Raw genomic sequence first — 540,000 nt, forward strand, 5'->3', positions numbered from 1 at the left:
ATCAATATCTTCATGTGTTTCCCACACTTGTTTAATTTGAATGTGTATGCGTGTGTGTTTATGATGAACAGGCTTTGCAGTTCCCAGTGACAAGGCCACGTTCCCTCTCTCACCCGGTGCTCACAACCAGAACGACCTCTCCAGCTACAGCCTGCTGTCCCATCATGCCTTTCAACAGTATCAGCTGGGCGGCATCCCTGAGGACCGCTCCCTGAAGTCTGACATGGGACCAGTGACAGGCGGAACTTTGTGGGACATGGAGAACATGGTTCAGCAAGTAGGGAGCTACGCTGGATCGTCTGGGCTCCGGCCAGGAAGCGGCCATGCAGGTGTGAACAAGTTGTGCGGTAATATTCATCCCAGGATTATGAGCTGATCGCTGGAAACGGCAACAGTTTATTTCATCTTTATTGTCTATAGGGGTGAATGTGATAGAGGAGCACCTGCAGGAGGTGAGGTGTCTCCGTCAGCGTCTGGAAGAGTCCATCAGGACGAACGAGAGGCTCCGCCAGCAGCTGGAAGAAAGACTTGCTCGTGGTGGGCATGGTGGAGGTCAGTGACCCCTCTGTAATTGAGAAACACCAAATAACATCTCTTAAAGATATAATATAAAACCGCGTGTATTTCTTTTTTTTCAGGGGCCCCAACAAACATCTACATACAGGGGCTGGACTCAGTCACACAACTGTCCAACGAGATTAGAGTCCTGAAGCAAGAAAACCTGGCCCTGCAGTCACGTTTGCAGGCTAGCACAGGTACGCTGTCTGAAAGCCAACCAAAAATGTTCCTGCCGTAAAATATACTGTATAACTCCCTTTCTCTCCCCTCAGACACTTGTGAGGAGGTGGTACAGTTGCGGGAGGCTGTGTTTACGGCACAGGCTCGCCTGAAACAAGCAGAGCTGGAGGCCCAGCAGTGGAAGGAGGAGCTGCGACGACTTCAGAGTTACAGGCAGGAGCAGGGAGAGCAGATCCACACGTTAAGGCAGGAGAGACAGGCCAGTCAGGAGAGAACCAACAGGTTGGCGCGTTCGGCTTCAGCATATTAAAACAACGCTGGTCTGTAGCAGTATAATCATGTAGGTTCATCCTCAGGCTCCAACATGAGGTGTCGCTACTGCAGCAGCAGCTGTGTGAGGGCAGGGAGCTCATCCACTCCCTGCAGAGTGAACTGCAGGTCTACGATCGAGTGTGTTTCCCTGCAAAGGCCAACAAAGGTCAGAATGTTCACTCTACACAAGCCATGGTAGAGATATAACCCTTTTTAAATATGAAAAACTTTGAATTCAAAGTTACTCATGTGGGGATTTTGTTTGTCAAATGTGTTACTTTAGCACCATCCTGTGGTAGGATGAAGAATGACACTATGGCAGCTCATACAGTCAACAAACACTTCTTTGGGTATCATGTGTACCTAAAACGTGTAGTCCAGAGTTATCGTTATTGCACGTCACAATTTCTCCAAATCACACAATCACAAATAATATTCATATACAAATAAGACAAATTAGTTCTTTTATCTTGCATCTGGGAAGGTAGAATCCACAGCCAGATGGTAATAGGGTGGCTTGGATCATTTAAAATACCCTTAGCTTTGTTCATATTCTCCTGCACAACTATTTGAGTTACTGTTGCAATTCTATTGTTTTGAACCAGACTAACCGTTCTCGTCTGACCTCTGGCACCAACAAAGACATTTTTGCCCAGAACACTGTCTCTCATAGGATATTTTCTCTTTTTTGAACATTCTCTGTAAACCCTAGACATGGTTTTGCAAGGAAATCCCAGTAGATCAGCACTTTCTGAAATACAATGCCACATTCAAGAGTCACTTAAATCACATTTCTTGGCCAGTTTGAACTTCAGCAGGCCATCTTCACCATGTCTTCACGCCTAAATGCATTGCACTGCTGCCATGTGATTTGCTCATTAGAACAAGTGTTGAATGCAGAGCATAAGTTGGAGGGGTCAACGTGTTTTGGATGTTTTGTTCTTTAGGCTACATGTGCGGTGTGCCAGTGGAGCTGGGGGAGCTGCTTGGAGAGGTGAGGAGTCTCCGGGCACAGCTGCAAACCAGTGTCCAGGAGAACAGTGCTCTCAAACAACTGGAGCTCCACAAGCAGCTGGAGCAGAAGCTGGGTGTGGGCTCTCCTCGCTCCCCCTCCCTCTCTGCCCTCACTGCCAGCCCTCAACGGGAAAACTTCTACAGGCGACAGCTGCTGCACGGTAAGAACAAAAACCCGCGGATACGACTCAAACGTAGCATAGCACAAGCTGGTTGTGAGGCTTCAGTGTGCCGTGGTGTGGTTTGCTCTGTGTCCAAGCCTGGTTTGTGTATGTGTGTGCTCCACAGACCCAGCTCCGTCTCCACCGGTCAGGGACATTGGTCTGTTTAACTGTGGATCACCCGGTCCTCCCTTCTCAGACCTGGACGACAGCCATAGCACTGCTAATGGTGTGACTCACACTGCAACTGCATGACGACAGCTTAACATGCCTTCACTGTGTTGGTTTCTCATACAACAGTGCATTGCTCGCAACCAATTGACTCCTTGCTGTGATTCTACTGTGCTTTTCTGTCATTTGCTTCTGAAACTGCACAACATTATTTCCTACCATACCTACAATGTCATTTTAAAGTCCACTTTTCCTCCAGTAGACTCTCTGGACCCTCACTGTGAGCTCGAGGGGGAGGCCCCTGATGGATCGTTTGCAAACCGCAATGGCCGCCACGCCATCGGTCATGTGGATGACTTCAGTGCTCTGCAACAGCAAGTCCTAGAGGGGCGGAGCCTCATCCAACGCATGGAGACGACCCTGCAGGCCTGCCTCGGCCCGACTCTGCTGGACGGCAATGAGAAACACAGTGGTGAAATGGTGCGAGCCAGAGGGCCAGAAGGAACATTTGAACTCATCATTAAGTGATAACAATATCTAACTGAGCTCTTGATGCAGGTTGTGGACTCTGGATGTGTGAAGAGTCTGCTGTCCAGCACCAGGACTCTGAGGCAGATCCTGGAGGAGTCCATGTCTCTGCTGAAGATGTTCTGGAGGGCAGCTCTGCCCAGCAATGATCTCACCATCCAAAACCTTAAGAAGGTTTGGAAACAAGGATATTCTGTCATGGATCTGAACTTGGAATAGCTTCGACAGATAAACATGTTTTGTAACAAGGTTTTCTGTGTGTGTGTGTGTGTGTAGGAGCAGTGTATGCAGGAAGAAATCTTGTCCCTGAAACTGCGTATTTCAGAGCAGGAAGAGGTTCTAAAAGGGACGATTCAAAGACTGAGAAGCACCAGCCGCACCAAGGAGAGCATGGAGCACTTCATAGTTAATCAGTGTAAGTGTCTACGGGTCAATGTGTGCATGCATGGCGGACAAGAGTAAAACAACAGACCTTAAGAAGCTAAAGAAAGTGCGATAGAAATATTCTAAGACTATGTCTCACTTTCTGCAGTGTCAAGGACTCGTGATGTCCTGAAGAAAGCGAGGACAAATTTAGAGGTAAGTCGAAGATAATAATCTGTGTGCATATTCCACAGGTCACAGTATGATGTAAATCAGTATTGTGTGTTAACATGTGCCTTCTTGTTGTCCCAAACATCCTCAAGTATTCGTATTTGTGATGTAAATTCATCACTTTTGGATTTCTGTCTCTCTTGTTTCCTCCATTCTGTATTTGCCTCTCCTCTCCTCCTCTCCTCTCATCTTTAAAACCTCCAGAAGAATGAGCAGAGACTTTCCTCTCTAAGCTCGTCCTCCTCCTCTCCTCATGCTGGTAACTGTCTGACATCACGTAGCTTTTGTTCAAAGGTAGATGTTGTCCCAGACACGTGTTGAATTAGTATCAGTAAAAGTATTACGCCTATTTCCTATTTCCTCTGGCTAAACTGTAAGTGTTAAAGTACCTTTCTGTTGTCTGGGGCAGCCTTTACCTAAGTGTGGAGTTGGTTTTGTCGTCTCATGCTCACGTCACCGCTTCATGATCACATCCAACAAGCGAACTCCATCCTGATTTAACAGTTTATTGTCATGACTGATCAACTAGTAACTGAATGCATGTTTCCAGGTCTTACACAAAGAAAACACTCATATCTACTAAGACAGCACTGCACCAAAGTGTTGGCTTCTGGCAATAAGTTTAAGTCTATTTCGAGTGTCAGTGACCTCCATGCTATGCATAGTTTCCATGTGTGTGTGTGTGTACACTGTAACAGTATCGCACAAACGTGTGCGACAGCTTCTTGCCGTCTTAGGATTTTGTTGGTGTCATAAACATCTCAATTCTCCACACCGCAGGATACACCGCACACAGACAGAAACAGCAGGTGTGTGTGTGTGTGTTTGTGAGAGAGAGACTAACATCACTGCTTATTCTCTAACGTCTCATTCTCAGCGTTTCATCTGCAAACAGTTGCCTTTTGGGAATTTTATTAAATCTAATTAAACAGTTGTGTTCCTTTTTTTTTATTATTTCTTGCTAAGAGAGGTCAGATTGCTATATTACTCTATTGTCTCTTAGTTAAATGTGACAGTAGAGTCAATTAAATTAAATTGGAATTATTTCAAAGTACAATTGAATAAAATAGGTGGCAGACTTCCATATTTATAAAAGTGAAACAAAAAACAGTTGAAAGAAATGAGTTTGTCTTCTAACCGTACTTCATTTAATTTTTTTTTTTTACTTATATACTTCCTGTTATATTTATGTTTTTACTCCAGGATCATGACATCTTTCTAGCAGAATATAAACTAAAACATATGCAGCATGACAACCTTCAGTAGACCTGTATGTAACCTGAACCCAGAGCCAAAGTGTTGTATCTAGTGTCACTTTGAAGGCTGGAGAGTCTGAGCACACAACAACACAAAAGAAAATCCCCCTCCCTAAAGGAGCAAGGACAAAAAAGTGTTATTGTGAAAATATGGCCTCATCCCTAGTGGACATTACATGCTGGCTTTAGTTTCTTATTGACCATACAATCACAAGAGCACTATTAATGTCAACTCTGCACCTTTGACATTTCACTTCACTAGCAGTTTGTCCGTTTTGTCTGCTCTTCTGTTGAGTACACCTGTGACTCAGACCTCTCTTCTTTTGTCCCTCACTGAAGCTGAGGAGCCAGGAGTTGTTGCCAGAGAGTGGCCTTCTGATCGCACTGTCCTGAAGACCAGCGCTGCGTCCGGAGCCGCGGCCCATCTGCGCCCAGCAACGAGGAAGCGCAACAGCCAATGTCTGCTCTAGACTTTTCAAGAACCAGCCTCAAATGCTACCACCTCTGACCTCTATGCTCCAACAGCCAAGACCCACAGAACACCCCCACCCCCACCGCCAACCCCCCCCACACGCCCCTCAACAGCTGCCATGAGAGTGTGTCCACCCGTCTCTCCTCTGGGCAACGTGTGAAGTTTACTCCGCACCTTGAGCCTTAGCAGACTCCCCTCACTCTCTCACCTCCCTCCCTCCCTCCCGCACCACCAGTGTTCTTGTCTTTGAGTGACGTAGTCAGCAGTCTGCCTTGTGTGTGACAGAAGAAGGTGTTCGAAATGTTCTCCTGATGGATTCAGTGTCGTGTGTCCTACTGATGGAGCTGGTAGACGATGCTCTTAAACGCTGATCTCAGACCAGATTTTGTCTCTTCTTAATCTGGTGTCAGTGGAGAGATCAAGTCAAATGACGCGGTCATTTGACTTGATCTCAGAGATTGAAACAACGATATTTTTTATATCAAATCATTCAAAAATGTAGCCTTAAAATGAAGTTGAATTGGCATCAAATACAAAGTTTCTGTAATATACTGTCCGCCCTTAGATCAGTCTACGTGAGCATCCTCTCCTGAGAGCCTGTGGACAGAGCAGATGTTCATGCATGTTTAAAAAGACTTGTGGGAGGAATTCTGCACACATGTTTTCACACACACACACACACACGTCTTTATATGTGTGTGTGTGTGTGTGATCAGTCAAAGCTCACTCAAAGACAAGACACTTGTCCACTTTGACTGCCACACAAATGTTTACCTCTTGTGGTACGCTCATTAACAAGGACATCTCTTTTTTTTTTTTTTGCCAATGCAATGCAAAGAAAAACGACGCCCACAGTGTGTCACCTGACACAGTGGAGGAATGTAGAGGAGGTAGGTGGCCACTGCTACACAGTTGTGTGCTATATATCTGTATTTGTGGAGGAAGCTTCTGAATAATATGTAAGCCATCAGCCAAGAGTGGCGATAGACGCCAGAAGAAAGTTCCACTTGAGTTCCACGCCTCCGTTTTTAGCTATTAATGTGTTTTGTTTTGTGTTTTTTTAGCACAAAAGTGCAGTTGTGAAAACTGAAGACGTTGCGATTTGGATCAGTTCTTAAAGCCAGCTTCTGTTTGATCGATTGTTATTGGATGTACACTGCAATATGTCCAACAAAAAAAAGTGCTCAAATGGAACCAGGCTAAACACGCGTATTCAAGCTCCTCTGTAGGAGTTCTCATACGAGCATGTGCAATAATAATGTTTCTTGAATAATAATGCTGCACCAGGATATTATTCTTATTATTTCTTTGCCTGACACTGGAGTATTAGTCACACTCATAATGGTAATGTTATGACTTCAATGAGTGTTACGATTGTACCTTTTTTTCTGGAGTGCTGATGCATGACAAAGACTGATGAATGGTCAAAACTGAGCTATGGAACAGGGGATTACCAATACTTGCCCAAAAGTTTGAAATTTCAACTCTTTATTTCACTTTGACTTGCCTTGACCATGCGAATGACAAACTGTCTGATGAGACAAATAGACAAATGCAGATGTACCGTGTCCACGAGGATTAAGAACCACAGAGACGGTAACCGTTAGACAGCCGATTTGGTTTATTTTTGAATTTTTTTGAATTCTTTGGACCAAAACAAAAAGAACGGCTTGTTGTTGTTGTTTTGCACGACATTATATGCTACAGTCGTCATGTTATATCTTTTGGTTCAGGCCGTCTTAACATTCCCATGGCAATGGCAATATAGGTTATAAAGTTTTTCTAGATGACACAAACTTTGGCAGGGTACTGGTATGATCATTGTTCTATAATTCACTCACTTGTATCAGTTCTGTTTCACTTTTAGTTTGATGTGGGGTTTTTTCTTTTGCTGTACATTTGCCATTTCATGCTGTAAATAACCTGCTTGTTGTGTGTGTATGCGAGCGTGTGTGTGCGTGCGTGTGCGTTTGTTAAAAAAAAAAAAAAAGACATCCAACATTTGCTTTTTGCAAAGTTGATTATCTGGGTAGCTGTGCAATAGCTTTATATAATACTTCATTTTGATGTTAAACATCATTGTATTACAAGTATGTTTGCTACACTCACTTCCTGCAATGTTTCAAGTATATGCAATGTACATCAGAGGATTGTGTCACTTTGAATCAGTTAGTCACAGTGATGAGGAAAACATAAACAATGCCTTCAAGACATTGATTACATCAAAAGTAGTTTATTCGCTTGCCTTTACATTTAGCCCGAGAGCTTCTCTAGTCTGCTCTCTGTGGTAGCGCTCGTCTACCTGATATCTGCCAAATTAGGTTTTATTTGTGCTCGAGTCTTCTGGAAAAAAAAAAAAAAAGTTGCCAAATATTTAAATGAAAGGTAAAAAGTTTGATATTTCCTTTGTAAATTGAAGACATTAAAGAAAAATGTTTTGAAGACTCGTCTGCTGTAAGGAAAAAGCCAATGACTGAAAAGACTATGGAGCGGTGAATCCACAAAGCACCTTTTTAGAGCGTAAACAAAGCCTTATTGCTATTTATTAAGAAGGGAATTAGTGAGGGGAATTAAACGGCAGTTTGAAACAGTGTATTGTTGGTCCTGCGTTGCGTTTGTATATACCGCTATTTGATTGGTGCAGCTTTTATTTGATTGGAAAGCAGCTTTGTTTCTGATTGTATGTATAATGAAGTAGAAAGCCGATACAGGACTCATATTGATCTTGTCTCTGATGACAGTTAAGAGTGTGTTGTGTTGGCACAGGTAGTTATCAGTAAAAGAGTTTGGAAAAGATGGAATAAAACCATTGAAAGCATGTGTGGTTTATTTTTTGTTTTCCTCTGAATCTACTGTATAACGTTATAATTCATAATATAATAATAATAATCTACAGACCACTTTTCTAAACACGTTACACAGTGTTTGACATTAAAAAACAAACAAACCATCCCCCATATAGTTCACAAAATACATAATCAAAAGGACAACCAATAAAATAAAAGCAGAAATAAATATAACCAGTAGTTCCTTGACTGAAAAGGATATTTGCTATAGTCTGCTGTGCCACCATTAGATGTCACTAATTCTTACATACTGCACCTTTAAAGCCGAAACAACCTTAATGGTGCACGTTTTGTAGTCATTCCAACTATAAAATTATTAGCATTACACATAATGCACCATAAACTACACAGTGAGTTTGTAACCCAGATTCAACTCTTGCACTAGATAGAAAGATCAAAACAGAAGTCAGGACCAGCTTGTCCTCTCTTTATTTGCATACACGTAAAACTATGCAAAGTGGATCTTCACACTGGTTCTCCAAAGACTATTAAAACACTCATGAAACTGTTGCAAAATTCAAGTTTTGGTTTTAGCCCTACATAACCACTGCTATGGCATTAGTCCAGACCCCCTTATTACATCTGTCTAAAAAAAAACCTCTGGACAACATTTTATAAATTTTAGCATTCACAAAATACTTTCACTCTCACGAAGTCACTTAATAGCTCTCTGTACAGTAAGTCAACTGAGGATTTATACTGTACTGTAAGTGCAGGCGATTAATGATACAACTTACAGGACAAAAAAAATGACAGTTCAAAATACAGATGACCTTCTATGTATAAAAATGTAATATTTAAAATCATGGCGATATTCATCCTCATAGCCCTATGTTTTCTGGAAAACACCTTCTGAGGTGTGAGTGAGTGGTCAGGCTGCTTCTGCACATGAACCACATTTCTTTGAACATTGCAGGACATTCAACACGTGCAAAGCATCTATTTGAAACAGCTAGGAGATCCACACATCTAAATACGATGATACATGTAACATATAGTACATTTCTATTTGATAAACACTGTCAAGTTCACCATATCTAGAGAAAAGAGAAAGCAAATATGGGCCCTATAGTCCAGAGAAAGACTTGTCCACTGCATAGACTCTTTTGCTTTTGTCAACACTCCTGCTCACAGGATGGTAAAGTGCTTGCAAAATGCCAAGATAAAGGCAATAGGACTAAACTTCCACCTTTCACCAGTGTTTGATATTTGGAAAGCAAGTTCTCCTTTTAAAATATAAAAGACGTACAGAAAGTCAATGTAACGCCTGCTAATACCAGCTGCTGCTTCCAGAACAATATTCAGTACTTATCTTCCACAGCATTATTGCACTTCATATTCAAGCAAAGCCAAGTCTGCTGCTCCCTTCAGTGGCTTGAACATGACTGACTCTGCACCAGCTCTTCAACAAACATGACAAGTCAAAATTTCAACAGAGTCAGGATGATACGATGTCAAAAAGAATACTTTCAAGTCAAACTGTTGATCCACACCAGAAACCCTCAACATCCCTCACATAATGATGAGATCATTCATGAAAAGGATCAATTCTGCCTACCAAGATGGCACATGACAAAGATACTCACCCAAAAGATACCATCTTTACACACACAAGCATGCAGGAAAATCACAAGGTGTAGCAAACAATCAAAAGCACACAGTGATTTTAGTCCCTTACTGTATCTGTCTGTAGTAATCACAGGTAAAAGCCACAGTATGGTTTTAATCTTGTCGACAACCTCCAAACACATAGGTCCTATGTAGCAAGAAAGCCATGGCTAGAAGCCGCAAGCTCACCTGTAAACTTGTTTCAGTGCAAGACTTGGCTAAATGTGATTACAGATAAAGAAAAACCGCAGAATACAAACAGACTGCTTTCTAAAAACACCACGGTGAACCCACATTGAATTTTAGATAGGCTTGTAAAGCAGAGAAGTGACATATTTCTTCTTGTATCTGTGAGTCGCACTCAGCACCATCACTCCATCCTACACACAGAGAAAGACAACATACAGGCAAGTTGCCATTAGTGAGACAAAATCCCCTTTAATAAAATAAACAGAGAAGGAAGACTGATGAGTATTTCAGCTGTTTATAATGATCCTACCTTTATTGAGAGAGCATAGAGGTGATTTAGCATGACATGGTTGGGCTCAGGCAGCAGAGCAGGGTCACACTAGGAAGTAAAAAAGTGAGAAACGGTTACAATAAAATCAAACAATGATAAGCAGCAACAACGACAAACAAATCAAAGCCTCGCGAGACAGCACAGGGAACCGTGTAGACACTGACGGATATATTGGTATCTTTGTTGAGTATGACTTGAAGGAGGTGAGGAGGGAGGATCGGCGGGGCTTTGAAATGCTCCTCAGGTCTGCAGACATACTGTTCCTGTCCATATGGACCTGGAGGAGAACTGGACAGATCTGTGAACACAATACACACACAATCACCCTACTGATAAAAGTTAAAATATTTCCTAAAATGTTCCAGTGTTCACTGCAAATAAGTTAATAATCCAAAACTGTCCAAGTTAAAGCCAAAGCCAGCAACAAGCAGGTTTCAGACTCACAAAGCAAATCTCTTCAGCTGGTTTATTTCTGGTTAGAGGATTGTGTCCAATCACACACTTGTTTCATCATCACAAAGCCAGCAACATTTCAAATATTGCACAATCAACTTTTTTATTTTATTTGTCACTCTATTAATATTTGAACAAAACCAGTGTGTGAATGTTCAAGGACAGCTCCCAAACCCTCCATGTTTGATTGTGTGACTGAGAATTAAACATTAAACTTCACTGATTAAACATCATTAGAATTATCAGAACCAGAACAGTCTAGATGCAGACTGACCTGATGTGTCTGAGCACTCCAGAGAATCAACCTGCAGGGCGTCAAACACCTCAAAGTCAGACTTCTTCACTTGGATCAGGTTGTTGATGGTGCCGAGCTGGCTGGTGACCACTGGCTGCAAAAAATAAAGTGTTCCCAAAGTTCATGATAGAGCATTTTATAATTATTATTTATAATAATTTGCACATAGACTGCTATTCTTTCATCTTTATAACTTCATAGTATGTTGCAGCATTTCCAAATACTTTCTGAGATAAGATTAACTAGACGACTACTAAACGAACAGGCTTAACTAGTAACATGAAGATGATATGAGAAGATGATGATGATGTTGTTGTACCTCCGAGGGATCATGGACCCACTGCCCATCAACAAAAAACTTGTACTGGTGCTCTCCTTCAGGCAGGTCCAGGATCGCTACAAAATCATTATGGCTTTCAAAAGAGGAAAAGTATTAGTGCCAAACTGGGCCTCAGTTAATCAAGTGGTATTTGTGGTTGCACATATGCTGTAATGCAGACTGTCATCCGCAACTAAAACCACTCAGTTTACCTCTTATTTAGCGGTATCTTTGTGCCCCAGCTATTAAAGGAACCAGCTATGTAGACCTCCTTTCCTCCACCTGCCCATCGGATCACAGTGGGCCGAGCCTGAGAACCAGTCTTCACCAGGTCATCCAGATCTGGAGTGAATTCTTTCTCTCCTGATGTCTAAAACAATCAATTCATTACAAATAAAAACAACTGCATTGAAACTTGACATGTGTTCTTAAAGAAAATGCCTAATTCTCCATTATAATCCATATTTCTCTTCCAGCACTACCTTGGATTCAGACCCGTGTGTGTTGAAGATGTTGGGGTCATCTGTGCTATCCATCATCTTGTTGCTGGGTTCCTGTTCTTTGTGACTGCCACTGCTGTCCGAGCGATGGGCTTTGGCTCCATGGCGATCACTAGACACACGGTCACTTGTGTTCCCCATAATGCTTCACTATTTTAAGTGCTAATGAAGAGAAAACACAAAGTGTGAACTATCAGGGACAAATTTACTGAAAAAATTATGGTTAATTGCAGCCCTTCATAATACTATCCACAGTTTTTAGTAACCATGTCATATATTATTATATTATTATCATATACATTATTACAATGTGGAATGACATGACATGACATGACATGACAGGGACAATGAGGGCTGTCCACAGTGTGATAACTACATACACATTGTTGATATTAAATGGCGTCATTAATATAATGACGGCAACATTAATTGGGTAATAGGGACGTAATACCTATTACCCAATCGGTTCCGACACGGTATTACAAACTCGAGTATCTGCCGATACACACCGATATCAGTCCACTACTGTCAACTTAAACTATAACGCTGATAACAACACATTTGTGCTACACATTTCAAGCTATTGTCCAACTATGTGACAAATGTTAAAGAAGAAACAAACAGCGCACGACATGACTCCGCCTAAAATGCTGTTGACATACAGTATATAGGAGTTTTGGATTGCATCGGATTTTACATTTTTATCTGTCCAATATCAGAGCCACTGATTTTGACCAATATCGACTTCATTCCCACTGGGTAACAGTTTCAAGGTACATCAATTACGAACACAATGAGCAGCAGTCCAGTTCACCCACTGGGATTTCTAAAACAAAACCTTATCAACAGATGAGACAAATAACTGTGGCTGTCTTGTCTGGAAACTGTGAACCTGGACTTGCCAGAACAAATCACACCAGACCACAACACCGCGTTCATACGGTCATACTGAGAGTTACAAAACATAGTAAACACGCTTTATCTTATTAGATAAGCTTCACTTGACACACATTGAAGTTCAGAGCAAACATATTAGCAGTAACCTACCACAGTGTCCCCGCCGTCTGCTCAGCTGTGTCCACCCACTGGAGACTATTTTTAGCTGCTAACTAAGCTAGCCGCTAGCTGTCACTTTCTGACAAACAACAAAATAAATAATTGTTCGCAGCGTCGGTGTAGACTAAGACAAAGCGCCGGAAACTACTCGCAATCACTGTGTAAACATAGGCAGAGTGGACAAACCCTGTAGCTGTGACTCTTATGTTACTCCGTAGCTAGTTTTCGGCAGCGCAGGGACAAACTATGGGACAATCCTCCTGGCATCAACAACGGCTGCAACGCCACAGCGGTGCTGTAACTACGGTGCGCAGCAAGGACAAAAAGGACCACTTTACCTCAGCCGCCACAAACTAACAAAACTAAAACAGAAACCAGCAAAAGGTCACGTCCTGATGTCCTCACACACATGCAACCCAGATATACTGAGACCTTTGATCTGCCTTCATAAAATGTACTGTTGCATTTAATCTATTTCATTTCCTGTGGGAAAAGTTGCAGGAAATGGGGAAATTTTTCAGTCAGACTTCCAAATGGAGTAAAACAAAACAACTGTTATTTTATCTTCACCTTTTCAAATGAAAATATTTGCAGGCTTTTTCTTTACATAAAGTATAAAAGAAGGTAATCATATAATAATAATTTACTCCAATTTATTTTAATGTTGGTGATAAGTGTTTTACTTCAAGAGTTCAATATTTTCTCAGGTGATACTTGGAATAAAAAGTTTGAGAACCACTGCTCTAGAGAATGGCGAGAGTGCCTTGAATGATGTAGCAAAAGTTGGAAATGCTAACTCGGTATTAACAACTGATAAAGGAAACAGTTAGGAATCCACCTCAATATTCCCAATTGATAAAGTTAGACTTAAGATCCAATAGTGCTGTACTTGATTTTATGTCAGACTGCTTAGTTTTGACTCCAAACATCTGATGATATTCATGTCTAAACCCTGGGCTACCAGTGTCTACTCGTGTACTGACTTTAAGGCAGGAGGGCTGTTCTTGATTTTGTGTCAGACTAGAGTGACTGTCTCTAAACCTCACATTTTTGTTGATAATGATGAAAAAATTAAATTTCTTTACAAATTTGGGAATAACTTTTACACAGATCATCTTATCAAACTCAAAATTGGTGAAAACCCGCCTTGAACATGTCCTCAAAAGATAACCTCCCCACAGGAAGTAGAAGCCCAAAACAGGAAGTAAAGTCTAACATTGTCCGATCTACACGAAACTTGATGTGAGTCAAGGGACCTTCCCTGAACACGTTTACGGACAAGCCTTCCGCCCAACAGGAAGTTTAAGGAAGTTTTAAACAAGAAGTACCCTCTAACATTGAGCAGGGACGCCGCTGAAAATTATTAGCACTAAAAATAACTAGTACCGCAAGCGGTGAATGAACGGCAGGTGAGCTAGAGGCGCGCATGGCAACGTGGGCACACGTTTCTTTGTTCCATATAACACAAATCATCAAAACCAATTTATTTGGTGGACAAAACAAGACATTTGAGAACATCATTTCCAGGTTTGAGAAACAATGATCAACATTTTTCAACATTTTCTGGTCCAAGAAATTGAAAAAAAAAAATTGAGTGGCGAATTGATTAGAGAAAAAAAAAATAAAAAAAAAAAATCAGCCCCCTTTTCCACAAAAGCACACAACCAAAATGTCGGTCATCTCTTTCTCCTGTCGAATTCATGATGCACTGGATGCTGAGACTGGAAGAACCGTCTCCTCGCCCCTCTCTCCATCTTGGGTCACCAGTGTTTGCAGCTTGCAATTAGCCACTGACTTCTTTGTCTATCACTCGGTTGTTCCAAGTCTGATCTTTACTTTGGGAAACATCTTGTACATCTGTGCCTCACACTTTGGTGTTTTATTTAACTGTTGAACATTTTCCTACACTAATGTGTGGAGCCCCACGACCCTCTGGCAGAGGATAAAGCGGTAGATGATGACTGACTGACTAATGTGTGGAGCGTTCACCTACCTGAGGCTGAGACAGTCAGAGACAATCAGAAATATTAGCATTGCATGTGTGGCTGCTCATATTGCTGCTGGTGTTAATGGTAGTGCAACACTGTTCAAATAACTATTTGAATAGCACTTTTCAAAACAACTCTACAAAGTGCTTTCCATAGTAGAAAAATTAAACCTTTAAGTGTAAAATGGAAGACAGAATTTAAAGATAAAATGAAAAGCCAGATGAAATAAAATAGTAAAAATACATCTGTAGTTAAAAGAAGGCATTTTAAAGCAAAGTAGTCTAATGTTCAGTGGCATATTTGTATTAGTGTTTATGAGCCATATTTAGTAGTAGTGGCTAGAAGTAAGGAAGTTGTGAGATGGGGGCAAGTAGCAGCATCACCATCCACTGTAGCATTCCCTGCTTTAGAGTCCAATTTATTATATTCCCTTTAAAACCTTGTACAAATCCTTAAAGGGTTTGAGTTTTCTGGTTAAGATCAACTGAACACTTGGAGCAGTGTCAACATGTGCCAGGTCTACAGTAACAGATATTCGTTTTAAAAGAATTCCACATCTTTAAGTTCAAAGCACTAACTTGTCAAAACAACACTCATTACAGAAAAAATACAAGTCAACCATAAAATTAAGAACAAAAAGTTTTACTTGATATAAAGAAGGCAATAAATACAAGTTTTCAATGTCTAACATTACAGGCTGAAAGTAGCAGTGTCAGTACACCATCACCATCTACAAGGGATGTGATTTACACTACAAACCTGTCCATTCCAATACTTTGTTTCCGAGGAAGATACATGCATATCATGACAGGCCGAGTCACAAAATCAGATGGATCCTTATCTGATTTTGGAAACTGCACAGCCATGGTATGCCACCCAGTCAGGATCCATGGCCAGATTTCCTCACACACAGAGAAGAAGGGGAAGGACAAAATGCCTTACTATGTTACGAGTCGACTCAATTTACCTTGTTCTCTGTTGTGTGAAGAAGACCCAGCTCATAAAATCTTGACTGATTTAAAAATTGAGCAATTAAATAACTCAAACATCGATGCTGTTGGGTCATGCAGAGGGCTTGCGATCTTTTACAGAATAAAAAAAGGCTGAAAGTAGCAATGTCTGTATTTTAGTGTTGTGATGCATCACATGTACAGTGTTTTGTCATGTGTGGTGGTGGATCAGTGGGGACAGGGGGGGTTAAAGTCCATTTAAAAAAAATCTCAACCATGTCCTGTTGGGCAGAGTGACGTAGCAGCCATTGAGGCATGTGTACAGCTTGGCAAGGTCCAGCATCTAACAAAAAATAAAATAAATCAGTCAGCACACTTTAGTATTAAGTAAATATGGATTAAACATATTGCGTACCATCTGAAAGAATGTACCTGAAGACATCCCGTGGAAAAAAGGTGGAAAAGGTTGGTTCATCTTGGGCGAATTCCTCGTCGCAGAAGGGTCGGTTCATCTTGGGCGAATTCCTCGTCGTAGAAGGGTCAGTTCATCTTGGGCTAGGTCATCACCGCAGCCATCCAGGACGGGACTTCTCTAGGTCATGGTGTCCAACATGGAGTCCTCTGATCCAGGAATGTGCTGCAGCCTTCATCTCTTCAAAATAAGGAAGAATTTGATAAGTCACAAGAAAAAAAGAAGTAAGCAAATAACAAATCTTCAGGTAGCTCACCTGGTCAAGTGTGACAGGTCCTCACATCCAGTCAGAGCTCACCGATGGATGCCAACCCTAACCTATACCTGCCTTTCCTGTCCTACACTGACAGTTACAAGCAGTCTTTGCCAGCCATTTGGGATGCTAGCCCCAATGTCTTGGTTGGCCACATGAAAAACTGTAAATCTCCCAGTTGCCCAGACAAACGTTCCTTCTGATTCTGTAGCCTCGCCACAAAAAGGTCCTCTGCTGAAACCCTCATTTTGCTAAGCATGAAATCTATTCCACTTTCCTGTCCTCAGATCTCATTTTCTCTCCCTGCAGCCTTTCAACAGCCATTACTGTTGTAACATCTGCAAGAGGCAGCAGTTTCACAATTCAGAGCTTCTCGTGTGTTTAGCAAGACATGGCACCAGAGTATTGACAAAGCAGACACCTGAAAATGCTTGACCCCAATTTAAACAAATGCTTCACCACCTACAAGTGATGTGATGTGATTTACACTACAAACCTGCACATTCGAATCCTTTGTTTCGGAGGAAGATACATGCATATCATGACAGGCCGAGTCACAAAATCAGATGGATCCTTATCTGATTTTGGGAACTGCGCAGCCATGGTATGCCACTCAGTCAGGATCCGTGGCCAGATTTCCTCACACACAGAGAAGAAGGGGAAAGACGAAATGCCTTACCACGAGTCGACTCAATTTACCTTGTTCTCTGTTGTGTGAAGAAGACCCAGCTCATAAAATCTTGACTGATTTAAAAATTGAGCAATTAAATAACTCAAACATCGATGCTGTTGGGTCATGCAGAGAGCTTGCGATCTTTTGCATGGTTTCCCAAACATTTAGAGGTCAGGTTACTGACCCCAAGAATGGCAACTTCAATGATTTTCTGTCCTAAAGTGATGAACCATTTGGGTAAATTAGATCAAGCATTTAAAAGGTGTTTACATTGTTAGTAGTCTAATGACACTTCTTACCCAACACATGAAGACGCAGTGAATCAGGATACGGCTACCTTTAGCAGATGCAACAGCAGCAGTGGGTGGTGGAAGGCTGCAGGGAGAAAAAAATTGATATGGAGACAAGTTGGAGGAATCATTTAATGCATAGCTCAACAAGAGTTAAAGCGGAGAGAAACTTTAGGGCAAGTCTACAAAAATCAGAGGAGGAACTTCACCAACACAACTAAGAGATAGCAGTTTCTCATGCAACCAACCAAGATATTGGGATTAAGCATCTTCCTAATGACTCTACAAGCTGCCTAAATTGTGAAATTAGAAAGAAAGTCATGGGTAATAACAGACTACAGATGCTTGTTCGCTGAAATAGCTAGTGTATGGTGAGGTGTTAACCCTATGCTCTATCAAAAATCCCACTTTGGGCAAGCCATAAAGTCCTATCATTTCAACCAGCTGACAGCTTCGCAAATAAGAGGCAAAAGACCACTTGTGTTTACACGTTTACGGTTATCACTGTGTGATCACTGTTAACCACAAAGCTCCAGACACCAAGTCAATCCAAGAAACATATCAAATAACGAAAAATAAATCAAAAAGCTGCAGCTGCTCACTCCTGCTACAAGAGGGTACTTGAACAACAGTCTTTAACATTAAGCCAAATGCTGTCTGATTTGTCTCAATTCAGCCCACAGAATAAAAGTTTTATTTCAAGTATCAAAAAATAAAAAGTTTGATCATTTGGCGCAACTTTCACTTAAATAATCCGAGTTGTCTCTCTGCCAGGTTTGTGTCCTCCTAAAGAAAAGAAACGCGCTCTAATCCTGCAACCTACAATCTGATTTTTGAAAGAAACTATGCAGGATAGCCCTGCATCCCTAAGGCGAGTAACGCATAGTTTTGCAAGGGAAGATAAAAATCCCCTGCTGGGAGGCCTCCCAACATGACGCGCAAAAAGACTATGAACACAAAAAGGTTCAACTCCTTTAGAGGGAAATAAACTTGGCAGAGTGAGACAAGTCAGCAATAATATTGCATTTGATTTCAGTTAGCGACTACAAAGGCTGATGGCAGTGCGTAAAGTTTATGACTTAAATGAATATCAAAAGAGTGCCAAAAAATGCCAGATTTAAAGTTTATCATATCATTATCCATGGGCTAAATAACACCTACAATCTAATGTGACTACACTTGCATATAAATCAAAAGTTTAGCTTCATAATCAAATCAGGAACCAGTTATCTTATCGAAGCAATTACCAGTTGAGAATAAAGGAAGACCTGGTCTAGCTCATCATAATCAATTACTACATTTTTACAGCACTATGAGAGAACTTTAGACAAGCTACAGTAAACTTTGATGCATTTACTACATAATTCATCAGCTTCCACATTTGTCAACAGTCCAAGTTGCAACTATAACTGAGATTCAAGACCAAAATTAAATGTTTAAATTAAAGCCATTTCAAAATAAGGTACCCTAATTTCCTGCAGAAATCAGACGCCTCAAGACTAATCAACTTTAAAATCATCCATTTAAGTTGAGACTAAAAAAGTGACTAAATCCGACACACAGGACAGACAGACGGATACCAGACACACAAGACAGACTGAGACCAGACAGACAGAAAGACACACAGGACAGACAGACCAGAGAGAGGGAGAGAGACAGAACAGTGAGAGAGAGACAGACAGAACAGCGAGAGAGACAGTGACACATGCCATGACGGCAGTCTTGGCATGCGTCAGTGTGTAAATAAAGGCCTTTGCACTCAGTAACGCAAAACAAAAACATTAGATTATTGTAATGCCATTGTGTCAGGCATTGTAAATGTTTAGATGCAAATTAACTTTATAAATTGAGTGGACACGATTTACCCACAAAGATCATGTGGCAAAGGCCTTTAATACTTACCTAAAAGATAAAAATTTTACCTGTCTTTGAAAGAATTTAAATTAGCTTGTTGTCTAATTGGTGGGCATCTTGCCAGTCTTGCAGCACAAATTTTGTTCACCTTTCTGGTGCAGTAAAGTCAATTGGAGTGTTAGTCTTGGTCCAAATGTCAGATTAACGTCAGTCCAAGTCAGTCAGTCAGTCGCTCACACGCTCACGCTCACACACACACACACACACACACACGCTCTCACACACTCGCGCTCTCACACACACGCGGTCACACACACGCGGTCACACACACGCGCTCACACACACGCGCTCACACACACACGCGCTCACACACACACACACACACACACACACACACTCTAGGAAAAACAGATTAGAAATGATAGACTGGCATAAACACCAAGTACAGTCATGACACAGTGGCCATGAAGAATCAAGATTTAGGTCAGAGGAGGTATAGTAATGGCACAGCGGCCAAGCAAGAAAGAAAAACTGCACTCACCATTTGAAATTTAAACTAAACTAAAACGCAATCTAATTAAGATGGACATGCAGTGATGTCGGTGCTCCTCTTGACTGATGCTAAAAGAAAAGTACAGGTTAGTTCACTTACTGTGCATGGACGCGGAAGGCACCCATGTTTGTCTATGTAAATTACTATACGCGCAAGGCCAGACGTACAATAACACAAGTAGGTTACGAAGGCGCGGGCACAGTTAGCGATCATGGCCTACTTGCATTAAGGGACGTATGGCCATACAAAGGCAATGGCAGGGCTGCCATCAAAAGCCAAGTACTATGTTTGTAGATCACAAGGATCTATTTTAACGTTCTAGGGCTAACGGTAGATTAATGGCCACGATGGAAAAGAGAAGGAAAAAAAAAAAAGGCACAGCGGCCAAGAAGTCTAAGCCTTGTGACAGAGTGTACAAGGCACAACATTAATTTTATTCCTACCATCTAGCTTTAACTGTACACCAACATCCATTTAAACCTCATTTAAGATCTGGTCCTCCAACATCACAATATTTTAGTGCTAGTTGATATTTTTCCTTTTAGAAGTGAGGAAAGGCACGAGGAGGGCCAGGACAGCTCGACACGGCGGCCGGAAGAGCGATGGCCCGCGGCCTGCGTGTGACTTACCGTCTTAAGAAACAGTTGGAAAGAAAAAGTGTTTAAGGGCAAAGTGGCAAGAAAACGTCACCATAGAGAGACGTGTTCTTACCTTTGCATGTAAATTGTCAGTGTGATACGGTAGTTAGCTGTGGGCAGATAGACTAGCAAGTCAGTTGCCGACAGTACTTTCACTTTAAAAAAAAGTTGTTTTTTTTGTTTATTTCCCTACTCTGCAAAAGAAATAAAAAAATATGGACTCACCCTTTGTAGACAGACCTAAAAAGGAAATGTTAGTGCATTATAACTTAAGCTCTTCAAGACACCATTTCTACTTTAATGTGAACTGCTGAACAAAATCATATTCTCAGACCATCTTAACTATTCAATCCAGGATTCTCAGTCACACACAACCCATTCATTTAGAGAGAGAATTTCAAACACTCCATCCGTCACCTCATTCTTTCAATTCACTCGCTCAGCAGTTCCACAAAAATATAACCAACAAGGACCAGATTTCAGACCACATAATAAAGTGGACAGGAACATACAAAACCAACCTGTGGCAAATGCTCCATGTAAAACCTTCAGCTATTTGACAGATGGAAAGCAGGAGAATAGAAATAACGTGGCCATGTTGGACAATCCAGAGAGATGTAGGCACAGCGGCCAAGAAAGAGTGGGGACACAGCGGCCACCCAGAATTTAATCATGATTCTTACTATTTGATGATCTTCATGAAGATCAATCTGGGGAGAAAAAAAAAACAAACAAAAAAATGTTTGAGTCCAGTCTCTAGCCTTGAAAATGTTCAAGTTCATACCATCACAAGTGTAAAATAACTAGGTAAGGTGTTCTACAATGTGTTTGTATGAGGTACAGACATGGTTCACCCAGCCTGAGATATAAAGACTCACTTTCAGTGAAAACATTGCTGCCAGCACAAATTCTACTCCGCCAGTGAAACAAAGACATTAACATAATCACAAGTGATGTAGAATAAAGTTGATTAAGATTTAAGGAATGCCTTTTAAGCTCAAGTATAGAAATGTCAGTACCTCATACAGCCACACTCTTTAAAAACACAAACAAACTTATATTATACATGTGTGATTAAATTAATATGATATATTGCCATCAGTTAAATACATTATGAAAAGTAGCCATAACATTTTCAATGATGTAGTAAATTATCTCTAAAGGTGTCACTCACCTTTTTTTGACAGCCTCAGGCTTTTGTATATGGCGGGTCTGACCAGGTCTCCGTGAGCAGGAAGCAGGTCGTTCCTTTAAAAATAAAAAGGTTGTATTTTAATGACTACATTGAAAGTTTACAATTATAAAAGACAAGTATAACCCTAAATCTGTTTTTAAACATTTAACATAAAGAAATAAGTCTTTCCTGTGAAAAACTCAATAGTAATGACCATGAGTGGAACAGTGAGTTAGCATAGCACAGCAGCCATTTTAACTTGTTTTTAGTAAGGCTAAGATCAAGCTAAAATTGAGCTATAAAATTATTATTATTATGTTATATTATATAAATTAAGCTTAAAATGAAGCACAGCTCAAGCAAATGCTGAAACTGAGCAAATAACTAAGGCAGAATTAAAAATGAAGGCAGAATTGAGCGGACAATGAGCAGGGCTAAATTTGAGCATATAATTCAGCAAACAGAGTCACCATTAAGATAACTTGACAAAAGTTACTCACCATTCTGAACGGGTCACCAATCTGGACCAGGTCGAACACGCCATCCTGGAGCGCCTTGCTGCGTTTTTATACTGGAGCTGATGCACGCGGCCACATCTCGGCGTCTGACGTCACGCCGCGGTAGTTTTCTTATCTTTTTTTCTCTTCTTTTTAAAAGTTCCCTCGTTCTTATTTGAGGTTTTAGTGCGGTTGGTGCATTAACGCCAAAAGTTCCCTCCTCCCGGAACAGTTTCAGTAGTTAAGCAGCACATTTTTTCTTCGCGTCTTTTTTTTTCGTTCCACGGCTCGTGCAGCTTCTCTTCGAATTAACATCAAAAACACCTGCGCGAAGAAGCAGGTGTTATGCTTCTTCTTCTTCTTTTCTGAGGTGCTATGGCGGTTGGCAAACAACGATTTGGTGCATTAGCGCCACCATCTGGTATGGAGTGTGGATCAAATGTTGGGGGGGAGACACGGTGAGGTGTCAGGGGGGCGTGAGAGGCAGGGCGGGCCAACTCATACAGTGGTTTATACAGCTAAATAAATAAATATTATCAGACATTTCTGTCCTCTTGGGGGGGGGGGCATGACAGAAAATGATTGAGAACCACTGATCTAACTGAACTATTACTTAAAAGTAAAAATAATAAAATAAATAATAATTATATATTTATATACACAGATATACATACTACAAAAAAAACTATATATGCATACATATACATACAGCTATTCATACACACACACACATCCTATATCCTCCCAATCAACTTTGTGGTTTTAAGAAACTGAAGTAATATCTTGTAACACTCACTCCAGTTCGTCCACAATACATCTACCAACTTCCAATTCCTCATCAATGTCTCTCAAGTTTTTAATCATTACTTCTCTCTCTCTTTGGTATTTCTGACATTGTTTTATAACATGATGAATGGATTCCTCCTGCCCAAAGTGATCACATCTGTCTGTATTGTGTTTATTGATGAGAAATAATGTGTTGTTCAATCCTGTAAGGCGAAATCTGACATTTTCCTCTTTCCTGCTTCTTTCTGTGTGCCTAGCCACTCCCACTTTTCTTTGGATACTGTAAAACCATCTGACTTTCCTCTCCTCCTCCCATTGTTTTTGCCATCTCTCCTTTAGTTTTTGTTTAATGATGCTGTTCATTTCTGTTTTGCTTAATTTTATTGCTAAATATATATATATATCTATATTATTATGTCCTGTTGCTGCTTTTGCCACCTTGTCTGCTATTTCGTTTCTATATATCTAAATATTCTATATAATGTTTGTTGTATTTCAACGGCATAGTTCTCATAACATTTTAGCGATCAATAAAGTTTAATTGAATTTTTAAAAAAAATCACTTGTCTTTCCTGTGACTCCTACAGGAAGGCCGCCATCTTGGATTGCACGCACCAATGGTATTTGAACGAACTTGTCCTACAGCTTTTGTGTGGTCACTGTGGACAAGTTCAGGAGCTTACGATGCTTATGGTTAGTAAAAATGTCACATGGCGTACGAGAAAGTTGGCGAACATTTCAAATTTCTTCCAACACACAACAAAACTCTTATAACTTCGTAATGGAAGGTCCGATCTCAACCAAACTTGCGATGATCGATGATGGGCCATTGCTGGAGATGTCTGTGCAAAAACTGTTTGAAAACATCGCCTCCTGTTGGTGGCAGAAAATAAAACAACAAGTACTAGTAAAACTAGTTCTTTATTATCTTTCCACAGAGTGGAACTCTTAACATGCCTCATAATCTTCAAACCAGCAGTGATACCGTTCTTAATAAAGCCTTCAATCAAAGACCATGTTCAACTTCGATATGAAGTTTCCACATGTTCAGGTTAATGACATTAAAAAAAAAGTCCACACTCACAACTCATGAAGGAAAACAAAAACCTGACTGCAAATGGCAAATCACAACCACTTGCGACACACAGTGACAGAACAATAAACAGAAGTAATAAGATCACACTGTGGATGTTTATGGTGGTGATGGAAGACACAAATGTGCTTTCAACAAGCTTTTCAACTCAGTGATAAAACACAGTAGTGTTGCTTTAAAAATGCATCAAACAGTAGTAACCATCACTCAAACCATAAATAAACAGAACTATAAAATATACTGTATACATACACAAATATACAGCATACTTATATATGTTAAAAAAACAAATATCTGCTGAAAGTTCACATCGAGTGGCTGTAAGGCACATTTACATGATAACATGGCCCTTTGAATGACTGGTGTTTGCATTGCACAACATGTGTGTGTGTGTGCGTTTGTGTGTTTTCATACACTCAGTATTCTAGCGTTAACAAGTATTGATTTTCACGGCCATTTATTTTTAGCCGACAGCTGTAGACCGGAGCAGTGTTTGTCTGGAGCTAAAGTCCCTCCAGGGTAGATGTTTATTTTGAAAGGTATTAAATAACCTTCAACCAGTGGGAACTTAAAAACATCCACAAGTTGGCCTGGTGTACAATTTCCTGAATAGGAATCAAATAAGATATTAATCCTAGCATGTACAGGCTTCATCTTTCTCTGAAGAAAACATTTTCTTTTGGGGAGCACAAATATGGGTCCCACAGATATTCAACTTTGGTTGATCACAGTCTCGAAAGAAAAACAGTAGGATAAATTAAATATAAAATTGTAATTGTAGACATGTTTGACAATGTGTACAGCTGTCTCAAGTATTGCTTTGGACAATGTGTTATGTGTAATAGCAGAATAAAAATTAAAGCATGCTCACCACAAATCATTAATGCTTATGCTACAGACAGACAACCCTGGAGTACATGCAGTTTTCCATTCACTGAACTCCTGTGCAAGCTCAAGGTAGTCATGCTCCGTGTGTTTCACGGCCATCTCTTTTTGGACTTCAGACAATTAGGGTAAATGTTCTTATTCTATTTGCTTGCATTATCGTTTGGAGATTCCTAAGCCAGTCTTCATATATTCGTAAACTACATAGCTAATGCTGACAGCAGGAATGACTTTCATGAAGTTTGGCAGGATGCCCCTGTAGAGTCCGAAAAAACCATCTCTGGCAACAATCCTCTTCACGAGAGAACTCATGGAGGGCTGGTCTGATGGATCCAGAGATGCTGTAAAGAAACATAAAGTTACAACTTGTTTCCAAATTTCACTCATTCATATTATTGTCCAAGAGACAGTTAAACCTTCATGTAATTCTAAGGTTTTTTTTCTTCCTATTTATCCAGGCTTGGGACCAGCACGAGTACACTGGATTTACAGCAGGGGTGTCAAACATACGGCCCACGGGCCAGAACCGGCCTGCAGTGGGTTCAATCTGGCCCGCAGGATTAGAATCTACTCCTAGTGTGAAACCTGTAGGTTGTAATGCACATGTGTAAATGGTAAATTTAGGCGTAATACTTTGAAAATTGCACTTCATTAAATGCAACACAAAGGAAACAAACTCAGAGTTCTTGTTGTTTATAGGTTATTATGCTATTATTTTATTGGTCCGGCCCACTTGTGATCAAAATGATGCTGTATGTGGCCCCTGAACTAAAATTATTTTGACATTCTGAGTGTCCAATTAATCGGGCTGGGCTTCGAGCTGGCAACCCTCTGGTCACAAGCCCAATTCCCTTCCACTGGGCCATGGGCTGCCCCCTTTATATGCATAATGTAAATAAACCAGTATTTAAGCGGTCATGATTCATCTGTTTTAGGTTACACCACAAAGTACTTAAACTGTAGTGTGTAACTTTTGAATACAAACAAAATGTCCTTGAGATTAAAATCATGGTCAAATGAGTTCACACAATGCTGATTAAGCCTGTCAGCTCCACACGACTTTCAAACGCTCCCTAAATCCGCTGTGATAGTTGACAGAGCCCGTTTTCAAATGAAGGACGCAGCATACAAACTGATGTTACACTGTTTCTGTTTATAGAGACTAAACAGAGGCAGAACAACAACTTCAACAACAAACATGACCAAAGGTCACCCACTGCAGCTTTAAATCAATATAGACCATTCATCACAGTGTGTACAATTAATTACAATGTCTTGCTTCTGATGAGAAAAACATGCTGTGTAATAACTTGTGTACATACTGTAAATAATAGATGTTGTTGCAGCCGTTATAATGTATGTGTATGGATTATTTATTAGTATTCATTCTGAACACTTGGAAGGCATAGAGTTGATCTCTTCGGGACAGGTTGGGAGTGGTGGCACTGTTGCTATTGTGATATAACATAACATCAAACAGTTTTACAAGCTAGAAAAGCCACGTGTATGGAGTCAATTCGTCCAGATTAGTTTTATCAAGTCCAGAAACTTGGCTTTGGTTTTATCAAGTCATTTTATGGCTTTGAGAGGCAATAATCACCACAGTTGAGTTTACCTTGTGCCTGCATACGTGTGCGTACAAGTGCAAGTGGATAGCTGGCCAGTTGGCCACAGGTACTAGAGATGGTCCCGCAGCCCAGCAGCACCAGAATTCCAGGGTTAGCCGAGTCTTTGGCATGGTACGACAACCACGTGTTCTTTAGACTCTGAGAAAAAGGAGAGAGCGTGTACCTCAGCAAAACACAGAAATAGACTTCTCTGATTGGATTAAATGCAGCCTTGCAATTCCAGATGATTTGTTTTTTTGTCATGATGAATTAGTTCATTATACAAAGTGCAAAATATCATTCATTAAAAAAGCCTGCATACCTCATAAACAGCGAGGTCTATCCCAGCGTAGGGAATGATGCCGATTAAGTTTGGAATGTAGCCCTTGTAGAAAGCTTTAACACCCTCCTTCCTCAGGATATTCTTGGCACAGTCAAACACTCCTGAATACTGGCCGGTCTTTCTCAAAGTCAGTCGTGTTTTCAAAACCTTCACATTATAAAAGAAGATAAAGTTGTTGATATTTCTGACATTTTATTTATTTATTTTGGGGAAAAGACTTTGTTCAGTCGCAGTCTTACCTCCATTGGGTAGATGGCTGTCTGTGCTGTGGCTCCTGCCAGAGAGCCAGCCATAAATCTCTTGTAAGTCTCAATATTTTTGCCTTCTGATGATAACAACTTCTTATACTGCAACAAAGTCACATAGCGAGGAAACAATCAGCATGTCAGATATTTGTCACAAATATGTCTCTTCATAGAGGCGGTCTCTCACTTGTTCATAGGCCATAAATTTGATCGCTGTCTCAGGTGCAATCTTTAAAACGTTGATTCCATTTCCCCTCCAGAGTGAACTCAGACCTCCCTCTTTTATCATTTGCCTGAAGCCTCCGACCAGGCCTATCCTGTTGTTCTTAGAGGAATGAACCTGCAGTAGAAAAGATGATTATGATGTCAGATGTTGACATGGCTTGTTCATCTATGGAGAAAAAAAAAAAGAGACATTTGGTCATTTTCTTTTACACATTTCACCTGCATGAAGACTTTCATCCTGTCCAGAGGGGCAGTGCCAGTGCGAGAGATGGCTCCTGCCACAGCGCCAGCAAAAAGCTGCTTCCACCAGCCACCAGAGCTTTTCTCTTCTTCGGTGAACTCATCGGGAATGGCCAGGCTGTCCCCTATATCCAGCATCTAGTGTGTTAAAAAAAACAAAAAACGTTCTTACTCACTAATAAAATCCTCATGTTTATAGGGTGAGGCAATTGCTGGCATAAGAATTTTGGAATATATAATTGTGATAATAGATGCACCACAAATTATCTGGAGTGGAAAGAATACTTTTTTTCTCAATGCCGTCATTGAGAAAACTATTTGTATAAGAGTCAAATGAACTGATCAACTTTTTATAATCAATCAAATAATGAAAATAATGGAATATTGTAGTGAGAGAGTAGTGAGTGTACAGCGGGTTGTCTTCCCACCAGAAGGTATTCAGGGTTTGATTGTAGGCTCTTCTAGTGCTACATGTGGATGTGTCCCTGGGAAAGACACTTAATCACATGTTGCTCCTGACATCACAGCTACCAGCATGTGAATAGCTCTGATAGTTGAAAAAGCACTGCACACCGATTGAAGTTGAGCTGTATGTGTGTGTGTGTGTGTGTGTGTGAATGAGTCAACGGCAAAACTGTGGCACTGTAATCATCAAGACTAGAAAAGTGCTGCATAAACAGGCCATTTGCATACAGGCCATTTACATACAGGCCATTTACATACAGGCCATTTACATGTACTCCGTTTCTCTTTCTCTCTTTTTGTGGTTGTCATTGTGGCCAAGAAAACACTCACAGGGTAATGTCACACTTCTCCTTTTGAGATCTAGTTCAAAGCAGCACTTTTTTTTCCATGACTGTGTACCAAAGAGACGACACTATTTACAAAACCTTAAAGGTACATTTTTAACCGTGAGGACCTCTTTTTTGATGTAATCATTTGTTTTTTTAAAAAGGGCCACATTATGGGGAAACACTATAAGTGCTGTAGTAGTCACAATTTTAGTAAATCAACAAAGAAAGTGTTCTTACTTCTTATCCTTGAGCTAGAGGTGCTTGTGAAATCATAATCACTGAGCTGACCCAGCCCCCATCATGCATGTTTTAGCCGTTTCAGATAAACAAGTTCACTGTTTTCCTAAAAGCATTAAGGTGTCTATTACAAACATGGTATATGGCAGCAATTTAATACAATGCAAGACAGGAGCTGCGGTTGAGTCATGCACATGTACTGTACACAACTCGGTCCAGGTTTGTTACTAAGTTATTCCCCTGCACTGCCCTCTGTATCTGTGGGTGGAGTGTTTGTGTGTGTGACTCTTGTACCGAGGAGTGTTTCCAGTAGCGTATGATCTCTTCCAGATTGTGGCCAGGGTAAAACAGGAAGTGTTCCCTCCACTCAGTCCAGTCCACCATCATAGTGCCATCAATGTCCATACTGAGAAACAAACACAGAGAACAGGTTACTTAGATTACTGATACTATGATACTGATACTTAAACTAGATAAAAACATGTTACATAGTGGGAAAAGGTGGAAGTCAAACCTCTGTAAGATTTTCAGGGCATCCTCTCTGCTGACGTCCATGCCCAACTCTGCAAGACTCTGCTGGATCTCTGTGGCATCAATGCGGCCTGAGGCAATAAAAAAAAAAGCAACCCTGTACTGAAACGTGTGCCACTATAAACAATAGACACGTGGCCTAGTAAACATTCTCTGGCATTATTCGTCATTAGGTGTGAGCGCTCGTGCCAAGCACTTTAGCAATGAGGCAACATTTCACTCACTGCCTACCGTCATTGTTTCGGTCTAAACTCTTGAACGTCAGCCGCAGCCTCTTCTCATGCTCTTTCAGGTATCTGGTGAACTCGTTGAAGTCCAGACTCCCATCTTTGTTCTGGTCTCCAGACGACACGATCTTCTGCAGAGACCAAAGACCAAAGATCAAACATTAAAGATCATCTGTGTATAGGTCACAACTACGTCAACAGACGTCCCACTAACCTGTCCATCTACTTTCTGTCAAAATGCTGAATGTCCAGTTTTTTGTGTGTTTGTTTTCCACTATAGTTCGACTATACATGTGGGGGAGAAAATCAATTAAATGGCGGGCGTGTATGTCTGACTTCCCCTCCGTAGGTGGCGCTGTATTTCCTATAAGCTAGTGTGTATCCGTTTCCTGTAGACCTTTACGTCACAGAACGGCGAAAGGTGAGATGGATGTTTCGTACCCATCTCTTCCTCCGTCCAAAAGTGGGTCTTCTGTGGAGCTTCCGCTCTCGCCGAGGCTATCATGTTGTTTGTTTTTTTTCCAGGGAAACAGAACTGCAGTTTATACTTTGTCTCCTACTTCCTGGTCAAAGACCAGGGAGGAAATTTTGATGCATGCGCATAACACTAAGTCCGACTTCAGTCCGACTAATCGTATACATGCAGGAATAATCGGACTATGTGTCGCATTATCCAGGTATGTTCGACTGTTTAACAGTCGAACATAAACGTAAATCAGACTTTTAACATGCATGTAAACGCCTAAGGGCCTTACAAGTATGTATTTAGTTTTCTCGCACTGTAGTGCAGACACAAAAGATTTGAGAGTTTCAAGAGTGTGTTTTTAAATGGCCAAAGATATCAGCCAAAATACACTGCAACAAGCAGCAAATATACAGTTAATGCCATGGGCTACCCTGATATCTACAGCTCGGCATTGGTCATAAAAAGGCACATATCGGTCGAAAGTCTCGGATATGAATATGCAACAACAGCAGAGCAGGATCTTACGCCCTGACTACACCTCGACTCTACCTTCTCGTGTCCCATATGTTTGTTTATCTCACCTGTGCAGCCCCCTGGCGGAACATGCCCATCGCTTTAAGGCCCGCTCGCAGTTCAGCGACATCCACCTTCCCATCTTTGTTGGTGTCGAGTCTCTCGAACAACTCCTGGTATGACTTGCTACTGTCGGCATCCCAGCACCGAGCGCTGGACAGTAACGCTGCGCGTAACGCCTCATACATGGTCACCCTGAATGTGTAGCGTCCGAACCCACGAGCCCTCCTTCCTGTTGTCAGGTCAGGTTATTGATGTTGTTTTTTAATCCATGCTGAAAACCATCCGTGAATCGTGGAGAAACATTGACACTGACGATCGCGCTGAAAACACTTGTCCTCTGCAGTTACTTTATTTTGCAGCAGCTCGCCCCGCGCGGAGGAGAAGGAGGTGTAATCGTAGTGATTCTGTTCTGCAGCAGTCGATGAGGGCGGAGTCAAGGAGGTGACGTAGTTCCTCGACGTTTAAGGAAAAAAAGCAGGAATTTTGAGAATGTAAGAGACGTGTGTGTAATAAACTAACACCGGATTAACTGAAAATATAATCTGAATCATGCCTCTAAATGTGGCGTTATTTTACACTCAAATCCGTTTTACAAGTGCAGTTTCATGACAAATTTTAACTAATCTGAAAGGACGTGTCATTTCACAACACAGTATCCTATTCCCTGCTCGCCACTAGAGAGCAGTGTTTCATCAGACAAACGCCACTACAACAATTACTAATGTGGCCCACTTTTCACCATTGGTGGAGAGAGTACTGAAATATTCTACTCAAGTAAAAGTACCACTACTTTCATAAGATTTTACTTAAGTGTAAGTAAAAGTACTGGTCTAAAAATGTACTCAAGTTAAAGTCAAAAAGAGTAAATGTTAGTTACTCAGCATAAAAGAGTAATAACAAGTTTATACACAGTTAAAACACAGTTCTCCAACTGTGTAACTATTATTCTTCTCCCATGAAAAAGAAATAAACACAACATGACTGAAGAATGCAATAAATAGGATTTTTTTCATCTGCTTGATATCGAATCCAGTGATTTTGACCAGTATAGGACCAATACCGAGTTACCTGTTTATACTTTTTAAGACTGATCTGATCAAAAATATATGACTCTTTGAAGCTTGATTGTTACTGACATTGATTTCAAATCTTAAAGTCTAATTTTTCCTTTTTTCTGTTATTTTTCATTGACCTCAGGTCCATGAAAAAATTACAGGTGTGGACCTCCTGTAATATCCAGACCACTGCAAGATAAAAGGTATTCCAAGGAATGTATTTGCTTGGAATCATTTGGCTCTACATTTATTTGATTTATTTCATGCTATTTTAAAAGGGACAAAGCATATTTAAGAACATCAATATGCCAGAGTTAACAGAAGCATGGCAGGTGACAGACAATACATACTGCACAATTTATTTTTTTAAGAACATACATACGATAATTGCTAATATTTGCTCCTCCTCTTCCCATTTAATGTTCTGCAAAGATGAAAGTATAGATCAAAGATCAAATCTATCATGTTCTCTGTCTGTTTATGTGCCTCACACACAGCCACACAGATAATCAGTGGCTGATTGATTCAGCCTTTGTGACAATCTTAAATACTCTGGCAATTTTCCATGCTGATTGAATCAGATATTTAAACAGGTCAGTGGGAATCTTTAGTGGTGCTGAGGAAGCTGTTGAGTATTACAGATATAGTGATTAGTCTGTTTCATTTATATTTCAGGATTTTATGTATTTGAAACACAAACAAACGAACATTTAAAATGACAAGTAGCAAAAGCCTGCCTGTTAGGATTTGAAGGAGCGCTTGATTGCGATTACAGTTTTTTACTTAAAATATTGAGAATTAACACGTAGTATTAAACTTGTAATATTAAAAAAGTTGTAATATCACAAGAATAAACTCATAACATTATGAAAATAAAGTCATAATATTACAAGAATAAAGTCGTAACATTATGAGAATAAACTTTTATTTATTTTTATTATATTTATTGAATTATTATTAATCAAGCAAAGACAATCAGCTGCATCCAAATACTTAATCTTTTGGCACATCAGCACCACGTTATCATTCGCATCAGGACTCTGAACAGATTGTGCAAGAATTCGCAAGTGCAAGTTTGTTTGGAAGAAAGAATCACACATACATCATCTCTTTTGTGGAGGAGGAAATGGCTGGTATTTTATTTAAAATTAATTGAAATAATGATACCAAATCTCGTAATATTACGACTTTATTCTCGAAAGATTTGATTTATTTTCCCTTTATTGTTTGGCCCTAAGACTCCGCCTTACATATCCGTGTTCTCACCAGATAAAAAATGATGCCTAAATGAAAATCAAGAGGTTTTGCAAGGTAGATGTGTTGGTTCGCTCCTCCAGTGAGGCCCCACCCACAGCTGTTGGCCCCACCCACAGCTGCTGGCCTTACGCCTGTAAACGCCCCTGTACACAAGCATGTCGTTCTCTCATTATTCAGTGATTATATAAGGAAGAATGTCAAGAGTTACTACAGAGTTATTTTTTGTGGACGTAAGTGTAAAAAAGTGATTTACGTAAAAGTCATAGTCGTGACCTCATAGTTCACTCTCTTTTCTTTTTTCTTTTTCTTTTCAGTTTCTAATAAAACCGCAGACTCTTCTTCACGTCATGAACCTTACATGTCAGTGGGTGTGAAGGAGGAGATTTGAACTTTGAGACTTCATCACAGCAACAGTGTCAGTGCAGTGACAGCTTTATAAGAGCAGCACAGCTGTCTGTCTGTCTGTTTCTGTGTGTGTGTGTGTGTGTGTGAGATTCACCAGCAAACACCATGTCGTTCCTACTCATGAAGAAAAAGAGGTTTAAATTTAAAGTAGACTTTGACCTGGAGGAGTTGTCGTCGGTTCCTTTCGTTAACGGAGTGTTGTTCTGTAAAGTCAGGCTTTTAGATGGAGGCTTCGCCCAAGAGTCGACTCGGTGAGCATGTTTGCTATTTATAGTTTGACTGCTGGAGTTAAATTTAAGCTTAACTTGTTTTGTCCACTGTGTGTTTACTTCACTAACTTATATGGTTAATTAGCGTATAGTCTCGAATTTTACTTTTCTTTTTGCTTGGAAATTCCCCAGCCTCCAAACAAACACGTGTAACTTATTAGTCAGCGACATAAACTCAACCTCAAACTAGCTAACTAACTAAGCTATACTGTGTATTTGCATTGGCTAAAGGCTAAAGCTAACAGAGAGCTGTTTTATGTTAACTTACCTTGTCAACAACTGAAGAAATGATGCAGAAAAAGCTGTGATTTGATATGATTTTTAAAAAACAAAAATATCATTAAAAAAGAATAATTAGTTCACACCACAAAGAAAGAAAGAAGTTTAACAGTTCACACAATGAGCAATTTATTATTTTTAATTATCTATTATTGTTATTATTGTTGTTATTATTAGTGGCTGTAGTTTAATAGAGCAGATAGTGTATTATGACTACAGTGGCTGAATAACCTATACTTTTTGTTTGTTTGTATGTTATCTATTTGTTTTCCTATTGTTTTGCATTGACTTGTGTTTCAAAGGAACTCAGTCCTTCCTTTGGGTCTATGATTATAACTGTTCGTAGCTTGTAGCACTTAAGTGAGTCACTCTGGAAAAAACAGACACATTGCTTTGCCATGGCAACCGTCTGCTGCAACAAACTATAGTGTAAACACTGTCAATTTGATTTTACCCACGCTCCAACCACAGCTTCCCCCAACATTATGCAGTTTTATAGTATGTCTAGGTATGTTATTAATATTAATAAGAACTAAATAATCTAGAAATATTAAATATTTGACATTTAGAATGTCATTTTATCCAAATAGCACAAAATCAAATAACACATTTTCAGTTTTCAATCTGTCTTTTGCCAGAATAAACTTAAGTGTGTTTCTCTCTCAGGGAGCCAGTCCAAGTCCACTGTGTGCACTGGAGGAAACGATTCACTTTCCTTTGTAAGATGAGTGCTAATACTGGGACAGGTGTACTAGACCCCTGTGTGTGCCGGGTGTCTGTGCGCAAGGTAAAGGAAATGCCTTTGTTGCCATCATCATGTGTTTCTGACACCACATAAATGCATTGTAATGCTTTTTTTCCATAGCAGAGTTGGTGCAGACTGTTTCACTGAGGTTTAACTGCCAATACGTATATCTGCACTGCTACTATCACAGCACCTAAGTGTCTCAAATACTTTTAATGGCAAATTTAACCCCACTTATTTTTGTGTTTTGTCATTTTCAGGAGTTGAAGGGTGGGAAATCTTTTGCAAAGGTAATACCACATCTAAAATGTACATACTGCCATTTGTTTGCCATTTGCCATTTCAGTACAGATGACCCATTAGAACAGTCTTGCTAGTTTCCGGCTTTAGTTACTGATTTAAAAATCGGTGAAACAAAAATCACACCATGTTAATCAATAACTTAAATGATCAGTTAAAGAATGAGGTTATTTCAAGGTGTTATGTCAGAAACCCACACTGTTTCCTTCAATCTGAAGGTGGATTGCTTTTCTCAAATGTAATTTATTGTATTAACAATGAAAACCTCAGGACTATGTTTTGGCCTGATATTTGTGAACACTTGCTCTGCACTTAAGTGCATGAGTGCTATTATGTACTGTTTCAATTGAGTCATTTTTTTGAACACCTTAAACAGACTGATAAACAGTTCACACTGATCTGATCTTGTGTGCAGCTGGGCTTTGCTGACTTAAACCTGTCAGAGTTTGCTGGGTCTGGCAGCATGACTCGACGATGTCTCCTAGAGGGATATGACACAAAGAACACAAGACAGGACAACTCAATTCTCAAGGTACGGTGATGAAGCAACACACACATTCCCACAACCGTCCATTTTATAGTGTGGGAAATGCCCTCAGGAGTCTCTACCACACTGTCATTGTTTTGTTTCTTGAGTCCAGTAGTGTTCCTTTAACCTGATAAGCATACAAGACCTCTTATCCTATGTGTGGATCTAAATCAAATCACCAGTTCTTGAGTTTATTAGCAACAAATAACACTCTTCTGTTTGGGAACGTGTGAATGATGAGATTGATGGAAAAGTTGAACGTCCTGATTGTTACATACAAGACATGCCTGAGCCTGTTACCTGGCTGTTACATGGGGACAAATTTAAAGTATGCAGATTATACCTGAGGCGCAGATCTACCATTATCCTACTTGTATCAAAGTCTCTATTCTGAATAACAGAAAATTGTTAGTGACAGCAAACACTTTTTTGCCTTTTTCGGCCTCAATGCTTCAATTGCATGCCACTTTAAAACTAACTGGTATTACTGTTTATTTTCTTTTACAGGTCATCATTACCACACAACTTATGTCTGGAGATCCCTGTTTTAAAACGTAAGTGCTCCTCTTGACCTCAGTAGTCTTCTATATTTATTCAGTTTGATAACTGTATGTAAGGAAGTCGTGGCTTTTACATTTAACTTTATTCAAATATATAGTTTTCATTACCAAAAGCACACTCTCTTGCCTGACACCAAGTTATGACCCATTATTTCGTAGCTGGGATCTTACCATATTCTTATCTAAGAGCTAATCACACCTTGGTCGGACATTAATCTGCCCAACCTCAGCAGTGAGCTGCAGCTGATGTTGTATTTTCATTAAAGTCAAGAGCTGTGCGTTGGGCGACTTGTCACACAGGAGATTTTATCACACCCTTGGCAGACCGTCACTCACCGGAGTATTTACCTGCATTCTTTAATGTTCCAACACCCGCTCTGCTGTCTAGGCAAATATTAAGTCGAGGATAGCACAGTCATTCATCCCACGCAGTGTTACTCATTGTGTGTGTAAGACTTAACAGCTCACAGCCCAAAGATGACGTTCAGTTGAACTTTATTTTCACTGTCTTGCATTTTTCGTCTTTGTCCACGCCTTCACTTTTATCAAACCTCAGTAACAGAGAAGTGAGGGTGTTAGTGTCTGCTGAACTGGAAGTTGTTAAAAAGTAATAATAAAAGTAGGAATAACTTGATCACTAGACTGCTGGCTGTGTTGTTTTGATGTGTTTCAAACACTTTGCTACAATATTTTTATCCACCGTCTACTGTATGTGGTTTCAATCATTTAAAACCATTACATTACAATCTGTGTAATGTAATTTTGTTTATGACAATCCAAGGGAGTGTCTCATTAGAGATTGACAGATTACATTAGAAACCCGATGACACATTTGATTTAGCTGCCATCTGTGTTGCCCACAGTCCTCCATCTACAGCCATGACTCTGGGAATCCCACAGGATGAAGGAGAGCGCCTCCTAGAGGACAGAAAGGGAGGCAACATGCATATATTCCATTCACTCACTGGTATGTGCATGTGTTGTATGGCATTTCACCATGATGAACCAACAATATCTGAGGAAAGCAGTTTAAATGTAGGTTTGTGCACATTTTGACCTTTTCTGATATTTTTAGAGATCCCAAAGAAGTCAGTATCAGTCCCAGAGGAGCTGGTCATCTATGGCCACTCGAGAAAGTCCAGCTATGCAAGTCAAAAGTCAAAAATCTCAGGTACTACACATTGAAGCACATACTTATTTATTTTCCCATTTTTAACAGTTTCACAAACCATAAACTTATTCTATCACACCTGTAGGTTACAGCTCAAATCACTCCAGTTTAATAGACCTGAGCCATCGGAGGAGTGCATCAGGAAGTTCGGCCTCCACAGGCACTGGCTGCATCCTGGAACCCGTTAATCAGCAGGTAGACAAAGGAGAGAAGGAGAGCAGATCCATTCCACCTGTCTCTGCTACCAGTCAGCATGCACCTGAAAACCCAACTACCCCTGTCAAGCCTTTTAGGTAAAACACTCATTTACAATGACTGACTGAAACCGACTGATAAGACATGCTAAGTGCTATCATACAAACAGTATGTGATACCATGTACTTAAAATTGTCAAAAGACATGACAATGAAGTTATTTTAAAATGTATGCAATAATTTCTTTCTTTTTTACTATTTTCATGTATATATGTATGTATTTATTTGTTATATATATATACATATATGTATGTATTTATTTGTTATATATATACATTATGTATGCATATATATATATACATACAGTACATACATATGTATATATATATATATATATATATATATATATATATATAAATACATATATAAATACATATATATGTATATATATATATATATATATATATATATATAAAAATACATATATAAATACATATATATTCCATCTTCTGTTTCCCCAGTAGACATCCTGTAAAGCAAAACTCCATGGAGAATCAGTTGAAGAGAGTCGATGCCACCAGGGTGGACGCTGATGACATAATAGAGAAAATCCTGCAGAGCCAGGATTTCAGTCATGGCATCTTGGACTCCAGTGCAGAGGGTGTGTACTCAATCTGTGGATTTGCCTATGCTCGCCTGGAACGTTTCCTACTATCCTGCTGATGGGATCAAATTACTGTCAGGCATTGCAGTGCAACACAACACAAATACTCTTTGACACGATGAGTGATGATTTAATGCATATGTTGGTGAATTTATAAATTAGACATTAGGTTGAAAGTATTTTTAGGTAGAAATGTTATGTACTACCCATATGTTTGTTTGTATTTGGTATTAGGTTTTCAAAGACTTAGATCAGGCTTTAGAATAAGGTCACTGTAGATTCCTCACATGCCTGGACAAGGGAGGAGTGAGCCAAGGAATACCATTTTGGTTCCACTCCTCAGCCTCACCATTGGATGTCACTAATTCTTACACACTGGATCTTTAAGGTTGTTTATCAGTTAAGATGTATAGTACAGCACAACATGCTCCTGCCCTGGTGTTGTCCTTCCTTATTGATATTGATGTAGCACACAGTTGTAGTTGTAGAAATACGTCTTTTTATCCTATACCTTTTTTCCAACTCTTTATTCGGATTATACAAAGGGTAAAAAATGACAATTGGTGGTATAAAACAGTGAATAACAGTGAGACACTCCAGACCCCAGAGTATCCCTAATCTTTAGTCATTTATTTCTAGAAATCTTTTTTATTTTTTTATTTTTTTTTTCAAATCCAACTGTGTAAATTGGGTGACAGTATCTTTACGTTTTGTGTGTATGTGCTTGTGGTTACAGAGGAGGGGCTCAGCTTGTTTGTTGGTCCTGGTGGGAGTACTGCCTTGGGAAGCCAGCACACGAGGTGGGTGCGATTATGTAACTGGAAATTGTTGTGGCTGTGAAGACATAGGCATTTACGATAAATATAACCTATAACTGTCGTACTAATGTACTTTCAATGCCACTACATAGTTAGATTTGCCCATAAAAGAATGCCCACAGTCTGATCAGATAACCACCCCGTTTCCTGTCATATAAGAAACATTGCGAAATTCTCTTTCAGGGTTGCAGCAGGAGCCTTTGAGCAGGTGGTGTTCAAGCGCTAGGCTATGGTAAGCAGTCTGTGGCTGTGGTAAGCATGTCCCGCTCATAACCGTTGTTGCATTACACTAATGCAGAGGACAAAAGACTGAGTAGGGGAGATGCCAGAGGAATTTACTCAGGTCTCACTCCAAGACATTTCATTTATCTTATGTAATCCCTTCTGTTGATCAGGAGAGTCCTCTAGTGTTCATGTTGAGTATGTGAAGGCCACATTATTGGAACATTAAACTGTAGTGATGGAAATAACTGGTGTACTGACATGTCTTCTTGTAATTTTAAAAAGTGTATTGAACCATTGTCTTTTTTGCTATGTTAATTTGTATATATTGTTAAATGAAGGGATTGTGATTGAGTTATTACAGGTGACAACAAGTGCTAAAGTTATTTAAAATAAAAAATAAAATATTTACTGTGTAACAGATAATGTTGGAAATTGGGACAAATGTCCTCAGTGTCCTATATCTTGGTAAATAGAAAAATGACCATGTGGTTTTAATGTTAAGTGGCACTGCTGTGTGTCTGTTTTGTATGTGCATGGGTATGTGTGTGTTGTCTGTAATCAAAGTAATTTAAGCACATTTTTCTTTTTTTTTCTTTTTTTTAAATTGGCCAACCTTAACTGTATATTTGTTTGTCATATTTTAAGTAAGCTATGGTCCATGTAATGAATGTAAGCTGTGTAATACAAATGATGTTTTTTTTAAGATATCTATGAGATTTTGAATGTTGACTGTATATTTAAGGCCAAATCTGTAAATAAAAAAAGATATGCACTCTTCTATAATCTCTTAACTAATCTATAATCTTGTTATGTTTCACTGTTGTTCTGTACTATACTGTTAGCATATTTGTAGCACAACTATATTTCATTTCTAGAGCTGAAACGATTAATCGATTACTAAATTAATCGACAACTATTTTGATAATCGATGAATCGGTTTGAAGCTTTATTCATGATTAAAACAAGATTTTCAATTGTTTAAACTTCTTAAATATGAATATTTTCTTCATTTCTTTGCTCTGGATAACAAAGAAATCATTAAAAGTCAATCATTTTGGTTTGTGGATGAAACAAGACATTTGAGAACATCATCATTTCCAGGTTTTACAAACACCGATCAACATTTTTTTAAGGTTTTCTGATATTTTATGGACCAAACGATAAATTGATTAATCTAGAAAATATCGACAGATTAATCGATTATGAATATAATCGTTAACTGCAGCTCTATTCATTTCACACTATTACTGTATACTTGTATTACATCCTTTTACTATACTGTAGCTTACTATAATGTTAAATATGTCATTCTCTTGTAATACCTGTAATACCAGTATTTCCCTTTTTTTAAATTTTACTGCTATTAAAGTTTGGGAAGTATTTCCAATCCAAATTATTTGTAAAGCACATTTAAAACAGCATATTTGACCAAAAAAAGCAAATATTCTAAAAACACAAATCACGAACAAAACACAACACACATACCAAGTGGAAAGATGTATTGATTTGATCAATACATTCTTGTATGATTACAGAGATTATAAGTAACTGGGGATATGATATGTGCAGTTATGCAGATCTATTCCACGTAAATCACACATGTAAACAATGTGTTTTTTTATTCAGAAAGCTGCACCTCCATTTATTTCTAAATTATTACATTCTATTTTTGTCCAGACCAATATGGCAATGACAAGTATCGTCAATTGTGTTTTCATTAGATCCCAAAGTTGAGATTTGTTTTCGATTAAAAAGTGCGAATATGGGACATTAAATTAATGTAATATAAATAATTAATACTTAATTTCTCTAAAACTGTACTGTAAAATTGTCTGATTTACAGATGTCCTGAACACAACCTAGTCAGTCCTGGTCATAACTTATGTTATTTTTTGTTTTCATTACATCTCAAATTTACAAATTACAAAGTAGGACCAAAAACGGAACGGTAACCGTGGTGACGGAAATATAGTCACAGCAGCACTTCCTCTCACACTGCACCAACATCGATACACTTCCGGTTCCACCTCGCGTCAGGACTCAAGCTACGCCGACGGCGGGAAGCTGTTATTATCGATTTAGCCACAGATAGTCAACAGCTGAACCACCGAAATTGTTCGAAACCGACAATTCATCATCTTACATTAATGGACCTGTAGACGGAAACACGCTAACTGCACGCAAGTATAGCGGCTTGGGATTCGTCTAGCATGGCTAGCGTCGGAAACCAGCTGCCAACACAGGCCGTTAGCAAGTCTGCGCCAGGGAAACATGGAAATGTACTGCCCCTGTGGGGCAACGAAAAGACTATGAACCTCAATCCCATGATTCTAACCAACGTGCTGTCCTCTCCGTATTTCAAAGTCCAGCTTTACGAACTGAAGACCTACCATGAAGTTGTGGACGAAATCTATTTCAAGGTAACATTAGCGACTGCTAACCCGCATGCTAGTTAGGTAACCAGTGTCCAGTGACCGCGTTACTGAAACAGTAGTGTGCTGCAGTAGCCAAAGACGAGAAACCCGTACTAGATAGGGTTACAATTATGTAATTTAACTGGATGTCCACTTATTTTACCTACCTGATTTAATAATTACGATTGATTTTTCTGTACATGTCAAAGATTTATTGGCGAGCGGTGACTGCCATTGTAAACACGATCGTTCAAAGTGGCGCCTGTTAAACTCAGAAATTATTTAAATAGTTGTACTTTTTTGATCATATGCATGTTAGCTTCATGCTTTAAGAAGTTATTAAGAAGCTCTTGGACAGATGGACATTATTATTGTGGACACTAAATAAGCCATTTTATTAAAATGTTACAGGCCACATGCCAGTCTCACTGTTTCTCGTACAGGCTCATCAGGGATATAGAGATTCGAGATAATGTAATTCTTGACTTACAGTAGCACTGCCACAGCTTAACAATGTTTATGGCGATATTGTAATGGCAACACAGCTCTGAATAGCTCTTAACCGCCACCTATCTGGGATTTCTTAAAAAAGAGAGCGTTTTTTTATGGGGGTGATTACTACTACATATTCTGTTTTCAGCTTGTTTGCTCTTTACAGAACTGTAATGTTTGTGGACAAAACAAGGCAGTTTATGTATTTAGAGCTCCAACTAATGATTTATTTCATGGTCAAATCTGTTCATTATTTTCTCTGTTTATTGATTGGTTGTTTGGTCCATAATGGACTCTGAAATGATCCGTATATTATCAATTGTCAACTATTTTAATAATTTATTTGATCCGTTGGATAAAGATAATAATAATTCATTTAAATGTTCATATTTCTTTTAGCTTCTCTTAGGTCTTTGGCAACATCTGCTCCTATACATCTTGCTATATTTTGAGCTCTGCTACTGTGATGGGGGAGGTTGTAAACTCTATGTTATTACCATTGTAGTCTTTTAGCTTTACAGAATTTTCTTTTATTTTGCAATGTTTCAAAAAAAATTCAGGTTTTTAACCTTCATGTCAAATGGCTTTTCATAATCACACTTCCTAGTGTGTAGTTAAGGATGTGTCCGCATACTGTGCTTTGTTTGTACATCGACATGTATAAATTCACACGTCAGAGACGTTGGAGCATCCCAATCATACCATAACTTTGTCTCTCTCCCTCCCCTACATCACTGCTATATTCCCTCTTTCTCCTAACACTGGAAAACTCATGGGATGATGGTCTCTGTCAATTTGGTACCGTGACATATCAATGAGAACAGTGACATACCTTTTGTTCTTGAGATATGACATTGACAAAAGTTTCATTCATATAATCAAATGAGCTTATTTTCTCTGTGCCCACAGGTGAATCACGTTGAGCCTTGGGAAAAGGGAAGCAGAAAGACTGCAGGCCAGACTGGAATGTGCGGAGGGGTAAGTGAGAAGTACGTGCCTTTTATTCCCCATCTCTTACCCCTTGTATATTCTCTTGAGTAGCTTGGGTGGAGTTTCAGATCCTTCTGAAACTTCACCGGATCCCATGTTTCTTTGGATTGTCGTGATAGACCTACACTGAATGATTTGCGGCGCTTTATAACTGTGTCATCTCCTTTTAGGTGCGGGGAGTTGGAACTGGTGGTATTGTGTCTACTGCTTTCTGTCTTCTATACAAACTGTTTACTCTCAAGTTGACTCGCAAGCAGCTGATGGGTCTGATCACTCACACAGACTCACCGTACATCAGAGCACTTGGCTTCATGTACATAAGGTATGTCTTTGTATCATCATATTATGTGAGAGTGTATATTAGCCTCTAATGAGAAGCCATGGACTACAGTGAATATAAAATGGATGCATACAAATTGAATAAGATAAATGCAGCACGATTGTGTGATTTGAGCTCTGTTTTATTCTCCCTCAGGTACACTCAGCCCCCAAATGATTTAATTGACTGGTACGATGGGTTCCTGGATGATGAGGAGGTATGTCATCTCGGGTAATAATTTAATGTTTCTTTCTCTCCATTAAATACCCTTCTACGACACCCGTCAAAAGCTGTCCGTTTCCCCAGTGTGATGCTCATAACTGATTTTTCACCTTTGCCTTCATTTGGCTTAATTGTCCTCAGTTTTTGTCATCTAAACCTCAGTAGCTATGTTACTTGCTCACTGCTCTACTGCTGAGTTTTATCAGGGTAAGTACCATATATATAATGATGAGTCAATTATTTAGTCCAATGTGATATCAAGGCATGCTTTCTTTTTATGAAAAGATGTTCTCAGGACTTGTTGCACAAATCAAAATTTTGATAAATTGCAATTGAGGAATTCGTACAAACATGCTGATTGGCATTATTCTAGTCTTTTTAAACTGATCTTTTTCAAAATGTAATTTGATCCCATGCTGTGCAACCAGGCCTCCTCTGATGTTCTGTTGCATTATATTTGAAGTGATCATTTGAAATCCTATTCAACTGGTTAATTGCCCTGTTTTTTTCTTTAGATGCCTATTGTGCGGCAGGTGAATTGGATATTGTATCTCAGCACTGTGTTGGTTTGTGTGTGTGAGTGCAAAGCAGCTGTTCCCTACCATTTTCAGTAGATAACTATTCAACTGGTGTGCACTTACCTACCTGTTCAAATCTGTGCTTACACTGTGAGCATTTCTATTCAACCAAATGTTGTTAGGAGAATAAAATGGAAGCCACGGCTTCTTTGACTTTGCCCCCTCACACTAATTGTTTTAGTATTATGCACTCTGTTCCCTTTATGTATGGTTTTTAACCTGTTCAACCCGGCGCAGACTCACTCACTGTGACACACTTATCAAAGGCATGTTTACCTTTGATCGTTCTTGACATGCAGCACACCCACAGAAAGCTGAGAAACTCAGCTAAAAGCTCATAAAAACATTCTTATGTTACACAGACTACACAAACAACAACTGACTTTCAAGAAATACAACCAGAAATGTTGTCTTACCTTTGGTGTTGAGCAAAACAAGCTATTTTCACCGCAACAAAACCACTTCTAACGGAGAACTAGACTACCCAGCATGCTTTGGGGACTGTTCCTGGTCTGATTGGTCATTCCAGACGGCCATTAGCTTGTTTGATTGGAGAAGGGCGAATGTCTGTCAAACTACGTCATACGCATTTGTGTCCTTCTGACATGCGAACGTAGAGAGCTATGTGCATTCGGCGACTGCAGCCTGATTCTATTGGTTTAGAGGATTAAAACGAGCTGTCAATCACCCAGATTGGCCAATGCTACCCGGAGCTATGGCCCTGAACAGGCTGAGGCTCAGTTATCTCTGACACTCCAGAGAAAAATGCCCCCACATTTTTATTTATTTTTTTTATTTTTTTTAATTCAAAACAAGTTTTTATTTACCAACAGTGACATGTAAATAAAATTAAATGGGTTTAATAATTTTTTACCCATAGTAATCTTAAATAGCATAGATAGTACCTAACTACTGTAATTTTACTCTGCTTCACTTCAGCATCATCAGACTTTGCAAAGCTAATGTCCACATGTTGACATCATGACTTCCATGAGTTTTTAAGCTCCTAATGCACATTTTTACAGGTGATATTTTAATTGAAAGGTGATAATTGCAGATATGTACTCTGTCATTTTCAAACAGGGACCCCAAAAAGAGGGTCAGGGTTGAAGAGGTTGTAAATAGTAAATTGGCTATTAACAAGCTAGCTTGATCAACAAAGCTCACTTTGTAAATACAGACTATTGGAATTAACAGGCAGGTTAGTTAAGGCAAACAGTTGTTATATTGATAATATTGTTTCCTCTAGGCAGAAATTGTAAAAGAAAAAAAAATTGCATTTTATTGATATGCAAGATTAAGCTAGATGAACAGAGGTGAAGGTTCAGTATTTGGTCATCACAAATTGCATTTTGATTTGAGGCAAATTTGTAAAAAAAACAAACAAATACAACTTCCTGCTTGTGTGCTAACTGTCCTATATGGCTCTTGGCCAATTTTTCCTTATAGGAGCTTGATGTAAAGGCAGGAGCTGGTTGTGTGATGACCATAGGAGAGATGCTGCGCTCATTCCTAACCAAGCTGGAGTGGTTCTCTACTCTTTTCCCCCGGATTCCCGTACCTGTGCAGAAGAGTATTGACCAGCAGATGAAGGCGAGGCCACGTAAGATTGTTCAGAAGGAGGAGGTGCAGGAAGAGGAGGAGGAGGAGGAGGAGGAAGAAGAAGAAGAAGGAGCACCACCAGCAGCAGCAGCCACATTTGCAGATCCGGGAAAGCAAGGGGAACGATGGCGCTCCAGGTGAAAGATTGACAATATTGTGCTTGGCGAGAGTTATTGTGATTGTATGGGTTATTTGTTGAGTTAAGTTTATTTTGCCTGACAGTTGTGGTTCCTTTGTTTGTAGGACACCCAGACGAACGCCAAGCCCACGAAAGTCGCCCAAACGGTCAAGGAGCAAGAGCCACCAGCGTGAGCGCGAGCGTCACGGCCCCAGCTTTGACCGAGAGCTGGAGAGGGAGCGTGATCGCCAAAAGAAGGAGCGAGACGGCAGGGACCGAGATAGGGACAGAGAGAGACGGCGATCCCGCAGCGCAGACAGAAACCACGAGCGACGAGAACGTAGAAAAAGCCGCAGTGGCAGCCGAGAACGAAGAGGCGAACGCAGAGACAAAGAGAGAGATGGAGGGGAAGACAGAAACAAGAGGAAGGACAGGGAGCACCATAAGGATAGAGGCACAGAAAGAGAGAGGTCCAGGGATAAGAAGAGCAGGGGAGAAACTGATGACAGGAGGCACAAGGATGACAGGGAGAGGCACAGAGAAGAGAGGAAGGCCAAAAAGACGAGTCGGAGTCAAAGCAAGGAAAGGAAGCACAAGAGTGGAGAGGAGAAGAACAGGAAAAGAGAGCGCAGCCACAGCAGAGATAGAGACAGGGACAGAGATGGGGAACGGCGTTCTCACAAACGTAGTCATAGCAAAGACAAGAGTCATCACCAGCGCGAGACCAGTAATGATCATAGTAAACATAGTGAACGCAGAAGGAGTCACAGCACTGAGTAAATGTCGCCTTGCAGCAATATTACTCCTTCAGTTCCCCATTGGTTTCTTCTTTTTATCTTTACCCAGTTGTCTGATCCGTCACTTGTGTTAAAGACTAAGTATGTGAGCACGCCAGACTTCTGGATGTGTCGTCTTTGGCCAATGCAACGTTACTTTACCTTTCTGTGTTTTTCTGCCTTTTTTCACTCAAGATTAGATCCTTGATAGTCTTCACTTGAAATTTGAAAGGCGGCAAAAAATGGCATTTTAATTTCTACGGTTGTTTTTTTTTTTTCTTGCCCCAGGATGAAATTGGGTTTGTATATAATGTTTTTGAAGCTGTCTACACATCATAAGTGGTCAGGGTGGCCTTAATCACTGTTGTGGGTGCGGTCCATGTAGGAAACTCAGCTCCACACTGTTGTCATATAAATTATGAAGAATAGTTGTTATGTTCAGGCCGCACGAAAGCCATTTTTTACTATATTACAGTGATGTCTTCATACCTAAGCTGTTTTATCTGTTGTTTTTCAATTAAACATGCTTTGAACAGTCGAATGCTGATGGTAAAGATTCATACTTGAGTGGTGATGTGGCTCACTGGCTTGAGATATCTGTCACTGATTGTGTGTACACAGCCTGAAAATGTTTAATTCCTCCAAAGGGCAGTATGCAAAGGGTAATTCATTTTTTTATTACCACACACACTTGAGCCCTGCTTGTGCTGTGATTGGGGTTGTTGCTCTGTTGCATTTTGTTTTCTATTAAAACACTTTTACTAACTTGCATTTTGTTTTTGAATGCCACACAATCGCAGCGCGCTGTAGGAACAGTCAGACGGTGGAAATAGAGATGCTGAATGCAAATGGGGGTTTTAAAAAGCAGTTTTATTTGCATGTAGTGTGAAAATAATCTCATTGTTAAATATACATTCAGAAAAGTGTATACACACGTGAAACTGTTATCACCAATACATAAGTTACAAAAAGTGAATAAAATATGAAGCAGGTGTTAAAGCCCCCAGAGAAAAGATGTATAACCTTAACCAAAGGCAAACTAATCATTTACCTCTTACACACGCATTTAACTTTGACATCTTTGGTCATTTGAATCGTAAATTGTAGTAATCCCAGTCTAACATTTCATTACATGACTGAGATGCAGAACTGCAGCGGATGATAAGTGTATCTGTCAGAGGAAACCCGCACTAATGCCCATGGTCTACCAGATCTAAAGTTATTGTGCATTTTTGAGCAAATGTCGGAAAGTACTTTTTGATAACTACATCACATTTATGTGCACAGGCCTCCCGATGAGTCGACAATAGTTCATCCCCTGCCATGTCTTGGTTCCTGGTTGAAATAGTAAATTGACTATACCAGAGGTGTCAAAGGGGTGGCTTGTGGGCCTCATGTGGCCCACCACTTAATATATCATAATGAAAACGTGGCCCACGACAGACTTGACAGAATATAATAATAATATTTTTTATAATAGTAATAAGAAGACCTTTTTTGTAATTATCACATTATTAACATTAGAATATGTCTGGTGTATCAATTACAGTTGTCCACAGTATTTTATACTTGGTTTTAGATTCATTTCTCTGTTTTTGCTGTGACTAGATTTATTTTGCATCATAAATTTGTTATTATCAGTAAGTCGTGTGTCGTTCCATAACGAAACAAGCACTGCTACTTTGTGAAATTTGATCATGAATATGCGATATCATGGAATGTTGTGTTAAAATTTTAACATCATATTGCCCACCCTCTACTGAACTGTTGTTTTTTCCCCCCTCTTGACCAGACTAGATGCCCATTGGCCCCCCGGTCATCGGAGTTTGACACCCCTGCACTATACATTCCTCATCATTGGTGGAGTTGTTTTTGTGATGTGAAGAGTTGGAGCTGGGAGGTCCTCTGTTTGGGGAAAGAAGAATTAGAAATAGAATTTCTGTGACCAATGACTTTTAGATTGTATTAAGTATATTACTGTATATTAACTGCAGCAAAAAACATACACTCACCATTCTGCATTCCAGTAAGATCTCCCCTGCTGCGTAGTTATGGTACTATGAAGAAAAAGGCTCACATCATTCAATTTGCTTTTGAAAAATGCAGCTGAATGCATTTCTCACCATGCACATCAGTTCCTACCAAGATTGATAATCGAAACTTCACTCTCTCCAGCCGCGTTGCTGGCTGTGACGACCAGGTTACTGGAAGTGACGTTTGAGAGGTTGCAGGACAGCCCCGTCACTCTGCACATCTGAACCCATGGTGTGACACTGTTGTCATACACTGTGTATGCTGAAGCAAACACTGATGCATCCCAATAAATGGAGGATACGGGGCCGCTACTTGAGTACATTGCATTTGTTGGTGGACAAGGAGCTGGGAGAAGAGAGATGAAGAATTATTTAAAGCACCTGAAACGAAGTCAAGCTTGAAGTACAAATGTTGACGAATCAAACACAATACAATCAATGGCAGCTTGTCATATGTTTTAGTTTCAATTGTAACACACTTATAATAAAAATGAATTAATACAAAAAATTGGTTACATTTTAAGTGAGAATTATGAACATTTCTATCCATATATGACTCCTGAGTGGCCAGGATGATTGACAGTATGTACATTTAAAGAAGAAAAGGAATGATGTATTCAAAGTCCTGGGAAGTGTCTGGTCCTGTCATTATGGGCGAGGGGCCTGAAAAGTTTGGGAACCCCTCGCTTAAATACTGTTAGTTATTAGATTAGATTTCAAGTTGGCCTGTGAAGTAGTACTTTTTTTTTTCGTGGCATATATTTGAAAAAAATGATCGAACGATGGATGAGTTCCATTTTGCTTCCTCATTTTCAGGTGTTGATGTGTCTAATTATTGCTTTCACTGCGAGAGCGTGGCAAAAATGTCTGCTATTCAAAAGGCCCACAGATAAACCATGAATTAAACAAGACTAAATGTTCACTTACAGCCTTGACTGGAGTTACTATTTGTTACAATGGCATGTTTAATGTACAGTGGAAGCTTTGGTCCGTTAAGAGATCATCAGTTTTTAACACAGACATTAAAGTATTGGTGATATCTCGTGGGGAAAAAGCACAAGATGGATAGTTCTCTAAAGCAAGGCCCTTGCCTTAAGTACTTCTTTTAAGAAGAAACAAAACGTTTTATGTGATTATACACTTACTCAAACATACCGATGAGTAGTGTATTTAATGTCCGCCCTTTGCATATCAACTGCAACATGAATAAAAGACAGTATGTCAGCTCAGCGTCATGTACCTGTCAGTCCACTGAGAGTCTCGGAAGGATCGCTGGTACCAGCACTGTTTCTGCTGTGCACTGTGGCGTTGTAGGCAGACCCGCAGGGAAGTGGAATCTCAAAATACAAGCTGTTTGTCCAATAGGAGAGTATCTGAAACAGGGCCATGCTCTCTCCCAGGAGACTCCCTGTCAATGTCACCAAGTACCAACTGTCATTACAGGACACCTGGTTCCAGCTGAATAGCAGCGCCTGGGCCTCCATCTGCATTGGCAGCACCTGCACCTCAACTCCATCTGGAGGGCAGGGAACTGAGGGAGAGACAGGAGGATTGAATTGATATATTAACACACATCGCATTACAAAGTTTAAACAGAAGCGTCAAGAAGTGATGTTCCGGCTATTTTACCTGCCCCCTGCTGCACTGGGTCACTCAAGGAGCTGTTGCATGTGCCATCTGAGGCCCGGACGGTGAAATTGTAAACTTCTCCACAGTCCAGTCCCTCAATGGTACAAGTGAGAGATGTGCTGGAACAGTACAGCATCTCTCCATTCTCAGACTGAGCACAGCCGTAGTACTCGACAGCGCTCACGCCGGGCATCCACGACAACTCTGCAGACCCGTTGTTGCAGTGGAACGTGACGGAGACTCCACTGGGCGGGCAGGGACCTGGATAGGAAAATGTTATATTCTTACTGTCCTGAAACTGCCAATAATTTGGTTTTAAATGTATGCACCACAACCTAGTTGTTGAAATGGAACTGGCAGAAATTTGCACAATTAGACAAGATGGTCCCTTTCTCCTTAATTCAAACCCCTTTTATGATCCTGGAGTGGTATAAATGTAAATGTGACTTTTTTCTAGACTCCTTGGTGGGTTTTTTTTTATTTAATTTTTTTTACCCCCAGTAAGATATTGAATCAGATTTTAAACCTTTGAGCCTTTCAAAGTCTGACCTGGAAAGGTGACGCTAATGTAGTGAGGCAGCACTGGTGTAGCAAAGTAAAGAACATGTCCTGGTTGAAGCACACGACTGTGGTGCACTGCATGAACTAACACAAGGACCAGTGTGTATGAAGACAACTACCTGTGTTCAGCGTTGCGTTTTCACTGGCTTCACTGGAGCAATTCTCATGACTGGCAGTGACAAAAAACGTATACTGCTGGTCACAGTGGAGAGCTGATATGCTGCAGTTACTGCTGGACGACGTGGTGTTGCAAGTGTGCACGTGTGCGTCTGCAGCCGTGGCGACAACGCTGTAGGCTTCAGCCACAGGAGAAGGAGTCCAGGACACCATCACACTGTTGTGTTCCTCACAAGAGGAGCTGAGGCTCATGTTCTGAGGTGGACAGGGCTCTGAGTGGAAGAATGACATCAGCATTAGCACGCTTGTAAAAACATAAAACCACACTAATAAATCAGTAACCATGTATCGCATTACAAAACGTATTATGAACTACTACTAGTTCATGCAATGTCAACAACATTATGCCCAAGTTTACCATTTACACGTGACCGGTGTTTTGTGATCTTTGACAGTGAGTAAACAAACATGTACCCATGTAAATTCTATAGGGTGGACTTCTCATGCTGCTGCATTGGTCCGATGAAGCAGCTACGATGATGGTATACCGGAGGTCACACTGGGCTCCATGCAGATAGCAGCTAATGCCCGTGTCATTGCAGGATAGGGTGGTGTTATCGCTTGCTTTTGCTGTAGCAATGTATACAGTGTTTCCTACGCTGCCCTCCATCAGCTCCCACACGACGAGGATGGAGGAATTGTGGCACTGGGGGAAGGCCGTGATAGCAGAGAGGGAGCAGGGCGCTGGAGGAAGAGGAGCCAAGGAACATGTCATTAACTGTGTTGTGTTTTGTTGTTTGTGGCAACAATCATGGCACTACTGTGACTAAAATCTGTTACCTGTGTGCAGGTTGATGGTGGCACTTGGCTGACTCTCACACTGGCTGTTTTCAGCAGTCACATTGAAATCATAATGTACACCACATGCCAGGTCTTCTACCTCGCATGTCGTGTTACTGGAGGTGGTGCAGTTAGCTGTGAAGTCTTCTCCACCCACAGCAGACACTGTGTAGCTGTCCGCCCCCAGAGCTGCGCTCCACGATATCCAAGCAGAATTGGTGACACAGTCGATGTTGCCGCTGATTCCCTGAGGCTGGCAGGGGGCTAGAGAGCAGATATAAAAGTTAAAGCTATAGTGCGTAATGTTAAGATATAATTCAGCTCATTGTCATATGAGTCCACAAAATAGTGATTTAATATTGCAAAAAAAACGTTTAGTAAAAATTAGTAACCAAATGAGTAACATATTGGCTCTTAGTTAGTCATTATTAAGTACTTATGAATGCCTTATTCTGCATCTGGGGGGGGGGGGGGTTCTCCAGGTTCTGTGGTTTCCTCCCACATTCCAAAGACATGCAGATTTGGGGATAAGGTAAATTGGACACTCCAAATTGACCGTAGGTGTGAGTGTGAGAGTGTGAGATATGGGTGTCCAATTTAATCGAATCCCCAAATCTGCATGTTCTTGGGCTGTGGGAGGGAGCTGGAGAACCTGGAGAAAACCCATGCACACAGAGGGAGAACATCTTCTTGCTGCACAACAAGAGTGCTAACCACTACACCAACTGTGTGCATTTGAGCTTCAAATCTGTGACTAAACAAAGGTTTTTTTTTTCTTAGTATGAATAAGCTTTAATGTTTAATACCTGACAGGATGCTGCAGGTCTGACTGGGCTGGCTGGGGCAGTTGCCTCTGACAGACGTGACATGGACGGTGAAGGTTTTTCCACAGCTCACGTTGCTGAAGGAGGACCATGTGTTTGTGGTGTTGCAGGATTCACTGATTCCACCGTTGTCTGCAGTTGCTGACACCAGAAAGTGGTCGGCCTCTCCAACAGCATCCCAAGAAATTGTCATGTCATTTGAGGAACAGCTGAACTGGGCACTCACGTTCTGTGGAGGGCAGGGGGCTGTTGATGAGAAGAGTTATTGATTACAGAGCTGTGACCTTTAAAGTGATAGTTTAGGTTGTTGGAGGTGTTGTCATCGTCTTACATACAGCTGGTAGCCCTGTGCTGCATGTTCTCAGTAAATACCAGTGGGGACGCCAAGAAAAACAGATTATAGCCGATCATGAAAAGGCTCACCTAATATAAACTATGGCAGCATAAGTTTACACTATCTTGAGATTATATTAAAGGCTTTATCCTGCTAGTAGATGGTCTTTTTCAACTGAAAACTAAAGTGTCTTTGTCAACAGCTCACTCTCCTGCACCAAAGACTATTGAAAAGAACAGGAAGTTTTACATCACGACACACAGGAGGTGTTGATGCATTGCTGCCTCCATCACTAAGTTAATATGTTATTTTGTGACCTCAGTGTTTCAAATCCTTCATTCAGATTTATCTAAGTGACACAAATGAGGCAGCAGTAGACCAGCAGTAGACCAGCAGCTCCCATGCGCCTGCAAGCTCAAAACACAGATTCACAGAATGGACTTTGGTGGGGGAGAGACACAAACTTCACTTTACAGTTAGAAAAGCAGTGAACATATTTTAAAGATTGTTATTGATGCATGTTAAGCGGCTAAAGTCTGTTTTACACCACGTGCACAACCTTCCCTGTGCATGTGCACAGCACAGTCATGACGCAGATTACGTCAGTGCCTCATACGACAAACCTGAACTTGTTTGTTTTTGGTTGCATGTCTCACCTGAGTCCAACATCACTTCCAGGCTTGGGGCACTTGAGCAGCGGTCATCCATGGCCAGTACCTGAATGGTGTAGCTGCTGCCACATGCGAGGTTGTCAAGGTTATAGCTGAGGTCAGACGTCTGGTAGCTGACGGTGCCATTACTACAGCGGGCTGTCACTGAGTACTGTAAAGCCCCACGACTTGCAGACCAGGACACAAGAGCAGTGTTGTTGACGCAGTCCCTCACAACTGTGACATTAGTGGGCACACATGGCGCTGCAGACGGAGAGTATAGAGTCAGAGAATAACTGACTTAATATTCAGCTCAGTTACAAATGATGTATTTAAGTGTAACACAGAGATTTAATATAGATCAACCTTCAGTGGAGTAAAGGGAAAGATAAACAAAACCTGATAACACTGTTATTTTTCTGAATGTAAATATCCTTTTTTATATTTATTCATGTATTCATTTATTAGTTAAATAATGGTTTCATTTGGTTTCCAGCTCCGATTTTGTTTGCATTTCAATAATAATATCAATAAGTTCTGGATTATAATGTGTCACATCAATTTGTGATGTGACACATTAAAAAATAAATACGGCGTGTATTTCCCTTTGTAAACCGCCGTTTCATGCTCACCTGACTGCAGAAATGTGTCTTCACTGGAGGTGGCGTTACACTGCTGATTGTAAGCTGTGACCGACACAGAGAAGTTGTACCCACAGTCCAAGTCTGTGACATTCAAATGACTCCCAGTAGGCACAGCTGTAGTGGAGACGCCACTATCACTCTGCAAGGAGACTGTGTGGCTGTCTGACCCATTGCTGGCCTGCCATGTTATGATGGCGAAGTCAGTGAGACTGTTGTGAAGAATTGAGATTTCTGAAGGTGCACACGGCCCTGATGAAAGAAATAATGTTAGACCTGTTTGACCTTTAAACTAAACTCATACAAAGGTGTTTCACCTACATGTCTGTATGAAAGCCTGTTCACTAGAGCTGCCAGCACAGTGATTACTATGAGGTGTGACGGTGAGGTTGTAGTCTTGTCCACAGGCTAAGTCGAAAAAGTCGACTGTGGTGACGTTAGTCATGAGCTGAGTCGTTGTGTTTTCTGCCTCAGCAGTTACATTATATGTTTCTGAACCATTACTTGCAGCCCAGGTCAGAGAAACAACTTTCCTGTTGCAGTCCGCAGAAGCAAACACATTCTCGGGCACACAGGGATCTGGGAAAAAGAGGGATGGCAATGATGTTTCAGAGACCCTTCTGAAGTATTCCTGTAAATGCATGCACCAAATGTTGCGTGACATACCCATGCAGATGACTGCGCTGGAGCTGGGCAGACTGGTGCAGTTGTCATCTTTCGCTCTCACTACGACAGTGTAGCTCTCCCCACAGTGCAGGTCGTCCCAGGTGCAGGAGGTGGTGTTGGTGGGACACTGGTGATTGTGTCCGTCCAGGCCTGTCGCCTCAGCCACGTATGTTTCCGCACCATCGCTTGAGTCCCAGCTGACAGACCCCTTATTTAAATCACACTGCATATAGGTCGTCACATTCTGGGGGATACACGGGCCTGTGGAGAGAGGAGGCGCGTAAACCTACGACCGCTACTGTGAGTGCTGTGGCAAAAAAATAGAAACAGCGTACCGGTCTTGAAGAAGGCAGGACTGCTGGGGATACTTTCACACACATAGCCCTGTCCTTGCACAGTGACATTATAGTGCTGTCCGCATGGCAGAGGGACGGACAGAATGGTCCCTGTTGTGTTGTAATCTTTTACAAACTCAAGGTTGCCTTTGACTGTGACTGCGTAATTCACAACTCCGCTCGTCTGACCCCAGGAGATCTGGACCTGCTCGCTCTGACAGAGTGTCTGAACTGATGTAATCACAGGCTGGCAAGGCTCTGAGAGGGGAAAGAGGAAACACTCAGAAAGATTCAAACAATTCGTTATATGAGTTAATCAGATCGCCCTGTGATGGACTGGTGACCTGTCCAGGGTGTAACCCACCTATGGCTCCACTGTCAGCTGAGATTGGTAGAAAATGGATGGATGGAGTTAATCAGATATACCTGTTTGGAGGGATACAGTACTGCTGGCCTGGCTGCAGCAGTCTTGGCTCAGAGCTGTGACTGTAAAGTTGTAGGTCTCTCCACAGACCAGGCTTGGGAAGTGACAGGTGGAGCCGGTGGAGTTACACTTCTTCACCTCTCCTCCTGATGCCTTTATAGCAGTTGCTTTGTACAGTTCAACATCAGATGTCCCCACCCAGGACAAGACTGTGGTGTTGGAGCCACACCCCAGGTCAACAGTTACACCCTGTGGTGGACAAGGACCTGAACAGAGGATATGGGTCCGATTTTGAAAACCAAATACAGAATAAGAAAGTCCACCAATGACTTAAAAAAAAAAAAAAGAAAAAAAGACTCACGTGTGGTGACGTTAGTGGGCATCATGGCTGTGAGGCTGCACTCTTCGTTGCTGACAGTGATGTTGAGGTTGTACGTTTCCCCACATGCTAGATCTGTCACATTACAGCTGTTCTCCTGAGTCGTACACAGAGTCTGAACACTTCCACTGACAAAGGCTGTCAGGGAAAAGTTTGCTGCTCCAGAAATTGTATTCCAGGACACATTGGCAGCACCATCAGAGTTACAGTTGGCTACTGTCAAAATATCTCCAGGCAGGCATGGAGCTGAGGAAACAGCGTGAGTATTAGTGGATGCAAATCAATCCTAAACGCAAAAAAAAAAAAAAAAAAAGGACATACAGTACCAAATGAAAGAGTAGTGTACCTGTGGTGAGGTGTCCTGCCATCTGAGCACTGCTGTTGCAGGTTTCCCCCAGAGCCATCACAGTGACGTTATATTCCTCTCCACACTGCAAAGAGCTCACCTCACAGTGGGTGTGGTTTGTGGTGCAGCCCGTGGCGTGGCCTGATGTGGATGTCAGCTCAGCAGTGTACGACACAGCTCCAACACTGAGCTGCCAGGATATGGTAGCAAAGCGAGCCTCGCAGTTCATCACAGCGTCTATGCTGCTAGGTTGGCAAGGCCCTGTGGAATTATGGAAGAATGTGAACTTAACATTTAGAAATTGAATCATATCTAACAGTTTCTTAGTTCCAAGATTCACCTAATTCATATTTACAGCTTAAAACATACAGTCCTCACTATTTCCTAATAGTTTATTTAAGGCTGACATTCTTTTTGACATATTTGACTCACTTTTCCAGCCTTATGATCAGTTTTAGGGGCTCAAAGTACTTTAATTTTACCACCTCTGTGTTAAAGGTCCACTGTGTATGTAATAGTGCCATATATTGGTGAGACTGCAGACTATAACAATCTCCCACTGCTCACCCCGCCCTTTCCCAACAGCAGCAACAGCCTGCAAAGATGCCAATGTCTCCTATGACTTTACCTGATGTAAGAGACACCACTGTGCTGTCAGAGCTGTTGTACACTTGTCCCAGAGCCTTGACCCAGACATTGTACACTGCACCACACATCACTCCTGAGACTGTACACTGGGTATTTGTGGCAGCACAGGAAGTGTAGTGGCCACTCTGGCTGTCAACGTAAGCAACGTAACCCACAGCGAGGGCACTCTGGTCCCAGGAGACAGTCACAGTAAGACTTTCACAGGCTACATTGGCCTGGACATTTGTCGGTGGACAGGGTTCTGGATAAAAAGTCAAACACACATTTATTTAAAAAAAAAAGAAGAAGAAGAAAACAAAGACTTTATCCTAGTAATAAACACGATCATGTAACCAACCGGTTAGGAGCTGATGAGTTCCAGACACTGAACTGTCACACGCCTCGTTGTGCGCTATTACAGTCACGTTGTAGACCTGACTGCACTGCAGGCCAGTCAGGAGGCAGCTGGTGTTGTTGGTGTCACAGGTGACCGCTGGGCCCTGGTCGGTCACAGCTTCGACAGAGTAGGAGTCGGCTCCACTTGCTGTGCCCCACATCACCTGGGCGGTGCTTGCATTGTATTGGACAGAGAGAGACGTGGGAACACAAGGCTCTGAAGAGAGTGAACATGAACACTATTGGCATAAATTGAATATAATACCAGTAGGTGTGTTTGTATAAGTGTATATTTGCTTTACACTGTGTGACGTGCATCTAATAGAAATGGGAAAAGACATCAAGCATGATGCATATAGATTGTACAATGTTGACACGTCTCATATTCCTCTACATTATCGACTGCAATGCAACTCGGCCATGTCACATAACACGCACCAGAGAAAAATCCAAAGAAAAAAAGGGTGTCCCTTCCAGTATGAGAAGGCCACTGTAATTCCCTGACACACTAGAGAAAGGGAGAGGTGAGTGGAGGAGTCTCACCGTTAGATCACTTGCACAGTGGACTCTAACAGTCCAAGGTTTTGAGCTATACTCACCAGTAGTAAACGTGACCGGGGAGCTGGCAGGCCCAGGACAGCCAGTGTCCAGTGGCTCAACAACAGCTGAGTACTCCTCACCACAGACCAGACTGTCAAGGTTGCACGATGTCCCAGCCCCACTGCAGGAGGAGCCATGTCCATTGGTGGAGTTTGCCTGGACGTTATAAGCTTCAGCTCCAGCTGCACTACTCCAGCTGAGCAGAGCGTCGTGTGTGGTACAGTTCATATTAGCTGACACATTGGTAGGAGCACATGGGGCTGTAAAGAGAGAAAAGCGCAGCGTAGGAGACCAGTAAAAATGTGAAACTATTTTTAAAAAGTTATTTTCTTTTACTAGCAAATTGTTTTTTTTGTTTTTTGTTTTTTTTTAAAAAGCAAACTTGAATATACCAGTCATCTTCTCTATTGGTGTACTCATTTCGCTCATGCACACATTAGTGTGTCCCATCACGGTGAATGTGTAGAGTTGACCACAGCTCAGGTCCAGGAAGGAGCAGCTGCTCCCAGTGGAGACACAGGTGGAGTTAACACCCGATGCAGGAGAGGCAGTAACGGTGTAGTTCTGAGCTGTGTTCCCCTCGTCCCACGTTACTGACATGACGTTGCTGCTACAGTTCTGCTCAGCAGTGGTGTTCTCAGGTTTACAGGGAGCTGGAGAAAGGTGAAAGACAGAACCCTTTTATTTATTGTTCTTCATCATAATCATACATACAGTATATACATATATATATATGAAGGAGCAGTACACACCAGCCTGAACCCTGTAGTCGGAGGCAGCAATGACGCTGCATTGAGTGGTGGACGGGGTGACAGACACCTCATAGACTTTGCCACACTGCAGGCCGCTGATGCTGCAGGAGTTGGATGTAGAATTACAAGAGGCATTGTGTCCGTCAGTGCTGATCGCCCAGGCGGTGTAGTCACCCGAGCCAGTTGTCTGTGCCCAACTCACAGCCATCACATTAGTGTTACACTGTACTTCTGCTGAGACATTTTCTGGGAGGCAGGGAGCTGCAGGAGAGAGTTTGATCACAGGTTAGCACGTGTGCTGCCAGTAGGAGCTTTCAGAAGAATTTAAGTCATCATACATTAGAAAAGAAACAGTGTATGAACATGGGGAGACCTCAACCTTACATTTAATAAACAGTTTTTTGAATTCTGGTTAATAGCTGATATTTAACAAGTTAAACAAGTAGTGACCAGTTGTGACGTCACCTATCAGAACCTGAAATTCACGTTTTTGTAGAGATTTGTTGACATTTACAATTTGGCTGATGTTCTAAACAGGAGTTCAGACTGAAACCAGGCACGTCAATGGTGTCCACTCACAAGCGTCGTGCTTTATTGTCAATTTTCCTCTAGATGGGAACGTACTACTAAAGTGACATCATGTCCTATAATACAAATAATACTATCATACAAAAAATAAGCTAAAATAAAAATGATTGCCTGTGATCGATCATCACACAAAGGAACCCAACTTCACTGCAGCCGATTCTCACCTGTTGTCAGCACCACAGCTGAGCTTGGTTCGCTGAAGCAGCCCCTGTCCACTGTTTGTACAGTGACAGAGTAGATTTCCCCACAATGGAGATCAGTGAAATGACATGTGTTGGAGGAGTTTGAGCTGCAAGTGTGAGTATGTCCGTCTTCTGCACTTGCGGTTGCTATGTACATTTCTGCCCCTGGCACTAGAGACCAAGAGACAGTGTTGTCCTCACAATTTGGAGACACACTGACATTACTGGGAGGACAAAGACCTGAAGAAAATTGTTAAAAAAAAAAAAAAAAGAGTCAATATTTGTTTTCTGATGTGTAATCTGCCAGTTACAAATGGGTGATCAAGTCTTTGTGCACCTGAGCTGAAGCTGTACGCAGCACTTTGGTTTCCTGTGCACGTCATAGAGAACGGTGTGACTGTGATGCTGTAGGTTTCGCCACAGTGGATATCAGGTACATCACAGCTGGAAGTGTCGCTGTGGCAGTGGTGTGTGTGTCCATCCTGGCTTGTTAATGTCACATTGTATCCTATCGCACTCGGGCTTCCTGCCCACGTCACCGAGGCTGAGTGATTCAAACACCCCAGTGTGGCACTCACATTCTGAGGGGTGCACGGGACTGCGGAGGGAAGAGACGTGGGTGATGACAAAGTTGGTCAATGTTGATATACGAATACAGTTTGCATGTTCTCCCCCGTGTGTGCGTGGGTTTTTCTCGGGAACTCCAGTTTCCTCCCACGCTCCAAAACCATGCAGACGTTAATTGGGCAGGTGTGAATGTGAGAGTGAATGACTGTTCTTCTTTACATGTTTGCCCTATGTCAGCTGGGATCGGCTCCCACTCCCCATTGATGGTGGGCAATAAGTGAGTGAGTGATAAAAAAAAATCAATGAAATAATTTTTGCTCCTGAATAAAAGTGGAAGTTAATTATGTTTTTAAACGTCTTTATTTCCCAAATCTGTTGTAAAACAGTCAAAGTTATTATGTGTGTCATAATTGTTGTTAGCAGTATTTTTAGTGGAATAATTACCTGTTTCCATGGATTCAATGACACTTGGGAGACTGTTGCATTGGGATCCCTGAGCTTGGACAGTTATATTCAAACACAAATCACAGGGAAGGCTGTGAAACACACAGCTGGTGTCTGTAGTGTTGCAGTCGTCCTGATAGCCCTCCCCTGCTATATGAGCCACAAAGCCGAGGCTTCCTGCGGGGTTAGTCCAGCTGAACTCAGCTGTGCTGGTGTTACAGGTGTAATGCTTAGATATGACAGAGGGAGAACAAGGTTCTGAAAGGAAAACAGGAGACACAGTAACACGACCAGTGTTAACGAAGCAAGAGGCGATTCCCTAGACACAGTCTGTTTTCCATGACTTCCGAGGACAGTACATTGACTTACATTCTTTTACTGGAGGCTTACGCTGACCTTAACTATAACTACTACTGCCCTAACCCTATTATTGTACAGCATTCTTAGTAAGAACATACTAGACTGTACATAATAGCCTTCCAGTTTTGGAAAATGAAGCCCAGGAAGTATGACCAAAGTAGTAGTTAGACACTAGGGGCTGGCTCCACTGGTTGCAGAAATAACTACATTTCAATAGAAGTTTATGGGGAAATTACCTTCTTCATTCTCACTTGATTTTTAACTCTAGTACCTAAACATTTTCCTGAAGATTTAATGGTCTCAATTGCTACTTGCGGGTTGATGATGTTAATTTTGTGAATTATTTTAACATTTAGAGGTAGAGGAAAACACAACACAGATATGAGTGGACACCAGTGTGACACCCTGGCGGGAGTCGGTTCTTCTTTTTCTTGTTTTTCTTCCCCACTTCATTTCCTCATATCTCTACTTAATTTCCCTTTATGAATTAAAAGAAAAGTGGCTTTTCTTTTAAAGACACATTTTCAGGACAAAGACATCTCACCTAACTGGCAAACCAGAGGCATTAGTGTGGGAGCAGCACTTTCGAAATTAAAAGGGTAAAAGCTGATAAAGTGCATTTTGAGTGAGGGTTTTATGTTGCTTTATTGCTGCCGGAATTACCATCAGAATTATGGTAAATCTGAGTTTGGATGTGCAAAATATCCCCTCACGTCTAATTTTGATACACGAGTTCCTGAGTGGAGATAATCTTTGACATTTCAAGATGGCGGAGAGTCACGCCTAAAAACATCCTGAACAGAAGACTGGAGATAAAGTGTTTCCAGTCTTCACTCCATAATTCTTTTCGCTTCACAGTTACCTTTTTCACGTTCTCAACCACCATTGTTTCCCAGTCGTGGTCCTCAGGGACCCACTGTCCTGCATGTTTTAGATGTTGCCCTGCTCCAACACACCTGTTACAAATCAGCTCATCATCAAGCGAATCAGGTGTGTTGCGGCAGGGCAAAACACTGTTGTAACACATGTGTGAAGAGGAGAAACACTGCATTTGCTTTACATACACTTGTATAACCCTCACAACTCCATGCCTAACCTAAACCTAATTCTTACCCTGACTCTAAAACTCACACACACTAATTCATTCATGCACACACTCACCTGTAGAAAAGTTGGAGCTAGGTCCAGGTGTGCTGTCACACTGGCTTCCTTGTGCGACGACTGTGGCGGTGTAGGTCTCGCTACACTGGACATTTGTTAGGGTGCATGTAGCAGTCGCTGAGCTGCACGAAACCTGGTGCCCGCTTGTAGCTGTCGCGTTAACTGTGTAACCTACTGCATCAGCCATTAACTCCCATGACAGAGAGGAAGAACTGGCGCCACAGATGTTGGTGCTGTTATGGATGGAGGGAGCGCAAGGAGCTGAGAGGGCAAGCAGACAGGGCTAAGGATCAGTAATGTTCGACTTGTTGTACTCTTAAGTCTGTCAAGCTGTCCCCTCTTCTACCTGTCATCAGCACCGCTTCAGTGTTTCCGGTGCTGTTACAGCTGGCATCCTCGGCCACTACAGTCAGGTTGTAAACTCTGCCGCACTGAAGCTGGCTCAGCTGACAGGAAGTTGTACTACTTCTACAGGAAGTAGAACTCTGAGAGCTGGTATCTTGGGCTACAACAGTGTAGGCCACAGCCCCAGCAGAGGCAACCCAGGACACTGTGGCCATGTCTGAGCCACAGTGAAGACTGCTGGTCACATTGGCAGGGTCACATGGTCCTGCCAGAGGAGGAAAATGAGGTGTGTGTCACAACGTGTGTTCCAAGTCAACAATATATGTCAAATATGTAAACACCACCTGTTGTTAAAACAGTTTGAATGGGAGCGCTGGTGCAGTGGCCATCTTGGGACGTTAATGTGACATTGTACTGACTGGAGCACTGCAGACCAAAGACAGAGCATGTGAGGCTTGATGAGGAGCAACTGTCAGAGAAGCTTTCGGGGCCGGTCACTGTTGCTGTGTAGGTGGTGGCACCAAGAGATGTGTTCCACGAGGCCAGGAGAGAGTTGGTGCCGCACTGGGCCTCTGCTGTTAGGCTCTGAGGGGGGCAGGGTGCTGCACAGGGCATCACAGTCCGTCAAACACATCAAATGAACACACTTGGTTAGATATTATTGTTGCATTTCTATTACCTGTCTGAATAGTTTGTGGGGCGCTGTATGCTCCACTGCAGCTGCCAGAGGAAGCTTTGATTGTGACATTATAGGTCCCTCCACACTGAAGACCACTCAGACTCAAGCTGGCATTGCTGGTGTAGTAAGTCACTGCACTCCCACTCAGTGGCAAAGCAGTAACCGTGTATTTAAGGGGATTCAGAGATGGGACCCAGCTGACCATTAAATCATTGGTCCCACACAGCAGATTCATGCTGATGTTCTGTGGAGCGCATGGAACTAAGAGAAACAATAAAAACAAACAAAAAAGTAAGAAACTGTACGAAAGTAGTTGATTCACGATGGATACAGTGTGAACTGTTGTTGCAGTTTTGAAAAGCAGAACAACAAACTAAATCTCTCCAAGAGATTTAGTAATCCTCATAGTAACCAGTGTACAGTTAAATTGTCATTTTATTGGGTGAAATATGGATGACTTTCTTGGTGTGGCACAAAGATTACCCATCGACAATGTCCCCTTACTGTTCCCAAAATGGTGAACTATTCCTTTAATATGTGTCATTATATGTTATGTTATAAGGTCAGCTGAGTTCTTAACAGTTAACTGCTATTGAATCATCATTATTATTTCATGTTTTATGTGATTAAAGGCCTCTACAACAAATCTCCCCATGTTACGTCACGTTACATCACATGTAACGACGTTTTAAGAGTGGTAGGTCTGTTCAAATGTACCTGGGTCTTGGCTGAAGACAGCGCTGTAACTGCTGACGCACATGCCATCAGTGGCCGTTACTTGAATGTCATAAGCGTGGTCACAGACCAGGTTGCTCAGTGTGCAGTTAGGGCTGGAGCTGCTGCAGATGAGAGTCTGTCCATTGCTGGTGGCCGTCACGTTATAGCTCACTGCATTTGCAGCGGGGGTCCAGAACACGTCAGCAATGCCGGCATCACACATCAGCTGGCTGGACACATTAGAGGGAGTGCATGGCTCTGGAGAGGAAATGCACACATATATACATACAAATAACCTTTATTTATACTCAAACAAATCATGGAGGGGTGACCCTCATCTGCAATGATATTGAGAAAACGAGTACACAGTGCAGTGTTTCCCACATAGTTGAGGATACATACTTATAAATCACATCACCACAGTCCAAAACTGACATGAAAACAGCCTTAACCACTGCATCAGTCAGGGTCAGTGGTCGGAATGATAAATCTCCTAATTGAGCTGTTTACTACTGAAGTCAGTGGTCAGTGTTTTGTTACCTGTATCCAGAGTGACAGTGTTGCTCAGTTGACCTGTGCAGTTGTCATTGGCTCCCGAGACACCAATAGTGTAAACCTCTCCGCACTGGAGCCCAGCAAGGCTGCAGGAAGTCTGGTTGGTTGAGCAGTCTGTGCTGTGACCTCCGCTGCTCGTGGCAACGGCAGTGTAAGATTTAGCACCGTCACTAGCTGTCCACGACACAGGAACAGGGGCTGAAGAACATGTTTGAGTGACTGTGACGTTGGTGGGAGGACACGGCCCTGAAGGGAAACAAGCATGAAGCAGAGGCTTGAGGCTGTTTAAAGAGCATTTCATTTCATTTGCTTTTTTACCGTCAAAAGCAGTTGTTTTAAGGTACAATAACAGACAATAATTTTTTCTGTTGGGGTACCTAGCTATTTGGGCAAGCACCTTAAGGGTGGAGCTAGACACAGTGTGTAGTCTATGAGGAACCATCACTTCTGGGCAAAATGCGCCAATTTTAAATGTACCATTGTTGCCCTTTGTTTACAGTGTTGTGCTCCAATTCTGCACTTAATTCTTATGGTGTCACCCTATTTGCATACAGTAGCTGAACTATCCCCAGCTAATCTACACACTGTGCCGTGGAAAAGCAAGTCAGAGCAGAGTTTACTGCTCCAAAACATGCCGTTGTGAGCGGAAATGCACTGTGGTCATAATATTGTTGTTCTCACATGTCTGCACGGTGACCTCTGTACTCGGCCGGCTTGAGCACATCCCATTGGTGGACGAGACAGTCACACTGTAGGATTTTCCGCACAACAACCCTCCTGTGGTGCACTGTGTCCCTATAGAGTTACACTGCAGCGCGGGACCCGTCTCGCCGGTAATGACAGCGGTGAAGTTGTCAGCAGGGAGGGAGACGTTCCAGGTGAGTGTCAGCTCTTCAGTATCGCAGGCCACACTGGCGATCACATCCTCAGGACCACATGGCACTGAGAGAAGACGACACACAGGATTTAAGATTTTGGACATTACTCTTACAAAGAGGGCCGCACGTTTGGTGTTTTCTGCATGGAGTTTGCATGTTCTCCCCTGGGGTTAATTGGACACTCTGAATTGACCATAGGTGTGAATGTGAGAGTGAGAGTGAATGGTTGTTTGTCTCTGATGGATGGATGGACTCAAAGACAAAGAGAAACAGTTCACTGTTCTGAGTTTATTACCTGAGTCCATGCTTATAGGCGTCGAGGTGGACGCACAGTTTCCTTCTGAATAGGTAACAGTGACGCTGTATGTCTTCCCACAGGGTAGAGAGCTGATTGTACAGTAGTTGACTGTGTCATTGGTGCAGGTGAGTTGAGCGCCACTTTGATCCTCTATTGTTGCCGTGTAGAGGCCATTGGGCTGATGGTTCTGCCACTCTATCCGAGCCAAGTTTTCATCACAGGATCTAAGTGCCTGGACGCTAGCTGGACCACACGGTGCTGGAGAACAGGCGGAGGATTGAGTCAGGCAAGATGCAGGGAATCTGACTTTGCCATACTGTGAGGAGCAAGAACAATCGCATTTGGTGCCAATACAACCTACCTGTCGAGAAGGTAAACTCCTCGTTGTTTGTGCTGTTGCACTCGATGTTTGTGGCAATAACTTTAGCGGTGTAAGTATTTCCACATGTCAGGGTGTTGATCAAGCAGTTGGAGCCCATTGAAAAGCACCCGTGGATGTTTCCATTTGACTCCTGAGCAATGACAATGTAGTATATGGCACCATCGCTTGTGGTCCAGTTAACCCTTGCAGAGTCTTGGCTGCAGTCAACTGAAGCAGAGGCATTTTCCGGAGTGCAGGGAACTGAAAGGGGGGGAGGGGGGGGGGGGGGGTTTAGAGATAATCTTCTTGAGGACGACACAGAAAATTATACCACACAGTTGTGTCGTAAAGCTCCCAGTACATACCCGTCTGAGATATTTCTGCCAGCTCCTCAGGTGTGGTGCACATTTCATTGGATGCGCTGATCCAAACACTGAAGTGTTCACCACATGGCATACCAGTAATCTCACAGCTATTGGAGGTTGTGGTGCAGTTGTAGCTTTCGTCAGTGTTTCCCTTTATCTCCACAGTGTAGGAATCAGCTCCATCAGCAAGGTCCCAGGCTGTGATGAGCTTGTCAGAGAGACACTCATATGTTGTCTGTACATTTTCTGGTTGACAAGGAGCTGCAGGGCGGAAAATACGGGGGAAGCATCAAACAGTGTGTGTTGACTTCCCACAAGCTGACATTGTATCGATGATATTTAAAACAGATTTTTTTTTTTTGTCACAGTTTCCCTTGTTTTCTCACTTACATGTTTGGACAGTCTTGGGCTGGCTGACATCGCTGCTGCATTCCGAGCTGACCGCAAACACAGTGAAATTGTACATTTGGCCGCACTCCACATTAGTGAAGTAACAGTTGTTTTTCACCGTCAGGCATTCACTCTTCACGCCATTTGTGTCCTCTGATGTGGCTTTATAGTAATTGGTTTTGTTGGTGTGATCCCAGCTGAAGACGATTACATTGGTGGAGCATGTGTGATCAGTCTGGACATTAGCTGGAGCACAGGGCACTGGAGGTGACAGAAAGTGGAGAGAATATGGCACAATAAATGAAAAAAAAAAGAAGCAACAGTTCACCTCCTGCTGTGTCAGTGTCCACAAACATCATCCAAGAAACCAGAACCAGAAACCAGAACTCGATGATTTCCTTGGGCAGAATTTCCATCACCATTTCTTTCTTTCCAGACTGATAGCTGACCTTTGGGACAGCTCCCTGATTTCAATAGACTGTACTAAGCTTTGGATTGACTGGTGTAGGATGGCAGGTTATGGTGACTAATAAGAGGGTGTATTTCACCTCTCAGCATGAGACACTATAGAAGAAACTTAAACTAGCCTCCCACAGGACAGACCTATGAGGACCGTGGGTGATGAAGCACCTTAATTATGTCTACGTGTGACAATAATGGATACAATGAGTGGGTGAAACAAACACACAGTGCACACAGGTCAGGTGATGAAACACAGGCAATATCAGCTTCTTCTTTTTTTTTTTTTAGGAGTTAGCATGTGCTGCACTCACTTGTCTCGAACGTGGTGAGGGTGTTAGAGGTGCTTGTACAGTCGTCAGAAATGGCAGCCACGTGGACCTGGTACGTCTCACCACAACTGAGCATGGTGATCTGACAGCTGGTTGAAGCAGAGGTACAGTTCAGGGACGCACCAGTGCCATCAACGGCTGTGGCCCTGTACGAGTTAGCCCCGAACACCAAATCCCAACTCACTGTCACCAAGCTGCCAGTGCAGCTGTAGTCCACAGATATTGTCGTCACTGGATTTATGTCTGAAAAAAATAAAGGTGAAGAGATAAAACGGAGGTTCATAGTAGTTCTTCACTCCTGGAGTGTCCAGGTCCTTGCTGTCAACTCATGACATTCATTCTTTTTATGAGCTTGTGTTTCATGGTACATGGCATAATATTACAGTAATACTAGATATTTACAAAGTAGTATTTCAAAGTGGTAATTCTTGTTTCCAAGCTATTACCTCAATATTGACAAATTATTACCATTTTTGTCACCAAGCTGGAAATTGCACTATAATCCAGACAATTCACCTTAATATTACCTTCCCATTACAGAATTATAACTGTGTTGTTATGTGACATTCAATGTACTTTTCTCATACTCACCATATTCACCATATACTCACAGAGTTGTGTTGGTTTGATTGTGTGAAACACTTACTTGAAGTGGTGTGTGAAACACTAGTGGGCTCCCCAGGCACCAGGAAAATATTTAATGATGACACGCCAATTGTGTAGGTGGAGCAGGGTTCCAGATTACTAATATCCTTGGACGTGCCAGAAGTGTTTATGATGACTGGGCTGTTGCTGGGGTTGTCAGCGTCAGTCACAGTCACTGCATAAAGCAGGACATCACTCACAGACGTCCACGTTACGTGCGCTGTACTCCTCCCAGTTGACGCCACGTTAACGTTAGCTGGGGGCTGCACCACTTCCAAAAGAAAATACAGGTGTTAGAACCACCACCTTTGTTTTCATGTGGTATTAAGCTTCGATTAGACTCAAGCTCAACTAAAGGTCCAACAAATCATCATCTTAGGTGGACTTACACGTCATGACTGTCTTTGTAGCGCTCCTGTAACTTTGTCCGGCACTGTTTATGGAATAGATATAACAGTTGTATGTTGTTGAGGGCTGCAGGCCGTCCATTACTCCCGTCCAGGTAGTGAAGGTCTTGCTGTGTTTTGTTGAGGGCGAATCATACTGCTCCATAAACAGGAGAAAACTGTCCGCCCCTATCACGTTGTTCCACTCAAACGTTACAGACGTACTCGAAATAGGTTCAACGGAGATGAACTGAGTCGTATCGGGCACTGTGGGAATGTGACTGGATTAAATCAGTGTCGCTCAATAAAAGGTATTCCGATGTATTCACATTTTAATGTTGCATTTACCTGTCATTGCTATTTTAACATCTGTGCACACAATTGAAAAGAACACAAAGACGTTCAGTGTGACCCGGTAAACATTTCCAGGTCTTAACCCTTGAATCTGCTTCTGTGTGTAGGCAGTCGAAACCTCCACAGTCACAGGGGCAGTAGTGGTAGAGTTCACAATTCTGGAGTCCAGTTGATAATATGTCGCTCCAGTGTAGGCGCTCCAAGCCACACGAAGCGATGACGCTGATGGGGATGACACGGACAGAATGTGACATCCTAAAAAAAGAAAAAGAAAAAGATGAAGCGCCATTGGATTCATTTTCATACGGTGAAGAGGAAAGACAATACGGACACACTGTAGAATATTTAAGAAAATGAATGCACGGCCAATGTGAAGGGTGAAGCTAGCTCAGTCGCAGAGCGAGACTGAGGGTTCGATTCCCGGCTCTTAACACTTAACCCCACGTTAAGCTGTGTGCAATGCACTGTATGAAAATGTGAATGTGAATGAGTGAATGGCAAAAATGTAGCGTGAAGCCGCTTTGAGTGGTCATCAAGTCTAGAAAAGCACTTTACAAATACAAACCGTTAACAGGGGAAAAAAACATAGTATTTTGTGGAGGGTTATTTATTTATTGTAAAATAAATAAAACACTTGTATGCTTAATATGAATAATAGCATGATTTGATGGTGGCACTGATGGTTATTATTTGAAAATTAGTGGCCCCGTGTGGTGGAAAAATGTTTTATTATTCTCTTGTTCTGTATTATTTTCATATTACTTGATACACTCAACCCTTCCAATACTGTGTTTGTAATGTGGACATGTTGAGGGTAAATTATGTATTTTATTATTATTCTAAAAAAATACCACTCAGCAAGAGTTTGCTCTTAATTGGCATACACTAAATAAAAAAAACAAAAAAACCCAATTAGCCGCCTCTATTGTGCAGTTTTTAAATCAAAAATCAATAAATCAAACAAATGTCAGTTTCTATCAGAACCTTTAAGTCAAGAAGATGTTATTAAATAACTGTAAATAATAAAAAGTGAATTTGGAAAGTATCACTCACCTGTAGACAAAACATGTTGTATCTAAAAAAAAAGGAAAAAAACAAAGAGAGAAAAAGTTTATTAAGATAGATAAACTTTGACATGATCAAATAATAAAACTGAAGGTATATATTACCTGTACGACAGACAAAAAAAGGGCTGATAAATAAAGTGTCCTCATTGTATCTTTTGACAGGGTGAAGGGTTTCAATCAGTTACATCCATACGTGGGTTTTGGACTCAGCAGTTCATCTGAAATCTTAATAGACTGAGGACTGTAGATTAACTTCATGGGAACCAATCAGGGCATCCTAAATGAGGACAGTCGATGCCTGTGGGCTCCCTGTCATCATGAGAAGGAAACAAAGTATGTGGTTTGTTGGCTGGAGCTGGGGGCGATCTCAACCCCCCGTGCATCCCATTATGTCCAAACTGCACTTCTTCCTCGTTCCGGGAAGATTGTATATCTCAAGTCTTGTTTCATGTCTAACATTGGAGTCTATAAGTCTGTCTGGGCTTATAGCCAATTTCACTATGAACTTAAAAACATTTTTTTTTGCTTCTTTAAAAAATGTATAATCTTAACTAATTCTGCCTTCGTCGTATTAAAACAGGACTGGCCTGCTCTAAGGAAACATGATCTACTTCATGTGACTGAGTGACTAAAGAGTGGATTTACCCAAATCCCCCTACTGTATATTTCCTTCCTAGATTGATGTCATTTTTTCTTCCATTATATCTGTCATTATATAATGGCTGCCCATTAGGGACTGATTGAAGTGTAAAGAGAAACAAGATTGAACAATTTATTCATTTAACAAACGGGGGGCCTCAGTAACATAAGAATCATACACAGCCACAACCGTCTGGCACCTCTTCCTCATGCTGGTGACCATGATGACAATGCTCACCCCGCCCCCCCACAGAGTGGGGTTTATCAGAGACTACCTCCAGAATGTGGATGTGGAGAGGATGCAATGGCCTGCCTGCAGTCCTGACCTCAACCTCACTGAACACTTGTGGGATCAGCTCGGGCGTGCTGTTCGTGCCAGAGTGACCAACACAACCACATTGGCTGACCAAAGAATGAGATGCCATCCCACAGCAGTGAGTGACCAAGCTGGGGCCTTTCTGCATGGCGTTTGTATGTTCTCCCTGTGTGTGTGTGGGTTTTCTCCAGGTTCTCCAGTTTCCTCCCACAGTCCAAAAACATGCAGATTTGGGGATTAGGTCAATTGACCATAGGTGTGAGAGTGAGAGTGACCCGCAACCCTCATGTGGAGGATAAAGCGATAGGAGATTAATGAATGAATGAGTGAATAAATAAGAGACAGTCTAGATCAGTATGGTAAATGTGCTTCACTTAGTCACTCTGGCTATGGTCAAGAAAAATGGGGAATTGATCCACTCAAACTACTGAATGACTGGTTTAGTGAGCAGTAGATTTCACGAATGAAACTTTTGTGGGCAACACAAGATCCAAACACCACTTTAGTGATAAAAAGTACTAAAAAATTATTTGAAATAAAATCTGCACAGAAACGTTGAAGGTAGAAACTAGAACATAACTAAACGAGAGAATCCTTCTCATACAATTTAAATATCAATATTTTGTTTTACATTGATGCAGTTGTATGGCAGTTACACAAATCCGTCCACATTTGTTGGGATATTTCTTTATAATTAAAGACGGGAGGAGTTTAACACTTAGAACTTCCTCACCAGCTTTTTCTCGTTCACACTCTGTAGCTATACCTTCATTTTAGGCTCAGTATTTTCAGTTGAAAGTACTGTGTAACTGAAGGCGATTGCATCCTTCACGTTGTGAATGTGTAACAAAACCAAGAGGTTGATAATAGGTCCACACCGATCACAGCCGGCTCAAGGCATGAGCAAACTAAGCTCATTATTTCACAATGATTTAATAGTACAACCACTTACCTATTTACATTTATGGGGGGGCAACAATTTAGTGTAACACTGGTATTAACTGTGAAGAAAAACATGTCTATTCAATCCTTCACCATTAAAGATTAAAGGAGACGAAATATTCAGTTACTACCTGTGTTCGTGTCATGTTGCGCCACGGGACTTCAAACCCTGTAAGATTTATTTTAATGATTTAAAATTGAAATGCACTAAGTTATTCATGACCGTATTGATTTATTTTATTAATATATGTAAATTGAGACAGCAAAAGTGATGAAGTCCTGGGAACGTAAGCTATGACTGCACTGGTAAGTACGTAACAGAGGATAAATATGTGGGCAGCAGGCCGAGGATTTGTAAATGAAATTGTATCCGGAAGTGGAAAGAACACTGAAATGTGGAGGATAAAGCAATAGACAAAGAATTCCTTATTTTGAGGCGCTGAATATAGTTCATACAACACACCATGTTGTAATGCAAAAACAAGGCTTTTTATTGTTGTCATCTGTCAAACTGGAGAAAACGAATGCAATGAAAACAGAGGTAACACTGACTCTATCTTCAGCAATCTGATCAGACATATCATCCGTACGACTCATGCATGACTCCAGGCCAAGAACATGGATACCTGCTGTCCCGCTTTACAGCACGACCACAATCCATACATGAACCAGACATGTCAAGCAGCAATCATATGGAGGTCTTCTATTTGGGGATGTCCTAAAGAGTTATTTGAAATCTAGAATGAATTGAAAACCACTGTTTTACTTCCTCTGCATTTAACTCTATTTGTCGTTGCATGGCAAAGTTACATTGAGTTACATTATATACGGACAGAAATGAGGAATGTAGAACAGAAATAATAATTGAAACATTTTCATTTGTGTTTTAGCTTTTTTCATTCAAAGTTTGAAAAATTGTAAAAATAAAACAGGGATATTTCTAAACAGGAGTTGATGTTTCATCTAGGTATACGAGAGCTCCACAGTCTTCGCTGCTGGTGCAGACATTTATGATTCCATGCTGGGCTCATAGATGTGGAGATGTTCATCCTTAAAGACAAAATAGAGCAGGGGCGTCAAACTCGTTTTAGTTCAGCCACATGCAGCACAATATATATACATATATACATATATGTATATATGTATATGAATATATACATATATATATATACATATATGTACATCAACATCAAATATCTATTATTTCACTGTAAGTTCTCACCAAGATGACTGTGTCATGTTCCCACAGAAAAACGATCTGTCTTCCTGTACATGAGTCACGTTCCAGTCATGATTGCGTCCATGTTTTATAGACATGTGCTGTCTAGAAACACCACGCCTCAGAGGTAAAGCCTGTGCTTCTCATCTATCTGCTCACATCTATTGTTATACCACTATGGACAGGGTCAGTCTGTGGAAGCCGGTGATGCCGTCACAAGATACCCTTCAGTCTATGACATACAATGGACTCATCATGTGAAAGAAGCCTTCACTGATTTCTTCCTTTCTTAGTGTAAAGGAGAGTACGCTCACTCAGCTTTCACGTGCCACTTTATCGGAACGCGAGAATCAAAATACCACTTACCGCGTTTATTCACCGATTTGCCATCCCCGAGAGAAGCCTTGATAGAGGAGGAAGGAAAGAGACGACAGTTAAGTGCAACAGCAGCTTCCAAACTGCTCATGACCTGCAGAATTTATACTTTAAATGGACAATTTGCTGTTCAGATACATAAGTCCAGTTAAGAATGACCCCCAAACCTTAAAGGATGAGCTGTCTGTATGTATAAAGAATGTATAAAGAAATTAGGAGCTGATTATGAGCAACTTGAATACAAATTCAGATTGTTTTCATTTTTAAACGCTCAATTGTTAACCTTGTGAGATAAGAGAGTGTGAAAATGGAGTGGTCTTGGTGCAGGTTTGTGCTCTCCGAGTGCTTTCTATTGCTCCCCATTAAACTTCTCAATGCTAAGCCATGCAGTCTGAATTCTGACTGAAGCTCCGTAAATAAAAACAATAGTATGTAAAACAATAGTGAAGTGAAGTTGAGGGAAAACTCATCCATACCAAAATTACTTCCTGGGCAGGGAACTGAAAAAAAACAAGGCAAAACAAAGTGAAAACAAAATCATGCACAAGTTATGAGAACAAATAAAAATGTGTGATATTTCACAGCATTTCTAGTATGACCTACCTGAGAATGTCCTGGACTGGCAGAAGTTGATTGTGACCCCACTGTGTTCTGTTGGTGCCACAACTACTGTATAGATATTGCCACACACACTCTCCTGGATGTCACAATGTGTGGTAGCAGGCGGTGCGATGCACGTGTAGTTGGCTCCTGTCCCGTACATCTCTACCGTGTGGCTGTGGATCCGAGGGCCCAAAGAACGCCAGTGCACCCTGAGCGAGTTGTTAGCGCTACGATAGAGCTTGATGCCTGTTGGACAGCAGGGACCTACAAGAAAGAGAAGAGTTTGAATAATTTGTGTCAAGTTCCTGTCATGTGCGTTTTCTTTTTGAGCATGCAAACATGGTTGCCATGGGCTAAAGTTGGTCACCATGTCGTGGAAGAGGTTGCTACAGATTTGGCACATTCAGTAAGAATGAGAAGTTGACTATAGTTCGAAAGGAATGCTGAACTGCCCAGTCTGTCACTAGTCAATAGTATAGACCCAAACCCAAGGGCAACGGTTAATGACACACCTGTTGATGGCACGAATGTCAATAATACAACTGTTGAAGGTGAAACTGTTATGGATAAAGTGACCGGTTGTAAAAGAAGGAATGTTGGAAAAACACGTTTTTCAGAAACCAAGAACCAAGGAGCAACCTTTCATCATGCTTAAAAAAAGGAATTTGAAAGCAGCTAAACACAGGTATAACTAACTAGTAATTTGGATAATGATGAAATAATATGTTGCATAAAAAACGTGGGTCAGGGGAGGGGTCAGAGGAGAGACTCAGAGAGTGACGTTTCAGTGTGTACTTTGGTACCCTCACTGGGTCTTTGACTTGTGGATCCACAATATAATACCTGTTTGACCCGAAGACTGCTGTCTCAACTCTTTGTTATTTTTCCAGAGTGAGTACCTAGATAGACAACTTAGTTGATTTTCTCAAGTCTGCCCAGCAACCACTTGATTGGTCAATTGACTTGATGAATCAATTATGATTTTTCTTCCCCTAGAAATTAGACACTGTATATAAAAATGGTCAGTCTTTTTATTTCAAAACAAACTCCTGTTGTTTAAGCCTCAAAATTCGTGATCTGACCAGTTGTTGAATCCAGAAACCTGGATTATACCATAGACTTATCATGTAAATGTTTACTGATGTTGTAAATCAAGTGGTCATTTTCGTTCAAATGGTGGCTATTCAATATATTTTTACGTTTTTGGTGGCCTCAGGCAGCAAACTGAAAGTCTATGTCAATTTTGAATGCACACTCTATGATATAAATGCATGTATATTGTCCTCACTCGAAGAGAATCCTTGATATGTGCACTCTGACTTGTGTCCTGTGCTGCTGATGGCTTCCAGTGTAATGCTGTAGTTGGTGCTACAGGTAATGCATCCCATCAGGCAGTGGTTTTCCTGAGTGTGGCATTTTGCATGTCCGTGCAACGACGTTAGTGAGGTGATGTAGGAACGAGCGCCACCGCCAGGAGACCAGGTCACATTCGTCATAGCCTGCGTGACCTGGGTCACATTCACAAAAGTGGGACAGCACGGACCTTCGGAAGAGGAAGACGGAACAAAAATCAATAGCACTCTCACACCAAGGCAGTCTGTTTAAATAGGACTCCTTCCTCAGTTGCGTAGCAATAACCACACTTGCTCTCATACCTGTTTCCAAAGGTTCACTGTATCCGGGCAGACTCTGTCCCACAGCTGTTGTGGCCACTGCTGTGACGTCGTAGACTGAACCACAAGGCAGCTGTGTGAGGTCACAGGTCGTGTTTGTCGTCTGGCATGTGTGTGTGTTATGTCCAGTGGCCGTGACGGTATAGTTTGTATTGGGTGTGTTGGGGTTGGTGATGCGGACACTGTATGTGGAGGGGTCCGTCTGAGTCATATTCACGATCTCAGGAGAACACGGAGCTGTGGAAACACAAGCAGGACAGGGATTTGAGAATGTAATCACAACTTATCAAGACATTTTTTGGTCACCTATCTATGTGATCACTCTCTTCCCGAGACTGAGGTAAAAGGAGTAACTACTTGTGTGTACAATATCTATAAAACTACCAACAACTCACTCTCTGCTCTGTCCAAATGTGTTTTCAAAAACTACCAGTTTGATATTTTATGAATGCTATTACACACAATGCTATTACACACATAACAGGTCCAGGTGTGTAAGAATTAGTGGCATCTAATGGTGAAATCGCTCTTGCTCTATGTACATATAAAGGGTTTATCTATAGCTATGTGAGTACACACTTATAAGAATATAGTTACTGGAGTCAATGTATGCGCTAGATGTTACACACTGGACCTTAATATGTCTGAAATGCTTTCTCCAGTTAAGCTATTTTAAGGAATCCCTTCATTTATAATATGTACTGCCACGCTACCTCTGACCCCTACAAATAACCTTGACCATACCCGTCTCATGTGCATGTGGTCTGCACGTATGGTTGCATCCTCGTAACTCGCTGCATGGCGTGACTGTCACAGAGTAAACTGTGTTGCACCTCAGATCCGACAGGGCGCACACCGGCGCGGTGTCGTTACAGTGGATAACGTCACGAGTCTCTTCTGCCGTCGTCTCGTACAGCTCGGCCCCACTGACTGCAGACCACATGATCTCCAGGGTTTCCGTGGACACCAGTTTTATGGCAACATCTTGTGGACAACAAGGAACTGGGGGAATAGGATGGCAAAAACAGCAACAACAAAAAAATGGGTGAAGATGATAATCAACAATGGGCAAAGGACCATACTGGTGATTATATAGTTTTTCCTTCTACCTTCCAGATGAGCCATTGTTTTTACTTCATGTCACTACTATGACAATTGCTCATCAACTACAATTGTCGTTCTCCAATGTAGTCCTACTATTGTCTATTTTTGACTTGTTTTTGACAGATTTACCTGATTATATGATGTTTCACGTGTCCTAGAAGCCATGCCATGTGCATCGTATTCAGGATGTGGTGTTAAATGTCAAATGGGCTAGATGGAAAATTGCCAGCATTATAAATTACACCTGTGCTTTATCTACCATGAAACCTGCATCATTTTTTTTTTTTACAATGCCATGGCGAAACTCTCTGAGGCGCTCTGACATCTGAGATTTATGATGTCAGAGAACCAAACCAACAACAACAACAACGACATAAAAGCTTAGCTTATCAGGACAATGAGGTGTTGGGCTTTTTCTTCCTGAACTGACGGGTAATTTGGATGTAAATCAAATTCATGCACCATCAAGGAGGAACTGTTAGGGGGATCGGCACATGGCATTATACATTAAGTCACTCGACACAGTAGCTGTGATGAACTATGCCTACGTTTCGTGACTGCAACTTGAATTGTGAAATGAAACGCCGTCACCGATACCAAGTGTTGTGTTACACAGACGATCTTTGGGAAATGAATGGAAGGTAGAACAAATAATCCAAAACCATTTGAATGGTCCTTTGACACGAAAACAAAACCATATGAGTGGTTAGCCTCTACTAGGGTGCTTGTAAGTGGGAGCCCTACTGGTAGTGTAGTTGTGGATGGGTGATAAAGGGCTAGAGCCGGCCTCATTGTAGGGGAAGACACTGGTGAGGAACGTGTGGCCACACTTGCAGAAAAATGAGCAGTTGGTTTCAGTCGTGTTGCACGACAGCTCCACTCCATCATCTCTCTTTATGAAAGCCATGTAGTAGTCCACCAGCAGCACATCGTCCCACTCCAGCATGCAGCTACCAGCCTCAGGCTCCTCCACCATGATGTTCTCTGGAGGACATGGGTCTGGAAGAGAAAGGGAGATGGAGGTTCAGTTTCCTAATGACATTTAAATGTGTGATTGCCTATCTCTTGTGTTTGAAAGATACATAACTAAATCCTGCGAGGGTTAGCTGTGCAAAGACTTAACCGGATGAACCACCTCTCCTGGCTTTAAACACAAAAACTTGATAAAAATGAGGCTACATGACTGGTTTGTTGGGTTTTTGTACAGATTGAACAACACATTATCATAAGGGCTTACCAGGTCCAGAACCAGGGCTTGTTTGTTGTTGATATGTTAAACTACGATAAGTAACTCCTGCTGCAGCCTCATGATGATACACATGATGATAATGATGTGTTTAATATGCTAAATGTATCCAAGTCAAATGTGCTATTAGATAAAGTATGGCTTAATCATATTCCGTATATCACAATATCATTTCCTTCAATAGCAATATTACAAAGCTTCAATATATAGTGATATAAAGTTTATAATTACACATTTAAGTAGTTTCACAATCTTTGTCACAATGTTTGCCTTTTACTGTGATAAAAAAGTGTCTGTGGTTGTGTGCGATATACCCACATGTAATGTATTCTGCTGGTGCAGAAGGGCTGCTGGGGCCAGCGCTGTTGTACGCTGTGACGGTAATAGTGTGGTTCTGACCACACTCCACGGACAGGATGTAACAGAAATAATTCTCAGGTGTTGAACTACAGTTTTGACCATCAGAAGTGTAGGCTATGTAGCTCTCAGCCCCCTGCACTGGCTGCCAGTACACACTGAGCCCGATAGACCGTCCCTGCGTCAGTTGAATGTAGGACACATATGGGCTCTGTGGACCTGCAAATGAGAGCCAAATAGAAATGTTGTAGCCACCAATTATCTACGAGACATGCACTTGTGGATTTTTTTCACATGTTCACCGGGTTATGTCTTATGCTTACGCGTGATCTTGCAGTAAGTCACGTCATCTCCAGGGCGACCCTCTGCGTCATAGGCAGTGCCCTTGATGCAGTAGGTGGTCCCTGCTTCGAGGTTGTCAAAAGACCACATGGTATCAGTGGTGTTCACGTCCAGGCGGGAGGTGGAGCCCTCCTGGATAATGCAGAGCGTGTAGAGGACAGCGTTCTCAACCTCGGGCCAAGTCACAACCAGGGTGTTGTTGTCAGGGGAGGTGATGTTCAACTGGGGTGCGACCACCACTATAGGAAAGGTCAAACGTGGACCGATTAGGTATGATGAAAACAGAAATTGGAATGCAGAAACAGATTCCTTGTTATCTTTTTTGTAAAGTGTGACATGGAAACAATTTTCCTGTGATAATATTACGGTCATTTCTCCTTCGGGAAGGGAGACGACCGAGTTCTCATGGTTTCTTTTTTCATGTCATGAGAACAGTATAGTGCAGAGGGATGGATACAGTTTCCACCCTACTGAGTTGGCTGCAAAGAGTAGAGACTGTGTGACAATGGGCATGAAATGACATGCCGTTATGGCCGGCGGAACGAGATAATAATCTATTGTCCCACAGGAACAACAGAAAGGCTGCATTTCACTCTTCATGCACACATTATCACCTTAAGGAGTAAACTGCTTGTAACGTGTGTGTCTGAACAGGGGAAAGTGGGCAGAAAATATCATTATAATTAATTTTACAAAGTATTTCACAGACTATCATCAGTCTGTAAAATTGTGTAAAATCCATAAACATGCATTTAGTGAATGTAAGTAAATCTGCCTATTAAACAACTTCCTTTTTAATCTACTACTACAATTGAAATGATTTAGCCACAGCATAAAGCCAGGCATTTACTCTAATTTAGACTTTTCATCCGTACCCGTCTTGGTCTCGACAGGGTATGAGGGTTGGCTCCTTCCTCCTGAGTTGACAGACATGACGCTCATCATGTAGTTTGTGAAGGGCTGGAGAGGCAAAATGGTGCCTGGGGAGCTGCTCACTGGCACCTCAAGAAAGAAGTCTTCTGCCTCTGCCCTTAAGATGTAGCTGGTTGCTCCTGGAGACTCTGTGAACTCCACAGTGATGCTGTCACTGTGTTTGGAGTAGGCCTGTATAATGCTGGGGACCTCAGGAGCTGGAGAACAATACATATGAGTCAGACAGAAAACAAGAAAAAAACAAAACCCCTTTAATCCAGTCAAATTAAGAGACCCGAGTCTGTATTTTTATTTTAAGAAAAGGGAATCTTGATGAGCTAGTCCTAATCCTGAGCCAGATGAGAGGGTGTCTGGCTTTGGACTGAAACTGGGAGATAATTTTACAGGAGAAGAGCTGGATAATTGAAGACAATATGAGCAAAACTACTCAAATGTTTTAAAAATCGGACTGAATTCAATGTTCTCTTAGCTCGTTTTTATGAACAAAAATAAAATAAAATAAAAATCTCTATTTTGTGACTTCTGCACAATTATCGATACTCCTATTTAAGTGATACATAATTAATCATAACTTTGACTTAAAAAGACATAAGAAGACAAAAAAATGCATTTTGTAAAGCCCAAAGATGACCTATAATCACACACCCCAGGATGGCATTTATCTAAATCTCTTGAAGGAAAGACATGTCCAATTTAAGTAATTTTATTGCAAGAGCAATGCCACTCCTAAACTTAGTTTGATAACAGCAAATGACTCTGTCTGTTTTGTTTCTAAGATAAGTATAAAGGGGGGTTATATCATTTAGTAGAGGGTTGCTGTGCTATATTTCCATAGCACAGTGAGAATTTACCTTTTTCTAATAATACATTTCTTGATGATGGATAATGTAAATAGAATTGGCCTGAGCACGGAACCCTGAGGAACTCCTCCATTAAAACCAATGACATGTGGCTACATTTCTAAAAAGATAACTTATTTTTTCTTCTTCTTCTATTAATGAGAAGTTGGCGGCTCTGCCATTGTGAAGGGCCTTCTTATACTACATAAGATACATGATATTTTTCCCAATAGTTTCTTCAAAACTATTATGCTGCTGAAATATTCAGTTTATAGAAATAGATAAAACAGCAGAGGGTCCTTTCTACGACGCCACAAAAAAATACATATTTACATGAGTAACACTAAAAGCAAACTTTTATTTATACTCAGTCTGTACCCAAATCATGGTAGTATTCCTTTTATTCAAGAAAACAATTTGGATATGGCAGTATAAATACAACACACACATTCACATTTCTGCCTGTGTACAGAAACTGAACCCCCACTGTTGTTTTTGTACTGACCTGTCGTTTCCTCAGTGCTTGCAGTGCTGAGGACATTGAAATCATTGTCCAAGGCTTCCAACTGCACTGTGTACAGCGTATTTGGTGACAGCGAGTTGACCGAGCCCATCACAAAATAGCTACTGAAGTGAGCAAAGACGGGATCTTTTGAGGAGTTCTTGGGTGTCATTGTGATCTTGTAGGAGCTGGCACCAGAGGGGCCACTCCACTGCACCGTCATACTCTTAGATGTGACTGTAAACACTGAAAATGTGACATCTGAAGGGAAAAGAGAAGAAAACAATGTTGAAATATATATTTAGGAGGATTTTTTGTTGTTGATGTAGCTTGCATTTGGAAATACATTATTCAAGTTTACGGTCATCACAAATGATCAAAATACAAATGTAAAAAAAGTTGTTGTTTTTTTACCGTGGTCAGCAGTAATAATCTGAAAATAAAAAAAAAAAAGCAAAAAAATTGGATGAGAAGATGAAATGACAGGAAATGACAGGACAAAAGTTATTTGTATTTTCACATTATATCCTAATTATGACCTGGATCATGTTCTTGGAGCATGAGAGGCAGCAGGCTGCACATTACTTTCACTCAACACAGATTTCAGGGCTGGTCAGTACAGGTATTTCTTTCAGGTTGGAATGAATTTGTCCATTGAGCTACATTTGGATACGCAACACACACTTGTTGAAAGCAAAGACACTCAAAAGAGCCAGTGTTCATTTTCAAAAGTCCCCCAGCTATGCACTATTATTCTTTATCTGGCTGTAAAAAGTGTGTTTATTAACAAAAAAATAGGAAACCATGAAGACTGACTTACACTGAGGATGACAAAATTATTATGTATACCTCATAGTAAATGAATATATAATAAAATAATCTCTTACCTCTGTAAAGGTCAGTAAAAGTAAAACTTTTAGCACGTTTAACTGTGTTGCTCCCATGCCTTCAGCGCCGCTCTACGTTGCTGCCTGGAGGCGAGAGGAAAGATGCTTGCTCAAAATGACTTCAGGGAACCTGCTCAAGCTTAATATTATTTTTGATTTTTTCTCTTGCGCCCTCCCTCCCTCTTTCTCTCTCATCTGAAACGACAGGTCCTTTATTGTTTCAGCAAATACCAAAGAGCCCAAAGGCTGTAACTCCTCCCCTCAGGGGCGTATGGGTGGTGTAGCACAGCGAGAGGAAGAGGCTCACCTGTGATAGATGAGGGTGCAGATAAAAACACTTCGGTTGAAAGCTTCCAACTGGTTGTTTGTGCCTGCATGACCCAAAAATGTTGCAGAAACATGGTGTTTTCTCTCCTAAATATTCAAAAAATCTTGTTTCCACTAAATGTATTATGCCAACAGTGAAGAGACATGCAGCGTTTTTAAAAAACAACTTGATATGGATTAATGACCTATTTCTGGCTCATATTTGTGGCGCTTAAGGTTTCATCCAAACAATGTTTGATTTGTCCCCGTTTCCACGTCGACGGTATCTTGTGTCATTGCCTGAAGACTAAGCTGTAACATATTTATGTATTGTGTTTTGGGTGGATAAAGTATTTTTATTTTATTCATCTCCTGTCTCTCACTGCAAAAAAAACCCCAAAAACAAATCAAACTTGCAAAAGCAAGCAGGATTACAGTTATACAGCATGTTAAAATACTCTATAATACTAACACAATACTGTACACTGTACTACTGCATGTGCATTGAAGGCCACAGAGATGACTTTTTAGCCATCCCGTTGAATATGTGATGTAAAATAATACCTTTCTATTCCCCAATGGCACAGTATCTGCGTCAGGTGTGTATTATGAAAATGGGCGGGGTGGATCCTGAAAGGCTCATCTGTGGACAAATGCTTTTGTGAGGAAAGGCTAAAGGAGGAAAAATGATCATATTCAGCTTTATATGGATTCAAGGTTACTGTTCATAACATTTCACAGATTGTTTGTACTAACTCAGACCAGCCAGTCCGGCACCAACCAACATGCAAACATGTTCAGAGTCACTTAAATCACCCATTTCCCCCCGCTCTAATGCTTGTTTTGAACATAAGCAGGTTGTACTGACTTTGGCCCTGTTCAAACCTGGTAGTGACATCTGTTCTGAATGGTCCAATCTGTCCTTAAGATAAGGTAAGGTAAGATAAGATAAGATAGTAAGACAGTAAAGATAAAGATACTAAATAATAAACATGCATTTACACATATGTAAAAGTACATAGACACAAAGATAATAACAACACGACTATAAAAAGTTAAAATAGAATGCACATTGTAGACAGTTACCGGAATATGTACAGTATAAACTTGAAATTCACAGGATTGAACATGAGATATCGTATATGTATATTGCACTTATGTAAAGTATATTATATATACTGCACGTGGGATGAGTAGATGTTCGAAGACACTTTCTTTTCTTTTTTTACACCCATGTTAATTTATTTGTAGCCATGGACACGGTTAACAGTGATCACCATATGATTTATTTTCTTCTCAATGTATAAATCTTATTTCATATTACAGTAGCATGAGCAGACCTTCAAATCATTCAGTTTCTCCAAACAGTTTTTCTCTCTCGCTCACATACACACAGACACAGACAAACATCAGACATCAGAACTCAGACTCATTAATCACAAAGGAGGAGACAGCTTCTGCACTAAGGGAATGCCGTTTTCCCGAGGTCCACTTTGCATAAAATGGGTCATCCCTTTTATAGCAGGCAAGACCTCTCAATGTAGAGAAACAACAACCAAATAAAAAACCTCATGGAAAAATACAAAGAGCAAAGCACCCTCCAGCTTAAATATAGGTATCAGTGTCTGTGACAAGCAGCATTTTCTGTGCCTCTCTGTTTGACTTAAGTCAAGTTAAATTTAAAACAGTGGTGCTCTTTCTCTGTGTTTCTCAGAATAGCACTGGCAACATATCCATGGTGCCCACAGGAAGTGGTTCACTTCATGGCAAGATGGATGGATAAAGAGAGACGGCTGCACACGGGTTACAGTATGACTCAAAACACAAAGAAGCGTCTACATATAGTTTCAAAAGTGAACTCCACTGTGCACCAATTGATGTGGTTCAGCAGTTTGACAGGATAAATGCCTCCTGCCTGCTCCTGCACTGCTGCTGTATACACAAAAAAACTCCCTCTCTCAGATCTGATAATATTGCTTGACAAAGCACATTTTCAAATGAAGGATGCAGCATGTGAATGGTATGACGTTCAAAAATGTGAAAAACGTTACAACAAGTTAGTATTTCGTCCAATATTGTTTCTGCTCACCAAGAACAGAGTCAACATATTAACATCAGCAACAGTAGCACACTGTGGCTTTACACCGTTATCTTCAGAATAGCAGAATTTAGGCCTTGAAAACAATACATATGCTCAGTTAATTAAAACCATACATGCAGCAGGAGCAGGTACAGAATTACAATACAGAGAGCTTTTAAATAGTACCACACTATGTGAATGTTACATAGAATAACCTTTACAGATCAAAATTATACTTATCTGAACATTTTGCTTATTGTTTTTAACAAGGTATATTTTCCCCAGATACTGTAATCAATATCATAATTTGTGCTATTGAGAAACACAATAGCACAAATAGTTTTTTTGTTTTTTTATCATGCATTCAACATGAGCCACTGAGATCATAACCTCCACACAGCCGTACAGTGGAGAGGATGGAGGGTGTGTGGTGTGGATGGTGACTCTACAGTTTTAGTACAGTATTAAAACGTGAGCGACAAACAGGAGTCAGTGTGGGGATCCGCGGGTTCACCGGCTCTTTGAACATTCGGCGGGGACAGTGCAGGAATGTTGTTTGGTCACATCTCCTCTCCCGATACCCCCTTAAGAACAACAGCGAAACTAAATACCCAACAACAAACACTTCAGCACAGCCCGGCAGCAGCAGACTGTGAGGGAGACAGGAACAGGGTCACAAAGCCATCGTACAGAAACTCAGTAAGAGGACACTGTTCCACGAGCACCCACAGGCCAGCAGGACAGCAATAGAGGCGTCAAGTTAGCAAATTTGCTAAAAGCTAAAAGAAATGATATACATTTCAAGTAAAGGTACAGGGGATTTTTTCCCCTGAAAAACAATATTAACAATCTGACCTAGATTAAATTTGTTTCCTTCCCTCTAGTGTCTGTGTGCAGTGCAGCTTCCTGTGGAGTTCAGCTTTGGCCAGGTCCGCTGACAGTTTCTTGGCCATCCGGTCTGTGGTTCTTTTCATGCTGCGAGCCACTTCGATAGCCTTGTCCAGACTTCTGTTCATGTCTTCATCCTGTGAAATAGCAGCAAACTTTCTAATGAGAAGCACATTCACACCACTGCACTAACTGTTACACAATATTAGTGTTATTATCATGACAAATTCTCTCTTGATTCCACACGATTCAGCAGATGTGCACGTACGGACAGATGAGACATCTCACCTTGCTGCCGCTGCGTCTGCCTGTCCTGTTGACAGACTTTGAGGACACTGAGACAGGAGACAGTGTCCGCTGGAAGTACACATTGCTGGGCAGGAGTGCTGTGTCTGACTGAGTGGATCGTTTCCTGTGACGGCTCATGGACTGGAGCAGCGGCTCCCTCACTTTATAGCTGGATTTGATGACAGAAAAATGAAGTATAATTCAGCCTTTCCAAAACAGTGGGCAGGACTATAATAATTCTCCATATTTATCCTATTCAGTGAAATATACTCTAAAGCCTATTAAAATATCTCTCACTAAATACAGTATCTAATTTAATGTTGTGAATGGTGAACACAGGGGGCTTCTTACTTATGTACAAACTAGTAGTTAAATTGTTATTCATGCATTAATCATTGTCATATTTATGATATCATATTATATATTTGATCATTACTGAGATAATCTTCCTTATCTCAGAAGGAAGATATCATGTATCATATTGCTGTCCTGAGAAACACAGAGAAAGGACAAGTGAAAGACCAGTAGTATTAAGAGGTTTGGGAAGCTACTGATAAATATATAGCTTTCAGTGAGGGATAGGTGTGTTTACCTGTGTGTTTACCTGGCAGGTAGACTGCTGGAAGAGCAGTAGTTGACCTGGAGGAGGGGCTTCTGCAGAGATGGAGATGAGAGGGGAGACCACCTCTCCTTGGAGTAAAAGCTCTCAATCATGGCTGCTGACAAGAGAAGCACATATAGGACACAACAGTGTGCATATTTTCAAATGTCTGCACAACCTTACGATAAACACGCATTCTGAGAGAAAAAAGTTAACATACAGACAATACATTAATAGAATGACAACCGTGATGATATTTGATGCTGTAACACAGCTGCTCTTTTCCACTGTGGACAAATAAAACTGATTTGGACAACTGTATATTTTTAATCACTTGCATTAAAATCAAAATGTTAGACAAAGACTTACTCTGTGGTGCAGCGCTGTCAGTAGCTCCCCCTTTCTCTCCTTTAAAACTGGAGCAGGTGATTACATGAGTTTTCACTAAGCGATTTCCTTCTGCGCCTTAAGGAGTACAATATGTTTTTTTGTCAAAGTTGACCCACTTTTGGACAAAGTATACAATCATACAATCATTGTTAAAAAAAACAAAAAAAAAACATGACCCTGACCTCTGCTGCTCTGCAGTTTTCCTTGTCCGGATTGAAAACTGCGGCCTCTTCTGCTCTCTACTGGTGAGTTGTGGAACTGCAACATGACTTCTGAGGCTGCTGTATCACCACTCTCCGTACCTTTGATAGAAGATTAACAAACTTTGGCTGAATGAAGACACATATACAGTATCTGCCCACACATAAACATGTGCAGTGTGTTTTTTGGCTTAATGAAGTACCTTTGCTCTTACTGGGGTCCATGTCTGAAGAAATCCAGTCCTCTACTCTCGCTGGGCTGGAAGTAAGATTATTCATACATTGTCTGCTGTTTGATCATTTCCATATACTAATGGATTCATTATAATGAACCAATAATTGTACATAACATTGTCATACAATTTAACACAAGGTCCTGTTTTCACCTGTGACGGGATGGTTTTAGGTGAGTCCTTTGTCTCGTTTTGGACCTGCGCTCCTGACGATCCTGTCTGTATTTGGAGGTGAGATAATCCATCTTCTGTGCTAGGTGAGGCAGCTGGACTAAGCCCTCCTCCAGCTCCTTCTTCAGCCTGGACACTTCTGACTGCAAGGCCAGTATGGCCTCACTAAACACACATGCATGAACACATTTACACAGATATTCCAATTTCCTACGCGTGAAGAGGTGAGAATAGCCAAGGATGATTATTTTATCAAACTTAGTTTTCAGCAGTCAGCCACCAACAGTGCTTACCTGTGAGGAAACACTGACCTATTACAGGAGCAGGAATACACTTGGCTGCCTCTCTCCAGGGAATTCATGGTAGTGCTGAGTGCAGGTTCAGAGACGTAGTGACTGTGCTGAGAAGGCAGGCTTCGGTCCGATCCTGAAACATGTGCCACTATTTCATGATACAATGAAACATAACCAGACGTTACACAGCAGAATGCTGAGATTAAAGGTCCAGTGTGTAGAAATGTGTGGCATCTAATGGTGAGACTGCAGGTTGTAACTCCTCCGCTCGCCCCTCACTCGTCACAAGTGTGTCAGGAAACAATGGTGGCCTATGCAAATCAGAGAGGATGTCGTTCTCTTTCATTTGCATAGTGCGCTATCACTCTGCCTAGTTTGTCCATCCGGGCTGCTGAAGAAATATGAGAGCAAAAGATGGCGGCCTCTGTCAATCAAGGCCCTTAATACACCCTCCAAGTGTTACACACTGGACCTTTAAGTCTCTGATAGTAAGACAATGTTCTCCTCACCCTGCAGCCCGAGTGAAGGCTCCTTGGTGGTGCTCTCTACCCACAGCTCCACTTGACCACAGGACTGAGTTTGGACAGATGGGTGAGAGTTGGCCCACCGCTGGGTGTTCAGAGACGCTGAATAGATGGTTGTCTGCAGTTTGGAGCAGCCCTCGCTCTCTGAGCTACTTAGACCATCCTCATGAGACTGCGCACTGGAATTGGATAAACCCAAATAGTGCTGTTCTTCCGAGTCACGCGGATCAGTCACTGCTTCAGCGTTTACGTAGTTCATGTACCTTTCAATGAGCAGATTGGGTTGAAATGATCCAGAAGCTGACTGAGTCAAGTAAGAGCTCCCAAATCCACTGTCTGCCTGTGGGCTCACAGTCCTCTGCACCCCACAAAACAAAAAAAACAGAACATCACTCAAAATAATGTGACACTGCGACTTTAACAACAATCCCTGAAAATGAGACACCTGTTATCTGCGACTGACCTGTGATGAACCAGAGGTGTTGAGTGGAGGCTCCGTGTGGCTGTGTGTGTCTGAGGGTTTGGGTGCCTCACAGGAAGTGGAGACCTCCACAGTCAGACTCACACAATCACCCAGATCACATTTACCCTCTGCGACACGGACGCGATCCACAGCGCTATGACTGCAGCAGTGACAACAACAGTCAAGACATTTAGTGTGACAGATGTAAATTGGATTGTCCAGTAGATGCTTCCTGTGTCTAGACTGAAACGTAGCTCACGCTCTCTGTGACATGAGTACAGGACACATTAAGTCAATTAAAAAGCAAACTCTTGTTTTATGGTGCTGCAGACTCTTAACATCGCCACACTGACCTTTCATGAGTCTGCGCTGAGGATAAGCTGATTCCACTCAGACACGCTAGGATGTCACGATGATGAACTGACCCCTCTGACAACACAGTGGTGCTCTCCTCTTCGTTGCCATCCTCAGCCTCAGCTCTCTGGTTGTCCAGTCTCTCCAGAGACTCCCGTGTGCCCCTGAGACAGGACAGAGAAGCAACACTGGTCACACCGACCAAAACACCCTGCCGCCTCTGCATGGTGGAACCCAACACCAACGCTGTAGCTGTACCTGAAACACGACCTGCCCACGGTGAGGCTGAGAACGTGTCTACTATTCGAGCACAAACACACATGAAGCAGCACTCAGGTAGTGCACATGTAAAGTACTGTGCAAAAAATCTCAGGGCACCACAGTTGTTTTTATGTCTGTCAAATTCTGTCATCAGGGCCACATGGTGGCGTAGTGGCTAACACTGTTGCTTCACAGCAAAAAGACCCAAGTTTGGGACCCAGTCTGTTTGGAGTTTGCATGTGCATGTGGGTTCTGTGGTGTCCTCCCACAGTGCGAAAACATGCAGAGGTTAACTGGACACCCTCAATTATCCTCATGAGTGAATATTTACATGATATCGTGACATCTGTAGAAGCTGTTTTTCTCCCTGAAAAAAGTATTATTTTAAAAGTGCATATAGACATAGATAGATATCGCTCGTATAGACTAGGAATATTAGTTAAATAAAAAATGTGATGAAAAATCTAATTTTATTACATTCTCTTTTTTTTACCATGAAGTGCAACTTTTATGTCCAGTGTCCAGAACAGCGTCACGGCTTCGCTCCACTTCCTCACTGGCCTGTTCCACTTCATCCGCTTTTAACTCCTTTTTGCATGTCTCCATCTTATAAACAACCGTGGAAAAATCTGCATGTGGTCCCTGAAACATGAAACGCAGTCCGATCATTTGTGGTTAGTGTAATCTTACACACACACACACACTGAATTACCAGGTTATAAATGAACACAGAAACTAAAAATAATAACCCAAGGAATGTGATTGCTGAATTAAATATTTATTTCAATAGTTATATCAGTCACCCTAGTATATTTCTTGGATATGGGCATTTTACCTTGTTCAAAATAATATTAGAAAAGGCAGTTAAAACTGTCATTATAAAACATTATATGAGGCACAAATAAGCTTGAGTCATTATGTATAATGGGGCACAATGGTGTGTTGTTACTGTTTTGCTTTTACTATACAGTATACAATATGAGACTTAAAGTACAATTATTTTGAAATATTTCCCATGCTTCTTCCAAATGATATGTAAAATAAACACACAGCGAGTTGATTATATTATTTTCTTATTTTCAGAATCATCTGTGTTACACTTCTTTTTTTTTATGTACATGCTTGCACCTGCTGCTGCTGTCACACTTCACACTTTTCACACCAAAAGAGTTGATTTCATGGCACTGCAGGAGGAAATGTGGCTCAGCATGAGCAGCTGAGTTGTTGGTGTGTCTGTGGGTAGATTACCTGATGCAGTGATGGTGGAGGTGAGGGTATGAGCGTACAAAGAGGACTAGGGCTCACATGTAGCCTCTCCTTCATGGGTGTGGGAGTGGAGGATGAGCGAGGCGGAGAAATGAGCTCACACATGTTTTTGTCTATTGTCTCCTTAATGTCGTCCAGGTGCATCCCTATCCTGAATATGTCTCCCTCTATCAGCCTGAACACGTGTCAACACACACAGACACATCCATGGATGCATGAACACAATAGTGACACATTTACATGAGTGAAATAGTAAATAGTAAAAAAAAAAAAAAAATCTTTTCAACCTGTTTGGATCAAATATGCCCGTGTTCCTGGACAAACCCCTGTAATTCTGCATTTCCATTGCTCTGTGCTCCTCCTTCTTACTGATGTACTTCCTCTCCAGCTGGTCCTGAGCCTCCATCATGCTCCTCAACATCTGACAAATTTCATATGAAGGAAAGTCCAAAAGTAAAAAGGGATCTCCTTGTATCTCAAGTGCTGCATATGATCTTCTTCATGTAGCAGAATGTAAGAGGTTCTCACCATTTGCTGTTCTTCTGTGCTCATCGAAATGTCGCTGACACTCATTTTGAACCCCTCCACCTGAGTAGAAGACAGTTTGAGGCATGTTTGCACTAATAGCTTGGCTCTACCTTCAGACGTACCTTCTGAATGAATGGGCCGATGATGTCTCTCAGCTCTGCTGTCATCCGTTCTCCTTCACTGGGACCCTTCTCAGGTTGGCCGAGACAGGAAAAGGCTTCACCCTTAATGTCGCTCTGGATTCTTGTTCCTCCCTTTTGCACAAAGTTTTCTAATACAAAAACGTATCAAAGTACGTAAATATCTTAAAATCTACTTAAATTGTGTTTTTTTTAATATGATGCATACAGTTTCTGATGATCTTGCAATGTAGAAATATTTATATGATCAGGTTGCGCTCAATTAAAAGTGATCCAAAAGCAAGTAGAGATGTTTGTTGGACTAGAAGAGTGTCATTTGACCCCGTTTGTCTCTATGGAAACCAGTTGCACTTCACTGCATAATTTGCAGGTTGCAAAGCAAAGCAGTGACCCGTCATAATATCAGATGTCAGGCACACAGAGACGTACTTGATGGGGAACGCTGAGGAGCCAAGGATCCAAGATGGCTTCCCTCAGCTAAGTTTCTCGGAGGATCGCCATCATGCTCTGAATAAAGCTTTGGATCAGAAAAGGGCTGAGTCTGCAAAACCAGGTTAAAAAATTGTGCTTAGGTTTCTTTGAATTTATTTAGAATTCTCAAACACACGCCACGCTTTAGCATTTACGTACACTGATTCCCAGTCTCAGTTGATCAATAAGATTCTCTGCTCCAGCATATTTAGTTAATAATTTATCATATTCAGCCTAAAGAAAATAGACACAGAATAAATATTTGTCAAGTGTCTGGAAATCAATCAATTTAAATATACAGGAATGATGGTGTCGGGTTTTTTTTACCTGCAGTTGATGAACCAGTGCTGGAGGAGTTTGTTTCTCCTCATCTCTGAAGACATAAGGCTTCTCTGGTGGTTGGCCTGAATCCTCCAGGACTCTGCTGATCACATCTAACATAGGGGATGACTGGGCTCTGTGCATGGTGCTGAGGTACTGAGGAACAGGTCTGGATGGTCCACTTGGAGCTTTGGGGATTTTTACCTTGGGGGCAACCTTAGAAAAATCCGGAAGGGGGTAATGGATTTGGCCTTGGCCATATTTAATTTCACTGAAGGACCTGGCGCGCACGAGTGGGTTTCTCTGAAGCTGATCACGGTCGTCAGACTCTTCCTGCTTCACTACATCGATGACACTGTTGTCTCTGCTGCTCTGGTTTGAGTCTATGCTGGATGCAACACTGTCAGCAGCTGAGATGACATTCATGTTTCTTTCAGTTTCTTCATGTAAACTTGTGTTTTCTGAAACAGCGTGACTCTTGTCATCAGTCCCACCAGAGTGACTCTCAGATTTACTTAGAGTAATGTTGTCTGAGTGGTTACCATTAGTATTATGTGTGCTGTTATGTGTTGTAGCCAAGCTCAAAATGGTGCTGTCCATGCTCTCCAGCAGGGAAACCTCTGGCAGGGTCTCCGCCTCGATGAGTCTGCCAGACAACACCAAATCCAGCTGGGAGAAGTTTTGCAGCAACTTTTGAATGTGTGCAGGGTGAGAGCACAGTGCTGCAACATCACTTGGCATGGGAGCATCATCCTCTTGTGATAAAGATGCTGGTTCCTCAGCAGTGTGTTCATCTAAAACCAAATGTTTACTGGTGTCATCTCTATCTTTTGTAGTCAACTCAAGTAGACCTGCATCATCTGGACTTTCATGAAGAGTTTCTCTTCCATCTGAGCTTGTGTTGGCCTCAGTGCTCGGTGTCTGGTTGAAGTATAGGCTACCGAGGTCCCCATCATACGGTAGATCGTCCTGATCCTCGTCGCTTGTATTTTGCCCTGAGTCCTCATTACGGCGCTTTGAAAGTGGAGCATTTTGCATTGTGTGTGGTCTTTGGACAGACACACTCAATATACTGGTGTTTTTCTCCAGCACCCTCTCATTTGGACTGGTTACATTACGGGACTCTGAGGAGGTGTCATCCAAAGCGGACAACTCCGCACTCCCTGCAAATCAAAGAATGGCAACAGCACAAAATACGATTTAAAAGGCCACACGGATTACTTAGTTTAACACTGTTGACAATGAAACCTCAAACTGACACTTTCTGTTGGACCTTTTTTCAGTTTGTCTCACTTTGTACAGAAGGAAATAAGAAATGGCACATACTTTAATTACAGTTTGTAGTTTTTTATATATATATTATTTAATTTCCTTAAATATTCAATTGTCTTTTTGTAACATTTACAAAAATATTAAGTAATAAGTAGATTGTACGTTCTTCTGGGTGAGGTTTTCACACCCCTCTCAGTTCCTGCTGCACCTTCACCCATGCTTTTTTTTTTACTTGATTTTCCTATTTTTTCTTGTATTTATGTGTGTGAAATAAATAAGATAAAAATAATATACGCCTATAGTAACCACCAGCTTTATCTTTGATACATGTGTTACAAAACAGTAAGCAAAAGCACATTTCATGACTCCAGGACTCACCACTTAGATGGACACTGGCGTCTGAGCCAGCAGACTCAGCCTGGGATAGATGCAAACCTAACGAACCCTCCAAGTCACTGAGATGGAGACTTTCGTCCTCACTTAGGTCGACAAAGATGGTCTGCTGGATGCACTTCTTCCACAGCACAGTGGATCCCCAAAGCTCCTCAACTGAACCCTCTGGATCTCCCTCCATGGACATTTTCTATGTGACAAAAAACGTCTTCAGCTGTGGCACGATAGGAGAATGAAACACCTGTTCATCACCTAGCAACACAACTTATGAGCTGACAACATTGGATCAAAATGTGCTAAGCTGTTAATTATTCAACAATCAATACATTATGTGGGGAGAGGTTTACGTGTCATGATTCAGTAGGTGTGTGCATGGTGTTAATGCTTGATTGAATTTCAGGTCCTGTTATGTATACATTTCTGTGATTATCTATTTCAGTATTGCAGCAAAGTGGTTGAGTTAAGTACTTATATTATTATTGGAGGACTGTGTAGATGTGTTTGTACCATTTTAATGTTATATTCTTACTGTCTTTTTTCTCCTGTGACCTCTGGCATCAACAAAGGCATTAGCGTTAAAAATCAGTTAAACAGGTGTACCTAATAAAGTGGCCGCTGAGCGTCTAACGAAGTGTAAATATAATGAGGTACAAAGCACACAATATTTACTTCTAGAGTTTAGTGTATTACAGTATAACGTACGCTCTACGTGTATCAAAGTTGTGAGTAACTGTACTACAAGTACTTGAGTACTCCTAGAAAAATATTCCAACCGTTTATGTACTTTAGGTCTGAGTTAGCTTACCTTTTTAGCCACGTGCTACAGTGACAGTTAGGCTACAGTGTGGTGGTGTTGGTGTTGATCACTTACTGTGATGATGTCTCCTTCAGTTTTGCGACATTGGCTTTAAGTTGATGCGACACACAGGCGAGCTCTCGTCAGGCATGTTCTTCACACCAGGAACAGTTTATGTGAACCTGTCTTTCTCGACATATGTTTTCTGTGACAGGTTTTAGTTTCTGTGGCATCATTAATTATGAAGAGATCAGCGCTGTGTGTCTGTAGCTGTCCGGGCAGTGTACGGCGGAGTCTGGTTGCTAAGTAACGGTGAAACCTGTAGTCATTTCCAGTTTTGGACCGTAGCCTACATGTTGGTACTTTACATTCGTATCGCTCATGGGTCCATTTCCAAGGAGATATTAACATTTATTTTCTATTTTTATTGGTGAATAACTGAATTAACACCACTTTTAAATGCTGAAATTTCTAATTTCCGGAAACTATTTATTTATTTCGCGTCATCTTGTTAGTTCTGTGTTGGATCCCTGTTAGCTTTAAACCGCTTTGTGTGGCAGCAATTTTGACAGCTACAGTAGTAATCTGGCGTAATTAAATAAAGGATGGCTGAGGGTCCGTTGTCATGTCTCCGAGTCACCAATAGGGGGCGCACTATGACAGATGGCTGACACTCAACAATCTATGCAGATAAGGTGCTTCAATATGAGGAAACTGTCTACAAACTTTTAATCTTATGTGTATTTTATTTATTTATTGTATGTCTATTGTATTTAAAAAAATATTTTTTCATTTTTCCGCATTCAGTCCCATTTTTATTTTTATTTTTTCTATTTTTTTTGTCCAGAAAATGCTATTCCTCAATCACATCCACAGAAAATGTACAGTGTATTCAGTATATGTACTACAAAACATTCTGACACAGAAAGTTTCATGAATGAATGAATTAATTAATAAGTAAGTAAGTAAATACATGTTTACACATATTTGTTAATATATAATATATAATTCATTTATAATTTGTACAATTGTGGTGAACAATGTTAAACTGTAACATGGGATGGTACTACAAAAGTTATATAGCATTATTGAGGTCAAGATTTGTTTGACATTGACGTAAGATACTAGTGACTGACAGCTTCAGCGTAACACTACGTCATCTCTTTTCTATTCAAATCTATTGGTCCAATGACAGGTACTCGGGGCGTGGCTATCTTTGAATTTCGTCCTCCGATTGGCTAGTTGTAGAAAACAGTACGCTATGCTAGTGCTGCAGTTGCACTGTTGTATTTGATTCCCTCCCAAGTAAAATCCAAGTTTTGTAAAAGTTAGAAAACAATGTAGCGTCAGGCTGGGTAACCGACATATTATCGACTTAATGCTCATGTGTTTTTCAAAGGGACCCATGTTTTTAATTATTGTGAAAAAGTAAAGAAAAGAAGAGAGGACAAGTCCCCATTGTTCGAACTGGATCGTTTAACGTAAGTTTGGCAGCTAACATGCTAAGTAGCTAATGTGGTTCTGGTTTGTGAGACAGTACCCAGTGTTGACTGTTAGCTTCAGCTGTTCCGTTTATTTTATGCTTTATTCTTTTTATTTCAATTCAAGTGTTTGCTTTCCGCTGCTGAGTTTATCGACCTCACTCCATAGTAACAATATCTGCATGAATGAAGTTGATTGTTAGAGCAAAGCCTGCATCATCTGTTTTTTTACTGTTTAAATGCCCATGTGTAGTGTATGCACAACAATTTGCATTTTGACTTATCTCATAATCATGAAAGTCTGTTGTCATTATACTTTTGGTATAATGAAACTCACATTACATACTTACAGACTACTACTACTACTCCCATTGTGTTGAATATTTTATTTCGTGCCTTTATATTTATGTATGTATATACATAACACATGTACAACATTTATCCTTTATTTACACTGGATATATTGAGAGTTGACCCATACACACATACTGCATATGTGTGTGTGTTGTGTACCTAATGATAAGCTTGCGACTGTGTATTGTCTGGTGTGGAGAACAATATGATAACTGCAACATCATCTTGTTTTCACTGTATTGACATTCATGGTCACTGCAATTTTCATTGCAGGCTTCCCAGATTTCCTGTTCCTGTGTGGAAGAATTTTCGGTCAGTATTCCAGTACTTATTTAGTTTTTCCTTTTCTTATTTTGGTGCTAGATTTTGATGGCTCATGGTGCAATGTTGACTGCTGTTTCCTTTTTTAGAATTTGCAGCCACAGGCACCAGCAGTTTAGTGCATCTGTGGGCTGAGAAAAAAATAGACACATCTGTGTCATCATATCCTATTTATAACTCGGCAAGATGTCACCTTGCTTTTACTTTCATTATTTTTCTGTTTGATGTGCCTTTAGGCACACATCATTTCTTCATGAATAAGCCATGTTCATATATGCTGCAGCTCGGTGAGCAGGGCAGGTCTCTTGGAAACACACCAAGTTGGCATACAATAGTGGAAAAGTCTGCACGTACACTTGCAAAGCGTAAATTGGCAATGGTAATAATGCACAGGGACATGCACTGCAATGACTCTCGCCATGTGCTGTAGTTTTCATGTTTATGGGGTACTAGTCATCTTATGAGACTAGTTGTTTAAACACACGTACATCACTTGTGTTTTGTTCCTCTTCAATGTGCTCTATTGACAGATTTAAAAAAAAATTTAATTCTTGAATTTAGATATTCACTTACAGTGATATAAATATGTAAATGTTAATCTTACTCAAATAGGAATGCTTCAAAAAACTACTTTTCAGTTTTTATTTGGATCATCAATTGTTTTTAAGATATCTCACTGTGTCAGCCCAGGGTAGAACTGGATTCCTAAATATAGAGGGCATCTGACAGTATTTTGGGCTGGGTAGTATTGACAGAGCTCATATAATCTTCAATGTTATAAAGACTTTTTACTACTCATCAGAGTTCAGGCCCTCTTTATATAATATAATATAATCATAATGAATTATAAGGTAACATCGTGGGAAAAGGCTATCACTGAGTGACTGGTCACTGAAGTGAACACACTCTCTTCTTGTTTAACATTTAGCTGTTTGGCATAGGAATAGATAGAATATTTGCTCTGCTCCAATTCCCATTGTGTGTGTGTGTGCGTGTGTGTGAACAGAAGGGAGGGTCTGAAGGATTAAAATTTGTGGAGAAATGGGTGTGGCTATGAGGTAATGGTTAGCTCTGCTTTCTGTCTCAAACATGCACGTAGCTTGCTTATGGCTGTCCTTTCCTTTGGTGGGAGTCATTTAGGCACAGTCAATTATGTGTCTTTTACTTAATCGTAACATTTGTTGCAACATGATTTGTTCCAGTGCTTCTATTTTCCTCAGCCAATCACAGCATCTCTCTGCTTGCTGAAGCACATCCCGTCTCTCACCTTGTTGCAACTTCAGACTACATACGCACAACTCCAAGCCTGGATAAACTGAGTCACCGTCTTAGTTAGACAGCTTGCCTGTGTTGACCCCATCCATTCATTCCCGTCCTGCTCTCTCGCTTCCTGCCTGCCCCCCTTGTGCGCACTGCTGTTTGGTTGGTGTTGCCATGGCACTGTGTGGCCAGAATGAGGCTTCACATACAGCATCTTGTGTTCTCTTTGCAGAAGGCCGCTGAGGAGAGATTGAGGGACAGTGACGCTGTATACGAAAGCGGCAGTGTGTGGACTGACACTCAGGACTCTGCAGCTTTTATGTGGTCACTGTTCCTTGTCAACATTCAGCAGAGAGACAGTCGCATATTTCACCACATTGGTTGATGTTTTTGTTAGGATCGATCGCCTCCTCCTTCTCAACTCCTTTTGACGAAAGAATCGTATTTCTTTCTCGCTGGCGCTTCTTTTGAACACGGCTCATTCTTTTGAGGACGAAACTGGGATTTTCCCTCATATTATGCACTTCAATGGATACCAGTGCCTCAGTGGTTAGTACGCGAGTTGAGGAACAGTCTCTTCATGTCCGTTACAGGTAGGAAAAACCTTCTCTCTCAACTATTAGTTGTAGAGTTGAAACTGGGGCTCGGATTTCATAGCTTTTCATCTTTTCCTCTTCGTTACTTTTGGATAGGATTATTGATTAAATCGTTTATTGATAATTAATAGAAGAAAATCTCTCTGTATTTGCAATTATTTGAATGCCACTTACATTAGACATAACAGTGTCTATGGCTGATGACACGGTATTTTATGTAAAATGTGGACGTGAAATTGTGGCGTGTCAGTCTCATTTTACTGAGGTTCTGTGAGTTTGTTGACTAAAGGCAGATGAGTCTCCTCAAAAACAATAGGCATCAGCCAGCTGTCCATACATACCCAGGTGAAGAGCGCTTGCAGCAGGTGTGACCTGCGAAACACAAAGAGACTTGCTCCAGCTTCAATATTTAACAAGCCCTGAAAAATTCATCAGTGTCAGTGTTGTGTTTCCTCACGTGTGTGTCCATCTTGTTCGGATGGAGTGGGTATCTGCTAGTTTGAAAGGATGTCTGTTTTTTTCCTAATAAGGGCTGTTGTCAAGTTTGTTAACTAACCTAACTGATTCCAGTGTACCACACTTCAGAGTCTGTTTGTCTCTGACAGCTCAGATAAATCTACTCAGCATCTCTTTAATCTGTCGTGTGTGCACTCCAAAGCTGTAATCTCAGATGACCAGGTCACAAGTGTACCTGCAGGAAAGATAAGCAGATTAAACCGAAGAAAATGCTGATTGAAAACTTTCTTCGCTGCCATGCATTGGAAGTTAATACTCTGATAACACCACGCATCTCCTTGACAGTTTTGCAGTGTGTGATGCAAAAATATCTCTGTGACGTCAGATGGTAACAGAGAAAAGGAAGGCTGTTTTTCCACTTTTGTTTTTTTTATTAGACTTAATTGAACCACAAACTAGGATTGTCATCACTTTCATTTGGTATAGGCTATGAAGTAGAGTTAATCTCTCCATGCTTCAGAGAAAGAGAGGGAGCAGCAGCCTGGAAGGTTTTTCCAGTGGAAACCTCAGTAGATGCCTCTCAGATGCTCCGTGTGTTCCTGCTGCTTTTGTAAGACAGGAAAAGCCAGCAGGTAGGCTAGTGTTTGCCATGGCTATAGTGTTCAATGTGTTGTTTACTTGGTATTAAAAGGCTTTCTACTCTAATGCCCAAGGTTGATGGAAAAACACAAGGTTTATCAACTTTTCAGGAGACCATGTTTGCCTTTATTCAGCAGTGTGATGAAACAAGCTCATTTATTTGTTGTTTTGTGTCAGTTTAATAGATCACCATAGACTGTAAGTGTTGACGTCATCTGATGTGTTTTCTGGGTCAGTTTTTTTTTTTTTTAGAGCCTTCAAACAAAACCTTGGGTTGGGTATAGCAGGAAATCCTGAGATAAACAAACTGAAAGGACTTTGTGTGAAGCTGATGTCCTTCCAACAATTCAGCTTCCTGAAAAACAAAAGTTCTTTAGTGTAAACGGTGTGTTGTAGAATAGCCATATGCCATTGTTTTACTCTCCCTTTCATCTTTGCTTGAAAAGTCTTGAGACTACCTCTTCAGTCTTGACTGTTCAGTTATTATTTGGGTAACTGTTAATTGAAGTCTCATTCTGTTTGTGTGTTTTTTTTTTACCCTGCTACAGGTAGCTATTTGGTGTTTAAATTGTTTTTGCTATGTCAAGTTTGTAGAGTTCGCAGTAACTTTGTGTTTCTTGTATAACTAATTCACAAAACCTCACTTGTCAGAACATCTGAGGAGATCTGCTCCTGTGTTAAGTTGCATGAAAATGCTCATGAGCTCTCATGACTGCAAAAGGACTCTACCATACTTTGACAGACGTGTTAGTGTGAGCCATTGTTTTCCGCAGTGGAAGGAAGTTGCTTAACGGTTTCCCTTTGCTTAGAAAGAGGTCCTCTCAGTTGGCTGAAGTCACAGTCAGAGTAGGTCTGTTTCTCCATACCTTCTACAACTTTTACTGTTGTTTGCATTCTTGACACTTTAGAGCAGCTTATTGATATTTTTCTCTATTTTCTAAGGCTCAGCAAGTTGAAACATAACTCCTGACAGACTGATTCTGCTTCCCTCTGCTGCTGTAGAATGGAGGTGTCCTGCCTGGAGCTGGCGTTGGAGGGCGAGCGGCTCTGTAAGGTTGGAGACTACAGAGCGGGTGTCTCCTTCTTTGAAGCTGCCATTCAGGTGGGCACAGAAGACCTGCAGGTGCTCAGTGCCATCTACAGCCAGCTGGGCAATGCTTACTTCCACCTGCATGACTACACCAAGGCCCTGGAGTTTCACCGGCATGACCTCACGTTGACCAGGTTAGATCATCAACAACATTCCTCCTTACTCTGCTTATTTTGTGATTGCTCACATACTGTAATGTGTCTTGTATAGAACAATTGGTGACCTGCTCGGTGAAGCCAAAGCCAGTGGAAACCTTGGCAACACGTTAAAGGTGTTGGGGCGGTTTGATGAGGCTGTGGTTTGCTGTCAGAGGCACTTGGACATAGCGAGGGACATGAACGACAAGGTGAGGCAGCAGGGTACTTAAGCTTGGAAGTAGAGCTGGGCATTATGGCCAAAACCATTATCACAATAACAATCTCTCTTGAAATCAGTTGTTATTAATAATTATTGCGATAAAATGTAAAAGGCTGAGTTTTGCTCCTGAGTTAATAAACCAGTAAATTGTGGTTTTAACCTTCTTAACAGAATGAAACCAGCAAACACTTGTTAAATAATTTTGTGAAAATTAATCAAACCATTTATATGTGTTGTGTATTTGCACAGTGCATAAATATATATTGAATCTTTGTTATATACAATTGTGATACATTGTGTCACTGAATTATTGCCCAGCACTACTGGAGTGAAATATTATGTTGTGTGTGGCGGATTCAGAAAACGCTCATCTTGTAGCACTGACTTGTTTTTCTTTGATCTGTGTCAGGTGGGTCAAGCGCGAGCGTTGTATAACTTTGGGAACGTGTATCATGCCGAGGGCAAAAGTATATGCTGGAGTGGAGCAGAGCCGGGGGATTTCCCAGAGGAAGTCATGGTGGCACTGAGGAAGGCAGCTGAGTATTACGAGTAAGTCTTGCAGTGTTTGTGTATGTTAATGGCATAGCGTGTTACCACAAGTGGAACAGGGTGCCAGAGAAACTGGTACGGTGTGGGTGGAGCTAGAACCACGACAGTCATGTGGCTGCTGCGTTGTGGTGTTGTCTGTTGTGTCACGTTCAATGTGCTCACTGCTCCAGCACCCGGTTTGTGTGTGGTCACTACTGGTGTATAATAAGGATGGGTTAAATTCAGAGGTCAAATTCACTAGCATTAAATGGTGTGTGTGCAAAAATAACTGTTTATTTTTTGTTACTACTGTTTTTTTACTGTTTTTATGAGTTTAAGTGGCGACTGACTTGCTTGTTATGTGGATTTTCAGGGCGAACTTGGCCATAGTGAAAGATCTTGGAGACCGAGCCGCACAGGGTCGAACTTACGGGAACCTCGGCAATACACACTATCTGCTGGGAAACTTTCGCCAAGCGGTGGCTTCTCACGAGCAGGTGTGAAGAAACCCTCAAAACTCTATTGTAGGCTATTTGAATATGTTTCTATTGACATTTGATTTTTAATCATGGAATTAATGTGTGATTGATTTTCAGCGCTTGCTCATAGCCAAAGAGTTTGGTGACCGCTCGGCGGAGAGGCGGGCCTACTGCAACCTGGGGAATGCCTGTATATTTTTAAGTGAATTTGACGTGGCGGCCGAGAATTACAAGTAAGCCACAGCTCACACACGGACTGAGAATACAATAAAGCATGTTTATTAGAGCGGCAACTAATGATTATTTTCATAATCGATTAATCTGTGGATTATTTTCTTGATTAATCGTTGTCAGAAAACCTTAAAAAATGTTGATCGGTGTTCGTCAAACCTGGAAATGATGAAATTCTCAAATGTCTTGTTTTGTCCACATGCCAAATAATTAACTTTTAAGGAATTCTTTGTTATCCAGAGCAAAGAAATGAAGAAAATACTCACATTAAAAAGCTCAAACATTTGGAAATCTTGTTTTAATCACGAAAAATTCTTTAAACCGATTAATCGATTATCAAAATAGTTAATAGATTAATTTAGTAATATATATATATATATATATATATATATATATATGGTGATGGTGCGTCTGTGCGGCGCTTGACCCAGCCCGTCTGTGTGTTTGTCAGGAGGACGCTGCAGCTGGCGAGGCAGCTGAAAGACCGAGCTGTGGAGGCTCAGGCCTGTTACAGTCTCGGCAACACCTACACACTTCTCCAGGACTATGAGAGAGCCATAGACTACCACCTCAAGCACCTCATCATAGCCCAGGACCTTAATGACAGGTACATAAATGCATTTACTGTAGGATTGATGCTGATGTTTACTGTGTTTTCACTGTGCCCCTTCATGTTAGCTTCATTTAAACATGTTTTTCCATAGGATTGGGGAAGGGCGTGCATGCTGGAGTCTGGGAAATGCTTACACTGCACTGGGGAACCACGACCAGGCCATGCACTTTGCTGAGAAACACCTGGAGATTTGCAAAGAGGTATACAATGTTTAAAATGTACCAAAAACATGTCAAGATATATTACTTTTCTAATAGTTAACTTTTTTATTTACGTTTTCATTTGTTTTGTTTCCAGACTGGAGACAGGAGCGGGGAGCTGACGGCTCGTATGAATGTGTCAGATCTTCAGATGGTTCTGGGTCTGAGCTACAGTACAAATAACTCCACCCTCTCTGAGAATAAGGATACAGACTACAACCAGCATGGTAAACGGAAAGAACTACATTAAAAAACAAAAAGTATGGTATCTGGTGTGTCATTGTCATGGGTGTAAACCAGTTTTCATCTGTTTTTAGGAGCGAGGCCGAGGATGAGCAGGAGACGCAGCATGGAGAACCTGGAGCTGATGAAACTCACTCCAGACAAGATGAATGTAAGAACGGCCACTGCATATGACATAGTACTGTAGATGTTGTCATTACTCAGGTCACGCTTTGCTGTTCAGTCAGTCCCATTGTGTCCCTCTTCATTGTGGTAACTGATCAATTGTTGTTGTGCTGAAGGGTCCGAAGTCCAACAGTGACATCCTGACCAAACAGTCCAAACCCTCACTGGCTAAGAGCACCTCCAAACTGCTGTTTGTCAGTCGTCTGCGCGGGAAGAAGTACAAGTCTGGTGGCTCCAGTAAGGTCCTCCAGGACACCAGCAACACCCTGGACACCAGTCAGACGTCGACACAGGGACCACAGAAGGTAAAGGGAGCACAATTTAGGCTCCATATACTCTCTCCTGTCATGTTGTGTTTCATGTTCTTGTTTTATTTTATTTTTCCTCTACTCAATTAGCGACTCAGTCCTGACATGCTCGGAGACGAAGGCTTCTTTGACCTGCTGAGCCGTTTCCAGAGCAACCGTATGGATGACCAGCGCTGTTCTATACAGGATAAGGGCAGCAGGTTATCATTGAATGGGGGCCCAGAGGCTCCTCCTAGAGTCATCAGGAAATGTGAGCTCATACATTCGCTCACTCTCTGATTGTCTGCCTCTTTACCACAGGGCCACGGGGGGGGGGGGGCAAAATGAGATTCGAACCACTTGTCACTACTCTGCCTTGTGGCCCCTCATACATACAAATACTCAAAAATCAGTAGATTCCTTTCATTAAACTTCACTCTCCTCCTAAAATAAAGCATCCCTCCTGTTCTTCTTTAATCCTCACTCTCTCTACAGCTGTGTCAGAGACTGCTGACATCTCGGGCGCCCAAGGCCGGCGGTTAAAGGAGTCATCGGCAGCCGGTGGAAGCCTTCCGGGACTCAGGCTCCATCAAAACAGCAACCAGGCTGTGCTCAACCATCTGATGGCCAACGCTGACAACGCTGAGCCTGACGACAACTTCTTCGATATGCTTGTGAAGTGCCAGGTACCAGATTAGACTGTGTGTTCACTGTTTGGAGAGGAGCTGCGGTCACATCAAAATACATAACAGTGCGACAATAACACGTCATTTAAAGCTTCAGTGTGGAACCTCTGAGTAACTACCACAACACTGTGGTTCTGGTTTGACCCAGTTTTTCTCACCCAGCCTCACAGAGAGAGAGAGAGGCACAATGTCAGGCAGACGGTCAAGTCTGTGGGAAGCTATAAGCACAATTATGATAAAAAAATAAAACTGAACTTGTACCGATGGTAGTACAATATGCTTTTAAAATTTTTTGTGGGCCTGTCTGGTGTTGTCATTTTTAGCTGTTGCAGAAACTGCAAATTTTTTTATTTTAATGCAAATATATACATTTAGAAACATAGGAAGTATATTCAAATTCAACCATTATTTCCCCCCCCCCTAAAGTTTCATACACATATCATATAACTTAAAATGCCCTGAACAGATTTCAAACTATTTTCTCCTTGCAGGGCTCCCGTTTGGACGACCAGCGTTGTGCCCCTCCCCCTCCTTCAGTCCGAGGGCCCACTGTACCAGACGAGGACTTCTTCAGCCTCATCATGCGCTCTCAGGCCAAACGGATGGACGAGCAGCGCGTCACCCTGCCCTCCGCAATGAACGCAGTAGGCAGGCCCACCTCTAAATCCAACTGAAGTAACTCACTAAAGGGACAGACAGGTGGTGTTGTTGTTTTTTTGTCTTCTATAGCTCATGAAGTGGACTATGGGGTGGTCACTCAAAAAAACAACAACAACTTGTCTATCGTTATATTCCTCCTTTTGGACATAAAGCACTGTGTACTGTGTGTGTATAGAATGGAACACTAAAAACCTACAAGGACTTGTTTCGCACAACTTGCACAACACCAACAAACTTCAGGTAGCTTCAGGGACAAATGTTTTTCCTCTTCTTTTTATTCCTTCATTATCTGGTGCTCCGGCACATTTCATATCATGTGTGTATTTGTCAATACACCACCACAGTTTGTTTGTATTTATTGTGTTTTTTTTTAATGATTGTTATAACGCTAACGGCCGTCCCACCACTATTAATTCATGTGGTTCTACATAACAGAGGTACAGCACTTGACTTTTTCCATGTGTTTTGTTTATATGTGAGTTTTTTTGATTGGTGTAAGAGGTCAGACAGGAAATGAACAAAAAGTATTTTAAGCAAAAGTGTTTGATAAATCAATGAATTTAACCCGTGTACAACCCTAACAGTCTTTTGTACTAAGTGTTCAGGGAGATTAGATGAATAAATCTTCCTGTAGGCATGTTGTTTACTCTTCATCTCAACAACCCACACAACAGAGCTGTGCAAAAGACACTTTATTGAACGTACCAGCAGTTAGACTAGAGTTAGCTTCAATTAATTTAAGTCACCTTTTTAAAAACAAGAATTAGAGAGGCTTGATACACGAGCCACAACTGTACATACATGAACACAGCTGAAATAAATACATCTATGTACGTATTAGTTTGGCTTCATTTGTTAAAACAATATATCGAATACTATACATTAACATATACAACTTAAATATGCATCTTGTAGAAATAATAAATCCGTGTTAGAAACAAAAGTGCTCACGTAAGACGTAAAATACAAGAAAAATAATATAATGCATTTGCTCTGAATACTGGCTCTAATCGAATGTTGCACCCGTGCTTCCAATTTCACTGTGCACATGATTAGATTATTTCTATGGGCAAAGGCTGCACCCTACAGTTGTTATCTTGTTACAGCAGCAGACCAACCAAAGCTTTGTAACACTGAAGGCAGAGCACTCAACCAAAAGTTACACTCTGTATTTCCCTTTGATGCCAACACAACAATCTTCCACTGTAAGCAGGCCATCACAAGACACTGGAACAGCTTCAGTGCAAACAGGCTTTTAAAAAATGAAAACAAATGCGTAAGCTAATTTACACGTTTTGAGTTGTAGTTACGTGCGAATGTGGACAGAATAACAGCAGACATCAGAAACTCTCACAGTTGGATATCCACAGATTCAGCCTCAGGATGAGAAAAACTCACCGCTCAAAATGTACATTTAACACCATGTATTTGACTCTTGTTTCCCTGGACAATAATAGCAGCATGATACCAACTTTGATGAAATGATATGCATAAGAAGGAATGCAGTTTTTTTTTTTTTGTTTAAGTTTTTTTTCCCTTAAATGGCAAAATTCCCTTATGGAAACTGCGAACTGAAGGAAGGCACCATCATGAACTAACCACCTCTGTTCAGTTAAACCTCAGCTTCAAAGAATGATGAATGATTCTGATGTTTTTACCCTTTAGCGAGACAACGATCAGTATGATGAGGGTGTGAAGTCAAAGGAGGACATGCAATGTGTGTGTGTGTATGTGTGTGCTTTTCATGTGTCACCAGTTTGTATCCACTTGTTTTTGTACAGCCAGGAGGGAAACACAAATTCACCTGTGCGTGTGTTTGTCTTGAAAGGGTGAGTCCATGTTCATACTGCAGGGGGAGCAGTGTTGTGGGTTTTTTTGGGGGGGGAAGAGACGTTGTGTCTTTTAGATTATAAGAACTGCTTATATATACTGTATACACACACACATGCACGCACGTCTGTGTTATGGGTTGTGTGTCCAGAGTGTGACGGTGCGGTCAGCAGAGGAGGAGAGGAAGGACAGGTCTTCTGTGTGCCATCGACACTGAATCACCTTGTCGCCGTGCTCTCCCACCACGGTCACAGGCAGCTGTTTGGTCAGGTCACCTAAACACACACACACACACACAGGGATCACAACTCAATGAGACAGATCAGACAACGTCAGATACAGCCCACAGTTTCTCTCCTGACACTTCAGGTGTGGCGGCATAACTGGTTTAGACCCTCAATTCAAACTAATGTAGCTACTATGGTGTTAACAATATAGTAACTTTTAATGATTTTTTTGTTGTTATTATTATTATTATTAGTCTGCCTCTGTTAAGTCTTCATGAAAAGAAACAGTGTAATATTATCTGTACGCTCTATCCAGGGTGGAACACATGGGATGGCGTTATGCAAGTAGGATACAAAACTATGTTATTGTTACAGGTAAAAAAGACGTAATCAGACATTTGGTTTCATTAGTAGGATTACAATTAAAATACATAATGATATACGCCCTCTGTTTTCCTCTTCCCAGCTTCGCGTCACGCTCCTTTCTCCCTTTAATTTTCTCTTGTCTTTATTTGCATTTGTATTGTATGGTAATCCGAAAGTAATCAAATCACATTGCTTTAATAGGTAAGTAAGACTCATATCAAGAAACTACGTTGGTCGACAGAAGAAGCATCTGGCTGTTGCTTATCACCGATCTTAGTAACACAAAAGAGCCACCTAGGTGTAAAATAAAGACGTTAATGGTGGATAAATTCACTTCAGGTACAGAAAACGTACCTTGGAGGTTGGTGACCATGACCTTTGTGTCGTAGGAGCCAGTGAGCAGATAGTGTGCTCCAGGGGAAAACCGAACAGACCGGACATCGCTGCTGTGTGGCCGGTACACCTGGACGATGCGTCCTCCTCTGATGTCATACAGCATGCACGCGCTGTCCTCTTGCCCTGTTGCCAGGAGACGGCTACTTGGATCGATGGCTACCGAGGCAACAGGACTGCCTGTGGAGTGAAACACGAGGGGAAGATATCTTAAAACAGTGATTCTAAAAGTGTCGGCTGCAGCCCCCTAGTGGGCCATGGAGCTACTGCAGGTGGGTTGTGAGAAATAGGCTTTTATTTTTAAGTTTTGGAATTACGTTTTCAATAACATACATTTATAAAGTTAAGTTAATTTAACTTGATTGATGTACATCCAGCTAAATCTCAAGTCAAGAAAAAAAAACAAAGCTTTTATACACACTTGTTATAATGTATGTTATTTTCTGCTCTCGAAGGATAAGGCCGTTATATGTGGAGGTGAACGTGATGACACACAGGACTTCAACTATACCTGAGCCATGGAAAGCAGTCCCCACTACTCGGATACAGCTGGGGACTCTGAGGTCCCAGAAACGCACCGTCTTGTCTTGGGAGCCAGAGGCGATCATACAGCTTCCCCACGTGTAGAGAGACAGAATGTGACCTGGCAGCAACACACAACAGACACATTTCGCTGGTAATGTTTCTGTCTTTGTCTCTGAATGCAGACGGACGGCGAGAGGGACAAGACAAACGTTGTGTACCTGTGTGTCCACTGAGGGCATGCAGACCCTGTCCCCGCTGACAGTCAGTCGTGTAGATGTTACAGTCTCCTGCTCCGGCGCTGATCAAGGTGGCTCCTCCACTTTCTGGACCCTCCATGAAGGCCAGGTCTCTGATGGTGCCGTCGTGCATGCTGAACTCCAGGTCCGGGCCTGAGACACAAACAGCAATGACAAATCTGACGGCAACAAACACAGACGTGATTGTGCGGCCGCTTAGGACGACGCTCACCTGTGGCGTTGCACGTCTCTGCGTTAAATGGTAGCACCTTGACATATTTGTCATTCGAGCCTGTGGCTAACAGCTGCCCACAGTGGCTCCAGGCCACACAGTAGATGGAGCCTTTGTGGTGTTTGTTCCTCTTGAAGCGGACGACCGGCGGATTTGTCGGATTGCTGCAGACAAGAGGAGAGAAGCGAATTGTAATTGTCTTCAACTGCAGGTATCCTACAAGTCATACTGTATATGTAACCTTGACAATAGAAGGTCTACTCATGATCAGAAAAACAATACAGTTGGACATTGGTGTCACCTTGTGTCCAGTTTCTCTGGATAAGCGCACACGCGTAGAGTTTTGGAGTTGGATCCCACAGCATACAGAGATCCAGACGGGTGAAAGGCGACGGCCCGAACGGCCTGAGTATCCTCCAAAGTGTGCACAGGCACAAAGAGACTTTTTGGCTTGTCACTCTGAAAACAAACCCACATACGAAAACACCTTAACAAGCGGATGACGTGTGATTTGCCGCATAATCTCATTTGAGCTTTTCTGCCCGATTTAATCTGCTTCCTCGTGATGCCAGTGTGACATCTCTGCCGTCAGCGTGACACTGTATCTTCTTGTGTGATGAAAACAAAAAGGTGTGATCAATCACAGAGGCGGACAAACGACAACCGTTTCCGGACCATAGTTCACAAGAGACGGGTTGTGTTGATGAACATTTTTTTATAGCTAAACAAAAACACCTGAGGCACGAGGAAACATTGGTGTAGTCAAAAACTAATTTAGCAAATAAAGGATATAATTGCATTACTGAAATTACTGGAGGGCTGAAGAGGGAACCACATTTCTCAACTTCAGTGCAAAAAACTAACAATCCAGCTTATCTCGCTGGACGATTTCTCCCAAAATTTGCTTAACAGTAGTGAACAGAAAAATGCATAAATGCACATTTTCTTTTACCAAATTTTGTAAAATTCAGTTGAAATGTGCAACACATTTCCAGAGTAATGACGAGTGTTATTGATAATAATAATAATGATAATAATGATAAGTAGGGATGGCACAATACCACTTCTTTGTGTCCTAGAGTATGTACAGTATGTAAAAACATAACTCTTCACCGTTCTAACAAATGTTCTTCTCCCATGAAGAAGAAATAAAAAAGCCCAGAGCATGACTCAGCTAAAATGCAGCTTCTGATTGTTATTTAGAATTTTTACAGTCTGCATAGTAAAGCTTGCAATATATAGAACTTTTGGATTGCGTCGGATTTGACATTTTATTCTGTCCAATACTGAGTATCGCCTCAGCTCGTCCCTGATAATAAGGACTGTGGATAAACAGTCATTTTCAGGTTCATTATTCTGCAAAGCTAAATGATTAAATGCTGGTTGCTGTACGACTTGTTTACAGCAGGCCTCACCAAAGTGTTGGACCATTTCATTTGCTGCCACTTGTATTATTGCTGCTGTGTTAACGTGTTTTTTTTTTTACTGTGCATCCATACCTCTTTACTCCGGGTGAGGGAGCCTGGAGAGTCGTCTTTCTGTTTCTGATCGCTGCCAACAAACAGGAAAAAACTCTTATCATCTGATCATCATCCCATGATGTGACATGAACTTGCAGAGCACAGCTACCTCTGAGAGACAACAGGGGACTCGTCTGGAGGCGGGACTGTGCGCCCCCCCAATGCGCGCTGTGGCGTGCTGCTGAGCACCCCTCCCCCTTGGGTCTGTCTTTGTTCCGGAGTCACAGCCGGAGGGTTGTTATTGTCTTCAGGGGCGGGGATGTTCCCATTGCCATTACACTGCTGGGCCAATGATTTCACCTCCTCTCCTAAATTCTCCATCCCCACATTCAGCTCCTCCAGCTTCTGAATGGACCTGAGTACAAAATATACGAGCACGATTAACTGCGACAGTCTGCCTTTCTTTCAGCCTTTGCCCGTGTTTCTGTCTTTTCCAAAGGGTTCAATTTTGTATTTTTAACAGGAAGAAACTACCACACTTTTCATTCCACTTCTGTACTGGCTGATCGGGTGGACGGGCTAGTTAAATCGAATTAGGGCCACAAACACAGGGCAAAGGAAAAATAATAATGTCACTGTGCACAGCTTCCCGCGTAAATAATGCAGAGGTTTAAGAGACAAGGAGTGGTCGGGGAAAAAGAGGTATGGGGGGGACTCCTATGGGACAAATCAAAAAGTCTTTGTCCTGCTGAGAGAGAGAGAGAAAAAAACAGCAAATCCTCATCTGCCACGTTGTTGAATTTTAATGAACTTGTGTGGTTTCACAGTATGTTGAAGTTATTTTACAGAGGAGACGATGGTTCAATGTGACACGAGGTCACACACAGATGAGGCAGTGAGGACTGAGGGCAGGTTTTGGGGGAGGTGCGTGTCAGGCAGAAAAAGCCACATGGGACTCATTAGTTTCACAGCTTAACACGTCTGGTTGTCCTCGTGTGACAGCTGCTCCTCTATTGTGTGAAGATAGTGCAATAATTAACTGGTTTCATTCGGTCAAAATGCAATAGATCTACTCAGACAAGAACTTTGCCTTAGAGCTTAACACGTGTTAAATTCATGACGTGAGTACGTGCACGCTCTATCCGACAGGCTGTGACTTCTCATTGTGTCCGTACCTGTTGAGGAACTTCTCGGTGAGGCTGTGCTGCATGTCGCTGGGTGGCGGCTCCTGCTGGACTCCTCCCTCCAGCAGCATCTGCTGATACATCTGCCTCTGCTGCTGCTTCTGCTCCAGGTGCTGCTGCACGCGAAGACGCTGGCGGTAAAACTCCTCATACTTCTCAGTAGAGTCACGGAGCTGAAGAGTAAACACAAAACCAGTGGCCCATGAAAACATTACATGGACTAGCCTTTTTTACCCTTAATATGTGAATATTATTTTATCTCCTATTGTTAAAAGCTGCTCTGTTCTCTGCTGCTTTTACTTTATCACAATCCCATACTGCACCATTTCCTGCCATAGCATTTGTATTGTTTATTAGCATGCTCACATTTCTTATAACTGTTATGCATGGGTGATTGCAGGAACCCCAAGGACCTCCTCTACAGGGAGCTGGTGCAGGGTAAACACACCACAGGCAGACTCCGCCTGCGTTGCAAAGGCGTCTGCAAGAGAGACCTGAAGGCCCTGAACATCAATCTCGACGCCTGGGAGACCACAGCATCGAAACAACCAGCTTGGAGGCAGAGTGTTGAGAAAAGCCTAGCCACACTCACAGGAACACTAGCCCAGAGGCAGAGGAGGAGGGCCCAAAACCAAGCAGACAGGCAAGTATCAGAGTCCACCTGCATCAGGTGTGGAAGGGACTGTCATGGTGTGTGTCCTCGAGTGCAACTCCATAGTCTCCAGAGACTGTTAGACAGATGCCTATTCTTATATATGTTTTTTTATATATATTTTATTCTAATTAAACTAAACTAAGTCAACATTTTGCTCACTTTGCTTTGCTCACTTTGCTTTAAATTTAAATTTAGAACAACAACAAATGTTTGCACACAGGTAAGCGGGTTAAAAGTCCACTACCAAGTCAGCACAGTGATCGTTTTGTTCTTCTGTTGGTTCAGATATTTGAGGGGGAAAGAGGGTGAGACTGAAAGCCAAGGACAGGTCACTTCCCCTCTCTGTCCTCTGCTTCCTGCTTTGACAATCGGATGAGAACGGATCTATGATTATGGGAGGGAGACTGGCAGTGTGCCAGTGCTGAGGAAAAAAAACAAAAAAAACAGATGGAGGCCAGAGAGAAAAACTAAAAAAAGCTAGGGCAGGGAATGGACAGTGGGATCACAGAGGTCTCAAAGTCTGCTTCTGTTTTTTGGCTTCTTTATGTGTCTCCGTGGCGACGAGCAAGGCGGAGCAAAGCCCAAACTTCACTTCTAGGTGCACAAAGAGCCCAGAATAGACGGCATGAGCCAGACAGAAACCTACTCTGTCAACATTGTATTTACAGACACCACGAGGGCTGTAATGACTCATTTTTGTTTTTAGGCTCACAGTGTCTTGCGTTACATGTTCAGACTGACCTGGGATCAAAGCCATTTGGGGCTTGTTTCTCTACCACAAAATAAAAAATAAAAATCAGTAAATTAGTTAATTGTCAAATACCTGTTTTGAGTACGCACTTTGTTATTTGGGAAATCAGCACCAATAGAGTTGTGTTGAACTATTTCCGAATGACTAATATTATTATGAACCTTAACCAAACTCTGGAGTAATAAATCATCTCTCCATTTTCTGATTTATGGCCTTAAAGGGATTTTTGAACTGTGGCTATTTTGAAACTGCTCAGGACGACAGCAGGGGATTAACAACTCCTGTGTTCTGTGATGAAAAATGGCAGATTTTCTCTGCTGGACTTGGATGCTGTGAGTGCACCTGCAGTTGAAAAAGGCCGTCTGACTACAACAAAATGCAGCAAACACTTTCTTTCAATATCATAGATATTGAAAGTTAAGGGAACCCCTTGTTAAGTGGCTAAAATCGGCCTCTCCTTGTGTCCAGGTCTCAGGCTGGTTCACACAAATGGCAGCACACTCACCTAAGTCAGTGTTGATAATATATCAGTGTTTCACGCAACCAACAAAAACCTTTAAGTTGTGATGAGCCATCCTAGATAATCATATTATTATGAAGTGCAACTCACACTCCCAACACAGAGCTATAACAAGCTGAGCCAGCAGCAGTGACTGTAATTAAGACCTGCAAGAGGAGCATGAATCAGACACATCATACTAAAACCACTCATGAGAAATGACCTATATTTAGACTGTCACTTTAGGATACACCCATCAAGGAAAGTGCAGGACTTGTTTCATAACATGTGTCAACAGGTCTAACAAGTTAAAAAGCAAAGGTTAGTGACATTTACCTCGTTTTTGTCCTCAGACTCAGCAGATGGTGCGTCCTCGCCTGGGGCCGAGTCAGGACGCAGGGTCTGAGGTTCTGAACTCATCATTTTGTCCACAGGAGTGTCCGTCCTTGATCTTCACAAAAGAACACACGCAGACAGCAACAGTGAATGCATCATATGTGACAAAGTACTGTACTTATCCACATACCTTGCTCTGATTTTAGCCATAGTCAAAGACTTGGACAGAAATAAGTTCCTCTTTAAATCTGAGTCCTTACGTTTCAGGGGATTCCTCGAAAATGCTGTGGCAGTCGGAGCTCTCCATCATCAGGCTCCTGCTCAGGCTCTGCCCTCCTGCTCCAGGATAGTGGAAGTTGGCAAACGAGTGGGACATTGGAGAGACTCCTTTCCCCGGCACTGTCTCCCCACCACTCGCTCTCTTGTCTTGGCCAGACAGCCCATATGACAAGCCGTCCAGTGCTGGGTTCAATGAACGGGACATGTAGGTGTCTGCAGACTGGGGGCGGCGGAGGGGAGAGGAGGGGTATGGAGACAGTTTGCTGATAAGCGGGGTGAGGAGGTCGGAGTAGCCCGTCTTTGCGGGCTTGACCAAGCGGTCCACGTGGATGTTGAGTTGCTTCTGTTCAAAAGCGCAGGAGAAGACACTGTGGGGGAGGTTCTGCATCCAGGAGAGCATGGACAAGTCCACGTCATCACAGCCGTTACCACACAACATATCGACGCCCACGAGGACCTCGCTCTCTGTGATCTCTTCACCTGTTGCCTTGCTCTGCGCACAAACAATAACAGGGACTTTACCACCAACACAAAACACACACCAAAAAAATCTGTATTTGTGTTTAGGTTTTGCAGTTCACACCTGGCAGAACTCCACACAGCACTCATAGAGGACGCCCTTGATAAGAAGCTGGAAGAGTCGATCCCTGCTGGCTTTGAATCCAGCCTCGCTCAACTTCCTGTCGGCTGGGATGAACTCCGCCACCATCGTGCAGGCCTCCTCAAAACACTGCACCCTGGCCGTGCTCGGATTCCAATCCTGGGGCACCAAGGTAATTAACCAAAACAAAGACTGTTATGGCAGTATAATCACTGTTTTACATTGCAGGAGACGACAGTGCAAGTATAAAGGGATACTTAATTCCTGACTACTAAAAAAAATATTTCAAGTGCAATCTAATTAGGTTCCAATCTTGCCTTGAACTCAGCGTGGTTTGTGAGACGAGGCAGCGTGAGGAGCAGACACAGTTTGCTGTAGTCATCTTTAGAGGGACAGAACTCCTCCAGGGCATGAAGACACTTGACTGCCTCCTGCATAGTGAACTCCAGCTGAAAAACATGAAACAAATCTCAGACTGGCTTTAAGACCAACATGCACGAGAGAATAAAACAAGAACTTTTTCGTACATACTGTACATGCCAACACATTATTCACAGATCAAGCCAAACTAATGCCAGGGAATAGTCCATTAAACAAAAGCTAACACAAAATAACACAATCTGCCTTCTCCTTTCTTTATTATCAGACAGATGGTGGGTTTTTAAGCTGGCATTGTATTAATAAACACTGCTTCTTTTGCTTTTTGTCTTTGAGACTGAGCCTTCTGTGTTGACTGCCATGACAACCAGTGACAGTCAGAGCACTGTTACAAAGACAACAAAACAGGACAGAGATTCAAGGCTGAGGATGTTTAGGAGGTTGGGAAAATGCAAAGCATAACAATCGGTTAATGTAGTGTTGGGGACTCACATGCTGTGGCTCATCTTCTGCTGACATGGCATTGTTCACGCACAGAGCCTCCAGAAACTTCTGCTTCAGGATGATGTAACGAAACCTGAGTACAGCAAAGAGCACACTTGTAAATGTTGCTTTAAAAACTTTGTCTGAGTTGTGTGACACTGTTTGTTTGTAATGGGGAGGTTATGGTCCTCATAGGGTCTGGTAAGTGTGAGTGAAATATCTAATAAATGGAAAAATAAAATAGACATGAACTCTAACATGGGGAAACTGGTTGAGGCATTAAACTCACCTTTTTCTATCAAACTTGTCCATGCACTCCAAAGGCTGAATGAACTGCAGGACTTCATCCCACTGCCCATCCAGCACCAGTTGCCTGAGACAATTCATTTTGAAAGCACATGTGAAATTGTGTTCTCATATTTATGTTGAATATAACACAATTCATTTAAACACCATCTGAACCTTCTTAATAAAGCTGTAACATGATGCGACAGCCTGTTAGCAGCAAACACTTAAACACACTTGAAATGTAATAAATAATCTGACTGAGTGTAACTGCAGATGTCACACTTCAAGGAAGCCCTGACATCTTACACTGCACTGGTGCAGTGTTACACTATCTTCAATGCAGAGGACAGACTCAAAAAAAACTATACGGGTGCCTGGAACAGCTGCCTGTTGTTTTGTTGTCATTGTATGCAGCTTTTCAGAGCTGCAACCTGAGATGACTACAATCGGACTGTGTGCAGTGTGACTGTTGCTTGCCGTCAACATGAGGAAATGTTTATCTAGGTTTAGGTATTTAGACTCTAAAGGATTATTAAATCCAGATGAAAACAGTAATGCAACATTATAGATGCTCCCAACTAACAGTTCAACTACCTGAGGAAGAGCATGTCGTCCGAGTAAAGCCCGTTGATGACGCCACTCTCCTTTTCTAGAGCCAGCATGCTGATATGCAATTTCCTGGAGTTGAGAAAGTCCAGGATCACCTTGATCATCTCCACCTCCTTCATATTTATGGTTTCTTCCGCTGTCATGGTGACGACGGGCTGCCACGCCAACCAGATCCATGATGCAAAACACAAATGAAAAAGCAGCATTAGAACAAGCTTCAGATTCAGTCAGACTCCAGACCAGAATGAGCAAATATGGAGGCAAGCAGGGCAATTATTCAATAATACTATTACAAACCTTCAGTTGAATCATTTTATACATATATATATACACATACATATATATGTATATATATATATATATATATACATATATATATATATATGATATACAGTATAATATATATCAGCACACCATTCAACATTTTTTTCAAAATCTTGCTTATGTTACTGTAATATTGATTTCAGCACCAGGCACCAGGCACCAGGTTCTTAGCCCAAGTTGCTGTTGAAAAAGCATCAGACATGCAGATGCTTCAACAAAGCTGGACAGGTGGTTCTGACTGAAGGACTGTGGTAAAACTGCACAGCTCCTCAACAAGCATGTGTGCATGTGTGATGCACATGCACACATGCACTCATGCAGGAAGAACAAGATGCTCCCTCAGATTTCAATACACAGGCTGAGCAGGTTTAGTCAAGAAACCTGCCAAATCAGGCCAACACCTACTGCAGTCTCCAAAAATAAACAAATTGGCAACAGTGCAGTCTATACATGTACCATAAACTGTTAGTAACAAGGTAGAAGAAGGTATTTGACAACAGCCACTGTATGTACAGTGAATGAGTGGCATTTGGCTACAGTTTTAAGTTGCTAGTACCCATAATTCAGAAGACCTCACATGGACAACAAGTCTGATGAGCGAAGCTATTTCCACACTGAACTCTGCACAGAATTAACACCCCTTATGATAATATCAACAACAAGTGTGCAATATGTATCATGCAATGGTAATACATCTTCCCTATTATCTCCTCTGTTTACAGCCTATAGAAATACTGCAATAACAGTAACTAATGCATACATGATCATCTGTATCATTAGTTCTCAAACCTTTTATACCAAGTACCACCTGAGAAAATATGCCAACTGATGCCAATCAAACAACTATCCACTCTCACGGTCAATTTAGATTGTCCAATTTACCTAATCCAGATTAATTCCCAGTGACAGTGAAATTAGAGGACGATGGAGCTATGTAGGATAAGGTGACTAAGGTGAATTACTATTATTTTGTTATTTGTTTCATTTTCTACACACTCAAAGTTATACTCCAAGTACCACCAGAGGACGCTTGAGTACCACTGGTGGTACACATACCACCATTTGAGAACCATGGGTCAATACGAATGAAGTGAGCTTAGATAACTCTACACCAGTATATTCAGCGTTAAAGCAGCTCACACATTAATCCAAAACTAGCTCACACAGTAAACACTGCAGTGTTGCTTAGCTAGCATGAGGGATGGCTAGCTAATAACACTGACATTAAGCCACAAGTCACAGAGTATTAAAAGCTTAAGCTACTTGTTAGCTTTAACATGCAGTGACCAGCGAATTCAACGACAGGATTAAAGCACAAACAACAAACAGCTAGATACCGCCGGAGCTCACACAAAGCTGGCTAATTTGACCGGTGCTGAGGAGGGGGAGCTGGAAGCTAGCATGAGAGAGGCATCATCCGCTATAGTTAGCTGGACTGGGCGGGGTGAGTGTGACAGATCCCCCCCCACCGTTTCAAAACAACACAAATCTGCGAATAACAATAATAATAATAATAATGCTCACCTTGTTTCTATAAATACATGAGATGATGACGGTGTCCGCTGTGTGTTTCCGACGCTGTCACGACAGTAAACGGCTCGGTGTTGTCTGTCTGTGCTGACTGTCTCTGAACCTCCTCTTCTTGCTGTAGCTGGATCTTTCTCTGCCTCCGCTGCGTCTGCTGCTGCTGCTGGTGCCCGCCCAGCCCTGCTGCTGCCTGCAGGAGCCCAGCCTCCACCCACCCATCTAACAATCCATCCCTCCATCAGCACACTCACACCCAACTTCATATCGCCAAATAATGTGACAGAGATAACGGGGTGTTAATGTGAAAGCAAAAATAAATGATGGTAAACATTATTTAATGTATTATTAACATTTAAGGATATTTTAATGCTAGTGATTGAATATACTACAGTATGAGTATGTGTAAGTGCAGTGGTGTGCACAGATGTTTGGAAGATCAGGGGCAGAAAGTAAAAGGGCACCTGCTGTGCACCGGTGAGGCAGGCACCATCACCAGTATATAATTTCTTATATTCTCACACACCTGTGTATGCCTATCATTTACAGCACAACATCACTTTGTATCACAGAGATGGACATTTTCTATACAGCACTGAATATCATTTCCTCTAAGGACACCCTTTGGGACTCTGTCATGTGGGGACAGTAAGGAACTTCATAACACACCCTTTTTGATTTGAAGGGAACCCACAAGAAACAAAGTTGTAAGGACATCTTAAAGGGCACTGCATCACTTTTCTCCCCTAGAAAGGCATTAATAATTTTTTTAAGTTTATATTTTGCTTTAGTTTTTGTCCATTATGGGAACTGGGGGGGGGGTCCCCAGCTTGTTACTGTGTAAGAGTAAAACGACTTAAAAATTAAAAAATGGTTTTCATAGCCTTATAAGCCTTTTGTATATTTTAGGCAAAGGCATGGCTTTACAGAGGCAGCCATCTCAATGGAGAATGAAATTTTTTCTAGTTTTCTAGTTTTTTCTAAGCTTTTGACCCTTCACGCCCTTACTTGTTAGCTGTCATTGATGGATTATTGAGGACCTGTCGTCACCTGTTTCACCTGCAAATCATTTCAACAAGACACACGCACATATGTTTTCGCAACATTTGAAGTGCAGACCCTCATAGACATAATGCATTCCCTAGCCCCTTACCCGAACCTTAACCATAACCTTAACTAAATGCCTGACTGTAACCCTTACCCTAAAACCAGGACCTCACCCATAAAAGCCCTTTAAAGATTTGAGGATCAGCTAAAATGTCCTCACCTTCCAAAAATGTCTTCCCTCCCTATAATTTATACACTTGTTGGTCCTTGCACAAGCCACAAATACAAGAAAACACACACACACACACACACACACACACACACTCTGTCAAAGTAGAATTCCATTGAGACAAAAACATTGTAAAACCGCCACAGAAGAGACTTTAAACATCCACAAAGACAATAAGCATCCACATGGGACTTTTTTTGTTGCCTTAGTTAGTCGCTGTGTCTTGCTGTTATGTCAGAAGACAATGGAACCTTCTGCATGCCCCACCATGTTATTCACATATCCATGCGTATAAGTGAAGTTGTTTAAGTCCCTCTCTCTTGCTGTATGTTGCTCTAAGACAGTGCTTCCAACACACAGCATGGCTCACTGTTTATGGTGCGTTTGTGACACAGGTCTCTGTAGGCAAATAAACAGAAATTCTAGTAAATTGGCAAAATGAAAGGAGTCAATTAGCTTTTATAGCAGGTTTAACAAGTGTCTTCATTGTACAATATTGAGCTAAAAAGGTGTGCAAAAATGTACATATGCTGTTGCTGCTCTATGTGCATACAGTGTGTCGCCTTCATCGGGACATGCAGTGACGTGACAGGTGCCCTCTTTAACCCTGCATATTACTGGCCATATTACACCAAGGTCTGACTTTATGCAAGAATAGTTTGTAGTGATATTTCTCGGAAAATCCAATTACCAAGTCCAGCTTTCTTAAGGGCAGAAATCGAGACTGTCCATTTAAAAACTTTACCCTTAAACCTCACTAAAACAGACTACCACATAACCAATCAGGTTCAATCACAAAAACACAACACCAAAGGCAAATCCTGCATGATAATGTCATCCTGATTTTCTATCATGTGGCTTTGCAGTTTTAATCTATTCTGACCTGTCAATATCTGCCTCGTAAAGAGATCCAACCTTTGTTACTAAAAATTTCTTCTGTGGTTTGAATTAAGTGTTCAGAGTCATACATTGTACAGATTGTTACATTCTTGAGGTAAAATGTGTTATAGAACATATATATCAATATGTTTATATATATATATATATATATATATATATATACATATATATATATATATATATATATATACATATATATATATATATATATATATATATATACATATATACATATATATATGTGGACAGGTCGCCATTCTCACACTCACACGTCACGTACGGTCAATTTAGAGTGTCCAATTTGCCTAATGTCCAAAAAAACCCACACTCACACGGGGAGAACATACAAACTCCATGCACAAGGTCCTTGTTCTGACAAAAAATAAGAACGAGAGCAGATGAATAAGTTGAGAAATATGTACTGAGACACCATGAGGACTGTTGATAGCTGGCATTTTAATAAAGCTCAAAGTAATAAAAAAAAAACAATTCCATATTTAGTTAACTGAAAAGAAAATAAACTCAGAGTTGGAAAAGAAAATAATGATTTTTTTTAAAAGTATACTACTAGATTTCATACATACAACACCGCAACAAAGCCTCATGAAGACTTTATAGACCCTCACACTTCTCTCACCGCACATCCTTTCTCTGCTTCATCAGCACACACCTCCAACAGATTGTTACAAAAAATACTTCTTTATGCCAAAATATATCTGTACAATGTCAACCAATGTCGAATGACAACAAATGCAACAGTAATGTCAAAAGTAAAGTAAACAAGCATGACAGTCGTAATCTTTGACCAGACTTGACAGTAGACAAGGTCTTGAAGTGCTATCCTAGGGTGGATCTGTTTATTTACAACTGTGGATAACGCTGAGGGGAATCAAGATCACACACTTCAGACAATCCACATTAAAGTGACAGTTTTGAATGTATAGCATTTCAAACCAGCTGCAACATGGCCAGTGCTGGTTATTTTAAATGACTCTTAGATCATTGCACAGACTGATGACACAGTGTGGGCATTTCCATCTATTCTAATACTGATGATAGTCTTATGAGTGTTACTGCGGAGTGATCACACTTTTTTTTTTTTTGTCATTTGCAGCACAACAAAAGGCCACAAATGACAACGACATACTGACACACGTACATGATAACTTATGAAAGACACACAAAAGCAACTACAAGCGGACTTCGTTTGTTTGAGTGTAACCAGTATTATGTACAAACCCATTTAACTTATTTAGTATATTATGTTTCTGCAAATAAAATCTGAAACACCTTTTTTAAAAAATATCTTCAATAATAAATTAAGAGCTTTCGTGATGGTTCTCCATTCGCTCAGTAATCTCATCACAACTGAGGTATTTTCCTCACTCTTCATGGCACTTCACTTGACACACACACATACACCAAATTGACGTGTTTAATAATTTTTTCCGTCACATGTAAAAAAAAAAGAAAAGAAAAGGAAAACAAACACGTGCCTGTGCAGCAGCAAAACGCTTATTTAAAAAAATGCTGCCTCTACCTGATTGTAGATCAGACAAACCACCCTTTAAATGTACACACACACAGCCTTTCCTGTACCACAACAGACTTTTTCAACAGGCGCTGACAAAATGCCACCAACACACACGTCCATTATGACAAAAAGCAAGCATAAGGCCACACATGATCAACGTACAGAAACCAAACTGCCTCTTAGAGGGGCGTGACATTCAGTGCTTCAGTGGTTCAACTAGGTAAGGCATCGGTCCGCCTATTATTTTCTTCTCTTTTTTTTGGCACACAAGAACATTGATACACATGCTGACACATACGAACATGTGCTCCGCTCAGAGTAGTCCAGAGTGTCAACAGTCAGTTCTGTATTGTAACAACAGACTCTGAGAAGCTCCCTTGCGTTCTACATTCCAGTTGTGATTTATAATAAAGAGGAACCACGTGTGTCCCTTTGACGAAATCAAAAAAATCCACAAATTTGTCCTTGTTCCTTTTTAAAATAGCATGTATAAACCATCTGGGTTTATTTGGGGTGCAGTTTTTTGGCTGTTCCCTGCTTCTTGCCATGCCACAGATGGCTTGTGATGGTGATGGCATCCACACTGGCGGACATGGTTTTGGCAGGGATCCGGCTGAACTGCTTCCTGTCTGAGTTGTACTTGTAGAGGCCTTCGATCATCTTGGTCGTGATGGTCTTGGGCCCGATGCCTGCTAGCCTGGTGATCTCTTCGGTCTCGGGGCAGTAGGTGTACACAGACCTGAACTGGCATCCAGCGTCACGGAACAACACCAGGAAGTTGTTGATCTCGGATTTCTCCATTTCCTGCAGAAGGTCGTAAAAGGTCATCGTTATGATGTGTTTTCTTACAGCATGAATACATAAACTTAGACTTACATCCATACTGCTCTGTTTTCATTTAAAAAACACATACATTCCCATCTGGATACGTCTGACAGCCCAAAAAGTTTATAAACGCTGCAGCCTCTGATTTCATTGGCTGCATTATAGCAGTCATTTTCTTTCGAAACGTGACACAGTTACCTGCCCCCACTTCATGATTGGTTGTTATCAGCTGTACCTCAAAACTATCAGCTGTAAATTTTTCCTTTCAGTTTCACCTAGTCATAGTCATGATTACAAAAATCCTGACAACGCACCTGAATGGTCACCTGATTAAAGCAGTTTGGTCCATAAAATATCAGAAAACCTTAAAAAATGTTGATCGGTGAGCGTCAAACTTAGGAAATAATGATGTTCTCAAATGAGTAATCGATTAATCGATTAATTGTTTCAGCTCTATGCGTGATATACATTTTTAGCCGTACGTGTGTGGATGCAGATCACTTCTGAAATTGTCATTTTTATCTGAAAATGGAACAGTGTGGTAGTATGGATGCAGCCTTATACATGAGCATGATAAACATACATCAAGTATCTTGTTTTTCTGCCCCTCGTTGACTTTGCCAGCCAGGCAGCAGTGAGCCAGAGCGTTCTGGATGATGTGCTTGTTGGACTTGGCACTGGGCTCCTTGTATAGTTTGGGTCCTGGAGGAAGGAGGGAGAAAAAGTGCATACGTGAGACTGCAACAACAAAGATGTCATGCTGCTACTTTACGTTAATGTAAATGGATATAAACTAAGCAAGCAGGGGTCTTTTACCTGTGTACTCAGTGTTGGAGGGAGTAGAGGAGGTGGTTGAATCATTTTCCCAGTCCTTCTCTCCATTGCGACTATCACCAGAAGGACAAGGAGAAAAACCCTCCGCAGAGTCCGGCCTGGAGACGATCACACGCGACAAATGACACACACAAACACACAAACATACACAGTACACACACAAAGATTCCACCAACAGACATGCACACACACACACAGGGCAAAACAAGGTCAAACAGTGTGACACAATTCTCCTGCCTGTTGTCTTACATTACATCATTCAAAGACACAAAGCTGTGAGACAGAAAAGTCATGTTCAGCCAAGCAAAGCAAAGTCTCTGCGCTGTCTTTATGAGCTCAAGTGCAACAGCAAACAGCAGCGGTAAAGCACAGAGCAGGCAGCTTACAGAAGAGAGCAAACAAGAGTCAACAGGGCAATATTGCAAAAGACACTAGTGCACTTTAATACAGGAGCAAGGCTACAATGATACAATGGTTATGTTAAACTATTTTTTACTGTTGACAGATCTGTCTGCTTATGTGAGTCCGTGTTGAAAGATTGACTAATGAAATGTGGACTAAACCAAAATCACATGGAGCCACACCTACAGTAGTTAAGTACATTTATCATCTGTGGAGACACTTCCTGTTCACGGCATTACTGACCTTCCCTTTCTTTCTTTGGGGGAGCTTAGAAAGAATGGGGTATGTGCAGAGGCTAATTTATTGCCTCTGACGGATCCATGCAAAGGTGATGACAAAAGAGAGAGGGAGGGATAAAAGAGAGTCAACATACAGAGTGTGAGCTTTAGCGGAGTCAAATCACAGGAAGAAATCACGAGAAACAGCACAACACTACATTCGTTTGGGATTTAATATTGAAAGGAGCTAAAGGCAACAAGAAGCGGAGGTCGTAAGTTTAAACGTCAAAGTGCATGCAGCAATTTCAACGCACAAAGACACAATTGGAAACTGTGAATCTTAAAAACAACAGGTCCGTTTCCAGCTAAAAACAGCTGTTATAGCTTTAAACTTATATTAACTTATGCTTTCACTTCATTTGATGATTCGATGGCCTTTGGAAATGAGGTCAGGCTCCTCTCGGTGGCACTAGTATCTCAAGTAAAAGAATCTATTACACCAGCTTTTGGGTCGCAAACACATTTGTACAATGTTTCACCGAGGATTTTAAGTGTATGCGTTTTAAATAACACGCATTAAAAAAAAAGATGTTTGCAAATGCTTATGCCCATTAAACTTAATGTTAAAGAAATGGCAGCAAAACAGATGCACACAAATTTGCAACTGTCATGATTTATATTGTGAACTGAGTCACGACTTCATTACAACTTACTTACTATTACTATTGTTCAAAGACCAGAGAGGGGTTTCTATGAATCTAGACTTAGATATTCTGTGTCTGTGGAAAGTTTCATTTTTTACTAAGAAGCAAAGAGAAGACATCTAACATTCATCTTCTTAGATGAGATTTCAGTGTTATCGCGATTTAGTTTGACACAAATAAATGTCATCATTCAAAGCTTCTGGCGACACTCGTGTCTTGGAGTCTCACCTGTTGTTCTTCCTGTTATCTGTCTGATCTCTGTCGTTGTCAGCGAGGTTGAGAGACGCCAAAGAAACGCTTGACACGGAGAAGCCTCGAGGTCGCACGCCTGTAACACAGTCGTTGACATATCGGTAAATGTGTGTACTACGAAGGGCTGCGCTTGTGTGTGTGTGTGTGTGTCTGTAGTTTGTGCGTTGCTCACCTGTTGCTCTCACTGGAGGGTTTGACAACTCCATGACGTCCCTGTGGATGGACTTGGGACGTGGCTTCTTCTTGAGACTTCCAGATCGAGGCTTGATGACTTGATCCATGTCCTCCATCAGTTTGAGCTGCCTTCTCCTCAGATACTCATGCTTGATGTAATCCCTCCTGTCTTTCTCGTCATCCTTCTTCTGCTGCTCCTCCTCTGCTTTCAGCCTGAAAGTACAATGATTATGTAATCAGCCATTTCACAGATTAGAGAAAAATAAAAGCACATTGAGTACGACATACCGTGCAGCTTCTCTCTTCTCCTCCTGGTCCAGCTCCTGCTGTTGCTTCTTCTCCTGAGCCTCCTTCTCCCTCCTCAGCCTCTTCTCCAGCAACGCTGCTTTCTTTGCTGCCATGTCCTCTTCCCCTTTCACGTCATCCTGGTGTTTTAAACAGTTCGCGTGAAAAAAAGGTTCTTCGATCAGAAACCAAAATGTCTGACTGAGACGACAGTTAATCGAACAGTTTTTACAGGAACGATTATTATAAACACATTATAAACCTCCGGCCGTGTCGTTTACATTATAAATGAGGAGTTAAATTTGTGCAGATCACTTGTGGTTATAGATTCATTCCAGTGAGTGTGTGAAATGTGGAGACAATCTTCGTTGAATTGATGTTTCTCAAAACAGCTTTTCCTACTGTGGAGTAAAAATGTCTGTTGTGAAAAGTGTCAAAGCAACCAGGGCTCCAATTAAAAGGAATAAAAAAGTTATGAAAAAACTATATATCAGATTTCAGCAAATGAAATGTGAATAGTTTCTGGATGTTTTGCTCCACTATTACAGCAAACTGTCAATATCATAGCTTTGTGGACAAATATATTCGAGGACATTGTCATTCTGTGGTTTGGGAAGAATTGAAAGCTGCAGCTCTAAAAGTAACTTTTCAATAATTTGGGAACTACGCTACGACCGGCAGACAGCTGGAATAGGATAGCACAAAGACTGTAAACCTAGTAACCCATATTTCATACATGGCACCAAACAGCAGCTTAATTTCACCGTTGGATAAAAGGCAAATGTTTTTAATGTACGTTCATCTCAATCTACAGGTGAAAAGAGAAAGCGCTTAACATCTAATGTATGTGTATATGTGCGTATGTTATGTTTAATTCTGCAGCTCGCCTTGAAGAAGAATCCACAGCACATCTTTTGATCGTCACCATAGCTGTCCCCTCCAGTATCTCCCTCTCCTGTCATCTCGTGGTCTCCAGGGGGATTGAGTCCAGACAAAGGCACCTCCACCAGGTCTCTCCTGTCCTGAGTGTCTCCTTCGACCCGCCTGCCTGCGTCCCCTTGGGCCTCGGTCACCGGCTGCTGCAACACCTCTGATGTTGTCTTCAACTGCTTGACCTCCCCCTTTGACTGAGCCGGCTCAGCCCCTTCCCTCTCTTTGGCAGTGTCTTTTTTAGGAGGTAGAGGAGCGCCAGCACTCTTCTTCACCGTTGTCTCTTCTTCATCTTTAGTGTTTTCTTTGTTGACCATGGCCTCTTGGCTCATGCTCTCCCTGGATCCCACCTCGTTGCCAAAGTAGGCGAAAGAGCTGATCTGGCTTTGGCTGGAAGTGAAACGCCTCAGCCTGGGAAGGCTGTCCACTGAAGTGGGCATGTTGAGCATTCGGTTCAAGGGGGTGACTTTCAGGTCATTTGGTCGTGGAGTCCGAGGTGTTCTGGCATGGAAGGAGGCCGGTCGCCGCTTGATGCCAGCAGGGGAGCGGTTGGGAGCGCGTGGAGAGCCAGAAGAAGACATGTTGGGAGACAAAGACCCAACTGAGCCTCGGCCTGTCACGCTGCTGCTCCGCAACTCACGGAGCTGCCTGCGAGGGGGGGAAAAAAAACGAAACACCCATGGAATCAAAGAGTGTACAAGTTGAATGCTTTTCCAATCACATTGGATGTTATGCGATACCTGTGCGGCGATGGAGCAGGAGGAGGAATGACCCAGGCTTGTTGTTGCTGGTCTCTCATGGCCATGATCTTCTCCTGCTGCTGACCCAAACGCTGCATCTCTGTCTGCAGGAAGCCCAGCGACGTGTTCAGCCTCTCAATGGAGCGCGTGTATTCTGAAAGGTCGATTTCTCCTGGAGTCACACCTGGATCTCCACATTAAACACACACAGTGGATCGCTCAGTCATGTCTAAAAGCGCTGTAGACAAATATATGTTGTCCTTACTGTTACAATAAACTACAATAAACACATAGCTGACTGATTAAATGCTCCATATGTTTCTATTGGCTGAGTTGCTTGACACACAAAAAGCGAAATACTAGAATTTTATTGACTATTTTAGGCCAGAAGTTCTTTTTCATTATTGGATTTCCAGTTCAAGAAAACAAGCAATTTCAAGACTTTGAAAAATAATGACGAGTTAGTGAGCCGGGTTACTCACCTCCACCATCTTCACAGGGGGATTTGGGAGCTGCTCCATCTGGTTTGCACCTCTCGGCGCGATCCATGCTGCCCTGGCTGGTGTCTTTCATGGCTGTTATCGGCTCGGGGGAAGGTGTCTCTGCTCCGCCTGAGCTGGGACTGTGCGGGGCCGTGACTCCTTTCCTTCTCACAACATTTAGAAAGGCTGTTCTGCCCATCCTCTGGCGATGGCGAGTAAAAGCTGCTTCCACCTGGAAAATGCAAAAACACCCACATGGTGTGTGTACATCTACAATCTATTTGAAGATACATTACTCTCTCTCTGTTTTTTTTTTTTTTTTTACCTTTTTCTTCTGCGCTTCAATGGCTCTGCGTTTCTCTTCCAGCTTCATCCTCAGTTGGATCATCTCTGAGGCTATGAGGTGAGACGGGTCTCTGGGGGAAGGTGTTACAGGAGAAGGGGATATGATTGGCAGAGGAGGTGTAGAGATCTACAAGAAAACACAACGATCATATTTATTAATTCATCAAATCACTTCAGTTGACACTTCTGCTCCGACAAGAACAAATGACACAGACGACGTCACAAACCTGAGCAGAAGTATTTTTTGTTGGGTGTGCATATGGTAAATTGAGATCTGTGCTCTCTGGTGTTGTTCCTCCACTACTCCTGCCCTCCAGCTTCCTGAATTTCTGCTCTGCAAAGCTCGTCATCCGCACCATGCCTCTTCCAGAGCCACCAGAGGATGAGGTGGGGCTGATGGTGTGAGATCTGAGGAGTGTGGGTGCTGGGCTGGGGCAGGGTTGACTCCTGTCTCCTCCATCTCCCTTCTCGTCCCCCCCAGGATTAGTGTCACCAACCCCTTGGCACCCTCCTTCTCTGTTTCTTGCCATCTCTGTCCGCTCGGGCAGAGGACACGACCTGGTCATGGTCTCACAGTCTGGGTCTATATCTGAATAGTCTCTCAGTGAGGAGGAGTCCTCATCCAAGCTCTGGATGTCCTCTGTCCTCACATGGATGCCTGTGTCGACTTCATCGGTGGACAACGAGTTGGGCTCATGGTCGTTCAGTCGAGCCTTAGCCGAACTCAGGTCGTCTCCAGGACCTTGGGCCCCTGGTGGATCAGGAGGCTCTGCACCGTGGAGGAAGAAACCATTGTCTCCTTCCCCCACACCCAGGAGAGCATGAGGCCTTTCAGAGTCATGGATAATCTTCAAGGCCTCCTCAATGCTCGGAGGTGTTGAAGGGCTGATGCTACCATGGTTGCCATGGTTACTGTCTGAGAGGACTCCATTAGAGTACCTAGGGACAGAAAAAGGTAAATAACACATTTCACTTTACATAAATACCAAAATCCTGTCTATTTGTATTTGACTACTAAGCGAGCAGAGAACTCTAATGTTTAATATGACAGATCATCCTCTACCTGCTTTGGTTCTTGACTGAGAACGTGTTGCTCCGCCCCACAGGTTTGTGGGAGGTGAAGTCCTCATCCTCCTCCGGTATGTGTTTGCTTTGACCATTGACGGGCGTGAGGGAGAGGTGGCGTTTCATGCCTCCTCTGGATGCATAGTGAACTTTGAACCCAAGACCATCACTGGAGGCTGAGCGGGTCATCCCTCCGAGGGAGGAGGCTTCACAGGGCGGCACCGCTGGGTCTTTGTCCAAAGGAATCTCAAAGGAGATTCCACGAGAGGAGGAACTGGCGGAGGTAAAAAAAAAAAAAAAAAAAGTGCTGTTGCATTTAAAAAAATGAAACAACTGAACACTTATCCTATGTATGTCAAAGAGGAAAATTCTCTTCTAGCACTGATGGATTTTTATGCACTCACCGTTTTTCTTTGGGCCAGGTCCCGACACAGCCGTCCACGTATGACATGGAGGTAGATCTCTTCATTGTACCTGCTTCAGAGACACAGCAGGCATTATTACACAGCTAATATCCCGTCCACATTTCCTCTCACCTTCTGGCTACTTATCCTGGGTTGTTGTTTGAACAAGTTTGACTGTTTAATTAATGGTAGACGTTTTAAACTAAATGGATAAAATGAAATTGGGTGGCTACTGCACGGCTGTAAACGTCCACTAGAGGGCATCTGGTTTCAAAACATAACACATCCACACCTTTTTCCACTGGTCTGTGTAAATGCAGCAGTTAAGTGCATACAATGGTGAGATGGAACCTTCCACTAGACACAAAACTAAACATATGAAATTTGCATGCACATTAAGCCTAGAGTCCCTTACAATAGTGATGATTAAATTTAAAAAAACAAAATGTATTTATTGATGACCACTGAGTAGCACTGTGGAGTTTCTTTTAAGCCCTTTGAGGCAAATTGTGTTGTTGGGCTATATAAAAAAAATTGAAATTGAATTGAATAGTCAACAGTAACAAAAATGTATATAAACGTTATTATTTACCCTCAGCAGAGATGCTCTCTGGGCTGTCAGGTCTGTCTGCATAGCTCTGTTTGACTGGACTGGATGCAGGGGCCATGTTTCTGGAGGACACTGGCTCACAGGCTACAGAAAATATGGAAAACTGTAAGTCATAACCTCAATTTTAAGCTGCAATACTTAACAGAAAATGCATGCAAGTCATTTGTGTAGTTGTACTGTACCGTTTGGGTTGAAGACTCTTGGCTCTACAAATGAAGGTTTAACCACTTCAAACCACCAGAAAAGCTCAGCCATGAAAACCAGATAGTTACTCTGCAAAAAGACCACACACACACAAACGCGTGCAAGTACACACAGCTGTTTATTAAAGCCATTAGCACAATCTTCAATTCATCAATCACTAATCTTTAATCTTCTTTAAATCACTGCTTCGTCTCCCCTTCTGTTTCCATAACGATTGAAAATAGGCTTAAACCGTAATTTGACATATCAGTGCGGTCATGGCCTAACAACTGTTGCTAGGTAACAGACTCAGGTGTGTGGAGTGCAGCTGATTGTCAGCACATCGTTCATTGTCTGACATGGTTAGATGTCAAACCCATACATTTCAGGAGAGCCGCCAAAACAGCACCTGAAGTTAAGTCTAAATGCGTCATCTATACTCAGAACGAAGCACAGCGCTGTGAAAGATGCATTGAGTGTACGTATGATATAAATAAGATTGATATGTATCTGCGATTTCATATAGAGGAACCACACTGACCAGTCATTATCATTCTGGTATGGATACAAGCAGATAAAACCAAGAACAGCATGGGATTTCTATTCATATGAACTGCTTCACACACATAAACACACACACACACTAATTAAGATTCAGTAAGGAGTAAGTTAGAATGGGCAACATGCCACAGCCGTCTTTTCATGACCAGTTCTCTCTTTTAACGTCCCTCCTTCTACTTTGTGTATTATTGAATCACTGTATAATCAATACACACATACACAATAAACAATGTTAATGTGAAATGAAGAGAGAGAGAGATTGTGTTCTTAGAAAGGTAACTCCCAGTCAGCTTGGACTGTGACTTGAATCCAAATGGTTCTGCCCACACTCTCTTTCCCTCCACTGACTCTGCAGCTTCTACAGTCAGGAAGACGCAGAGATGCTCAAAATGCTGCACAGTAAGGGTTTTATTAATCCAAACACGTGTTTGTGTGTGTGTGTGTGTGTGTGTGTGTAAAATGGGGAGATCTCTGCCTGAGGACTGAGTGAATCAGCAGTCGTGTTGACCCAATGTGACCCAATCACATGTGGGCAGAGTTTTTGTGTGTCTGTTTGCATGTCAAACTCGATGGATTAAGGCTATGTTCGTTCTACTGTAGCGTTAATGTCAGAAAGGCTCCTCAGGACGTACCAAATACAAGTACACACACACTCACTGACATATTTATTTAATTTGGCAGTGAAGAAATCATCACTGTATCAAAAGGAGCTTTATACATCCAAAGCTACACACGCAACTGCAATCCCAGTCACAACCAAGCCTGCCCCACACACACACATTCATTATTAAACTTTTCCTAGCATGACTCATTTTTGCCATATTCCTTCTTCTTCTTCTTCTAAAAAAAACCCCAAACTTTCTTTGGACTCTTTCTTCAAATTTCACATCACAGACTGAGCCCTTTCCACACCCTCCACATGCATTTATATTACTATTTTGAAATCGGGTATCTCCCTACCTTTATGGATGCGTGTGCATAGAGCATGTCCTCCAGGCTGAAGTGGCAGCAGTGGCTGAGGTTGTTCTTGCAGAACTCTTGCACGAGCTGGAGGTTGTACAGACTGTCGGCTAGTGACATGGTCTCTTTGAGACAGATGTCTACTCGGCCAGGGGAGGGGCACACACACACACACACACACACAAGGGCGGGTTGAGAGAAAAGGCCAGACAGGAAGACAAGGGAAGATAAGGCAGCGTTTATGTTTAAAAAAAGAATGGAGGACAAATAATGACTAATTTTTCCCACAAGAACTGGAGCAAAATGTGCTGTAGCTAATTTGAATCACACACAATCCTTGTAGCAGCTCATGAAGTAAACTTTCAAACTGACTTCCTTCTGAATGAATCATCAGGATTTTTATCTCCTGACGTTACTGCAAGGGCGCTCCGTGCATGTGTAGGACGTCTGACAAGTGGGGACAGATAAGGCCCAGGAAACTCAACATAACTGCGCTTTACATTACTGTACATCATCATTGTTTTTTTGGATTGAAAAGAACTGCCAGCAGGCGCTCAAAATGCACTTCAACCCACTTCCACATCTGGCCCACACGTGTACGAACTGCCTGTGAACTATAGTCACTCCCAAGAGCCTCAGAGCACCACTGCGAGGATTGTTTATGATTGAAAATAGCAGGCAGTTACTCCTCTAACGGTTCTCCGTCACTGGCCGTGCTGGTGACCAATCGCACAACCCAAGCCGGCAGCATTTTTAGAAAGACGGGTGCAGAGATGAGAAGAGACGAGTCTTTGTCTCTGTGTGACTCCTTCTCCAACTCTTTGTCTGTCCTCTTTATTCTTTGACTCCTCTACTTTACAGTAAATACAGAAAGCTGGGTTTATCGCTTGATTGTGTTCAAGATTAGTTTCATTATGCCAACGACTGTCTCCAAACATAAAGACAGCATAAAGCTGCACATGACGCAGCCAGACAAAGGGAAAGGATAATAAATACACTCTTTGTTTTCAGCACACGGCTCAAATGTATGGCCACAGTTACAGCAGCAGTGAGAGCAGAAGACAGCATCCTTTGTGCTGAGACTGAAAACCACTGCAGTTAGCTCACTGCAAGTGGGCGTGGGTAGTGAATAAAAGAGGGCGTGGTTACCTTCCAGTCTGATTGCCTGTGGGCAGTAGAAGTGCAATAAGGCGGTCAGGGCACAGCCATCCGTGTTGTCCTTTAGCAGGTTATCCACCAGGGGGAGTGACGGAGCACTCCGATGCTGGGCAAACTCCCTCCTGTAGCGGGCCTGAAATGAAACCATGGCAACAGCACAGACATCACCCATGTGTGTTGTCAGGGCAGATATCCACAGCTGGATCTCTGATTGTTGGTTAAAACATCTGCAGACTCGATCACACACACACACTCTCTCTCTCTCTCTCTCTCTCTCACACACACACACACACAACACACACAGAACAAAACAAAGGTGGGAGTTCAGGGATTCAGGCTCAACTCAAATAATGCAGACTAGATTAACCATGCAAAAAGATTAGATTAGACATAACATGTCAATCATCTCAAATATAAGTAAAAAAAAATAATAATGCACATTTCACCTTTTTTGACTCTGGGGTGTGGTTAGTTTTCTACATGGAGGCACAAAAGGCATGCTGGGAAATTAATGGTTTGAACTATCATACATTCAGATTCACTTTAAACCTCCATTGTGGTGCTGTAGCCCACACTGAGATGTATTGTTTAATAATAATGTGTCTTTTTGTGTGCATTAAAACCACCGAGACAACACAATAGGCTGCGTGTCCTACGGACGTCAGTGACCCCAGTTTACGCATAAACACACATGAGTGGCTTCACATCCACATCTCTTTACAACACACATCATAATAAAAGCCTCAGTCACATCAGCTGAGGGACTAAATGTTGTCTTTTTGGCTTGTTTTGCTTTTACAAAGACACTATAGGACATCCGACACTGTCTAAAGGTGTAAGAAAATACTGATACACTAAAATATCTTGATACTTCATGGCCTAATATTTTGTCGGTTGTTTGAAGTGCTGTGTATCCATACAGAAATATTCATGACAGTGGATTTATGTTACATTTAAGCCTCTTTAAGCCTCAGGATTTCGGTTATTTGACTCTCCCCTCCCTTCCACAACTCCGGCGTTAAACACAAATTGCAGTACATCGCCTCGCTTATCCTATGTGTATCCTAACAATCACAGTATCAGAGGTGGAGAGTAACGATTTACATTTACTCTCGTTACTGTAATGGAGTAGTTTTTTTTAAAAGTAAAAAAAGTACTTTTACGGAAGTAGGTTTTTTGGAGGTACTGTACTTCACTACGTTTTAAATGGCATCCGTTACTGAGTAAAGAAATATTGGCCTGAATTAAAATAAATAAATACATTTAAAAATAATCACTCACTGTAAACTTTGGCAGTGAATGATGAGGACAGGTGGTCCCTGAGTGAGTGAGAAAGTTAAAGCATTTGTGACCTTTGACCCATTCTGTCTGATACGTTACGTATATTTACGTTTATTTTGTGAGCAATTTAATTTGCAATTAATTAGTACTTTTTTACTTCAGTACATTTTTAGACTAGTACTTTTACTTGAGTAGAATATTTCAGAACTATTTCCACCTCTGCTAATACAGTACACTGTTTATTGTATCATATATTGTATATTAGTCGCCCCTGGATCGAAATATATACAGTATATCGCTATATTCTTATATACACAGCACACAGCTAATGCAAACAACATAAATGATGAATCAAACAAGAACATATAGTATGTAGCGACACAGACTGTGTCATTAGATTCAAAATCTGCTGTTGATATGATCACAACTAGGAATCACAGGATTGTGGGGGCAGACGGTGAGGTAGGATCGGGCAAGGGCGTCTGAGCGGTGTAGGACGGGGACGGGGGGAGCTCAGGGCTACATGCAGTAACAAACAAAAGAACTTGGGTAGGATTGCATCATTGCAGGGGATTTCGATTAAATTATAGGTGGTGATGGCTGGTAAAGAGGAGTTCTTCAGCATGGATGGACTTACAGGTACTAATCTCCAGTACCATTTGCTGGGAGACTTGATGGTGGATGATGAGTGGACAACAACAGGAGAGAGGGGGGAAAGGCATTAGAGCAAACAGCAGTTTCACTACAACAACTGAGTCTGATGGACAACAACACTATAGAAAATACAAATACACATCAAAAAGACGTTTATAGAGATTTTGACCTGCTAAAAATGTGACATCATGTGTGAGGAGAACTTACTGTATAATGGACTGGGTGGCGTACTGATTAAAGAACACAGGGGTATTAAGTATTAAGTATTGTAATTAAGGTTTGTACCAAACACAGACAGACCACATGCCCGACCAAGATTTCATTGCAATGTCAGATAAGTGGATACGATAATACAGATTTACAGTTAAAATGTATTTTGTACAATTCGTTTTTAAAAATGTGCCAATAAAAGATATTGAACTGCTTAAATCTAAGCATTATGAAAAGGGTTTTTTTTAAGATGAAAACAAATAAATATCCAATAAAAGACCGAAAACTCAAATTCCTCAAACTATAAACATAAACAGAACTCTCCAGTGAGTCATGAGTTGGCACCAATGTTGAGCACAAACATTCACATACTCTCTCACACACACACACACACACACACACACACACACACACACACACACACACACACACAGAGTGAGAAATGCTGAGAACTTAGTCATGAGACCACGGTTGAAAATCTTTCACACCATCCCAGAATAGACTAAATTTACTAAGATGGTCTTGTGCTTAACCATTAGTGTGTCTCTGTGTGTGTGTGTGTGTGTGAAATTGTGTCTTCCTCAGTGAATAGGCCTCTGTTGAAGAGGATAACACCGACAGACACAGGGTGTGATGGAGCATGGAGCAGCAAAGCAGCTGACTGACACAGAGCCCACATCATACACATCACCCTCCCTTTAAAAGACTCTCTGTAGCCTTTGACCAAACCAGAATAGGGAAATGTGAATGAGTGTGGGATGGGACAGGCGATGGATATCAAGAACTGGTACTGAATAGGCAGTGGTTCCTCATCGTTCAGTACTGAAACATTCAGCTTTTCCATGCACTGGTTAACTGGACTGTTGTCCATATCCCAGAATACAAACACCAGTGGGGAACTGATTTATTGAATTAAGTGTATCTACCTCAATTATGCTTAATTGGCGATATGCTCCCTTTCAGCTTGTTAATAGTATTAGACCAAAATAACTTTAGCTGTTGGTACAACACCGGCTTATTTCCAGGTCAAAGCGCGAGCGGATGGGAAGCGTCTAACATGTGCAGAGCACCTTGGCCAGTTTGGGTCCATGCTATGGTAATTTGACTTTCACTCACATTATCTAGGCGTGTTAGTCCAACTTTGAGACATTTGATTTATTACAATTTCAGTTGGACAAACATGTCTTTTAAAAGAAACACAATTCTCTAGACTTTTTGTCCAACAACATATAAACATACTATCTTCGTTGGTCATTGTCTCCTCTTACTAATATTTATTTTTTTCCTTTTATTACCTCCTGTCACTGTTGTTGAACAGACGACTGAGGCACGGCGGTGTGACCTGAAGAGGCAGTGTGATGAAATGTCTGTAACTTCACCGTTAAATGAGTCAAAGAGAACAGTTGGTGGCTCTGTGTTTGCCCCCACTGGACTAACTTGTTTCACATAGACCTTACATAACTATGAGGCCTACAGGACGAGCAGCGCCTCTATCCGTCACTGACTCTTTAGCTACAGCTGACAATGTTCCTAAGAGCCCGTCTCTAAGTCTTTGTCCACTTTTCTATCTCTGAATGTCCTTCCTCACTTTCCTCCTCCCTCTTTTTGCCCCATCTTACATGTCCCCTCCTCCTCCTCCTCCTCCTCCTTCGCCCCGGAACATTTTTTGTCTCCTCTAACAGAAGTGTTGTGACTCTTGCCAACACTTCTCTGCCGCTAGGTCTGACACTGAGCTCATCTGTTCCTCTGACTGACAAAGCGCCGCGTGCTGTGCGTTCATGTGATGGGTACGTGTGACGTGTCGAACGTGGAGGTAAACGTGTGTGAGATAATTAAGCAGACGAGAAAGATGAAATGAAATGAAAAGCAAAACATTCGGCCCACAGTATAAACATAAAAAGTCCGTGTTTGTTCTGTCTGTATGTCAGTGTTCACTCTTCTCATGTACTTCTCTTCTCCTCCTTGATGTGTGCGACTTTAGTGTTTGTGTTCTTACTTTGTGTGTTGCCGTGTTTGTTGCCGACTCCTGAGAGGAAGATTCTCTCAGCTTCTGCTCCTCCACAAGGATGTCCCGCAGGTGATCATTCACCTGCGGAGAGAGAGAGAGGGAGAGAGGGAGAGAGGGAGAGAGGGAGAGAGAGAGATGGGTTTCACATTCCACATTTTTTGTTTGACATTGAGAGGCTGAATGGGGAGTTTGTGGGAACAGGAGAAAGTTGAACAAGCGGCTCCTCACATCAAAGGCAAATCTTTCACCACTTCTGTCCATTAACTGCTGCAGCATAATGTTACTGTAACCTAATATTTAAACACTCAGCTGACTTCCAACCTGAGGGCAGGTGTAAAAACAACGTGAAGGATTACTCTAAGAATAGTTTTCTTTCTTTCTTTAATAAAAAGTCTCCTTTTCCAAAACACTCTTCCGTCTCCAAAAGTGTGATGTGACATTTTGGCCCCAAGGACTTTCAAGGTCACATCAGCAAATCCTCCACCATACACTGATGAATCCTCAAATGAAGCCTATATTTACTGCACATACTGTATACAGTCCTACTTTACATGGAGCAGGAATGTTTCAATCACATTCTGAAACACGTGTGTCAAAATTGACTGAAAGCAAAACAAGGTGTCATCACAGAGAAACAGCCAAATTGAGGTCAGATTTGACTCATTCAGTCCTGATTCAGTGGACCAAACGTTAGGCCCCGTCTTGAGTCAGTCATCTCTTGATAATCTCTCCAACATGATTGCACATAGAAAGATGCCAGTACTCCATCTTGCAAAAACGGAATGTTAAAAACCCCACTGAAACATGTGTCGGTGGATCTGCACACACAGATCTAATGTGATTCTGTGTGTGTGTGTGTGTACCTTGTTGATCCAGGTGGTGATTGCATCCTCAGTGTCATAGGGCAGCTCCGGAATGTGTCCGTCACTGTGTGATGGTTCAGCAGAGGAGAACCTGTTGATGCAGGACATCACCCGCTCCACACTCACCATCTCCACAGTGTACGCCATCATCAGCGTATCGATGAGCGCCAGATGGGAACTCTGTGCAAACACACAGCAGCAGCAACAGACAGGCAGACAGACAGACAGACACACAGACAGACAGACAGACAGACAGACAGAAAATATTAATTATTTTCCCTTTTTTTGCCCATTAACATCCAAGTGACGATGCAAAAAGTATTGAATCAAGTGTAGACATCATTTATAACACCTCCTCTTCTGTATTCTTCTCCAATGTAACCACTTCACCTTCACTGACATTAACATTATCACATAAATGGATAATCATTTAGCCCACGGCCAAGTTGGAAAGGAATCTTGGCTTGCTGCTGGTTAGAGTCTCCGCTAGGTCAAGGGCTGGGGTACCAGTGAGCAAGGTACCCAATCCCCTACAATTGCGCATTGTTAATTGGACACTCTACAATTTAACCCAGTGGGTTGTGTGAGGAAGGGAATCCGGTATTAAAAAAATGTCTGCAAAATTATGTGTGGAAGAATTTCAATTTTCAGAAAAAAAGAAATCAGAAAAAGTCAAAGGTCACATTAGTTTATGTTGTTTATGTAGTTGGCATACACGCATCTCCAACGACAACAATCTACATTGCAGCAATAATAATTCTTTGGCGTCACACTCGCTTTCCTTCCTTTGTGTGGAGCTGTTTGTTCACCTCACCAGGAGCTCAATGAGGATGCTGTGCATGATGTTTTTTGCAAAGTAAGCAAAGATCTTTCATGCGCCACACAAACCTTTGTTGGCTCACTGCGTAGTTTGCAGCACGCCCCTTTACTCAGTCTACAGTAAATCTCTCATCAGTCTTTAAATAGACTTTGTTGTGTTGCAGCGTGACGGTAAAATGATCAGATTTATCTTAAGTGGATCAACATTTGTGATCACAATGTCCACTATGTTTAACGCTGTCAAACGTCTGTGCAACTGCTCTGATACAGTCGTGCATAAAAACAGCAATTCAATCATTTATGTTTTCTTTCAATATCTACACAAAGCTTGACATTTTCCTGGCCTTTCTGATCCCATTCCAGGCTCGTCAGACCAACAGACCTCCCCTTCCTTTTCCTGTAACATGACAGGTCTACTTAAAAACACTTATGCTCTGAGTGTGTGTGTGTGTGTGTGTGGGGGGGGGGGGGGGGGGGGGGGGGGGGTGTCAACCTAAGTGTACAAAAACATGAAATCAGGTGTTCCATGATTCAGGAGACTCAGATCAACAGACGGAAAAACAAGCCGTTTGTGAGTCTGTAGAAGTGAGTGTGTACTGTTAAGCACAGGCCTCTCATTCATAACCAACAACTAATACAACTTTTGGTAACTTCTGTTACTGTGCTACAATTCTGGACTGGTCTAACCGGACATGTACAGAGGAAATGCTGCAGTTAGAATCCCTCTTCATGGAACACCAAGGGTCACATGATCAATGCCACATCTAATTCACTGCTCCTAATGAATTGAAAAACAAAAAAAAACACACACATAGAGGAAGCATTCAGAAAGTGTAAACCTCAGCCAAGGCCCACTCAGTTTCCCACAGAGTCAATACACTCAATACAATCTTACACGTTTAACAACTCTGTTTATAATGTCACCAGAATCTGTCCTTAACTTTTGGAGTTATGCTATTCACAGCCTTAAATTTGACCTCCTTAGCTGAGGGAATCAAAGTTGAGATTAATGTGACCTTAATACATTTTATTGAATTGTAATTGTCCTAATCTGGGTTTAAGGTAGGTATGGGAATCGGTATCGGTCAGTATCGTTCGGTATCGGTGCGATACTGGTCAAAATCACTGGATCTGATATCTAACAGGTAAAAATAAAGCCTATAATTCACTATGCAAAGACTATACAAATGTAAATAAAAATCAGCAAACACATTTTAGCTGAGTCATGTTTGGGCTGTTTATTTCTTCTTTTTTTGGGAGAACAATATTTGTTATGCAGTTGAAAAATGATGTCTTTGAAATGACTCAGCACAAATGAATTACCGCCTTCATAGTTCATAAATGGTCTAAAATAATTAAGTATAATTAAGACACAAAAAAGTTGGATCGTCCCATCCAACAAGTAACAATTTATGTATCATTTATTTATTTGAAATGAACCAATAAAGGTGGTGAATTATTATGTCCAACCAACAGTCAAGAAAAGAGAAATTCTCAATGACATTAATGATAATGCAAGCTAAAGACAGAACACTTAAGTTTTAAAAGTATGATTAATGACTTCAATCATTCACCAACATTACCAGAATAAAACCTTTATGTAAGCTCATCTGTAGAATAATACGTGGTGTTAAATTGAACCTTCTAAGAATGTCTACGCGAGTGTCCACACTCTGAATTCCAGCATCTTCAGGATATTGCCAGATATCTGACATTGCAAGCATCGTCCTTCAAAGTTACAGTAACCTGTCCGTCAACTGGACTTAAGAGAGGACTCTGTCATTTTCTTAAAAGGGCCTGTGAGGGAGTGAGCACATAGTATAACCTCACTTTGAGGACCACTGAAATAGATTACACAACATTTTTTGATTTGGTAGGAAAGGTACGACTAAGGCCTAAGATGTAGGACAAGAACAGTAATGACTGTTAGTGCTACATATATATAAAAAACATTTAAACACACGTTTATACACACTCCCATGTCAAACAGGGATTTTCATCAGCAACCTGGGTGACCACACTAAGGTGAGAACAAACCACTGGATGGGAACGGTTTGATCGCCCGGTTTATTATTGCTTTCAGCTGGTTTCACAAGCCCTGGGTGAAGAAGAGGTTTTATAAATATCTTCACAAAAGGTAACTCTGTAAAGCTGTAAAATCTTATCTTTGAGAATCAACCGCTGTGCGGTGTGACAAACGGGTCCAGACTGATCTCTCCATTACTCCATTATTCTCTTCATTATCTCTATAGCCACAGGCCCCAACCAGGGCAACTCTTTATGTTGTTTAAACACACACTGCCAGTCTGAACATCTGCTAAGTATGCAGGACAGTGACTAAGACGTCAGTCTGTTTCTTTAACAACTAGCGGCTTCAACTTTCCCAACCCAAGTCATTGAAAATAAGTACTGTTTTCATGCAGCCTTTAGGCTCGTGTGACAGTTTCATTACCAATGCGTCATTTTAAATGTGCATCTGTCTGTGTAGACGTACGGCGTCCACACGTCTCGCACGACAGACCGATGTGCTTACACATCTACTCCACTAATGTTGACACTACAGCATGGACTTAAGAGCCATGTGCCATCTATTATCCCTCAGTAAGACCTCTGATGTGTGTTTGACAGTGTGTGCGATGTAAAAGCACTCATGGTTACATTCATGCCTTATAAGGCTGTGGAAATGGCCGACATTGGTCATAAAGACCAATAAAGAGGAGCAGTACACTCGTGTACAATGGCAGAAGCATCAGTGTTTGTTCTTGCGGCTGTGAGTGAGTGAGTGAGTGTGTGTGTGTGTGACAGAGGGAGAGAGAAGGGATCAAAGGCATCTATAGAAATTTTTAGAAAAGTCCAGCACCTGAGCAAACAGACAATCAAAGAACTTGAGGTCAACATTATAGGATTTTCTATGACAACGACGACTTTAGAAATCAGTGCAGCCACTACTATACGTTTGGCTGATTTAATTTTCTTTCTATTTTCAACAAATGACACACACAATTATGAGTCTGTCTCTCCAATGTGCACTTTGTCAAATGAAGTTACTGAAAATAAAAAACGTGTGTAGAGTAGTGTAAATAAGTCATAATTGACCGGGACAACACAAGTGTGACTTCGCATATGCTCCTTTGAGCTGCTACACTGCTGACAATTTCAGTTGCCTCTGCACAGAACAAAATTGCCAGAGAAAAATAAAAGAAAAGAAGCAAATATAGCTTAAAGAGAAGAAAGGAGCAGTAATGCAACATTACGGGGGCCGAATGAGAATGGCAGTGACTGAAGGACTGGCAACTCTTCACAGATGTACAGCATGTGCATGTGTGTGTGAAGAATGGGTTAAAGAGGGTGTGGCAGGGGGTGAGGGAGGAGTGGTTTAAGGCTCTTATTAGTGCACCAGACGTGCTTTGACTCACTGTGAGACCCCACCCTCCACAGTGCTGCAGTAGTGCACATCATGTCTCCTCTCCTCTCCTCTCCTCTCCTCTCCTGTACTCACACCTTCCCAGCTCTCTATACAATCTGCTCTTCTCCTCCTCCCCAGGTTTTCCCCCTCCTCTCTTACCAGATGGCCATATTTAAGGTGGTCCCTTTCCACTCCTCCACTCCTCCTCTGGCATGCACATGTCATCACGCCCGCCAAAAAGGCAATAACTCTGCCGTCTTCTTCTCCACTACACTCCAACCACCCTCCCACACACACACTGCATGACAACTTTTCTCCCCCTCTCCCGTTTTCACATTCACCCATTCACCCTGTCCTCTTGTGCTCTACTTTCCTGGATCCTTGTGGAACAACAGCAACGCAGCAGCCTTCTAAACTAAACTCAAGTCTTCTTGTTCCCCCCTTTTTTCCTCTCTGTAGGTATTTGCTCCCTGACGGACTGCCATGCTCCTCCTCATCCCTGACATGAGTTTCTCTTCTCTTTGGAAAAGCATGAGGTCATCATTTTTCTTCTCTGCATTCACAGTACCATGACCCAAAATGAAAGGATGGTCCTTCACGGCTAAAACTATCCCGCTGACTCGACAAATACGCACGCAGTCATCTCATCTGCTTCAACCCAATAGAGCCTGTAGGCTCCATACGTTTAACACTAAATAATCTGGTCTACACTTACTCACACGTTCAGTTTCACATCAGTAAGTGCTGCACCATCGCGCCCACCCTCATGACATTCCCAATCAATAAATGACGAAGTGAGCACAGGCGACTGTAAACACACACACACACACACACACACACACGTGACCTTGAATGGTGGCTTTGAATCATTCCCTGAAGATTTGGAAAGAGAGAGCACAGGCAGAGGACGAACAGAATGCAGCTACAATGAAATGTAATATGCTTAGACTTCAGTTAAATATTCAGGGGATGACAATTTTCTGTGCTCATTCAATCTACAAAGAGTTTGGACGAGGGAGAGAGAGGGAGAGAGAGAGAGAGAGAGAGAGAGAGAGAGGGAGAGGCTGCAGAGGAAAAAAGGCTAAAAAGACCAAGACAGGGAGAGAGAAGAAAAGCAGAGCATAAAACAGAGAAGGGAAAGAAACTGTAAAAAAAGACACAGAAGGGGAGAGTGTGTGTGATGGAGAGAGAGGGGTGAGTGTGTGTGTGTGTGTGTGTGTGTGTGTGTGTGTGCACTGCAATGCAGACACCTTTTGGCATCAGCAGAAGTGCCAGTCTGCAGCCATGTGTGTGTGTTTCCCAGGAAAAAAAAAAAAAAAGGAACTGCTGTTTTAAGCTCTTCTCACGTCCAGGAAAAGGCGTCAGTGTTAAAGTGCCGGAACAATGAGCCAATTAACAAACATGTCCTTGTTTAGTATATTATATTTTAATTATCTTTGGGTTTTAGGCAGTTGGTCAGAGAGAAAACAAGCCAACGGAAGACATCACTTTCTCCAGAATATCGTGACTTCTTCTAATAAAAATGAAACCCGGCAGATCGTCAATGACGACGCAGCCTCGTCACGTTCTTCAGTCGAGGTCCAATGCTGACGTGCTACCAGAATGTTTTTGGCAGTGTGAGGTAACGACACGCCGTCTAATGACACGGAGACCAAACAGTGAGTAATGGTTGCTATAGGGAACCTGTCATTAGTGGTTGTTTCAGAACTTCGAGGGCGGTCCTACAGTGTGACACATGGAGCTGTACATACAAGTTTCCCCCGGAGGGAAATCAACACAAATAGTAACATGAAAATGATTCATTTGATTATCTGACAGAAAAAATGTAGTAGTGCTTATAATCAAGCAAAAAAAACGTGTGGACACGCTGCTTTTAGGCCACACTGAGTTTTAGATTGTTTGCTGGCTAAGTTATGTAATCTGAAGCTGTCACTTTAAACAATGAATAATAATAATGATGCTTAGTTGTAGCCGTGTGCGTATGTGTTGACACGTGTTGCACATGAACAGACTGAGATCTAAATATACTCATCCCACTTCACACATCCCGTCGCCTTGGTTACTACTACGTATGTATGTGAACGTCTGCATTTAGTGGAAGTGGAAAAATCTGTTTGCCATGCACCGTGTCTGGTGCACGCTCACTCACCATGTTTATAGGGGTGCTGGTCAGGTCTCGCTCTGTGACCAGTCGGTCCTGGTCAGTGACATACAGGCCTTTCTGGGCCAGGGCTTGGATGACGGCGTTGTGTCCCAGTAAAGGTTTGACAGCATCGCTGCGGAGGATGAGGCTCCCAGCTCGGCAGTAGAGCTCTGCAGACTGGAGCAGGCAGGCCACTGGAGGCTTCAGGTGCTCCTGGTTGTACTGGTCCCTGTAGAAAGGCTCGGCCAGCTCATCTGGTACTGCGTCTGACATAAAGTAAGAGCAGGGAAATGAGCTGGGGCTTGTTTTATCCTTCTGTCCTCAAGCCACATTGCTGGCGACGGTGTTATAGTTTCTCTATTTTACCTCGCTCTGTTCTGTTTGTGCTGTGGCTTCCCTACAGTGCAGCCACAACATGTGCTCAAGGCCTGTTGCACATGTAAAATATACAGAAAATGAGATGTTTATAAAGACAACACACAGGGATATTACAGTAGCTACTAAAAGCCATAAGTGGAGTTGGTGGTGAGAGACAGTTTTAACTGTCACATTGATGTATTATCATATTAGTGTGGATCCGAACGTGACTAAAGCCAGTGTGTGTGTCTGTGTGCAGGAATGCAAACAGACACGACTGTTGGTGGAAGTACACGTTACAAAGTATAAGCCTGTTACCTCGGCCAGTTAATCTGATTCGAAGAAAATATACAGGAAAAACTCAAAGTTTTACTATACTGGTCATTAAATGACATGCATACCTTGCATGTGTGTGTGTGTGTGCTTGTATTTGTTACATCTTGGGACCTTTTCTGGCATAAACACTGACCTTGTCAGGACCAGAGCCTCATTTTTGAGGAACTGGTTAAGTTCAGTTGCTAAGATTTGACTTGTGGTTCTGGTTAGGGTTAGAGATAATGCTTTGGTACACTTTTAAAACACCGCATGCTAAAAGTATGAGTGTGTACTTCTGGTGCGTGGGGTTATTTCCTCTCTGCTCACCTCTGAATCACACTGAGGGAAACACAGGACACTAAAGATATTTGTCTTAAAGGTACAGCTTGTTTTTTTTTTTCTAGCCCATCTTTTTGTATCAGAACTGCAGAAACAACAACAGTTCACCAAAACAACACAATCAAATAATATGTAGAGAGATAGAGAAAAAAAAAACATCTATTAAACATGTGATTTCCAGATTTCCAGTGACAAAAGTTGAAGCAGCAGCTGCTCTGAATGTCTACACTAAAGGATTCAGCCATTGGGAACACAAACGTGACAAGAGTGAGAGCTATATTTGTTCCAGACACTACTTCAAGAACAAAAACCTAACAAAACATTGGTAGGATTGCAGCAGGATTGCGTTTAGACTGGAACAGCTGATCTTTAAGCTTAATGGTAATAAAATGTTTTCTAAAAAAGACGAAAAGAATGGAGTGCATGTTGTTCTGGAGTTCATGGAAATCTGCCTCGTCAAGAAAAAAACCCTCTCCTTTGTGTTGGCCATCAAAGAGGAAACAGACAGGAAGTAGCTGCCACAGGAAGTCCAGGCATGGAGAAGACTGCTCCCCTGGAGACCCCAGGATCACAGCTCAGCATAGTTACACAACCTCACACTTAGCAGTGGCATTTATCTCTGCTGTTCAGCGCTCTCTTTTTTTTGAACTGGGAAATTCACTTATTCATAGGTTCCAGATTTCTGTATGGATAACATTATTGATTTTATACTAGTGGAGGGCAATATATTGATTTTACTTCAATATATCATCGTATCATGTTATAGCATCTGAGATAAGATTGTTTTAGCGCTGATAATGAGGCGTTTAATCAAATGTTAACATATTGAAGTTATTAAAGTAAATACATGGAATCTCCCTACAATTACAGAAGGAAAAAAACTAACAAAACTTTATTACTTCATAGTTTCTTTCACATTTAAACCGCTTTTATTAAACACCAACAAGCTTAAGATATGCACCAGATATCATCTAAAATGATCTGTATTTTAAGGATGTAATTGACAGAATAGGGAAGATATATTATTTTATTTTACCGTTACCGTCCTATGAGAAGCACACGCCTCTAAAAAGAAAACTTCATGAGGTCAGAGAAACAAATCAAGATGATGACTTAACAGCCATGTTAGCCAGCCGCTAGTTTTAGTTCATGATTCATGAACAATACAATAAGTATTGCAATATAATGTTCTTTACGCAATAGAAAAAAGATTATAGAGTATACTGATGTAACGGACACATTTACAAATAACACATCATTAAAATAACACGTATTAAGTTTTGAATTGGACTTGAGAAATGTTTTCTGCCCCAAAATTAAAGATTATTTTTTAATTATTAAAATTGAAATGGATAAATGTAACTTTCAACCAAGGAGCAAATGATCATTGATAAAGACTGATTTGAAATTGTACAATACATCGTGATAACATTTTTGGCCCTTTCGCCCAGCCTTGCAAGTTAGCTGTGGCCTCTATGCTTCTATTTGAAATCTATCACCACAGATGCAAATAAGCTCTCTAACGCTGGCGTAATTATTTCTAAATGCTCGTTGTCACTGTAAAAACAAAACATTATTCAGGGTTCAGCGTCTTGCTTACAATAGAGGTAGGGAGTTGAACCACCAACCCTATAATCATTCCTCTGCTTTAAATTACTTTGGCGAAATGGCTGCTGACGAACACAACCACACAATTTACACTATATATATTCTAAAAACATTAGAAATCACCGCACAGTCAGCTTTTGAGTTGACCTTTGTTGGGCCTTTGCTGCTTCTGTGTTCATTGGACTATTTCTGAAATGTCTGATTATTTTCTCATTTAATCTATTAGTCTTTTCATCCATAAAATGCAAATCAATTGTGTAAAATGTTGCTGTGTTTTCGAAACAAACTTTGGTCCACAAACCAAAGGATCAAAACTGTGCGCATTTAAAAAGCCGGAATGGGAGAATTTGTTTTTTATTTGATCATAAACCAACTCAAAGCAAATAATTGGGACAAAAGTGAGTTGACAGTAAAGCTGTGCGCTGACATTCATTACACAACCAGGCACACACACACACACACACACACACAGTCGACATCTTTAAAAGCTTATTTTTCAAAACCCCCCATTTCCACATCCTTATAGCTGTAAATCGCTGCTCCCGTGCATTCTGTGTTTTAGGGCAGTAGATCCATCTTTCTAAAGTTGCAGCCGATGTCAAAGTTGCCACATCTGAGCAACACCAGACTCAAACAACAACTCATCAGTTAGAACTAGGCCAAACTGCGACTCCGAGGATCAGTCGTGAACTGGGCCACAGTTCTGTTCAGTGCCAGGGAGCTGAAAATGTGTCAGGGCAGAACAACACAAGCCAAGCGCACGCTTCTAAGGCTGGCTCGGTCATATTTTCCAGTATTTGTGTTGTATCGTGCATACGTTTAAGCGCCTCACGCTGCTGGATCAATGGCCTCGATTCACGGTCCCCTCTTTTGATCTCTCTCTTTCTTTCTAGGTTTGTCTGCCTGTGCCGCTCATTGACTCCGGGTAGAGTGCAGTACAGTGTACAGGAGGAGCAGCTGTTCAAAGCATTTATTAGATGTTGGAGTAAACCTCTGGGTTCAGCAGAGCAGCGCTGGAATGACTTAGTCTTTATGAGACGAGGCTGCCACAGCTGCCTCCAGACTACAGTGACAGGAGGAGACATGTCTGGAAGACATAGGCTACGTAACGTATGAAGTATTAAGTTAAAGAGAAAAAGTTAGTTGCACAGACGAACACTTTTCTAACTGTAATAAAAAGCTTGTGTGCTGTATGAACTATGCACATATACTGTGTTAGAGAGGAAAATATTTTCTAATTAGATAATCCAGACAGAAACTTGATCTGCTGAGACTAATTGAGCCTGTGTGAATTTTAAGGTACGATATTATCGGCACGATATCGGTATCGGCAAATATTGGCTTTAAAATGTATTATTATATATCAGCATTTACACCAATTATCCGCCTAATGACTAATAACTACAACACTAGGCTAAATAAGATGCTACCTCCTTGACTTCTATGCTGGCGCCCTCTACAACTATTACCTTTTTTTACGTTTATTTATTTTGCTCAATGAAGAAAAAGAATATCTACATCTGCTGCGACATGAGTGTGAAAAATATGACGTTAATTTCACTACAGAAGAGACAAAATGACCTCTGCAGTTGGGCACAAGGAAAAGTGTATATATATCAGTTATCGAACCAAGCACTCCTGATATATTGGCATATCTGATATTGATAAAAAGTCCAATTTCGTGCATCAAAATGCATTTTTTGACAAGCTGTCATGTGTGAAGCTGGACTGTGCTGACCTGCAACAGATTGTTTAAGTATAAAACAATTCCTTACTTAAATACTGTATGCCTGATGGGTTTTTGCAACCTGAGAGACTAAAATGATCCATCTGGTGCAAATGAACTTAGCACACCGTACACCGCACGGCTTCATTGTCACATGATATACTGTATAATAAATGAATAATAATTCATTGATTCACATGTGTTTTCTGGTCTTCTTCATGTCTTTACAACAGCAAACTGCCCTGTGGACAAAACAAGACATTCGAAGTCGAAGAAAAGCCAATCGACCAATGACATTTCAGAGACTGTGACACCCCCAAAACAACAAATGGACTAATGGTCACAGAATTAACAGAGATATTACTGCACAGCCTGGGACTTTGCCATGTTTATTGATTACACATCAAACACTAAAGGCTGACAGTGTACAGTGAACAATGTCAACACAGCCTTATTGGCACTCCTATTGTGGAGAACAAGAAGCAAGTAACAGGTAAACCAATGATCCTGTGACACAAGCAGGATCAATTAACTCAAGGGGAATGTTATATAGTAAAACACAAAACAGTGGAAGCATTATTCAATTATTTTATATTATTTAAGAGGACTTTTTCGGGAGTCAGTTTTCTTTGAACTGCTGCTTTTTTAAAAAAATGATTTCTATTTATAATAGAGGAACACTTAAGTGATTAAGTAGTTTATTGGAGTCAGAGAGTTGTTTACAGGACGGTCCCACATGTCAACAAGGACGATAAGTTGATCATTGTGACTTAGAAATACTGCCTATCTTGTCAACATGCAGTTGGATTGGTTTATTTTGAAGTCTACCACAAGGGGCAGTCTATGCGGTCGCTTTCAGTTCCTCTTTACTGTTATACACTTTAAGTTTGTCCCGACACAAATATAACTCGAAACTGCTATTGACTGTTCACATGCTAATATATGCAGTTTAACCATGTTGCATGTTGTCAATTGTGTCGTACTTTTGAAAAAAAGGACAGGACGAAAGTGGTGCTTTTTTCCCCCCAAGAATGTAAGGAAACTACGGTGGCCTTGAAGCGCACAAGAAAGACTGTTGTTCTTCTACACAGAAATCTCCTGCTGCTGCTGTGGAGACATGTTGATGCAAGATGGCTGCCTCCATAACGCAAGGCCCTTACCTAAAGTATGTACAAAGTTAATTTTATTTGAAAGTATTATATATAGTCTACTACAAACGCACACACATTTTACAAATATTATTTACTGTAACATTCAGTTGGATTTTGTGAATTTAACGTACGCAATATACAGAAGGTGTTACTATGGGCTATATTTGCTCTTGTACAAATGTACATTATGTTGTGCCGGTTTAGGCACCGTTATGGCACCGGTGACGTTTCGAAATGATCGGTATCGAAAAATCCCCCAAAACATAACTATATTTAGCCCTAGTTTGATGAAGATGATGATGATGATGTGGGTGTTTATATGCTTTCCATGACCTACCCGAGCCGAAAGCCTTGGCCACCAGCCAGGTCAGGCTGCAGGAGATCTTGGCTCTGGTGAAGTCATAGTGGTCGAAGCTCTTAATGGCAGGAACGATGAAGGTCCGTCTCATGCCTCTGTCCTCTGCCGCATGATCTCCCATCTTCCCTGAGTCAGGATCCCGCTACACACTGCGGCTGAGGCGCAAGTCAGCCCGAGCAACTCCTCCTGACTGCGGATGTCATCCCGTCCACAGGAATCCGAAGCAGGAAAAAAAAAAAAAATGCTCCTCTCGTCCTGGAAAAAAAAAAAAGAAAAAAGACAACGAAACCCTGAAAACTTTGATTTGTGGGTTGAACTGTCGCTCCTGGTCTACATGAGCGCCATCCCCGTCAGTTTGATGTCCTTATGGTTCAGTGATGTCCTCACGGCGCAGTTTAGAAACAGGCTTTCTGAAGATTTCCTCCATTCCATGACATTCTCATAATCCTCCTCCTCCTCCTGGTCGACAGGACGGAGCAGCGGCTGTGTGTCAGAGGAGGAAGGTGACGAGTGATCACAGACTATTCGCGTCCATGTTGTCCTTCTCTGTTTTCTTTTCTGACTGTTTTTCCTCCTCTCCTCTTCTCCCTCTCTCCCTCCGTCTCCGCTTCGTCTCCTCTGCGCTTTTCCTGCCGCACTGACCTGAGGACAGCGCGCACTGCACATGCGCAGAACACCCCACTCGTGTAAGAGTCACCACCACCAAAAAATAATGTAAAACACATGAGGTAGAGTTCACTGACACAATATACACTTTATTTACTATTACTACTAAACGATTCTTCATGATTACATTATTATTATGATGATGATGATTATTATGATGATGATTATAACAATAATAATAATTATTATTATTATCATTATTGTTATTATTATTATTATATATTTTTTATTGTTATTATTATTATATTTATTATTATTATTATCATTAGCATCATCATTATTGTTATCATTATTATTATTATTATTATTATATAATTTTTATTGTTATTATTATTATCTTTATTATTATTATCATGTGTGATTATGATTATTCCATGATTCAAAATTCTTGGAGCACTTTATTAACCCACTGAATGACACTGTCACTGGTGTTATTTAATAAACGGAGTACATGAAATCATTGTTTCCAAAGAGAGGTTGATCATTTCCATATCCACAGATTGTACACAAGCAAAGAACTTCATGTGGGTTTAACTTTATATCACAGGAACACACCAGCAGCCAAACCTTCCCATCACCTATAGTGTCATTCTCCTGTGGAGGAGGTATAGCAACAAGAGAAAGGCTAAGTAAACATGAAACAACATGAACAAAAAAACCCACACAGATAAAAGTGCAAACGTGAGCAGATGTTTACAGTAAAATAAGGAACGAGAGGAGAACTCGACAGTGGAAATAAACAGTCAAGACATGAGGACGTGGTGCTAATGAAGATTCATTCCTCATTTTTAGTTGGAAACTGTCAAAAACAACCTTTCAGAGGAACGTCTGTGACATTTGTGTTAAACATAAACCTGAGCCAATGCATAAAATGAATCTACTGTATCTCACTATATCTTATGTAGCCTGTTCTAGACATGAAAGTGTGTTACTAATGAGAAGGAGACAAATTACAAATGAAATGTCCCTGTTGAACACACACAGTCATCGACTCACACTCCCCTTAAATTTAAGACTTAAATCTTTCTTTTCTTTTCAGATTTGGCTGTATCATTCAGGAGCAGCAATGTTATTGGATGACTGTACTTTGGAGGAGCAACAAGGAGCATGGAGCAACATCACACTCTAGTGCCTGTACTGTGTTCATACAGCTGAAGAGGTTAGAAAGTTTATATAACACACATCTGCCAGTAGATGGCAGTCCTCAGCTAAGTATTCATTTGCATCCCTTTGACCAGCAGTACAATATTCAATAGTGTTCATTATAAACATCATATCATAAAACTGTATTGGCATGATTTATTTTTTCACACTTACATCTCAAAAAATACCTCATTTAAAAATGTTTGTCCAAATTTATTTCTGCTCCTCTGAGAAAATGGAGTCTTCTTTGCCTGCACCTCCACTGTGATCCACTGTCATCTGAGAGTCATTACCGATCATAATGTATTGAGCATGTTCAATACGAATGCTTGGTGCTTGTTGCCTCATAGCTCCGTTGTCACCCTGTCCTGGTGAAACACCGGGACCAAGAAGATGATGTTGTTCCATTAAAAGGGTCAGATTCTCTTTCTCCAGTGAGCATGCTATTTTACTCTGTTGGATCAATTGCCTTTGATACTGGTTCAACCGCTTTAGTTTGTTCTGCCTCTCAATCTGGCTTTTCATTCTCTGTCCCTCCTTCCAGATTCTCTGCTGTTCTTTAATTTTTGCAGGAGACAAAACCCTCTTTACCTTTCTCTCAAAGTTCTTGTTCTCCTCCAGTGAGACTATTGTCTTCAGCACCATGGGCATGTTTTCCTTTCGAATGCTGTTCTGCTGTGGCAGCAGAGGGATCACAGTGTTGTGCTTGTGTTTGTTGTTTAAGGAGTTGATGAGGGCAGTGTCTGTCTCCACTTCCACCATGCGAGTGTTGAAGTTGCGAGTGAGTAGCAGGAAAGTGAAGGCTGAGTTGTTGATGGCATCCTCCACACACCTCAGAGAGCTCCTACCCGGGATGGCAAAGTCCTCAGAGAAGGTTGCGCCATCAAAACCAGTGGCTGTTTCCAGTCTTGTCTTCATACTTTCAGCCACATCTGCATCCTCTGGTGCATGGAGAATAACAAATGCATAAAATGTCTCCTCCTCCTCGTCTTCTACACCTTTACTTCCACACATTCCATGTGAAACAGAAGGGTCTGTTGGAGTATGTAGATGCATTTTTGATTCCCTGCTTGGTTTGGTGGTGTGGTTTGGAGTCGTATTCTGACCAGTATGACTTTCCAACTTCCTGGGCTCTGCTGCGAGTGCTGCATCCATGTTTGATTCTGTATTTGCTTCAAACAGTCTAGGGTCAACAGATTTAGACTCAGGTTCTGCCGGTAACAGAGATGCAGGTGCATGGAGGACGTGAGAGTTTTGCTTGGATTTATCTGGTACTTCTCCTTGAAATGGGACTGTTGGTGGTATGCTAATCTCTAGATGAGTAGGGTATGAGGGCATTGAGGAGCTTGCCTGCAGAGGGCTGGCAAGACTAAAATCTCTCTTGGGCTTATTACTCATTTTCAAAGTTGTGTTTACTTCACCCAGGCTTCTGTGAGGATCATAACAAGACCCTGACTTGAGATCTCTTGAGCTCATCCACTCTTCAAACACAGGCCCACAGACAACTTTAGCTTCCTCTCTGAGTGGATCATACTCCAGATTCTCACAATCGCTTGCTTTTTGGCTGTCAATGGAAAGGGCCCTCTGATATGCCAGATTTCTCAGAAGCGGATCACATAGTCGTCGCTCAGACAAAACCTTAAACATTCGAGCCAACACTGCTAAAGATTCGCCCGTTAACGCTTGAAAGTCTCCACAGTGAGCTCCAAACTCTGCTAAATTACCCCCACTCGTTTTCCACCTTTCAGCCAAATGCTTGGCAAAGTAGTTGTCCTTCAGCAACTGGAGTTTGTTCAGGGCCTGCGCCTCTTTCTGGAGAATGATCAGACACAGGGCGTGTATGAAGTTCTCTTCCAGAGACTCACCCAACTGAATAGTCAGGCTTAACAGTCGCTCCGGGGGCTCCTTAAATAATATGTCAAAAACGTCCCTCAGTCCCGTTCCCGGATTCTCTTGTCCCTCGTCACTCATGTTCAGTTATACTTGGTAGTCCACCTCTAGCTTTGAACAAACGAAACAGGAACACATGTGATTATGCTTTTCCTGTATTTGTAAAGATATAAAAACAACACGTTGTCAAACATTGAGCTAATTGCTGACACTACAACAGTTTAAAATAGTTTGAATGCCATTGGATAACCAGCATCAAGTTCCAGTTTAAATAAGGAAGTCACTCAGAGTATCTCTTTCCGAGTTCAGTTCAAACAATTGAAAAGTTTTTCTTCTCTGTTTACAGGAAGCTGTAAGTGCACGTCTGAAACTACGCCGTCAGAACGTAACTCATATGCAGAGAGTTCTGTCTAAGTTTTGGATTCATGTTACTCTGTAAACGTACCTGTGGCAGTTGTTGGCCTTTGGCCGGTTGAAGCATTTGTGCCTGAACATAATGATGACGTAACAAGGTTGTGGAGTATGGGAACTCATGAGGGACAAAAGACAAAAACAGGAAGCATTCGTGTCTGCTACAAGCACACTGTAGTTCTCCACTTGACCAAATGCAATGTAACATTCTTGTGAGAACCAATAGTTTAGATTACAAGCATTCAGCTCCATAATTTGTATTTTTTTTCCCTACTTTATGAACTTTTATGTGTTTAAACAAAGAGAAGAACTTAAGTGAGGAAGTCTGTAGCTCCTCATACACAGTTGACACAGAGGAGAGAGGAATTTGGGCTTTTTTCTCCTTCTCTGCTAAATGGCAAGCGTATTTTTATCTGCGGAGGAAACCTCTAACCCTGTATTTACCAGGGGTGGGGTCACACCAGGCAGAGTGCAAGCCAAGATCGTTTCCCTCAATGCAGCGCAGACACAGAGCCTCACTGTTCTTACTGCTGAGTGCAGTGTGATATGTTTACTGTACGACCACTTCTGAAGGATTACAGTAACTCTGAAGGAGGTACGGTTTCTCTGCCTTCCTGAAATATGATTTTTGAAAGAATAGTATGTACGTGTCTTGGCACAAACCCATCTGTGGAGACTGTTTAAAAATCATTAGAGGGCAAGGAGGAAGTCAGAAACAGAGTTAGGGTATTGTATTTTTTTTTCCTCTATTGCTCCTTTATTCAGGGTAGAAATCAAAAAAATATTGTTATTATTTTACTCACTTCCTAAACAACATGCTCGAACACTGTCAGGCTTTCACACATATTTGTATCACAAATTAGAAAAAACAATCCTCATGTGGAGGATGAAGCAGTAGACGATGAATGAATGAATGTTACTCTGACATCATGGATGATGTATTTTGAGCTGACAATTTCCAATTTCCCTTTTAAACACAAGGTGCCCAAATTCTTACTGTTGATAAGCCATGTTCTAGGCGCCACACGCACACTATGTATGCCCCTCTCTGACCCATACACACATCCAAAGATATAAAAGCACACATACACTCAGCCTGTAGGATACTTATGTAACGCACTGCCAAATGTCCATCTTTATTGAGGTCAGTCCTTTTAACGAGAGACACGCTCTACTAACAGCTGTAGTCAGCCTGGCATTAAACTCGCCTTCACCTTCAGGCCAAAATATGTGGTTGTCAGTTCTGCAAACCGTGGCATTGCACGACTTCAGCAATGGTGAGAAGACGCGGTCTTGTTTTTGCAGCGTTCTTGTTATAGTATTATTTTTTTCTTTTCCTATAAACTGCACAGATGTGCGTGTGTTTGTGTCAGTGGTTTCTGGCCGTGGGAGAGAGCCCTGAGGGAGACACAGAGGGGTCACATATAAGAGGCTTTGGGGCAGACGAGTGAAAAGGAGGCCCTTTCTTGGACAGAGACTACGGATTAGGATGAAAGACATACGAGTGGGGGATGCTCTCTGCCTTTTTTATCTGTCTCACCCGCTTGCTGCAGCACTCTCCCACATTTTGTATCATGTCTATTCAAAAATGAGTGAGAAATAATGAGGGCGAAACAAAGAAGGACATTGAGGTCCCTAGATGGAGAGGGCGATTGATAAGATAGTGTGATACAGGGGCAGAGCAAAAGACGACCTGAGACCTTGACAGATCGATAGCCTCTTTTGAATTCCGTTTGAGAGAGGCCATGCTACATGCTGCTCTTTTCCCAGCCACATGATTCGTCACACATGCTAAGAGAATTTAACACACTCACTTCTGGCAGGCAAAGTATATGCCCCACACACATGTTCACGGGAAGGTATACGGCGATATGAGACCATGCATGCACTCATTCAGCCCAGAGTCCATGCCCATGGTCTGGCCTCTATTGAAACAAATGAATGAAACACCTGCATTTACCGCATTCCCCAACAGTCGTGCAGAGAAAACGCGAAGCAACATTGAGTGCATCTTGTTCATAGAAGAAGGAGTTTGTGCATGGGCTGTTACAGCTTTAGCTGACCTACATACATTCAGACAAACATGTGTGTGCTGTGCATCAAGGCACAAATAACCCCCGGACCATGACACACTACGGCTAGTTTGTGTTGTGTTGACAAAGTGGGTAAACAGATCTGAGTTAATGTGACACCTAACTAGCATTAATTCAGGAGCAAAGGTAAATGAAGCGAGCCTGCGGACACAACAGGGGAGGTCAGTGGGGACGGGGGGACGTGTGTACTGTACCACACTGGACTATGCTTGGGTGAGCATGTAGGCCATGCCAACAACAATGCATAATACAGCCTCTGGTGATGGGGGATGCTACACACACACACACACTCCCCACTTTCATCTCACATATACACACACATATATATATATAGACATACACTCACATAAACACACACACAAAGTCGTGCGCATGCAGACATTGACGGTGATGAGGCACGGAGCAGTTTATGCTCATATCACGACAGAGTCTTTGATCAGTGTGACAGGAAGGGCACTCGCCCCTGAGGAATTAGCTAACTCTTCGCCTCGCAAAAGCACAGCCACAATAAATGAGGCATGTTTGCGTTTGCAGCAGAGGGTGGAGGATGTCTGATGTTTGGCTTCATTAATATGCTAAATGTATGAATATGATTTGTTCCACTTCATTGTCCAGAGTATGTCCAGAGTGGCATGATAATGATTAAAAATGGAGAATGTGCAGAAATTCAGATTGCACCTATAATCCTCTCAATTTAATAGGTTGTTAATCTGCGCAAGTCATTTACATACGGCCTGTTAATGAGCAAATCCACCAGTTTTATTTCTCCTACAAATTACAGCTACTTGCATATTGAGGATTAACAGTGTGATAGTTTGTTTTTTTCCCCAAATGCTTGAAGTGGCTCTTCTCAATTTATACTAGATTGAAGTGTTATGTGTAATATTAAAGGAGATTTGTTCAACTCACTTCAGATTATTGCCAGACCTTAAAACAACAGGACAGGAAAATAGACAAATAAAAACATACATGAAATATGATAAAAGCCAGTTATACAAATGTATGAATAGTCATGTATAGAACTGGGATTTTCCAGCTGCAACATTCAGGGTAGGATTTTGTCGACATATGAATCCATGCATCAGGTTTTGCATTAAAGCTTTAAAAGTTCAGACTCCTTCACTTGCACTGCTGGACTTGTACGAGGGAGTGTGTTATGTCCTTGAATCCGCTGATCTTAACACCGTCTGAGCACATGTAAAGTGTTCTTTCCAACATATTAGCTTGGGCGTACAATATGCAACACTGCCAGAGTATATCATTATTTGTGAAGAAGTGACAAAGGCGTTGAAATTTGTTTGCGAACAGATATCACATTACCCCTGACAAATAAAAAGATCTTGCTTTCATGCAGAGAGTTAAACGAGATATCTGTCCATGAATTATAACGACCCTAAAGCAAATACTGGAAATGTGTGGAAAAAGCTCTCCTCTCTGTGTAGTTAGAAAATGAGTTTCCCCAAAAACCCTCAATGCATGTGAACTTTTTAAATGCTGATAGGAAAATATTGTTACCGCTGGATGCTAGTTGCTTCGGCAGCAAGCTTCAGATGACGTTGTCTTTATAACTCGCGGAAAGAAAGTGAAAAGGCTAATGTCCTGAAATATCAAAGCTATTCTTGTCATGGTGTCACTATACATTTATATCTTTCTGATTTCCCCCAACTTCGTATACAGGCTACAACAAACTGAATGACATTTATGACAATCGTACAAAAGGTACTCTCACAGAGACGTCACCATCTAAGATCTTTTGGGTTTTTCCTCAGCTGTATTAGCCATCTGAGAATGTAGATTTGTTCATTTTCTAAAGGTCCGCAAAACTAATAATTACAAATTATGTAATTTGGAGCTTATTTTGGCCAGTGAGGAAGGTTACTCCACTCATTCACAGAGTCATGCATATGTAAAGACCGTGTAGCAGCAAAGGAGGGAAAAGAGAAGAGAGGAAAGGAATTAAAATCTCCAACAAATGTAAAAGAATAAATGGACCCAATCTGGCTGCACTTGGTGTTAGAATGGATGCCCATCCAAAGGCACATGCCCAATCCCCCATGTCACTTTTGTACGACTCCAAACCCTGCGGATGCTCCGCTTGTGTAGCAGATGCACATAACCAAAGGATGTGAGGCATGAAAGCAATGGGAAATTCATTACATATTCCTACCCCCCTCCGTTCCCCATAATCACCACAATTAGCAGACATCTGCAGTGACTCCAAAGCTGCGAGTGTATTCAGGCAATCAGAGCAGCTTCAGCGACAGCACTGACTGAATCCCCCTCTGTGATGGGCCTCATCCTAAAGGAAAGCATTCCATTAGGAACTCATTGATTAATTGAGATGGAGAATTTGCTCCTGGCATCCTGCAAGAATGGAACCCAACAGGAGGCGTACATGATAGCAGAGTTGTACACAGGGTTTTGTGGAGGTGGTCCGGGGTTCTGTCGGCGTGATTGTGCCACACCGTTGGCGCAATTATGAGAACAGTTTAACCAGGCAGCAGCTATATGAAGATTTTCTGACCCAAAAACCTGTGTGTGTCTAATGATAATCAAAGCTATTAATGTGTAGGTGTAAAAAAGTTTTCCAGGACTCAAATGTGGAAGAATTGTTTTATATCTAGAGGGATATTCATTATACTCAATTGTTTTTGAGTGAGATGAGTGAGATGAGAAGATCAATGTCACTCTAATGTTTGTATTTTGTTTGAAGCTATCCTGTATGTTGCATAGCAGGAGAAAATATCTGCGTGTTCTTTCAAAATGTTTCTGACTGGGTAATTCTCAAATGTGTCAAGAGGCTGACTGTACGTACTCCATCTGTGGAGGATGACAGCTCATTACTGAAGCAGTTGGAGATGTCACTCTTACAGGGCACAGTATGGTATGCCCTGATTTTAAGCCGCAACTTAATACGTTGTCATGGAAATCAACAGTAGTACATTAGACACTTTCCATTTTTGTTAAATCCGTGACTGCCTTTTTTCTAGACTGCACACACACTTACAGTACATAGCATGTATACAGAGGGGTAGTCTTGGCTCCATGTGGAAACCTTTCGTAATCTAAATGAAGAGACATTTTAGAACCAATGAAAACACTATTTGAGTTTTATTTGACTGATTCTTTTAAGATTTCCTCAGTCAGAGCAGTTAAATGGCACATTTTTCTGTAGAGGCAGGCATGCTTTATAAATCATTTGAAATTGCTTTACAAATCACTTACAAGTCAATCACAGAACAAGATTTGGGTTAGAGGTTACTTTTGGTTATAGGGAAGAAACAATACCACTCTATAAAAATGCATTATTAAGGCGGTGGAAGAAAATTAACCAAACAAATGTTATGGCTACTTTAACTCAAAAAAACACACAATTTAAATCCTGGCAAACACATTGAATGCATTTACAATACATTTGACAGAAATGTCATGGTTTAGTATGTCATCTAAAATACATTTTGGACGACAGACTAAACTATGACATTTTTGTCAAATTTTGGACGACATACTAAACTATGACATTTTTGTCAAAATTTAAAAACGTATGTCGTCCAAAATGTGTCAAAAAAGTCATAGGTTAGTATGTCTTCCAAAATCAGTCAAAAAAAGTCATAGTATTGTATGTCGTCCAAAATCTGTCAAAAAAGTCATGGTATAGTATGTTGTCCAAAAGGTGCCAAAAAAGTCATAGGTTAGTATGTCGACCAAAATCAGTAAAAAAGGTCATAGTATAGTATGCCCTCCAAAATCAGTCAAAATGTCATAGGTTAGTATGTCGTCTAAAATCAGTCAATAAAGTCATAGGTTAGTATGTCGTCCAAAATGTGACAAAAAAGTCATAGGTTAGTATGTCGTCCAAAATGAGACAAAAAAGTCATGTTGTCTAAAATCAGTCAAAATATTCATAGTATAGTATGTCGTCCAAAATCAGTCGAAAAAGTCATAGGTTAGTATGTCGTCCAAAATCAGTCAAAAAAGTCATAGGTTAGTATGTCGTCCAAAATCAGTCAAAAAAGTCATAGTATAGTATGTCGTCCAAAATCAGTCAAAAAAGTCATAGCACAGTATGTCGTCCAAAATCGCCCACAAATGTCATGTCGTCCAAAGTGATACCTATAAGTCACACCATTGCAGCAAGACCTTGCTCTAACCAGGGATTGAACCCGGGTCATTTGGCTCCAAAGCAAAAGCACTAACCATTACACCAACCATGTGGTTGCCCAACATGATGACAAAAAGTCATAGTATAGTATGTCGTCCAAAATCAGTCAAAAAAGTCCAAGGTTGGTATGTCGTCTAAAATCAGTCAAAAAAGTCATAGTATAGTTTGTCGTCCAAAATGTGACCAAAAAGTCATAGTATAGTATGTCGTCCAAAATCAGTCAAAAAAGTCACAGTATAGTATGTCATCCAATATGCGACCAAAAAGTCATAGTATAGTATGTCGTCCAAAATCAGTCAAAAAAGTCATTGGTTAGTATGTCGTCCAAAATCAGTAAAAAAGGTCATAGTATAGTATGTCGTCCAAAATTAGTCAAAAAAGTCATAGGTTAGTATGTCGTCCAAAATCAGTCGAAAAAGTCATAGGTTAGTATGTCGTCCAAAATCAGTAAAAAGGGTCATAGTATAGTATGTCGTCCAAAATCAGTCAAAAAAGTCATATGTTAGTATGTCGTCCAAAATCAGTCAAAATAGTCATAGTATAGTTTGTCGTCCAAAATGTGACCAAAAAGTCATAGTATAGTATGTCGTCCAAAATCAGTCAAAAAAGTCATAGGTTAGTATGTCGTCCAAAATGTGACGAAAAAGTCAAAGGTTAGTATGTCGTCCAAAATCAGTCAAAAAAGTCACAGTATAGTATGTCATCCAATATGCGACCAAAAAGTCATAGTATAGTATGTCGTCCAAAATCAGTCAAAAAAGTCATTGGTTAGTATGTCGTCCAAAATCAGTAAAAAAGGTCATAGTATAGTATGTCGTCCAAAATTAGTCAAAAAAGTCATAGGTTAGTATGTCGTCCAAAATCAGTCGAAAAAGTCATAGGTTAGTATGTCGTCCAAAATCAGTAAAAAGGGTCATAGTATAGTATGTCGTCCAAAATCAGTCAAAAATGTCATAGGTTAGTATGTCCTCCAAAATCAGTCAAAAAAGTCATAGTTTAGTATGTCGTCCAAAATGTGTCAAAAAATTCATAGGTTAGTACGTCTTCAAAAATCAGTAAAAAATATCATAGGTTAGTATGTCGTCCAAAATCAGTCAAAAAAGTCATAGGTTAGTATGTCGTCCAATTTGTGACCAAAAAGTCATAGCTTATTATGTCGTCTAAAATCAGTAAAAAAAGGTCATAGTATAGTATGTCGTCCAAAATCAGTCAAAAAAGTCATAGGTTAGTATGTCGTCCAAAATGTGTCAAAAAATTCATAGGTTAGTACGTCTTCAAAAATCAGTAAAAAATATCATAGGTTAGTATGTCGTCCAAAATCAGTCAAAAAAGTCATAGGTTAGTATGTCGTCCAAAATCCGTCAAAAAGGTCATAGTATAGTATGTCGTCCAATTTGTGACCAAAAAGTCATAGCTTATTATGTCGTCTAAAATCAGTAAAAAAAGGTCATAGTATAGTATGTCGTCCAAAATCAGTCAAAAAAGTCATAGCACAGTATGTCGTCCAAAATCGCCCACAAATGTCATGTCGTCCAAAGCGATACCTATAAGTCACACCATTGCAGGAAGACCTTGCTCCAACCAGGGATTGAACTCGGGTCATTTGGCTCCAAACCAAAAGCACTAACCATTATACCAACCATGTGGTACTTCAGCAGAGTATGTTGCCCAACATGATGACAAAAAGTCATAGTATAGTATGTCGTCCAAAATCAGTAAAACAGGTCATAGAATAGTATGTCGTCCAAAATCAGTCAAAAAAGTCCAAGGTTAGTATGTCATCCAAAATCAGTCAAAAAGGTCATAGTATAGTATGTCGTCCAAAATCAGTCAAAAAGGTCATAGTATAGTATGTCGTCCAAAATTAGTCAAAAAAGTCATAGGTTAGTATGTCGTCCAAAATCAGTAAAACAGGTCATAGTATAGTATGTCGTCCAAAATCAGTCAGTAAAGTCATAGGTTAGTATGTCATCCAAAATCAGTCAAAAAGGTCATAGTATAGTATGTCGTCCAAAATCAGTCAAAAAGGTCATAGTATAGTATGTCGTCCAAAATCAGTAAAACAGGTCATAGAATAGTATGTCGTCCAAAATCAGTCAAAAAAGTCCAAGGTTAGTATGTCATCCAAAATCAGTCAAAAAGGTCATAGTATAGTATGTCGTCCAAAATCAGTCAAAAAGGTCATAGTATAGTATGTCGTCCAAAATTAGTCAAAAAAGTCATAGGTTAGTATGTCGTCCAAAATCAGTAAAACAGGTCATAGTATAGTATGTCGTCCAAAATCAGTCAAAAAAGTCATAGGTTAGTATGTCATCCAAAATCAGTCAAAAAGGTCATAGTATAGTATGTCGTCCAAAATCAGTCAAAAAGGTCATAGTATAGTATGTCGTCCAAAATCAGTCAAAAAGGTCATAGTATAGTATGTCGTCCAAAATCAGTCAAAAAAGTCATAGGTTAGTATGTCGTCCAAAATCAGTCAAAAAAGTCATAGATTAGTATGTCTTCCAATTTGTGACCAAAAAGTCATATGTTAGTATGTCGTCCAAAATCAGTCAAAATAGTCATAGTATAGTATGTCGTCCAAAATGTGACCAAAAAGTCATAGTATAGTATGTCGTCCAAAATGTGTCAAAAAATTCATAGGTTAGTACGTCTTCAAAAATCAGTAAAAAATATCATAGGTTAGTATGTCGTCCAAAATCAGTCAAAAAAGTCATAGGTTAGTATGCTGTCCAAAATCAGTCAAAAAGGTCATAGTATAGTATGTCGTCCAATTTGTGACCAAAAAGTCATAGGTTAGTATGTCGTCTAAAATCAGTAAAAAAAGGTCATAGTATAGTATGTCGTCCAAAATCAGTCAAAAAAGTCATAGGTTAGTATGTCGTCCAAAATCAGTCAAAAAAAGTCATAGCACAGTATGTCGTCCAAAATCGCCCACAAATGTCATGTCGTCCAAAGTGATACCTATAAGTCACACCATTGCAGGAGGACCTTGCTCCAACCAGGGATTGAACTCGGGTCATTTGGCTCCAAAGCAAAAGCACTAACCATTACACCAACCATGTGGTACTTCAGCAGAGTATGTTGCCCAACATGATGACAAAAAGTCATAGTATAGTATGTCGTCCAAAATCAGTCAAAAAAGTCCAAGGTTAGTATGTCATCCAAAATCAGTCAAAAAGGTCATAGTATAGTATGTCGTCCAAAATCAGTCAAAAAGGTCATAGTATAGTATGTCGTCCAAAATCAGTCAAAAAAGTCATAGGTTAGTATGTCGTCCAAAATCTGTCAAAAAAGTCATAGGTTAGTATGTCGTCCAAAATCAGTCAAAAAGGTCATAGTATAGTATGTCGTCCAAAATCAGTAAAACAGGTCATAGTATAGTATGTCGTCCAAAATCAGTCAAAAAAGTCCAAGGTTAGTATGTCATCCAAAATCAGTCAAAAAGGTCATAGTATAGTATGTCGTCCAAAATCAGTCAAAAAGGTCATAGTATAGTATGTCGTCCAAAATCAGTCAAAAAAGTCATAGGTTAGTATGTCGTCCAAAATCAGTCAAAAAAGTCATAGGTTAGTATGTCTTCCAATTTGTGACCAAAAAGTCATATGTAAGTATGTCGTCCAAAATCAGTCAAAATAGTCATAGTATAGTATGTCGTCCAAAATGTGACCAAAAAGTCATAGTATAGTATGTCGTCCAAAATGTGTCAAAAAATTCATAGGTTAGTACGTCTTCAAAAATCAGTAAAAAATATCAAAGGTTAGTATGTCGTCCAAAATCAGTCAAAAAAGTCATAGGTTAGTATGCTGTCCAAAATCAGTCAAAAAGGTCATAGTATAGTATGTCGTCCAATTTGTGACCAAAAAGTCATATGTTAGTATGTCGTCCAAAATCAGTCAAAATAGTCATAGTATAGTATGTCGTCCAAAATGTGACCAAAAAGTCATAGTATAGTATGTCGTCCAAAATGTGTCAAAAAATTCATAGGTTAGTACGTCTTCAAAAATCAGTAAAAAAATATCATAGGTTAGTATGTCGTCCAAAATCAGTAAAAAAGGTCATAGTATAGTATGTCGTCCAAAATTAGTCAAAAAAGTCATAGGTTAGTATGTCGTCCAAAATCAGTCGAAAAAGTCATAGGTTAGTATGTCGTCCAAAATCAGTAAAAAGGGTCATAGTATAGTATGTCGTCCAAAATCAGTCAAAAATGTCATAGGTTAGTATGTCCTCCAAAATCAGTCAAAAAAGTCATAGTTTAGTATGTCGTCCAAAATGTGTCAAAAAATTCATAGGTTAGTACGTCTTCAAAAATCAGTAAAAAATATCATAGGTTAGTATGTCGTCCAAAATCAGTCAAAAAAGTCATAGGTTAGTATGTCGTCCAATTTGTGACCAAAAAGTCATAGCTTATTATGTCGTCTAAAATCAGTAAAAAAAGGTCATAGTATAGTATGTCGTCCAAAATCAGTCAAAAAAGTCATAGGTTAGTATGTCGTCCAAAATGTGTCAAAAAATTCATAGGTTAGTACGTCTTCAAAAATCAGTAAAAAATATCATAGGTTAGTATGTCGTCCAAAATCAGTCAAAAAAGTCATAGGTTAGTATGTCGTCCAAAATCCGTCAAAAAGGTCATAGTATAGTATGTCGTCCAATTTGTGACCAAAAAGTCATAGCTTATTATGTCGTCTAAAATCAGTAAAAAAAGGTCATAGTATAGTATGTCGTCCAAAATCAGTCAAAAAAGTCATAGCACAGTATGTCGTCCAAAATCGCCCACAAATGTCATGTCGTCCAAAGCGATACCTATAAGTCACACCATTGCAGGAAGACCTTGCTCCAACCAGGGATTGAACTCGGGTCATTTGGCTCCAAACCAAAAGCACTAACCATTATACCAACCATGTGGTACTTCAGCAGAGTATGTTGCCCAACATGATGACAAAAAGTCATAGTATAGTATGTCGTCCAAAATCAGTAAAACAGGTCATAGAATAGTATGTCGTCCAAAATCAGTCAAAAAAGTCCAAGGTTAGTATGTCATCCAAAATCAGTCAAAAAGGTCATAGTATAGTATGTCGTCCAAAATCAGTCAAAAAGGTCATAGTATAGTATGTCGTCCAAAATTAGTCAAAAAAGTCATAGGTTAGTATGTCGTCCAAAATCAGTAAAACAGGTCATAGTATAGTATGTCGTCCAAAATCAGTCAAAAAAGTCATAGGTTAGTATGTCATCCAAAATCAGTCAAAAAGGTCATAGTATAGTATGTCGTCCAAAATCAGTCAAAAAGGTCATAGTATAGTATGTCGTCCAAAATCAGTAAAACAGGTCATAGAATAGTATGTCGTCCAAAATCAGTCAAAAAAGTCCAAGGTTAGTATGTCATCCAAAATCAGTCAAAAAGGTCATAGTATAGTATGTCGTCCAAAATCTGTCAAAAAGGTCATAGTATAGTATGTCGTCCAAAATTAGTCAAAAAAGTCATAGGTTAGTATGTCGTCCAAAATCAGTAAAACAGGTCATAGTATAGTATGTCGTCCAAAATCAGTCAAAAAAGTCATAGGTTAGTATGTCATCCAAAATCAGTCAAAAAGGTCATAGTATAGTATGTCGTCCAAAATCAGTCAAAAAGGTCATAGTATAGTATGTCGTCCAAAATCAGTCAAAAAGGTCATAGTATAGTATGTCGTCCAAAATCAGTCAAAAAAGTCATAGGTTAGTATGTCGTCCAAAATCAGTCAAAAAAGTCATAGGTTAGTATGTCTTCCAATTTGTGACCAAAAAGTCATATGTTAGTATGTCGTCCAAAATCAGTCAAAATAGTCATAGTATAGTATGTCGTCCAAAATGTGACCAAAAAGTCATAGTATAGTATGTCGTCCAAAATGTGTCAAAAAATTCATAGGTTAGTACGTCTTCAAAAATCAGTAAAAAATATCATAGGTTAGTATGTCGTCCAAAATCAGTCAAAAAAGTCATAGGTTAGTATGCTGTCCAAAATCAGTCAAAAAGGTCATAGTATAGTATGTCGTCCAATTTGTGACCAAAAAGTCATAGGTTAGTATGTCGTCTAAAATCAGTAAAAAAAGGTCATAGTATAGTATGTCGTCCAAAATCAGTCAAAAAAGTCATAGGTTAGTATGTCGTCCAAAATCAGTCAAAAAAAGTCATAGCACAGTATGTCGTCCAAAATCGCCCACAAATGTCATGTCGTCCAAAGTGATACCTATAAGTCACACCATTGCAGGAGGACCTTGCTCCAACCAGGGATTGAACTCGGGTCATTTGGCTCCAAAGCAAAAGCACTAACCATTACACCAACCATGTGGTACTTCAGCAGAGTATGTTGCCCAACATGATGACAAAAAGTCATAGTATAGTATGTCGTCCAAAATCAGTCAAAAAAGTCCAAGGTTAGTATGTCATCCAAAATCTGTCAAAAAGGTCATAGTATAGTATGTCGTCCAAAATCAGTCAAAAAGGTCATAGTATAGTATGTCGTCCAAAATCAGTCAAAAAAGTCATAGGTTAGTATGTCGTCCAAAATCTGTCAAAAAAGTCATAGGTTAGTATGTCGTCCAAAATCAGTCAAAAAGGTCATAGTATAGTATGTCGTCCAAAATCAGTAAAACAGGTCATAGTATAGTATGTCGTCCAAAATCAGTCAAAAAAGTCCAAGGTTAGTATGTCATCCAAAATCAGTCAAAAAGGTCATAGTATAGTATGTCGTCCAAAATCAGTCAAAAAGGTCATAGTATAGTATGTCGTCCAAAATCAGTCAAAAAAGTCATAGGTTAGTATGTCGTCCAAAATCAGTCAAAAAAGTCATAGGTTAGTATGTCTTCCAATTTGTGACCAAAAAGTCATATGTAAGTATGTCGTCCAAAATCAGTCAAAATAGTCATAGTATAGTATGTCGTCCAAAATGTGACCAAAAAGTCATAGTATAGTATGTCGTCCAAAATGTGTCAAAAAATTCATAGGTTAGTACGTCTTCAAAAATCAGTAAAAAATATCAAAGGTTAGTATGTCGTCCAAAATCAGTCAAAAAAGTCATAGGTTAGTATGCTGTCCAAAATCAGTCAAAAAGGTCATAGTATAGTATGTCGTCCAATTTGTGACCAAAAAGTCATATGTTAGTATGTCGTCCAAAATCAGTCAAAATAGTCATAGTATAGTATGTCGTCCAAAATGTGACCAAAAAGTCATAGTATAGTATGTCGTCCAAAATGTGTCAAAAAATTCATAGGTTAGTACGTCTTCAAAAATCAGTAAAAAAATATCATAGGTTAGTATGCTGTCCAAAATCAGTCAAAAAGGTCATAGTATAGTATGTCGTCCAATTTGTGACCAAAAAGTCATAGGTTAGTATGTCGTCTAAAATCAGTAAAAAAAGGTCATAGTATAGTATGTCGTCCAAAATCAGTCAAAAAAGTCATAGGTTAGTATGTCGTCCAAAATCAGTCAAAAAAAGTCATAGCACAGTATGTCGTCCAAAATCGCCCACAAATGTCATGTCGTCCAAAGTGATACCTATAAGTCACACCATTGCAGGAGGACCTTGCTCCAACCAGGGATTGAACTCGGGTCATTTGGCTCCAAAGCAAAAGCACTAACCATTACACCAACCATGTGGTATTTTAGCAGAGTATGTTGCCCAACATCACGACAAAAAGTCATAGTATAGTATGTCGTCCAAAATCAGTCAAAAAAGTCATAGTATAGTATGTCGTCCAAAATCTGTCAAAAAAGTCATAGGTTAGTATGTTGTCCAAAATCAGTCAAAAAAGTCATAGTATAGTTTGTTGTCCAAAATGTGACCAAAAAGTCATAGTATAGTATAACTTCCAAAATCAGTGAAAAAAGTCATAGGTTAGTATGTCGTCCAAAATCTGTCAAAAAAGTCAAAGGTTAGTATGTCGTCCAAAATCAGTCAAAAAGGTCATAGTATAGTATGTCGTCCAAAATCAGTCAAAAAAGTCATAGTATAGTATGTCGTCCAAAATCAGTCAAAAAAGTCATAGGTTAGTATGTCGTCCAAAATCAGTCAAAAAAGTCATAGGTTAGTATGTCGTCCAAAATCAGTCAAAAAAGTCATAGGTTAGTATGTCGTCCAAAATGTGACCAAAAGGTCATAGGTTAGTATGTCGTCCAAAATCAGTCAAAAAAGTCATAGGTTAGTATGTTGTCCAAAATCAGTCAAAAAAGTCATAGTACAGTATGTCGTCCAAAATGTGACCAAAAAGTCATAGGCTAGTATGTCGTCCAAAATTAGTCACAAAAGTCATAGGTTAGTATGTCGTCCAAAATGTGACCAAAAAGTCATAGTATAGTATGTCGTCCAAAATCAGTCAAAAAAGTCATAGGTTAGTATGTCGTCCAAAATGTGACCAAAAAGTCATAGTATAGTATGTCGTCCAAAATTAGTCAAAAAAGTCATAGGTTAGTATGTCGTCCAAAATGTGACCAAAAAGTCAAAGTATATTATGTCGTCCAAAATCAGACAAAAAAGTCATAGGTTAGTATGTCGTCCAAAATCAGTCAAAAAGGTCATAGTAAAGTATGTCGTCCAAAATCAGTCAAAAAAGTCATAGCACAGTATGTCGTCCAAAATCACCCACAAATGTCATGTCGTCAAAAGTGATACCTATAAGTCACACCATTGCAGGAAGACCTCGCTCCAACCAGGGATTGAACCCGGGTCATTTGGCTCCAAAGCAAAAGGTCTAACCATTACACCAACCATGTGGTATTCTAGCCGAGTATGTTGCCCAACATCACGACAAAAAGTCATAGTATAGTATGTCATACAAAATCAGTCAAAAAAGTCATAGTATAGTATGTCGTCCAAAATCAGTCAAAAAAGTCATAGCACAGTATGTCGTCCAAAATCACCCACAAATATCATGTCGTCCAAATTGATACCTATAAGTCACACCATTGCAGGAAGACCTTGCTCCAACCAGGGATTGAACCCGGTTCATTTGGCTCCAAAGCAAAAGCTCTAACCATTACACCAACCATGTGGTACTTTATCAGTGTATGTTGCCCAACATCACGACAAAAAGTCATAGGTTAGTATGTCGTCCAAAATCTGTCAAAAAAGTCATAGTATAGTATGTCGTCCAAAATCAGTCAAAAAAGTCATAGGTTAGTATGTTGTCCAAAATCAGTCAAAAAAGTCATAATATAGTATGTTGTCCAAAATGTGACCAAAAAGTCATAGTATAGTTTAACTTCCAAAATCAGTGAAAAAAGTCATAGGTTAGTATGTCGTCCAAAATCAGTCAAAAAAGTCATAGTATAGTATGTCGTCCAAAATGTCACCAAAAAGTCATAGGCTAGTATGTCGTCCAAAATTAGTCAAAAAAGTCATAGGTTAGTATGTCGTCCAAAATCAGTCAAAAAAGTCATAGGTTAGTATGTCGTCCAAAATGTGACCAAAAGGTCATAGGCTAGTATGTCATCCAAAATCAGTCAAAAAAGTCAAAGTCTATTATGTCGTCCAAAATCAGTAAAAAGGGTCATAGTATAGTATGTCGTCCAAAATCAGACAAAAAAGTCATAGGTTAGTATGTCGTCCAAAATCAGTCAAAAAGGTCATAGTATAGTATGTCGTCCAAAATCAGACAAAAAAATCATAGGTTAGTATGTCGTCCAAAATCAGTCAAAAAGGTCATAGTATAGTATGTCGTCCAATTTGTGACCAAAAAGTCATAGGTTAGTATGTCGTCTAAAATCAGTAAAAAAGGTCATAGTATAGTATGTCGTCCAAAATCAGTCTAAAAAAAGTCATAGCACAGTATGTCGTCCAAAATCACCCACAAATGTCATGTCGTACAAAGTGATACCTATAAGTCACACCATTGCAGGAAGACCTTGCTCCAACCAGGGATTGAACCCGGGTAATTTGGCTCCAAAGCAAAAGGTCTAACCATTACACCAACCATGTGGTATTTTAGCAGAGTATGTTGCCCAACTTTACGACAAAAAGTCATAGTATAGTATGTCGTCCAAAATCAGTCAAAAAAGTCATAGTATAGTATGTCGTCCAAAATCTGTCAAAAAAGTCATAGGTTAGTATGTTGTCCAAAATCAGTCAAAAAAGTCATAGTATAGTTTGTTGTCCAAAATGTGACCAAAAAGTCAAAGGTTAGTATGTCGTCCAAAATCAGTCAAAAAGGTCATAGTATAGTATGTCGTCCAAAATCAGTCAAAAAAGTCATAGTATAGTATGTCGTCCAAAATCAGTCAAAAAAGTCATAGGTTAGTATGTCGTCCAAAATCAGTCAAAAAAGTCATAGGTTAGTATGTCGTCCAAAATCAGTCAAAAAAGTCATAGGTTAGTATGTCGTCCAAAATGTGACCAAAAGGTCATAGGTTAGTATGTCGTCCAAAATCAGTCAAAAAAGTCATAGGTTAGTATGTTGTCCAAAATCAGTCAAAAAAGTCATAGTACAGTATGTCGTCCAAAATGTGACCAAAAAGTCATAGGCTAGTATGTCGTCCAAAATTAGTCAAAAAAGTCATAGGTTAGTATGTCGTCCAAAATGTGACCAAAAAGTCATAGTATAGTATGTCGTCCAAAATCAGTCAAAAAAGTCATAGGTTAGTATGTCGTCCAAAATGTGACCAAAAAGTCATAGTATAGTATGTCGTCCAAAATTAGTCAAAAAAGTCATAGGTTAGTATGTCGTCCAAAATGTGACCAAAAAGTCAAAGTATATTATGTCGTCCAAAATCAGACAAAAAAGTCATAGGTTAGTATGTCGTCCAAAATCAGTCAAAAAGGTCATAGTAAAGTATGTCGTCCAAAATCAGTCAAAAAAGTCATAGCACAGTATGTCGTCCAAAATCACCCACAAATGTCATGTCGTCAAAAGTGATACCTATAAGTCACACCATTGCAGGAAGACCTCGCTCCAACCAGGGATTGAACCCGGGTCATTTGGCTCCAAAGCAAAAGGTCTAACCATTACACCGACCATGTGGTATTCTAGCCGAGTATGTTGCCCAACATCACGACAAAAAGTCATAGTATAGTATGTCATCCAAAATCAGTCAAAAAAGTCATAGTATAGTATGTCGTCCAAAATCAGTCAAAAAAGTCATAGCACAGTATGTCGTCCAAAATCACCCACAAATATCATGTCGTCCAAATTGATACCTATAAGTCACACCATTGCAGGAAGACCTTGCTCCAACCAGGGATTGAACCCGGTTCATTTGGCTCCAAAGCAAAAGCTCTAACCATTACACCAACCATGTGGTACTTTATCAGTGTATGTTGCCCAACATCACGACAAAAAGTCATAGGTTAGTATGTCGTCCAAAATCTGTCAAAAAAGTCATAGTATAGTATGTCGTCCAAAATCAGTCAAAAAAGTCATAGGTTAGTATGTTGTCCAAAATCAGTCAAAAAAGTCATAGTATAGTATGTTGTCCAAAATGTGACCAAAAAGTCATAGTATAGTTTAACTTCCAAAATCAGTGAAAAAAGTCATAGGTTAGTATGTCGTCCAAAATCAGTCAAAAAAGTCATAGTATAGTATGTCGTCCAAAATGTCACCAAAAAGTCATAGGCTAGTATGTCGTCCAAAATTAGTCAAAAAAGTCATAGGTTAGTATGTCGTCCAAAATGTGACCAAAAAGTCATAGTATAGTATGTCGTCCAAAATCAGTCAAAAAAGTCATAGTATAGTATGTCGTCCAAAATCTGTCAAAAAAGTCATAGGTTAGTATGTTGTCCAAAATCAGTCAAAAAAGTCATAGTATAGTTTGTTGTCCAAAATGTGACCAAAAAGTCAAAGGTTAGTATGTCGTCCAAAATCAGTCAAAAAGGTCATAGTATAGTATGTCGTCCAAAATCAGTCAAAAAAGTCATAGTATAGTATGTCGTCCAAAATCAGTCAAAAAAGTCATAGGTTAGTATGTCGTCCAAAATCAGTCAAAAAAGTCATAGGTTAGTATGTCGTCCAAAATCAGTCAAAAAAGTCATAGGTTAGTATGTCGTCCAAAATGTGACCAAAAGGTCATAGGTTAGTATGTCGTCCAAAATCAGTCAAAAAAGTCATAGGTTAGTATGTTGTCCAAAATCAGTCAAAAAAGTCATAGTACAGTATGTCGTCCAAAATGTGACCAAAAAGTCATAGGCTAGTATGTCGTCCAAAATTAGTCAAAAAAGTCATAGGTTAGTATGTCGTCCAAAATGTGACCAAAAAGTCATAGTATAGTATGTCGTCCAAAATCAGTCAAAAAAGTCATAGGTTAGTATGTCGTCCAAAATGTGACCAAAAAGTCATAGTATAGTATGTCGTCCAAAATTAGTCAAAAAAGTCATAGGTTAGTATGTCGTCCAAAATGTGACCAAAAAGTCAAAGTATATTATGTCGTCCAAAATCAGACAAAAAAGTCATAGGTTAGTATGTCGTCCAAAATCAGTCAAAAAGGTCATAGTAAAGTATGTCGTCCAAAATCAGTCAAAAAAGTCATAGCACAGTATGTCGTCCAAAATCACCCACAAATGTCATGTCGTCAAAAGTGATACCTATAAGTCACACCATTGCAGGAAGACCTCGCTCCAACCAGGGATTGAACCCGGGTCATTTGGCTCCAAAGCAAAAGGTCTAACCATTACACCGACCATGTGGTATTCTAGCCGAGTATGTTGCCCAACATCACGACAAAAAGTCATAGTATAGTATGTCATCCAAAATCAGTCAAAAAAGTCATAGTATAGTATGTCGTCCAAAATCAGTCAAAAAAGTCATAGCACAGTATGTCGTCCAAAATCACCCACAAATATCATGTCGTCCAAATTGATACCTATAAGTCACACCATTGCAGGAAGACCTTGCTCCAACCAGGGATTGAACCCGGTTCATTTGGCTCCAAAGCAAAAGCTCTAACCATTACACCAACCATGTGGTACTTTATCAGTGTATGTTGCCCAACATCACGACAAAAAGTCATAGGTTAGTATGTCGTCCAAAATCTGTCAAAAAAGTCATAGTATAGTATGTCGTCCAAAATCAGTCAAAAAAGTCATAGGTTAGTATGTTGTCCAAAATCAGTCAAAAAAGTCATAGTATAGTATGTTGTCCAAAATGTGACCAAAAAGTCATAGTATAGTTTAACTTCCAAAATCAGTGAAAAAAGTCATAGGTTAGTATGTCGTCCAAAATCAGTCAAAAAAGTCATAGTATAGTATGTCGTCCAAAATGTCACCAAAAAGTCATAGGCTAGTATGTCGTCCAAAATTAGTCAAAAAAGTCATAGGTTAGTATGTCGTCCAAAATGTGACCAAAAAGTCATAGTATAGTATGTCGTCCAAAATCAGTCAAAAAAGTCATAGGTTAGTATGTCGTCCAAAATGTGACCAAAAGGTCATAGGCTAGTATGTCATCCAAAATCAGTCAAAAAAGTCAAAGTCTATTATGTCGTCCAAAATCAGTAAAAAGGGTCATAGTATAGTATGTCGTCCAAAATGTCACCAAAAAGTCATAGGCTAGTATGTCGTCCAAAATTAGTCAAAAAAGTCATAGGTTAGTATGTCGTCCAAAATGGGACCAAAAAGTCATAGTATAGTATGTCGTCCAAAATCAGTCAAAAAAGTCATAGGTTAGTATGTCGTCCAAAATGTGACCAAAAGGTCATAGGCTAGTATGTCATCCAAAATCAGTCAAAAAAGTCAAAGTCTATTATGTCGTCCAAAATCAGTAAAAAGGGTCATAGTATAGTATGTCGTCCAAAATCAGACAAAAAAGTCATAGGTTAGTATGTCGTCCAAAATCAGTCAAAAAGGTCATAGTATAGTATGTCGTCCAAAATCAGACAAAAAAAGTCATAGGTCAGTATGTCGTCCAAAATCAGTCAAAAAGGTCATAGTATAGTATGTCGTCCAATTTGTGACCAAAAAGTCATAGGTTAGTATGTCGTCTAAAATCAGTAAAAAAGGTCATAGTATAGTATGTCGTCCAAAATCAGTCTAAAAAAAGTCATAGCACAGTATGTCGTCCAAAATCACCCACAAATGTCATGTCGTACAAAGTGATACCTATAAGTCACACCATTGCAGGAAGACCTTGCTCCAACCAGGGATTGAACCCCGGTCATTTGGCTCCAAAGCAAAAGGTCTAACCATTACACCAACCATGTGGTATTTTAGCAGAGTATGTTGCCCAACTTTACGACAAAAAGTCATAGTATAGTATGTCATCCAAAATAAGTCAAAAAAGTCATAGTATAGTATGTCGTCCAAAATCTGTCAAAAAAGTCATAGGTTAGTATGTCGTACAAAATCTGTCAAAAAAGTCAAAGGTTAGTATGTCGTCCAAAATCAGTCAAAAAGGTCATAGTATAGTATGTCGTCCAAAATCAGCAAAAAAAGTCATAGTATAGTATGTCGTCCAAAATCAGTCAAAAAAGTCATAGGTTAGTATGTCGTCCAAAATCAGTCAAAAAAGTCATAGGTTAGTATGTCGTCCAAAATCAGTCAAAAAAGTCATAGTATAGTATAACTTCCAAAATGTGACCAAAAAGTCATAGGCTAGTATGTCGTCCAAAATATGTCAAAAAAGTCATAGGTTAGTATGTCGTCCAAAATGTGACCAAAAGGTCATAGGTTAGTATGTCGTCCAAAATCTGTCAAAAAAGTCAAAGGTTAGTATGTCGTCCAAAATGTGACCAAAAGGTCATAGGTTAGTATGTCGTCCAAAATCTGTCAAAAAAGTCATAGGTTAGTATGTCGTCCAAAATGTGACCAAAAGGTCATAGGTTAGTATGTCATCCAAAATCAGTCAAAAAAGTCAAAGTCTATTATGTCGTCCAAAATCAGTAAAAAGGGTCATAGTATAGTATGTCGTCCAAAATCAGACAAAAAAGTTATAGGTTAGTATGTCGTCCAAAATCAGTCAAAAAGGTCATAGTATAGTATGTCGTCCAAAATCAGACAAAAAAATCATAGGTTAGTATGTCGTCCAAAATCAGTCAAAAAGGTCATAGTATAGTATGTCGTCCAATTTGTGACCAAAAAGTCATAGGTTAGTATGTCGTCTAAAATCAGTAAAAAAGGTCATAGTATAGTATGTCGTCCAAAATCAGTCTAAAAAAAGTCATAGCACAGTATGTCGTCCAAAATCACCCACAAATGTCATGTCGTACAAAGTGATACCTATAAGTCACACCATTGCAGGAAGACCTTGCTCCAACCAGGGATTGAACCCGGGTCATTTGGCTCCAAAGCAAAAGGTCTAACCATTACACCACCCATGTGGTAATTTAGCAGAGTATGTTGCCCAATATCACGACAAAAAGTCATAGTATAGTATGTCATCCAAAATCAGTCAAAAAAGTCATAGTATAGTATGTAGTCCAAAATGTGTCAAAAAAGTCATAGGTAAGTATGTCGTCCAATATGTGACCAAAAACTCATAGGTTAGTACGTCTTCAAAAATCAGTAAAAAATTTCATAGGTTAGTATGTCGTCCAAGATCAGTCAAAAAAGTCATAGTATAGTATGTCGTCCAAAATGTGACCAAAAATCATAGTATAGTATGTCGTCCAAAATGTGACCAAAAATCATAGTATAGTATGTCGTCCAAAATGTGACCAAAAATCATAGTATAGTATGTCGTCCAAAATTAGTCAAAAAGTCATAGGTTAGTATGTCGTCCAAAATCAGTCAAAAAAGTCATAGGTTAGTATGTCGTCCAAAATCAGTCAAAAAAGTCATAGGTTAGTATGTCGTCCAAAATCAGTCAAAAAAGTCATAGGCTAGTATGTCGTCCAAAATGTGACCAAAAAGTCATAGTATAGTATGTCGTCCAAAATCAGTCAAAAAAGTCATAGGTTAGTATGTCGTCCAAAATGTGACCAAAAGGTCATAGGCTAGTATGTCATCCAAAATCAGTCAAAAAAGTCAAAGTCTATTATGTCGTCCAAAATCAGTAAAAAGGGTCATAGTATAGTATGTCGTCCAAAATGTCACCAAAAAGTCATAGGCTAGTATGTCGTCCAAAATTAGTCAAAAAAGTCATAGGTTAGTATGTCGTCCAAAATGGGAGCAAAAAGTCATAGTATAGTATGTCGTCCAAAATCAGTCAAAAAAGTCATAGGTTAGTATGTCGTCCAAAATGTGACCAAAAGGTCATAGGCTAGTATGTCATCCAAAATCAGTCAAAAAAGTCAAAGTCTATTATGTCGTCCAAAATCAGTAAAAAGGGTCATAGTATAGTATGTCGTCCAAAATCAGACAAAAAAGTCATAGGTTAGTATGTCGTCCAAAATCAGTCAAAAAGGTCATAGTATAGTATGTCGTCCAAAATCAGACAAAAAAAGTCATAGGTCAGTATGTCGTCCAAAATCAGTCAAAAAGGTCATAGTATAGTATGTCGTCCAATTTGTGACCAAAAAGTCATAGGTTAGTATGTCGTCTAAAATCAGTAAAAAAGGTCATAGTATAGTATGTCGTCCAAAATCAGTCTAAAAAAAGTCATAGCACAGTATGTCGTCCAAAATCACCCACAAATGTCATGTCGTACAAAGTGATACCTATAAGTCACACCATTGCAGGAAGACCTTGCTCCAACCAGGGATTGAACCCCGGTCATTTGGCTCCAAAGCAAAAGGTCTAACCATTACACCAACCATGTGGTATTTTAGCAGAGTATGTTGCCCAACTTTACGACAAAAAGTCATAGTATAGTATGTCATCCAAAATAAGTCAAAAAAGTCATAGTATAGTATGTCGTCCAAAATCTGTCAAAAAAGTCATAGGTTAGTATGTCGTACAAAATCTGTCAAAAAAGTCAAAGGTTAGTATGTCGTCCAAAATCAGTCAAAAAGGTCATAGTATAGTATGTCGTCCAAAATCAGCAAAAAAAGTCATAGTATAGTATGTCGTCCAAAATCAGTCAAAAAAGTCATAGGTTAGTATGTCGTCCAAAATCAGTCAAAAAAGTCATAGGTTAGTATGTCGTCCAAAATCAGTCAAAAAAGTCATAGTATAGTATAACTTCCAAAATGTGACCAAAAAGTCATAGGCTAGTATGTCGTCCAAAATATGTCAAAAAAGTCATAGGTTAGTATGTCGTCCAAAATGTGACCAAAAGGTCATAGGTTAGTATGTCGTCCAAAATCTGTCAAAAAAGTCAAAGGTTAGTATGTCGTCCAAAATGTGACCAAAAGGTCATAGGTTAGTATGTCGTCCAAAATCTGTCAAAAAAGTCATAGGTTAGTATGTCGTCCAAAATGTGACCAAAAGGTCATAGGTTAGTATGTCATCCAAAATCAGTCAAAAAAGTCAAAGTCTATTATGTCGTCCAAAATCAGTAAAAAGGGTCATAGTATAGTATGTCGTCCAAAATCAGACAAAAAAGTTATAGGTTAGTATGTCGTCCAAAATCAGTCAAAAAGGTCATAGTATAGTATGTCGTCCAAAATCAGACAAAAAAATCATAGGTTAGTATGTCGTCCAAAATCAGTCAAAAAGGTCATAGTATAGTATGTCGTCCAATTTGTGACCAAAAAGTCATAGGTTAGTATGTCGTCTAAAATCAGTAAAAAAGGTCATAGTATAGTATGTCGTCCAAAATCAGTCTAAAAAAAGTCATAGCACAGTATGTCGTCCAAAATCACCCACAAATGTCATGTCGTACAAAGTGATACCTATAAGTCACACCATTGCAGGAAGACCTTGCTCCAACCAGGGATTGAACCCGGGTCATTTGGCTCCAAAGCAAAAGGTCTAACCATTACACCACCCATGTGGTAATTTAGCAGAGTATGTTGCCCAAGATGACGACAAAAAGTCATAGTATAGTATGTCATCCAAAATCAGTCAAAAAAGTCATAGTATAGTATGTAGTCCAAAATGTGTCAAAAAAGTCATAGGTAAGTATGTCGTCCAATATGTGACCAAAAACTCATAGGTTAGTACGTCTTCAAAAATCAGTAAAAAATTTCATAGGTTAGTATGTCGTCCAAGATCAGTCAAAAAAGTCATAGTATAGTATGTCGTCCAAAATGTGACCAAAAATCATAGTATAGTATGTCGTCCAAAATGTGACCAAAAATCATAGTATAGTATGTCGTCCAAAATGTGACCAAAAATCATAGTATAGTATGTCGTCCAAAATTAGTCAAAAAGTCATAGGTTAGTATGTCGTCCAAAATCAGTCAAAAAAGTCATAGGTTAGTATGTCGTCCAAAATCAGTCAAAAAAGTCATAGGTTAGTATGTCGTCCAAAATCAGTCAAAAAAGTCATAGGCTAGTATGTCGTCCAAAATAAGTCAAAAAAGTCATAGGTTAGTATGTCGTCCAAAATGTGACCAAAAAGTCATAGTATAGTATGCCGTCCAAAATCAGTCAAAAAAGTCATAGGTTAGTATGTCGTCCAAAATGTGACCAAAAGGTCATAGGCTAGTATGTCATCCAAAATCAGTCAAAAAAGTCAAAGTATAGTATGTCGTCCAATATGTGACCAAAAACTCATAGGTTAGTACGTCTTCAAAAATCAGTAAAAAATTTCATAGGTTAGTATGGCGTCCAAAATGTGACAAAAAAGTCATAGGTAAGTATGTCGTCCAAAATCAGTCAAAAAAGTCATCGGTGAGTATGTCGTCCAAAATCAGTCAAAAAAGTAATAGGTAAGTATGTCATCCAATATGTGACCAAAAAGTCATAGGTTAGTACGTCTTCAAAAATCAGTAACAAATGTCATAGGTCGTCCAAAATGTGACCAAAAATTCATAGTATAGTCAGTCCAAAATCAGTCAAAAAAGTCATAGTATAGTATGTCGTCCAAAGTGTGTCAAAAAAGTCATAGGTTAGTATGTTGTCCAAAATCAGTGAAAAAAGTCATAGTTTAGTTTGTCGTCCTAAAAGTCAGCAAAATGTCACAGTTTAGTTAGTCATCCAAAAAGTCACCAAAATATCACTGTTTAGTATGTTGTTCAAAAAGTCACCAAAGTATCACAGTTTAGTATGTCGTCTAAAATTTGCCAAAAATGTCATAGTTTAGTATGTCGTCAGGTTCATTCGAGACATGCTTGTGCATTACATTCAAGTGCGGCGCTATATTAACTCATTGGAAGCTTAGTGTATAGGAATAACTTTCCTTCAATTCAAAATGCCATAAAACCACAATTTTGCATCAGCAAGGCCACTCTCAAGGGGAAATATGACTTTTTAATTTTGCTGGAACGCTAGTGGTGGCCCACAGTGCTGTTTAAAAAAAAAAAATTATGCATATAGTGAGACATTGGACAAAAGGTAATGTAAAATTTAGTTGGATTGTGAGTGTGAAATTATAAATATTAAACATGACTGATAAAGGAACAACAACCGACTGAGTCTGAATTATAAATGTTAGTAAGTGCTAGATGAACACGTTTTGGTCCATATCCTTTCATATTGTTCCACCGGAATTGTGGTTGTCTGAAAAACAAATCTCATCCTCAGGGATATTTACAGCATGGAAAATCAAGTCTTACAACTGATGATTTATTAAGCAGTAGAAATATCCAGCTTATATACTCCATATAAAAGGATCTTATATTGAAACAGCGTCACAGTTTCAAACCCACAGCGGACCATATGACCCTTTAAATCAAAAGGAACCATGAACTGTAGTAAAAATGGAATTATAGGGTTTCCACTTGATCGCAGTCACACACATAAACACCCACACGGCTAGATTTGTGGAAGTGCTGTGATTGAAGCTGTGGCTAAATTAAGAGGAAAGAGAGATTAGAAGCTTAACAGAAATCAAGCCAAGGCTGGTGCTCCCATTTGGATGTTTGAAATTGGACTGAATACTGAATAAATCTAGGTGCTATACTTCTGAGCGCACCATTCCCACCAGTTATGCAAATGAGTCGTCAAATTCACACAATAATCAGATGATGTGCCGCTTTGTTAGGGCTTGAGTGTGCTATCTTATCCGTTTAAGTGAGACAAGAGCAGAGCGTCCTCCTGAAAAAAAAAGAGAGAAAGAGCTAATTTGTGGGCGACGGCCTCTTGACTGTAGTAAAATTGTAGAGTCACAATGAAATGGGTGTGATACTCCACTTGATGCTTCCTTCCTTCCACTCCTAGGGTCTGGGCCTAATAAAGGCCTGTGTGGTGCGGCAGACAAACCACCTTTCTGCTGTGTGGAGAAATGTGTTCAATCACCATGGCTACTGGTCAGAGAAGAGCCCCTGTTGTGGTTGTTAGGTTTTCTCCGTCTGCTCACACACCGGCTCAGTGTGCAGGTTAACAACTCACAGTCTTTATTATGTATGTGGATGTGTGTGTGTGTGTGTGTACAAGAGGCCTGTAGGCCAGGGGTGATTTACTATTGTAATTACTCACACACAAAAGGGGTGGTGGAGTTTTTAATTCAACGCATCATCCCTGGAAAACGCCTAAAATGGACTCGGCTGCCTCCCCACAGTAGCACTGATGTGAGAAGAGGAACATGAGAAAGCTTTGAGCAGTATTGATTCAGCTGAGCACTCTCAGAGCCAGTACCAGAGGATCTGAAGAGAGAATTATCCATGCACCATTTCCCCCTCTGCTCCTGTGTGGAAAATTCTGCAGCTACAGCTTTCTCATAGCCTACATACAGCAGACACTCACACACACACACACACACGCACTTGGGACCCCATGCAGGCACACGCACGCTTGGATGAATACACACATGCATAAAGTCATATGCACACACACACACACATTCACACAGCTATTCCAGCTTCACTGCATTGACAAATCAAAGCCTTATCCCCCGTTTTAATCCATAACCAGCTAAAAAAAATATAGTATGTAACATTTCTACATTAAAGTCTCTGAAAATGACAGGACCACTGTTATATAGTTTGTTGTGTAGTGTGCTTATAGACACCCAAAACATTTCCAGCAATGTTTAAATCCAGAGAAACATTTTCTATTCAAGTGACAGACTTTTGGTCACGACTATAGGTACTGCAAACTTTTGCAAACTTAGCATGAGGAAAGAAATATTTTGTACAGCTGGTTAGCCAGCGTGTTGTCTTTTTAAAAACATTTTTTTATTTTGTTCTGTGTATTGTCTCTGATGGATCATGATTACCTTATAAAGCAGAGACGCGTAAGGGAACCGACAAGACCCATGAAGCAGAGCAGGGTATGCTGCTTCCTAGCATCAAGTTTCTTGTTTCTGCTTTAAAACACATAGTAGGACAAATATCAAAGTGTACGTTACATTTTTACATTCACAGAAAAAGTCTACACTAAAAAAAAACACACAAAATAATAATGGTTGGTGTTTTTCCATTAAATCGTGTTAGTCCAGCACATTAAATAAAAAAATAAGTTTTTCATAAAAGATTGGTATAGACATACACCACATCATTTTAGTGTTGAAAACGACCGTGATGTGCTGATAGCACCGTGATCCCAAAGCCTTTATTCAATACTCAGAGGTCATTACAGTCACTAATAGCCACCACAGACAGACTCAACACAAGTGCTCCATCTTAGGCTTTCAGTCCATCTGAAGGGATTATTGGAAGCTATGACTGTAGTGAATAAATCCACCAATGAAATGTGAATTCCTGAGACACAGGCCATTGTCTGCGTGTTGCCCTATCCTCCTCAACTCCCCACCCGGTTTCTCCTTAATAATGCACGACAGGCCACCTCCCCGTCCAATAGCAGCGCGGCATTTCATCAAACTATCTCCTGTGAGCCAATCCTGGTGCTCCCGGCGATCCGTGCGCACCGGAGCGCCCTCCCCCCTGCCTCTCACACACACACACACACGGACGTAATCTGTGGATCAGGAAGGCGAGCTCTCTCAGTCCAGTCTGTACAGAGCTGCTGTTGGGGTGGAGGTGGACGTGTGATGAGAGCTGGAACAACCTCTGTGGTGGACTTGAAGAAATCACACCAGGAGTGAGGTCCTCCAGTTTTACGCGCAGGATGGTGAAGGTGGACAGATGTAAGTATGTGTTTATATGTAGAGTGAGGCAGGTTGAGTTGCATCTAGAAGAATTATGCGTAAACTCCTTTAGTTTAAAAAAAAAAAAAAAAAAAATGGCAATTTAATGTGGTGATGTGTAATAATGCACATGCACATGGAGTGAAATTCTCTTAGAATGTGAGCGGGTTGACGCTCAGCAGAACTCATTCAAAATCACATTATAGGAATTTTAGTCAGACGCCGGTGGATGAAAAAAAGCGCGTCTTTCATCGGTCATTTCATGAGGACATGATGCGTCTGACTGGGGGGGCAAAAAAACCCGATTTGTGATTGGTCTGTTGAAGACGCACACTTCAACTTTTACAACGCTGTGTGTGCCAGAGCAGACGGTACACGGTGTACAGAAAACGCCGTTGACTTGGAAAGTTTGCACGAAATGTCCAAAGAGGGATCATATGGTCACGAGGCTCCGACCGATACAACTTTGGTTCATTTCATTCATCACCGCACAGTCTTCTTCCCCCGCTGCCCCTCCGTGAACGCGCTGATAAATGGTGGCTATTATTTTTCAGCAGAACAATGCGCAGCGGCTTTGTGAGGACCATCTGTCATTGTATCGACATTACAGCAGCGCTTCTCCTGTCCTTACGAGTCCCAGTGACACACCTGAAGAGAGAGAGCGAGAGAGAGGGAAACAACAGACAGCGATCACTCCCAGCCGACACCCGTCTCTCACCAAGCACTGACTCATGCTGTGTGGATGATGGGTGCGTAACGCAGCCAGAGAACAAACAGAGCTCTGCTTTAACATTTTTATCCTAAGGTCCTGTGTGTGCTTACCATGTGTGGGTTAGTAGGACTGTAGGCAACAAGCCTTGATTTGCGCATGTTGAATTCACGGAAACAGCCTTTACGCATGTGACTTACTCAGGGAATTATGGCCTGTAGGTGTAGCACATGGCATAAAGAGCCAGACTGCCATTTTCTGAGTGTCCAGCACTGGCAGCCCCTCAGTCACCATTTATCTTTAAATACCATGTTTTCATTTAATTATAGAATCACTCCAGAAAGGCAAACATAACACTAGGCTACTGTTTTCAAAGTTAAATACACATTCATTAAAAGTATAAGCTGCTAGACCTGAACAATCAAACTGAAAAGTGGGAACATCGTATTTGGCGAGTCACAAAGGCGTCAGTTTAATCATTCTATTTTGGATTCCTCTACATCCTATGCCAGTCAGTAAAAGTAATACTTGCATGCATGTCTTTGTTTCACATCTTTGCATGAAAGTATTCCTTCTTCTTTTTTTTGATGGTATCTCATGTTTTCATGTTCCATCGGCATTGTTGAACTAAGGTGAAAAGAGTGTCACGAATCAAAGATATCTGCATAAACAATCTCAGTCAGATGTGTTCACCACAGAGCTCAGCACTGAATATTTACTTATATACTCAACCAGTCATTTTTCTATACATGCATAAAGCTTAAACATCCCCCACTGTGGCACTGAGCCCAGTGGCCACTTTGAGTTGATGCACACTGACCAAATAAGCACACATCACCACGAGCTGCACACATTCACACCGTCTCATTTCTGACCCTCCAGGTAGTTTAATGCAGCTGACGCAGGATTTTTTTTTTTCATTTTCTTTTTTTCTTTTTTTTTGAGAAGACTCTGGAAACTGCATGCTTAGTCTCTCAGCTTGCAGTGCCAAGCACTAATATGCCTTAAGGTTAATGAGGCAGTCTACATAAATTCTTCTGCCATCTGGATATCGTAGGTCTAGACGCTTAGTGCAGCACTACATTTTACTGGCTATGGATTGAACACAGTGTGCTTTAATGAAAACTATAAATGCATAGGTTTGTGCGAAACAACCACCATTTATCTCGTGCTGGCAGTTATACAACACATAGTTAAAATTTCCTCTACATAATTTAGTGGGAATATTTTTTTGATCTCGGGTATGAGCAGCGGTGATAAGTGCTGATATGATCAGCTGTGATAGACTCCCTTCCGTCCCTCTCAGGGGCCGAGTTACACATAATTCACTTTAGCTTTGTCCCCTTACGAGGAGAAAAAGCAGCCGCTGTCTCCTCACAGCAAAGAGCAGTGGATGTTCAAGAGCATTTGGGTGTAATTCACTTTCCACTGGCGAGTTATCAGGGTGGGGTGAGTGACTGGAGCAAAGCCGCTGCCTTCCTGCTAACGGTAATGTGGGCAGAAGGTTGGTTGGATACTGGCTTGTCTTATCTCCTGCTGAAGCTATGATCATCATTCCTATGTAGCTCATTATCACATTTGATGAGTTTCATCAGCTGCGCCCTGCAATTATGCTGAGAAGCAACCTGCCATCACAGTGGAGAGGCTCTCAAACCGCACGGCCTCCGCCGCTCCTCCGCGGTCACGCAGCATCTCTTTTCTCGGCACAATTCAAATTAAGGAATAATGTTTTGGATGTAGTTCTTGTCAGTTGGTGGGAAATGTAACTCTGTGAGCATCGGGGAGTCCCATTTCGCCACCGCATATCTCCCAGCGGTTCCTTCCCTGCTGCCATCAAGCAGTGATCACACAAATCAGGAGGAAGTGCTCATTCACTTTCCCTCTCTCTCTCTCTGATTCTCTCGAGTCATTATGAAAGACAACATTAAAACTTGTATAATTAGGTTTTCTCTTTTTGTTTTTTTTTCAACTGTAAATAATAAACTAAAGATACAAGTCAGAATATTTATGTTTTTTTTTCCACTTAAATGTTCATCCGTGGATCCAAAACCGAAATTCCTGTTGCGGCTATTTAGCAGATACACTTGGTTTGTCTTTGTGTAACGAGGTCATTGCTTCAGAAACCTGTGTCCATCTGTGTTTGCACTGCTCGTTGCGTGTGTGTGTGTGTGTGTGCAGTTGTTGTTTTTAGGTTAAATGCAAAGGTTAGGTAACGAGACCTTGCTCTCTGCCTCGGGCCTATCTGAGCAGATGACCGCTGACCTTCTGTCTCGCTCAGGGGCTCAGGTTTGCTCGGGTCAGGCCAGGTGGCTTTCAAGGGCCCACCGGACTGTTCGGGGGCACATGGCGTTTGAACTCTTTCCACTCGAGCACAGAGCGTGCTCTCTGGGTTAATTAAAGCACTCTCACAGCTTATGTGTGAATATGTGCGTTACCTGTGTTACAGAAGATGTCATGGGATTAGAGAACACTGATTAAAAGGTTAGGGAAACTTGTTGGGACCTGTTAAACCCAGCACATCTGCTCTGTGGAACATTTCAATTTCACCCGTTCCTCCATGCACAATTAAGTCTGACATTTTTCTGATAATTCAAAGGCTCCTTTTATCTAGAGCAGAAGTTCCCAACTAGGGGAGCCCAACCACGTCTGAGGGGGCACAAAATCCCACAGGGGGTCGTGAGTCTCTTTTGATTTTAAGGGGGTAATCATTTTTATATGTAAAATCTAGACAGCATAGCATTTTTTTTATGAGCGGAAACAACTTAAGTTAAGGGTTTCTGTTTGATTACTGGGTCTTGAAGTGCAAGGAAAAAAGCTAATTGTTAAGCGTCCCAGAGGGAAGTGTACTCAATTTCTCAAAAACGATGGCTCAGGGTCAGAGCTCCCATGAAAGGCCTGGACTTTTTTGATGTGTGTAAAAAAAACAGAAAAAAATGATCTGATACTTTTATACAAACGTCAAAACATGGGTCCCTCAAGAAAAAGCTTGGGAACCACCCTCTAAAATTAAACAGCCTCCCTGGTTCTTTGACATGAGAGTTAACAGATTTACCAGTGGTTTGACCGTCAGACTTTACTCTCAGCTCTTCCGTGAGACGCTCCAGCTGCTGTGTGACCCGCTCCTAATGTGAGGCACGGTTAAAAAACACATCGCATTAGTCCCGATCTTGTCACAGCTGAGAGAAACAGCCTGTCTCAATTCTGTCACAACATGCCCGCCATTGTATCGCCAATGTACAATAAACTGCGAGAAACTCCCCATGGAAATTTTGGAATCTTTCCCATTGTTCTTAAAGGAAAAGGGGGCTTTCATATGGAAGTGGGGGAACGCCAGGAAATGACAGGCATTCTTTGTGCACTATTTGAAAATAAACTGGTGGGTCCTCGCTTCCCTCTCGACAGCTGAGCATAAAAGAGAAAATAAGAAGACAGGATTACGGTTTTAACAATGCCACAATGGCGTTTTCACTTGGTTACATTTTCTGCTGCAATTGGTCGCGAAAATATATTTTCACATCCAGTGTACTGGAGATAGTCAGTCAGAGTTACAGTTGTAGTGCTTTTGTCAAGGGCTTTGCACTCTTTTTTTTTAATGCATTGGGTGCATTCATATTTCCCTCTTTATTTGTACTTATTTTGCCTTATCTTCCCCCCCCCCCGGCTTTAAGTACAAGCCGCTGTTTGAGCTCTGCTTTATGAGGCGTGACAGTGAGGTCTGGGTGCCGAGGCAGGCCGTGTGGACTGGAACGTAAAGCTTTACATTCGGCTCGCTGCGGTCGGGGTTTGGGGAGGACTTAAACTCACCCCACCCCTATACAATACCTCGTATACAGGAACTGCCTTCATTCTGCTGAGCTGGCACGAAAGTTAAGAACTAAGGAGGGGGGGGGGGGGGCGTTTTGGGGTAGGAAGAAAGGGGCTCTCTCCTTTTTTAACCTCACAGGTTTTAACTGCACACATATGTACACTTACTACCTTTAATAAGAAAGAATGTAAACTGAAAGAAAAGTATTAGCACCTGGTCTTGATCTTTGATTGATGCACATATGTCAATTAATACAACTCTTATATGTAATCTGGCACCAGGTGTTTGGAGTCTCTGCATGACTTCCTCCCCTTTACTTTTGAGATTTAATGACTTTTAGGAAATTTTTTTAACAGGCCGGTCAGTCTCGCCGAACCTCAGATTAACACTCACACCTTACTCCCTCCTCTCCTCCTCCTCCTCCTGCTGCAGCTCGTCCTCCTCTTGTTTTTTTTTTTTCCCACCAGACCAGTGGTAGTTCCCAGGTATTTGACCAGTGTAGCGTAGCCGGGAGGCTGCTTGTTCTGTCCCTCTGAGACAAAGGCAGCGTGCCTCCAGCAGAGGGATGAAAGGAAACAGTGCTGTGCAGCCACTGCTTTTTACAATGGGAGACCTTCATAGTGAGGTTGTAGAGCAAATAACCACCTTCTCTCTTCCTTTTTTTTAACGAGCACCAAGACTGTGTTTTTTGGAGGAGGAGGAGCAGTGCTGCATGTAGACGCGTAGACGTGAGTCCGGTGCGCATGCAAACATACAAAGAGGAAAAGGCTGCCTGTCCTTTATGTCTACGTACACAGACTGTCTTACACCTGTTCGGTTTCAGCGGACAGATGGTGCTTCTCCTGCTCAAAATGTTTCCTGTATTAAGGCTTTTTTTTTTTTTTTTTGCTTTGGCAACACATGTAGTGAGAGAGCTGAACCAACAAAAATATAGCTTTTAAATTGCATTTCAGATTTTTGGTAAAAAAAAAAAATATATCATTCATTACGATCCTTTAAACTTTAAAAATCTTTCCTGCTGAGACTGAATTAGCCACAAGATGGAAACATAAATGCACATTTTCTTCCTCTATATCAAGTCGAACTGATATTACTGAACGACACCTTCACACACTAGTCATTACCAATAGTTTTACCACATTATTACATGCCTCCACTTGACTTTAATTGTACATACACCACAGTCACCCCAGTGGTGCTCAGTCTGTGGAGTCACCATCTCGGGTGGTGGTCAGTGGGAGGGAGCGGAAGCTGCAAGAGTCTTTTTATGGCTCCTGAGACAACCTGTTCTCAGGCACTTCTCTTCTGGCACTTTTTTATGACATCATAAAGCCGTCCATTTCCTCTAACCAGCCCTAGGTGGGTATAAAGGACATACCTGGCCAGTAATTGTCTGTCTGGACCTCTCATTTGTAAGTCTCCTTCCACTGCTGTGGACTTCCTCCAGTCTCTCAGTCTCTGCCTGAACAAACGTGTGTCTCTCAGATGTGGACAGCAATAAAAACAGTGATTTATTTGATGTGTGATAGGCTAAAGAAGGGTTTTCGGCAGTGTGGTTTTTCCGTAGATGCCTCTTACTGCACCGTTGTTGGTCATTTAGATCAGAAGGGGGGTGGGGGGGTCAGCCCAGCACCCACGTTCCACGTCTTTTCGTCATGCATGTGCACTTCAGGCTGACAAACGTGCCCCTTTCTGACCTGTTGATACCTTTTGTTTGTTGAAGATCTGAGAAGAAAGGGTGACGGGAAGAAAGAGGAGTTTTTTTTTTTGTTGAGAGGGTGAAAGGAGAAGCCCTCGGGAACGTTCAGCGTCCACATTCATCTGATGCTCAGCTGGGGCTCCTCAGGGAGACAGGAACAATACTTGCACCAGCACGACAACATTCCTTGGGGTTAAAAAGGTCGGGGGTCACACAACAACCCCACCCATCTAATCAGTCCCAAGACTCTTAAGTTGGTGCATTTGCTTTTGTGTTTACATCTTTGCACTTGTTGAACAGAGCCTGCACCTTGTGTTGCTCTGTGCTCTGTGTTTTCTACTTGACTGGATTTCTTTTTCCGCAGATTGATTTGTAATCTACCTTTTTGGCTTCAGTTAAATTTATTGCATTATAGATTTGAAACAAGGTGAAGCATCACCGTGAGATACTATTCAAATTAGGACTGTCGGCGTTAGCACATTAATTGTGAATCATTTGGGGCTGACTTTAATGTTTTCTTTTTTATTGCATTAATCAGGTGTAATGTCTCGCACCAGTGTACCATGTCAGTCTGTCAGTGTCACACTTAACAGCAGATGGTGTGCAACAAAAAAAAAACAACCTCAGATTTTGTGAAAACGTCTGTGCATCAGTCACTTCAGTCAGGAAGTGAAATAAAGAAATAAACGGAGCTGCAGCTCTGCTAAGAGACGCTGAGACAAGGCGAGAAACGGTTCTGCTGCTTCTCTGCAAACTGTTACATTAGCATCTGTGAAGTAGACGTCGTCGTACCTCAGTTTCACTGGTCAGTTGTTGTTTTACATGGTTGAAATGGACTTAAAACGGTCGTAAATTTCAAATGAGTACAATTGTAAACTAGTTGAAAACTATACATTAATACAAGGACAAGAATGTATACAGAGAGGAATCGTTTGTCACGTTCATGTGTTGCATTTTAATTGGCACGGAACATAGATGAATGAGATTTAGAACCATTAAATTGCAGCCTTTTAGCGATTTGGTAACCGAGCTGTTTCAAATTGGGATTTTGATTTGAAAACAATACATTTTTCAGCTCTACTTTATCACTTTTGCTCTTTTATAATGTTCGGTCATACTTGGCACACTGGTGCGAGTAGCTCATATGTAAAGTAGATTGAGGGAGTTGCAGAGAGAGAGCGACAGAGAGGATTGCTACATACAACGGGGAAATGAAACATATTCAATTAGCTAAAAGCTGCAAAGAAATGCAAATTAAGACAGAGTCTATTTTTATGGAGGTAGCCTATGGCTTCTATAGTATCACAGCCAGATGTTTGGCAAGCCCTGGAAAAAAACAACAACCACAAAGCAGCCAGAATGTGATTCATCTCCATATTTTTGATTTAAATTCCCACTTTACATGATCAACCCCACAACACATTAATACTAATGAACGCCCTGTAGATTCTCTAAGTCATATTTGCCCTCTTTTATGACAAAAACAAACAAACACTTGGTTATTTTCATGTGTGCGTCTCACAGCACACGACAAATGAAGTCTGAAGGCTGGCATTAAAGTGGAGCATATGCATGTGTAGGCACAGGGTAGCGTGTGGGGCTCCTGCAGGCAGACTGCCGGTCTGTTAGTCATTACAAATGAATGTACAGTATCCACTGCTGTGGACATATAGCTACATTAAAGCCTCACCCATGGCCACATCAGACCACCCCAGAGACACACCACTGGCACTTCCTCCGCCCACTCCCAGCACTCAGCCTCAGGGGAAACGTGTTTCTGGATTTCCGGCGGATGCACTGGACATTAATTGTGTGATGATTAGGAAACTTTCTAATGAAAATCAGATTAAAAGGTAGATTCCCAGGAAACATGAGATCCAGTCTATGTCTAACTGTTTTTGTGTTTATATCTGCTTCTGTCGTCCACCTGCAGGTTCACATCGTGCCTCCATGTGCTGACATTGACAGGGACTCCATTAAGATTGTTTCCAGCAGGTATACTGCGCGCCGTCGCTGCCACATACTTCCTCTATCCCTGAGTTTTCCCATTCTTTTGTCCAGCCTCTTAGAGTAGAGTAGCGTCATAGAAAGTAGACATAGCATATAGCGTAAATCAGTGTACAGTAGGAGACGTGGAGGAGACATCGCTCTCCATTAGTCTGCAGTTAAGAATGAAAGCCTATCTGGCTGCAGCTGTGGTGGAGCTGCAAAGACGGGGGACATTTATTGTCAGGAACAAATAGAGGCCTTTTTATTTTGTCTAGCAGCTGACGCCTCTCCCCTCCCACTCCTCCAAAACCGCTTTTGTCAGTAATGTAGAGTGGCCTGTTCAGGCAAGAAGAACAAGAGACCATGAAAGTTTTACAGCGTAAAAAAAAAAAAAAAGAGCTAAATAAATAAAATGCAGGGTTTGTCTGTCAGTGGTGTGCTCGCAGAGGAGAGGCCCGGCTGTTTGCCATATGGTGTAATTATCTGCCATTTCAAAAGATTTTCCCTACATCAATGTAGTGTTTAAATATATACTGTATGTGTGTGTGTGTGTGTGTGTGTGAGAGAGAGATTTGATCTCTTGTACCCCTGGTGTAATGTTGAAACTCTGCGGCCTGCAGTTAGGCCCAAGCCATTTAAACTGGTTTAGCTATGATTTCCCCACTCAACAACCCCCCCCCCCCCCCCCCCGCACGCCCGCACCCCCTCTGAGCCCTCCCTCCGACTCACACACGCACATATACACACAGAGTATCTGAACACAAAAGAAATATTCAGCTGTAGAGAGGGGGGTCCCTGAGAGGGCGCGACATTGAACTGGGGGGGGGGGGGGGGGGGATTAAGAAGAAATGGCTGGCTGACATTGGGGTTGCCATGGCAAAGCCCCCTTTTCTCCTCTCCCTCAGCCCGCCGCCTATTTTTCATTTTAGGTCTCATTGTGGGGCGAGGTGTTAGCGTGTGTGTGTGTGTGTGTGTGAGTGAGAGACAGAGAGAGACAGAGAGAGACTGTGATGCAGGGAAGATGTAATATGGCTTATGAATTTAGTCTCTTATCTGACGCCGCTCTGCTTTACCCTGAGAGAAATGAGATTTCGAGTTTGCGTGCTCCGTCAAGAAAATACACCCAGAACACACTCTATTGTGTTCTCTGTTATTTACTAAGTGACTGTAAATATTTTACTACATTATCGGACGTTATTTCTCTCTCGTGAAACACATTTCTCTCTCTCTCGCTCTACGACCACACAAATCACTCTGCACATTTGTGCATATTCATGAAGGGCAATTATTCAAAGATCCAAACCTACTCACGGGACAAAAAGCAAATTGTCTGTTTTATGACTTTCTGAATTATAGCTGCAATAATGTCATGCATTAGTCATCCATTGTAGCCAGTCTATTATCATCGAGCCTGACGTTGGCCTGCCAGCCCGGCAGAGTAATGGATGCGGGTCTAGCTCGCTGGATGACATCAGCACCCTAAGCCGATGAATGAACATAGACCAGCGTTCACCGTCCTGACGTCAGCCCCTCAGTCTGTGCAGCAGCGTGCTGACACTGTCGGTAGTTGTTCCCCAGCAGAGATGCTCTGCGTCTCACAATGGGAGCTCTCAGTCTGTGGGCAGGCGACGACTGGGGCTTTAGAAGCTCGGCCGCACAGTGGGACATCATAGCATTGTTTCCTGCTCTAGATATCCATAAGAACTGTAGCAGCCTGTTCTGAACGGCGTCGAACCACAGAGAGAGGCTTTCAGACTCATCGTGCGTCAGTATATGCCTTTATAATTTTAATAATTATAATAAGTTTGTTTGTAAAACTTATTTCGTTTCTCCGATCTGCAAACAGTACGTGTTGTCTTTGAACATTTGTCGATTAGCATGGATTTTATTTTCTCAGGTTTTGACATATCTGCTGCCCCAGAACAAGGAAGTTAAATAGATTTTTTCCTCCTGCTAATTGCACTGAAATATTACATCTAAGTAATCTATAGTAATGTCATATTTCAGAGTCAGTGAAGGAATGCTAGCTGTGAAAACGTATTTCTCGCAGAGCTTCCTCCCCGATATTTCTATCGCAACAGAAACCAATGAGAAAGACAATTTCAAAACCTAAAGGAAACAAAAAAAAATAAATATCATTAAAAAATATCATTAAAAAGAGAGAGAGAAAATGTGTATATTGTTTGAAGATTACAGAACATTACAGCTTACGGTGTTTTTGTCTTTTCTTTGTAGATGCTGTCACAGAAGACAGAAGAATTCACAGATGTGGCGGTAAAACAATAAAGCAGGTGTTCATGATGTGTTTTGTGTGGAAAACAAGCAGAGTTTGTCTCTGTCCCCCGTAGACGAGTGGACTCGTTCTGCTACTGTCCTGTGTCATTACGTCTCCGTGCCTTGCGACTTGACCTCTGTGGTTTGATTGACGTCCCCGGCTCTGACCCCGTCCCCCCCCGTCCCCCGCGTGTCTGACCGTCTGTCCTCGCTCCTCCACACTCTGTCTTGTCTGTCAGCTCGGCTCACGGTCACGGCCTGTCGTCCTGCCTTGCCTTGCCTTACCTTGCCTGCCTCGGTGAACATTCAACGCTGTCGGTGAGTTTTGGTATGGATACATGAAAACCATCGACCGTTGATTGTGCCCCGCGGCTCGCTCTGATGACGTCAGGAACGAGGAGGAAAAGAAATGAATTAGAAAGGGCAAGTGGCCGCATGCAAAGCCATTGTATAGGCACAGAAGTGACACTCTTATTTCCACTGTACCAAAAGACCAAAGGTCACAATCAACATTCATTGCTGTCGCTGGGTTGGACTGTGTAGAAAAGCTCACTGAACAATGAGTGCAACTGTGGCCCAGATCTCTCTTGACTCGCGTCTCAGCCGACCGGATGTGAACGACTCTGATTTCTTTATTTATATATTTCTTGTTTTTTTTTTACTTCTATTTTCTCCGCTCTTCCTCTTGCCTGGCACTGTGAGTCTTCAGGGGAAGAGAGGGAGAGAGGGAGAGAGAGTGATAGAGACACAAATAGACTTCTGGCGGCTTGATTGTCCTCCTCCTCCTCCTCCTCCTCCTCCTTCTCCTCTCCTCTAATTGGTGGTTATGTGTGCAGCAAGGGGGAAGGAAGCAGAGTGAATGTGTAATCATTTGGAGTCTCTTCTCCTTTAGATGTTTCATCCTTCTCTTTTTTGTTTGTCTAATTATATACCGAGTTCAGTTAACTCTGTGTTAACTGAACTCTGCTGCCAACAATCAGCAACTTACAAAAAGAAGGGACAAGGTAAGTAAAAAAAATAAAAAAGTATAAAATTATAGCACAAGCAACATAATTATTTGTAGTTTTTAGTAAAAAAATAAAATAAAATGTTTATAATCCTTGTGTTTCTGGTGCAAATGTGGCAGGAAGTAAGCAGACAGGACATTGTTTTTGCCTTTTGTGACTGAGGATGTTTCATTATTACATGTTTCATGAGACAGTCTGTCTGCTTTCCTGCGTGCTTCAGCGTGTGTGTGTGTGTGTGCTGTGATTGAGGACCTGTCTGCTGCTCTCAGTACGTGTTGTTTGGCTTCTACACTAAAGCCTGCTGCCTCATGGGAAAATGCTGTATATAACCTTGTCTTCTCTCAGACAGCCGCGGACCAGCCACGCCGCGGCCATCCCTCATTGTAGCCCCCTGTAGCACCTCACTGACACCGCGTCCCCGATCACTAACTCACGTGGGGTGAACACAGCGCTCACACACTTGATATGTGTCGGAATTGTGTTTTATGCTCTCGTGTGAAGTGTTTACGTTTGCCGCGAAGTTTTTATGACTGTGTCATTCATTCATGCAATAAAGTTCAATCGGAACCGGTGCCCGAGTGTGTGACGTGGTTATTAAAATGTGCGAATTACATGATGTATAACGTAAATTTAGTCGCGCTTTTACTCTTTCCACTGCATTTTGCGCCTCAGCCCCGCTCACTCCATATTTAACAGAAACACAGTCCCTTTGTCATTTAGTAACCACGCTCCGTGTCCGTGGCCCTCTCTTCCCTGTCTCTTTGTATTATTCATAGAGAAGCACTCAGTGCACTGGTGCGGAACAGTGGACGTGACGTAATAGTGGCTGCGAGCGTGGCGCTGGACTGTCATTTGGGATGGACTCGCGTGTGACTCACTTTGCTCTGCCAACAGCCACAGCTGACAAGATGCACATCTGATAATAATTAGAAAGAAGTGAATAGAAGGTTGTTGTTGTTGTTTTTTCCAGGTCTTAAAAATCCTATACTTTTGTTGGAAAATAATAATAAAAAAAATCCCCAAAGTGAAATCCACTCTATGCTGTAAACGGTGTAATGTTTTAAAGAAGCAGTTTAAAGTCCAGCAGTGAGCATTAGCGCACAGCCTGAGATACGATTGTTGCTCACAAATAATAATAATTAAAAGAAGATAAGAGTTGCTGAACTGTTCTTTAACAATTACATGTTAGCTTTGAAGCAGTGCTACCGCCATCTAGTGTTGGAAGATTTTTAAGCAGTTTTATTCAGGAGTGACGGTGACTCAGAGCAGTGGACAGTTACAGACCTTATGTTTTATTCTTCTAAAAGTGACAACATAAGGTTTGACTTGCTGACATAATAAGTAAAAAGTAGAGTAAATTGAAAAAAAATGGAAGTGAATATATTGACCCTAAGTGACTAAAGGTAATGCATATGCTGAATTATGATGTCCTTTCCCAACTTCCTAATTTCCAAATCTAATAAGGATCTAATGAATCGAAAAAGAAAAAGAAAAAGATACGTTCTACATGCAAATGAATGCTTTTCATTCAGAAACACGGTGGGTTTTCATTTGAATTATTGTAGTGATACCAATCGAGCTGCACAGAACTGCGAGACATGTCGCAGGTAATTGTTATAATTGTTATAATCATTTGTAATAATTCAACAGTTTCATGAAACGACTGAAGGAAGACACTGAAAATAAAAACTGAAATAATAAATACTGATTTATAATTGACTATTTTTCCTGTAAATTTCACATGAGTCTGTTTTTTTTTATTTCTTTTTAAATTGTTCCTTAATGTGTGAAATGTTGGTTTCTCTTCTTTCTCGGTCTTAGCCATGTTAAGTTAAATGCCTTGAAATAAGGTATGTAAACGATTTAATCTGATGTTCAGTCTTGCTTAAAGGTTCAGTGCACAACATTTAGTAGGACTTATTGCTATAACTTTAATACACTACCCATACATATGTTTAATATAAGCATATAATCTCTTTAGAATCAAAATAATGTTTAGTTTAGTAGCCTTTAAATAAACCTTGTATGTGTACTTTAGACAGGGGCCTTGCTTTACGGAGGTCACCACGTTTCTACAGCAAAGACATCAAACCATTGTGGGTTTTGCGTTTGAAGCGGAAGCATACTATGTAAATGGTGTGTTTAAGCCACCGTAGTTCCATTATGTGTGTGTGGAAACGGAGGGGTGAGCGGAGGAATCTTCCGTCTGTTACAATCTGCAGTCGCTCCATTAGATGTCAGTCAGTGTCACACACTGGACCTTTCACTAAGAAAGCACTGAGCTTTTTCAGTCATGGAGATGTTCATTTTAAATTCCAGATACTATCAAACAATCAAATGTGTTATTTTGAATAAGTGTGTATAAAATGTTTTTTTAAAAAAAAACATATTTTGATTTAGTTTTCCAACTGCAAACATTCACAATATATTTAGTATAGAGTCTCTTTTTTAAACTAAACTTCAAAAGATGAATATAGGGAGAAATTTTGGCTCAAAAAGTTGAGTTTGAGGATTTTAGATATTCCTTTTTTAAACATTTCACACGTTAGCAGTTCCAGGACACACCTCTACTCAGAGCAGCATCATTACACAATGGCCTGCTAAATAAACAACAACACCTTGCACTTGATCACAGCTGATGTCAGCGTTTACAGTGGCATTCTCACAGGAATACCTGCCTGACTGCATGCTTGGAAAGAACACATCCCATGACTTCCTCCTGCTGATGTCACAGGACTTTCACCACCTTCACTTCACTATTTCACCACATGGCTCAAAACTTTCCTGAGCGAGATAACACGTGCACGTTGTCAGGGGGATTTCACCCTCCTCTACTCTAGAGTCAATAACACAACAATAAACAATAAGAGAAAGAGACTTTATACAAATTATTATCTTTTTTTTAATAAAAGTTCAATGATTGCAATATATACAAATGCAAACTACAACACATATAAAAAAAATAAATGTTAAAATAATGTAATGCTACGCTCTTATAACTGAGCTGATGGCCAAAGTGCACAGTAACACTTAGAAAAGGTGGTTGTTATTATTATAATTATGGTATTATGAAATACCATGGGTACCGTGCTCGAAAAAAGGCAAAGCTGTGAAGGAATATGTTGCTGGCTCAGCTGCATAACTTCGTCTTGGAGGTTTCTATCTTCACTTTTATTTATGCATGTGAACCTTTTGAGCTCTGTTCCTGTAATGATAAGAAAATGTCTTATTAATACTTTGCTGCTACATTTTATAGATTTGTTATAAACATACTCGATGTGTGTGTTTGAGAAATCTCACCTCAGACGGTCGACGTAGTCCATCACCCACTCCTTAGTGGGATCGGTGCACGTTTTACCCCTAATTGTGTGAAAACTGTTGAATTTAAAAAAAAAAAAGAGAAAAGAAGTAAATTAATTATCGTGACAAGTGATGAAGACCAATGTCATCTCCAGTACATCATGTCTGAATCAGGTAGTAAACGTGTTGATATTTACATGATGGCGTTGATGGGACACATCTCTTTATGATCCTGGACTGAGTATCCCTTGATTTTAGAAAATGGTAATTTTGTTTTCATGTATCGATTGCAGCAGTTACGATTCACTGTGACACAAGAAAATGAGAAAATAAACAATAAAGTAAATAAATAAATGCACATGTGCTATGGATCGGGGAACTAAAGAGGCAAGAGAGGAAACATGATGCATACCTGCAGATGTCTCTGATAGCATGAGACAAAGAGTAAGAGCTGCGATGACTGCCACTGTCGCTTTGATTGACACCATGGCTTCCTCTGTGTTGGTTTTGCAGGCTTGTCTTGAGCGTCCACAGGTGGAGTCAGAGAGGTTGTGATGACAAAGTGGTGAATCGGAGCAGCTTTATATATGTTCCTCAGAGAAACTTGAAATTTCCATGCAGAGAAAAAAGGAACAACAGAGCCCTGCCCTCAGTAGAATCATGACACCATCACAGAAATTCCCCACATTAGCCCCAATTAAAAGAGAAAGGAGGATATGTGGGTTGTATGGGAGAGGGTAGGGCACATCAAAGTGATGTCCTGTAGATCTGTTCCTGTACTTTTTACTCATTTTTTAAATTCTTTTTCTTTTCTTTTTTTTTAAAGATCATGTTAACTAAAAAATTCCCAACTATGTAGAAATGCCAAACATTTAAAAAAAAGCAAAGAAACAGGAAATGTTTACACTGTCAATATAAATGATATTGTGTCAATAAATGACGGTGTTAGATAAGTCTGAAATAAAGAGAATTCACTTCATGGCATAGTGACCGATATAATAGCTAAATGATTGGTTTATCTGGTTTCTGGAGTTTTCTAATGACCACACCTTCAGAAAGTCCTGTAGAACCAGTGCAACATGGGACATCACACAGGCGTGCCACTGACTCTCTACACCAACATGACACTATTAAAGATAGAATATAATTCGTTTGATGTCATTGCTTTATGACATTTTGGAAGAGGATGAACTTTTGCTCAAGATGTAGCAGGTTCCTGTGGGTTGCATCAAGTGGGTCGATGGTTTTTTTTTCTAGGTCACAGGAACTTTACTAAACGCTCAAGACCTATTCAGCTCGAGGGAAAAGTACATATTGGACCACTGAACTAGGTCACAATACAGTGAAATTCGCTTAGTTGTTCATCATGAACTTTCCGACAAACCCGCACCAAGACTGATTTCCTCTCTACTAATTTCCTGCATCCTGCATTCTCATACTATAATCTAGTCAGAGCATTATATTTAACTACAAGTTTGTTTGTTCTATTAAGGGTTTTTTTCTGGGGGCCCTCCTCATCCCTCAGTGGTTTACAGGAAGGTACTGGCACTTTGTTGTCCAAATGTAATGCTTACAAATAAAGATAATATGAACCTTACTCTCAAAGGGATATTGTAGAAAAGCAGGTTTTTGTTAAAAACGATACACAAAGACACTTAAACCAGAAAAGGGAGATTAAATTTCAAGTGCACAAAGTAAACGGAGAGTCTCAAATTTACCATGTGGACTAATGAAAGCTGTTTGGTGATGTTTGGTATAAAATGTTTGCTTACTGTATAACATCTAAGACATCTAAGGTACCGAATATACGTTTCCCTGGCTGATGAGTCAGACGTGGTATAGATGTGTTTATGAGAACATTGTTCGTGATATTTGAGGACAGGTGGGCTTGACCTGAATCTTCTGTGCCATGTGAAGGATGAGTGTGTACTGAGTTCTCCTGGAGGTCAGAAAACTGTTTCCTCACAGATAAAAAAAATGATCTTGTGACCTGACTTGTTAAGAATGTTCCGAAATGATGGTGAACATACATTAGATTATAAGGAAGTGTGTGGTGAGACAGATGACTGGTGCATTCACTCCAAATATACAGCATCTCCTAAAGCTAAATGGAGTAAAACTTTACTTTTTAACATCTTCTTTCCCACGATTGTGGTTACAAGTACCTCCATTCCACATTCCACCCATATAACATGACGGCGTTTCCATTTCACATCATCCTTATGCTCCACCTTCAGAAACAAACATGATCAGTTCATCTAAGGTAAGAATTCAGATCAGACATTTGATTCACTGTTGAAGAGAAGGTGTTTCCGCATTGCTGCTGCTGCAGCTGTTGGCACTGAGTGAAAGGAGTAATTCACCAATATGATCATTCTTTTCAGTATTAGCCGCACACACTACCACAAAACTTGAATCCCTGTCAAACTGCTGAGATACAACACACAAAACAGGAGGTCAAATATTACTGCGACACCAAGAAAGCATGTGAAATAGCACACATTCCGTTAACTGACGGCTCTGCTGTAGTTATGACAGATGAACGTCGCTTTATCTTCATAAGGTAAGTTCAGCATTATGCCAGGGTGTTCAACAGCTACATGTGAATCTCTCACGTTCTAAATGCAAAAGGTTGAGCAGCAGTGGATGAAGAAATCAACTAGAAAATTAACTTTTTCTACTCCTTATCTTTTCTCTTCTAAACCAATAAATGATTATTCGCCAACTTATTCATCTGTTTGACCACCCAGATCATTACAACTCTAACTGTAAAGTTAGGTAAAGTAAAGTAAAGGTACATTAGGGATAAAAGTTTAAAAGAGAAACCAGTTTATTAGATACACCAAGCTTAACACAACAGTCTCATAAAGGTTGGATGATATGATAATAATAATATGTTTGTTTTGTCTTTTTAATTATTGGTCTTCTTTGTTTTATTTACCAAGTACTTTATGAATTAAGTCATTATTACTATTGCTATTATTATCATCTCTGCCACACAGGTTATGTTTTTGGCTGTTTTTTTCTGGGGGATGTAGTTTATGTCTCAAGGAAAAGGGGACTTGATTTTGGTGGTGATCTGGAAACTGTATTCAGAGTGTTTTAGAAAAGTTTTTAGTGAAATAAATAAATACAATTGTTAACTTGATAGAATGAAGGGGAGAGTATTGACGCTGTGGGGTCGTTGGATTAGACTGAATTAGTTTTGGGTGCGTGTGTACTTGCACAGCACAGTAATAAATATCCATGCTTTTCATCCATGATCCATCCAGAGAATTTACACGGTGTGTAATTAGCTGCATGACCAGTAGGTGGCGGGCGTGAACAGGCACAGGAAGGATTCACCCATGAATAAAGTGACGGAAGTGTCGGCGGAAGGCTTTTTATGTGTGTTTTCACACCAAACTGGACGTTTAGTTTGACCTGTTTGGATAGTTAACTGTCACTCGTCACGACATCCTATGGGTCTTGGCGTGAACGCTCACTGCGGGTTTGCTCTCAAACCATGATAAGATGAAGCAGCATAGAGATGCTACAGCTGTGCTAATCAAGCTAACAAATGCTAAGGTTGAAGGCTAGCTTAGCTGCTTGTTTTGACACAAGCTGCAAGACGAAAGATGTTAAACATAGGAGCGAGGTAAGATGGATGTACATTAAAGGACATTTCATTTACGTTAGGAGAAATGGTGTTAATTAAGTAGTAATAGTTAGAATGACAACAATGTTTAACCATTGCAATATGAATTAATTGCAAATAATAATAAAAAAAAAATGACTTCCCCCTAATTCATTCATACATCATTTGTGACATAAGGCGATACTGTCATTGCAGCAGTGAGTGCATGTCATAATTAAAACGCATGAAATATACTTGATACCACTTTTTCTTGTCTGATACAGTTATCACACAATTGTCTACTGAAACATATACCAGCCTCACAGCATGAAACGGACTGTACATGTAAAGTTGCCTTACCTTACCATGATCAGCTAATCTCTAATAGACAGCTTTACAATATCTAATAAAACACAAGGAATAAAGTCCTTAAATAAATAATAAAATAATAAATAAATACAGTTAACCACATAATACAATTGGATACATCACAAGTGACATTTTCTATATAGTTAACCACAGAGAGTTTAACTCTGATCCTGTTAAATATTTAAACTAGGTAAGATCACAGACAGAGAATGTTGTTAGCCACTCTTAATATCTTGTTATGCTTAGGGTTGGGAATCACAGGGTACCTCACGATACGATATCATATGCGATATTTGGTCCACGATACAACAAATATTTTGCAAGACAATCATATAACGATATCTGTATAACTGAAGAAAACAAAACATCTGTGAAAAGTTAAAAGTGCTGGGTTTCTCTATTTTTTTCACAACAAAGAGAACAAAGTGCATAAAGTCTATGTATTGAACGTGGATGGGACATTTTTTAACGAAGCTTTCTCCACCATTATCCCGCTGTAAACTCCCTCTTCTTTAGCGTCATTCATTTAAACACTGATAAAGTAGGGATGCCCGGTGAGTGCAACTGGCAGGGACTGTTTCCTTTAGAGCGCCTTAATTTAGAATAGAATAGAATAGAAATGGATAGAATAGAATTTAATTTGTTAATTAAAATATCAATATTTGGTCTGGTGTATTATCATATTGCACGAGGAAGGACCAAATCGATATTTTGACCCACCCATAGTAATGCTAGGCTAAAAGCTCTGAAGAGGTTGACATGAAACACATACAGTTACAGTTTTCTCCTTCTGTTGTTGCCTTTGTAAAGCTTATAAACATAATGTATACTCTTTTTTTGTTTTGTTTTAGGTGTGTTACAAGTGCAAAATGTACATGGGCTCAGTGAGGATGGTGCCAGCAGGCTGAGGTTCACCCGCAGACCCAGGAGGTGCGATTCAGGTGGAAAAGAAACAGGAGCAATGACTGGAGAGGGCCAGGCTGTGTGCGGAGTTGAGGCTCTGGCTGAGGACCTGGAATTCCCGTCTGACGACATGTCCCTGTTCTCTAACTGCTCCACGCCCATCGCCAGGCTTCAGGGAAATATCACATGGCAGCGCCCACAGGTCAGATCAGATGCCAGAGGGAAATGCCACTGTGAAATTTCTTGTTTGTTTGTTTTGGGTTAGTTAGTCTAAAACTTTCTATACTTGCGTCACCTTTCACAGATGTCCTTCATTTATCTAGGGCAAATATAGCAAGATATTCAGATCATACAATAAACCGTAAAAAGTGCAAAATTTACATTGTTATTCAAAAAAACAGCTTAATGACAAAACAACATAGATACAATACACAAGACTAACAAGGTAGGCGGAAGGAAATTACAATGACAAAGGTGATTATGAAAAAGTGCTTACAGTGTCTAGTCCATTGTTCAATATTTCACAAAGCAGATCTATTTAGTAAAAGTGCAATAACTTCTCAAGAGCAAATTCATTAAATTCATCAGACTCCCCCCCTTTTACCTTTAAAAAAAAAAAAAAAAATGTTTTAGGTCAATTATAATATATTTCACCTCTAGGAGATCTGCCAGTCTCCGGTTCTCTTCCCCGACAACATCAACTTGGGTCATGCGAAACAAGGTTTATTAGGAGACTGCTGGTTTCTCTGTGCCTGCACTGTCCTGCTCAAGAACAGACATCTGCTGAACAAGGTAGAGAAACAAGTGCTGTGTCATTTATATTTTCACTCTGTTCAAGTGTTTCTCTGCCTCTCAATTCTGAAGTAACTTTGTCCACAACTCTGCAGGTGATGCCCCCAGACCAGCCTGAGTGGGGTGACAGCAGGTACAGGGGTGTCTTCCAGTTTCGTTTCTGGCAGCAGGGATACTGGATGGAGGTGACCGTTGATGACCGCCTGCCTTGTATTAATTCATGTCTCTGCTTCTCAAGCTGCAACTCTCCAAATGCCTTTTGGGTAGCCTTGTTGGAGAAGGCCTATGCCAAGTAAGAAGCCTGTGGAATCTCCCTCTCTCCCTTCTGTCAACTTTAGGACAGATATTTTTGGAAAATATCCTGACCTTGTCATCATACCTTCACATACATTTGTAAAACAATGTGTGGAAATTCCGTTTTCTGTCCTGTCCATTCTCTCTAGGCTTCATGGCTCATATGAGAATCTGTGGGCAGGGCAGGTGTCGGAGGCCCTAGTGGATTTGACTGGTGGTTTAGCGGAACACTGGAGCTTGGGAGACTTTGGGTCAGAGGAGGAGCAGGGCCCAGAGCAGGACTGTGAACAGGTCAATAAGAAAAGGCTTGACCTGAATCTTCTGTGCCATGTGAAGGACGAGTGTGTACTGAGCTGTTCTACTCACAGCAGCCCTGGAGGTCAGAAAACGATTTCCTCACAGATAAAGACACACTTCCATTATCTCTTTTCTGACGTGACTTGTTACGTAACCCGTTGATCTCTTTGCCTGTTGTAGGTGCGAGTGAGCTTGGTCAGTACCATGCTCTGACTGTCATGGAGTGGTTGGATGTGAAGACTGTGTCGGGGAGTGAAGTGCGGCTACTCAGGATCAGAAACCCCTGGGGACGAGGCTGCTGGCGAGGGGGCTGGATAGGGAGGTAGGTGTATGTGTTATAGCGAATATTGTTTTCTTGTAACTCAAGATTCATTTTGTTTGAAGAGGCTGTATACAAAGTGTGACCTTGAGTATTTAAAATGACATTTGTATTCATTTGATCTTGTTATGTCTCTCTCCCCAGTGGTGCAGGCTGGAGATCCATTGACCCTAATTGTGCTTCAGATCTTCAAGCCAAGGTAGTGGAGGGAGAGTTTTGGTTGGATGAGGCTGAATTTTTGTCTCAGTTTGATGATGTCACAGTGGGATACCCTATGAGTAAGGAAGGACACCTAAAGAGCATCTATACAGGTAATTATCTTGTAAATAAAAAAGAGCGTTTTCTACTTTCAGTCTTACATTTTTCCTCAATGGCTTGATATGATATTCGTCCTGACAAGTCGTCCTCTCTGGCAGGAAATCCTCTAATACACAGCCATCAGCTGCCTGGCCGCTGGATTAAAGGTCACTCAGCTGGTGGCAGCAGAAACAGCAGCAGCTATGCTACTAACCCTAAGTTTTGGCTGAAAGTGAGTGAGAGAGGAGAAGTTCTGGTGTCCGTGCTGCAGCATAAGAAGTGGAGAAACAAAGAGAAATATGCACAAACGCACTGTGTGGACACCAGGAACACACAGCACCAGCACTACCAGGCCACTGCTCTACACATGTGGAAGGTTTGTTACGTCATTTACATAGAATCAAGTAAGGGGCTCTTTACATACAGCAACTTGATGATGATGTGTATAGGTCGTGACCCTCTACTGTCACACCAAGATGGAAATATCTCAAGTTTTTGGAATGCAGCGAGCACATTCAGTTAATTTTCTGATACTCAGGCCAAGAAAATTTATCTTAACTTTTTTGACTCAACAATACATTTTGAACCTCCATCTTTTAAACAAATCTCCTGAATTAGGAGGACAAGATGTGCCCCCACATTTTTTTTTCTCCATACATGTATTTAACAGCATAGCTGAGGTGACGGGTTGTAGTTTTTCTCTCTTTTTAATGCATTTTCTCAGTCCAATGTGATCTAAAAACACGCTTTGTAAATAAAGAGCATTACTGTTGTTGTTGTTGTTGTTTTTTTTGCCAGTCACATGTTTTTCTGTCACCAGGTAGAGAAGAAGCGTTTCAATCTGAGCCGTATGTTGAACAAACCTCCTTGTGCTTCTACTCACTGCCACACCTACGAGAGAGAGGTGGTACTCCATGGGCAGCTGGAGCCTGGATACTACCTGCTCATCCCCAGCACATACCAGCCAGGGGCCGAGGCCCACTTTCTCATCAGGGTCTTCTCCTCCTCCTCCATATCCCTTAGGTAAAGAGGAAGAGAAAGTTAACAAGTCCACCTTGTCAAGACATCCATATTTATTTATGTTACACATGAGAAAGAAAGAAAGCAAAAACTCAAGTATGTTGAATATTTCAGGACACTTTTTTATTGTGATGTTTTACTATCTAAATGGAAAGTGCCATTTATAAATGATTATGTTTCTGATTGATTATTCATGAGCTAACACTGTTTTGTGTTCTCCACAGTGCCCTGAAAAACTCAGCACCATCACTGCCACTAATACCAGATGGTGAGTGGGAGACCAGTTACTTCCACAGCTTGTGGATGGAGGGAAAGACGGCTGGTGGAAGCAGGAACTTCCTGTCACACTGGCAGAACCCCTGCTTCCCTTTCACAGTGAATGATGACTCAGCATTGACATCAGGAGTTAATGTCAGGATTACCCTGCACCAGAGCCGTGCTGACACTGAGCTACACCCGATTGGCTTCCACGTATATAAGGTCAGTCAAATGTACTTAAGCAGATTATGTCCTGGGTCCTGGGTTCAAACCCTGATCCATTCCAGGTCCTTTCTGCGCTGAGTTTGAATGTTCTCTCTGTGTGCATGTGGATTTTCGGTTTCCTCCCACTGTCAAAACATGTGTGAGGGTAAAGCTTCTGTTAGTTTCCCTGACCTAAGCAATGACAATCATTATGGAGTTAGAGACAAACTTCCCTATCAGGATTAATAAAGTTACCATTACCTTAAACCAGGCAGTAATTATTGTTTTTTTTAATGATCAGTGACATTTGAAAACACACTTGTGTAAAGTTACTGGTAACACTTTATCAGGTAGCTTTAGTTCCACCAACCTTTAAAATACTTTGATTTTACTTCAACAAGTGAGTTATTGATAAAACTGCCATTATAATTTTAACCAAGCGTCTGATATTGACTGCATTCTGTATCCAGGTCCTAGAAGAGGCTGGTAGACAGAAGATCCTCAGGGATGAGGATCCCGCAGCCAGCTGTGTCCCCCACTGTTACACACAGGATGTCAGTCTGGCCTGCCGTCTTCCTCCTGGAGCTTACACCATTTTACCATCCACTTATGAGCCGGACTGTTCGGCAGACTTCACCCTCAGCCTGTCTTGCAGGATACACAGGTTAGGTTATGACATCAGCAGTATCTCCATGTGGCATCTGTTGTGTCATCATCAGAAGAGATAATGGAAGTGTGTGTCTTTCAGGAAGGTGGTGAAAAGTCAGGAGCGGTTGGGCCGAGCCATTCTAGAGGTTTGTATGATGTGGTGCTGAAGATGACTAAATGAATCAGCTTCAAATGTTCTCAACCGATCAAATTGTTTCTTATACATGAAGCAAAAATCAAAACATTTGCTGCTTTTTAACTTTTACGTCATTGCAAATTTAATATATTATATTTGGGTTTTATATTGATGACAACAAACAACTTGAAAGTGTTATTATTATTGTCAGCCTCGACTTTGTAGAGCTGTCCTCTGCAAGAACCAGTCTTGGACACAGACACTCACTGTAAACATGGCTGCCAGCAGGGGCACAAGGATAAACTGATTTTACCTACTTTACAAAAGGAGAAAGAAAATGTATGTCTGCTGAGGTCTAATATATCTTTCTTTGTCCTATGTTTGACCCTTTTTCTTGCACTTAGGCAGACTTTTCTGTCTGTAAACAGAACTTTGTAAAGCACTCTCTTTTTAACTTGCTGGGACTTAGGTGAGTAGATGGCATCACTGAATAATCTCTCTGTCTTACTCTGTCTCTGGACGGCAGGTCTCCCACATCTCTGTGATGCAGAGCTAGTTGTCTGTGAGTGTTGCTGCACCTCTGATGTTGGCTCACCTCCCAGTGCCTCTTGGCCCACGATGAAAGATCCAGTTCTCCTGTTCAGCTTCACCATGCTCACTGTGTCTGTGTGTGTGTGTGTGTGCGGCTGAGGAGGCAGGAGGATAGAAAGATTTAGTGGGCAAGTGTGTGTCGGGAATCCTAGAAAGCCCTTTATGCAGAACTGCTGAGGCTCCGTACTGATGGGCAGCCACACACACATCAGTGATTAGGACATCACAGGTTGTCGGTGGGCTGGGCTGCTAATGAAGTATGACGGGACTGGCTGGTGTAAACAAACAGCCGCGATTGAAGAGGGCTGCCACTGCTCTTGCTGATTCTCTCACTGGTGTGCCTGCCGGCCTGGAACAAAGGACCCTCTCATGAAGATCCTCACCAGTGCAAGGGGCGAGGGGATGGTCGTCACCAGCAGAGCCAACCAAATCCACCCCGCCATACCGTGCCATACCAAACGACAGCTTTTCTCTCATCTCTCACCCATCACCCCCTGACAATCTCTTTTCGTCAGTAGCTAACTGACTTTTTTTTTTTTTTTACAATCCCTCATCATCAATCCTGCTCACTATCCTGACTAACACGCAAGTCAGGCAGGACCTAAATAAGTCCACATAGTTACTGACTCCATCCTCATCAACCACCCACCTTTTTACCCCCCCCCCCCCCCCCCCAACTCTGTTTGAAATGACTGCTAGAAAAGAGGACAAGGGGACGGATGAGGGACACGGCACATCAGAGGAAGCCGCGTCCTATGAAGAAGCCGCTGCCAGTTCTTTTTGTGTTTTGGCTGTGTGTGTGTGTGTGTCTGCTCATCATGCCCGTGTGTGTGTGTGTGTGTGTGTGTGCAGAAGTCACAGGGTCTTTGATTAATTACTGAAACCAGAGTTAACAAAGGCCTATAAAGCTACCCCATCTTGCTTTGTACTTATGAGGTTTGAATGTAAGCTTGATGAGATGTGATGAGAAATAAAATGTTGAAACGTAAATGCGTTCCATTGAATCTGGCTTTCTTTCTAAATAAATAAATAAAATAAACATAATATAATTCAATAAATAAAGGGATTACATTAAAGACAAAGTAAAATTAAGGTCTTGAGTCTGCTCTTAAAAATATCAACTCTGTTCTGCCCTTAGGTCTTCAGGAAGGCTGTTCCACAGTGGTGGGCTGCAATAAGATAAAGAAGCTTTTCTTTGTTCTGACTTTTGGAATCATTAAAAGGTGACTTCCAGGAGACCAGAGTTCTTCATGGTTGATAGGTTAAAATTAATGGACCTAAAAGCAGTGTGGCTGCCGAATACTTTTAGTTCAAAAACTGGACTGACTTTTTTGTTTCTACTGGCCTGGTTTTAATTGGGCATTGGGCTGATTTTGTCACACAAACTTGACAGCTCTTGTCCACTACTAGTGCGTGTAGGAGTAAGGGAAAATGAGGTGGACAAATTAGCATTGCACAGAGACAGTATAGATTCTCAAGTTCTATTAAACAAATCGCAGATCAAATCAATGGTGTGGAGAAAATCAAAGGAAGGGTGGTAAAATAAGTGGATCAAGGGGCAGATGTCACTGAAAATATAGGTACATTAAGTAAAGAAGAGACATTTGTAGAATCAAACTTTGGTCATTCCAGTTTTAGCACTCCAGGTAGACACTTTAACATGTGATTACATTTTTTTTAAATACATGTCCAAGACAAGATCAAAGATGAAAGAGGAGCTGAGTACGACTGGTGTTCAGAATTTGAACATTAAAGCTCTGACAAATGTGTGGAGAAAACCAACCAAACCATGTTTTATTTCGTGAAGCACACAGTCAGTAATAATGAGTAAGTTCTCATCTATTCATCTATTATGTGTATTCCGGATCAGAAGGTGGCAGTAATGCTTCTAACATGCGGGTTAGAAACCGACGGTAAAAACGAAGAAGAGGCACCACAGTCTAGTGTGCGCGCCGCCTTAGCTGCGGAATTTAGGAGGCTGTTCTTGGACTCCAACAAACTCTCAGCAAGAAAATAATGAACAACAAATTTGACGCGTGAGTAGCCGAAGTTTTCTGTGAAGTGTGAACCGGGAAACGGCTCATCGTCGCTGCGATGCCCCCCCCCCCACCATCGGGAAAGCGTAATGTCAATGAAAGCTGTTGACGTAGCGTGTAAAAAGAGAGGTGTGTCAGCTATGTTGCATGGTCTGTGTGCTTAAAAAATCCCTACGATACTGATGCACACATACAGGTGCATGTAACACAGAATAGCGCAGCAACCGCGAGTTAATAGTGTTTTGTGAAATGGAAGTGAGCCCCCCTTGCTAGCTGTAGCTTAGCCTAGCGGCAGACGGGCAGGCCACAAATCCTCGGTGTGGTAGTAGTTACGAGGCGGGGGAAGGTGCACGCTGGCTCGGCTCAGCAGACTTCCGTAGCCCTAAAGCAGGACGGTTGGTTGTTACTCAAGGTCCTGTCATTTTATTAAAAAAGAGAATGATAAGAAAAGCAGCGCATTACAGATATAGTCTATTAAAGTTCTAAAAATGTGTAAAGTTAAAATAACAGTGATGCAACATGACAGATGGCAACTTCTGTTTAACACCACCATTAACTGACAGCAGAAGAAGAGCAGGTTTCGGGCCCAAAACTCAGGTGTGCAAAGTGGAGAGACGAAAGGGGAACTGATTTAACTTAACACATGATCAAAGTAGGAGAAAATAACTAATATAGGACAGGACCAACTTCTCCAAGCATCACTGTATGTCACCTATTGGCTTTACGTGCAAATGTACAGTTAAATACACCTTTAGTAAAGATGTCTTAACAGCATTAGGACACTAACTAAACCTCCGGAAAGGATGTTTGCTCGAGCACACAACATGTAGCACTGTGTGTAAATATCATTATCAGCCATTTCAAATGCCCAATAGGGCTGCTACATTAATCAATTACTAAGTCAATTGCCAACTATTTTGATTATAAAATGTTGATTCTTAAATGTGAATGAATTCTGTTTTCTTTGCTATAACAATATAATCACTGACAGAAGAACATCATTTCATGGTTTTAGGAAATCACAATCAACATTTTCTGATATTTTCTGGACTAAACAACTCTATAAATTTTGAAAAAATTGAGAAAAAAAATCGATGGATTAATTGATCATGAAGATATTTTACGATGTTAAGATGATGACTGGAAAGTTCAGTGTTTGATCCTCACATCACTTTTGTTGTCATTGCATTTAATTACATTTATAGCGCTATAAACGAAACAAACAGTGAGCAGCTGCTAGAGAGACCAGCACTACTTGTCTTGGACTGAAAACATCAAGGCCATCTGCATGTGTGTGATGCTCACTCTTCCCTTACCAATCATACATACAGTCCAATCAGGCTAGTTTAATTGTTAATGTGTGCAATGCATGTGCAGCATAAATATAGTTTCGTGTTTAAAATCTACTCTAATTTACCACATATTTACGTTTTCAGCAGTCCTGAAGGAAAACCATATGATGTATCACTTCATAGTACAGTAATTAAAATGAGTCCTTTTCGCTTTAAAATATTGATCAAAGTAAAACAGACTAACGAGCACAGTGTTTTTCTTTTTGTGTGTGTTTTTTTTTAAACCAAATCCAGTTTGAAAGACGATGACAGTGGAGACCACGACCAGGACCAAGGATCACCGAAAGACAGTGAGAAGGAAAAAATCGAAGACGAGGACAAGGACCAGAATTCTGCAAGGAAAAAGGTGAGCCTGTTTAAGGAAAGGCTCATAGGTGTTTGCAGCCTTTAAGGTGATGCGTGTGTGTGTGAGTGGCTAAGTTACTTGTTCCTCATCTGTAGATGGTGGTACCAGGGGCAGGGGAGCACCCACTTCAGTACAACTACACCTTCTGGTATTCCAGACGAACCCCTGGGAGACCAGCCAGCACTCAGAGCTACGAACAGAACATCAAACAGATCGGCAGCTTTGCCTCGGTATGCTGCTCTTCATGACCTCAACCTCTGAATACAAACTTACAATGACTAATTCTCCCACCGTCAACACTGTAATCATTTCTCATAATTTGGTAGGTGGAGCAGTTCTGGCGTTTCTATAGTCACATGATCAGGCCAGGGGATCTGACTGGCCACAGTGACTTCCATCTCTTCAAAGAGGGTATTAAACCCATGTGGGAGGTGAGTACAAAATCTTGAACACTAACTAGCATTTTATAAAGATCCACTCTGAAATCCTGCATGTGGTGTGTGTGTGCGTGTGTAGGATGATGCCAATAAGATGGGTGGGAAGTGGATCATCCGTCTGAGGAAAGGCCTCGCATCTCGGTGCTGGGAAAACCTGATCCTGGCCATGTTGGGGGAGCAGTTCATGGTGGGAGAGGAAATCTGTGGGGCTGTGGTGTCAGTACGCTTCCAGGTTAGTGCCACTAACACACACTGCTGTACATTAGACCATGCACTTCCTACTCAAATCATACTCAGACGTGCCTTCTCTACACGGTTCTTTACCTCAGGAGGACATCATTTCCATCTGGAACAAAACTGCGAGTGACCAGGCAACCACTGCCCGCATCAGAGACACGCTACGCAGAGTCCTCAACCTGCCCCCCAACACCATCATGGAGTACAAGACGCATACAGACAGCATTAAGTATGTATGTCTCCACCCTTTTTTTAATTCTTCTCCACTTTCTCTATAACTCATACATGTATGCATGCTCATAAACCTCACATTGTCATTCAGTTATTGTTGGATACATGTTAAGCTGTAGTGAACTGACTGTAAAACAATGCTAATGTTTTTTTTCTTTTATTTTTTTTTTTTTTTTTTTTTTTACTTAAACTGAGCAGATATTGTTTTGATGACTAATGAAAGTGTTTCTCTGTTTTATATTTTTAAAGGTCCAGTGTGTAACATTTAGGAGGAGTTTTTTTGCAGAAATTGATTATGCTAACCAAAAGTAGATATAATAAATGTATGTTCATTTTAAAATAAAAATCATTTGGTTTTCGTGGTCTCAGAATATACATTTCTTTTTATATTCCTGTCCTAGATTCTATGTTAGAGCCTTTCTTTGAAGAGGCCACCATCTTACAGCTCTGTTTATGTAGCAACCCAAAATGACTAACCTGCCAAAGTTTGCATGTTCGCTTCTAAAAGCGTACGCCACATACTATAAATGGCGTCTTTTTTTTGATTGGCAAAGCCCACCATAGTTCCCTGACATGCTTTGGAAAAAGACAAAAGAGTTCCGTTACTTCCCGCAATCTCACAGCAGATGCTGCTAATTCTTACACACTTGACCTTTAATCCTAAAGCTGGAGGAAATTCCGACCTGTTATTTTGCTATAAAAAAATAACGCACATAATAAACTGTACACGTGTTAGTTTCAGGACATCTTTAGAATAATGCTTATTACTGTACTCATCCATGGTAATGATCATTTATTAAACCAATGTTTTAATTATGGAGAAGCAGTGGCTAGTATTGCCTCACAGCAAGAAGGTTACTGGTTCAGATCCCAGTTTGCCGGCCTTATAGTCTTGAGTTTGCAGGTTCTTGTGTGCGTGTCACATGCAGATTAGGTTCATTGGACACTCTAAATTGACTGTAGGTGTAAGTGTGACCTTCATGTGGAGGATAAAGTGGTTGACAATTAATTAAATGTTTTTAAAAAAGACAAAATCTGTTTCTGCATGTTTTTATTGTCAGTTGTTGGGGTACATTTTAAGACATAGACAACTATGTGTTGATCACTATTGTATTTCAATGTGTGATTTTTGCTTTATATTATAGTATAAAACGTCTGACTCCACCACTGAAAAAGAATAAAGAAATGAACTGTTTATTACGAATGATGACGTACTGCATCCTCCTTCCTAGAGCCTGGGAAGACTTCCATGGTCTGGTGAATGCTAGTGCTGGACGTTAGGCCCTCACACAGAGAACATCTACAAGGGTAAAAACTGTTGCTACATTAATGAAGAGTGAAATAAATAGTTTTTTTCTCTTGACGTGATTCGCCTCATGCTAATGTGGTTTGTTCTTAGGTGTGAAGATATGTGATGCTTTGGGGGTAGACAAGTCCGAGGACGGACACCTCTGTGTGGATTGGCACTGTGTGATGTGAAGACAGGAAGTCAGGAACGGGGGCAAGAAAACCGTCACTTCTGTGTGTCGAATTGCAAAAACGTACAGGAAAGCCTCGCAACGGGACGCTGAATCAAGCCGAAGAGAAAAATGTGTTATTTTTAACGAAGCAGAGGGAAGAACACAACCTTCAATTTTTTTTTTATTTGTAACTCGAGTTGTAACATCTGTTAACCTGCCACCAGAGGGGGCACATGAATGGTGCTTGATCCTAGCTGTTAACAAAGTGTACTTGACTAAATACAACAAAACCAACAGAAACAAATCCATTATAATGCTAGATCTGCTTTTATTGCTTACATCACATCCAACTTCCTGCTATTAAAGTAAGTCTGTGTTAATCTGTTTTATTGGGACTCAAACAGGGTTGCAGGTAGATGTTGTTTTATTACAGTTCTGTATTTTAATGACAACTCCTCGGCCATTTCGAACTTGAAATGATTACCGATTACAGTTATTGTGTGCGATATATTTGTAAATACAGTCCACGTCAAAGATCACACAATTGAATCGGCGACGATTCTGCGTCTTTGACCTGGAAGTTGAATCCCAAAGGATGAGGACCATCCTGTGTTGGGCAGAAGGTTGTATGACCGGCATCTTCAAAATGGACTGCCAAGCTGCCTCAATCACTGTGCCTGTCCTCGAGCCAGACCTGATAAAGGTCTCCCGCCTGCTGTTTTCGTCTTTACCCACCTTTAAGTAATCCAAGGGTTGGGCTCTGCTTAAATGTCCTCAGCAAAGGAGTATTGTGGTCCTGAAACACTGACCATCGCTTCTGTTTGTTTTTTTTTTTCCTTTTTTTTTTTTAGCAAAAGAGATGAGTTTGGGCCCCGGGGTCTGGGTCTGTTACATTTGATTCCTCAAGAGTATTTTCGACATTGAACCATGTTCAGAAAGCACCTCGAGGTTGTTGACATGCTGTAATGCTGCCCATGTTTGGTAGTGCGATGATGTGTGCAGGAGTGAGTGTGTGTATGTTTCAAAAGACAAGAAACTGATGGATGTACACCTCATGGTTTATAGCAATAAATGTCAAATATGCATCTGTTTGCATCTATTTGGATCGTGGTCAGTTTTCTGTTCTAGGTGGACACCGACACTGGAGAGAACGATATTGGAACAGGAACCTGTAGTTCAAGTCGAGCTGTAGTGTCTGTCACTGGTGATTGTTAGGATCAGCTCATTTCAAAAAACATGTGATTCTGTGGAGAAATAACAACAAAGGACTTGGTTTGTGTGGAAATCTGATGGAAAGATTTCAATAAACCAGTTCTGCTTTTTAATATATTTCATTTAATTGACTAAAATATCTTAATGCGATCACTTAAAATACATTTTCAAAGTTGTATTGGAAGTTATTTGTTCTGATGGTAGCCTTTACCAAGGAATATGAACGCTTTATACATGTGTTATAAGTTTTATTGTGACATGTCACATTTTCTTAAAAGAACGGCAGTAGAAAGTAATCCACTTACCAACAAGAAAGTGGCTGCCAGCAGAAGCAATTTCATGTCTGATTCCATAGTCGATTGTACTGAAAGAGTGAAAAAAGAAATGTTACAATCACTTAATGGAAATGGTAATACATCTGCTGGTACCTCAAAAGGCTATATTGCCAATATTTAATACATTGGTTCCCAAATAGTAGTAAGTAGTAGTAGAAGGGACAAAAATTATTCACAAGAAACATACAGAAGATGGTCTTGATCATGTCATCATATCCAAATAATTTGCAAAATGACTTGAGCAGGAATTACAGATCAAATGTAATCAGTAAGAACTCACCATCTAACCCAAAATATTCATGGTCCATGTTATGTTCTTCATTGAAGCCTGGCCATTTCTTCCATATGGTGCCAAGTCTCTCACCAATGTTTGAGACGATCTGTTGAGAGAAAAAAAAAAAAGGCCCCCACCCCCCCAAAAAAAGAAGAATGTTATTCTGTTATTGAAACACATTTGTATTTGTGGTTGTTTAAATGCTGCTACCTGAAACTGCTGGTTGGAGACACATCGACATGGACAGCAGGAGCCCTGAATTCTGACAGCGGACACTCCTTCTGAGTCGCACACTTCCAGGAGAGAGGTAAACATGCTCCACCTGGTAACACAACACAACGTAACACACTTCCTTGCATATAATCATGCAATAAGCGACCTGGCAGACGCAGCGTTCAGCACTTCACACGGTGGCACAGCCCAGCCTTGATGCTTGGTTGATCACATTGTCAGCTGTTGTGATTCTGCAGCACAAAAAGCTTTGTTTGCTTACTGTCAGAAGAGTTCACATTGGGCTCAGCTTTATTCTAGTGCAACTAAGAGAATATTTATACTAAGTAGTAACTGAATCCTCTGCCAGACCGTGGGTCTTCATTATTGGACACAACTTCCGTGAGCGTCGCCTCTGGAGAACTAAATTCAACACACAAAGGCACCTCAGCTAACCCTGGAGTCCCATTCAGGCCACATGAAGACGGAGTATTTAGGTTTGGCCGCCTTTGTTCCCGTTAGCCAACTTTCCCATTAAGAAGGATGCGGCATTCCTTCCTTGCCAGCCCAGAGTGGTTATGTTGGTGTGTCTCTAAGCAGACAGCTGTTTTCTGTATTAACTCCCCCAGGTTTAGACTACACTCTGGCCGTTTGGAACAGCAAAAGGCTCTCATTGCTATTTACAGCCAGGCCTGGGCATCCATGGTGGTTCGAGGAGGCTGTGGAGGCTTGAGCAACATGGAAAAAGGTTCACATTACAAGTTGTTCAGTCTGAGAATTTGAAGTATTCTGATGGCTGGTACAATATTCTGTAAGCAGGAGGTTAAAGGTTTGAATCCAAAACACGATGAATTGGAAGCAACTGGACCTTTTCTTGTGGGTTTTTTTTGGATAATAATGACATGGATGAAAGACAATCTACATAGGCATTTTAAAGGTTTGGACAATGTATGGGAATCATTTGGATAAAACGATTAAACAAAGTTTAAATTTCAGTCATCTCTGTGAGAACTGTGAAAACACAAGTCATTCACCACTACCATCTTAGAGGTCAGACCAACAGACAGACCAAAACATAACACAACAACTCATTTCATCCCCTTTTTATACACAATACATGATAGATAAAAATTATAGACGAAATTCTCGATGTTTTGAGGAAAACAAGGAAAAACAAGGAAGAAGTCAAAATGAAAGTATAGAAGCATTTGCAGCGAAATGCATGTAAAGCTTCAATGCGTAACTTTCGATGATTTTTGTTGTAACTTCCATCAAAGAGGTTGTTTTGCTTCTGTTAGCAACATTCTGTCTGTAGTTTTTGACGGGTCAATCTAAATTTTTAGGGTAAGTGATCACCCAAATATGTCCCTGTTACATTTTGGTAAGACTCTACCCACCACAAAAACATTGCACATTTTTGAGAAATCCATTTCTCTTATATTAGGCAAAACTGTAAATAAATGAATGAATGAATAAATAAATAAATATCATATCTCTGTCAATATCAGACCCCGTCTATCATCAGACTAAAATAAAACACCTCCAAATCACATTTAATCCTCAGGCTTCAGGTTGCTACCCTCTTAAGTCATTAAGGGCAAACATGTCCACTTCCAAAAAACTGCTATAAAAACTTTGCTAATCCTAACCCTAACCCTCTGCATAAATCTCTTAAATAACTTCAGCCCTGCTCAAAACTACCAAACATTCAATCATTTTGAGGATTTAAACCCTTATAATTATCCAATACTGTATTTGATCAGGACTGAAGTTGATGTAACTCCAAAAAGCAAAATATTGGAAATATTAATCTGTAAAGTTTTTACATTTTGTCCTGTAATGACACTTTTTTCTCACAGTGTTCCATTGCTCTACCAGATCTAAGTCTCACCTCTGGCACACAGTCCCAATGAGATGTTTCTGAGGTGAGTAGACCCTCATCTCCATCAGACAGCAGCCGAGGCAACAGGCGTCCCATCTGAAGGGCCTTTCAAAATAAAAGACTGGACAGCCTTGACAGTTGAAACCCTTCAATGTATAGGCCCGAGCTGGACCACAACACTGGAGACACACACATGAACTCTCTGGCAGGAGGGAGACACCAACAAGAGACTGAGAATACACTGAAACACAGCACCATTCAATTGGGAATGTGGAGTTGCACATGTACCTTCCACAGCCACAAAAATCTGTGACCTGCTGCTTCCTGTGGCGATGCTGTAGATCCTCCTGGGAACACACTGTGGACCTGCAATGACAAAGCATAGCTCGTTTCAGAAAGAGAGGAGTCTCTGCGTTGCAGCGATACCAATGCATTGTTTTTCTTACCTTGTAGCTGTGGCTGAGCACTAATATGAATCTGACTGACTGTTTCCAGCACAGACATTAAGTCTGAACCTGCTGCACATGAGTTACTCTGCTTCATCTCTGGCCTATTCACGTTCTCTGCTGGCTGCAGGAAGCTGTTCTCCGGCTTCCTCTCAGGAGCCTGAACCGAAAGCTGCTCATCAGGATCCCAGTCAGGAGGCAGTGTATGGGGTTTGGGTGCAGGTAAGTGAGACTGGCACTCGCATGGCCCACATCGGTTCTGGAAAGCTCTGAAGATCATCTGGATGTGCTTTTCTCGTTCCAGTTGACCAATAGGAAGAGGCTGGTTGGTCACAGCCGACATGGTATACAACTGTATATAATGAGGAATTATTTTATTTGAATTATGATGATGATTTAAAGGAACATTTCAGTTAGTGTGTGACCTGGATTTAGATGACAAAAAAAACTTTACAGCTCAGCTACTGTGTATTTCCTAAATATTAATATTTACAAATACAATAAAAATACAATTGTTTATGTGAGCTCTTTAGAAACAAATATAAGTTATAAGTTGCAAACAATTCAATCAATGGGAGAATTCCCCAGATGTTTAACTTCAAGGTTAATAATCTCTTCTAATGGTCCAGTAAAAATATATGACTGAAGAAAATAACCTACCTACTTGCTTTATTTTGAATATAGAAATGTTACAGTCACATCATATTTGGTTATTTAGATTTTTTTTTCTTCTGAACTTAAAAATTCAATGATTCTCTTGAAAACCCCAAGGATACAAACTACTGTTTTTATACTTTTTGAATCCTTACTTTTTTAACTTTCGGTTTCGGGAACCAAGAAGAAGGAAAACAACTTCTCTGCCAACACACTTAACAATCTTTAAACAAACTGATGTCACCACAGAAGCCTGAGCCTCGTTTTCATTCAAATCACACACACACTCATGGTCCTTTTGCACAGTTTCAGACAGCACACGTACGCCAAACACATGTACTGCAGCGTAAGTGCTAAAGAAAGATCACGCAAACATCCTAATTTAACAACATAAAATGAAGATTATTTTGCTTACCATCTGTGTTCAACCTCCAGGATCTGATAATCTCAATGTGGGAAGAGAGAGATCAGACCAGTCCTGTGAGAGAACAGAGCGCCACCTCTTTCTTCACTGCCTCTGTGTGTATGTGTGAATATTCACGTCTTGTGTGTCTTTGTAAAGCGTATGTGTGTCTGGATTCCCACTCATTTCCCGTCAGCTCTGTCTTTTCTATTCCCTGACTCTGTTTCCATCCCAACTAGCCGGATCTGCCTTTTGTCTTGTTAGAAAGGCACCATTCAGCCATGTCATTGAAATCCTGCTTCCAGAGGTGGGAGCTGCACAATGGCACTGTGTTTAATCTAAGGGGGTTGCCTTTTAAAAAAAAAAATAAAGTGTCAAAAACACAAAAGAGACACATTTCAAAGATGTTTTTAATTATATAACCACACGATTATAACAGAACTCCATATTTCTATAATAATTGTTCTCTGTTTACATGTGTGATCACCACCCCGTCTAATGAGGCGTCCCAGAAATAAACGTCCTGTAAACACTGTGCTGAAAACCTTTCGACATTTCTCAGCAACGTTATGCATCGTTGTGGATCAAGCATGGCGTCCACGCGAGAGCGGCGGACGTCCGCTGAACCTCTGTCACAGTCCACACATCCACAGTAGCAGCTGACGCCTGTGCAGAAAATACACATAGAGCTGTATTTTCTACTTTCTCAGTCACTAGTGACAGATCAGTGACAGATGCCGTCAGATTTTCACTTTGGTCAAAGTGATCAAAAGACACGATTTCTCCCATTTCAGCCAAGCACGTCTGCTCACATACTATTCTCAGTGATATCAGAGAAATTGTTCAGTGGAGGGAGATACTTCTTTGGATCGCCAAGGAAGGGCGAGGAGGGCGGCTGGTTGAAGTGGCCCATCAGGAAGATCCCAATTGTGCCCATAAAAAATGCCAACGTCATGACAATGAAGCAAACTCTGTCGATCACCCGGGCCACCAGGAACCACTCTTCGTTCTCCTGCATTTTGGACAGAGGACAGAGATTGGAACTGATACTTCCACCTGAGAAGATGAGTAACTGTACAAATGCAGAACTCACATTCTGGAAGTTGTTTTTCTGTCTTGCGGTCTCAGCTATATGCTTGCAGGAGGCCACACACTGCTTCAGCTCTGGAGAGGCCCTCACCAGACTGGCACCAAGCTGCTCAGCTGTGCCCGACTCCAGCCCATTGTCTGGGATCCAAATTGGACCAGATTACCATGTGGTTACAGAGTTAAACATACTTTCACATTTTCATTTCAGAACACTAAAACAAGACCTCGTGGCACAACGGTAGCGCGTCTGACTCCAGATCAGAAGGTTGCGTGTTCAAATCACGTCGGGGTCAAAAGTTTGGCAACCCGTGGCCAAGTGGAAAAGGAACTCAGCTTGTAACTGCAGGGTTGGTGATTTGAATAAAAAGGGCTGCGGTACCCACTGCTCCTAATTCTAGGAAGGTTTCTAGAGGATGGGTTAAATGCAGAAAAGGAATTTCCCCTGTGGTTCTGATAAAGAATGTACTTATACATTTCTACATAAAAAGATTATTTGTTGTCTAGCATACTTTTTAAAGACATCTCTTGCAGTGTCATCTCTGCTATAACTTCAAGGAATGAAGAAACAAATATTTGGTACTACTAGTTAGCCAGTGTGTTGTCTTTTGTTGTTCATTTGTATTGTGTATACTCATATGTTCTGCTGCCGAAGCTCTGGGGGAACCAAATAAGATACAAGACAACAGGTTCCCATGATTCCACATTGCTTACCAACTCGGTCTTCTGTTAGTGTTTGGATTTAGAAATGACATACTGTGCATTTAAATACTTACGAATCTTCTCTAATACTGATTTCATCAATCCATTCCTTTCTTTGAATCTGGCAAACATGAGTTCAGAGCGAGCTGTTTTCATCACATATTCCTCCGCCTTAGAGATGAGGGTCATGGAGCTGCGGCGTCGGCAGGGAACCAGGAAGACATTGTTCCTGCCCGCAGTCAGAGTGTCGCCATTTTCACTTTTTAGGTTGTTCGGTGTCCAGGGTTGCATCTGCATCTTCAGCAGTCGAGGCAAGATGTTGAGGAAGATCTGAAAGTGACGGCAGGTCAAAGGTTAATCCAGCGGCAAACATACTGATGTAGACTTCACAGTGTGGCTGCTCAGTGGCTGTTTAATTCAAATTCCTCTCAGGAAAGACATCACCTTTCTGACTTTGTCTGTCATTATGTGAGTGTTCGGGGTTCTCAGGGACACGTTGAGGACGATCACACAGTTCATCACAACCATGGTCGTCACTGACATCACAAACATCAGATACCTGTTAGAAAAAGAAAACAAACCACATGTCATTGAGCACCGCTTTCAGTCAACATGGAAACTTTGAACTGAAGTCATACTTACTTTCCAATGAGAGGAACAGCTTTCGAAGTCTCGGGAACCTTCTTAGCAATAAGGAGGAGGAACACAGTCTGGCCCAGAAGGGTTGCTATAGACATTGTGCACTTCTGTCCACCAGCTGCAAATAAGCAAATCCACAACCTTCACATTCAGGTTTTGTCCATTGAACGATGACTGATGAAAGATTCACATGGTGCAGTATTATAATCTTGTGTAGGCAGACTTCTGTCTTTTCACGTTCCGAGGTTAACGTGAAGAAAATTGAAATGAGGAGAAATGCAGAGGACTGGTAAGACAGAAGTTTGCCTGCTCCAACATTAGGGTATTCATTCACTGGCCACTTTATTAGTTACACCTGTTCAACTTCATGTTCTCACAATAATCTAATCAGCCAATCACATGGCAGCAACTCAATGAATTTTTAGACGTGGACAAGAAGACCAGCCAAAGTTCAAACTGAGCATCAGACTGGGGAAGAAAGGTGATTTAAGTGACTTTGAACATCATAGGTTTGGTGCCACACAGGGCAGGATTCTGAATATCTCAGAGACTGCTGATGGACCAAAAAAGAGAAAATACCAGCTAAACGGCAGTTCTGTGGGCCAAAATGCCCAAATGAGGAGAATGGTTCAAGAGGTATGTAGAAGATACCTCTCTGAATTTCAAATAACATTTCAAATCTTATAGAAGATGGGCTACAGCAGGAGAAGACCACAACTGCCTCTGTAAAGAATAAAATGAACATTGAGTAAAAAATACTCATAGACGGGAAAAAGACCTTTGGCGGGTAAATAGTAGACGAGCAGGCCGAGGGAGGAGAAGAGCACGCAGGGAGCAATCATGTTGATGACGTAGAACAGGGGCTTTCGCTGGATGATAAGGAAGAAGACCACCTCCTGATACTCGCGCTCATCCTCATTGTACTGAGTGTTGATCACTTTCTTAGCCGGCCTGTGTTTGATGACCCACTCGCCATTTTCTGCCAACAAATGGCACAAAAAAAAAACATTTGACAACTTGTTCTGTTGACTTAACCATTTAAAAATCCTTAATGTACAAGTTCATATCATTTTTAATCTGTACCCGTGAAAGCCTCTGGATCAATATCCACCCACTCCAGTGTCTGGTTGTCCTCCTGTTTGAGCACCATTTCGATCTCGTTGGAGCTGTAAGTCTGAGAGCTGCACACATAGGAGACAACATGTGGTCAGTCTCCACAGCAAACACACAACCATTAATTAACTTGTACAGCGGGCTACAGCAGTGAAAAGGGACCAAGAATGAAGGAGGCTTTGTCACTGCTGTGGACACTGTAGTTTGTTTCAGTACAAAGGAACCTGACAAGCAGACAAACAGGGCTGTGGCTGAAATTAGAAAAACACTGAAGTTAAAGGTAAATACAATTATTATTATGTGCTTTTTCCTTTTCTGCACAAGAAAGAATTTTTTAATTCTTTTCGCCTGGACAACCATTAAAACCCAACAGGTGATGCCTTCTCTCACCGGAAAACCATAGTGCAATTCTGCCAATCAAAGGGAAAGTAGTTGATTGTGATGCTGCAAGCGCTGCGGTAGATGGCAGGAGGCAGCCAATACACGCAGCCATTAGGAGACACGAGTGCATTGCAGTAAAGTGCAACCTCGAACTGTCCATCCACACTGTAGACCCAGGAGAAAAGAGAGTGACACCGACATTTGCTGACAATTAGAATGCACACACACACACACACACACATATTGAGCTTTAATAGTAAAATAATCTTTTAATAATGACAAATCCAAGAAAAAAAGCTGCCGTACACTGCTTCACTCATTTTCCAACATATAGTACAATTTTCAAGGACAACAAATCTGTCTGGTAATTAAAATACAGCGTCAAGCCTTCAGTCTTCTATCCTTGTCTTTATCTTACATACATATAAAAGGTTTATTCTAACAATATTTATCTTAAAGTGATAATACATTTGTATAAACACACTTAGGGATAGCATTTAAAGACCCTCCTAAATGTCACACACTGGCCTTTTAAATGAGCAAATAAACATAACTTATTTATTTACTAATTGGCTCCTTTATTAAACAAAAACAGGCTGATAAATAAAGGTTGATGCACTCACTTATTCTCCAGTATGATGTCCGGCAGCCAAATGCTCTTAGAGGGGATGCGTAGCTCAGAGGTGATGTTCCCATACAGAGCTGACCTGGGCGGCTGATCCCATCTCAGCCTGTAGTCACACCATTGCTACACACAGGAGAAAAACCGTGAATTTGACTTCAGAGTACGTTTTTCGCAAATGCACGACAATAAAATGCCCCATCATCTCAAAGCAGTAAGCAGATATGTGTGTGTGTGTGATCACCATCTCTATCCAAACGCTGGTCGTCAGGGCCTCTTCCTTTTCATTCTGAGGAGAGTGAGAGAAAAAGGGAGTGGTGAAGACCATGGAAACTCAACGGCCCCTAAATCAGAAACACCAGCAGGGTGAAGCTCACCCACCAGGGAGATGAGGTTGGTGAGTGTCATCTTGATGTCGACTGGAGTGATGTCCCCACTCCTCTCCATGGGACGCACGTTCTTGTTGTAGCCCTTCATCAAATCCCTGAAAAGTTCCCCTTCGAGGTTGACAGCAGATGCTACAAACACGCACACGCAGAAGTGTTGGCACAGCTACTGAATTTAAGGAGCATCCAGTCAATCTCACATATTATATTGTAACCAGTTTGCCTGTTGTGAGGAAACCTATTTGTGCAAAGTCTCAGGTGGAAAAACCTTGTGATGTCAGCAGTGTTAGCTTGGTTTGGACTGCAGGCTGAGGATGACTGAGCCATACGGACTAAAATGTTAGGGCTTCTGCTGAACTCTGTGTATTTCATTACCAATTAACAACAGGCAATTTGGTTTGTCAAACAATAGTAAACTATTTAAGAAACTCATGTAACAAGAGACTGTACAGTAAAACACAACATTGCTATTTACTGTATAATTTACAATTAAAGCCATTTGGGAGAACAGTGTCACATTTAAATGTAAACCTAAGCACACAGGAAAATGAGTAACACAGAGAGTATGTCAGTTCAAATCAAAGTTAGATGGAATAGTAATTGAAATATAGGGCGTGACTGTGCTCCATATGATGTAACAATAGTGTGGAGCGTATAAAAGCCGAGCATTTCTAGTATTGTTTCTAACAAACCTGGAAGCAGGTTAATGATGCAGCTTTCCTACCTGTGGCAGAAATCATACAGAGAAGGAGAAGAGTTCCAGAATCCATCAGTGGCTGTGTTTGTGCTACACTGTCTGACACAAAGCAGTGATCACCAATGTGATAAACACCAACAGTCATAGTGTAACTGGCACTTGGCCTGTGTCTCCCTTTCTCTCTCTCTCTCTCCCTCTCTCTCTCTCTCCTCCTTTGTGTGTGCACGTGCGTGTGTGTGTGTGTGTGTGTGCATTAGTGTGTGTTTCCCAGCAGACATTCGAGCTGAGAGATGAGGTTTAGAGGAATGATTGGAGGCTGGAGGGGGGCAGTTGATGATTGTTAGGGGTTAAATCCAAGAGTGTATTTCCAGTACTGCATAGCCAGCTGTCACAACACACACACACACACACACACACACACACACACACGCACACACAAGCACACACACACACACACACACACACACACACACACACACACACATTGACTCCCATTCATTTGGACAACCTAACTAAAGCAAGAAACCTAAACATAACCATAACGAGTCAATGCCTTACCCTAACCTTAATCTATAACCACAATTCAAATCTTAGCCCTAAACACATAAAAAAAAAACACAACCACTTCCTCAGAAATGAAGTTATACCTCATTAGGACCAGGTTTTGGTTTCCATGAGGACTATTGGTCCTGACAAGGTCAGTGTTTATGTCAAAAAAGGTCCAAAAAGAGGTAACAAATACAAGTACACACACACACACACACACTAATGACAGGCCGCAAATGGGTCAGCAACCTCCATAAAGCCGGGTCAGTCATCACGGAGAGTGTGCTGTAAATGGCTGAGACTTATCACCTGTTCTCTGGTTCACTGTACTATTTTTTTTTTTTTTTTTTTTGAGAAACCTTTGTGTCTCACAAATACAAATTGTGTGGCTGCATTGTTGTTCGCATCTAATCTCCCCGTCTGTTATTCTTTCACCGTAGAGATCACAATTAGCTGTGGCCTCTACTGGAAAAAGCTGTTAAACTAGCTTATTATAGATCAACGTCCTCAGAGTGTCTGTGGTTTGTCTCTGTGTGGACGCGTGAATGACAGCAGACAGGTGCCGAAGACAACGACAATGCAGTATGCTTGTATGCTGTGCTGCGACACTGGAGTGCAGCCATGGGTACAATGCCTTCTCTCTGTGTGTGTGTGTGTGTGTGTCTATAGTAGGCTGTGAGGACACATTTTGATAGAAACTTATTTTTGTGGGGACATTTTGACCTTGTGGGGACAATTTTGGTGGTCCTCACATCGCTTTAGGGGTTAACACTTGGTTTCAGGGTTGGGGTAAAATTGGGTTAAATGTTAGGGTTAGGGGCTTATGACTATGATTGTCCTCACTAAGACTGCTGTATAAGAATGTGTGTGTGTGTGTGAGAGAGAGAGAGATTCCCACACACTTATCAACACAAGTTAGGGGCAGAAGTTGATGAGTTTAAACAGAGGTGTGTGTGTGTGCGTGTTAAATCAGATGAAGCATTCCTCATCCCGACTGATCCATTAATTTAGAACCTTAGCTGGGCCAAAACTACCCAAGAATAGTTGTAAGATTTCAGGTAGGAAGTCACTTTTGATTTATTTTGGCTCTTCAGTCCGATCACCACAGACGTAGTTGCAGACATTGGTCGACTCAACACACAGCTATGGCTACTGAGACTGCAACGTGAAGGTGTCACTTCCTCCACAAACAGCTGCCTCTACTTACGATGTTTTGACAGACAAATGCGTGTCTCCAAAGGTCAGTCTCCGATTATAACAACCCGTCCTGGAAATAAGAAGGGAAAGCGGGGAGAGGAGTGGTCACCACAGCACAGCAGCTGAGGTGTTTATGGTAAAGATTAGCCTTTACAGGGTCAAAGGACTGAGGTCAATCTGGGGTCATGAAAGAAACCAAGCAGCACTGAAACCTGTCCCAAGACAGAAGGTTTGGATGTGAAATACTGCAGGATTAGCATGATTAATTAGAAGCTTAATACAGCTTAATACAGAATTAGTACAGATGACTATACATATATGTATATATATACACGTGTATATATATATATATATATATATATATATACATATACATACATATATATATAATATATATTTATATATATATATGCAAAACACCAAATCATGAATAACATTTATTTTTACATAATGTAAAATGTATATATAAACGATTTATTTTTACAAAAATACAAAGGCTTTTTCTATACAAATAAATATATTATGCATCACAATAACATGTGTCATATATACAGTCAACAGGCTCAACCTTTGCGAAAGACAATGACAATATGGATTTCTCATTCCTCATTTTGTACAGATTCATAAGTTAGAAAAGGACGTGTGTGTCTCCAACCAATCCATAATTGGGTCGATACATTCATGGCCGTGTTTCCATTTAGAGGCAGGTAAAAACAAAAGGATACAACAAAGTTTTTTTGTTTTTTTTATGCCTCGCTTTGTCCCGTGACAAGAGTCTTGATCTCTTTACTGTATTTTCACGTCTTGAGAGCCTCCAGTGCCACAGCAATGATCCTCGGTACGCTGCGGTAGAACGACTCATTCTCCAGACCGACGAGCGTGTAGAAGGTTAACGGTCGTCCTCCCACTGATGCTCTGACTCGAGCCTGAAAAAGTCCCCGGTCATTCTTGGAATTCAGATCAACTAACACCTAGACAAAAGACAGACCCCATGAAACAAATCAAATGTTATAAACTGATGGGAATTATTGTTCTCCACCACTTTACATTTACTCTTTTTACCTCTTGGAAATTCATGTGCAGGTTTTTGTTTGGGATGTTTAGGACCCAGCCGTAGGATTCTTTGAGTTGGTTGACTTGCTGTGAGGATTCTCTCACTCCAGGACAAACTACAGCAAAAATAAAAACATGTAAACATGAAATATGGTACATTTATAAAGGATGTAAAGGAGGTTGTCAGCACAGTTTTCGGCACATACTTTTCCCACTGGCTCCAGGTGTCTGCCTCTTGCGGCGGCTCCTGTAAATTCTCTGAAGACTTGGAGCTTTCACAGCATGCACAGTTTGTCTGAGGTCAGCAGAAATGTCTGCATGGTCTGTTTCAGCAACTGTGTGTAGGATAGTTGTGGACTGAACTGGAAGAGGTAAAGCTAAAGACTTTAATTCTGCTTCGTCAACAAAAGTAGTATCCTCAGATGTGGTGCTCCACGCCACATCGGGAAAATCGTCTCTATCTAATGAAGTCTCACTTTGTGACATATCATTTGTCACGGTCCCATCTTGTGTCCTTAATTTCTGAATTTCAGTCATCAAAACCTTGAGAAGTGACCAAGGCTCCTGAGATTCCTCAGATAAGGACCAGGAGTTGTCGTGGATCACTTTCCCAGGGTAGGACGTGGGATAGATGCTGGAAGACTCTTTCTTCAGGTAGTCAGTGTCCAGGTGCAGGACGGGAGGAGCAGCTCTGGAGTCAAGCTTTGAGCGCAGAGCTGCGATAACAGATCTATATTGTCCTTCTAGTTGATGCACGGAGGAGTCGTCTGTCTGGAGGTGAAAATACAGTTTGATATTAGTATTAGCTTAAATTAAACCCACCCATGCAATTTCATTTAATACAAACATTTACCACGTTTACTTCCTCTTGCTCGTGTGAAATGTTAAAGCTGCAGTGTGTAACCTTTGATGACTTTTATGTGTTATTATTCTGAACAGAAACAGTGTAAAATAGTTTAGAATTGAAGAGTTTGAAAATTGTGGACATGTTTATATTTAAAAGATACATGCACACTACAGTTTTAAGTCTACAAATCTTAAGGGCTGATATAAAACTCTTTTGATATATATATATACTGTATATAGCTGTGCTTTAAATATCAATTAACAATCCACCTGTAAAAAAATGCTGTGCTCCTTTAGCGCCGGTAAGGAGGAGACGTCTGTGCTCGTGTCAGAGAGCTGTTGTTTGTCCAGGTCCTCCGCCATGTTCTTCAAGTATTTCTCCCAGTCATCGACCAAAGGGCCAACCTCTTCAAATAAGGCAGGAGGGACTGGAGAAGGACCCTGCTCTTCAGGCTCCACAGCTCCACCTAGCTGTTCTGCAAACAATGAGGCAACTATTAAAACCAACTCCTGAAGACCAACAACTCCAATAAACCTAGTGAAAGAAAGTTGTACTGTACACATCTATAAAGCTGCCGCTGATGTACCTTCAATCTGTGCGAGGAAGTGGCTCACGCCCAGGTCTCTCCTCTCTCTGGTGTGAGTGAACGCTGTGCTGTAGATGTGTTCCACAAGCTGCGGCAGAGTCTGGGTGAAGAACGTCAAGTCCACCTTGTCCCTGATGTAGTCCTCTGCTCTCTGAAGTAGGTCCAACAGGGTTTGCAGGAATGAACGCATCTCTACGCGGAAGGGAGTGGACATTAGTTCAGAAACCTCTGCATTACAGGGGCATTTTTACAAAGAAAAAAACAAAACATAATACAGTATATTCATACTCGACCAGGGTATTTGTAAAAATGATTACTTACGGCATTTCTTGAAGCGCGTGAGGCATTTGTCCTCGGCCATTCGGCTGCAAGCGCTGGCAGATTGGCCGCGGGGACAGGCCAGGGTGTAGAAGTGACACATAGAGCTGAATTCTGACCTTTGTTCCTCTTCTGTCATTTCTGTTGTCTTCAAAAGCTCTGGACATGTTGGCTCCCGGCTCCCAGATGACTCTTAAAAACAAAAAAAGTATTGATGGAATAGTATTTATTTAGTATTATAGGGTTATACATATTTTAATATTGAGATATGCTGTACAGTGCTCGTCAAAAATATAACTCACTCTGTATCTCTGCCTGAATCCAGTCAGAGTAAGCAGAGACCCGTGTGTAGACCCCAGGCTTGCCCTTCTCTCCACAGCCGTCTCCCCAGGAAGTGATGCCATGGAGCTGGAACCGACCAGAAATCCGGTCCTGGTAGATCAGGGGACCTCCAGAATCTCCCTACAGGTTGGAAGAGACATCAAAATTAAAGTTTTATATGGTAAATTAAGGTTTTGTCAGATTAGTAAATGCTGGTCTACACACCTGACAGGAGTCAATGCCTCCAGAGAGGTATCCAGCACACAGCATGGTGTTGGTGACCAGCTCTTTCCCAAGCGCACTCTTACAGGTGCTCTGAGGCAGCAGGGGAACCTTCGCCTCCATCACAACATTAGCAGATGGTCCGTCTGGAAATATAAAAGTGCACACAGAAACATTACATGTGGAGTTGGATGAAGTATGATTTAACTTAATGCAAGAAAACAGAGAAAAGCAAAGCTTGCTGACAGAAAAGTGAGACATCATTTGTCTTCCACTCACCCTCATAGAGGGAACCCCAGCCTGCCACCAGACATGGGCTGCCAGTAGGGGGCTCCGTGCCAGAGGGGAGACACACAGGAGTGACATGTTCAGACAAAACCACTGGTGATGTCAGCTCCACCAGGGCGATATCATTGTTAAATGTCTTTGGATTGAACTGCAGAAGGAGGAGAGAGTTTGCTTTATTTGTTGTAAGGAACTGATTTCATGCTGATTTTTGATTTCAGTTGAGCGGTAATCACCTTAGGATGAGGGATGATGCGGTTCACTTTGAGAACTTGCTCATCAGGGTCAGTCTTGGTGATGTCAAACTCCCCCACCACAGCCGTCCAGTAGCTCTCACTGCGACTGCTGCAGAGGTCAGGACAGAAGGAGAGGAAGGATGATTTCAAATGCTACAGATCAAATCAAAACTCCCTCTTTCTCTGCATCACACATGAAAACGCACCCAGCAAAACAGTGTGCAGCAGTGACCACCCAGGAGCTGTCCACCAGAACCCCTCCACACATCAGACTACCATCCACCTGCAGGTTGACCAGCCAGGGCCAGCTGCCCGGAGGAGCAGGGGAGCCGCCCACAATCCTGGAACGAGGCTGAGTGACGTTTTCCACCATGGATGATCTCTGACCACACACTGCTGCTGGGACAGAGAGACATTGATAGTTAACAAGTGTAACAAAGCCTCTAATCTAAGTGGAAAAAAAGGATAATCCATATGCTCACTGGCCACTTTATTGGGGAAAAACTGGTTCAACTGCTTAACACATATCACCCAATCACATGGCAGCACATTCTGCACCTAATAAAGTTGAGTGTACAAGTAAATGCATGTTTTTATCAAGTGATCTTGTGTATCTCTTACCCTGAGCATGCGTCTGAGTAGCAGGTTCCAGGTTCTGCATCGTGTTGAGCAGACTGCACTGGAGGACATGGGCACTGCAGCTCTCTCCCATGATCCTAATACAGGTCTCCTTGTCCAGGTCACCAGGCGGACAACGGTGCTGGTAGTATGCACAGGCCTGGCTCAGAGCCCAACTCCGCTCTGCCTCATCTTGAAGTTTCTGGGCCTTAAAGATGATGTCACAGCTGGGCTCTGATAAGGCACTGGCAGGAGACACTGTGGGACAAAACGAAGGAACTGTGTGTTTTTACGATACACAAAGTAATCATTCAGTAGTGACACTGGGCAGAGTGGACGAAAGACGTTATGGGATATGGGAATTAAAAGTGATGCTGTACTTACAGCAGGATCCTGACAGTTGCCCACAGTCCTGAAACAAACAGGGAGCACAACCCCTGCAGCCGGCCTCAGACTGACTTCTCTCAGACGATGCACGTTCGAGTGCAGACAGGGCACTGGTCATGGCAGCCTCGAGAACCACAGTGCCACGATCAGACAGTGCTGCAGGAGAGGACAGGCAGAAGAAGGAAGAGGTTTTATTTATCTATCAGCCGTGCCACTCAGTATTGCATATACCTCGGACATCATCAGTAACCATTGTTACCGTGAGAACTTTGTGACATCCTGGACCAATAACACACTGCAGAGGAATAGGTCTTTAATTCTGACAAAGTTTTGAAAACCTTAAATGTAGGATCTGCTGTGTGAACATTACGTTTGTATGTGAGAAGTAACTTGTCTGTGTGCGCGCGGGTGTGTGAGTTGCCCCCTTTTTCTCATGCTGCTCTTTGAGTTCATTGGCATCGCGTTGGGGAAGCACACTGGTGACGCTCCTACAGACACACACACATCAAATGGGCCGCCGGCCCTGCAGCCCCCCCCCCTGTGCCGCAGCACATCACAGGATAGGCCACGGACAGCAACAATGCTGATTGAAGACTTAATTAGAAGGCCAGGGCTGAGCGGGCAGAGAGAGGCTGGTGAGGCAGGGACAGACCCTGGGGGCACGGGCTGGCAGCCCTCAGGCAGCGAGGACCCTGAGACCCTTGTTCTGACAACTCTAAAAACACACACCGCCATCACTAACTGTTTGTATGAAGGTTCTGCTGTGCTCAGCACTTTGGCCACAGACGACCAGATGTCCTCCACCAGACAAGTTATTCTGCTCTAGTTTTATGACAGCTCTGCATGAGCAAGTGACAAAATGATCCTTTTCTGTAATGCTTTGTAAAGCAGTTTAGGCTGGTGCTTAGTCTGGAGTTTCTCTGCATTATAGGACGCATGCAGTGTTGGAAACCTCCTGCTTTAAGTGTATATTTATCCAGACATAAGAACAATTATTAAGAAAGTGCTGTAGGTCTATAACACAAGGTCAAAGGTCCAACTTGCAAAAGATGTGCATGACACTGAAATCAGGATCGCCAGATTTGAGCTTCTAAAGATTTTATTTCTTATATTTTTAATTGGTTATAGGAAGTGAGACCAGATTTATTGTTTTATCTCAGACATGTACTGTTGGGCTGACTCTTAACTGAGAAATTATAAAAGTTTAGAGAAAAAAAAAACTACCTTTCAGAGCACTCTGGGGCATCCTGTAGACCTCTCTTCTTGCCGGGGCTCCCAGCAAGCAGTCCAGCCCCATAAACAGCAGTGAGGTCAGCAGCAGCATGGCTTCACAGCATTAGACCCCCCCACTTGTCAGTGACAACAGGCTGAACGCGCAGAAAACAGGCGACACGGCTGAAGAGGATGCAGGAGAAGAGGTCTTTCAGGTCCTGATTGTTTGGTGGCTCTCTAACCGTCTCCCTCCTCCTGACTCGCTGGGCTCTCTCCCTCACTGTGGAGCAGGGCATCTGTCTGTAAGTTTACTTAGACGAACAATAGGTGGCTGGAGTGGTCCCTGATATATAGAGAGCCCCCAGGGGAACACTAGTAAGAGGGAGGGGGATCGGATAGGAAAGAGAGGGAGGGAGGGAGGGAGGAGGGGGCATAAATGCTCCCATGGCCAATACACAAACAGATGAATTCATTAGGACTGTGACAGCAAATCGGGTGCAACTTGCCAAGGCTGGACATTACAAAGAGGTTTGGTTCTATGAAAGGAGACAGAGGGAGGGAGAGCTATACGGATTGGGAGGGGGGGAAAGGGGGAGGACAGTGTGATTGGCTGGGCGGCAGTGAAGGGGGTGTTGTTTGAATTAATTAATGTGAAAGACAAGAGGGAGAAGGTTATGCAGATAAGGATATGGGCTGATGTGACACAGGAGCGGAGCAGTGGAATGCACTGAGACAGAAACATCGCCAACGGGCATCTGAACCTGAGAGTGTGAGTGTGAGTGGTGCGTGCAGGAGATGGAGGGAGGTTGAGTGACGGAGTGAGTGTGAGAGAGTGAGAGAGGGAAGTGTCTGCCATTCTGCGTGTCCCCTCAAAGAGAGCATTGTCTCCGGTGTCCCTCTGAGGATGCCCACATCAAAGCTGTCCGCCGGGCATCACTTGGCCGCCGCCTCCATTGATCACTTACAGTGCTTTATCCGCCCCATTAAAATATTGTCAGTTCACATCACTTTTGTCTTTCTCTGCTGAACTCAGCTTTTGTTACATAAAGATACGTTAAAAGAGTGTTTATGAACATGAGATATTTTTGAGGGTCAGAAGGATTTATACATTGAGTTCTTGTCACGTGTCCAGCCACAACCAAAGGGAAAGTGACAAACTGACACAAAACAGTTGAGTCTCTTTCCTGCAGAAATAACCTGCTTGAACAATGAACTAATGTAGTATTTTTTTATTTTTTTATTCAAATAAGAAACAGCCACAGAACATATCTAAGTGAATTGACTTTCTTTACATAGCTGTATTGTTACTGTAGCTTGTCATCTGGTCTCATCTGTCTTGATGAGACCAGTTTATGAAATGATTAATGAAGGCCATGTTTTGTCTTGGTTCTGGGGTCACAGAGCAAACCTGACCCAAATGACCTTAAGTGGTCTGGATGGCTCATAGTGGGCCACAAGGTCAGAAATGTCCTTTGGGCCTAAAAGTGACGATATTGACTCAATTAACCAAAGACACTTGGATCACTGTGTAAAAAAGAAACAGAACTTATTCTGTGTAATCACAGTGAATTGTATACCAACTGAACAGAAATGGATTCCAGATATACATGCACTGACAACAGAGACTGTGTGCAGTATGTACAATAACAAACCTCATGATCAACATCCAAATAGCTGTAATTCAGTATATATATATATATATCACTGTATTATATCATCCTTGTATTGCTAAATCATCTTTATGCAAAACAGAAGAGACAAGCCAAAGCGAGCGGCAGCCCAATCTGGCGTTGCATTATCAAAGTGCGCTGTCCACGGCTGCCACAAACCAGTGCTGACAACAACATACAGTACGTGTTGGAGCGAGTGCGACCGTGTGTTTATTTTTCAGCAAAAGTTTGTGCAGCCAAGTCTGGCTGCACAAACAATCACATGCAATCACATGCACGAAGGAAAACAGCCTCAGAACAACAAAACTTTGAGCGATTGATGCGATGAAGAGGTTAATGTTGTTTGCTTTTCAGGTCTATCTTTCAGACTTCTGTTAGTGTGTGTGTGTGTATATGTTTTGCGATGTGCATGGTGCCCCAGCCCCCGCCATGCACCCATGTGGCACAATGGCGCGCAGACACAGGAAGATCAGAGTGGGAACTGCATAAGACAAACAGGCGGCACTCTTTGATTCCCTCACTCCCACCATCCATTTCCCTTTGATGTCCTTTGATTAATTTGCCTTCTGCTCACTCTTTCCTTCATCTACGCACAAAGCTTTGAGAACTCTGCCTCTCTTTTCTGCTCTGCTGACAACCAGTGATGTTCTTGCCGTACCAAGTCTTTTCCTATAGTGACTGCACTGTCAATTATTAGCACTGCTCGTGCAAAGAGTAATGTCTGGCTGACTAAACTGTAAGAACTAACCAATGAATCAAGAAGTGAGTTATGAAATGAAGTGTTTAGTGATTACGTTTATGACTGTGAATGAGCAGGATCTCTGCAGACAAGAGTCCAGTTTACTAGATTTTAAAAAACCCAAACATCTTTTAATCTTTGGTAAAAGAAGGTTCACCAGCCTACAGAGCTTACCTTATGAGTAATTGCAATAAAAGGGCATCTGGAAATATGAAATGACTCACCGTCTGTCCCTGAACACAGACAGTTTTAGTTTTCCCTGACTGTGACATTTCGAAATGTGCTGATCAATATGTCACAAACATGAATGATGGTGAATTGGTGCTAAGGTCCCTGAGTGAGTCGCATTTTGACTGATACATTATGTGCTTACATATTTTATTTTATTATATTTAATTTGTAATGTTTAATTAAAACGTTTAGTACATTTTAAACTAGCTACTTTTATACTTACATTTTTAGACCAGAAATGTTACTTGTATAAGTAAAATGATATCAAAGTAGTGGTACTTTTACTTAAGTAGAATATTTCAGTGCAGTTTTCACCTCTGGGTTTAGGGTTACCTTGTATTTTTGAAACTTTAATTTTCACTGTCCTGTGATTAAGCATTAACAGACACATTTACAGCACATTAGATAGAAATGTTTTTTGTTTTTTGACAGTTTGTCCATTGCAGAAAGTGATTGTCGAACCTAGTAATTTGGCAACCTTGCTGCATGGTTTTAAACAGCAAGTGGCAAATCAGTAGCTAATTAGACAAATGTGACAGATAAACCCTATATGAGCCTTTATTTGTCTCTCACATAAGAACGTTTGAAAACAAGTGAGATGTATGTCTGTGTTTGAAACAGCAGTGATTGGACGAGCTTGAACTGCAGAAACTCATGTGAATGCACAATCGTCATCAGCTGAAGCGTCTACGGGTTCTTTACTGTGAGGAGCACAGTCTCATCACTGACCGGCTGCTGCATCGAGTTACACAAAGACAAATCTGCAACACAAAATCACACCACAATAAGAAGCTGAATAACTAATCGTGTTGAATAACACCCATGAAACCATTTCTCCCATTGTTTCAAAGAGAAAACAATTGAAATGTAGGTCAGTGGGGTACGCAAGGCAAAAGAGGCTCCCAACATTTAGACCCAGACAAGAACCCCTCGACAATAGTCAGGCAGAAGTAGCTCACGTGCACGGGCCTGTATTGGGTCATTATTAGGCATGTTGCTAATTAGATCTATTATGATATCAACAGTCACTTTAACTGCCACTAAACACACAGTTATCACACACTGCTCAATCATGGAACACTGAATTAAAGTGGAAAAACTAAAAAAATAAATATATATATATATATATATATATATATATATATATATCATTTTCACTTTATTCACTTCTGAAGAAGACAATGTGCACACATGTATTGGAACTTCTTTACATCTGCTCATGGATGTAGTTTACCTGCAAGGAGGCTGGTCACACTGTGATGTGTCTCAGTGAGCTGTGGTTCATGAGCTGGCCTCTTTGCACATGCTCATATTCTGTCCACAAGGGTTTGGACACAGCGTCCTCTAAAACCACAAAAAACAGAAACAATGTGAGAACCATTTCTTCCTTCATCCTTAACGCGCACAACAATATACTGTACAGGCATATTTGTGTTAGAGGTGGATAACAATTTGTGGTATATTGTGATATATGATCGTAAAAAATTAATGACATCAAACGGTGAGACAGCAGATTGTAATAAACGGAGGCCCCACCTCCACTGATCCCTCCTTTTTCTCTGCTCGTCAAGGAGACTGTACAGAAAGGATGTGACGCCTCTTTAATTGTGTAGAAAGCATTTGCTTTGAAACATGAAATGCACAATCCGACTGATGTCAGTAAAGCAAGGCCCTCGCCTGAAAGGCATACTCTGATTTTTCATTTTAAAAGGGATTGTATTCATAAAAAACATACTGATACATATCAACATATTCAATTTCTGCCAATAGGCCCTAAATGTCACACACTTGACCTTTAACTACTCAAGAGCCACATAAGAGGAGAAACTGTGATCTGAATTAATGATTATTTATCCACTTCAAAGAAAACACATTAGATAATGTTATTCTGGGTAATTCCATCTTTAGAGACAAAGTGGCAAAAAAGAAAACAAGACGTCTAAGAGTATCAGAGCAAACAAAAAAACATCTGTTTTTAATATGTTCGGACATATACAGCTGATGAGGACAAAAAAAGCCACATACAGTAACTCCAATCCAAGGCTGACATCTAGTGACACAATAATGAAACCTCATTCTTTTTTTTTCTTCTTCTAAGCCAAGAACTCCTTACATGATTAAAAAAAACAACTTATATCAGGTGAAGAATGACTGACGCGAATGTGTCTTGCGGAGAGAAATTGGAATACGTCCCGTTATATTTCTCTGCAGAACAAAGCAGACACAAAAGGCCACTTGGGGGCAGCATGGGACACTGGTAACAAGTGACCAGTTGAGTGGTTTACCTATGGTTGACTTGCCCCAAATCAAAACACAACACCAGGCTGCTGCTGCTGCAGCCACAGCACTCTGTATCAAAACAAACAAACAAACAAACAGTTGAGTGCTCCTCGTGCAGCTGAAATATCAAAAGGTGGTCTCCTGCTGTTCTGATCTGACTCACCTCTTTTTCATCTTCCCATCTTTCTCTCTCTTTGCACACACACACACACACACACACACACACACACACACACCACTGCATTAATGCCCATGGTCTCTATTGGCTCTTTTTGTGTCATATACTTTGAAAGAGATTCAAATAATTACTTTGACATGTTTAAGTCAGGACAGTGTGACAGTGAACCCACATGCACCCTGAAACTGACCAAGCTAAATGGAACTCAGCCGTCTCACATTTGATCATTAACACCAGTGACTCTGATAATGTGGCCTGTCAACATGGGTGCGATGCACATGAGCAGGCACCTGCTTAAATATTCCTGTTACCTCCTCATCCACAAGTCCTGTGGCTGACTAGGATCAAAGCTTACACCTAAAAAAGAAAATCCATATTCACTCACTTCTTTGACAAAAAAAAAGTAGTAATATTAAATGATATAATTTACCTCATGAGAAAACAGCGAAGGACAGTATTTTCTGATGGAATCAAAACTGTAATTCAGTCGTGAGCACATAACAATAAATATCCACCTTTGCTATTGTTCTGTTTTTATTCTCCTACGTTCCATCCACTTAACTCTAAAATAGACAGAGTATTAATTAATGCATTATATATTTATTCAACTTTATTTAAGCGGGTAAATCCCACTGAGATTAAAAAAAACTCTTTTCCACAGGAGACCATGGCAAAGATTAGCAGCGTCACATAAAAACACAAATAACAAAGTTACACAGTTAAAACACAGAATAAAAACAATGACAAATGAATAAACAAGGTATGATAAAAAAAAAATACTAAAAACAAGTACATGTGATGAAATCATACCTCAAATATGGATTTAAAAGCACTCAATGAAATCAATTCTGTCGTTTTCTAAGGAACAGAAAGCAACAGATTAGTAGAGGAGTAACAGCCAGCACTTCGATGTGCATTCAGATCACAAGGCAGTAGACCAATAATTGCCTTATAGAAGAGGATGTACTAGTGGCTGAGCATGTTTAATGTCATCAGGAGCAACAAAAGAAACTGTAACATAAGAAAAGTCGTTTTCTTTCTTCTTCCACTTATGTAGTGTGTAGGAAAAAGCCTGTGCATCTTCTCTTGTCTCACCTCCTCATGCCTGCTGCTGCTGCTGCTGTCTGACTGACTGACTGACCGGTTAGGAGAAGCAGAACACAAGTCGCCGTCCCCCCTCCTCTCCTCCTCTCTCTGGCCATTAGCCATGAATTATGGTGCTGCTACCATCACAGCCAATTGTCTGGATGAGAAGCAGACTCTGCCTCACTCACCACTGTGTCGCTAGCTAGGATCGTAGTTTGTGATCAGCTCTGTGCTCCAGGTCAGAGCAGGTAAGCAGATGACGTTTTCACTTATCAGGAAAATAATGTGGGTTCGTGCCGGGCTGCATGTTGCTGAGATTTCACCAACATGCTCCATTCCAATTTATTAAAACTGCCCGACACTGAAAATACATGTCCTGTAATGACTTTTGGGTGTTTTATATGATAGATGTCACGTCATAAAATGATCTGTTATAGAAGGAAGACTGTCGTCATCCTCGATTTTGTGACTCTTAAAATTTGATTTGTGGAGAGAGAGAAAGAACGAGAAAGAGAGAGAGAGGCACAGGGATATGAGGGAGAGAGAGAGAGAGAGAGAGAGAGAGAACACTATTGGCTACCAGGAAAACTCCTATCATTGTGTCACTGGGAAACATGCAAGTAGATGTGATGGTGGAGTGATGCAGAGGCTGGACACAGAAGCAAGTGATCAGACACTGCATTGACCTGTACAGTAAGTGTCTCTGGATGTTTGTTTTTGTTTGTTCTCATGAGCTTTTAGTTGACATGGGGGGGGGGGGGTGGGGGGGGGGGGGGGGTCAGTGTTGCACAGAGCCAGAGTTTGCAAAGAGCCAGACAGAATAATTAAACCTTGCATAGCAAAAAAAAAATTTCCACTCTGTAAAAAAAAAAAAAAAAATGGAATAATAACTGCTTTAACTCCAATGCCAATCTGCCATTTACCCAAATGTGCTTTTGTATTCAATGTCTGGTCCAACCTGAACTTTATGTGTTTGTGTTTGACACACACATGAGCACAATTGGTGTAAATAATTAATTATCTCTCTCTGTACTGTAGTATGTGTCAGGTCCTACAGACGGCTGCAATGATGTACTTTTCCTTTTGTGTGTGTGTGTGTGTATTCTGACAGAAGCAGTTTGTCCCACTATAACAAACCAGGCATTTATTTGCCTCTCATGAGCTGAGAGCATGGTAACCAGATGGAGGCTGTTGATCTTGTTAGATAGGTAGACATGAACGCACTATTACCTGGATCCCAGTGAACACACACACACACACACAAATGCTCACATGATGTGCACACAAACACACAGGCATATGTTTATACACAAACGTTTACTCACTGGTGTGTTTTTTTTATTAGGTGGTCCATCATGAAGTGATGTTTTATACAACTTGAGTTACTGCTCTCAGTAGCTCTCAGTAGACCACACACTTCTAATTTGAATTCACATAACATGTGCAATATCAGTGAAATATCCTAAATGTGAACCCCTGTTTTAGATATTCTAGTTACACAATGTTTTATTTACAGTTTTATTGGGTTACTTTTATTTTATTGTTTTATTTCTTATATCTCCTGGTGTTTAGAATGCATGCTTACTGTCTCTTACATGTGTTTGTTTGTCCACTGCTGTAACATGCACGGTCCTATCTTAGGAAAATAGTTGACTTCCACACATCTTGTACAGTTAGAAAAGACCGTGGGTAAGAAAGAGTAAGACAGTAAGTTCACATTTATTCGCGTTCACATGGCGACTGCATATGCTAAGCTTGATGCATAGTTTAATCAGTGTTGACCTGTGATGTCAATGATTGACCAAGTCTCTAACTATTAGTGCCGGTTGCTAAGAGCCTAAGGAGCTAGTTTGGATACATGTCTAATGTGAGCTGATGTGCACATATGAATAAATATACATCTGGGAGGCATGACTGAATAATAATGCCAAAACAAGAGGACATTTTAAATGATTTATAATCGGTCAATCTGTTTTTTGTTTTTTTTTTGTTTGGCACAAGTTGATTCACAGAGATGACTGTGGTTGCTCACTGAACGTGAAATGAGAGAATTTAAATGCAGACTCACATATTCTTTTCTTTTCTTGTCCTGTCTGTTCAGACCTTTTCACTGGTCGTCTGTGTGCCTGTTTTCACATGCAGCCCTCACAGGTGAAGCTCGCTGGTATCCTGAAAAGATGGTGGGACTGAGAAACCGTTCTACATGGGAACCATTGCTCCTAAAGGCCTCGTGCATCAAGTCCTGTGCCAACGGCTGCTCGCTGGGCATCACTGCACAGCTCACCTATGCCAATGCTGACCTGGAGTCAGTAGAAGGTGAGTCATTGGATGTAATCCCTAGTGAGTGTATTTAAATTCCACATTAAAAAGCAAACAGTAATTAGGATCTGACTTTTTATTTTCTGATAAGCAGATGGTGGGGATAAACTATCTTCTATATTAAATCACATTCACTGAACATAAATATGAAATACAGCAGAGGCAAAGGTCTGAAATGATTGTCTTATGTGTCTACGATGTGCTGTCATGTACATGTAGGGGTGTTCGTTTACCCTCTCGGGGAAAGGGAGGTTGTCGTGGGCTTTGAGGCTTCCGTTGCTGGCCGACTAGTGGGTGTCCAGATAGAGAGTCGAGGGAAGCTGAAGGACTGCTGTTTGGACTGTTGCCCTGGATCTGGTCTTGAAACACACTGTCGGGAGTGGGGCTGTTGTGGAGGCTCCAGCCATGATATTCAATGTACCAATGGTAAGAAGAGAAAAATGTTTTTGTTATGACGTGGTAATATAATTATCTGACATACTTTAAGGACTTTTTTTTTTTTTTTTTTTTACTTACCAACAAATAAGTCCGGCCCCTTCTTTGATGGATATTGCTCGTGGACATTAGTCAATGCTTTTCTGTCCTCCAGACACTTGATCTTTACAAACCCCCAGACCTGATGAGGAATATCTGAAGAGGGATAAATTCACAGTCACGACCATCTGGATATATATGAAATGTCAACAATTAAAGATGCTTCATGCTTTCAGCTCAAATCAAAGTCAGCTGTTATTGCTTGTGGATTACGGTACGGTAGTGAGTTGAACAAATAAAGTACAAATCACACTAATTACTCAACTGTGGGAGACAACACACAGCCTACAATTATTTTTGATTTCAAAACAACATAGATTTTCTCCATTGTCTGCTTTATGTTGTTTAACAATGTAACTACATTATATTTTGCAGGGCATCTCATCCTGGATGAAGACCTTGAAAGAACCACCTTCATCGTGGGCACGGGCCTCATTAGCCCCATGGACATCGTGTCCATTGTCATAAGCACCACGCTCGAACTCCCCACGTTGGAAAATGGAGCGATCCACATCGTCTACCCGTCGTTACTCACTCCAGTTGTCACTGGTCAGATGACGTCAAGCAAGAGTGAAAATGGGGGGAAATTAGAGGAAACTGGGTATTTACGTCACCTCTATATGTGGCACCTTTAAGAAAATTAGATGCAATGTAGCCTGAATAGTTTTTTGTTTTGCTTATCAGTCTACTCTGTTCTCCTCCTCCTTAGAGCAACCAGCTGTTTCGGTGCCACCTCAGGAAAACAAGATCGAATCCTAGACTATGATCAGCAGTGTGCCCACGCCATCTTCACCAGTCCAGCTGCCAACCTGGCTCCGTATGAGCTCAACTTCCAGCTGCTTGTCAGAGGGGCCTGCCTGCTGGCCGGTGAATTCTTCTCAAATATGTTTGATTCAGCTATTGTGACGTTATTGGAATCAAAAACAGAGAGCACATACTTCTAATTTTCCCTTTAAATTCATCCAAGCCTTATAGAAAAAAAAACAAATTCTAGATCCAAAATCCTGCTAACAAACAAACAAGGCAACCAACAGAGATGATGGCGACATGCGGCCCACTACATGATATCATGTTATAATGAAAACATGGCCCACGACTACTCCACCTTATCATTTACTTAATTTTAAGTCTGCTTTTGTCTGTCTGCAGATCTATTTTGCCATCATTCCATATCAAATCAAACACTCTTACTTAGAAATTGTGTGAAATATCATCATGAATATCATTATTGCGATACCATGCGATCATTTTAAGATCGTATTGCCCACCTAATACTGAACAGTTGCTGTTGTTGTTGTTTTTAAGTCATTTGAGTTTGACGCCCCCTGGTCTAAAGTAATTAATACCTCACAAAAAATGTAAATGAAATTCTCTGCATTCTTTCTTTTCTGCCTAAACTGATTTTCAGGACTAGAGAGCCCCACTCACGCTCTGAGGGCAGACGCAGACCCCAGTGCCCAAAGTGCCTCAGCCACCTACATCACTCTGGCACAAGAACATCAATATGACAGACACATAGAGATCATTCTGCACCTCAGCGGTAAGTGTTTGCACTTCCTCTTCCTGTTTGTTTCTCTTTACTCACATTTATATTTTCACTCACAGAACCTCACAGCCCGTTGGTCATCTTAGAGAGAGGCAGACTCTCCTTCAGGCAGTATGAACAGCAGATGTGGTCCCGCCGCGATTTCATCCGCTGCGCCCGCAAAGATTCTGAACCCGAGAGGAAGGTTGCTGGATCCCATTTGTTTTTCACAGCTCATGCCTTTACAGATGCTGGACTTGATTGTTTTCTAGAGTGTGCTGAAAGACAGTGTGCCTATGTTTAACTTTCAGCTGGAGTTTGTAAGGAAGCGGTATCATAAGGACATTTTGAGCAGCCCGGTTTTGATGCTCAACTTCTGTCCTGACCTGCTGTGTGAACCTCCGGAGCTGCAGAAAGCCACCAGGGAGCTGCTGTTCCTCGTCGATCGCAGCGGCAGCATGAGTGGCACCAACATCCATCGTGTTAAGGTGATCTGCAGTGACCAAGAAACACACAAACATAAAAGTAGAGTTTAACTTTCAGATTTAGATGCATGGATGCATAAATAAGTCTCTTCCCCCCCCCCATTTCCACAGGAAGCCATGGTGGTGGCACTGAAGAGCATCCCCTCTGGCTCCATGCTCAACATTGTGGGATTTGGCACTACCATAAAGCCTCTGTTCACCTCCAGCAAGCTCTGCACTGATGTTAGCGTTACACAATGACCGAAAATAAGAATGTAGAATAATCTGAATCTGTCTTGTTTACATGACTAGCAGATAAAGAAGGTGGAAACTTTTATTATAGTAAAAGCACCACTATTTTGAGTAAAAGTACTAGTCTAAAAATGAAAAAAGTTACAAGTTACTTAGTTCCTTTTTTTTTTTAACAAGGTGAGGTTCTTTCTTGGGGACACAAATCTCACTATCCTTAAAAATGGGTCAAAGGTCACATATGCTTTAACTTTCTCACTCACCCAGGGACCTTCATTAACGCCAATTTTCTCAGTAATGGATGTGATTTAAAGGTGAAAATTACAAATTTTAAAAATGACTCAAACCTACTCAATTACAAAAATGCGAGTCCATATAATTTGTTACTTTCCACCTCTGTATTTCATGTAATGTACTGCAATATTCTATATTGCAATAATAAGTAGCAGTATTTTCACTCCACGTGAGAGTTGCAGGGGGCCAATGCCAATTTCAGCTGACATAGTGTGAAAGGCAGGGTACACGGGTCACCAGTCCATCACAGGGCCACATATACAGACAAACAACCATCCACTCTCACACCTATGGTCAATTTAGAGTGTTCAATTTACCTAATCCCCAAATCTGCATGTTTTTTGGAAAGTGGGAGGAAACCAGAGAACCCGCACAAAACCCACAGTATTTTCAGTGAAAGAAAATACATGGAGCATTTAAAGCAGGCCTCCTGAAAGCAGATGTTTTCCAACCATGTCGGACTATGCGTTCTGTTTTGTCCATTCTCTAATCAGGCAATAGGTCAGTTCCTTTGGTTGCCTTAGTAGCAGAGTATCAGGTTTTATCCAGACCAGGGCTTGGGAGAACAAACAGTCTTTCCACATACACCTCACCATATGGTGACCTTTCATGCACTTTTAGAGGCGCAGGAGACTTCGTTCCACCTCCTCTCCTGTCAGCCGTGTTTGTCCACGGTATGATTTATAGCCGTTTAAAGCCAGGTGCTAATGTGCGAATGTTTGCTCTGTCTTTATTGGAGAAGCGGCGATTACACTTTTTCGCCACACTCAGGATTATCGGGGTAGCTGATATGAAACAGTGAAGTGATGTTTGCACGGGACAGGTGTTCTTTGCTGACGCCTGCTTCTCCAGCCTGTACTGTAGCTCTGATTGCATCTCTTCTTTTCATCTTCTGCATGCAAACAGGTCACCCTTACGCAGGCATATGAATATGTCGAGAGGATGAGGGCGGATATGCGAGGCACCAACCTCCTGGGGGCGCTGTCCTGGGTGTACCAGCAGCCGATGCAGCGCTCATATCCTCGCCAGGTTTTCATCATTACAGATGGATCCATTGGTAATGTAGCCAAAGTGCTGGAGTTGGTCCGCAGAAACACGTGCACTAGCAGGTATGAAGTCCCAACACGCAACTGGCTTTTAGATATTTAACTCATGGGAAACCCATGTGTGAAGAGTGGCACAGAGGGGAATCAGGAGGGGTCCTTCAGCAATCAGTCGTTAGTTGTAACACCCAGTTAACAAAGATTTATTCTTTGGCTGGGATGTAATGGGACATTAAATCACTGAGAGTGCTCAGGGAAGCAGAGAGGATGGAGTGCAGTGAGTGTGGGCAGAGTGAGGTGATAAATATATGACACAGACTCAGCGTGAGGGCAGAGATGAGACAAGACGGAATCAGAGGGAGAGGGAACACGAGCAAACGGGGATTTCGAGAAAGTGAGAGCAAAGCACTAGGTCTGAGGTACAGTATGTTTCAGCCACGCCCAGTAATCCTGTTAAGTGCACTCCTCTGCAGTGAGAGTCCCGCCCCTCGGATTTTCCCCAGACCCTTCAGCAATGCACAATTACTTCATTTATGCTTCATTAGTATTCTCCTGTTGAACTGACTTTCCCCACTGTATTTTGGCTGTCCCGCAGTGTGTATAACCGTATTTCTTCCTCAGTCCACATCCATTTGTTCCATTTCTATCCTCTTATTCGTAGTGTACTAACAGTATGAAGCAGTCACAGACACATTATAAGGTCTAAGCCTTTTTTCAAACTCAAAAAATGAAGCAAATGGCAATGGCTTGTGACCACCGCAAAGAAAACAACACACAAAGACGCCTATAAATTAGTAACTTGTGCTTGATGTGTTTAAAATGATTATATACTTATGGTGATATATCATATCACCTCTGCAGATGCTTTGGTTTGGGCCTTGGTCCTCGAGCCTGCAGGCGTCTCCTGCAGGGCGTTGCCAAATTAACAGGGGGGACGACAGAGTTCTTGGATGAGGAGGAGAGACTCCAGCCCAAGGTCAGCAGCTCTGCAACACTGCCACCTACTGGAGAAAGTTATGAAGTGTAGAACAATTATTGGCACCAGACTCAAAGATGTTCATAAATGATCAAATTATGTACACAGAGTAATCAGTATCTTTAAAAAAAAGTATTGTAAAACGACAAGTTATCTTAGCCATTTCTTGAGAGAATTAGCACTTTAGATTCAGTTGTATTAGAGAATTTTCAATTATAGAACGTGAATTATTAATAATCAAAGAAAATGGAGTGTAAACTGCCGTGACTAATCTTGCGTTTCAGTTAATCAAGTCCTTGAAAAAGGCCTTTGAACCTGTGCTCACTGACCTGCGGATTGACTGGTACTTGCCAGAAAACATGGAGGCTCTTCTTTCGCCCAATGAAATCCCTCCGCTCTATGCTGGGAATTGCCTAATTGGATACTGTACCCTGTATGATATGACAGGTTTCAAAGCAAAAAGGACAGAGGTATATTACATTTTTTTTGTGTAACAGAAAGTATGTCTGTGTGTGTCAGTATGAGAAACTATATTTCTGAACAGGATCATATTTTACAGACACCTGGTCAAGGCTATAAAGGTGTTTATCGTGGCTCCACTGGGTCCGTTTTTGGACAATCGACCGATGAGCTTTCACCTCCTACCTCCGAACTAATGCCTGTGGTGACGTGTGCAGATGGCACTGACTTAGAGGAGGCACTGAGGGAAATTTCAAGAGAGATATCCTCTGAATTCTCTTGCGCCAAAGACACAGACCCTGGAATCAGCCCAGGTCAGTCACTCATTAGCGGAGCTTCCATTTGCAGACTGGTCACTTCCTGGCATTGTAAATAACAAAGTGGTGTTCGCCCACTTTAGGTGTAGACCTGGACTGGTCCAGTGATGTGAGGAGGAGGATCCAGGAGAGCTCTTACATCCAGGAGCAGTATGTCCTCACTCGCTGCTCCCTCAGTAGTGAGCGGAGTCTACACACACAGTCCCACTCACTCATACCCGCCTCGTCAAACACTGACTCAGCAGCAGGCGGTGACCCTCGGTCCTCCGGTTCAGTGCTGGATACAGGGTCTCTACCCCAAGGCCTTGAGGAGATGCCCACTCCAGAACAGAGGTCATCCTTGTCTCGCTGGGCAGACTCAGGATGGCAGCAAAACCTCTCCGTTTTTCCTGATAATGGAGCAAAAAAGGTGACATTTACTGTAAAAATGCTTCTTTGGAGTTGTGTAACTTAATGTTATGAAAAGGTACATGACCAAAGACCTATACTTGAAAATGCTACCTACATAACACCAACAATGTTGCAGATGAAAATTTAAGTCATGATTTTATTAACCCACATCACAAACCAGAATACACTGAAAGCAAGAATGGAAAATTGTACAACTCTACCTGCTGTGGTATTTGACTCAGGTGGAGACAATGTAGGAGACTGAGCTGTAGGAAACCCCAAAATGAAATCCACAAACTGGGTTTTGAAGAGTCTGACATGCTCGATGTTCTCTTCTCTGAAACCAGAGTGTGCGTCTGGATAGTGGTGAGGAGTGTCGAAAGAGACAAAAAGCTCTGGCCCGTTCAACCATGGCCGCACGGAGTTTCTCCTCCCCACAGGGTGAGTTGGAGATGCATCGCCTACGGCGAGCTCTGGAGAGAGTCTCCTTTGACCAAACGCTGGGAGGCCGACTGGAAGAAAGTGACGGGGAGACAAAGCCCCCGTCAACGATGTCCCGCAGAAGCCTCACCGACTCTAGTAAGATGCTACCAAGAAAACCAGGATTACTGTCTGCATACTATTCTCCCTGCAACAGGTTTCTGTCCCTCACGTCTTCACTCTCACCCTCAGATGGTCTCCTGTTCCCCGCCTCTCCTTTGGACTGGGACAGCTTCACAGATCCAGAGTATCTCTTCACTGCTGCTCACCCAGAGGATCCCCCTCCAGGTCAGTGCCGCTCACTCATTCACGGCATGCTCGGTGGCAGGCCTGTGTCATGGGAGGTGACTGTTGACCTGGGTCACCTCTGGACTTCTGAGGACCAGGAGACACCAGAGGCTGAGGGAGGGAGAGGTGGAGGTGGAAGACGAGAGGAGCCATGGGAAGAGATAATTCACCAACTGACGGCTCGTTCAGTGATAAGAGACTTTGAGAAAATGGCAGAGAAGGAGAGTGACAGTGGACATGGTGAGGTTTTACCGACGATTTCTTTCACTGACTGGTGTATCTGTACTTAACTTCTCTTTTTTTGTTTTAAGGGTCAGCTAAGCGATATCGTATGAAAGCTATCCAGACCAGCAAGCACTGTAACATCATCTGCATGTACACGGCCTTCACTACTACTGACAGCAACCTCAACAAGGGCCTGCCAGACAGCATGGACGTCAAAAACACAGGTGTGTTGCCAGCACATTTTTCAAGGGAATTCAACCAGTTCTTCAAGAAGTTAAAGTTTGCTTCTTTTGAAGGGTGTTTTCTGATTAAATGACCATAATGAGGTCTAGGAAGTCTACTATACTATACATGACCACACTTAAACTATTTAAGCTAATACAAATACAAAGCCTGCTCTTACCCTCTAATAAGTAAATAAAATGTAGAGATATGACTGCAAGTTTACCATTTGAATCTGTTTTTCTACTGTAGGGATGCATTTGGGGAACAGGTGGAGTTCCCAGTCAAGCAGTCGCAGGCAGCGAGCTTATTCTGCAGGTTTGGGCAGAAGGCGTTCCAGCAGAGACAGTGAAGAGATGGAGGACACCTGGAACTCCACAGGTAAACAGACTGAATTATACTAACACCCATATTTGCTGTTAACACTTTAGGTCATCGACAATCTTTGTATCTCTCAGACAGAGATGACACTCCTGCCTCTCCCTGTAGCCTTACATCCTGGGACGCTAGTAAGTATTGCTGTCGACTTAGTCAGAGAAAACACGCCAGTGCAGCATTAGTCCCATGGTTAGAGGCATCTAAAGAGAGCTGGGTCTGTGTGGAAGAAAAACACATCAGTATTCCCTGAGGTAGTTCTTTGACATAGTTCTAAAACAACCTCTTTGAATGTGCAGATTTCTGTGGTTTATATACCAAGGTTTGGAGGTGTGAGACCCAAAGACTGCAACAGAGGTGCACTGAGATGGGGGATTGAATTTGTAATCTTCAACAACAAGATCCATGACAATTCCTTTTGTAATTTGGGTGAACTAAGCCTTTCAATCCAGTCAGGAAACATCACTTTATAACTGCTGCTAATGAAACAATGCTGTTAAACGTTGTATTCCATGTCGTTGTCTCAGATACAGGGGGTAATGTCCACTCTGCTACAGCCCCAGCAATAGCAGGTGCCTCATACACTCGCTCACAGCGATCAATAGAGAGCAAGTCAATGGAGAGCTTCTTTGGCACCAGGTAAAGACGACTTTCACATTTAATTACAATGATAATAAAAAATGAGGCTTGTAAATGTAGAACCCGATGAGTCGCCTTCACCGAGGAGGTTGTTTTTGCCAGTGTTCGTTTGTGTGTTTGCAAGCAGCGTAACTCAAAAACTTAAAAATTCATTTAGATTAATTTTTATCGGGATGTAGATTATGGCCTTTGAATGAAAACTACAAAGAGAGAGAGGGAGCGCTTTCTCTAGTTTTTACACATACAAGTATTTATTATTGTTCTTTCAATGATGAGCCTGCAATTTTGGTGCAAGTATTTGTCTCTTTGAACATCCAGTGTCACGTAGATTTTTCAGTAGCAGTGATTGATCTCAAAAACGATGTGTTTATTTTGTGTCTGTGTGTCTAAATTCCAATGTAGATATACAGTACGTATCCAAATGCAAAAACACATTTCCATTCAACATATTCCAGGTTCCCACTCGGCAGACTCAGGTCTTCTTTTTCATCAGGAAAGCAGATTCCTCTCAAGTCCCACTGTCTGTCTGCAGAGACAGAGAAACAACCTGAAACGGAGGCCCCAGACTACCTGCCTCTGGTGAGCAATACAGGCATAGTTACTTCATTATTTTTATAAAACAAACAAGGTCTACTGGTCTTGGGAACCCTATACTGTAAAGGCATCTGTGCAGCGTTACTGATCTATAGAGAGCAAACATGGATACTATACTGCCACTGTAATACTGTAATGTCTGTCTGGTGCGTCATCAGGTGCGCCTGCAGCTGGCATCAGGAGCCTTTCTGTTGACGGCGATCTACTCAGAATGTGTCCAGATACCAGTGGACCGCCTAAAAAGGGCTTCACCCTACAGCCTCCACCGCCGCAGCCTCAGCCCACCTTTCCGGTCTACATCTCCCAGTGCTCCATCTTTATCCACCTCCTCAAAGCCCTTTGTTACTCCCTCCAGTCACCATGTTACCTATTCTCCTTCCTCCTCCTTTCTCGCCAAGTCACCTGCACCTTCTTTCCACCACACTCCAGACAGCACTCCCCTGATGCTGGAGCCAAGGCTTCGCCGAAGACACCTGTCTGACCGAGAGCCCGTCACGTCACATCCGGACCTCCCCAGCTTGGAGGAGGGCTCTCTGGAGGAATCAACTGGCCTCTACCAGAGCCAGAGGTACGGCCAAGCAGACAGTGGTCGTGGATCGGAGACAGATGTGTGTGAATGCTCTTCAATAGAGCCTGCTGACCTTCAGGTGAGCTGCCAGTTGGCTCAAGACGACATAGAGGGCTCGAGCTGGGCCACAGCCGTGGCGCTGGCGTGGCTCGAGCACCGCTGTGCTGGCTTCTTCATGGAGTGGGAACTGGTTGCAGCAAAAGCAGACTTCTGGCTGCGCTGTCAGGAGCTGCCCGAAGGAGTGGACCTGGCGGGTCTGAAAGGAGCTGCCAGACAGCTGTTCCTGCTGCTACGCCACTGGGATGAGAACATCAAACTCAACATGCTGTGTTATAATCCCAATAACATGTGAGACAACCATGTGAAAACTCGAGACAGATCAGATTTACATATACTCATTTGTTGCTTATGATAGCAACTCCAAAGTAGTGCTGCCTTTACAGTGGAAATGGAAATCTTGTCTTTTATCTGCAGGGTCCACTAACCCCATAAACTTTTAATATTGTGTTGCACATGAAAAATGTTACTGACGTAGGATTTTTATCAATATGACAAAACAATCCCTGACATAGCATCAACCAAGAGGCCTTTTGTTATACTCATGATTTATGCAATCACAAGAATGCCTTGATCACCCGAAGGAGCGTTTGTAGTCTCAGTTTTAGCTTTCAGTCTAATCACATTCATGGAGAGTCGGATGGAAACAATTCTCATTATCAGGGATAATTTGATAAACTATTGAAAGACTACTTTAATGAACCGATTGTTGGGAAAATAATAATAAAAAATCATGCTGGAATTTAACTTGTCGTGACGCTTAACAAACCCATGTGTTAAAAAGAAGCAGCGAATAGCAAGTAGGTGAAGTGATATCTCTGTTTATTATAAAATATTATACTTCCGTTTCAGTCAACTGCTACTTTTTCACATTACATGCACTTATGTGCTGATGGGTGTAGGGGGCACTCAGAACATAGGACGACTGTTATGTAACAATTCAGAATAGACAAAAAGCAGCTTTGTTTTCCACATTTGTGTAAAAAGATCAACTAGTGGAAAACCTTTTTGGCCTTGTACTGGAGAAGAGTGATATAACTGTGATAAATGGAAATGCCACTAGCTAATGTTTGATGGACTACAATAAGTATGGGATATGTATTACATTCTTCAACATTCACTGCTTTTTAATATTACGTAAAACAATAATAATCGCCCATTAAATGGCTGATTAATACTAGAATATCCACAGAAAAGGAAGAAAAAAAAAAAAGACCAGACCAGACCAGTTATGGTCAAACTGTAGTATTAACCCCCTAAGCTAAAATATATTCCAAGTAATAATTTTTTGCCACAAATAGTAATTCCTTCTCCACTCCCATCAACTGGAAAATGAAACCTGAGAATCCATATGTTCTTTTTCTTTTTACCTCTTGTGCAAGAGACAGCTACATCCCATTTTCATTTGTCTGCAGACGAAAATCCACATTTACTTTTAGCAGTGAGCTGAGCTGAGAAGCAACAAATGGCTCCTGTTATTCTCTACCTCCGTGACCTCCCTCTGAGGGTCAGAGAGAAGGGAAGCGGGTGTGACGGCTCTCAGCAGCTGATTTGACCATTCACGACGTCCAGTCCGATCGGGCCGACCCTCACTTGCGTTTGTCTTTGACGGGCGCCTGTTGTTTTTCTGCCGGAGCTGAACACAGAGGCGGAGCCAGCCACAGACAGAGGAGAATGATGAGGTGGCAGACGTGGAGAGCAGCTGAGCTGCCATTGGTGGAGGGGTATGTGTTCCATGAAAGCTCGATCAAACCCAGGATCAGCACCCTGAACACGAGGATGAAAAAAATATAGATAGGGTTACATAAGTCTAACTGTTTCAATATGGCTGTAATGTGTGACAGTGTTCCTGTTACCTGAGCAGATGGGCCAGCTTCTTGACTCCTCCACTCCAGAGCAGGTATGGTAGCGTGTGGAAGTACCAGACATAGAACTGATAGTGCAGCGAACGACTGAAGCACATGCCAACGAAGTTAGAAGTGAACAAAATCAGCACTATCTGTGCTCAACTGTTAAGGTCCCACACAGACCCATTGAATAGCAGCGGTATCATTCATTCATTAATTAGCTGGCAAATATCATATAGACATGTTAGATAATAACAATAATCTTCAGAATATATTCAAATGGTACAGAAGGATATGATCCACTGTGCTCTGCTGAGGTGGGGTTTTCCTCTTGCTTGGGTCCTTGAAAAGCTCAAAGATGCTTTCTCCTGGCCTGATAAGACAGACAGAACATTTACCTGGCATCAATATTCATGATTTAACTCTTAACTGCTAATCTGGCTGCATTGTGTAATTTATGTCAATTTAAGCTGTGTATTTTAGCATTGTGTGAATTCATTTAACAATGGTTTAAGTCTAAGGGACACTGGTTTACGGTTCAGGTCCTACTTGGAGAAGCCGAGTGATTTTGTGACCATGGGAAGTTAGAGATCTGATCGAATGGCTAGGACATGTGGAGTCCCTCAGGGGTTGACTCTTGGACCCCATCTATTTAGCTTATATATGCTAGAGGATAAAGCGGTAGATAGTGGATGGATGGATGGATGGATGCTGCCTTTGGGTAAAATTCTGCAGAAATCTAACATTGACAATCATAGTTATGCAACTGACATGCACATATATCTGGCACTGTCCCCAGATGACTACAGTCCAGTGCCCTTTAATCATGAGATCAACTATGAGTACATGGAAAAACAGTTTTAAAGCTACAACCTGTTATTTTGTACAATTGTGCATGAGTGAGGTCACAAAAAGTCAGAATAGAGCGATGCTGAAAGTGCCAATTTTAACATTTTTGGTGGCATTTCATTGACAAAAGCAGTGCCAAAATGTGTTATTTAAACTCAACAGTAGTTTGTCACATTGTCTGTAGGCATGCTGTCAGTAGAGTGACAAAGGTAAAAAAAAAAAGTAACACACAACAGAAGAGCAGCACTCGAACACAACTTCAGGGTCGATGTCATCAAATGTGTTCCATAGTAAAACAAAGTTTAACTCCTGATTTGTGAACCTGAACATGTGAAAAATCCATCTCACCTCTTCCACCGGCGGAAAGCAAAGAGCAGAAGAGTCAGCAGGTGGGCAGCCAGCAGGAATAAGTGAAAGTAGCGATTCAAGAAGAGCCATTCTGGCAGGAAGCGCCAGTTCACAGTCCACTTAAAAATGAACTGACGGCCAAGATCAAAAGCCCGGCTCACATAACCAACTGGATTATCCAAGAGGAAAGGCAGGCCCAGCAAAACCTGAAATATCAAGAAAGAAGAGTCCATTTAGATTTGTAAATAAAAAAGACTTTTAATGTTTGTATTAAATGGGACACTTACTTGTATTGCTGCACACAGAGAAAGTTTTGGTATTGTCCTGATAAGACCAAACTCAGATAAGAGGAGGAAAAGTAGCCCAGGGGCAAAAAGAAGCACGTTCATTTTTACAGACACTGCTAAACTGTCAGAAAGAGAAGAAGACTGGAGTTGTAATTTCATGATGTAACGCATGGCAAAGATCTCATAATTAAGATTTGTAAAGGAATACATGACTTCTGTGAACACATTACACTTAAATAACAGGGGGAGACATAAGAAGCTGTATTACAGAGACCACACTTGCCTGTAGAGGCCACAGCCCAGGGTCCAGTATCCATCCATGAAGAGGTTGACGGCTGCAAACAGCAGCATCATTGCCACTGGGTCATTAAAGAGACGCAGCACAAAGATGGAGTGGATCCTATAGGAGGCACAACACACAAAGAAGAACACGTAGGGAGGAACCTGTAGAGGAAAAGGAACAAAACTCATACAAAGATAAAGAGCGCAGTCTAATGAAAAGATAGGATATAAACACTTTGCAGAATAGTGTCACCACAGACTGACCTTCTTAGTGCGGTAGTATATTCTGAAGACGAACAGCAGCGTGATGACATAGAATCCAGCAAAAATGTACTGAGCCAGACGAATGTTTGTGCCGTGGCTGGTGATGTAATAAAGAGCTGTAAAGATGTAGACAAAGCCAGCCGGGTACCTGCAACGACAAGGAGCTCATTTATCCCAGACTCCACCACCAATGTTTACATCCAACTACATGATGGATCATCTATCGTTTTCTTCATGAGCATAGTGCTGGTGCCTGTTCAGCAAATCCTATGGATAATCAAACATTATCCATTGGATTTGCTAACTAATCTCTTGTTAACTTTTCTATGCTTTAACTTAGCAACATTTCTGACTTACAGACTCAGCCACAAGTGGCTAATATTTTATTTCAGTTTTTTGTAAATCCCTCAACAGGTGGAAAGATTAGTTAAAATTTGTGTTTGGCTTGTTACCAAACTCAAAAGCCTTGGTGTTATTTGTAAAAACGGCTTCACTGCATCATAGTTTTGATGCTTTTTTCTTCAGTTCACATGATGGCAAGAACACAATTATGAATAGGAGAAGAACCATAGAAACTTACACCAAGGGACCTGTGTCTCCTTTGAGCTGAGTGTAGTCGTAGGTGCCATTGATGACGCCTTCTACTTCATCCATGTAGGCTTTCCAATCTATTTCAGTGTCTGTAAGAATATGAACCAGACACCATGAATGATGAGGAAGGTTACCTAATAATTAAACAATCATTACTAATACTACTAGTTACTATTATTACATTTGTTTATGAAATATTGTAAAAAATTACAAAATCCATGGACACCAATAACCCAGCACTTCTGACTTCGGACAGTTGCACTCTCTGAATGCTTCTGCAAGGTTTGAATTTGACAATTACATGTACTTAAATATCCCATTCATTGAATTCCCATTTACATGAGCACTGTCCAATATATATAGCCTATAGTGACACAACATTACATTATGGCTTGATTAATGATTACTAAATTAATCGTCAACAATTTTGATACTTGAAAAATCGGTTTGGGTATTTTTTTCAAGAATTGAAACAAGTTTCTCTTGATTTTCCAGCTTCTTACATGTGATTTCTTTCTGGTTGCTTTGCTCCATATGACAAAATCATTAAAACAGAATCATTTTGGTTTGGGGACAAAACATGTAATTGAGAACGTCATCATTTCCAGGTTTGAGAAACCAAAGGATGACTTCATTAATCGAGAAAAGAATTGGCAGATTCATCGATTAAAGTCAATCTTGATTATTCGTTGCCCAAATGTTCAAAATTTGATACGACATTTAAAAAACCAAAAATGCGGAGTTACCTATGCCTATACGGAGTAAGCACTTGAGTCGGTTAACATGCAAATAAAAAGTCAAATGTTTACTTGCTTCCATTCTATTAATATTTTTGTTTTATATAGCTGTTACTTAAATAGTTTTCTTAGAAGAGACAGCAGAAAAAAAAGGCAATGTAAAAACAACCACAAACTAAAATAGAAACAACAATAAAGAATGATCTGGCAATGAATGTTCTTGAACGTTTTGGCTGCAGTCCTGAAGTGTGGATTTGTCGAATAAATAATGTCATTAAAGGCATTCGAAGGCTTATTAATAAACTGTAATAACGTAGCGGTGTTAAAAAAAAATAGCTTTACTTGCATGAAATTTGAAAACTAGCGAGGAACGCTACTTAATGCCAGCACGGGGCAGACAACTGTACGTGCTTATGCAAAGACAGTACATTTACTATGACAGGTGGCATCGTAAGTTACAGGGTTGGCTAGTGCTAGCCACTTAGCGGGGGGGCTCGTTGAGAAAGGCGAAAAAACAGCCTAGCATGCTAACTAGCCGCGCATCTACTTACATGCTACTTTTTGTATGACCCACACATTGATCGCGATTTCCAGGAACCACAGAACTGAGACGACCAGAAACGTGTATTCCGTTTTGAAGAGGACCAAATGTTTGTCCTGCCACAGAGAGTGAAGCTTCCCCCACAGTTGGGAAGGGGAGCCGGGGGACTTTCTCCGGACACCTCCTGCCATCTCGGCGGCAGATAGACGAACGCGGAGAGAAGCCACAACGAGCATGCGCTGACATCGTCACGTGACGCTAGGTTTGCGACACTTGCGTTTTACGTGACAGGAGCAACAACTATTCGAGTCGAACATGTCAAGCTGAGTCGTCTTCACTATTTATCAGGTAAAAACAGACTCATTTATCGCACTTGCTATTAAGACACATCTGTATCGCTGCTGCTGCTAACATTGCTTAGCTAATAATAGTTTTTAAAGAGGGAGAAAACAAGAGGACAGCCCATGAAGTGACCTCTTGAAGTCATGTTTTTTAAAGGAAGTATTCCCACATCCCACAGACTCAGGGTGACCATTACCCTATATTATCATATAGACAGTCCAGAAGAATGTAAACATCGTAGAACAGCTCCCCCAACAGATTCAACGTTTTGCTCTGATCATAAAATGGGTTTAAAAGAAAAAAACAGAAAATCCCAGATATGAAATGTCGTAGAACTGTTGTCTTTCACTTTCATTCACATAGTCCACCTGGTTGTTTCCCCAACAGCCTTTAAACAGCGCGTGTTACAACAGTGTTAAAAGCCAGCGAGAAGAGATAGTGACAAATTTTCATTATTTGGATGAGAGTGAATTTTGAGTATTGTCAATATTTCACATGAGTGACTTGCAAATGCTGTCAAGCTCCCAAGCAGTCAGTCCTAGTGATTTATTTTGATGTGACATAATCCTGGCCCTCATGATTTCATGTTTAATAGTAAATAATAACAGTGACGACAACATTTCACAGAATATTTCCATGACAGGTGTAACAAAATGGGAATTTTCAATAGTAATTGAAGTTAATACCTTTAAAGTACGAGGTGGTGCATTCCAGTTGTAGTCAGAAGTCGGAATTTCTGTGTTCACTTGTCAACTCGGATTTTTAACAGGCAAAGTCACAGATCTGTATCTCTATTGTAGACTGTGTTGATTGGAGTAAGCATCTTTAAAATAAACAACACAAGTTTACTTTAAGTGCTTTGACAGACAAAACAGGATAAAACCAAGAAGACAATGTCACACAAGAGCAAGTTCAAGTGAGTAAAGAATATAATTAAATAAAAGCAATAAAAAAACAAAAGAAGGTAGGGTTTACATGTTGGTTTTCAGAAGTGAGGAACCAGCAGGTGGCGACATTGTGACTAAATGTATGCCAACTCATGTAAACTGGAAGGGGAATGATTTGGAAGATCAAAGAAAAGATCAAAGTGGAATGTTAAGATGACAACTTCGATGAACAATCTGATTTATTTTTAAATTCTGATTGATAGTCCAAAACATTCAGGCAAGTTACATGATCATTTAGACAACTTGACAATGTATCATTTTATTTCTAGCTTAGTTCAAAACATCACTCAAGTAATAGGTGTCAAATCAGAAAGTCTATTTACAACACTCATTTTTAATTTCAAATATTATATTGACAAGAAATGTGATAATACATTACCATGGTTAGGGAGCACTTTGAATTTTGCGTTGCATTTTAAAAGCGATCAAAAAACTGCCATCATGATTAAAATACAGTAGTATAATCCACTATTAAAACTTTCTTGGGCACTTCTTGTCTTCTCCAGCTATAATCTTGCATGAAGTTGTCTGGCTTTATTAGCACTATGTCACCGCTGTACTTCTGCCTTGTCTCCATCACATCATGTTGTGTCATAAAATGACTGGAATGTCACCGGGCGACACGACTCAACTCATCTACCAATTTTCTTACATTGCAGATGTTTGTGCAGGTTTGCTCCTACAGCAGTGACAGGAGAACCAGAGGAAATGAACAGTTTACCTGTTGGGATTGCAGACATTGTGAATCTTGGGGCCAGCTTTGCAATCACAGGCGCCATCTACTATGTGTACAGGAGGAACCAGTCTGTAGTTGAAAAACTTGATGTAAGTAGTATAGCATTTACTATCTTTTTTTTCTTCTTCTTTTGGCCTCTCCCTCCTCTTGCTTTCTATTTTACAAATGAACACATTTCTTTTTGTCATGCTGTTTAAACCATAGCTGGGACTGAGATTAGTTGTGATACCATAGAAACAATCTTCAAGTTTTTACGTAATGCTTTAAACCCTCTTCATCTGGATCAGCGTTCTACTGTCTCTGAAACGTTCTCAATAATAAGGCTTGTGGCTAAAACTCTGTCTCTTTTTTGCAACGTCAGACATTGCATAAGAGCATTTGTAGGGCACGGCCACTGAGTGACGCAAAGGCCCCGTTGTTTTTGCTCAGATCATTATACATTTCTGCTCTGGTCACATATTTGGTGCCTTGAACATGCACAAAAACTCTTTAAAACTTGCCAAAGATTCAGAAACGTTTCATTCATTGCACTGAACATTTTTTTTGCTATTTACAATTTTTAAATAATTTACTTTTCTGACATTTTACCCATCAAAATGAAGGTTTTAATTTGTATTTGGGCACTCAGTAGGCAGATCACACACCGATCAAATGAAGCAATGCTTAAGTCAGCATTTTCAGTTAAACTCTTCCTGTTTTTTTATTATAATCATCATTATTATATCATTATGCACCATTGTGTTGTCTCTATTTCCTACATTTTCCATCTAGTTCAGCAATAACATGATATTTTTAGGTTGTGACTGATACCTGATATTCTCAAAGAGAAAGTATGATTGGTGACCTTTCTCTGGCCCCACCCTGTGGGCAAAGGAGGCAACAGCAGCTCCTGTGGTGCACCATCAACAATTCTACATCCTGCATTAACAAATCGACTGTGTATTGTGTTCACAGGACGCTCCACATCTCACCATCGATGGGAGACTCAAAGACATTTTGCAAATAACTCCAGGAGCGCGTCTGCAGTATGTTGTCCTCGAAGGTAATTGGTAGGGTCTCACCATTTCTGACACAGACGAGACTTGATCCATGTTTAGTCATTAAAAGAGCCATATACTTTCTGTGCGAATGCTTGTGCATGTAGGTGCTGTGGAACCAGTAGTCAAGTCTCTGAAGAGTAAGTTTCAAAAAGAAGCGGTCGGCGTTTTGCAGAAGTACATGGTGAAACAACAGAGGTTGCTGTGGAATGGCTTCACAAGGAGCTGGTGAGTGGAATATCAGTGCAGAATTATGATTAAGATTTTTATAAATGTCTAGGTTTTTACCATAATATTACAACATGCAGACAAATGTAAATGCTTACAAGTCAGAAACTGTGATAACATTCACGATCCCCTATCACAATATAGAACAATGGCACCTCCATGGTGCAGCCTGTCTTTACATTAACATTATAACCCATTTAAATCACGTCAAGATTATTCTATTTACATTTAGGGCAGGTTATATATTTTGTAAATATTCATGTTCAGCTGCATGCATTCAATCCTAATTTAAAAAAAAGAATACTACCTGGAGTAAAAGGTAGGGTAGTTTCATCATCTTACGATGGATGAAAAACTGAGGTGTGAAATCAATCATTCATTTAGTGTTTCAGTGTTGGATGATGTAATATATTCAGCATGAATGTCAGTGTCTCTTCACCTCAGACGCTACATCAATATCACCTGAAACAAGGTGTTCAGTGTCAACATTGTTAATTAAATAGCATACAGGACATTTTATTTTTCTTTATCTGAGAGTCTACAGTAGATCTCTCACAGAGAATATCGCCTAGAAGAGCAACAGTGAAATCATAGCACTGTTTTAGGGCATTTTAATCCCAAACTCTGAACATAACCTGGCCAGGACAAGTTTATGTTCAGAGCTTAAGTTACCATGGTAACGTGCGTTAAAAGTGAGCTCAACTTAACTCACAAACCTGACTTTGGAGTACAGTCCTCTGACAGACCTCTTTGAACATTTGGTCGAGTTTAGGCAAAAATAACTTCTTTGTTAGATGTGAGAAAATATCACTGACAGAATTTCACACGGACGCAAATGGCGGCCACGCAGTCACACATTCTTCCTCTGTCCATGTGATCACAAGTACCACATATCTGCAGCGGCACAAACCAAGCACAGGTGTTTCACTACATTTTCTACCAATTCAGCTCGACTGGCAGATTTGATGTGATGGGTTATCCCACTGAGCCACATCATTTTGTCATGTCATGTCTCGCTCTACCTGTTGCAGGTCAGACAATGAACAAATCTTACTCCAGAATCTGAATGCAGTGCCCTTCACATTAGTGGGACCAGATGAGACAGCAGTCAATGTCCTGAGTCCTCAGCAGTCCTCTGGAGACCTTATGGAGATTATCTACGAGAAGTTTCACCAGGCCAATCTCAGCTTGAGTGACATCGTAGGACAATACCTCAGCGGGGAGAAAATTAAAGGGCAACTGGAGACTGAGGAAATGCTCAAAGTAAGTGTTTAGATTAGAAACGTAATGCAGCCATGAATTCATATACAATTGAGAAAGCATTTTGTTTTCCTCTTTTCTCAGGTTGGTACAATCCTTACAGGCGTAGGTGAACTGATACTGGAGAAGGACGGAACCCTGAATCTTCGACCGCCCACCAACAGTGCACCATACTTCTTGAGTATCAAGGACTTCAATACCCTGCGACAAAACCGAGAGAATGTGGCTTTTTGGTGGAAGGCGCTGGCCATTGCCTCAGCTTTGGCCACGACCTTTGCCCTCTTCTGGGTCGGTCGAAGCTACTACAACAGCATGAAAGTGCGGTGGCAGCGGGACCAGGCGAGAAGGGATTTTGAGCGGCGGCTGTCTGAAGCCCCCAGAGTGACTGCGCCTGCAGCAGCTACTGAGGCCAACAATGAATTGGAGACTGTGTGCGTGATTTGCCTCTCTCAGCCACGGAACTGCATTCTGCTGGACTGTGGACACGTCTGCTGCTGCTTCACTTGCTACCAGGCTCTGCCACGACAGAATTGCCCTATTTGTAGACAGCGGATCAGAAGAGTGGTGCCACTGTATCTTGTCTGAGGCACCCGTGGGACCTCAGTGGAACTCAACCACTATACAAATAATGCCAGCTTTAACCTCAATGGTATTAACTGTTGCACTTGCAGTTACTAAAGTTACAGCTTTTTGGCTGTTGAAGAGGACAGACAGGATATGTAGCAAGACATATTAATGAATGAATGTACTGTTTACATCTGAATAATTTAAAGCTATGAGTTAAATGTAATTTATGTACTATGTATGTATATGTGCATCTGAAACGGTTACTGCAATCTCATTTTCAGATTCTCCGAAACACATAAATAGAGAGATGCACTGATGTATACGTGGTGTTTCAGTGTGTTCATGCACATACACACACACACACACAACGCAGGAATTTTTACTTTTATAAACACTGAACCTACGTGGTTAATGTTTGTGTGTCAGCAACAGGTGGGGAGTGAAAGTGAAAGTATGTCTACAGCAGTGGAGAAATAGAGGAGACGAGGCACAATAACACACTACAAAAACATGTATATGTCCTTTAAATGTCCACCAACGAAGCGTATGAGAGACAGTGTGAGAAGAAAACAAGCAAAGGAATAATGAACAAAGCTGAGCTTTAAAACTAACTTGGAAACACACTAGACCCAATATATGTATTGACTTGTTTACATTTGGTAGTGAGTGTTTCAAACCTTTAAGAGACCTTAAACATCTTGTATTAAAATGAATGGCTACAAGGGATCTTTCATATTAGGAGAGTGTTTCATTGGACGAGATGATATGGATTTGTGGTGTTTTTCCATAGGCACACGGCACTCGCTGATAGCACCTGGTGTCTGAAAAGACTGGGGGGGGGGTTGGTGCGTCATCGAGCGTGCTATTTCTGTCATCTCTAACAAGCAGCGAGAAGATGTGGAGAACAGCAGATAGATGGAAAGCAAAGGGGAGGTAAAAACTTAACAGGCACCAGTCTGTTTGTGGGTTTGTGGAGGTAGAGAGGGGGGGGTATAAGGTGAAGAGTGGGGCATTGGGTCTGAGTGGGGGTGAAAGAAGGAGCAGGTGCTGGACACAGGAACTCATAAATCTTCCTCAGCGGTCATAAAGGTTCACATAGACAAATTCTTTATGAGCCCTCTCAGCAGAACAGCAGCTGTGACTCTCGGGGAACAAACTATTCCTGTAGCACTCGCAGACGTCTGAGGGCACACACAAGAAAAAAAACAATGCCATTTTATTTGTTCTCTCAGTTAAATTCAGTAAATGAACTGGATAAAGGAAGGGAGTGATATGATCAGAGGGGCCTCTGGAAAGTGAATGTTAGAAATATTAGACTAATCAGACCAAGAATGATGCCGTAAGATGTCCCTATTACTTTAGATAAGTCGATCAGATCATAACTAAAACACAATTGAGACTCGTTTCTGTAAAAGTATAGTATAGAAACTTCTACCACAAGGTGTCCACCTTAGGTCACTATTTAGCTGTACTGGAGAACAAGAACTGACAGGATAGTTACAGGGTGAATGTACTCTGTAACAGACCGAGATCATTCACTGACTGTTGTGTTTAGGTACAGCTAAAGGTCAGTAAGGTCAAATAAAACGGGAATTCCTATCTTTGATCTCAGGTCTCAGTAATCCAAGTCTTTCTATCCCATGTAGACTTAACTTGAGTTTCCTTGAACACATTTCACATTTCTTTCAAGAGGCCTCTTCAGCTCGACTGTGTAAAGGGGTTAGGTGGTTACCGCGGGGGCTTCACAGCACAAAGGTCAACTGTGCAAATCCCAGTTTCAGCAGCAGGGCCTGGAGTTTGCATGCTCTCCATGTGTCTGTGTGAGTTTCTTAGAATATTCCTCCCACTGTCAAGATATGCAGATCGGATTCGAGGTTAATTAAAGTCCATAAATTAAGTGAGTGTGATAATGAATGGATTGTTCTTTGCTGCAGCCCTTGGTGGCTTTTTCAGACTTTCAGAAAGTTAAATCTGTCTATTATGACCTTAACAACCAGTAAAACTTAAACATACAGGGTTAAATTACATCTAAATATTCTCCTTACTGCAGTTGTGGATTAATAACTCACTTCTCTCTCTGTAGAGACAAGAACACTGATTACACTTGGAATGAAGGACTTTTTATACACATTTTCAGTTGCCAGAGGAACTCTGTAATGTCTCCTGGAGCTCAGAGGCTCAAACTGGCTGCACAAGGGACGGAAGCTTTCTGCAATGATAGCTCCACATTCTTTCTATGAAAAGCTGAGTCAAAGCTGAGGTGGCCATACCAGGCAGGGAAGTGAGATTCAATTTTAATTCAAAAATGCTGAATATCAAAGAGGCTAGTCGTAACAAATGCAAGGGCCCACACTTGGTCACACATTGTCCTGTCTCTAATGTTGGTGTGGACATGTCCACTGTCCGCACGCCCTCGAAACAAATGTCACCAGAGATTAAGGAAGGGCTAAATTAAAATATTCTCTTCACTGATTACAATAGGGCAGCCAGCTCGCTGCACTTGAACACACAGGTTTCCAGCAGAGTTACTCAAACACTGACGAACGAATGACGAATGTTATCAAACCTCTTGAATCAGCCAGTACCAAGTGGATTTATAGATTTCTTGAAGAAATCCTCCAAGAGGCTTCTGCAGTCCATTTTGCAACTGATTAAATGACTTTTGGATAGCTGTGACCTGGACGAATGAAAATCTACACCGATACTTTACCAAACCTAAAAAGCCTCACTACCTCTCTCAAAAATGTCTTGACAGGAGGAGAAGCAAAAAAAACATGCTCTTTTCGTTCTCTTGCATGTTGTTGGTGGATATTTATGGTAAATAATGTTGTGTAATTTTACCGTCACCTTGACACTCATCTCTCAGGTGATAATTCTTCTTTGCCTTTGCTGCTGCTCGGACCAAATTCACTTTTACCTTCAATCGCTGACATCTGACAATTAACTGACATGTGAAAATGAACTGAACAAGGTTCAGTTACGTGGATGTGTATGACCACAGTGTAAAAGCCTGTGAGTGCGACTCTTTTTTTTCCCTTGTTTCAGAAACGTTGGCAACCACACTCAACCATGCTTTATGAAGATAAACAAAGTTAACATTATTACCTGTTTAATATAAGCATGGTAGCAAATTCCTCTGGCAGCAAATGCTCCACATGTGAGATCCTGACAAATTGTGCTCTTGTTCATCATCGTGAGTGAAGGGGCGGGATGGACCGACAGCAGGGGGGAAAGGTATAGATGTGGTTTCTCAGGAGAGACAGAACCATCACAGCGTGCAATCATCCCTGATGCCAATTACTGCTGTCACCCATCTGCTTTGGGCATGCAGTGAAACGCGGGACAAGTGACCTACTTTCCGACAACAGTCTGACTGCAGCGCTTCTCCTTCCTTCAACAAACCAAGCGTCCCCTCTCTTTCGCATATACATCGTCACTGATCCAATATAAAGATTTTTATTTGTATCAGCAGATTACATTGCTTTGGTTCACATAATAAATCACTGCATTTCCAAAAGAGGAAATACTTTTCATATACTTTCCATACTTTGCACTCATAAGATATCAAATAGGCATAGATTACTACACTGTAAATAACCTCCTCTGACATATTATCTGCTCAAATGTCCAAGAGGAATCACTGCCGGAGCTGAAACTTTGCCACAGAGAGAGATGACACAAAAACTGCCTGTTCTGGAGATTATCCAGAGGAACTTGGACAGAGATTGTGGACCCAAGTTTAATTTTGAAACACAAAGTTTCAGAGCCATTTCTCTTGTGTGAAACAACCAGTGTTGGGTAAGTTACTCAGGAATTTAAAAAGTACAAATATTACTTTACTTACTGCATGTATCAAAAGTAATACGTTACTCATATTCCTCTTGTAAATACAATCAAAGTATTGAAGTACAAGTTTCCTTTGGGACTGAATCCACTGAAGTACAAACGTGGCTGCCTCTCAATTTAAATTTTGTAACACACCAACTCAGCATTGCTTCACATACTAATTGAATATTACTAATATTATTGTTTACTATAATATTAGAGTAAGAAAGAAGGATCATTTTAAAATTGATTTAAAAAAAGGAGAAGATTCTGCATTTCATTCTGTCCAATCCAAAAAAACCAGCTGAAACAAAGTGCTGTACATCAGAGATGGTGTAAATAGTATGGGGTGAAAATATAAAGATCATATTTTCACAGGATATAGGGATGAGATGGGGGTGTGATATTCACAGCGGGGTGTTAATTAATTTCTTTACTTACATAGGATCAATATATTATGGATGTTACTGACTATCCATTTATTTATTCATTTATGCTCAGTTGAATATACTATATATTAATTACTAAGGAAAATATATATAAATATATAATATAAATAAGGGGAGAAGGAGTGGGATTTGATAAGCCAAGACTTCTTCCCCTCTCCCTTTGAACATGTGTCAACTTGTGTCAGGTGTAATTTATTGTTTTGTTAAAATAAACGTTCAAAAATCAAATATACTTTTGGCTAAAGCGTTAATGCCCAACACTGGACACTGAAAATGCTGATACTTGAACAGCATTTGGTGACAACTGGTGCTTTAGAATCAACCAACATGTTATTCACCAACATGGGACGGTCACCTCTGGTGATCACACCTCTGGCCTCCTGTGTGAATCAGGCGTAGCTTGAACATTGATGCAGCTCAGCTGTGTGATCCAAACACTGCATCTCTGACACTGTTCGTATAATCTTTTTTTGGGAGATGTTTATGCAGGAAAACAAGCAGCATTAATCTGTGTGATGAGGTAAACAGACACACACAAGTTGTTTTCTTCCATGACTGCAGATGGTGTGTTTGTGTGTTTGTGTGTGTGTGTGTGTGTGTGTGTGTGTGTTGCCTCTTTCTGCTTATGCTCACAGTTACATTTTTAGCCTTTTTGTTATACCTGCTCTCTCGCTCACACAAACCCTAAAAGCAGACACGCACAGAATTGATCCCGGCTCTTAGCTCTAGGCTTGTTATCAGTGTTTTTCCACAGCTCGTGTTCCTCAAGGAGGAACATAGTGTGTGTGTGTGTGTGTGTGTGTGTGTGTGTGTGTGTGTGTGTGTGTGTGTGTGTGTATGTGTGTAAATTCAACAAAGCTTGGTCTGCCCAAGGGGAGAACATGGGGAGGGGGGGTGAGTGTGACTCAGCACAGTGAATTATTTGTAATTGGTGGCAGCGCTTCAAGAGCACACACATAGAAACACACACACACACACACACACACGGGTGGGTGCCCTTGTTAGAAATGATGCGACTGATTGACTGACTCAGATCATTGAAAACTGCTTCCTGCTGATGAGGAATAGATGGAGGGGGGGAAAAGAAAAAGGAGACAAAAGATGAGGACACATCACAGCATGTGGACAGAGAAAGATTAAACTTCAGGCCTGACCAAATGAGGAGTCATCGCACTTGTGCGGTGCATTATTAGAGGCTGAGGTAAGACTAGAGAGAAGTGTCCGGTTGGTGTTACACAGCCACGTCTCTTCCCAAAATAGTGATCGTACCATCTCAGGTCAGATCTTCCTCCACGGCCTGTAACTCTGTCGCAGAGCGATGACGTCATGTGAAATCCTTGGCCCTTGCTTGAACCCCAGCAGCATGAATCAACCACTCTTGCGTGTTGACAGCTGGAGGCTGCAGTTCATTGAGCAACAGGAACTTTGTGAGTCATCTTTGTGAGGGGAACGGCATTCTGACACATTTGTGCCACATTTATGATTTTTAATTATCCACATTTGAGACAAATCACTATAGTATAAAACAATTATTTAGCTGTTTCCATTGTTGAGGTTTGATGGCGTTTGTGTATTTAAAAGTTGCAAACTTCTCTCTAAAAAGCTGAGCTTTTTTCAGCATATGGAATTTGAGTGTAACCACCTCCAACCATGTTAGCTGCACTTTGTCTTTAAATAAGATAATAACAAATGCTTTTGTGGGGATTGTACGGTCCATGTTTCTGTGGGATGTCCATCAGCTGGCAGGAGCTCACTCAGTGTTGACTCTGCAGCCTATCCCCATCCCAGTCTCTCCAAAACTACCATCTCCAAACTCTCAGCTATTCAACTTCCCTGGTCTGGTGGCAGCAAAAACAAAGGAAGAGTTTTACATAAAGACACGCCAGGTGGCCGGAGCAGTTAAACCAGGCTTGGTTCATTAATAGGCTTTGAGTTTGAAATTATATTAGCTTTTTTTATGAGACACCATATGCTGTGAGGACAGGATGTTGTAACACAGGTTTTGCGGTAGCAAAGAATGACGTCATTTCAGATGCAGCACGTTTAGAAATGAGAATGTCTCTGTCCATGGTGCTGAAATTTATTATATATTTTTCTCTGGCACAAAACAGGGCCGGACATTTTTTTCTTAAGTAATTATCCTGTATGGGTGGTATTCTGTTCTGTTTTACATTCTTCTTGTTCTATGCCGTATACAGTACTTGTAGGTTTTCGAGGTTATTCATACAATTATGCATCCGTTTTTTTGTTGAAACTCCACAATTATCTTGCAAAATGAAAACACAGCACTCAAAACTACGTACATTCCCTCTCAAAACAAATTCCTTCAAACAGTACGACATGTGTATAACATGCAAATGTTGCCATTTTTACATGGTATGTGCGAGAACTTGGCAAATTCGCTACAAAGAAAACCAGCGCAAAGCTACGAGAAAGTAACAAAAGAAGCATTTAAACATGAGTGAGTGTTGCATTGTGATGGTGGTTGGTGTGTTTAATGATAGGACAGGCTTTGTTTATTTAGGATAGTTTTTATTTGTTGTAAATGCTTAGTTTTAGTTTATTTTTTGAAATATGGAGTAATGTGTACTGTGTCTCAAATACAACCTTTCCAAATTGCTGGCAGAGAAAAAAAAAAACACAGGTCATATGAACCCAAAAGGATTATGTATGAAATTAATTTACAAAACGAAATTTAAGCACAATTTTAGTTAGTTTTGTAAACACACAATTTAGTGTCAGTTAGTTATATGGGTTTGGTTTTTAACTCCATTTTTATATCAGTTAACGAAAATGTTTAGTTTTCATTATTTCGTTAAACTATAATAACCTCAGTTTGGAGTCATGTTTATGCACCAACTTCCAGAATTGTGTTGTCTTAGTTTTTCTCGCCTGTTGGTGTCGCTCTTGCTCCTCTGCCACACACACACACACACACATACACAAACCCGGATGGATGACTTCACCGTTCAGCCTGGGTTTCCTTTATGATCCCGGGATCTCCCACTTCCCTCAGCAGACATCGTCCAGCAGCAGAGGCGAACACATCTCACTCTCACTCTCTCTCTTACTCACTCACACACTCATAACTCTTCCTGCAGCTGCAACAACACAACAACACAGACACACAACACAGACACAAAGAGAGAGGCGACGACATCGACAAGATCCCAACAGGAGACGCTTTGTTTTTTTTGAACACCATCTACTACAAACCTGCATCTCTTCCCGGGATTCTAACTGCTGCTACCGAGCGACGGACACGTTTACCCGGCTTCACTTAAAAACAACAAGAAGAACAACAAAAAGCTCCAGTCGTGCCACGATGTCCGAGGTGCTGCCATACAACGAGGGCAAAATGAGCGGCTACGGCGCGGACAGCGAGGTCAGCCAGATGTCCTTTAGCTGTGGACTGCAGGACACGAGCGCCTTCTTCGCTGCGTCGCAGGCGAAAAGACCCCCGAAGCTGGGACAGATCGGCCGAGCTAAGCGAGGTATATACATATATACATATATATATATATGTGTGTGTGTGTGTATGTATTCATATTTATATACAGAAAAAAAACACTGCAGGATTGATAACAGGGCACAACAGATAGATTGTGTGATAATAAATGTGCAAAAACTCTTATTATCATTGCTATTATTATAATAGGCTTATAATTAAAATATACACACACATATATATATATATATATATATATATATATGTATATATATATATATATATATATACATACATGCACAGAGACACAAGGACACACCCCAGCCTGTTATCATAACACCAGAGGAACAATAAAAAAGCATCTGGCTCGTCGCCATTATCACGAATGACTTGTTTTCCAACCAAGTGCGCCGTCGACGCTGCAGGGGGATTTGCAATAGACTGCTTTAATTTATGCATTTATCTACTCTCTTATTTATTATTTATTTGTTCCCATGCAGCCGAGTTGTGCGGTCATAGATTTGCTCTCACTTGCTTTGTTGTGTGTCTTTGCTGCGCCATAACCCCCCCCCCCCCCCCATTCGATGATTGGGCTGCTCAATTAAGTGCACAATAATCGAAATCGCAATCCAAAATGGAAACTGGACACTTCAGTGATTTGATAAATATGAAATCTTGTGACAGTGTTGCAGTGCTGCTGGAATTCAAAGGCCCCAATTAGTAAATATGTGTTATTTATTGACTTTGATGGTGAAAATGGAAACGATTCGGAATCATATCGCAATCGCGGTCTTTGTCCAAATGATTATCGTGAGAGTTGACGTGATAATAGAGACCTTTGAGGCTTATACTGCTACTACTAATAAGGAAAATGCAGCAGTGATATAGACATTAGATTCAGGTGTTAATAATTATAATAATAATAATATAATAATAATAAATGAATGCCCCCCCCCCCTTTTTTCCTGTCCACAGTGGTCATCGAGGACGACCGAATAGACGAGGTCCTGAAGGGGATGACGGACAAGTCTTCACCTGGCGTTTAAGCGTGAACAATGCCTGCGCTGACTTTTTTAATTTCAGTCACCGATTTGAAGCACTTGTCGGCTGTGCATGTTCGAGGAATTTGCAGGAAAAAGACGACGGCACGAAGCGAGGACGGGATGATGAAATGAGAATGGTGTTACAGGACGGGGAAAAAAGGGGAGAGAGATAGAATAAAGAGGGGGAAGATAAATAAGAGAAGAAATATATATATATGTATATATATAGAGAGAGTGAGCGAGAAAGAGAGGGAGGAAGAATGAAGGAAAAAAGGGAAGATTCTGGAAAAAGACCAAGATTTGTCATGGGATTGCTGGCAATTCTTCAAACGAATCCCGATTTGAACTCCACTGCTGCGCAGCAGGACGTTGAGATGGCGGACGCTTTGCTCTGTCTCTCAACCCCTGCTGATTTTAATGATGGATGAACTTGTCATTACTTCACGACCATCTCTTCTCTTTTCCTTTCCAAAACTGCGCTGTAAGAAACAAAAATACTGCAACGGGAGGCTGACGCGAAATCCCAGCCCTGTTACAATAACATGTACAGTATATAGGCTAAAGCTCCTCAGACTCCCTCACCCTTTCCTCTCTACCCCCCCCCCCCCCCCCCCCCCGCTCCTCCTCTCCTCTCCTCCCCACTTTAGTTTAGGCTCAGCTTTGTTGACTCCCAGTTGGCGACAGTGCATTCAAGGGAGCTGTCCTTTCAGCACTGGTCCAATGCATTCCTGTTGCTGCTCACGCTTCTTTGAAAGACAAAAAACAAAACACAGACCAACCAAACTCTTTGAGTCTACTAACCAGAGAAGACCCACTGTATGTAAAAACATATATCTGAGGATGGTGCAATGTTAATGTTTTCTGTAGTTGAACCCCACTTGTTTTGGCTCTTGAAGAGAATCAGGCCACAGATGGAAAGTGAACCACTGGCTACATTTTTGCTCTTGCATTCAATGGTTAAATGTGCCGATTGGCACCTTCATGTAGCTGATATAAAAACCTGCACATATATTTCTTTTTTTCTTTTTCAAATACTCAGATCTACAGAGGCCTGCAGAGATGTGGAGCTTATAGTAAATATTGAACAATTCTAGTCATGAAATTCATGGGAAGAAATATGCTTTCTATAATTTGGTTATTATACTTTTTTGTTTGTTTGTTTGTTTGTTTTCTGTCTTCTATGAAATCTAGAGTTTTTTTTCCTCCATCTACTTTACTGCATGAACGTTCACTCCGGTGCCAACACAGGTGCCACCACTCTTACCCTGGCACGCTTCTTTTTAAAACAAAAGTCATATTTGTATTTTTATATCTAAATATTTGTTATTTAAATGATATGCTAGTCTATCGTCTTACGGTTCATCAACAAAAATGTTTCTATTTCAGAGAGGATATAATTATACGCAATGAGACTGGCCTTCACATAGAGGCGAATCTGACATTTTGGTGGACTGGTCTTATTTCGATATCAGAGGTTGGAAGTTTTTTAAAGACTAACTGAATGTGTCTGGGGTTTTGCACACATCAATGTTTAACTATTATTAAGAAATCGTATACTGTGACTTGAGCTTCGTTGATGAATTTGTTAGAAAATTGCAGTTTTAGATATATATATATATATATTGCACTGTTTACGAGTATCCTCAAATGACACGTCGTTATTTGACCGATTTTGGACATTACAGTTTTTCGTTTTTTTAATTTTGTTTATTTTGTACCATTACTTTAAAAGAACTGGATATGGTTTGTTGTGCATGAAACCTTGAATATTTTCAATAATGAAACATCGTTTTATGAAGCAAAAAACAACAAAATGTCATGACATTCTAAGAATGAGTCATTGTATATTACGATGCCATTTTCACTGTATTTGGTGAATTAATAAATGGTGAAAGAAAATGTTAATGTGATTCTTTGACATGGCTTTCATCCCGAGACGTTAGTTGCCTAGAATATCAATGGAGGACAAAAGGACTAGAGCGGTGCACGATGTGGAAAACAAAACATAGCACGTCACCTCAGAAGAATATACTAAACAACTTTAGTGCAAACAAAACACACCCTCTGCTCATTTCTGTGTAGGTTTGGTCATCACTGAAGGGCTCTTGCAGTAGCAATATACCTCAGTGGCAGTAAATACTGATTCTTAATTAAAGAGCAGGGAGGAAACAGTGATCCATGTGTTTAGCTGTTAAACAGCTCTGTGTTTGCCTACACTGGTGAATCCATTAAACCACAAACCCCCGGGGAGCCACAACTGGCCACATGATCATTTTTCAATGTCTGACTGTACAGTAGCTCTCACATAAACACTTCTACCGACAATGGATCACGTACAACAGCCTTAAAACAAATCTATGGTACATTGTCTTTATGGTCCACATTATCTACACAGTCTTCACAGATGGGCTGGCTTCATGGACTGAGCCAAAAAGGTTTCCTTGTTAAAAACTTATTTCTTACTGTTTTACTCACACAGACGAGGTGTGCACTGTCCACAGCCATTATATCAAACTATATATATATTGTTATTGAATTATTGCCATAACTTTTTGAAGGCAGATAACAAATCCATATACAGGATACTGTTATCCATGTCTTGAAGTGGCAGAACCTGGACCTTTCCACCAGTTGTTCTTTGCCTTGGAATAAAGGCATCTGATTTGGATCAATGGAACCAACCTACTCAGTATACAGGGGAAAAACCCAGCATGGTACGTTTTAGTAACAGTAAGTGTTAAAACGGGACACTATGTGCAGGAAATCTTTCCCAAAACATTACAGCTGAACAATCGATCGCTTTCAAATGAAAATTGCAGTTTGAAAGAATTGCAATTAGGCTGCAATTTCACCGCAACTCGAAAATCCCCCAAAGAGCATATTGTGTTTTTGGCTCCGCGTTTGGCTGGCTGTGAACAAAATGTTCTGGCGAAAAAACACTTTTCCTTGTAATGTTGCAATTTTACTGGTTAAAATGACACCGGGAAAACATCAACAGTATCAGGGCAGGACTATAAAAAGAGACGACAATACACGTGACAACAACACGGACTCGTTACTCTAAACTGCACTTGACTCTAATGACACACATAACCACTGCATCATCAGTGTAGCCCGGGAGTGATGTTATTGACTGTCCTGACACCAGGAGCACATGTGGACTGAATGAACACACAGAGCGATCGATCATGTTGTTGTTATGGATGCTGTGTGTGTGTGTGTGTGTGTGTGTGAAGGCCGGAACCAGATTGACATATTTGGGCAGATACTGAACAGCATCAGCTCTGCTACACACCTCCTCCCTGTCATGAGACGTACTGTGAACATGTGACTTGGAGCATGACTGACAACACAGACAAGTACCCACAAAAGCCAGAAGTGAATCCTACTGTTTAAAAACAAACAAACCGATAGAACAAAAAAACAGTCTTTGAACAGTTTGACAGGATTATTGACTTTTACCACCACCCGCCCCTGCACTACCTCTGTATACACACTAACGCCGTTTTATTCACTACATGGTCCCAGCCACACACAAATGAGTGACTAGTGACGTGTAAAGCAGTTGTTTTCAGTGTAACTGAATCATTAGAACCAGTTAATTAAAACTATTTGTTCAGTACTTCCTCCATGACCGGAGCACAGACTTCGTCTGACACTGAAATACAGTGGCAGGGTCTGTGATGCCGCTCATGATCGCAGTGGTGTCGCTAAATACACCAGACTCCTCCGTTAAATGATGAGATTTTAGACATTTCCTTGCTAAATGTTGGAGATTAACGCACGCTTTCAGGATTTTTAAGTCTTTTTAACTGATCTACAGTCGGGCATTGTTCAGTTTGATTCTTGTGTCGGACTTTTGCCTCCGCCTCTTCCTGTGACGGCACTGTGACCAATCAAAGGCCAGCAGTCTGGTGGTGTCACGCATAGTATCAGCACAGCTTGCTTGGAACCTCACCAGAGCAGGTACTAAAAAAAAAGTACTAGGTATCAGGTCAAACTATCACTAATGGAAAAGCAAAGTAACCGTGCCGTGCCGAGTCGTACTAGTGGAAAAGCGCCAAAGGGGGCCCTCAGTCTGGTCTGACAGTGTTACTTGACAGAGCCTGTTTTCAAAGACCAAACAGACAAAAATCACCTAATGTTACACACTGCAGTATAAAGCCAAGGTTTGAAGCCGTTTTATAAGAATACAATTTAGAGAAAAAAGTCATATCTGGTTGTGATCTGCTAAACTCTTTCTCTTATAATCTGAGGTAGGATGTTAGACTGGAATATCTCGGGCAACAACTAATTAGCTTCTCGTCTCTGACGAGGTTAAAATCCATTCATTAGTTTGCTGCTCTGAGGGTTAGAGGTCAGTTGACTGTTGCAGTAACCTGGGGTCACTCTTTCTGACCTGGCAGATGGGTTCGGACTTCGCTCGGTCATGCTGGGGTCAACACAGACATGCTGTAAATGCTTTCCCAGTGGACACTCACACACACACAAACACACAAAATGCAGAGAGTTCTCGATAGGGATGAGTCACTATGAGTCAATACGATGTTTGTATCCGTACCGGTCAAAATCACTGGATCTGATATCTGAAAAAGACAAACATAAAATCCAACTCCAAGAAAAACAGCACAAATCAAAAAGCTTCATGAAGCACAAGCTATAAAGACAAATATGCACCACCAACAAGAAGAAACTTGGAGCTGCTTGGTGCAGGAACAGCTGCAGCTCTGATTGAACATGCAGGCAGTTGTTTATGGAGCAATTTCAGTATTGGATGATCATGTTTATGAGAAGCCAAAATCAATTATAAATAAAATGTGATTGTGAAGTCCTACTGACTGTCTGGGGTTTATTTTATTTTAAGCAGTAGAATCCACTTCTAAAAGTTTTTGTATAGGCACTTTTTTGGCATTTTAAGCCACACCAACCGTATGCAGTCATCTCAGTTTGCCACCACTATGTCACTGCTGTGTTTCGGGCCACGCCTCCATCAGTCAAGACGTAAAACGCATCACTGTGTGCAGCGGGGTTATGTTACGGGAGACACATAAACTCTACTATGCTGAGAAACACAGCTTATCACATTTAAAAGTTCTCCATTACAGCAGAAAAAAAAGCGAACTTGCTATCTAACTTGGTAAATTGGTATTGTATCGGAGTGGTATCGAGCAAACCCTTGTTCTAGATTCTGTGTGAGACCAGGGGGACCAAGAGCTTTGATCTGACTCCACTTTTGTACCATCCTGAGTGGACATCCATTAATATTCCTCCCTCTGTTACATAAGCATGCCATACAGTGCATGATGCCATTATGTTGCCCCTGGGGAGATCAGCAGATAAACAGAGCTGTTGAGAGCAGCAGCAGCAGCAGCAGCAGGGTCTAATGCTGGTGACTCCCTCTCCACTGTCAACATGTATCTGGACATTTCCAAATCCTTCTGAATCCAAACGAGACTATTGTTGCATGATATTGAGATCACATAAGATGCTAAGAGCTGCTAACGTAGGCTCAGTCGGGTGAAAACAGGCAGCATCGCTGTGTTGTGATGTGGCTTGAACACTAACAGAAAAATAGAGAGATGTCTTAACTTGCATGAGCCCTAACACCACACACCACAGCATTTGGGGCCAATGGAAGCAGACAGTGAGAGAGGGGTGGTGGCTGTGAATAGACACGTGATAGAGTGAGAGAGAGCGCGTCTAGAAACACTAGAGAAAGCAGACAGACTGAGAGATATATAGAGTAGCAGTAGATTAACGGTTTTTGCTGCCCTTGAGCAACGGAGCATGACAGACGATTAGGAGCAGGAGGGAAAATTCAGGCTTTATTATCTCTCACACAGTTTAATACACGACACTCGAGTAAATCAAAGGCTCCGACACCTGGAAAACACAGATGATCAGCTGAAGATACACAAACAGCCCAGACAATGTTTGTGTTTACGACCAAACCTCTCCTGCATGAGGTATGTGTCCTGCTCTGTGGTCGGGTCAAGTTAAATCTCACTGGGGGGGGGGGGGGAAATCAAGGCTACTGTGACACCAACAACACCATCCCATCCTCTTTTTGAAAAGTAAATTCTTGACAAAAGTTCCAGAAAAGTTACGAAATGGACCTTATGATGGAAAAGGTAAGATCAAAAAATCAACCAAAACAATTCTGGTGTCTCCATAAATATCTCCTCTAGGGGATTTCGCACTGCCACATTCCCAGTGTTACCCACATTCAATAAGCATTTATTCTGTCAAATGGCAAACGTTCATTTTTAGCAGCAGAGAGAATCCACTTCTGATGTTTCCAGCCATTACTCTGCTGCCTCGCTTTACTAGCACGATGTTGCTGTTGTGCTTCGTGTAAAACACATAAAACACATCACTCCCTGTGACATGAGAACACAACGCTGCTATACTGAGAAGCAAAGAGTCACATGGGGCTTAATCGGCATTGCATTGTCTGAACATGTTTGGCAGCGACTTAAAAGAATTGCAGAGATAAACGTGGTATTTTTTGCACAGGACAATGAAGCCTTTGAATCCTTTGAATGTAACGGACATTCGTTTATATTTAAAAGTTACATACTACAGCTTTTGAAGCCAGTACTCTTAATCCAACCACAGAGCAGTAAATAACCATTGTCCACTGTTGTCACAAGGCAAAATAAATACACTACAGCTACTTTTTAGTTTTGCACACTTGATCCTACAAGGCCACAACTGTAGCTGAAACTGCATACTGTGTCATTTGAGGGCAGAAAGATTGACAGGCCTCGTGACAGTGACCACGTGGGGCAGGAAATCCTGCTGAAGAGGATGGTGGGATATCAGTGAAGCCTCCAGGACATCTACTCATGTGGTGAGATTGTTATGAAAATGCAACCATGTCACACAGTTGGAAAAATCATGGAAAGGAGGACAAGCCGTCTGAAAAATCACACACACCTCCCCCCCCCCCCCCCCCCCCGCCAAGTCCTAAAATAGGTGGTAATTAGATCTCAGCAGAGAATTAAAAATAAATGATTTCTACTTTATTAATGTGACCCACCCCCCCACCCCTACAACCCCTCCAGTCACCAGTCTTCCTGTCTGTCTGCATGCCAGGCTCCACCCACCCATCCCAGGTCTATATTTAAGCTGTAGACAGCACAGGACCCTGGACTCATCTCATGTTTCCTCACCAAATAACACACGGGGCGAGCCGTCACTTGTGTGTTTATATGCATGCGATGTGATGTGTGTGTGTGTGCCTTCGAGCTGCATCAATATGCAGGATGGGTTTTTCTAAACACTGCAGCTTTTGTTTGGTATCTAAAGCAGACGGGGGACGGGGACAGAGACAGACACGCCCGACAGGAGTGGACAGTCTGACTGCCATATTAATAGACTTTAACACAGACTGGAGCTGCTGTGATGTCTCGTGTCCAGACATACACTTCTGTCTGTCACACTGAATCAGGGACTACAGCTCATACCTGGTAAAAGATTCTTAGGATAAAGTGCACTCGAGGAGACAGTGACAGAAGCATGGCTAAAAAGAATTGACCAGCGTCACAATTACACTGTTTATACAATGGAATATGTTCTTTTGCTTTGTTTGAATAGTGATTTTTCACTTCAGAGACTAAATGCAGGCTCTGGCTGGTTTATCCTTTCAGGCTGTTGTCGAAGCATGTAAGATGGAAGCGTCCCTGAAGAAAGGCCCTTGCCTTAAGTACACATGAAAAGGCTTATTCTGGGGCAATATTACACCTTTAACTGGAGCATATTTACCGAGGGAGTTTTTTTTCCACTGTGAATTTCCCACTTGCGGGACTAATAAAGGATGTTATCTTATCTTTAGAGATAAGCCACTTCAGGAGCCACTGCTTTTGTGGCCATTGCATGATTTCTTGCCACCTGTGAGCTCCAGGTCCGTGTTTGAGTAAGGATGGGACAATACCACTTTTTTGAGTCCGATATCGATATCAAAAACTCGAGTATATACCAATACCGATAGTATTCCGATACAGTCATTTTTGACCATTTATGAACGTGTGAAGCTGTTAACAACACATTTGTGCTGAGTCATTTCAAAGACAGAATTCTCCAACCATGTAACAAATATTGTTCTCCCCAAAAAGAAGAAAGGGACAGCCTAAACATGACTCAGCTAAAATGGTTTTGCAGATTTTATTTGACATTTTCACAGTCTGTGTATAGTGAAGCATGCCATATATATTATTTTTGGATTTTATTGGATTCTACATTTGTATCTGTCCGATATCCAATCCAGTGATTTGAGGGACCTGAACACCATTACACTGTCTGCTATGAACAATTTATTGAATATAATATATTTAAACTGATGGTACACTGAACCGTACATTTCGTTCTTAAAAGCTGCCGTGCATATCTCTTTTTATTATTCTTGTTGATGTTATTATTCTCCCTCTGTTCGTCAAACAGAAACAATGCAACACTATTTGTACACTGCATCCTTCACCCTGTCAAGCAGTACTATAAGACCTGACGGAGGTCGACTACTTCTGAAACATGTCGTGAGCTCCACATGACACACAGGGAGTCATGTGGAGCTGATCAGCATTGTGCGTACTCATTTGACAATGGTTTGAATGCAACGGACGTTTGTTTATATTAAAACGTTACACACTACAGTGTTAAGCAACAACTTGCTAAGCTATTTTTTTTTTTTTTTTTAAATGTTGTATGCTTGTTACGCACCAATGACACCAGAACAAATTCCTTGTATGTGCAAATCATACTTGGCAATAAAGCTCTTCTGATTCTGATTACGTCCACAGTGTGTAACAAAGTTGTTCTCTCCCACATTGCAATTTGCATTGTTTTTATTAAGTTTTTATAAATTGTTTGCATCACCATGTAGCACGTAACAGGCCCATCAATCAACCAGTTTGTGCTGAATTGGTACAGCGGAGGCCACAGCACTGTTAACGCTGCTACATTAATGTTTACAGCTGATCGGGGAGCTAACCCAGCGGTAGAGTAATTACAAGAGACTGGTCCAGCCGATCATGGCAGACTGGGCTTTTCATTGAGTTCTTCTCCATTCCTCTGGCATTTTCTTGCTCTCTAATATTGTGTTTCCACCCGTCATCCTTTTCATAGCTGCCCTCACTTCCTCCTTACTAATCCTCTGCACATCCTGGGGCACTATCTCCCCTCCATTTGTCCTCCCCTCTCTCTCTCTCTGATTTTCCACATTCATCAGGTCCTTAAAATACTCATCTTCTCAACACACTCTGTACACCTGAACATTTCCATCTGTGTCCTTAATCCCTCTAACCTGCTGTGGATCCTCTCCAGCTCTGTCTCTCTGTCCTTTTCTCCCTCCTTAGTGTCCAGTCTCTCATACAACTCACTATAAGCCTTTGTCTTTGCCACCTCTCTCTTTGCTGCATGTATACTCCTGCCTACGTTCTTCTTCATCTCCCTGGCTGTCCCACTTTTCCTTTGCCATCCTATTCTTTTGGATGCTCTACTGTACTTCCTTGTTCCACCAACAAGTTTCCTTATCCTCTTTCCTCTGTCCAGAGGACAAACCAAACACCTTCTTGACTGTATCCCTCACTGCTTTAGCTGTACTTTCCCAGCCTGTCACAACTCACAACATTCTACCTTTTTTAAGCTACCACCATTTAATCCTTGGCATTGCCTTCACTTGCTTTCTTTTCTCAGTTGCCAAAGTCATCCTACAGACTACCATCCGATGCGGCCTAGCCACGTTCTCCCCTGGCACCACCTTGCAGTCTCCTATCTCCTTTAGATTGCATCTTTTGCATAGAATGTATAATCTACCTGTGAGGATCTCCCTCTCCTCTTGTAGGTCACCCCCTCTCTCTCTCCCTCTCCCTCTCCCTCTCTCTCCCTGGGGAACACTCGGAACTACTTCATCCAACCTACTCTACAACTCCCTCTTTTTTCGACAACCAACTTGTGGGGCATAAGCACCGACAACATTCAACATCACAACTTCCATTTCTGACGCTCTGGTCACCTCCAGAACACTCACTTTACAAACTCTCCCTTCAAAGTTACCCCCTACCCTGTTTCACTTTCCATCCAAACCATGGTAGAGCAGTTTGGATCAGGTTAATTTGCTGCTAAATAACTCAATTTCTATGGTGGTTAATAGATCTTTGCTTTGGGTTTTGTTTTCGGAACAAGGAAGACATTTGTTTAGTTTCTCTTGTGACGAGTGAAGCTTTTTGTAATACTAGTACTGCATGTATATGTACATATATATATACATATACATACATATATGTATATATTAGATATATAAATGTGTAATATATATATACATGCATATTTTGGTCTAATGCATTAAAAACTTTCCTACATTTTGTCACCTTATAAGTCAATATTTGACAGAAAGTCTTCCTTATCCTCCTTTTGTGTCGTGGCGTTGCTGTTTGGTGGAAAGTTGGCATCCTCAAGCAGTTTCTTCTCTAGAGCTGCATCCTCTGCACTGAGCTGCTCTCCTTTGGTCATCACATAGACAAAATACTCAAATCCTTCCCCATAGCTGTACTGTTTGATTGACCAGTTGTACTCTGTGCGAGCGTAGAGACGTTTCCTGAAGTGGGGCTGAGCGAAGGTAACCGAAATGAACCGTCCTCTGGGCTTCAGGCAGCGGCTGATCTGGGAGAAGAATAAAGTAAAAGTATTAGGAGACGTTATTGCAAAGACCCAAATGTCATTATATATAAACTCCTCTGCTGGTGAATTATTGGAGACGGTTTAACAACTGGATATTGAAAAGCTGACAATGTTTTAAGTTCTACAAAACCCACATCAATCATTTGAGTGTTTTTTTTTTTTGTTTTTTTTTTAGCTATTTTTAATTCTAATGTCACTGTAACAATAACGGAGCAAACCATGACTCACCAACTCATTTGTTGTTGGATAAATACTAGGATAATTTAAATGGAGTGGACTAGGTTTTATAAAAATAGAATCTTGTTTTTACAGCCCAGGTCATTGCTTCTGTAAGTTATAGGCTGGACTTGTTATGCATGCATTTATGTTCATCACTAAATTCAGGTTAAAAAATAGTACCTCCTAACTGGCAGATGGAAATCTGTATTATCAACTTAGGATCTATTTTCTCTTGTTGTAAGAAGATCCCAGCGATTTCATTTTAGCGCACAACGTTAAGAAGAAAACAATCAAGGTCAAGAGCAATGGCGATAAAAAAAGCCATGTTGCACTAACTTTTGTTGAGGAAATACATGTTGTTTCCAAACCTTAGTCATAAAACACTCTGACTCACTGGATTGTATGCCATGGATATTTCTGTTCATCTGTCAAATACCAAACTATCCAAAATCAGCTCCTTTATAAACAGTGTTGGATCGCTGTATCCCACAGCAAACGTTTAGCACGGAGCTTTTCACCGCACAGCGACGGCTGCTTAGCCATGCAATCTCATCACATGGTGTGACGGCATGAAAAAAAAACGTCTCTCCGTATGAATAATTGTTGTGCTGGGTCCTTCCAGTGTGTTGAGCACTTAATGCGAGATACACGTGTGCATCAGGACACAACACACTTCACAAGAGAGCTACAGAGCTCAAGCTAAAAAAAGTGCACACACATGCACACACACACAAACATAGGGATATGAACAATGACACAAACACAACACACACATTTAGCTTAATTTTGGCAGGGAGCTACTCCAGAGACAGAACTGTGTGTGGGAGTGAAGTGACAGAAAGCACAAAAAAGCACCTTCTATTACAGGCATGCAGCATTTGCATCTAATAAATTAGCATAAACCTCATAACATCCATGAACTAAATGCCACTGTTCAAGATTTGAGTCATTTGGCTCAAAGTAACTCAACAGCCATGGGTGATAAACTTTGTCCCACCTCTGATAATTCTTTTTACGGTTCCAGAACACTCTTCAAGATCAACTTCTGTGTTTTAATTCGTTTTTAGAGCGGGTTTGCTAGTTTGAATTCATTTAGATTTTTTTGGAAATGATTAAAAATAATAGTTTTAGTGTTTTCAGTAAGTGATTTCAGTTAACGAAAGTCTTTTTTCAACTTTAGTTCTCATTACCTACAATCACCTTGGAACTAACAGACTTAGAATTAAAAAATAGAGATGCTCGAATGAGTGAAGGCCTCTCAGTGGTGCTGCTTTATTGTGATGACAGACTCGCCTGTCGGAACACAACAGCAAAACAACATATTGTTGTCAGAGACAGAGACATGTCTGAGAGCTGAGAGACGGCTAAAGTATTGCACACACTCATTTCTCAAATTCACAAACGTTTTACTAAAATAATGTGGGAACCTATGAATATTTAAACTTATAAAAGTGGTCTGTGTGTTATAACAACAACAGAAAACTCTGGATATCCATTAACACCAACCACTACTTTATCTACTTTACTAAGTAAAAGTAGTAGTAGAGACTAGAAAAACTTCATATTTGTTATTGCCTTGAAAAATTCATGAATCCTTCTGTCATACGTATGCACGTATATATATACTGGATATGCAAATGTATAGCGGGAAGCTCCCTCATGCTCTCCGTGCCTGAGCTTTGAAGGCAGAGTCCGCTGCTGCTGAGCTCACGTGGTGATCATGAAAGCGTGGTAATGTCGTGCAAGCACGCCAGGACGGAGTAGCTGTGGTCTGTACAGTAAGCTGCTACTCTCCTACACTAACCCCCACACCCACCCTCCTGGGGTCTTTGGAAAAGAAGAGTCCCTCTGTGATGAGCACGTGTATTCTGCTCTTCTCACAAGAGTCGTCTCCGCCAGCCCGAGCATGAATTATTCACTCCCCACTGTGACATGGATAAATAGCAAGAAAGAGGGTGGAGGGGTCATTACATGTCCAATAAAATGAGAAGTGAAAGGACAGCAGAGTAGGTTGTTCCACTGCAGACTGAGTGCAAACGTAAAAAAAAAAACACATTAAAAGGAGACAAAAGTATGACAAGCTTTACTTTTTGCTTGGATTGTAGACCGTGCTTCTTAAATGTCCCCGACACAAAACAATGCACGGTATTCTACAGTACATTTGTATGGATTCAAATGTTCAGTGAAATCTCATTAAATCTGTGAAAACAGATCACTTTTATAAAGTTTTAGTCTTAACATGTAGAAATTCTTTGGCACAATCCACCAGACAGCTAACAGACGCATTTTAGCAAGTGTCTAATGTCTAGCTTTCAGCTTGATGAAGATGTCAGTTAAGCATAGTGTGATTTTTTAGTTCATCCTTTAATAGTTTATAGTTTTAACTTCTATGCAATAATCCTATGCAAATGCACTTTTTCATGCCACTTTCCACAGTGCAAGGTTTTTGTACTTCTTTTGTACATTATTTAAATATCCTGGTAATACTTTTGTAATATCCTATATCTTATTTCTAGATTATTAGTATTTTAATGTATATTAAATTATAATAATGTATATTTTAAATGTACTATTTTCATATTATTTTTTCTTTTATTCATATTTTCTACCTCTGACCCTTTTGCTGCTGTAACAAGTGAATTAAGTAAATTCAGTCTAATGTAATCTAATCTAATCTAATGAGCTAGCACTCACTACGGTGTTGACCAAGGTGTGGTCCAGTTCATTACTATCTTCCAGTGGAACAAGATTATGGTTTTTAACAAACAAAAACCTGATACAAGGTCTCTACTTGTTCTTGTTTGTTTCCACCAAAAGTGCAACAGTCTTTGAAATGGGAGATGAATCTGATCTGCTTTATTGCACGTTACAATAAAAACACTACAGATGATTAATTGAAAGGTCCAGTGTGTAATATTTAGAAGGTTAGTAATTGCTTTAAAACCAAAATCATTTGGTCTTTGCAGCCTAAGAATACACACTGTATCTTGCCCGTTTCCCGTCTCTACAGCAGAAGTTTACTGCAATGCAAATGAAAAAGAATGTTTCTGCCCACACAAACGACGCATAAACCGTTGACGACGAATAACGAAGTGGAAGAGAGAGTGAGTGGAGAGAGCTGTAAGAGACTGTTTACTATCACTTCACTTCAATGATGTGCTGGTGAGAGAAAGAGGTGAGTGGAAGAGTCCTCCATTTGTCACTCTCTGGAGTCTCACTATTAGAGGTCACCGAATATTAAGAGACCCTTTTAAACTAGATTTATAAGTTTTAGACCGTGAACTGTTGAGCCTATTGTGTCCAGTACAGATATGTTTTCAGTCGGTCCAATACTGCACATTACACAGACATGAATCGTGGTACAGTGCCATTAAAAGTGATGACACTGTTTCCGGAATAAAACCCATTTCCTCAAACAACATGTTGAACTGCAACACTGTGGTTGTGTGGTGTGAGATTTTCAAGCCTAGTGGATTTGTCATTCTGTCTTAGGACTCGGCGATAATTCATACTGTAGCGACACAACTTTCTTCAATCACAATATTACAAAGGTTCAGTATATTTTTCTATATAAGATCTCTTGAGTTTTAAAACCTCATGACTTCGAGTTTACTGTAGACTGTAGAGCACGACTCAAAAATGCTCTATTGCAATGACCCTCTTGGCCATAATTGTCTGTATTATTCATGTTCACACCTACTAACAAAAGTTTAAACTGGACAAAAGTCAAAACACTCTACAGGTGGTGCAGTCCAGACTTCAGTGACTTGGTACATTGCAGTGGGAGTCCTGACTTCACCCTGTCAGCCATTATTCATGACATTAAGCTTTATGGGTGCTCTCCCACTCTCTCTCTCTCGCTCTCTCTGTATCTGCAGTGTAACTCCAGACCCTTATGTCACAAGTGACTGGACGACTGACATCACTGCAACCCAACACGACACTGATCTATAGTGAACAAGTCGGCTATGACCGTGGCCACTCGACGGTGAGGCCGGAACAATAAATTATGCAATGTCTTTGACCATAATACAAGAAAAAAAAAGAAGACACGTCACATTAGCACAATCTGTCTTTATGTGTTTGCAGAATTCATTACTGCTCCATATTCTCCACACTCGGCTATAGCGCGCAGGAAATCCTCATCTCATCATAGTAGTATGATGCATCGAGTGTAGTGCTAGTGAGTCACATTTTACACAGTATATGAGCATGCACACTACGACGAGAACAGCAGCTCTGCAACTATGTAAATCATCCACCCACACATCAGCGTGGTGGTATTATTATGATAAAGGATCAGCTGTGGCAGGTCTGCACACAGTTGTCACGTAAATGCTACAGATACACAAGATACAAGTGTTTCTCTTATGGGCCAGATAAGAGGTTCAATTTTGATGAGCTGTGAAGTCAGTAAGTAATGACACACGCGCACAAAAATGTCAAACTCAGGCGAATTAGCGGGTGAATGACCGCCACACTCAAACACTGGAGTAGCAGAGGCACCAAAACAGTGAGCCAGTATTCACACCATCCACACACACACATCTGTAAACTGATCCTAAGTGAGCCACACAGAGCCTCTTCAAGAACACATGAGAAACCACTCACTCTCAGCCGTCTTCACACACTCTCATTCTACAGAACCTCTACAGAAACAATTCAATGACAGCCTCTCTCTCTCACTCTCTCTCACACACGCGCACACAATCGTGATCTTTCCTCAATTATTCAGTGTTGTGGAGGAAGATTGTGTCTTGAAGTGACCTGATCTCCCTTGTGTTTATAGCGAAAAGTGGTAAAGTGAGGTCCAGAGTAGAGATGAAGATGAATCCCGGGTAATTCCACTGACATTTAGAGATGATTTATAAAGTGCTAATAAATAATGATTCATAATAATAGCAGCAGTGTTTTATGTCACCCACAGGGAGACAGCAGCAGGGACAGCAGGTCATCTACTATATATGGGCATCTCTGAGCAGCTGGAAATCATGTTTGTGAAAAACTGCTATTCTTATTATTAATAATAATAATAATAATAATAATAATAATAATAATAATAATAACTTCTGAGGCAGTAACAACCTTCAAGAGGTAGGAGCGGTAATCACGTACACTTCAGCTCAGTACTTACCTTGCAAGAACTTAAACCTAGATTTGGCCGTCGATAGACTGTTTTCTGATTTCAGGCAGCTTCTTGCTTATCAGAAATATCTACGCAGCACACACACGAGTGACATGGCTATAGGGAAGACAGTAATTTGACCACATTGGTCCTTAATTGAATATCTAAGGGCGTTTTCACCAGAGCTGTTTAGTCTGCTTTATACGGACCAGAGTTTATTTCCTCAGCCGTTTGTAATCGCTACATTAACCATACGTTCTTCTGTTGAAAAAAACAAACAAACAAATGAACTTATCTAAACCTTTGAAATATTATCTCTGTATATGACAGTCCAACCTGAACTTTCTGCCCTAGCCAGAGAAATGACAAGTTTGCCTGTCATTGCCAGTTTCTCCTATTCTTCATATTGTTTTCACTGGACCACACTTTAACAACTCATCCTGTCTTATCTCCACTCTCTCCTCTCTGGACTCAGGTTTGCCTAAATTTTAATTTAGTTTATTTTTAATAATTAGGTTTGTGTGCAGTGGTCAGATGTGGACAGGATCACGGGCGGTCACATCTTTCTCCAGTTTGTCTGAAACGTTTTGTGTTTTGTATTTTCTAAGCAGGTGAAGTAAGGAGTTCAGGGTGCTTTACTGGGGTAAAACCTTCTTGGCTTGTCCTCACAAATGTAACGGGCATTTTGAGGATTAAGGTTTGGTTAGGTTAAGTTTAGACTTTCAGTTGTGATGGTTAAGGTTAGGGTAAGAGAATGCATTATGTCTATGAGTGTCCTCACTAAGGTAGCTGTACAAAAGTGTGTGTATGTGTGTGTGTTTGTGTGTGTGTGTGCGTGCGTGCGTGCGTGTAAGTATGCAGCCTCTTCACTCTGTGGGTTAAGTAGAGCTGATCAGTGGACAGAGACAACAAGAGTTCTATCTTAGGACGGCAGACCTGTATGGACCACAGCCTCCTGTCTCCTTTAGAGATACAAAGTGGAGCGCACACACACGCACACACACACATACACTGTTGTGCACACAAACACACATGCGTTATGTGCACGCATGCACCCAGGCCTGATCTCAGGCAGAGAGAAATAGCGTGGAGGAGGTACACTTTTTATATAGGTCATATTTTTATATCACATTTTTATAAATTCCAACCCATCTTCTCTTTGCTTGTTTACTGGTTCTATGTAGCTCTGCCCACCACCCCCCTCCCCCCCCCTCAGCTTCCCACGTCCCTGAAGAAATGTGCCACATCTCTTCCTCTCCATTTCACCTCATCCGTAGGCTGCAGCCAGGCATGTGGATGGCAAAAACGTGTAAACGTCTTGAGGAAAAGAAAAAGCGAGGAGGGGGTGGAGGAGGAGTTGCTCCTCACCCTGGCCTGATTTGGTCCACCAGATCATTAGTCGGTGAGATTTCATCATCGTCATTTATTCGCTTAACCGGAAGCTGCGGCTTGTCAAAATCAAATCAAAACTATATGGCTGAACCATGTATGGCCTTTCATTTGAAAGGGCGGACACAGGAAGTGTGGCCACATTGTGTAGTTTGACAGAAGCCACTTCAGTGTTTACAACAAAGTTTCTCAAATACTATGTCATGTAGGCAATCCAAAGTTTTGCAACATTAGTACGATTGTATCTTTCGGGGTTGTTGTCCAGGTTGTAAAAAGAAAAAACTGAATTTAAAACGTAAAACAATATCAGCTCAACAGTAAACAAATAAAGACCCCTAATGTCAAATCTGGAGCTAAATGCCGGCAGTCTTTCTGGGACAATTTCAGAGATATTTGGAAATTTATTTGGCATTATGTTCTATTTTACTTCTGTACACATACTCTTTTTACTTTTAATTCAGGCAAAAAAAAAGCAAAATTGCTGACGGTTAATGTTAAACTACTGTTAAGTAGGGCAAATGAAAACGCTATTTAAAAAAAACTTGGGAAACAGACTCACGTGATGCGACGTGATGGTGTGATTTAAGCGTTCCTGATCCAAGCATCAGCATCACAACAACTCTAAATGAATGCATGTGCAATCACTCATTTGCATCATGCAAATCTCACTCAGAGGGAGAAAAATTCAACATCTAACATGAAATTTACACTTTTGACTTTCATGAGAAGGAAACAACACAACAAACATGCTTCAGTGTGATCACACACACATTGATTTACACAGACCCACATTCTCACTGGACACATGACTGTTCGAGGAACAGGGATGGATGACAGAGAAAACGTGACAGTGGTGGCTTCTCCCTACCCCTTCTTTTCCTTCCTTGCCTCCTCAAATCTGCCCACCTACTTTTCCTCCCCCATATTTTCCTCTCCTCACCCAGCTCACACCCAATCTCCTCCGCCCACCCACAGCAGCGCTGAATTATACATCAGAGATCTCCTCTTTTTTCTCTCCTCGCTCACGAATCATCATAGCTACCCTCGTCTTCATGGGACAAAAATGACTTGTAGATAGATCATAATCTTGTGTGCATTTGCTGAAAGTTGATTCAAAATGCAGATCTCTGGGCGCGGCACTTTCCTGTATGTCTTCTCTGATATAAGTCTGTGTGGGCTTTTGCGGAGATTCTGGCTACTGTCGAAAGACAACATCCTGCCTCTAAAGCAGGCGCATCCCCCTCTCTCACACCTCGCGTTGCCATGGAGACAAAAGTTTAGCAATGGTCACGGCAATGTATGTAGGTCAGAACAGGACACCTCTCAAAAACAAAAAACACACTGCACATGTTCATTAGATGTTGAAAGTAGCAGAAAGTTGTGATAACGAGCAGCTCTGATTCGAGTATACAGCTCAAACAAGGCGAGAGGGAAGTACAGCAAGTGTTTGCAGTGGAAATAAACATCGGCATTTCACTGGGATTTGAGGCTTTTTTTCAGCCTGCCAGCAAGCACGACTGAGAAGTCTTTCTCTCAGCAGCCTAATTAGTGTGTTGACTTTCAGTGAATGCATGAGATCAGTAAAGACAAGGATCTATTATCTTTCTGTTTTTAAAAAAAAAAAATATATGCAGCTCTGAACTGGGTCACTGCTGATATAGTTACAAAGCACATCTTCAACAGGAAGGAAACAAGAAGCTTCTGTGTAATTCTTCCCCTTAAAATCAGGTCCACTTTCAACCACGTGCTCCCTGCTGCGACACGCTACTTTCAGTGTGTCCATGCGAGTGCATTGACCCGCCTATATCTGATCAGCATCTTCACATTCAGTCAGCACATTCTCTCCCCGTGGCAATCTGGAATGCCAAGCTAAAATTAAAACCTCTCTCTTATTTCTTTTTTCTTTTTTTTTTCATCGAAAATAACCGTCTCTGGCTTTTATCTCTCCTTTTGTCTTTATCTCTCCCACTCCCTCTCACTGCCTCCTCACCCTTTCTGCCTTCCCTCTCCATTGGGGACCAGAAAGACGTTTGCTTTAATTACTGAACTACTTTTCACACTGGCCGAGAAAGACAGAGATGCACTTCAGACACCCACACTCGCCCACCATCATGCTCCCAGCATTCCTGTGCTGCTTTTCATGCCTATCCTCCTCTAGTGTGTGTGAGAGGAACCATTTGCTTATGTTTAATTTTGTGAAGACTTCAGTTACAAAGCAGCACCGTTTTTTTTTTGTTGTTTTTTTTTAAACAAAACAAAAACAAACTAATGAAGCAATGTTCTTGATGCAGTGTGATGAAAAGGTTTTTATTCTTACTGGACTGCAGATAAGCCATTAATAAACTCATCTGCCTTTCACATAGAGAGCAACAGGGTCTGCAGGGAAAGTAGAGCAAAACGTGACCGGCTCGTACAGTGACTGACTTAGAAGCAGTTGAGAATAAAAGGAAGGAGGGTGTTCCGATTAATTTTTAGCTGGATCCCCTTTGCTTCATGTGTGCTTCTCTTTCCACAGTCTCTAAATCCGACACTGGCTTGAATGTAATTATCCACTACATTTGTGCGGGGAGACTTACATCTGCAATTGCTCTGTAATTAATTCATTGTGGCCTCTATTTAGCAGCACTTGTTGCATACATCTTAAACAGCAGCCAATGCATTTACCATTTTATGTGACTGGGTAACACTCAGATTTTAACTCAGAAACTGCTACTGCATAATTTAACAGCGTGGACATGAACAAAGTTTGTACCAACAGAGTCAAAACAGAGGCAACTACATCAATCATGTCAAAACTCAAAGTGCATATTGCTCTTTTTTTTAACTGGCAAGCTGGAAATAAAGATTTTTGGCAGCAGATCCACCGAGGGAAACAGAGAAGTAGGGGAAGCAGAAAAGGAAGCCAGTGTGTCTGGCTGCTGAAGGATTCTCCCGTGGGATGAGGAAGTGGGACAGGAGGACAGACCTGTGGAGGTTCCACCAGCACACTAACACAGTCCAGTCCATTCAGTAGGCCAGTAGCACAGGGAAGCCACAAAAGTGTTTGAGGACAAAACAGCGCTGGCACCTATGTCTGGTCCATGGGAGCTCTGAAAGGGTTATTTTGGAAAGTTGAAATATCGCTCTTTTGAGGTTGAATATCGATTATATTGATAAACCCTTCCACTAGGTTGAAACACAGCTTCAGTTGCGTTGCGTGAACCCATTTGACAACGCTAAGCACTACAGTTTTAAATGCAATATTAATTTCTTTGATTGTTGTTTTTGTTCAATTCAATTCTGTTGTAAAGTATTGCCCATAGATCAAGGACTTTCTGGCACGAGGAACTAGATTTATTCCCAGTTCTGGTTCTATTCTCCACCTTAAAAAAAAAATCTAAATTAGCCATTGTTCTTGTCCAAGAAGTGAGGATCCTTTCCACTGACTTAACTGAAATCTAGAGCCTGGTATTATGAAGAGGCCCATTCAGTCAAAGGTACAATCGATACACCTGTTTTCAATTAATTTTAAGATGGTGCATGTGGATACAGACACAGATGAATTTACGTCATCCTATGCTGGTCCACATTCATTAAATATCACATGTTTTCACATGTCATGCGGGACAACACTAATATTCATCTATGGCCATTTAGACTTAGTGTTTGTAGAGAGAAGTAGAAGAGGTTTAAACTCTTCTGTACAGAGCACAGCTACTGCAGCTGTAGGCACATCAGTTTCCATAACAACCTGAAAAGATATGTATATATATATATATATATATATAAACCCCAAAGAACTTAAACTAATTTATTCTTGAAGTTTGGATGCATGAAAGAAAGTCTGTTCATCTCTTTCTGCTCTCGACATACAACAACAAACAACTCCTAACTGCAGCCAAAGATGTACTGAAATGTACACAATTTGATACCATTCTTATTGTCACTGTAGACAAAATGATTGATTATGCAGCAAACGTCCTCACAACTGATGGACTTAGCCTCATTGCTGCTGCTTCAGTCCTGTTTAGAAGAGAAAGCCTGGCGACAGTTGTCGTACAATCATCTGTTGAGGTGGCAGTGTTCCAGTGGCAGGTGGTTAACTGCTTTTTTAGGTGCTGCCTAATTTTCTTGATCACCTTTGAGAGGTTTCCACACCTTGACTGGAGTGTACCTGCAGTGAACAGATTTAACAGCGAAACAAAATCCACATGTAACATGTAGATTGGTCAAAAGAGCCACATCTCACAATAACCACAGTATAGTACGGTACTTTCACGTTATTTTCTCTAACTGGGTACAGAGTTAAAGTTTATAGAGATTATGTTTCTGACTGCATTCTACGATAATCTTCAAATCCTGCAGCAATTATCTCTGTGCTCTGTTTGAATCTGCAATAAGACGGCAAAGCTTTTTCTTTTTCTTTTTTCCTCCTGCATCTTCACACAAATCCAGTCCGGGACTCATTTGGAACAAGAAGATAAAACTGTTCTTTAACTACGCCTCTACTGTCTCATTAAGTGTCGAGCCTTCACAGTCAGGCAGTCAGAGCTGCAGAGTCAGGGGAACAAGTGATGGGTTTGAGCCCAGTGTAGTGTGAAGGTACTTTGTGTGAGGGAGGAGAGGAGAGGAGCAACTGGATCCACATTAAAGCAGTGAGAACTGCAGAGATTTAACAAAGCACGTGTAGCAGACAATCGCTTCTTTGTTTTTCCACACATGTACCCGTGTATGTATAGCATGTCACTATGCGTGTTTGCTTTAAAGATAATTATCTTAGACTATTTTCACCTCAGTCATAGAAAAACATTGTGGCTCTTAGAAATGGGATCGTCATCAGCAGGAATCAGACATGCTTAATGTGTTTCCACAAAATAATCACCCATATGTCGTATGTAATGTAAGATTAAAAAAAAAAAAAAAAAAAAAAAACACTTTCCAGGAGTGACTGTGGCTACTAACGATTAAGAAGAAGAAGAAATGATATCATCAGGAATGAATTAGCCTCCTTTAAAAAGAAAATAATAATATTGGTCGTAATGGTGATACCTCGAGAGCTCACTTAATTCTCAGGTGGTACTTGTTATAAACATTTTGAGAACCACTGTTCCACAGTGTCCGTGTGTGCCTGCTCTGCATCACACCAAAACTGATTCTGAGCACTCCTACAGTCCAGGGCAAAGCACGGGATGTTGGAACATGCCCAATACGACAGTCGACGTAAAGCTTAAGTAAAGCATTTTTAAAACCCGCTCTCTGTCAACACAGCTATTGTAGCAAGATGTAGTGCGGCTGGCATGTGGCCAGTGAGGAGTGTGTACTAAACGGAGTCAGTCCCTGCAGCCAACAACATTTAGTGGACACCTCATACTGATGGTTCTGCTGGCAGTGCCAAGCTATACAGAGCTGTGATAAACTGTAGCTGCTCTTGCTGGTGTCACTGAAGAAGACCTGCAATTGTAAATATCTTATCGGAGAATAGTAAAATAGCAGGCCGGGGATTGACGCGAGTGCTGGGCAGTTGCATCATCCTGTGTTTTTCCTACTTCCACCTGGTTCAACTGGACTCTAGAGCTGAAACGATTAATTGATTATTAATCGATTACTAAATTAATCGACAACTATTTTGATAATCGATTCATCAGTTTGAATCTTTTTTTCATGATTAAAACAAGCTTCTTAAATGTGAATATTTTCTTAATTTATTTGCTCTGGATAACAAAGAAATCATTAAAAGTTAATCATTTTGGTTTGTGGACAAATCAAGACTTTTGAGAACATCATCATTTCCAGGTTTGACGAACACCGATCAACATTTTTGAAGGTTTTCTGATATTTTATGGACCAAACGATGAATCGAGAAAGTAATCGACAGATTCATCATTATGAAAATAATCGTTGGTTGCAGGTCTACTGGACTCCCACCGTGACAGGAGTTGCAGACATTGTCGGAGTTGATGTTGAAATAATTGGAATGGGACCGAGTCACCACCAATGAATCTTTAATTCAAAGTTAACAGCCGGAGGAATTCCCCGGCTGTGATGCTACCACAACACCACTAAGATTACTGCCTCACTGCAGTGTGCTTCTGCCAAGCAGTCAAGTTACACTCTATATCCATGTTGTTATATATATATATGTAGTGAATACTTTAAAGCAATTGAATAGTTTGGTTATAATTCATATAATTCTTCTTGGTTATGGTCAACCTTCTTTTAGTCGAGTTACAGTTATTTTGACATTACAGTGATGAAAGATTATATTGGTTGCTTTATTCCATGACAAGCAAAAGTAGATGTGGATATGCTGCAAAAGTATGTGCACCATGTTATTCAGACCACTTAAGATTTTCAATATAAACCCATTGAAGCTGCCAACAGCTTCCTTTGGATATAAGTGATTGGCTACCTGGATGGAAGCGAAGCAACTGGATTTGTTTAGGTCATGTTTAGCAATATAACATTCAGTGTACATACATTATAGCAAGTAGGCTGAAATGTTGAAATGATGGTAAGTCAATAAATGTCTTAAATGCTTTAATTACGTTTCCACAGATTGCAGAAGATTTTTCAAAGACTTTTTACTGCTCTGCATCAAATGTTTAAGAGATGAAGGGGAACATTATTTCATCTATTCATTCAACATCTGAGACGACAAACTATTTGGTATCATCAACGAAGGGAATTCCTCTCTTCCCCTCTTCCCTTCTTTATTTGGAGTGATCGAGTATGGAAGCACAAACAATAAACGTCTTCTTTGATGCGTATTACAACTCTTTGGAAATCTGGAAAAACCTCCCACATTTGACGTGGTCGAAGGTGTACACAGTGACACATTGAGAGGGACTTTATCAGAAAATCTGGCCTTCTGTTTTCAGCTTGATTAATTGTAATGTACTATTACATTTGCTATTCTCTCTGTAAGTGAGCTACCACCAGCTGATTTATGTTTGTTTTTCCCCTCTTTCTCTTGTCTGCACATACGGTTGTTGCCCAAAACGGCTGTAAATCAATAAACAGAAATAAAAAATAATGATGTCATTTGTTTGAGTTATGGATGACGACATCTTTTTACAGTTTAGCCTTAGTACTGTGGACAGTAATTGCAAAGAACAACAACAGAGCCTTTCCCAGCGCTAAATCCTCTGTACCTCATTACAAGCATCAAACCTGAAATTGAAAAAAAAAAAAGCCAATCAACAGCCAAAAATACACTTCATTCCTTTTCATAGAAAACAATCAAAATCCCACTGCAGTGCGCTGTGCTTATCTAGCCTTAAAACGTCACATCCAATTCAGCACACTCAATAGTGTCCTGACTCATGCTAAGTATTGGTTGCTATTATTCAGGAGCTATTTTTGTGGTAGCAGTCAATCCTGCAGGCACAACACGCAGCTCGTAGACTGTGCAGCAGTCTCTAAGCACGTGCTCAAAACCAGGTCAGCTACAGCATTAGACTGTGGGATGAAGCGCTCCCACTTTGGTCTCCTCCAATCCTCCATCCTTTAATATTAAAGAGCTGCTTTAAACTTTTTCCATGCAGCACAAGCTCCCTTGCTGTTTTGCAGAGTCTTTATGCACATTGTTAAATTTTGTAAATACAGTAACATGAGAGACCATTCTGATATTTCGGTAGAAGCAGGAACTGATGCCTTCTCAGCAGCAGGCTCAACACGGCCACTCCATCACTCTGTCACACCTTCTGTTTGTTTGTGCTCTGCTTATCTGTCACTCTTTGTCTCAGTCTCTCCATCCACTTAACGTCATCCGATCGGGTATTTTGGATTCAAGATGCTGCGATTGTTTTGTGAGAATTCAATGTGCCCGCAGGTTGTTGTTTTTTCATAATTAAACGAGGAGCAACAATCTGGCTGCAACACAAACAACACGTGGTACCAAAAATATTTCTCATTTACATATCCACACTGTATAAATTAGTAAAACACTGATCACATACAGTAGTCCCAAATAATCTCAAGCGAGTGGAGTCACTTTAAAGAAATATAACTGTTCTAAACATGTAAGACAGCCAAACCTCCCGTTCCTTTACATATGAGTAGCTTTATTTCCTCTAAATTTGAAGCAATGTAAAATGTCCTCTTTTTTGCCATTTCTGCATCATTTGGCGAGTGGTACAGTTATTTCGAGCCTTTGAATACCTCTCAGAACACAATGCAGAGGTTCAGAGAGACATAAAATTGAAGATTTAATAGGATCAGAGAGGAGTGGGATGAAAGAATCACTGATTTTACATGGACACATCCATGTCATTCATGTAAGTAGGTCAACAAAATTCAGATATTTTATGTTGCAGGAAAAAGGTCGGGCAAAAAAAGGGACATGGGCTTTAGTCTTTATGTTTAAAATGTTGAAGAGAAGTAATAGTCAAATACTGCAGCGTGATTTAAAGATACAATTTAGATAAGAGTTTGATGTTTATAAGAACAAGAAAACAACGTGCTTGCATCATAATTTGCACATCCTGTGCATTGTATAACAGTTGCTTAAAGAACAAAGACTTAAAGTTCATGTAACAACCCTGCAGTTTCATTTAGATTTGAGTTAACAGAAGAGAACTTTCCCTCACTGAGCACCTCTTGTCTGGTGATAGCAGGATGGGATGCACCACACTGTCACCTAGTTTCCATGGTAACCTGTTGCTATGGAAACAGGCCCTGGAACAGACTCAGGAGTCGGGTGGTGGAGATTTTGTTGCCGGAGAGGCAGAAAGAGAGGTGAGGATGGATGAAAAAAAAACAAAAAAAAACAGTGAGAGAAAACATAAAGAAGTGGAAAATCTGGCGTAAGTGTATAAGCAATTCTCCACGCTTGTTAGCAAAGGTGCACAGTTCATGAACACCTGGTTTATTACTGTGGGATATTTATATTCCAGTATTCTCGACATTGATAAGTAACATATCGCACATATTCTCTCACCAAGTGCTCCACTCTTCCCATCTATGGTGCAGCCGATGTAAGATTTAAATAGAATACAGCTATTTTGATTTCTCTTCAGTGGTTTATGAAGATGGGCAAGTCTTACAGTGAGAGTTAAGGTTCTGTTTATCCTGTAGTTAAGATATTTTTTGGTCACAAACAATCAAAAAAAAAAACAGTCAGGGCTAATTAAACGCTCAGTAATATGAGTGAAGGGAATGTGAATGTGGCTTAAAAACAGCTTGATGTGTGCGTTACAGAGGGAAAACGTCAAAAGGCAGCGAACGGTGTCAACAGGTAAATCATAGCTTGACACACTCATTTCCAGATGCCTGAATAAAGGAGGCTGTTTCCCAGAAATTGCAGACTGATGAGATGCTAGACTACATCTGATTTCCCGTAACATTTCCTCCACACACACACACACACACACACACACCACCCCCTCCTCCTCATCTCCATTTCGCTCTCTAATCTTTCCCTGGCTGAGGTTGAACTGCAGTCTGCTGGATTACTTTGCTTAACTGCTGTTATATAGCGAGCCTCGGAGCCTGTTGTGTACTACAGTGTGTGTAAGACAATATGGGTCGCAAATGACGGAGAGCACCATCGGACAGATGGATGCACAGATAGTATCTCAGCCAACCACACTGGCAAACTGCACCCGAGTTCAGTCGCACTGTCTCCATCGCAGCTGCGGCACAAGCACAAGTGTGTGGAATTTAAACCGAGCGGAGAAAAAAGATGCACAAACTGAAGTGAGAGTCTAACTTTGTACTCGTGCGTCCCCGACCAAATGTTCACACATGTCACGCCGTCAACTTCCATTCGAAGTTGTTGCCGTGAGACACTGTTTCGAGTCTTTGTGCTACGTCAGCCAAGTCTGACAAGCGAGTGTGGGACATGAATATACCGTACATATTTCCCCAAAATGTTTTCTTTAGAGTAACTATTTTTATAAATACAAAATAAATTCAATCATGGAGAGTGATGAGGTCACAGCCTAGTCAAACTCAAACTATATTCTGCTGCAATAAACATGAGTTGTCTTGCTTGTAAAACATATGTACAATTTCTAATGACATATAAGCTAAACAAGGCCCCTGTGTCTACCACTACTACATACAGTACATTAACATAAATATATCCACTACACACAGTAAATAGACAAATACAAAATCAGACGATCACAGATCTGCGTTCATGTTTTAGGACTAGGATGACCTGTTTCAGCAAAACCTTGCAATTGAGATGCTCTTTTAACCAGACCATGAACGAAAAGTCATTTACATGCCACTGTTTTTTTACGACTGATGGGAGGGAAAAAAGGCAATTAAGAGAAAAGAGAGATGAAGCCACATACTGTAAAGAAAAGCAGGGAGAACATTTCATGGTCAAACACAAAGCAAACTGTGGATTGTGGTTTTCTGTGGATGTCTGGATAAAAGGTTTGCAGCAACCTCAGTCTGGCGGTAACGGACACGTATCGCTGTGTTATTTCGTTATAACGAGATTGGGGTTTTTTGCCTTGAAGTTGGCTTTATTGATGGTTTGCCACAGGTTGCCTGCACCCGGGAGGGGGTGGAGCCCTAAAGTGATAAGTAGGTCAACCCACAGCCTGTGGGGTCAGGCAGGTTCGGGGTTGACTTGCAAGAGGTTTTAAGGGGTTCAGGTGGGCTGGATGAAAGACGACAAAGAAAGCATTATTATAAACTATTAAGAATCTCTCCCTTTAACTCAGACGTGAACACAAACAGAGGGCGTGAGGCTTCATGAGTTCATCCCGAGCAAAGAGGCAGTGAAAGGTAGCCTACATTTATCAATGATGCAGTATGTATGTGTATATATATATATATATATATATATATATATATATATATATATATATACACATATATACATATATATACATATATGTATATATACACAAACATATACATACTTCACTCTGCTTGCACAGAACAACCATAATGACATTTTCTCTCCTCAGGTATGTACAGTACAACAATAAAATGTGTGTGTGTGTGTGTGACGTTTGCTGCCAAACACCTGCTGACAGCTGCTGGCAGCTACTGCGTTGTCGAAGCATAAGTCTCTGTCACAGTCTTAGACTTCTTCCAGCATGGGAGTTGTCAGTTAAATGAATGTACAATGACGTGGAGGTTGTCAAGAGGCAGTCTAGTTCAGTGCCGTGCTGCTGACTCAAAGAGAGCAGAGAGATGAGTCCCTCAGATCGCAAATGGAACTACCAACAGCAGAGAACTCTGCCTAAACATTTGTGTGTTTTGTCATGCAATGCGTCTCTCTTTCTCCATCTCTTTCTCTATCTCTCTTGTGTGTGTGTGTGTGTGTGTGTGTGTGTGTGTGTGTGTGTGCTTGTAGAGCGCCCAGCTGTTCAACAGACAGATCCGTGCACATCTGGCTGTGTGCTTTGGCCTGGAGGTCAGTGGATAAAAAACAAAGAATGGTGGTAATTCAGTGGCAGAAAAACCATGAGAAAGTCATGAGAAATTAGATGGAGTTACAGGGAGACTTATGCGGATGAGCCGTTTCTGAGACAGACCACGGCACAAGATTGACATTTGCAATTTTACTTTTTGGGTAATAATAATAGGATCATGATTCATGATCCTAAGAGCTTAGGCTGCAAGTGAAATGAAGAACTGGATTTGATCAGGTACTCTGTCTCACTTCATAAAGAATTGATACTATAACTTCATCTTAAAAACTACCGCAGATGGGAAGTTTGTTCCAAATTGTAAGCAGTGAGTTTGACACATGTTTACCTCTTCAATGTGCTTGTACAATGCTCTAGTTAACAGTGAAGCATGATCGGGGTTCATGTATGAACATTTTGTATAAGGCATCTTTAGGACTCGATTATATCCGATATCCCGATTATATATAAGCAATTTAGATGCCATAAAGGCTTAAAGTGGGCCTGGGTACTGTCCGATTCACAGTACCAGCACTTCTTAAATTTATTATTTTGAGTACTGACACTTTTATCCATGTACCGGTACTTTTCTCTCAGTTTAGGTTACAGTATATGTACCGATACAACAATATCTATCAAGCAGATGATCCTCTGTGGCGCCCCCTAAAGCACTGATAACATGGCTGCCAGGTGGGTAAGAAGGAAAAACAGATTTAGACACTAAACAAAAGGCTCACTTGAATTATTATAGTTGGTCAGGTAAATCTGAATAAAGGATATGAAAATCTCAAGTCACAAAATAACACATTTAAACTTACTGATGTAGGCACCAGTGAATCATCTCTACAGAGTTTGGTGTGAGGACAAAGCAGTTTCCAAACTTAGGTTTGCAGCCAGAGGCCGTCTAATAGTGAGAAAACTCTAAAGCAGGCGTACATTTTATGAGATGAGCCTTATGTTAAGTGGCAGAAATTGTTTTCCCTTCTGACCCTGCTTGGAGCTATGTTATTAGTGAGAGAGCAAGTGTCAGTAAATCTGTCAGTGAATGTGTCAATACCTCATAAAACCTCACGCTTCAAAAACTGAAATAACCCTGAAAACATCAATATATATATATATATATATATATATATACTAAAAAAAAAAAAAAAACACCTACAGATTCTGGAATCCTTCAGCAAAATCTGAGCAAATATAAACTCCTCCTCCACAACCACACAGAAACCTGCAGAAAATATTATCTAACAACAATATGGTGAAAACATTCTTGCATAACTAAACACGATTTCAACAGCAACTTTAAATGTTTAAAAGTCAGTTTGCAGGAGTTTTTTTTTCCCCAACGTCTCTTGACTTTCCTTCTGGTGACTGATGTCAGTGGATGAGTTACATGATCCGTTTGTACCTGCAGGTACAGAAAGTCAAACCTCGTCCAAATCAGCCCCCTTTTCCCTGCTCCGTCCACTTCTTTCAGTAGCAAATAGCGGTTACCATAGCTGTCTGTTCTGGTCCATTAGCTCAAAAGAGAGGAGGTAATTTTGGTCACTTGAGATGAAACCAGCATTATGTTGTGTGATTGTGTGCCAGCAGTGGAAAAGCTGTTTCTTATGAGTCTTCTGTGCATTTGCTGTGGGAATGGAGTGTGGGCAGAGAAAAGATCACAAAGCTCAGCCATCGACTCGGACTGGCTTTCAGTGCAAAGTGAAAGGTTTGGGGAGAGTATGGGGGGAGAGGGAGAGGGAGAGAGAGACAGACTACAGTAGAGGACAGAAAGCAACCTAACTGCAAGCTTGATTGATCTGCTGTCTAGAAGGAGGCCGTTTTCACAGTTGGCTGCAATCTATCTATCCAGAAACACACCTCGCACACATGGTGCTGCAAATGCATGAGCACGTGCCAATGCACAGAAAGACAAACAAACCTGCTTTCTCCTGCAGATTCCCCAGATATCAACATACGCAAAAAATAATGCATATGTGTTAAACTTTGTTATATCAGAACAATGTTTTTCCTCACAATGAGTGAGAGAGTTGTCCCTGCCCTCCCCCTCTGCACTGACTGCGCTCAAACACACTATTCACTCTGCAGTAATACCTCATGAACATAAGTCTGCATGTTTGCTTGTGTCCTTGATCGTTTAATGTGCAATAGAAGACAGATTACATTCTCTGTAATGTGTAATTAGAGACACACATGATACCATGCAAGCTGATATTGCAGATAAAACTGGCTGCAGTCAGTCAACAACACATATGATGCAATATAGAGTGAACTTCTACAGGGTAGAGCTGCACCGCCACAACTGACACACATGACATGTAAAGTAACTGCAATGATAACTTTCAACGGGAAAGACAAACAAGCACAGATATAAACAAAGCATATCTGTTAAGCCTCCCATTCCCGCCCTCCCTCCCTCCTCTCTGACTTTGAGAGGCCTTAATGAGAGAAAAGTGTCTGTATCGATTCTCTTGTATTCTAACACGGTGATCGAAGAACAAAAGAGAGGAATGATACGGATGGAGGAAGAGAGGAAGAGGGAGGGAGAACCCTATTGAACAAGCTTCCAGACACTGCAGCCACAAGAGAAATAAGGCATATGTATATATATATATATATATATACACACATATATACAGTATATATACGTATATATATATATATATATATATATATACATACACACACACATATATACAGTATATATACGTATATATATACACATATATATATATATGTAGAAAACAACACAACGACCAGCTATTTGTCTCCAGACTTCACTCACACACAGGACTGGCAGAAAAGGCTACGCTGTCGTGTATGTTTCTACAATGCTGTCAATCAAAAACTGGTTCCGCCTTTCAGACAGTTCCTCCAATCATCATGCAGAAGCCCAGTGCCTGTGCTCGCCCACTGCTCCATTGACTCCGAGAGAAGCTGAGCTTCCCTGGAAGTGACATTTTTTGCCACATTTGGAAAACTATTCTGTCGTCCAATTGAGAATAGTTGAAGCTGAGCTTCAGGTGGTTTTAATGCAGGTAAGACGCTCCGTGATAAACAGCTGATTCTTGCACATTAAGTAAGAAATGTAAATACAACATAGTACATACTTGACAACATTTTAGAGCAAACTGAGCTTCAATTATTGTCCTAGAGCAACAGCCACTGATATACTGTATATACACAATAAATTAGCAGTAGCAGTCTTTGATAAACTGAGAAAAAACCTTTTATTTACTTACCTAAATAATGCTAGAAGAGTAAAAAAACAAAACAACCAAAACACTTGATGTCTTAACCATGTTATATTATCTTATCTTATCTAACAGAGTGAAGCTAGAAACACTGTAGTCCATTGACATCAGAATTGTCATTTCCATGCGATGGTATGGAAAAACTGTGGTGTTTTTACCATGCAGCCTTTTCTCAAAAAAAGCTTGTCTTCTTGTGGTAAAGAGCCACATGCTAAGAAGAAAGAAAGATGAAATGCCAGATGTCGTGCACTGTTACCCTTTGTTTACGACATTTATGTAGCTGACGCAACTATAACCAAATCACACTGTCATGAGCTGAACTGCACAGTACAACATGGTTAACAACAATGCTCACGCTGCTGTCCTGACCCCTACATGCCTGTACACATTCAAAACCAACGTTAAATTAGGGAGACTCAAGCTTTTTATTGTTCCTTCACTTGTAGAACAAGACGTGTTTAACAGGTACTTAAATTTGCTGACAAGGCTCTGAGTGCACATCCCATAAAAAAAGGTTTGGAGCGAAGACATAATTATGAGTGATGAGGTTTAATAATCTCAAGACTAGTCTGCTTCACTGTGGCCTACACTGACTTTACACACATCTGCTCTAAATAAGCATTTCTCCAATTTGTTCCTCACTACCAGGATAAACAAACAGCTCAGTACAGTCTGATTAACAAAAGCAGTTAGCAAAGAGACAACCCATACGATTCAATGATCCAGAAAAGTTCCAAATTCACCTTTGAAAGAGTTTATTTGCAAGTATAGTTCTATCTCTTTTCATATCTCATGACCACACCTTTTCTCATTACCGGCCCGTTGTCTACAATGCTGCTCATCCCTCTCGCCTATATTCACTTATTCCAATTAATGATCTTCCTCCTGCAGGCATCCATTGTTGCCATAGGAACAGTGCTCTGTAGTCCATATTGGTAGTCTAGGCAACAGTGAGCTGGGCAGGACATTCTGTGTATGTATGTGTGTGTGTGTGTGTGTGTGTGTGAATGAGTACATGCACGTGTCACTTTACTCAATTTTGGGTTGGCACTTTGCTATGGTTTGTGTATAGATTTTACTGTACGGGGGATAAAGTCGGTCCAGTGCAATCAGGTGCACAGATGACACGGCAAACCCCAGGATTACAAACTGTGTGTGTGAGTGTGAGAGAGAGAGTGAATTAAGAGAGCATCAAATCATGCAGTCATATTTATGAGATTTTGAACTGACTCATATTTATGCGATTGCATCTGTCAACCCGTGTCAGCACATTACTGGACCCATTATATATATGCGGTCAGTTTTGTATGTATGCGAGTGCAACACGGTGACCTTACATCTGGCTCCAGGGGCTTCCCTATTCACAGCTGGGATAAACCTTAATGCTGGATTAACGACAGCATCCACAGAGAAAGAGTGAGCACAGGTTGAAGAGGACAGGGGGATGGAACCAGGACAGAAGACAAGTAGGAATAAATATATCTAATAATATCCTTTTTATCCCCCCCGACTTACATTTTTAATAAAGTGTGATATTGAATGCCAAGAGTACGTGCTAAACATGGCACAAAATAAATATACACAGCATGAACGCATCATTGTTGGTGGTGGTGTGTGTGTGTGTGTGTGTGTGTGTGTGTGTGTGGCAGGCCATCTGCCAGTGTGAGCATCGGGTGCATACAGTATAGGACTGAGCATGTGCAGAGAATCAAGCCTGCGGAAATCTCTAGAGAACTAGGAGGCCTCGGCGAGCGCACGCACACCAACGTACACGGGCATTTTGTGAACCCATATGTGAATGCACACACACATGCAGCACAATAAGGCAAAGCCTACACATGAAGATACATATAGAAACATTACATGTCTCTGATCCCATCCCCACATCGCTACACATGCGCAACCAGAATTGTAATCTCCCACACGTGCGCTCCACTACTCCCTCTATTTGAAATGTAGAGGAGAGGTTTCATTGGGCCAGCACCCTGTTTCTTTCTCACTCTCTCACACACACACACACTCATAGAGGTATTTGCAGATGTAGAATAAAGACTGATGCGAAAATGCACACAAATACATGCATACATGGTAAAATACACAACCATGTGCCAAAATATCTGCAGAGTTAACATTTTAAGTTGCAAACAAAAGTGCACAGTAAGCTTATAAGCAGTCTGTGATGTACACAATATGCACAAAGTAACTAAGGATACAGATATGTTTTGATTAAGTGTAATTAAGTGTATGCAAAAAAAACCAAATCAAGTGGATATCTACAAATTTACTTTTTAGTCTCTTCACACAAACGTAGACAAAGACACTGAGGTGTAAAGAGTAGAGTGTGAGAATAGAGTGGATTGGTTTAATCCACTTTTTCCTGGTACAAAAGGTTCCTACAGCAATGAAAATATGCAGACAACACACACAGGTTTTTTTTTAATATTTCCTGTGCGGTCAGTGACAGTGAACACTATCAGTATGTGTGTGTGTGTGATAATATGAATGTTCCCCTGGGGCCGTCGTCTTCCAGGCAGGTGTCTAAGCTTCTTGGTAAGGTAGCAGGGGGAGAACTCTCCACAGCAGGACACAAGAACAACAAATCAATGTCAGCAAATGTCTCAGAAACTCTCTCTGTCTGCATTAAACCCTCAGACAGGTGGGCGGGGTCGTGTGTTTTCCAAGACATTGGGTCAGTGGAAGTGTGGATTCATGAGGTCCACAAGATCAACACCTTATATAAGGTCTTTTTGTAATGTATTTTTCTCTTCATTAAAATCTCACGTGTCCTGTGCGTGTTCATGTATCTTCTGCTTGTGTTGACTGGATTTAAAGTGTCTGTAAAGCAAATAGAGATTCTCCTCTTCACACATGATACATTGTATATTAAAAAATAGAGGTTGAAATGTGGGGGAAAAAAATAATTACGTTAAATTAACAGGGGATTCAATCAAATGTATAAATAAAATAAAGGTGTTATTGTGAAATGATATCGAATGAGAGACTCACCATAGCAACAGTAGGAGTGATGCAAAAGGTGTGTCAGACTGTAAAATAAATTTCACACCTCAGTGCACCTTCCCTGACTGTGGGATTTTGTTTGTGTGTGTCAGTGTGCGTGCGCGTTAGCAACAAAAAATGTTGTTACCCCAATATAATCTGTATGTGTGTCTGACATAAAGCAGCAGTAACTGTGTGACAGTTTCTCTTTAAGCTGTCATTTTAACTGCATTTCAATCTGTGCTGGTTTCTGCTTCTTTTTTTTTTAATATACATTTCTATTTTGACACGCTCATGTGTTTGTAGGGTGTTGCCTCGTCAAATTTAACATGCACTTTGGTTTTTTTTCCCTCCTCACACCTTCCTCTTTCCTTGTTCCTCTCCTCTGGTACCTTATTTCCATCGATCACTCACTGGTGCGCTGCTCATTAGCTTCCTGTCTGTCTTGGTTTCTGTCTACCAATCATATTATGCTCTCCTCTTTTATCCCTTTTTCCTCCCTTCAGTTTCTCCTACACTTTGTATTTAACAAAATGATTGTTCAGGGATCTCCTCCCCTCTCCTTGACTACTCTGCTTCTTCAGAGACGATTCCTCCTTAACACTTTATTTCCTCTCACTCTGATATCGCCCTATTGTTTTTCTTTTTTTTTTTTTTGAAAGGCAGCTCTGAACCCAACTCCCACATTCCTGTAAAAACACACATAAACAGGAATCGTGACTGCTACAAGAGGGCAAAAATACACCAGCGCAGAGTATACACACACACACACGTACATCTTTCTTATAGACAGAGATGCATGACACTCGGAGTGCAGAAGGAAGACAATGTGAACACAATCGTTCATTAGCGGTAGTGAAGGGAGGCAGGTGATGCAGAAGTGAGAAGACACTCAAGTCTTTTTCAACCATTTCTGCTTCGTGAGTTCACGCTGCTCTTCCTCTGAGGGAAGTCAAATCCCCCCCATCTGTCCTTAAAACACACTCACTGATCCTTCTTTAATGCTTCTGCGAGAGGAAAATACTTGGGACACTACGCGTGTGTATTATCAGAGGCATACACAGCAGTATGCTGCATTTGTTTATTTCTTGATGCAAGTATCAAAACGGAGTGTGATTCATCGGCATTCACTCTCAGGTCAAATGACTCTGTAACGCTTGCATGTTTTTTTTTTGGCTTTAGCTCCAACTGGCATTGGTGGGAATGTAGGACCAGGGTGAACGTGCTAATTTATTATTCTTAATTTTAGACAGTGATACAAATTCCTGTGTCGTGTCATGTCATGAATGTTTGTAGCCAGCCTTACTTTCTATAGCTTTTCTATAACAGTGCTCAATCCTTTTATTATTTCATCATTTGGCTCAACTCGTTTGTTTCCAGCCCTTTACTGGTGACACAATACAAGCACTGGTGTTACAGGGTGAAACCAACACCATGGCAGAGGATTCAGGAAGGTCAAAAGACTGTTAAAATGAAACCAAACAGCAAATACATGTAAAGTGTATAATGCAAAAACATTTTACCAAAGGACTGCAAAGATTGTCAGATGAAGATTCATTATCCCTCTACTGCTTGTCCTTTGAGCAAATCCCAGCTGACACTAGGCATGACGCAGGGATCACCATGAACAGCTCGCCAGCTTTTCACAGTGTCAACAACAGAGACCGCCAGTCCTAAATTAACCTCTCCCCAATATTTAAGTCAGAGAACACCCACACACACACACACACACCGTCAAAGACACAGAAACACAGAAAACTCAACAGAAAGGTCTTAGTAAAACTACGATTTGAGGTGCACCGCAACCAGGAAACACTGAGAGACACCGTAAACTAGCATAGAATAAATGAGATTTGATAACGTGTTTGATAAAAAAACATTGCATAATTTTCCACTTGTTGAATGCCATCACGCCTCTGCCCACATAACTTCTTCTGATGTCAAATCATCAGCATAACACTTTTGCTGGTAGCAGAGCTCTAGCAACCTCATATAATGAGGAATAAATCATCTGAAAATACCACAGTATATTCATTTGTATGATATTTTTCAGTTTCTGGTAAAAAAAAAAAAAAAAAAAAAAAAAAAAAGGTTTTAGTTGTACTTTGGTCTGTCTGGCTGGTTCCATTAAAATGATTCACTCAATACGACCTGTGCCTTTTCATTTACCTTGATTATGTATTCAGAGTGTGTACTGAGCCCAAGCTATAACCATAATTATAAACTAAACTTTATATTACAACTCATATAGCGGGGCTCCAAACACTGCAGTCAGTACATCATGAATAATTATTCCCATTCAGAGCTCGGGAGTCACCTAGTTGACTTGATACTAGTGTCCTCTTGTCTTATTGTGTCAAGGTCGAGGATGACTAATCGCTAAAACATCATCATTGTCACAGCGACGACAGTGGTGCTTCGTGCTGCAGCCAGCAGCTCAAGGACACTCGCCATCATGTAAGTCAACTGATGGACTGTAGAGATGAAGTCGAAATGTAAAGTGGCTCTATTAGCTCTATTAGTCATGAAGTCATCACTTCAATTAACTAATTGTAGCTGTGTGAAACAGGAGGCTCTTGTTGTTCGCATAACATTAACAGTGAGGACTATAAATGTGAACCAATCTTCAGATAATATTTAAACACGGCTTGTTTTCAAGTACATTGCTGTTGTGCAAAAAAAAGAAGAAGTAAGAAGTAAATCCTTGGCAGTCTTGCAAAAGAAAATAATCTCAATTTCTGTAAGATAAAAATAAATCAGACTAACCAAGCTAATAAATGTCTGTTTTTTTAAGCCTGTCCTGAAGGACTACAGACATGTCTGGAGGACATGTCAAACAAAAACACATTGCAGAAGTCTGAAACAAATCAGAGCAACATTTTGGGACAAAGGACAACAAAGGATTTCTGAAAAAACTACACATTATTTCCAAATAAGTATTTCTTACTTACTTCTTTGTTTGTTAATATTATCTTTTTTTGTTAGTATGTCCTTCTCTGTTGACCATTAAAGTGGTATTCTGAGGTTAGCACACACATTGGTGGTTTAAGGCCTCGGATTATTGCCATTAGGTGTGTAGTTATAACACAGAGTCCATCATATGCACATGTGAATGTTCCAGTGTGTACTGTTTCACACGTTTTAACTGATTGAGCAACTTAGCTTCGTTGCTTAGTGCTTATTTTAATTTTCCCCAAAATATTGTTAGCAGTTGAACATTTCGACACTGAATCTAACCTTGTGTTTTTATTTAGCTCTGGCAGGTTTGGTTTTTGTTTGAAATGTTTTGGGAGTTTTCTTAGGTATTGTGTACCTAATAAAGTGTTGGTTATTGGTTATTTAGGATACAGTTGCCTTTCTATCATCTTGAACCCTCTGGGTAAAAGTGCCCTGCTGATGTCAAAGAACTGTCGCTCTAAATTGTGTTCCTGTTCTCTCCATTCTCTGTAAACCCTAGAAATAGTAAAAACAACTTTTTGAACTTCAGCAGGTCTTTTTGACCATGTCTACATGTCTAGATGTATCGAGAATTAGCCGATTTAAATATGACACACAAGAAACATTAAACACTCAAATACTCAAATACCAGTGCAAATATAAAACCCTACAGAGGATTCACATAATTGTATCGATACCTCAGTGAGTGCTTGGTGAATGAAGCAGGCGGTCTGAGGGGACACTTCCCAGGGAGACTTCTCTTCCACTATGATGGCGTCCAGTGTGGCCTTCTCGAGGACAACATCAAAGGACGCACTGGGGAAGCAGAGTTGACGCACGTCCATCTGGTGCCAGGTCATACCCGGGCAGTCGCTGTGCCTGGCGGCCATTGTGCTTATGCACACTGAGGAGTAGTCTATGTTGGCGATGGATTGGTAACCAGCCGTGTACATGTCACCACTCATACTGCTGTTTCCACAACCTGAAATATAAAAAATAAATAAATAAATGACAGAAAGAAGCAGGAGAAGGTTGAGAAATGACTTGGGAAAATAAGGACAGAGAGACTGGAAATACTAAGTCTGGGAGCACCTCAAACCTCCAATATGCTTTTCAGAATGAGTAAACCATGGGTGCGATCAATATAGCAACGACATATGAATAAACTGCCATCTGCTATTATGACAACAAATACTGCTGTGTGACAGCGAGACGCACGCTGATGCACACACACAAAGACAAACAACCGTTCACGCTCACTCTCACACTTACGGTCAACTTAGAGCGTCCAATTAATCTCTGCATGTTTTTGGAATGTGAGAAAACCCGAGGAGAACATACAAACTCCATGCAAAGATAAAATCGCTACACCAACCGTGTGGCCATGCGCGCTTTAGGCAGATATAATGTAAAACACATTTTGTGGACTGAACCTTCTCTTAAAAACAAAACACACATATTGACTTAACATATGTTCCTCCTCCATCGTCTTCCTATCACTTCTTTCCTTTTTTTCTTTCCCCGTCTTCTCCTCTTCTCTACCCACACATCCTCCTCCTCCTCCTCCTCCATCTCCTCGATCTATGAGTCATCTGATCCAAAAGGTGAGATGCTGCATTCAGTAGACTATTTTCATCCTCTTCTTTCTACACGAGAGGCAATGTTCACTTTTCTATAGCCCTCATTTTGTATCTCTTATGTGACTTTCACCTGGTGACGAGTGTAAAGTTAAAACAAGACTCGACGACCAACATGTGCGTATCCCTGTGCTTTTCTGGCATAAACACGGACCATGACAGGGCAAGTAGTCCTCATGGAGACCAAAACCTGGTTCTAAGGAGGCAAAACCTCCTTTCTGAGGAACCGGTTAAGTCTAGGGCTAAGATTTATACTGTGGTTCGGTTGTCCTGAGAAGAATAGCTGCACAAACCTGAGCGCGTGTGTGATGAGAGGTGGCGCTGCGATTTCCGGCAGCATGTTGGCATCGACACCTCAGTTGCAAACGTGTGGCTAGTGCTTGTTATCACCTTGCCGTTTCTCCTAATTACCAGCTTCCAAAAGCTGCGTGGATGAGTGTGCGATACAGTTAGCAGCCTCACACATTTGTATCTTATCAAGATGTGTTCGTCAGGAACTCCATATTGTACACTAACAGCAGGCATTACTTTACACCTATAGATATGCATAGGGTAAACGAAAGGCAGCAGATGTGTGAAAAAGCAGATTAAATTCAGAATCAAAGTGAGAAGGAGAGAGAAAAAACATTGTGTGTCTGTAGCTGCTCTGTTCTTATATCATTGGACTTTCTTCTTATATGAGAATGTAATCCTATTATTTCATTTATTCAGGGGCCCTACCTGATTTTTTAACTGAAAGATTTCCATTGTTTGTTTTTTTTTACAACAAGTGTATTCTCAGACCTGTCTATATTTAGACACCAGCGAGGGGGCTCCACATGATTATTTAATTTGAAGAGTTTTTTTTATATATATAATGTATTTTCACATTAAACAGAGACTGTGTCCATTGTTTGTGGTCTGGTCCGTTTCCTACAAGTGAAACTCAACATGAACATCATAAGACCAAACTACCATATTGTCTAAGGAAAACAGGCGCAGTGCTCTTATTGTTGGCCAGATAAAAATGTTGTTCCATGTGTTTTGTATAGTGGATAAGTTTGTCTTATTTATTGTACTATAATTTATATGTTTTAACATGATACTGGTAGTAGATTACAACTACTCTTCCTCACTTGTCTGACATATGACATCTGCTGTTTGGTCCTGGGAACCACTGTTTTAGATAACATTAATGTGTGATAATGTGTTTAAATCTAATTTCCTACCAGGTCAAATGACTCAGAAATGCATGTGGGTTTGTTTCTGCTTCAGCTCCAACTGGCATTGGTGAGAACACAATTTCTTCTTTGTCTGCTCATCTGCGAAGGTTCTCAGTCATAAAGATAGTCATCTTTAGCAGCTCTAGGCAACTGGACTTGCTTGAGTGACACAGTACAAGAGGCTTCTTCATGTCTGACTAACCGGTGGAAAAAATCTATTTGTAGGCTGGATATCTGTCTACATAGTTATGTTGTAAACAGTGGAGGTTGTTCACCACCCTGACCCAGTTTCAGGTTGTTAGTTTTACCTAAAGCGAGGGGAAAAGAGGTTCTTCTCTAGGGTCACCTGAGAGACACAGTCTGGGTAGCTGATCGTTGGTGTCTTTAACCACCTCCTCTGTTGAGTGATGTTTTTTCCAGGTTAACATAGATGGGTTCTTTCAATCTTCCTTCAAACCATCCATCTTCCCTGGCCAGAATGCAAACATTCTCATCATCAAAACAGCGTTCTTTGTCCTTCAGATGTAAGTGGACGGAGAGCCCAACGATATACTGCTTCGTGTTTTTCTGCTTCATTTTGGCAGTCATACAAAACTTTGGCGTTATTTCCATGAGTGCTTTTAATGAACCTTACTTTTTACAACGTTGGACATTTGATCTTACTTCATTTCATTTTTTTTAGCATCATGAAATCACTAGAGTTTGAGCTGACACCGAGTTCCACTGTGTTGATGTTGTTCTATTCTTCTACCTCTCATGTCTGGGTTAAAAAATTCTGGGTTATACCTGTTAATTTTGCAAGAAGCAGGCAACACCTTTGCAAGAGGTTCGGAAAGGCAACCTGACATAAGAGAACTGAGAGAACTGGAAAGGTTTCGAAACCACAATAAGAAAATGATGGCACTATAACACTTTATGGGAACAAAGACAATCATTTCAGAAGCACCATCCAATTAAAGAGGGTCTGTGGCCTTGTTTCATGCCCACATTTGGCGCTCCACAAGTTCAGTTGAATCATTCCTGCTCTCCCCTCTCAGATCCCCAAACACGCCAGACATTGTTTCCAAACGGTTCTCCCCGCTGACACAGCTATGTGTGCAAGTGTGTGTTTCTTTTTTCCATGCACTCGGCTCCAAGGGAGGGGTGTCACATGACAACTTATTCCTGGGGGTTGTCGCGACAGTTATAGTTGCCAGGCTGTCATCAAAGACACTACTCTCATTTTGCGTTTGTGACATCAGCTGGTGCCCCCCGCAACCTCTGACCTTTATATATTGCACGCATATGCGTAGCAACCGGCCTGTGCACAATCACACAAACACACACGAAGACACTGAACTGCACTTTTATCTCTGTGTGCGTGTGCGCGCGGGCGGATCAGAGAGTGAAAATACTGTGTGTTTATTCAGGATACCGCGACAGCCTGGAGTCAGTTTTTCCCTCCAGCTGGAAGCTAAAACCTCCCGTCAGCCAGGGAGCGCATCCTAACTGGATTATCAAGAGTGGTGTAGAGAGAGAGAGACACTAAAGTTAGAGGTGTCATATCACCTCATTCTGCTGGCTGTGTGAGTGGAGGCATGTGTGTGTGTATGTGATGGAAAATTTGAGTCCTAAACCTTATCATACCACTCATAACAAATCAAACAACAAAAAAACTGAGGTGAACTGTGGTAAACATCATCTGATGCGCAAGACGTGTGTAAACACTTTATTCGTTATACATTTTTGTCCGACTACACAGGAAACTCTGCACAATTTTTGTTTTAAAGAGGAGATGGTAGTAAGGTAAGAGAGGAGTGATGTCCAAACATGGAGGTGGTTCCTTCCTGTATACCCAGAAATGCTTGGTCTAACAATTGCATCAGATTACATGTCTGATCTTATAAAGCATTTATCAGATTTTTCAGGAAAAAGCTGCACGTGTGACGCTCACAGCTTTGGTGGTACTGTACCACCGGGAGAGAAACCTCTGAGATGATCCACTGGAATAACACTCCCTGGCTGCTCGTAAATGACTGCTTTACCAAACATGAGGAAAGAATTGCACAGCAACATTTGACCACATGACAAATAAGGATGAAATATTCAAAATTAACTATGAAGAACAAAATTCCCCCGTGCTGAGTACCACTGTTTCAATCATCTTTAAAACCATGTTTGATCACAGTGTTTAAAAAAAAACAAAAAAAAAAACAACTTCTTGTAAACACTGTCAGCATCAACCAAAGTGAGCGACAGTCTCACAGGCTATGCAGAATGAGCCTGCAAGGTAGGTTTGTTTTGGAATGTGAGAAAGACAAAGGAGGGCGGTGGCAGAACTTTGAAAAAGAGTGAGTCATATTTTGTTAGCCGTTTGTTGAAGAGTCACCTTGTCTGCACAACATGATGAAGAAATACCCCTGGAAAGAGGGCAGCACTCAGTGTAAGATTTATACATTTCAGAACAGGGTCATTTACTTGCCCACTGTTGACGATGTACAATGAAGCTTTCGGTGTAAAATCATCATACAACAAGAGTAATATTTTAATTAATGAGTCCAGTGTCTGTATTATAAGGACAAGAATCTGGCAACACATATCCCTATACAGAGAGACAATATGATATACTGGTTACTACAAGTAAGGCTATTGTGAAAGTGCTAAGAGCACAAACAATGCATAGTTTTCTTCTGTCAAGTAATAGGAGTGGAACGAGGGGAAGAGAGTTAATTAGTTGTCAACCATCAGTCTTACATACAACACAAAACCACTGTCAATAATATGTTCACATTGATACAGTATTACTCCATTTTAGTAGTGTTTCAAATCTTTCCTACACCTCTACTGCATCACTTAAGATTTTTAGTGACATTGATCGTTTTGGTCACTGTACATAAAATGTTCCATAAAATTTAATCTCCAGTGACAAAATTCCTTTAATAACAGTGAAGGTTTGGATCATTAAGGTGGTTCTTGATTTGTTTCAGGAAATATAGCACGGTCTGACGTCAACTTCAGAAACTTCAGTGCTGCTCTATCAAAACATCTGCATTTGTTCTTCATTTAAAATATGTCCAAAAATCTAAACATTAGTAAACATTTTCCTGAGAAGTGAACAGACAAGTTTCAGGTCTTCTTCAGAAGCAAATGATGTCAGTTTTGTAAATATTGTTCCCATTTAAGGGTAATCAGATAATAACAGCAGTGTGATTGACAGCTGGTATTGTCTAATAGGAGCCTGGTTGCATGCTGGCCCATTTAAACACACAGTCTATGGTCCAAAATGAAGCAGTCACATCTTAAATGTTAATTAAAGCTTCAGTCCAACCTACAGTAAAAACTTCAACTCTGATTTATAGTTCTTAATGGTGAGTCCATAGCTCTTCATCTAACTCAACATAATTATAACCATTTGAGTTTTGAACTTTGACCCATCGGGTGGCCTCACACCACAGTAACAGTGACTCTCCAGTGTCCATCTATGGTCAGTGGTGGTGGTGGGAGGGGAATCCCTGCCAGTGAGGCAGCGGGGTAAAATATCAAAGCTGCTATCTCTGAGGTGAGTTGAGCCCAGCAGTGGAAACTCCATGATGTCAGAGACATGCAGGATATTCATTCTCATCCCCAATTGGTTTTGACACATTAAGGACGGGGGAAACGGTGGCCAGCGCTGCTGACAGGGCGATGACCACGTGTGTTTGAGCAACAACACCGAGTTCATCATCCCCCACACAAGGCTGTGGGCTAGCCCAAGGTAAACCGACACCACAGTGAAGCTTTAGAAAGTTCAGCTGCATCTATCGTTAATGTCAACAACGTGCCCGCGTGGATCCTGTTTTTGTTTTTGTCTCTTTAAGCGCATACGCAGTTTTCTGTTGTGATAATCCACATTCATGTTGGACATGACGAGCATAAGAACACCCAATCAATGCTTTAAATTCGCTTCACCTGAATGAGCTTTATGGACTCTTAAACCATGTTATCCTTCTGGCGTCCCATCGTTCCACATAATTTGCCATTTTATTTGCAATATAACTTAAGTATAAGTCATAAGAGCATTGGTTCAATATTTACTATGAAAGACTTAACACAAGATAGAGCATTACCACATGATAACTACAATACTTTAATAGAGGATGAGAACCTAAAGATATTGTTTCCAACATAGATGTACTGCATTTTTGAAATTGGTAAAGAACAATCAAAAAAAAGCTGTGGATTTCTTTACTTCTTCTGCTTGCCTGTGTAGTATTTTTTTTACAACTTATACATGAACTCCACGGCTTCTGACTGCAAATTTTTATCTCCCTATGAAACCATGAATATGAATATTTAAGTTGAAACTTTTTGTATGATTCTAAATGTTTTGGCATACTGTGTGTCTGTCTCGTTTCCTGTGCTTTAATTGTTCACACACATGTTATCTTTGACCTCCCTGGTTAAATGAAAGTTAAAAATAAATGTCATCTGTTCAAATTCTTTCTCCTTCTGCAACTGTTTTTATATCTCATTGTGCAACTGTGCAAGTAGTACACTATTACATGGATGAAGGGACATGTGATTATATTGAAATGGCTGTGTGGTTAAATGTGTGTACATTTTGTCTTTCTCTCACCATCTCTGCATCATCACCAGATTAACATTCCCCCCCTTCCATGTTTTTCAAGCAGTTTCAGATGCTCTTGAGAAGTTGCATCAGCAGCAGCAACGCCAGAGACAAAATTCTCTCAAAAAACTATTTTTTCCCCCAGTAAGTTCTCCTTAGAAGTCTCCTTTTCTCTCCACGCACAAAAGCAACCTCCATTACATAACTGAGTGTACAACATAATTAGTGACTGAATAATTAAGCATGTGCCCACAAAAGTGTGACTGTTTGATGGAGTGAGAGTGTGATCGGTGTGTGTGAGTGTGTGTGTGTGTGTGTGTGTGTGTGAGAGAAAGATGGAGGACTTTTAGAAGGACTCCTTTGTATGAATATGTCTCTTTGTAGTGGTGCCCAGCCTAAAGCTTCTGTCAAATTCCACCACCAGGAATAGGGGCTTTTGTATGGCATTTAATTATCGTCTACACTTGTGCACATAAAAGCCAACAAATGCACATGATACAAGCGCACAGATCGGTAAACCATCCTCACGAGAAACCATATCTGCTCCACAAATACACAAATCGAGCACGGTTTGCTCCGATAAGCACAAGCTCAACCCACCCACGCACATGCAAACATTACTAAAACTTTGGAAACATTGGAGGTGAGAGGACATCTAACATTTAGATTGATCATTTTCAGCGCCCACATTAAATCTCCAGCCTGGAGAGAGGCCATGGTCCCAGATGTGAAAGTTTAAGACATTATGGATATTTGGAATCACATGTAACAAGAATATATATATATATTTATACACATATATAGATATATAGATATAGATAAATATAATAATTATATTTAAAAAAATTAAACTAAGTAATAATAATGCAGGCATCCAGAGTGTTCACTGAGAATTATTATCAGAAGATCACATTTGTGCACACGTGGTAGAGATAAGTTTTCTGCTCACTGACTGTGTGCAATCAAATCACATTTTTTCATGGGTGGGTTTTGAGAATAAATTTACACCATATTCAGACTAAATGAAACTTTAGCAAATGGTCAAATCTTTTGGAAATTTAAAAGCCTGAGTCCTTTACACACCCTCTGCTCACACAAAAACAAAACTTGAGCACTCTGGTTTGCATTTAAAGACCTCTGTGTCCTGAAGTAAACCCGCTGTGTAGTGGTCAAAGTCGGGAAATGAAAAAGGATGGAGAGAGCACTAACATGAAGGGTGAGCAGCTGTCAGACAAAGTGGGCGAGTCGAGAGCAAAAGGGGTGATTTAGAGTGGGTGAGAGTGTAAGAGAGAGAGTGAGAGAGAGAGGTAAGCTGACAGAAAGAATTTGTGGTAGAGACTCCGAATGAAGCTTTTTGATATGCTCTCAATGTGTAACCAAAGAACAAAAGGACACATGCACGCAGACACAAAAACAGAGAGAGAGACAGACAGAATGAGTCAGTAGTGTAACTGCACATCCCTGTAAAGAATGATGTTGTGGTCTATCCTCCCACAAAATAATAATTTCATTGAGGCTGCAGAAGAGACACATGCTACTGTTCCTCACCGGCTTAAAGATAAAAAATATCAGTCAGTGCATTTACGTGCATGTTAAAAGCCCAATTTTAGCACAAGTTTTCTTAATGTCATGTAAACATGTTAGTTCGACTAAAACCGAGCTAGTCTTAGTCGGACTAACATAAGCATACACCAAAATGTCCTCCCCGGCCTTTGCCCCGGAAGTAGACGTATAGACTGCAACTCTGTTACCAGAAATCATGCGGCAGCGGCGTCTTTCTTTGGACAACACGGCAACCACAATTCACAATTCACAATACATGATTCACTTGTACAGCAGGTACGAAACACACACCACAGCGCGATCCTTTTCTCCGTTCAATGACGGAGTCATATGTACACCGCGAATAAAACAATGTATACTCAAGCTCGTCCGATTGCCTGTCTTAGTCAGACTACAGCCTTATCTTAATTAAACTGTGCATGTAAATGTACTCACTATAAAAGGTGGTGATCTCACATTAAGCAACAGCGCAACTCTATAATTAATTTAACACATGACGGTATAAAAGCCCATAATTCACCACAAAGTACAAGTTTGTTTAAATCACTAATTTAAGTGCCTGCAGTTGCAAAAACAACCTAGACTACAGTTACACTGTACTGTAGCAGCCTGTCCAGGACTGTTTGCTTGCACATTTGTGTCAACAGCTTTCTCCTCTCTCTCCCTGTGATATGTATCATAGCCACACTGAGCCAGTTGCAGAGGTACCAACATTTATTTTTCCACAAGGTTCTTCCAGCAAGAATGCAAGTCCTTGAGTAACCACTCACCCCCGTACTATGTGTTATCTTTGAATGGCAGTGTTTTCAGTATGTCGGTGACTCTGCGATGTTGTCAACAGAGGAGAGGAAGGTCGTGAGTCAGCTGAACAACCGAGTGAGTCAATGCACATGTGTGCAATCATATTCATACACAGGGATAATTTGTCTGCTCCAGTTATTGTGTGCCTATTCCTCCCCACCTGTGCTTAGAAACCATCGTAGAATGGTTTGTAATGAGGTCTGCGTCATACCAAAGATGTGTGGAGTTGCATCTCTTCTGGGGGGTTCAGAAACTAGAGATAAGCTCCTTCATTGAGTGTCTGGCCTAGTCATACTGTACAAGTGATCTGGACTGTGACCTACATACACATGAGACAAAACTAACCCCAGGATGGTTAAAGACATTCCATCTGTTGGGAAAAAAAACTAAAAATAATCTCACCATGCTGTATGGAGGTAAAAGAAACAGGAAACACAACCGTCTCTCACAACCCTTCAGTATTATTATGACAGTAAACATGTGGCATCGTGAAAGTAGGGTGTGTGAAGAAAGACCTGTATGCTTCAAGTTAACATGTGACATTTAGTGGGCGGGCCTGTTGATGTCAGGTACAGGAGATGAGTTGCAAATGGTGCTAAAGTGATGGCGATGATGTGATGTCCGCCATTGTTGGGTGCATTTTGTAAGACAAATAACATCAACAGGGAGAACAACCTTGTTGGAGAGCTCTGTTTGAGCTTAATGAGTAAACGTGATTTAAATGGCTAGCACTTTAGTTTGGAAAGTTGAACATTTCTCTCCACGTATGACGCACACAATGTGAGCAAAGTGAAGTAATGGATCTGCTGCTTGATGCGGCTCCATTTAAAATGAAAAAGACACCACATATGTATGAGTCAGCCATATAGGTACAGAAACAAGATGCCACAACAGTAAACAGCACAAATAACTAAATTTGTGTGATTAAATGAGGCCAATTCATGGAAGAATTCTCACAGTCCCAGACTGTGAGTGCAATGTTGGTGAATAGTCTGGTGCACAAAGTACACAAAAAAAGCATATCTTCAAACCACACACACACACACACACGCACACACGTTGTTGTGTAAAGGAGGCAGAGGAAGTAACAGCAGTGTGGGCATCTTCAATTAGCCACCTACCAAGACCACGTCTGTGACAAAATGAAATGGCTGAAAAAGCACAGGTATTCTGAAGGTGCTCACTAACACACACACACACACACACACACACACACACACACACACACACACACACACACACACACACACACACACACACACACACACACACACACACACACACACACACACACACACACACACACACACACACACACACACACAAACTTGACTGGTTAATATACTGCCTTTTGGCAGACGAGTTCATCAATTCAAGGTGGCTGTGTCTGTATGCAAATGACATTAACCGACCTTGGTGTGATTATGCATTATGGATCAGGTTTTACAGATGAGGAGCCTTAGGACTTACAAAGCATACCAACTACCCCAGGAGGAACAGCATGTCACTCTGCACTGTCCCTATGGCCCCATTTAGACCTGGTATTAACAACCAAAATGTGTCCTGGATGCGTCACCTGTGACCACAAGATTGGAGCTGGCTTCCCCCACCCGTTATACAAATACACACTGAGTGATGTCATGTCTGTGTGCAAGAACAAACAAGATTGGATCAAAGTTTTATTTGCGCCGCTGTAACATGAAATCAGATCTTAACCACCATGTTAACAGTGAGTCAGTAGCAGCTAATAAATCAATAAATGGGTGCTGATTAGTACAAAAAAAAAAGGGAATGTTGTGGAAGACAGATTTTGACAGGCATGTGACCACATTTGAGGACATATTCAGGACACATGGAGAGTGTTCAGACCTGCACTTAGCACAATATCCACATGATGGGATCACTCAGGACACTTAATGCTGGGTCAGTATGGGTCTGAGGTCTCTGTGCTGCAAATTACGGACCAGTTCACTCAGGACTCATGAATCGTGCAGTGAAATTTTCTTTGCAATGAAACTCATAATGAACGTGTCAGACTTGGTCTTAACCCTGTGTAGGCTATACGTTGACCTACACAACGATGATATAGACAGTCTGTGTTTATATACACGGTCTGTAAAACGATTCACGAGCACATTCATACCTCACTTTTTCAATCACACATCACCCCATTCACACACATCAGGAGCAATGTGTGATCCATGCCAAAGGGGACTTTGTCATGGAGCCAGGATCAAACTGGGATGAGAAGATGCTCTACCCCATGAGCTACAGCAGGGTTGCATCATCCCTTTAAAAACATAGACTTTCCAACAGGTGCTGGTACTGACATAATATTGTGGCCTGCAGCTGACAGCAGTGAAGTTGCTAAAAAAGGGTGAGTCAGCCATGATACAAGCTGGTGGATGAAGATGGTGACTAATACTGTATGCTTCATGCCCGCTACGAAACTGCTGCTACATGCAATATCTCATCACTACTCTCCATCACTGTGTCAGGCACACGCACACACACACTTTCATATGGCCAGTGTTCTAGCTGTCTGTCTGAAACTTTAAAGACGAAACAGTTAGTCACCATCGACTCATTTGCATGTACACTTATGTCAAGGTGCACGTGGATGTTCTGTGAGAAGAAGGTTGTGTTGTGCATAAAACCTGACATACACACACCCAAACTCACATGATAGTCTGTTCTCGCTGAATCATAACCTCTTCCTGGTTGGCAGGAACGGAATGTTTTTAATTCCATGACAAAAACAAGACACAAGAAGTGAAGGACGTGAGAAGGAAGAGAGCGATGGAGAGATAGTTATGAGGACAAAATCTCCTCACAGGCACTATCTAAACATTATCACATTTTAACTTCTCAGTGACCTTTCAATGATGTCACTCTCTCAGCCAAGAGGAAGTACTTAGTGTCATGGGAACAGAACCTCTATTAAGGAGCTCTGAATGTCCCAGTCTTAATATCTGTGTTGCTCCGGGGTTAGGTGCAGTGTGAGGGGGCTGCTGCTGCTGCTGCTGCTGCTGCTGCTTTTCAGCTTTTCTCAGGCAGCAGGAGACTGACAGAGAGGTATGAACGACAGTCAATTTGTGGGAAACAGCAGAGCGAGGGATGTGAATGGTTTGGGCTTTGAATAAGGGTAAGAGCGGAGGAATTTAGTGGGTGGGGTGCGGCGTGAAAGCGAAAGGGACGTGGAAAAGGAGCAAGCTAAGATCGAAGAGTGTGAAAAGAAGTAATTGGCAAGTGCGACGATAAGGGGAAGAGAGGAGAGGCTGCAAGTGAGTGGGTGGGGTGTGACGTATTCAGTCTTTTTCTAACTCTCCTTTGCCTTCTTCATTAGGTGTCTCTGCTGCAGCGTCAACTCCAACTGCATACTTGATGAGAGAGCCAGCATAGGTCCAAAGTCAACACACACACACACACAGGCACGCTCGCATAATTTGATAAGGCAGAGCCAAGGTTTGCACTGAATCTGGCACCAGCCCTGAACCAATCCTGTCTCACTCTCTCACCATGTGTGTATACCAAACACACAACTTTGCACTGAGACACACAGCAGTCCTCAGTGAGGACATTCAGAGACATGATGCATCTCACCATACTTCTAAATGTAAAACATTAGTCTCATCGTCATAAAGTCTTAAACCTCAAAAAGCCCTTTAACGTTGTCTGGACCAGCCAAAATGTCCTCAAAGATAGGTTTAAATCTAAACTTGTCCTCACAGCCTACTACAGACATGTGTGCACACACACAGGCAGACAGAGAGAGAGAGAGAGAGCACAAGTCGTGACAGTGATACCACAGTTTTCAGCCTATTAAAAATATTTTTTTTATTAAAGAAAAGCTGGGATTACAATATTGAACCTTCACTGCTTAAACTGCTTGTTGTTTATTACAGAGGATGTTTGAAAGACAGGGGATCATTTACTTTACCAGCAACCATTGGGAATGTGTAAAGGGTTAGTTCCATTAAGACACAAAACTCCTAACTGCGTTTGTGTTACTATTAAAGCACATTCTGTGTCCGTCTACACTTAATGGGTTAGATGGCGATCGGGTAACAATGAATGGATAATTTATGCAGAAATCCAAATGGGTTCACTTTCAGCTTTTTCCTGTTTCTGTATCGTATTTTTTGAGCTCCAGAGCAGATCACTGTATCACTTTACTGTAAAGCTGCAAATAGAAGGAAAAATAAAACACACACACATCTAAGCTACTATGCACCTTGAGGACAAAATGTGTAAGCTATATTTGGTAAATGTAAGAGAATAGTGAGACAGCCTAATTTATTATTCCTCCCACTGCAAACCTTTTCCTGTAGCAATGAGTGACACATGGAGTGATGTCCACCAACTCCACTGTTATGAGCTGAATTTTATGTTTGGCACTTGTCAATCTGTGTGAACCCTATCTGCGGGGACTAAATGCAAATTATGTCAAAGAAATGAGCTTTCATTTTGAGTCGGTGGCAATTTGCAGGACTAAATATAGTAGGCCGACCTTTTTTTCTTTTTTTTTTTACGGTCACATAAAAGATGATGGCTGGAGAAAATATTGTTTGACACCCAAAGTGGCCGACACAGAAGTCAGTTAAGTCGCAGAACCATTATCCTTTTACTCAGAAGCAACATCCATCTCTTTATACAAAGCTTCCCCTTTAAAGTCCTCACATCTGGGGCACAGACTCATCTGGAGCATTCCCAGTTTCTCTCCCCCTCTCAATCTCATTGTCCTCACCCTTCACTCCCTTTGAGCGACTGCTGAGAAATGCATTAGGAACAAGATTAAGACCTTTAAAATGGCCAGAGTGGGAGGAGTGAGAGGCACAGACTGAGAGAGGGGGCAGTGCTCTGAAAGATGGCAGGATATAACGCTTGGTGAAGGCGAAGACTGCTGCCAAAAAAGTAGTTACATCATCACAGGTCAGCGAGGCAAAGTGTAATCATGATGGAGATGATGAGGGGATGAAAGGGGGACACACCAGATGTCAGCTCCTGAAGATGAACATGAGCTTGAGCCACAGAAAAGGTAGCTACATGCACTATATGAGGGAGGTGGAGGTAACAACTAAGAAAAGAAAATGGAAAAAAAAAAGTACTTCATTTATAAAAGAAGCATCAATTGGTGAAACAGAGGAGAACATCAGGCTTCTTATGAGAGCAGCAGGGCAGAGTACCACTTCTTCCCCCTCCAACTCCTTACTTCCATCATTCCTCCCTTCACCTCTCTAATGTACATTATGTAACCTGAGCAACAGACTCCAGAGAAGAGGAGAAATGAAGAGTGAAATAACACAGTGTGCCACACGGAAACACAAAGACAGATAAGTGAACACAGGTACAGAAACAGACCGCAAAACACGGGACAGAAGTGAGGTATAAGAGCAGTGGCATTAAGTAGAGAGGAGGCAGTAAAACTGAATCAAGGTAAAAGAGCTGGGGGTAAAAGACAAGACACGAGATGATTCATTAAACATTTAGAGAAGGCAGGAAGAGAGACATGCAAAGCAAAAAAAAGGCAAGAGAAGAGGAGACTATGCGGATCGAGGAAGAAATTCAAGGGAGGAAAATGGATAAAGAGAAAAATAAGGAGGGCACAGAGATGATGTGGTTGATGTGTCAGGGTTTTAAAAATATGTCTGTGTGTGTGTGTGTGTGTGTGTGTGTGTGTATTCAATTTAATCTGCATGGGAACACAAGGTCTGGATAAACTCCCAACATTGGGATTTGTGAAAATCTGTAGCTTAACTCCCTCATTTCTTCCAATATTTTCTCCTCCTTTCTGGTCTTTTTTTAAAAAAAGAAAAAACTTTTTTTTTTTATGAAGTGAATAACAGATACACAGAACATTCACTGAGCCCTTCCTGCCAACAACTGACTGTCCATCCAATCAGCAGCTGCAACGGGGCACTGCAGGCCTCCCAAGCTCAAGTTGTTCCCACATATTCAAATGAAGTGTTGCTATATTCTATATATACTGTAGATACATATATCCATACATATGTATATATATATATATATATATATATGCACATATACGTATATATATAAACCTCCTTTTGCCCCAATTCGTGAAAATTCTATCCTGCCCAAGGCAGAGTTAGTCAAATGAATATCAATATATGCTCTATAGAGTGATGTGCTCACAGTCTTGTCCTGCATTGCCATTAGAACAATGCCACACAGCCCTGGACACTGTCTTAAGTGGCTCTCTCCCTTATTAAGCACACACACACACACACAGAGCAACAAGGACACCACCTCCTTGTTACATTTCATAAGTAAAATAGATGCAGAACGATGTGTTTTCAAAATAAATATCTTGGGGAGTAGGTAGTCATGGCAACAAGCAGTGGTAGAGTTGTATTTTAGTGCTCTCACAGACTCCAGCATGATTTAATACAGTAGGGAAGGGAGGGATTGTCTTGATAAATAAAACTAAGCACTGGACTCAAAACTCAAGGGATTGCTGCTCTCGGTCTCACTTGACTTAACAAAACATGTCTCACACCCTTTCTTTTGAGCCAGTGTGGTATTCAAGGTCCAATTTCTAAGCTTAAATGAACAAAGTATTACAAAGTGTGGCAGATCCATCTGCTCCCCGAGTCCCTGTACAGGCTAATGTAGGCGACGCATGAACACACTGTTTGTTACACTCTAACGGAGCTCGGTGATCACAGCGCCACTGAACAAGATAATCCTTCATCGAAACGTGAGACTCAACACATCATTCCATATCATCAGCCATGATGAACCATATGAGTGAGCGCGGCGGCGGCCACGTCGTCCACTTCTCATCATGTCTGCGCACAAGAAACGGCAAATTAGAAAAGAGGTCTAACGCCATTTAATCACGACAAGCTGGAGACATTGTGGGGCATCACTCCCCGACCACTTCGATCAAACATTCAGCTAACAGTGAAATATCAATAGCTTCAGCTCCAGTTACTAACTTGTTTATGTGTTGTCTGTCTCTCTCTGACATCCAATTATAAAGCTGATCCATAAGGACATATGAAAGTCTCCTTTCATGGTATAGCAGATATTATTACATCACACGGGATTGTGCTCCTATGTGCAATAAATTGGGCATCGACGTGCAATAAAATGACATTTGACATTTTAGATCCTAAAGCGCTTTGAAATGTCCTGGTTTGCCTTACTGCATCACACATGTTTGCATTGCCATTTGTCCGTCATTGATAACTGGAATATACAGCATATACTGCAGTCGCTCATCTGTTGTTATTAGCTGCCGGCTACAGCCTGCATGTTTACATGTTAATCCTCAATAATGTGCAAAGTCCCTATTCTAAATAAATACATTGGACTTCAAGTATTGCTTATTTTCATGAGCCATCCTTGTTTTATCAGTCAGTGTTAATGTGGGTAACACTTAACATTACAGTGCAGTAACAATAAAATCATATGGTGATATTTCTTTTGTAACAAGGCAGTAATATTATGGTAATAATATCTAATTTCTGTGGTAATCACCAGTAATAGCTTGTAAAATCATTGGAATGGGACAATGGCACAATATATACTAATTCTTATTACCAAGCTATTAACTGTATATTAGTTTGGAAATTACATGGTATTACTGTAATATTATCTCCTTAATACCACACTATTACCATCATTACCAAACTGGAAACTGCATTAAAAATAAGATGGTACTACCATAATATCACCTCAAACCTATAAACATATTAACATACTATTGCCATGTTGTTACTGTGCTGTAAAGTGTAAAAGTTTACTATTCACTATTAACCTGACCAAAATAATTGCGATTAACGAAAAAAGTTGTTTAAATAGAATTTTTTAATTTCTGATACACATTTTAAGTGAAAAATAATTTAATAAGATCAAATCGTATATTGTCCCATCACCAAGTGTTAACATTATTTGTGAGATAGAAAATAATGGCATAATATGTAACATTTCTGCATTAAAGTATCCAAACAACAATAGCATATGTTTTGTGGCATAGTGAAATGGATGGGGAATTATTTTCCAAATCCATAGAAATCTGTATTTGCCTTTTAATAAATCCCCAAAAGAAACCTCAGATTGACGAAGGAAATGTTCAATACTACAAATGGTGTGTTTTTATTATCATTTTACTGTGTGTATTTATGGCTTATGACTAGTCATGGCCCTTTGCTACACAATGTGCCATCGAAGCTCTACCATAAACCAAACATGACAACAACTCTCAGGATGCCACGCTGCTGCTTTCCAATGTCGTGAAACTACATCTTTAGTTATCATTTTGATTGAAAGTCCCCTAGTGGCAGAAATAACTTACTATGCATTCAAACAGCTTGTGTTACATCAAACAGTCTAAAACCCGGCGGTAAATGTTATCTTTTTTACAATCACAGACCGCTCAGAAATACAGAAATGTTGTAAATGTGTTAAGGTCAAATAAAATACTTGATTTGCCAAAGACATCATTCTACAAGCGCAGAGACGGAGAGAGAGGAAGTCCAGGCCACTCTAAGTCAGTGATGTGCAGTGATGGAACTGAGGGGACAGGTGGCTCTCAGCAAGCCAGAGTCTGCACTGAGTGCTTTCACCATTAATCAATTCAATCTCCCTCTCTCACAAACAGAAACCTCATTTTATCCGCTTCGTACTCTTTAACTCGTCTCACTCTTATTGGTTCTCTGGTCAGCTCACTGCTGCACCAATACCCACAGTAACACACAGGCAATAAAGAGTAGACGCACCGAGAGCAACTGCGTCATAATGCGTCATGCAGAAATCTTAACACACGACTCATGATGAATGAATTGCATTTGTTCTGAATTAAATATGTTCAATCATTTACACTTACAGCTCATTCTGATTAGGGATGGGACTCTGTATCGGTCAAAATCACTGGACTGGATATCGGGCAGGTAAACATGTAAAATCCAATACAGTCCAAAAATCCTACATATCACATTGCCTCACTATGCACAGACTGTAAACATGGATATATAAATCAGAAAAAGCATTTTAGCTGCGGTCATGTTTAGGCTGTTTATTTCTTCCTTTTGGGAGAACAATATGTGTTAGACAGTTGGAGAATTATGTCTTTGAAATGACTCACAACCTGACTGTTAATAGCACAAATGTGTTATTAACAGCTTCATATGTTAAAATGACTGTAACGGCTGATATTAGAGTTGGTGATATCGGTATCGCACACAAAAAAGTGGTATTGTCCAAACCCTTAATTCGGATTACCAATGTTTTTAGACATGCTGAACTGAACTAAACTTAACTAAAATGTTAATGTTTGACAAGAACCCATGGTGAACATTAGATTCTGACAACTCATTAGACACAAGTTAAGCAATGCTGAATTTGCAATTAGATGGCCACACACAACATGGGCTGGATGTATAGGTCTTTGGTATTTCCACAAATCACTGTAGTACTCGGGTAGGAAAGGATTGAATGTGTTTTCATTTTCACATAAGTTTTAGATAGAGATGTTTAAACCGTGGTTAAAATCGAACTTACAAAATACACAGCAGCTACTCACAGGAGAATAAAGTGCTTTACTCTGCAGCATCACAGCAGGCTCGCAGCAACGCTGCATCACTGCAGAGAGCTACATGAGCTGCTGGGACATCAATGACGCACACACACACGCACGCACGCACACACACTGCCGTTACCTAGCTGAGGGGGCTTTCCCTGCACAAACCGATGTGACGACAGGTTAATGACGACAATGAGACTCGGAACACAATGTCTACCTCTCTCTCACTGACAAGCAACACAATCGACCACAGCAGAGATTTATTTCTCTTACAAATGGGCACAGGGAGCTTTAGATGCAAGTGTCGTAGCTGTCCAATTCCACAGCTTTTTCCCCGACAGAATCGTTTAATGCAAGTGTCCAAGCAACACAGTGAGTGATACTGAAACTGCAATAGCTGCTCGATACCCGGCGTGGGGTACACACTTTAAAACCATGTCCACGCTGTAAGACACAGAGAACCCACCGGTAAACTGGAGATTTATTCTGCTTGTGCTGTATGTACATTCATCCATGGTTGTGTTTAAATGCGGCAAAGCAATTTACATTTAAATGCATCCTCGTATTTTCTCCTGTGATATTGTGTCATCAGTCACCGGAGTTTGAATCTTTTGTAGTTAAGAGTTACATGGTTTTTTTTTTTTAAGACATTCACTCCCCAAATACTGTATTATCAGGAGAATTGGGTTCAGAGTCAGAGTTTGGTGTTCACAGGAGAGAGAAAAAAAATTGTGTGAGTGAGACACATTTAGAGCAGCAGGGGTTTCTTCTGCTGTGTTCTCACATGAGCTCACTCCATTAACCAAAGATCAGACCAGTGAGCTGTCAGGAGAATCTCCATAGAGTCTCCAGAGCAATTTCAGTGGCCATCAGGGCAGGTTTTTAACAGTCCCTCCACATGAATTCAGTGCATATCTATAAGTAACTTACAATACACCACCAAGTAACATGCCCACCTACTGTTTCACTAGACTGGCTTAAATTGATGAGGCAGAACCAAAGCCACTGTTACCATTGCTACAGTGGTGGTGTGTACAGGTGATGGAAAGAGGTTAAAACATGAGCAAAGCTGTTGACCAATTAAAAAGACCAGGCTTACCGGCAGATATAGACAAACAGGTAAAACTGAGGGTGAATAAAGTCACAGGAGTGAGTGGTATGAGGCAATGAATGCGCATTTTGAACATTGAGCCTATAAATTACCAAATGCATGGACGCTTTAAGCCCTTCATACACAATTCTCACAAAGCTTTATCGTCGTTGCTAGCTGTTACATAAACGTTACATGAAGATTTTCTCAGACGGAGCGAGTGAATCACTGGAATCGAAAGGCTTGTGTGTTCAAGTTCACACAGAATTGACACGTTTTCTTTCTCGTGATTGTCACAGCCACAGAAGCTTGTTTCATGGCACCCGTATCAAAAGAGCACAGTCACTCTGGATGCACTTAGATCTTTGAGGTTGACAAAAATATCTTTGTATGAATTTGACGGCAAGTTCCAGGATGCTACTTCAGCACGTGTGAGGCAGTGTTGCAGCCTTTCTCCCTTTTTTTTTCCCCTCCTTCCCCCTACTCCCTCCAAGCTATTGGTTGGGGAGTGGAGAAACAGAAAAAGACACAGAGAAAGTGAAGAGCAGAGGTGAGAGAGAGGGGAGAGAAGGATGGAGCAAGAGTAATGTGATGCAGTGTGCTTTGCAGACAGAGGTGGCTGTGTGAATGCTAATCACCCATACATTCCCCAAACCTCTCTCTCACACACACACACACACAGTGTCTGCTAATGACAAATTATGATCATAACTTTACTTTATTTATGATATGTTCTATAATGAAAGTCACAACTTCCCTTGTTGCCAATTCTACGATGAAATGACGTCCAAGGAAAAGCACTCACGGTAGCACGAAGCTCTGCCAAGGCCACTCAGGTTCCCATATTATCATTACAGATCAACATCTGGATTTAAACAAACTACACTAACAAACGCTTTCATTATTGAAAACTCCGCCATATTGCAAGGTTAACACACACAAACATGGTCAGAGTTGAAAACACAACTGCAGTTGTGTGTGCAGTGCTGAGTAACACACTGTGAAAGTCACACAACGTGAACAGATCATGACCGGAGGGTGGGATCTATAAAGGTTCAGTTCCCCCAAATTATATGAGAACAATGATGATCTAAAATGTCTTGTTTTGTCATTTTTTTGTGAAATGGAGCAAAGAAACCAGAAAATATTCACATTTAAGAAACACAAAGAACTTGTAATTATCGTTGAAGAAAAACACTCACTGTGATTTATTGATAATCAATTGTCCACAAACTGAACAAGTCAATGTGGAGATTCCTGTAAATGTATTGAGTGGGTTATCCAGCTTAGTGTGGACATTGTTTCTGGGAAGAATTGATGTTGTTGAAATCCAAAATGAAATTCTCACACCATATTTAATATTTCCTGCCTTGATGTAGCTTTGTTATATACATCATATTTTCTATTGAGGTAAATATGATGTGATTATTTATGGTAGACTTGAGTGTATTGTAACACTTCATGAGGTTATGATTCATATTTATTTATTTTTGTAAATGAACTCCATCTACACCTCTTCACTTATTTCTCGTCATTCTTCTTGTCTTTACTATATGCCTTTAAATCTCCAGTCATCCATATACAAATCCATTTACTGTTTTCCAACATGCTGGCTTACACACCAAACAACAGCCCTCATAAATATAACTGCATACAGCACATGATTAATCAAATGTGTACTGTGAGTAGTAGCCATGTACCTGCATGTACTGCATACAGCACATGATTAATCAAATGTGTACTGTGAGTAGTAGCCATGTACCTTTTTACTTCCATCGGCTATTTTATTATCACAAGTCAATGACTGACTCAAGTTCAAGATATCTCCAGCTTCATTCTGACTATCTGAAACTACATTCAAGATATCTAAAAAGGACAATGTAGATATCTTCAAATGAGGATAATTAATGATATATTGAACTTGAATTATGACTAGTCATAATGACGTTGTGGATATCTGAAACTGGAATTAGAGATTACTACACTTCAGTTACAGATATCCGCAACTGAATTGTAGATTTTCTATAATGACAAACCCCAAACACATGAATGGCAAAAGTAGTTCGAATCTTGCTAGTAAAAACTGAACTTTGGATATCTGTAACTGTAGTTTTGACTAGTAACAATCACGTTGCAGATATTGGTACTGTCTAACGTTTAAATGCAAAAAACAGCTTGCCATAGGCACAAGCCCCATCTCCAAGGGCATTCAGTGTCAACACACACACACACACACAGTTAGCACAGCTATTCTTCTTTAGACACTGCACTGACTTCCATTCATTTGGACAGCCTAAACAAAGCCGTATCCCTAATCTTAACTGGTTAATGTCTAACCCTTACCCTAACCACAAATTACATCCTAGCCCGAACCTTAAGCAGTTCTTCAGAAATGAGGTTCAGCCTCATTAGAAACAGACTTTATGGTCCTGAAATGGTCTGTGTTTATGCCAGAAAGGGTCCTAAAGAGGTAAAAAATACAAGTACACACACAGGCGCGTGCAACAGTTTGGAATGGTTCTGATAATAAGATATTTTCTAATTGTCCCAGAATAAAGAAAATCCCACTGCAACATCAGAGACGCTGCAACACACACACACACACACACACACGCTGTGCTCGGTTTATCAGGGCCAGGCCCATCGATCATCCTAGCCTGGTTGCCCGGGTAATCCCGTTATTATTCAAAGCATGCAGCGACAGCTTGCAGAGAAGCTTCGTAAAATGTGTGCTCATGTGCATGTATGTGTGTGTTATGGAGGCAGTGGAGATTCCCACTGGCAACACACACCCTGGCTGGTCCAGGATTCTGCCTGATCTGCATACCTATGAGGGTGGACATTACCTCACTCTCACACAGAATGAAGATGATGATGATCATAGGGGCACAGGAAGTGGAGCCTGGCTATTTCACATTCTTTTCATTTCCATCACCCATCTCCGCCAACACACCGCCTCCCCCCGCTCCCTCCCACGCTTGTGATTTTCATTCAGCATCCTTCTTCCATTTTCCATCAGTGCTTTGCTGCATTTCATTCAGCCCATGTGCACCCCCTATCTGCTCGCTCCCCCTCTTTTTTTTTCATTCACATTCTGTGTCTGTGAGGCTCATTCATTCATAAACAGCACCACTCCTTACAGCAGCAAAAACTAGAGAGGAAGGGAGGGGGGGGGAAGTGGGATGGAGGGAGGGTTGCCCCCTCTGACTTAGTGACTGCTGCACGTTGAGGGCTCCCGCAAAACCGAAGACAGCCAATCCGGATGCCGAGAGAAGGGGAGTGTAGGGAAGGAAGGGTGAGTGAGGCGATGAAGAGAGGAGAAGAGGATTGGGAATAAGAATTCAGATGCCTCAGGCAACTCTCCTCTGCCCTCTTGGTTTCTCTCTCTCTCATTGAGTCATTCATTCACTCACTCACTCATTCATAAATTCCCCCATTGTGGGAAAATAAATGACTATATATATATCTTATATTATATCTTATATTATATTATCATTCATTCATTCAAACCACACAACATACCTCACCTGAAGTAAAGAATGCTGTGCTTGTCAGGACCAGTAGTCCTCATGAAAACCAAAACCTGTTCCTAATGAAGCAGAGCTTCATTTCTGAGAAACAAGTTAAGTTTAGGGATAAAATTGTGTTTGGTTAATGTTAGGGTTAGGCATTAACCAGTGTTGGTTGAGGTTAGGATAATGGCTTGTTTGAGGAGTCCATGGACAAATAGCTGCACAAACCTGTGTGTGTTATCAATTTAACACTTAATTACTTTGCTCCTGACAAGAAATGAAAACATTTCTCCCTCACTGTTGCCCATTATTACCTCACATACATGCAAATCCTTCACAATATTCAACGCCAGATCACAAATCAGGCATCAAGGCAGAATTGAGCCACTGTCAAATATATACAACAAATGCTCCTGTGAATGAACTACAGTAGAAGGCAAGTGCCAGCAAAAACTAGGACAACGTTACAAGCCCATCAGATCAGCTATGCTCCGCCTCCAGCTGCCAAAGAAAGGGAGGGCAGCAATCAATAAAAATGAAGGACCAGTGTGAATTGGCTGAGGCTCTTCTCTTGGTTCTTGTACTCCTCTGGAAGGTGTCTGCTACTTGAGGCCTCAATGTTATTGCTGGTGTTGTTGTTCCTTCATGTGCGAGGAGGAGGAGGACATGGAGGCTTGCATGCAAGTGCTTGTCGGTGCAGCAGGTGAGAGACATGTGAAAAAAACAGGATGGGTGAAAAAGATGAAACACATGCAGGAGTGTAGAGAGGAAATGAGTGCAACAAAAAGAAAATAAAGTGGGACAAACACCACTTTGAATTTTGAGTGCAAGATAAAAATCTAATTCTAAAATCTAATCTAAAGGTTAACATTTTCAAATCTGTAGTAATCATTATGATTATTATAATAAACATCTGATGATGTCAGCTGGGATTGGCGCCAGCACTCACCACAACCCTCATGTGGCGGATAAAGCGGTAGAAGACGGATGGATGTATATAAGTTGAACTAATCAATTGTGGTTCAAACTATTTTTTTGGACAGAAAACAACAAATAGTTGTTCAACACAGATGTATTTCACAAATCTGATATAAAACATTCAAAGTAATGGCCTGTGACCGACTGCTTCTCTGGAAGTGTGCACATCTCTAGTGGAATGCACATTTCAAAACAAGGTGTAGCTGCACATAATAACCCACCAGCAGTTTGTTGATCTCCCACAGCTCCCAGTACTGTTGTAAACACCTCTGCTCCAGCTATATATAAACAGAACTGGCTCAGAAAACACAGGTGGACGCCTTTGATACCAAACACTGACACAAAGGCTGAGGCGAAGGCTGGGGTAGTACAAGTGAGGCAATGGTCTATGAGGAAAATGAGAGAGAGATGAGACAGAGGTTGATGAGGGAAGTGAAAGGAGTGCAAGGAGGTGACGGGAGGACATGATGAAGGAGGGAGAGAAGAAGACGGGTGTGAGGAATGATTAAGTAAGAAGGGGCCTGCTGCAGGCAGAGGGGGGTGACTTTAAAAAAGATGGACTTTTCGGAGGTTGCATTCCGTTACCATGCAGTAATGTTCTTTATAAAACTTGTAATGTCATAGTAGTTGGAGCCCTGTGACACACATAGTGATACATCAGCTGACTGAAAAGTCACACTCATGGCAGTTCACCATTCCTGCCAACAAACAGCAATTACGTCATCCTCTGAAGCTCAAGGGGCCCATAAAGTCACTGGCCAACAATGTCAGCAGGTGACCAAAAACTGCAGCACATGTAGACGAGTAGGTCATGTTCTTTTTTGCAAACATAAGGTTACATAAAAAGTTACATAAATTGACATATGAAAGTGTAAGTGACAGGGTGAATGGCAAAACTGTAGTATAAAGCAGCTTTGAGTGGTCATCAAGACTAGAAAACCTAGATAAATACAGGCCATTTGCCATTTGAATCCAAAAAAATATGAAGATCACAGAGCATTTAGTGCATCTAAACACAATGCAGAATTGTGTGTCCGTGCTATAAGACACCTACATTATGTTTTAATAGTCCTACAAACCCCGACAGGTAGATGTCCTTGTGTCATGTCCTGTGTACCTGCAGTGCACTGATGTAGATATATACCAGATACTCAGTTGCAAATCTCAACCGCACACACTGAAGGAGAAAAGAGCTGTTACATCATTACCACCACTCGCCTTGGGCAGGGAGGCATGAGTACTGACCACTGGGAGACATGGGGTCATTACATCACTGGCAGCCGCCCAGAGGAGGCCATTAAAGAAGGCTGTGCGGCAGGAGGGAACTGGACCAAGCGCGAGCCGATCATTGCTCACGCACATGCAGGTCAGGTAGGAGCGTCAGTGTGCGATTGACGCAATTCAGAGGCACAGACAACCCTGGAGCCCTTCAGCTTACCACACAGGCAACCCAGCCAGTAATAATGAACATTAGTTATGTCACACACTGCTCTTATAAAGTTATATAACATTAGCATCAAAATGTACATTTATCTTTCTATATCATGACTTACTTTATTATATTCGTTTACTGGTTTAGTTAAATGGGGACAGCACACGTCGATAATATTTCTGTAAATGTGCCAGAGCAAACCAACAGGTTACTTTTCATCTGTAGTCACTGGACAGACCTAACATGATTTAAAATGAAATACTAAATTACACATTACTCAATGTTTTACTCAAGTAAGCAGAACAGTAATAAAATACATGGACCTTAAGAAAATCAATTTTAGGAAACATATTTCAGAACGAGGGGTGGGAATCAAAGGGTACCTCATGATACGATACATGGTCCACAATTCATCGAAATGTTATATATGTTATTTAAGTAGGTATACATTTTATCAAAATTCCCACACACAACATATTCTATAGGCTGAAGAAAACATCTTTGTTTCTCACTGACCTGCATAAATAGCACACAGTAATTGTTTCAAATATGTTATTCAAATGAAAATGAGAATAACTATGTAAAAATGACCTGTAATATCGCAATTCATATCACAATTTCCATCAAAATAATAGTAAGTAGATATTTATTCAAAAAGCCCTAGTCCACGATACCAAGGCAATACCAATAGCACCACATCCATATTTTGACTCACCCCTATTCGGGACACACCATTACATTAGCAGCTACTAAATACATGTCAAATTCAAAACATACAACACAACATTTAGCAACACGTAACAATATGTGCTACACAGTTAAAACCATCGTTAGAAAATATACATAACAGAAATACAAGAGACGATGCATGCATAGAATATAAACTACAGTCTGACACAGCAAAGTACAACGAAAGACGTGTGTAGGTGAATGAAAGCAGACAGATGTTCAGAATAGACTCAAGAGTTAACAGACCTGAATACTAATCAAGCATTCCTTTAAATGTGCTCTAAATAAACTGAGCATGTCTAGTTGGGATACAGTTCTTAAGTGTAACTTAAGTTATTGTACATTAACTTCCTGCAGTATATTCAAGCAAAAATAACACCGATGACCTGATGTCAACAAGGCTGAGGTGGGTGTTTGAGTGGGCAGCACAGCCTCGTAGCGGATGACTTGATTTTATGTAATGATTTTACCACTTGGTTGGATCACGATGCACCGGTGGATCGATACTTAATGCCATTTTGAGAATTTGTCTTTACATAACACAAAGTAAAGAGTAAAAATGAATCATTTCTACATCTGTTTATTTATGAGAAAAGGTGAAAACTGGAAATGTTAAAAGTAGGGCTGCAACTAATGTTTATTTTTCATTAGCGATTCATTAATGTGGATTATCTAAATTCATGGATTCATTTGTTTCTGTTGTTATTATTTCTTCGGAGGGGGGGGGTAAAGCTAACATTTTAATATCAATATTAATGTCTTACAGGAGCAGAGAAACCAGAAATTGTACAGTATATAATATAATATATTTAGTACTAGTAGTAATTAATTGTGATAGTCCTAGTTAGAACTTGGAACACAGTGGACTCTGCTTGGTGTAAATGGGAACAGAAACGCTCCCCTTGCTTACATGTCAAAGCTCCTCCTTGCTATACTGTTCCAATCAGGCCTTTGCTGTATATTTTTAAACATTAAAACAATGTGATTTGTTGAATATCCAACAGTCATACTGTAACAATAACATCATCAAAGCAAAAATCTGTGTCATCACCCACCCTAATTGATTGGACACTTATACAATGCAGAGATGATAATATTCAGTTTAAACTCAGATTATTACGGATCTCTTAAAAGGGTACGATTGTGTGTGTAGCTCAAGTCTTTCTGAGGGGACGGACAGACAGACAGACAGACAGACAGACAGACAGACAGACAGACAAACAGACTCTGCTTTGTAACAGAGAATAATAGCAAAAGGCGGAAGTAGGTTACGAAGAAGGTGGGGAGCAAAATCAGTGAGATGAGGAGTGGAGGACAAGAGGGATTTGAAGGAAAACAGGTAAATGAGCATTATGGAAATGGAGGCTCAGCGAGCGCCGACAAACTGCGGATAAAGACTGGAACAAGATTAAAAGATTCACATGAAGAGAGGAGGAAGGAGAAAGACATTAAAACTGTCATCAGCAGGCAGCAAAGCATTAGACCATGCATCATTGATCATCTCTTCCTCCCGTCTTTCCATTCCTCTGTGCTGCTTAGATTATCTTAATGGAAATGACCTCCATGTGAGGCAGCTGAGTGGCCCAAACCTGATTAGTAATTTACCTCCCTTCACCATCTCTCTTTCCATTGTCCACGCATCTCACACACACACACACACACAAATGGCACCACAGTGCCTCGGGTCTTTCTTAACGTCTTCTCTCCCCCCCCCCCCCCCCCCCCCCCACCATTCTCCCTGCCAAGTGATGCCCAGGTCCCCCCCGGTGGTGATGATGGTAATGTATTGTGTCATTTCATGCGAGCCAATGGTCTCTCTGGATTCACACAGTGAAGTGGGGGTTAGTGTGAGCATGGCGATACTTGAGTGCTTCTAAAAAAGGGGGCCTGTTGTATCTGTACAACACGTGCGGGTTCACGCATGTTTTAAGTGGGTTTTCCATATATAGCTCCTTATCTGTGCATGTGCGTTGTTGAAAAAGACAGCAACGACACGTGCTGCTAAGAAACATGTGATTCCATGATTGTGCGAGAGAGACATAAAAATAGAGAGATGCTGTCTACGATGAGAGCTCTCGACACATATAATGGCTCTCCTTTAAGTACAAATCAGTTTGCACAACAACATCAACAACAAAAGAAAGAGTCTGCGCTGCCGTGTAATGCATGAGAGAGGCAAGGAAAAGATATTTCATGTCAGACTCCAGAGTCTGTGAGCCCACTCACGCCTCTGCTGTAGGTGTGCCTATGACGCACAGAGAAAAAGTGAGACTGTCTGTCAGCGTTCTGACTTCATGCTTCGAAGTACAGTTTTGAATCAGTAGGGCTACAGACAAGCTTCATCCAAATTATAAAAAGAAGACTTCAAGGAGTCATTGAGTTTGTCTGTATATTTGAGCCTTACAGGAATTTAAACAGCAGCAGCAACACACACGTAGCCTTTTATTTGTTGTTGAGCAAAAAAACACTCAGCAACTGAAAGCCTCTCCAGCTCCCCACATACAGTACATGCATGCACACTCACACACACACACACACAGCAGAAAGCCCCCGTCACACCCTGACACAAATTGAACAAACCTATAAACAGGACTGTGCATGAATAAACAACAGTCACATCAGCAAGACATAGACCACCCTAGCCCTTTATGCGTCTGTGGAGGTAAAACAGTCAAACAACTAAAGACCTCAAAAGGTGGCATTTCAACAAACTGGCATCCGTCTCTTTAAACAAGGATGATTAAAACTACCACTTCAATTGCCCAGAATCAGTCTTTAACTGCATCCTATCACAGGTGATTACATCAAAGTGCACTAATTTTCTCTGATTTTCATCACAAGTAAAAAACAAAAAAAAAAGAGTACAAGTACAAAAACATTTAATTAACCACATACTCTCTATCAGCATTAGCAATTTGTGAGGAAAAAACCATAAACCCTCACTCTTTCTTAGAATGCACACAGTAAACAAAGAGGTCAAATTTGACGTTCTGCTAAAAGTGAAAACGGCCCCAAAACAGCTGCTTTTCATTTCATACAACTCCAGTTGACAAACTAAAAATCGATCGGTGCTCATGCTTCAAAATGTTTTTGTAGCACCTTGTACAGAGAAGCACAGCCATGACAAAGGTTGTACTGCGGGTACAAGCCAACTGGCTTTATTTTCAAAAGAACAGCGACACCTTGTGGACATTAACAAAGCTTTCACTCCAAGTCTCACGTTTATAAACAACAAACTGTGTTATGACAATAAAATAACAAAACAAAAATGTGTAACGATGTATAATTTAAAGAGGAAACACATACGTTTTTTTTGATACTGTAACAACACTTAGGGACCACACTTAGGCAGAACAGGACAAAGTCAAAGTGATAAGACATGGGGTGTATACTATATACTTCTTTTTTTTTTTCCATAGCACAGAACATTAAAAACATATGCCTCGCTATGTACTTGTTAAAATGCATTTCTGGTCAGATTCTATTTTTCCTGTTCTCGAATCAGATGGTTTCAATATGAGTCTTTGAATCTTTGCTTATTTTGGACCGCTAGTCATAAACACTTAGCTTCTAAACATAAACAAACGTCTGTTACAATCAAACCATTGTCAAATCAAGACAGATGGAGGCAACAACAGCACTGTGTTAGTGAGACGGTTGTAAACAGGTTGGGCAATGAGTGAAAACAAACATGTCAATCCTACTGCTAAAAAAACCTCTGACGCAGAACACAAATAATGTTACCTCATTTCTACTCACGGGGATGAAAAAGAGGCGCCTTAATAACAACAAAAAATTACCTAAAGTTCTACACAGCGGCTTCTGTCATTGTTCAACAACAAGTTATTTCCCGTTGTTAGATTAAATTGTTAAATTGTTAAATTAAATGGGTGGATAAGATAAGATAAGATAAGATAAGATAGATGAGATGGATGGATGATGTATTGGAGCAGACATTAATGTATTCTGGTGAAATGAGTGGTGTTTGCAGACAGGTCTTCTGAGTTTAACGGCCTGTCATGCAGCTGATGTCAACGCATCAGGTGTTCAATCTGTTAATAATAAGGACAATGACATGCAAATGACTGGGAGGATTTTTTGCACACTTGTCCTGAAAACCGTGATGATAGTATCCGATACTCATAACGACAAATGGTCACATGCATTTTTGCTTAACTTAACAGAATGAAGGAGGGTCACAGGGTTCGAGGGAGTGGAGCTGAAGCTGAATTGTCACACAGGTCACGAACCAAAAAAGGGATTGCAACACGACCTCCAATTCATAATATTTTGTGAAGAATACAGTGTTTTGCCCTTCTGAGGACAGGAGGTAAAAGAAATGACACCAAGTACTCACCAAGTATCAGAATGGCGTCTTCCTTCTTGACATGTTTCTCCAGAAGGTGCTGGAATTTGGAGAAGCTACCCAACCAGTCATAACACTGCTCTGTCTTGTATCTGTCATCCCAGTAGTCAACATCTTTGTACTTGGCGTTGTTAACGGGCAGATGGTCCATCTTCCCTTTAACATACAAATTTCAGAACGAAACACTAGTTGACTTTACTGTGGTTACATGTTGAAAGTTCATACTAAAAAAAAAACATTCTTCAGATGCTGTCAACAGAAAATGCTTTAAAACAAAGTCTAAATGTATCAGAACTCTGACGATTAGTCATTTTAATAATGATAAAGATTCCCACTGTTACAGTTTCATAAACATGATGACTAATTTACTTCATTGTTCAATAAAGAATGTTTAGTTGCAGATCAATCAACATCAAATGAACAGTTGTATTAACTCAACATAAATTGTTCAAGACACTGCACTAAACCTCATATTTGTCACACACAAAATCATGCACACACACACGCACTTTAGACTTTGATAATGTTTACATGCTTACGTTGTGCTCTGCACATGTACTGTATATCGACAAATTTCATTCATCTTAATGTTTATATTTTTCCTATATTTTGCATGTATTGTTTTTCTAGAGTTGTATATATTGATTTTATTGGTTCTCCTTGTCCCAGCCGGCAATGGAAACTATGGTTTTCGCCTTTTAAGGGCTCCACCAGGTTTTAAAAAAACAAATTCTGTTTTTTTTTAGAGTGTGAAAGACGAGGTGGCCACGGCGCATGCGCGGGCAAGTGTAAATATCAGGAAGGTCTTTCTCTCTCTCACTATCTCTCTTTGCTGCGTTCACACCGAAATAAGTGGCTAACACAATTAGCTCAGAATCACATATTTTGCATGGAGTTACTTACGGGTTTTATGTTAACGCCGAGGTGATTTACGTCTTTTTCTTTTTTTCAAAAAAAAAGAAAAAGGAAAAAGTAAGGTTGGCACAGGTTGGTGCCGTGAATGTCCACGTGCTGTGACGGCAGCGGAATCTAGCGTGGACACATCTGCAGCAAATGAAGGAGTGACATGAGCTGAAGTGTGTCTGTTCTGACAGTTTCACTTGTTTTACAAGTTAGCCAGAAAAAGAGCGACACGTTTCTCTGTGCTTTTTATTCTGTTCCCTCTACTTTAGGCAAACGTGAACGTGCAGTGGGCGGGGCGATAACGTGCTGCATTCAAATACACCGCCCCGCTGTCGGATATTACACCGTACTCACTACTTTCTCCAAGTTAATTCACTTTTCAGAGCCTGACTCGAAGAAATATCATATAACTTAGATTTGTCAAGTATGTCAAATATATAGGCAGCAAGATGACAAGCAAACAAGATAAGCATTCAGTGTTTAGAAGGTGTCGAAGCGCGTTTCCGCCATTTGAAAAATGAAAAAATATATTAGTAATAAGATAATAAGTAATGATTATCAGATAATTAGTTATAATTATGAGAAAGTATCTATTATGAGATAAGAAGTCATAATTATGCAAACGTTTCTCATTAAAATAAATTAGTCATAATTATGAGAAAGTATCTATTATGATATAAGTTATATTCATCAAAAAAAGTCGTAATTATGCTGAAGTATCTCATAAATATGAGATATCTAATAATAATAATATAATAAGTCATAAATACGAGAAGCTATCTCGTAATTACAAGATGTTAAGATACTTTCTCGTGATTAAGACTTACTAGTATATATTTTCATTTTTCATGTGGCAGAAGCGGGCTTCCATAGTAAGGGAGTACGGTGAAGTTTTCTAGTCCAAACTCTTGCATCAAAGAAGGCAAAGTATGAATAATTTAAAGGGATCATTTGGTTTCTTTGAAGTAAGGGTGTCTAAGATACTAAGTCGGTATGCCAGCCTTCATAATGATGCCTCCTGCCTGGAGAGGGAAGCAAATGAAGCTGAACATGATTTGATGTGAATGGTAGAGCTGAGAAAACATGATGTAGAAGGCCCAACTATATACAGTATATCACTGTCACACTGCAACATGAAAGTTCTGGTTCTCCCATGTACCTCTCTAAATGGGTTTTCAACTTAAAAAGTCAATTTAGCTAATTCTGTATGAATACTTGTTCCACCACAACACAAATGAAATCCCATCCTACAGCGATGGACAGAAGTGTCTCAGTCTCTCATTTGACCTCTTCAAAACTGAGGAGAGTAATGACATATTTTCTCCACCAGATGGTAGTGTCACACCGTTTTTTATTGTCATTATTATTATTGTTATGATCTGCTGTGAGCATAACAAACCAGACCATTGTCAACTCATGCCTCATTATCTGTGGCTCACACTGACGTGAAAGTAGAGCGATGATTAAGATGATTTATGTGCAGTCGCCTTTTCTGTGTCAAACCCACCAAAGTGCTTGTTAAGTTGCTGCACTTTGAGAAAACTGTCTCAATGAACTATTACATCACACGGATCTTTTTATTATCATGGAAGATGAGTGTGCCCATTTTTGCCTAAATGGGCACACTCATCTCTCTTCAGTAATCTAGGGAGAAGAAGAGCAATGCAGAGTCTCTTTATCCATTTATAACTTTAAAATATAGACTACACATCTACACAGACTGCACTCTTCATTCATAAAATCTGTTACTTGGAGGATATTGCCACTGTCACAGCTTTTAACACGAGGATACAAGGTACATGGTTCACGATACCAATAATATCACAATACAACGATTATGTGAGACAATCATACAGTGATACTGATACATCCCGATATCTGTCTATCTAAAGAAAACAAAACATTAACGTGAAAAGTTCATGTTGCAGGATTTCTCTATTTATTCACAACATAGAGAACAAAGGTCATAAAGTCTATGTATTGATAGCTTTCTTTCCACCATAAACTCCCTCTTCTTCGGCCTAATTCGTTTGAGCAGCGCCACCGTGAGGACACATGAAGTAGCGATGCCCGGCGAGTGAAACTAGCAGGGACTGTTGACTTTAGAGCACCTTCATTTATAAATCAAAATATCAATGTGTGCCCTGGCGTATTGATTATCTTATTGCACAAGGTAGGACAGCGATATATCACAAAATCGATATTTTGAACCACCCCTACTTAACACATTATTTTAATCTTTTAAATCTTTCAAAGGCAATAGCTTGGTCAACAGCAGATAATATATATGCAATCATATCTGATTCATGCAATTGTTATGTTTAGGAAAATCCTAATATGATCAAATGAATAAAATGATGTTGCCAATGCCAATTTAGTTTTTTTAATTTCCTGAAACAATGTCTGGATCACCACCAAATCTGTCCAAGTCAAGACAACTTTTTTTCATAGAACAAATTTAAAAACAACCAAGGTTGACCAAAGTATTTTACAGATTTAAAAGCACAGCGACATAAAAGGTATAAAACTAATCTAAAATCAATACAAATAGAAGTAAAACAGTAAAATAGTGATGTAATAGAATAGTATTAATAATAATAATAATAATAATAAAAACTACATAGAAGTGTCTGGATTGACTATTTTTTATCCCGAGGTGAAGGCCCGAGGAGAAGACGTGGGTCTTTCAAAGCGATTTAAAATGTTCAAAGGTGGGGGGCAGATTTCATGTAGTCCAGAAACTTTCACCCAGATCTGTCCTTTGTTTCTGGAGATATATATGCTGTCCACAAACAAACAGACGACACAAACAACAGGCAACAATTGGACCTCCATGGCAGAAGCAAATACATTTTCCTTGACTGAACTTAAAAAGTCACAAAGCATTGTGTGTGTGTGTGTGTTTTTGTCCCCTTCCCTGCAGCAGACTCCATTCCATTCTATTCTATTCTGGAGAGACAGACAGATGAATGAAGATGCAAGTGATGTGTGTGTGTGTGTGTGTAAGTAGATGATCCTGAGCGAACAGGTCTTTATTTCAAAACTGGATCCAGTGAGACTCAGCACTGATGCGGACTCTCGGGATCCAGTTTGTGAGGTGGCAGGTGGGGAATAATTTGCCACATTTTTTTACTCTGCATAGAATTGTGGAGGCACTATCAGAGACCACGTGACAGGGATGTTCAGTCCCAGAAACACACACACACACACAGAGGAAGGGGGAGAGAGAGGGAGAGAGAGAGAGAGAGAGAGAGAGAGAGAGGTTCATCTCTGCTGCTGCTGCTGACATGGACTCTTGGACTCCTGGACTCTCCTCAGCTGAGAGAGAGTGCTGCTCTCTCTGAATGTAACCTCTGCTCTTTTCTGTTCTTTTTCTCTTCTTTAATTATTTTCCTCTCCTCCATCTCCTCCTCCTCTCCTCCTCCCCAGCCTCATGGCTTGGCCGTGCATCAGCAGAGTGTGCTGCCTGGCTCGCTTCTGGAACCAGTTCGACAAGTCGGACCTCTCCGTCCCCCTCACCACCCATAACTACTCAGACATCCCGGAGCACGAGGTGCACTCCGTTACCAAACAGCTCGCCGCCTCGTACCGGGAGCGCGCGCCAGGGAATCACTACTCAACCGCGAACCAGGCGCCCACACGGGATGGAGACGGGACCCGAGGATCATTCAGGGCAAAGAAGGAGGAGGAACCCGGAGTGCCTTTCCCCAGTGTCACACAGTACAAGCAGGACTTCAAACCCTGGCCCATTCCCAGGAAGGAGAATTTCCCCTGGATCAGTAACGGAGGGAGCAGCAGTGTCAGTCCGGCGAACACTCACCTCAGCCGGGGTGTGAGGGTGGAGCGGGGCAGGGGGAGACAGGGGGAGGAGGAGAGCAACACCAGCTCCTACAGGTAGGACACACCAGTGGCGGGTGCTCAGGTGAAAAGTAGGTCACCCCTATGTCATGATTACTGATTAAAACAAGTAATCATAATGACAAAAAACTTGTAGATTGTGTGCCTCCCTTTACATCAGAAGTTGGAACAGATAGTGAGTCAGAAAAAAAATCTACGGTTCTCAAAGTGTGGTATGTGTACCACCAGTGGTACGCAAGCTTCCTCTGGTGGTCCTTGGAGGAAAATGAGAAATACTATTCTACCGTGTATACCAGGGTATGTGATCGGAGTGGAGCTGAGGAATTTTGAAAAAAGTTACACAACAATAATGATGATAATAATACTAACAATAATAATAATAATAATGGAGAGAGTAAATGATCTTATTGGGAATAAATCAGACATTGAAATCTGCCTATTTACACCTCTGTATTTCAAGAGCTCAGTATAAAACGTTTGAGAACCACTGCTCTGCATGATATTTTGCACAAATGTTTGCTCCCTTGAACCACTCGCCTTAACTCTCTTTTTATCTGTCTTATTCATGTCTTTGACATGCTGCAATTGGTAAATAAGCATATGTTGGGCAAGATAAATTAAGGGTTAAAACAATGATGACTAACACTAAATAGTAGAGGAGATCTTGTGAATTGCTGAGCAGATGAAATGCAATATTAAAGATGCAGTGTGTAGGATTTAGCAACATCTATTGTGAAGTCCATTAAAAACATGGTCGTCAATCATGGCAGCCTCTGTAGAGAAGACCCACTACTGATATAAAAGGCTGTGGCTGACAAATGGAAATTCTTACTGGACCTTTAAATAACAATAGACCCATACATCACAATATGTTTTTATTCATTGTCAACATAACAAAAGTTTAAGATGCATTGATGTAATTACACACTTTGAGACTCACAACCCAATGTTTACATTAAAGGTTTTGTCTCAAATTTGCTAATACAGATTTTTAAAACTACAATTAACCAGTTTCCTCAGTTAAAACTTAATCTCCAATTATCTGGCATTTTATTATGTATTTTATTGTGTGTTTTTTTGGACAAATCCCTGCCTCTATGTTTAGTTAAGTTTAGTAAAGCAGGATCCTATTAATCATTACATAAGCCAAAATTTAACCCCAGCATTCTATCTGGGGTTAACATTTAACATATATAATAATTCATACAGTAAACACACAATACTATATATTGTATTAACAATACAATTGTAAAATGAAGGACTCAAATATAAGTATACAAAAACTATTACTGGACAACATACATAACATAACATTTAAGGCTGTAGTTATTCTCCAGCACAGGACAACAGTACAGGGGAATAACAGTATAAAGAACAACTTAACAATAAAGATGAAAGATAATACATACATAATACATGGCTTAACTCTGGAATCTGAATAAACATGAGGTTATCAAATATAAATATTCTTTTGCATTTTATTTTAGTGTGGCAGGAAACACAATATCATGGGTTCCTATGAGCAAAGAAAAAATTCCCTTTCTGCATTAGAATAATACTCGTTTGAAGTTTCAAAGTCTAGAATGAAATAAATGTAATTTGCACATTCAAATCTATTTTCCTATCCTCGTAATCCCCTCAGTTTTAATTACGATCCACTGAGTGGTGATTCTGTGTCCACTGGAAACTAATATGAAGACGATTCAGTGAGTCTGGTGATTCGGTGTAATAACATAGAGTAAGGATGAGACACGTACAAATGCAGACTTTAAACACTGAATCCTCTGTAGTGCAGATTAATCACGTCTGTCAACGGCCATCTTTTCAAACTTTCTCATTAAGAAAGGGTTTAAGTGTGTTTTAAGTGTTTTTAACCCTCCTGTTGATGATGATGAATGATTTATGTCATTTTTTTTACTTCCTATTTAATGACTGAAATGAAATGGTATAAATAACGAGATCTGTGTTGGTGGTGTGAATATCTTATTTAAAGGGTTATATACTGTAGGTAGTCAACAAAGGCAGTTAAAATGCCTGACACATAAACGTTAATTATAATTTAATTTAAATTGAATGATAGTCATTTTCTTGAGGTTAGAAAAATTGAGGATTTAAGCCGAATCCACGAAAACCTTCTTTTCAGTGCAGTTATTTTGATAGACTTTAACCCTTAGCTGCATCAGTGGTAATTTGCCGTTGGAATAATACACAACTCCTTATATGGACAACCTGTTTATAGGTCACATATGCAGGCTTTAAAAAAAATGCATTCTTACGTGTTGTTGAGTCAAAGTTATGATTAATTTTTCATATCGCATTTTGAGTAGCGATATAAAGTAGCAATAATTGTGCAGAAGTCACAAAATTAGACCGTTTTCTTTTTGTTCATAAAAACGAGCCAAGCTAACTTTGGACTGTGGCGTATTTCCAGATTTCACAAATTCAATCCGATTTGACACATTTTGAGTACTTTTTGCTCAGGTGTGTTTATACAGTTGGTGAAATCAGATTACCTATAGGTTGGAAAAAACCTATAGGTAAGGGTTAAGAAGCTCATGCTTACTAAACTGATCTGCATGCATCTGTAAGTCCCTTCGTAAACAAGCCAGATATAAAGTTTTCTCTGCACTGAGCTTCCGTCTCCTCCTCCAGGCATGAGTACAGGCCGTGGACGGGAGCGAAACCAGCCAAAAGTACAAAAAAAACTCCTCCAGCTCAATATTCCAGCCCGGGCACAGAGTCCTCCCACACCCTGTGTGAGACCAGCTACCAGGCTGCCTACAGTGTGGACATCTACAGGTCCTCAGCGCTGCAACAGCAGGAGCACGCCATCCCGTCCGCTGCCTCTAACGTACAACCTGCTGCTGTCCCCCTGTCCATGCCCTCTGGCCTGCATGTTGCCACCTCACCCAGCTCCTCCAGCCTCCAGCGGGACATCACACCTGAGAGGACTGAGCTCAGCAGAACAACTAAGGGAGAGGTAAGTAAGTCCAGTGTAAGTGACTTTGCTGGAGACATGATGTTACGGTGTTTACGTAGAAGATATTTTTAAAGAGTTCACTAAAAGAGCAACAAAGTCATCTTCTCCACTCGTCTCCCTGGTGGCCTGATGCCGCCGCAGCGTCTCAGAGAAGTGAGACAGCATTCTGTCCCTCAGTATCTCAAAGTGACCCAGCTGTTTTAAAACAGGCCACACACTGTGTTAGATAACACTTCGGCTGGTGCTACACTCACTTACTTTGACCTGAATAGAACAGAGACGTACTGTATGTGGACGGTTTGTCGAGATGTGCTCTACTTTGGTCTGAAAATAAAACAAAACTGGAAGTCTGAGGGGTCCGGATTAAGGATCGTGTTGGTATGGCCTGTATACGTTTTACTCCCCTTTAATTACCTCCTTTTAACTTTTATACTCTGTTGTGAGTTTTATATGTGAAATTGTCTCGTCTCTGCAATCTTGACCAGGACTCCCTGGAAGAAGAGATCTTTGTATCTCAATGGGACCATCCTGGCTAAATAAAGGATCAATAAAATAAAAACATAACATAAATAACTGTTTTTATATTTCATATACGTAAAGCAGTTGATCACAGAATGTTCAAGATTATTATTTCATGTGTATGAATATTGGGAAAATTCTCATTTTTACATTTAAGGGAAATAGAAACAGTTCAGAAAAGACGGCTGATATTGTGTTGTTTACTTTTGGTCAAAAGAGAAAAGCATACACAAACTCTCTGGGGTTACTTCTTGCAGTGCAGCATGAAGGAAAATCACTTTGACAGATGGTCTTTACAAACGGAAGAAAACAAAAACACATGTGATTAGATTTGGTCCACTTAACGTAGGTCACATGCACTTCATGCTTTTATTTTCATGTCATCTTTAATGTCCAAAGTGTGGCCAAAAAGGAGCATTAATGCTTCGTGGGTAGGAAATAAAAAAAGAATGAATGATAAAGGAAGAGCGGTGAGACAGTAAGTGTCCGACACCACTCACCAGTCATCCATCACAGCAGAGCAGCGCCGGGTCAGACTGGTTTGTTAGAATCTCATATTGGAAGGTGTCAGAGAAGGTTCGGGAAATAACAGCACACAAAACCTGTAGTATAAAAAAAGCAATTTTTTTACACAATTTTCTGATGAATCGCTTTTCCATTAAGTTCTAATACCTGTCACTTAAGCCTGTGACAGTAATGGAGGTTGAAGTGAGAGATTTCAACAGTCAGCAGGACGCGGACTCTATTAATATCACACGTGGCCCAGTTGAGTTCACCTCAGTGATGTGCTGCTGCCACTGAACACACACACACACACACACACACACACAGGTTTGCACTGCTATTCCTCTCAGGACACTGCAATGATTGGGCATGGACTTCCAGCCTTAACAAAGTGTTATCCCTTACCTTAACCATAACAGTTAACGCCTTACTCTAAAACCTCCACCTTAAAGACATCAAGGACTGGATGGCTTTTAACTCTAACTGAGGTCAGTGTGTTTGGACCGGGTCAGCTTGAAGGTTGTGGGTTTGATTCCCGGCGCTGCTAATTTATACATGCCACCTAAAGGAACACTTCAGCGATTTGCATTTAGCTTTGTATTACTAAAACCGGGGTAGTATTTTTGAAAAATTGTGCTTCCCAACCTCAGTTTCCCCTGAGTCGAGAAATATCTTCATTCTTTTCTTTGTTACGTGTCCACCAGTGACACTTGGTCCAAGCCTTGGTCTGAGGCTTGAAACTGCAATGCTAATGCTAATTCCGCACTTTTTAGACCCACTCGTAGGGGGGCGGGACCTCATTTAAAGCTGCTTCACATTACAGTTTTGACATTCACACAACACATTAATGTGCATCACTCATCTTTCATACTCTCTATCACTCAACATTCACACACTGCCGCCAAGGACACATGCAGACTAGAGGAGCTAGGAATCGAACCCACAACCTTCGAGTTGAAAGACGACGCGCTCTACCACTGAGCTACCGTCGCCCCACGAACGACAAAACTGTCGTGTAAAGCAGCTTATTGTGAGGACATTCAGACAGACGACTTTATTAATCCCTTTGGGAGGTTCCCTCGGGGAAATGAACACATTAACATTCTCTGTTTCTGAAGCAAACAGAGATGCTTCATTTAGCATAGAGCACAGAAGCTGCTTCAAACAGACTATTTCCATTCATTGAATGATTTAATAGCTAAGTCCAAAATAAGCTGCTAAAATCAATCAATCTGCTCTCACCGATAAAGAACTTGAGCAGCCATGAAATTCTCATTATGGCTCAAATCAATCTGTCAAATTGTGCGCGATAAAAATCCATCGCCAGATAAAAGCAGTCTTTAATTTCATGACACGCAGCAGACAATTTAGTGATTAGATGGAGTGGATGCTTTTGTATGATGAGAGAGCCGTTGGGGGGGTTTTGTTTTGGTTTTTTTCTACAAGGAAAGCAGATTTATGAGGACAGGCTGTGTAATCCACAGTCTGTCAGGGCTGAGTGAGACAAAAAGTGGCGACGGTGAAACACATTTAACATGCAGAGTGGAAAGCCTTATTCTGGGCTGTTTCACACAGTCGGTTTAGAGACAGCAGTTCTCCCCCGAAATTTGCTCTCAGATCTCATTGGACAGAGCTGCTTAACTTCAGAACACGGCACAGTGCGCGACGGACATGCTGCTGACAATGGTTTTAAACTATGGTGAGGTTTAAACAGCCAGATTTAGAAAAAAGAAAAGAAAAAAGATTTAACCTCACTAAAACGTCACAATATACACACATATTTTACCCGTATACTCACTGTTTCTGCACCAAAGAGGCTCAGATACACTCATTCATTTTTGTGTCATCACTTCTCACATTCAGCTACGTGCAGGCAGTAATCCGCAGCCAAAACCAAAAATGTGTAAACATCATTTTTACGAGATGGAAGAACAAAGAGCTATGGAGAAACTAAGAGGCACACAATGTCTACAACAAGACACAGACTCACTTAAAACGATTACAAAGGAACACACACATTTCTATACTGTAGGCCTTTGTTGATGTTGTCTATTAGGGAAATTACGGTGGCCTTCATGTGCCAGAAAGGATGTTGTTCGCAAATTGGACACGTCTAAATGGACCATAGGTGTGAGAGTGACTGGTGGTTTGTCTCTATGTGTCCCTGTGATGGACTGGCGACTTGTCCAGGGTGAACCCCGCCTTTCGCCCTATGTCAGCTGGGATTTGGCACCAGCTGTGAGAGAAACATTCTAATCTTGACCCTCACGTGGAGGATAAAGTGGTAGAAAATGAAGTTTCCATTACTGAAATCCCCTCCACTGGGATCAATAAAGGTCTCCGGCTTCAATACAGAGCGATCTGTTTTCTGTTGTTCTTGTTGTTGATGATGATGCATGTAAAAAGTATGTGTGTGTCATTCACACTTGCAGACGTGAAATGAGAGCCATCGAGTGATCTGTAATGAATCAGATTTGATCAACATGGCTGGTAATCTGAAAGTAAACCAAGTAAACTATTTCATACTGAAGGGATTATACACTTCTACAAACACACTCATGGGTAGTATATTCAATTGCAGCCAATAAACTCCCCTAAATGTTACACACTGGACATTTTATGTGCTTTGTTTGACGTTTATTACACTGAAGATGTAATTGTCTTAACACAACTCTGTTTCCAGGTCCATCCATTAAACTGTACCTCAGTCTGGATCCCTGCAGCTACCTCCCTCTGGGCTTCAATGTTTCCTCTCTCTACCTATTTTAGTCCTCACCGCTTAACATCTACACCCCTTAAACCAGACGCTCTCTTCTGTCCCCCCTCCCCCCCACCACCTTTTTTCACTTGGACCTTCTCACTTTTCCCACGCTGCCCAGGACTACAGATGGGTGTTCTCTGCCAAGTTGGCAGGTCTCTCTCAGGCTGGCAGGGTTGCATTCAAGAAGAGCAGAGCAGAAATGAACGGGGGGGGGGGGGGGGGGGGGGAAGAGGATGAGGCAAGAGGAATGAGATGCGGTGTACGGCAGTGAAAAGGCAGGGAGGAGGCTCCGTGTGATGGATTATCTGTTGCAGTGCAACGTTGCAATAGGTTAAAAGGGAGATGGGTGCTAGGCAGAGCACAAAACATAGTTTCTGTGTGGGTTGTTGGGGTGGTGGACGACACTGACACACCAGTCTGACTATGGGAACAATGTGTACTGGCATCCCTGCCACCCACGGCGCTGTATACTCACACTCGAGAGTTGAGTGTACTTTTAAGAGCTGTTGGAAGAGCAAAGTGTGATAAAAGCAGCCATCCATCCATCTTCTACTGCTTTATCCTCCACATAGGGCGATAGGCGAGGTACACCCTGGACAGGTGGCCAGTCCATCACAGGGCCACATAGAGATAAACAACCACTCACTCTCAAACCTATGGTCAATTCAGTGTGTTCAATTTACTTAATCCAGAAATCTGCAAACCGGAGAACCCGGAGAAAACCCGCGCACACACGTGGAGAACATGCAAACTCCATGCAGAAAAGCTCTTGTTCCGACTGGGTCGCAAACCCGGGTCTTCTTGCTGCAAAGGCAAGAGTGCCAGCCACTACACCAACCGCGTGATGAAAGCAGCCACCCTTCTAAACTGAAGTACCACAGCTTTACAGTGACATATCGTATAATAGCTTTAAACGATGTGACTCCAATGTGGACATTTGTGTGGTCAGGCTCTGAGAACAGCTGCCATCAGCAGAACATGGCCGCACTAATCAGGAACTAGAAATTCAGCCATGGTTGCTCAGTCTGTGACAGCGGCCCTTACGCTTTTTGACGGCACAGACCAACCAGTCTCTTCTCATTTCATGGGTGCACGGTGATCACAAAGCTGCTGCCACTGCTCTCTGGTTCATTCTCTGATCACCTTTAAAAGTTGATGTTCTACCGGTTTCTCTCTCCCTTTCCCATTCTCTCTCTCTCTCTCGTCTCAGGAGCATTTGGTGAGGACCAAGATCCCTCCGAACACGTCCGCGCTCTTTCAAAGTGGATCCAGGGTCTGAGTCCGTTGTCCACTTTCAAGGAGTCAACAGGAGAATGGTTTGCGTCCGTTCCACACAACACAAGAATCTATGCAAGGGAATGTACTGTTGGAAAGCCTGTGAAGCAGCAGCATAAGCAGCGTCCTGAGTGGAAATAAGAGAAGACACCCCCTCCCCACCTAAACACTCCTCCCTGCCCGTTGCTATGGAAATGACCATGCATGAAAAAAAAAAGAAGCTTGTTTTTGTTGTGGTTATAGAGGCACAAAAAAAAGGCCGTTACGTGTTTGCGTGTGCACATAAAGCCGAGTGACAAAGTGTTTGCTTCGAGTACTTTGTCGCCCTTAAGTGTTGCTAGAAGTCTGCAAGAATTTCCTCGGCGCTCAAACAGTTTTAAACATTTTCTCAAAGTAGTGTTAGGTCACATATTTTGTAAATCTACTGTTGAAGAAAAAGAGATAATATCGATGTGAATGAAATGACAATAAAATGTTCTCTTTTAAAATTTTATAGTTGACTTTGACTGCTGTGTCTTGACTGACGACTGAATCCTTTTGCCGAAACAGAAACGGAAAACGAAAGAGAAAAGGTTCCGACGTGAATAAAGAGAAGTGATTCCAATTAACTTCTATTATCCTGGATGCCAGGCAGTGTGAAACATGTGGTTTAAAATCAGCCAAACATCAAATATCATTTTGAGTTCATTACAACCAAACTGACAAGTGTAAAGTGGCTGCTGTGTTATAAAGTATGTATATTTTGGTGTTAGTTTTGTTAACCAGGTTTGAGACTCATGTCACCAAACAATGTGGTGGATTTGCATCATTTCATAGCACTGACATTTAAAAGAGTAGTTTATGGGGAGGATTTTGGTCGGAATTGTTATTTTGTTTCTTCCCACGTTAGAATACGAGATTACTTGAGTATAACGACCACTATTGAAAGTAAGTAGTTAGTGGTTTCAAGGCAAGTTACATACACTTTATTTAACATAATGCAGTGATGTTACTGCACCTGGCTATTGTTGAATAGTATCTACCTGTTAAATAAACATATTCAAATATTTCTTTTTGAAAACTAGAATTGCCTAATAACCATAATTTTAATAGAGACTCCATAAAACCGGAAACAATCTCCATGGCCACATGCAACAAAAGGTTGAAGGTTTAAATTATATTTAATTTCACCTTCATAACAATCCCCGATTGGTTTATTGTCTTTTTTTTCTTTTTTTTTTACTGCGATTGTGCTTCTTTCACAAACAAATCCCAAAAACAAATCAGGTTTAGTGATGTAATTGATTCAACCTCAGTTTTTTTCCGTTTATTATAAGAATATTAATTATCTGCATATTTTCTTTTACACTCGAGTGGATTAACAGGCATCACAAACAAACATTCAGCCCAAACACATGAACAAAATACAAAGCTCCACATGAAACAGACTCGCCATCAGAAGATTAGCTGACAAAACACACACATACACACACACACTTCACTTACTATCAAATTCATTAACGCTCTCACTCACAGTTTTGCAGGTGTTGACATTGCATACAAAAATAAAAGTGAATTTCGAAAACATCTATTTTATATTGGTCACATACACATGTGAACATTACATGATAAATACATAACGGTTGTTAAACGGAACACTTAAAAGCACTTTAACAGACTAGGAAAGCTGGTTCATGTACGATAAATACTGGTGTCTTGAATTCATGACGACAGAATGATTTGTTCAGTATAATCTCTGTCCTGACGTTGGCTCTGCAACTTAAAAATGTGAAGCATCGATCTCTGAAGAGCCTCAGAAAACAGCCACTTCCTGCTTGTTTGTATTATATTATAAATATGTGTATTAAATATGTGTAATAGATCATAAGATGTTTGTGGTGATGGATAATCAGGGGAAGGTTTGCTTTGTAAACAACAAACATTGCTCTCTAATGTTCACTAGTGTTTCCAACTTGTTTTTAGATCTGTGCATCACATTGACTTTTGAAGGAGGTGACGGATGTCTTGACATTTTATTCAACCCTGACCCTTCATTACAAACACTTCATTAAAATAATCCTGTTATGAGGTAAGCAAGAGCACAACAGCCTCTCAAAATCAAGTAAGCTTGATTCCCACGATGCCGCTGCTCTTGATAAATTAGGACTAAAATGTTTGCAGTATTAGAAACGTTTACCATTTTGCTGCTATGCGAGCACACAGAGCCCTTTTTTGATCATGTTAAACGAATACAGTACATTAGTTATTACTGCACAACCTGAGGGCGACAGGACCACATGTAGGCGCGTGTACACCGACAGTGGAAGTGTCCGTCATAACTCGCACATCACACAGTCCTCGCGTCTCTGTAGGCGGAGTCAGTTCCACCGTCCTCAGTTGTCCTTCGACAAGTAACCCATGTGTGCGTTTGTGAGGAAGTCACAGGTGGGGATGCTACTCACTGCCTGGTGGATATTCATGGCTGTGATCTCTCTGGGAGCCCTGGAAAAATGTTTGGATTTTAAGCATCATATAACATGCAGGAAATATCTATATACACTTGCTTTCACTGATAACATAGCTGCCAGCTGGGAACTGCTTTATCTCACTGTTAAATAATCTTTTCTGGATGGAAACTCATATTTGTAGAAGCTCACTCTCCTGCACCAAGTCCATAAAGAAAATCAGCAATTTTAGCTCACTTGGACACAGGAGCTGCTTGTTTGGTAGGTTTTGCATCACTGAGGTAAACAAATAATTTCAAACACCAAATCCAATATGGCACATTTGGATTTAATGTTTGAGACAGCAGTGGATCAACAGCTCATGTGTGCCTTGATGGAATATCACTGATTTTCTCTATGGACTTTCACAGATGTGAAATGGTGAGGAAAAAGCAGCAAACACACTCGATTAACAATTTACTGTAAAGAAAACAATTATTATAGTTCAGAAACAATTACTATGGAATTTCTATTCATTAAATTGGATTATTTGTTGTTGCTAAAAAATAGTATGAATATTAATCTAGTAGTTGGGACAAGCCCTTGATAGAATACAACAAACAAGATTGGAAAAATGGAGCATGACGAAGGTTGAAAGAGAATAAAAAAAAAAACCAGGCTGACCTGTTCTGAGGGGATTTGGTGTAGGCCACAGCCAGAGCTTCTCTCAGGATGTCACTAGAAAACTGTTCAGTAGCCTACAATCACACAAAAACATTGTCTCAAACAGTACAAGGTGAGACACATAATGTGGGTATAAATCTCATAAAGAGACTGACCTTCAGAATCATGGCTTCGACTACTGGAGCAAACACATTCTTCTCCACCTCGACTGGCTGGAAGTTTACCCCAATCTGAGGGACACACAAACGTTAACGCTAACGTTAATTAAATGGATTAAGTGGAGCAGTGTAGGTAAAAACCCAAGCAGCGTGTATTTCCACTTCCAAAAGTCCAGATTGGTTTCTGACCTGCTGAGCTGTTTCACTGACAAACTGCGCCGACACACAGGGGCCCACGAAGAACTTGGGCTCTGCGTCGGCTTCTTGCTCTTCTTCTTTGACCTTTAGCTTCTGACAGGGAGGAACTACAGTGACGATGTCGACTATCTGGTCATCTGCCTCCTCTGGTTCCGTCTTCAGCAGAGCTTGCATCTGCTCCAGCCGCAACACCAGCTCGTCACAGCTACTCAGGGTTGATGGGCACTCTGCGGACACATGCGCGTGAACGTTTAACGCGGCATTACATAAGCAGCAGCATCAGCAGCAAAAACAGAAACACCGACAACTTCGGTACTCTGCTAAGATTGCACATTTATTGTTTTGCTGCATGTTTATAGCAAACCTGAAAAATCTCACTGAACCAACTGGTAACTGCAGAAGCACAACACCCACACAAATGTAAAACTGAAGAGGGAATACTAATCCACGTTGAGCAGCTAGAGATTTAAAGAGGCTATATGTGAAAGGACTATGAATGGACAGATCATAGCATGACTTAAAAGATGAGACTGTCCACATCTTCCTCCTACAATGAACTGCAGACTGACTCACACGAAGTGAACTCAGGATGGACTTGCACGCTCCCATATGACTCGGGTAAAAAGCATAAAAAGAAAGTTCTATCAAATTGCAGCCTGTCTGATCTCTTATCCTTCCTCTGTCTGCATGAACTGATGATTCTGTGTGCTGCTTAGTGCAGATGCTGACACACACACACACACACACACAAAGACTACAGCACAGTCTCAGATGTAGTGTTAAGTAACACGAAAGCAAGAAATGCTTCTAAAAACTAAAGAAAGCCACACGTTGGTCCCAATGTGAGCGTTTTTACTGTGAACTAATTACCACTAAACCTAGAAACTGAAACACAATGGATTCCGCTAATATCAACAAATGACCAGGTCCCAGCACAGATGCCAACAGAAACCCCAAAAAAGCATAAAAAGCAAAAAGCAAGTTTTCAGCCCGTCAGGCCAAACTGGACAATGGCCGATGCCAAGTGAAGACAACAGTGCTGCTTTAGTTACCTCATCAGTGTCAGTAAAATACTACAGTCTCCTCTTTTACAGTTCTGGCCAAAGCAAAGGACGCTCACTAAAGACTGTTGCAAACCCCCATGAGTGCTAGCACTGCAATGAGGCTGCAGTTCACTTACGGTCACATGTGTCGCTATAGAGAACTTTAAAAGTTAACTGTGATATAAGAAAAACAAAATGTCAAATTAGTTTTCCTTTGTTTGCATAGTAAGCTTTTGCTTCTGGCTGATTTGTCCATACAGGCTGCCATACAAACATGGTGGACAAGGCCTTTGCCCAAAGAACATATAAAGGTCTTATTCAATTTCTCCACAAAAACCCTCACATGTTAAACAGTGCACTTTTTTCATGATCATTTTCCTCCTTTAGAAACCTACACACCAAACACCAACATAAACTCACCGGGCTCATTATCTATCTGTGTGAGAATGTCCTCGATGGACTCGTCATCATTTTTGCGCTGCGGCTCGGGGTCAGGCGGCGTGTAGCCCCTCTGTCGACACCACTGCACCACCTCTCTGGTCTTGGGTGGAGTGAGGGCCTGTAGGCGGGGCGAGCGGTCCAACACGTCTTGGATGACTCGCTTCACTGCAACTGCTCGCTGAAGCTACACCGAAACATGCAAGAGACAATTATGTAAAACCTAATATTAGGTTTGAAAAAGATGGGTAAAACCTGGTCTGGTGAGCAATAGATGAACCTATGAGGATGAACTGAGAGGATAAAAACCAGTCGGTGACACACATCTTACTGGAGAGATAGGAAAGCATGAGGCAAACAGAAATCTTGCTGAATAAGGAAATAGCATCGAGACGGATCACAGCAAACATAGAACATTATCCCCGACATTACAGACACCATCATCCTGGAATCTGGAGTGTAAAAGTGTTCCTCTGAGACCAGTAATTAGGAAATAAAGCAGTTACATGTGTACAGCCAAAAAAAACAACACGCTGTAAATGTTTGACAAAAGTGTTGAGTGCACTCAAATTTTGCAAAATCATTTGCACAGTAAATGTACATGTTAACCATTTAACCCTCATTTAAGTAAAAGAAAAAGAAAAGTCACCTCTGATGCTCTACGCTTGCCAATAGTCCAGGAATAATATTGGTCTGTTGAAGAGGCACAGAATGGATGGGAGTCTTCAGCTACACAAATAAAAAACAAACAAGTAAAAAAAAAAAAAGTATATCAATATCTTATAAACATGGAGTTGGATTTTCCAGTATATAAATGAAAGGAAAGCTCATTTACTTTTCTCTGGCACAATCAGAGGAAACTTCTTCACCACAGCTGTCAGGAGCTGCATCATGGTCTCTATGTGATCAGTGCTGAGGGAAAAGTATTAAATCACAGGTGTCAGGTGCAGTGAGACAAAATATTCACACACACACAGACGAGATCATGCTCTTGAAGCCCTTTATTAACAATGCAATGGGAAAAAGACGAGTGTATGTAATGAAGCTCCACTACTCTTCACCGAGAACAACTAGTTTACCAAGTAAAAACAGATGTTAACACCATAGAAAAATGGATATTTTACAAATACAAATAATAAATATTCTGTCCATGGAAGAGTTAATTACATAATGCTGGTGATTATAACATCATGACTTCTTATTGCACTTACTTGATGAGGTCATGTGTAGAGTTATCCGCCCCTTGTTCCTGCTTGACAGTTGTCGCTGCAGAAGCAACTTGGGCCGATGTGGGAATGGGGGCCGTCACCGGGGGAGACGGACCAGCTGTAACAACTGTGCCGATACCCGGCTCTGTTTTCACTGTAGCAGCAGAGAGACAGACACAGAGAGGGAGACACAGAGAGAAACAGGTTGATTTTCATTTAACTCACACCCTGGGTCTGACATGATCAAGGAAAACACAATGGTGGGAAGTCGCTGCTCAAAGAATTTGCACTGCAAGCTGCACCTGCAGCATTAGCGTGTGTATGTGTGTACACAGACTAGATGTGTGCTTCTAATGAAGACAAGCATTTACCTACACCTTGTTCAATATGTTTTGTCTTAATTTAAAATAAAAACAACTATTCTCAAAAGTTCTCAGCCACTATTTTCTAACACATATAATAAGACAAGAAATGCTGAACCTGCTTTATAAAATATTTTTATTGTGTTAAGTATTAATCTTATTATTATTATTATTTTTTTTTTTTTTTAAAACAAAAATCATCTGTTAATCTTCTGTTTTTAAATGATACCTACTGAAATATATAATACAGTAGAAGAGAGCGGGGTGTGAAAGAGGAGTGAGTGGAGTGGGGATGGACCCCTCTAACCTTGTGCCAGGGGCAGAGCAAGGGAGGGGGAGGCCTGGATGGCAGGACTTGGGGAAGCTCCAGGTCTAGCTGCTCCAGAAGTGGTGCAGGAGGAGGGAGTAGTGGAGACCGTGCCTTTGGACACGACTACACAGAGAAGAAAACAAACACTTAGGATGGATCAATGGGCCATTAAACAAATAGGCTTAATGGTTCATGGAAAATGAGAAGGGATGATGATGGGATTTACAGAAGCTGTCTCAAACACTATATAGTCATACTTAAGACAAATTGAATAAAATTGCTTGCTATTTTTTTTTACATTGTGTTTTTAACTCCACACCTATTGTTCAAGATTTAGCAAACATCACATGCATGTGTTAATTTAAGTGAGTATACAGTGCTGTTGTGTTTTATTCAAATACCACTGCTACTCTCTTTTAGATACTTAAGATTAGGCCTGAATGATTTATGGAAACAAGCTTATTAGGATGTTTCTGACTTTGATTTGCAATACTTTAAGTTAAGTGTCAGCTCATTATTCACTTATGATATTATTAAAGATGAAGTATTACTGCATGTCACATTGAATCAAAATAGGAAGTACTCTAAATTCTAATGCAAAAATTACCCCAACATACCTTTAGCAGTGGAAACACCAAAAGTTATGCCGTTTAACATTTATGCTAAAACCGCCACCTTTGTGATTTGAGTAATTGTTCAGCCCTACATAACATGTCATCATTATAAAACCTCACCTTTACCAACAGGCATCAGTATTGTCTGCAGCCCTCCAGACCCAGTGCCAACCCCCAGCTGTTTGAGTTGGTTAGCAGGAATGGTTAAAACAGTCTGCTGAGAGCTGGAACCTCCAGAATGGATCTTCAGCATCCCTGGACAAAACACAATTTCAGAGAGTTAACACAACAGTTTAAATAAGTTAACTTGTCAAAAAAGGTGGTACTATGTGATTGATGCAGTGTTAGGTTCCTGATTATCTTACCCGAGAGAGTTGCAGCAGTCTTCCCTGCTCCGGCTGCCACCCCACTGACTAAGGAAGCTGCCCCAACCAATGACGCGCCGCTGCTTTTAGGCACAGCCCCGACTCCTGCACCCTTGGATGCGCCGATGACAGGCAAATTGGAAGTGCCTTTGGCAACTGTTACCAAAGCTCCTGTTGATCCCACAACACTCTTTGTCATGGTGGCAGAGTTGCCAGCACCCTTGACCAAAGTAGCCGCAGCTGTCTTTGACAGGCTGCCACCAGCGGCGGCGGCGGCGGCGGCAGCAGCAGCACTGGCGCTCTTAGCTGCACTGATGACCGCTGCTTGATTGGCTGCTACCAGGAGTGAGTGGTGCTGAGAGGTAGACTTCCCACCTTCAGCAGGCTGCATGGAACAAACAGAAACATTCCTTTACTCTCAATGACAGAAGAGTTGTTTTAAGTCATCTAATGTGGATTTCGTGTCATTCAAAATTGTCTTTCACATGTATTCGAGTGTCATTTTTCAATTGTATACTTAAAATACTCATCTCCTTTGCTGCTACACAACAGTGAATGTATACATTATCTGATATTTACTTGTGACAGTTATTTAACGCTCACATGGGTTCTTATAAATGAGAGTCTGGGAATTGTCTCGTGTCTGCCTTTGTTCACATTTGTTTACTGGTTTTATGAAAATCTGAGGGTGAGTTGTGCTGATCAGGTCACTGGTTTTATGGAATTTCCAAAGACAATAGGGTCAATTTTCTCTCGGGGAGAGTCCATCTTTACTGGTGGCATCAACAAATGCCAGAGTACTGATTACTTTTCTCATTTGTTACATACTGCATATTTGTGTGTTAGAGCCTCTCAGCAGTTTCCATTTCTCAAGTTAATGAGGCCAGTGACTGAGGCTATAATCACCAAAACCCAGACCAATGCTGATGGACGGGTTACGGTTCTGCTCTCGCTGACAAATACTCAAGTGACCTTGCCACTGCACTCACAATGGATCGCTCCTGATTTCTATGCATTCGTAGTGCAGTGGCAAATGCTACATCACTTAAGAATTTACCCTTGTTTTATGCATAACAAAAAAAGCATATTTGTAAATGGAGTTAATTTCTTCTACAAAAACATTTGTTTAGTACACAGAGCTACTCAAGCTTTTTTTTGTCACAAAATAGTTCAAATATATCAGTTGATCAATGATTGACAACACAATAGAATTTGCATGACTCAATCCTTCATTTGTTCATGTTAAATGGTACAGCAATTTGAGTTGAAGTTTAAAAAACCAGCCTGAGTAAAAGATAAAACATGCAGACTGTGAAACTAGCCTGTTGTATGTTGCTTGCTGTTGCAGCACTGATAGAGCTGGGGGTGGAGCTAGCCGCAGTGATCACTCCGCCAGTCATTCTCAGTGTGGTCGTCCCCGGCTTGGACAAATGTCCTGCAGCCGCTGCCGTTACTGTCTTAACGGAGCCATCTGACAACTTCACCTGTGCACCCTGGGAGCTGCCCACCACCTGTCAATCAAAGAAGAACTTTTACCAAACTTCGTACAACAATCCCCTGCTAAAAACACACATTGAACAACAGGCACTCGTAGCAAGAGCTTTGAAGTGCAAAATTCCCAAAACTGTAGTAATTATTTTTGCTAGATCTTTTTACTACATCACAGAACAGTCTGATAACACCAGATACTGCTTATAAAAGGGTCTCAAACTCGGGCTGTGGGTGTGAGAAAATATAGTAGAAAAACACAGCAGTACTTGGGTGAACAGGATGCAGAAAAATGTACTAACCTGAGCCAGAATAGCAGCTTTCTGTCCAGCTGTTACCCGGATGGCCTGTGGGGTAACAGTTGCTGGAGATGAGGCTGCATGACCTGCTGAACCAGAAACCCCTTGCTTCCCTGAACCTTGCGCAGGCTGACCAACCAGAAAAGTACCCTAGGGAAATTGGACAAAGGGGGTTTGGGATCAGGTTGAAATCCAACAGTTTGATGTAATTCAAAGTTGGTGGAACAGTCATGGTCTACGGCCTCTCTCCCCCTCTCAAAGTGTGAGGAAACACTGTTATTCTTGAGGATTGGTGATTAATGGAAAACATTGTCTCAGGTCTGTGCCTTAAACCTATGTAAATACAACCTCAACGAAACCTTTATAGACAACTTCATTAGGCTGCTGGCTAAATGCACAGACTGCACTATTCTAAAACTGACTCACAGATCAATGACGCTATAATGAATGTGTCCAATTAAAACCACTCCAGGCTCAGCCTCTCAATAACAATACTGACAGGCACACACTGAGGAAAAAGAAACACTGTTGGTATACTGTACACCTTCTTTTAACCTCTAACGGTAAAGTTCTGTTACGTTTGTCTGTTTGTCAGTGACCAACGTAACAGTAAATGTAGATTAAGGACCAAAGAAAAATCATCAGATTCTGTTGGTGGTCTGGACATGGATCCAGAGTCCGGATTTTGTTATACCAAGTTTTAGATTATGACATAACTGCTCGTTTACCTACCTGCGGCGTCTGTTTTAGGATATAGGATGTGTAGGACAGGTTGGAAGGCAGACTGCTTGAAGAGGAAGAGGAGGGGGTCTGAGAGCCCCCCGTGCCTGCTGACGAGCTGCTCTGGGACTGCTGACCTAAATTACAAACAGCCACATACACATCAGCCTCAACAATTGTGGTTTTCTTTATCCTAAATGATCTATAATCTACTATTCATGAGTTGTAACAACTAAGAAAGAGCACATTTATTACAATAAATTATCCCAAAGTAGAGCTCCTCCTCCTGAGTAATGTTGGTTAACAGCTGTAGATTTTATATTTTAGACAAATTATGTAATGTTGCCAAAGTGCCAATCTTTTTAATCTCACTACAATTTGACAGAAGGTGAGTTGTGGTAGTGTTACACAATCAAAATATTTGTTTCAGTTTGGTACCACTACATAAAACTACAATAACCAGACCTAGAACAAAAAATGTATGAGGGTCTATCCCTGCTAGGAGGTGCAAGTTGAAGTTGATATTTGGGTAATTCACATGTGTATTTTTCCTTGATTAAACTGAGAATATTTTTGTGTTACCATTTACTGTTTTGAAACCTCATGATGCTAAACTAATAGGCTATATTTCAGCAGCATGTCTGATGAAAGTAAAAAAAAAGAAGCCCCCTCAAGCATCCCATAAGATCAACATACATTGTTTACATGATGTGCTTAGTTGCCAAAACAGTAAAATTAACATATTTGTTCATCTAAAAACTTATAATCTTCACATATGTGACAGAAGGATGCATGTCTTACTTGCACTGGAGGCTCTGAGGATGGCTCCCTGTGGAATGAGAAGCAGCTTTCCCTTCCCTGATGGGTTTTTACTGTTGGTAGTCAGATAGAGCTTGGTGCCTGGTGGTAAATTGGCCAGATTAGCCAGATTGTTGGCTGGGAGCTGAAGAGTAGCCATCACTGTGGGTATGTAGAGACAACAACATCAAAATCAAATTGTCACCATTTTAATGAGATTACAGTGTATTGTAAATCACTACTGCATTATAACAACAATTAGGAGACATGTCCAAACAACAATATAAATTGTGTTTTTTAACATTCAGTAGATCTGATTAACAATGGCTAAACCTTGATTATGATAATTGTCATATCAATGAGCTGTGCAGTTCAAGCGTCTTCATTATCTATGCCTGTATGTTTGAACTCTGACCTCCACTCTTGCCTCCTGAACCACTAGTTGCCTTGGTAGCACCTTGCTGACCAGAGATGCCACTGGCTCCACTCATGATGGCTTTAGCGACTCCCTGAGCCAAAACTTGCTTTCCGCCCATCACTTTGGAGACAGAGGGGTTGCCCTTAGCGACCAGAATCTGTCCACTGCTGATAGCCACCTGTTTCACGGCGGACTGAAGTGTTGAGCTTACGGGAATACCTAACATCTAGAAATGAGAAAAGTGCCATATTTACCCTTTGAATGAAACACGTAAATTATTGCTGTGCTTCTTTGTTTGGGCATTTGCCAGAGAGACTTACCTTGCTTGATGTGGCCCCTGCGGCCCCTGCTGCCTGCTTCTGGGCTGACACAGAGATCATGTGACCTCCCTTCACTGCGACAAACTGGTGGGCTGCTGTAGTCGCAGGTTGCTGCTGGCTGGTTACTGTGGAAACCATTTGCTGTTGCTGTGTTGAAACCTCTCCCGGCTCTTGTTTGATAATAACCTGCACAAGAAGTGAGTGCACTTGGATAGGTGGATTGTAACAAGAGCACAGTGCTTTCAAACAGAAATTTAAATCCCCGTATTCTTTGATAGCAATCAGTGAGAAGAGATTAGTTAAAAGTATCATCATTTATTCATCAAAGGGATGTTGATATATTCCCATCTGTCTCCATCTGTCCTGGCCTTTAGTACTACAGAAGATGCCGGGGGCAGATGAAATGTAGAATCTGAGTTAATGAGAACACAAATTATACTTCACTCTTTGTGAATGGTGATGGGATAATGAGCAAGTGGGATTTACACTGGGGTATAGACAATCTGAGCGAAATAGAAGTGTACAACTGTCTCTGCAAAGCTCCCCACATACCCTCCCATCTTTAGCGTGATGTCCCATTTAAATAGCTTGCCAAGGCACTCGCATCTGCTGAAGATAGCACCTTGGCCTACTATTAATACCACATTGCTTTGCTAAAGATACAGACACTACAGGGATATGATGCATTCTCAGTGGAAGGGACTAAACAGACCATGTTTTAACGGTCATGTTCAAAACTTAAACAAACGTTAAGACCATTAACTCACCTTCATCCCCGAGGAGAGCAAGGTGCCAGTATGAACTTTAGGGGCTGGAGAACGAGTGCCTTGTGCCACAGATTGTTTAGCTGAGGGACTTCCTATGGAGCAATACACACACACACACAGTAAGTCAATGACTGATGATAGCTCACTACAGTTCCTGCCATTCTTTCCATGAATATCAAGGTCACAGTGGTGCAAGGTTTTTGGCAGGTTTACTCAGTGTGGGTGTCGGGCTTGAGCACTGCAAAAGCACTGCTCGCTACATACCACATTTTAATATATTTCACTGTCGGACTGGTGAATCAGCTACAACACCCACAAGAGCCTCATCCACTTTGACGAAACATTGCTCGACACTGAACTGACACTGCTGATGTGGGAAACACATCAGACTCGGTGATGATTCTGCTCCATGATGGGGTAACATACACATGAAGCATGCGTTTGCTCAGGCTGACTTAATATCTTTGCAAATAACCAAACAGATCATAACAGAATGTGACACGAGTGTGGGGTCTCATCCGCCGAATGTGGCAATGAAACACAGCAGCTCAGTCACCATGGTAACCTTGCATACAGCAGTCACCTTGCTGACTCATCACACTTTCTGAGTGTAAAATGGGAACAAAAGAAACTTGGTGAACTAGAGACAATGGCAAAAAAGAAGGAGGAAAATATCGAAATTGAAGTTTACAGATATTGCAGTTGCAATTAGATTTATGAAATAATTTGATTCACTGTGTAAACAATTTCAAATGTGATAAAGCACTACCACACATTTAATTTCAAGAGGACAGTGGCAACTGACGCAGGTGATTAATTGATCAACCTTAAAAAGAGAGGAAAAAAGAAAAAGGGGAGCGTGGAGGATGCCATTTATCAATAGTTCTGTTATGCAGTATATTCTTCACAGCTGTATTTACTGTAAATCCTTGGAGGGCAACTATAGACTAAGAATGGCTCCCTTGGTTAGAAAAACAACACCAATTGAATTGAAGTTGTTGGGAGAATTAGCCCATACTTTCCAATTGATTTATAACATCAGAGTGAATGGTCTCAATCGCCAGTTTCAGGTCTTTTTTTTTTTTTTTTTATAACTCATGTCAGGTTTTAAAAATTATATTTCCATTTAGAGAAAAACAGACACCTGAAAAAAAACACGAGTAACATCAGTGTGACTGACAGCTGGTATTTCCCAACAGGAGCTTGGTTTCAGGTGATGTCTGTGAACTTCCGGCTAACAAACTGACTCTATGAGGGCATCTCAGTCAGTGTGTCTTGATTTTACATCCGATATCAAGTATCACTTTGAAATTGAGTGGGAAACGTGTACCTGTGGAGGCAGAGGAAGAGGAGGCCATGCTGATCACCTGGCCTGGTTTATCAACAATGATATAAGGGTTGTTGAGCACTGATGAAGAGTTCTGCTTGCTGTGGACAGGGGTGGATGTGGTGGGTGTGCGAGGCAGTGGGGAGTGGCTTGGGGTGGAGATTGGAGACCCTGTCAAATAAATTAACACAGAATAGAACTTCAAAATTCAAAAGAAAGATCATATTCAGACCATGCATCATTTAATAAGCAAATAAAATAAAAACCTTTAAATCTAATCCAGTTTATATTAGGAGTTCCCAAACTTTAGCCCAACCTTTTTCACAGCAGACATTTTGACATGAAGGGAAAACACAGGTGCTACGGGTGACATCATGGTGGCTTTGTTCACTTCCTGTACGTCAGTACATTGTCACAGAGCCAGCATTAACCCTGAAACTAAAGAAGCTAAGTGGACCTCTGCCAGCAGTGCTTTTCCTACTGCAACCTGGCAAAATATCTGCTGTGAAAAACAGTGGAGCTCATGAAATTCAAACATAAACATTCATGTATGTATTAACATTATATAAATGTGTATGAATTTGGTTTCCCAAAATTCCACTACTTTCAAACTTTTTTACCTTCATAATCACTTAGAGCCACTAGATAGTTACCTGAGACTATTTTGCAGCTCATGGTGATTGGTTGGAATGATTTTCCAGGAGACTCAGCAGGACTTGGTGGCTGTCCTTGTGGGACAATTTTACAGCTTGCTGTGATAGGCTGGAAGGCCGAGTTGCCATGGGAACCCAGGGCGATCCTGTCACTTGCTTTTGGTCGGGTTGGAGTGCGCTCACCAGCAGTAAGGCCTGAGCTATGTCCCCCTGCATGTCTCCCCATCTCTGCTTTGATGAAACCTGGGAGGGAGAAATATAAGAGTTTATATCACTTTTATTCTCAAATAGATCAACCAGTGAGGGTCATAGAAATTAATATTTCAGATTAAAAGCAGATGAGTTGCACGTGGGCTCATAATTCATTATGGATGAGGAAAATATTGCTTAAATAATAAATTGGTAGAAATATGTGGGGTTGAGTCTCTATATTAAAAGGAATAAATGGTACAGGTGATAATTAAATTGTTCATGCAATAACGGGCGTTGTCAGAGCCAATCTGCACTTCACTAATTCAAAATCAAAGTCCTGTGGTGTTAAAATGTGCCTACACACCACAAGTCCCCATAAACTGATTCACTGGTTCTGAGTGAGGACTCAGCTTATCTTGAAGATATAATCAAATAAATGTGGTTTCTCACCAAATGTCTGTATGCCTTGAAGCCAAACAAATACATGAACATTTTCCCCTCTACATAGCCAAGATGCAGACCAAATTTTTAAAACATTTTAAACCCCAATTGTTCACGTTTGAACTGAACTGTTAATGATATACCTTTATCTAGAACGACATCATGCGACATGGGCGAAGTGGAGGGTCCATAACTTTGGGCCAGGTAGGTAGGGCTGGCTGCTCTGTGAGTCACCTTGGATGAAGTGGACTGAGGGATAAAGTCTTCCCCAAGAGAGTCCCTGTGGAGCTCCACATCAACCACCTGGAACAAAAAAACAGCTCATCGTCAGATTAAAGCACTGAAACAAGTCATTGCAGAAACAGAGTGAAAATGTATAACTTACAGTTTCTGCTCCCAAGGTCTGTAACCCAGTGTATGTTCTGTCCAACTGTAGGAAAATAAAAAGACAAAAACAAAAACTTTTAAGGCTGTTGAGGTTACAAAGTAAACTATGCTATTACACCTAACATGTACAAAGTCCTATAAATTGTAAAAGCTTCAAGATAATAACCAGCAATTTATATTCCATTTTATAATTTAGTTGTTCTGCACAATACACCTGTAATAATGCACTTATTTTTCCACCATCTCTAAACTAAATCTCATATTTTTGGTGACAAATTGCATTCAGAAAAATACCGTATTTCAGTCTGAAGAAGACAACTAATTGAGTGATGATGTGGTCTGACCTTTAACTGATGGATGATGTCAATGCGTTTGTTGCGAGGGTCTTTGAAGTGGATTTGGATCCTCACAGGAAACTCACCCCAACCACGACGTGTCAAATGAAAGGGAGGCTCACTGAGAACAGACATGTTCAAAAGGCCTCATGAAATGTCATTAAAATACACCTCAGGACTCGAGACGAGAGAACAAATTACAACGAGTTTGTGAAGAAAACCAAGCTCTCACTCTGATGTCTGATTTCCTCACAAAACAGACCCTAATCTGACAAGGATGTGTGAATAGATGCATGTTATACATTCAATTCAATTTATTTGTAGAGTGCCACATCACAACACAACAAACGTTATCTCAAGGCACTGTACATAGTAAGACAAAAACCTTTACAACATTTTATAGAGAGAAGAGAAACCCAACAGTTCACACAATGAGTAGAGAGAGAAAAACACTCCCTTTTAACAGGAAGAAATCACTGTCGGAACCAGACATGTATAGGGTAAACATCTATTAAGTTTACCCTATACATGATACAAGGCATTGGTTTATCCTTTCATTCATCTCATCTTCATTCAGACTATTATCACAGAGCTTCATTGCTGTAGAGCGGCTGCTACGGCAACATGAACGCATTGTCAGCTGAAACTACTGGGAGGCTACAGTTCAGGATAAGACTTGCTGACTGATGAAACCATCAGCAATCTTGCATCCATTGCCAGATTTGGGGAGTAGAAACTCAATATTTCAACTAAAGAACGCAAAGATTCAAGAGTTCCACTCACAATAACATGCTGAAATTATATACACAGACTTCAACGCTTTAAGCAGCAACAAGGACTCAAAGGCACATGTTTTTTCAACAAAATGACACTGTGTGTATGATTTAGGCGTGTCCACTATTAGTCATGTTGATGTCGACTTCTATTCTGAGTCACTGTGTACTAAATGACGCTACGGACTCCACCTAATAACATGCGTGTATAATTGCCGAAAGGTTTTAGCCAAGTCTTAGCCACTGACTCTTTACTTTCAGCTGTGGGGTTTTGTCTCAAAGATCAGAATTGTTAAATATCCACAGGGGGGCAGTATATCTGAGGATAAAAGAATGTGCTAGCAGTCAGGAGATAGCTGAAGTGGTTATTTAAAGTTGTCCTGAATTAATAATCAGGAGATAATGAAGTAAGACCGTTCCACATTAGCAATTATCTAAATTTAATTCCTTACTTCCTAAAGACTGTGTGGCAACAGGAGGGGGAACTACTAACCGAGAATAATAAATATAGTAAGGAGTAAACATTGTGTAAATGAGTAACCATGACAAATCTTAGAGGAACAAGTTTGTCTGCGTGTGTGTCTACCTATTGTTGTTGCCTGAGGTTACCTTATAAAGCAGCACCCAGTGCTAATATTTACCACAAGAGTGGAGCCCTGCCTATCTCAGAACAAGTGTGCATGACTAAGAAGTGCTTATTGCTTGCTTCCTTGCGTGTCTAAGATGTTAGAAAAATAGACTGGAACAAACCTGACTTCCACCAGGTCATTGGGTTTGTAGCTTGGATGCAAGAAGAACCAGACTTTCTTTACAAAGTGGTCTATGCTGGGTTCCCTCCTGGATCCTCTGACATACACCATCCACTTATGGGTAGACTGGTCATTCTCTTCCCGCTTATCAGGGGGAATGTATCTGAGGGATAAGGACAAAAAAAGACATTCATTCAACTGGAGTAAAACGACTTGCCTCATTGGACACAAGATATAATTAACTAAAAACTCATCTAATTTATCTTCCAGAGTAAATGAGTAGAGTATAACTGTACTGTGAAATGTAAGTCTCACATCTAAACCTCAGAGACATTAAGTGTACACAAAATGGGCCCCATCAATCAGGTTAGAGTTATAGAAACAGTATCTATTTTGTGTTTTATGTAATTTTAACTTCATGTACTACCAGAGAATGCACACCTATGCTAAGCTCGCTCCTATTTCTGTGACTGGATCACCATCAAAATCTAATAATTTCTTCTCTGGGCAATAACATACATCCCCAGAAAAATGTGATCAAAATCTATCCTTTACTTCTTTAAGTTATGCTGTCCAAAGCTTGTCCAAAAACGTAACTTACATGCCAGAGATAATAACACCTCCATTAAAACTACATGGCAAACGCTAACACTAAGGACTTATAACTCAGTTGAAAGGTTTCATTAACATAAATTTATGATAATTCAAAGTATCAACAGGCTACTAAAGATAATAATTTAAGTGAATGGCTCATGTAATTAGAAAGACCTGTGCTACAACATACTAAGACTGAGAGATGACAGAGTGAGTAAAACCTATTTGTAGTTTGGTTACGTACTTGGATACATTCCCCACTACGATTGTCTTCTTTGCATACAGTCTAGAAGCTTCGTCTCCAGTTGAGTGGTAAGTCACCCTCTGATCTGCTCCCACAGATGATGGCACACCAAAAGTGTCCTTCAAGAATCAAGAATATAGCAAGTTAAATCAGAGGTTAAAAAATACCAGAGTAATAATGACAACAACTTCTTCATTTATCAAATAACCAAAATGCTTGTCATCAGCTGAACTCACTTTGCCTGTATTACGTCCAGGTCTGCGCTCCTGCTTGCTGCTATCCTCTCTCCATGCTCCCTCTACATCCCTCTCAGATCCTTCTCCTTGCTGTGACAGGGACTCAGACTCTGACTGGGCCAAAGAAGGAGTCTCAGAACCCTGGTTGAGAGGGGAAGAGGAACGGGATGGGGACTCCAGGAAACGACGGATGGCTGGATGGTTCAGCACTGCAGGGTCACTCTTAGAACCATGCTAAGACACAGGAGACACAGTGCTGGTTGGTTACTGAGCCTGAAGGTTAGTTATCAGCCAAGTATGAATATAAAGAACCCCAGGTTTAGGAAGTTTACCTCTGTGAGCTTTGTCATCCCAGCATTGGCATAGTAATTGGCAACTATGCAAGCCCTAAGCTTGTCCATCATCCTCCTGGCTTCATTGAGTCGCTGCAAATCAGTAAAACATAATTTCTTCTTCTTGTATCAACTCAATTTCAATTATGTGTTATTGACACAAGTAAAATGTTTTGTGTGTGACAATGCACTGTATCCTCCAGATACCTGACTGATGACATCTATCTCGTGTTCTTTGCTCTTCATCTCCAAAGAAAACTGCTCTCTGATGATGGTGTCAATCTTCTGTACTGCTGCCTCCCTAGCTGTTAGTACAGATGGACAGTGGGTAAACAACAATTTGTAGTAATGAGTGTTTGCTATCACAGCATGTAAATGCATGTGTACTGTCTCAGAGTTTAAAGCACGAACTTAACTTACCATTATGTTCAACGGCTTTGTTTCTCTTGCTATTTTGGACAAGAGAAATGTCCTCATAGTCAGGATCGATGCCTTCAATTTTCCTTTTAACTCCAGACATGTCTGCCTGTAAAATAAATGTACTTTTTTATGGAAACCTTTGACCAGCTTTGATTATAGTTGGAGTTAACCGGCCAGCACAGGCTGTCAGGTTTCAGCTTGCCCACTGCTAACTTTAGCCTCACCTAGCTATCCAGTGATGCTAGCAGGCAATCTACGACCTAGCATGTGGCTTCCAATAGTTAACCTGTGATTTTTAAAAGACACTTTGCAAGTGAGCTACATGACCTAAAACAGTAAACATGCCGCTATGTTTCACATTGTTATCGTTAGAAAACAATCCGTGCCTAACGCCCACGAAGCCGGCAAACGGGGACATTTAGCAACCGCTACCCTTGTTTGCTAACTTAGCTAGCGCTAGCACACATTTGTACACACAGATTCAATTGGTTCAAAATGCAGACTTACGGGGCTACTCTGTACAGTGGAGCAACGTTTCTTTGTGAGGCGTGTGTTTTAATTCAATGAGGGCATATCCCCTGCAGTATGCAGCACCAACTTTACACACTAATGTTTGATAAATTGCTAAATCTCGAGGTGGACAGGTGGGCTAAATGGTGGAGCGTTAGCTTTGCACTTTAGCTGAATGGCCACCAGGGGCTGCTATTCTACAAACCCTCTGGTGTTGGAACCCAGAAGTCACTTCATTTTGTGTTACCTGTCGGGTGATGATGAAAAATAATGGTGACGATATGACATCAACCCATTGCAAATGGAACTATAATTAACCATAATTTTAATCTACTGTGCATGGCCTAATGGAGTTGAGTGATGAGTGGACATCCTTGGAGCAATAATGATTATGGCAGAATTGTGAATGCAGTGACAACACACATAACAGTCCACGCCTTTTAAGTATGGGTAGTAGCAATGACTACAGTCGTACCACTAAAAATGTTGCTAGGGTTAGGTTAAAGCACTGTCAGGGAATACCATAAACACATAGTAAACACAGACTTGTCAACATGTGGGATCCATTTTACACACCTTGTCATTATTGAGTTTTCTTGCAGCTGTCCAGCTCAGTCATCGCCACTCATACCCCTTAGAAGTAACATAGTAAATGGTTTGTTATGCCCACAATCAAAAGGTTAAAAGGTTTTTGAAGTCTGTTTTAATTCCTATTTTTGTTTTCAAGTTTTTTTTTCTATGAATATGCTTTCAAAAGTGGGTTAATTTACAAGTTCAGTTTTATCTGACTTTTATATGAACCACCACCACATGTCTATTGAGCTGTATTGATGTATGCTGTCATATGAATGATATACAAAGTTTTCTGGTATGTGTTCTTGCGACATTGTTTTTGCATTAGCATAGAGACACTGAGTCCCCAAGAATCAGAGAGGAATGTTTGTGGGTTTGGTTAAACTAAATCATAACATGAAGTGTACAATACAAATAAGAACATCAGACACAACAAATGGGCATCATGAGTGTTTATTGCACCACAAGCGGCCCCAGCTTAAAATAGTGTGATGGCTTTCTTGTCAAACACAAACTCAACCAGACTGATTGGTCCCCTTGATTCTATGACAACAATTGAAGTACTTAAATGAAGTGTAATGCTATCTATTTATCTATCCATGGTTTCATTGTGAAATTATTTTTTTAAGATGACAGGACATAAATGTTGGTAAAGAAAGAAAAACTTTATTATTTCTCTTACAGAAGTCAACCATTACATTTTAGCATACTGCAGTAAACAAAAAAACAACGAAAAGATGGCATTAAAACATCACACCATACACACAATAACGATCGAATTGAATTCCCACATTTTTATGAAGGCACTTGCTGGATATAACAGGTTAAAGCCACCTTCTTGCATGCACAAACTGACATTTTTCCAACAGTCACCTTTGGGGAAAAAATCAAATCCACTTTGGGTTAAAATCAACTTTTAACACTTCCGTTCCGTTTAGACATGCCATTTGCATGTGGGTGTCAAAATACCTCAGCAACAAACAGTCCCACAAATCACCACAGCAACCAAATGAGAAAAAATAAAAATCAATACACTGGAATAATCTTATCAAAAGCAAACATTTTGAGTTTCCACACAATGAATAATGATCATCATTCATGTCACACTCTCTGCATCAAATATTCACAGACACACACACACACACTCAAATTCTCACTATTTATCCAATAACAAGATTTTTTGGCCCTCAGCCTCCTCTTGCTGGCCTCCTGAGTAAACCTAAGTATGTCACTGTAAAGGAGTGTAGGTGGGCCTGGGGTGATTTCTTTGAAACATGTACTACTGCTAAATACCTGACACTGAACTCGTCTTTCTAAGAAAATGCCTGGAGGATGGATTAAACCGAAATCTCCCACCACCCCATGTTTGTCTTTGTGATTGACACACAACCCCCCCTTTACACACTCACATGACATGTTAAACATTTCTCACTCATGCAATTTCTGTCATACTTATAGGGTTGCTCTCTTTACACCTCAAGCTTGTTTTATTTTTCTATGCTAAAGTAACGCAAAGCATTGCTTCCTCTCCTAATGTAAAAAAAATCTGAATAAGTGTGATGGGTCAATGACTTCTTACAGGAAGAATGGATACAATTTAATTTCCTCTCCGCATTGGGAAAGTGAGTCTGTAAGAAGTTTTGAACTTAAAATCAGTGACTAAAACTGCCACCATTCACAGCACTTTCAAGAGTGATGCTGAAACGCACTTCAATTAAAGAGACTTAAAACAAAAGCTTTTGCTATTGTGTGTTTATATCACTGACAATGTGTCCAATTGCTTAATATTAAAGCTATATCAAGAGTTGGCCAACAGGAGGAGCTGACAGGCCCCCTCTCTTATGTCACATGAAAGCAAAGAACATTTACTGATACAGTAAAAAAAAAAAAAAAATGATCAACGTTATATATTTTAACAGTATTCTGTCAAAGTGCACAATTGGGGTTCTAAGTTACAGAAAAAGGCCAATATATGACAAAAAAGAGACACATTTAAATACAGGTTAAACAAAGAAACTAGTAATAATAATAATAATACAAACACAATTATATTCACAGCAATATCTCTGTAGTCTATCAAACCAAATGTAGTAAAAGGGGACTTTTACTGACCATAAGCTACATCCAAACTCCATGTCACTCAGAATGTGAGGTATAGCACTGCTACACACACCAACTGCTGACTGTTCAACACATCAACACAAACACACCTGGAGGTATCTATGGTTCCCCCCCACCCCTGGATTACATGTAAGTGCACAGGTGAGGTGCCAGCATCAGCATGAGGAGTTCTGTTCACGGACACTAGCCGCTTTGTAATGCTTATGCTGGAACTCCATGACAAACCTCCGTGGCTCCAACACATTCAAAACGAGTCATAAAAGTCACATACATACATACAAACATGCACGCATACACGCCAAAGATGCATGCCACTTATTCAGAGCAGTCTTCGAATTTGATCTACAAAGGCTTCTCACGTCTACAAAACCATACACAAGCCCAGTACACCAATCAATTGATATGAAGTAAACACACTAAAGCTACGGGTAGTAATACAACAAAAATCAAAATATAAAAAAACATGTATAACTTACAAAACAAGAAAAATAACAGTAATGAGTGAATGAATTAAGAATAATTATAAAAAATAAAGCTATAATATAGATCAGTAAATGTGAGATGTGACACAGCTGGAGCAGGGAAAAGGGAAACACACTGGAAGTGAAACTAGGTGGCACATGCAGGGATGTGAGCGATAAACGGAAACAAGAGGGCAGTGATAAAAGTGGCCCTGTTCCAATATTTTTGCACAACCTCCGCAATTTCTCTCTTTTAACTCTATGTAAGAGCAAATTGTATTCATGATGACTGATATACCGTGGGCGAGCAGCTGGCTGACTGTTAATCACGTTTTTAGATCAAGGAGAAGATCTGTAATTGGAGGACAGTGTTTTGTTTTTTTTCTTAGTGCTGTGCTGAACTCCAATGACTGTACACATAAGTATCTGTATTGAAGGTTCAAGGTCATATTTCTGGTCTGGCTGGCTGATCATCTTTCAGCCAAAAACCAAATCATGTACTTTTTCCTTCGACCCGCAGATTACTCTTGGCTTTGTGTAGATACTTTTTTGTTATTGTTTATCAGCACAATCTGTGATACTCAGTTCACATCAGATCTCAGGGGGACGTTACTTTGCACAGTAATCAAAGCACAAGGAAGTTGATTGTCAATCATCCATAACCAGTATCACAGTAAAAACAATACTGTTGCTAATCTTAACTCTTTTCTTTGGAATTATTTTTAAAAATGTAAACGGTTACTGTGGGGAACATCCGTGTTCCAAGAAGAGAAGATCACCATCTTCTACACTAGGCATTGTTTGTTTTCTTTGAAGACGTGAACAAATATTTCAGCTTATGAGGGAGAACATTCTGAACAAACATTTACTTATATTGAGTACTGTTGACTGAATTTTCCACCATATACCAAGGACCCTTTCAGCCAATCAAGGCTCAGGTTGTAATCAAAAGACCTATGGACTACATGAGGTCCCATGATGTAAATAGATAAGGACTATGTAAAAAGCTAATGCAAGTACATGGACCTCTGGTTTAAGATATTTTAAATATATTTAATCTGATTGATAAGATTTATAATTTCCAGTTTTCTTTGTATCCATTATATGTGACACACAACTCACCAACCTTGTGCAGTTATTACTAATGCAAAACAGATCTGCCATGCAATCTTACCTTATCTTATGTTAGACCACTTTCATAGAAGGTCAACAACTATGGTGCAGTTAACAGTTAAAGATTCACAACAACGCACTGAATGTTGCTACATGATGCTGTGGGGAAAAATAAATGCCTGGTCTAGATAAGACTGTACTTTTGTTTGTGTTGTAATGGAGTGAAAGTGAAAAGCTTAATTTACAAAGAAATAAAGGTATAAAGATTTATATCTGTGTGTGTGTGTCTTTGTGCTTGTTTATAATCAGGGCCTATTATACTTGTCGTTGTAGCGGTGGATGGTGACGCAGCCATGATAAGAGATGGGCCGTGGCATGGCTGCCACTCCTGTGATGATGCCTGTTGCTGGGTCGTAGCACAGGATGGTGTCTGTGGCTTCACCACTTTCCCCTCTGCCGCCGAGGATGAAGATCTTACCATTGCACACCGACATGCCACAGCTCTCCTGCACGTAGAGAATAGAGGTTACAGCTAGTCTGACAATTAGAAGTCAGATCCCACTGTATTTGCATTTACGTTATTACCTGTCTGTTAAAAGTGTGAACCACATGTATCCAGTAGTCCTCCACGGGGTCATAGCAGAATATGGATTTGGTGAGACCACCGCAAACATAGATCAGGTTGTTGAGGGACACTGCTGTGATACAGCGCTTGGCGATGGGGATGTTGGCCCGTAGTAACCAGGTATTTGTCTCTGGATCATAGCACTGAACCTGTAATATACAGTTATACAAAGTTAGATGTGTTACCATGTGATGAGAGGAGTTGTTGGGTCGAACATTTGAAGCTTGCGAGAACATGGGAGAGACAACTATTTCTATGTAAACCACGTCACACAGTAAGAATTTTTGAAATAGCTTCTTTAAAAGTCTTTTATATCTGACCACAGATAATATGAAAAACAACATAAGATCCCTCTTCACCAGATCTGATGAATATCAATAAAAATGTCCTTGATAGTAGACTTCAAAAGAAAAAGAAGCTCAAAGGAACCCGAGCCATCATGAACTCTAGTCTCTTTAGGCCACATTACGGCAGTCATGCAGTCAGAGAAAGCTTTATCAGACTGCCTCTCTACCTATAGATGTGTAGTTTCTAGTTTAACCAGACACAAATATTCCATCTATACCACAGTGGAGAAAAAAAATGTTTGTAATAAGTTAGCTGTCTTACATAACATAATGAGACTATTCCAGCCTCATTCTGTTTTGACTAACTACTCTGTCATGCTCTCATCTCTCTGGTTATCTGATCACATTTTTTAAAGTGGTAGAGGTGACAAAATCTTTAACTTAATCAAAAATACATTACATTGCTGGGTGTTTGGAAGACCTGCTATATGAAGCAAAAAGGTAGACAACAAACAAAAAACTTCTAAGCGCAGCCTATTTTAAATACATGTGTGTGGATTTGTTTCTCAGACAACACTGTGATTTGTCTACTTTGGTGTTTTCTCACATCACTCGTGTCTTTAAGGTGTAATAACTGAGGCAAAAAAGACACATCACATGTGCTTAAGTGTGTGGTTGAGCAAGTGCACATCTGTTTCTCACCTTGTCTGAACAAGTTTCATCATCAGGGCCTCCTCCAATAACAAAGAGCTTGCCGGCACAGCTGGCAACAGCAGGAGAGCTGACGGCCTCTTTCATTGGTGCCACCTCTGTCCAGCGGTTGGAGAAGGAGTCGTAACACTCCACGCTGCTCAGACGGCTCTGGCCATCATAGCCACCCACGGCATAGACCTGAGGGCAGACACATAAAACATACATTTAAATTAGAAGAGTTGCAATTCCCAGATTGGACCATAGGACGTCGGTTGGTGTGATACAACCTTTTTACATGGTCAGTGGCTTACAACAGCAATTGATACAAGAAAGAGCTTTGTATTCCAGCTTACCAGGTTATGAATACAACAGCTTCTACGTCAGCACTTGAAAACCAGTCTGTCAGGTACAGTTAAAAGATGACATACTGTTCCCCAACAACCACCATTATTCCTTCAGTCCTCCTTGCACTTTACATCCGTAAACACTGCCAGCAGGTACTGCTGCATTTGCATATCTTGAACTTCATCACTACTCCAACTGTATTTAACTGTCAGTTCAATTTTACTACAGCAATAAACCATTCTAAAATTCATGCCCCAAAGAAGTGTGTTGACATACGACAGGAACGGGGAAAAGAAAAAAAAGTATGTTAAAAGGTTAAGGGTTGCTGAAATACTGCCATTTCGTTAACAACATACCACAAACATTTTCGAGCATTTTCTGCAAACAATGAGAGAAAGAGAGAAAGACAGGGAGGTGGAGGACAATAAAGCAGAACAAAAAGACAGAAGTGGTTGTGGTTGTTTGCATTCAACACCCAGGCTTTGTGATAGCACTTATGCTTTTTTAAACCGGAAAAAAAACCCTTCATGAAATTGTTGAGGCTTTCTCTGTAGTTCCAGTTATGTTAATATAATTTTATAATAATGAGCACAAAATCAAGTGCTGAGAAATATTTTTTAAATATATTCCGATTCAGCCATGTCACAGCACACATGGATCACTTATTTTGAACAACATTGTTGTTTCCAAAGTACATCAGAGAGTCATAAAAACATGTCAAACTGAAGACTTTTTTTTTTTCTTTTTTTGTCTTATACCTAAAAGAATACAAGTGTCAGTGTGCTTTGTGGAATATACTACGTGCACATGAGAAAATATTCTTCTGCATTCTTCTTCATATATTGAGAACTGGCTCTTCAATGCGCTGAGGATATCCAGACACTGGCTTGTTTGAATACACTAATGGGGGTTGGGGGCGCATGATGGCAGTTTTCTTCTCTTCCTCACTGCTCTGCACTGCTCTGCACTCACACATGTGATTTCAATACACCATGAACGTGTTGAATATACAATAAAGGGACATTTCACACAAGAGTGATGGTGGTAGCACATATTCTATAACCACTTCAGCTACGTGGCTATCACATAAACACTAAATCAAATGTGATTTGTGGCTCTCTGTGGTTTGAAACTTAACAAGTACATTCTGTACATTAATACTGACATTGGCTGAATGATTAACAGTGTCCTTAACGACCTGACACCAGAGCAGTGGAGAAGAAGGAGAGCTGATAATCACCAACACATCCATCCAACTAACTAACTAACTAACTAATTAACTGACTAACTAACTAGGCCAAGAGGTAAGAGGAGGTTACTGCTAAGAAAACAACAGCTGAGTGACTTCAGGGGCAAAAACAACACAAGAGTGAGAGAGAGAAAAAAAGAGAGAGCAAGAGAGCGAGAGAGAGAGAGAGAGAGAAAGAGTGTGAGAGAGAGAGAGACATTATGATAGATGAGAACAGTCGTCACCATGTGCAGCCATAACAGGGAGAGGAAAACATGTCGTGACCTATTTTTTCCTTATACTCCATGGAAACAAGACCAGTCTGACAGAACGTCACAGAGTGTAGGACCCTGAGAAAGTATGTGCATGTATGTTCTTATGCTTATACACTTATTATTACTACTAATACTATACTTTTGAGAATTGAATGGGGCTAGGAGTAAATTAAAAAACTACAGTTTTACACTACAGTAAAACAAATACAAGCGTGCATGCATACATGCCCGTTTCACAGGCTTGTTTACCACACACTTGATAATGAGGCAAAAGAGCTCCTATGAAATTCTTCAGAAATGGCAGACTGAATGAGGAAATGACAGGTTAGAAATCCAGTGGGAGGAAGGGCACTGATTTTTTTCGTTGGAAAACGACATTAAAGCCTAAGGAGACACTGTAGATTACAGACATATATTTTCTAGAGTGAAACCAATTTAAGGAAAATTCAGTGGAAAGAAAAAAACAAAAGAGAAGAAATTAAATACCACAGACAACAGAGTTCAAAACAAAAGAAGAGATTGTGTAAGGAGGACGAAAGACAAACAAAACCACATGTGGTTGGATACAAGAGCATATGAAGGGTCAACTTGAAATGGTGTAACAACTGTACAGTGCTTATATAAGAAGAATCAGAAGTTTGCTGACTGGTTCTGGCACTCACTGGTAGCTCCAGCATTGCAGGACTTGGACTTGAAAAAAGAAATGAAATACTATATTCATTAAATAACTGATCTAAAACATCTACTGTGCCTTCTTATTTCATCAACAAATCATTTTTACATAAAAGTCGAGCTAACTACAGCTCATGCACTTCAAACTTGGCTCCTTATAAGCTGATGATGAATGACAGCCATATCAGTCATGACTCACTTTGGAGTTAATTACTGACTTTTATAGTTCCAGTGTGACTGTCCAGCTGATTTCCTCGCTGTTGTGGAAGAATAGTGGCTAGTGTAATTGTACATGTTTGTTGTTTCTGTGGCAAGGCAACAAACGATCACGGGTGTTTTGAAGTTGTGGGAAATACTGTTAGGACTGGCTTCAAGCAGATACCCAAAAATTAAAACTAGTTTAGCAGATGATAAGATCTTTCTGATCATGTGAATAAAGCATTATCGTAGCCCACAGATTATCAAAAATACTGCTTAAGTCAAGAGAGTTGTTAGTATGGTTGCTCCTCTTTTACGCAACCCTAATAACAGATAATTACAGTTCAGAAACTTTTCATGAACACTCTCTTGTATTAACAGTGGCCAACATCTACATTGTATTATATGACTTACTTACTTCTATCTCTTGTTTGTACCCAAATGTTTAAATGCACTTATTGTAAGTCGCTTTGGATAAAAGCGTCTGCCAAATGACATTTAATGTTATGTAATGATGGTATTTACAATTATATATCCTGTAAAAGAAAGTTCTGTATGACAGACCTGACTATCTGGTTTACACAACAGTATGTTAACTATAACTATATTGATATTGTTATTTAATGTATTTCTTTCCCATAAATAAAATCTAGCATTCCATTAGACCTCATACTGTACACATTTATGCAAATCCAGTGAATGTTTACTGGCTTATCAGGAGTTTGCATCACTATGTATGGTCACTTCAGGCTAATGTGATTGAAGAGAGACACATGCAGCATGATACAGCCATGTAGACTAAGCCAGTTCTTAACTTAGAAAGTGTGAGGTGCTGGCACAGATCCATTAGACTCCCACTGCCCTCAAACAAGAATTTCCACCTGGTCCTGTGCTACAAACTGTAAATAGTAACAGCTCAAAAGGATAAGCAATGATCAAGGATTGATGACGGCTCAAATTTCATAAACATACTAGTGTCAGATCTCTGTGTACAGTTACTGCACACAGAGGCACCTGAGGACAGATACTGTATATGACTGGAATGCATATAAATAAAGAAAATGCAAACTTCCTTATTTTTGTTGAATCAGCTCCAGGATGAGCTAGCACCAGTGGTTTACAAACCTCTGAGCCACAAGAGAACCACGCAAAAAATAATATGCTATTCTTTGTCAAAAACATTGCAGAGGATCAATGATAAGCAGAACGCAGTGTTACTGGAGTTCTGCCACTGCCGAGACCAGACTAGACTAAATTGAAACAATCACAAAGTGAGCACAGCCTTTGGTATGTTTAAAACCAAATTCCTTCATGTCTGCAGGTAAGACGGCATGAGTAGCAGTGACATGAGACATAATGTCAAAGACATGACTCAGCAGTAAAACAAAAAAAAACCCTTTCAAACAGGAGATTCCAACAGATTTTCTTCTATACGTTCCCTTCTGTACTGATACCAAGTTAACACCAGGTAATAACAGAGTATGACACTCTGCATTGTTCTAATATTACACAGAAGCACCCCTGACTAAAATATTTAGAGAATGAAACTGGATTCTAATCTGTGTGATAAAGGGTTATTTGGAACAGAGCGTGTACAGAAGGTCACATGACTGCACACGACTTCAAGTAAGTTAAGGAAAGGCTGAGGCGACATCCACATTACATTAGGTTTTTAACTGAAAACCTATACCTTGACTAAGACGACGACGACAAAAAAAAAAAAATAATAATATATATATATATATCGCACTTATGACTAGCACTTCATAGTTTGGCTTACTTGAAGCTCTTACTTACTTCTAGATCTTATTTGTACCCAAATGTTTAAATGCACTTATTGTAAGTCGCTTTGGATAAAAGCGTCTGCTAAATGACATGTAATGTAATGAGAACAGAGTTTGGAAACACTGCTGGGTCAGGGTTTGAAAACTCCAGAGCGACATTTCAAGGTGGATGGGTAGTTATTATTATGCAGTAGCCCATTGCGGTTACATATTTTATGATCTCACCATTCAAATGAATGTAAGTCATCTTCCTTTCATCAGGTAGATAATGCAAAACTTTCCACAAAGTCAAACATGATTACTTGTCGGTACTTTTCACACAGGGCAAAAAAATTTGTGATGCAGCTGTTTAGTGGTATGATGACACTATTAATGTGCGAAATCTGACACTGAATTATTAATCAGTTCCTATATTAGAGGCATCTATAATAAGCAAGGCTCGATCTCACTCTCTCCTCACCTTGCCTAGTAGGACACCCATCTTGTGTCTCCATCGGCCTTTGTTCAGAGAAGCCACTCTGATCCACAAATTGAGCTGTGAGTTGTACATCCAAACATCTCTGCTGTTGATACGACCACCTGAAAACACCAAAGGACAAAAAAAAATCATTATTTGAGGCTCACACATTGAACCATGCTTCACGATGTCTGCACAACCATTAAATGCAACTACAGATTAAAGTGGAACGTAACAGCTTCAACAGTCATTGTGATGGGTAAACAGCGGACCAACTTTTTTCAAATGGCGAGAATAAAATATAAAAAAACAGGATGCAGAATGTAAATGCTGGTTTGTTTTTGGTGGTTGGTTGGCTGTTCCTCCATCTGCATGGACAGGGCTCCATGGATCAGTTGAAAACAAATGCACATGGCCAGGAGAGGGGAAGGGAGGGGGGAACGTCAATGGTGAGTTTTTACGACAGTGAGGATAAAGCAGTAGACACAAGGGGGAGCTCCATAGACCTTAAAACAGACTTGAGTTTGCTGGATAGTTTTTATGAACCAGTCCCCAGTGAGTCAGGATCTACACATACACCCCCTTTCCACAAGTATTTGCATTAACTATCTATTCATCAAAATTTTTATTTAAATAAATAATACTGGTTTTGTTATTGTGATCAGTGCAGCCAGTAATTCAATTTAATATGAATCCATAATGTCTGATGATCTGATTTCTTACATACAGTGCCTTCAACCTTCTTCATTTATGGCCAAATCAGGATATTTTGTCAGTTTACAGAGCTACAGTGCCTTTACAGCTGAAAGACTCATCTGTTGTCTCTGAACAAATATGCATTCTGAAAGGTTTTAGGAAGAACAAAAACCAGTCACCCGACCAGGATACTGAGACAGGTAACCTAGACACATTTTTAACAAGAAATGACACATGTCCCCTCGCCCCCCTCGCTCTCTCAATAAATCTCCCACAAAGGTCACTTAACACACACCTGTCTATTCATTCTGTACAGACAGACAAACAAGAGATCCTTCAAAATATGACAAAAGAATTTACCTCTGAAATGGAAAGATTAGATAAAATGTAGGTTAACTCTGTCCATAGAACAATATTTAGGTGAGCAGTTTACTTGGCTCTATGAATTAGCAGTGATGTAAAAACCTTTTTTTAACAATAATTTCTGAAGTGGTATATCATGGGAGGAAAACCAATACAACATGTTATTTCACACAATCACTTTAAATTGATCAAAAAACTGTGACATCTGTCAACAAAATACAACTAAGATCCCAACTAAGAAAACAAAAATAATGTTTAATCATTTACTCTTTGTTGTGGTAGTGACTGTACAAAGCATATGGGGCGGCTCTGCGGAGCAATGAAAGGCATAAAGACAATCTGCCAGTGTAAATAAAGGTGTCTAGACCTCCTCTTAATTCACATGCATACAAAGGAAGAGTTGTACAATGGCTGGCAGAAAGGTTAGATAGGTGGGGACATTGATTTTGTTTTGTTTTTGAGCATATAATTAATGTTCATGAAGGTAATTAATTTTTCAATTTAAATTATACAGTAGAACGCAGATGAAAAAGAGCACAAGAAGGAAGTCAGCTGCAGCATGTGTTTGCTCAATAACTGCGGGAAGGTGAGAGAGCCAGACAGTCTGCTTCCATTGAGGCGTCTGTTTTTCAAGATTTGCATAACGGAAACACACTGGTGGGTGGATGAGCTATTTCAAAAAGATTAAGACACCCCTCAGAGAGAGGATTTTGCTTTCATTAAAAGCTTTGGTTTGTCCTAACAGCTCAGATAGGGAGGACCAAAGATGCTAATCACTATGTTTTAATAATAACGAGCATTGAAAGACTTGTGTGACAGCTTTCTGAACGCTACACATCGACTATTGTCGCATGCACTTTTATTGGAAATGCTAAGGATCTGGGTCCCTCTTGTGTGTTCTTGTGAACAAATATGTCTTTAGTGTGTATTTGAATACAGAGCAGATGGGGCCAGATCCAATTGCACGTTTGGTCACAGGAGACACCCAGGACACATGTTAATGCCAGGTATGAACAATTGTACTTCACGCTGTCCGCTGACAGATGGTAATACTAGGTCTGACTGAACAGGGCCTATAATAGATGTCACCGTACTTGTGACTACCATAGGCACAATTCTGTGACAAAAACACATGTGTTTCACTATTCACATAGCTAATAACAATTGATCCAAATGTATGTTCTTTCCTTTAGTGGAGTAAAGTTTAAAGAGACATTTATTTCATGTGGCTAAATTGGATGAAACATATTGTACTTTGCGAGATTAGATCATAACTGATGTCTTGAGGATTGTAATCTAAAGTACTCCTAGATTCAAAACATTTCTGTGTTAATCCAGTGTTCACACTCATGAGAAAGTGGCTCTTTACAATGCTATGGATGAAAAACAGCAGTGGCCAGAGACACAGACTCAGGACAGAAAGGCCTAAGAAACCTTGTATACCCAACTGGGCCACATCCTATTTCAAACCACAGCTAAGTGCAGCTGTGCTGGAGGCTGGAGGACCTCCAAAGTATTTGCACCAGGTCCCATCGTGAGGACAGGAAGACAGACCGATAGACAGACTGGAGGCATATGTAGGAATGCATTCAAGAAAAGACAAGAAAAATTCAGTTGAGAATGATGAGGGATTAAACGTATCAATGAGACACCAAAACAAATAAGGATTATTGGACAATGAAGACCAAAACTCTCTATACTACCACTATTTCCCACTACTACCCTATACAATCATATAAAGAATGTATAGTGTCAGAGTGGAGGGAGGGGTATGTTGACTTTTCCAGCCAAAGCTTGAGGGTAGATTAATGGTCACACGTGATGACTTGGCACCGTGTGAGTACAAGCACTGCTCACTCTTGATGTTTTCACTCTTTGCTTTTTGTCAAGTAGAGTCTTGCAGTTCATACGCAGCATGCATGAACATGAGAAGTCCTGGCCTGTGTATTTTTCTAGGAAATAGTGATAATAATAACAAAAAGCATGCCCTCAATGCAACAACCTCCCAAAACGGCATCTTCTACACAGCACATTTTTGTTTTGTTAAAATCAGTGATGCAATATGAAAGACTGATTCAATTAAAGTATTCAGGCCCCACTTGGCCTGTGCCTTATTCAATTTAAGTATTTTCCCCTACAGGAGGATCAGGCCCCACGTGGCCTGTGTTTTGTTACAAAAGTGCTGCAGCTTTGCCATGAGGCCATGAGAGCTATGGATACCTCAGATTTACTTTTATTTTAAACCTGAACTGGCATAGTCTCAAACTGAAAAGGAGACATTAGGTCTTTGCATAAAGGGGGTCCTTGAATGCTGCTGAACATAATTATGTAAGAGACAGTGAGTCTGATGACTGCCCATGAGGATCAGCGAAGGAGCCATCAAAGGTCACTCTCTAAAATGTGCCTGAAGAGTGCATCCAGATGTCGATCTAATATTTTCCTTTAGTCCAAACTCACACAGGCCAAGAATAAAACTAACAAAGGCAAAGAGCCAGCATGGAGTTTCCTGCCACACCATCACAGATAAGACGACAAGTCAAGCACGGACACACACTGTCCACACATGTCCCTTGAGTAAATGTTTGTTTTTGGACACGAGGACATAATCTTATTATAAGGAGAAACGTGACTTTATAATACAAAAACAGTGTAACAACATAATTAGGTGTTGAGTACTTCAATATTGCAGTAAGTACAAGCCATGGGTAATATCATGCTGTTGAGTAGCTTTTGTAACAAATGTAGTGGGGCCTTACCTGACACCAGAATGTCGTTGCGGAGCGCACAGACTGCATACTCTGACTTAGTAAACTCAGGCAGTTTGGCCAGTGACTTCCACTCTCCTGTGACGGGGTCATAGCATTCAGTGTAGGGCAGGTTGAAGCCGCCCACCCTCTCACAGCCACCCACCACCACAATCACCTCTGAGTAGCCAGTTGACCTGTACAGAAGAATTAGAGTACAGGACATGGAGATAAACATATGAAGCTATTATTAAAAAGGCTATGAAGACATAAAAACACACCTGTCAACATGTCAGGGTAGAAAATTAAAATATCTTTTATCAGACCTTGCAAACAGACTTTAGTGTTTTTGCAGTGTTTAAAAAAAGAATTTAGGCAACATTTCAGAAAAATCAAAGGTGGGAGTTTGACACAGATGGGTGGCTTGATCTAAAATGGAAAAGGTAGGAAGTTAATGATAAGGTAAGCTCAAGTAAATGATATATTAGTTATGAATTTTAGGTAACAATTTTCCTGGATATTTACAACAGAGTTCGTAGATAAAGGGAAGGTTTGACTTATCTGACCTCTGTTACAACTACATACATTTTCAAAGAAAAACTCTGATTAAAAAAGAGGTCTAATTCCCACGATACCAACTCTGCTGCTCAACACATACCTAAGGCTTGACCACATTTCCTACGACCAGCTAATTAACTGCAGCTTCTTTTCTTATTGTGCCTTCCGAGTCGATTTCACTATTGTTTGTTGTTTATTTACTGAGTAAAAAATTCCATGCCTACAGTGTATACTGTACATTCACACACTCATATACAGCATTTATGTGTATAGATCGGTACATGTAGAAAGATAAACAGACAGGCAGGCAGGAAGCCAGACAGCTAGTCTAGTCAAAGATAATATGTGTGCGCACACGTGATTATTTTGACTCCTGAGGCCTCCCAAGAGAGGAGCAGCACAAGTGTAGACACAGAAAGGTAAGAACTTGGCATCTGAGTGGGAGAGGTTTTTGGCCTTCAGGGCAAACAAAAACAACAGTGTAGGTGGTGAGCATGCTCTGAACAGATCTGCCTTGATTCTCACACAAAACACAACTGAAATATGTCACGCATCCAGAATAAATAACGACTGGCACTGTTCCCATTTTAACCTTTACATCAGTTCAAACACACAAAGGCAGCTGTCCTGCAGTCTGTTGTGCAGCAGGCTACCAGATGGTGTCCTTTGTCGTTTATCGAACACGGCATTGTGTAATTCAGCGGGAAAATCTTCAAAAGATTACACTTTGAACTACACACTGTATACAGTGTAGAGTGGGATTATTGTGTTGTTCCTTTTCCATAAACTAGACATTTTAATTTGATTTGCAAAAATATTAATAAAAAAATAAAATAATATTGGTTTTCATATTGTAAAACTAATCCACCTTATGCTGCAGACCAATGTATTTATTTTGGGCTATAACCAAAACCCATATATATTAGTAAGGTGGGTTAAACTGACAAGAGTCAAGATTTGATGACCGATCCTTGCGTCACATTTTTTTTTCCCAGTCTGTGCATGAACATGCCCTGCCTCTCTCATTATAATTTCCATTTCAAAATAGGGCTACAAAAAACCCAGCTCAGTCTATGACACACTTGCCTGTTCAGCACAATAACACTCCCTCTCTCCCACTTTCATACAAACACACGACAACACTACAAGGAGAGGCACAAAGGTCATGTGCAATCCTTCATGTGACTTAAGAGCAGCATATACTATAAGCATATAATCAGACTAACAAATCATACAACATTCACAGGTCAAATACTTTGTGACAGGATCAACTAACTCTCTCTATTGTAGATAGCATCTAGGTTAGATTGTCCTCCACCAGTCATCCTCATAACTAAAAGGTCAATATTTCAGTTACCTGCGTGGACGAGTTCTGGGTGACATCATTTCATTTCCAAGCACGTGGTAGCGTCTGGCCTCGTGGAGAAGCTGATAGCACTCTGGAGCATTCTGGATGAGCTGGTCTCCCTCCACTGTCTGGACAAAATAGTTGGGGTGCAGAAGGGGCAGGCGCACATGGTGCAGCAGGGCCTTCAGCATCGGCCTCCTAAGCTCCATGCTGTGGTACACCCATCGCAATACTGCCTCAAACACTACCTCCTCTTTGCCAACAGACAGCTCATCACTGTTTATATACTCTTCCAGCTCTTCTTTGTGTAGGTCAAGGAACTCCTCATGCTGAGCCACCTCTGAGAAATTGGCCAGGGCATAACTGCGGCAACGACTGGCTAACTGCTTCAGAGAATGGGCATCTGCAAACCGTTGGATGCCCAGGCAGTTACAGGGGTCCAGCTGGTCCTCCAGGAACTTAGCACAGGCATCTCGTAGTGTATAGATCTGGAAGAGGCTGGAGGTCTCAAAGAGGAACTGGACATTCTCAGTGGTGATCTTGGCACGGCCTGTGTAAACATAGGTGAGGAAGGAGTCCATGGCCTCTGCCAGGATGCCATTGATCTCCACCAGCATCTCCCGGCTCTCACGATGATCATTGCAGAACATGGCTCTGAAATAGGAAGAGCATGCAGAGAGCACAGCGCGGTGGCAGGGGAACTCGCGACCCTGCACACTGATGACCACATCAGTGAACAGGCGGCAATCACGAAACTCATTGAACACCTGCAGGATGCCCTCTGAGTGGGATGCGCCAGAACAGAAATCCAAGACCTCTTGGCTGGCTAATGTTTTGGGATCAACCTCAAACACCTTGGAAAACAACAACAGGGGCAAATACTTGTAAATATTTCATATTAAAACACCTAAAATACAGAAATTATACTAAATGTTTGTTTGACAGAACCTTGCGTTTGACAGCTGGTGAGTCTCTGATCCCAGAGTCCTCTCTGATAATCCTCCTGCCCAAAATCAACACCATGGCTGCCACCTTCACAGAAGACCCTCTCTCAGCTTTAAGATCACCTGAGAACAGTGAGCAGGATCAGCAGTATTAAAAGCATGCTTTAAACAAAAAAAACATCTCAAGGCATTTCATCATCATGAGGTAGTAGGAGTATCAAGTAAAAAGTACAAAAATCATGACATGACCTACTTTGCTGACTTGTAGTACAAATTGAGAACATTCATTGCATGAAAATAAAGCCTTTAAACAATGACGCATGTGTTTAAAACTTGTAGAAAACATGACTCCCGCAGACTATTTTGCGCCTGTGGGGCACAGCTAATTTTTTTAAGAAAACCGTTCCAAGGAAGGAAATCTGAGCTGCACAAAGATCTGCGTGACACCTCCTTCTAGCTCATCACTGTTGTGAAACAGTTGTGCCTGGTATAACAAAGGGACTGACGATGGTAAAGAGAAACAGGCAGTAGGGAGAGAGACGGTTGGAATAGGCCTGCCTACATGTCAGTCAGGTTTGTTTTGAAAAGGCTTGGGGGAAGGGATGCTATCAGAAACGGCCTGATCGGTACTTGAAAAACAAGTGCCAAGTCAGGGCACTGGGTAACTTTAATCTTAGTCTTAAAACAGCTGCTTTTCAGCTTTTCAGAATAAGCTCTTAAAGAAATTTAACCAAAATGAGTTGTGCTCTGTTCACCTCCACAAAGGCTGTCCAAAAAACATTGTGTGTATGTCAGGAGATACTGTATCATTATCAACTTAACATTGACATGTGTTATCTATGGCCAAATGGTCTAAATTTGGCGACAGGTCTGGCCTTTGCTTGTGTGAGGTCATTGATGTTTGGTTATTTTTAACTTTGTTTGGCTGAGCCTCAGTAGACGAAGATTCACGTGCAATACAATCGTCAGCAGCATCAGCAGCTCATTTCCACTGTTTAACAGCGGACAGGTTTATCCAGTTGTGACTGACGCATCAGATTTACTTTGTGACTAATAGCAATTGAGCAGGAACAAAAACAAAAAAGGAATACAATAATAAAGAAAATTATGAGACGAAATAAAGCATTTTCTTTACTATGCAGCTTATCCGTGTAACATAAAGTTAAATAAAGAACAACAAATAACAACATACAAAACACTATTACAAATAACACTGAATGTGTCTTTGAATAATAATATATAATTATCAGTCATGGACAATCAGGTGATATCATGGCAACTATTAATACATTAATTGATGATTGTTCAATCACTAAAAAAATCTATTTTGATAAATATGAATCTATTTCAGTAAGTTTTTTTTTATATAAAACAAAAACACAGGTTGAATTACATGTTGTGGGGTTTGTTTTCGAGTTTTTTGGTTTATTACATTTCAGGATGTTGTTGACAGGTTTGGGAAACAAAGATTGACATATTAAAGTATTTCCTTTTTTACCTTTTTTTGTGGACAAAACTGAAATATTGATCAACTAAATGGTGATTAATCAATTACAAAAGTATTCCACCAATATTTAAGCTGATAAAAATGTTTGAGTAGGTTATGTAATTAAATAAAAACAGATTATCTGGATGCAGCTGAGTTCATATTCTCTGTTTATTCTTCTATGACAGCAGACTGATTAACATGTTGTTGTTGTTTTCTCAAGTGCGGAAAACACATTGACAATTATTAAATTAATTGCTAGTTGCAGCTCCATCAGGTCTAATATACAGTAGATTCATAACACCAGGTAGTGACAACACAGGTAGAAACCACCACCATCTTATCAGACAAAGGAGACTTGCCTCGTGCCGACCGTTAACCCTTGACAACACATACTAAAAACATTGGCGGGCCCGCTGCTTCAGCCCATATACTGTCATAAACCCACACAGACTGTGAGAGACAACTGTAAATTCATATTTCATAAACAATAACAACGTCATTTTGTCGAGGGTAAAACGTTTTACCTTGTGCTGAAGTTGCCCGGCGAAGCGTCCCTCTCGGTCACAAAGTGAGAACAACAACAACAACAAAAAAAGTATGGAGAAAGATGAAAACTCTGTCCTAAAAAGTTAAATCGTCAGCTGTTCTAATGAGAACAGTTATGAAACAGAGGAAGTCAGGCTGGAGTACAGCCGGGACATTTTGATTTTGAGTTGATGACAAAAACAAAGACTTCTAACTAGCTAACTGTAAACACTGGACCCATATATACATGTCAGAGGGGAAAAAAAGAAAAGAAAATCCAGCCCACAGCGTCCGCTTACTGTTCCTGCCAATGCATTATGGGTAATGACGTTCAAGTGACGGTGTCGCAAGCTTCTTTTACTTGAAAATAAACTACAGTCCCCAGGCGCCTCGGGTTCTACACGTGGCTGTCCTTTGTTTGCAAACAAACGCAACTCGAAGTAGGTAAAAAGTTCATAACAAAAGTGGCAGCGGTTGAGCAATACTCGCGAAACAATAGTTGGCAATTTGTGTGGCGTGTAATGAGACAGTCAGCGAAACAGTATCACCCACAATTGACGAGACACCGTAGACAATATCTTATTACTTGATAATTTAACGAACAATCGCAGCCAAACAAGTATACGACAACAACATGTTAGCATTAAGGTGCTATATAAACATATCTTAAGGACACGTAAAAAAAAGGTGGAGGAGGAGCTTTGCTGGTTTGAAGAATGTCACAACCTCCTTACTCGAATGCAAAATAATTCTCAGAGCTCCCAGCTGAGTTCCATGAAGTGGTCCGAACTCATAATAACATATTTTCATAGCTTTCGAGGCACGTGTTACTACTGCAGGGGTGAATAGCACCCTTTCTACACGACTTATGCACGTGTGCTTATACAGTTTTTACTGCATCCTAGTTGAGAACACTTTGGTTGCATTTGAAACAGTTTTATGCAACACTAGTGCTTTATTAATTGGATTTGTATGACCACCACACTGAAAGCACAGTGCACTAGGGATTTATTAGGTCATATATTAGATCTGTAACTGTGTATTACCTGTATACCCTGTCTGCTCATACCCAGGCAAAGTCAGGCTATACATTACTTTTTTGGAATTTTAGGTGTACATTAATCAATCTTCCTTCTTCAGTGTCATATCTGTAGCTCTTTCACCCAAATGTGGAAGTGATGTTTACTATGACTTTTCCTTTTGATGTCTCATGTTTGTCTTCATGAACCTAACTTTTACTTTGTGTAAAAGGGGGCCATGAAGGGGTAGCAGCTGCTATCTGTGACAATACATTCCCAGACAGAAGTTTCCATTAAATCACAGTAACGATTCATACTAATAAATCAGTTGTGAACTTGGCTGGTGTTGATTTAAAACCACACATCCTCGATGAAAAAGTTAGAATGTGTCTGGGCCTTGAGATCAAGACTAGTCTCGGTCACTACAACACTAAGCGTCCACAAACATTAGCACAAACAACAAAAGGAGAATTAATCAGAAACAGGATGAATACTAATGCAAATGCATCAGAGAGGAAGTACATGCAACCATGAAGATTGGTAAGGTAAGCCTCGCTGCCTGCCAAGAGCAAACCTTTTCATGGAAAACAAATAAAGGAGTCACAACAACACAGACAAATATTATATATTTTTATAATTGTATTATTAATATTAGTAGAGTGTCAAGGATATTATTACAAAAGTGGCAAACAATGACAATTGTGTTAGTTAAACAGGTGTCAGTAGGTCTCTGTCTTTAATCTCTGCTTGGGAGCATCCCTGCTCTTCTTAAATAACAGGAAGACAAAATTCAGGCTTTTTTAACGCTTGCAAGAAGCGTCAGTGTGGTGAAATGTGTCTGGGATGATCCTCCCAGTACATCTTGGAAATCTTTGATATCTGAAGTGATGACTGTAGAAAAACAGGGCATGATGTTTTGTTTTTTTAAATAGGAAGACACTGGAATGAGTGGGTCTTCACTCTCTATCTGGACTTCAGTGGGTAGTCTGAGTCTCTAAGGATGTCTTAGGATACAGGATACCTGTGCAGATAATATTTAATATTTAACCAAGTTGTCACATTGTTGGATTTTATCTTTGTTTTCTTTTTCTTTTTATTTGTTTGGACCAGTCTTGTATGATTATCTCATGAAAAACTTGAAATAAAATTGTGACAAAGGATGTGTACAATAGCATAGTGCAGGCTGTACAGACATGACAACACTCTTCCTCTTTAGTTTGCTGCAGGAGTGAACAGGCAGTGAAATGTGTCCCTCTGCTGCTAGACTGCTGTAACAGTCACAGATGGCACATGGCAGAGACAAAAAAACAAACAGTTTCTCTTGCCAGTATGACTCATGAACACACCTTCATAAATGAGGTTCTCCTTCCTCTCTGTAAGTGCTTTAAGTTGCCGAGTCAATTGACCGTTTGTTAATGACAGATAGGATGTTCAGACAAACAAGTCTTAAAAGCAAATGGAGTAACATGCTTTTGTTACTATGTTCATAAACGGTTGAGGCTGAACATCAAGTTCAACATTGCTATCTGACGATGATGATGATGATGATGATAGAATACATTTTGTCTTCTACTGTCAACTCATAAAAAAACAATTCTGGGTTTTTGTTCACGGAATAATAAAACAGCAGAGGATAAAGCTTCAAGCCGTATCTAAAATGCTGACTTTATGTTGTATAAATTAACAAGAAAAACACATGGTTGTGGTCACTATTCTTTCATTTAAATTAACCAATTTATGAATACATGTATGTAGTTAAATCATTATAGATCATCATTTATCACAACCCAATTCACAATTGTGTGTGACAAGACCAAATGTATGCATGACATTTCTGACCATGTTTTTGTAACGCCTAATATTATTTTGAATATATAAATGAGTCATTTACAATATATATACTTTGACAAATGAGTCAAGACTTTTATTAAGTAAAAGCCTGGAAAAAATTCTGCAAATATACTTGGCAGGCCAAAAAAGAACTCCTTATATACTTATAAAACTTATCTAAAAGTGATACCATGGAGGATTTAAAAAAACAGTTCTGATGAGGCATTCATGATACTGTTGTCTGGCTGACCCTCCAGTGTCGATGCAGCAGCTGCATTAGAGTATTGGAGATCTCCCTGTACCTCAGCCCATAGAGGTACGGAGCAAACGCCCTGGGCAGCAACATACAAACACACATATTCACTGTGCTGATCCACACACGGGCATCTTGACTTATGTCTTTCCTCTGGAACAGGAAGAGCTCCAGGGTGAAAACAAAGCCAGGGGCGAAATAGAGCAGGAGCAGAACCCCATGAGCCAGCAGGGTGACCCGGGCCCTGGAGAAGCGGCTCTGCCAGATGCCCTGAGTCCTTGTTACCATGTAGAGTCGAATGTAGCAGTATAAAATGAGAATGGCACAGATGAGTGCAGCAATTAAGAAGTAGATGTGGACCCTCATCATGTTCTCAAGCTGAAGGAGCCCGAGGTTGACGAGAACCAGGCAGACAGGCAACTTCACATTGGGATTTTCTCTCTCCTCTATCATGACCACCAGGATGAATGGACACGCAGCTGCCAGCATCCACACCCCCACCAGTATGCAGTGGGTGCGGGGAGGAGGAAGAAGGTCGTGGTAATGGAGGGGCCAGCGGACAGCAACGTAGGTGTCGACCACCATGAGGGTGATTGTGAGGATGGCACAGCAGTAAGCCGTGACAGTGACGGCCGTGACCACCTCACACACGATCCAGGGGATCTGCACTCTCACAGCATTACACAGCAAGGTGACCAGGTTGAGGATGAGGAAGAGTACATCTGCTGCCAAGGTGTTGGCCACGAGCAGGTAACGCGTCTCCTGACGCAAGGCCCGGGTCAGAAAGATGCACGTCAGGACAACAGGGTTGGCCAGCAAGGTGGCAATGGTGATAAATGCAGTAGGAATGAAAAAAAATTCTAGGTGCCACCTCTGCAGACTCTCGACCCACTCCTGTGTGAGGTTTGTAATCATAACTGATGATGCCATTTTAGGTTTCACATGTGCACTGACTGAGGTGTCTTTTATGTTGTTATACTTTCTCCCGTAGTTTGCTGTGGATTAAAGGAAAGAAATTATTAAAAAAAACATTTTTTTCAGTAAAATTTTTTTTTACTGAAGTCTTAATTTTGGTTTTACAGATGAACGGTGTGTGAGCCCTCTTTGAGATAACTGCAATTCACTAATGCTATGCCACTGAATCAACATTAGTATCTACAGGAGGAAGAACAATAGCCCCTAATCACACTGTGAATTATGGTGTTTAAACAATGACTAGGTGTTCTCATGCCCGTCATCTCGATGCTGCAGGCTTAGCAAACATGCACCGAACACGTGTGCTTTTTTTTTTTATTCCACTCCGTCTCCTCTCTTTCATCAACTTTGTAATGCTACTCTTAAATAACACATTTGATATGATATGAACAGCATACACTGATGGACTCTGCGCCCCTCACTGCTATATTGCAGAAGAAAATAAACATAAATAAAGAAGCTACAGTTGTAAATAGTTAATTCACAGTAAAACACACAAAGAGATAATATGCCGCAAAAGAAGAAAAAAAACTTAAGTCAGTTTGAATTAAACCTTTTGAGTTTTGTTAAGAAATTCACAGACACTCTCCAGTGAGGCATCTGTATTAAATTGCTAAAATTAAATTTTTTAGGATCTTACAAACTCAAACACTTCAATCAACATAAAATCACTTGGTGCACTCCAAACCTCGCACAGACAGTGTATATTGACAAATTATCGATCCGCCACAGGTGACATTTCTTACCTTGTGTTCAGAGAAGAATAACCTCTCCGTGGTGTGCATCCATTCAGCTTAGCACTCTCATAAATCAATGGGTGTTATGTGGGCCTTGTCTCACTCACATGGCCTTATCTGATTGACTTTTTGTTGACTCTCACAGGTAACATATGGATGGAGAATGCTGCAGCCACTTGGCTGTAACATAGTGACGGGGTGGAGCGTTTTATCCTCTTCACTGCTCTTCGCGCTGTTGCTTTCTCAACTTATATTTGATACCTCTCCAGATATAAAATTGATTAAATCTGCATGTCCCCGTTTATTTCACTTCAGTTATGACCTTGATTTAAATTACTGGGTTGTTAAAGGAAAAACCCAAGCACTTTTTTGGTGGGAGACATTTATAATTCATCCATATAGATTCCTTATCGATACGCCTGACGGCACATTGACGTCACGCCATCTTACATATGTATAAAGGTCCTGGTTATATAACAGCAAAGGAAAGCCCAAATCAGAGGTTTCACTCCACTCATTGCTGTCATCATGGGTACACCAATTACAACATCACACTATATTTCCATGTGTGTTTTAGATAAGAATACTCTCTAGCACTTCATGATAAACCTGACAAACAGCTGACAGGGATGATTTTATTGTTTCATTTCTCATCAGATGTCATTTTCTCAAATCACTTAATTGCCTCTTCAAATAATTTCCAGTCCTCTTAGTCTTTATTATTCATTTCTTTCTCCACTTTCTGTATCCATGCTTGCCTCCAGTCTCCTCATCATCTTCGTCGTCCTCCTCCTCCTCCTCTTCATCACTGTCAGCTTCAATACTGTCATACTCTTTCTCCTGTTCCTGCCATTCTCTTGCCATAAGTCTTTGGAAGATTTCATACTCCTCTGCTGACGCCATGGCAACTGCTGTGAGGAAGTTGTCCTGGTTAACGTAAAGGATACTGTCCAGTTTAGGGTTGACGGTAGTGGTTTGGCCTTTCTTGTCGGGGGTTTGATACAAACCTCGACGCTCCAGAAAACAGTGCCGGGAGCGAATCTCGTCCAGGGAGAAACGGAACAACCTAGACTTGATCATCTCTCTCTGCTTAACACCCATTCGGAAAAAGACATACTGTGGAAGGATGGATAAATAAACAATAAATACATCTGGAGTTAAAAAAGAATTTAACATATATTTAATGAACACTTAAGGTACTGTTGCCTCTTCACACAGGGAGGTAATGGAGCTGTATGTGTTTTTGTATTGGTTTTGGATTAGTGTAAGTAGAATGTTCTTACTGGAAAATATGATGTAATTAAAAAATAGTAATTAATGTGTCAAGTCTTGCCGGTAGAAAAGCTGAAACCAAATTGTTAATAAAGCCAATAGTGTGATTCACATGTTTAGTTCAGGACAATTAAATAATTTTCTCTTGTACAATAAAATAATAATGCAGGGTTGTGTCTTGTTAAGTATGAGGAACAAAATGTATAATATTACAAGTGGTTGAAAATGGGACAAATACAATGTGTGTTGTTGTTCACATATCTACTGTGAAGGAAGTCAAGAAACGTGCACCTGCTTACAATTAGAACAGCACTTGACCATTATATATATTTAAGCTATGATATTTAAATGAATTCATGTTGTATAACAAGACATCAACATATTTGTGTTTTGTTAGTTATTTTTGGCTTGTTTACTGACCTGAAACTTGTACTCCACCTGACTCATATCCTCCACAATTATGGCTGGATTGTCTCTGAGGATGTCTGTGATTTGCATGGTAGTAAACAGACACCTCTCTCTGAGAAACAGCACCACATAATTGACTTTCTTCACAGGCACAGTCAGGATCTGGGGGTAATGGGCCACAACTCTCTGAAGACTGCCTATGAGGGGAAAGGTATGAAATTAAATTCATAGTTTTCAGCATTTATCTTATTGCTTGTGCTGCCAGCAGGGACACAAGGAGAAACTGATTTTAACCACTTTATAAAAAGTTCACCTAATAAAAACGTACACCTGCTGATGATTATATTCATAATCTGGTACTCTCCTACCTCACTGAGCTGCTCCATCACCAGCCACCACCTCACAACCTCTGTTCATCTGAATCAAACGTCCCCTCTCCACCACACTGATCCAAGCACCGTAACTGCTCCCTAAACATCTGTGCAGCCCTCTTATATCTTCAAAAGCACTTTATAAATTAAATGTATTTTTTTTTTCTTTATATTAGATAGACATTTCCAACTGGATACTGGAGTTTGTGTTGATTACTGCACACAGGAATTGTTGATCCACTGCTTTGCTAGTGGATCTTTGCCACTTTATACTCTTCAGATTTTGTGGACTTACGCAGGTGTGGATTTGATTTGGTGAGCCTTTTGCTAAGTGACTGTAATCTGTATTTCCTTGTGTCCCTGCTGGCAGCCATGTTTTCTGTCCTGTTGTATGCTGTTTCTCAGCACAGGGGGCATAGCCATAACAATCCCTTACATCTAAAGTACATAGATATGAAGGTATGTATGAATTAATTTAGACATGGAATGCCTCCATCTAAAGAAAAGCTTTAGCATTATTTGGATGAACTATGCTGCAGCAAGAAGATGGCCTTACCTTCCACTAAACCTAGTTTTCGCAGGTTGCTTATCCGCTGCTGAAGCTGCGGCTCCTGGACAGTGCACAGTTCAGGACATTTCAGCAGCAGTTTCTGCACACTGGAAGTGTTGTAGCCCAAAACGAACAGAGCTGTGAGAGTTGACAGAGCATGTTTGGCAGCACTTCCTCCCCTGACTGTGGACACAGCATCATGTAGCTGTTCTGCCTGTGGTTCTGTGAAACCCATATCCACTAAAGTCTGCAGGGATAGCTCTGTGACTGGCTTATTAGATCCATGACTGACTTTAGAGATGTGTCCTGCTGACTGCATAGAGGTCTGGTTGCTGGAGGAGCAGAGCAACCTGGGCTGGGAAAGGAGGAAGCATCTCCCCACCTGAAGAGGACTGAGCAGAGAAGAGGCGGCGATATTTCTCACAATCACGCGGAGAACCTTAAACAAAGAAAACAACAAGAACGGAGTTATCAGCGAAGACTTTGTGAAATTAAACCTTGTCTGTGTTTATTTCCGCTAACAAACATTAAGGTTATAGTGGGGTGTAACACGCTGTGTAGTACATTTGCCTGTAGTTAATACGAAACCTTTGAAAATACGAACCACTAACGTTAAGTAATACTTTTAACGTCTTTTCATTAAGAGAATATGTTTATTTGTTGCATTTCTAGGTCACCTGCCGCGATGCGCCTTTGGTTGCCATGCTTGTCCGTCGAAAATATACTTCCGTCCATTCAGTGTGGAGAGGGAAAGTTCCGGTTAGCGTGTTGATACCATGACTAGTCGCTACCCGTGCATTTTATTTACACGGTATGCCACAATACCGCGAATAAATGTGTCATAATTACTGGTATAAGGCAATGGCAAGTTTTTTTAAAGTATCAGCTTACAAATTGTTTACTTTGGAAACATACAGCCATAATTAGCCAGTAAACTACATGTAACTTACCAGGTAGGCACCAATATATTTTAGTGTATCATGAGGTCAAATGAATTCACAATATTTACTTGTCAAAGACACACTCAGAAAATCATTTATAATAAGGAATATAAAAAGGAACAAATTAGTTGTGAAATATTTATTGATGTATAAAAATAGATAAAATATTGTAAATATTCTTACAATCTTTAATTAAAACATTGAGAATAAATTCATCAACACATTTATTAAAAAAGCACCCCCCCAACTTCAATCAAAGATATTTTTTTGTTGTTTCTTCATGATAACAAGGCTGTGGTCACATAGATTTAGGTGGTGATGCTGGATCCCTGTAAATCATTACAGTGATTTAGATCATTTCAAAATTCCCCAAATAAAAATAAATAAAATGGTTTATACTTAAAAAACAACAACAAAAAAAACCAGTGCCATTACATTCTTGATAATGCTTGTGCAATCATTTTGCAAATATGTCCACATGTTCCTTTTAACAACAAAACAGTTTGAGGAGAAACGCTTATTACACACAAACTGTGTATACTTAATAAAGGCACAATAGTTTCCAGAGAACTTAATCTGTAGAAATTAATGTTTGTTTACTGTCTTTCTGATGTTTACTTCCATGTCTTTGCACTGCTGCAGATGTTGGACAGATGGCTGTACTTCACTCCCTTAAAATCCAGACATTAGTCGTCATGGAGGTACTTCTGAAGCTCATTCTCCAGGGCCACCATTGACAACCTCTCATCTTCATCTTCCTCCTCATCTTCAGACAGAGTGTCGTCACCTTGATCAGGGTATAAGACTTGTTTCTTGAACACATCAGGGCTTGGCTGCTGGTACTGTGGCGAGCCTGCTACAAGAAGAGAGTGCAGAGTACATGAGCTGTCCACTGTTGAGGTCAGTTATGTTTAACAGCCAAGAATACAAGAAGATAGATTAGTTTCCTTGTTTTGTTCTGATGTTCTGGGTCGTCGTGTTTTCTCTCCCTACTGTGAATGTACAGGATCATCTCTCTCGACCTATGTGTTGTCGTGCACTTTATAAGCTCCCTCTCAACATTTTGTACCTGTGCCTTATATTTCTGTAAAAACTCAATAAAAATATCTTTGAGAAAAAAACAAAACAAAACATGATTTGGTAAAAAATTAATGCACATATAAGGGTTTTCAACTGCTGTAAATATTGGGAGTTCATTCATCAAGATAAGCAGTAGGTGGTGCCAGAGTCCACATTATGACAGAGCGATAATAAGACGCAAATTACAGAGTACAGTAAAATGCTGAAACTGGAGGAACCCTTAAGTCACATGATTTCTAAACATCCTCTTTTATTTACTAAAACTGGTTCCATCTTCATTTTATTTATACACACATTTTTACATGACTCTACTTTACTTTAATGCAATACTTTAAGACTTTTGAAAATCCATTCAGATGTTTTTATGTACAAATTTTAAATTTGCATAAAACCAGGTGAATGACTGTAAAGAATACTCACAAAAACTCTGATTTGCAGGAACCACCTCTGTCCAGTTGTACTCTGCCAGGGAAATGGGTTGGCTGATCCAAGGCCGGAGCAGCAGCTGATCCAGTGTAGTCCTCTGTGAGGGCTCAGGGTTTAGCAGTCCACTCAACATACCACTGAGATCTGAGAGAATAAATGGAGAAATAAGTGTTCATCTGCTCCAATAGGCAGTTATAACTTCCTGTCAACATCAAAAAATCAGTGGTATACCTGGGGAGAGGGGGAATGGTGGCCTGAGTTTGGCTGCCAGGATCTCACCCACATCACAGAAAGGGTTCTCACTAAATAACAGAGTGTAGAGCAAAACTCCCAGAGACCACATCTCCAGCTCTGGCCCCTCATAGCTAAAGAAAATAACCAAAAATGAGACACACAATAAAATAATTCTTCCAGTTCCATCATACAAAAATAACTACTGCCATTGATATTTTTTCCATACATACAATAAAATCTGGAAAGACAATTATTACAGTATTAGAACTACTTTTGTTTCTCAAACAATCATATAAATATGATGTGATTGTTGATAAGATTATATCTGCAACCATTAATGTGATGTGCCTTTTGCTAATTGTTTACCCACATCCTTTTCTTTGTAATGTCCATACATCCTGTTTGTGTTTTGTTGCTTTGTTCTTAAGAATTGTTTGTTTGGGCTTTTCTATATTGTAAATATATATTAGTTCTATCTGCTACAAAAGAGTATCAATTGAGCTACGGATTAGCCATTTCATAGTGTTGACAGTACTTCTAATTTTACAACAGTCACATCATTAAAATGAAGATCACTGACAAACTGTGCTCTGACCTACATTCTGCAGGTTTTAATGCTTTGAGCTAGGCTGAAATGTCAATAACGTTAGGCTGTTATTATAAGCACCACATTCGTTCACACCTATTATATACTTACGGATTTCCCTGAAGCACCTCAGGGGAACAGTACTCAAGTGTGCCACAGAAATTGTAAAACAGCTTCCCAGGAGCCATCATGGCAGCGGAGCCAAAGTCTATCAGTCGAATGTGAAAACACTTGTCAATGATAATGTTTTCATCTTTTATGTCCCTGTGAAGGATGTTCTTAGTCCTTAGATAGAAGACAGCAGCCACCAGCTGTGAAATGGAAAGATGTTTACCAGTTTAACAAGGAACAAACAAACACTTCACTTCACTTCCCTTTAAACCACATCTCTCAGGGAAAATGCACACCTGTCTGAAGATGTAGCTGGCCAGGGGCTCATCCAGCCTCGGCTGCAGGTCTATAAACTCAAAAAGGTCCAAACCATCTCCATGTTTTTCCATCACCATTTGGAAGTAACTTCCATTCTCAAACACCTCCAGAACCTAGTGGCACAGATATGAATGTTGTAAAGCAAAGAACAACATTTCTATTTTTTTTTGGAGACCTAGTGATTTGAGTGTTGTGCTGTGATAACATAGTTACCTTGACGATGTTATGGTGCTGCACTCGTGTGAGTATGGCAATTTCTTGGCTCACTCTTCCCAGCATGGGGTCATCTACCCAGCAGTCACTCACTATCCTGGACTTACTGATGAACTTCACTACCACCTGCAAATGTGGACAATTATATAAAGTTACATCTCCACCACACAATCTTAAAAAAAATCTATCCTTTTGCATGGAAATTGCTGCTTTATTTTTATTCTGTCAGCCAAATTAGTCATTACCCCAGTATGGTTTGAATCTGCATTGATAAAAATGACGTCTTACTTCTTGTCCATCACAGCGCCGTACTGCCTTCCATACAAAACCAAAGGCTCCTTTACCCACAGCTTTGAGAGGCTGGTACTCTTCTTCAAACTGTCCATCACAGGCTCGAGACTGCTCCAAGTCCATGGTGGAGCGTAATGCCTCCCCATGACTGGCCTCAGCAATCCTCTGACAGAAGTAGTACAAAAAAAAATTATGACCAATACAGTAATAATTTGGCATATAATATAACATGACAAAACTACTGATGGCCAATGATTTTTATTGCCACTGACCTCTCCGAGACTGGCTCCTGATTGGTTATGCAGCAAACTACTTGTTTGTAAAATTGTTCCTTGCTGGCCAGGTCTACTCATCCACACACAAAACAAAGAGCTTCCATCAGGGAGATTAGTCGTACACACATCTAATTGCACATCTGTTGAGAAAATGTAAGACTCAGGTTAAAGTCCATTTGCTTTATATAGGAATATGTGTAGATTTGTACTACAACAAAAACAGAAAAACTGCAAACACTTCAGTTGTACCGACCTACTCTTGTGCCGTCTCTGTGGTAGGCGTTTCCTTCAAATCTCCCCTCGAGTATCTCTGTCGCGTCTGAGCACAGAATGTGTCCATTTACCTTCTGCTTTTTGGGTGTCGACGTAGCAGGAGTGTCAGTCACTGTCTGAATCCTGCCATTCATTTGGACACAGAACTCCTGGCTCTTTCCATTATGAATTGAAGAGAGAGCAGCCCACTGATCCTGCTCGCCTGTGTCCCCTTTTTGTTCTTCATTTGAACCATTTCTGGCTTCCACAGCAGCATCCTTTGTCTCAACAGGCTCAGCAAACTGGTCAGACCTAACCTCGCATGGAGGGGGTGTCCGCAGGAGCTCAGTTGTGTCACATGATGACATAGAGTGTTGGTCGCCATCGTTGTAAACTCTGCCACTGAGCAGCTCTATGCTACCACTTAGATCTAGGTCAGCCAAGGCCCGGGTCACAAGGTCACCATTGCTGTTGATGTCCAGGAAGCAGCTGGCTGAGTCTTCAGCTGGACAAGAGTCCTCTGCATGACCCGGGTCAGATCCACCATGACCAGCAAACTTTTCACAGAAGCCAGAGGAAGACCTGTGAAATTTAGTTAAATTTGTAACACGATAAAAAAACAACAACCAGTATTTGGTTGTCAATAAAATTATTCTATTTTATGAAAAGCATGGGGAAATGTGAATTAGTAATGCTTACACACATTACAATAAGTGATAGGAAATTTGACCTCTGCATTTAACCCATCCTTATCACCAGTAATTAACACACAAGCCGGGCTTATCTGCCCAGGGAGCAATGGGAGATTGGGTGTCCCAGCCCTGTGCCCTTCCTGGGAAAAAATTGGCAACCTTCCAGTTACGAGCCCAATTTGTACCGCTGTTGCGGGGTATCAAAAAAATCAGTATGCACTCATAATAGTCTTCCCTATGGAAATCTTTAGTAAAAAGCGAAAGATTTATACAATATGAAGAGAAACAAGAGTGATCAATGTGGGCACTGGTGGAGAACAGAGACTGTAAAGAAGTCTTCTGGTTGCAAAATAAACTCCCACTGTGAAGCCTTGACCGATGCTGTGTCTGTCTTTGGAACTGGGAGTTCAAAGAAGTCACCTACAACCAGGCTCCTATTTGGCAATATCAGCTGTCAATCACAGTGGTGTCCATGCATGTGCTGTGCTTTATCATACTTAAAATAACTTTCTAAATTATTCTTTTTTTGTGCCTTTCATCAGCAAAACACGATAGGAAGTCAGCAATTTCAGTCAATTTCATTGACTACACTGGAGGAAAGAAGATATTTAAAACTAAATAATTTCTTTAGTTGTGTAGTATGTAAAATAATGACAACTTCTTGTTCTTTAGCCTTCATTCCAGACAAACAACAGCCTGTTGTGACAATATCGATATGAACAAAATGTAAAAGCCAGTTGCATATTAGCTGATAACAAATCCCAATTTCTGCCCTCACCTGCTCTCCAGTGAAATGACTTCGAAGCTGGAATCTTGGGAGACAGAGGCACATGACTGGTGGCATTTACTTTTGGCAGAGGATATGCCACTCACATGTCCTCTCTCGTTGGGAGTGTCTAAACAGGTGAACAAATCACCAAAAAAAAAAATGACAAAGCATTTTCTTTGATGAAATAACTCAACTTACAATATTTACACATAGCATGCTGTGTAGACTATTCTGTATTTGTTCATTTGAGTAGCCATTTAAAGTTGGGTTGAAAACGGCAAATGAAAGAAAAACGACCAAACTAATTTTCACGTCTGGATTTTCTCACCTGGGTTAATTTCAATTGCAGGTTTATTCTTTTTCTGGGCCTGCTTTTTGAGGTTAAGTTGAGGTGGTGGTTCGTAGACAACAGGGCAGTAGGTGTCATCTCCTGGAGGTTCCACCCATTCAAATGTCTTGAGAAGTGACTGAGTGGTATCTGCACTGTCTAGTTGGCTACAGAAAGGAGCAACCTGGGCTGCCTCCTCCATCAGCTCAGCGGTGTCATCAGCCCTGAGGAAGGAACGGCTAGAATTCAATTTTAAATACGATTTTCAGTCAGGATTGATTAACGGTCAAACTACAAACAACAAATTCTGGAGGAAAAAAATGGTAGGGGCTGGACTGAAAATATTGATGGCACTGATGTAATAACATTGCTCTGAATTCCGGTAGCACTATGTGTGTTTCATTAGCAGGGTGGTGTGGTTTCGAGGTTTCACTTTCTGTTACATTATACACCATTACCATAACTCACTGAATCACAATCAGTATCTTCTCCAGAGGACATAGATCCCATTTGTTATTCATTGAGTTATGGTAATGATGTTACATTACCCACCATTACCATAACTCACTGAAACTCAAACAGGATCTACATCCTCTGGAGTCTTTACCACTATAACAAAACCATAACAGCACCTGCAACTGCTAAAGGCTGACTGAGAGTGATGGTTTTTGTCTTCTACACAGAGCCTCAGAGATAAAAACCAATTGTGGCTGCAGAGGCTGCTGTTGCTCAGTAAAGTAGTGTTGCTCTAAACTACTAAATCTTTGCAGAGAAAGAGGGGGAGGTCACGTAAGGGGGGATGACAATGATCAGATGGCGAAGCGCTATCTTATCAATAAGTGAAAAGCTCATGATCAAGAAGGTAATCATGTATGGTTCACGTTACGTTTTAAAGCACATATTACAAGACCACAAGGACGCTTTCTTACATAACTACACGTGTAGAGGTGACTGCAGGAGGGGAAAGAGTCGATAAAGCGGTGCCCTGCTTTTCCAGCCTGGTGCTGGTGCCAGTGAAGATCCTGCCTCTCCCTGTAGAAGTTCTATTCATAACAGCCTGATGCACCGTGGCCATATCTCCAGCGACAAGTGAGGATGGGTCTAGGTCTGAAAGAAAGTCATTAAATTACATGTAATACAAACAAACGGTGTTGTATAAGGAAACTAAAATAAAAACCCACAATAATAAAGTTGGAATAAAATAGTAAGAGTAAGGAAACTAAAATGATGGAAGAAAAAGTCTTAAAAACACAGATTTTACACTGAGTAAATAACAAAGACCCATCACTGAAAGTAATATGTACAACTATACAAACTTCTTCTTATGATTTTCATCAGACTGTAACTGAGAAATGCAATGCTGCCCTCCACAGTTCAAAGCTCTCACTCAGAGTTTGAAGTTTTCTATATCGTCTTGTAAAATTTACAATGGATATGAATGCTCACCAGATTTCCCTGTCATTTTGGAGGAAGTTATACTTTTAGCAGCCTCAACTTGAGAATCAGCAAATGGACAAGTCTTTCTGTTCAAGTCATAGAAACCAGGCATCAGGAAAGTGACACACTGTTGATGAGAAAGCAGCAGTGACAGACTCAGGGGTTGGCACAGATGTCAATGCAAACAGCCTTTTCCTGCTGGTCGGCTTGGCTCACCTTTCCTAACAACTCGTCCTTACTGTAACCAAACAGACTGAGAGCCATGTGGTTGTGGATGCTGGAGATGGAGCCATCAGGGCGGAGCAGGAGAAGGCCACTCAGAGGAGCAAACACCCAAACTGTTCCAGAGTACTCCACAGTAGAGTTCATAGAGATGGCACCTCTATCCACTTTGAGAGTCCAGGCACATTATGAAAAAGCACAGCAATTATAGTCAATTACAGTATTTTTGGAGCACAATGTTACCCTAAGATGGTTGTTCTGCATACTTCAAAAGAACAATCTCTAAATTATTATTGCTAGTGCCATTAAAGAACAATAGGGGTCATATCAGGTTGTATGCAAAACACCAAACCCTGAGTTAGTGTTCTCTGTTAACCATTTATCTGTCAGTATTTCATGAGCTACCAAGTTAATACTGTTTTGCCAACCTATTTGCATGCCGTTTTTAGAAACTACAATGTTCCGTTAGGTTGCTTTAATCCACTCTTATTGATTGGTGATGTTTTTTGACACGTTTTTTTTTTTTTGAAAAACAGCATTTAATTATTGATAGTCAAATACTTTCATTTTGATCACTTTTTCACCCGGATGCGTTTCATATAAAGTGTATAGGGTAACACTGCAAATGTTTGGGAAGGATTACCAGCAACACAGTGGAGTAGGCTCTTTTTTGCTCAGAATATTAGTGACTGAACCCCTCTGTGACAGAGCCATAGATGGCAGCTAAGTTTTAAATTCAAATTAAACTCACCAGAGGACTGCTCTTTTCCATGATGCTGCTCACAGATTATTTCTGTCTTGCATACAGGGGATGTGAGAGGGGAGCAAGGCTGTTGATCCTGTGAAACTGAGCTTTCAAGACAATCTGTTGGACAGGTGCAACCAGTATCATTGTTTTGGTGTTGGGGTTTTCCACATTCAACTGCCCCCCGGAGTTTGATACACAGTGGGACAAGTGCACCACTCCTGATTTTAACACACTGTCTCTGAACCCTCAGCACCTAAAATGAGTAGAGGAAAGGAAAGACAAAAACGACAAGACTTTAGGAAATTTCAAAACCTTAAAAAGTTGGAGGAGAGAATGTAGCTTCTGTGTGTTACTGAATTATGCAAATAGGTGATAAACAAACAAAAAGAAAAGCTTTAAGCTGCAATATGCAACATGGGACAAGTTTAGCTACCAGCACTTACTTTGGGCAAAGCATGTCTAGTGTGGAGAGGGATTTGTAAATATGGGATTAGCTTCTTAACAGAAACCCCCTTTAACTCATCAGAATGGTGGTATCCATGGAGATAGGCAAATGCCAGGTCACAGGTTAGGATGCTGCCCTAGAAATGACATCAAATGTGACAAAATAATTTTAATTATACCATTTGATATAAATGAGGACAATACCAAAGTAAATCATACTTACATTCTGTGAAAAGGAGAGAAAGGCTGACAAGCGTTCTACTTTTTCCATAATGACAAGCCTGTGGTCTTCATTTTGTGGTTTGTGGGTACACACCGAAACTGGCACCTCTCCAGATAATGTTGCAATATCCACCTACACAAGAGTATTTACACAAACATACACAATGTGTTTCCCAACATCATTAAAATAAATAAATAAATAATGTATGTATTTGTCTTGATTTCAACATCATATTTCATACCACTTTTCCAGACACAGCTGCAACTGTTCCATCTTCTAGCAGAAAATCTTCTTCCAATGCTTGCTCCAAGACCTGACTGGTTTTCTTTAAGAAAAAATCCAGTTTCTTTCCAACCAGCTCATAAGAGGTATACTCAAATAGCTTGCAAGCTTGTTCATTCACTGACAATATCTGAAAAATTCAAATAAGAAATAGGTTTTCATGGTATGATTTAGTTGCAGTACTGTTTGACCAATTCTACTGCACACAGTAGTACCTCTCTAGTTTCATGGTTGATGGTGAGAATGGCTTTGTTAGGGTTTGGGACAGATGGAGATCCTTTCAGGGCAAATGTTCCAGACATTAGCTGACAGTACAGGCTTTTTGTCGTCTCCGACAGTGTGGATAAGTGTGGCAGGCAGACAGAAGAAACTTGAGAGGCAGGATGCAAGCTGGAGATTTGGTGGTTTCTTGTTGCGGCAGAACTGAAAATGTCTAAATGTTCACCTGTAAGCAAAAACGTAAAACAGACAAAGATTTAAAACACTTTCTCCCAAATTAGTGTTGTAACTAATTAGTATTTTTGTGTTTGCCGACGGCAAATTCTTCAAAATCTAGATGTGCAGTCTGGAATCATGAGTTCTCTTGCTGTGTGTGTGTCTGTCTGCCTGTGCACTAATCCTTTTTCTTTAATAAAGAAGTAAATAGGAATTTTTGACTCAGCCTTTCCCCTTTTCACTACAGGGCAATTCACAATTACAGCCAAGACATACAGTAGGTGCATGTCATGCATGACCAGTGACCTGAATGTTTTGTACACTCACTTGACAAGGAACCAAGACAGTAACGACGCTGCAGTGACAAAAGGTTCCTCTTGTACAACGGCCTCTGGGTGTTTGGGTAGGACTTATTAAGGTCAAAGTCATCTTCTAGGAGATCACAGCTGAGATCGGGCACCACACATATAGTCTCTCCTTTACATCGGATACTCTGGCTCACTCCAGGACTAGTCCCAGTCGACAGCAACATTGCTGTTTGTTATTCAGCCAGGACTGAGAATGGTACAGAAAGTCACAATAGGTTGCAATATTGTAACAGTGTCATCAATTTACAGGTTAGTAGATAAACTCTTTTATTGACAACATTACTTATTCAGGAATTTAAAAACATAGTAGATTACAATACAAAGTATGTAATGAGGCAAAAACGAACAATTGCCACCAAGTATCCAGAGGTTGTTTAACTGAGACAGTACAATCTAGAAGGAAGTCATATTTAAAAAAAATGAAAATGCAAACAAATCTTTGTCTGTCAGTGGGTCAAACTACACAGTACTTGTCCTGAAAGGTTACACGATCAGGTTTATTAAACTTTATGAATCACTATAACTTGCAATTTACTGAGAGTTGGGTGATATGGCAGTATTGACAATTATTGCCATACAATTTGTCAGATTAAATATTATTAGGTTATATTTCCAGGTGAAAGTTGAAGATCAAAGGAAACTGTGGTTTTGAAATTCTTTATAGAAAACAATACCGAACAATATCGTGTTAACTTGACAAAACATTTGATAGTAATTGAGTGTGGTGTCTTAAAGTGTGTTTGCAAAGTGCACATAACATACATCTTTACACATTAAACTTTTACACTGATTTTGAAGAAAATTATATTATGTCATATACTGTGATTGAATTATTAACCAGCCCTTAATATATGATTAAATTGTGTATTAAGTATGTTCATAGTAGCAGCGACATAAAACTAACATCATGTATTGTTTGTTGTCGCCATAGCAATGTTTTGTGCTTGTAAATGTTATGATTTTGTAAGGCGGGAGAGCATAAACAGGCATACCAATAACAAAATGATAATAATTCAGCCCATAATACCATTTTAGTTCATGATGGAGAATTCACAATTCCTTTTGTTTTTGCTGTATATGTTTTTATCCAAACCTAAGCGAAATAAATATCACATTCGAATGTTAGCGTCTGATTTAAGAAAACATTCTGAAACATTACTCACCCCAAATCGCAGAGAAGTAACGTGAGTTTCCAAGCTGTCTGGATAGATAATGGACACAGTCGTTTAAGTTGACGCCAGTTGACAAGGTAACGTTACCTCCCTTAGCCACTTGCTAGCTAGCCAAGTGCTAACGCTATCACAAACAAAACGCTGTGCCGTGCAGTGTTTGGTGACGATGCAACAGGGTTTCCCGCTGCAACGTTCAAAGACTTCATTCACACCTGACGTTACCGTGTCGCTAATACAACTCGGACACCATTTTAAGGCTTCATTCTTGAAGAGAACGGGATTTTAAAGCGATTTTCTCACTTGGTCAAAGCTGTGTTTTTGTAAACCGCGGGCTTGGAGCGTCAGTCGAGTTGAAGCTTCGATGACGTAGACCGTAGCCAATCAAAGATCACGCCACTAAAGGGCGAACGCTCATTGGATAATTTACCAGAAACGCCCGCCTCAGTTTCCATGGAAGCAATGACAGACAGATGAGATAGATAGATAGATAGATAGATAGATAGATAGATAGATAGATAGATAGATAGATAACCCATGGTTTTAATAATGAAACAACCAAACCTCCATGGCAAATGTCGACTCAACATAGTTGGGATTTATGGTGTAATTTAGAAAACAATAAGTCTAGTTTGTCTGTCTATTTATTGTACTGGGTTAAAAATAACAAGATATACATTGTATTGACATTTACTGCAGATATTTCACACATATTATAATTATAAGCTCTTTATTTGTATGTACAAATCTGATGAGCAACACCAAAACACACCTTTGAACAGAATGAACATAAAGATCACCCCATTACGTAAAACTGACAACTGGGAGACGTTGGGTAAGAATGTAATGTTTTCTATGACTGCAGGTGTCCATTTCTGTATATTAGCTTCACAGACTCCCCATAGGAAGATCTTCTCCTCAACTGTGACAAGACAAACAATTTAATTACAATGCAGACGGGAATTAAACAAATCAGATATTATCATCACTGGAGGGGAAAAAAGTCTGGCAAAGTCCAAAATAAAAGTAGTTGAGTAGCACAAAAGGAAAACTACAATATGCTCTACTTTTGCATGAGTAGAAAAAACACAGTAACGTTAACAGCTCATTCAGACATAGCTGCTTCATAGGGAAAGATATGTAACAGTCAATACAGACATTTTCCATCATATTTCATCTCATCACTCTCATGGAAAATGTGGCAACACTGTGAGCAGAATTTCAGTCCTGAAACCGTTCATCACAACAGGCAGAGTAGCTCCATCTAAAACGGATATATTTTGATGTGATACAGAAACTATTTGGTAGTGGCTGCACTAAAATTAGCTTTTCGCAGCAGAAAGAGGGCCTAAAGTTTTCTTTAATTAATGCACCCATACGCACAGAGGTAATTTAAGTAATTGAATAGTTATTTCACAAGTTTGGTTCATGCAGTAAAAAGAAGCATGGTTGTTACTTCGCAGCTTTTGTGGATGTTTATTTGAGTGGAGGAGACTTTTGATCCAGAAGTCATCTTGCTGGACTCTGACTGTTGGCTGCAATAGCTCTGGCATGCATGCTTTGTCAAGTAACCCACTCTACAACAATGAGGTGAACTTCATACGGACGGCCAAGCAGAACACTTTATACACACTCTCTATCTCTCTCTCTCTCTCTCTCTCTCACACACACACACACACACACACACACACACACACACACAGTCATTTGTGCGCACTTAAGCAAAGTTGGGCACAAGTTTATAGTGCCATGGCTGTGAAAAGTGAGCTTTGATATGCTTATGGAGCATAGTTTACTAAAAGGTGATTCATCCTAATGGTGGTAGTCCTTTTTACTGTGAGGACGATTTCCCAGAATATGGTCAACCTCTGTGGCAATGCCCGCTGTCATCTTTGCAATAACCTGTGGTGCACAGAACAAATGAAGGACAAGCAATTAATGCTTTTTGGCATGACCACACACATAATGACATAAATATTATCACTTGGGCCGACAAAATAGTCTTCATACTTGGATTGCTCCCAGGTTTTCTGTCAGCTGAGTTGGATTAGAGGATCCCAGCAGCACTGAGCTTACTCCTTCATTCCTCAGGCACCAGGCTAAAGATCCAGGACATCAGAAATATTCACATTATATTGCGGGAACCAATCATGATGCAGTATGTAGAGAAAAAACTCAGTTTGGTTTGCTTTCACAAGGATGGAAGGGATTGTGGGTCATAATGTATTAATGTTGTACTGTACCTATGGCTAGCTGTGGCAAAGTACAGCCAAGCTTCTCTGCGATGTGAGCCAGGTCCTTAAGCTTGGCTTGTTGTTTTCTTCCATCTTCACTCATTATTTTCTCCCTCAGCCACTGGTATGGCTAGAGGAGCAGAAAAAAAGAGAAATAATTAGAACTATTTTTGACCAAATGTTTGAATACATGGTAGTAGATTTATGCACATCATAATGCATATACCGATTCAATAGTTAGGACTTGGGGTTACCATCCCTGTATAATATAATAACATTCTACATAATATTATACATATCATGAATATGTATCTTTAATTGCTACCTTCATCGAGGCCCTGGAAGATTCCGGAATCCCATTATCATACTTTCCAGTAATGATTCCACATGCCAGAGGGGACCAAGAGACCACACCCACGCCTGAGATAGAACAATTATAATAAACAAGAGGCCACTCAGCTTCCCACAGGATCAGTACACTCTTCAGTCTTGCAAAATTAACAGTTGTTTTTTTTAAAAAAAAATACCGATTTCAGATTTAGGTCCAGATTACCAAAATCTAATAACCTGCAACCACTCACTCACAGAGAGCAACGAGCAAAAATGCAGTGGAAAAGACGACTCCCTTGGTGGCAGTAACAGCAAGATACAAAATCAATCAGAGCTCTAAAGAAAATGTTCACCTTCACAAGGAACCGATGATTGACTTACCTATCTTATGGTAGAGCTCTGGAAGCTGAGTTTCAACTTTCTCCCTCTGGAAGAAATGATACTCTGCTTGCTCACACACAGGTGGAATTAGATTAAACTGCCTGGCCACAGAGTACGCCTCCTGAGTGAATATGACAAGGGAACAAATACATCAGCGAGACATGTTTAAGAGATGAGGACATTTTTACTTCACATTTCAGAGCTACATTAGTCAGAAAATAAAGTTTTAGCAACATGATTACAGTGATAGACAAATGTTTTCCCATCACTCACCATGATCTCCATGGCAGACCACCGTGATGTCCCCCAGTACATGGCCATTCCCTGGTTGATCACATGTGTCATTGCTCTCACTATCTCTGTCAAATGTCAGGAGACAAGTACATTGTCACTAATTGAACAGTGGATGGCGCCACAATTTCAACCTTTTTTGAACGTGCACACAGAACCCATTTACTCTGACAATGAGCTTAAAATTGCAAAATAATTCACATTATTTTTAATTACACAAACAAAGCTATAAGAGGATAATTGAAAATATATATTATATTTTTCATATAAGATGAAATAATAAAACAAAAACCTCTATAAGCAAGTCTGGTAAAACTGTAACCACCGGGAAACTAAAATAAGGTAAAACTAAAATAAGGTAAATCACTGGAAAGCATTCAGCCTCTTGCAAACTAGGCTCGACTCCATTGAAACTCATATGTAAGCATACATGTTCAGCTGAATGCAGACTAATAAATGTGACCATATGCTCCTATGCTGCAGGGGTTAAATAAAAACACTCAACATTAGCAGATTGTTGCCTGTGCACTTTAACAGCTGAAAGAATTGAGGCCAGAGTGTTCTTTAGGGGGTTGCATGTAAGTGGCTGAGGATGCAGCAGATAAGCAATAGTAAATGAGCTAAACTGAATTTAATAAAAAACTGCTGTGAAGTTCTTAAATGAGTTTTTAACTGAGGACATCTGCAAAAGGATGAAATGCAGCAGTTATTCAACAATTTATAACATTACATTTTGATGCATTTTCTGCACAAAAACTCCGGACGAAAAACAAAAATGGAATCGTCGAGTAATCTGTGTGATTGGTTTTGTCCGTAATTGTCCATTAATGAAACGTCTGCTATATGAGCACAGTGCAAATTCTGGCTGGAAAATATGAAGCAGAGCGAAAGCAGAGTGAAAATGAGGGTGAAGAGATGAGATCACAGGAGACTGTGATTAAAAAAAGAGCAATTCTTTTTCATCAGTTCTCTCTCTGGACTGAAATGTAGCTCAGTGAGAGACAGAGAGCAAGTGTGGGTGTGGGTGAAGCAGGTGGGAGAGGAGAGGAATAACAGTACAGCTGCTCCGAGAGGAAAGGAGGGACAGAGGGATTTGGAAAGATGCAAGTACAGAAGGACAATTTGTTAACCAAGTAGGGACCATAGAGGCTTCCACTGTTTATTTGAGAATGATATAATATGAGTAATCCACCTCAGTGCCGGGAGGGAAAGGAAGTCAACTTGATTCACAGCAACGTGCTGCCAGTGTTAACAGAAAGTTTCCACCAAGACGTAATGAATCATCTTTTCCGATGGCAGACACCAGTCTGAGCTCAGGTGAGAAATCCATCCAACACCATCAACAATCCACTCCCAAAAGCCCCACGTGAACTTCTCAAGAAGGGTAATGATGTGAGTGAAGTTCCAAAAAAGAATGCTGCTATTTTCCTCTTTCACAAATCATAGAGAAAATAGCTTCATACGTGTTATATCAACATTTTTAAAGTGATGTGAAGGTGCTGAAACATGACTGTGTAAGCATTTCTGTACATAGTGACACACGGGGCAGCCCCTGGCCAAGTGGAAAGGGAACTTGACTTGTAACCTGGGGTACACCTGAGCAAGGTACCCAACCCCCAATGCTCCCCGGGCGCTACTCAGTGTGGCAGCCCACTGCTCCTAATTCTAAGATGGGTCAAATGCAGAGGAATACTTTCCCTAAGGGGATTAATAAAAAATTTAACTTTAATTATCAGATATAGAATAATGTTCCACATAAAATGGATACAAGTCCATTCGTGTTCCCTCTTAAAGTAGCAAAACAGGTGTGTACGTGGAGATCCATGTGTCTTTGTGTGTTGAGCTGATGCTAATGATTATCTGTCTCCTGCACACATACACAGGGCGGTGATCAATAAGTCACGTCACATGTGATTTTCACTGGCTTTATCTTTGTCCAAAGATCGTGGGAAAGAAGATTTCAATTTTGGAGCCAATAGGAAGACCAGGGCTGTGCCTTTGTGTTGCACATTTTATTGACAGATGTTTTTGACAAGGTGATGTCCTTGTCTTTGAAGGAATGTACTGACTGGGTGGCTTTGGTTTGTGTTTTGTATTCTGTTGGAATGCCATTGATTGATCTCCAGTGTACAACGCTGACTTAGGGGACTATAATGAAGTCTATTTTTTGATGTCATGTCTGCTCCTTTCCTCCTCCTATTCATTATTCACTCTGTCTGAGGGCTTTTCATATTCATTTCACTCAGCTGAGTGGATTCAATTTGCTTGATATTGCACTGTCAAATAATAAATAATGTTGAATGACTGGGTTGAAACATTGGGACTTGGATGGTTTGCTCCGCAGGATGCAGTGCTTATTAAATCAAAAAAGATTACTATGACACACAGATACCAGATTTGCACGGCAAGTACATGATTTTGTGACAAACGTCCGCTCTGCCTTTAACCTCTGGAAAGAGTGTGTAGTCTCAGCCATGAAAGTTATGGAAGTTATGGAAAACAGGGAAGCGAAACAGAGACACATGCAGTGAGGCATGATGGGAGAGGCAGACGTGATGGTAATAAAGTCAGTCAGACTGCAGCTATGATATAACCTTTTTGTCCTCCAGGGGACACAAGTTGTCTCACACAAAATAATAAGCATGCAAGTCGCAACAACAAAAAACACACGACACTTCGAAACACATGACACTACGACACTTTCATTTTGATAACACATTTGGAACCATGTGCTCTTTTTGTGCATTTTATTGATGCTATTAATCCTCTTTAAGCTTCAGGAACATGTGGGTGTTTGAATCAATACCTCCCATGCCCTTCTGTTCCACAAATGCCTACAGAGATAGAGGCACAGTAGAGGTCTCACTTTTCTTGCACGGTTATACTGCTCCTCCATCTCTAAGAGAAGATATTTAGGAAACATCATTGTGCTTATCCATGAGGATGCCCAGTTTTGTGTGCATTCAGGAGTTGTTAAGAGTGTCAGTCCCTCCACAATGATTAATGACACTGTCCTTGCTCCACTGTCATGAAGGATGAAGCAAATGTGCAAATGCTTTGCGCTGATTAACGAGCAGATACGATACAGCGCTGCTTGCCACTCTATACCTTCTATATTAATATTGATCATTGTCTTCTTTCAGTTGGGCATTTCTAGTTACCGTGTCTTTATCCGTCTACCAATTAAATTTGACATCACTTGTCAATTGTGAAGTGACTTTATCCGAGCAGTTGTACAGACTGTCTGTGAGGTCCCTGACGCATTAAAGCTACATCCAGCCAAAAGTTGATTTGCATCCCGATGGGCATTTATCACATGACCATTCAGGCACACAAGAAGTGGATTCTATCCTCTGCAGTTGTTTGCTTGGTTTCAGAGAGCATTGCTAATGACAAACAGCAATGGTGAAAAGTAGAACATTGATTATTTTATTGGACTGACAATGGTGTAACTGAAAGCATGGGAACAGTATGAATTATTTTGTTGCTGCTGTTGGAGTCTCCCTTGCCTCCTCCCTGTGTTTGGTGAAGGCAGAGCATTTAATGACAGCGGACCACCTTTTGTGGAGTTCTGGCTCCTGAATGGATATAGTGTTGTAAAAACGTTGCCCTATATACTGTGAGACCCCTGAGACCGAGACTGAACAAACACTTTAAATTGGTGATAGTTGTTGAATTATAGAGCCATTTAACATTAATTAAGTATTTTAACCAAAGCCTTTTGCTGACAGTGACAGATCTGCCTTAGTCTGTTGGCTCCTCTGGGAGGAAGCATACGGAAAGCGGAAAGAATGGGAAACATTTTTAGTGGGACAGGTGGTACTTCATCTTTTCAGTTGTCCAGCTCTTTTGAATATCTGTGTGGAAGAACAGAAGAGGCTTCCAAGCACCAGTGGTGTCCATATCACACTGTGGGTAATTGAGGAAGAATCTGAAAGTATGCAAAAGAAATTAATGGTGACATAAGGTAGATGTGTGAGAAAAGCAGCACTGGAGTGTTGAAGGAACAGAGCGCACAGCACAGTAGGGCTTGTTTCTAGTGAGACCAGCACAAAAATACACCAGCTTCCCCTGGGGCGGGCAGATAATCTTGCTTCTGAAGTACAGGGAGGGCTGAGAGCGGGTGCAGCTCAGACACCCTGCGGAAACTTGTGATCCCACAGAGACAGAAAGACAGGGAGACAAGGAGACTAAAGTAGAGGAGGAGATGTGGCAAAATTGAACTTGAAATGTGAGCGCGAGTCAGATGAGATGTGCACACAAAAGGCAAACTCCTTTGGTCAAAGTGAAAGGTCGCCGGTCCAATGAGGGCATTGGTCTTGACGGTATTTCTCACCTTCTCATATTACAGAACAACAATCATTTTTGCCACCGGCCCCTCCACGGGCCCGCCGGGGTCTGTTCAGGACTCACTCACCTTCCATCGGAGTGTTGCTGTCTGGCCTGTTCGCAAAAACCACATCAACATACTCGAGTTGCATTCTCTGGAGGGAGCCCTTTAAACCTGGAGAGCAAGGAGAAAAAAAGCTGTGAGACGTAGATCAAGACACTGAAAGAAACCTTCAGTAGAAACCATGACCATATATAACACATTTGACATAGCCCCTTACTTATCTGCCATTATTATTTACGTAAACACGCCAATTGTTTTATTTCTGATTTTCAAAAAGATGATTTTCAGTGTAATTCACATACGCCAAGAGCATTATCCTCCACTCATAAATCCTGCTGATACAAATAGTCTCAAGAGACTTATTGCAATATCAATCATGCTAGCAAGTGAGAAATCTTCTCCCTCAACGCTTTCAGACTTAGACACATTTGTCTTGATCTGCAGAGAAGACTGAGCATCACCATGTGCTTATAAATCAATCAATTTCTTTAAACCTGTTAGCCAATGCTTCCAAGTGGATAAGACCCAACTCATATTACAACGGCATTTATTCCCATATTTAGTTTAGTGACCACATGTGACTTAAGGCCTGCCAGCTGCAGCTGGCCTGTCATATGATCACAAAATTAAATTGGAGTTTTCATATCCAGTCTGGTTTGCCATGGCTTGTACAAAATAGAATTGTCTTTAGTGACTCAAATACTGGTAATATCCCAAAATGATGATAATGTACTGATTCTGACAATTGTATTAAATAGGAAATAGTTGACTGAGCAGTTGTTTGAGACTATTTAAAATCACTGTGTCACGATTATGTTCATGCCATTGTCAGAATGGAAGGTATGGTTCAATAGGTGAAGCAGGATTTGGTGTTGTAGAGGTAAAGCTGCCCAGAGACAAGGCCAGCATGGCCCCCACTCGTGTTTGCCCACTTCAAGCCCCATATCCACTCAGCACCCTTTCCAGGCTACTTGGTTACTAAGTGGGCACTAAGTGTTCATGAGCTTGAAGTGGGTCCTTTATGGTTTCAGTAACATGGGCCCCACATAGGAAGCCCATGAGGGCAAAGGGGTACCGAAACCACGGACAAACCCACTTGGGACCAATATTGTCAGCCCGAATATAAACCTTATGGGGCCGACCTTAACATGCTGGCTGGGAGTGTGTAAAAATGTGTAAAATGCAAAGAGGACTCCTCTGCTCATCCCTCCATTTCACCTTTTTCCCCAAGTCAGTGAACTTTGGTGACCAGAAAGAAAATTCTCTTCTCTCACACTTTCTGCCCGTTTTTTTTTTTTTATCATCCTTCTTCTTCATTTGTTTAAGCATTATGTAGGCTAAGGTGGAGGGTTTTTTTTGCAGAGAAAACTGCTCCACCATGTTCTGCTCTTGCCTATAGTACATATAAAAGCCTTATTCTAGACTACTAAAAGCAATTAAAAGCAAAATAAACACACCTATTTTATACCCTCCTGAATATTATACTATCTCAAAGAAGCCATCTCATAAAATATTACATTTATACATTTTGTTAAACATAAATAACTACATAGTGTCGTAGTTAGTTACTTGCTCGTGTTATGTGGTCGTTTTCTTTCCGTTCGGATAGTCATCGTGTTTCATTCACACTGAGATCTTAAAAAGGTCAAAGAGAAGACTTGGGACAAGTTTCAAGACAAATCAGCATCAACCTAAGTTCACACCACAACCTCCTAAAGAGAATCGGGGGAAAAAAAGCGCCCCACCTGCATGTGCAATGCTTTGTTATAAATATAAATACAGTTTTCTCAGTTGATGAGGCACCAAACAACTCAAAGCCAGGAGGATAATAAGAAAGATGGAGGTCAGAAAAATGATCACACTCATTAGTTTCTCGATCACTCAGCTTTTAGTATTTGTCTGAGGAGTAACACTGAATAGTGAGGAGAGAATAAGAGGGCAACAAGCTGTTCGGAGGACCGATCAGCTGATCGGTCCTCTGAAAAATGAAAATCAAACACGAGAGACCGCCACAAAGGAGGACAGCAGAGAGAGACAAGGCGCTCCGGCACTCATGAGTATGTGTGAGTGTGTGTGGCAGAGAAGTGCCAGAGGCCTCTTCATCACAAGCTAATCCCAGCTGAGAGTTTTGCTCTCTCTGCTACAGTTTAAATCACTTCTCACTTGTTTTTTTTTTTTTTAACTGCACGCCCACAGTCCCAGAAACACCCTTTTCAAGGATATTATTCTGAGCCTCCACCATCATCACGAGCAGTTTCCGCTGTCTCATGGATTAGTCGGAATTCACTGTTAGTCTGTTTTTGTAAATTGAGAAAAGACGATGCACAACAAAGCTATCCCACTGGTGTCTGGGATGAACAATGCATTTAATGAGGGCTCAATTTTATTTTTTAAATTGTCAAGGAACAACTTTTTCCCATGGGGGGAAATTGTCTTTGGTTGCTCTTGTGAGTTTGACACCTTCTTACTCTAAGTGCATTTCCATGCACAGGTTTTCCAAACTTCGGTTAAAGCTTTTTAATGAGCAACATTGTAGCTATGTAGCTCTAACATTGTTATTGGATTATATCATTTAATTGGACTACTGTATAGATAGATATACTGTATGCTCCCTTTCAGCTTGTTGACCTATTACTTCACATGTTAAGTGTCTTGCCCAAGGGCACATCAGCACGTAGACTAGCGGAGTAGGGAATTGAACCCAGAACATTCCCTGTTCGTCCATTTTTGAGAAATTGAAACATGCATCAAACATATATTTTAAAAGGACAAACATTTTTAATTTGTGTTTTTTTTGTTTGACCTCAGAGCTTGTCAACACTGACCTCTGCGACTGGGCATCAGGTTTTGGAGAGCCCATCAAACTGTCACTTAACCAAACAAATGATTTATTGGCTGGCATGGGGTTGCCCATACAACAAAGTAATAGGCAAGACAGTGTGACCATATATTTCACTCAGCCCGATGTGACATGTGCCACACCATTGGTGACAGGGACACCTTTCCCCCACAGATGCTATCATCTGTGCCGATTATCTAATTATCATTTTTCACACCTTTCCTTTCCCTGGCTGTCCCCGGCTCCCTCCTCTTCCTCATATCATTCTGCTCCAGCAATCGCTGGGTGTATTCTCCTCTCCTTTTTTAGGAGGAATGTGGCAGAAGCTGCAGTGCATGTTAATAAGGTGAGATAGAGCTGAGTCACTGCAGAAGGTGCACTGCGTTGTGGATTGGATGGAAAGTTGATCACTAAGAAAGGTGGACTGCGTCAAGGTTATAAGAAAGCGAGGCCATATTTCATCTAAAAGACAGGTAGTAAAGCGGAGCTGCACACGCTGTGTTTCAATACATGAGGCATTTGCATGAGTCAGAGTCCTCCTTAAACTACAGACTTGATCGTTGGTCAAACAAATCATGTTCTGCAACCACTGCACTAAATGAGACACTCATACTCAGTCCAAATGGAACCCTGCAACAAGGTCGTTTTCCCCATTACTGATGTTTTTTTTTTGTCAGATTAAGCGCGCCCAACAATAGTGCACACGGTGAACATCACATCAACATCACTTCAGCAAAATGAACACCTCTTGACAGACGCTGCTCTCGTAACCTCCAATAACCGCCGTCTAGGACGAATTATAAATACAAACCAACCGAGCAACTGTTGAGGTTTGACTCTGAAACGTTCAAACTCAGTTCCACGCACATGCTGATAAAATCATACGGGGTGGGAGAGAGATGAAAGACGAGATTACGGGAGTGCAGGGGGGATCTAAACGATGGGGTGATGTGAAGGTCAAAGCAGAGGAGTGGAATTCGTCTTCTTACCTTCAATAATGTGCTTTCTGTTAAGGCCTCTTTCTGTCTCTGCTCTGCAACGGGAGGGAAAGAAACGTGTGTCGCTGGGATTAATACACATTCCTGTCATTAGATTAGCATCAATATTAAAAAGGGCATTCACCTGGCAAAATATAATATTCCCTCTCCTTTTAATTGTATTTGGTCTCCACCATCAACTGAAGAAAGTATCTTCTAAACAGTTTATTTTTACCTGCTAGATCTAATGCTGAGTGAACAGTGTTTGTATCATAGAACCAAAATGTTCAATTTTCGGCTGTAATACCAAAGCACCTGAGACGAGTTGTGTTTATTTGCTTGCTTATTCTTCGACAGCCAATAGCGTCACCCACATTTACTCTTAACATCTAGATTTTCCGTGTTGCTGATTTTTCTTTTCCACTTCATTTCTTTTTTCCACTTTCTGCTTCAGTGTTCTTCTGTTTGCTCAGTTGCCTTTTTTGTTTGTTTGTTTTCCTTGCTTCATTTCACACTTTTTCTTTCTGCCTCTCTACGTCCTGTGGATTTGCAGCCTGCTATGGTCAATTATAAGAATGTATTTATATACACACAAAAACATGCAATACTCAACCCCCCCACCTCCCACTCCACGTATTTTCAAGTTTTCTTAAAATTTAAATGCTTGACAGCCTTCTTCGACACTCTCACAGCTCACTCAGTTGAAGGTGAAGAAGCTGTTCTCTAAATCCATGAGAGAGACCGATCGGATACCTTGTTATTGTCAGAGAGGATAAAATGAGATTAAATTTATACAATTAATTACACCAGGGCCCTACTCTACTGAGCTACTTGGGATATTTAAAAAGAACCAGAACACATATGTAGATGTCCTGATGGAGGCACAGTATAACGCTGAAGACTTGAAAAGAGAGAATGTGATTAATGCAAATTGATAGCAGGATTCTTCAGCCTGACAGTAATCCAGATATGACAAGACAGCTAAGCAGAGGTATAATAAGAGTGTGGCCTTTTTTTGGGCGAGAAAGCCCAAGAAGGAAAAAAATCACTCACTTTCCCCCCCAGTAGAGCTTAGTGGTGATCACCAGGCTGGATCTCCTAAGGAAAGACAGACAGATGCATCACAAATCTGGAAAAATCCCAGCTGAGATTGGGTGAGAGACAGGTTACACCGTTTTATCACGAGGCCGGCATACAAAGACACAAACAACCATTCACACTCACGTTCACATCAATGAGTCTCTGACTCAGGGAGGCAACTGGGGTGTTGCAGGAAAAAAAGCAATGCACTCTCTATGGCATTCAGTCAGTTCAACATCCACTTTATTAGGTACAGCTGCTTTTTAATGCTAATATTGAATCAACCAATCACATGGCAGCAACTCAATGAATTTAGGCACATTACAGAAATTGGCCCAAAAATGAGAAATTATTACAACAAAGGTAAGCAGAAGAGCCATTGTTGAACAGACGTTATATTTGAACTATGAAGCAGATCCGTTATAGCATTACACATAAAATGAGGTACATGCAATGACTAAGGGAGGACTGACATATTATGAGCACTAACCTGCTACTTTAGTGCTAATAGCATGTTTACATGTTTCATAGTTTGTTGAAAAGAATGTGTACATATTAATGAGGGAAACACAAGTAGTTTTGTAATGAGCTGAGAATGGTGTTAGACAATAACAAGGCCTTCGACTGTTCCAACGTGAAAATGGACCCAAGCATAAGACAAGGTAGGTTTCTGGCCCCAAACCAAAACCTTGGGGATAAATTAGTACACCAACTGTGAGCCATACTTTATAGCTCAACATTAACACACACTAAAGCTCCTTTAGCTGACTGGCAACAAATCCCTGAAACCAAGCTCCACAAACAATCTTCTGTAAAACCTTCCCCGAGGTGTGGAGGCTGCACACCCTCATCTTAATACTGATGTGTTATAAATGGGATCTTCAGCAATGACACATGACCGTGATGTTTGTCTGTCTATATATTGCTGTAGTCGACATGCACATGCACACTTTTAACCTATTCTTAGAGCACATTTGGAATCTCTTGCTGTGTGAAAGAGACTGTACTTTACCTCCAGCACTTTTTCTTGATGATGTTCCCCAGGATTATCTCTGCTCTATGAAGCAACAAATACACAAAGGAGATGATGGGATTACACACAATGGCAGACTGCCATTTCTTAGATCATGTGAGCGTGAAGCTATCTGCCACACATCTACAACATGAATGCCTGATTAAAAATCGGAGGGAGCCGGCGATAAAGACTACACGCCTCTTATGCTGTGCGTTTGAACTTCACCATCAACCTTGAAATTAATATTCATTCTCGTGCAAAATGGAGCGTGTCCTGCATTATTCACTACAACAATGTCCAGGCCTATGAAGTTAGATTGAACTGTGGACATAATGTGGAGCCTCCAGTGATGAATCACATTATGCAAATCACTTCGGAGTCGTGGCTATCTTTAATATTTGGCCTCCTCCACTGAGTACTTTCTATTCTGAGGCTAAACCTGCTAAACATCTTGTGTCCTATGTAGAAATAAGCTGCAAAGATTGGAGAGGTAGTCTGTGGTTGGGAGACACGAACACAGGCATCACTTACTTGCCTCCGGAGTAAACCTCAGCTGTGTCGAACAGGTTGACCCCACTCTCATAGGCGATAGTCATCAGCTGCTCTGCCACCTGATAAAAACAAGAAATGTTTATTGACCTCAGTGTTGTGTAAAAATGGTACATGAAGTCTGTAAATATTTTAAGAAAGAATGGATCTGCTGCACATCAACAGGGAAACTGCACAGGCTGCTTGTTGATTGAAGTTGTTTACTGCTTAATGTTTTTTGACATAGTTCTCATGGCAGCATTTGGCTCTTGTTTTGCTTTGGTCATTATTGTTTTTTTTCCCCTCTGAGTATCAGTTAGTCCCAGTGGTCATCATGTGGTGACCAGCTGTTCCTCGTTTCCTGGAGTAGTTGCTGTGCTTAATAATTTGTGGCATGGACTCGATCACTTGGCCTTGACGGCATCTATAGGGTCTATACAGTCTGCTGTGATATGTGCATATTGGGTGCAGCAAACTGTCACTACTGCTCACATGACGTGTGTGGCGCTTGAGATGAAGAGAGCCCACATCTGCTCATGAGCCTGAATCATTCATGCCTGAATGATGGATCTGACATAACATCTTACCTCATCAGAGATCTGACCTCCGAATGTTACCCACGTGCCTGTGGAAGGAAATGCCAAAGTTGTCAACTTGTCAAAGCGCTCTGAAACAAATTGGTTTACACACAGAACAAATCTAGAGACACACCCACACCCATGTTAGTCATGCATTAATTATCATTTGGACATTTTTGGCAGAAAAACAAAAGCAAAGTGTTGAATTTGAAGATTTGTATGGCTTTGGTGTTGGTTCCTGTCAGGACATTGTTGCATGTTTGTATTTGTGACATCAGAGTAATCACACACAGATCCTTTAATCATTGTGTTGCACATGTCACTTTTCTAACACGTTGTTTTATCATATTCCTGTTGCCATTGTAACATCTGTAAGCTGTCAAAGGATGAGCATTTGCATTTCAGTCCAATTTGCAGCGCATGTTGACAAACGAGCACGACTGACTGCAATGATGTGCAATATTCTTGCATATTATCAAGAGAAAGGAAGCCCAGTGTTCTTACTTCAAACGGCATATGTTAAAGTGGAGCACAGAGTTGCTAGAATGTTTTATTCTTTTCCCCAAAATCTTCTATTGGCTGATCCTGACACATGCTGTGTATCATATCCCCCTAATAAGAAATAATGCAGAAGTATCAGCGTAGGCTCACTTTTTCTAGGATGGCTGTTGTGAAATAAAAGAAAAACAACGTAGTAAATGATTACGTACAGCCCAATTAAAAAAAAAAACAATAACTAGTGAGGCAGTGTAATAAGTTTTCAGTGGAATTCCCTGTTTGGCTGCGGCATTGAACAAGGCACTGGTTGTGATCAATGCATTTATAGCATAAATAAATCATCTTCTGCATGGCCTGTGGGTCATGTTCATTTGTTTTTCTGTTTCAGCCAGTTTTCCACTCCACATAGATGCACTGTATGAACGGGTGTGTGGAAATGAGGATTGACCTGTCATTTTGTCTGCTGCCACAAGCTACAGCATGTTTAACTTCTACACTCAGTAACAGCTTCTCTTTAACAGTGTTCGTTGACCTTGTTTCTGTGTCTCTTTTACGTGCAGCACACAGAGTAATAGAAAACCAATGTCATATTTCTTCTTTGTGCCACTAAATTCTGCATGATGCATGGCCCTCACACAGATTGCAGTAATATACAGTACAGTGAGAAATGATTATGGAAGCCAGTGTTGAATCTCTAACAAACTGTACAAGAGGTGTGAGGACACTGGTGAGAGCTGAGGCCAAAACACTTCACTGATTTGCATTTAGCTTTGTATTACTAGAATATAGTATTTTTGAAAAATTGTGCTTCCCAACCTCGAGAAATATCTTCATTCTTTTTTTTGTTACGTGCCCACTAGTGAAACTTGGTTCACTTTTAGTCATACAAAGCTAAATGCAAATCCATGAAGTATTCTGCTTTAGTAATCTGAAATAATATCTGGTGCACTTTGTGGATACATGGAAATACAAAAACATAAAGGAAAAAATGTATAGCTGTTTATTGTCTGTAAATTACCGGTGATATTTGCAGCTGCTATCAGCTGAGCTAAAAAATACACCTCAGTGTCTGTACAGACTAAACAAATACGATAAAAAGCTTTAGAGAGTAGGGTGGAAGTGGCTACCGACAGCCAGGATTGCTTTTGGTCAAATAAGCCTTTCAAAAAACATCACTCTGACATGCAGTTCAAACGGGGAAACACAATAAAACATAGAATCAAATGTTAAGGTGACTTGTTTTCAGCACAGTGTTTTTTCCCCCTGGAACGGAACTAATGTCATGCTCAAGGGCGCTAAAGCATGGCTGAGACTTGCCAATATTGAGGCTGAAAAGTTTTATATTTAAATGATCTGCCCCTTAACAGTTTGTCACTGCTGCTCACTGTGATGTGGCTAAAATCACTAAAGAGATGAGGAACTAATCCATTCACTGATTTTCTATCATTGAATTTGTTTCAGTGTTCAGCCAGGTCGACATCTTCCTCTCCGGAAAACGTGTATAAACTCTTTGTATATGTATGAAAGATGCTTAAGGTTTAAAATCAAGTGACATGATAAAATGTGATTCAAAAGACAATGTGCTTTAGCTGGGTCTACATTCTGCACAGATGAGATGGATGCTCATTAAATCATTACACATTCACCGCTGAAGCAGATTAAATGTACTCACCAAGCCCCAGACAAGAGACACGTAATCCAGATTTACCCAGGTTCCTGAGGAGAAAACACAGTATAAATCAGAGCTGCATAGGCTGAAGTTGCATTCAGTCAAATATTACAACACTATTTAAACTTTAACTCCACTCTGTATTTGAAACCTTGATACATTGCCCTTATCACAAACAGCCAAAAGCATTTTATTCACAGTGAGCCATTAAAACATTCCTCCCCTTTAATGTTCTGAGTCAACTAACTGTCAGGGTCTGTGTCAAGCCAGATACTAATTTGCATTTTTTTGTTATTTCCTGTTGTACTCGTGTCCTTTCAAATTTCCTGGCTGGGTAATTGTTTTCTTCTCCGCACTGAGTCCTTGCACCTGTGTTTCACTGTGCATATACAGATGTGTTTTCACTCCCTTCTGTGCCACGCAGTCTTTACTCCAGTGTAAGCATTCCAGCAATTTCTTGTGTTTTTCTTGTAAGTTTTCAGGTTTTTGACCTCTGAGAAGTGCCTGAAGTCGCTGTATAACTCAGCTTGACCTCCAGTGTTCTGAACCTGTTTTGTTTTGTTTGTTAAAGACATGATGCAAACATTTTATTTCAACAGATCTGCCTGCATCCATTCAAGAGTTTGCACTACTGATGGAAGGATTATATCAAAGGTGATTTCACAAACTATGAAAAAACACTAAACATAAATGAATGTGCATTTGGCAGATAAACAAATTTGGACAACTTACTGTACAAGGTGGACTGTAAATAATGTAAACTCACAGCTTAGCGTCACATTTACATCAACACACTTTTTTTTTTCCATTCATCCATTCATCATCCGCCTCCACATGCCGAAATCCCAGCTGACATATAGGGGTGCACCCTGGACAGGTCACCAGTCCATCACAGGCCTAACAATCATTCACACTCACATTCACACCTACGCTCTATTTAGAGTGTTCAATTAACCTCAGCATGTTTTTAGACTGGGGGAGGAAATTGGAGAACTCTGAAAACCCACTCATACATGGGGAGAATAGGCAGACACCACACAGAAAGGCCGGAACCAGGATGCAAACCAGCAATCTTTTAGGAGAATTTGCTAGCCACATATCCCACCGTGCAGCACACTATTCATTTTTACTCCTAAAAAAAACAGCTTCAGCTTTGACAATCCTCAGACTATTGTTTTTCTGTTCCTGTTATTTTTCCCCACAAACCCCAGGCGGCCATACGTTCACTTAAGCACTGAGGCTATATCACAGCAGTGTAGCACCTCGCACATACCGTATGTCTTTCTCTCTGTCCTTAATCGACATATTAACTCTGTACACCTCACGTTAAACGACTCCCTATTACCTCCAGCTGATCTGCTGCAACATAAAAGCGGCACTCTCCAAATACATTAACACATCACAAGAAAAAAAAAACACAGGCAACAGAGTTGATTTCATAACTAGTTTTACAGTCTGTGCCGCATAAAGTCCAACTGAGTGGGGAACTCACATGGAGCAAGCAATTATGCCTTTATATCGATGACGACGACAACAACAGATTGCTCTGCCTCCATTCACCACAGGTGTCTTTCCTCAATGTAATGTGCGCCGTTGACAACGCTGCTAAGAGCAGCGACAATCTTCTGTCCAAAGACAAGATCTGAAGAAGACACTGTGAAATTGAGACATATCTCTTTCACAGGATCTTCAAGGCCATGTATACACACACACACACACACACACACATGCACGCACACAGGTTAGCGCAGCTATATTTCTTAGGACATTCGTTTGGACGGCCAAAACAAAGTGTTATACCCAACCTTGACATAACTAATTTAAGATTTAAGATTCCTTTATTGTCGCTATACGCAAGCATCGTACAGTGAAATTGCAGAACACTATCCATACATTCACTGTCGACCACTACTAAGAGTAGAGAAATATTGCATAGATTGGGGGGGGCGGGGAGGGTTAAAAACAAAGTGTTATCCCCCAACCTTAACCATAACTAATCAATGCCTAACCGCAATCTTAACCTAACCAAATCTTAGCCCTTAACTCCAGCTCCTTAGGAAAAAGGTTCAGCCTCATTACAACCACATTTTGGTCTCCATGGGGACTACTGGTCCTAAAGCGGTAACAACTATATGCAAACACACACACATAAACACACACATGCAGAGAGCCAGAGAGAGAGAGAGTTCGACACTATCATAAACAACATCCTTCATCTTGAGAGAATTGTCCAAATCTTTTTGTCTTTTTGACACAATCTCAAACTGTGGCGTGGTGGACTTTGCTTGCTGCCTGGTTGTGCGGGCGTTTACTCATTACAACAAATAAGGCTGTAAAAAAAAATGCCTGAAGTTGTTTTCTGGTGACAACTAATGGCCTGTGCCCGTCAATATGAGGGTCGACTAATCTAAGCCTGTGCTATCTAACCAGGCCCTCGACTGATTCACTTAGAGGTCCGACACAGAGAAACATCAATCAATTAGTCGGTGGTTCCACCGAGCTACCAGGACGAAGGGAGAAAACATATAAATCAACGTGTTTACATATAAACATCGAGTGATTCAGTGAAGGCACAGACTCTTTGATGAATTGTGTAATCAAGGTACTGGTAAGGCCATGACAGAAGCAGACTGGGAGGTAGATCTCACTGCAGTTACAAAGCAAGACGTGCTTTTTAGCCTCTTATATGGTGGAGGAGTTTGAGTGTTTTATTCTCTGTTTCAGTGATGTTATAGAGAGGGTGCTCTGATCCATGAAAGTGTTGGAGGGAAGGCTACGCTGTAGGTCAAATGTTATACTCACTGGATCTGTGAGTGTATTGGTCAGGGGGAGGTTGAGGGCAAAGCCACGCTGAAGATTGAAGATTGAAGATTGGGCACTAAAGCATTTATTAAAAGTCACTCTGCAGTGTCTGCAGGAAAAACGTTATGAAACATAAATCCTGCAGTTCTGCTCCTTTTCTAAACAAAGCTAACTTTAAAAAACTTTAGTATCCTCTTATGGAGAATACTACGTTATCTTCCATAACACCTGCTAGTCGTTTTGTGTACTTCTTAAATGCCCTCTTAATAATAGGACACAAACAAAACTGACGCTCAGCAGACAAGCTGCCTCGCGTTTGTATTCCTGTCCCACGTTTTTCTTCAGACACGGAGCAGCAGCAGCAGCAGCATCGGCCATACCTGATCATTAACCACACACAGCATGCAATGGTGCATTTATAGACCTGTCCAGAGGTTGGCTGTGGGCTGCCAGCAGAGGCACACTGCAAAAGGAGCTAATGATACGGGGGATTACAGCATGTCATTTGAAACAAAGGAAAGAAAATGAAACACTTTGTGTTTAAGGGGAAATAGCTGCTTGTGGGAGAAAATTATGGCTGCCAGGATATAGAAGTGCAAGTCCTTTATTCAATACCTTGTAACTAGTAAGTGACCACACGGAGGAGATGACGACTTGTCTGCACAAATGTGCGCATAAACAACTTTGTAAGGCAGTGGATGTGGCTTGGTCCCTCATGCTTGAATGCTGCCCAAAAGAAGCCTTGAAGAAAAATGACAAATGAGTCATTTCAAAACGCCCCCTCACACAAACCTGTCACCATGTATGAACATCCTACAAGCTGCTACTACATGTGGCTCTGTTCTGTTCTCAGAAAATATCTAATGAACATCTGTTTGATTTATTATGTGATTTATGACCTCGCATTGTGGGAGGATTCCTGGAAAAAGCAATCATATGGTTCTTGAGACCCAATTTTTATGATAGATTTCCTGGGGTTCCGCTGTTTAAATCAATATTTGTCAGCTAGTACTTTCATCTGGGTTGTGAGTAAACTGAAAAAACAAAACAAAAACACTTTTCAATCACAAGGGATTAATGTAGACTAAGCAAACCCACACAAGGCCACCTTGATGGGCGATGGGATTAAATAACACCCACCTCCTCTGCTTCCTCTGCTCTCCTGATGGCAAACCATAATGTTATTATCAAAATAATTCAGTGCCAGGGAGAAAGACGGGTTATATATACTACATATATATATATATGAAAGCCTGGGCCTGTGAAGGGGGGAAGAAAGTATGGAAGTGAAATCAAGGAATTTGGATAGATTAAATGTGAAAGAAAAGCTGCAGTTGTGTTGCTAGGGTAAAAAAACAGCAAAGAAGAGAGAGAGAGAGAGAGAGAGAGAGAGAGAGGAGAAAAAAACGGGAGATATAAACCAAGACACAGGATGCTCAACAGACTGAGTCTTGGAGTGTTACAAGTCCAAGCCCCAGGTCTGAGCAGATCAAACACCCTCGCCCTCCACAGATGAAGCATTCTATGTGACACAGAATATGTAACGGGAAATGACAGCAAGGTCCGTACATGGGTTTGTGTTTGTGTTTGTGTATATATGAAAAAATATTCAAACAATGTTGACGGTAAGAAAAACAAATCAAACACACACGTGCTTTGCAATCTTAGTGTGGACACTCATAGACACATTGCTTCCCCTAACCTTAACCATCACACCTAAATGCCTAACCGTAACCCTAACCTAAACCTAATTCCAACCCTAACCCTAAAACCAGATTTGTATCCTCAAAAAGCCAGTTTAAGCTGTGTGGACCAGCTAAAATGTCCTCAGAAGGTCAAAATGTCCTCACAAAGCTAGATTTGTTTGACAACTGGTCCACACAGCCTATTTAAGACACGTAGACACGCACGCACACACACGCACAGTTATTTCACTGTGCTCTGGTAGCTCATTAAAAACTCTTGGTCATATCTTTTTTCCAAACTAAATCATATGAGAAAACCCAAGAAATCAATGATAGTATTTCATGTAGTTCCTTAAATTGTTTCAACATAGCATGCCAAAGCTAATGATAAAATAAAATGCTGCACTCACAGACGGACCATACATAAGAAATGGTCATAGCCTTCTGGAAATAGGACAGAGAAAGCCACTAGCAGGAATTGATTCTAGGGCTAAGTTTGTCTGATGTTTTGATGTTTTCTTGCCTTATGTAGCCACAAAAACAAGGCTGATTATTAAAAAAATTTATTCTGGTCGTGTTACACATATACATACATACAGCAGAGTATTTTCTGCTCTAATTGGAGTTGAAGCCAAAAATTGCATTTCAAGGCAACGCTTTTACAAAAGCCTCATGCTTACAGAAAGCCATTTTAGTTGTGACCTTTAATTACTTTTCAGAGTCTATACGCAAACTCCCTCGTTGTTCAACTGAGAGATTGGGCAATTCTTATCCTTGGGGGCTTGTTTGGTCTTTAGGCAGGAGTGGAGCTCCATGATACAGGCCCCCCTGTTGTTCAACACCCCAGCTCATATTATTGGACCAACAAATCACACCTAAATGGTTCAGACACAAATTGAAGTAAATACCATAGGAACATAAAATCCAGCTATTTCCCCACAGGGTGATTAAGGTGTTTGATATACAATAAAAAAAAAACCTCAAAGAGCTGGATACACTGCCAGGGCAAAAACACAATCTAGAAGCATTATGTTGTATGCAGTCATGCAAACGTATAACAAAACAACATAAAGGAACAACCAGGCAAGCTGCAATTTATGGCTCATTCATCACTAACATATGCCACAGCAGCAGAATATACTTCTCTCATCTTTTTGTACATAAAGCAGGTGCAGGAGAAAGTTGCACCAGTCACTGTAAATGCTGCTGTGTAATCCCCACAGGCATCCGTATACCTTGTCTAAACCCACTGAATAATTTGTAGCACAAAGAAAAATGCAGTCTTTGTGCTGACTCGCTGCTTGTCACACAAAGGGATCTGCAGTGCATTCCGCAACAAGCAAATTCCCATTTTCATCAAAAAGAAATTGACAGTGTTTAGCTTGCAAAAGTCATTATAGTATTTCCGCTACATAGTCGGATGCTCACTGACAACAATGGGACTCAAAAGATTTTAATGAAAAGGATCATGCTCGGGGCTCACAAGAGTCATCCGTGAGCGCAACAATGACACCGTGGGGTTGCTCACACAAACACAACTCGCAAAAGCCAGTATGAACATGATGTACTCATCATTCTGCGAGCACAAAATAAGCTTACTTAACATTACTCAGACTGTCCAAACAGATATACCATGATGTGCCGCTCAGGGGCCTAAGCTGCACGAAAAAAGGAAGGATTTTTGTCTGCCCATCTGTAGCACAACTCTGAACCAACCGAGCGGAACCTTGAACCCACTGGACTGTCAGAAGGCCTTCTGCTGCCTCGTGTCCGTTATAATCCACAGTCTTGGTGCAGGGAAGCAGTAATATTCTGCTCAACTTGAGAAGCCAACCAATGCTCACGTGTTTGGATATGCACACATACTATGTCTGTCGTTTGTGAGTTTGTCTACAGTCTGATTCCATCACGGCCGTTGGGAGAAATGGGAAAACAAATGCAACATGAGGACGATTAAATCCAGCCTTACAACTCAATCTAAAGCATAATAGGACGACCGATCAGACCTGTTCTGCCATATTTCAGTTGAGAGTCTGTGTCAGACGGAGTCTGTGCTCCGGTCATGCAGGAAGTACTGAACTAATCTTTTTAATTAACTGATTCTAATGATTCAGTACACCAACATTTTTTGCTCATTACTAATTTGTTTGTGTCGCATATAAAATGTAATATATATAATATAAAATCACAGCAGTCTCGTGCAGCTTGTAATGGAAAATGACGTGCCTGATACCAAACCAAGTACAGTAGAGCCAAGTGTGGAACAGTGCTAGAACTGTATAATGGAAAAGCACCATTTGACCAATCACAGGGCAGCTTGGAGAGACAGCATGTGCTCTGATTGACTGTTCCACTACACCTGGTGCTACATCACTGACAAAAACTTACTGCAGATAACACAGTAACCGACAGAAGGAAAGAGTCTACAAGAGAGTTGGACAATAAATGCAATAAAATGTAAAAGAGTTTCAGAGATTGACAGACTGCTTCTGGACGTCTGTCATGCACTGAATACGAGTCACAAAAGTCATTTTGTGCTCATCTGATGAGGAGCTTAGGACAAAGAGTCCCCATCCCAAAACATGACAATTCTAATGACCTGCACATAAAACTGAACGATCAATTCACTGTCAACACATGTTTGACACACATGAAACACAGTGGGTATTTGGATCTGAAGCTTGTGGACTTTTTCTCTTTGAGTGACCTCAAAACGTTGACCAAAAAACTGTTGAGCTGAGAGGGGCAATTGTTATTCCTAAACAGAACTTGGTGTTATGCATTTGTTGTCAGTAGTTTTTTAATTTGGTCTCTTGTATCATTTCTGTAACTTACAATTAAATATTTTGGCCAAGTTTCCTTTGGAAAATACATTTTAATCCCAGGGGACTTCCAAGTTCCAAGAAAAACAAATTATAAAAATGGCTACATGTTGAATAATTTATACTGTATCATTGTTGACGTTCTTTCTTTCTTTCTTTCTTTCTTTCGCTGTCGGTATACCACATTGATATGGTTGGATCATGGATCATTAATACAATATACTCAATATTCAATATCAGCTGACAGATGACTGTAAATCCACACTCACCCCCAGACTTTTAAGAGCTAGAAGAGGTCATATGCCTTTGGATGGATGTAACAAAGAGAAACTATAACTACTCTATATTTGGATCGCCATGACAACTATAATGCTGTGGTCGTGTATGGTGGTGATCATTAGTTTATGCTTGCTCACTCTGCATCCTCTGCTTCAACTTGCTACGCCTCCAGTTGTGCCCAGTGTGGAGCCTTGATGCCACACACACACACACACACACACACACACACACACAAGTGCACATGCATGCACTCATGTATGTAATGCAATGTACCAGCGCAGACGCCCACAATGCCACACGCTCCCGTCTCTGAGAGAAGGAAAGTGCCTCTCGTCTGCTGTCTTACTGAGGATTTCAAAGAGGTTGTGGACTTCACTTCCAGAGGAAGAGCTTCTCTGTCTACAGAGAGTGAGAACGCGAGACGGAAAATGTCAGACAAACACTGAGCAGAGGTGGGATGTGACAGATATGATTTTCAATATTTGCTTTGCTGTTGTGAAAACAGGGGATTTGCTGAGTTTTTTTTTTGTTATACTACTAAAACCCTCAACCTGGTTTTAGAAGGAGCTACAATAACAAGCAAATTCTCATGATACGATCAAGAATAAACAACACACACACTTTCAAAGTGACACACTTTCCATCCATTCATTGGATAAATGAAACTGAATCTACTAAAGAAATTGAAACAGCAACAAACAAATGTTTTCAGTTGAAAAACTACAACAAAAACAACAAGTCAAACAAAACTGAGCCGGTTAACACGGTGAAGTCCTCAGGCTTGTTTGGTGCCGGGAACAGATTGAAGCTGGCCATTTCAATGTTGTTATGGAAACGAGATGAGACTGTGACAAGCAGACACTTATCACATTTAGCTGCTTTGCATGTAATCTGCTGAGAATCTGTTAATTGCCTCTTTTTGTGAACTGCCCAAGAGCCCCGTTTTTCTCTTTCATTCAATCTCTGATTTTGATCATTTATGGGCTGTTGTTTTCTTTTTTTAATCACCCCCTCCTTCTCTAACCCCCCCCCCCCCCCCCCCCCCCCCCCCCCGCTTGTCTCTTATGATCCTGTCATGTGTGAGCAGTGATGTTGCCCTCTCCAATGAGTGAAGATGTAAGTTACTATTTTGCTCTGACAGTCTGGGTTAAGAGCCCACTCACTGAGATAAGAGAGCATTGTTTACTTGGCTCCGCCTTGTTACAACTCCCACACAGACACACATGGAGAGTTACTGCACGGCACAGCTCGGCTTTAATGTCACAGTGTCCAGACTGTGTGGTTGTGGCCAGTCATTGTGAAACAGTCAGCGGCTTAAACCGATGCTGTTGGTATTGAAAGAACTCCTGAAAAACCTTAAAACTCGGCAGAACAGTTAGCACTGTGTGCAGATGTAGATTGTACATTGTATTCTAAAGTCAACTCATCTGCTAAGTCGTTTGTATATAAGGCCATTTTAAGTGGACTGCTCCTTAATTGGCACAATCAGAATATTATGATTTATATGTCTTTCAAACTCAGGCTGAGCTGGACAGCAAGGGAAAAAAGGCCACCTTGTTTTCTGCGACGATCAGGATCATTTTAAACACCGGGCCCTAATCTCACACAAAGCATTTAAAAGCATTCATTACTGTTGCCTTGCAACAAAACACCTGGGTTTGCGACCCAGCCCAACCGAGAGCTGAAGTTGAATATTCTCCCCGAGTGCACAGGGGGTTTCTCTGTTTTCCTCCCACAGCTCAAAAACATGCAGAGGTTGATTGAACTCTCTAAATTGACCGTTGGTGTGAGTGTGAGAGTGAATGGTTGTTGAGTTAATACACTTTAAAATGGCTATTGTCTATTGTAATGCTGTAATATGTATATTATTAAAACTGTAGGTTTTGATGAACCTAACCTGCATTAATAAAGGTTTAATATTAATAATGAAAAAGAGCCACAAAATGTACAATTTATAATTTAGAATGTTGTTGATAACGTATAATGTTATTTTTATGTATTATAATGCTCATAACATTTAATGTTTTAAAATGTATTGCAATGTTTGCTTTGATCATTTTAATTTCTAATGTGCATTTGCTGCAAATGGTGGTGTTGTTAATATGTTACTTATGTTTCTGCTGTCAGATTGTCACTTTCAATATTCTTTTCATACATATATATAAACATATATATATACATTTATATGAGAACAACAAAAATGCTGTAAATCAAATGCAAGAAAATATATATTTTTATATATATAATGTTTTGATACTAGGGTTAGGGTTAGGGTTGTCTTAGCACAGCAGCTTTGTGACAGGTGTTTTCTTTGCTATTTTCTTGTTTCATTATGTTATGTTTATTGTACTGTCCATGTTGAATATCAGGTGTAATATCAGGTCTGTTTTTTAAGTGAGAATGACCCTGACATTCACTTCAAATTCTATACATAAGATTGTATTAGTTTTTTAATTAAAACCCCCCTTTTAATGTAATATAATTAGATGTATTAAACAGTAGTAAATAAAGGAAATCTACATATTGGAAAAATGTTTCTTAACACATACACAAGGGAGACTCGCACTGCGTCCCACTCATCACCTGTCAGGACTGCTCATAAATCACTATTGTCTCCATCAGGACTTTTTTAACCCTTTGTTGTAAACACGTTGTTTCTGCTCTATTCTCTCATTGACTGTGCTGTCATTCCATATATATTGATTTGGCAGGTTTTCAGTGCATAGACTGGGCAGAGGAGAGAGAACTAGAACTAAAACACACCTCCTCAACTCTGCTCACTCTGCTCTCACACACAGTCTCCAACCACCACGTCAGTCTACATACCGGTACTTCATGCCGGTGAGCTTGGCTGTGGACTCCTTCAGGTTGTGGTGGTAGCGGTGGGTGAAGGAGCCCAGGCTGCGAGCTATCAGGGCCACGGTGCGGAAGCGGGCACGAGCCTGACTGGCAGTATTGGGGCTGGTGGAGTTCTGCTTGCTGTGCTCCCCATTACGTGGGGCCTTCAGTCCGTGGTCTGTACATGCAAAGGACACCTGCATGGTTGTTGGCTAAGGCCACAAGAGCTGCTCCCGAGACAAATAAGTCCTTGACAGTCTTTTTCTTGTCCTCTGGAAAGTCTGGAATGTGTTTCCTTGTTGATTCTACGTGAAGCTGGACGTCACTGGTCCAGAAACCGTTCTAGCAGGTGCTGCTGAAATCACAGGCAGGAATGATGGGAGCATGAGATTGTTCAGTTTCTTAAGGGAGGAGATGAAGCTGGGGTTATGTCAAAATTGGACATAACAGCAGTGCAGTCCTGCTTCAGTGTGTGGAGGGCTGAGACTTAGAGTTGGTCTGACACCACCTGAAAATATGACAGAGGATGGAGATGGAGGGAGAAGGATGGAGGAAAATGAGGAACTGGATGAGTCGTTTGAAGAGTTGCCGACTGGGAAGAGGGAATACAGTGTGTGTCACAGAGGGTTAGAGGAGCGAGGCTTACAAGTGTGACTAAAAAGAGAAAATAATCTGCTGAACCAGAAATGACAGTACTTAAAAAAAAACCCTGTAGAAATAATTCAGTTTATTTTCCCCTACAGTTGTCTCCATTTGAATGCCCTTTGCTTCAGCTTCATTGCAGAAATATGATGAACAAGAACAACTTTGCCCTGGTTTCTCATGTCTTTCTGTCTAATTTTTCTATTTCTGTCCTCATTGAACCAGCCTCTCTCTCTCTGTTTATGATGTCTATGTTTCTTTTGATGTCTTTCTCTTGAGGGTGTCTCTGAGGTTTTTGTCAGTTTGTGTGTCTGGAGACTCTTCCTTGCCCTCAAACTGCAGCTAAGCAATCCAGTCAAACGCCGGGAAGGAAGAGAGTAACACTGCACCACCATGCTATGCCCTCAACACTGTGCACAGACACACACACACACACACACACACACACCACAGAACGCCTTTAACTACTGTCATACGTCTTTAAAATAAGGTCATGCTTTCACAGTACAGCAAAATGCTTGCAAACAAATCCCCGTTCACTGACAATTTCTCTGTGACAAACTGCTGCACTTCGACTCAACACACATGTGCTCACACGCAAAACCAAATCTTTGTGGATACAGGTGCTTCTTACACAGAGTGAGATGCCAGCACTCTCTGAGGCAGGATGAGCTTCTTGAATGTTGTGAGTCTTCCTGCAACTTTTAGAGGCGTCAAACAGTTTTTACACTGGAATCAGAGGTTTGCAAAGATCCACATCCCAAAAGAAGCAGCAGAAGCAGCAGCAGCAGCAGCAGCAGCAGCAGCAGCAGTGTCTCCAGCGGCTGTCCTCAGACTGGGCAGAGAGCCTGGTTCTGTCTCCAAAGTCCGCAAGGAAGTAACACAGCTTTTATGGTTCCCGGGTTTGCAGCAAGAATACTCTCTTTGATAAAGGGACCCTGGAATGGTAATGGACAAGCGGAGAGGAGGAGGAGGAGGAGGAGGAGACTGGAGGATGCATGGTACATCATTTCAGAGAGAGGAGGACAGATGCAGTGAGGAGGCGATGAACAGCGAGTGTGGAGAGAGTGAGCCAGGCGCTGAATGAGGAGGGAGAGAGACAGAGTGTAGAGGCTACTGGCTCTGACTGACTGGCTGAAAGAACTGCAGTGTTTTTCACTATGGCGCCACACACTCTGAGTGGGAGAGAGAGAGAGAGAGTGAGAGAGAGAGAGAGAGAGAGAGAGAGAGAGCCATTGGGCTAATGTGACTTGATGTATGTGTGTTCATTTACATGGAGGAAATCCACCTCAGGCTGGATGTTTACGTGGCATATTGTGTTTGATGACAGTAACCTACATGTAACATCAGTGACACGCTTCACTTCCCTGTGAACGACCTAGGCATTTTGATTGCACCCCCCCCCCCCCCCCGCCCGTTACTGTGTGTGTCCTCTTTATACTGCAGTAACCACTAATTAACGACATCAAGCATCATTTCAAAGCACTTTCTCTCATATACGCAAAGTATAAAGTTACTGGCTTTAATTCTGATTTACAGAAACATCCAGAAAAGACCGACACTGACACTGATGTCCCGGAGCAGATGTTAGGTAACAGATCGGATGAAGTGTCGCAATGAAACAAAGCGTTAACCAGTGTTCAGGCAGCAGCACAGTGTCTTTACTCTCCTCACCTACTTAGCAGTAAATTGACAATGCAAGATTTCATGGTTCATTGAACAGCCGCAAAAACCTTGAGGCAAATTTTATTTATATCCCCGTGACTGCATTTGATAGCAGAAGACATGGTAACAGTCATTTTCACGACGATGTGAGCTTCTGGGTCAGGAATCAGCCAGATTGTGTACGTCATGATAGATTATATGTATCTTTGCAGATTTATTCAGTATTCGATGTGAGCTGGGTCACATTTTATTTGATTTTCAAATTCACAGGCATTTCACAGAATTCAATCCAACATACTGTCACATTTTTTTGGTAGAAGATATATTATTTAGTAGTTTCCATTATTGCAACTGAATGTGCAAGGTACAAGACTAAATCCATTTAAACAGTTAAATTATAAAATATAGAAAAAAAAAGTAGCTTTCATGGGTCAAGATCCAAAAATGCTGAAGCCTACAATAACACAACTGGAAAGCGTCATTCGTTCAACCTTAACTTAATGGAATTACGACTCCAATATTAAGCAGAAATGATGCCATGATGACATGACATGACAGCAGCCTCCGTGAAAAACAGATTTTTGAGTTTCACAATGCTCTGGAGAGGTTAAACATCAAACATCTCTCTGGTGTCACCAGCATCTCCAAGGCTACAAATACCTTCCTGTTAATTCCATTTCAAAGTATGCCAGTCACAAGTGTTACAGTCTTGGTTGGAATCCCCAACAGGTGGCGACGCGGTTACCCCAAGGCAAACCGCTGTGTCTTAACTGCTCCAGTAACAACTGATGAAGTCTTGAAATTGCGTTGCTAAGACACAAACCTCCATGCGAGGAGTTTGTGAAAAATGATGAGTGACAATGAAATTGCACCGAAGAGACCGACTAATCTCTCCACGGTGACCTAACCATGGATTTCCCCACAATTTGGAACATCTCTCGGCATATCTTGCGCAACCAAAAATACTGCATCTATTAATGAGGAAAACATTTATCATCCTGTCTCACATTCTATCTAAATAAAGCCCCGGGAATTGCTGGATTCCATGTCACATAATTACAGCCCTGTAAACAGTTCGCTGCTTGACTAACAGATTTTTGTGTTTCGCATTCTGCTGCTGCTGAAAAGGCTGTTCAAGATTTAATAGATGCTCTTCCTTATCACCACTAACCTCCCGTTGAGAAAATGAGAGATAATGAAGGGGGGGGGGGGGCACCTTTCCAAGCTGTCTTTGACATCACTGCTGCACCAGCAATTTGCTCTCCCTGGTCACTTTGTTCTTATCAGAGTGGGAGCTGGAGTCATTGTAATGCACTGCACACACATACAGCACGACTGTGTGTACAAACTATACAATTAATCATGAAACATGCAAGACACACTAATGAACAAGCCGGACACTGAATGTGAAGGTTTGAACGAAAAGTAAAGTTATCGTCATCATCATCATCATCATCACCAACATCACCACACAAGGTGTTGCAATTCTCCACCATAGCCATTCTCATCACATCATCAACATCATCATCATCACCCCATTACCATCATCATTTTCACTGCAATAACTTTGACTTATGACCATCAGCATCATAGTCGGCTCTTCCTTTTGCAGCACACCGCTCTGAATGCACTGGGTTCAGTGACACAGATGAACGCTGACATGTTTATTGCGGGAGCCTCCGCAGACGCCTCGTGACCTTCCAGAAAAGAAATGGAAGTGGCCACGGGAGCCGTTTCATTTCACTCTGCAGTTCACGGTTAATAATACTGACGGAGGATTTGAGAATTTCCACCTCAGAGCGATCACTTTTTGAGGCAAGAATTACACGTATTTGTTCACAAAAAAGATGCATATTTTTGTTACGGGATGTGTTAGGCTTCCATTAGAGAGACATGTAGTAAATATATGTTTTTTTTTTCCCCTTGAGTAAGTAATTCTAAAAAAAAAAAACAATAGATATGCTGCATTTGAATGTTTTTAAGTGGCAAATATGTAAAATATTTATGCTTAGCTTTTCTTTTTAGGGAGGGGTATGCTGCAGTTTGGTCTAGGCACAAAAGGCACCTGGTTATGGCCAGGAAAAAAATCTGGGTTTTTCCCTCATAGCATCAGTACCCGCCTCTCCATAAAAATACACCGCAACAAATCCCGTAATAATTCCACTATGCAAATATAGAATATTCGGTCTCGCCTGACTGTGATCGACTGCTTTGCCCAACCTCTCCTCCTCCAGGTGACACGTTGATATGACAATTTTCCAAAACACCACACTCAATGTCACATTCAACATCTGACTTGGCACACATTAGGAACACTGATGTACAACTGACAGCTCAGCCAAACTTAAGGCCTAGTTCACACTTAAGAGTTTTCGGGCTCGGGTTTTTAAAAATAATCACGCACGCTTGGTTCTCAAACACATCTTCGCTCAGACTGCAAACACAGTCCTGTCAAAAGCATGACAAGTCAACAGGTGGTGATATAACTGTAACTGTAAAGCCCTGCGAGCCAATCACAATCACGGAGAGACAAAAAAAAAAACCCAAAAAAAGATAAATAAAGTAAATATGCATGTGTAAGCATGTCAAAGGCTCAGCTTGCCACATGTAAACAAACATGATGACGTCTCACACTGACGTCAGCCAGAGGGGACACAGATGCACAGCCCAAAAACACCATTTTTTCCTGGCAGTTTCCAAAACGTGCATTTTCAGAGACATCGTGCTTGTACGAAAAGGCCCGAACACAAAGAAAAAGTGTTCCAAAAATAACTCCATCTACATGTAGAATGGGGCTGACTCTAGCTTAGTATTTGGTTTACAGGCCTGAAAATGCTGGGATACCTAATAATTTAGATAAACACACACACACACACACACACACACACACACACATTCTTGTACAGTGTTCTTAGTGAAGTCTTGAGTCACTTTTTAGTGAACTTTCAAATCTTTTCAGATGTTTGTGTTCAGTCAAGTTCAGTTCACTCACTGCCACGTTCTCCCTCACTGACGTCACATTCCGGGTTAGCACGGACGTGTCCAGCTCCTTCTCCTCTCCTGACGATCATTTATAATTTAAATTAAAAGTTTTTCGGGAAAACCAAAACAATATGTTCACAGACTTATCTCTGACTAAGATGGACACAGGAGAGAATCTGTCCTGCACCAGGTGTAACAGTGTAGGTTGATTAACACTCGGTGTAATCACTGATTATTATGTACACCTGTGAAGCAGAGTGTGCTAAGTGCTAAGTGCTAAGAGTGCTGTTATACTCACTTTCGCTGAATGCCTCTCGTCCAATCAGGTGACTTGTTTGCAACTATAGTTTGAATGAACTGTCGCATAATCAGTTTCATCTCACGGCGAGACTGTAACACTCTCTCTCTGCCCGTGTGCATCAGGAAGCAACTGTAATGAATTATTGTTCTTTGCTACGTTTCAAATCAATCAGTAAAAAATAAAAAAAGTAAAAATGTTGGCCTGAGTTTGAAAAAAATTATTAAAAAATTCACGTATCGGAAGCTTTAGCAGTGAATGATGAGGACAGGTGACTAAATGAAGTGAGTGAGAAGGTTCAAGCACTTGTGACCTTTGACCCATTATGACTGTGATACATTATGTGTTTACATATTTTATTTTGTCAACACTTTAATTTGTAAAGGTTTGCCTTTAATTAAAAACAATTAATGTGAGATTTGTGTCCCCTTGTCCTTTTTGCACGACCCAAGATAGAACCCCAACCTTGTTATTAAAGTAACTTTTACTCTGAGTACATTTTAAACAAGCTACTTGTTTACTTTAACTTGAGTACATTTTTAGACCAGTACTTTTACTTGTGGTACTTTTACTTGATTGGATTGACTGGATTAATTTAAGGCTACCAGAACCAAACCATTTTTATTCTTACACACTTATAAACACATACTTATGGGTTTTAAATCCAGCCAATGAATGTGACACACTGGACCTTTACTTTATCACTTCATCAATCTTTTCCACACGACCTGCCAAAGTCACTAAAAGCACCGCGGAATGTCTGGTGGCCTCATGTGCCTCCAAAGACGAGTCCAATTACACAGTCCTGCACCTTGCTGTCCAGACAGTTTGCTCGTTATCAGGAGATGATGAATGCATTAGGTGTTTAACGCGACTAAACTTGCTGAGCAGTTGAACTTTAATCCCTGCTTCCAGTTAAACACGAGAGGCAACACATTTACAGACAAACTGCTGTTTACACTAATTGCTCATTTACATTTATTTCACAATATCAGACAGTAACCGTTCCTTATATATAATCAGTGTGATCACCCAGCTTTATGGAGACTGTGCTGTAAAATCTCCCTCTACACACATACTGTCTGTTATATAACAAAATACAACCTTACATTTAAAGCATGTATTAAAAACGTTGCTGCTGAAAATGTTTGGATTTTAAGTGTATGCCCACTTCCTCATGACATCATATCCTACCTGTAGACCATGCTGGCACTAGGCTGCGTAGAAGCCTGAAACAAGTGGCCGTGTACATAAAGAAGCTCCTCCAAACTGTTCTGCCCGCGAGGTCTGCTGGCTTCAAAGCCTGATGGAGGGCAGCTGGTGGAGTATGAGGGGTTCAGCCGAGTTCCTGCCCCCTGCCTCTGCTGGTTGGAACTGGGGCAGCGTTCCAGCCTCGGCCCCCCTCTCTGCCTGGGCACGGGGACCTCAGTACAGGCAGCCTTGAGATACATGTTTGGACCAGCCTCGTCTCCAACAGGCCGATGGGACACTTTCTTTTGTTAGCGAAATCTCTTTCAATATATTTAGTCATCGTGTGACCCAAGAACATCTCCATGAAAGTGCAATGCAATGTCAGTCATGCAGAACCACGGAGGATATCCATGTGTGTTTGTTTACTGAGGAGATACCATCGTGCCAAAAAGGACCGACAGAGTGATTTAGAGTGATGACACTATTTCCAGAGATATGGCCGACAAACTGCACATGTACACAAATAAGACTGGGGCTGCTGGACACACACACACACACACACACACAGAAATAGAATTAACACAGTGACAGTATCAAAGATACAGATAACAGCTTGGAGGCCAGAGAGATCTGTGTGTCATACCTATGATGTCAACTTTTTATTCTTAGATGATTGACAATTTAAAAGACAATGGCAGCTTTAGTTTGAAGCCTGAACAAAGCCAGGAGGATATGACTTCTGCAAAACATTTGTCACATGTAAAGTCAGTCAGTCGAAGCCAGTGCACCGACGTAAAGTGATCACTCTGTTCCTCTCATATTAGTTTGAAACAAGTGATTAAATGATCATAGAAACAGAAATGCAGTGCAGTCAGCTCTGAGAACAAGACGATTATACATCAGCTATGGTTATTTAGTACGACCTGGCGTCAACACAAAAGCCTTTGCTGATAAAGAACAACGAGCCAGTTGGAAGAGTAGGAACAGGAGCCGACCTTGACATGCACCTGCATGCACCAGGGGACAACTCACCCCTCCCTCCCTTTCCCTCACTCATTAGTGACCTGCGGTGGCCTTCACTTATTAGAAAGAAAGTTGTTCTTCTTTGTTTGTGTCATAAGCCTCCACTTCAAAATGCAAAACAAGATGGTGGCGTCTGCAAAGCAAGGTCATTCCTTAAGTAAGGACATATACAAGGCTCGCTCAAAGGCCATGAAAACAAGTGATTAGATTACATTTTCTCTCCGAAAGACAAAGTTGCTCTGGAATGACGGCAGATATATGGAAGCCTGTGATAGCGGATGGAGGCAAACATCAGCTCCAGTAAATGTTCATATGTGACATTTGAAATGAATTATTTTAAAAGCTGCAGTATGCAGGATCACTAGAAGAAAAACAATTGTTTGTTGATTGTTGACACCAGAATGTTAAAAACACTTCATACTGAACAACCTCTTCAGATCAGCATAGACAAACACACTGTTATTTGTGCTCCTGTTACCTTATGAGTTAAAAGGCCATAAATAGATTTCCAGTGTGTTTGCAAAGCGGTTACCATTGTGACTGCTATTTAGGCTAAACTGTTGTTTTTTTATTATTATCATTATTAATGGCATACAGTTAATGGGCACACGATGTTATAGTACTTGGGTTTTTCTAACAGTGTAAAATGAACCCTTGTGAAAATATCATACTGTTTTCTTAGCTGAAGGGATCTCCAGACTTTGATTAAAATGGTTTAATTGTCATATTTTCACTTAGGTTTATGTTTTGTTATTGAAATGACCCTGTCCTTACAGAGGACTCTATGCATCATGTTCAATAATAATCACCAACAATAATACCTTCTATTCTGGTGCCTGGTGTTATCATTTGATGATTATAGGTAGCAGGGAGCAGAGTTAGATCAATGAAAGTAATGACATATCCATGACAAGTCCATAAAAATACAGAATCAACAAAAATAAATAAATAAAACCATTCACATTTCCATTACTCAGTTATTTTCCTGTTAGTTGTATCTGCCTGCCCTCTAGTGGAGAGAGAAGCAGGATGTTCCTGCAAAGACAGTAGGAACATGCAGTGCACGTACACACACGCGCACACACACACCAACCACACACACACACACACACACACACACACACACACACACACACAATAATATAGAGATCCATCACTAATTTACAGATATAAGTGTGTATTAGCGTATCTAAGGAGAAAATGGAGATAGGCCTATACTGTAAAATGATGTGGGGGTTGTGATCGGTTCTCTGTGTGTCTGTAATGTCCTCCCACTCAGCGTGAGAGGCATTTAGTCTATTTCAGTCCTTGGATATGTGAGGACTTTTCTTTCCTCCAAGACCAGAGTGACTCATCGACGCTTGTACACAGTCATACTCCTGCAGACAGCGAGGGGAACACTACTCGGAAAATCTGGCCCTCACAGCAGAATAACATTGTGGCTGACCGAGTGCTCTTCTTACAGTTCACAAACAAATCCCGTTCAACAACAATTTCTCTCTCGCACGTGCATCAACTCAACACACATGTGCACACACAAACCTAACGTTACATATATGGTGGACCTCCATACCGCCGATAGAAACCGTGCTGGAAATTGACCTCCATAACAGAAAATAGCAACAAAAGACCAACTTGTCTCACGGAGGACAGTTTCTAGGTCCGCCAAATTGTCTGCAGCCGCGTCCCTCTCAATTTAGTTGTATATAGGTGCATATCATGAGGGTCACTGATGTCAATCACAATCAGTGACAGCATGTTTATATAGTATTCGGATGGAAAAGTCATTCCATACAGTTTATGGACCTGACCATTTGCTTCAAGGTTCAATTCAATGTCTCTATGTGGCCCTGTGAACCTCATGTGGAGGATAAAGTGGTAGAAAATGGATGGATGGATGTATAGTGCCAAATCACAACATACATTATCTCAAGGCACTGTACGGCAGAGAGCTTTACAATAGAAAGCAGAGTAACCCAACAGTTCACACAATGAGCAAAGCACTAGGCATCAGTGGAGAGAAGAAAACCTCCCTTTTAATCTCTGAAAAATACATTTCTGACAGGACCAGACTCAATGATGTGCAGTTGGGGTGAAAGGAAAAATGGTGGACAGAGGAGACACTTGTAGACGATCTGACTTGTGCTGGTAGCAACGCAACAGACACTGCAGGGCAAAAAAAAAATTATAACGCATAGCAATTTTTGTGGATATGCAACTGACAGGGGTAAAAAATGTTAACTCAGATCACACAATCACAACCCCAAAAAGGGAATTTGTTGCTGATGAGGTTGAGGTTATTTTTTGCATCTCTACTCTATCACAGTGCAAATATTATCACTTACTCTGAAAGGTTATTACTCGCCAAGTTCATGCTTATTTTTATATCTTGACATTTGCAGTGACGTCATTGCCAGTGAAATAATATTCTTATCATACTTCTTATCATATCTTATCGTGTAATTTGGTTTAATCTGGGAAAGTCAAGGGCATTTCCTTCTCTGTGTGGTATAAATAAGACACTGTGAGATGAGGAGAGGCAGAGCAACTAAAGTCATGATGAAGATGAAGACCTTGTTGGCCGTGTTGGGTTTATCCCTCATCAGCCTGTGTGTGGCTGACCTAGAAGGAGACGAGATTCCCTTTGAGATGAATGATCAAGGTAAGAATAAGTTGTAATATTTTCTACCATGTATTTATTTCTTACAATAGTGTTGTTGTGCTGCTCTTGAATCTCTCCTTTTAATTTGATTGTCGACACAAAGTTGACGAATAAAGGAATTACTTTTCTTTTTGTTTCAACTATATATTGAAGTCGGACCCTCCGCTGTTGAGATCACACACGTCGACTCAGACGTAGGAACATTCGACCCTTCAACAGGTAATATTTCCCACAGTGATTTGATTTGTTACTGTACTTGGAAGATGTTTAACTATTTCTCTTCATCGTCCTCAGGTCTTTTCACTGGAACAGTCAGCGGAAATTATCACTTCAGCTTCTCTTCTAAAGACTGCTCACCTCGGCTGCTGACGCTGCACCTGCTGAAGAATGGAGAACCGATCCCAACTGTGTTCGACCACAGAGCTGGAAGCAATGGCATGGTTGTACATCTTAATGCGGGAGATCAGGTGGCCATGAACTTCAGAAGACGATACTTTATCCATTTCCATATCCATTTCCGTTCTCCTATCCATATTGAAGTCAGAGTCGGGTATGATGAAGATTAAGTTTCGAAACATACTAGAGATTTGTTTGAGTGTTTTGGTAAATGACAAACACTTAACAGCAAGATAACATTAAAGACGTAGTATCAGAATCAATAAACCTGCTGTAAAATCATTGGGGTTTTATAGGAGGATGATTGTTGACGACAGCCAGTTTGTAAATTGAAAAATGTATCTCCAGTGATTTGAATCAATAAAGCTATTATAACTCAAACTACAAAAACTGTGCCATGATTGAAAAAAGAAATGAAAATGTCCTTTGATATGTCAAATGCAAAACAACACATTTGGAGAACCCTTAAAATACCATTAAATCATTTGCAAAGTGAAATTTACTTTTCATTAATAAATTCAGTAACTTCAACTTCATTGTGATTTTAGTCCCAGTGAGACTAGAGTGGATTCATCACTTTTTTGATCCAAGTTTGGCAACAGAGTTACAAACACACAAACATGAAGTAGATAAAATCTTCATCATGCACCATGTAAAAGATTTGAAATTATTTTTTTTATTTTTTATTGCATAGCTCAATACATAGTAAAAGGAAATTTGATCAGATTAAATCAGAATCAAAATAATAAGGCATCGATAAAGTCATAATTCAAAAGTAAACGTATTAACTCATTCACTGTCTATCACTTTATCCTCAACATGAGAGGTAAAGACGGGGTCACACCCTGGACCACCATTCACTCTCACACTTATTTTAAAATAGTCAAATGTTCATATTAAAGTGAAAGAATGTCCATAACTGCATCCATAAGTGCATTGTCTTTATGTGTCTTTAGGGGAGTAAACAGCATAACTTAAAATCCAAGTTAGACTGTGATCTGTCTGTGTGGAGTTTTCATGATCTCCAGTTTCCTCCTTTCTTTCACTAAATGTGTGTGTGGACTGACTGCAGCTGCTCACCAAAATCCATAAAGGATGAGCAGTATAGCTAATGTATGGATGGAGTTCTGATCGCACATAAATACTTGTAATTATCTTGGGGACAAGGCAGAGTTTCAGTTGTTGATATTTCAGCACTTTTCTCTGCAGATTGTGGTTGTTAGTGACAAAGACCAGCAGATGGTGCTGTCAGTAGAACACACACACTGTCAGTTGTGCACCTCCTTGTGTGTTTTTGGCCTTTAATCCCAATCCTGGATGTCCTCAGTGCAGGCAATCCTACCACAGACTGATGAAATCTGGGTGTGTGGGTCATGGTTCAGAGTCCAGGTGGGATCTTTGCTTTTCAGCCACAGTGGCTGTTCTTTTCCACTAGATGCACTTCAAACTTCCTAACTCTTCCCTCGGCTTGGGCTACAAGGTCAGCACAGTCCAGCACCAGCTTCTTCCACTGCATCTTCTAAAGGGGCACTGAGCTCAGTGAGGTATAAGACGACTGTGAGACGCTGCATACACTGGATGACTCTTCCTGGCTTGGTTCCTGCCTATAAGCACTTTTCTTCAGAGAACCAAAAGCCATTATGCTTTACATTCGAATGACATTTTGCACCTGTCTGCTCCCCGTGCTTGGACCGAAATGGGTTTCTTTCCTTTCACTCTCTCATTTTTTTTTTTGCTATGTTATTTTATGTTAGTTCCGTTGACAAAGTAGCAGAGCAAATAATCATCGACTGGAGCTGCTTTGTTATCCGTGAAAAGGTTCCTGTGGACGGCTGTGATGAAGGTCATATTAGTGTTTGTTGATATCTTTACTCATTAAATGTCAAACGCCTTTACTGTCATAGAGCTTTAAAATAAGGTCATGCTTTCACAAACAAATCCCGTTCAACAACATTTTCCCTCTCGCACGCGCGTCAACTCAACACACACGTGCACACACAAACCAAATGTTACATATATGGTGAAACTCCATACCGCCAATAGAAACCATACTGGAAGTTGACCTCCATGACAGAAAATAGTCTTCATTATACAAACTTTTGTGACCATTTAGGTTTAAGTGTCTTTTAACTAAGACCAACTTGTCTCACGGAGGTCAGTTTCTAGGTCCACCAAAATGTCTGCAGCCGCGTCCCTCTCAGTTTATTTGTACAGTATATAGGTGCATGTCATGTTATAGCCCACTGAGGTCAATCACAATCAGTGAACGCATCTTTATATAGTATTCGGATGGAAAAGTCATTCCATACAGTTTATGCATCTGACCATCTGCTTCAAGGTTAAATTAAATTAAATTAAATTAAATTAAATTAAATTAAATTAAATTAAATTAAATTAAATTAAATTAAATTAAATTAAATTAAATTAAATTAAATTAAATTAAATTAAATTAAATTAAATTCAACTCAATTCAATTCAATTCAATTCCATTCAATGTATTTGTACAGTGTGAGTGGATGGTTGTTTGTCTCTATGTGGCCCTGCAACCCTCATGTGGAGGATAAAGTGGTAGAAAATGGATGGATGGATGGATGTATAGCGCCAAATCACAACATACGTTATAAGGCACTGTACATAGTAAGGCAGAAGCCTTTACAATATTATAGAGAGTATTTAATTGATACTGTGCCTGTTGTCTGTTTGTCTCTTGTCTTTTGTACCTTTTTGCACTGATGTTGAGGGTTACTACCTCAACTTCGTCGTACTTTGCAATGACAATTAAAGATATTCTGTTCTATTCTAGAGAGCAGACAAACCCAACAGTTCACACAATGAGCAAAGCACTAGGCATCAGTGGGGAGAAGAAAACGTCCCTTTTAATCTCTGCAAAAAGAAATCTCTGACAGGACCAGACTCAAAGATGGGCAGTTGGGATGAAAGGAAAAACGGGGGCGGGGGGACAGAGGAGAGGAAGGGGAGAGAACGGGAGGTGAGGTTGAGACAGATCAAAGAGACCATGAGCCGAAATACAACAATTGTATGAAGTTATAAGTTTAGACAAGACAGTGTTGTGCATTCAGAGATGGACCTTCTCCTCTAGAGATGGTTGTGTGGGAAAATCCTTGTCGATCAGCAGTTGCTGAAATACTGAAGTACCAACCACCATGCCACATTCAAAATCCCATAGACCACCATTGCTCTCCATTCTAACGCTCGGTTTGAACTTCAGCAGTTCGTCTTGTCAACACGTCTAAATGCTTCGAGTTGCTGTCGTGTGCTTGGTTTGAACGTTTGCGTTAACAAGCAGTCGAACAGATGAACCTAAAAGTGTGACTGAGGAGTGTGCTCGGGTAGCATGAAATAACCCTAAGTGAATGACTGCATAGACTGTAAATGGAAATGAAGTGTTGGATTAATGTGGGAGAGATGTCAGTGTGTCTGCTATATCCTCCCACTCTGTGTGCACAGTGGGAGGCAGCATTTAATCTATTTCAGTTCATGGACACGGTGGGTCTTTTCTTCACTTTTCCCTTAACACCATGGTGATTCTTCAACACTTGTAGACGATCTGACTTGTGCCGGCAGCAACGCAACAGACACTGCAGGGCAAAAAAAATGAGAAAGCATAACAATTTCTGTGGATATGCAACTGACAGGGAAAAAAAATGTTAACTCAGATCACAAAATCACAACCCCAAAAAGGGAATATGTTGCTGATGAGGTTGAGGTTTATTTTATTGCATCTCTACTCTATCACAGTGTAAATATTATCACTTACTCTGAAAGGTTATCATTCGCCAAGTTCGTGCTTATTTTTATATCTTGACTAAGCCAAAGTCAAGTCATTGCCGGTAAAAACTTTTTCTTACCATACTTCTTATCATGTAATTTGGTTTAATCTGGGAAAGTCAAGGGCATTTCCTTCTCTGTGTGGTATAAATAAGACACTGTGAGACGAGGAGAGGCAGAGCAACTAAAGTCATGATGAAGATGAAGACCTTGTTGGCCGTGTTGGGTTTATCCCTCTTCAGCCTGTGTGTGGCTGACCTAGAAGGAGACGAGATTCCCTTTGAGATGAATGATCAAGGTAAGAACAGGTTGTAATATTTTCTACCATGTATTTATTTCTTACAATAGTGTCGTTGTGCTGCTCTTGAATCTCTCCTTTTTAATTTGCACGTACACACAAAGTTGACGAATAAAGGAGTTACTTTTCTTTTTGTTTCAACTGGATATTGAAGAATCCATCGCCGGTGTCGGAGTTGGACCCTCCACTGTTGAGATCACACACGTCGACACAGATACAGGAACATACGACGCTTCAACAGGTAATATTTCCCACAGTGATTTGATTTGTTACTGTACTTGGAAGATGTTTAACGATTTCTCTTCATCGTCCTCAGGTCTTTTCACTGGAACAGTCAGCGGAAATTATCACTTCAGCTTCTCTTCTAAAGACTGCTCACCTCGGCTGCTGACGCTGCACCTGCTGAAGAATGGAGAACCGATCCCAACTGTGTTCGACCACAGAGCTGGAAGCAATGGCATGGTTGTACATCTTAATGCTGGAGATCAGGTGGCCATGAACTTCAGAATCAGTGTCCATGTCCATGTCCATGTCCATGTTAAACTCAGTGTCAGGTTTATTGGCATGTAAGTTTTAAACATACTAGAGATTTGTTTGGTAAATGACAAACACTTAACAGCAAGATAACATTACAGGCGTAGCATCAGAATCAATAAACCTGCTGTAAAATCATTGGTTTTTTTTAGGAGGATGATTGTTGACGACAGCCAGTTTGTAAATTGAAAAATGTATCTCCAGTGATTTGAATCAATAAAGCTATTATAACTCAAACTACAAAAACTGTGCCATGATTGAAAAAAGAAATGAAAATGTCTCTGATATGTCAAATGCAAAACAAGTTTACATTTTTTACATTTGGAGAACCCTTTAAATACCATTAAATCATTTGCAAAGTGAAATTTACTTTTCATTAATAAATTCAGTAACTTCAACTTCATTGTGATTTTAGTCCCAGTGAGACTAGAGTGGATTCATCACTTTTTTGACCCAGGTTTGGCAACAGAGTTACAAACATGAAGTAGATAAAATCTTCATCATGCACCATGTAAAAGATTTGAAATTATTTTTTTTATTTTTTATTGCATAACTCAATACATAGTAAAAGGAAATTTGATCAGATTAAATCAGAATCAAAATAGTAAGGCCTCGATAAAAAGTCATAATTCAAAAGTAAACGTATTAAATCATTCACTGTATCCTCCACATGAGAGGTAAAGACGGGGTCACACCCTGGACCACCATTCACACTTATTTTAAAATAGTCAAATGTTCATATTAAGGTGAAAGAATGTCCATAACTGCATCCATAAGTGCATTGTCTTTATGTGTCTTTAGGGGAGTAAACAGCATAACTTAAAATCCAAGTTAGACTGTGATCTGTCTGTGTGGAGTTTTCATGATCTTCAGTTTCCTCCTTTCTTTCACTAAATGTGTGTGTGGACTGACTGCAGCTGCTCATCAAAATCCATAAAGGATGAGCAGCTAATGTATGGATGGAGTTCTGATCGCACATAAATACTTGGAATTACCTTGAGGACAAGGCAGAGTTTCAGTTGTTGATATTTCAGCACTTTTCTCTGCAGAGTGTGGTTGTTAGTGACAAAGACCAGCAGATGGTGCTGTCAGAAGAACACACACACTGTCAGTTGTGCACCTCCTTGTGTGTTTTTGGCCTTAAATCACAATCCTGGATGTCCTCAGTGCAGGCAATCCTACCACAGACTGATGAAATCTGGGTGTGTGGGTCATGGTTCAGAGTCCAGGTGGGATCTTTGCTTTTCAGCCACAGTGGCTGTTCTTTTCCACTAGATGCACTTCAAACTTCCATCCTCTTCCCTCGGCTTGGGCTACAAGGTCAGCACAGTCCAGCACCAGCTTCGTACAGTCAAAGGCTTCTTCCACTGCATCTTCTAAAGCGGCGCTGAGCTCAGTGATGTATAAGACGACTGTAAGATGCTGCACACACTGGATGACTCTGTATAAGGCTCTTCCTGGCTTGGTTCCTGCCTATAAGCACGTTTCTTCAGGGAACCAAAAGCCATTATGCTTTACGTTCGAATGACATTTTGCACCTGTCTGCTCCCCGTGTGCTACTTGCACTATTAAATTTCAATATTTTTCTTGTAACTGTTATCTCCCTGTTTGTTTTATTATTATTATTATTATTATTATTAGCAACTATGACATGTGCTGCTGCCTTTCACCAGGTCACTCCTGTGAAAGACGTCTTGATCTCAATGGGTCTTTTATCTGGTTAAATAAAATGAAAAATAAACAAAGAGCGACATGCAAAGTGTGTGTTCTCGATAACACACCTTTTTCCGAGTCTCCTTCATTTTCTATCAAATGTTCTCCTCACAGTTGGAGATTATTTCCTAACCTGCAGGAGGCTCAAGGTTGAAAAGAATGCCTGAGGTCATGTCTTTGTCATGGACACCAGTGACAGAGGATGGGGACAGTTTATTTTGACATGTTCAGGAGGAACTGCATCATGCATTTCAACATTTCGGAGATCTGAGAGGAAGTGACTGCAACACAGGAAGTGCTCTGTTATCCACCCTTCCTTTACCCCCACACATTAAAACAAAACAAGACACATGAACAGGCTGTGGGTGACAGACTTGTATGCACTGATGCACCTGAAAGATTTGGACTGAACAGGTCAATGTTGTCCAGGGGAACTTTTGAATTTCTCAAGATTCCATTTTGTCACATATTTTCCACATGAGCTCACTACTGTGTCCAAACAGTGTTTCCCTTCAATAATAGGTTGTGATTGTTGTTTTATCGTATAACTGCCTGAAGTTACAGGTGCAGGTGTTTCCTCTTGGTGTGTAACTTCACCTCTTTACTGTCGGACTTGTTCACTTGTGTGACAGACTGGTTTTTCTTCTTCTAATTATTTCCAGCAGGCTGTACACAGAGAGGTATACCGCCGCCCTCCTCCATTCGAAGTTGTTATTATTAACCGTTTAGATTATGGCTAAACTCAACAATAGCCCAAGGTTGCAGGGAGTGATAATGACAGAATATTATCATAGGCTGTCGCAGGTCTCACTATCATCGTTGAGTTCTCTCGACAAACACTGACAGCTTGTTCCCACCTGGAAATAAACTTTAAGGAACAACTGTGCATGTGTATAATGCAAAGTCAAAGACTCCAGCGCTACTCTGACAGACATGGCCTGTGTTTCAGCAACTGCTCACCACGCTCTTCCTCTTCAGTGCAGCAGTCAGTCTCCCTCCAGGCCTATGACATGACGCTACTGCTTATAAAGGGAGAGCATGATTACAAAGCAGGTCCAGCTGTGCCAATGAGCTCACCTGAGACTGCTTCATGAGCCATCTTCACTCCCTCACACAGCTGGCTGACACCCACCTCAACTATTCCCTATAACATGCTCACAGGAGAACACCAGCTTTTAAAGCACCTATGAGGTTTCGAGCGATTCTCCTTCATATTCTCATGGAACTGTTTATCTGTTGTACTTGATTGTGAGGCGCCCCAGCGCAGAACCTCCTTCGATCGAAATGTCTTGTCATTTCAGGGTGGCACAGTTTATGGAACAGTTTACCACTTCCTGTCAGGGAAAGCTCCAGCTTGGCCAGTGAATGCGTGGCTCATATCCTCTCAAACCTGAGAACATGTGCAATGTTTTTTTTTTTAATTTTTACAATGTATGTCTCTTCTGCTGATTTGTTTGTTCTTTCTGTATTAAGTGTCTTTTTTTTTTTAACCTGCCAAGGGACTGCAAGCCTTAGGCTATAATCTGTCGTATTTACATATAATACAATGCTGTATATGTCCATGCATACGTAATAAATATAATAAATCAAAATAACATATATTGCAAGCTACAAGACAAGTGATGACACCAAGTGATGGCAACCAACCTAAGCAGTGTCATCTTATTCTGGATGAACATTAGAGTTTGTTACAAAGGTTTAATTCATAAAACATTTCACCTGTCGATTCCATTTTATCTCATCATGATGGACCAAACTAGCAGTAGTTTGCTCTCAGTGATGCAAACTGTCATCACTTACCTGCGTTTTTACATTAGGTCGCAGTTCAAGCCTCCTTTTCTGGACCAGCATGATGTGCTCCACACACAAGGTACATTCATGTACATACTACATAGTGTGATAGGATAGAGAATGTGAGGTGTGAGGGATTCACTTACCTTTTCACGTCATGTGAAGGAAATCATCCATCCATTGTCTTTATCATCGTCATCTTCATCTTTGCCTTATCCCCAAATCTTTCCCAAATGTTTTTGGAACTGTGGGAGGAAACTGGAGAACCTGGAGAAAATGAATGAAGTCATGCAAATGAATGAGAAATGAGACATGGAAACTTGGCTGAATGGAAATGTGTGAAAACCCCCAATATATATATATATATATATATATATATAAAAAAAATAAAATCTAAAATGACAAAGTATTCATTGGTACAATTCTCATGAACATGGATGCATCATTTTCACTGCCATAAATGTTCAAGGTGGAGCTGGTTTTAACTTCTTCACAGTTTATTTCAGCCTCATCTCTATGGAAACGTTTTGGTCTATGATGACCACTGATACTGCAAGTGAGAGTCAGCTCTGTGAAAAAGGGGTGAGAGAATTTTTCTCTCCAATAAAAAAAACTGTGAGCTATGAATTATAGTACATTAGTGTTTTGATGAGAAAACTAAGCACTTGACAGTTGCTGTGTCTACAGAGCGGGTATTGACAGACTCACTGTGTTTACACAGGACTTGAATAGTGAAAGCAGGGCCTTGGACTGAAGTTGGTCACCTGACCTTGTATCTGAGTGGGAAGAGAGGGACACTTGAGGCAGACGCTCATTGGCCAGACCGAGGAGCAGCTTACCAAATGCCTCAACTTGGCCACAGACACAGAAAGCCCTTTCTGTCCTTCACGCTGCAGGCTAGAAAACATGCAGCAGGGACAGCGAAACACACCTTCTGGAAAACTGTACCCACTGGTAAACAAGTGGACTGAGAGGAGATTCATTCAGCCGAGCCATGGGGGGGGCGATCACTTACTAAAATAATCCTCATTTCGTACCAAGGTTTGCCACTATCTATTTAGTTTGAATTATTAAGTAAAAAGCAGTATTAGGTTACAAAAGCCCTGGGTGATGTTTTGTTTTTAACTGCCCTAAATGAACAGCATTGGTAATTATCAAAATCATTTCTTTCAATGTTTCTGTAATGATTACAACAGCAGTGTGCAGAAGCTCTTTAATCAAAATTATATTTTTAATGCTAAAATATAACTATTATTGTGAAATTTTCAAATTAACTGTTTTACAAAAAAAAAACAATAGTAAAGCACATTATTATTTCTTGATTAAGATGCCAAATTAAGCTCAAACTGGGGTATAAAAAGGTGAATTCAGTTTGTTATTTGCCAACGAGGACATGGGGTCAGCTATGAATGTTAATCCAGTATATGTCGTTTCTCGTTCTCTTTATCGTGCAGGTCAACAACATCCATCAGTGAGGATCGACCTAAAATGACTTACGTCATACTTTAAATGAACTTGTATGTGCAATAACATAGGTCGAAGTATCCATAAAGCTACAGTGTGTGACCTGTATTGTCTTCATCTGATTGTTTGGTCTCCCTGATGTGACATTATTTAAATGCTGAAGCCTTCACCTGCCTAAGGCGCAGTCAAGCAAGACTATCAGACCTGACTGATGGGAGTGTTTGTTTGTGTACACAAGCAGAGCAGGGACAAGAGGCATTTACTCAGTCAAACTGCTGTTTTGTCCAACAGTAGTAACTGTTTGTATCTGCTTGTGTGTGTTTGCTGGGCGACATGAGGTGTAAACCCCACTGTACTGAGAAACAGAGAGAGAGAATCAGCCAAATGGCTCAATCCGCATTGTGCAAACTCATTTGACAATGGGTCGAGTGCAACAAACATCCGTTTATATTTAAAAGTTTCACACTTCTGTTTTAAGCCAGCCATGGAGTCAGTGACAGCACACAGTGTTACATAAAATGCTTTTGTATTACAAGTCTTTAAAACTGACAGGTTGATGGCAGAAGATTTGTCCAAAGGTTGATTTACATTTACATTAATTCAAAAACGTCACATTTATTTATTCATTTATATATTTTTTTTTTTTTAGAAAAGAAATAAATCTAGATAATACACAAAAGACATGGCTTGCCATTCGGTAAACAAAATGAATGTTCTTGTTGGACGAGTACCTCGAGAAAAACGGCCTGAATGTGACCTTGAAGCAGCAGGTCTGTTACAAGCTTCACTTCCTGCCTGTAAAGGAGGAGCAGGTATACTGAAAACTGATTATTCTAAAAAAAAAAATAATAATAATAAAATGTTCTGATTGCCATCGAGACGCACTGCAAGGGAAATTAGGACTCATCTGTTGGCACGGTCACAGGAGTTTTCTTAGGAAGGCACTTGACATGGGGTCAGTGACAGCGGTGCACCGAGTTCCTTGTTTGTGCACACTGAGGAGGGAGACCGTCAGCTAAGTGCAAGTTCCATGATGAATCCACTTTCACTAGATCATTGGGGGGGGGGGGGGCGAGGGACGAGGGAGAAGAGAGACACAAAATATGGAGGCATTTCACAACTCCACCAGAATCCACAGCTTTAAAACACAGCATCTTAAATGTACTACTACATATTCATATGAAAATGGGTGTTTCCACACTCACGAGCGCACCAGAAGAAAACTGCATCCATAACAACGCATGTCACGTGATCATTCAGCTGCAGATGTAAACAAGAAGCTGAACGTCTCCTCTGCGGTTGTTCGGAGGGAACGACAGAGGAGAAACAGCAGCGGCGAAAAGTCAGAGCAGGACTTTTTGTTTTGTTTTTGCTCTGAGAGCAAAACATAAAGTGAAAGTAAGTGTTGATGAAGCTTTTTCATTCACAGCTGATAGTGGAGTTGAAGTCTGTGATGACCAGTCAGTTGAGTGAATGCTGGTGACTGCCATATTTGAAAACTCGGTTTCTGAAAAAAGCCTCTTCAAACATCTCCATGTTCAGGGCTCTAGAAATGCAGTGGCAGTGTGGATGCAGTGTGTGTCCCCCGACATCCATTCAACACTGCTGCTAAGATGTCATTAATATCAATGTACCACTAATGATTCACAAATTAAGATACACATAATTATTATTTTTGACTTGATGGGCCATGCTGTTGTGCAGGTATCCTCCTATTTTTCATTTTTTTTGGTTTAACACAGTAATGTGTTGTTTTTTTTAAACGTAGCCTTCGTGGGAGCGTCTGCACCTCCAGACATTTCGCAGGAAAATCGAGATTGTATTTGAGCAACCTGTGCAAGCTTCACGAGCGATTTTCAAATACGTCAAGGTCTCTTTCAGCCACAGGACACAATAACCCACACCACCAATCTCTCCAAGACTGGTGGACCCAGTCCAGATAATCAAACAGTACAACTTAACAAATAAAACCACAAATAGAGGAGAAGAGAGAGAGAGAGACGAATGGGGGGGCAGGGAGAAGAAGCAAAGGAAATCATGTGTCTCTTAGGTTTCACAATGAGACATTCCCATTGAGGCACATTACCAGAGAAGTGTCATATACAAAGCTATAAAAAAAAAAATCCCAAAACATTCAAGTACTTTGTCATGTAAACACTTTTCCAAACTATCATACAGAAAGTCACCAGCCACTTTAATAGGTACACCCATTAGGTTTCACCTGTCACTATAAATATCAAAACTGCCAATGACACCACAGCAGCTCATGTTGACAAGGTCCAGACGACCTGCTGAAGTTCAACCTGAGCGTCACAATCGAGACCAGGGCGACTTCTGAATCTGCCGTGTGTCACACGGGCTGCAGAAATTGTGATAGAAATTGGCGTGACCGGTCATTTTCGCATTTAACCAGCAAACCATGGTGCCTTCACATTCCCTTTGCAGACTGTTGACCACAAAACGTTTGTTGCGCTGTGTCATCTGCAAAGCAAGAATGTTGGGGCAGTGAATTTGTGCAGCGCTGCAGAATTTCAATTACAACACAACGCTTTATCAATCTTAAACGCACCCTGGTCTACTCTTGTCCTTGCCATGCTCTGCGGTTTACGGAGAATGGTCAGAAAGAGGGAAAATATCCAGTGATCTCTCAGTGAAAAATGTGTTGATGCCAAAACTTCAGAGCATGACCAGACTGGTTCAAACTGACAGAAAGGCAAAAAATAACCACTTGTTACAACCAGGGTATGAAGAAGAACATCTCTGAAAGCACAACACATCAATCCTGCCACATTATAAAAAGGTGTCATTTGTACCTAATAAAATGGCTGGTGAGTGTAATCGATTGTTGTCATCGTCAATTGTTTGTTTGTTTGTGTGCAACAATAAGACAACAGTGTGAGGAGAGGGAATACTTTTGCCTGTAGGACAATATATGAGCTCAAAAACCAGCCAGGACTCAGTTACTGTTGTTGTTGTTGTTGTTGTTGTTGTTTAGAGCAGGACGCATGAGCAGCACTTGTCTCCGCCACTGGGGACAGTTGAGTAGTTCATCTGTCTGACAATCTCTGCAAACAGTTCGTCCACTGATCCTTTATTCTTGGCTGAAGTTTCCATGAAGGGGCAGCTCCAGTCCTGGGCCAGCGCCTTGCCTTCCCCGGAGGAGACCTCCCTCTCCCCCTCCAGGTCCACCTTGTTGCCCACCAGGATCATGGGAACCCTCTCGTACCTCTTCACCCGGATGATCTGGTCCCTCATGGGCTTGATGTCCTGGAAGCTCTGCTGGTTGACCAGGCTGTAGACCAGAATGAAGCCCTGGCCGTTTTTGATGTACAGATCCCGCATGGAGGCGAACTGCTCGGTCCCCGCCGTGTCCAGGATCTCCAGCACGGACGGGGACGAGTCCACCTCGATCTCCTTCCTGTAAAAATCCTCGATGGTGGGGTCGTACTTCTCGATGAAGGAGCCCGTCACGAATTGGACCGTCAGGGCGGATTTACCGACTCCACCCGAGCCCAAAACAACCACTTTGTACTCCCTCATGGCCAAGGAGAGGAGAGGAGGAGAGGAGGAAAGGAGAGGAGGGGGAGGAAGAAAAGGCAGACACCTCCTTTTTCCGCGACGAAGCCTCCTCTCTCCCACCCGCTGACCAGCCCCGATGTTTTCAACCCAAGCAGGCTGCGAAGGCGGCGCTCTCGCTCGTCTAGGAGTCAAATCCCTGGCCGGCAGATTCTCCGAGCCTACGCTGCGAATTCCGGGGAGCAGGGATCCGAGGAGAGGCTCCGCTCCTGGACATCAGCGTGGCGGATTACAGCTCATTTTCATCGCACTGTATTGTGCAACGGCGCTGGGAAGCGTGATCGCTCCGCTCCTCTTGCGCGGCGTTTCCTGCCCACATCCTCAGCAGCGTCAAGAGCCGAGACTCAGTTCCGCTTTCTTAAAGGACCAGTCACCAGAAACACAGGGCGGTCATGTGACCGGAAAAAACAACTGTGGGGTCTGCATGACCTATGACCTCAAACTATAATATCAACAGGCTCAGAGCTGAATCAGAAAAAAAAAAAATCTATAACTAGAATTATCATTATTATTTATTTTCTATTATTCCAACCTACCTTTCCCACACTCCAGTTCAGTAGGTGGCAGTAATGCACATATAAGCCAGTTGCCAAATCACAAAGATGAAGCTGAAGCAACAGCAGTCCGTGTCAAACATTTTAACATTTAAAACAGAGTATGTCAATCCTGGCCCTGGGCTCTGTATGTTTTAAATGCTTCCCTGCTCCAACCCACCTGATTAAAATCATCCACTCATTAGCCAGCTCTGCAGAAGCCCGATAACGAGCCATTCATTTGAATCAGGTGTGTTCCAGGATTGAGAAATCACGAGGAGTTCATTTCTATGCTGTCCTGTTGGACCACTTTCTTCCTACCATGATCCATACATACACAGAACTTTTACTCCACTACATTTCCTAATTAAATTGTGTACTTTTACTCCACTATCCATTACCTCGATCTTTCTTACTTGTTACTACCAAATACAATCAGAAGAACAGTTGGTAATGGTCTGTATTTATGTAGAGGTTTTCTAGTCTTGATGAGCTGTTTTACACTACAGTTTTGCCATTCATACCCATTCACACACCGCAACATGGGGGTTAAGTGTCTTGCTCAAGGGCACACATAGACAAGCAGAGCCAGGAATTGAAACCACAACCTTCCATGTAGAAAGACAACTCGCCGTACCACTGCTACCATGGCTCCATCCTTACTCCTCACTTTTTTGATAGTAGTACATTTTATATCAGAACATTACTTTTGATACTTAAGTACAGCAAAATGTCATATACTTTAAGACTTTTACCTAAGTAATATTATAAAAAGTGACTTCAACTTCTACCAAAGTCATTTTCTGGTAAGATACTTCCCCTTTAGGTACTTTATACATGACTGATTGCACAGCAGCCATTATAACATGTTTATAACCTGTTTGGCCTTTGTGAACACAATCCATCTAACATTATTTGTATGCTGTGTCTTTTGTCTGAAAACAGGCTGTCAAGCAATGCTATCAGACCCCACTGAGGGAGCGTTTGTGTGTATACAGCGGCAGCACAGGGGAATCTGAACTATATCCTGAACTGGAGTTATGACTAGTCAGAATTATAGATCTCCAACTGGATTTATAGATAGTAATAATATATTTGCAGAAAGATGCATTTCACATTGTGGCAGAACAAACAGAGGCTGAAACAAAACCTGTTGCATGAGCAAATCAAATATTATTTTATTCAGATTTTTTTTTCATCCATACAGCAAGAGTCAATTATGGCAACAATAAAATGTGCATAAACAAATCTGAAGACAGAATAGTACATTATTGTGTTGCTGTTAGCAAATACATAACTGATGGTTGCGCTAACAAGTAAAAAGCAGTCGAAGCGAACATGTGCGCCCAGCAGGGAAGAGAAACCTTGGGTTGCAGTCGAGAGACCGAGCATGTGATTTTGGAGGAAATGGTGCTTTGGTTCTGCAGCGCCTACACAGCAGCCTCGACTTAGAAACACGTCGACGCTGACTGGCGACTGTTACATTCATTTGAAAGACAAATTTGCCAAATGCGCATTTGGTGTGGTGAGCCTTCACCTGCTGAGTGCACAGATATGATAGCAGGAGCAACGTTCAGTGAGTCAGTGTTGACTGCAATTGTATGGCTATGAGAAAAGTATCCGGGGTGCATGAGTGCTAATATCTCATCATTTTTTAAATAACATGGTTTCTTGGAAATAAAATATTTTCTTGCCACACAAAGAGTATGATGACTTGTTTTTGAAGTATTATTTCTCCCCAGTGTGGATGTTATCTACTGTACGTATAATTCGAAGGAAAAGAAATGTATTACTATGTATTATTATGTTGTCTTGACTGTGTTATCTTCCCTTAAATACTGTAACTAGGCTGTTTCTTTTTGTTTGTACGTGTGCATGCAGTTAAATCAAACTATAATAAAAATACAAATCTTTGATAGTTTTATGTATCATCTCTACCATGGGAGCAGCAATACTGCGTAACCAAGTCCAACAAACGATATATACTGTAGACATCACTGGATGTGTCATCCAATGAGAGGTGTGTGGAGTCTGCATGACAAGGGGATATCTACTCCCCTACAACATCTCCTGGCAATACTTGTCACTGATAAAAATAAGACAAAAAGCGCATAGCTTTTCCTGAATGCATTAACCAAGAAACTAGTGCCCTTCTTTGCAAGCATTTTTTTTTTTGTAGCTGGTCTTCTAATTTAAGAATTTAAATTAATCTAACAAAATTCCTTATAATTATAGATATTTTTATTCAAAATAATATCTCAATATGATACACATTTTTCTCTGTTCATTTGACTATATACAGAAGTGCAAAAAGTCAACCTTCGTCCCTTAGGTTAAAACTCATCATCTGCAGCATTTCAGACCTCTCCGGTCTGGAAAAGTCTTTTCTTACTCGCTCCTAATCTCACTATTGACCGAATATCCAAACACCCATCAATTTCACTGCTTGATTTGGCCTGACATTCAGGGCAAACTTAAGAAATATTCCAACAAAAGTACATCTCTCTTTTTTTTTTTTTTTTTTTGAAATGGATACAGTAGAAAATAATTTGTACTCTCAAACATGGACAATCTATATCTCAATACAATATATCTTCAAACATGATCTCGACATGTTACAAGGAAAATTTAAGTCGGTTAAAACATTATTAGTCGTTTTGTTTTCCTCTCGACCGAGCGGCGCCACGGTGCCAAATTAATTGATCTCATTCCTTGTATCAAAAAAAATGTTTTCTCTCATCAACAAAATTAAGTGATAATGTAACATCAACTAAAGAAAAGACATCCAGCTATATGAATGAAGTGAATATTTAAAACTGACTCAAAACACTATCATTTATATGGTTTGAAAAAAGTTATGAATGTATACTACCTCAAAATCTACAACGGCTATATCAATGTCGTCAAGTAATATATAGTAAGGCAAAAAAAAAATAATCTACATCTACATACCTCAAATAGATTCAAATCCTTAAGTAGTACATAACACAAGTTCAATGAAATTTAAGAGAGTAATTGTTATCTTTACATATAGAGAATGAAAAAATAATAATAATAAGCGCCTTGTGATATAAAACATCATTGGTGTTCTTTACCTGCATGGTGATTGAAAGTACATTGGATTGGGCTGGGACCCATTAAATGCAATCTAAGGCTTTGTAAGGTACATTACAACCAGTAAAGACACACTACACACCTCTGTGAATAGGAAAAAAAAGAGGAAGTGACGGATGATAAATGATAAAAATGTTTCCTTTAAGTGTTTCAAGCCTCTTTTGTGATGCTCGTGAACACAATTAGGAGGAAACAACTGTGCTTTGGTTTCCGTAGTCACATCTACAAGTGAACGACAGCCTTCAACGCTTTGCTTGACACACAAGTCACGCGGACTGTGTTGCATTTCCTCAAAAATGAAGGTTCACCTACAATGGGATGTGGAATTAAAACAGGGCGATTAGACAAACAATCATTGAAGTGCACATGTGGTTTAAATGACCTAATAGACCTTTGGGCCGGTTGTTTTTTTTTTTTTTTTTAATTCCTATCTACACATGGCTCAACAGTGCTTTTTGGAGCCCCGTTTTTTCGAGTTGCGCCCTCTTTAGAAGAGGGTAACACAATGTCAACTGAAGCTACACCCTCTCCTTCACCAGGCATTAGAGTCAATGGACTCTTAATTCCAATTAAAAAAACAAACAAAAAAACAAAACAAACACTAGTCTATTAAGAGGTATGACAAACTTTAGAAAAACCCAACTTTTTTTTTAAATTTTAAAATAAAAAGTAATTTAAAAAAAGGCAAAAAAAACACCCCACTTCTAAAACTGATTAATTAGATTAAAGTAAAAAACAAACAAAACAAAAAAAAACACTCACAAAGGAGATTTTGAAAATAAACAATACAAAAGGAGCCATACAAAACTTTTACCTTCAGTAAACAAATAACACTGCTGAGATAACACTCTGGTTTTAGCTGTATGGCCTTGATGGCACGTGACAAGGTGAGGAAAAGCTAGCCTGGCTGTGCTTTCAAGGTACACAGGTATGTTGGTTTACCCAGAACATTCATATGTCCAAGACCCTCATTTCAACATCTAGTTTTACTAGTCGCTGTAAAAACACAATACTGTACACATGCCTAATTCTTTTGGCAAAAAAAAAACAAAAAAAACAAAACAATAATTCCTGTTCAAATCATTGTGCCTTTTCAGAATTCAATTGAAATTCAAGGTGCATGTTTGCAGTTCACTTGTAAACTATGAAACATGGCTATCAATTTAACAAAATAAAGCAGAAGAAATACAAAAAAAAAAGAAAAAGGAAAAAGAAACATCTTGGTCTAGTAACGTACCAGCACTGGATGTTGCCTCATGCAACCACGCTCTTGACCTTCAGTGCATGCAGTAATGATTACAATTAGAGCAAATTGAGTGCTATGATTTAGTCAGACACAGAGGTGTAATATGAACATTTTCCCAGAGGGGGAGACACACTGACCCTGGCACCAAGACATCCTCTTCGCTCAGCTGGACGTTGAAATTGACAACAAACTCTTCTTTGACATTGATATGTGGGAAGATGGCACAGGTCGTGTTTTGCACCCTTGATGTTTGCATGTGTGGTGAGACCATCGTCATGGACCGGCTAAGAGATGGCAAGACCCTCCATGTCCCATTGCTTGACATTCTGAAGGTTATGTAGGTAAAGGCTGAACTCTTTTGGCTTGGACGGTGCCAGCACACATTCTTTTTGATCTGAAAGATATGAGGATTTCAGTTATGCTTCTGCCAGAGACAGAGAAGACATTTATAAGCTGTATGGGGTCAAGCCTCAAACTAGGGAAGCAACACATCACAAGTGATAATACTTTGTAGAACAAATGAGAGAGTGTGGGGGATTGAAATGGGAACTCACTGTTCTTAAGAGGAACTACATTTGAGTCAAGAACTTGTGACTACTCAGATGATCTGCCGATATTATTGGAATCTGTGGGTAGAAAAACAGACAGGGATCAAACGTGGGACAAATTACAAGGCTGAGTGGACGCTGGTGGACAAAACAACCACAGATCTACACCAGTTTCATTATTGCTGAAAACAAAAAGAAGGGGACAACGATGGCAAGATAGAAGAAGCAATTTGGCTACAGTGTGGCACAGATCACTCGTGATGTGACATATCGATAAGATTATAACACTTCTGGACAGCAAGGAGGGGAAGAGGTGGGTTGAAGGGGAGGGACAGATGAGGAGGACAAAGGGACACTGTTAGTGAGGTGGCTCCCCCATGCAAATCTAAGTCCTCCAAGTTGTTGACCTGCACACCTCAGTAAAATGCAGAAGTCTGACTCTGGAGTTCCCGGAGAAATAACAGCTTAGTTTTTCCAATCTTATTTTGTTCTAGTACTATGTAATTCTGCAATGTAGGTTAACTGTTTACAAAATCCCAAAACAGAAAATGTCACAAATCTTCTTTCACACTGACTGTACAACTTTATCAATGAGTATGTCCTGCTTTTAAACAGAAGGGACATAGTAGAGCTTCGCTTTATGTGCTGGAAGCAGCAGAAAAACAGAAACAACAAAACAAAACAATGCCAAGCACCAAAGGTCACAGATAGCGACTGTTGCACGAGCTGTGCAAATAGCTCTAAAAAATAAAAAGTAGAAAAAAACAAAACAAAAAAAAACTACCTCATACATACCAATTGCATGTATTCGTTGGTAGTCAACTTTGATAAGGAAGAGTCCTCAAAATGGGAAAGGACAAAATCCAGGTTACAATGAGGACACATTAAATGTAAGACAACATACTTCTCCAGAAAGACATGATCCAAGAAATGTGTTGAACTGCACGATAGATATACGTAAAATAATACAAAGTTCTTTTTAAAACGTGTAACAACATGATATGCACACAATGTTGGTGTAGGCCAACAAGAGGGAGTACCGCCTTCTACCCAACCCTCCCCTCACTGTAAGACACAAGCATCCCCAGATCGCCAATGTGCAGTGAATGAGAGAGAGAGAGAGAGAGAGAGAGAGAGAGAGAGAGAGAGAGAGAGAGAGAGCGAGAGAGAGAGAGAGAGAGAGAGAGAGAGAGAGAGAGATAGATAGATAGATAGATAGATAGTCGTGCAAACCTGATTGGTGGAGGCAGTTGCGAAGGGGCTTGTGGCAGATGTGGTGGCTGCAGACACAGTGCCTGGAGAACCACCGTGCATCATGGGAACTTTTTTGGAGGGAAAATCATGTAAGCAAAAATTCACAGAGGAGCAGTGGAGCCACACACACACACACACCAGGCAAATAAGGGAAAGGAGAAAGACAGAGAAGGATTCAGTGAGAGGGATTCGATTTAACTGGTTCCTGTTCTTCCCTCTGCCAACACAGAACTGCAGCACCTCAACTTCCACATTGGTTTATACTTTCAGAACCAATACTTGGTTAATACCAGCTACAATTTAAAAAGTTTTACATATAAATAAACGTGCTGTCACACCAGTGCAAAGAATCTTTATGGCAGAGCAGACGACAGGGAGGGTTAGAATTGAACTCCCTCACTTCTTCTAAAAAAGGGGTTTCAACTGACGTCAGGTTAGACCAGCCAAAAGCCAGGTTTAGAACAGCATGAGAACGAGAGTGGTAAAGCTGTACACCACTAGGCGTAAACAGAGGACGTAACAAAAATAAATTGCTGTCACAGAGGTCATAAACACAATTTAAAATTTTAAATCTCTCCTTATGTGGACGGTTACTTAGGCTTCACATCACAAAAATGTTTCTCCACATGACCAAAAACGGTGACTCTAGGGTCACCGAAATCATACAAAATTGATAAATTAATCAATAAACTAAATAAAACTGCTGGTTGGATTTTGATGACGTGTGAGTCACAGACATGAGGTTACAGATAACTGAAGAAGGAAAGCTGGAACCTACCAAGGCTGGCTGCAGGTGTCATGCACAATATTGAGCCTGCCCATCATGCAGTGCAACAGGAAGTGGATTGGATAGGGAAGAGAAATCAAAACAGCCCATCACAAGGTTCGTTAGAGTGTGGGGAGAGATAAGGGGGGGGAGGGAAAAAGGTTAATATCTCTTTGACACAGTGATTGGAAAAAGGCGAAGGGTTGAACTCAACATAAAGTAATCTGTTAATCAGACCAGTGAATGAATACTAAACTTCTCCATCTGAAGTGTAATGCATATGAATGTGAAATAAACCATATACAATTAAATCAACCCATCCAGACCCATTCATCCCAGCCCAAGCAAAAGCCCCAGCCACAGCACACCACATCAAAACACGACGATTATCTGTCTCCGCCATGTGGTCAGGGTTATTCGTCCGTTTGTCTCTATTAGCAGGAAAGCTAGTCGTAACGTTTCAATTCATTTCTTAATAAATAATGAAGATTATAAAATAAATCAGGCCTATGTAATGAATCTATTTTCATTACTGTCCTGATGTTGTGGGATTCATCATAAATAAATATAACACATTACATTGTTGAGGAAAAAATGGTCGGGTGTTAGTTTGAGCACTAAACAGTTTTTTTTTTTTATCTTAATCAACTCCGATCCTTTCTTCTAACAAACATCCATGCGTTCCTCACAATCAGCCTGCACAGAATAAGCAAGAAGCTATGTGGAGCCATATTATGGTACTTAGTAGTCAGAAAGACAGTCTAATCTGATGTCAACATCAAGTGACCATGCAGTACCATAAGCATGATGCACTAATCTGTTGCATCTGAGCAGTTTGAGCTTTTCTTCTGCACTTTGCTTTACTTAAGAATACAATCTAGCAGTTTAATGTGTGTGTCACTGTTTGTACTTTCATTATATACAAACAAAAAAGAAGCTTAAAAATAGTCCACAGCTGAAATGAAATCTAACACTTCCCCCCCAACTCCAGTTAAACAGGAGCCAGGTCAGACTGATCCAGGCATCCTCGGGGCAGGCAGAGCACTAGCTGTGGTTGATTTTGGAACCATACCTGATGGGAGGAAAGCAGCCTGCTGCTGAAACTGCATGTTGGCCAGGGCCTGTTGGTACTGGAGCATGCCTGTGTTAAACATGGCAGAGGCACCGTTGGCCTTCTCCATGGCTGCCCGTTTTGGCATTGGAGCCATGACACTAGGGGCGATGCCCTGCTCAGCCAGATGGAGGGAGGTCAGTGAGGGGGGGAAAAAAAACAGAGACAGAAAGAGAGAGAGAGAGGTGCGTGGAAAAGAGAAAAAGTTGGGAGTGTTGGAGAGAGGCAAAATAAGAAAACAAAACAAGGCACATAGTTAGAGAACATCATAGAATCTGTGTCACAACATCCTTGAGTGTAAAAAAACAACAACAACAACAACGACAATAGTATCATCATATCATCAGTAGCAAGCAAGCAGCAGTCTGACACAAGTACTACACAAGCAGGAGCATGGTGCTACTGGAGCTAATCGCTAACAAGCATTATTCATGACCTAATCTTAATTGGATGTCTTCACTTTGTACACCTAAGGCTGACTAAATGCAACATAAGCAAGCATTAACAATTAAAACAATAAGGCTTCTAATAAGAGTTGAAACAGGTAGGAAGCACAGAGAAAGGGAGGCTGCACTGCTAGCTCCATGATAAACTGTGTAAGCCATGTTTAATTGATGGTTCACTCTCAGCTTCATTTCAAAAATGGTCTCAGGCCAAGGGACACGATGAGTCAGATATTGAAAAGTACAGTTCCACTGTCAAACCTTTGCACTATTGAACATGCTCTATGTGTGGACTTTATCTTGGCATGAGGCCAGTCTTGAGGTCAGAATATTCCATGACAGGATTTGACGGACGGAGTGAACTATCATTTGAACAGTATTCATCTGTTATGGTGGGATCACTCCTGTACGGTTGTAAAGACTGTTCCTCTTAGCCCCACCCTTATCCATATGACATGCACTAGCGACACAGACATGCAAACACTTGATTGAGCTGCTCCACAACATTGAACACTGACTTGGACGTAAGACTAAAGCCATGCCACCATTACAGAAGCTCTTCTTCCCTAGTCCTCACTGACTTTTGTTAATACAGGCAAAAGGTGATGAATTGATAGTGGCTCAAATTCGACATTTCAAATTCGCATTTCGGGTCATTTCTGTGTTGACGCTGCAGTGCATACGTTTTGGAGATTTTCTGTTGGTATTATTATTATTATTATTCTGCCACTGTTTGGTCTTTGTGAACAGAAACAAAGTTACAGCATCTGTATGCTGCATCCTTCATCTGAAAACGGGCTCTGACTGGCAATACTGTCAGACGTGACTGAAGGAGCGTTTGTGAATTCCCGCCTGAATCCTTTCACAGGCGCTTCATAGTGTTTTCAGTCATACTCCAAACCGGTTTGCAAACCCCTCGCTTAACAAGTACAGTTTTGTTGTCGCCTCCTTCTGTCTTGACGTAAAACAAATCATCTTCTGTGTGCGGCGCGGGACTGTTGCAGTGTGACGCGAGATATAAACTCTGCTTTACTGAGAAACACAGAGAGACAGCGGTTGGAATCTAAAATATCTTCGCAGTTTTAAAAAGTAGATCGCCGGGCGGACAAAAACCTAAACTACTGCGAGCCACCATCATTTTATCACAGGCAATAATGACAGATAAACAGGAGGAAAAAACAGACATTTGCACTGAGACAACGACAAACAAAAATAGCTAAGTATCTTTGGTTAAAACACTGCTCTACAACAAAGCCACATGCCAAGCTAAAAGGTGAAAGGTCATAGTACCAGGTCAAAGGTTGCGTCGAGGGGTCGCTTCAGTGATTTGACAGCCGACTGAGTCTTAATTAGCAGGCAGCGAGCACATGATGGCAATGGGCCAATGGGGTTCAAGCGCATTAACATAAACCAGCAAGCAGAGGTGCATCATGGGGGCAGCAGTGCAGTTTGGGTATAGGTGAGAAAAAACAAAAACAAATAAAAAACAAATCATTGGAATGCAATATACAAGGGGATAACAAGACTAAGGCATGCACAGTGTGGACACTAGCTCTGCTGCTCAACAGTTAAATGATCATCAATAATCAATACTAATCTACATTAGTCACTGGCACACATAGATGGATGGATATAGCAATGAGAAAATTATTCAATCATCACTTTAAGTGGGTTTCAGTAGTTGTATCGGACAGAATATATGAAAGCACAACTGACAAGTTTCTGTTTCACTGTGCACATAAAAGTCAGTGTCACATTACAGTGATCCGCACCACGCTCTCTGCTTTGCTCTGTCAATAAGACCATGAAGAGAACACTGTAATCAACAGACAAGTGTAGCTGTACTATCATATCATACAGACGCTGTTATTGCGACACAGGAGCGGCGGCACAATGAGTCCTTCCTTTAATAGTGTGAAGAGGAAGAGAAGTAATAAAAAAGGAAGCACAGAAACAATGGAGTCACAAATGAGACCGGGGCATCAGAGAGAAGAGACAGAGGACAGAGGAACTGACTCTCTGTTTGTGGCCTGGGATGAGATGAACAAGGGCATAAGAAATAATGACATTCATAATATGCCATAGTCTGGTCCTTCTTCATATCATCCACCTCGGAGGAGATTTTACCCAAACCAACATGCAGACCTTTAAAATTTGACCTGGCAAAAAGCAGAACTGAAAAGCTACATAAAACCAGCGAGGTACAGTAAGAGCCACTGAACATATTTACGAAAGAGATTTAATGTGTAATAAACAGCCCCAAAGTACATTTAAAACTTGCTCCTTAAGCTGCTGTGTTTGTGTGAATGAGTGTGCCCATGCTTATACCGACTGCTCACCATGGCTGCGGCGGCTGTGGCCTGGTTCACCTGGTGCTGGGTAGCCTTTATTTTAGCCTGCAGATGGGCTGGTGGGTGGAAGTACTTGCACTTTTCCCGGGAGCACCGACCCTTGATGTAGTCCATGCACACGGTGACGGTGTTGTCGTTGGTGTCGATCATGGTGCTGTCAGCGGGGTGGGCGAAGCGGCAGTCGTTCTCGCCGCGGGAGCAGTTGCCCCTCTGATACTCCCGACACACCTGGGAACAAAGTAAGCGGAACCCATAAAGTAGATACAGTATATGGATACAGCAATAATAAATAACAAGACATTTCCTGCTTTGTGTGTTTGGTTATTCATGAACAATAAGTCCAATATGACTCTTTCCTTGGCGAGTACAGTAACAATGTGGTGATAGTTTTGTTAATAAAAGTAATGTCGTTTTAATGCCATCTTATGGCTACAGTAACCACCAATTAATAACTTATTAATAACAATAGAAAATGAACGTGGGACATAGGCGAGGATGAAATGCATAATCAGCATTGTGTGAACTCATTTGACAATAAAAAATGACAGCGGATATATTCACCCAATTTAAACTATAAGTATACAATATTTATTAGTCTCACAATGGGGACATTTACACTGTTAATTTGCACGAGACCTAAAGTTCAATTACATAAATCAACATGCTACCTTTGTGACACTGTGTTATACCAAACACAGACTCGTTACTGAAACATCTGCATTAATGACGAACTGCGACGTGTCTATAAACATATGATGGTGAAAACTGACTCTCACAGACTTTTAAGTCTACGTGTCAGACACCAGGGGGCAGCACCATCTTATACTTGCTACTATTTACCTGGAGTCTCTGCTGACAGTAACATCATACTTGATGCAGTGGTGACAAAGAAAGAATACATTCCTTTGCTGTTTCAGTTCAAATATTAGTGCTTTTTTACTGGCATTTTTATTCTACTTTTTTTTTTTAGACTACTTGATAGCAGCACTTGGTGGTGACACGACTTTGAGGAACTCGGTTGTAGCAGCGAGTTGACTCTGTGTCACTGTTACATCCTTAAAAATAAATATACTGAGAAATACCTGGTGCCGTCAGTTAATCTGGTCGTTACCTCGAGTCTGTCTGTTCTCAGCAGTTTCTGGGCTGCAGCAGCAGCGTTGGGAACTTGGCTGACTGTGGGGCTGGAGGCCATGAGGACAGGGGTGCTGGGTAGGATCTCCTGGGGCATCAGACTTGGTGACACTGGGCTCAGGTAGGGATTAAAGGCTGCTGCTATACCGGCTGCTGCTGCACTGGCATTAGTGGCCAAGCCTGGCGTCATTGAGAACATGGGCTAGAAACGAGAGCAAAGCAAAGGCAGAGAAATGGAATGATGGTGGAGAAAAACCACTAACAGTCAGCTTGTTGTAGAAGATAGAGCAGGGCTGACAGGACAAAAAAAAAACTCCACACAAAGTGCCACACAAACAGTATTTGTGTGTCCGCTTCTACGTGTATCTGGGCTCACCATGAGCAGTAGCGTGTTCACGTGTGTGTGTGTGTGTGTGTGTGTGCATGTATGTTCTCTCACCATAGGTGGAAGCTGTGTGCTGGGCATCATGGCATTTGCGAGCTGCATCTGCTGGGCCAGCATGGCCATGTTCTTCTGCTGGATCAGGTTGTTCCTCCCATTAATCTCCAGCTGGGTCTTTAGGTGAGGAGGAGGGTGCAGATACTTGCAGTTCTCTCTGGAACAGCGGCCCTGAAGGAGGAGGAGGAAGAGGGCAGCAGCAATCACAACACTTGAAAGTTTTGCAACGTCACTGCGGCTGGACACCGAAAGTAGCCGGGTTCGTCCAACTGCACAAAACCACATTTGCTTCATTCGTTCTCATATTTATTTTTTCTTCTTTTATTGTTTTTAGTTAGTCCATTTTACTTGATATTCTTAACAGCTCTACACCGATTACATTTTCTTCCCACATACTGTACCAATAATGTTTCCTCTGACACTCAAGATTCAACTTGTATGAATGTGTTTATGTTGCAAGTTGACTGTCAAAACATACTTGTCCTTCCAGTATAAATAAAGGTTTCTGCATCTAGCAGCATTTGAATGATCTGTTGCGTTGCATTCCTTCAGTTCAGCGTACTGAACATAGTTACCTTGGCCAACGCTAATAGTATTGTCATGTAATAGGTTGAGATGTTTCATACTGATTACATTTTCTTCTATTCAAATCATGATGATGCCTCTTAAACCACTGAATCCGAAGGTTCTGGAACAGCAGGATGTGCGGTGAATAAAAGTGGATGTGGAATGAGAGCACCTTGTTTGTGGTTCAATGTCACACATGCAAAATTCACACTACGCCTGGGTTGATTGAGTCTCACACTAATTGTTTGGAGCTCGTTATTTCTGTCAGTCCCAGCAGGGACACGTGTGTGTGTGTAGTTGTATGTAAGTGTGTGTGTGTGTGCTAGCCCTAGGAGGTCATGACAGACACAGTCTGCTGACATCCAGACGTGAAGCTTAGATACATGTTTAACCGACTCTATAAATACTGTCCACTCATATGAACTGTATATATATATATATTGTATCAGCAGTCATCCGGAGGTCACACTTCAAAGCCTTTGAATAATTATCTCCGACTGGGGTCCCATTTTTGCTGCCTGCTGTGAGTATCCAGTTTTACCTTCAGTCTGGAGTTCAGGAAGAAGTCTGACACTGACACATGTACATTCTCACGCAAGCAAGAATGCATAATCATTAATACGCGCAGATCAAGGTCATGTTCTCATAACAGCTGGCAGATGCAAATCAGGCAAACGCAGGAGAAATGCCGACTCAAATGCGGCCACAGTTTAGGAAAAGACGTGTATTTACTTTCAGCCCCGAGGCACAGCTGAGCTGACTGTGTGCGTTCCCTTGCTGACAGAGCTATGCCCACTGGGATTTAACTCTATACTCTTGTCATGACTTCATTCACCTCCCCCATCTCCCACACTTTCACTGACACTGGAGCACCAGACAGGTGTGAGGGGAAAGAGGGGCAGCAGCGGGTGCTCTTGAGGATATTTAGTCCACTTGGATATCATTTAAAATGTATTCTGGATTGTGTTGCACAAAGTGGGTGTCAGCAATACAGCATGCACGGAAAAGGATAATATTTATATATTCTATATTCTATCTTCTTGTTCATGCCATAGACCACAGGGAACACGTAGAGGCAGCATTTATCAGTGGTCTGTCTCCATATAAAATCTCTGACTTAAGATATCACATGTCAAGACATTCATTTTGAATTATAGAAGACATCCACAGTTGAAATGTGTGTTTTCACTAGGTTTCAACGGGATAGTGGTAACATGAATAAAGTAAGAAACGAGAAACTGGATATAACGAAAAATGGTCACACAGGGGCACAGCGGAAAAGAAGCGTGTCTTGGCTTCCTAACCACTAAGCACTGTACGTCTAATACTCAAGCTCATAAAAAGGCCACCGTTTTTCATATCAATGTCTTTATGTAGCTTTGAATCCATCTCTTAACAGGCAACGGACACTCAACAAAGCAACGTCAAAGTGACATGACTGTTCGGTTAACAAGACTAACCAGGTTCTACGCCAACCCTTGTGTACATATGCTGAGCTGGCATTCAGAAAAAAAAGTCTGTGGCGACGCCAGGAGGTGTGTGCATGGGCGAGTGTGTATCGTGCATGTGCATGAGACGAGAGGAGCTGAGAGGAGCTGAGAGGAGGTTCCAATAGAGTGACAGTGGCATGCAATGTGGGAAGAGTGTGCGTGGGAGAGCGTGTGTGCCGGGTATGCTGTTTGCAAAGGCACGGAGGATCACATTGCTTTCACCCCAAATAACCCCGTCTGTTGACCCCTGGCTTTACAGCTGCATTTGCATGTGCGTGTGTGTGTGTGTGTGTGTGTGTGTTTTAAAGTGAAAGAGCCCTATTTGAGAAGGAAACATGCTTTTGACCAGAAATACTGCCGAATCGTCCAAAGAGAAAGCCATCAATTTACACCAGCGGCCATTTTGAATGCAAAAACAGAAACGTCAGGATGTGAGAACAAAAGTGCGAAAGAAAGAAAGAGGAAGAGAGAGAGAGTCATAGTGATGCTGAATAACATGAGCTAGGCTGCGTCAGGGAAATTTTAGAAGTAGCAGAAGATGTGATTAGTGTGGGTCACCACATGCAGACGGGAGAGAGAGAGAGAGAGAGAAATTGAGTTTCAGACAGACAGAGGAGAAGAGGAAGAGAGGGAAGAAGAAGCCGTTGAGCCCTCACATCATGTTTGTAACTGTTACTGTGACATCAGCAGCCTTGAGGAGCAGCTAGAGAAGTTGGTGTCCACGGCAACAGAGCAGCCAGTCACTCCTGCTTTAGCAATAATGTGATTCCTGGAATCCTCCTGATCACAGGCAGATAGATACACTGTAACAAATTTCTGTAATTTCTACAGTAAAAAATTACAGAAGCTTGTTGTCCTATCCTTTTACAAGGTGTAACTGTAAATTGCAATGTATTATGGGTAAAAAATAATTACAGTAATTTAAAGCTGTAACACATTTTAAAATTACAGCATGGTTATGTTTTCACTTGGTTCTGACTGTAAATGATACATTTACAGTTAAACACTGTTAGGCTAATATTGGCGGTTTGCAAGAGGATAGGCATTTGATGGCGGGAGGAGGAGAGCAAACCCAGCATTCATCCATCTCAATAAAGAGTAAGTATTATGTTATTAGTCTAAACTATTAAAGAGAAACTAGGCAAGATTGTATGCATGGTTATGTTACATTTTACCTGAATTAAACAATAATTATTTTAGTTTTTAACAATATGACTTTAGTAACCTTTTTTGAGGCTATGCCTTTCACCTGGCATATCATGGCTGGAAACCAACCTTGCTAGTTTCTCTTCAAAATGTGATTCAAGTAATAACATGCAATATGATTTAATCGTGTGTCAGCCTGGTTTGCACAACTAAAAATAAAGTTAGCTCAAGAATATTTTTCAGATTTTTAGAACGAGTGTAATCCCAGGCTCTGCAGTTTAATGGAAGGCTAAAATGTTAGGCTAACATGCCGCTAGCTGAGGTAGTTAGGTGCTACTGTATGTTGTCTAAACTCGGTGTGAGAAAGTTACGTGTGTCGCCGACAGGATCGAATCAACCTTGAAGTGAGGTGAGGAGAGAAAGCTGCAAAAACAACATTTTGGTAAGAATAATGTTTCCTTATTTATTTGTGTGACTAACAGCATTTGGCATCATTTTATTCGCCTTAGTTGGAATATACGGGGTGTGGGACTCAAAACTGCACTGTTTTTTGAAGATGTTAACCAGCAAAAACCACAGAACAGCAAGATACACTGAGTGTTGTAACTGCTGGATTGTATTATGAAGATTTGTGTGGTACAATTTAGTATTATGGGAATTATTATTACGATTCTTTGTCGCGAACTAGTTCTCCTCGTTCAGTTCATTAAAACGACTTGCGAATCACGAATGAGCCATTCTCTGACTGCTTCGTCTGGTTCACTTCTGTAACTACTTTCAGACCAAGAATACATCAGATGTTTCAGTGCAGTAGGCTTTGGAGCAGTGTGTTATGTGCACAAAACATTTTTTTTTCACAGTAATATCGACCACTATCATCATTTATCTGGTGAAGGTAGTTAGTAAAGCGGTGGTCGGGGAACGCAGGGGAGATCTATCTTCTCCAGGGCCGGGAGGTAGCGTTCTTTTTTCCGGGGTTAACTCCCGAGACTTTTTACTCCACAGTTGTTACGTGGTGGCACACAAATGACAGGCCGTTTGTTTGTTGAAGAGAATCCGGGTTTATTAGCTGATTGCACGGTAACATCCAATTCTCTCTATCCGCTCCGGTCGCCGTCTCCACCTTCATTCACCGGCACACATGTAAACAATAACACACCCGTCTTCCGCTCTGCGGGCTTGCTCATGCGCCGCCCCTCGGCTGCGCACACTCACTCACACATACACACAGCGCTACCCTTCACTGCATGTACTAATCTACCGTACTCTCTGCATGTGACAATAAAATATCCTTGTATATTTCACAAAATGATGAAAAACCGCAACTTGATGGGTTTTGTCTTTTGTAAACAATGTATTTCATTAAGTGTCTTTTTCCTGATTTTGTGACTTCAGATGCTTCCTGGGGATCAACCCAACCTCTGGCACAAAGGCCACAAAGTGGATCAGTCCAAGAAGTGGGAAGGTGCAAGAGAAGAGGAACAGCAATGTCTACCTTCATGTCTCTGCACTTCTAAAAAGGTTAATGGACTTTGAATGGCTTTGAGCCCGTTTGCAAAAGAAACAATAATGGCACACTGTTTTTTATAAAAGATGTGGTTATTTTTTACACATTTGACTTTGTTGCTGCAAATTACAGTAGTTAATTCAAAGTTACACTGTGTGGCTGCAAGTCTTGTGCAGTCTGGTGTATGTTTATGTGAGTTTGTTCATGTCTGTGTGAGTTTGAAAATATACACATCGGGTATTGAGTGATAATAAATGTTTTGTATTGTTGCAGCACTGACTCTTGTTTTATTATTATTATTAGCTGAAAATAATTACAATTAGAAGAAATTACAGTGCTTAATTTGCAAAACACGACAAGCAAACATATATTAGCTGTAAAAACATTCTACAATAAAATAATGAATTATGAACAAGTAACAGCTATTTAGTGGCAAAAATAGTTGGCAGGTAACTCATGTAATTTGAATGGGATACAAGATAATATTGTAAATTAAAATACAATAAATGGTTGTTTATCATATAAAACAATACATTGTTGTGTTTTATATACGGCAAAATCCTGTAAAACGTATCCAGTAATATGTTGTAATTAATGTTTACAGAAATTAACAACACTTTTACAGCACTTTATGGGCAACTTTTTTGCCTGTTCTTTACTGTAAATTCTACAGGAAATTTGTTACAGTGTACAGGAGCTCAGCAAAGAAAATGCTAGAAATACCAGAGTCAGCAGCCACAAGTCCAGTTCTACGTCCTTATCAGCTGATTCTCTGTAGTAGTATTACAGCTATAATCTACACAATTTACTATCCCTGTCACTTCTGTCTCTGCAGCACATTATTTGTTATAATGATACAGTTTAAAGGTGAGTTTGCAAAAATAAAAGCAGACATGTAATGGAAACCCACACAACGCATTAAACCTAATTTATCATGGTGAGAAAGTATCAGATTAAAATGTGATTAGTCAATAAACTGATTCGTCACTGCTCTGTATTTATGCAAGAGCAGGTGACGGAGCAGCTACGGAACAATTCATCCGCATCATTAGTTGATTTTCCCTGAACTGAACGCAGTTTGACAAAAAGAAAGCAAACTATGTTTTTGGAGACGTAACAAATGTATAACCACTAAATAATAATAAGTATGTTATTGCCAAGTCAACAGCAAAGTTGATGTTGCTGCTGCTGCTGCTGCTGCTGCTGCTCTCCTGACCATTTCACTCACTTCAGACGATGTGTTGCGTTAAAAGTAAGCGCTTGTGTTCCTGCTGCTGAGTTCTGACTTGCCAAACTGGGAACAATAATCCCATTGGCTACCATGTACTCAATGATTAATGATAAGTTACAATAACAAGACCCACCCTGATTGCTCTCTTTCCTAACGTACTGTCTCTCACCCTTAAACACGCACACGCACGCGCGCGCACACACACACAGCTTTTGTGACTGTGTGGGATTTAAACAAATAATGAACCAATGTAAAAAGAATGCTGGGTGGGGCTGCCTCCCAACCTTTTGAGGTGAAGAGATGAAGCATGCAGCTAAATGTAATAATGTGTGTGTGTGTCTGTGTGTGCACTTTTCTGGCATAAACACTGACCTTGCCAGGACTAGTAGTCCTCAAGGGAGACCACAACCTGGTCCTAATGAGGCTGAACCTCCTTTCCGAGGAACTGGTTAAGTTCCTGAGAAACAAAGGTGCCCGAGCTTGTGCGAGAGGTAGAGAGATACTGGCTAGATATAGTTGAGAGGAGCCAGCTGCGGTGGTCAGGATGCCTCCTGGACGCCTCCCTGGGGAGATGTTTCAAAAATGTCCATCTGGGAGGAGGCCCCGGGGAAGACCCAGGACACACTGGAGAGTGCTGCCCCCGTGACCCGGACCCGCATAAGCGGCAGACGATCGTATGATACGGTTTAGTTTAGGGCAAAGATTTGAAGGTGTGGTAAGGTTAAGTTAGGGCAAGGCATTAACTGGTTATGGTTAAGATTGTTGATAAGATGTCTAACCTGTGTATGTGTGAGTGAAAGGATTAGGAAAAGAGTAAAAAGTGAAGAGAAACTGTTGTCTAATTATGGGTGACACTAAAACTAATATAATAAAGCTGCAGCTCCTGACTTTCTTGCCTCATGAATGCTCGCTGCTGTTAGTTTATATAACACATGGGAATTTCGAGCTGAAATGCATCACTGTCTGCTATGAACAGTTGCTGGGAAAACAAAACAGCAGCATTCAACGAGATACCTAAAACCTCCGCATTGTTGTATTCTACTAAACCCAACGCTACTTTTTTTTCACGTCCCCTCTGCCTTTATTTTAAATCAAAACTTACAATATCCATTCACATCATGTACTGCACTGCACCTACACACTCTATTTTGACGTGTGTACTCATATTGCTGTGTATATTGTGCATTTTAAATTGCCTTGTTGCCAAAAGGTGCTGTACAAGTAAATACTCAATTGGATTTAAAACAAAGCTATGTGATATTTATTTGAAACTCCTATTACTGACGATACGTGTGAGGAGTTGCAATTTTAACCAGATGTATTCTTTTTATTTTAATAATTCATAGAAGTCTGAAGAGCGCAAAACAGACAGCACAAACGTTTCGCTGTTGTTCTTTCTCATTTCCTATCATCTCACAAACCCTCAAATCTGTCTTGTACGACTCTCCAACCAGCCAATAATTTGAACAACCGTGATACAATTTCCTGCAGACTTGAAAGAATGGAAGTCCTCCAAATCACAATGTGTATCACAAAGTCAAAAGTGCGCTTAATTACACCACCCTCACACCGTACCGTGACATGCAGTGTCGTGGTGTGATGTTATGGTGTGGGGCTCTGGTGTGAAGCTACGCGGCTCTCTGGCCTGTGTTCCAGTGACGTAAGTCTAAACATACACACAGATTAAAGCCCTGTCTCCTCATCAAAGAGGCTTTGTCCTGCGGTAGAGCGGAGCAGAGACTCAAAGGACCAAAACTAGCGGTTGGTCTCTGCACTCAAGAGTTGACATTAAAATATAGAACAAATCCACTGACCATCATCTTACATGACAAACCGGAATTTTCTGACTGTCGGGAAAGTGGCTTGCAAATGACTGGAAACCCAGCCGGCCAGAAACTAAGAATATTTAGAAGTGGTGATTGTGAGTTCAGTGCATTTGCAACCATTAAAAGTACCAAAATAGTCAGCAGTTCATAATCAATAAGATCCTTTTACAGTAGAGTACAATAGATTTTCTTTTTTTGTTTCCAGCCTCTCAATTCAGCATTAAATTAACAAGTGTTTGAGGAGGGTGAAGACATAAGTATACGATGCAGGGTTGTTCCTTTTTGGTGTGGCTTTAATTTCTTTAATTAGACACAGTGAGTCTGTATCTCCCTCATGGGGCTTGAAGTATTGAGTGATCCATGTTGTGCAGCTTAGTGGTCAGAGAGCTGATGTGACCAATGGGGTTAGGGAGATACAGAGGAGGCAGGGCCAGTTAATCTGTGATAATAGTTACAATATGCTTCCAGTGATGCTTCACCTCCCTCACCAAACAACAACGAGAGAGCAATGAGTCATAGACCACAGTTGAGCTCCAACATGGACCACGAACATCGCGTTTGATAAAGTCAGCCAGAGAAATACGTGTTTTTATGGGTGGAAAGTCTGAGCAGACTTTCATGTTTTTTTCGGAAACATTGTAGATGGCTGGATGGATTCTGTTAAGCAGAGGCATTTAAGACAGTAGCAGCCTAAATTAAATGCCTTACCTTAACCATCACCTTAATCATAATTAGCCCACTGAAGGTGTTTGGGGAAAAATAGCTAAAATTCAGACAGAATTGTGCAACGTCACACTTGTAAAATGTGTCTTTAAAGAGGGTTAAAAAGGTGATAATGAGCTCGCAATACAGATCTTTTCTAACTGAAAAGGCCTGGTCATCCTTGGACCACAGCAGAGATTGTGAAACGACAAGCCAGGCTTTCACTGAGAACCTCAGGTTACAACCGGGCACATAAGGTGTCACAAGATCAACAATAAATTTAGGTACCAGTCTGAAAAGTCAACAATAAAGTCTTCAAACAGTTCCAAAATGTACCATACGTGGGAAATTGGGTAATGTGCTCTCTCTTAGTGGTTTTTGTAAGACGTCTGGCAGTTGCATTTTGGACAAGCTGAAGTTTAAAAAGGACATTGCTGCTTCAAACTCTAGACAGCTTTCTAAGATAGAAGAAAAAAGTCTGGACAATTAATTTGTTTGTTTGCATATATATATATATATATATATATATATATATATATATATGGATATATATATATATATATTTACAGTTACACAGTATGACGAACTGTACACATTTTAAAGGTAAAATGTACCAACTTCACAACTGGTCCACACAAAGATGAAAGTGCACATGCACACACACAACAGACACACACACAGCAATGAGTTATTCACACTTCAGAGGGTGTTGGTTCTCAGAAATGCCTCAGGTCAGATGTCACGTACACAGGAGCCCTGAATCCAAACTTAGACCTCTCTGTTCCTGAACCCCTCCTCCCTCTCTCTCTCGCTATCTCTTTTCACACAGACGCACTTTCATGTGACTTTATTTACGCCATTTTTCCCCCCCTTATCAGTCTCTGTTCAGTGTAGTGCTGCTTCTTCTCCTCTAAAGTCTAACAAAGTTATTTTCTGCACGTTTCATTATGAGTAATAACAGAGCAATTGCACAGGTATCGATCTGAGTGGCAGCACTTTATGAAAGCCATCCAGTACTCACGGTGTGAGTACATGAGGCGGCCTGGGAGCATTCATTTAATCATCAGCAAAGTCTGCTTCCCAGCGAGAAAGATAAAGAAGTGCACAGGCATCACAAGGTTTCGGTTGCACCGAGGCATCAATAACATTACTGCTATCTCTGAAATGACTGATGTGTGCTCTGTACAGGTTAAAACAGGATCAATAGGCTGCCGTTAACTTTAAGACTAAGATGAACATGACAGAGAGCTGTGCTTTAAAGTTTTAAAACTGGGACAATATCACTTGATATTTGATTTTATCAGGATACTTTGGTGCCGCTTTGCTTTGTATTGTCATTTCATGTATTGCGATACTACAAGTATTGAGATTCCATACATCAATAACTCCTATTTTCCTTTTCCTGATTAAAGCAACCAATTTTACTGTACCAATCTGTTGTGAGAAAATAAATTATAATGCTGGATCGAAATTAATAGAGCATCTCAAAACAGGACACGGCACAAATGCAAGCCTTCACGTTTACATGCTTCAAATGAGACATGAAAATATGAAAATATCTTTTCAAAACACCTGATCACAGATAACATTGATAAAGAGAACTTCCTTTTTAGGTGAAAGTGGCAACTACTACCAAGCCACGTATACATATCAGGATTCTGGGGGATAATTATTTTTTTAAATCTTCTACAAAAAATTTTTTTACCCCATCACTGACATTTTGAGTAACAAAGGCACAGAAAAAGAAAATCGTAGGTGTATCTGTTCCCCCGTGTTTTTGTCTTGTGCAGACTCCATCCTCGTACAGTTTCATGGTGGCGGCTTTGCAATGCATCAAAAAACACATCAAAAGCTGGAGAAGGTTTTGAGGCATGTAACTCAACTCCTGTCCTTTTTTTTTTATATATATATAGACCTTTCTTTCATCTGCCACCGTCTGCACAGACGTCACCTTCTGTGACACCTGTATCATGAAAACACACAGTGTAAGGTTTCTTCCCCTCTGTGGCGAACACATAATCACCCGTCACATTCGGTTTGAAGCCCCTATGGGAGATTTAATCTGGCATGTATTACGCTAATCTGGTATAACACACTGTAATCCTATTCACAGCTCTAATCCCAACTGGCCTAATCCCTCTCTCCACCTTTTGAGTTGGCTCCATCACCAGCAGGACGCTATCACCCTCTTTCACTCTGTAGTTTAAAGCCTCATATTCTTTCTTTTCACATCTGAAGCAATAAAAACATACAGAGGAAATACTGTACTCTATTTGACTGAATAATAAACAGAATTGCCACTGAAATTTTTACAACTCGAGGAAGGAAACGGTCCTTTTAAAAATATATGCATTGTGAAAGCAGTTGAGCTAGTGTGTAAAAAAAAGAAGAAAGAAGCAAATTTATCTGGTGCCAGTATAAGTGACACAAAGTGTAGAGAGTACAGTGCAATAGAAGGCGCTTGTATGTCCTGGGCTGACACTAATTGGACCTCAGGTGGTGCCGACAAACAAGGACACATGATGGATCCGGACAGGCCAAAAACGGAAACAGCATAACGACAAATCATTATCAAATGGAAAGATGTTGTGACGTTAACCTGACAGTTTGTCTCCCCCAATGTACAAAGAGCATTTATGGGAATCAGAAAAAGCTGAATACAAGAAAAATGAGTAAGTGTGTATGTGTGTGTATGCGTACTATAACGGTTTAAAGTACATGATTGGATATAAGAATAGAAGGCTGTGAGTTGAGCGTCTTGTCCTGTGTATGTATAATTCCGTTGATGTATTATAATAGAAAATTTGCTATGTACTATGTGATTCGCCCAATATCATGGGTCTGGCCCAATGGTGGTAGTTCTGAGAAGGAATTTACTTTTATATTTATATATAAAAAAAAAAAAAGATCAAGAGCAATTCAGTGAGAGAAAAACAGACGAACAGCTGTCGCAACTTTGTTTTCCCCTGTTGCCTCATATTCTTGTGCCTTTCACTCCTGTTACCTGAAGACATCTTCCCCTGCAGCCCGTGGCATGAATGAGCTCACACATTCTGGCATCGACAGAGAAAAGGGGGCAGAGTAAACCGACGGATCAAACAGCTGCCAAGAAAGAGGGGCAGAGTGAAAAGGGTGTTGAGAGAGCTGAGTCGAAGTGAGTAGCTGTGCCCCCAAGCTTTTCTCTCACTTGTCTAATGGAGGATAATAGCGGAGTTGACTGACAACTGGATGTGTGACTGTTCACATGTGCAGGTTTAATGACAAAGTTGATAAGGAGGAATAAGAAATAGATAGACAGAGATGGATTGCCAGATCAGTTATGTGACTGAAGGTTAATTGAGATTACAGAAAACTAGTGCATACCCTAGTCTTTCACGTTCAAAGTAATATTCTTCATAAATTCCTATTTTGACACCTATTATAGTTGGACTTTTTTTTGGACAGATTCATAAAATGTGCGATATGAAGACAAAGGGATGTCGTCCACACGCTTGTTTGCACATGGGTTAAATGTCTTACGTATGGAGGCAGTTACAACTTCTTGCCCAAGTGTCAGAAGCTGGGAAGAAACTGATAAGAGAAGCTGATAAGCAAATATTGGTCAATAAAATAAAACGTGTTCAGATTTAGATCTTTGACAGTTGCTTGGTGTCAGACACTTATGAATAAACAAACACACAGTATATGTCATAAACTACTGGGTGTATAGTAAATCAATTATAGTGCAACTTTGCATTTTTTATAATCCTGGCTTGGAGACATTTATGAGTATCTGTACGTTAAAGAGACAGAGAAGGAAAAACAGAGAGACCAGACAAGTAATCATTGCAACAGTGGGGTTATAAAAGGGGCCCAGTGTGATAGAGGGACAGAGGCGACTGACACGGAGAAGAAAAGATGGGCTGTTGTCACTTATCTTCCGTCACATAAGCTCAAAGACTAAAATGCATAGCCGCCCTGATCTGACTGTGTGACACACATACCACAGAGCGCTGTAAGCCTGTGTTTGTATGCGTGTGTGGATTTATGGGACCTAAACAGACATAAGAAAGACGTAAGAATAGACCCATCAACACCAGGAGCCACAGGGAGATGTAAAAGACCCGAATTACCAATATAACCCCCAACCTGGTGTGACTCAGCTCTATATGTAGTGAAACCAATCAGCAACAGAGAAGATGAAGCACAGCCAAACAGTGGACAGGACAGAAGGCCATGTGGACCCTGGAAACTGAGTCTGTCTGAGTTATAGCATCACTGCAGTATCCTGACCAGAGACTAGCACAGTGCTACTGAAAACAAAGCCTTTTGATCAAAGGTGTGTCTTCATTGTCCTTTGACATTTAGAGTGTATATAAAACTGCAGGTGTCCTATTTCCTTGTCTTTTAAGAGATTGCTTCAAGGTTTTCTTCAGGCTAGAATTGTTTTTGGTAAGAAGCCAATGAAGCAAGCAATGGGAGGATCACGCGACTATGGGTGGCATTGGGTTCCACACGCCCATCTGTGGCTGTTAGGCAGATAAACACTGCATTTGGACTGTGTCTGTATAAGGCACATGGCTATTTACACAACAGTCAAGGAGGTTTGATCTGTTTATGTCAAATACAGTGCACATTTTTTCTTTGGTTTATTAACCCTTATATGAATATATATTTACTGCACTTGGGGATCGCACTCCTGTTTGCGCTTGTCATGACTAAACAACCTGCACCTTGGATCTGAATCAATACACACATTCAACTAAGAACCATATCAAAACAAGGACAAGGACAAAAACGACAAGGACAAGGACAGTTTATTATTAGCACAGCATTTCACTGATTCAGGATCTTCATCTGGACAATGGAAGGTTCAAACCTACTTCAGAGTAGACAAAGACTATTTTGACCTACTTCTTTGGCCCAAGAATCAGAAGACACTTGCTGCCTTTCAAAAAGTTTATATTATTTCATGTCAGTGTGAGGTGGACGTTCCCAAAAATATCCCAGCGGCATAACCCTAGTTTGTGTGCACAAAAGGTGCTGCATGTGAACGGCCCCTTTAAGTGTCACTAGCTACTGACAGCTGTGTCGGCAGCGTGTGAATGGATACGACAATTGTACATAGCTATGCTGTATGAATGTGTGAGTGAATAGGTGTGAATGGCAAAAACTGCAGCGTAAGGCGGCTATGAGCGGCCAACAAGAATAGAAAAGCGCTATATAAATATGGACATTTACCATCCTGAGGTTACAAAAAAGTCATTGTGAGGCTCATAGGAGTGTGAGGCTCTGTTGAAGAGGAGGGGTTTGCCCCTCCAAATCACCTAAAGTGGACATGTTGAAGGATCATGGCCGTTGGCTCTAGTCCTAATGTCAAAAGCTGGAGCTCTTAGGGCCAAAGAGTTGGTAGGAGGAGTCTCTGAGTGGTAACGCATCGTTAGTTAGAGGGTTCAACAAATCAAGTGTGGCATGTTGCCATCCTGACCAACATTAACGTTCTGTCCCAACAGGTGTGCATGCAGGCACTGTAGCAGCCTGTGAAATATGAGTCTTAATAATCCCTTTCGTCTTAGATTTGAAATGATCACTTCCACAGATTTAACCCTGCGATGGACTGGCGAACTGTCCAGGGTGTACCCCGCCTATCGCCCGATGTAGCTGAGATTGGCACAGCACCCCCCGCGACCCTCTGGTAGAGGATAAAAGCGGTAGATGATGACTGACTGACTGACTTCCACAGATTTAGAGGGCTAACAGGGGTCACTAACCTGTGATCAGAGGACATGAACTTTTATGATGTAGACAGATTTAAGCTGTTGACTCAGTATATCCGTGTTGGCCATGTGCCATACCATACGACGCTGTATACATGTGGCAATAAATGTGACACTGAATCATCAAAGGTGTGCTTCATTACATCATTTTGTTTGCAGATAATAAAAATATATATTTAAGAGTGCGGTACCTCTTTGAAGTAGGGGCAACAGAGATTGCTAAGCGTGGTTAAACACTTGAAACAAGCTACATTGTGCTATTTCATTCTTTGGCTTCGCAGTTCATTGCTGGCCACAGAAATGACAAGTGTTCCCTGCACATGGCAATGTGCAGTGTGTCTGTGGTGTGTAGTGCGTGTGACAGAAGTGTCACATACACATGAGCCTTCTGAACTCATTACCATATGCTTACACACAGAAAGAGCTTGACATGTTGATGTCATTGCCCAGAGATTGGCTGAACGATTTGTTTGAAATCGTAAAAAAAAAAAAAACCCACACCATCGACTAGCAACGTGGCTAATATTTACCCAACGTGTCTGTCTGGCCAACCGCCTCTTTCTCTCTCTCCCGCCCTATGATATGTGCATATGTATTTGTGTCAGTCTGTGTGACATGAGTGTGTTTAACCTGACTGTTCCATTTAACCACAGAACATAAACATACTGTCAAAATATGGTCAGCAAAACGAGAGGAACGATAGCTAGCAACAGACGCAGAGGGAGGAAGGGAGGGAGGGATAGAGAGGGGGTGAGACAGAGGGAGATAAAAAAGAGGTATTCAGCCACCCTCTGCTCTGCAGGAATGTAATCTTGGCTTGGAACAGTGTAATAACACAAAGTAAGTTGCTGAAACAGCACCACTAGCAGAGATACACACACAGTCTTTTTCTCGAGACCTCAGACATGATGACAGTGGGTGTGTCAGACTGGCAGGTGGACAAAGTACAACATCTATGCTCTCCATATTACTCGCTCCCTCAGTGTGTGTGTGTGTTTATGGGCGTGTGCTACTTCTCCAGGCTAGACGGTAACAGCTCCCTTTTTTTTAATGGCATGGCCGACAGTGCTGAGGGTAAACAAGGACCTGCCGCTGCTGGTGATTTCACTCAAAGTCACAGTGTCATCCCGTGCCATAAATTCACACCGCATGGATTAATGTGTGGGTGGTGTGTGCGAGCATGAGCATGCATGTGTGCGGGTCTACCAAAGTGTAATGTGAACTATCCTGTCCAGGGATGGGTGTGGCCTGAAGTAAATGGGGCAAAAACCAGACTGAGCGGGAAATCAAGTAGAAGGTGCTAACCAAAATGGGAGGAGAAGAAAAAACAACCAATGGAGGGATGGAAACTGGGTGAAGGAGAAGTGGACTAGAATAGGCTTGCATCAAATGAGAAGCGGTAGAGTTCTTGAAATAAGCTGGCAGGTTTCCCTGTGTGGGTGGGGCTGAGAGTTCAGTTCTTTTTTACTGTCAAGTAACCTACAGTATATTAGATCAGACTCATTCAGTATTAACATCAAAGGGGAATGTATTGGCTCGCTTACTTCTGCAATCGGAGCTGGTGATTATACTTCAGTCTGTTTAGGAATGTTTAGTGGAAAATGCAGAAGGCACAAGTGATTGAACTCACTGAACCATAGGTTACTTCCTCAACATCACACACACGTGCCTTAAACTCTCCCATTCAAACTTTTGTCAGTTAGAGCTCAGATCACTTATCCCACACGTTAATGAGTGTTTCTTTTAGAGCAGATCTAAATATACATCTTTAAATATGAGCCACCAATCGAGACGTCAAATTGTCGCAACCTGTAAGGCTTATGAGTTAATCATTGATTGACTCATAAGCCTTGAAATCAAAGAGCAGAGGCAGCCATTAGTGTTCTACAAATATTTACTCTAAATTCAAATAGCTGAGCTGTCTGTTGTGAGCAGCAACCAGTATTATTGTACGTGCGCAAACACATGACTTTGGCATGCTTTGGCTCTATGGCCAGGGAATGAAAACCTAAGTTTCTCTGGGTTGAGACTTCTACCGTCCGCACCTGATTACTGCCATGTACATCTTCCCATGAAAAGATGCGAGTTAAACATTTCTGCTGTTCCCGCTATGTGTACTGCTCCAATTTCATCAACATGTGTGTGTGTCATGTGAAAATGAGGCCAGAGAGAGAGAGAGAGAGAGAGAGAGAGAGAGAGAGAGAGAGAGAGAGAGTGGCTGTTAGGGAAATGACTGGGTTTGGGTGTGACCTGCTCGGTTATGCACTGTTGATCATGTGAGACCTGTTCTAATTATACACTCCTCAAGAAGAAGGTTGATCCTCTCTCATGGGCAGAGAGTTTGCCCATGTGTCCAAGGGGGTGCATTAGTGTGTGTGTGTGTGTGTATGTGGGTGACTAGGGTAGTGATGTAGCAACATGTCATTTGAGAATGTTTTCCATTTGAACTTGTGAGCGAGTGTAGACGGACAAGTGGTTGTTTTTTTTTTTTCAGTGAATGTGTTTGTGGGTCTATGCAACAGGAAGGTGTCTGTTTTGGCGTTTCTGTTTAAGGTCTTATCTGCCGGTGAGTGCATGCACAAGAATCAATGGCCTTTGTTTCTGATTTCCTTCATTCTCCCTTTAATTCTCTTTCTCTCTCACTGTTTTTTCCACTCTGGGTTTTAGAGACCTGCTCTGTTTTTCATTACCAGTGGAAAAAATGGGGCAACTGGATAAAAAAAGTATCACCATCTCCATTAATACATAAGTCCTTGTGGAAAATGAGTTCAAACTACTAAAATAGACCCTTGGTTCCTTCAAATAGGTCCATATATCTGCCAACTACTCCTTCCCAGTGGCTGACCTTGAACTCAGCATGAATAACAATTTAAACATATGTTCTCATATCGCGATCCTTCTCCCGGTAGATCAAAGCACCACTGAATGTGGACAGTGTATTGAAATAAAAGATCTGTTAGGTTCTGTTTTTGTAGCTGTTTTAAAAATGCTGAAGCATTTAAGGTTCAAGCTTAAATTGAGTATTACTTTTGAACCATTTTACACACCGGATTATTTCCTGAGATCTTTGAGAAACAGAAACAACTCTGCATTTGAAGCGACCAGTCACATCTCTCAGGTTATATAAACAAGCCAATTTAGTCTGTATTTGATACGTGTACAGAAATGTTTTGCCAACATCATTGCACGAAAATGATGTGTACACACAAGTATAATGTACTGCAGTATTATGTATCATAATTACCACAGTGATATTTGTGTAGCACCACACTTTCTTGCTCCCTGCCTGACTCAATTTTAGTGAAGTAGTCATGAATGTGACCAGTTTCTTTCAATAAACCTGGAAAATCTTTTGAGTTTAGGCAGAATGATGGTTGCAATTACAATCTATAGGATACACTCACACACTATACATGCGCGGAAAGCTGTACCACATTGTGAGGAAACTTGGGAACAGCTCAGCTTGGGCCTGACAATGTTCCTCTGTCTGCATCTGGCTATGAACACTGTTCTCTGAGTCGACTCGCACACGCTGTCCTCATCATAACCCTGCCCAGTTCACGCTCTGCCAATGACCACGAGTAATCAATGTCTGCACGGCCAGAATACAAACACATTTTGAAAAAAAGAAGTGGTGTGTGTCAGAACTGGAAAGTTGGATTGAGGTCTGCCTATCTCTGGAGATGTTGTGCACTGATAAAAAAGACAGATTGTGAAATAGAAAGAATGAGAGTGAGAAAGAAAAATAAAGAATTTTTTCTTTCCTACTTTCCTGCAGCCAAATGGAAAATTACAGCACACGGTGCCGCAAAACTTCTTCTCTAAATTTGCTCTGAAACACACACATGCATATAGAGATACACACAGCAAAGCCCCCTTAAATCCCGCTAAGACTCTGCACAGGAAGTGGTTTGACTGCATGAGCGCTACATTGTGACACTATGACCTCGTTCCTCTCTAGCTACTGATCGAGCGTGTGCTCACTGCTTAGGGCATCCATATGAGCACTATACATCTGCTTTTTTCTGCTCAAAAGCTGGCACAAAGCAGTGTTTATTACTTCATACGACTGTGTATTTGTATCCAGCAAACAGCCAGAAACATGACAGCCTCCTGTTTGAAAACAGTGCCATAATACCAGTGAAAATATTTATTTATCTGTCGTGTAAGATTCAGTAGCGCTGCTAGAAACGCCTGACTTCTGCTTCCTGGAGCTAAAAAACGGAACAAACTCCCTTTCCCATGTCCTTGATCATATGTACCAGTCTTCTAATCATTAAAAGCAAAACACATGCTGTGAACAGATGGCGCAAGATAAATGGAAACTGAAAACTACCATTTCCAGTTTGTTATTCCTTTATGTTGTAAGTCTCTTATCTATGGTCTGCCTGTGTGTTGTTTTTGTTTTTACCTTGAGTGAGTCGAAGCAAGCGATGACCCGTCCGTTGTCCACCTGACAGCTTTTGGCTGGATGCGCAAACTTACACTCCTGGTCAGAACGTGAGCATGTGCCCCTCTGGAACTCCCGACATACTTCCAGTGTCAGCCACTTTGTATCGCGGATATGTGCTATGTTCATTGCCATGGCAACTCTGTGGCACAATGTATTCGGAAATAAAGTACTTCTGGCGTTTTAATCCACAACTTCAAGGTCTCTTTTGTTTATTCGTTGGCGTGGTCAACGTCTGTGATACTTGTGAGTGAAGGGGAAAAGAAAAAGGTTGCGCCTTGTCCAACGTGTAATGTTTGCTGAGGATGTTACTGGATCATTCACCTGACAAAGTGATTATATCCAGGAGACGTCTCAGTCTAACAATTAATTTGCCACTCTCAGCTTGATATTTCTCTCTCGCTTGTTTATTGCTAGCTGAATGGTCTCTTCTATGGCATTCACAAACCAAGGTGGCACACAGAGGTTTGGTGCGGTGATGCAGGCAATAAAGGTGATAGTCTAAGTGTAGCCTGCACCTGGAAGGTTAAGGACACTGAGGACCAAGTGGAGGCTCACAGGGTCAAAGGCGAAGGTTAAAGGCAAGGTGTGTAAGATGCTGCGTGAGCCTTGTGGTGTGTCAGGCTGCTGCTGCTGCTGCTGTGGTAAGGCTGGTCAGCTGGTGGGGAGCAGCAGAGCTGTCTGGTGAGGAGCGCCAAGGTTGGAAACCTGCAGCGAGGAGTGGATGTGATGACGGTAAATGGACGAGCAGGTTGGAGCGTAGGCTGCAAAAAGGGTGGGGTTGCTGTCCTTGTACCCGTGTTGCTGTGGCAGCAAGCGTGCAAGGCGGTGCAGGTGGGGCGGGGGTGCTAGGTGGGGCTTCAGCTGTAGAAGCAGGTCAAAGCTGCAGCAGACATCAGGGAAGGCACTTCCTCTGGGGAGAGAGAGCAAGAGACATACAGAAAAAGACAGAGAGAGAGAGAGAGAGAGAGAGAGAGAGAAGAATGATTAGTCTGACTATACATGTCCAACGAAAACGTACAGGTTCATTTTCTCTCTTATTTGGGTTCTGAACTGAAGTTTTCTCCGCTACATTATACAGCTGTGGGAATGGAGAATAGCTAGAAATGTCAGACATGCAGAGGTGTCAGCTAAAACAAATAATACTTTCACCCTCCCCGAGCTCTAAACACACATGGTGTGCGCACGCAGACACAGACATGCACAAAGCAGCCATTCACAACTTTCCACCTCTTCTGGTTGATGCTGGGAAAATCAGATTAAAGTCTGTGTCACTTACATTTGAGTACAACAAGGCCGGCCATGCAAGTGTGTTTAGAGGTGAAAGAAAGGAAGAGTGAACGCAAAGGGGAAGTCGGAGCAGGGCATGAGGGAGAAGAGGTTAGTCATTTCCCTTCTTGCGAAGCAGTGTGAGAGTGAGGACCAATGAGAGCCAGAGGAGTTGCAGCAACATTCTGGGCTGAGCGCCAGGTGAGAGCAGGGGGAGGAGCAACAAGGAAGACGACCTGGCTGCTACTGGGTAGCGAGACTGAGCTCATAACTGTTCAGTATTTCTGTTTCGCCAAAATATGAATAATTTCTATCAAACAAAAAACCTTTATGAAAGATCTTAGATAACTTAATTCTCCATGAACTGAAGCACTTCTAAAGTAGTTCTGTCTGCCATTATCACAGTCATACTGTGATGACCTCACATGGCTGTGAACCTGCCTGCTGTGATAATACCAATGCTTATTATTTTTACCTTCATAGTATTACTTGCTGAAAACATAATGGATTATTTTTGTTTGGGGTTTTTTTCTCCTTGATTTTGTAATGCAGCCAGTGGTTTCTATTTTTGCTGAATGCAGTGCACAGGGTTTGCTGGGGGAGTCTGAATTATTGGGCTCCAGGGGGCCCATTCCACTCCTTATCGCAGTGGCAGGGTGTCACCACACCCTGTGTAGAGAAATCGCTTTTCCAAGAACAGCATGTGCATCTCCATCAACGCTAGGAACTGTTGCTCACTTTATAGCACTGTCTGCAACACGCTGTATCAGAGCCCTGCAGCAGCATAGCCTTGATCATGATGACCCAGCATCATGGATATATAGTACACTGCAAAATCTTAGGGCATCACCAACTTTGTGTTTTTGTTTTTGTGATCATTGGCCTGATATATTAGCAAACTCTCAATGAGTTTAAATCATGTGTATTTAATGCTGAAGCGTGTCTTGAATAAACCTGGTATAATAGACCTTTTTCACAGCAGATATATTTGTCGACATAAACAAATAGTAGGAGAAACACAGGTTTTACCAGTAACATAAACATAACACATTTTTTAAGGTAAAATTTGTTATTTTAAAAATGCATACATATTTTCCAGATTTCTAGATGTGTCCCAATAAAGACATTGAGAGATAATTATAATGTACGGTCATTATAGCATTGTTAAAACATATTTTGCACTGAACTGTATGTTTCAAAAAAGAACCAGAGTAAAGAAGAAAACTTCACCTCGGATGACCCCATCAACAGCAAATATAGCATTGCTGCTACACATGAAGTTTGAATTGCAAACACAAATAAACAGAAATTTAATACACGCACACACACAGGTTTGCAAAGCTACTCTTCTTAGGACACTGCATTGACTTCCATTCGTTTGTACAGCCTATACAAATATTAATGCCTAACCCTAATCTTAATCTAACCATGCTTCAAATCTTATCCCTAAACTTATCCACTTCCTCAGAAAAGAGTTTCTGCCTCATTAGGACCAGGTATTCGTCTCCATGAGGACTACTGGTCCTGACAAGGTGAGTGTTTATGCCAGAACAGGTCATATATACAAGTACAAAAACAACTGTTTTATAAAAAAAAACAACTTATGATTATGAAATAAGAAGCTGAATGTTTGTCAGTTTAAAAGCACTTTCAACCCATAAATCATAAGAGTGAATGGACTCAATACCTTGTTTTGAAAAGAAACCAATCCAACATGGTGCTTTGTTTACTTTACTTGGGGCATGCCTCTATTCTCATCAGTTAACTCATTCTTCACTTAGTAAAATGTCACCTGTCAGCCTACTCTAATATTTCTCTGTAACCATGTATGCCCCATGAGCTGTGTTTTTAATAGCATACAATGTTGATGTTACTCCAGTTTAGTGAAGTAACACCCTACACAAATACACATTGTAATACGTTTTGCTGCCAAATATGTTTATATGGTACCTCTATGAACAGGTATCTGTGTATGTTAGAGAGAAGAGGTAGTATAGTATGGTGTAAGGCAGTACCACCAGAGTGATAATAAGGCCTTATCACGATCCATCATGTCTGGACATGGGCATCCTTCCCCTATTGATTTCTTCATCTCGTTGGTCTGTCTTGTCAGTATGCCACTCCCTCTATCTAATTCCACTTTAACTGTCAGTGCTCTTTGTCTCCAGGGCATCCATTTTAAATTCATGACTGTTTAATATGATCAACCCTTTTTAACCGCACCTTTTTTTAATAACTTTTATTTTTTGCTGTTTTAAAATAAGTGGATCCTTGACTTCTTTGGTCCACTCCCTCTAGGTCATACGTGCTTCTGTATTTTTTGACTGTCTGGCTTGTGCTCAGCAGCTCTCCCACACACTGCAAGGTCTTGCAAGCTAGAGCAAGGTCAATCACAATGGAGGAAGGTAAGATGATGAGAGAGCTAGCGAGAGAGACTGTGATATCGGACACGTGGTATAAATGTTATTTAGCTGCAAGAAGAATAAGTAGGTCTTCAGTATCAGCTCATGGTCACGTGACACCAGCATTTGCCTCGGTTTCTGACATGAAAAGCAAACCTGCCCGTCTTTTCCTTTCTCTTGATCATGAGTCACAAAACAAATATGCATTGCCCAAAAACTTGCTAGTGATTTGCAGAGTGGACTATCGTGGACTGTGATCTGACATTATAAAGTTTTCTGAACACAGGAGATTTTTTTTTTTGTATGAAGGCATGTCTCAACCGATCTCTAAAAGTTAGAGCAATCAGAGCAGCATGCTAATCTGGGCTGGTCCTAAAGTTGTCCCTGTGACTAACTGCTAGAGACAACAAGAAGGAGGGTGTGGTTCACAGTTATGATAAGACTTCCTGAAAAACAACTGAATGGTGAATTATTTGTCTGCTTTAACAAGAAACACCACAGGTCATGAGTTAGAGGTGCTGCTTTGCACAGTCACATGAGCAACAATGCCCTGAGTATGAGTGAACCCAAAAAAAAAACATACAACAACAACATAATACCCTACTTAAAACGCATCATCCATCCATCCATCCAGTTTGATTACCATCTCCTATGGTATCCAAACTAATAACCCACAGCTACTAGCCTGAGCTTCTATTTTCAGCTTTGACTGCAGAGAACAAGGCATTCATATAATTTGTTATGCTTTTGTTCAGCGAAAGGAGTGGTTCAGCATATTGACAGAAGTGCAGTCAGAGTGACAGTATGCTGAGACAGGTCATCACAGTGGAGGACGTTGGAGGAAATGCTACACCTCAGGTCTCGCTTGCTGCTGCTGCTGCTCAGGATATAGCATGTCAATAATGCCCTCACTGACCTTTATGCATAGGCATACACACTGGTGCATATAGGGACACGTGAGCATGTGCTCCTCAAAGTCCTTTGATCGGCTTGTACAGATAAACACATACAGAGAACAGAACCTGCTTTACTATCCAGTGTCACTCTTCTATACCACCATTCATATGGATGAGTGGAGAAAGGTCTGTGATTGTAAGGGCTAGTAATAAGAGTTAACACAACAGCACTATATATTAAAATGAATTGCTATTATTAATTGCTGTTATTCAACACATTATTTGAATAAAGAAGGTTGATGAAACAGCGCCATATGGTATGGAGTAATCCTCCACAATATAGTTCACTTAGGTTATCATCCTCACTGATACTGGCCTCTAGTCTTACTGACTTATTTGTCATCAGATTATAGGTATTGGGGCTCTGAAAGTGAGTATTAGGCAAGGGACACACCACAAACAATGCCATTGATTCCTCCGGGAACAAATCTCTGTAGACAGTGTGATCTCTTGTTTAGCGTTAATGGACGCAGCTATGCAGTATGAAAACACACACACACACACACACACGCATGCACAAACAAACCTATACAAACACACAAACCACTATGTGTCCTGACACTGAGTTTTCTCAAGCTGTGGTGAATATCTGAATGTGTGCAACACTGCATCTTTGTGTGCACATGTGTGTGTACGGATGTGGCAAAGTCAATGGACAACGAGGATAATGGCCGGGCTTATGGTCTAATGAGTAGCTCATTGGCTTAAATTTGTGTTGTCTGTGTCGATGTGCTGAGACAGGGATTCAATGTTCATAGACAAAAGTGACAAACATCAGAAAATTAAAAAACGAAAAAGGATCAACACATGAATATCTGAATATTAAAGCAATGTGAATGTTAGAGATCTCAATTGAACATTGGGATATCTTTCAAAGAAAAGATATTTAGGGCGCTCTGCTCACAAATATTGGTGGATAAACACCCTAATAAGGCGCTGTTCTTTCTACTTTATTTATATCTATCTGTATGTATACAAATACAGGCCAAACCTCAGGAAATATATACTGTAGGCCAACTTAATCAAATCCTATTATTTATTTACACGCATACAGAACAGAATCTGTATCATTGCCAAGGTTTTACAACCTGCTCTAAACATGTATGCCATTATTACAAGGCATGCAGTTCCAGCATTTATCTTTATCACTATATTACATGCGGACATATTTTACCAGAAACCAATTTGATGTTCAGCACAAGATGAGTTATATTTATTGAGGCAATCATTTCCATAGGGGGTGGATGATGTATGCATACAATCATTCGCTGACTTGTGTTGAGGCCTGCAATCCAGTATGTGCAGGCAAACAGACCCACTGCAATCATCCAGTAGAAACAATGGCTAAAAAGAGAGGTATCTAGAAAGAGACTTTGCGGGAGTAAATGTGAATAGTGGGCTTGGGGTGTGTTATTAAATGCTACAGCAGTCGGCCTCTCCTTCGGAGATGGAGATGCCATGGCTGTGAGCACTGGCTGATGCAACTACTGTGCAGAAAAAGAAGGACAAGGCTTGTTTTGACATGTGTATTTCTGGACAGAACAACAAAGAAATAACTAGACACTTATTACTTCTGCCAAAAACACCAGCTCCACATACAGTGTGTCCTGCTTTTTAGCACAATTGTCTAGTTTAGGTAGTTGTGAACACTAACTTTATATCTACTTACTCACCTTTTCATTGCAGGTTAAAGAATCCATCACATCAAATCACTATATATATATACTGTATATACAGTATATATATCTTTCCTACAAGTGATACAGTCATTTCATTTTATAGATTAGCTTGGGATTCCATGAAGTGGAAGGTATCTGACTCCAAACCTGTGTTAAACTTTTGCTCACTGTGCTTGAAATGTGGTCATAACACAGTAGGACCTAACAAACCCTCGTGTAATAAAGGCTTAAACTGTCAGTAGAGATTCAGCCACGCGTGTAATCCTGGCTGCAGGGCAGCTCCGAGATCATAGGTAACATACATTTATGCAGAGCAATTTGCACCTCAGTTCACAAGCTTATCATGAATACATGGGCACGAGTTTGAAACATTATTACCTACTACTGTATATTTAAATAGACAACAACATCATGTTTCAGACATTGACAGTCTACCTGCAGCACGGCTGCCTCAGGGAATCTGAAGTCTCAACAATGAAATCTGCTGCACATCTGTCCGTGTTGCGCATGCTTGCACGTCTGCACATACTTGTGTGTGTGAGCTACTGTCTGAGCCACCCTGAATCTCTCCAAGTCACAACAACAACATTCCTCATCATTGCCCAAACCACGGACACACCACCAAGTGGAAACACAGAGACGCGAAGGGGAGGAGGGCAGAGGTGGTGAGGAGAGGGACAAAGAGAAAAGGAGAGGGACAAGTGGTAGAGTTTGAAGCTCTGAAAGTTATCTACTCTTAAACCATCTGTATTCTACCAGAATCAAGGCCTGCTTTATTCCGTAAATCGTTCATGGCTCTGAAAGAGAACAAATGCTTGAAAAGAACTTAAACTATTAAACTTAATCGTATTTGGAATATCGCACTTATGAAGCCACTTTTATTCCATATTTAACACAGACAAATTAAAATATTACAAAGAGGGAACAACATTTCAGGGCAATATCATATAATCTCCTAAAAGGTTTAATAAAGCCACAAGCTACTTACTTTTCTTCCAGTTTAAACATCGAAATGTAAAATCCCTCCGTTTACTGAGTCTTTACTGCTCCCTGTCTCTTTCTCGTTCTTGCCCCTCTTTCCCTCTCTCTTCAACTTTCGTCTTCCTTCCTCTCTCAGTAAACTCCCCCTCTGTCAGACGCATGCAAACACTCACTTAGTCTGAAAAACACACACTCATACACACGTTAACACACACACACACTCCCACAGACAGAGTCACCCTCTCACACACTCTCTCCTCCCGCGACCCGAAAATGCTTGGCAAGATTCTACTGTACTGAAATACTGTGCACACCATATAAGGTAGCAGCAGCTTCACATGTCACACATAATTTACATGCAGTGGGGCGGGAGTTTTGCCTTTTCAAAGCACACACACGTAGAAACACACAGACACATGTTAAACCATGCTTCCACCTTCAGGCTGACGCAGCATGGGAGCACAGAAGGTAATAGAGGAACACATTTTAACATTTGCCTTGTTAACCAAGCCCTGCAGGATAACTCCCAACATGTCCAGTGTTGAGTCAGATGGAGGGAATGAAAACTGAGTGGGCGATCTATTGATCCTCTCCACTGTTTCCTGGAACAACCACAGTCACACACACACACACACACGCACACGTACGCACACACAAACACACAGCAAATTTTCTTGCTAACTAGCACTACCCTGAGGAAGTAGCTATTGTGTGACTCTTTGCTTTGAGCCAAGAATGTGTCTAACTGTGTGTGTGTGTGTGTGTGTGTGTGAGAGAGAAAGAGAGTGTGTGTATGTGATAAAACAAGCCATGACAAATAGACGTTAACCCTGTGGCACACATACTGAATGCACACACACACACACACACACACACAGCAGACACCAAGACAAACAATCCTCATATTTCTCCCTATGCTCCACTGCACAGGCGCTTACTTTGGAAAGTAAAGACTGCAGCACTCACAGGAGGAAAGATCTAGATAAACCAATGAGACAAGGAGGAGGGTAATGAACCAGACGCTTACCTCTCACATTGCTCTCCAGTTTGTGTGTGTGTGTGTGTGTGTGTGTGTGTGTGTGTATGGTTCCTTGGATCGGATGACTGTGTATTTATGCGTGTGTGTGTGTGTGTTCAGACAGGCCACGACAGCAGACCCCCAGGCACTGGCTGGACCATTCTCGGGCAGGCAGAGCGGCAGCAAGGCAGAGCGACTGGCAGAAGAGTGGCAAGCGAGTGAGCAAGTGAATCAGCAGCGAATGAGTGGAGGAGCTGTGCAGAGCTGAGCACCAGAGAGAGAGAGAGAGAGAGCGAGAGAGAGAGAGAGAGAGAGAGAGAGAGTGGGGAGGAGTGGTTGTCTGTGTACTGTGAAAGTGTGTGCGTGTGCGCGCATGTGTGAGTTGCAGCACTGGCTGTGTGCGCTAGTGCCTCCCCTCCCCTGCCTCTTGAAGTGGCTGAGCTGGGCTGAGATGGACTGGGCTGTCTCTCTACCGACTCTAGCCTCTGGATCGCCGATGGAAGTGCAGCTCAGTGGGCAGCAGTAGCAACAGCTGTAGAGGAGAAGAAGGAGGAGGAGGAAGAAGAGGAGGAGGAGGAGGGAGCCCTGACTGCACGGGGCACACAGATCCTGCAGTCCCCTCACCCTCCCTCTCTTCCTCACTGAAGACAAGCCACGCCCACCCAAAACAACACCAGGAAGTGCTGGTTCGGTTGCTGCAAAGCTGCCCTTGTCTGTCCAGTGAGACCAAGGAAGGAGAGAGTGGCGAGGGAGGAAAGAGAGAGTGGGGGAAATGGAGTTTGTATGAAGATAAACAGAGGAGTGAGGGCAGTCCATGCAAAGTGACTTCAGATGTTAAAGCTGACTGAGTGATAACATAAATACAGCTAAACAGGACAGAGTGAGACAGAAACAAAGTTGAACAAGGAGCTTAAACAGCTGAGGAAGAGTGAGACAAAAACAAGTTGGAAAGAATGGGTAGTTTAAGGAGAGTGGATGAAAGAGTGATGCAAAACATTACAAGGAGATTTGGTTTTTCTTTTGTATGGATCATGAAACCCCCAGACAGAGGTCAGCCTCTGTCTGGGGGTTTCATGATGACAACAATAGTCAAGAAATGACTATTCACAAAGACGCAGACCTCTGCAGGTGGGTTGCAGGTTTAACAACACACTATAAAAAGCTAATAACCAAGACAGCACTGGCGCAACTGCTGCTGCTGCTGCCAACATTTGTATTGTTATAGACTCAAGGCTTCTGCCATCACAAACCAGAGAGAATTTGATTTTTGAACTGATGCTGCAATATCCGGTAGCCATGGAGATAGTGGCCTTGGCATCTGCAGGAATCTGTACAGATTTTGAGCGGCTTGCTGACGCCAAGTTGCCTGACTGATCCCGCATATTGTCTATGACTCACTTTATTTGATTATGATCAAGGAGAGAGTACATTCCTAGTACTGCCTTAGAATATTGAAAATTGTTTAGGGATGGATTTTGAACTATAAAGAGAACAAAGTCCACATACTGTAGCTAAAGCCGCTTTGTCTAAGACTACACCTGTACGTACAATAAATGCTATATGAAGATATATCAGCTTGGTCACAGGAAGATGAATTCACTTTAATAATACATGTATAATGCTGTGGAAATATCTAACATTAAAATATCCTAGTTCATTTGTGAAGTAAACCTGTCACACCTCAACTGTCCCTCTGTTTCACCCCTTCCCTCCCTCTCTTTCTCGCTCTCTGGTCCAGTTTCTACTGCTACAAAGCTTGTGATAAGTCATCTCTAATTTACACTGTAGGCCCTTAAACCCTGGGTGACAATCTGTAGTAGAGAACCAGCGGCAGTGTGACCCTTTACCTAGCCAACGTTCTAGTGAGATGTGAATGCACACAACCAGAGAGAACAAAAACATGCTGTCCACTTCAGAAATAAAAACAACTTACTACTTATTTAGTGATGGAAGGAAAATCAATTTCCAACATAAGAAACAGCCTTTCCTGCTCAGTTTTGGACTGGCAGAGAAATCAGTCGATCAACAAAAGCAGCAGGTCGTTCTAACCTCTGAATGGAGTTTTCCTTGACCCAAAAACAAAAAAAAACACCAAAAACATGGTGATTGACGTTGTGGCTTAATAGGAGACACATTAGCCAACTGTCCAAAGATCTGGGCTCTCTGTGAAACTCTTGACACTGATGTGGAATTTCCCCTCTTCTCTGCTTGTGCTGCAGCTGAGTGTATGTCAGCGATTTGTGCTCCGTTATGCGTCTTTCATTTTCTCCTCTGCACAGCCAGTCGATTTTTCATTACTATCATTCTTAAATCGCCATCTGATATGTGTCTGTCTTTTCATCACTTTCTCTCTCTTCGGACTACAGCTTAATTCCCCTAAACTTTACACTTAGAGAGAACCACAACCACTTCCCCGTTCATCAGAACCTACAGGACCGTACTCCACTCATCCATTTAGAGCTATGGGTGCTCAGCCAAGCGATGCACTCTGCTCCCCAAATACACTTTGATCATGTATGTGGTGTGCACATAATCTTATCAAAGATACACCAATATGAGTTTCTTCTTTTCTTCTTCATATTTCTTTACTTGGACTGACATCAGTCATTACTTGCTCCTCATTTCTTGTAAATCATTCTCAGATTATTACACAGTACTAGTGAGACATTTCTGCTTCTTTTGGTTTCTCAATGCAATCAATTTACCAAGGTTAACCAAACCGAAAATAGAAAGTGTGTCTGTGTAAAGGGGAATTCCACCAATTTTACACATTGAGATCAGTGCTCTAGTTATGGAGATTACTACTTTAGCCTGCCTGTGACATAAGAAAACATTTTTACCTTCATAATTCCACCATCTTATAGTTTTGTGTTGTTGAACACGTACAATGACAGTAAAGATGTCTTATCTTATCTTATCTTATTTGTTATCATCTGTCGATGAACAGCAGTGATATGAGAAGAAGAATAAAAGTGTGAGCAGTTCAGCATATTCTGAAAACTCCCTCAAACTTTCTCTGTTATCTCCATTAATCACATTAACCCATGGCCAAAAACATATCAATTCCTAACCCTTCACCCTTGTCTGCCCTCATTTTCTTGTGCTCCTCCCGAGTTTACACAACTCTCCACCTTAGTTTCTCTATCATCTCAACACTCTGCTATTTCCCAGTGCTCTGTAAATGACACTGACTGGCCAACGTGAACTCTCACTTCACTGAGGAAATGTCCCAGAGCTTTTGTATGCCAAACCTTGACAGCTCATCTATCACTTAGGCTGCAAATACACATTACACTCCCATTACAGACCATCACTGCAACAACTGTAATACACAGTCACAGTCACAGTCACAGAAAGGCCCGCAACAGAGAGCTGCACTGAATGTCCGGAATGTACCTATTGTTCATTTTGGAGGCGGCAAACAACATCTTCTTATGTTTGATCACTGCATGAGAATTAGTGACAACATACACTAAGATAATGTAAATATACAATAGTTTCCTAAAAAATTAACATGAATGTGGGACAAGTTGTACAAAGCATGCTGGCAAACACCAGTAGGACAATTCCAATGTGAGTTTGCAGTCTTTTTTTCTTAGCTTCTTTCCACTTTGTCACAGTGAGGGGAAGCAAGTGCAATTCAAGCCGTTAGGTTTGAAATACTGAGAGAGGAAATAGCACACTGTCTTGTCCCCATCTGACACCACGGTGTGTGTGTGTGTGTGTGTGTGTGTGTGTGTATGTGTACATACGCATTTACACACATCACTGCGACAAAGCAAAAACTAGTGGCAAAACCCTTTGAGAAGAGTTTTCTTTCTTTCTGAATGTAAACTACAGATTCACTGCTGCAAATAATAAATAAAGTCTTCTTCCATTTTTAACTTCCTACATACTCCATAGTACAGAAAATAGGTCAGAGCACATCACGTCAGCCTAACAGAGAAACTTTTGTCAAAAAGAGGAAGATCAATAGTAGATATTAAATCAACCAACTGTTATTTCATGGAAGGAGCTTACCTGTGTGTCCGTCTCTCGCTAACTTGCCAGTGGGACTGACAAAGCTACTTCAACACAGGTCATGGTGATGCAATGCATTGTGGGAACAAACTAACATTTTCATTTTTCTCTTCCTCTAATGTTCACACTCTCATAACAGCACCTTCTGCTTGGCAACGGCCATACCACAAATGTGGTCAGGTTTGCAGTGAACCATCACTGCGCAACATCAAGTCTCCATGACAACCACTCTTTATCTAATTTGCATCTTCTGCTTGCATTATCTACTGATGCCAAATATGGTCACCTTGTTACTATCCCCGCCTCTCTCTGTATCCCCTTTTCATAACTTCCTCTTTTGCCCTCCATTTTAAAACGACGTATTGACACTTTGTGTACATGGGCATACGCATTCTTGCAGCATGTGAATGTGTGAAAAGAGGAAGTCCATGTGACATTAGACTAGTTTTAAGCCTGAGCAATAAGGAAAGGAAGTAGGGGAACCGTGTTGTAAATCAGGAAGTTGGGTGTCGCAATTATTATTATTATAGTGTATATTATCACAGCACCTTCTTAATCACAGGATTTCACTTACCCTCAGTAATTCTTCATCAAGGTCCGAACAGCAACATGGCCCCCTCCTCTTCCTTCTCCCAAGGATTGTCTATCAAACCATCAGTGGGATGTTGAAGCAGGCCCCTGGAGCCCACATACAGCAACACTCAGCAGCACTCAGCACCTGTCTCCAACTGCCAGCACAGAGAAAGAGACGCGTTCAATCACACTGGACAGCAGAGCAAAGGGGAAAAAGCAGTGAAGAGGGGGAGGCAGACAACAAGGTCTTTGTCAGCAGAAAAAAAAAACGAGCAGGATGCACATTGTGGGCAACACATCACATCAGTTGTAAATCATTAATAAATCAATCAACATAAATAAATCAAAATTTAAGATAAAATGTGGAACATTTCTGAAAGAGACTAAAAGGCTGGGACGAACAATTTTTAAATATTATTTTCTCCAATAATCAATAATCATTTCGGTGACTTTTTGGTATTTCTTTGTGGGTTTCTGAGCTAATAAATAAATGTTTCACAATTCAATTATAAGTTTAATTTCGATACACAGTACATCATCTTATTAAACTGTCACCATTACAAAGCTAGATTGAAAGGGAATGTTATGGCCTCCTCTCCTCTAGCTGCAGGCCTGCTGGGACTTGGCTGATTAGAAGTCAGTAAAACCAGGCCTAATTTAGCCTCCAGTGCTCCACGAGCTGCCAGGAATCAGAGTGAGACTCCTTGCCTTTTTAGGGCTCCCTGGATGCTGTGGTCGACAAGTGGCACTAATGCACTCCCAACTACACTAAGGAGCTGGTGAGAGGTGACAATTAAGATTTGCTTTATGGAAGTATCATTTGAACTATTATCTTATTCTAAATGGCATTAAACCCTTGGACACCAGGAACTATGCATATTTTTTTTTAAATCACCTATATATTGGTATTATTGACACTGCTAGTTAAGAGCATACCACCTCTGAAACAACCACCTCTACACCACTTTCAGTAGACGTGCACAGCAGCTTGGTATCGGACTCACCCGTGACTGCCCGCTGCGCACTGTTACAACAGCCTGCCATAAAATCACACAAGTAATCAGGTGTGAAAAGGACTAATCAGAACGTCTATACTAACACTTTCCAATCATCGAGGCCTTGACACAATGTTAGTAAACTTGACCCCAACTGAACTGAAAGTAGATGCTGCTGGCCATCTGCTTGATTCAAAGAAACACAGAACAAAACACCAATTACAGTACATTAAACTGAAAAATGCCATTTGTTGTAATTGAATAACACAAGACATAAAAAAGAGGCAGAGAAAGGCAAAGCAACTCTGGGGAACAAAAACAAACATATCACTATTTATTAACCCTGGAAGCCCATGTATTTAAAATAAAAAGGATTAGATGTGGATTATTCATTGAGCTTCTTTCCTATCCCTGTGTTTTCTTTGTGTGATATGGCTACGCATGTATTATTGAAGAGTGTGATCACATAGGTCAGGGTATGGAATATAAAACAGGATTATCTATGCTGGAGTACTGAAGGCTCATCTTCACCTCCCACTTCCTATAGGGACCACACAAATACACGACTGCTGTTGGACAACTGTGAGGAATAAAAGGCGAATTCAAACATACTGACATAATCCCATTAGTCTATTCAGGGTCCCTGTCCAACCACCACTGCATAATGAGGAGATAAAGGCTAAAGGCAGTCCATTAGTAACCGTCTTCATAAAGAAACTTATTAATGTCTTGTGTGTAAGTGACAACTATTAATTCCATTTACAGGAACTGAATATTATAATTTGTAAAGAACAATTTTCTTTGATTAAGTCCCAAGCATTTAAGCAGAAATATTTACCTACAGTCTACTCAACTCCACGTGTCCTTGAAGATCAAAAATACTTGAACAATGGCATCAGTTAATTTCAACATGAAAGCAGATATGAACCTCAGAGCTTATCTCCTCTGTGTAAAGTACCTTGAGTTATTGCTGTTTATGATTAGAAGCTATAAAAATGAACATGATTTGTCTTGCCTAAAGGCTAGTAAGCAACAGGTGTCATCTATAAAACATAAAATCACAGGACTCTAACGCTGCTTAAATAGTATCTGTCTCATCGGATCAGTGTATTTGGATGACAGTTGATCATACAATGGTACAAAGGTTAATTATTAATATTTAACAAACAAGGAACATGAGTGACTGCAACAGTCACTTTATTCTTCTGTTAAATACTAAAACTTCAATTGTAGTGGCGAAAGTACAGTTAATTCCAAAGCCACTGACTAGACGTTAGTTTCAATTACCTTGACTCGTAGGTACTGTTGTAATTCATCAATCACGAAGGCGAGAGAGAATTGTCTGAAGGGTTAGCACATTTATTTCAACTTGCTGTACATGTTACTCACTTCTGCCCGTGTTACTCACTTCTGCCCAGCTGTACTGCTCTTTCTGTAGTGCTCTTTTCATCTTTTAAAAAAAACATTTATATACTGTGTATATTAAAATTTTGTATGCTTGTTATGCACCAATGACACCAGAACAAATTCCTTGTATGTGCAAATCGTACTTGGCAATAAAGCTCTTCTGATTCTGATTCTGATTCTGATTCTGATCCAAGTTACCTTTCTATCTACGTATCCAAGCTTCTCGAAGATCAACAACACAGAAATATTCCCTTGATGTTCAGGTTGTGAATGACGATCTATAGATTCCAACAGTAAGACAACGCAACCTAACATACAGCTTCTCAAACGGACACATCCATCCAGCTGTTAGAACATTTTCAGTACATATCTTCCAATTCCTTTCTATCATAGCCATCAAAGATATCAAAGTGTCCATGGTAGCTTTTATCTAAAGAACAAAATAACATCAGAAAGGCCACAAAGCCATGTTCCTTGCCTTTGAGAATATTTAATTTAATCAAAGGCTTAAGGCCAACAGTTAACCACTTCAGTTTGCATAGGAAACAGTCTGGTTGGATGATATGAGATGTAAACAAACCAGTATTGTAGTGCAAAACTATGAAACTCCCTTTTAACATGAACACAATTCAAGGCAGATAACAATATCAGTAATAATCAATGTGTATGAATATGAATATTAAGCAATATGTACAGATAACGGGTTGAGTTCATCTCAAAAACATTTTCTATAAACATACAAGGCCCTCCTTTTAGTAACCTAGCAACCAGTGAACTCAACATGGCACCTATTGTAACTCCAAGACTAGCTAAGCTGAGCACCAGACATAATTATGTCTCTTCTTAGCCAATCACATAAGGCCCTGAGCCATAAATAACAGACTGCTCCCCTACAGAGCACCAGTCTGTGCTGAAAAGTAAACAAACGCTTTCTCCAGTAGGCTTTTGCTCACTACTAGGATTGCCTTGCTCGGAGGAAGACAAACAGGGAGACAGGCCTATGGGTCTACAAAGAGTAAGACTAGGAGCGATAGAGATAGTCGAGAGGAAAAGGATAACAAATGTAGTCTGTTATTACTAAATCATAATGAAGGCTGCTGAATGGGACTGTGGCTATGAGCTATGTCATTAAAGACAAAGCAGAGCAGCTGGAAAACCTACAGGTTTCTATTTGAAACACTCGCATACTGGAAGGGCACATAGCACTGCATTCAAAATACCCTTTCATATTGTTGTTTCAAATATATATATATTTATATATATCTCATACTAATCTAACCAGCAAAACCTCTGCTGAAAGAAACGGGTCATTTCAAACCTTGTTACCCTTTGCATGTTTTTTCCAGACAGCGACTCGAGGGTTCTGTGAAACCACTCAGTCCGTGGGGCCTTATTTTTAGATTTTATGACCAATATTAAATTCTAACACAAGATATTTTCACCAGGGTGATTTAAGATGTCACCTCAACAGGCCGTGAAGCTATGGCTGCAATTACGACCAGATCACATCTCATCACATGGCTCGAAGAGGCACATTTGTTCCCTCTGGGTGATGAGAGATGGGATTAGAAATGTGTCTTTGTGTAAAACATTATGTTGCTAAGTAAGAGAGCGCTTGTTTTTACTTTGTGGATTTATTTAGGCCCTTAAAACATCGCCATGATAGTAACAAGTCACAATGACAATGTCAACAAATGATTTCTTGTCACATATTTTCTTAGATGTGACAATATTACTTTTAGAACTACTATGAGACATCATTGGCATGTATCACATAATGAAAACAGATGTGCCCCACATTCCCCCTACCCTCCTCTGCTACTTGTTTTATTTAGCTCATCTCATTCAGAGAGGTGACACTTTCCAGACACTAGTGCTATGTTTTCAGTGAGTCACAATCTTATCCTTGTTGGTGACACTTGACTAAGATTGGGTCAATATTAACTGACTGCTTTATCTGCAGCTGTCATAAACTTTATTTCCTTTTTTCACTTTGTGGAAGGTTACCTTTTGAGGAGGTAGTGACTACATGTTATGCTATGAAAAGGGCCAGGCACTGCGAGCTTTGCCTTGAATTTGATTACATAAGAGTTAATTGTTTGTTTGGTTGTACTATATTATTATATATAAAAGTCGTGAAAGTAGTGATTACACAAAGAATCAATTAAATTAATCATGGAGAGTAGCCAAATCGCTTCTACCTCTGCAAAGCTGAAGGACAAAAATATTTCTCTATAGATGAGGAGACAGTGTGTGATACTACAGAAGGAACAGCCTGACCCCTCTCTCAGCTCCCGGGACGCTTTCTTCAAGCCTCCCTATTGGGATTCTGGTAGCCTACATTCCCTGCTTCAAGGTCGACAGCAGTGGCAAATTAAATTACTTGTCCTGTTTTGCGGTGTTGGCGCCAGGTCAACAGCAACTTGGCTAAAATGATGAGTGTGGGATTTTAGGGGGCGCTGCATTTGTCCTGCCCTGTGGTGTCATGTTTGCAAAGCAAGAAGCAGCAATGAAAAGAGCTGAAATCAAAAGCAGTGTATTAAATTCTGCCTCTGTAATCGCTTTCAAAAAAAAAAAAATCAATTACCTCCGCTTTCAAATGCACCACTTTATACTGCTGTCCTTTTGGCTTACCCTGCTGCTGGAGGATATCATGTGCTTGCACACGGAGTGAAGGCTTGAGAGCTTTAGGCCTAATTTCTTAAACTCAGACTACACCCCACCCCACCTGCTGGGCATCTGTGGTATCACGTGGCAAATAAAGAGGAATTTTCTTTTTTGGTACAAGTGTGATGTTTTCTGAGCCCCGGCCACAGTTGATTTGACACGGCTTTAAACAGACAGCTGAGTCTTCACTTCCACAGTCACAATGTCGTTTTGTCATGTTGTCAACATCTCATGTCCGTTGTCTCTACAACAGCATGTGGAGTTTATCTCTCTGTTGCTGAGGGGCTTGTTATCAGCAGACAAACAGCTTACACACCACACTGTGGAATGGGAGGAACTTAGAGTAATGTGATCACAAAATAGGGCACAGGAAAACAAGCAACTTGAAACCAACAGAGTTTATAAATCGCACCACATCACCAAATATTAATTTATATTAAAAATATAAATCTTAATATATTTACCAGTGTAATCATTTTCATATTTGTTATGTAAGATGAAGCAATCTATCCATCATATGTAATTTGTTCAACTGGATTCACTGCAATTGACCAACTGAATCTACAGCTAAACACAGAACTCCCCCTCCCAAAAACACTGAAGTTATTTCTGAGGACACACATTAGGGTTGCAAGTGTAGCACTTCCTGTTTCAAAACCACCGTTCATGTGACACCACCAATGATGAAAGAGAGGATGTTACCTGAGAAAGGAAATTCACACAATTTGCTCATCCGATGAATGCACAAGTTTTTATAATGTTGCAAGAACCATGGCCCGGTTGAGGCTAAACATCATGATGAGTGATCAAGCTTCATTTTCTAATCATTATATCATTATGCTGTTTAAGGTCACATGAAAAGTGATCTAGCGAGTGGAGAAATGCTCCAATACATGCACAGAACATCATACACTGTGTGTTGCTATTAACATATTGTGCTGAATACTATCCATCTGCTCCAGAAGTTCTGGCAAAACTCACTGACATTCTTACAATGCACAATTCTAATGCCAACTTGTCTATTATACACCACATTTATAAGGCAGTCTAAAGCAGCCTGACGTCATTGCTTTCTAAAGGCAGACGTGCTACAGATTTGACCGGTTCAACCAGCAGAGGTCAGTGAAACGATATGTTTTTACTTTCTACTCGGTGACGTTGGGGCCAGTAGTAACAAAGCAAGAGCAACTAGACACATTCTAAATCCTGCCTCAATCAAGCATAGGTGTTCCATCTGTAAACACTCATCCATTCCCTCCTAATGCATAAACAAGCACAAACATACACAGCAGTAATCTAATTATTCATGAATTACTTTGTGCCCATCTATGTCTTTTAGCCACATTGAGATGTCTCAGTTTTTTGCTTGACGATGACAGAAGAGATGAACATTTAACTGGAGGCAGATCGCCAAGAAGAAAATTATTATATCATGATGTGACTAAATAGTCTGATGACTGACGGGTTTGCCTCTTTTGATTGACTGCCTTATTCTTTTCTGGCCACGATGTAGAGTTTATAAACCAGCTTATTGTGGTGACAGACTGAGTGGTTACAAGCCAAATGGGACCACATGGTGAGTGACAGTGAACAAAGTGAACAAACGCTTATACAGGTGCTCACCGCCATTCAGTCAGAAATCAGAAAGCAAGAGAGCTGGAGAACCTGGGGCTGGTGTTGCACAGATTCAGAATATGTGACCTGCATAATAATGATTTAAAACCTCAAAATAGCTGTTTTCAATACTTCTATCACCCTCTCACATTAATCTGGACACTTATATTTTTTTTGGCATCACGGACATAGAAACACAGAGGTCACATTCTCTGATAGAGGTCATATTCTCTGATAGCTGCATTTAGACTAAAGCCTCCCAATGCCTCCGTGTCTGTGCATAGAGCACAAGCCATCTATGGAGTCTACACCAAGAGAAATTAGTCTGAAAACTGTATGTATATAAGTGGTTTCTTTATTAATTATATATAACCTACACATGACTCACCTATGTTTGTTGTCCCTCCCATTTCCCCTCTGTCATTCAGAAAGCGTTGTCAAGCCACTGGTCCACCTATATGCAGATGGAGACAATGTGAAGTAGAACTTAATCAGGTGGTTGAACTTGAATATGATACAGGTACTTACATCTACTTCTTGCTTGAAGGAAATAATGTAACATGTTACTGGTTAGGGGCCACTGGTGTAGTGGTTAGCACACTTGCCTTTGCAACAAGAAGACCTGGGTTCACGAGCCGGTCAGGACAAGGGCCTTTCTGCATGGAGTTTGCATGTTCTTCCCATGTGTATGTGGGTTTTCTGGTTTCCTCCCACAGCCCAACAACATGTAATATGGGGATTAGGTAAATTGGACACTCTAAATTGACCATAGGTGAGAGTGAGTAGTTGTGTCCTGCCAAAAAGTGATTGTCTGCTAGAAACTGTGTTGAGTCTGTGGGGCCATGCACTCAACCCCCCCTTAACTGTTGAAATACATATACCTGTGGGGTAGAGTTGGGCTATAATTTTTTTTTAAACATTTTTAAGGCACAAATGACCTTTTGGCAATTGGAATACTGCATTTACTGTTTACAAAAACCCTTAACAGGTATTTCAACAGGTGAAAAATAAAAGTGGCATAAGTATAATTGCACGAGCTGTACACTGAGAACTGTAATGCAGGCCGACACAATCGTACGTTAACTCATTGGCTGCCAGCTATTTTCAGATTAGTGGTCGAAGTGACGTCCATAGCAGCCAATGGCAGCCATAATAACCACAGTTCGATCACAGATCAAAGTCCTTCTGAAAGTTCCTGTCTTTTTTATATTATTACATATAACCTGTTGTGGACAAAAAATGCCTTGATTGAAAGGTTCTGATTCTTCTTCACATAGAAAACTGACTTCAAGAAGGAGCACGAAAGCAAGTACCAGGTATTCAACAACTGTATTCGTTATCTTTTGGCATGCACAGGTGAAAAAAGCATGTTTAATTAATTGTCCCTGGGTGTCCACACTGACACAGAAAATCGTTTTCATATCATTTCTAGTTAGCCACAGTGCTGCAATCTCAGTCTCGTTAGGACAATCTCGTCCATTATCTGTAGCTTAAATTAAAGCTACTTATTTCAGTTACCACTGTCTCACATTCAGTACTTAAATTTACATTTAAGCATTTAGCAGACGCTTTTATCCAAAGCGACTTACTTACACATGTCTTTGCTGAAGTATCTGCCGAATAACGACGTAATGACTTTCATCCTTTATCTTGCTATCATCAACCTGTGGAGTGCACCTGTCAGTGTAGCAACTTTTCCTCGCGAGATTTCGGCGTTGCGCAGTGGAGTTTCACAGTTCAGCTGTCCGCCATCACTGCTCTCAGGCTAACATTAGCTTAACCACCGGGAAGAGAGTAAGCTCCCGAGCGAGTGACAACAACATAACTGCCTCACAGGTCGAGTTCCTAAAGTGGAGGTCACTGAGTTTCCCTGCTGCTTTTCTGGCATAGGGGGCAAAGTAGCAGCTGGGTTTCATGTAGTCTTGTCGGCTCAGAAACGACAATCCAACTAACCAGTCATGTCCAACCTTAAAGGCACCACCAAGAAGGACACCAAGATGAGGATACGAGCTTTCCCTGTGAGTACTTACCGTTGGTGTTAACACAGATACTCTAAATATGTGACTTTGGCTGATAGTAGCTAACGTTAGCTTAGCACGTATCAAAACGGAGTGAGTAACGAGCAAATAAGTGTCTAGCTAAGTAGCAGGCCTGCATGTTAGCGGACCTGCCGTTAGCTAAGTTGCAGTCAGACTACAAATATCGTTGCGTATGGTTAAAATACAAAGCTATTGGTGTTGTGTTTTGTATTGCGGCATATATTTCTCTTTCTGGGAGGCAAATGGTTCACTGTCATGCAGTATTAGCTTTAGAGCTAGCGCGACTTCCACCTAGTTGGAGACCTCAGTAAACATGTCTGTGGTAACTTGAGTAGAATATGTTGTTGACGTTGTCAACACAGTTTCCTGCTACTACCAGTGCCACTGTCACACAAAGACTGAATCACTGTTAAATTTACATATTATGTCATGGATGTAGGGATATTGTGCAGTGTTAATACATTCACCTCCCACCTTATTAGATACACAGGGACCTTTATCATATTTGAACCAGTCTTGCCGTTCTCCTCTGACTTCTGGCATCAAAGGGGCATTTTTATTTATTGTATTTACTAAACTACCCCTGGTAACAACTCAACAGCAGAATATGTATTGTAATATTTGAAATGATGATTTCAAACAAGGAATGTTTGAAACGGGTACATTAGTGTTTTAGTTTTCAGGTTGCATTCTTTTAGGTTTCGCAGATTTCTTTTAAAGTGCACAAAAGCAAAATCAAGTTATTTGGAAATTTGAAATGGGAGAATTCAGCTGCTTTTTCTGCCATCACTTTTTCAATTTTTTTGGACACAGAGACACAAAATGCTTCCATATGCCAAATTTAAAAATAGCTGGAGCATCAAATGCCAGTGTCCTTTACTTCAGAGGGTGAAGGGCATGTTCGTGTAGTTATCTTTAATTATCACTCCTTCGCTTTGCTCCACTGTGGCTAAAACAAAACTAGAGTTCTTGTCCTGAAGACCTATTGTTTGATATCGCCACAGGTCCATGATGGTATCGAGATACTATTGTCCTTGCAATATCATGATTGACACTTGACAATCCCTATTGTATGCCCATGTTTATTAATGGGCCACTGAGCCGAAACAGGTTTCCTGTCTGAGATGTTGAGCTTACATACAAATGCAATGTCACCTACAGCAAACCCCATTCCTGTGGTATTAGTTTTCACAACAAGTAAGTATGATTTAAGGAGTAGTATGATTTGATCATTGTAGAGTTCTTGTATGCAGCCATACAATTCAACATAAGTATCTACTGGAACTGATTACTGATTGACCTGAAAGCTAATTTTGTATTTCCTCAGAATTTAAATCTATTTACCTCACTGCATAGGACAACTCAACAGAAAGTCCTTTAAACCATTATAACAATACAATTTTCAGTTGTCCATTTGAACCACAAATTGACATTGAAGGTAATGGGACTGTGTTTAGGTGTTTCACTAGTGCAAATGCTGAGTCAGCATCCTCACTGTTGTTTTCCATAGAATATTATTATTATTATTATTATTATAATAACAAACCTTTTTCACACATTCATCTTCTTGCCCTTTCCTAGATGACAATGGATGAGAAATATGTGAACAACATCTGGGACCTCCTTAAGAATGCCATCCAGGAGATCCAGAGGAAGAATAACAGTGGGCTAAGCTTCGAGGAGCTGTACAGGAATGCCTATACGATGGTTCTCCACAAACATGGGGAGAAGCTCTACACAGGACTGAGGGAAGTCGTCACTGAGCACTTGATCAACAAAGTAAATTATTTTATTCTTTACTAATCTAGCTCATTTTACAATTTACAGAACATTTTACAACAGATATATGAAAACAGATAAAATACGACTACCAACACTGGATTGAAACTATGGCACTGTTAACAAGATACATGGTCCTATTTCAAAGACATACTGTAATTCTACAACTGTATAACACATATTCTTTTCCCATGTAAAAGAAATCAGCCCACAACATGGCTCAGCTAAAATACTGTTGATTAACCAATAGCGGACCAATACTGATTATCGTATTGGCTCATCCCTAGTTTGTATTGCTGAATAACATGTACATGTAAAGGGTTAGGGTTAACGGCAATGTAATGATTTGAATTATGTTTACTTTGAAAGTTTAAACATCCTTTTAACAAGCACCAAGTGATTACTATCAGTTCTGATCTCATTCTTTTTTTTTTTCTAGGTACGGGAAGATGTCCTTAACTCTCTGAATAATAACTTTTTGCAAACACTAAATCAGGCTTGGAATGACCATCAAACTGCCATGGTTATGATCAGAGACATCCTCATGTACATGGTGGGTAGACACAATTGTGCCTTGCCTTGTATCATACCAAGTACATTACTACCATGTAGTTGTAGACTATCAACAGTCATATTTCCCACTATTCAGTGATGTTGTTTTATCACTAAGAAGTGATTTAGTGTTTATAGGTTCTTCCTATGGGCTGTATTGTTTTTGTAGGTCAAGTCATTCTTGGCACCTAAAAAAACAAAAGGAGTTTAGCCAATGTGTTTCAGAATTACTATCATGGCAAAGAGCAGCATAGTAAAGAAATATGGCAAACGGTGAGCAACACAATTGTATACTAAGGTTTAGTAGTCAAATGATATTCATGGCCTTTGCAAGATAAAAACAGAATTGATAAATAGAAATTAGAAATAATGTATTATGTTACTTGTGAGTACTAATTTTTGAAACACAGTAGTAGTTTAGAAAAACTGGCATGACTAGTTTATTTGCTTTAGCCTACTACCAGCCCAAAGGGTTTATGGGCAAATGAATATGAATTTAGTTGGGTTATTTGTTATTCTGGACTAATGTTGGAAATGGCAAATCTTATATATAGCAAGTAGCTCATGTCAAATCCTTTTCTCAGACTTTCTTAATCGTACAGTAATTGAACTTTCCATACTTGATGCCTTAAAATACTTTTTTGCATACATTTATGTGAATAACTGTGACTGATGATTGAGGCTATAGTACTAACATTCCTTTGTCTCCTAGGACCGGGTCTATGTTCAACAAAATAATGTGGAGAACGTGTACAACCTCGGCCTCATCATATTCAGGGACCAGGTGGTTCGTTATGGCTGCATTCGAGACCATCTACAACAGACGTTACTTGACATGATTGCACGTGAGAGGAAGGGAGAGGTTGTAGATAGGTATGCACAAATGCTACTTCACTGTTCAATCTAAACATGGTTTATTGTTGTAGACCTTCTCCAAAATGTCAAGTGTCATTTTAGTATTTGCGAATACACAGGCAAAACATTCTTTCTTTGCAGGGGGGCCATCAGAAATGCCTGCCAGATGTTGATGATTCTTGGCTTGGATGGCAGGTCTGTATATGAGGAAGACTTTGAAGGCCCTTTCTTGGACATGTCGGCTGAATTCTTCCAGGTATGTCTCTTGTGTGTTACTGTAGCACCTTGTGTTTTTTATTGCAACCAATATTCATTGTGATTTAACAATGCACCATATCTGCTTTTTCAGATGGAGAGCCAAAAGTTTCTAGCTGAAAACAGTGCCAGTGTGTACATAAAGAAGGTAGAGGCCAGAATCAATGAAGAGATAGAGCGTGTTATGCACTGCTTGGACAAGTCTACAGAGGAGCCCATTGTTAAGGTGGTGGAACGGGAGTTAATTTCTAAACACATGAAGACTATTGTAGACATGGAGAACTCTGGACTCGTCCATATGCTGAAGAATGGCAAGACGGAAGGTAAAAGTATTTTTGTTTTATTCTGCATTCAATGTATTAACTGTATTTGCTTCTTTTTTCGTATTTCTAAAAAAAATTACTACATCCCTTTTCAGACTTGGCATGTATGTACAAACTGTTCAGTCGTGTGCCAAATGGCTTGAAAACAATGTGTGAGTGTATGAGCTCTTACTTGAGGGAGCAAGGCAAAGCTTTGGTGTCAGAAGAAGGAGAAGGCAAGAACCCTGTTGACTATATCCAGGTATGCTGATTCAACTATAATTCCAAGTAATGCATTCTTTTGTTTGATTTTGGGTTATGTTGACTTTTTGTTATCACCTCCTCACCAGGGCCTGCTTGACCTGAAGACACGATTTGACCATTTCCTCACCGAGTCCTTCAACAATGACAGACTCTTCAAACAAACTATAGCCGGCGACTTTGAGTATTTCCTCAACCTTAATTCTCGCTCTCCAGAGTACCTGTCACTCTTCATCGACGATAAGCTCAAGAAAGGAGTCAAAGGGGTGTGTGACTTCAAAGTATTTTTCCAACCTGCACAGCATGCAAGCAATAGATTTGTTTCGTATGTCTTGTACATACATGCTTCACTTTCCCCCTATTTGACCAGTTGACGGAACAGGAGGTGGAGTCCATTCTTGACAAGGCCATGGTGTTGTTCAGGTTCATGCAGGAGAAAGATGTGTTTGAACGATACTACAAGCAGCATCTTGGTCGCAGACTGCTCAGCAACAAGAGTGTGTCCGACGACTCGGAGAAGAACATGATTTCTAAGCTCAAGGTAAATGGATGACCATGTTTTGATATTCTGCTATGATGTACTGCTCAATGTGAGCAAACACACACACACTCAACACACCTCTCTCTCGCTTGGGCACTTACTCATGCATAAGAACTTTTGAAACCGTGAAATTTCCGATCTAACTAACCAGCACTACTTTGTACTGTTCCTCATATAGTGTCCGCATAGGTTACAGAATTAAAAGAGAATTGCCCTGTTTAAATCCTTGTCAGCAGTTTTAGCTAACTGTTCTTTTTTTCTGTTTTGCAGACAGAATGTGGCTGTCAGTTCACCTCAAAACTGGAAGGGATGTTCCGAGATATGAGCATCTCCAACACAACCATGGATGAGTTTAGGCAGCACATTCAAACCACATCGGTAAGACAGTCACTGAGACACACTGTTACAAAATGTATGCTATGTATGTCACAAGTGATCCATGTACATGTGGACAGCGCCAAGTACAGATATCTGATATATTGGAACAGTGGCTATTTGAAGGATAATCGGACTTTTGAAAATTAAACTTTCGCCACTGTGACTCCGTTAGCACAGGTCTGTGTGTCTGTATGAAAAAGCCACTGTGTGAATGTGTGTCAAGATTGGAAGCAGTGAAATTCTGTCTAGACAAATGGATTGAATTGTTCAATACCTTAACATCACTGCTTATTGATACTAAGGTGTTTGCCCCAGGGCCTGTTTATTACTGGGTTTTGGTACCCATCCCATACTATCCACTTGTGATCAGGTCTCTGAGGATAGATGTTGACATCAGATCAGGCTATAGTTGTGTGAAACTTCCTAAAATCTCTTTCAGACATCTCTAAGTGGCGTGGATCTTATAGTAAGAGTCCTTACAACTGGCTACTGGCCGACACAGTCTGCAACTCCCAAATGCACTATCCCACCTGCTCCTCGCTACGCCTTTGAGGTCTTTAGACGGTAAAACACTTGAGTTTTTTTAAAGATGTTTTATGATACACACAGTTTTTTGGAGGCTCCATGTCTTTTTGCATTACTTCTAAAGAACTTGGTCCCGTCTTAAATTTACAGGTTTTACCTCGCTAAGCATAGTGGCAGACAGCTCACACTGCAACACCACATGGGTGGGGCAGACCTAAATGCAACTTTCTACGGAACAGTTAAAAAGGTATCATTGAAAATGAGAGAGACTTGTCATCAAGGCACATTCTAATTTCTGAAGCTGTCATCTAATTCACTTTTGCTTCCTCTGCATATGCAGGAGGATGGATCAGAGGTGGGTGTGGGAGGTGCCCAAGTGACAGGCTCTAACACCCGGAAGCACATACTGCAGGTTTCCACTTTTCAGATGACCATCCTCATGCTCTTCAACAACAGAGAAAAGTGCACTTATGAGGTGGGGGGGAAGTTCACAGTTATAAACACCTTTATCTGGTTCTCCAACTCTGTCAGTCCAAATGAGGACAGAAGTTTTTAAATGATCTTTTTATAACTGTCTGTAGGAGCTCCAGCAGGAGACTGATATTCCTGAGCGGGAGTTGGTGCGAGCATTGCAGTCTTTGGCTTGTGGGAAGCCAACACAGAGAGTTCTCACCAAGGAGCCAAAGTCCAAAGAGATTGAAAATGGCCATGTGTTTACAGTCAATGATCAGTTTACCTCCAAACTGCACAGAGTCAAAATACAGACAGGTGGGCAAAGTTCACTATTCATCCAGCTGTTGGCCATTCACTGGCTTCCATTCTCAGCAGCACAGTGTATTTTTAGTTAGAGGGGTTTCTCAAACATGATACTGTGGAATATTACTAAATTTCTTGTGAAAGTGTGTCGAATGTGTAAAAGTAAATATCAGAGGGTTGTGATTTGTATGATCATTTTATAAATTCAGATAACTTTAGTACAATGATGTTTAATTACACTAACCAGGTACTGGTAGTCAGTCTGCTAATGTTAAACTTACATTTTTGGTACATTCCTTCCACAAACCTCATTTTATCCTTGTATCTTGTCCAGTTGCTGCTAAACAAGGGGAATCAGACCCAGAAAGGAAAGAGACTAGGCAGAAAGTGGACGATGACAGGAAGCATGAGATAGAGGCAGCCATTGTCCGAATCATGAAGTCAAGGAAGAAGATGCAGCACAATATCCTGGTTGCAGAGGTAAGAATGGATGATATCAAATTTGGTCTGTGTACTTTTTCATATAATTTGTCATGATTCCATAATTTCAGACACATGTCATTTTACAACAGTGCAGTTTTCTTAAAATATTTTAACTTTGTGTGTTCAGGTGACTCAGCAGCTCAGGGCACGTTTTCTACCCAGCCCTGTGGTAATTAAAAAACGCATCGAAGGACTAATAGAAAGAGAATACTTGGCGAGGACGCCAGAGGATCGTAAAGTGTACACCTATGTTGCGTAGAAGAGAAGCCAGATGAGAGGAGAAAGAGACTGGATGGGGGAATGGGATTGGTGTTTCTTTGGACTGTTGTTACGCATGGACTGGAAGTTACTTTTTTAAGATAAATGCTGGGAAACTGATTCTTTCGTCTCCGTCCTTTTTGGAAACACACACAAATGCGAACTCAAAAGTTGGCACAGAAAAGTCCCTCAGGGGCCTCATTTATAAAAGGGAGTGTGAAGGATCCTTACTGAAAATGTACATGCACACAAAACAAAATTGGATTTGTAAAACATGCATACTCAAGCATACTGCAAGCAATTTCCCTTTATGAATCACTTTCACCCAGGAAATGTTTACACAGGTCAGCCTTGCATCGTATCCTGCCTTGATTTTGCCCACAATGAACCGTAAAAGGGTAAAGGCCAATAAGTGTGTGTGTGTGCTTCTAGTGGAGGAGAGGACACACAGAGCTGCCACCACTGGATACAACAATGTGTGTGTGGCATTGTGTTGACTAATCAATATTTCCATAACTGCTGGTTATGTTAAACTTGGAGACAACTGTGATAACCCTGACCAACAGGTAAACATTGCATAGTCTCATTGGTAACAGCTGTTTGCTGAAAACAGCTGGAAACCTCAAAGTGGTGAATATTTGTTTTTGTTGGGATGACTCGGTTCTGTTTTCTTTTTAAGACCGATTCACACCAAAACACGTGGCTTGTACGTCATGTTTTAAATTTTTCACACCTGCCATTTGTGTACACCACAATCCTCGTGTGGAGGATGATGTGTGAAACCCCTAGGTAGGTTATATCGTCAAGTAGGTCTTAAACTAGCTATAACTACATTATAAGGTAAATGTCAGGCGAGCAGCACATTCTCTCGGGAGTATACAAAAATAAACAAATCACTCAAATGGTAGTTTGGGAAGACAAGTGTGATGCAGCAAGTGTGAACAAGATGCAGAGGTCATGCCACACACTCTGTGTGATCCAGGCCTAATGCTGTCTTCTAGCAGTACCAGGTCTCCCACCATGCAACAGTGTCGGTGCACTGTTATTGTTTACAGCGATCAGACTCAGCTTTTCACACTCAAATAATGAATTGCAACTATCGGCAGCATCCTGACTCCTTCCTTTTAGATATTGTGTGGAACTCTATTTAAGGTGTCTCCTGTGCACCTGACAGCACAGTCACATTCACACCAAACTAAATGAAAACAAAACTACTTTGCGGTGAAGTATGCATGGCCAAATTTGCTTTTTCGGTTGATCTATATCCCAACATTTATGCCCCACAGCCACAGATAAAGCTGCTTGTTTTAACATTTTTGAAATGGTGTGTATAAATATATATATATATGTGTATAAATATATATATATGTATATATATATATATATATATGTATATGTATATATATATGTGTATATATATATGTATATGTATATATATATGTGTATATATATATATATATATATATATATATATATAATCTGGTTTCATTTCACCACCTCACCACCTGCAGCACTACTTTCCTGTTTCCAAAATGTTGGCACGCATCGGTTGGTACACAGGTGTGCATATTTCCCCTTCAAGTGTTTTTATAGATCCCAGCCTTTGTGTGGGAAGTGGGATACACCTTTTTACAGGCTGTTTTGTGTGTAAGCATCAGTTATAAATGAGGCCCCCCCCAGACCCAGTTTTCACAATCCCTGTGAGTTTTAACGTGGATGGATCCAGCATCAAGCTTTTCACTGTTTTACCCTTATAGAGATAAAAATTGCAAAGAATCCCTTGGGAAAAATGTGAATGCACCACATTATTTTTTTGTTCCAATACTGTATAAAAATAATAAAAGTATTAAAAACACCAAATTTGGATTGTCAAAAAATGGAAAGCAATGGATGCCTTGCAAGGACAAACCACACTGCTATTTGTTCATCTCATGGTGGTTACTACATCAAGAAATCTAGGTTTAAACCCCCAGTTGGCTCTTAGTATTCATTCAGATATTTCCAGATATTTGAAAGAGTCAGTGAGTTTTCACTTCACATTGCTCCTATTAGAATCTGCTTTTTTTTATGTTTTATTGTGATTATTTTATGCAAACATCGAACATCTTCACAGGTGCCTCGTAGGGGATTGTGCAGTTTGGGGTCCATAGACACTGGATCGTTTCACATGTGAGCCAAAGGTCAGAATTAAACCCAACAGATACATTGTTACGTACAAGCAGTAACTGTTATTGATAAACTCAGTCACTTCAATCAACAGATTGACATTTGGTGTGCAAATACGGATCAGTGATGCATGTCCAGATCATGTGACACGGAACTAAGACCTGTCCTCAGACCTGCCTCTGAAATGAATGAGTAGAAGTAGAAGGTACATAAAACTAAATGTGGCAAAAGTTTTCTCATTGTCTAGAGTTTGATCTTATTGTTTGTAATACATTGATGGCATGTGGTAAAAAAAACGGACATCTCAATTCAGTCAGATGGAGTGGTAGAAGGGCTCAGAGAACCCATCATCTCTGGATCGCGTGGTGGCTGAGCAGCTCTGGCCAGAGTCTCAAGCTGAGTCATGAAACTCTCAATCTCCTGGGCAGAACTATGAGTCCAGGCCAGAGGCAGGTGAGCAGGAACAGACTTGCGATCTGCAACGAAGACAATCAGTCAGAGCAAGTGATGGTGAGCAGGTGATGATGAGTCAGTGCAGCTCACCTTGAAAGAACCGCCCACTTTGTGTTCTGGCAGCAGCTCTAGATAACGCCAACCATGCGACGGTGTCGGCTCCTTGCTCTGCACTGCGCAGTCTCTCCCCCATCATGTGGTGGAACTGAGGCATTGATGTGGAAACAGCTGTACACAAGGTTGAAATGAATTTAGCTGAGTTATGTGTAACCAACACGATCATAACTGCTCTTTTCACAGTGAAGCAAACAGACAAAAAGAAGTCAACCGTTTTCTCTATATATAAATTATTTGTTCAAAGCAAGACTCAGTAAAGTAAATGGAAGTAATGGACTTTGTGGTTAATTAACCATTCTCAGCATTTCAGCTGTATTTACATTAATATTGATTTATTGAATTTTTTATGGCATTGTCATTATTAGCAAAACTAATGGGTAGATGCATACCTTTTTGTTTTCAGAATGATTCTTTAAAGGAAGTGTTAAACAAGTGAAGTGAGGAAAGATGCTGATGACACAAAGTCAGCAGCAGTAAGTGAACGGAGGCTGCGACAGTATCAAGTTAATACCTGGTGTGTCCACCCAGCCTGGATGCATCACAGAGAAGTGAATGACAGGGTTGGCTTTGGCCCACTGTTGCGTCAGCACCACCTGCTGTCTCTGGAAAGAAACAACACACAATACTCTCACTCCTTGATGCTTTTCTGGATTTAAAATGGATTTTGCAGGTATTTACTAGTCAATGACAACATCCAGAGTTGTAAATTAAATGCAAGCCTTCTCATATTTAGACCTCCTCCTCATAACCGCTATCCTCCTCCCCTACCTTGTTCTGGGCGTAGACCATGACACCATCAAAGTTGTCTCTCTCTGACTGTAAGTCATCAGCGCTGAGTCTCTGGACCAGCATGCCTCCTGAGGACACAGTGATCTAACAGGCAGGGAGAGAAGGGGCACAGTTTGTTTAGACAACAGCCACTTCAGCGCAGACAGAAGTGTCATTATGTTGCGTTTGTGTACACTGTTTGTGTGTTCGTACCACTCTTGGATCCCGGCTCTTCTGTAAAAGTGGTATGAGTGTCTGGGTAAGGATGTACACCCCTAAAAACAGACAAAAAGTCTTGATTTTATATTCCAATTCAATCGACTCCAATCCAACTTTATTTATACAGCACTTTTTAAAAGAGACATGAAGTACTAAAAAACAAATAATAATAGAATATGATGAAATCGCTAAAAAGAAAAGCTAAAAGTGAGATTTAAAAACAATAATAAAAAAAAAACATAAGAGACCCAATGAAGTACAAACATACTCTAGTTTTAAAACTGGATAAGGGAGGTTTAAAAAGGATCAGCCATAAAAAAAAACTGTTTCCTAAAACATAGAGGGAGCCAGTGGAGAAAGGATCACAGGACTCACCCATAGTGTTGGTGGCAAAGTTTTTCTCCAGTCCCTCAGCGTTTACCTCTCTCTTGTTCGCCATACACCCTGCGTTATTTATCTGCCATTTAAAAAAAAAAAGAAAGTAAACAAACATATGACTGTGTCTATATCAACATTATTAGTTTGGTAACAAAAACAATATGGGGTGATGACATAAACGTGAGATCACTGTACGACCTACCAACACATTCAGTGATGGATACTGATTCTGAAAGGTTTCAGCAAACTCCCAGACTTTCCGAGTCTCTGACATGTCCAAAATATGGACGTACACCTCCTAGAAACAACGATTCACAATATAATAATGATAATAATAATAAGTTAGACTGGTATACAACCTTTCAAGGACAGAAAACAATGGTAGGAATATTTGAGATAGGTCCAAGATAAGAAAAGTCCAGATGGTGGGAGCTAGGGCCGAACAATTAATTGCTCTAAATTCAAAAATTCAATTTAAAACAACACAATTAGCAAATCACAGAGGCTGCAATTTAGAAGATACATCATGCAGCATATCTGACCCAGGGTTTATATTTATACTACAATCCTAACATTGTCTTCTGTAATACAAATGTTTTGGAAGCAATCTCATGGTATCGCAGGGTGTCATGTTCCATCACATTTTGAATCTAAAACACAGTTACTACTGAACTGACACTTGACTTAAAAAATATATTTTGACTCCAACCGGGTCTGGGATGGAATAAAGGGGTGGAGGAGGTGAGACAGTAAGCTGTAAGTATTTTGAAAGTGATGCCAAAGTTGACTAGAAACTATTGGAGATGAGGGAGCGAAGTGCAATGTCACTCGTTTCAAATTTAGTGTCAGACAAACAGCACTCACCGTATTCCCAGACTCACTGACAATGTCTGCTCGGGCCTGTTCTGCTTTATCTTTGTTCCTACACACCATGTGAACTGTCCCACCTGATAAACAAAGCACCAGAGCTCAAATACCAAATACCTGAAATATCAAACAAATACCTGAAATATCAAACAAATACCTTCCACTCTCCACAGTTTACCTTTCTTGGCTATTGCCATGGCAGCTGCCTTGCCAATTCCACTGTTGGCTCCAGTGACCATGAAAGACCTTCCCACGACAGACACATCCAGATCCTGAGGCTTGAAGTCTTTGGATGCTGCTTCATATCCTTTCCTGTGGGCAGATACAACTAGTATGATATACTTGGATACTATAAGCAAGGTGAGATATAGCAGCAATTTCCCCACAATATAGTCTACTTAAAGAAAAATTGTCATTGTAAAAATCAGAAAAACCATGCCACAAAATGTCGCTTTATTTTACATGCAGTATAGAGTATTGGTATTTTCTTAAACACTGATTTTAACACCAGTGGAGTAGAGTAATGTGAGTGCCGTCAGCGTCAATGAAACCATTGTAACTGTACATAAAGGCCAGTTTGTGTGGTGATTTGTGCCACATACAGGGAGCAAACATCTGTTATTCCTTATTCACCAGACTTTAAGCTGAAATAAATGAAAAGCAAATAAAATCGGGCCTTAGCTTTAGTAGACGGGGGCCCTTTCTTCTATTCCATCATGGCATTGTAATAAATGACATGGTCTCTGGCACAGAATCTGTGAGGCCTTATCCAAAATTGGTGGACATTCTTTTCCCATTAGATCTGGTGATGTGCCTTCCAACCTTTCAAAATCCACCCTCACATGCGATCACGCCATCAAACGCACAGAAGTCCAACAAATAAATAATATTGGGGCTCTTGGAAGTAAATAATAACTGTCTTCCTCTACAACCCTCCAGCTACATGGAGACTCTCCCAGCTCACATGACTGAGGAGTGTTTGGTGTGCTCTCTCCTCTTCACCAATTGATGGCTATTTCTGATCATTTTATTATATTTTTAGTGAAACAATTCTGTTTCTCTTTATAATTAATTCATTTAAACGTTGTTTTCCTTCTTATTTTCTGTATATGATTTCTGAGTAAGTTTATGAGATTGAAAAAAGCCAACATAAACACTGAAAATGCCCCCAATTGCAGTGTTTTTTTTTCTATTTTACAGCACATTTACATGAGCAATTCTCATTACTCACCTTGTGTATTGGTGGATTCCGTTCAGAAACCAGATAGTATTTCGGTAAACAGACATTTTTCAAGCAGTAAACCAAAAAAAAGAAGAGCATAGACTTGCATAAATCCTCCTCAACCACTGTAGCAGATGAGAAGCACGAGCAGCAGACAGTGAGACAGAGAGAGAGAGGGACACCACTGAACACTGCTCTTTAGCGCCCCTGCAGGGCAACACAACACTGCACACACTCACCCTGTTTGTCAGGTAATGTGAGTTAAAAGCTTTAGCAGTTCATTCATTGAAATGCACTCAGCACAAAGCACGTGCTAGATGGTTAACTGTTGGGATGGGTGAGTGCTCCCCTGCTGTCATAAGTGTTTTCACACAATAACCAATCCAGATGGTTGTGATGTTTGGTGACGCGTCCCGCAGGCACCGCTCCTCTCGGCCAGAGGGGCGGAGTTAACCAACTCAGTTACTAGCCAGTGTGGACGACGCTTCGATATGTGTTGAAACGGAAGAGTTGACCCTTATTTGGGGGTTAAAGTCAAAGTTTTATTGGTTTTTTTTAAACAGCATTTGCTAGTGTTGACAGCTCTGTCTTGGTGCGCCGTGAAAATGGTAAGACACTTTTGTTTATTTCCTCATGTGTGTAACGCGTCACTGTGTTCACCTGTTCCGCCTGACAGGTAGCTAAAGGAAAGGTACGAAACTGCACCTCTGCGCCGCTTCCTGTAAATTCATGACCCGTTTGTTTGTTGTAATATCAGCCACGACAGCTGTATTAAGTTTCTATTGTCATGAGCTACTTTTACAGAGAGACTGGAGTTAACGTGTACATTTCCAGAAGCGACGACCTTGGTTAAACAGGTTTAGTCACTTTCCGTCGAGTGAAGCCCCGCTGGCTGTTTCCACAATTTGCCTAAAAGTCTGACTAGCAGGACAGGATGTCTGTAGGAAGATGGTTTTTCTAGAATGACATGTGACATTTCGTGTCATTTAAATGCAAATTTGAATTATGACTGCAGCAGAGGGTCAGGCACGCTCTTTCATCTAATGAGCACAAATAACAGTAAATGTTTTGTGAGATAGAGTCCGTTTCAGTAATTACCACGAGAAAATGCCACATAATTAAAGGCTGAGTTATTCACCTGGGTGAAAGTTAAAGACACCACTTGTTGTATGTAGTGTTGTGTTTCAAAGTATGTCTGCACAGTGAACCTTTGTTATATTGATATTGAAGAATGTTATACTACTATACGGTAGCAGTAAAGTAGCAGGTCAAAGTATCAAACACTATATACTGTATGTTTTCATAACATCACCAAGAGTTCTCTGATTATTGATTATGTGAACACACATCTAAAAGTAATATTTCAGATACTTCCAATACCTATCCATCTATTAATACCTATAATACCCAAATTATCTGTCATGTTGTCTCCTTTTGTCTCCTTTTTTTGTTGATAGTAATTTTGCTCCTTTTGTTTGTTATTCATTTATCATTACTTATTTAACTTGGTTTGTCTTTTTCTTCCTGTCCAACGTCCACACATTCAAAACAGTTTATTCTCACTTTGTTCCTATCAGTTGATATTGCCTGTAAGCAGGGGTGGTTCAAGGGCCTTTGGGGCCCCTAGGCGAAACGGACCGGTCCCTATGTCAAACAAACTTGGTCTCATTTTTCTTATTTCCCGCATCTTTTTCTCATTTTTTTTATATTTTACATAAGTACACTCCATTGGTTATACCACTAGAGCCGCAACTAACATTTGTTTTCCCTTTTTAAAAAAATAGATAAGATGTTTGGTGGATGATGTTCTCAAAAGTAAATGATTGTCCACAAAACAAATGAATATATATACTGTATATAATATATATATATATATATATATATATATATATATATATATATATATATAATAGCAAAGAAACCAAAAACACATTTAAGAAGCTGAAAAATATGAGATGTTGTATTATAAAAATACAACATCTATTTTTGTTCTTATCCATGTTTTGCGGCGTTCTTAATGTTGCACTACTGCCTCCTATGTGTCCAACTCATTAGCCAGTTAATTGCGAATACAAATTTAACTGATTAAAAATGTCTTCATTAATTAACTGACAGTGTCTGTTTCCTTGCATTTGCATGCTGTTACTCCAGACATCACATGCTCTGTAATTTTATACCAGCAGAGGGCAAACATCAACCAAAGTACTAATGTAATATGCAGAAGAAGTCAAAGTGCAGGGAGCCAAAAAACCAGACCCTGCTCCTATTGATTAACCAACTATTGTACATTAACCAGTTCAGCTACCATTTGAGGAAGGTGAATGAAATTTGCAACCCTAATTCAAAGCTGTAGTGGCAAAGGTTTCCTTTTTTTCCCAGACATGGTCTCATTGCAGACTCCAGTGCATACAGTATATATATGTGAGGGACTATAAGGGAATTCTCACAAAATTGTTCCCGTTAATAGGCAGTTGTCTATGTTGTAATGTTCCTGCACCTAAGTTGTTTCAATGTTGGAGAAAATATACACCACTCAGCAACATACAGCTATTGTAGTGCTGTTGTTCTACTCTGGGAAGTAAAAATGAGGGAGCCAGTGTATTATAGCTACAGCAGCATTAAAACAAAGTGGTTAATATCATAATTATACTTATTTCTGTAGATAAGGATATTTTGTATTCTAGTTTTGTTTTAATATATGATTTTTAGAAATGAACAATACACTGAAATAGGTGCTTGAGCAACTGTCTTGCTGTGCACAGATATGCAAGGCAAGTCAGTTTTTAAGTAAACAGAAGGAGGACTAAAAGAAACAAAAGGACAACTTTCTCTCAGACAATCATCTTCTGCCTTTAGACTCTTATGAGCCACTCTTACAAGAACAATGACAGGAAAGCCTAATGGAAACAGTGTGGTTTTCATGGACGTGGGGGTAAAAACAAAATTCACATTGGTCTCAATGTGTTGCCAAATCTATTTCCAACGGTAGGAAGCACAGTCTCTCCAGACATCCGAAACCCAACTCCTTAGCTCTCTTGAAAATGGGAAAGGAAACTTTAAACTACCTCTTCCCCTGTCATTAGTCGACCTTTGCATTTCTGCCTGTCAAGACTTTCTTTCACCTTGGTTTGGTCAGTGGAGTTACTATTTAATGAACCATGACAAGAGCAAATCACTTGTTTGACCCTTGGATTTTGCTTGTGTGTTGCTGAGTGCAGTGTGGTCATGTTTATTAATTCATGCTTTGAGTCTATTGTCCATGTGTGCATCGCGAATGCCCCTCTGATCCTGTGGTGTGTCTGCATTGTTAGATGCGCTTCCTGCTGCTTTTCAGTCGCCAGGGAAAGCTGCGTCTGCAGAAGTGGTTCACACCCATTTCAGAGCGGGAGAAGAAGAAGATCATTAGGGACATGACCAACATGGTGTTGGCACGGCAACCCCGCTCCTCTAACTTCCTGGACTGGAAAGACCTTAAGATTATTTACAAGAGGTGGGTGCTATTTAACCTGTTTAAATGACTCTCTGCGGAAACCAGACCCCCTATCTCTTAGTTACAGTGTACATACACTGTTTATCATTAATCCCCATCATAACCTCTTGTCACCCATTCCCTCAGATATGCAAGCCTGTATTTCTGCTTGGCCATTGAGAGCCAGGAGAATGAGCTGCTCGCCCTGGAGGTGATTCATCGCTATGTGGAGCTGCTGGACAAATACTTTGGCAATGTATTTTACTGTGTTTCTTCTTTGATTATACAATCCTAGTGTGTAGTAGTCTAATGTTGAAATGTACTGTTAACTTAAAACTGTAGTGCGTAACAAACCCTTGTTCACATTATGCTAACTTTAGCCTATACGCTCCACCTGACTAGGACTCTTCACACATAGGAAGAGATTTGTGTTATGTTGAAACAGATGCAGGCAACAGAAAGACACAAAGAATCATCACAGTTGTTCTGCATTTTGATGGCATTAACCCCCAATTCCTGCCCCTGTACCGCCATTGTATACACAGAAGCACTCCCTCAGTCAGGTCCGGTAGTTTTGCTTGAAAGAGCCTGTTTTCAGATGAAGGACACAGCATACAAATAATGTTACACCGTTACTGTTTGTGAGGACCAAACAGGCACAGAGTAATAACATCAACAGCAACGAAAATCCCCAAAGGTTATGCACTGCAGCTTTAAATTAAATAAAATAATACGCTTATCACTAAACCCTGTAAAAGTTTCAAAAACATTTTTATAAACGGCAATTTCAACTCTGACAATGTACACGTTAGTAAGTTCTGCATTGGCACTGTCATGTATCGCAAGAATAACCAACCTATTCACCGTCATACTTCCTCTCAGGTGTGTGAGCTGGACATAATCTTTAACTTTGAGAAGGCCTATTTTATCCTGGATGAGTTTCTAATGGGGGGGGAGATACAAGAAACCTCCAAACAGATTGTGAATCGCTGTATTGAATCCTCAGACATGTTACAGGAGGTGAGTTACTGTGCCGCACACACACACACACATACATACACACACAAACACGTGATACACAGCACAAAGAGTGGCTTGGATCTATGGTGTGAATATGGAACATCTGTTGCATGGCTCAGTATGATTAAAAAACAATGACTAATTGGAAATTAGGGCTGGGCGATATGGCAAAAATGTGATCACAATACAGTTTTCTCATCTTGATCTATATTGATTTATAATATAATGTTTTTGCTGGTGCTGCCAGTTCGAAAGAGTGTCCCCTGAAGCCTGACAAAAACCGATGGTAACTACATTAACGTATAAAACCTGATGCTTCTAATACTAGCAGCCATGCTACAGCGCTACTAATGCTCGTTAGATGAACCACTACTTTGGAACAACCTTGCAGGGTGTGTGTTTGGGACATTTTCATAGTCTCACTGTGGTCACGGGATGTACCATTTCAGGTGATGGAAAAGATTTGTTGTTTCCTGTCCTGGTTGGCTGCAACCAACAACAAATTTTGTAGACCGGCTTCATCTTCTCCTCCTCACTTTTGTGTTATCCGAACCATTTCCTCACATTTGACGCTGTGCATTTTTTTTAAATCAAGGGAGGATAACACAAGTTTTACAATCATGTTCAAAATCACCTCTTTTTTTTGTTCCTTCATTTCTCTTTTCCAACTACGACTTCTTCCGTAGCGACTCAGAAAAACTATGTTCACAACAGGAAGTGGGCATATCCTGCGTATGCGAGCTCGATTGGCAGTTGTTGCGCATATTTCTTGACGTGTGCTATCGCGTAAATATGTCCAAAGCTTGTAATTGTTATCAACCTAAATTCTAATTGCAATCCCGTTTAGAGATGTGCTTACTTTTTTATCGCCCAGCCCTTTGGAAACATAGTTTAGGTGTGATCACATGTTTTTCAAACCTTGGTTATGGGGCACTCAGAGAGCCGGACATTATGCTAAACGACAACACCAATCATAAATTCTGTATCAAGCTCCAGGTCTAAGGGAACTTGTTCCAGTGTATTTGTGTGGAAGTGAACTTGCAAGTGTCGCAAGTAGTCAGTGTCATAATAGGTTCAATTAACAGTAGTGCTGCTGAGTCCCTGGTGTGTGTTTGTCTTTCCCATAGCTAATAGGCTTTTTAGCTGTTGCTCCTTTTTTTTAATGGATTTGTGCTGTTGTTTCTTTTACACTCTGTGTGTGTGAATCTCTCTTTCACTCTCTCTCTCTCTCTCTCTCAGCCAGTGTAATTTTGAGTGAGAGACAGATCTCCCTGGAATGTGGAAGGCTTTTAATTTTTGACTGATTCTTCCCTGTCTATCTGTAGATCAGTGGTTCTGTGTGGTACAGTAGTTTAACTGGGTGTGTTGCTCTGTGCTTCTGAGTAGCGCTGATGACTAACACTTTAAAATTTCGAGTTGGATTATGTGCAGTACAGCCTTCCATTCATTTTGACTGTTATCGCTTCAGGATGACAACAGTGAGTGGTATGAGGTGGAGCTGTTTGGATGACCTTGAATATGGACAGAAAGGTTAGACGCTGTGCTTGTGTTAGTTTCCCATAGTGTGTCAGTTTGCTCTGCACTTTATAACAGGTGATGGTCGATGTGTGAATATATGTCGTATCATGATGCTTTTTAAAAAAAAAAAAGATGCTAAGGACCTGATTTCTGTCTGTTTGTGCCTTCTTCCAGACTATGGAGGAGTATATGAGCAAACCTGCATTTTAACCCATGGAGAAGGGACATAAACGGGACAAATACGGGGACCAAAATGTACTGTACTGTACTGCTCGAGTCAAAGAGATGGGATTGACTTTGATTCTACTGAATATTTTTTTAAAAGATTAAAACACTGTATTGAATGTCTGCTCATCTTCTGCCTTAAATATTGTTGCAACTTAAACTTTATCTGGGAGTGAGTATTTTGTTTGTTTGTACTCGGTCATTCAAGTGAAGGAGCTGTTGAATTGTTTTTTATAGGAGCTGTCATTATTTAAAAAAAAAATTAATGAAGTAGTGATACAGGGTTGGGGAAAAGGAAATTGATTTTAGATTGACAGATTTGTTACTCTTTCTTATACTTAGATCACACGTTAATATGTTGGACATAGATGAAAACACGATGTGGTTTGTAAAAATTGTGCACCTCCACTGCTGTTTACACTTTATATTTAATAATGATTTCATCTAAAAAAAGAAAAGAAAAGAAAAAAAGTACCGGTTTCTGTGGAGTACCAAATTGTGAAAGTGATCAATTTAGATTTCCACATTGTTTAATCCGTTTAAAACGTTTTGCTAATGTGTGCGATCTTTCATCTTGAGTGTGTGTGTGTGTGTGAATATCACTCTTTTATATAATATGAAATGTATGATGTTGTAGTTTATGATTAAATGTGTTTTGATAAACAGTCTGAGTTGTCATTTCATTCAGTGGTAAAGGGTTAGGGTAAATTAAATTATAAATAAGCATTCTCTTAAGGTGATGTATTGATTCTGTGAAGATTTGACATCGTTTTATTCACCAAAACAATTCCCTCTGCTTCCTTTTGATAAAACCACTCAAACAGTTTGTTTTAAGAAGGCAACATAACTCTGCAAGGAGAAAAATAATATCGCTGATGCTTTATTCAGCTGTGATTCATCACACATCATTGAACATGTACAAAATGGTTTAAAAATGAGCATACAATAGCACAACCACTGGTAGGCCAACAATACAGAGCTTCGCAGTATGAAAGGGTTGGAAGGCAGGCGACGGTCTTTTGATATTTAGACTTTGAAATAATTATCCATAATAGTAACATTAAATCCACTAACCCTGAATATACAACGAGTCACAACAACACTCGTTCTCAGCCCAGCACACTGTCCGAACAAAAAGTCTTTAAAATATTACTATGTCAATATACTGTATGCTTGTGTTTTTAAGGCCCAGTCAGCATTATACTTAATATTTTACATGTATATATTATTGACATATGTATTTGAATAGTTTGACATGAAAAATAAGCATTTTTAACCATTACGCAGCTGATTACAGTTGAAAATATAGACCTGCTTACAAACACCATTAATGATAACAAACTTTTAACATCACAAAACTTCAACTCTGTCCTTCGCATCGCATACTAGTGTAATAATTGTTAATAACAACATTATAACAACCAATTAATGGTTTTTTGTTTTTTTTTTCTCGAAGATGATTTTGTGCACGGAATGCACCTTTAAGGACCCGTGATATCAATATAATATTTCTAAAATGTTCTTGCAGCAAGTAGGGACTAGTATTTTTCAAAAAAAGAACCTGTACGGTTGCTAGATAGTTCATTTTCTTTAGGGTGACATTATACCAGCTATAGTTATAGAAGTTTGTAAACTAGATCACGTCCACCACACTTTATTTTTGCGACAGTATAAATACTAAATTCATAATTTCGTGCGTTTTGCAGGGGTTGAGGCTACATCCCCGCCACTGTCATTTCACGGCGCGCCTCGTCGTCATTCATGGTCTGTGGAGCGGAGGTCTTGGCCGTTATCTCCTCTTTCCCTTGCATCTCCGTGGGCTTCTCCTTCTCCTCCATGGCCACCTCCGTTTCCCTCTTGGCCATTGGCCTCTTGGCAGTGTCCGCCTGGCCCAGGTAGTCTTTCATGGCGCGCTCGTACAGCTCGTAGGGAAACTGCTGCGCCTGGGTGTCCCTCTTGGCGATGTTGTTTGGGTATTCTGTGAGGATTTTGGCAGCCAGGTAGGTCGTCACCTCGTCTTCCACGTCCCCATCATCATCATCTCCTTCATCAGCAGCACCGTCGGTCTGACTCTGACGTTTCAGGGGCATTTTATTGAGCTCGGACAGAAAGAGGTTCTCCCTGCGTCCGGAGGGAGGAGGGATTTTAACTGGGCCTGAATTGGCAGCAGGGTTGGACGCGACTGGGATTCTGTCTGAGGACTGAGAGGTCTTCATGGGTCTCTGCACCACGGGATACTCGTTACTGATCGTCTCCACTCCGATGATGTCTAAAAAGTCCTCCCTATCCATGTCCTCTGCAGGGGGCTTGCTCTTCACGGGCAGCCTGCGGCTGAAGTACCTGATCTTTGGGGTTTGGCCCGTGGTGTAGCGCGCTGGGGTTTGGGGATCACGGTGGAGCTTCCTGAGCTCTTCTGTGAGCAGCATGTCGATGAGGTCCTGTGGAGGGACGTGGAGCTTTAAGGAGAGCTCCAGCAACTCTTTCACTGTCCGTGGATCCACGATGGAGGGGCGGATCAGTCTTTTCCTCTGCTCCCCGGTCTTGTCCCTCCTCTGTGTTTGGTCGCTCATCTCCAGGACCTTTAACAGGTAGTAATCTACGAGTTTAGTGTCATCATCTGCCTCTTCCTGGTTCTGACTGGCACGGCGTTGCATCTCCACCCTCTCCGCTTCTTCCAGGTCACCGAGCGCCCTGTCCATTTCTTCGTGGCTGCCGTTGACCATCTCCTCCGTCTCCTCCCTCTCCTCCACGGGGACCCATTCCTCTCCTCCGGCCACATCTTCGTAGGCCTGGCTTCTCAGGTTTAACCCGCCCTCCTCCTCCTCATCGCCCTCGTCTTCGTCCCCGAAAACGTCTCTCTTCTGACCGCCGACCGTGGGCATTTTCCCCAGCTCCTCGAAGATGGAGCGCAGGTTGGCGAGACTCTGAGGGGTGTACTGCTCGTCCAGGTCCTCCGTGGCGCGCTTTGACGCGTCTGTGTTCTCCTCGTCTTCAAACATCAGTGGATACTTCTTGTGGGGTCTAGGGAAGTTATCGTAGTCCATCGGTGCGCTCTCGGGGGTTCCGGTGTCTTTGGTGCGATGCCTGTGCGTGCGGCGGTCGTTCCTGGGCGCTGACGCGGGGGTGAGTTTCGCGTCTCTCCCAGCCTGATCCTGCAGAGACTTGAGCAGGGCTTTCATGAGCTGCTCAGCGGTAATGTCCTGCCTCTGCATGCCGGGAGCGGGCTGCCGATCTCCGGGAACCTCGTCCTGCTGCGAAGCGAGCTGAAGCAGGACCTTGAATTTATCCACCTCATCGTAATCCACGGGTTCGGGTCGCCCCCCGTTCCGCTGTTTCAGGTTCTCAATGTACTCCAGGGCTTTGATCATGTCGGAGCTCGGTGGATAAGCTGCCGGCTGAGCCTCACTTTCCCCGCCTCGGAGCCTGTAGTGGCGTGGGAGAGATGCAGCCTGCACGGCGCATCCATGGAGGAGGAAGGAGAGCAAGATCACGGCTCCGCCGGTGGGCAACTTGTGGTGGAAATGCAGCATTATAGGCGATTTATTACCTGCGAATCAGAAAAGGGCACAACATATAAGCAAAGCAAATGAACAAACAAATTAAGTCCAAAACCACGATTTAATTTTAATCAAGGAAATATTATTTTTGATCGAAACCTTACACGAAAACAAACGCGTGGGTGAATCTGTTTTGATACGTGGTTTATCAGGTTCTTACGCACTGCAAACTGAATGATATGATGCTGTGCGTGAGGAGATACATTCACATCACTGGATGAGTCACTCCCCGCGTTGTTATGGGCAACCTCAGCATCCGATTTCCTCTCAACAACATAATCCATCTTTATTAAAAAAAAATAGATGAAAATATAGCATTTTCCCTTTTTATGTTATTTCACTAAAGCAGCAGCAACAACACGTTGTAAGTGCTGACGTCGCATTTCATACTAAACACCCACACTGCAACAGAAAGTGTCGAGATATGTAGAAAAAAGGAAACACAACCAATCGACTGAAAAGTATTGTTTATTTAAATGGGACATATTTAAAACCGTACAGTAAAATGAGTGTCTTACCTTTGGAAATAAAAGTCAGACAGTGGTGAGGGTGTATGGCATCTCCTCCTGAGCGGTGCTGTTCTCTTCTGTTTTCAGCACTTGGACAGCTCCCCTCGTTATATGAGGGAACACCTGACCAACGCGTCATCACACAACAAACGCAATAGCCGGGCCTAAAAAAAAATCCATATAAATGATTCAGGTTTATGATATGCCATACTAAAGAGCTGGCTGTATTAAAAATAGCTCTCTGTGCCGACTGTTGCAGCGCTGCTTTCTAGAAGCTGTTGACTGCAGAGATGTTTGATCCTCTGCCTCACAAACGAACAGTCATGTGTTTATTTTAATGCTCATTTAAACTCTTCACCGTGCCCTGTACACTCTATTATCATCATCATTGTTATTATTATTATTGCTGGAGGTGAATATGCAAATAAACCATATCAATAATGAGGTTAGTCTCAATAAAAAATGATTTTATTAATGCACCAGTGCTCGTTCACAAAAAAAAGCAATTTCCACCTTCTAATTGTTAATCAGAAGGTTTCATTCATCACTTCTGTCGTCACCAATCGTCGCCATGGCACACAAAGAGTTAAACCCTCCAGCGATGACTCACAGGCTGAATCCACCGCGGAGTTGCTGTCGCATTTCACTTCTCTCTCTCTCTCTCTTTCTATCCTTCTCTCTCTCTGGGCGCTGACAGTGACGGTGATAGACACCCTCCTGTCGGCTAGGGGCCAAAGCACCAACATTCTGCAGGTCCACAAGATGAAGAGGCCTCAGCTTGCAGCTTAAAGGTCACAGGCGGCTGAGTTTGTGGTGACAACAAAAGCCTTCCACTTTTGTTCAGTTATTAAAAAAAAATGCAGCCATCCACATATATATTGAGTTGTTGTTAAAAACAAACTCTCACTAAGGACAAACTTTCATACACCATGTTCATGTCCTGTCTATACTTCATTACTTTTTATTGGAAAAAACTGGTGTTCAGCCATCATTTGAACTTAGCACTGACTGGCCACTTAAGCTTGTTAAAGCTGTAGTATGTAACTTTAATGCATCGATCAATGCCTTTCATTTTAAAACCATTGATCAACAAGTTGGGCCACACGGCAACATAGAGTCCCACACTTGTTTTTATTTATAAAAGACCTGAGTTTGTGACCTGATCCAAATGAGAGTGTCTTGCAGAGGTTTTAATTGAACTCTCTAAATTGGAGTTGAGCTAATGTGAGAGTGACTGGTTGTTTGTCTCTGTGTGTTGATCCAGCGATGGACTGGTGACCTGTCCAGGTTGTTCCCCCGCTTTTTTCCCTGTGTCAGCTGGGAGTGGCTCCAGTGACCCTCATGTGGAGGATGAATGAATGAATGAATGAATGAATAAGAGCTGTAGACACTGTAACGTCTGCTAGACGGTAAGAGCTCATACTCTGAGCCTGTGTAAGAACAGACTACTCGTAGATTGTCTGAAGGGACAGGTACTTTGTGTTCCCCATTACATTCATAGCAGTGTGCACCAACCCGGAGAGCTTAGTTTTTACTTCCCATATACCCCATGTCTCTCAGCAACGTTCTTATGCTGCACTGAGACAGACAGAGGCAGCAGCAACAATGGGCTAGTAAAGCAAGACAATTGCAAAATATAGAGGATAGAGAATGACACATGAAAACATAAAGAAGTATCAATAAAAAAAGCTTTCAGAATTACTGTAGCTCAAAAAATCCCACCCACTGTGTGCTGCCACTGCATACACACAATCACTCCCTCATACAAACACTGCTGCATGTTTCTGCTCACAAAGGCAGAATAATAACATCGACAACCACAAAGAAG

General features: G+C 40.9%; 36 protein-coding genes, 3 long non-coding RNA genes and 2 other non-coding genes across 90 annotated transcripts in view; 14 read left to right on the top strand and 27 right to left on the bottom strand.

Moving 5' to 3' along the window:
• The window catches only part of LOC131471414 (myomegalin-like), a 33,569-nt gene extending 25,505 nt beyond the window's left edge, over positions 1-8,064 (top strand). Inside the window, exons 32-44 of the mRNA XM_058647954.1 lie at positions 72-329; positions 421-552; positions 639-755; positions 831-1,020; positions 1,095-1,216; positions 1,998-2,225; positions 2,353-2,454; positions 2,656-2,876; positions 2,955-3,098; positions 3,201-3,339; positions 3,457-3,503; positions 3,723-3,777; positions 5,114-8,064. Of these exons, the coding sequence (XP_058503937.1) occupies positions 72-329; positions 421-552; positions 639-755; positions 831-1,020; positions 1,095-1,216; positions 1,998-2,225; positions 2,353-2,454; positions 2,656-2,876; positions 2,955-3,098; positions 3,201-3,339; positions 3,457-3,503; positions 3,723-3,777; positions 5,114-5,244 (1,886 nt within the window). The 3' untranslated portion in view covers positions 5,245-8,064. The remainder of the gene's footprint in view (positions 1-71; positions 330-420; positions 553-638; positions 756-830; positions 1,021-1,094; positions 1,217-1,997; positions 2,226-2,352; positions 2,455-2,655; positions 2,877-2,954; positions 3,099-3,200; positions 3,340-3,456; positions 3,504-3,722; positions 3,778-5,113) is intronic.
• Positions 8,065-8,505: 441 nt separating this feature from the next.
• Positions 8,506-13,157, bottom strand: prkab2 (protein kinase, AMP-activated, beta 2 non-catalytic subunit). Of its 3 annotated transcripts, none has more exons than XM_058636966.1 (8): positions 13,030-13,157; positions 11,770-11,949; positions 11,500-11,657; positions 11,288-11,381; positions 10,948-11,062; positions 10,385-10,518; positions 10,200-10,268; positions 8,506-10,080 (listed from the first exon to the last, which is right to left on the bottom strand). In XM_058636966.1, the coding sequence occupies exons 2-8, from the start codon at positions 11,926-11,928 to the stop codon at positions 10,003-10,005; spliced, it is 807 nt and encodes a 268-aa protein (XP_058492949.1). In that variant the 5' UTR covers positions 11,929-11,949; positions 13,030-13,157; the 3' UTR covers positions 8,506-10,002. The 3 variants fall into 3 exon arrangements, with proteins under 3 accessions (XP_058492949.1, XP_058492940.1, XP_058492957.1); XM_058636957.1 differs by having other exon boundaries at positions 12,835-13,140; XM_058636974.1 differs by lacking the exon at positions 13,030-13,157 and adding an exon at positions 12,485-12,756.
• A 1,105-nt stretch (positions 13,158-14,262) lies between these two features.
• On the bottom strand, positions 14,263-19,552 carry LOC131447872 (uncharacterized). The gene is made up of 3 exons (XR_009234091.1): positions 16,510-19,552; positions 16,214-16,433; positions 14,263-16,124 (listed from the first exon to the last, which is right to left on the bottom strand). It is a non-coding gene; the product is annotated as an uncharacterized LOC131447872 (long non-coding RNA).
• Positions 19,553-19,687: 135 nt separating this feature from the next.
• Positions 19,688-22,578, bottom strand: LOC131467095 (uncharacterized). The gene is made up of 3 exons (XR_009241471.1): positions 22,189-22,578; positions 21,689-21,762; positions 19,688-21,224 (listed from the first exon to the last, which is right to left on the bottom strand). It is a non-coding gene; the product is annotated as an uncharacterized LOC131467095 (long non-coding RNA).
• Positions 22,579-23,873: 1,295 nt separating this feature from the next.
• On the bottom strand, positions 23,874-31,140 carry LOC131470598 (mitochondrial adenyl nucleotide antiporter SLC25A24-like). The gene is made up of 10 exons (XM_058646523.1): positions 30,446-31,140; positions 29,403-29,529; positions 29,155-29,242; positions 28,935-29,046; positions 27,589-27,747; positions 27,332-27,484; positions 27,139-27,246; positions 26,879-27,046; positions 26,565-26,715; positions 23,874-25,290 (listed from the first exon to the last, which is right to left on the bottom strand). The coding sequence occupies exons 1-10, from the start codon at positions 30,623-30,625 to the stop codon at positions 25,106-25,108; spliced, it is 1,431 nt and encodes a 476-aa protein (XP_058502506.1). The 5' UTR covers positions 30,626-31,140; the 3' UTR covers positions 23,874-25,105.
• Positions 31,141-33,073: 1,933 nt separating this feature from the next.
• Positions 33,074-39,688, top strand: LOC131473507 (EEIG family member 2-like). Of its 2 annotated transcripts, none has more exons than XM_058650754.1 (11): positions 33,074-33,408; positions 34,372-34,492; positions 34,711-34,740; positions 35,166-35,282; positions 35,787-35,833; positions 36,703-36,806; positions 36,915-37,010; positions 37,096-37,303; positions 37,729-37,865; positions 38,605-38,668; positions 38,870-39,688. In XM_058650754.1, the coding sequence occupies exons 1-11, from the start codon at positions 33,263-33,265 to the stop codon at positions 38,910-38,912; spliced, it is 1,113 nt and encodes a 370-aa protein (XP_058506737.1). In that variant the 5' UTR covers positions 33,074-33,262; the 3' UTR covers positions 38,913-39,688. The 2 variants fall into 2 exon arrangements, with proteins under 2 accessions (XP_058506737.1, XP_058506728.1); XM_058650745.1 differs by having other exon boundaries at positions 33,075-33,408; positions 37,726-37,865.
• A 1,227-nt stretch (positions 39,689-40,915) lies between these two features.
• On the top strand, positions 40,916-47,191 carry prpf38b (pre-mRNA processing factor 38B). The gene is made up of 6 exons (XM_058622944.1): positions 40,916-41,331; positions 42,727-42,795; positions 42,978-43,129; positions 43,283-43,343; positions 45,376-45,665; positions 45,772-47,191. The coding sequence occupies exons 1-6, from the start codon at positions 41,122-41,124 to the stop codon at positions 46,424-46,426; spliced, it is 1,437 nt and encodes a 478-aa protein (XP_058478927.1). The 5' UTR covers positions 40,916-41,121; the 3' UTR covers positions 46,427-47,191.
• An 80-nt stretch (positions 47,192-47,271) lies between these two features.
• On the bottom strand, positions 47,272-69,921 carry LOC131455355 (mucin-4-like). The gene is made up of 42 exons (XM_058622933.1): positions 69,812-69,921; positions 69,696-69,717; positions 68,637-68,897; positions 68,292-68,555; positions 67,904-68,173; positions 67,240-67,500; positions 66,467-66,727; positions 66,077-66,337; positions 65,712-65,972; positions 65,348-65,608; positions 64,856-65,116; positions 64,160-64,420; positions 63,620-63,877; positions 62,903-63,163; positions 62,568-62,825; positions 62,225-62,488; positions 61,879-62,139; positions 60,358-60,615; positions 59,684-59,944; positions 59,329-59,586; positions 58,577-58,837; positions 58,217-58,477; positions 57,824-58,084; positions 57,187-57,441; positions 56,830-57,090; positions 56,202-56,462; positions 55,838-56,101; positions 55,479-55,742; positions 55,053-55,310; positions 54,718-54,978; positions 54,373-54,630; positions 54,043-54,303; positions 53,417-53,674; positions 52,409-52,672; positions 51,603-51,866; positions 51,237-51,506; positions 50,765-51,034; positions 50,085-50,345; positions 49,696-49,986; positions 48,565-48,801; positions 48,435-48,479; positions 47,272-48,327 (listed from the first exon to the last, which is right to left on the bottom strand). Exons 1-41 carry the CDS (start codon positions 69,854-69,856, stop codon positions 48,472-48,474), a joined length of 10,017 nt encoding a protein of 3,338 aa, XP_058478916.1. The 5' UTR covers positions 69,857-69,921; the 3' UTR covers positions 47,272-48,327; positions 48,435-48,471.
• A 2,152-nt stretch (positions 69,922-72,073) lies between these two features.
• fndc7a (fibronectin type III domain containing 7a) lies at positions 72,074-81,860 on the bottom strand. The gene is made up of 14 exons (XM_058650834.1): positions 81,687-81,860; positions 81,214-81,232; positions 80,803-81,060; positions 79,401-79,655; positions 78,507-78,764; positions 78,145-78,402; positions 77,325-77,579; positions 76,221-76,478; positions 75,459-75,713; positions 75,092-75,346; positions 73,804-74,067; positions 73,677-73,700; positions 73,192-73,228; positions 72,074-72,656 (listed from the first exon to the last, which is right to left on the bottom strand). Exons 1-13 carry the CDS (start codon positions 81,741-81,743, stop codon positions 73,197-73,199), a joined length of 2,448 nt encoding a protein of 815 aa, XP_058506817.1. The 5' UTR covers positions 81,744-81,860; the 3' UTR covers positions 72,074-72,656; positions 73,192-73,196.
• A 1,363-nt stretch (positions 81,861-83,223) lies between these two features.
• Positions 83,224-94,196, bottom strand: LOC131459140 (microtubule organization protein AKNA-like). 7 transcript variants are annotated; one of them, XM_058628644.1, is made up of 22 exons: positions 94,001-94,196; positions 93,115-93,319; positions 91,471-92,627; positions 91,303-91,377; positions 91,102-91,213; positions 90,655-90,803; positions 90,533-90,592; positions 90,292-90,425; positions 89,987-90,179; positions 89,232-89,380; positions 88,477-88,641; positions 88,124-88,283; positions 87,924-88,018; positions 87,646-87,839; positions 87,137-87,284; positions 86,826-87,008; positions 86,643-86,698; positions 86,422-86,541; positions 86,219-86,314; positions 85,853-85,967; positions 85,249-85,417; positions 83,224-85,097 (listed from the first exon to the last, which is right to left on the bottom strand). In XM_058628644.1, exons 2-22 carry the CDS (start codon positions 93,314-93,316, stop codon positions 84,933-84,935), a joined length of 3,897 nt encoding a protein of 1,298 aa, XP_058484627.1. In that variant the 5' UTR covers positions 93,317-93,319; positions 94,001-94,196; the 3' UTR covers positions 83,224-84,932. The 7 variants fall into 7 exon arrangements, with proteins under 7 accessions (XP_058484627.1, XP_058484604.1, XP_058484611.1 ...); XM_058628621.1 differs by having other exon boundaries at positions 87,137-87,269; positions 87,646-88,018; XM_058628628.1 differs by having other exon boundaries at positions 87,155-87,284; positions 87,646-88,018.
• Positions 94,197-95,187: 991 nt separating this feature from the next.
• gpsm2 (G protein signaling modulator 2) lies at positions 95,188-105,208 on the top strand. 2 transcript variants are annotated; one of them, XM_058628674.1, is made up of 16 exons: positions 95,188-95,406; positions 96,034-96,072; positions 97,574-97,934; positions 100,035-100,256; positions 100,333-100,468; positions 100,889-101,028; positions 101,381-101,504; positions 101,604-101,719; positions 102,169-102,324; positions 102,422-102,530; positions 102,628-102,757; positions 102,848-102,924; positions 103,055-103,243; positions 103,337-103,496; positions 103,721-103,911; positions 104,403-105,208. In XM_058628674.1, exons 3-16 carry the CDS (start codon positions 97,870-97,872, stop codon positions 104,583-104,585), a joined length of 1,998 nt encoding a protein of 665 aa, XP_058484657.1. In that variant the 5' UTR covers positions 95,188-95,406; positions 96,034-96,072; positions 97,574-97,869; the 3' UTR covers positions 104,586-105,208. The 2 variants fall into 2 exon arrangements, with proteins under 2 accessions (XP_058484657.1, XP_058484666.1); XM_058628683.1 differs by lacking the exon at positions 97,574-97,934.
• A 42-nt stretch (positions 105,209-105,250) lies between these two features.
• wdr47a (WD repeat domain 47a) lies at positions 105,251-117,917 on the bottom strand. The gene is made up of 17 exons (XM_058628662.1): positions 117,752-117,917; positions 115,889-116,058; positions 115,296-115,379; positions 115,016-115,100; positions 114,463-114,594; positions 114,128-114,304; positions 113,526-114,037; positions 113,266-113,380; positions 111,016-111,197; positions 110,010-110,255; positions 109,880-109,931; positions 108,682-108,839; positions 108,381-108,544; positions 108,131-108,301; positions 107,899-108,030; positions 107,349-107,567; positions 105,251-106,676 (listed from the first exon to the last, which is right to left on the bottom strand). The coding sequence occupies exons 2-17, from the start codon at positions 116,044-116,046 to the stop codon at positions 106,534-106,536; spliced, it is 2,730 nt and encodes a 909-aa protein (XP_058484645.1). The 5' UTR covers positions 116,047-116,058; positions 117,752-117,917; the 3' UTR covers positions 105,251-106,533.
• Positions 117,918-120,363: 2,446 nt separating this feature from the next.
• camsap2b (calmodulin regulated spectrin-associated protein family, member 2b) lies at positions 120,364-150,483 on the bottom strand. 8 transcript variants are annotated; one of them, XM_058632893.1, is made up of 23 exons: positions 149,811-150,483; positions 143,984-144,243; positions 137,610-137,789; positions 136,735-136,827; positions 134,512-134,544; positions 132,585-132,726; positions 131,436-131,575; positions 129,914-130,004; positions 129,714-129,815; positions 129,122-129,191; positions 128,716-128,991; positions 127,880-128,591; positions 127,633-127,779; positions 127,308-127,539; positions 126,826-127,009; positions 126,043-126,733; positions 125,159-125,295; positions 124,869-125,083; positions 124,673-124,772; positions 123,766-123,831; positions 123,103-123,218; positions 122,870-122,988; positions 120,364-122,265 (listed from the first exon to the last, which is right to left on the bottom strand). In XM_058632893.1, exons 1-23 carry the CDS (start codon positions 149,950-149,952, stop codon positions 121,966-121,968), a joined length of 4,548 nt encoding a protein of 1,515 aa, XP_058488876.1. In that variant the 5' UTR covers positions 149,953-150,483; the 3' UTR covers positions 120,364-121,965. The 8 variants fall into 8 exon arrangements, with proteins under 8 accessions (XP_058488876.1, XP_058488856.1, XP_058488867.1 ...); XM_058632873.1 differs by having other exon boundaries at positions 126,826-127,015; XM_058632884.1 differs by having other exon boundaries at positions 129,122-129,194.
• A 428-nt stretch (positions 150,484-150,911) lies between these two features.
• Positions 150,912-154,035, bottom strand: ticam1 (TIR domain containing adaptor molecule 1). 3 transcript variants are annotated; one of them, XM_058646554.1, is made up of 2 exons: positions 153,976-154,035; positions 150,912-153,641 (listed from the first exon to the last, which is right to left on the bottom strand). In XM_058646554.1, exon 2 carries the CDS (start codon positions 153,609-153,611, stop codon positions 151,854-151,856), a length of 1,758 nt encoding a protein of 585 aa, XP_058502537.1. In that variant the 5' UTR covers positions 153,612-153,641; positions 153,976-154,035; the 3' UTR covers positions 150,912-151,853. The 3 variants fall into 3 exon arrangements, with proteins under 3 accessions (XP_058502537.1, XP_058502454.1, XP_058502619.1); XM_058646471.1 differs by having other exon boundaries at positions 150,912-153,683; positions 153,976-154,023; XM_058646636.1 differs by having other exon boundaries at positions 150,912-153,637; positions 153,976-154,001.
• Positions 154,036-182,040: 28,005 nt separating this feature from the next.
• LOC131468022 (uncharacterized) lies at positions 182,041-192,873 on the top strand. Its single transcript, XR_009241663.1, has 3 exons — positions 182,041-182,158; positions 190,305-190,366; positions 192,596-192,873. It is a non-coding gene; the product is annotated as an uncharacterized LOC131468022 (long non-coding RNA).
• A 3,674-nt stretch (positions 192,874-196,547) lies between these two features.
• LOC131467694 (C-C motif chemokine 2-like) lies at positions 196,548-197,505 on the bottom strand. The gene is made up of 4 exons (XM_058641761.1): positions 197,354-197,505; positions 197,139-197,247; positions 196,942-197,016; positions 196,548-196,846 (listed from the first exon to the last, which is right to left on the bottom strand). The coding sequence occupies exons 1-4, from the start codon at positions 197,427-197,429 to the stop codon at positions 196,813-196,815; spliced, it is 294 nt and encodes a 97-aa protein (XP_058497744.1). The 5' UTR covers positions 197,430-197,505; the 3' UTR covers positions 196,548-196,812.
• A 2,757-nt stretch (positions 197,506-200,262) lies between these two features.
• Positions 200,263-207,682, top strand: capn10 (calpain 10). The gene is made up of 13 exons (XM_058650723.1): positions 200,263-200,578; positions 201,778-202,031; positions 202,490-202,621; positions 202,717-202,913; positions 203,065-203,294; positions 203,393-203,534; positions 203,676-203,842; positions 203,948-204,204; positions 204,649-204,851; positions 205,073-205,328; positions 205,781-205,974; positions 206,059-206,104; positions 206,621-207,682. The coding sequence occupies exons 2-13, from the start codon at positions 201,888-201,890 to the stop codon at positions 206,648-206,650; spliced, it is 1,998 nt and encodes a 665-aa protein (XP_058506706.1). The 5' UTR covers positions 200,263-200,578; positions 201,778-201,887; the 3' UTR covers positions 206,651-207,682.
• Positions 207,683-208,565: 883 nt separating this feature from the next.
• On the top strand, positions 208,566-213,883 carry eif4e2 (eukaryotic translation initiation factor 4E family member 2). 5 transcript variants are annotated; one of them, XM_058643821.1, is made up of 8 exons: positions 208,566-208,721; positions 210,308-210,419; positions 210,515-210,649; positions 210,746-210,850; positions 210,936-211,088; positions 211,186-211,326; positions 212,557-212,632; positions 212,724-213,883. In XM_058643821.1, exons 1-7 carry the CDS (start codon positions 208,702-208,704, stop codon positions 212,590-212,592), a joined length of 702 nt encoding a protein of 233 aa, XP_058499804.1. In that variant the 5' UTR covers positions 208,566-208,701; the 3' UTR covers positions 212,593-212,632; positions 212,724-213,883. The 5 variants fall into 5 exon arrangements, with proteins under 5 accessions (XP_058499804.1, XP_058499779.1, XP_058499794.1 ...); XM_058643796.1 differs by having other exon boundaries at positions 211,186-211,322; positions 212,470-212,632; XM_058643811.1 differs by having other exon boundaries at positions 211,186-211,322.
• Positions 213,605-218,338, bottom strand: LOC131469001 (phospholipid scramblase 2). The gene is made up of 8 exons (XM_058643782.1): positions 218,213-218,338; positions 217,144-217,495; positions 216,986-217,063; positions 216,707-216,899; positions 214,816-214,927; positions 214,612-214,711; positions 214,302-214,360; positions 213,605-214,028 (listed from the first exon to the last, which is right to left on the bottom strand). The coding sequence occupies exons 1-8, from the start codon at positions 218,213-218,215 to the stop codon at positions 214,002-214,004; spliced, it is 924 nt and encodes a 307-aa protein (XP_058499765.1). The 5' UTR covers positions 218,216-218,338; the 3' UTR covers positions 213,605-214,001.
• A 252-nt stretch (positions 218,339-218,590) lies between these two features.
• Positions 218,591-223,971, bottom strand: chrng (cholinergic receptor, nicotinic, gamma). The gene is made up of 12 exons (XM_058637043.1): positions 223,854-223,971; positions 223,125-223,261; positions 222,988-223,032; positions 222,745-222,869; positions 222,131-222,286; positions 221,711-221,808; positions 221,406-221,606; positions 220,631-220,745; positions 220,433-220,547; positions 220,063-220,318; positions 219,294-219,427; positions 218,591-219,212 (listed from the first exon to the last, which is right to left on the bottom strand). Exons 1-12 carry the CDS (start codon positions 223,969-223,971, stop codon positions 219,009-219,011), a joined length of 1,704 nt encoding a protein of 567 aa, XP_058493026.1. The 3' UTR covers positions 218,591-219,008.
• On the top strand, positions 219,511-219,582 carry trnaw-cca (transfer RNA tryptophan (anticodon CCA)). The gene has a single exon. It is a non-coding gene; the product is annotated as a tRNA-Trp (tRNA).
• A 2,022-nt stretch (positions 223,972-225,993) lies between the features above and the next one.
• On the bottom strand, positions 225,994-231,951 carry prss56 (serine protease 56). The gene is made up of 14 exons (XM_058639490.1): positions 231,667-231,951; positions 230,440-230,598; positions 230,059-230,313; positions 229,644-229,833; positions 229,438-229,546; positions 229,196-229,352; positions 228,920-229,062; positions 228,676-228,835; positions 228,377-228,565; positions 228,056-228,247; positions 227,739-227,944; positions 226,829-227,393; positions 226,632-226,738; positions 225,994-226,540 (listed from the first exon to the last, which is right to left on the bottom strand). The coding sequence occupies exons 1-14, from the start codon at positions 231,764-231,766 to the stop codon at positions 226,367-226,369; spliced, it is 2,706 nt and encodes a 901-aa protein (XP_058495473.1). The 5' UTR covers positions 231,767-231,951; the 3' UTR covers positions 225,994-226,366.
• A 6,500-nt stretch (positions 231,952-238,451) lies between these two features.
• On the top strand, positions 238,452-250,173 carry vwa5b2 (von Willebrand factor A domain containing 5B2). 6 transcript variants are annotated; one of them, XM_058636598.1, is made up of 21 exons: positions 238,452-238,531; positions 239,940-240,154; positions 240,377-240,583; positions 241,067-241,292; positions 241,401-241,558; positions 242,100-242,231; positions 242,297-242,421; positions 242,528-242,704; positions 242,813-242,923; positions 244,130-244,332; positions 245,128-245,242; positions 245,527-245,712; positions 245,802-246,015; positions 246,102-246,427; positions 246,756-247,416; positions 247,488-247,625; positions 247,876-248,004; positions 248,082-248,132; positions 248,526-248,637; positions 249,093-249,216; positions 249,390-250,173. In XM_058636598.1, the coding sequence occupies exons 2-21, from the start codon at positions 240,016-240,018 to the stop codon at positions 250,149-250,151; spliced, it is 4,296 nt and encodes a 1,431-aa protein (XP_058492581.1). In that variant the 5' UTR covers positions 238,452-238,531; positions 239,940-240,015; the 3' UTR covers positions 250,152-250,173. The 6 variants fall into 6 exon arrangements, with proteins under 6 accessions (XP_058492581.1, XP_058492590.1, XP_058492573.1 ...); XM_058636607.1 differs by having other exon boundaries at positions 238,454-238,531; positions 239,981-240,154; XM_058636590.1 differs by lacking the exon at positions 238,452-238,531 and having other exon boundaries at positions 239,797-240,154; positions 246,756-246,987; positions 247,081-247,416.
• Positions 250,174-250,661: 488 nt separating this feature from the next.
• Positions 250,662-255,824, bottom strand: alg3 (ALG3 alpha-1,3- mannosyltransferase). Its single transcript, XM_058636629.1, has 9 exons — positions 255,613-255,824; positions 254,314-254,413; positions 253,734-253,881; positions 253,471-253,631; positions 253,188-253,308; positions 252,901-253,106; positions 251,999-252,076; positions 251,713-251,856; positions 250,662-251,623 (listed from the first exon to the last, which is right to left on the bottom strand). The coding sequence occupies exons 1-9, from the start codon at positions 255,791-255,793 to the stop codon at positions 251,446-251,448; spliced, it is 1,317 nt and encodes a 438-aa protein (XP_058492612.1). The 5' UTR covers positions 255,794-255,824; the 3' UTR covers positions 250,662-251,445.
• A 39-nt stretch (positions 255,825-255,863) lies between these two features.
• Positions 255,864-261,039, top strand: mul1a (mitochondrial E3 ubiquitin protein ligase 1a). 2 transcript variants are annotated; one of them, XM_058636641.1, is made up of 6 exons: positions 255,864-255,950; positions 257,551-257,716; positions 258,582-258,669; positions 258,772-258,892; positions 259,924-260,155; positions 260,237-261,039. In XM_058636641.1, exons 2-6 carry the CDS (start codon positions 257,600-257,602, stop codon positions 260,735-260,737), a joined length of 1,059 nt encoding a protein of 352 aa, XP_058492624.1. In that variant the 5' UTR covers positions 255,864-255,950; positions 257,551-257,599; the 3' UTR covers positions 260,738-261,039. The 2 variants fall into 2 exon arrangements, with proteins under 2 accessions (XP_058492624.1, XP_058492633.1); XM_058636650.1 differs by having other exon boundaries at positions 255,884-255,950; positions 257,563-257,716.
• Positions 261,040-267,994: 6,955 nt separating this feature from the next.
• Positions 267,995-270,092, top strand: camk2n1a (calcium/calmodulin-dependent protein kinase II inhibitor 1a). Its single transcript, XM_058634584.1, has 2 exons — positions 267,995-268,487; positions 269,417-270,092. The coding sequence occupies exons 1-2, from the start codon at positions 268,319-268,321 to the stop codon at positions 269,485-269,487; spliced, it is 240 nt and encodes a 79-aa protein (XP_058490567.1). The 5' UTR covers positions 267,995-268,318; the 3' UTR covers positions 269,488-270,092.
• A 7,544-nt stretch (positions 270,093-277,636) lies between these two features.
• On the bottom strand, positions 277,637-340,067 carry ece2a (endothelin converting enzyme 2a). The gene is made up of 4 exons (XM_058640590.1): positions 339,785-340,067; positions 338,873-339,037; positions 308,135-308,418; positions 277,637-280,143 (listed from the first exon to the last, which is right to left on the bottom strand). The coding sequence occupies exons 2-4, from the start codon at positions 339,030-339,032 to the stop codon at positions 279,853-279,855; spliced, it is 735 nt and encodes a 244-aa protein (XP_058496573.1). The 5' UTR covers positions 339,033-339,037; positions 339,785-340,067; the 3' UTR covers positions 277,637-279,852.
• Positions 340,068-343,040: 2,973 nt separating this feature from the next.
• Positions 343,041-351,969, top strand: map6d1 (MAP6 domain containing 1). Its single transcript, XM_058613097.1, has 3 exons — positions 343,041-343,678; positions 346,295-346,622; positions 351,617-351,969. Exons 1-3 carry the CDS (start codon positions 343,218-343,220, stop codon positions 351,683-351,685), a joined length of 858 nt encoding a protein of 285 aa, XP_058469080.1. The 5' UTR covers positions 343,041-343,217; the 3' UTR covers positions 351,686-351,969.
• A 1,003-nt stretch (positions 351,970-352,972) lies between these two features.
• yeats2 (YEATS domain containing 2) lies at positions 352,973-371,670 on the bottom strand. Of its 2 annotated transcripts, XM_058614704.1 has the most exons (30): positions 371,485-371,670; positions 370,978-371,083; positions 370,765-370,862; positions 370,558-370,650; positions 370,226-370,459; positions 369,990-370,108; positions 369,153-369,314; positions 367,639-367,750; positions 367,293-367,337; positions 367,051-367,210; positions 366,275-366,517; positions 365,625-365,792; positions 364,295-364,386; positions 363,528-363,713; positions 363,205-363,433; positions 362,793-362,951; positions 362,004-362,128; positions 361,275-361,421; positions 360,807-360,995; positions 359,485-359,869; positions 359,240-359,374; positions 358,503-358,628; positions 357,837-357,987; positions 357,461-357,537; positions 357,275-357,354; positions 356,608-356,812; positions 355,136-355,371; positions 354,944-355,018; positions 354,789-354,862; positions 352,973-354,162 (listed from the first exon to the last, which is right to left on the bottom strand). In XM_058614704.1, the coding sequence occupies exons 2-30, from the start codon at positions 371,075-371,077 to the stop codon at positions 354,054-354,056; spliced, it is 4,314 nt and encodes a 1,437-aa protein (XP_058470687.1). In that variant the 5' UTR covers positions 371,078-371,083; positions 371,485-371,670; the 3' UTR covers positions 352,973-354,053. The 2 variants fall into 2 exon arrangements, with proteins under 2 accessions (XP_058470687.1, XP_058470772.1); XM_058614789.1 differs by lacking the exon at positions 358,503-358,628.
• A 2,261-nt stretch (positions 371,671-373,931) lies between these two features.
• Positions 373,932-391,246, bottom strand: klhl24a (kelch-like family member 24a). Its single transcript, XM_058614919.1, has 8 exons — positions 390,986-391,246; positions 388,977-389,095; positions 388,038-388,882; positions 386,135-386,319; positions 382,323-382,441; positions 377,370-377,558; positions 376,341-376,529; positions 373,932-376,261 (listed from the first exon to the last, which is right to left on the bottom strand). The coding sequence occupies exons 2-8, from the start codon at positions 389,049-389,051 to the stop codon at positions 376,061-376,063; spliced, it is 1,803 nt and encodes a 600-aa protein (XP_058470902.1). The 5' UTR covers positions 389,052-389,095; positions 390,986-391,246; the 3' UTR covers positions 373,932-376,060.
• Positions 391,247-393,861: 2,615 nt separating this feature from the next.
• LOC131475070 (probable G-protein coupled receptor 148) lies at positions 393,862-396,283 on the bottom strand. Its single transcript, XM_058652944.1, has 2 exons — positions 395,810-396,283; positions 393,862-395,083 (listed from the first exon to the last, which is right to left on the bottom strand). The coding sequence occupies exon 2, from the start codon at positions 395,016-395,018 to the stop codon at positions 394,062-394,064; it is 957 nt and encodes a 318-aa protein (XP_058508927.1). The 5' UTR covers positions 395,019-395,083; positions 395,810-396,283; the 3' UTR covers positions 393,862-394,061.
• Positions 396,284-396,421: 138 nt separating this feature from the next.
• Positions 396,422-399,179, bottom strand: mterf4 (mitochondrial transcription termination factor 4). Of its 2 annotated transcripts, none has more exons than XM_058652728.1 (4): positions 399,079-399,179; positions 398,408-398,840; positions 397,493-397,677; positions 396,422-396,916 (listed from the first exon to the last, which is right to left on the bottom strand). In XM_058652728.1, exons 1-4 carry the CDS (start codon positions 399,103-399,105, stop codon positions 396,524-396,526), a joined length of 1,038 nt encoding a protein of 345 aa, XP_058508711.1. In that variant the 5' UTR covers positions 399,106-399,179; the 3' UTR covers positions 396,422-396,523. The 2 variants fall into 2 exon arrangements, with proteins under 2 accessions (XP_058508711.1, XP_058508795.1); XM_058652812.1 differs by lacking the exon at positions 399,079-399,179 and adding an exon at positions 399,006-399,023.
• Positions 399,180-399,466: 287 nt separating this feature from the next.
• On the bottom strand, positions 399,467-410,700 carry pask (PAS domain containing serine/threonine kinase). Of its 2 annotated transcripts, none has more exons than XM_058650965.1 (21): positions 410,240-410,700; positions 409,036-409,263; positions 408,489-408,718; positions 408,233-408,403; positions 407,992-408,123; positions 407,768-407,905; positions 407,328-407,577; positions 406,571-406,743; positions 406,364-406,481; positions 405,847-406,024; positions 404,918-405,141; positions 404,599-404,716; positions 403,130-403,710; positions 402,874-403,016; positions 402,599-402,766; positions 402,311-402,436; positions 402,076-402,210; positions 401,780-401,979; positions 401,080-401,213; positions 400,843-400,992; positions 399,467-400,195 (listed from the first exon to the last, which is right to left on the bottom strand). In XM_058650965.1, the coding sequence occupies exons 2-21, from the start codon at positions 409,238-409,240 to the stop codon at positions 400,029-400,031; spliced, it is 3,741 nt and encodes a 1,246-aa protein (XP_058506948.1). In that variant the 5' UTR covers positions 409,241-409,263; positions 410,240-410,700; the 3' UTR covers positions 399,467-400,028. The 2 variants fall into 2 exon arrangements, with proteins under 2 accessions (XP_058506948.1, XP_058506941.1); XM_058650958.1 differs by having other exon boundaries at positions 399,467-400,198; positions 410,240-410,699.
• LOC131473669 (U5 spliceosomal RNA) lies at positions 404,002-404,115 on the bottom strand. The gene has a single exon (XR_009242207.1). It is a non-coding gene; the product is annotated as a U5 spliceosomal RNA (small nuclear RNA).
• A 258-nt stretch (positions 410,701-410,958) lies between the features above and the next one.
• Positions 410,959-444,547, bottom strand: kcnab1b (potassium voltage-gated channel subfamily A regulatory beta subunit 1b). Of its 3 annotated transcripts, none has more exons than XM_058644026.1 (15): positions 444,266-444,351; positions 437,473-437,992; positions 427,062-427,105; positions 424,901-424,938; positions 424,317-424,396; positions 423,783-423,827; positions 422,744-422,788; positions 421,703-421,746; positions 417,899-417,985; positions 413,464-413,549; positions 413,191-413,311; positions 412,805-412,899; positions 412,489-412,609; positions 412,256-412,344; positions 410,959-412,147 (listed from the first exon to the last, which is right to left on the bottom strand). In XM_058644026.1, the coding sequence occupies exons 2-15, from the start codon at positions 437,685-437,687 to the stop codon at positions 412,058-412,060; spliced, it is 1,200 nt and encodes a 399-aa protein (XP_058500009.1). In that variant the 5' UTR covers positions 437,688-437,992; positions 444,266-444,351; the 3' UTR covers positions 410,959-412,057. The 3 variants fall into 3 exon arrangements, with proteins under 3 accessions (XP_058500009.1, XP_058499999.1, XP_058499990.1); XM_058644016.1 differs by lacking the exon at positions 444,266-444,351 and adding an exon at positions 438,761-439,262; XM_058644007.1 differs by lacking the exon at positions 437,473-437,992 and having other exon boundaries at positions 444,266-444,547.
• Positions 444,548-459,681: 15,134 nt separating this feature from the next.
• Positions 459,682-461,941, bottom strand: LOC131463928 (ras-related protein Rap-2b-like). The gene has a single exon (XM_058636085.1). The coding sequence runs from the start codon at positions 461,470-461,472 to the stop codon at positions 460,924-460,926; it is 549 nt and encodes a 182-aa protein (XP_058492068.1). The 5' UTR covers positions 461,473-461,941; the 3' UTR covers positions 459,682-460,923.
• A 1,253-nt stretch (positions 461,942-463,194) lies between these two features.
• LOC131463868 (muscleblind-like protein 1) lies at positions 463,195-508,759 on the bottom strand. 14 transcript variants are annotated; one of them, XM_058635974.1, is made up of 13 exons: positions 508,618-508,759; positions 506,019-506,172; positions 493,081-494,032; positions 474,445-474,615; positions 473,986-474,207; positions 472,863-473,102; positions 471,814-471,867; positions 470,042-470,195; positions 468,982-469,017; positions 468,183-468,271; positions 467,745-467,789; positions 466,956-467,027; positions 463,195-466,795 (listed from the first exon to the last, which is right to left on the bottom strand). In XM_058635974.1, the coding sequence occupies exons 3-12, from the start codon at positions 493,252-493,254 to the stop codon at positions 466,971-466,973; spliced, it is 1,242 nt and encodes a 413-aa protein (XP_058491957.1). In that variant the 5' UTR covers positions 493,255-494,032; positions 506,019-506,172; positions 508,618-508,759; the 3' UTR covers positions 463,195-466,795; positions 466,956-466,970. The 14 variants fall into 14 exon arrangements, with proteins under 14 accessions (XP_058491957.1, XP_058491974.1, XP_058491939.1 ...); XM_058635991.1 differs by lacking the exons at positions 506,019-506,172; positions 508,618-508,759 and adding an exon at positions 505,445-505,564; XM_058635956.1 differs by lacking the exons at positions 506,019-506,172; positions 508,618-508,759 and adding an exon at positions 501,434-502,052.
• Positions 508,760-514,411: 5,652 nt separating this feature from the next.
• On the top strand, positions 514,412-521,804 carry LOC131455474 (cullin-3-like). Its single transcript, XM_058623125.1, has 16 exons — positions 514,412-514,718; positions 516,321-516,518; positions 516,958-517,071; positions 517,783-517,943; positions 518,067-518,181; positions 518,275-518,503; positions 518,599-518,744; positions 518,833-519,009; positions 519,114-519,284; positions 519,555-519,662; positions 520,102-520,226; positions 520,338-520,434; positions 520,528-520,662; positions 520,769-520,955; positions 521,278-521,423; positions 521,554-521,804. Exons 1-16 carry the CDS (start codon positions 514,659-514,661, stop codon positions 521,683-521,685), a joined length of 2,301 nt encoding a protein of 766 aa, XP_058479108.1. The 5' UTR covers positions 514,412-514,658; the 3' UTR covers positions 521,686-521,804.
• A 1,913-nt stretch (positions 521,805-523,717) lies between these two features.
• LOC131455493 (dehydrogenase/reductase SDR family member 12-like) lies at positions 523,718-528,096 on the bottom strand. Its single transcript, XM_058623158.1, has 10 exons — positions 527,884-528,096; positions 526,831-526,964; positions 526,650-526,732; positions 525,988-526,083; positions 525,783-525,864; positions 525,402-525,463; positions 525,189-525,293; positions 524,932-525,022; positions 524,394-524,531; positions 523,718-524,326 (listed from the first exon to the last, which is right to left on the bottom strand). Exons 1-10 carry the CDS (start codon positions 527,937-527,939, stop codon positions 524,160-524,162), a joined length of 1,014 nt encoding a protein of 337 aa, XP_058479141.1. The 5' UTR covers positions 527,940-528,096; the 3' UTR covers positions 523,718-524,159.
• Positions 528,097-528,311: 215 nt separating this feature from the next.
• Positions 528,312-534,771, top strand: ap1s3b (adaptor related protein complex 1 subunit sigma 3b). Of its 2 annotated transcripts, XM_058623171.1 has the most exons (6): positions 528,312-528,482; positions 531,186-531,364; positions 531,491-531,599; positions 532,226-532,363; positions 533,832-533,893; positions 534,056-534,771. In XM_058623171.1, exons 1-5 carry the CDS (start codon positions 528,480-528,482, stop codon positions 533,871-533,873), a joined length of 471 nt encoding a protein of 156 aa, XP_058479154.1. In that variant the 5' UTR covers positions 528,312-528,479; the 3' UTR covers positions 533,874-533,893; positions 534,056-534,771. The 2 variants fall into 2 exon arrangements, with proteins under 2 accessions (XP_058479154.1, XP_058479162.1); XM_058623179.1 differs by lacking the exon at positions 533,832-533,893 and having other exon boundaries at positions 528,314-528,482.
• Positions 534,772-535,584: 813 nt separating this feature from the next.
• scg2b (secretogranin II b) lies at positions 535,585-538,326 on the bottom strand. 2 transcript variants are annotated; one of them, XM_058623137.1, is made up of 2 exons: positions 538,182-538,326; positions 535,585-537,653 (listed from the first exon to the last, which is right to left on the bottom strand). In XM_058623137.1, the coding sequence occupies exons 1-2, from the start codon at positions 538,309-538,311 to the stop codon at positions 535,822-535,824; spliced, it is 1,962 nt and encodes a 653-aa protein (XP_058479120.1). In that variant the 5' UTR covers positions 538,312-538,326; the 3' UTR covers positions 535,585-535,821. The 2 variants fall into 2 exon arrangements, with proteins under 2 accessions (XP_058479120.1, XP_058479128.1); XM_058623145.1 differs by lacking the exon at positions 538,182-538,326 and adding an exon at positions 537,768-537,824.
• Between the last annotated feature and the right edge of the window lie 1,674 nt (positions 538,327-540,000).

Source organism: Solea solea, chromosome 1 (genome assembly GCF_958295425.1).
Source record: "Solea solea chromosome 1, fSolSol10.1, whole genome shotgun sequence".
NCBI classification, from domain to species: domain Eukaryota; kingdom Metazoa; phylum Chordata; class Actinopteri; order Pleuronectiformes; family Soleidae; genus Solea; species Solea solea.

Bases quoted from the DNA above. Each gene is read 5' to 3' on its own strand.
- prkab2 (XM_058636966.1), bottom strand. From the start codon at position 11,928: ATGGGGAACACAAGTGACCGTGTGTCTAGTGATCGCCATGGAGCCAAA. The intron at 11,658-11,769 runs GTAGTGCTGGAA...TGATTGTTTTAG, and splicing joins CACACGGGTCTGAATCCAAG to ACATCAGGAGAGAAAGAATT. The intron at 10,519-10,947 runs GTCAGTCTGCAT...TTGTGTTCACAG, and splicing joins GGAGTGCTCAGACACATCAG to ATCTGTCCAGTTCTCCTCCA.
- LOC131470598 (XM_058646523.1), bottom strand. From the start codon at position 30,625: ATGTATGAGGCGTTACGCGCAGCGTTACTGTCCAGCGCTCGGTGCTGG. The intron at 27,247-27,331 runs GTGAGAGACCGC...ACTTTGTTGCAG, and splicing joins AATTTATGGCCTATGAACAA to TATAAGAAGTTGTTATCATC. The intron at 27,047-27,138 runs GTAAGACTGCGA...TATAATGTGAAG, and splicing joins CAGCCATCTACCCAATGGAG to GTTTTGAAAACACGACTGAC.
- LOC131473507 (XM_058650745.1), top strand. From the start codon at position 33,263: ATGTCGTTCCTACTCATGAAGAAAAAGAGGTTTAAATTTAAAGTAGAC. The intron at 34,493-34,710 runs GTAAAGGAAATG...TGTCATTTTCAG, and splicing joins GCCGGGTGTCTGTGCGCAAG to GAGTTGAAGGGTGGGAAATC. The intron at 38,669-38,869 runs GTGGGTGCGATT...ATTCTCTTTCAG, and splicing joins TTGGGAAGCCAGCACACGAG to GGTTGCAGCAGGAGCCTTTG.
- prpf38b (XM_058622944.1), top strand. From the start codon at position 41,122: ATGGCTAGCGTCGGAAACCAGCTGCCAACACAGGCCGTTAGCAAGTCT. The intron at 41,332-42,726 runs GTAACATTAGCG...CTGTGCCCACAG, and splicing joins TGGACGAAATCTATTTCAAG to GTGAATCACGTTGAGCCTTG. The intron at 43,130-43,282 runs GTATGTCTTTGT...ATTCTCCCTCAG, and splicing joins CTTGGCTTCATGTACATAAG to GTACACTCAGCCCCCAAATG.
- LOC131455355 (XM_058622933.1), bottom strand. From the start codon at position 69,856: ATGAGGACACTTTATTTATCAGCCCTTTTTTTGTCTGTCGTACAG. The intron at 58,838-59,328 runs GTGAGAATCGGC...TCTCTCCTGCAG, and splicing joins AGCTGTGGTGCTGACAACAG to CTCCCTGCCTCCCAGAAAAT. The intron at 50,346-50,764 runs GTAGTTGTCTTC...TTTCCTATCCAG, and splicing joins AAACGCAACGCTGAACACAG to GTCCCTGCCCGCCCAGTGGA.
- fndc7a (XM_058650834.1), bottom strand. From the start codon at position 81,743: ATGGGAGCAACACAGTTAAACGTGCTAAAAGTTTTACTTTTACTGACC. The intron at 78,403-78,506 runs GTAAGCATAAGA...TCTCATTTGCAG, and splicing joins GACTTACTGCAAGATCACGC to GTCCACAGAGCCCATATGTG. The intron at 76,479-77,324 runs GTAGGGCTCCCA...CTATTCCCCCAG, and splicing joins CATCCACAACTACACTACCA to TTCCTTGTTGTCCACAAGAT.
- LOC131459140 (XM_058628604.1), bottom strand. From the start codon at position 93,316: ATGTCCATGGAGGGAGATCCAGAGGGTTCAGTTGAGGAGCTTTGGGGA. The intron at 85,968-86,218 runs GTAAGTCTTTGT...TTCTCTTGTCAG, and splicing joins TGACAGCGCTGCACCACAGA to CAGCCATGATTGAGAGCTTT. The intron at 85,418-85,852 runs GTAAACACACAG...CATCAAATCCAG, and splicing joins TCCAGCAGTCTACCTGCCAG to CTATAAAGTGAGGGAGCCGC.
- gpsm2 (XM_058628674.1), top strand. From the start codon at position 97,870: ATGGATACCAGTGCCTCAGTGGTTAGTACGCGAGTTGAGGAACAGTCT. The intron at 100,257-100,332 runs GTTAGATCATCA...TGTCTTGTATAG, and splicing joins CATGACCTCACGTTGACCAG to AACAATTGGTGACCTGCTCG. The intron at 102,758-102,847 runs GTAAACGGAAAG...ATCTGTTTTTAG, and splicing joins TACAGACTACAACCAGCATG to GAGCGAGGCCGAGGATGAGC.
- wdr47a (XM_058628662.1), bottom strand. From the start codon at position 116,046: ATGACAGCGGAAGAAACCATAAATATGAAGGAGGTGGAGATGATCAAG. The intron at 114,305-114,462 runs GCAAGATTGGAA...TTGGTGCCCCAG, and splicing joins CAAACCACGCTGAGTTCAAG to GATTGGAATCCGAGCACGGC. The intron at 111,198-113,265 runs GTAAATGTCACT...TTTACTCTTCAG, and splicing joins AGTCTGAGGACAAAAACGAG to CTCCGTGACTCTACTGAGAA.
- camsap2b (XM_058632864.1), bottom strand. From the start codon at position 149,952: ATGGGAGATCATGCGGCAGAGGACAGAGGCATGAGACGGACCTTCATC. The intron at 129,195-129,713 runs GTAAATAATAAC...GTGTCTCTGAAG, and splicing joins AGAGAGCATCTCTGCTGAGG to CAGGTACAATGAAGAGATCT. The intron at 127,016-127,307 runs GTGAGTAACCCG...TTTAATGTGGAG, and splicing joins CCCCTGTGAAGATGGTGGAG to ATCCAGGTGTGACTCCAGGA.
- ticam1 (XM_058646554.1), bottom strand. From the start codon at position 153,611: ATGAGTGACGAGGGACAAGAGAATCCGGGAACGGGACTGAGGGACGTT.
- LOC131467694 (XM_058641761.1), bottom strand. From the start codon at position 197,429: ATGGTGTCAATCAAAGCGACAGTGGCAGTCATCGCAGCTCTTACTCTT. The intron at 197,017-197,138 runs GTAAATATCAAC...TAAATTCAACAG, and splicing joins TGTCCCATCAACGCCATCAT to TTTTCACACAATTAGGGGTA. The intron at 196,847-196,941 runs GTGAGATTTCTC...TTATCATTACAG, and splicing joins GACTACGTCGACCGTCTGAG to GAACAGAGCTCAAAAGGTTC.
- capn10 (XM_058650723.1), top strand. From the start codon at position 201,888: ATGACTGGAGAGGGCCAGGCTGTGTGCGGAGTTGAGGCTCTGGCTGAG. The intron at 205,975-206,058 runs GTTAGGTTATGA...TGTGTCTTTCAG, and splicing joins CTGTCTTGCAGGATACACAG to GAAGGTGGTGAAAAGTCAGG. The intron at 206,105-206,620 runs GTTTGTATGATG...TCTGGACGGCAG, and splicing joins TGGGCCGAGCCATTCTAGAG to GTCTCCCACATCTCTGTGAT.
- eif4e2 (XM_058643796.1), top strand. From the start codon at position 208,702: ATGAACAACAAATTTGACGC. The intron at 210,650-210,745 runs GTATGCTGCTCT...ATAATTTGGTAG, and splicing joins AGATCGGCAGCTTTGCCTCG to GTGGAGCAGTTCTGGCGTTT. The intron at 211,089-211,185 runs GTTAGTGCCACT...TCTTTACCTCAG, and splicing joins TGGTGTCAGTACGCTTCCAG to GAGGACATCATTTCCATCTG.
- LOC131469001 (XM_058643782.1), bottom strand. The intron at 214,712-214,815 runs GTAGCAGCATTT...TTCTCTCAACAG, and splicing joins TCTCCAACCAGCAGTTTCAG to ATCGTCTCAAACATTGGTGA. The intron at 214,029-214,301 runs GTAAGTGGATTA...ATTTCTCCACAG, and splicing joins TGGCAGCCACTTTCTTGTTG to AATCACATGTTTTTTGAAAT.
- chrng (XM_058637043.1), bottom strand. From the start codon at position 223,971: ATGACTGTTGGTGTTTATCACATTGGTGATCACTGCTTTGTGTCAGAC. The intron at 222,287-222,744 runs GTGAGTGCATCA...CTGGGTCTACAG, and splicing joins GACATCATACTGGAGAATAA to TGTGGATGGACAGTTCGAGG. The intron at 219,213-219,293 runs GTGAGTTCTGCA...TCCAAAATGCAG, and splicing joins AGAAAAACAACTTCCAGAAT to GAGAACGAAGAGTGGTTCCT.
- prss56 (XM_058639490.1), bottom strand. From the start codon at position 231,766: ATGCTGCTGCTGACCTCACTGCTGTTTATGGGGCTGGACTGCTTGCTG. The intron at 230,314-230,439 runs GTAAGTACAGCA...TTTGTCCCACAG, and splicing joins GCAACTGTCAGGATCCTGCT to TGTCTCCTGCCAGTGCCTTA. The intron at 227,394-227,738 runs GTGGATTGTTAA...TTTCACCTCCAG, and splicing joins AGCACAGCATTTTTTTACAG to ACAGACGACTCCTCCGTGCA.
- vwa5b2 (XM_058636573.1), top strand. From the start codon at position 239,881: ATGAGAGAATTTAAATGCAGACTCACATATTCTTTTCTTTTCTTGTCC. The intron at 242,705-242,812 runs GTGATCTGCAGT...CCATTTCCACAG, and splicing joins CCAACATCCATCGTGTTAAG to GAAGCCATGGTGGTGGCACT. The intron at 246,428-246,755 runs GTGACATTTACT...CTCTGAAACCAG, and splicing joins CTGATAATGGAGCAAAAAAG to AGTGTGCGTCTGGATAGTGG.
- alg3 (XM_058636629.1), bottom strand. From the start codon at position 255,793: ATGGCAGGAGGTGTCCGGAGAAAGTCCCCCGGCTCCCCTTCCCAACTG. The intron at 254,414-255,612 runs GTAAGTAGATGC...ATATTCTTACAG, and splicing joins GGTCATACAAAAAGTAGCAT to ACACTGAAATAGATTGGAAA. The intron at 252,077-252,900 runs GTGAGATGGATT...CTGTCTTATCAG, and splicing joins GCTTTCCGCCGGTGGAAGAG to GCCAGGAGAAAGCATCTTTG.
- mul1a (XM_058636641.1), top strand. From the start codon at position 257,600: ATGAACAGTTTACCTGTTGGGATTGCAGACATTGTGAATCTTGGGGCC. The intron at 258,670-258,771 runs GTAATTGGTAGG...TTGTGCATGTAG, and splicing joins GCAGTATGTTGTCCTCGAAG to GTGCTGTGGAACCAGTAGTC. The intron at 258,893-259,923 runs GTGAGTGGAATA...TACCTGTTGCAG, and splicing joins AATGGCTTCACAAGGAGCTG to GTCAGACAATGAACAAATCT.
- camk2n1a (XM_058634584.1), top strand. From the start codon at position 268,319: ATGTCCGAGGTGCTGCCATACAACGAGGGCAAAATGAGCGGCTACGGC. The intron at 268,488-269,416 runs GTATATACATAT...TCCTGTCCACAG, and splicing joins GATCGGCCGAGCTAAGCGAG to TGGTCATCGAGGACGACCGA.
- ece2a (XM_058640590.1), bottom strand. From the start codon at position 339,032: ATGGACCATCTGCCCGTTAACAACGCCAAGTACAAAGATGTTGACTAC. The intron at 308,419-338,872 runs GTGAGTACTTGG...TTTATATTTCAG, and splicing joins AGACGCCATTCTGATACTTG to GTTGTGGAAACAGCAGTATG. The intron at 280,144-308,134 runs GTATCGATACAA...TTCTTCTCCCAG, and splicing joins TTCACCAAGCACTCACTGAG to ATCAGCCGCTGCCTGAAGCC.
- map6d1 (XM_058613097.1), top strand. From the start codon at position 343,218: ATGGCTTGGCCGTGCATCAGCAGAGTGTGCTGCCTGGCTCGCTTCTGG. The intron at 343,679-346,294 runs GTAGGACACACC...CTCCTCCTCCAG, and splicing joins AGCAACACCAGCTCCTACAG to GCATGAGTACAGGCCGTGGA. The intron at 346,623-351,616 runs GTAAGTAAGTCC...CTCTCGTCTCAG, and splicing joins GCAGAACAACTAAGGGAGAG to GAGCATTTGGTGAGGACCAA.
- yeats2 (XM_058614704.1), bottom strand. From the start codon at position 371,077: ATGTCTGGAGTTAAAAGGAAAATTGAAGGCATCGATCCTGACTATGAG. The intron at 370,460-370,557 runs GTAAACTTCCTA...CCTGTGTCTTAG, and splicing joins GGATGACAAAGCTCACAGAG to CATGGTTCTAAGAGTGACCC. The intron at 359,870-360,806 runs GCTAGTTTCACA...TGTTCCATGCAG, and splicing joins CAGCAAGCAACATACAACAG to CCTGCTGAAGGTGGGAAGTC.
- klhl24a (XM_058614919.1), bottom strand. From the start codon at position 389,051: ATGGTGTTGATTTTGGGCAGGAGGATTATCAGAGAGGACTCTGGGATC. The intron at 388,883-388,976 runs GTTCTGTCAAAC...TTGTTTTCCAAG, and splicing joins CACCAGCTGTCAAACGCAAG to GTGTTTGAGGTTGATCCCAA. The intron at 376,530-377,369 runs GTGAGAAACAGA...TGTATATTACAG, and splicing joins ATGAAACTTGTTCAGACAAG to GTTCAGTGCTATGATCCAGA.
- LOC131475070 (XM_058652944.1), bottom strand. From the start codon at position 395,018: ATGGCATCATCAGTTATGATTACAAACCTCACACAGGAGTGGGTCGAG.
- mterf4 (XM_058652728.1), bottom strand. From the start codon at position 399,105: ATGGCAACCAAAGGCGCATCGCGGCAG. The intron at 397,678-398,407 runs GTAAGGCCATCT...TTCCCCTCATAG, and splicing joins AAAACTAGGTTTAGTGGAAG to GCAGTCTTCAGAGAGTTGTG. The intron at 396,917-397,492 runs GTCAGTAAACAA...ATCCTTCCACAG, and splicing joins AGGTGGAGTACAAGTTTCAG to TATGTCTTTTTCCGAATGGG.
- pask (XM_058650958.1), bottom strand. From the start codon at position 409,240: ATGTTGCTGTCGACTGGGACTAGTCCTGGAGTGAGCCAGAGTATCCGA. The intron at 406,025-406,363 runs GTGAGCATTCAT...ACTTTCTTTCAG, and splicing joins CAAAATGACAGGGAAATCTG to ACCTAGACCCATCCTCACTT. The intron at 402,211-402,310 runs GTAACTATGTTA...CTGTGCCACTAG, and splicing joins AGCACCATAACATCGTCAAG to GTTCTGGAGGTGTTTGAGAA.
- kcnab1b (XM_058644007.1), bottom strand. From the start codon at position 444,522: ATGTATCTCAAGGCTGCCTGTACTGAGGTCCCCGTGCCCAGGCAGAGA. The intron at 412,610-412,804 runs GTAGCAATTAAA...CTGCTCCTCTAG, and splicing joins CTTCCAGGGCCTCGATGAAG to CCATACCAGTGGCTGAGGGA. The intron at 412,345-412,488 runs GTACAGTACAAC...CTGGATCTTTAG, and splicing joins TTTGCCACAGCTAGCCATAG to CCTGGTGCCTGAGGAATGAA.
- LOC131463928 (XM_058636085.1), bottom strand. From the start codon at position 461,472: ATGAGGGAGTACAAAGTGGTTGTTTTGGGCTCGGGTGGAGTCGGTAAA.
- LOC131463868 (XM_058635974.1), bottom strand. From the start codon at position 493,254: ATGGCAATGAACATAGCACATATCCGCGATACAAAGTGGCTGACACTG. The intron at 474,208-474,444 runs GTGAGAGAACAT...TCTCGTTTCTAG, and splicing joins GCACACAGCTTCCACCTATG to CCCATGTTCTCAATGACGCC. The intron at 467,790-468,182 runs GTTTGCACGACT...TCCCATTTTGAG, and splicing joins CAACTGCCTCCACCAATCAG to GACTCTTCCTTATCAAAGTT.
- LOC131455474 (XM_058623125.1), top strand. From the start codon at position 514,659: ATGTCCAACCTTAAAGGCACCACCAAGAAGGACACCAAGATGAGGATA. The intron at 519,285-519,554 runs GTAAATGGATGA...TCTGTTTTGCAG, and splicing joins ACATGATTTCTAAGCTCAAG to ACAGAATGTGGCTGTCAGTT. The intron at 521,424-521,553 runs GTAAGAATGGAT...TTGTGTGTTCAG, and splicing joins ACAATATCCTGGTTGCAGAG to GTGACTCAGCAGCTCAGGGC.
- LOC131455493 (XM_058623158.1), bottom strand. From the start codon at position 527,939: ATGTCTGTTTACCGAAATACTATCTGGTTTCTGAACGGAATCCACCAA. The intron at 526,733-526,830 runs GTAAACTGTGGA...TTTGTTTATCAG, and splicing joins CATGGCAATAGCCAAGAAAG to GTGGGACAGTTCACATGGTG. The intron at 525,294-525,401 runs GTACGAACACAC...CCTGCCTGTTAG, and splicing joins AGAGCCGGGATCCAAGAGTG to ATCACTGTGTCCTCAGGAGG.
- ap1s3b (XM_058623171.1), top strand. The intron at 531,365-531,490 runs GTGGGTGCTATT...CCATTCCCTCAG, and splicing joins CTTAAGATTATTTACAAGAG to ATATGCAAGCCTGTATTTCT. The intron at 531,600-532,225 runs GTATTTTACTGT...ACTTCCTCTCAG, and splicing joins TGGACAAATACTTTGGCAAT to GTGTGTGAGCTGGACATAAT.
- scg2b (XM_058623137.1), bottom strand. From the start codon at position 538,311: ATGACGCGTTGGTCAGGTGTTCCCTCATATAACGAGGGGAGCTGTCCA. The intron at 537,654-538,181 runs GTAAGACACTCA...TCTGATTCGCAG, and splicing joins TCTGACTTTTATTTCCAAAG to GTAATAAATCGCCTATAATG.